Source organism: Barbus barbus (genome assembly GCF_936440315.1).
Source record: "Barbus barbus genome assembly, chromosome: 11".
In the NCBI taxonomy this organism is placed as follows: Eukaryota; Metazoa; Chordata; class Actinopteri; order Cypriniformes; family Cyprinidae; genus Barbus; species Barbus barbus.
This window is the reverse complement of record NC_136739.1, coordinates 14,817,014-15,297,200: the sequence shown is the minus strand read 5'-3', so window position 1 is coordinate 15,297,200 and position 480,187 is coordinate 14,817,014. Positions and strand designations below refer to the sequence as shown.

The 480,187-nt window shown below is 38.5% G+C and overlaps 15 protein-coding genes, 1 long non-coding RNA gene and 1 pseudogene across 23 annotated transcripts; 9 read left to right on the top strand and 8 right to left on the bottom strand.

The window, feature by feature from the left end:
- The first annotated feature begins 22,962 nt into the window (after positions 1-22,962).
- Positions 22,963-24,068, top strand: LOC306876786. The gene is made up of 3 exons (XR_013784853.1): positions 22,963-23,119; positions 23,539-23,655; positions 23,825-24,068. It is a non-coding gene; the product is annotated as an uncharacterized lncRNA (long non-coding RNA).
- Positions 24,069-102,493: 78,425 nt separating this feature from the next.
- On the top strand, positions 102,494-109,166 carry LOC306877043 (GTP-binding protein 8-like). 2 transcript variants are annotated; one of them, XR_013784866.1, is made up of 7 exons: positions 102,494-103,400; positions 104,122-104,220; positions 104,304-104,434; positions 104,623-104,722; positions 106,448-106,566; positions 107,571-108,143; positions 108,194-109,166. XR_013784866.1 is itself a non-coding variant. In XM_079428564.1 (7 exons), the coding sequence occupies exons 1-6, from the start codon at positions 103,077-103,079 to the stop codon at positions 107,656-107,658; spliced, it is 861 nt and encodes a 286-aa protein (XP_079284690.1). In that variant the 5' UTR covers positions 102,494-103,076; the 3' UTR covers positions 107,659-107,702; positions 107,794-108,075. The 2 variants fall into 2 exon arrangements, 1 of the variants encoding a protein (XP_079284690.1); XM_079428564.1 differs by lacking the exon at positions 108,194-109,166 and having other exon boundaries at positions 107,571-107,702; positions 107,794-108,075.
- Positions 109,167-109,582: 416 nt separating this feature from the next.
- LOC306877479 (ileal sodium/bile acid cotransporter-like) lies at positions 109,583-112,210 on the top strand (the record flags this gene model as incomplete). Its single annotated transcript, XM_079429245.1, has 6 exons — positions 109,583-109,965; positions 110,469-110,587; positions 110,680-110,768; positions 110,853-111,028; positions 111,165-111,322; positions 111,454-112,210. The coding sequence occupies 6 exons, from the start codon at positions 109,583-109,585 to the stop codon at positions 111,624-111,626; spliced, it is 1,098 nt and encodes a 365-aa protein (XP_079285371.1). The 3' UTR covers positions 111,627-112,210.
- A 754-nt stretch (positions 112,211-112,964) lies between these two features.
- Positions 112,965-115,428, top strand: LOC306877125 (annotated as a pseudogene). Its single transcript has one exon. The product of its transcript is annotated as an uncharacterized misc_RNA (transcript).
- A 6,869-nt stretch (positions 115,429-122,297) lies between these two features.
- Positions 122,298-125,141, top strand: LOC306877124 (uncharacterized protein; the record flags this gene model as incomplete). The annotated part of the gene is made up of 1 exon (XM_079428655.1): positions 122,298-125,141. One exon carries the CDS (start codon positions 122,298-122,300, stop codon positions 125,139-125,141), a length of 2,844 nt encoding a protein of 947 aa, XP_079284781.1.
- Positions 125,142-132,017: 6,876 nt separating this feature from the next.
- Positions 132,018-134,861, top strand: LOC306877123 (uncharacterized protein; the record flags this gene model as incomplete). Its single annotated transcript, XM_079428654.1, has 1 exon — positions 132,018-134,861. One exon carries the CDS (start codon positions 132,018-132,020, stop codon positions 134,859-134,861), a length of 2,844 nt encoding a protein of 947 aa, XP_079284780.1.
- Positions 134,862-135,468: 607 nt separating this feature from the next.
- On the bottom strand, positions 135,469-141,893 carry rmp64 (ribonuclease MRP subunit p64). Its single transcript, XM_079428342.1, has 9 exons — positions 141,784-141,893; positions 141,250-141,404; positions 141,034-141,122; positions 140,832-140,960; positions 140,656-140,733; positions 136,904-137,271; positions 136,724-136,788; positions 136,213-136,445; positions 135,469-136,096 (listed from the first exon to the last, which is right to left on the bottom strand). The coding sequence occupies exons 1-9, from the start codon at positions 141,866-141,868 to the stop codon at positions 135,730-135,732; spliced, it is 1,569 nt and encodes a 522-aa protein (XP_079284468.1). The 5' UTR covers positions 141,869-141,893; the 3' UTR covers positions 135,469-135,729.
- A 3,601-nt stretch (positions 141,894-145,494) lies between these two features.
- LOC306876795 (protein O-glucosyltransferase 2) lies at positions 145,495-155,962 on the bottom strand. 2 transcript variants are annotated; one of them, XM_079428203.1, is made up of 11 exons: positions 155,881-155,962; positions 155,591-155,706; positions 154,286-154,491; positions 153,998-154,203; positions 153,641-153,718; positions 152,177-152,349; positions 151,448-151,685; positions 151,095-151,304; positions 147,428-147,517; positions 146,143-146,247; positions 145,495-145,652 (listed from the first exon to the last, which is right to left on the bottom strand). In XM_079428203.1, exons 1-11 carry the CDS (start codon positions 155,956-155,958, stop codon positions 145,635-145,637), a joined length of 1,518 nt encoding a protein of 505 aa, XP_079284329.1. In that variant the 5' UTR covers positions 155,959-155,962; the 3' UTR covers positions 145,495-145,634. The 2 variants fall into 2 exon arrangements, with proteins under 2 accessions (XP_079284329.1, XP_079284330.1); XM_079428204.1 differs by having other exon boundaries at positions 155,591-155,713; positions 155,881-155,941.
- Positions 155,963-160,444: 4,482 nt separating this feature from the next.
- Positions 160,445-355,896, bottom strand: LOC306877294 (syntaxin-binding protein 5-like). Its single transcript, XM_079428977.1, has 30 exons — positions 355,051-355,896; positions 322,406-322,503; positions 274,080-274,161; positions 264,683-264,783; positions 242,970-243,104; positions 230,585-230,648; positions 229,078-229,161; positions 226,790-226,913; positions 225,730-225,805; positions 224,981-225,138; positions 215,620-215,692; positions 208,646-208,793; positions 208,436-208,503; positions 206,456-206,496; positions 205,061-205,278; positions 204,585-204,751; positions 204,308-204,433; positions 203,434-203,585; positions 201,013-201,081; positions 199,755-199,820; positions 193,027-193,131; positions 189,444-189,497; positions 176,374-176,556; positions 169,937-170,035; positions 166,904-167,143; positions 166,436-166,799; positions 165,200-165,365; positions 163,535-163,646; positions 162,993-163,213; positions 160,445-162,892 (listed from the first exon to the last, which is right to left on the bottom strand). The coding sequence occupies exons 1-30, from the start codon at positions 355,216-355,218 to the stop codon at positions 162,851-162,853; spliced, it is 3,804 nt and encodes a 1,267-aa protein (XP_079285103.1). The 5' UTR covers positions 355,219-355,896; the 3' UTR covers positions 160,445-162,850.
- Positions 355,897-384,306: 28,410 nt separating this feature from the next.
- On the bottom strand, positions 384,307-389,263 carry LOC306876692 (uncharacterized protein). The gene is made up of 2 exons (XM_079428037.1): positions 387,836-389,263; positions 384,307-384,523 (listed from the first exon to the last, which is right to left on the bottom strand). Exons 1-2 carry the CDS (start codon positions 389,105-389,107, stop codon positions 384,521-384,523), a joined length of 1,275 nt encoding a protein of 424 aa, XP_079284163.1. The 5' UTR covers positions 389,108-389,263; the 3' UTR covers positions 384,307-384,520.
- Positions 389,264-404,968: 15,705 nt separating this feature from the next.
- LOC306876603 (general transcription factor IIE subunit 1-like) lies at positions 404,969-418,824 on the bottom strand. Its single transcript, XM_079427903.1, has 5 exons — positions 418,765-418,824; positions 417,374-418,007; positions 407,498-407,699; positions 406,985-407,223; positions 404,969-406,257 (listed from the first exon to the last, which is right to left on the bottom strand). The coding sequence occupies exons 2-5, from the start codon at positions 417,819-417,821 to the stop codon at positions 405,797-405,799; spliced, it is 1,350 nt and encodes a 449-aa protein (XP_079284029.1). The 5' UTR covers positions 417,822-418,007; positions 418,765-418,824; the 3' UTR covers positions 404,969-405,796.
- Positions 418,809-425,562, top strand: LOC306876601 (tRNA wybutosine-synthesizing protein 4-like). The gene is made up of 14 exons (XM_079427900.1): positions 418,809-419,192; positions 419,604-419,728; positions 419,840-419,921; positions 420,017-420,206; positions 420,401-420,557; positions 420,785-420,974; positions 421,659-421,766; positions 421,872-421,959; positions 422,045-422,281; positions 422,608-422,835; positions 422,918-423,015; positions 423,441-423,628; positions 423,737-423,872; positions 424,569-425,562. Exons 1-14 carry the CDS (start codon positions 419,082-419,084, stop codon positions 424,740-424,742), a joined length of 2,112 nt encoding a protein of 703 aa, XP_079284026.1. The 5' UTR covers positions 418,809-419,081; the 3' UTR covers positions 424,743-425,562.
- On the bottom strand, positions 424,866-426,702 carry LOC306877121 (gamma-crystallin S-like; the record flags this gene model as incomplete). The annotated part of the gene is made up of 3 exons (XM_079428652.1): positions 424,866-425,138; positions 425,919-426,161; positions 426,694-426,702. The coding sequence occupies 3 exons, from the start codon at positions 426,700-426,702 to the stop codon at positions 424,866-424,868; spliced, it is 525 nt and encodes a 174-aa protein (XP_079284778.1).
- A 645-nt stretch (positions 426,703-427,347) lies between these two features.
- Positions 427,348-441,527, bottom strand: LOC306876602 (TBCC domain-containing protein 1). Of its 2 annotated transcripts, none has more exons than XM_079427901.1 (7): positions 441,139-441,527; positions 439,544-439,875; positions 439,299-439,460; positions 438,170-438,536; positions 437,688-437,874; positions 432,024-432,527; positions 427,348-428,451 (listed from the first exon to the last, which is right to left on the bottom strand). In XM_079427901.1, exons 2-7 carry the CDS (start codon positions 439,871-439,873, stop codon positions 428,229-428,231), a joined length of 1,773 nt encoding a protein of 590 aa, XP_079284027.1. In that variant the 5' UTR covers positions 439,874-439,875; positions 441,139-441,527; the 3' UTR covers positions 427,348-428,228. The 2 variants fall into 2 exon arrangements, with proteins under 2 accessions (XP_079284027.1, XP_079284028.1); XM_079427902.1 differs by having other exon boundaries at positions 427,408-428,451; positions 437,688-437,871; positions 441,139-441,524.
- A 515-nt stretch (positions 441,528-442,042) lies between these two features.
- rab5b (RAB5B, member RAS oncogene family) lies at positions 442,043-449,401 on the top strand. 4 transcript variants are annotated; one of them, XM_079428893.1, is made up of 7 exons: positions 442,051-442,142; positions 443,834-444,125; positions 445,761-445,912; positions 446,010-446,132; positions 446,909-447,002; positions 447,365-447,420; positions 447,713-449,401. In XM_079428893.1, exons 2-6 carry the CDS (start codon positions 443,963-443,965, stop codon positions 447,373-447,375), a joined length of 543 nt encoding a protein of 180 aa, XP_079285019.1. In that variant the 5' UTR covers positions 442,051-442,142; positions 443,834-443,962; the 3' UTR covers positions 447,376-447,420; positions 447,713-449,401. The 4 variants fall into 4 exon arrangements, with proteins under 4 accessions (XP_079285018.1, XP_079285019.1, XP_079285016.1 ...); XM_079428892.1 differs by lacking the exon at positions 447,365-447,420 and having other exon boundaries at positions 442,043-442,142; XM_079428890.1 differs by lacking the exon at positions 447,365-447,420 and having other exon boundaries at positions 442,054-442,142; positions 446,010-446,349; positions 447,713-449,400.
- Positions 449,402-451,055: 1,654 nt separating this feature from the next.
- LOC306877247 (lariat debranching enzyme-like) lies at positions 451,056-455,390 on the bottom strand. The gene is made up of 8 exons (XM_079428889.1): positions 455,049-455,390; positions 454,843-454,967; positions 454,636-454,716; positions 454,467-454,552; positions 454,090-454,314; positions 453,896-453,973; positions 452,439-452,584; positions 451,056-452,347 (listed from the first exon to the last, which is right to left on the bottom strand). The coding sequence occupies exons 1-8, from the start codon at positions 455,243-455,245 to the stop codon at positions 451,585-451,587; spliced, it is 1,701 nt and encodes a 566-aa protein (XP_079285015.1). The 5' UTR covers positions 455,246-455,390; the 3' UTR covers positions 451,056-451,584.
- Positions 455,391-456,210: 820 nt separating this feature from the next.
- Positions 456,211-474,689, top strand: LOC306876908 (armadillo repeat-containing protein 8). The gene is made up of 22 exons (XM_079428357.1): positions 456,211-456,270; positions 458,457-458,533; positions 463,396-463,467; positions 463,635-463,777; positions 463,936-464,033; positions 464,112-464,204; positions 464,466-464,546; positions 464,644-464,719; positions 465,876-465,966; positions 466,037-466,097; positions 466,201-466,401; positions 466,579-466,674; positions 467,232-467,314; positions 467,909-467,990; positions 468,071-468,157; positions 468,564-468,656; positions 468,734-468,883; positions 470,618-470,713; positions 473,471-473,566; positions 473,758-473,830; positions 474,346-474,439; positions 474,541-474,689. The coding sequence occupies exons 1-22, from the start codon at positions 456,223-456,225 to the stop codon at positions 474,572-474,574; spliced, it is 2,025 nt and encodes a 674-aa protein (XP_079284483.1). The 5' UTR covers positions 456,211-456,222; the 3' UTR covers positions 474,575-474,689.
- The last annotated feature ends 5,498 nt before the right edge of the window (positions 474,690-480,187 follow it).

The window sequence follows — 480,187 nt, the reverse complement described above, 5'->3', positions numbered from 1 at the left end:
TTGTCAAATCCAGCGGCTGTGACATTGCATTGATCTTTATCAGCAGGTTTCTTTGCGATGCATAAGAGCTGAGAGGCGACAGAGCATTGAGAGGACACATGTTGATGGCCACTGCCGAGATGCCTGCCGTCGAACATCTGTTTGGTGTCTATGGAAACAATCACCAACATTTTTTACTTGCTCAGCAGCTGTTGTGGCCTCAGGACTATTCATTAATCTGAAGTTAGTATATATATATATATATATATATATATATATATATATATATGTATGTATATATATATATATATATATATATATATGTATATATATATATATATATATATATATATATATATATATATGTGTGTGTGTTTGTGTGTGTGTGTCAAGCATGTTATATAATACATTTCAGATAACTACATAACATTTAAGGCACGTGTACTGCACACTACTCCTTTAAAATTGTTGGAGGTATATATATGTGTCCTACTATATGTTATACATATTCTGCTAGCAACTGTAGCTATTGCAAGAGCACATGCATCGTTTCTTGAGTGTTTCCACCATCTCATTTATTTTAATCAGAATTATCTTTGCATCATTTGCTTTAAAAGCCAAAGGCAGGGCTTAGAACATAGCTTGATTAATATGACTAAATATTACAGATGTCTTTTTCCATCCATTACAAACTGATATGTTACAATTCCCATTTTATAATCAATAAATAATAAATGTTGTTATGCATAACAATGAACATTTACTATGTGTGAAATGAATTATCCTCAAAAAATATCCACACACACACACACACACACACACACAAACACAAGTGCAAACAGTTCTTGTGAATTCCCAGTAAGGACAGCAAATGAAAAAGGAAATTAAGCATTTATCTTTTTTTCTCTTAAGTAGTTGTCAGTCTTTCTTAACAGCAGGGTGACACAATTTTTAAAGAGATTAAGTGACCAATCCAGCTACCATGTATTTCCATTCACTTTTATTCACAGGACATTTACTCCACATGTCTAGTCATATGAGTCACCTTGTTCTTTTAAAACACCATAATGCTCATAGAAAGTCAAGGTAATCTGAGTGTTGCTAAATGTTCTATAAATTGTATGAATAAATAAATTTGAAAAAGTTTATTATAGGCTGTTTAATGGCAGGTTCCCCCAATGGCAGCTTAACCCATATTGTGTGATGACGTACCCTGCTATTTCCCATGTGTTTCTAGAAATAACAGTAAAAAATGTTAAATTGCTTTTTTAATGCCTTTTCAGTTATTGACTTTCAGACATAAACCTACCCTGAGAAATATTCACTGGCTTCAAAAGTGTGACAACTAGCTGCAGTCTCCCTATATAATTTTAATTATCTGTAGTGTGATCTAAAATATTAATAGCAGGTTCCAGACTGAGGAACATGTCCCAGCATTCCTTCTTCCCACTTCCAGCATGTTTGCCTTTCCAATATCTCTTTACTTTTCAGCACTGATTCTCATTGCAGTTGAAAAGCTGTATGCTTTTGAAATTACCTTTTGCTCTTGTGTAAGCATCTCTCTCTTTCTCTTTGTATCTCAGGTCTCTGCAGGGAAAACACCCCAGGATTATTTGTCAGGCCAGGGCATTAGGGCACTTACATTTCCTTTTAGTTTATCTTTATACTTTTGGTAGGTGGCGTGATGTTAAAGTGAAAAGAAAAGCTTCCAAACGCACCTACTTTTAAAAACATCCCCCTTTTCTTAAACATCAAGCTATTTAAATTCTTAAATGCTTGGGTTTCTTACATTCAAATTATTATACTCTATTATATTCTCTATAACAAAAAACAGGGTCAAAAATTTGTTCAATTTACAACTTTCTGTTGATCAAATAATCCTAAAGATAACTATTACAATTTCCACAAAATATTAAGCAGCACAGCTGTTTTCAACATTAATAATTCAATTCTTGAGCATATATTAATATATTAGAATGATGTGTGAATATCAGCATATAAGATTGATTTTTGCAGGATCATGTGACACCGAAGATCGTGTGACAACGAAAATTAGTTTTTTGGGGGGTTTTTGTGAGAATTAGTGACTTTAACGAATCATACTGACCCATAAACTTTTGGTAGTATATCTAATGATTACTTTTCTGTGGGAAGAAATCAATACTTTGAATCTGTGCTAGTTAAATCCATTTTAGGTTTATTTTTAATAACCCATTTGAACAGTGTTATATGTTTTGTCTGTGTTTGTTTCGATTGCACATCCCCTGAAGTATATCTCTAACTACTGTATAGCTTTTTATGAGTAAACTGTATGAACATTTGCTTCTGGCTGGTCTTCATCTGGTCTGCTCTCTGACCTTGCATAAAAACACTGTTCATCTCTCACTGAGTGCCCTTCATCATCTATCCACCACTCAAGCCCACGATGATGCTCATAATTGTTTTGATTTATCTGTTGCCATGGTACCACATGTCCAAGAGAGCAGGCATGGCCTCCATCTAGAGATGGCTGAGTCACTCTCGCACCAATTATATACACACTCACACACACACACATATTCTGACTGTTTATGCAGCGCAGCTTAGGCAGATGTCACACAAAAGATTCATTCTGACCTTTTTATCTTGCTAGATGGAACTACATTGTCTGTTTTGTCCCCAGGGAGTGACAATGTGCTGAAACCTTAACAAACAACTATGAAGTTGCTCAGAGATATTTAAATCAGTTACTTTCTTACCACTCTTGATCTCTAACCGTCAGGCACAAATATTGAGGTTGGATTTATCTGCTTGTGGTTTTTAGAGTAATCTTGGGCGAGTGTTCGTTGAAATGACCGTTGCATTGCTGACAGGGGAAATGAAATGATCGGTTTGCAACGTGATCTTTCTCGTCTTTTGGCTGAATGGGGCGGTATTTATCATTAAGGGTAATATCGGGACACGAGGCACTTAAAGTGAAATTAATTGGTGAGTGTCAAATTCTTGGCAGATGCTCATGCGCAGACGTTCGGTTTGGCAGAAGTGGAATCTAAATTGCTTATGACAGCAGAAGTGGTGCTGGTAGGTTTAAACCTCAGCACCTAGAAAGCATATGTCTATCTGTCTGTCTGTCTGAATCAATGTGTGGTATTGATGAACTATTCAAACATCAACTATAATTGGCCTATCTTGCAATTGTGATACCATTTCCCAAATCTCTTTACACACACATGAATAAATGTCTCAGCACACTTATGAATTTTTCCCAAAGCGGTCCCTCTTGTTATCAAGATTATTGATGAGATTTTGGGAGGACGATGTTCATATAATCCAGCCATTCACACTGATAATGTATGCTGATTACCATTACACATCCTCTACTACTTCCCCTGTTCCCCTGAGTTTTGAGCTTCAGTTCCTGTAGGACAAACAACACCCCAAATTCGCCAAACTCATCCCTAATATGTTAAATTAACTCATTGAATATATATCAAGTTAAAAGCTGATATTTGAGTGTTATTTCTCTCATTCCCTGTAATCCCTGTTTCCTCTCCATTTCCAGTAATTCACATGACATGTAAAGACATTACAAAAAAAGGTGAAGAGGTACTATGATTCTATTTACTGTTCTTATGTGTACTTATATATTTTTTTTTAATTTCAGTGATTTCACATTTAATTCATTGTGTCACTTGCCATTTGTATATATTTGTGAAATTAATAGCAATTTCCAAGTGAAAGATTCACAATAAAACCTACACCAAATTCCTGTTCTTGATTTAGACATATTTTAGATTGTTTGTAGACATTTAAAACATAATTTGTTAAAGATTTTCAATAAATTACATGAGGTCATTATTATAATTATTCATGTACAAAATGTTTTAATATAGGCCACAGAAAGTTGTAAACACATCAAAATTTTATCATTTGAAAAATCAACATTTAGTGTTGTGTGTAATGGTTTGGAATGAGCGCACGGAGAGGAATCTGAGAAATTTAATAAAAAAACTACATATAATACACCAACTTAACATTAATCCAAGACAAAGACTGAGGGAGAACTGAGGACTTATAAAGGGACCAACCAAACAAGGAAACAAGATAATTGATTACACACAGGTGATGAAAATGAACAATGATTAACTAATGACAGGAAACTAGAACAGGAACTACCAAATAAGGTCAAAACAGAACTGAAAGGAAACTAAACCGTGACATTGTGTGTTTCTTCTGCTATTGAAACGTAAACTGAAAATGAAAATAAAAAACGTTGGTAACACTTTATTTTAGGGTCTCTTAACTAGATGCTAATTAGCATTCATATTACTAGAATATTAGCCATTTATTAGTAGTAATTAAGCACATATTAATGCCTTATTCTACATGACCTTATTCTACATCCCTAATCCTACCCAATACATAAACTTAACAACTACCTTACTAACTATTAATAAGCAACAAATTAGGAGTTTATTGAGGGAAAAGTTGTAGTTAATAGTTAATAAGTGTTCCCTATTCTAAAGTGTTACCAAAACGTGTTGATGATCTTTTGCTTGTTGTGGACGAGCTATGAATTGATGTGTTTCTTTTATATTTTGAACATGTATACAGGGAATCACTTCACCATTTAAAACTTGAAAAGTTTACCAACGTGATCAAAATGCTGATTTCATCAGTTTTAAAATTAATGAATGAATAAACAAACATTAATAGAAAAGATTTGGTTCCCTAATGCAAGGTTTATACAAAATACTGTAGAATGCAAAATGCAATGATGGCCAATAAGTATGGGATTTAGCAAGTGTAGCAACACCTATCTATACCTGCTTACACCGCACTCCTTCTCTGCAAATGGAGAAATTTACACACACACACACACACACATTCTTGTGCCAGAGTAATTTATACCCTCTTGAGCAATTTTTTAAAGTGTGGCCAGATAACATTAGTCAACACTGACTTATTCCTTTAAATAAACGCAAATGCATATTTGGAACAAGGCCGGGTAGTCTTCAGCAAATGAAAATGAAATATATTCTGACACTCTGGGATGGGAAATGTATCACACCCTCAGTAAACAAAATTATTGGAATCATATTAATCTAATACAAAATTATTCCATTTGTAACTTTAAAAGCACACATATTATACTGTCAGATTTTAATGGTTACACAAATTCTGCTTGATTTACTGCATTATTTGTTTACATATGTGAATTTCCAAAAAAACTGCTTCAGCACACAAAGTGTGCATTCTTCCCTCTTAAATGTTGTCATCCATCATTCAGGGACATGGTGCACAACCAAAGCTCCTTCTCCAGGTCTCTTATTTTCAATCATTTGGGGACTTTAAACTGCTTGTGTTAAATGCCAGTCACTGTCCTTCAACAGAATGTCCCTCTAAGTGGCTTTGATTTGTCTTTGTTGGAGCAAACGTGTCTGAATGTTTAAACACTGTACTTGGTGGTAGGAAGCGCATAGAGCGTCAATACCCTCTGTGTTCACCTTCTCTCAGCCACTTTTTACTCATATCCCATCATGCACCAGGAAGGTGGCGTGTTGTAGTGTTGTTCACCTGTGAGTAACAGCAGCTCAACAAAGTTCTTTTGCGTTCGTTTCAAGTTATTTCCAGTAACACAAGGTCTTTCGATTAGCTCGGTGGTCGTTCTTGACAAGCTTTTGAGAGCTGCTCTTTGGAACTTTCTCTCTTTTTCTTGCTTACTCTCATCTAGGTCCTCCATTCGCTCAGCACTCAAAGAAATATGAATATTTGATGCCGTTACATTTGCAGCAGTGTGAGCAGAGTCTGGGCTTGTTAAATTTTTGCTATGAGAATGTCTCTCTCTGTGGATGAGTCAGAGATGAGTTGAATACTCAGTCAAAGGTCTCTGCGTTTTCTGCTCGCTCACTTCCTCGCTGCTCTTTGATGGAATCCCCGCTCGAGCATAAAGCGCTGGACGACGACTGCCGCTCACCGCTCGACCAGCCACCCATTTCACCCTCTTCTGAATACTACAAGCTAGCGGATTTGCAGTGAATGGGCAGAAAAATGAAAAGCGTAAAGATGGAGGACATCAGATTTAACTTTTCATGTCTGTTTCAAAAGCGCCACTTCATATGAAAGCACATCTATATTGGTTTGAGAGAACTTCTCCTTGCAATTTATACAAGTTTTGTCCAGATTTAAATCAAGGCTTTGTGAAGAGCTCGTATTAATATAAAATTAAGAAATGAGCCCTGATAAAGGATACATGATTAGGTTCATGCAAGGATGTTTAATTCCGTTATTCGCCATCTGTGGGGACTTAAAAAGTAAAGTACTTATGAAGGTAATGCTTTTTGAAAACTTTTGCACATTGCCATTGGTATAATATAAAGCAGTCACAAATATATAATGCTTTCAAATTTTGTAATTTCATTGAAGTGATTTCATTGTTTGCCAATGAATTAATCAAATTAATCACAATATCAGATATATCAATACTTGTTGATAAAGAAAAATACTGAATGAAAATAATTAAATTATATTAGTACACAAGTTGTCAATAAAAGGCAAAATAAAAAAAAAAGTTTTATTTCACATTGCACAGAAATCCATCTTAAACATATTTCATTGGAAAATTTTAAACATTATGTTTTTAATTTAATACACACATACATACAGTATATGTTGCATGTTCATAGTTTTAATTACAACATATTCATTAAAAATTCCTAGCTCTAAAAGTGAACCCAGGTTATAGTTTTGGCAAGAGTTCTTGAGTAAATTTTTAAGTTGTTAGGAGATTTCTTGGACTCCTGTAATCAAGTATTAATTTCCTAACTCTTATTTTTTCTTGGTTGTATCACTCAAGGAGTCCTCATATACAGAACCATAACAGAGAGCAGGCTGTGTTTGTTTTAATAATTCAATAATGCAATAATTCAGCCTGAGTGTGTGCTGATCTCCCTTCTGTTTCAAAAATATTCCTGCCTTAGGTTCACAGTACCACAGGGTAGGCAAATACTCCTAGCCCAGCTGCAACAGGAAACTAACACTGGATGTCTGTCCACAGCAATCAGTAAAACACACACACATTTACACACCACAAAGACACTTAAGCATTCCCACTGCCTTAGGGGCACGATTCATATTGATATGAAACCTGGTTAGAGTTTTAAAATTATCATAATGTGTAATGTTATACTGTAGTGCTTTGTGTGTGTAGGTCTGTCATCGTATGTACGTCAACACATTGTATTTATAATATTTGTCTGTTGAAAATTTGGAACAAAATCTGTTTGCATGCAAGCTGAAGAATTGTCAAAGTAAAGTGCACTTTCCTCACAAAAAAAATGTAAATAAAAAAAAAACTCAAAATTCACTCACCTCAAGCTAATAAAGATGTAAATGAGCTTGTTTCTTCATCTGCCAGATTTGGAGAGATTGATATAATTTGCAAGCATGTCACTTGCTCACCAATCAAGTCAAGTCAATATTATTTGTATAGCACTTTTAACAATGCAAATTGTGTCAAAGCAGCTTTACATCGGCTTGATATAAAGCTGGGTGGCTTTATATCAGCTTTACAGTATTTAGACGGGAAATAATTTGTCGAAATAGTGTCATTCTCCTCTGGCCAGACAAAATCAGCAGTTTAAATCTAGACTAAAGCAGGGTCAGATTGTGCAAAGGACTCATCTGGTTCCTGTAGTCTTTCTTGGAGACAGGGTCTTCACTGGGGATCAGTCTCTGGGGCTCATAGGTGTCCTGGCTGTAGAGGTCATCTCTAGGTGCTGATCCACCATCTGATCTGGATACAGTCTGTATCTGGGTGTCTACGGTGACCTCGGAATAAGAACGAGACAGACTAATATTAGCGTAGATGCCATTCGTCTAACAATGTAACAAGTACATCAGGTGTTTTGGGAAGTGTTCCCGGTTCCGGTTGACCTAATTAATGCAGCCTATCAATCCTTTAATGTATTTGAATTATAGAAATGCGATAGTGTATTATGTGTAAGCCAGGTTAAAGAGATGTGTCTTTAATCTAGATTTAAACTGACAGAGTGCGTCTGCTTCCCGAACAGTGTTAGGTAGCTCCAGAGTTTGTGCGCTAAAAAGGAAGAAGATCTCCCGCACTGCCAGTGCAGTGTTAACAGAACCGGGCTAATGTGGTCATACTTCCTGGTTCTAGTAAGAACTCTAGCTGCTGCATTTTGAAACAGCTGGAGTTTGTTTATTAAACGTGCAGAGCAACCACCAAATAAAGCATTACAATATTCTAGCCTCGAGGTCATGAATGCATGAATTAATGTTTCTGCATTTGACGTTTAGAGCATAGGTCGTAATTTAGATATATTTTTAAGATGGAAAAATGCAGTTTTACAAATGCTAGAAACATGTTTTTCAAAGTAAAGATTACTATCAAAAAGTTTGCCTAAGTAGACAGGTTCCTAATTGATGATGAAGAATTTACAGAGCAAACATCAAGTATTAGACAGTGATCTAGGTTATTACATGCAAAAGTTTTTGGTCCAATAATTAACACCTCTGTTTTTTCAGAATTTAGCAGTAAGGAATTGCTAGTAATCCAGTTTTTGATATCAACAATACATTCCGTTAGTTTTTGCAAATTGGTAAGTATCATCAGGTCGCGAAGAAATATAGAGCTGGGTATCATCAGCATAACAGTGATAGCTAACACCATGTTTCCTAATGATATCTCCCAAGGGTAACATGTAAAGCGCAAAAAGTAAGGGGCTAAGTACTGAGCCTTGAGGTACTCCATACTGCAATTGTGATTGTTATGATACCTCATCTGACTGCCATCAATTTGTGGCAGTAAATGAAAAGTACGATTTGAACCAATGGATCCATTATAGTGAATGGGTGCCGTCAGAATAAGAATTCAATATCACAATAATCCACAAGTAATTCACATGGCTCTAGTCCATCAATTAATATCTTTTGAAGTGAAAAGCTGCATGCTTGTAAAAAACAGATCCATTATTAAGATGTTTTAAAGTTCAAACTGTTGCTTCTGGCTAAAATAAAGCCCTCTTTCCATAATATTGCTTTCTCCAGTTAAAAAGTTGTGTCGTCTGAATCAGGAGAGAAATATGCATATATCCAGCACTATTAACAAGTGAACACTGTTCTAAACAAATATGTTGGTCGGTGGATTGTGATGTGAGGACAACAAGGGATGGACTTTTTCACTTGAGGAAATGTTATTATGGAATATTGAATTTTAACCAAAAGCTATGGGTAAAAATGATAGATTTGTTTCTTACAAACACACAGTTTTTCACTTCACAAGATGTTAACTGAAGGACTGGAGTCATGTAGATTACTTGTGGATTGTTGTGATGTTTTTATCAGCTGTTTTGACTCTCATTCTGATGGCACCCATTCACTGCAGAGGGTCCGTTGGTGAACAAGGGATGTAATGCTAAATTTCTAAATATATGCTCCAATAAAGAAACAAACTCATCTACATCTGTGATGGCCTGACGGTGAGTACATTTTCTGCAAAATTTCATTTTTGGGTGAGTCCAAATGAGAAATGTTTCTACACAATTAGAATCTCCCCAAAATAATAAATGTTCCTCTTGAAATCTCTTTACAGTGTTCCCCACACACATAGATGTATTTCTTGATGTTCAGTGTCCACAAAGGCCTCAATTCATTAGTCCTCATTGCAAGTAACGTTCCCACCCAGCATGCTGCTATCAGAACCACGGCAGTGCTGCTAATAAGATCGTTTGCATATGAGACCGGAGGAGCTTTGGAGAAGAGGGTCACACTAATGAAGTCCGATCTCATTAAAAGATACAGAGCAAATGTTTGTGTGTGGGTGTTTCGCTGTGCACGCCACAAGAAAAACAAGAGACAGGAGAAAGGTCTGGAGCTTCTGTTAACCTGAGAGAAAGACTAGAATAGATTAAACTGCTAAAACACTGGTTGCATCTGAATTCCTGCACTTAGCATTTACTGAATTTGATGATACACGTCTTGTTGATGAAGCACGTTCTGTAGGTATACTTTTGTGTAATATATTCTACATCTGCCTTTTCTGCATGCTGTACCATGAATACCAAGTATTTGGCATATATATGTATGTATATATACTGTATATACAGGTGCATCTCAAAAAATTAGAATATCGTGAAAAAGTTCATTTTTTTATTGTAACTCATTTCAAAAAGTGAAACTTTCATATATTCTAGATTCATTACATGTATAGTAAAACATTTCAAAAGGATTTTTTTTTTGATGATTAGAGCTTACAGCTCATGAAAGTAAAAAATCCAGTATCTCAAAATATTAGAATATTTCATAAGATCAATCAAAAAAAGGATTTGCCAAACAGAAAAGTTCAAGTTCTTTAAAATAAGTTAATTTATGCACTCAATACTTGGTCGGGGCTACTTTAGCACAAACTCCAGTATCAGTGAGGTGTGGCATGGAAGCGATCAGCCTGTGGCACTGCTGAGACACTATTGAGCCTTTAGCTCGTCTGGATTGTTGGATTGACTGTTTCTCATCTTTCTCTTGAAAATATCCCATAGATTCCAAATGGGGTTCAGATCAGGCATGCTGGCTGGCCAATCAAGCACAGTAATATCATGGTCAGCAAACCACTTAGAAGTGGTTTTGGCACTGTGGGCAGGTGCTAAAGTCCTGCTGAAAAAGGAAATCAGCATCACTATAAAGCTTGTCAGCAGACGGAACCATAAAGTTCTCCAAAATCTCATGGTAGACAGTTGCATTGTCTTTGGACTTGATAAAACACAATGGACCAACACCAGCAGACATCACGGCACCCCAAATCATCACAGACTGTGGAAACATCACACTGGACTTTAAGCAGCTTGGATTCTGTACCTCCCCAGTCTTCCTCCACATTTACATTACATTTACATTTATTCATTTAGCTGACGCTTTTATCCAAAGCGACTTACAATTGCTATATATGTCAGAGGTCGCACGCCTCTGGAGCAACTAGGGGTTAAGTGTCTTGCTCAGGGACACATTGGTGTCTCACAGTGGATTCGAACCCGGGTCTCTCACACCAAAGGCATGTGTCTTATCCACTGCGCCATCACCACCTCCTCCAGACCTTGATTTCCAAACGAAATGGAAAATTTACTGAAAATTTATCTGAAAAGTGGACTTTAGGACCACTGAGCAACAGTCCAGTTCTTTTTCTCCTTAGCCCAGGTAAGATGCTTCTAACATTTTTTTCTGTTTCATAAATGGCTTGGTAGCCCTTTTACTGAAGACGTCTGAGCGTGGTGACTGTTGATGCACTGACTCCAGCTCCAGTCCACTCCTTGTGAAGCTCTCCCAAGTGTTTGAATCGGCTTTGCTTGACAGTATTCTCAAGCTTGCGGTAAGCCCTGTTGCTTGTGTACCTTTTCCTAACACATTCTTCACGATATTCTTATTTTTTGAGATGCACCTGTATGTATATATATATATATATATATATATATATATATATATATATATATATATATATATATATATATACAGTATCTCACAGAACATTTACATTTAGTCATTTGGCAGATGCTTTTATCCAAAGCGACTTACAGTTGCGGAATACAAAAAGCGATTAATCTTGAAGAGGCAATCAGACAGAGGAAGTGCTCGTAACACCAAGTCTCAAGTCATTGTTCAAATAAGTACAAGCTAGTAAGTGGAGAGAAAGATAGAGGGAAAGTCTTTTTTTTTTTTTTGAGTTTAGGATGAAGTCAAGTACTGCCGAAAGAGATGAGTTTTCAGTTGTTGCTTGAAGATTGCCAGGGATCCGGCGTTCCGGATAGGGGTGGGAAGATTATTCCACCAGCCAGGAATGGTGAACGAGAATGTTCTGGAGAGTGATTTTGAGCCTCTCTGTGATGGTACCACAAGGCGTCGCTCACTAGCAGATCTCAAACTTCTGGAGGGGATGTAGGTTCGTAATAGTGAGTGGACGTAGGAGGGTGCTGAGTCTGTGGTAGTTCTGTATGCAAGCATCAGTGTCTTGAACTTGATGCGAGTTGCCACTGGTAGCCAGTGCAAGGAGATGTGTAACATGCGCTCTTTTGGGCTCGTTGAAGATCAGTCGTGCCGCTGCATTCTGAATCATTTGTAGAGGTTTGATTGTGTTTGATGGCAGACCAGCCAGAAGAGCATTGCAGTAGTCCAGTCTAGAAACAACAAGGGCCTGGACAAGAAGTTGCGCAGCATGCTCTGTCAGAAAGGGCCTGATCTTTCTGATGTTGTGTAATGCAAACCTGCAGGATCGAGCAGTCTTTGCAATGTGCTCTTTGAAGGTCAGCTGGTCATCAAAGATTATACCAAGATTTCTGACCGAAGTTGATGGGGTAATCATTGATGAGCCTAACTGAATAGTGAAGTCATGCTGTAGAGTCGGAGTGGCAGGGAAGACCAGAAGTTCCGTCTTTGCCAGGATGAGCTGTAGGTGATGTTCTTTCATCCATGCCGAGATGTCCGCCAGGCAGCCTGAGATCCGTGCAGCTACCATTGGGTCATCTGGTTGAAAAGAGAGATAGAGCTGTGTGTCATCGGCGTAGCAGTGATAGGAGAAGCCATGTGCATGTATGATGGGACCCAGCGATGTAGTGTATGTGGAGAAGAGGAGGGGTCCAAGAACCGATCCCTGAGGAACTCCAGTGACCAGTTGATGTGGTTTGGATACCTCCCCTCCCCAGGCCACCCTGATGGATCTGCCGGTGAGATAGGATTCAAACCAGCGAAGTGGAATCCCAGTGATGCCCAGTGATGAGAGTGTAGACAGGAGAATCTGATGATTGACAGTGTCAAAAGCAGCAGAGAGATCCAGCAGAATGAGGACTGACGATTTGGAATCAGCCTTTGCAGTTCGCAGGGCTTCAGTGACTGAGGGTAGCGCAGTCTCTGTTGAATGGCCACTCCTGAAACCTGACTGTTTAGCATCCAGTTTGTTGTACTGTGAAAGAAACCGCGAGAGCTGGTTGAAGACAACTCGTTCGAGTGTTTTCCCTATGAATGGAAGGAGAGAGACAGGTCTGTAGTTATCTAAAAGAGAAGCGTTTAATGTAGGTTTTTGATGTTTTTAATGTAGAAGGTGGGCCAATTAGGGAGCGCGCCATGACTTTGTAAGCTCATCGTGGACCTCCGGAAAAAACAGAGAGGCTCGCTGACGAGGGGCCTGGCAGCGCCCCAGCAGGAACCATTCGTCCAGACGGCTACGAGTGGGCTCCTCCGGCATGGACCACTCCAATCCCAGCTCTTTGACTGCCTTAGAGAGGATGTGGAAAAGTTTGGCATCCATCCCTGGCCAGGAGTCACTGGGCTCGGCAGACGAAGAAGGAGCAGGGTCAGCAGTAGAGCCCGACATATCCTCCGCGTCTGATGCTATTAGGGACATGCTGTCATCTAATAGCTTGTCCTCGACGGCACCGAACGAGGCCATGTCACTCGCATCAGCGGAGGGATGCTGATCTTCGTGCTCAAAGAGGACGAGAGAATCCACTCTGCTAGGTGGGGGCGAGGCACGTGGGATCTGGGCCGGCGTGAGCTCGCTTGCTGAGCGCTTCATGCCTTTGCCCCACTGTTTTCTCCTCACAGGTCCCTGGGAGGAAGAAAATGGGTGGGCGCAAGGGGCGGATTTGCCCTCTAAAAAGAAAGTGATCCGAGCACGCAGAGTGGTGAGACGTGCAATGATGGCGTGGCATTTGCAACAACGCCGCTGCTCTTTCTGCGTGCGTCGCTGGAGCGAGCTCAGAGAGCAGGAGGAAGCAGTGAGATCGCAGAAAAAAAGGCAGTTTCTAGCCGCAGCGAGGCGTTTCTACAGCGAGCGTCTTCAGTCCCGAGTATCAGCGAAGGAAAGATTGTCGTCGCTGAAGGAGAATTGATCTGAGATCCTATGGCGAAATGCCCGCCTATATAGACAGATGGTCCAGCCCATTCTGGCGGGCTCTGGTAGGCTTCACTGCCATAGGCTTGTGCAGCACAGCACCGAACCAATGGCCATGCAGTTACACTGTGTGAATGAGAAAGTCTTCAGTCCTCGGAGAAAAAGGAGTTTCCCCATTAGTGTCTAGTGACACAGTATGAGTGGAGTATCAAAAGGGAACCAAATGTAATTTCTTACTCTGATGGCAAAGCTGAATTTTCAGCAGCCATTATTCCAGTTTAGTATCACCTAATTATTCAGAAATCATTATGCTGATTTGCTGCTTGAGAAACATTTCTTATTACTAACAGTGTTGACTATTATACTGCATTTTGTGGAAGCCACCCCCCACCACCTCTCTCTCTATCTATCTCTTTCTTTCTAATTTTCTTTCTCACTATGATGTGTCTTTACTGAATAAAAGTTGTATTTTCTTTAAAATATGTAGGATATCAGAGACTGAATCAGACAATTTTAAGATGCATCATAACACTGAAACCTGAGGAGCTGGAATGCAGAGATGCTCACAAGTCTCTGAGCTAGAGTCCAAGTCAAGTCTCAAGTCTTTAAGCTAGAGTCCAAGTCAAGTCTCAAGTCTCTGAGCTAGAGTCCAAGTCAAGTCTCAAGTTTTTAAGCTAGAGTCCAAGTCAAGTCTCAAGTCTCTGAGCTAGAGTCCAAGTCAAGTCTCAAGTCTTTTAGCTAGAGTCCAAGTCAAGTCTCAAGTCTCTGAGCTAGAGTCCAAGTCAAGTCTCAAGTCTTTAAGCTAGAGTCCAAGTCAAGTCTCAAGTCTCTGAGCTAGAGTCCAAGTCAAGTCTCAAGTCTCTTTATTATATTAAGTCTCTGGTTATAATAAGTGTTGCATCACGTACAGCGACCCATCCAACACTGCATAGCTATATATAAAGAATTGAAAGCATGTGATATGTTATTATGACTCCTTTATCTATTAGCATACAGTATCAGCTTTGATTTTTATATATAATCAGTGTAAACAGGCTATTGCAACATGACAAAAACACCAAGAATGCTTTACTTTTAAGTTAATATTATCTGTATTTTGCCTTGTAGCATGAGAACACAGTACAGTACAGACCAAAAATTAAGAAAGACTTAATATGGTCAAACATCACATCGTAGCTAAATGCAAAACACTATTGCAACAAACCAAACGATGTGAAATATATGAAGAGTTCAGATGCAAAAGCCATCTGAAATTTTCTTCAGAATGATTATTTTTATCAAGCTTGTATATTTAAGTTCAATAATTTCACTTAAATGGCAATGCAAATGCAACTAATCATAGTTTATAAACTACTGTAAGTCAACACATCCCAAACTCTCAAACCAGTGTAATGTTACATGATCAACAATAATCCTGTAACCTGTTTGCAGACAATGTTAATTAACGTGATGGAAGCCAGCGGCACGTAAATGATTACGTTAATCGACCACCACAAGTTTGGCAATTAACCCTTGTATAGTGTTCGGATCTGTAGGACCCGTTTTCATTTTTTATCAAGAGAAAAAATATACGATTAATTATTTTTTCAAACTCAGACTCATTGGCCTTGGCTCATTTTCTGTGAAGAATATATATCTGAACACATTTTCAATGACCACACTGGTCACACACTCTCTCACACGCAAGCACACGCGCGCGCGCGCGCACACACACACACACACACTCACTCACTTGGATATGTGGTTTACGGGACTCTCCATGGGCGTAATGGTTTTACTAATGTACCAACTGTATAATCTATCCTTAAATCAAAAGCTAACGATGAATGGCACAGCAGTCGACATGTTTGTTCGTTGTCCTCTAATGTATGGCGGCCGCGCCTAAAATAAAAAAAATTAAAAAAGTGTGGAGCAGATACGTAGTACGTCACGTGTTACATGGGCAGGTTATAGGTAACGGAGGGAGGGGATTAACATCATCAGTTGTTTCCTAAAAATAAACATTGTTCACGAGTCCCGCAGCTCGAGTCCGAGTCGAGTCTGAAGTCTTTCGAGGACGAGTCTCAAGTCGAGTCTGAAGTCACTGTGTGTGCGACTTAAGTCGCACTCGAGTCCGAGTCTCAAACTCGAGTCCCCATCACTGCTGGAATGCAGAGAGGCCTTAAGGAACAGGACATCATCAATCTAGTTTGGAGCAAGCAAATCCCAACTAGCAAGCCTCTGTCACCAAACAACTTGCAACACTGAGGAAAAAGAAACACTTATTGATAATTCCAATTCAAGAAGGAGACTGTCAAATTTGTTGCAAGTAATCAAGACTGATGTTCACATGTAAACCTGTGATAGAAAATCATTAGCTACAGACTCTTTCGGGCGTGTCTCCACACATAAAAGACCGTCCAAACCAACATTCCTTCGTTCTCCTTAGAACTATACAAAGACTTTATTTTTCATATGCACATAAAATCATCCTAAAAGGACATTTTTATGCAGAACCCCACATATGATTTTAATATCCTTGTTTTAATCACTCATTGTGTATGTCTTGCTTTTAATCATTATTGAATAGCTCGAGCCTTAAAGATAAATATTGCATATTTAGTATGTATGAGCTTGAAAATCCATGCTGTGAATGTTTCTTCCAATCAATTATTTGTCAAAGGCATCATAGTCTTATTATGAAATCATGTTCAAAAGGGTATACTTTGCCAAAGCCTGTAAAATTCGGACCATGTGACTGATAACAAGCTGATTTATGATGTAAAGAACACACCCTAGCTAAGCAAGGACAGTTTCTAATTGGTCAAGACATCCAGATGGGACGGTCCAGAAGCTGAGTTTAAAACCTCAGGACATCGTAAAATTCTCTCTCTTACTTCTTCGCTCTCTCTCTGACTCTCGTACCCTTGTCCCTCTCACCGCGTGCGTGCTGCCCTTTGAGCATGCTCTGGCCTCATGTGCCATAATGAGAAGGAAAACAACTTAGTCTCGTTACATCATTTTATTGTTATTCTTTTACTTTAGTTTCTTTTCTTTCCGTGGAGTTTCGTGTTCTAATGTAAGTTTGCTACAAAGTCCAGCTCCGACTCGCTTCAAACTTCAACCAGAAAGAACTCCGCATCCTCAGCCAACGCCCAAAAGACGTCACTTCAAAGACTACTGAACTTCCAGCCAATCAGACACTTCGGGGAACCCCCCCTGTCTGCAACGAGGACACAACCCCGTTACACAGGCAAAGCAAGCAACACACCTCCAGATTCTAACAGGTTCTAATTGGTGTATTTAATATAAATTTTAGCCTCATTGAGAAACTCAAAGCGAGGGTTAAATAAGTGATTGATGGTTGTTCAGGTCTATGCAATAGCACATATTGCTGTGAACTTGGGATTTCACATTTCCATTCTCTTAAACTCATCCTTTCCTCACTCTCTCTCTTTCTGCAACGTGTGAATGCTTGTGTTCATGTGTTAGATTAGTTTATGTCTTAGGTTTATATAAATAAAATCTGATTTATATTTTAAAAGAGAAGTATCTTGTGTTTTCTGCTCACAAGTTAATTCCTTAATCTGTCGATTTCGTTACTGTGCTATTTAATAGTGTTTTCACTATATTTTGGATTTTAATATCCAGTGCAGAGTTTGTCATATGGCTCGTTCAGTGAATCGCCGTAACACCGTAACCCTATAAAATCATAAATAATTCCCTTTGAGCTAAATTAAACTATTTGTTTAAATTATGTATTAATATTATAAAATGTAATAAACCCCTACAAATATATTATATTATATTATATTATATTATATTATATTATGTTCTGTTATGTTATGTATTATTTTATATTATTATTAAATCTAACAGCAACATAAAAATGGTGTTTGGCCAAAACTCATATATTAGTTTATCACTGAACAGAGCAGATATGCCATAAAGAAAACAGATATACATTTTACAATAAGTGTCATGTTTCTAAAATCACCTCCTGACACTATCTATCACCCTATCAATGACCTTTAATGTGCCCTTGTCTCTTGTGGTGTGGAAATTGATGATCTGATTAAAAACACTCACTGTGACATAAACACACAAGTCAATGAAGTGAGATCTGCCCATGGTGAAATGAAGGTCTGACAAAGGATTATTACAGATACACACAAACAAATATTAAAATTCAGTTAATAATAATATTTAATATAAAATTCTGGAAAATTCCTCTTATTTTAATCTTCATATCTGTAACATGTATTACCTGCTCTGATGTGGATAGTAAAATAAAACACAACACTCAAATAGAATGAAAACTGAACCACACACTAGCACACATTCATACATCATATTATTTTATTTGGATAGCATAAGTTGTTCTGACTGAAACCCTCCTCTATTATTCAGATGCATTCGACATTCAATTTTCCACTTGATAAAATCAACCACATGCTAAATACATTTGAGTTTTAACATTTCTTTTACACTTTACCCTTTTTTGTAGTTCAAATACAACCGATGAATATGAGTCCTCATACCTGCCTCTCTTAAAGAGGATGAAAAATCCAGTCAAAGGATAAATTTGAGCTTTTCCATTTCAAATCTGCGTTTGGAACTATGCTTCCCATGACCAGAATACCAATGGACACTGGGAGGGAAACTTTGTGTCTGGCTTAATAGGAGAGGAAAACGAAAAGAGTTTGAAGAGAAAGAGAGATATTATGATATCTTCAGACCAGAGAAATCATGAAAAAGCAATAAAAAATATATAGATAAATTATAGCTCAATTAATTAATCATAGATTAATTAAATTAGTAAAAGCTCAATTAAATTTATTAATATCAATTAATTGCAAGGATATTTAAAGATGGATATTTCAGATTCCAAATTCGAATGAGTAGCCAAAGCTGTAAAATAATATACACAGACCTGCAGCTCTGTATCAGTTGAGTTCTACAGTAACATGCTGCAGATTTATTTCAAATTATTATAAAAATAAATATAAGTATATGTTCATCAAGTACTTTCACTTGTGCAAAATCCCAGCCTCAACCCATTCAGAAGGACCAGTACTTACATAGAAACCTATACATAGTAGCCAGAAAAAAATGGTCATTTTAAAGAAGAAAAAAAAAAAAACTTCAGATGTACTTAGAGGCTTTTGCATCTGAACTCTTCTCATATTTACAATAGCAGGTTTTAGATGGCTACAGCAATCTATTTCATGTTGCGTCAAGGTTCCCATTGGTAAAATAACTCTATTGCACAGCCCTCCTGGTTTATTGCTTTAATAAACCATGATTGCTTGTTCATATTCAATCATTTAATTTAGTTCACCCAAGCGATGACTGTGTAATGTAATATTTGTCACAGCCACTAAATGCATGAACTTGGAGCATGCACAGACACATGTGATATGCATGCTGGCATATAGCCATTGACCTTTGACCTCTGTCTTATGTTCTGCTATAAAATCAGTGCCACTGTACCATGTGTTTTAGATCTTTCCGTTGTCAGTGACAGCAGCTGTCGCCACTTAACAACCTTCCCTCTCTTCTCCCTCTCACACACTCGCACCTTTCTATCCTTCACATGTCAACACCGTGACACAGGATCCTAATTGGATGCTCAAGTAGCACAGCCATTTGTGCTTACAGTGACACCAGATCCCAGAGGCCAAACTGACAGCGGCACTAAAATGTATTTGTAAAAGTATTTAAAAGACACTTAAGCCACACTTTAAAATGTCATTGCATTAGACAACAGATTGTCAAATTAATCATCATTTATTTCAAGTAGAATACTTAAAATAAAGTTATACTAATAGTTTAAGAATTTATCTTTATTTGGTTCCAGATTCCAAATTCAAATGAATTCAACAAGAAAAAAAAAAAAAAAAAAAAAAAAAAAAAAAAAAAAAATTATATATATATATATATATATATATATATATATTATCTATCTATCTATCTATGACACTGTTTGTAAGGCCTATAAACCTTCAAACTTCAAAGTTTTTGAACTTTCAAGTAGAACTTTGTCAAGCAAATATTTCAAGTTTGTCTTAACAAATGTTGCTATTTAAAGAAAAAAAATACACAAATAAATAAATATAAAAGTAAAAGATACTGCATACACACACAGACACACACACGTAAAGTCACCTCAGATAAAATTCAGGAACTGAACATGAATTTTAAAAAGATATTGTCAATTCATTGGTGTATAACAGTAAGTTACACTGTTCAAAATTAAGATCAAAAATATTTATCAAAATTTAAGTTTGACTTGTGTACAAATACTTTTTGAGCTACTGTATTCCACTTTCCAGTTTCCTCTATTAATCCACCCAGTTCAACAACAAAGCCAGTCTCAGGTCAGTGTGTCAGGGAGCTAAAGTCATCGCAGCAGACCAGGCCCTGCACAAATAACCTCTCATATCTCAGTGTCACCCCCAGAGTGCTCATGTCCATATGGACCTCTGAGAGGAAACTCCATCACAGCAGGAGATGCTCAGCTCTTCAGAGGGACACCTCCATTTTGTTTCCATCAAAAGATGAGAGTACATTTGGAGTCATCAGAAGACAACACTGGGTCCTATCACACACAACACTCAGACACACACACACACACACACACAAACATACTCGCTTGCCCTTTCTGGAAATTCCACTTATCAGTTGCTCGGCCCATCAAAGTGAGTGGACTGCTATGAGTGGACTCCGTGTTGACAGTTCTTATTAGTTGGGCAGCAAATGCAGGGCTAACAAATGTTTTTGAGTTTCTCTGCTATCGCTCTCCGGACAGCTGCCAGGGACGAGAGGATGCTGGAAGAGAGAGAGCAAGTCTGTATGATGGCTCCATTTTCAGTGTACTTGGCTTTCCGGAGTTTTCACCGCCTGCTTATTCTGACTGACTGTTGGTCTTTGCACTGCTTACTATTCATTCATTCTTTTCTCATCTGATTAACTGCTTTACAAATTAACAGGCTGACGAGTTTCCTGCTATTGTCTCTTATCAGAACTGAATACTCAACGAATAGTCTTTCTATTCAGGTTTGTGTGCATGGGACTTGTATTACAGAAGACACAATGCATGCTTGAACGCCCAGCTGTTAGACATTAATCTTTTAAGTGTGAAGTGCAGGTTATTGTGGTCCCTCTCTTCTAATGAGCAGGTGTTTGTGTACAAAACCTGGTTAAAATAACCTTTAGGGGGAAACAATGTTCATTAAGGACTTGAATAATAGTCTTGTTCATATATAGAAAGTTGTATTCAAGCCAAAAATTGTATTTATGGTTACAGTTGGTGTTAGGCTTGCAATGGTTCTCATACTGGTGGTCTGTGAAAGATCTTTTCCACCCCTGAAAAACACATTGAAGAAAAATACTATAAAATAAATCATAGTAAATACCTGACAGGATGTAGTGATTTTCAAAAACATGAAATTCGATGGATATAAACTATCATTCAAAAGTTTGGAGTCAGTATTTATTTATTTATACAGCAAGGATGTATTCAGTTGATCAAAAAAAGTAACATTAAATACATTTTCAGTATTACAAATGATATCTATTTTATTTATTTAAACAATTATGTTCTTCTAAACATTGTATTCATCAAATAATAAAAAAATGTATCACGATTTCCACAACACTCTTAAGCAGCGCAACTATTTTCAACATTGATTATTAAAAGAAATGAACACCAAATACATATACAGCTTTATATGACACTGAAGACTGGAGTAATGGCTGCTGTCAGCTTTGCTTTCACAAGAATACATTATATTAGAAAACATTTCTTTAAGAATTTATTGACATATTTAATAATTTATTTAATTATCATTTATTGATCAAATATACGTGACATAATAGACTTCTTTCAAAAATATTTATTTCAAAAAAACAAACAAAACAAAACTGAAATGTAGTTTATATGAAAGTAAATGTTGACATTTAGTTTATAATTCATTTTAAAACATCAGTAAAAGCCACTTGTAAACCTGATACTTCAATGCTAAGAATATTTTTAGAGCTATTTAAATAGCATTGGGATCATCTCACAGAATATGAAGGTTAGGATAAATACGATTTACAGGGATATGTGTGTGTAAGGGAGTTAGAGAACACTGACCTTGGGAACGGGTTGTTATAAATTACAGGTGTCCACTCTTTCATTTACCATTCACACAAAAGCATTGTGCACAGAAAACAAAACAGCAGTGTCTGGTGCATTGAGAGACCATTTAACCAGTGAGAGGTGGATAAAGACAGCATGACAGGCAGCAAAGATGAGATAAACAGATGAGGACAAAAACAACATCCCTATCAGTATGTCTGTTTTGCAGGGCAGGTGCAGTTATTTTCAGATACGTCGGTTATTGTGACTTTTTCAAAAATGACATGTTTCATGGGTTCCTCTCCCTGCGTCTCTCTGTCTCTGTCCATTAGGTTGTTCATTACAGCATGTCCCTCTACCTCTCCAACTCCCTGTCCATCACTCATTCAGATTCAGAGTGACACAGGCGGATTAAGAATGTGAGATAATGGAAAGAGTGCAGCGAACATACGCTCTACTGGAAAGAAGAGGAAATTAAAGTTAGCCTGAATTGAGATTACTCAACTCTTAAAGGGGCACAATGGCATACCTCAGCCACACTTACAGTAGTCAGGGGTAGACGTCATGTTTAATCTTGACACAAATAAATAAAACGAGGGCTTGAGGGATAGAGTACAGTCAACTCAATAGTTTCTACACTGTAAAACTTTACTGTAAATTTACAGGCATTTTCTAACAGTATTATACTGTATTTTTATAAAACAGTAGCATTCTGTATATTTTACAGAATGTCTGTAAATATACAGAAGTTTTCTGTTTTCAGCCTGCTAAATTTGTAATACAGTACCATACTGTAAACGCATTGCATTGTGGGATATATTTATTTCGCGCTCAATTCAAATGTGATGTGATCTCCAAAGAAGAAGAAATGTGAACAGTGTATTACAGGCAAACTAGATTCGTCAGCGGGAATTAATTGAACAAAATAATTATTTGCGTTATTAAGATAAGCCAGTGGTTTGTGAATCTGTGCGTAGATAAGCTTTGTGAGCTTCGTTTCGCGTTTCAAGCGTTAGTGCCTGTGAAGCAGCAAACAATGGACGACGCTGCCTGAGCAGACGCGGAGATAATTTGTCATCTGAATCATCTAACCTGTGCCTGAGATGATGCTAATCGACTGGAGCATGAGAAGATGGATTAATGTTCGACTAAGTATCGATACGGTAAGCTTGTCTTTTTTTTCATTCACATTTCTACATTGTTTCCACGCATGGTTTGATTTTGGGAACGTTAAACTTAACTTAAATCCCGAGTTAACAATTCACTTGGGTAAAATTGGTTTTATATTCGCACATTCACAACATTCACATATTTCCGCGTTCAATAACTTTCTAATTATTTGTGCAATAAAGTTATTTTTGCGGACTAAGCCAGAGCGCGCACACACACGTCACACACCGGATGCGTGCGCGCACTCAGATCACTTGGACATGGTTGTGTACAAGAGGTAAAAAACTGTATAAATACTGTTCATTTTCTCACACAAACCGCTCGTTTCTTGTCTTAGGCCATCAATGTGTAGTTACGATGGGGAATTGTTTAATTTGGATTTCTCTGTGCATGTTCTTTTTCCCTCTTATAGAGACAGTGACCTATACCTGCCATTATATGACTGACAAGCTAGAACGATTTGACCTAAACATATCAAAATTGGATCTACTGAAGAAAAAAAGACACCTACATCTTGGATGCCCTTGGGGTAAGCTGATAGATACCAAATTTTAATTTCAAAGTGAACTATCCCATTTAAGATGTTTATGCACACCTTCCTTTAATCCAACAATCAAAAACAACTTAAATGGCAAATAAGACACACATTCACATGACCTGCTTCTGATTATTATTTTTTTATTATTATTATTTTTCAGGCTGAACAATCTGATGAAGATCCGGTGCTAATGTAAGTGCTTCCCATTTGTAGTCCATGTTAAAAAATGTCAGTTCTATGATCGTGCTTTTTAATGTGTTATAATTTTGCCAGCACATGAAAATCCATAGTCATGTTCCTAATGCTTATTTCAAAAGTAGTATTCCTGATTGCTTCCATGTCTTCCATGGTCCTACAGCTGCTCCCACACTTGCAGAAATTAGATGGCCTTACCCTTCAAGCAGATGTAAGTAGAGATTACATAAAGCATGTTGCAAATAAATGTGATTTGTTATGTCTTGGTTCTGTTAGTGATGGTTGTGCTGTCTTCTTAAAAATTGTTTCAGGTATTCACCACTCAATCTGATGTCCAGCAGTGTCTACATTTGCCAGAGAACACAACCTATAATTCTTGGTAAGTAAACAGTAAAGGTTTAGTACACCCTAAAATGAACATTAAGTCATCATTAACGCTATGGAAGCATATGGGTAGCAAAATTCAGTTTGAAATAATTTCAAATTCAGTTAGTAATATGCAAAATGGCAATGCATTTCTGTATTTTAATTGACATTTTACCCTAAATATGTGCAAAGTTTAGTGCAAAATGAAAATGGAAATTCAGTTATATAATTTACATATGATATTTTCTACAATTGTGCATCCTGTTGCCAAGCCCAGCCTTGATGTAGCCTAAAGATTGACAGGTCGGGGGTGTGTTGCATTTTCAAATACATTTCGAATGCATTTTCAAATCCACATTGACTTTATATTCATCATGGGGTATTAAATGAAAATGCAATTGAAACGTCTTATATATATAAGTGTCAATGCATTTAAGAAAAATAAAAGATATTTTAAATTACAATTTTTCTACCTTTTTACTGCACCTTTGGATCAGAATGCACTCTGAAATTACAATTATCATGTGGTATTATGATGTAAAAACAGTTTTTGCTTGGACATGTTAAACATCTAATCAATTTGGGTAATACATTTTAATTTCCATTTTGCAACTTATAAAGCATTAAAATATGTTTTTAATTTGTGTATTAAAACTAGTGTAGGAAATGGCAAATGTAAACTTTATAATTTAAATAAAATTTATGTGATATACAATAAAATACATATGTGCACTAAATATTGCGCACATGTATAAGAAACCATTTTACGTATTGCATTTCAATTGAATTTTGCTACCCATATGCTTCCATGCACCCTGGTGTTGTTCTAATGCCCTATGACCTTCTTTGTTTTTTGGACCACTAAAGGAGAATAATACAAATTAAAAAAAAAAAAGCCTGCTCACGCTTGTCCATATAATGGCAGTGATAGTGACCAGCATCAAGATACAATAGTATCTCAGAATGTTCACATGCAACATGTCATGTATTCCAAGTGTTCTGAGGGAATGCAATATTGTTTAATGAAAGTCCTGACACTGACATTGGTCTTTTGTGCTCGACTGTGCATTCATGAGATACTATTATTATGCAGTTCACAGCTATAGTTGTGAACCCTGTAAATGGGATTTCCCTGTACATATTTCAGATTTAGTTTAATAGTTATGTTGAGTTGAACTATGTATAGACAACTAAACAGAACTGCAATGGAACCCACAATAGTTTATTTGAAGTATTTTCTTTCTTTTTTTATTTTCAGGTCAATCTCTAAGCAACCAGCGGTAAATGTTGAGCAGCCCAACTTTGTCTCTGGCCTTGCAGTGCTGTTTGTATTATTGAACGATTTCAACCTCCAGTATCAGGAAGAGGTGGCATGCACCCTTGCGACTGAGGTTAGCATATTTGCCATTGATATATATATGATAGAGTGAATTGTCACTAACTTGTTTTGACAGTATTTGTAAAGTACTTAAGTATATTTTAACAAATATTTTATACAGTTGATTAAAGAGCTGAATGACATATTGCATATTTAACATTATCATGTAGTCATGTAATCACATCGTAAGTGTTGCAATTCTCTGTGCTGTCTCACAGAACTCACTTCTGTGAGATGCTGTGTGTGTATGTGTGTATATATATATATATATATATATTAGATATTAGACATATACATAATGTTCACTTTTTTTCTTTTCTGTCTTTTAGATGCTTTCTCAACATCAACCCTGAATGTGCATCAAAAACCAAGAAAGGAAAAGTGACTTACAAGAAGACTGGACATGTTGTGTAAAAAAAGAACAGTACTGTAAACCCACAGGTTTCCTCTCTTCTGAAAGACTTTTAAAAAAATATATTTCTGAAAAACCTTTCCATTCTTTAAAAGTAAATAAGATTACTGTATTTTGAATTACTTGCTAATTGTTAATTGCATTTTACATGTTTTATATTTAAAAGAAAAAGGAAAAAAAAAACTACAGCTGGCATTTCAGCCAGTAAATTCATATAAGGCAATTGCCTGGTCTTTTCTTCAAAATAAATAAAATGTTTTAAAACTCAGAAAATATTATTTTCTCTATTTTTTGTGAATACTGTTATGAAAAAGTATATTTTTAATTTTGTAAATCCAAGAGTACTGAAATAAAAGCAGGATTTACAGTATTCCCTGTAAAGAGCACAGTGTAATACTGTAAAAAAAAGTTATATAACAGTATAATACTGTATTTCGTAAATACAGTACAGAACTGTAAATGTTGTGTACAGTAGTAGTACTGTAAAAATACAGTATGTGGCTGGCAACCCAGCTGCCAGTATTATACTGTAAATTTACAACGAAAAGTTTTACAGTGTACTGTCTTAAGTTCTAACTTTCACAACACATCAACTTTAAGATTAATAGAAATATTTGTATTTAATTTATTTTTTTTAAATAGAGGATCTACACTATTGTTCAAAAGTGTGTATATATATATATATATATTAATGGTGTTTTCGGAACCTTCTATTAAACAAAGAAGCCTAAAAATAAAATGCATCACAGTTTACACAAAAAATACAATAATTTGCAGCACAACTATTTTAACATTCATAAAATAATAAATGCTTCTTGAGCACCAAATCAGCATGCTATGTGATTTCTGAAGGATCATGTGACACTGAAGACAGCTTTGGAAATTCAGCTTTGCCATCACAGGAATAAAAAACATAATAAAATAATAAAAAAAATAATTGTATTTCAAATTGTCATAATATTGCACAATATTACTGTTTTACTGTATTTTTGATCAAGTAAATGTAGCCATGGTAAACAAATGAGAATTATTTCAAAAACATCTTAATCTAAAATTCTTTAAAAAAAAATTACTGACCCCAAACTTTCGATTTGCAGCGTACGTGCATCAAAGCATTCATGCATCTGTTCAAATATTCTGCTCATAAGTGACATTTACCTTGACTTTCTTTGTTCATTCTATTATTTGCCTTGTTTTTCACCTTGTCCACAAACCCATCAGAATAGACTGGAACATCCCAGCAGGAGTTATTCTACTCTTAAGACACCTTCAGCATTTCTCACTGAATGTTAGACTGAAGAATGAATTTTCAGATGTTTAATTAAAAGGCTCATTGAATGAAATCTGAACTGATATCTGGTGGCTTTCACAGTGCAGCTTTTAGTTCACTGTAGACCTTAGACTTAGGTGCAGTAAATAACATGCAATGCAACTCGATTACAGAGTTTAGCAATTAATAGTTTATTTTGGAGACCTTGAGTGCAATGTTACCTCAGAGAGACATATTTCAGAGAGGTCATGGGTTGTCATTGGAAGTACTCCAATGCAAAACATATAATTACTTCATTGAAGCATGTTTTTTTGGGAAGAAGATATTTTGTCAGTGTTTGTATAGGATGAATTCATCTACATGCACTTTTGTTAAACAGTTTATTGATAACTTGTTTTGCGAAGAAAGTTTCATTTCGAGTTTGCGGGTGCAAACCTACTATTTAAGTTATAGCATTTTAATGCCACAAAATCATTTAAATTCTAGGGTTTGAAAGATGCCCATAAAAAAGGGATTACATTTGAACACCAGAATATCAAGTTCAACAGTTTCATTTATCAGAAGCTGGTTTTGGAACAAGTACTTTGGCAGAATCAGAAATATGAAGTGATTCGTTCTCCAGAGTGAATGAAAGGAGAGGGAGATATTCCTCTTTCTCTTTCTGACAGTCTGGTCTGTGGCTTGATCTCCAAATCTCACTGAAACACTGTTTTATTCAGAACATACTAAAAGAAAAAAATGAAAATTCAGTCATCTTTTACCTCGCTTCATGTCGTTCCAAACATGTATGACTTTCTTTCTTCTGTGGAACACAAGAGGATATTTCAAAGAACTAATATAATTTTATAGAAAAATCAAATAAAATACAATGTTGTATTGTGTGTTCTACGGAAAGGATGTCAAACAGGTTTAGAATGACATGAAGTTTATGACCGAATTTTCCCCATGTCCTGCTCCTCAGATATTTCTCCTGAGAAAAATACAGTCTGTAATCTGTAAAGACAAACTTAAACTCACATGACTCCTGAGAGTTTCAAAAAAAAAGAGCCTAGCAGCCTCCAACTGTTCCCGGATGTGCCACAGTACCAATATCTGCAAGAGATCTGCTTTATCATTAAATTCTTTAAACAATAAACTCAATTATGCTATCCTCATAAATTGTATCGCTCTGTACTGTTACTGTATGTTAACATATTTTGCTATTTTCTCAAATGAGACATTACTGAAACTTCATTGTCTTATTTTCTCTTATTTGTGGTATCCAGTACTAAAAAAAAAAAAAAAAAATCAATAAGAGTTTTCATACAGCTGCACTTGAAATCTGTAAAGCAGCTCTGCCTTTTGTAGGCCGCGGGCCACAGTCATGGTTATTGAAGGCAATTTCCATGCACTACCACCAACTACCTGCCAACTACAGTAAAATGCATTGCCTGTTTAATGGCTGTTTTTAATAATATCAGTCTCTATATCAAAGGTTAACAGCTAACAGTGTGACATATCTTATTAAAGCATGAATGCTTCTTTGAAGTTATGGAAGTCACACACACATCCTCTTCAGCTATAAACTCTATATTTGCTTGAGTTTCAAATCAGGGCAGAAGAAGGCGAGTTTGCGCGAGTATTTATGCTTTGAAATGAATTCTCAGATATTATTTGTGGTGCTTAAAAGATCACGGTGCCTTGCCTCATGTTTCAATTCACAGCTACACGTCAAGACGTTCCTCTGAGCTGGGCTTCCATGTTCTAACTAGAGGAGAATTCTATATAAATACCTATTCCTGAATTCACTCGCTTGTAAATTATGCAGCATAAGAGTGGATAAATTATTAAGTAATGTGCACTAGTTTGAGGCTTTGAAATCTGAGCTTTTGCCAGGGAAAGGCTCGCAACCTAGAGTTACTTCTTATGTACTGTATACATTTACATTCTATGTTCAGGGGGCTCGGGGTGGCTACTTTCCAGGCAATGAGCCAGTGATGCTCCCCAAAGATGAGTTTAGGTCTCTGTGAGTATGTCTCTGTTCAGAGAGGTTTGAATGTCAGAAGGTTGTCCTGCAAACGTCTCTACACTGCTATTGTTCATATGAACTCAAAATCTGAATTTTATTGGACTCAAGTGTTGTCTTTTGTTCCGATATTTGTGTTATTTTCTTATTTTATTCGTAAGGCAATCTAGCAGGATGTCATGGGCTATATGTATGAAAATTAAAATATGGTGCTCTTATTTGTTGAATTGAATTGAATTGAATTGAAGTGACATACGGCCAAGTATGGTGACCCATACTCGGAATTCGTGCTCTGCATTTAACCCATCCAACGTGCACACACACAGCAGTGAACACACACACACACACCGTGAACACACACCCGGAGCAGTGGGCAGCCATTTATGCTGTGGTGCCCAGGGAGCAGCTGGGGGTTCGGTGCCTTGCTCAAGGGTACCTCAGTCGTGGTATTGAGGGTGGAGAGAGCGCTGGACATTCACTCCCCCCACCTACAATCCCTGCCGGCCCAAGACTCGAACCTGCAACCTTTGGATTACAAGTCCGACTCTCTAACCATTAGGCCACGACTTCCCCAGTTGTGATATAGACTTGACTTGACAGTTTTATGAAATCTGCAGTTAATAACATATCTTCATATTGTAGAAAATGACTCTGCTTCCATCCTTTAAAACTGAACAGTCTTTTGTGTCTGTTGTCTTTGATTAATGTCCTTGAATATAATTGAGGAAAATGTATGTGTGCAACAGTTCAAGGGAAAAAAAATGTTAACTGAACAGGCCAGGTAATAGTTGTTGTTGCTGTTAAAAATATATATTTGTATTTAAATACATATTTACTTTTGACATGAATATATTCATAAATTTCAAGATCAGTTTCTTTACCTCTGTAACGATCTCAAAAAATGGCAAAAGAGACATGAATTTTATTTATGTATTTATTTATTTTGTCGCCTAAACACCAGTATCAAATCCAGTGCCACAACAGTATGTTTTCTGTCACGCCTACACAAGGCAAAACACAAAAACTGAGTTTATAGACCTGTAGACTGACATCTGGCAGAAAGCAAAGAACACAAGTGCTGTGTGGGAGTATTTTGAATAAATAGATAAAATTACACAGTTGCCAAATAAGATAATACATTTTTGGTTAAACTAATGCCATATATACTACAAAAATTAATGGTAAAAATACTACTGCATTTCCACAAAGACTATTACTAAATATTCCTAGACTGAGGCTAAACTGAAACACACTCCATTTGGACTGTTTGGTAGCGGGCACATTTTTAAAATTGTCAGTTAGTAGTCAGCATAGTAACATGTAGTAACACACAGGTGGCAATACCTGGTGCTGCAACTAGAAGATGATGGTGTGTTTCGGGGACCTTAAAAGGTCAGACACCTGGTCTAATAATTCAGATGAGTAAATAAGAGGGTGCATTAGTTCATTCACAGACATGAGCATCTTAACAAAACTTTGCAATGTACTTGCCTTCCAAAAACTCACTGAGGCACACGTCCCCAAATTTAAGTCCAATAAGTGCTGCCAGAATGATGGACTGATGTGACATAGAATGTCTGAAGCAATGCAGCGTGTGAAGGGGATGAATTCAGGAGCATGAAAAGCCACTCTGGGTGTTGACGGGTGAACTAAAAGGTGCTTACAACCTCATTTATGATGTTTCCAGTGTGCTTCTACCACACGGGCAGGCTCAACATGCACTACTGAACTTGCATAGAATTTTTCATCCGTTCACTGGTGTAGCAGTGGCTGAGCAAATCCATCACACTGTACTGACATGGCACATGACAGAGGAAAAAAGTCCTAGTGAAAGACGATGGATCCAGCTATGGAATAATTCAAATGGACAACAGTCCAGATAATCCACCAGCTGCAGTACGCCAAAAGCAGACTTAGAGATGAATGTGCACACAGAAGAGGAGAATGAGGAACCAGGTGAATCTAGCATTTGGCCTGTTTGCTTGTTCTCTGAATGTACAACCATAACAAACCTAGCTTCTTATAATTTTAACTTTCTCTGTTTCTCCAGGAATGTACCTGGTACAAAATGTCAGTGAATGCCATCTTTGGCATGTACAGCTTGTTATAAAGAATGCCTTGATTGCAAATTAGGTGTCAATTGTATCATTATCAAGACTATAAGTTCAGTATTTTTGTCTTGATAAGCTAAATTGTGTAAGATAAGTCTATATCTTGAATTAAGTTTAAGTTTGTTTTTTTCTGAACTGACTGGCATTTTATCTATGTTTATTGAAAGACTTGAAAGATTTTTGTTCCTCATCTCCTGTCTCATCAGTGTTTCTCCTTTAATTAAAGTCAAATCTAGTCAGTTCCTGTGGAGTTGGGCTTAAAGTGTTGCTCTCCAATCACCACAAAACACTCCATTTTCACTCATTCCGCTGGAGAACTAGAAGTCAATTTTATGTTACCGACTAACTAACTAAATTAACTAAATAAATAAGTATATAAATACAACTCTATTGTTTAAAACATTTAAACTTCTGTTAAGCAAAAATATCCAGCAAAATATTAATATCAATGATAATAATAATAAATAGGTCATAATTTGTGTTCATATCCAGCCACAGAAAATGTATGTCTTTATACTGTGTGTCCCTGCTACTTTTAGGACATTAAAGTAAAATAAGCATTAGCAGTGAACTTGAACCCATTTGTCCATCTTTGTTTAGACTGCTTTTAAATTAAAATCAGAGCACATGTGCTTCATCACTTCTTTGTAAATGTGCATGTTCTGCCTTCGTGTTCAAACTTGAATAGCCTTGATTCACTTTGTCACATTAAAAGGTAAAATTTCCTCAAGTGGTGTCCCAGTCAAAATGGACTAGTTTCTGTCTTTGCTGCCTATATTTAACATAGGTCACACTGAAAAGGAATTTCCCATGATGGTGTGTGCAGGTCATTTCAATAACTACACACCTTGGCAAGAGAAAATGTGGATGTGTGTTTACCTCTCAATCTCTCCCTTTGCTTTTTGTCTTCACCATAATTCTGATACAAGTGGGAATAGTAATTAGAACCGGCAGAGTGCCCAGGTGAAAAATGCATTTAGCTACCACTTGTAGTACACTTGAGTGCTAGTGAATGAAAGAGGGGTTCAAGTGTACTACAAGTGGTAACTAAATACATTTTTTAAATACAAAGATAGTATGTTAAGTGCGCATTTTAGTTAATATTCATGATGTCTCAAAATAGCACAGTTGAGATACACTTAGAAGATCTTAAGATAGTTTATCTTAAGAAGTACTAAAGGATAATTTTTAGTATATTAAGTACACAATTAGTGCGAGAAAATAGAGCACTTTAAGTACATTACGGAAGTGCACTTGTTTTTCACCTGGGTGAACTGGGTCAAGTTTTTCTCTTTGGTCAAACGCATCAGTTATTCAGCTGATTCATAAGAGAAACACTTTGGCTTTTCACACTGCACTTAACCCTTGGTTATGGTCGTTCTAAACACCGCTTTTAACCCCGGATAAAGAAACGTTTCACACCTGTAATTTGAAAGCGGTGTTAGCATCGCTTTTTACCCGGGGTTATGAAATGATTGTGATGTTAACCCCGCATTGTGGTGCTATGTTTTTCAGTGTGAAATGGAGCGGTGTTTGCTTGTTGCTGCTGGATGCTTGGCAACAATCAGCCAATGAGAAATTGAGCAGCGAGGCTCGTGTCACGTCAGTAACAAGAAACGCCCGTCGTGTAAACAGCAGCCGGTGAGAGAAAAGTAAGAAATGTCAAAAGATGGAAAGCATGTGAACTGGAGTGATGAGGGGACTGTATTATTCACTTAAAAGACATATTCACATATTTGTTTTGTCTTTGTTTTCTTGCCTTTGTGTGACTCATGAGGCTTAAAACAGCTAAAGACCTAACTTACGCGGTGACTTTTTACATTTTTTTAATAACTGGCAAGGCCGTGTAAACAGGTTGCCTGCTGTTTGTTCAATCAGTGATGGTGACACCGCAAATATGTAAACAAGAATATTAACCTAGGGTTTAGGAATGTACAGTGTGAAACATCTGTTAATGAATACCCAGGATTAACATTTAACCCCAGGTATAGTATGAGCAGTGTGAAACGTGATTACAGTTAACCCAGGACTCCGTTTATCCGGGGTTTAGCATGACCCAGGGTTAACAATTTCAAGTGTGAAAAGCCCTTTTGTGTGCTTTTAGTCTCATCAAAACATTCTTTACAAATCTCGTAAAGATTCGTCTATAATCTTATATAATTATAATAATATTCGTCGTGGCCTAATGGTTAGAGAGCCGGACTCGTAATCGAAAGGTTGCGGGTTCGAGTCCCCGGCCGGCAGGGATTGTAGGTGGGGGAGTGAATGTACAGCGCTCTCTCCACCCTCAATACCACGACTGAGGTGCCCTTGAGCAAGGCACCGAACCCCCAATTGCTCCCCGGGCGCCGCAGCATGGCTGCCCACTGCTCCGGGTGTGTGTTCACGGTGTGTGTGTGTGTGTGTGCATTTGTTCACTACTCACTGCTGTGTGTGTGCACTTGGATGGGTTAAACGCAGAGCACCAATTTCGAGTATGGGTCACCATACTTGACAATACGTCACGACTTTCACTTTCACTTTTCATAAGTCGTTTTGCTAAAACGGCCTTAATGTGGTTTTCTGGCCATAGCTGGTTTAAGCAGAAACCACTTAGGCTGGTTTGTTTTAATTTTATTTTTAAGGCCTACTCTTCATTTGTGGGAGTATTTGTTTCTGTTCTTTTTCAGTGTGAAGTTTGTCTTGGCTAAATGAGAATAAAAGTTCAAGATTAAAGATAGTCCCAGAGGCTCATGCTCATCTCCAAGTCACTCCGCTGAGATTCAGTGCTCTCTCTTTCTCACCTCCGCAGTGCGAGCTCACAAATGTCTTGCATCGTTCTTCGATCACAGGTCTGCTGTCATCCTTCTTGCCGCTGTGTCGGGAACACCATGTATTTAGATGCCACTGTCAAACAAGCACAAGCTAAAAAAAAAATCAGCAGTTTAATCTACCCCACAGGTGACTGTCAGCATCATCATTCAAATTCCGTGAACTGTTATGAGATTTGAGGTGGTACAGCAGTTTTGGGAATTGGAAGTGTTGATTGGTGTACTGAAAGGAAACACAGCAATGTGGCTTTTTTCACACCTGAGAGCTCGCAAGGAATAGAAAACAGTTCGAAAGGCATCCACTGGCGTGACTTTGTACATTTCTTTGAGTCAGCTGAATTTGTTTCTGACAACGTGACCAAATTCCCAACTATAAGTGTGGAGGGAAAAACTAGGAGACAGGAAAGGTTGAAGCAGCATTTTTAAAAGCCCACAGCAAACCTACTTCAAAAGTTACTGAAATTTTGTCAAGAGGGGCATGTTCCCTAACATCCTTTGCTAGTCCTGCAACAATATTTCTGTCAAACAAACCGTCCTATAACCCCAACCCCAGGGTGCAAATTACTGTCGGATTTAGGGGAACTGACCTTTAAAAAATTTAATTAAACACTAGGTGGTGAGGCTCAAAAGTATGCATTCCTTTTGCATATAATTACATATACACATTTCACCAGATTTTTCAAATGCTTCAGTAAGATTCAGAGTGCACTAAATAAACACTTGTGAACAGACGTTTGTGTTTATGTGTGGCGGTAACCATAGTAACACTAAGTTACTATGGCTTAAGTGTCATCCACATAAACTGCCAAACCTTCAGGCTTTTTCACACCAATACAAATGTTTAGCATGAAAATCGGTGGTGCTTATAGAAAAGCAGAAACCCTGGTTTACCAGTTACTCTGGTAAACATATTGATACACACTGATTTTAACCAGGGATATTATAGTTAACTAAAACTAAAAACATAAAAAAGGGTAATATTTTACAATAAGGTTCATTAGTTAACATTATTTAACGAACATGAACTAAGAATGAACAAATATACTTCTGCAGCATTTATTTGTTAATTTCAGCATTTACTACTGCATTATTCAAATCACAAGCTGTGTTTCTTAACATTAGTTAATGCACTGTGAACTAGCATGAATAAACAATTAACAACTATATATATATATATATATATATATATATATATATATATATATATATATATATATATATAAAATTGTATCGCCATAATACTAATATAACACTGCCTCTGCATCATTTTTTTTTCACAGAACATTTGTCTTGGTTTAAACAGGCCTTAATAATTACAAATGGGCTCTCAAAGCAGCCTTTTATTTGAATGCGTCAAGACATTAAAAAAATATAATAGCTGACAGAAATTCCTTTAAAAAGTCAGTCACCCTGAAGGTCAGTGAACAATTTGTGAATTTCCCAATCCTAACCATTAAGTACCTCAAAAAACAGATGCTACGTTGAAAAGACCTGACCCCAGTCCCGACCGTGTTCAGTTGATCCAGGTGCATGTCCCATGTGACGAATTCATAGTATGCCTAGAAATATGTCCACAGGCTGGTATACTGAAGTGAAACATCAGCCTTTATTTTGCATTTATCATCTCCACACAACCCTGTTAATGTCATCAAACGACCACGGCATTACACATTAAACCCCAATGGCACAATGAAAAATAGCTCTTCAAAGGCTCTATGCACATCATACATGATGAATGAATCCATTTTGTCTTAATGGTAAATGGTGCACTAATGTTGGGAGTGCGTTTGGGTTATTACCCACAATTAGGACATGAAGGCATTTGAGCTTAAATGAGGTAGAAAGTATTAAAGCGGAGACGACAGAGTGCTGTAGAGGACAAGTGAGCATTTAATGCAATCATGACGGCGCAGCCTGTCTGGAACGAAACAAGTTCATGGAACAATGTGTAACCTCTTCATGACACACACACACACCTCAAAAGAGGTATAAAAAATATTACTTATTGCCACTCTTCCTGTGACATGTGGTAAATGTCTTTCCTCTGGCGCTGCATGGATGCCCGCTCAGTTATGCTTACAGTTATTGCTGGAGTCATTAGGCCCCTGGGAAAATAAACTGACTTCAAGCAAAGCACAGAGATAGGATCGCTCACCGACAGATTTAAGCACTTGAAGGACAAACCGCTGTCTGGGGGCAAATATATCGAGCTGAATTTAAAGGTCCAAGTTGGAACATTTGGCAAATGCTTCCTTGACTGCAATCCACACTTAGTAGGGACCTGTATTTGATTTAAGTTTGTTAAACATCCATCAGACTGAACCTCAAGAGCATTCCACATCCACTAAAAATCCCTTAAAACAGTCATTCCCAACCAGGGGTAAATATAAAATTTGTCAATATGTGAAAAAGTTAAACTTTTCTTATTTTTTAATTGATTATAATAAGTAATTATAATTTCTTCTGCATACAGTCCCCTCCATAAGTATTGGAACAGTAAAGACAAAATTGCTCTGTTGGCTATGGAGTCAAGACATCACCAGACTCTTGGTCTCATCCTTTGAAATACTTTTCCCAGCCTTTAATGCAGCCAATTCCAATTGTTGCTTGTTTTGGGGAGTTTCTGCCTTTACTCTCCTCTTCAGCTGGTGAAATTCATGTTCAGTTAGATTTAAATCTGGAGATTGCCTTGGGCAATCTAAGACTTTTTTCTTTGCCCTTATAAATTCCTTGACTGAACTGGCAGGGTGTTTTGGGTCATTGTCCTGATGCAATATGAAGCACTTCCCAATGAATCTGGTGGTATTTTCTTGAATATTGGTAGGCAAGATGGTTTTGTACCCTTCCAAATTAATTCTGCTACTGTCATCATACATTAAGTCATCAGTAAAGTTGAGAGGGCCTGTTCCAGAGGCAGCCATGCATGCTCATGCCACGACACCACCTCCACCATGCTTTATTGATGAGGCTGTATGCTTGGGATCATTGCAGTTCCCTTTTTTTCCTCCACATTTTTGCTTTCCCATCACTTAGATAAAGGTTCATCTTTGTCTCATCGGTCCATAAATACAGTTCCAAAACTTGTCTGGCTCACCTTTGTGCTTTTTTGCAAACTCTAATCTTGCCTTTCTATTTTTGGTGCTGGTCAGAGGTTTGCATCTTGCTGTGTAGCATCTGTAATTCTGTGTCAAAGTCTCCTGAGGACAGTAGATTGTCAGAGCATAACCCCAGCTTTCTGGAAGTTGTTGGTGATTTTACAGACACGTCTTTTAGGATTCATTTTCACAGCTTTTATGATTTGTCTGTCATCAACTGCTGTTGTTTTCTCTGCCGATCAGCTTGTTGGTTGCTTGTGTCGCTGGTGGTTTCCAAATTCTTGATTTCTCCTTGCCCTTTGTTTTTGCTAGAGCTCTAACTGACTTCCTCTTTTCTTTTAGCATCCAAATTGCTTGCTTTTCTCTCAAAGTCAGCTCCCTCGTCTTCATCCTGGTTTGTGTGTGTCATCATCGAATGCAAGATTCAGAATACACAAGTAATAGATATTACTGATACAACACATTCCCTGCTTTTAATAGCTGAAGAATTAAGGCAACAGGACACAGCTGAGTGATCACTTAGAAAGACCTGTGAGGCAACTGTTCCAATACTTATGCTCACATCAGACAGGAGGATGAAACTCTAAAAGTGCTGAACGTCTTAGCTTGTAAAACATCTATTTGTTGAATCACCCAATAATAAAATGTGAAATTCTGTATTTTTGTCTCATATTCTTCTTTTAATCATATTTGTAAATGTTTTGACTCCACAGCCAACAGAACAATTTTGTCTTTACTGTTCCAATACTTTTGGAGGGCACTGAATATCCCATTTGAAATAAATGCTGTTCATCAAATAATACTGTAAAAATGTATCACAGTTTTCACAAAAAAGACGAAGCAGCAAAAACTGTTTTCAACATTGATAATAATAAGAACAATTATTGATTATTGTGCACCAGTAATAATTAAGCACCAAATCAGCTTATTAGAATGACTTTAGAAGTCATAATAATGGCTGCTGAAAATTCAGCTTTGTTTTCAGGAATAAATTACATTTTAAAATATATTCAAATAAGAAAACACGGTAACGCTTTAGATTACAGCTCGCAATGTACCGCGTAATTAAACAGAATTTACAGCGTACCTATTTGTAACTACAGAGTACCTCCACAGTACCTACTCATAGGTATAAGGGAACAATATGCATAGTTTGGGGAATAAGGGGGTAATAACCTGCGGCATTATAAAGCATTTATACTTTAAGTATTTTAGAACTAAAGGGTACCTATTCTTAAATTACGTGTATGTAGAGTCCGCGATTTTCCGTGTCAGCATAACTTCAAGCTGAACGTACATGTAGGTAAATGGAAACAATTGGGGAATACGGGGGTGTGATTCCCATACTCGGAACTTGTGCTCTGCTTTTAACCCATCCAAGTGTACACACAGTAGTGAACATACAGCCGGAGCAGTAGGCAGCCATGCTGCGGCGCCCGGGGAGCAGTTGGGGGTTCGGTGCCTTGCTCAAAGGTCTCACCTCAGTCATGGTATTGAGGGTGGAGAGAGTGTTGGTTATTCACTCCCCCACCTACAATCCCTGCCGGACCTGAGACTCAAACCCACGACCTTCAGGTTACAAGTCCAACTCTCTATCCATTAGGCCACGACTGCCCCATTTTGTTATAATAGTATAACAAAATAGAGAATATGCAACAGTTAGTAGGTGACACTCCGCTCTGATGGGATACATGCGTAGTTCACTTCTGGAACAAAAATTTAATGTACTCCCCCCCCCCCCCCCCCCCCCCCCCCTGTCATCCAAGATATTCATGTCTTTCTTTCTTCAGTCGTAAAGAAATTATGTTTTTTGAGGAAAAAATTTCAGGATTTCTCTCCATAAAATGGACTTCTATGGTGCCCCCCGAGTTTGAACTTCCAAAATGCAGTTTAAATTCAGCTTCAAAGGACTCTAAACTATACCAGCCGAAGAAGAAGGGTCTTATCTAGCGAAAAGATAGGTTTAACTCTTGTCTAGCTCTGCGTGAACTGTGTTTGTTTCCGGTTCATGACAGTTATGGGTAGGTCTAAAAACTCCCATCTCATTTTCTCCTCCAACTTCAAAATCGTCCTACATCGCTGCAGAAGTACTGACCCAGTGTTTACAAAGTGAATATACAAAGAAGGTCAAATGCCCTATATAAAAACGGATGCAATGTAGGACGATTTAGGACGATTTTGAAATTGGAGGAGAAAATGAGATGGTCATGAACCGGGAAAAAACAGAGTTCACGCAGAGCTAGACAAGAGGAGCGTTACCGTGCGTTCACACCGCCGCCGGCAAGAGCGTCAAAGTGGGCGGAGGTCATTCATTTTCAATGTGAGCCGGCGGCGAGAGCGGCGAGACGCTGTAGAAAGATTTGTTGACGCTCTGACGAACGAGCGCTTGGTCATGTATTTAAAGGAGCAGCAAAGGAAACAAGCAGGTTGATCTTGTGCAGACTGACCACAAGTAGGGTATAAGTTAACCTCATGAAATATTTTAATTGTGAAAGTAAGAAATTGATCGATGGAAAGAACTTAATTATAGTTACGTTTGCTAATGAAATAAACCAATATAACCATTTTTGTGGTGTGTTTTTGTGTTAATGGTTAAGTGCTAAATTAGTCTAATTTCAACATGCAGTTTATAGGAGACTTACTGGCCTAGGTCTTTAATTAACATTAACATTCATTTGTGCGCAGCCTACATTCCAAACTGTCCTGGTTGAAGTGTACCGTAAATGCAATTGGTCAAATCGGTGTTGTTTTGAGCAAATGAACTGCATTTCCACTGAAAAACAAGCATTCTAGCGTGAAAATGCTTGGGAACTAATGTGGTCCTAACCAAAGATTACAGGACTGCGTTCTCTGGAACCCTCTCAAGCGGAGGACTTCTACATTCCGATTGGTTGCCGCCCAACCGTGTCATAGCTCTTTACCATAAAGTTGACTTGACTTCAACTCTCCTCGATGCCCTCACCGTCCAAGATGCGCCGTGCCGCATCGCCGAATGTAGGAATCGTGAAATGTAGTAGTGAAATGTAGGAATCGTAGGAATGAAATGTAGTGAAATGTAGGAATCGCCGTGCCGATTCCTACATTTCACTGCTGGTTATACTCTGTATAATTGTGTATGTGACAAATAAAACTCTTGAATAAAACTCTTGAAGTCAGGTCAACTTTATGTTGATACTATACTCTTACCTATGAGTAGGTACCGTGGAGGTACTCTATAGTTACAAATAGGTACGCTGTAAATTTTGTTTAATTATGCGGTACATTACGGGCTGTAATCTAAAGCGTTACCGAAAACACTTCTTTTAAACTGTAATTATATTTCACAATAAATATTTTTGATCAAATAAATGCAGCCTCGGAAAGCAGGACAAAGGTGTATTTAATAATACTGATTATTATTGAACTTTAATGACATGGCTATGGGGATACATGAGATAAAAGAGGCTAGAAAATACTGCTCTAAAACTTTCATCTGATGTCTGACATCTACCTGGTTCCAGGACAGCCCATGAAATACAGTGTATGTCTGAGCCAGAACAGGAAGAAGTAAAACACATCGGCCGACTCTTATGTGTGCTTTGACATTCTGTAACCAGATCGGCTGTTTGTACAGGACTAACGGCAGCCATGGGAATCAGGGGCCCTGAGATTTAATTGAGTGGGAATGTGTAGCATAGTGGAGAAGTGGGAAGAGTGTAAGAAAAAGGAAAAGAGAACATAGGAAAGAAACTGAGAGGTTGGCCTTAAACAAGATTGAAGTAGAAGATGTTTAGCAGAGGTCTATATAACTAGATAGTTAATAGTATTTATTCAGTGTCTTTTTCTGCAGAGGGATGTTATGTTTTATGACTAACTATTATTTCAACCTTAACTGGTATTAATCATCTTTTACATTATTCACCAGTTTATTATTTACACCAGTGATTTCACGGGTGTGCATGTTTTTTATGACCAACAGTTGCTGGTTTCCCCTCAGAATTATTACTACAATAAATATTGTGATATGATCATAAATATGATGATGTAAAAATGATTATTAACCATTTAAAGCAGCACTCAGTACTAATAATCTCAACTATTATTAATTTATAACGTTGGAAATTGTATAACTAGGGGGTTACTCAAATAAAGCTGGTCATGTGATATTAATATGGCGCTCCTGTTGGGATACTGATACTGGTCTTTATCATATGTGGCTCATCATATTCTTTTTGTCTTTATGTTTAAAATTATTTGACTGAAAAAAAAAAAAAAATTAACACACGTTCAAAGCTTTTAACGTTGCTTTTGATGTTGACTTTTTGTCATATCTGATTGTCCTGTAGTGGGATCTGTGTAACTTTCTGTCATTCTTTTAGTCCTGCTGTGTGGTACCAGCTCACAGTGTGCTTAGTCTCTGTCTTTGAACACTGATGACAGTTGGCTGTGTATATACGCAGACAGGTTCAATTTAGACTGTCCCATCCACTTGTTCAGGCCAAGATTCGACCCTCGCTTATCCACGGATGGCAGCAGTCTCTCCCTTACTCCAAACACGGTATCGATTCAATCTCAAAGCACGCAATTAAGGCTACATCGGTGATATGGGCAAAGTGTCAGCCTCAATGAGGCCCAGTGCATGTCAACATGAGGGCCTTTTCAACTACCCTCTAATGTACCTTTCAAAAGAACTGTGAAATATAAAAGAAAGGCTGAGGGAGAAAAGGCAAAGAAAGAGACAGATAAATGAGCTCCTTGAGTGGAAGAGAGAGAAGGGGAGGCCAGTAGGCTGAGAAAAGACAGTGTTGCACATCAATTGAAAGCAAATTGTCCAGAAAGGAGGACAGAAATGCATCAATCTTTTTCTTACAGGCCTCCACAGGAGAGCTTTAGCCGGTTTGGGAAACACTTTCCAAGGTCTTTCTTGGTGATTCCAAGAACCATTATAGAGTTGGACTTACAGAAGGTGCCTATTTCACACTTGATCTAACATTTCTTTCATAGTTTGTATTCAAGTGTAGATTTGTTTAGGGTGAATCATAATAGTCGGACTCTGTTTCTCATTATTTGAGATCATTATTGGGACAGTGGAAGAAATTTGGTCACTTTGGTTGTTTTGGCTTTCTCAGGTACAGAATTGGACCACCACATTTATAGCTGTTCCACTAAATCATAATGAATGATTTTCATACTAGTTATTGCCAAATTGTAGTGCAAGTGAAGTAGTGTAGTTTAGATGTCATTTGGCAGTCGGCTAATACACACTAGTATAATATACAGTGATTTGTTATATACGCTTATTTTTATAATAACAATTGTAGGTGTTCTGTGGAGGGATCTTCATAAATCAGGCCTGTATTATGGAGATGGAGATGACTAAGACAATAGTTCTCCAAAAAACAGGACAATTGATAGACGAGAAGGGTAAAGTGACAATATATAGGTTAAAGTAAAGCAGAATGCTGGTGGTGACAGCCTGTTGCTGGTTTGAAACCTAGAGCTACTGAAGGAATAATTGTTTACTCAGCCTTATGTGATTCTGAATCCATGGTCAAACCTGACACTTTTTTTTATGCTCAGCTAACATAACATAACTCATAAATATGTCAACATAGGTTAAGAGAAAAAAGGCTGCCAGTGGGAGAAATGGCAGAATAAAAATATTCTTCATAAATATTACATGCTGGTTCAAGTCAATGCTAGTACTTCAGGTGTGAGCTCAAGATGATGGACAGTGATATCATCTTGTCAGTTAAAACAGAGTTTAACGATCTAAAAAGATGATTAACATCCTAAATGTGTCTGATACTTTCTGTCAGCTGTTTGGAATAAGAACCAACACATCGATATCCGATTTGAAAATGAATCGCTCTTTTGAGTTGTGTTACAGATAAAGATACTTACCATCCAAACTAGGCTGAATCCAGATGAATGTTTGCCATTGCCATTGTTTGCCATTCAGCCTCGTATACATGTATACTAAGTCCACAGACATTAAGAACAGATATTAGCTTTGAGGGGAAGTCGTGGCCTAATGGTTAGAGAGTTGGACACGTGATCCAAAGGTTGCGGGTTCGAGTCTCCGGCCGGCAGGAATTGTAGTTGGGGGGAGTGAATGTCCAGCGCTCTCTCCACCCTCAATACCACGACTGAGGTGCCCTTGAGCAAGGCACCGAACCCCCAACTGCTCCCCGGGCGCCGCAGCATAAATGGCTGCCCACTGCTCCGGGTGTGTGTTCACGGTGTGTGTGTGTGTGTTCAGTGCTGTGTGTGTGCACGTTGGATGGGTTAAATGCAGAGCACGAATTCCGAGTATGGGTCACCATACTTGGCTGAATGTCACTTCACTCACTCACTCACTCATATGATCCACCTTGGTCCAAGCTAAAAAAGACTTTCAAACTGATAATCAAACAGATACATACATTTGTTCGAAATGTCATCTTTATATGTCACTCCTTTTCATATTTAATTTCTATAGACTGTCAATTTAAAAAAAAAAAATGTGTGTGTGTGTTTATGCATGTACGCATATTTATGTATACTGTACAATATGTAAATTAATGTTATGGGTATCATCTCAAACTAAATATATTTACCTGTCTGTGTTTGTTTGTCTTTAAAGCCTAAAAAACTTTTGTAGTTAATTACGCATATTGCATTTGTTGGTATAGGAAAAAATTATATTATATATTGTGCATATAGACTGTCCATTGTGATACCTGAACTGTTATCATAAGAGTATGTTCTCAAAATAGTTGAATATTTTATAGTAGTAACATATCATAGCAGACTGACATGTTTAAATGTATGTACAGATGAAAAATATAAGATACATTTGTGAGATTTAAAAGCTTTGCCCCTTATTTCACTAAATATTGCTTATATTTTAGTCCTTTCCTCACACAAAAATATTGTATGGTTCATAAGACTTGAAAAGCATGAACATTCTGCTAAACTTATTTTGTGTTCCATGAAAAAGAAAGAAAGAAAGAAATCTGAACGAGTTTGGAAAGCAATACGTGCTTTGTAATTTTTCCATGAAATATTATTTTAATGTTAGAAAGCTCTTGAGTAAGAACTAAAATGTGTCTGGATGAAAAGCATCTGCTTTACAAGTGAACAAAGGATAAAAATGAACAACACAGTTTACTGAACATCCTTTCTGACTCATTCTCTTGTAGAATAGAAGGCACAGAGATAAGAGTTTGGACAGCAGAAAATACGTTTTTTATGAATTGTCATTGCCCAGTTCGCTATTGGCCATCAGAAATTCCCTGCCACAAAATTCTCTTTCTACCTATCCCTCTCTCTCATGCTCTCGCTTTCTCTGTTGGCAGCAGCACTGGCAGGAGTTATTACTGTGAGAAATGATGGGGCGGGTGCTGCCAGACCCTCTTGTTCGCTCAGAAGTCTCCTACAATTGCACACGAACACAGTTTTGTGCCTGAGCACTCTCAAAACCACTCACATTCATGTTAACCATCACACACACACATACCTGCTTAACCCACACCTGCCTGGAAACCACATGGCCTCTCAACCTCTCGTGGTCTCACTCTATTTCTCTTTCTCTCTCTGGACTGGGGTCTGTTCACCTGCAGGTGTCAGTGTGATTGCCTGCAGAGGGGAGGAAAAGCTTGACCTTTCCTCTCTCATTCTTTCTATGTCCCTCCTTGCACTCTTTCTCTCCATCTCTCATGCAGCACAGAGGGAAACGGCCAGACAAAGGCAGAAAGCATTAAGCTCGTGCCTCTAAATTATGATAAATTAGCCTCTCTGGAGAGAATACAGGATAAAAGAATGAAAAAGTAAAAAAGCAGTGATTAAAATTGACTTTGACAACTTCTGTCTTTGCAAGTGAATAAAAAATAGTGCATTTACAGAGGTGTGTGCAGCCTTTTGGCAAATGGTGACCCTTTGTTTCCTCTTTCCTTGTCTTTTTTTTTTCATAAAAGGTTAGAAAAATGTGTAGCCTTTATATAAAACGATAGTTGGCCATTTTTCCGTACTCGTTGCTCTATGCTGAAATGAAAGGCTTAGCGCTGACTAATCGAGGTAAAGCGCTTTTCTTTTCTCCAGTACTTAACCTGAATTACATGCTTCTTTAAAGCGTTCACTCTGAATGAGTACAGATGGACAAGTCACAGAGAAATACTGTATGTCAGTACAAAGAATCCAATTCAGAGTGTCCTGTTGTTTAGTCCTCACAGGACTCTTGGTACTTGATGAAAATTATTCAGCCTCATTTGGAGATAATTTTGGCCCAATACAGCCGGAAAGTGTGAATGTTTAGAAAAGCTGTTTACAAATTTATTTTACTCGTCATTTTTAATATTCAGAAATAACTGTTGGTAAGGCAGGTAAGAAATAGTAGCCTGGCCTTGGGAGTTGTACCTGAGTCTTTTAAGTATGCAGTAGTGGAACCAGTAATCAAGAAATCTAATTTGGAGTCATCAGTTTTTGCTAATTTTAGACCTCGAAACTTTTATTAAACTTTTAACGTTTATTTCCAAACTACTGGAGAAGGTTGTATTTGGACAATTGTATTCATTTCTACAGTAGATCTACATGGTATTCATAAAGTGTTTCAGTCTAGTTTTAAATCCCTGCATAGTACAGAAACTGCACTGTTGAAAGTTTTTAATGATTTGTTTCTTTTGTTTCTAGCATACAGTACGTATTTGGTGTTGAGGCTTTAGATTCATCCCAGAGACTTGAGAATCTTTGGAATCTGTTTTTATCTGTACTAAAAAGTTTAATTCACCGATTTGTTCGGTGGCACATAGATATCTTTAAGTAGGTGGTGACAAGCAGCACCACAACCAACACCACAGACATCGGAGGGAATAATCAGATTATTCTACAACCTACAACCAAATTTGTATTATGCTGCTCTGTTGCACTTCATTACACATTGATTTCTTCTTCAAAATTTCACATTTAATTCAATTTGTTGCTGTGCTGGATGAAATTCAGTTAGTTTAGCACAGGAGTGCCCAACCCTGTTCTTGGCGATTGACTGTCCTGCAAAGTTTAGCTCTAACTCTAATCAAACACACCTGCCTTTAATTTTCACGCAATCCTGAAGACCTTAATTAGTTGCTTCAGGTGTGTTTGATTAGAGTTGGAGCTAAACTTTGCAGGACAGTCGATCACCAGGAACAGGGTTGGGCACCCCTGGTTTAGCAAGTCCAGCATTCATGTTATGCATTTGTGATATAATCAGTATTTAAATGAGTTATTCACTAAAAATATATGTTCAAAATACAATGTATTTTATACAAGAGCATTATGTCATATTTACAGAACGTGAGTGTGTGGAGGAGAGTGCTCTTGTCAGCTTTGTCCAGCTCCACATCTGGGGTCTTTTCAGGTTCATCCAGATGGTGCTCCTCTACATTGGCCCTCGGGGGCCCAGCCAGAGTACAGGAGCGAAGGGTCGTCAACAGACCTGCTGTATCCTCCTCTATCCTCTCCACATCAGACAGATCCAGCTGTGATTAACGGGCAGAGCCCTGTCCCTCATCCATCTTGTTCTTGCTTGCCTTCCTTCTGTTTTATGACTCTGTTTTTCAACCTTTCCTCTCCCTGACACAGGACACTTACTTCTTTCACCCACTTGTTCTGTAGCTGGAGGGGGGGGGGGGGGGGGATTGGTAGTGTGTGACAGAGAGGTCTGTTCCATTTCAGTTTCATTTACATTAAATTTAAGCAATATCGCTTGAGCAAGAGTGCTGTAGTTGTTAAATATCATGGCTCAGATTTAACCGTAGACCAACAGCAAAATTGTGAGTTTGATTTTGCTTTAATAGTTCAATAAATAAGACGTTAACATTGGGTACTTTCACAAGGGGTGGATCTGTTATGCATTCTGCTTGCGTAGCTTCCAGTGGCACAGAAAATATTGTGCAGGTAGAAGGAAGAATGATTTCTGCTCAATAAAGCCTAGAAGCTACGTAATGTTTCATGGTAAGAGAAGAAACTAAAGCAATAAGAGGCTCAGTTTGAGTGAAAACTATTTCAAGAAATGAATGATTATTTGAATGGTCTATACAATGGCCACGCTGTAATGTTAAAAATCTGGGTATATCTTAAATATGACGTACGGGAGATGATGTATGGGAGACAATCAATGAATATTTCCATACTGAAAACACTCTACAAAGAAACGTAGAAAGAACAGACAGCTGGTTACAAAACAAGATGCCTTTGGAGGCTGTGAGATCTGCTTGAAATGGTTCTCCTAAGTACTGATTGATTGATTGATTGATTGATTGATTGATTGATTGATTGATTGATTGATTTTTTTAAAATTATTATTCATGTTTCCATAGGGGGAAAAAAATGGTCAGAGTGTTTAAAATTAACCCTAAAATTAAGAATTTTCTCTATTCAAGTTCATTAAATGGACAGCCTGGTTCTTGGATCAGCAGGTTTAAGTCTTAGGGGGTCGTCTATGTTTTTCCAACTAAATTAGATTTAGCCAAAATATATTTCCTTGACTTGATTTCTTAATGTATAGTATTTACTCTAGCAGTGGTGATAGATTGCTGCTACATCTGCGCATGATTGAAGATGTTTGGAATGAGAAGATGTCCAAACTCTCTACACTGAAAAAAATAATTCGTTGAATTTACTAAATTTTTTTAAGGTAAGTGGTTGCAATCAATTTATTTTAGCTACATTTAAGTAAACAAATTTAGTTGAATTTAATCAATTTTATTTAGGTACCTTAGTATAAAAAAATTTAGTAATTTCAGCCCTATTTAATTATGTTACTTCCTCTTAAATGATTTATTTATTACTGATACAAAATGATTCATTGAATTTACTAAAACATTTTTAAGGTAATTGGTTGCAATCAATTTATTTTAGCTACATTTAAATAAACAGCTTGACTAACTTTCAATATTTTTAAATAAATTGTTTGCAACCACTTAACTTAAAAAATATAATTTTATTTTCTGAGGAGCTCCTTAAATGGCTTTGCAAATACACACAGCAGTAAGTTTAATGTTTTAAGCTTATCTTTAATGTCATCAAATGCATGTTCAGTAAGTTTTTTTGTGTGGGTAAGGTAATTACAAGTACAAGTACAAAGTACAAGTGTTTAAAACAAGTGCTTACTTAACATTGCACAGTCACAAAATAAAAAAACAAAAAAATTCACAGGTGGAAAGAGGCCATATTGTTTGTGAATCATTAAAACTGTGCTAAAACTGCACAAAGTATGGTGCCCCTTGGGGTAGACGTGTTTGCTGACTCCCAACTTGAATCAAACTTAAAGCAGGAGTGCTGCCTTAATATTGCCCAATTAATAAAAATATCATGTGGAAACAGGCAACAGTACAGTTGTGAATCATAACAATAGTGCTAAAACTGCACAACAAAGTGTCATGTAACAAATTGCAATTTGTAAGGGAATTTTAAAAAGTTTGCACTATTTTCCGGTTAAGTATCAGTAGTTCAATGTAGCTGTGACATCTGGACTAACATTTCATGCAGAGCCTGCACATACATGCCTGCTACAAAATTACAGCACTAAACCGTTTTTCAGTCCTTGAATTTTGGGTGAGAGCCTTTCAAAATCCATCTGCATAAGGAATTTCTGAACAAATTCATAATAGTATTTCAGTTCTTTTGGGTATGCCAAATTAAGCACATAGATTGTACCCAGCATCAACGCACAGGCTTGTGCCACAGATTTGATCTGCTCAAGAATCATTACTCCATCAACAGTGATTCCAATATCGTCGTAGTCTCCAAGAACACTTCCTTCCTTTTTAATGACACATATGCCTATGGTGATGTTTTCCAGGTCTTTCAAGAAGTCACCTCTTTGACTGTCCTATATTTAAATAAAAAGAAACTGTTATTAGACATTGTTTTGATTCATAAATAGTCTTTGACAAGTCTATACAATCAAGGGTAATTAGGACAAAAACTATGACACCCCCTTCCCTTTATATTAGGGATGCACCGATACCACTTTTTCCAGTACTCGCCCGATACGATACTTTAATTTTTGGTACTTGCCGATACGGAGTACCGATACCAATATTTTTACATTTTTTAAATATTGGGTAAAGAAAACAAATGAGTATGTAAAATGTTAGTTGATTAACTTCATTTATCAAATAGATACTGTCAAACCAAAATTTATTCAGACACCTTCAACATTTCTCACATTTTATTCGCTATAGTTTAGAAAATGCTAATAAAATATTACAAGAACTCCAAGTTAAACTGTGTCAGAACAAATTTAGCTTGATAATACCTTTCTATCAATCAATCAAAATTATTCAGACAGCTGTTGGTATGACAATATTTACACAACTATCAATACTTTGTCGGGCCACCCTTAGCCTTAATGGCAGCCTATAGTCTCCTGGGCATGCTGTCAACCAGGTTCATGAAAGCCTGAATTTCAATTTTTTCCATTACTTGGTCTGAATAATTTTTGGTCTCACTTTTGTATCCATTTTACTGGTAGTCCACTGTATGAAGAATTTTTGGGTATAATTTGTCACAATTTACTTTATTTTGCTATCCTCAGTTACTTAAATTAACTATAGTGTCCTGCACCCACTAGTGAAAAAAAATAAAATAAAAAAAATTTATATCTGGTCTCTGAATAATTTTTGGTTTGACTGTATATCCTTCGGTTATTTTTCACACATAATTATGCCCATTAAAATGTAATTTACAATTTTTTGTTACTTTCACTGTTAATTTTTTATTAATTTATTTGCTCTATGGTACATCATCTTAAATAGCATTAGAGCTGCTCGACTGCAGCGGCTCAGTGCTGTAACCACGCTTTTTGCTGTAATTATGCAGGGAACCACTCGTTATAAATCAATCATACGGTACTCGTTTTTGACATTTCCGACCGAAGTACAAACTTTCCAGTGATATCTGTGAGAAAGGGATATTTACTCGACAAGCTCGCGCATCTGCGCCGCCGCGCGCTGGATCCACTCAGCGTGTTTTGCTTATCAGCTTCCTCACATCAGCTATACAGGCATTAATACTGAATGTTTAACATTATATTCATTGCATGTACATTTTTAGACATCCTTAATCTCTAATAACTACATTCTGCTGTCTGTTTTTCTGTTGTTGGTGTTTCTTTGTCTGAATATGGCACTGATCACATGCGTGGTATCGGCGTTTAGTATCGGGGCATTTTAACGAATACGAGTACATGAGCTCAGTATCGACCCGATACCAGTATCGGTGCATCCCTACTTAATCGTTTGATGCACAGGTAAGTCCAACCCTCTACGGACACCTTGGCAACTGAGTTGCCATTGGGTAGTAGATTTTTTTGTTTACTCGCCAGACTGATCTGATAGATACAGTGGGGATCGAAAGTTTGGGAACCCCTTGCAGAATCTGTGAAAATGTGGATAATTTTACCAAAATAAGAGAGATCATACAAAATGCATGTTATTTTTTATTTAGTACTGTCCGGAGTAAGATATTTTTCCATAAAATAAAAAAACAACAATTAAAAAAGGTTCAAACATTCACTGATGCTCCTGAAGGAAACACGATGCATTAAGAGCCGGGGGGTGAAAACTTTTGAACAGGATGAAGATGTCCAAATTTTTCTTATTTTGTTGAAATATATTTTTCCATTTAGTACTACCCTTCTGACGCGACAGAAGATACTTGCATGTTTCCTGGAAGACAAATGAAGTACAATTTACCTTGATCTTCAAATTCAAAAAGTTTTCACCCCCGGCTCTTAATGCATCGTGTTTCCTTCTGGAACATCAGTGAATGTTTGAACCTTTTTTAATTGTTGTGTTTGAGTCCCTCAATCATCCTCAGCGTGAAAAGGTGGATCTCAAAATCATACAGTTACTGCTGGAAAGAGTTCAAATATGCAAAAGATGCTGGAAAACTGAAGATTCTGCAGGACCTGGAGGATTTTTCTGATGAACAGTGCTCAGTTGAACTGTTCAGAACAAACAAGGAAGGGACTCATGAACAACCATCACAAAACAAAAAAAAACAGTCGTAGATCATCCAGATAACCACACACAGTATTAAGAACCAAGGGTTCCCAAACTTTTGAATGTGGTCATTTTAATAATTTCATTTTTTTGTCTTGTGGACTATATGTAAACATCTTTTATGGAAAATATCTTACTCCGGACAGTACTAAATAAAAAATAACATGCATTTTGAATGATCTCTCTTATTTTGGTAAAATTATCGACATTTTCACAGATTCTGCAAGGGGTTCCCAAACTTTCGCATGCCACTGTAGATAGAGAGATATATATACACAGACACAAACACTATATTGCCAAAAGTATTGGGTCACCCCCTTCTAATAAACATGTTTGACTACTTTAGTAATTTCTATGAGTACAAATCTTAATGTTTAAGCATATAATGATATTCTAGTTTGGACAGAACCCTTTTCTATTCTAACATGACAGTGTCTCTGTGTATAAGACACGGTTCAAAAAGACATGATTGATTCAGTCAGTGTGGAAGAACTTGACTGGTCTGCAGAAAGCAAAGTCCTGATCCCAGCTGAACTCTAAATGCAAATTGACTTTAAATGCAGACCTTGAGCCAAAAACTCATCACCAAACACCAATGACTTGTATAGACACTATAAGGACAAAAGTGTTGGGACATCCCCTTCTTTAGAACAGAAAAAGGCACTAACAAAACTGTGACAACCATAGACGGAAACTAGGGGTGTGCAGCTGAGCCATTATTTGTATCTGTGACAATCTCAGAATTATTTGTATCTGTATTCGGATGGATCCGGAAGTGGGCGTGGGTTAAACCGGAAGTTCGTCAAATTACATGGAAATGCCATTTTAAAAGCAAATCTGTTTGATTCGTAGTTTTCATTTAACAAATATGCCTTGTATAGGCTAACTAAAGAAAGTGTTATTTTTTATTATAATTATGACTTTGTAAATATGTTCTATTTAAAACTACAGAAAAATGTTGATCAAAAGAGAACAATAACTTTATTCTTCTTGTTTTCCAGTGAAACTTTGTGTACAATTTATGAGTATTTTATCAACAGAGCACAACAAATTATTTGGACCCTCCAAAAGCCTTAACCAAACATCGCTTTTCTTCGCCTTGTATAATTAAATGTTAGGACCGTTTTTAGGATATTTGTGTCAAGTCAGTTGATATAACTCCAGACAAAGCTCTCATTTCTGAGAGACGCGCATAGCCCCCAACACGGCTTGCGCTCATTTCATTCATATAGGCTAGCTTACACTCATTCACTTTACACATCCAGGCCCATAGCCAGCTATGAGGTCCAGACTAGGGGTCGACCGATTATCGACCTGGCCGATTATTGGCACCGATATTAAGCATTTTTATGATAATAGGCATCGGTCATTTTCAAAACCGATGTGCCGATAAAATTATTTAATTTTGAAACGCGCTATTTGGCTCTGATGCTGTAGCTGTAGTATTTAGTATTCATAGGCTTAATCATGAAGCATACATTGGCCCCACTTTTAACTCTCTCTTTATATATTACCCTTATTGTAGATGGATGCATGGGGGAAGACAAGAGTAAGAAGTGCAACCAACACTAGGGAAGGCCGATTTTGTCAGAGCCCTTGTTATTCTTAATTTTGACATTCATTTTCATTTTTGCACCAGACATATATATCGGTTCAATATATCGGTTATCGGTCTACTTGGTCTGTAATAATCGGTATCGGCCCTGAAAAACACATATCGGTCGACCCCTAGTCCAGACCTCCGTAAATGTTTCATGTTCAAAAGTAAAATTTGAAAACATATTTAAACATATGGTATTTAAGGTGGCGCGTTCCCGGTAGAGCCCGTCTTTTTCCCCCCTTCTCCCAAATCAGATTATACTGTTGCAGTTCAGTTTTGTATGTAATGGCAAGATGATTATATTTAGTTTCGTTTTTTTTATTAAGTTAACTTAGAAAAACGTTTTGGAGCATTTTTTTGTTCGTTAAATAAATAATTTTTCTTTCTTAAAGTAACGACCAAACAGCCAACGACAGACCGGCAGGCTGATCATAACCATGCTTGATCAATTTAGCCTTCTCAAATCACCACGTCTGAACTATGATGGGAAAATTGGCCGAAGCCCAGCCCTAGGGGCGTAAAAAAGTCGGCACCCCTGCTGAGGAGACCACATTCGTTAGACAAACGCAATGATCTCCATGATATTATCTGTACGAAACTGTGTCAAACTCTATCAAAGCAGTAGCCATTATTATTGCACAAATCTTAACAACCGCAGACCTCACTAATGTAGTGCTGTTCCGGAAAACATATGATTGTGTCTGCCGAATATGTTTTTCTGTTATTCTGATAAATTCGTTATTCATTTTGAAGCCATTATCCGTGCCTTTCCGAATAAGGTATTCGGCTTCGGGCACACCCCTAACGGAAACATAATTCATGCATTTAAAAATTGTATTTCCATCTCTGTTTCAACAGTTTTGGATGCGTCTAAAATGACTATACCCTTATGTACAAGTCATTGGTGTTTAGTCAGGAGCAAAAATTAATTGCATGTGTTAACGCGCTAATTGATACCACTAATATATAGCCTACTGTATGTTTGTAAAATGGTACAGCTTTTTAAATATCTGAAAGTACACTCTTAACATTAGTCAGTCAAGCATTGTAATTTGATATGATAATCAAGTATTATTTAATGATAGAACTTTAGTAATTAAAATTAAAACTTAGTAACCATGTATAAACACATAGACATTTTAACTGAATTTAGTTGGTGGTGGTGCTTTTTTGGTCATTCAGCATTTCTGTAAAAATAAAAATGGATAAAACAATAATACTGATAAGATGATAATAATAATAATATAAGTTCTGATAGTAAGAACAGTATAAAACGCACAAAGGATTAACCAGAGCCATATGGGATTAACGAGCTGCTGGATTCATGAATATTAATCAGGTTGTGCGTTCACTCGAACGGATTCGCTGAAATCAAAACAGGGCCGATAATAGGTGAGCACCAGCCAATGAGAGCACCAGCCGTTTGCACATTAATTCCGCCCACTACCGGAAAACCTGGCAGTTCTTAAAAGCTGAAAATAAATAAAAAAATAAAAAAAAATCCAAAAAGGAACCCCATTATTTTGACAGGAAAATACAACAAAGCATCGTTTACATGTAGCGTGTCAATTCTGCATGCATGCAAGACTCTCTCGAAGGTCTCCCATACTTTTTCTTGCCACTATACATCTATTAAACTTTTGGATGAAGTATTACTTTGATTCAACCACTCACCACGTATTCTTTCACCAGGGATCTCTCATCCTCACCAAGGTAGATACAAAGAGCTCTGAGGATGGCCTCTCTCTTTATATGGACATCACTTGTCTGTAAATATTACAGATTTGATTATTAGTTCAATCTATAAACAGCTGGAAGAAAAAATAAAATAAAAATTGAACTCACTACAAATGAACTACCTTAAAGGATTAGTTCACTTTAAAAAAAACTTTTGGTGATAATTTACTAAACGTTTCTATTTGATCTAAAATAAAACAAAAATAAGCTTAAAAATGCTCCATGAAAGAGCTTGTGGCCAGTGGCATTCGGACTGGAGTTTGAAACTCTGCTTAGCAATGTAAGTGCGAATACCCCACAGTGCAGCACTTTAGGGTTGTGCCGATAGACAATAGTATCGTGTATCGACGTCAGTCAGAAAACAAAATATGGATAACAAATGCCTTTGTTGATAGTCAAGACGATATTAGGCTCATTTTCCAATTAATGTATAAAACTACTATTATTATTATTGTTAGGCGGCCTATTATTATTGAGCTATGCAAGGTCAGAAGCCTCTCCGATTTCATTAAAAAAAAAAAAAATTAATTTGTGTTCTGAAGATGAACTTATGGTCTTATGAAGGTCTTATTGGTTTGGGAAGACGTGAGGGTGAGTAATTATTAAGTATTATTAACTTTTTGCCTATTTAAATTCAAACAGAGACATTTTGTTTGGCTGGATAGGGAATTTGACACCACTAATACCTGGGAAAGGAAAGGCACTCATTACATGTATACATACCTCCTGTAAAATCCTCAAATATTTGACCATTTTCTGCCCGGAAAGACCTCCTTTTTGCTGAAGAACTGCAGTGAGTTGTGGAACATATTTGTCCAACTGTGCCATAAAGGTGTTTTGAAGAGGGATGGTTGTAATGCGTCGGAATTCAGCACCAATCTATTGTACTCAGAAGAATAAACAGACACAGATATCACATTGTGGCCATGGGTGTCATTTCTCTCTCTTCTCCTCTTATCCACCTTTTTCCTGATTAACCGATAAACTCTGCTATGATGGATTTTAACTTTGGATCCTGTCGTGTAACAGTCTCCACTGAAATCCATGTTAAAACAGGGTGAAAAGATCGACTGAATTAATTAAACCTTTTCAGTATGACTAAATATAAAAACATGTGCAGGCTAAAGCGGTGCTGTTGTTGGCTGCCACAGGAACACAATAAACTTAAGCAATTCATGTAAAGTAATTGTTTTGCGCACCAGCAAATCTGTCCAACCCTGTATGCCTTCCATAAACAATGACAAGCTAAGCTGTATCTAGGATGTGCACTCATGTGTTTTCAGTGCAACTAACTTGCATTGCTTCATGTCATATTCCTACTCATTTTACTATAACAGGCGAGTTACTGCAAAAGGGTCATTGTGACCCTGTAAAATGATACAACTATGGTGCCATGTATTTTTAAAACCATTTTCATAGGTTTAATATTATATTATCAGCTCAGAAAATGTTAATTTGACTAGAAACACAAGACCGTAAATGTAAAGCATCGTTCTGCGAGACTTACACATTACGGAAAAAGGTGGATCGCAAGGATTTTTCTTTTAACCTTTAATTGTTAGTTTTAACCATCATAGAGTGAACGTTTATCATTTGCAGGTGTTTTGTCTTGCCAATTTGAATACAACAACTGTAGCACAAATGAAGATTAAATGACAAGAGAGTAAATATGACGTTACCTCTTCAGTCTGGAAGAGTGCAGGCCACTGGAGTTTTAAGTCCTGAATCGTTGGACTGTTCTGTACGACATTCCTCCTCCTGTAGGCGAATGTTTTGGACATCTTTTCTTTTACCGCTGATGTTCTCTTCCTTTGTCCAAAATCAACCAGTATCTCACATCTCAGTTTTTCCAGGGTTTCATCAGTTTCTCCAGTTGGATTAGCAGGGCAAAAGTTAACCTCTGCTCTCTTTGGTTTCTTCACATTTTTTGCTGGACGGTATTCGCCTCTGGATTTGTTCTTCAGTGAATTCAGACTGACTTCGGGGCAACCAATGTTGCGCATTTTTGTCCTATAATTTGCCATTTTGTGCTTGAGGCTAAATACCCACCCGTTATACCCCTTCACCGATCCTTTTTCTTTTAAACATGGAAACTTTTCAACAAGTGACTTTGCAACGTCATCTATCTGGGAATCACGTGGGTATGCAGTATACTGGAAAATATCCTCGGCCAACTTTTCCAAGATTCCGGACTTGAGCCCTGGACTGATTTTCAGAGAGGTTCCAGTTTCAACAAAAATTTCATTGCCACGTTGAAGCTGCACTTCCACATCATATGGAAAACGAGGAATCGGAAATTTTTTTGGCCATACCTGTACTCGTAGTGATTGAATTTCTGCATCAGATGTTGGGATAGTCACAGTGTCATCTGAATCTCCTTCAGATGGCAACAAAGAAGAGGAAAGGATTGAGCATTCACTTGAAGTGCTAAACAGTTCAGAAGTACTTGAAGATTGCTCAGCTGGATGGTCGGGGCTTGGATGAGTGTCATGTGCCACGTCGATCAACTTGATAGTAGACTTGTCTTTTATGTCATGAACTGATGACAGATTCATGAATTCATTAAAGTCCGCATCCATGTACTGAAGCCGGAAGTGTCTTTCAATACCAAATGCTTGACGAACAGTGTCATGTAAATTCGCAACACTGTCTGGTATCCCAGCTGAGAGGTCCAGTCTTCTGAAATCATTGTCGTCCACGATGACTCTGAGCTTCACACTCATACTTAATCTAATTAAGAGACAGAGAACTCAAATTAGTTGACTGATAATGGACATGATATTTCTCCATTTTGGAAAAACAAAAACGGTCATGTACAAATTTTGCACTTATGTTCATAAAGCAGGGCTCCAGACTGCAAATAAAACGGTCCCATTTGCAACCAAAAAGAAGAGCGTACGCATTTTGCGTGCAGTACATATTCTCCAAAATGGCGCTACGGTAACGCTACAGTGACGTTACAGTGCCGAATTGTTGAATAAAGTCGTTATTTTTGTTTTCTTTCTATACAAAAAGTATTCTCGTCACCTCATAACGTTACGGTTGAACCACTTCTGGAGCTTGACAGTGTAATTTACGTGGCAGTCAATGGTACAGTCAAAAGCCTCCCGGTTGTCATTCAGTGTTTCAAACTACAGAAAACGTGTAAAGCTTATAAACATTGCCAGGTAATAATACATTTACCTCAGAATAGCCCAACCATTCTGCATCCATAAGCTCACCAATCAGACAGAAAAATAACTAAAAAAGGGGGGCATTTTGCAATATTCATGTGCTATTGCATATTAATATTTTTACTTAACCTTTTGTCTGCATAACGCTAAAAATAAAATTCAACACCTATAAAATTGCATTTTACTAATGAAGAAAAACAGCCTGGATGTATGAAAGACATGACAGTATTTATAGGATGCACTGAGAAGGAGCTCAAACTATACTCAATGGCCAAGTGATACTTATAGTCCATGATATTGGCACAGATTCTGTGTAACAAAAAACACAATGACGCAAATAAACAGATGTTGCATTGTCATATATGAGCATTCAAATCTTACAGAGCAACTTGTTTACATTAAAGTCAACTGACTGTTTACTGTAATGAGTGGTGAAGCATAATATAAAAATACTTACTGTGCAAATCGTTGGAATAATTACACTTCAGAATTCCTTTAATTCCACAAGAACCTGGAAACTTCCTTTGGCATCAAGGAAACCGTATGTGTCTTAGTCACACGTGTATGCAGAGAGAACCTCAAATGAAAGTAGGCACACAATAATTACTGTTAGATTAAGACACATTTTACATAATGCACCATTAAAGCTAGCAAAAAGGGGTATGTTTTAGTAGTATAGATATTTACGCTAAAATATTAAACTGACAAACAAAAGAAAAACGTTCTTAAAAAAAGAAGTTGCATTGCCATTTTTGAGCATTCAGATCTTACAGAGCAACTTGATTACATTACAGTCAGCTGACTGTTTACTGTAATGAGTGGTGAAGCATAATATAAAAATACTTACTGTGCAAATCGTTGCAAACACTTCAGGAAAATGACTTCAATTCACACCACACGAACCTGGAACCTGGCAACAGGGAAATCGTTTGTGTCCTAGTCACACGTAGCTATGTGGAGAGAGTACCTCAAGTGAAAGCAAGCACACAATAATTATTATTTCTAGATTAAGACACATTTTACATGCTGCAGTTCACTATTAAAGCTATTCAATGAAGCACCATCTCCCCCTCATTGCTTTAAATGAATAGTCGCAACAGAATTATTATTATTTTTTTTTAGGTAACGGTTAACTTAGTTAACACACGAATCGTAACGATTGGAGGCTTTTCGCACAGAGCGCGTTTTCCATTCCATTGTTTTTCTGTCTTTTTTTTATATTTTTTACCAACGGAGGCACGAGAGCTCAACTCTCCATCGGTCTTTCCCTATTACGTTACTTAACGTTAACGTTAGCTGTTGTAATTACATCAGCAGATTCGGCACATTCGCATAAAAGCGGCCCTTTCCAACTTCAGTAAAATGTTATGGTATTACAGCTGTGAAAATACAACAATTACATTCTGAGACATGAACCGAAACTCAAATGAAGTGTGAATTTTATTAACATTAACGTAAATCCTCCTTCCATTTTCAACTCAAAAGTTTGGAGAAGCTGTGCCTCCTCTGAGAGCCGCCAATGCTAACATTAGCACTAACCTTACTTTACCTAGTTACCGCCAAAACAAACTGCTATAGAGCAAATAATTAAGATGATTAAAAATACCCGTCCAAAAAGATTTAACTTACTGCTATATCTCATGTTTAACTACATTATAAGCCGTCAGATTCCCGAAGGCCTGGCTGTGGTAAAGCTAACTTTAGGCGGGATTTTTTGACAATCTTTTAAATATATGCTATCTTTATAAATAAACAGCGTATTTTAAGCTTATAAAACTACATTTACATACAAAAATGTCTTAAAAGTACATTTCGTCACATAAAAAAGTAATATTTACTTATTTGTGTGTGTGCGCGCGCACACGGAGTAGGATGTGACCGTTGGTCGCTGTGAAATTTATCCCAAAATCTCGTTCGGAACTAGAGCATATTATACTCTTTATACAGCGAACAAACTATTTACTGTAATAAATGGTGCTGTATTACATGAAATATTACTTACTGTGCAAACAGAAGAATGATGAAAACTCCGGTACTGAAATGAAGATGTCTTCACTTCCCACGGTGAACCTGACTGGAAACTCCTTTTGGCGCCAGGGAAAATGTGCATTTGCGCATGCGCATAGAACCAATTTAATATTTTTAACTGAATTTAATTAATTCACGTGACTTGGATTTAAAACACATGTAATTCGCATAATACCAATTAATAATTATTAATTAAAATCAAAAACTAAATTTAAATGGTTTAAACTAGCTAAATTTAATTATGCTTAATTTAATTGGGGCCATAATCATTTTTTTCAGTGTATAACTTTCATGATTCATTCATGACCACCTTCAACAGATGCACACACAATCTGTCTCTCCATCCCACGCTTCTCTCTTTATCGCTGCTTTTATAATTACATACAGACATGTTATGTTGATTGTATAATTCCAGATTATAATAGATCACTATATAAATTGTTTTAATTGGATTTTGTTTTTTTTATGTACGTACAGGCAGAGATAATTACATTATAAGTGTGCAGTACTCTTGAAACTGCTATATTGCATTACTTTGCAGCAACCCATAATGATTAATTACTGTAACTCATGAGTCTAGAGTGTCTAGGGTGATTTCAACATTTATAATCAAAACAATGAGGAAGAGCTGTGGAAAGGGAAAGAGACAGAGAGAAAAAAAAGAGATTCAATGGAGGCTCAAGTGAAGGAAATTAAAGTTTGTCCTCGTACTCAATTTAACTATATTTTTCACTCTTTCATGCAATTAAATGAACATTAGTGTTTCATTCTCACTGCTTATGAGATGTAGAGAGAGATAGAGAGAGAATATTAGCCATATAAAGACATAAAGCATTTTAATGTCAACTCTATTATTGCATTATTAATATTTTCAGTTTGTGCTTATATTTGTTGTTGTCTTGAAACATTTCCTCAAGCTATTGATGTGTGCCAATTGAATTTGCAGCATGTTTTTGTGTGTATCGCAGTTCTGTTTTTGCTCACAGATTTCTCACAAACAAGACATTCTGTCAATAACAAATCCAACCAGGAGAGTTTCTATGGTAACTGTAGCATGACATGCACGGGGTGATACAGCCGAGCCACTGGATTCTGGAAAGAGTGGCAAAACTTGCCCACCATCAAAGGTCTGTTCACTCTAGTTCTCTCTCTCAGACCTTTGAGGCCAGTTATTATTGACCCAAGACACACACACACACACACACACACTTAAACATCAACTCTGTTCTCTGAAGAGAAAATACAGAAGAATGGACAGAATTTAACAGAGAGACTGCAGGAGAGGAAAATGAAAGTTTTCATTAGAAAGGCATCCTTTAATATCCCAGTGCTTTCTTCATAATCCATGTCTTTCATCTGTTGAATGCATTTAGAGAGGGTTTATCTGCTCTTTGCATTTAGCAATTAATTACTAGAGAGGAACATCATAAGACACAGAGCGAGAGCGAAAACAAGCAAAAAAGCTCTCCCGTCCTTTGTTTGCAGCTCAGCTGGGGTAACTCTGAGAGCTCTAAAGAACCTTTAAAATTTCCCTTCTCATCTCCCATACAGAGAGAATGGCATTACCCATCATTCTTAGTCTTCCTAACACAGTCATAAAGCCAGTCAAATTTTATAAGAACAGTTCATCCAAAACGTGAACATTCTTTACACTTTTTCACCCTCATGTCGTTCTGAATGCCGTTTTTGCATTTGAGTGTGAACAGGACCTGTTATTTGTGAATAAACTGAATGTGAATCTCATTCATGGATGAAATAATAAAAAAATATCCGGTTTTATCGGTTCGGAAAAATCCTGGGGTCCTGCTGACTGATTTGGCCGCTGCTCTATTACTTTCATTCAGTTTATTTACTTATTAGCCTATTACTTTATATTTTTGCCTGCCTGATGGATACACGTTATTTCTGAGTTTGGCTTTCAATTGTAACCAGTGGGTTTGAAATATAAATGTGGTAGTTTTATAAAAAATTAAATCGATAGGTTAATAAATCATGGATTTGCTAGTTTTGTCTGCAACGTTAGCTATACCTCATCTCCGGTGAAGGGCTTCTGTACGCAAAAAAAAAGAAAAGCTTTGCACTGACACTAAGCGTAATGAAGTGAATGGATTTCCTGATGGATCTCATATCTATAAGATGGATTTCTGAGGTTACAAACATGCTCCTTTTTTACGTGGGTTTCTCAAAGATGAACTTATGAATTAAATGAATTTGGGTCTAATTGGGTCCATTTGGGAAGAGCACATTTATTTTAATTACCCGAGACCCGAGGCTGCTACTACCGAACCCAACCCGTGTCCGAGGCACTCATAGAAGTTTTGGACCCGAACCGAGTCTCGGGTTTTCGGATACAAGTGGATCCGTGAAGACCTCTACACTTAAAGTCTGACACTGAATATGATTACTGAAAATTTCAGCTTTGAAAAGGAATGAACTATATTAAAATAAATTAATTACTTAATTTAAAAAATTTAAAATGAAAACAATAATACTTTCAATGTATTGGTTTTTACTGTATTGATCAAATAATTACAGCCTCGATCAGCATAAAAGACTTAAAAAAAATCTTATATACCTCAAACGTATTGTATATCGACAGCTCGATTAATCATTTACCATAAAAACAATCACAGAATGAATTATAAATGTGTAAATGTGACTCATAACTACAATACAATGAAACAAGGATGTTACTGAAACTGACACTTAAACACTGCACTGAAGTCTCTTCGGAAATCTAAAAAAAATCTAAAAAAGCAAGGCTTGTTTCATCATGAACATCTCCAGTGCTTTTTAACGAATCATTGATTCCATAAATCACTCCAGCATAATTTCACTGAACAAATTAGAGAACAAATCTGAACATCTCAAAATCTCCTATACTAATGAGAGCAATCACTGAGGGGAAAATTTGAATGACTAAAATTTCTGTTTTCATTTTTGGGTGAAGTATTCCTTTAACCTTCTTTAAATGCACCGATTACAGTTGAAAATGTCAACCAAATATCAAATATCTTTTATGTTGATCTTTGGAAAACAATTGAGATTTGAACAACTTTGACTTCTATCATGAACAAGTACTGCGGCTTGTTAGCATAAAAGCAGCATTATTATACCTTTTGCTGCAAAATTGCTAGTTTGGATGCAGTAATCTTGTTTGTCTTTCCATCCTTTGCAGCAGTTTCTCCTCCAGAAGACATTACACTCAGCTTGTACTAATGTATGGCATTAACAGCATGTCTCTGGTGTGATCTGAGGGTATATGCAGGACAAAAATCATGCCTTGCAACTGTTTGACCGCACCATGCACTAGCATTTCTACCCATCAAATGTCCCAGTGCTCTTAAACGAGTCATCCCACTTGTGTGGGAGCATACTTTTAAAAAGGGTACTTATTACAAAAATAATGTATTTTAAATATATGTATTTAAGAGCAAACTGAATGTAAAGTTTTCAGACACTCAAGTGCATGTTATTTACAATTAAATAAAAATATATTACATCTTAATTGCAATTAGTTGAACTCAAGCAGTGCTTAGATGCATCTTTATATATAATTTCATAGAAACTATTATTTTTGAAATATGGTTAAAGTGCACTATATGTACTGACAAACATTTATGGCAAACTAAAATATGCTTATTTATACTGAATCTTAAATGTTAAATTTTATTTATACTGAACCGTGTATGTCTTGTACATTAATGTTTTTAACTACAGATTTGTTATCATGAGGCTGCAATTTTAACATTTAAAATATATTAACTTGAATGTTACATCAGATAACACAGTTAAAATTATAATCAAGTGCTTACTGGGCTTAAATATGTTAGCCAGCACAAAAATAAGTATACTTTAAAGCATGAAAGAGGATTAATAAATTATTATTATTAAATTTTTTATTTGACATCAGTGCACGTATAAAAAGTGTACTTTAATATATGAAGAGTTCAGATGCAAAAGCCTCTAAGTGCCATTTGAAATTTTGCTCTAAAATTAGCATTTGTATCAGGCTATTATGTATAGGTTCAGTGATTTCACATTAATGTCACTGAATAGGTTCTTGTCATTGCTATTAAAGCGAAATAACTGAACATAACACAGGAGCCTAAGAAAAATGCTCATTTTAGAAGAACCTTTTTTGTCTGAATGGCTCCATAAAGAACCTTTAACATCTAAAGAACCTTACTGTTTCACAAAAGGTTATTTGTGGTGAAAGAAGGTTCTTCAGATTATAAAAAGGTAATAAAGATATGGTTCTTTAAAGAACCTTTGACTGAATGGTTCTTTGTGGAACCAAAAATGGATCTTCTATGGCATCGCTGTGAAGAACCTTTTAATCACTTTTATTTTTAAGAGTGGGTATAATCACAATTTCAGTTGTGAGTACACATTAAATACAAGTAAGCACACTATTTCACATGGGCAGTCTCACAATTCTCTGTACTTTCATCTGGACAGTCTGTCCCAAATCATACTGTTGACGATAAATTGCCAAAGAAGCCTGGATGGTATGCTAATAGATTTTTGTTTGTGTACAGTATCGCTGCATATTTTAATATTTACATGCAAACACAAACAGCACCTGTTAAAGGAGTCTGAAGGAGCGGTTTTCTTTATGTGAATTGAGACTCAACCTCAGACTCTAGTTGTGAGAGAGAGACAAAAAACAGAATGTGAGTTAATGTGCGCAGTCACCTGAGGCCTGACGGAGGACAGGTAATTTCAGGCTAGTGATTACAGCAGCCTGACTCTGATAAAGTGAGTGTTGTTTTACGCCAGCGCTATCAGAGGGAGCCGTACCATCTCAGTCTACCACAGCGAAGAAATTAGAGCACCGAATCAGCCCCTATCTGCATGCATGCAAAATAACATCCACACAACAGGAGACCTGTAGTAAAACACTGACCCAGGTTAGAATATATATACATGGGAATTGATTACTAGGGAAAAACAACAGATAAACAAGGCAGCTAGAGACTCAAGCTGTGGAAAAACAATGAAGATAAATGTTTGCTTGCTACCTCGGGTGGTTTGAGGGAGTTTTAGACTAACAGGTATGCACCAGGCATCATGGCTATATAGTGTTTCTTACCATTTTTAATTACTCCATGTTTTTCCCCTATGTCTTGGTCTCACTTCCTGATCTGGAAACAGATTTACTTTTGTGTCACATTCTACTTCGGAAAACTCATAACTTTTGTGGACTGAATTCCGGGATGGGAGCTTATCCAGGGAAATAAACAGTCATTTAATAGCAAAAAAACTTGTGGCTTACCTCCCGCTGCTGTTTCATTAACTTCAAGGCTGAACTCTAAAAACAATGAATGTTGTGTGTGTGTGTGCTAGAGATGCAAAGAGAAAAAGAGTTACAGAGGGAAGTTCAACTGCATCTCTGATAAAAGTAAATAGCCAAGGGCGTCCCTGAGTGAGATTAAAACATCAAAACTATAAACACTCTCCCTATCTCTGTTTAACATATTTCTGCTTCAAAACATGAAATGTTACATATTTTCATCAAAAACACAGATGTAACTGATATGGCAGCATTTATCCTGTCAGATTCATATTTTTTGTTTTAGCGGAAAGACCAAGGCCAATGGTGAGTTGGGAAAGTTAGGGTTTTATATATATATATATATATATATATATATATATATATATATATATATATATATATATATATATATATATATATACAGTTTCAGTAACGTATGATTTTTGAGTGAAGTCCACTTATATATTTGTGTGTTTTCTTCAGAGATATTTTAAAAATTAAAACACATGTGGTTTAAAACTGCAGTAAATTGTATAATTTTTTTTGTTAATTCTGTATTTACAATGTAAAGTAGTGAGTGTACAGCTTGTATAACAGTGCAAATTTGCTGCCAACATGTACTGTGACATACTGAAGCAGAGACTGGGCTGCATGGCAGTATTCCAACATGATTACAACCCCAAACACACCTCCAAGACGACCACTGCCTTACTAAAGAAGTTGAGGGTAAAGGTGATTGACTGGCCAAGCATATCTCCATACCTAAACCCTATTGAGCAACTGTGGGGCATTCTCAAATGGAAGGTGGTGGAGCGCAAGGTCTCTAACATCCACCAGCTCCGGGATGTCTTTATGGAGGAGTGGAAGAGGACTCCAGTGGCAACCTGTGAAGCTCTGGTGAACTCCATGCCCAAGAGGGTTAAGGCAGTGCTGGAAAATAATGGTGGTCACACAAAATATTGACACTTTGGGCCCAGTTTGGACATTTTCACTTAGGGGTGTACTCACTTTTGTGGCCAGCGGTTTAGACATTAATGGCTGTGTGTTGAGTTATTTTGAGGGGACAGCAAATTTGCACTGTTATACAAGCTGTACACTCACTACTTTACATTGTAGCAAAGTGTAATTTCTTCAGTGTTGTCGCATGAAAAGATATAATAACATTAACATATTTACAAAAATGTGAGGGGTGTATTCTCTTATGTGAGATACTGAATGTGTGAGGGTGTGTGAGAAAGGGGAAAAGGGTAAGGGGGTGAATATTTGTGTGTGACAACTATTCAAGTGGGAGTGTTTAAGAAAAGGGCATTTTGGCGATGGACACACAGGTATGCATCCACTCCTACCCTTGCCTGCTAACACATCAGATGGGCATGCTCTGCTGAGCCTTTAAGGGGCCGATATATCAGACAAAACATAACATGGCTCTGGAAGAGTTCAACATTCTAGAAACCTCCAGAGTCACTTAGAGCAGAACTATGCTGCGATCAAAACATCTTATTATTGAATGAATCTTTAATCCGATTTTAATGCTACTTATTGATAATCAGCATTCCGAGGGCTTAAGTATATTTTTGTCACACAGATGGAGCACTGAGACTGAAGTGTTGACAGTGCGTTGTGCATTGTTGACGAAGTGCATGCAGCACACCAAATCGCATTTGTAAAACAGGACCTACCGCAGACAGGACCGTGTGCGTTTAACCTGTCTCCCTAAGACATCTCTCCTGAAAGCCAACCCAGTTCACACCTGCATCTAATCACATGCACAAGCACATATGCACACAATCACAGTTCAGTGCTGATTGGAGGGTGTGTAACTGTCAAATTGGACGTCTGTGAAGCTCTCAGCACCTGCTGGGTTTGCCTGGGGTTCACTGGGACAAAGTGAGACATAGAGAGCTTACATTAACATAAATAAACATAATGCAAGTACATTTACATTAATTTATCTCTTATGTCTGTGCTTCATTAGCCATTACAGCCACAGTTGTTTGAATTTGGTATTCTGTGAATAAGTTAAAGACTTGTTCTTGAGGATGAGAATGTCAAATTTGCTCCACAGGTAGCCTATCTAGCACAATGCTAAAACAGCTGTACAACATGTAAAATAATCAGCATCTTTGATTTCCCTTTTATTCTTGAGCAGGTATTAGAATTTAGAGCCACATATTGTGTAGTTGTGGTTGCTTTTAGAGATATTAAGTCTAGAAATGCACATCAGTACCACTATTGGTTATGATTTTTTGAATAAACAAACATATGTTTATATGTATTTATTTTTACAAATTAGAATTTGAATAAGCCATTTAAGAGTTATCTGCCATAACTTTATATAATAAAGTAATAAAGTAAAATAATTGTCAGCTTATCAGTATCTGCAGATATTTTAATATCAGTGAATCCCTAATTAAAACAAACTGAATTTGGTTCTGAGGTTAAATGCACTATTTAAAATACATAATCACTAGGACAATTATTAATGCGATTTGAAAGTTCAGGATCAGATAACTCTCTTCCAGGAGGAGGACATCAATCAGTCAAATAAATGTGTTCTTTGTTCCCTTTTACAGTAAGTTTGACAGAACTTATCAAAACATTTCCACAATTAGCCCCAAATCTTTTCTCAACAATATAATGGAACAATGATAAAAATCCATTCTATGCCTATTTATTCTTCTCTCTCCCTTTATCTCCTTCTTTTGCTCTGATTGTTTTTACATTCAGTAAATTAATGGTTTTCTAGGTCGTCAGACTCTTATTAATTATAAACTGTACCGATGTGAAAATAAATGATCGTCTAGACTCTGTCCAAATCCAGACCAACACTCCAGCCCTCGAGACTAAGGCTCCCTGATACTCTTTTGACTAATAATTGCTGTTATGGCAGATTTATTTATTTACTTTCCTGTGGCAGAGGGTCAAATTAACAAATAAATAATAAACACAGCGAAACTTCATCGCTGGATGGTGGCGAGAAGGTACTGTTGAAATCCCTCACAGCTTTGCATTTGCGTTTTTGGCTGCTTTCAATGTGCTGAATATCCCAAAACGAAAACTGAAAGGTCTTCTTTCTTTCACAAGGAAAAAAATAAGGTTGGAAAGGAGGGGGTGGTGGGGGTGAAAAAATTATTTCAACACACAAAACAAGAGTGCATTTCATTTAGCTGTTAATTACTCTAATGGAGTCCTTTTGTTGGCTGTGGTGATGGCAGCATGTGGGGAACAGAACGAATAGAAGAGAAGCAGAAGCTTCCATTGTGTTCTTTGAGCTCCAGGCTTAGAGAAGCAGGTCTGGTAATTAGTTTAGCCCTCTTCGCTTCACCTCGCGCCAGGAGAGGGTCTTTAGTCGAGGAAAAAGCACTGCCTTCATGCAGTTCTCATGCCACTGGTGGGGGGAAGCTGCATTAAGTCCCCCGTGGTAAAAGGCAGGGTACGAGCCATGGAATCAGTTCCAATCCTTTTGAGATGGGTTAGAAGGAAAGAACCTACCACCACCCCTCATGACTGAGAACATGAAGGGGTTCATCAAAGAACTGTTTAAATTAGATGCTGTGAAAGGTGGGGAGAGCTATTTTATTGCAACTGAAGAGAGGAAAACCTTCCAGAAACATTGAATGCAATTTAAGCAGTGCACTGAGGGACACGAATCCGACTATATGAGTGTCATCTTACTGGAGAGACAATTCTTGTTAAAGATAGAGAAGATCTGGCCACAGAGAAAATGAAAATCCAGAACAGAGAGATAAATGAATTCCTTTACATTATAAAGAGAACAGGTGCCTGAGGAAGTTTCTGATATGTATCAGATCATTGTGAGCAGTGTGTGCTGCTCAGACAAAAGGTCAGTGAGAACGTACTTTCTCAGGATCTAATGATTTCACAATACTTGGAATAATGCAGACGAATCACTACTTTTACATTTTTATAAAAGTTTAAATTTGATATTGCTCCTGCACTCAGTAGTTTTTATTTATTAATTTATTTTGGGACATTGTAAGAGACATTGTTTGTAATTAAAATATTATTAATATAACATTTTTTATATATTATTGTGTTGTGTAGCTTTTTACAACTCAAAATCATACAGAAAATACCAGAACAACTAACCCTACTTACAAAATTATTTATTTATTTATTCATTAATTCGTTCGTTTGTTCGTCCATTCTTTCCTCAGGCAAAAAAAAGGGAAACTCCAAGAAAATAGAGGATTTTGTTTTTCTTCACAGAATTTTTCGGTTTGAACTTACCTGCTAATATTGTCGACTCATTTTGTTTCATTTTAAGTATTAATGGAGCCATACTAGTAACCATACAGAATAGACAGACAGACAGACAGACAGACAGACAGACAGACAGACAGACAGACAGACAGACAGACAGACAGACAGACAGACAGACAGACAGACCGACAGACCGACCGACAGACAGATAGATGCCATGAGTTTAAGGACACATTCTCAGACACACATTTTATTCGATGTACTCCGCCTCTATGCTTCTTCTGAAAAGAACATCTATCCACGTTGAGTGGCACTAACCACCATCTTTTTATTTTCTCGTCGCTTAATCCATGTCAAAGTTCCTCACAGGTTTTTCTCTCAATCACCGCTTGTTCTTTATTGTGGTTCTTGAGAGGTGGTCGTTTACACCTCGCTGAACAAGCTCAATGGCTTTCGCCCCCATGGCTGTCATTTTGTTCGACCCATAGACCTATGTGAATGAACTCCCTTCTCCTCTTGCCCTGTGAAAGAGAGCACTAAACCTCTCTCGTCTAATCATGGCGCTGCATTGCGGATGGATGAAACCGAGGCCGTCCCCGTCTTTGTTTGTGGCCCTGACCATCTTGATACGACTGGCATTTTCTGGCACCGTTTAAAGCCCAGAGGCTTTTTAATTTGCTCTCTATTGACTCTCGCTTAATTGGGTTTGTTGGCGGCATCCAGGATTCGCTCCTAAGTTCAGAGATGTTAAACCCATATTGTATTCGCAGACACACACAAAAGTATGTCGCCACCCCAACCGGGCAAAGCCTAAAAGCCCCCTGGGAGAAATGCTAACGGAAAGGAATGGGGAGGAATAGTGATAAAAGAGATGGCGAAAGGGGGAAATTGAGGAGATGTGGGTCTTTGAGGAATATAAAGCAATTAACTGACTCGCTCAGAAATTGATTTTATGTGTTTTGTTTTTGTGGGGTTTTTTTCCTGACCTTGGACGCCTTTTGCTACTTTTTCACATTTTCACATGCACAATAGGGATTCTTTGTACAGTAGAATGGCTCAATTGTGAGAAAAAAAGTCAATGATTTAGTGATTAGTAATTTTGATTAATCAAATTTACATTAAAAGACTGCACATCCTGGAAATGAGATGCTCCTGAATTTCCTTATTTCTGTTTTATACAGTAAATCAGAAAATAAAGACAGCGCCTGTTTGGGATCGCTACCATTCTAATATTCACATGTTTCTTATGCTCACCACGGATGAATTTACTTGATCAAAAATACAGTAAGAGATATTATTATGATTTCAAATAATTGTTTTCTGTTTTAATATGTTTTAAAATGTAATTTATTCCTGTGATGATAACGCTGAATTTTCAATGGCCATTACTCCTTCAGTGTCACATGATCCTTCAGAATCATTGTAATATGCTGATCTTGTGCTAAAGAAATATTGAATATATTATGTTTCAGTCAATATTGAAAACACTTGTGCTGCTTAATATTTTTGTGGATGTTATTTTCAGGTTTCTTTGATCAATTGAAAATTTAAAAGAACAGCATATTTGAAACATAAATCTTTTGTAACATTATACACTTGATCACTTCTGATAAATTTAATGCATCTTTACTGAATAAAATTATTATTTTAGTTTTTTTCAAAATAAATTAATTAATTAATAAAAATCCAAGACGTTCATTTCTTTCTTTCTTCAGTTGATAAGAAATTACGTTTTTTAAAGGAAAACATTCCAGGATTTTTCTCCATATAGTGGACTTCAGGGGCGGCCAACGGATTGAAGGTCCAAATTGCAGTTTCAGTGCAGCTTCAAAGGGCTCTACACAGCCCCAGCCAATGAATAAGGGTCTTATCTAGCGAAACATTTTCTAAAAAGAAATTAAAAAAAATTATACTTTTTAACCACAAATGCTCATCTACAATCTGAGTTAAAAGATGATCACACAAGATGCATTTTTACTTTGTGTGTGTACACATTCATCAGACCTGAAAGAAATCTACATTCTCTAGTCTGTGTCATTCTGTCTTGTTTTTAGCAGAAGCACAGATGTGAACAGCTGTGTGAACATGGATGAAAATGAAGCCACTCTGTATGAGAACATTTCTAGATGAAAATTTGAAGAGGAAAACATGTCTTGATTCTCTAAATTCCTTCCTCCTTCCTGCTATCAACAAATTTGATGGAGCCAGTGATGACATCTACTCTAAAGGTGATGTGTGAATGAATCTATCTGCCAAAAGCCCCACAGACATCCAAGGTCTAGAAGTGTTTCCCTCAGCTTTGCGTGTCTGTGTGAATGAGGAGTCTGCTAGCCGTAGCGACTGCAGTAGCTCCTTGGAAGCATCTGTTTCTCATACACACACAGCCACACATAGTCCAGGGACTTCAGCGACCCAGTGCTAGATAATTCGGCAAATCCGGCCAATGCAGGCGGTATATTAGGAATCTGATTAAATGGTGCTATTCGCATCAGTGCCGCTGTCTCAGCTACACGTTCAAAGTGTGTGTGTGTGTGTGTGTGTCTTTCATATTATGGTGCGTCTGCCTGGATAACACTATTGGTTTCACATCAGCTCAAGAGCAGGAGGAGAACAGTGGATTAGCTCACAAAGCAAGCCTTTTCTATTACTGTCCTTTTTTCCTCACAATCCCGTACTCTCACCCACGTATTTCATATACCTTTTTCTCTCTACAATATGTCACACCTATTTTTCCGCTTGTTGCATTCCTTTTTCTGTCTCTTTCTCTTAAGTTCCCTGTTTCTTTTTCTCTCTGGCCTAGCAATTATGCCCTAAACTCACCTCACCCATGTGGTCAGGATGAAATTGGTTTGCCATTATGTAAGTTCATGTACCTCAGGCAGCCCTGCAGCACGGCTGTGGTGCTTGAAAGCAGTTAGCGTGTATGTGCCCAGCGGCGTTTTCTCAGAGTAGGCGTGCACCTCCTTTAAAAATGGATGAGATCAACTATACAAAAATAAAAAAATATATATATTATGAAATATGAGATTAAATGATCTTTGCAATGCTAATTTTTGTAAAAGAGATGCTGCCTCCCTGTTGAACTCGAACAGTGTTTTATCTCCCTCGAGCTCATGATGACATTCTCTGAAATGCAGAGTATGTAAGCAGACACATAGTGTTTCTTTACAAAGTGATGTCAGCAACCACTGACCTGGCATGCATAATGCAAAATTTTAGTCACTTTGGTGAATCCATGTAAACAGGAATCATTTTTAGTACAATCATTGACATGTAAACATGCTCTAAGAGTGTAGTGCAAGAAAGCATGTGAAAGTCTTTATTTACATTTACATTTATTCATTTAGCTGACGCTTTTATCCAAAGCGACTTACAATTGCTATATATGTCAGAGGTCGCACGCCTCTGGAGCAACTAGGGGTTAAGTGTCTTGCTCAGGGACACATTGGTGTCTCACAGTGGATTCGAACCCGGGTCTCTCACACCAAAGGCATGTGTCTTATCCACTGCGCCATCACCACCAAAAATTAGTATTTGTTAGTGTTTTAATGCCACAAGTGTTCATTTCAGCTGAAAACTGCAGTGAATTAAAGAGGTAAGTTTTGTTTTTGATTTGTTTTGTTTTTCCAATTACATCCATAATTGCACTGTAGAAAAGTGTTCATGCAGAGACCATAGAATGTCCGGTAAACTATGAGACGGGGGTCATTTAAAAAAAAGGCAATCAAATTAATAGTCTAAATTTCTCATTTGTTAGTGGTGAATCAAACCTATTTGTAGCAAACTCTAAATTTACCTCTCTCAGAAATGATTATATCATGCTAAACATCTCGAGAAAGGGGAAGTGGAAGCATGTTGCTAAGCTAATTATGTAATAGGCCTACTTAGCTTGAATCAAATATCGTACCTGAAATATCTATCATGGAGCTAAATCTGTTTCATTTCGTTCCACTTAAGGACTAAAAAACTATTGGATAAAATTGTCAATTGTACATTTTAATTGTTAATTTTGCTGTATATAATTAAATATATAATTATAATTGCATTTCTATCTCTACCATCTTGAGGTTCGTGTCAGGAACTCACTCTAATAACCTAGGAACTTTGCTCTTAAGTTGTCTTTTGGACACTTTTTTTGCACTTTATTGATTGGCAGACAGTCTTAATTGGTCAACAGTAAACAGTAAGGCAGTTCCAGAGGTTAGAGGTCATGTAGCTTGCAGCAGTGGCAACGCGGGTATCTCAGAATTAATGCAGGTCTGATTAAAGAAATGAAAACAAGGAACAAGTTGTACTGTAAATAGAAAGACAGAGGTACTGACATTTTGCCCTCTTTTATCCTCTTCTCTCTCTGCCAGATACTTTTACACAAACACGTACACATGTGTAACATAAAAAAATAACTTAAAGAAAACCCATGTGTGGGTATGCGCCATGCATACTCTTTCCACCAGAAAATTGAGCAGGCTCTTTTGTTTCTCTGGAGAAAGTCGACTGAATACCTTCCAGCCCAGTCAGAGAATAATCATGCTTTAGCACTGTAGGGCACTGCAGATCAGAGGTCAAACTAATGGGTATGACCTTCACTAGAAACTTATACAGCCAATGGCTTCTGCCCACTCAATATCATAAGAACTCTGTAATCTTTATCATTAACTGTTTATCTGAATATTCAGTGTTTAACACAAATGCATAATGTAAACTAACAGGTTATAAAACAAAAGTTATTTTTGTGAATAACCAATGAGTCAGTTATTCAAAGGCAATTTTAAGACCCTCTCAAACACACAAATACACACACCTGGTTTCCATCATTGTACCTGTCAGCCTCTTCAAGCCCAGCCTCGGGTCTAAGCTAGTGATTTCAGGAACTCATTAACACTCTGGGTGTTTGTGAACAAGAGTCTCTTTCCAATGTGAGATGTTGCTGGAGGCAAATAAAACAAGGTGAGATACTTAGTTGAAGTCACTGAGCAATAGGCTATAAGCACAACTGGAAAATTAGACTATAAGCACAATAGTACTTACTGATATATTTCCAGACCGAAAATAAAATTATAAAAATGGAGCTGTGTCAAGTTCAAGTTGATTTAAAGGATACGTTGTGGAAATATGTGACTTTCCTTTTTACTTTGTTTTCTTACATGGAATTGCACTCAAGATAATTCAGAAACACTGAATGCGGAGTTGTGTGCAGTTCCACTTCCTGAGGCTTATTGCTTGAAATAAATAGTCTACCCTGGTTATTTTGAACATGACGCAGCATGTTAGTGCCATTTTTTTGTTTGTTTGTTTTTTGTTATTATTATTGTTTGAAATACTTTGGAGTAGCACGTAACTAAAGGACCACTGAATTACCTTTTGATGCCATCAGTGCTCTCCATTATTTATTTTACTTTAAGTCTGGTCATAATGGTATTTGATAAATAAATAAATTCATTAATTAATTAATATTGCTGCATTTTCTCTCTTTTTTTTCCTTTTTGTCGTTTTGACATGTTCCACCATTTTTATTAAGTATTTATGTTTTCTTTTCCACTAAAAATAGTTGAACATCTTTAAAACAGAATACATTTGTTTGAGAAACAAAATTGTGTAAGAAAATTAGACTTGGAAAGCAAGTCTTTGTCTTACCCTTTTGGGAAAAGTCTGTATGTAAAGTCTTCTGTTGTTTTTGTTGTTGTTTTAATAATAAGCATAAATTGTGTTAGATTTGTGCTCAAATCAAGCAGAACTCTTCTGCAGAAAAAGAATCACCAGTGTCTTAGATGAAGTTAATAATATGATACCGCCAACTCTTTACAAGGATTGTGTTGGCATTCATTGATCTGATGGCCTGAAAGGTGATTTGAGAAAAAAAAAAAAAAAAAAAACCTGCACAAATCTTCCTCACCATAATGCGGTGTATTCATATATAGTTTCCTTCTCTTGCAGTGAGGCTGTCATTAAAGCTGATGGAGGACAGTCTACAGCTCCGATCACCCTCGTTTCCTCCACACAGGGTGCCAAGTAATGGCATGTGATACCACCTAGAATACAAGCCTGCTTTTTTAGAGGGCACAAATCAATACACCCACAGTCTGACCGATGAGAAAAGAAGCGAGAGGAGGACAGAGATGGATCGGTAAACCAGTTTTGTGTCTGTATACGTTTCATTTCATTTGAGATGAGGTGCCGATTTTTCATCGCCCCATTATATTTCATTGATTTCCTAATGGGTATGTCTTATAATGTTTTCCCCTACAGTCCAAAGTGAGGTCCAATGTAACGTGACGTAAGAAGTTGACACAGCTCAGTTGAGACCGTTAATGGGGTTGGTTTGAGTCAAACCACGTTAAGGCCAACAAAAAACCTCCATGGATCCCAGAGCGGTTTCGCTTGGCCGTTTTGAGTTTGGCATTGGGCACTGCAGCCTTTACTTGAGTGACCACTTTTTCCAAGAACTATAGAATGCTAAAAATAGCACAGAGAGGCACTTAAGGTCCAGTCGCAATTTTGGGGTAGCAATTTCATTCTGATGGCAGTGACTTTCCTTTATTTCAGAGTTATTGCTCTTCAATCTAATGAACGTAGTGTGTTTTGATTGTTTCTGATGATGCGTTAAATGTCACTCGATGTTTCCTTTGGGATCCGTGTAGAAGATGATTAAACACAAATACATGGGCATATTTTTGAATGTTGCGAGCCAGCGAGGTGTCTCGTGCTCGCTGAGCCAGTTTTGAAGGACTTGGCTCGATTTCTCCTGGCACTGTTATCAGCGGCTCTGTCCTTATTCTCCTTCACACAGTCAGAGTATCTAATGAGAGCCAGGACTTGGCCTCTGCCTTGTTTTTAAAGCACAAATATAACCTTATTAGTATTTTGGGGTATGCTGCCGTTGTTTCTCTCTGGAAACGTCTAGACTGTAAGAGCGTGTAATTGTGTCTCTCTCTCCGTACCCTGTCTTATCCTGTCACACGCCAACACTCCCGGTATTAATCAGGGTGTATGTTTATGTAGAGTGATCTTGCACTTCGTATTGACTAATGAGTCGCAGATGCGAGCCCATTCAGCGTAGTTGGGTGACATTTGCAATAACAGCATGACCCACTGAAATACATCTTCCCATGAGGGGGAGCAACACTTAGGGATCATTTGGCTCTATGCTTTTGAAATGGTTGGGGTTAAAGCTGGGGTTAAAATACTAATGAAATAAGGAGATGAATGACCTACAATCTCAAAGTTCTAGTTGTCTTTTCTCCTGTATTTTGTATCTTAAATGGATACTTCATCCAAAAATGGAAATTCAGCCGTGATTTACTCACTGTCACGTCATTCCAAACCTATCTTTTGTGGAATACAAAATAAGCTATTCTGAAGAACATTTCAGCTGTTGTTGTCTATAAATGAAAGTCAGTGTGGTCCAATACAACCCCAATTGACCCCATTGACTAAATAAATACACAGAGACATTTTTCAAAGCATCTTCTTTTATGTTCCACATAAGAAATCAAGTCCTACAGATTTGGAACAACATGAGGATGAGTAAATGATGACACAATTGTTGTTTGACATGCTAGGGAATTGATAGGAGAGTGCTTGAGGTAAATAGCCTCAGGATTAGATGGATGTTGGAGACCAAAACTGTATTTCTCCAGTTAAAAAGATGAAAAAGGACACAAGGGTAATGAGCACTAACCTCCATCAGCTGTCATCTCTGACAAGCTGATTTGAATGAAGGCAGTGCCAGAAGGAATCTTTCTCCTCTCACTGGAGTTCCTCCTCTTTTGTGTGTCCTCAAAGACAGCTGGCCAGGCATGGTTTAACTTCACGAGCGCTGTGGAGATAACTACCTGATGCATGACAAGGAGAAGTCGGCTACTGACCGTGCGAGTCATGCGCCTCGGCTGGTTACCGACTGTCCGCCGGCCGCTCGCTGGCCAAAACGAATGGTTTGAGTTCTAGCCAAGCGCTCAAGCTGTGAGCAGGTCCTGCAGCCTCCTGCTTTCAGACAATATTACATGTGTTACATTGCCTTTTTTCCACTCCCCCACCATCTGTTTTCCTAATGGAGCTGTCCAGGGCTTGTCATTCACTCATGACTGAGCTTCCCCCAGAGCAAACCACTCACAACTCCAGCCTGGGGGGGGTTTGGGTAAACTTTTAAAGAACTATTTTTTTCCCCCGACCTCAATTCTGAATGCTGTGTTAACTGATTTTCACACATGGCTTTCAATACTGTCTCTATATTGTGATAAAAGTCAACATAGATCTGGAGGGAATATGGGAAATCATTTATAGACTGAGAAATGTGTAACTCTCAGAAAATATCATGAATAATATTAACAAAGGAGGGAGTGATGACACGCTCCGCCTTCATTATCACCACAATGACAAGGGGTGGATCAAACGTTCCCAGTTCTCCTGATGATGTCCAGACATCGGTCACATGACAGAATGGAATGGTAATGCAGCTCTTGAACCCTGTCCAGAGTGATACTCTAGTAAAATGAATATGCTGAATTAATGTAGATGGGCTGAAACACAATTTGTGGAATATTTGTGATTACTCTGACCTAATTCTACTGCCACGATTATCATGTATTACTTGAGCTATAAGGTATGGGAATATAGCCACGATTAAGGGTGGAGTGCCTGCAACCCCTTCAGCAATGATATATTCACTATATAGATCACTGATCTGTTCTTGCAGTATATTGTTTTCTTCTTGCAATCAATATTTTGGGATTGTGCAAAAGTCATACAAAGTGTAATATATAGTGATGTTGGCAACGGTAAATGCCTATAATTATTAATCTGGTTCCATACCTCCCCGGAAATGAGTTTGCGTATTTCTGCTTCTCATGTAGAACTTAAACAGCATAAAATAGTCACCTTGGAATTATAAGGTTCTATCTGACATTTCTGTCAAAATTGAGTTATTCACATAGTCTTATTCTGTGACTACTTATTTACATTATGTGACATATATATATATTATTATTATTTTTTTTTTTTTTAAGTTTTGTACATTTTAGGACTTTTTATTTATTTTATGTTCTTAAAATATCAGGAGGGTATGCTATCGCAGCAATTAGAGATCCATCCGTGCTGGATATGTCTGGGTTGCTAAAGACCCGAATATGTAATGATTGGCGAAATATTCATGCAGTTTAAACTCTTAAAATGTCTTACATTTTACAACATTAAACCTTAAATATCAAATATTCAACCATTTAAATGATGGGGTCTTAATTACAACAATAAACGTCAGCATGTTATTTCAGCCATACTGATTTAAAGAGAATGCCATTTTTCCTGTCCCGCTTTTTATGGAATAAAGTCCTGGTCATATGAATTAAGAGTAACATTAGCTGCCTTAACTGTTCCTGCAATAATGTGTTTAATTACCCACTATAATCCTAGCTAAAATTAACATTAGCACTGAACAAAATATTTAATATTGCCCTTTGTGCCTAACTTAACCAAGAAAAAAATATTTATCCTAAAATATGGTAGAAATGTCATAAAGAAAGCATAAAATTTTCCTTTCTCATACATATTGACACATTGTTATAACACTAATTTTATGTTTTAAAACAAATTATTAAAAACTATTTGTATTTCTTGAATATTGCTGCTTGAATTAATGTTTTGCAAGATAGAACCTTATAATTCCAAGCAGAAAATGACTTTTTTTTTATTAGAAGGTTCTATCTGCATTTGACCTGTTCCAAAAATCCTCATTTAAAAATTTGAGAGGATTTTGATATTGTACATTTAGAATACATTTAGGGTCCTTTCATGTAGGAAAGAAATTTGTTCCCCATATCATTTTTGCTATATGTAATGCAAAAATGTTTAAGCTCAATATCTCAAAACCACTCAGAATGCAGATAGAACCTTATAATTCCAAGGCGACGAAATGTTTAAGTTGGATCGCTCAAGATCCATGTCTGTTTTTCACCAAAATCTGGAAAGCTGTCTATTTCTAAAGCCTCCAAAAGACCCCCTTCCCTCTCCAAAAGACATTTTATGTTAATAAATTTTTGGTCTTTTCTTTTCCCAGAGATACCTCCCAATAAGCTCATTATATTATTTGGTGTGATGGACAGTGGTAGTATCATAAATGAAAAAAAAAAAAAACTTATTTTATAGTTTTAATCTTCCCCCTGAAATTGGGCTGATTTTTTTTGTTGTTGTTGTTCTTTCATTTTTCATCTTGTTAAATTAGTTTAATAAAGGGAAGAGGACAAATTAAGACATAAGGGATATCTCTTATGTCTGGACATATTTTTCTAAGTACTTCATCTCATTAAGAATTTGTTTAAAATTGAACTGCATCACCATATTAAGAGTACCTCTTGAGAATGTACAGCTTCTGACCGTTATTTTTATAGCCTGATATAATATATGATATCACATATGTATTAAATTCATAACAATATAATAAGAAAGTATTTGGTCACTTCAGTCAGGCTTATAAATGGTCTTATAAAAGGCCTTCAATCTGAATATACATTTATTGTTTGGCATTTTGATACCTAACAAATTAGCTTAATTTTGTGAAATGTTTTGTTTGAAAAATGTGCTTATGCTCGATTTCTTAGTAACACTTTAAAGACCAATTCTCACTATTAATTAGTTGCTTATTAGCATGCACATCACAGATCAGCATATTGGCTGTGTCCACATACATTCGGGGCTACTATATATCAGCAACATTTATTTTTTGCATACATCACTAGTTTGTTATACCAGTTATTTTACAGTCAGCTCTAAAGGAGCAAGAGACTGAGGGGCAATGAAATAAAGACTGGTGAAAATGGCCTGCCCTACTTAGATCCATATATATAGTGATATAAGACCAGTGGTTATTACGGCTGCTGTTGGATTACCATATAACCTTTATCCACTAGGTCCAGATTAAGTCAATAATGCAGCTAAAAAGTCCAGCAAATCAAAATCCTTCTCAGCATAAGGGATATATCAGGGAACTGAACACCCTGATTGAACCATGTACCCTTCTCAAATCCTGCTTAATCCATATGAATAATGCTTGAAAGAACTTTGCCTAAACGTTTTTATGATTGAGTACCATTTTTATTAAGTGCCTTATCTTATTAAGCAAATTCATTAAGTGCCATCCTTCCACTAGATAGTCCTTGACATGTTAACTAAGGTTATTTGGCCTCTGTGAGTGCTGTGTTGTGATATATAGTGTGACGTCTGGTGTATTTTAGCACAGGTGGTGCTCAGCATCCAGGACCAGAAAACTGTATACAGTAATATCTAGATATAACACACTTGGAAATCGTCTTCTCTGGATTCACATACAGTATATAACCGTGGTCCCATCATATAGTGTATGAACTGCTAACTGAGTTGATAAGCTGATCTGATTATGAAAATGTGTCATTTGAGGATGCCTCTGTGACAAAGTGAGAAACAGAGCTGGAGGGTTAAAATTCAAGGAGAAGACGCTGCACTGTAAACAAGTGTTGCTGACTTAACTTTAAAAAATTGAGGAAACCCGTTGCCTTAAATTATTAAGTAAATAAAAATTTTAAAAAAAGTGAAGTGACATTCGACAATTCACTAAAAATATTTTTTTATTATTAATTACTTAATAATTTTAAGGCAACGGGTTTCCTCAATTTTTTTAAGTTAAGTCAAATTATCACTTTTTACAGAGTAAAACAAGCAAAGTTTCACAAAAGTAAAATATTTCATTGTGTTTGGGGCAAATAGGGTATCTGCACTCCTTGAATGCTGAATTCGGAGGCTGTAGCCAACTGCTGTAATCACTGTAAAAAAAAAAAATTATAAAATTGTTGTTTCATCTTAAAATAATTTGTTACCCCCGCTGACTTAAATTGTTTAGTTTAGTCAACTAAAATATTCCAGTTGTCCCTTAAATTAACATTGAGTATCTTAAAATTTCAAGTTGACTAAACTAAAAATTAAGTCAGCAACAAATTATTTTAAATTGAAACAACTTTTTGAAACTTTTTTTTTTTTACAGTGTGGTAAGCTGATGTAGATGCCACATAATGCATGTTATTTCATAATTTCAAGTTCTAAGGAGTAATGAGTTTTAAGAACATCACCAGCCAGTATTTCTTAGTAAGTCTCCGGTGTTCCTTCCAGATAATCATTTCAGATCGTGGGTCTCCAGTGGCCACAAAACCGCCACTTAATTTTCCGCTTATAAATTTTACTCTCTGAAGAGAACAAGTCTGTCATGTCATTGTCTTGGCTAGGGACATCTGACCAAAAAAAAACCCTCCAAATTTAGTTGGCTGTGTTTTCAAAGGATTTGTTTCCTCTTGAAAGCATGGGAGGCTTGAGAAGGGTTTAGCTCTTTCCACTGGCTTGAATTCTGAAGGCCTGCTTGAGAAACCCCAGGACTTTGCCAGCCATGTGAGTCAGCTCCCCATTGGAGCTGCCAGGGAACCACCTAGCACCCTCACTTCCAAGTCCTAAAAGCATGGCTCTAAAATCCAGATGTAATACTGGAGAGTGTTAATCCTGGGCCAGGGTTCAAAGACCACAGCAGCCACACTTGAAGGAACCTGCAATGACGTTTTTGGCAGACATATTGTAATATTGCCATGGTTAATGTTGGATTTTATGACTGGGGTTTTGGTTAGGATGAAGGACAGAGTAAATTTTATGATTTAGCATTCAAAAATTATAATTTAGCATTCAAAAGCGAATTTGACAACTTACCCGAGCTGACGGTTTAGAGCTTCCTGCTTCAATCCCACACACAGAACCCCACGTCTCTCTTCCTGTAATTCCCAGCTGGCATATCAGTCTGTGAACTCCACAAAAGTGTTAATTCATTAAATATGTAATGTAAAACTGCATGAAATTGCTGTTGTTTTCACAGGATACTTCAGAAAAGTATAGTATACAATCAAGTATAAGTCAAATCTTGGATGCATTCACAAATTCTTTAGTATTATTATTATTATTATTATTCATTTTCACATTTTAGAATAATCAAAATAGAAATAACATAGTCATATTTTACCTGGAAATGTGGGTTTTAGTCTTAACTGGAAATAATCAAATAAAAAGACATAAAATAAGGCTAAAAGAATGAGTTTTAAAGGCATAATGCCACCCAAATGTTCACGCAAAGAAAGAAGGTGTGGTTTCAGTAACCGCAGTAGTGTTGATACAGCCGTGTCAGGGAGACGCTGTGTGTTTCTATGCCAAAGCAAAAGCACTTTATTTGGCCTTCTGAAAGTAGATGCAATTAGGAATCATTGGTTAGGATTTGTTTTCCACAGAACAGCACAGCCCAAATGTTCAAATTTGTGCAATGCATTTTATGGACGACAGTTTTGTGAACCTAGGAGAGTACAAGGCTGGCTGTGCACGAAGGCTATTTCTAAAAAAAAAAAAAAAAGCGGTCAATTCCGACTTTGCTTTGACAATCAGTCTCTTCTGAATCAGCAACTGTAAGTATGTTTTGTTATTAGGTTAAGTATTTGCTATTGACTGTTCAAATGAGTTTTGCACGTAACGCGTTGTGTGTGTTTGAGGGGAACAGGGTCACATCACAGCGGAGTGTACAGCCCGTCAGAAATCATCTTAATCGCGGCTTGTGTACTGCAAATACATACGAGCATCATCACTGTGTCTGTCACGCGACTTTGTTCCCATCTCGGGCTTGAACTGATGGTAAAACCAACTTGAAAGCTGAAGCTCGCAATTATGGTAATGTGGGTTACATTTCCAATGTCTGTTTGTGGTGTTCGGCCAATCGCAATGCACTGGGTCGGTTGGCTAATCAGTGCTTGTTGGAAGGAGGGGCTTTGTAGAAAACAATGCGTTTGAGAGAGGCGGGGCATAGAGGAACTACAATAATGTACAATATTTGAAAAATAATGTGTTTTTTGAACATTAAAGCATGTCAACATGTTCTGTTACACCAGATACACCAAATAATGATCTTTAAAATAGCATCATATGACCCCTTTAATTGCGAGTTGGCACTGTGGGCTGCACACATAAACAAACATGCAGTGTGACTATTGTAGCCTGAATCACGAATAAATTATGAGTCAGTTCTTTTTAGTGAATCAAAAGCACATATTCGCCCAATTTAGCTCTCCTAACAAATGACTCTTATGATCAGCAACATACAGTGCAGCCCACGTAACAAATAAATTTGTAACGGTCTGTGGTTGTAGATGAAAAGGCATACGACGAAGGCATAAACAAAAGTAGGTATCTTTACTGAACAGCATCAACACACGTTTGACATATGTTAACTTAAGATCGGACAAACACAGAGGGAGAACTGAGGACTTATAAAGGGAGAGGAACAAATGAGGAAACAAGATGATTAATCAAACACAGGTGAAGAATATAACTAATTAACAAAACTAGGTCATGAACTAAAACAGGAAAAACCAAATAAGGGCAGAAAGGAAACTAAACAGAAACAGATATGTTACAGTATCTCCCCCTCCCGGAAGGTGCGTCCCGCACCGTAACAGTAACATCGGGGAGGGGGGGCGGGCGTCCTGGAGGCTGGAGCAGGACCAGGATATGACAGGGAAGCCTCCAGGACGGATCAGGAGCCTTGGGATGCCATGGCAGGACTGGAGATTCGGGAGACCAGGGTGGATCCGGAGCCTTGGGAGGCCATGGCAGGACTGGAGATTTGGGAGACCATGGCGGATCCGGGGCCTTGGGAGGCCATGGCAGGACTGGAGATTCGGGAGGCCATGGCGGATCTGGAGCCTTGGGAGACCATGGCGGATCAGGAGCCTCGGGCGACCATGGCGGATCTGGGTCCTCGGGCGGCCTTGGCGGATCGGGGTCCTTGGGCGGCCTTGGCGGATCGGGGTCCTTGGGCGGCCTTGGCGGATCGGGGTCCTTGGGCGGCCTTGGCGGATCGGGGTGCTCCGTGGCCTTGGCCCTTGGCCTGGCCACACAGACTGAGACTATATGGCCCCCCCCCAAAATTTCTTTGGGAAAGTTCCCCTCTGGGGGCCACATTGGAGGAGCGGACTCCTGGGGGCTCTCTGGAGGAGCGGACTCTTGGGGGCGCTCTGGAGGAGCGGGCGCTTGAGGGCGCTCTGGAGGAGCGGGCGCTTGAGGGCGCTCTGGAGGAGCGGGCGCTTGAGGGCGCTCTGGAGGAGCGGGCACTAGAGGGCGCTCTGGAGGAGCGGGCACTAGAGGGCGCTCTGGAGGAGCGGGCACTAGAGGGCGCTCTGGAGGAGCGGGCACTTGAGGGCGCTCTGGAGGAGCGGGCACTGGGGGGCGCTCTGGAGGAGCGGGCACTGGGGGGCGCTCTGGAGGCGCGGAGCTGGACGGAACCAGCGGAGACGATGGAGAGCTGGACGGGACCAGCGTAGATGCAGGAGGGCGCTCTTGCAGCGCGGACTCCTGAGGGCGCTCTTGCAGCGCAGACACTTGAGGGCGCACGGGAGGCGCGAAGCTGGATAGAACCAGCGGAGACGAAGGAGCGCTGGACTGGACCAGCGGAGACGCTGGAGGGCGCTCTTGCGGCGCGGACTCTTGAGGGCGCTCTTGCGGCGCGGACTCTTGAGGGCGCTCTTGCGGCGCGGACTCTTGAGGGCGCTCTTGCGGCGCGGACTCTTGAGGGCGCTCTTGCGGCGCGGACTCTTGAGGGCGCACGGGAGGCGCGGGGCTGGACGGGACCAGCGGGAACTCAGGTGGGCTGGACGGGACCAGCGGGAACTCAGGTGGGCTGGACGGGACCAGCGGGAACTCAGGTGGGCTGGACGGGACCAGCGGGAACTCAGGTGGGCTGGACGGGACCAGCGGGAACTCAGGTGGGCTGGACGGGACCAGCGGGAACTCAGGACGGCTGGACGGAACCAGCGGGAACTCAGGACGGCTGGACGGAACCAGCGGGAACTCAGGACGGCTGGACGGAACCAGCGGGAACTCAGGACGGCTGGACGGAACCAGCGGGAACTCAGGACGGCTGGACGGAACCAGCGGGAACTCAGGTGGGCTGGACGGGACCAGCGGGAACTCAGGACGGCTCTCTTGCAGCACGGACTCTTGAGGGCGCTCTTGCAGCGCGGATTCAAAGGGGCGCTCTTGTAGCGCGGACATTAGAGGGCGCTCTTGCAGCGCGGACATTAGAGGGCGCGCTTGCCGCGCAGACATTATAGGGCGCGCTTGCCGCGCGGACATTAGAGGACGCTCTTGCAGCGCGGACATTAGAGGGCGCACGGGAGGTGCGGGGCTGGACGGGACCATCATCGCCGTAAACGGCGCAACGTTCGTCGCCTGTTGCGGCGGTTTCCACGTCGCCGCGGGCGGAACATACTTCGCCGGGGATAAGGCTCCGGCTCGGGGTCGGAGACTCTCCAGACACCGGATGATGGCTTCTCTCCAAGTGAGGTCGGAGGTGTCTGGGAGCTCTCGCTGCTGGTGGTGCGTGAGCCCGAGCCGGAGCAGCATCTTGATGGTCTCATCCTCGAGTGAGCTGGCGAGGGCGAGAGGCGCAAATGCCATCAAATAGTGGATGGGGTCCTGGATGGCGTGAGCCAGCTCAAAAAATTGCGCGAGCTCGCCCATCTTCTGTGTCGGTCCGATCTTCTGTAACGGTCTGTGGTTGTAGATGAAAAGGCATACGACGAAGGCATAAACAAAAGTAGGTATCTTTACTGAACAGCATCAACACACGTTTGACATATGTTAACTTAAGATCGGACAAACACAGAGGGAGAACTGAGGACTTATAAAGGGAGAGGAACAAATGAGGAAACAAGATGATTAATCAAACACAGGTGAAGAATATAACTAATTAACAAAACTAGGTCATGAACTAAAACAGGAAAAACCAAATAAGGGCAGAAAGGAAACTAAACAGAAACAGATATGTTACAAAATTACTCTGCTGGTTCTTTTATTGATTTGTTAAAAAAGTTTTGAATCATAAATTACTCTGCCAGTTTGAATCTTTTGGTTTGAATCCTTCACTGAACTGAATTATGGATCAGAGCTATTACTTAATACCTGATTCACTTGTTGAACTACAAGTTATCATAATTTTTACTCATGTCCATATCGAAATTATTTATTTTGTCTGAGTATCATTTCTGAATGATTGTTCATCACTGAAAATAGATTTTATTTTTTATTTTTTCATTTAAGAAGTAAAGATATATAGAGAAAGAGAGAATAAAGATTAATAAAATGATTACATACAGTAAAATATATTTCTCAAAACAGCATATCTTTGCCTACATTACAGCTCTGCACACTCTTTCTTTCAACCAACTTCATGAAGGTCCACTTGGGAAGCTTTTATAACCGTCTTGGATGGAGCTTCCATGTACGCTTGAACTTGTTGGCTGCCTTTCTTTCTCTCCTTGGTGCAGTTTTTTTTCATTAAAACTACTAACAACAGCAATTAAAATTTCAGTTTTGGAAAAAAAAAAAAAATCCAAGCTTTTGAGGTTAAGCATTTAGAAGGGTCTTTAAGATCATAAGAAACATATATATATAGTGAAGTGAAGTGACATTCAGCCAAGTATGGTGACCCATACTCGGAATTAGTGCTCTGCATTTAACCCATCCAACGTGCACACACACAGCAGTGAACACACACACACCGTGAACACACACCCGGAGCAGTGGGCAGCCATTTTATGCTGCAGCGCCCGGGGAGCAGCTGGGGGTTCGGTGCCTTGCTCAAGGGCACCTCAGTCGTGGTATTGAGGGTGGAGAGAGCGCTGGACATTCACTCCCCCCACCTACAATTCCTGCCGGCCGGAGACTCGAACCCGCAACCTTCGGATTACAAGTCCGACTCTCTAACCATTAGGCCACGACTTTTCCCTAGTATATAATGTCTAAAATGTGATCATACTGTGCAGACTAACATACTCTCATTAACTAAACTGGATTAATTTAGGCACAATGATAAATTCTAGATTCAGAGGCTCTGCACAATGTGTGTGTGTATGTACCTGGTATTCCAAACAATGGGGATCAAATGTGCCCACAAGCATAGTAATACCACTCATTTTTTACCTTGTGGGGACATTGTGTTGGTCCCCATGAGGAAACAAGCTTATAAATCATACAGAATGGTCTTTAAAAAAATGCCAGTAGTGTGAGGGGTATGTTTAGGGTAAGGGGATAGAAGGTACAGTTTTTACATTATAAAATCCATTAAGCCTATGGAATATCCCCATAAAACAATGAAATGCGTGGATGAGTGTTTGTGTGCTGGGTTGTGCTCAGCAAGAGACAGTATCCATCAGCTCAGCCTCATGTTCACTGTTCGCACATCAGCTGGGTCTCGCTCATGCCAGACTGATCTGAATTCAGAGCAAAGTACCAACTAATCTGTCTCACCCTATCTAAGTCTCCCGCTCTCTCTTGCTCTCTCATAAGCGCTCTACCACCCTCTCCTCTCTTCTTTTTTCTTCAGTTCCTTTCTCTCTCCCTTCCAGTCTTGTTCATCTTCACTCTTTCGTGGCATCTGGACTGAACTCAAGAGATAAAGGTTGTAGCTACACACAGCCGTTGGATCAGGGCAGATTTACTCCAGCATGGCTGAGCCTCCCATGGGCCAGAATTCTGTTCTCTTGCCCCCCATCCCTCCTCAGCCCTAGAGAGCATGACTGAGGAGGAGGACAAAGTGTAGGACAGACCCAGGCAAACCAGATCCACCTAGATCTCCAGCACAGGCTATCCCATTTAACATCCACGTCGCCTCCCCTGGGACATGATGTGGAACTCCCACACATGCATCTCCCCTGACCTGATCTCCTTTCAGAGGCGCTCTGTGGAGCTATGCCTCTCTACTCCAGAGACGCAGTGTTTAATAGCCCTCTCATCCATTCCCATCAGTATTTCACCGCTCTCGCCATGATATCATTAATCAAAACGCTGCCTCACATTTTCCCTTCTCTTGAGACACTTTCACAGTATATACAGATTCTGCAGAGCCAGCTGTGAACAGTTTCTGGAATATATCTATACTCATTTTTGATTTATCGAACTTAAAGCTGCAGTCGCACTAGCCTTTGCATTCCATTGACTTCCATTCATAAGAATGCAAAACGTTATGGCCAATGCAAGTTCATATTATGAGACGATGTGTGACCAGTAAAGGATGTGAATGTTCAAACTTAGATTTAAACTCAAAAGATGTGTGTTGTTGCGCAATGGAGTAGACTTCTCATTTTAAATGTATTTACTATTTTACCATTCTTTACAATATTGAGATTCACTTTTGATTCTCTATTAGAAAGTGAATTTATTTTCCATTTTTCATGGGTAGTATGACCACAACTGACAGTGCTCGCCCACCTTTTCAGCAACCTTGGTACCAGAAATACTTTTCCCATATAGGGATTTTTAAAAAGTGTTCATTAAAGGGTTCCTATAAACCTAACTAGAGGTTACAAGGTGAATCATAACATTAAAAACTAAAAAAAAAAGTACTTGATTAATGTTGTAAAGAACTAATCCCATGATGCGCTGTGAATGACAAATTAAAAATAGATGGACAAATATAAAGCTATTGATTTAAAGGTTTATTATATAGGAGTAGTTGGGTGCAAGAGTTGACTTTTGGAATTGTTACAATTTGCTTGTCACGATTTTGTGAGAGCTGAGATTTCTTTGAAGAATCGTGGGTAATGTAGTTTTTCACCAGCAATAGTATTGTTAAACATGATCATGTAACAATCAACAATCACCCTCGCACACCTGTAAGTAATTGATAGGTGCGTAGGAAAAATGACCAAAAAAGGTCCAACTTCAAAACAATTAAATAAATCCAGCACACTAGCCGCACTTTCAAATTTATTGAAATAATTTTGGATTGTTGGAATTGTTGTTATATTCCTGTTGAAGGTCATGAACCAAAACTTTGTAAGTTAATAAATACTGTGTGGGATTCATTCTTTTTTTTTTTTTTTACATGATTATATAAAATATGAAATAATGTAGGCTGTTGACTTTAACAAAAGCATATATCATCAGTTAACAACTTCGTAGCTCACAGTAGGCATGAATTTAAAGGTTTGCAAGTAAAAAATCAGTTTCCCTATAGAGAAAATGAATGGGATTTTTGCTTAAGGAACCCAACTGCTGGACTCTATACAGTAATTAGTGCCAGTTCTCTAATCTGATTGATAGAGTGTCATTCTATGGTGCTGCTATTTAATCCAATTAACTGCAATGGGACGTTTCACTTTTTGAATCACTTTGCTTCTCTAGGTTTGTGAAATTCCAGATGAGATTTTGTATGTACTGTAAATTGTGAGATTTTGCCAAGCATTACGAGCAGAGTTTGAATTGTTGGTAACACTTAACAATAATGTTCAATTTGTTAAGTAATTGAACTAACAATAAACAAAATGTTCTCAGTCTTTAGTAATCTAGGTTAGCGTTCATTTCTTCAGCACTCTTTTTGTGTAATATTTCCTAAATAACCCATATTAAGTGGCACACGATGGATCAGTGTTTTTATTGTAACTGAATGCAAAAACTGTTTCTCGCCAGCCGCCTTCTGCTCCAGATGTTTGGCATTCACTCATCCGTGACTTTTATACATGACTCTGACTTTACTGGACCTACACTGCACAAATATCAGATGCTCTTTGAATAACATGAAATTTCATTCCCATGTTTCTCTCATCCAGTGCCGCCCACCGTGTCTTTCCTGGACAGCGGCCATTTCGTGAAATCCTTTCCATTCATTGTTTTAGGGAAATATGTTCTGTCTGTCCCCACGTAGGCCTTCTGACATTCAGACAGCGCCCTACTCTACAGTGAAAGGTTAGCTTAGTTCCACTCTCCCACACGTTTGCTGCATGGCATTCTCTCAAATTGGAAAAGCAAGGCCTTGTTCTGGGAGCATGCTGGGGTTAAGGAGGGATACAGAGACATGATTTAGAAGGAGGCTTTAGAGGCTCAAATCTCCGAGGACCTCATGCAGCGTGGCCAAAACTCAACTCGGGGTGACTGTGGAAACTGTGCATTACAAGAGATCAGTGGAACTCTACTGCCCCCTGCTGGGAGTATCATCGTAGACGTTAGCAGTGTGTTGGCTTGGGAAATGCCTTTGCTAATCTCCTAGGTTGACTTCAGTTGTGGGGGATGGAGATTGGAAGTGTTTATGAAGAGCTATACTGCCTCCTGCTGGATACGAAAATACGAGGCAATGGGAACTGTCCATTGTTATCTTCATTATACATTTAAAGCATTGTTGTTTCACTAATCACATGCACAATTTGCATGATTGTTTGTCAGTATCAGAAATTAGCACCACCCATATCTGATGAGGAAATTAATTTGACTTGCATTTTCAATTAAAGAGCAAGTAAGTCAGAAATGAAGCTTAATAAACTTGTTTCCTAGTAGCTTAAAAGTTATTTCATAGCAACTTACATTTTAAAAGATCTTGGAAACTTAAAAAACTGATTTTAAGATAAATGTTTTCTCCTTAAATAACATGAATTCATAATATCTGTCATAATCATTCATAATAGTCCCTATGTGAGCAAACAGTGTTTAGTATTATTATTTATGTACTATTATATTTTCATTTAATCTAATGTTATTTTAATCATAGTAATTTATAAGTTAGTTTTAAAAATAGTTTTAACATTTTTTTATTTTTATAGCAGGTAATAATTTTACTACTTAAACAATAAATTAATAAAATCTAAATGTGTGACACAGTCAATTTCTTTGTGTTTTTCATTTAATTTTATGTATTTATATAGTTATTTATTTTTTGTGGAAACATTGTAATTATTCAGTCTTTTATAAACCCTTAGCAAAGAACTGATTCACACAATTGAGACAAATGCCAAAAGTTGCAGATGGAGGGTACTCACAAATCATGAGACCTTGACTTCTTGTGCAGGTGGTATTATGAACAAAAAAAGCCCTATCATAACTCAAAAGATGAATGACCCTCCTACACGCGGAGCAAACAAGAGAAATGGGGTGAGAAGAGAAGATGACGGTGGGCAGATGGGTCAGGAAGTGAAAATGTGTGAGGAAAGGTGATGGTGGGGGGGATGGCTTGCACTGCACTGCCAGACCGCCTTAATCAATCAAAGCTCTTAACAAGACGGAGTCCACAGGGAACGTCCCATCATGTCTGGGACAGACGTGAAGACAAGAGGGGCAGAATGAACACCCTGGGGTATATTCATGCACGGTTTTTGATGCTAAGTGAGAAATCACAGGATCTCAAGGGAAAAGCATTAAGGTGAAGGTTTACAAAGACAGAAACAAGTGGGTAATTCAGACAGGCACGTAAACACTTTATATTGTTATTAAAAGCATTCTATTTCTGTTGTTAACAGTAGAGATGTATTCATTTTAAAATCTGGCCAATTCATATAAGTTGATAATTATTTTAATGTTATGGCCGATAACCGATAAATGACCAATGTTAAAGTTAAATACTATTTTTTATACTAAAAACTAAAAATAAATAATTTTAAATGCTACATGTGCCTTTATTTATTTATTATTTAAGACATTTGAATTTATTCATAAAATGAAACACTACATTGTTACATATTTGGGTAACACTTTATTTTAAGGTGTCCTTGTTATACATGTTACGTACTTACTTATTATAATTACTATTAATTATGCATAATTACATGTAAGACAAACCCTATCCTAACCCTAACCATATATTAAGTATGTGTAGTTAATTAATATTACTTAGTATTTAAATGCCTACTACACTTAATAAGGACACCTTAAAATAAAGTGTAATCAAAAATTGTATTTGATTTAATTGCATTGTAACTGTGTATCAGGGTTTCCACTAAACTTTTTTTAAAAGGTTGTGAAGTTAAACTTTTTCGTTTCTATCATAAGTGACAACAAATAATTGCAAAAATAATTTCCAAACATTCTTTCCCATTTTTCCACCTGTCCCTGGCTACCACTGTTTGGACAAACAGATAGTCTTGGCCCAAATTGAGCCAAATGTCAATCCACTAATAAACAGAACAATGTTTTATGTATTTTTGAAGACCTCCATCTCTTAGCCTTACACACATCTACTCACACTCTTGCCTTCAGACTCGATTCTAGCACTTTACTCTCACTTCAAGACACACAAATCACTCTTTTTTGGAGTCCAGATGACTTGAGCCCACACACATGCCCTAATACCCCGTCCCCTACAAAAAAGCCCCACGCTGACACCTGCAGCAGGGGTGAGGAACCACATGTTCCTGTGGCCACTTAACACATTGTTAGTATTCTGTGTGTTGTCAGAGCCCAAGGCAGCACAATGGACAGCAGTGTGGGTTCACATCGCCTCATTTATTGTCACCTCCAAATTTTCTGAAAGTAGCGGGGCCCACAGGACTCAGAGCATTAGAAATGGAGATGGGTGTTTGCGTGGCAGGGATTTGTCCTTCTGAGTGCCCTTGCCATGTAGGTTTGTGTGGAAAACAAGTTAGGCCCAGCATAGCAACACCCTCACACTAAGGACAAGTCTTGTGACTAAAAGGACATACACCAACTCCTTTCTGTCTCTCTGAGGCTCCATCACTAACCATTGTTGTGTGTGTGTGTGTGTGTGTGTGTGTGTGTGTGTGTGTGTGTGTGTGTGTGTGTGTGTGTGTGTGTGTGTGTGTGTGTGTGTGTGTGTGTTGTTAAAGCAGGGTGACTTTGGTTTTGCCACAGTCATTTGTGACTGTAGGCTGTTCTCTGACAGCAGTAATTACAGGTTCTCGATCAGACTTTAACTTGGGCTCCTTCCAGTCCAAATCTTTCCTTTCTAAACAAAGTCAGCTGCATTATTCTCTCTTTTCACCACTATCTCTCATCTCTACAGCATGTCTTCTCACAGACACAACTCCAGACGAGTAATAGACAAATGCAGACCAGGCCAATTAATCTGCAATATTTGGGATACTTTTTTTTTTTAATAAAACAAATCAATAGGCCTACTTTTAAATTAACCAAAAACAGCAGTAATGTTGGCATTTATAACGTTACAAATTATTTCTATTTCAAATAAATGTTGTTTTTAACTTTCTATTCAAAACATCAAAAGAATCCTGAAAAAAGTACCACAGTTTTAACAAAAATATTAAGCAGCACAACAGTTTTCAGCACTGATAATAAGAAATGTTTCTTGAGCAGCAGATCGGAGTATTAGAATTATTTCTGAAGGATATAATTATATATATATATATATATATATATATATATATATATATATATATATATATATATATATATATATGCCACCACTCCGGAGGTCTGCTCCCAACTTTCTCTGAAAACCTTTAGGAAATGTGTGTGTATGTACCAGAAATCTCCTGCAGTGTCCTTTGGTCCAGCTGTAAATGACAGAGATGGTTTATTTTTGATGTTCTTGCACTAGAGTTAGGAACAGAGTGAAACACTGAGAATAGAGTTTCAGACAGAGATCCCTGAGTCCCTGAGAGACTTTGAGGAAACTTAGAGCACTTCACACAGTTTCTGTGTGTAATGGTATTGTGATTTGAAAGAAGGAACCTGACCCGGAAAGCAATGTAAGCTCACACCAAAATCATATAACTTGAACTAAGTTAAACTTAATTTCTGGAGATACTAAAAACCTTTAGGGGCAATTAATTGTGTACATCAGCATGAGGTTTTCAAGTGCAAAACCCATTCACAAACCATCCACTGTCCAAATTAACCTGGCACAATATGTGCTGGTATAGCACTGCATCGTGTGGATTTAAATTAAGCCTTTTTTTCTGCCCAAACCTGGCTTTTTCTATGCAAATTAGAATCATTATAAAATGCTCTGAAATCAACTGTCTGTGTTATTTACCTGATGCAATTAACGCTCTGCTATTACCACCCACAGCAAGCTATGAGTTAAGACAATTTTGTTTTTTAAAAGGGATGTTTGTGTACATTTTCTAGTGATAATGCCAAATGATGGAGTATTATAACCGGGCACATATCCAGGCACACAGTTTAGTCAAGCACACTTTCAGCATTTTAAAGAGCCGATTCAAGAGTCTTAATTACAGTGATGCTGTACAGTCCCAGATTGTGCTGGTCTGCAGCATTTCCCACAACCTACCCCTGAAAATCATCTGCTAGAAGAAGAATTGTAAAATTGTTTAAATTGCAATTAACATTGATTTTGAGGACACAACCCATTGTCACGGGTTGCTGTGGGAAGAAGCTCGAAGGAGGCAGATAGTCAAATGAACAGTCTTTAATAAATCCACATTGGAGAATAGGAGAACACAACCTCTTTACACAACGTAGACAGGACAAAGAAACTGAGGAAAGGCAGAGCTATTGTACTAAACCAAACGAGGGACTAATGAGTAAATTAACAAGACGCAGGTGAACAGAATGACATAAACAGGAAACAGGAAAACTAGGTCAAATGATAAAGGCAAATTGAAAACACAATAAGCAGATTATGAGACTAAAAAATACACACACGGAACGTGACACCCATTTTATCCCAGTTTCATTGTCATTTCTTTTTAATAAAATATTTATATATATATATATATATATATATATATATATATATATATGGTAAATATACAGTATTTATATAAATATAAATTTGTATAAATATATACGGTCACACATTAATTTAAGATCCAATTAACAAACCATAAACTACAACTTTTGCCTCAATAAACTACTAATTTGCTGTTTGTTAATAGTTGTTAAATTTAGGTATTGGTTAGGATTAGGAATGTAGAATATGGTCATGCAGAATATGTGCTTTATAAGTACTAGTAAACCGCCAATATATTACTAATAGGCATGCTAATAAGCAACTAATAGTGAGAATTGGTCCCTATACTAAAGTGTTGCCATACACACACACACAAAGGTTAGGACTCTCATCTAGCAAGTGTTTGTGGGACAGTCTTGGTGTTCCTGTGTGGCACCAAATTTGTTTTCTCAAGCATTTCCTTCCTGCAGTTTATTTATCGAGTCAAACCTCCTGCTTCAAGGTCATTCTTTCTCTCTTTCTCCTCTTTGCTTTCTCTCTGCAGATCCTGGCACACAGTTCCCGATCGATATCCCAAACACTGAGCTATAATACCCTCTAAACACCACCTGCCAAAATATTTATGCTACCATGTCTTACCATGATATTGCTCCGATAAAAGTCAGCAAGAAGGCTGGCAGACAAAAATCATTTTGGGGAAAATCAACAGCAGTTCAGAGCATGAAAAGACAATGCAGAAAAGCTGAGTGGATGTGGCGCAAGACGAAACTTGAAATTCACTATAGCATCTATAAAGACAGTCTTCATGTTTTCAATGTGGAACTAGCCACAGCTAGACAGACCGTCTTCTCAAACCTTATAAACAGTAACTTAAACAACACTCGCACTCTTTTTGCGACTGTTGAGAGACTGACAACCCCCCCAGATTCGACCGCAATTTCAAAAAGAAGTGACTATGTCTGTTTTTGAAGCAATTGATAGCAAAAATTTGGCAGAAATAGCACAGCATCTTAAATCGTCAGCCTGCTATCTTGAGTCACTTCCCACATCTTTTTTCAAAAGTGTGCTCAACTTTTTAGAAGCTGATCTATTAGAAGTGGTGAATGCCTCACTTATTTCTGGGACTTTTCCAAACTCCCTTAAAACTGCAGTTGTTAAGCTCCTTCTGAAAAAGCGCAATCTTGATAACACCTTGTTGAGTAACAATAGACCAATATCAAATCTTGAACAACTGAACAACTACTTAAACTCAAATGGATACCTGGACAATTTTCAATCTGGTTTCTGAGCGCATCACAGCACAGAGACAGCACTCATTAAGATAATAAATTATATTCGCTTTAATTCTGATTCCGGCAAAATATCAGTGCTGGTACTATTAGATCTTAGTGCTGCGTTTGACACTGTCGCTCATAACATGCTTCTAGAGAGACTGGAAAACTGGGTCAGGCTTTCTGGGATGGCACTCAAATGGATCAGGTCATATTAGAAGGGAGAGGTTATTATGTGAGTATAGGAGAGCATAAGTCTAAGTGGACGGTCATGACATGCAGAGTCCCACAAGGCTCAATTCTTGCACCGCTCTTGTTTAGCTTGTATATGCTCCCACTAAGTCAGATAATGAGGAAGAATCAAATTGCCTATCACAGCTATGCTGATGATACCCAGATTTACCTAGCCTTATCTCCAAATGACTATAGCCCCATTGACTCCCTCTGCCAATGCATTGATGAAATTAACAGTTGGATGTGCCAGAACTTCCTTCAGTTAAACAAGGAGAAAACTGAAGTCATTGCATTTGGAAACAAAGATGAAGTTCTCAAGTTGAATGCATACCTTGACTCTAGGGGTCAAACAACTAAAAATCAAGTCAAAAATCTTGGGGTGATTCTGGAGACAGACCTTAGTTTTAGTAGTCATGTCAGAGCAGTAACTAAATCAGCATACTATCATCTCAAAAACATTGCAATAATTAGATATTTTGTTTCCAGTCAAGACTTGGAGAAACTTGTTCATGCCTTTATCACCAGCAGGGTGGATTATTGTAATGGTCTCCTCACTGGCCTTCCCAAGAAGACCATTAGACAGCTGCAGCTCAACCAGAACGCTGCTGCCAGGATTCTGACAAGAACCAGAAAATCTGAGCATATCACACCAGTCCTCGGATCCTTTCACTGGCTTCCAGTTACATTTAGGATTGATTTTAAAGTACTTTTACTCGTTTATAAATCACTCAATGGCCTAGGACCTAAATACATTGCTGATATGCTCACTGAATATAAACCGAACAGACCACTCAGATCATTAGATTCGAGTCAGTTAGAAATACCAAGGGTTCACACAAAACAAGGGGATTATGTAGCCCACAGTTGGCTTCCAGAAGAGATCAGATGTGCTAAAACATTAGCCACGTTTAAATCCAGACTCAAAACTCATCTGTTTAGCTGTGCATTTGTTGACTGAGCACTGTGCTATGTTCACACTGACTGCACTGTATTTTATGTATAATCATTTTCTATTCTTAACTGTTTTAATTTAATTTTAAATCAGTTTCTATATCGTTTTAAAATTCCTTGTTTTTTTAATTCCTTGTTTTTATTGCTGTAATTATTTTTAATGACTATTTCACTTTCTTTTATGTAAAGCACTTTGAATTACCACTGTGTATGAAATATGCTATAAATAAACTTGCCTTGCCTTGCCTTAAAAACACTGAGGGAGGCAGATAGATGATTAACCTTCATTTTATTTTGCTGATGTTTCAAATAGTTATTTCTACCCCTTTTCCACCCTTTTTTCCTCTCTTTTCATTTAGATACATAACACAGAGAATATGTTCAGCCTTCCAGCATCATACTCATTCTGTAGTATATCATATAAGCCTACCATGCACAGTTTGAGAATTTTCTGTATGCATGTAATTAATTGCACACAACATAAAATACTGTATCAAACATGTGACATGATCAACTTTACCTTCTTTTTACCAGTGTTTTTATTATTAACTAAAACTAATATATATATATATATATATATATATATATAAGATGAAAAATCATCTAAAAGTTTAATTATACCTAAAACTGAAATAAATCTATTTAGACATATTCAAATTCAAGTATTTAACTATAATACTAAATATTAAAGTAGCACTGTCCATTTCTCATTTCTGCTGTAATTACTGAAAAGAAAGTAATGACGGCTGGAAAAGTATTGTTGTTGTTATTGTTATTATTGGTAGTATAGTAGTAATAGTATTGGAAGACTATAGCAAATCACTTTAGGAGGCTTTTTGAGCCAAAATTTGCAACATATCCTTCTCAACTGTAATTAATAAAACTGAATTTAAGAATACTAAACAATACCCAATGAGGTAATGTATCTACAATTTAACATACTGCTGTTTAAAATGTTTATAAAGGCATATGAATGTGTTCTGTTTCGCATACTATTACAAAAATAGTAGGTAGAATGCGGTGTGTTAGCACAGTATTTACCATTATTCCATTTTGAACATAGCCAGACTGTGGTCAAGTTTTGAACACCTTATAGTTATATGGGTAAGATGATTTTCCCCAGTGTATTCCTTCATGTTCCCTCCCCTCCTATAAAACACACAAAGAGGACACAGACACCGCCCGGGGTAAGCTCCTTTGTGAGGTTGTGTTATAGGTGTGTTCATCGCATTGATCGAGTCTTTGTCTTGTGTGTCACTATGTCATTTTTATTGCCAGCGAGTGTGTCATTAAAGCCTGTGTGTCAGATATAAGTTACATTCCATCAGTCTATTAAGCTGTTTGAACGATTGACCCTTCTGATTTGTGTGAAGTCATCTGAGATGAACTGCGTATGGCTTCATTATTAGGAGACGGGGGTGAAGCGGAGGCGTTAAGGGTGGCAGACGTCCCTTTGTGAGTCAGTCACAATGCTGAAGTGAAAGGAGGCAGGATGCTTAACATGCAAATGAGACGAGAGAGAAGGAGAGGTCAGGGTGGACATCGCTCAATGTCACATTAACAAGTGCTTGTTCCATGATGGGGTATTAAATGCTGAGTGTGAGAGTACGGCAGCTGCATCTCGTTGGCTCTTTTCTGTAGCATTTACAAGCAAAAATATCTCTGCCAATCTGGAATGATCCCAAAGTGCTCATTCAGAGAGAAAAAAATAGCTTATTCTAAGATGTATATCACTTACTGGTTATTTTATCCCATTGACACATGACATTTGAACACCCATCAACTGTTTGACCTTGTGCATGTAAATTAACTATAAGGAGTGGCAGAAATTACCTCCCTGTCTCACCAGTCAATTTTGTAGATATGCTTAAAATGGCATACTGTACTACTATACTATTCATACTATTTATTGCAGTAGTATGTATACCAGGGTTATTTTTAGGCATTTTTAGGTTATTTTTTATCATTTATAATAGTGAAACATAATAAAAATATAAATATCAGATGAAAAACTAAATGAAAAAAATAAATAAATAAATATATATACTGTATATATTGTATTACCAACTGAAATGTTTAATTTGAAGCATTAAAATGAATGAAGCCTACATAGTAATGTAAATAAATAAATAAATAAAAATGACAACAAAAAGGTACATGACAAAATTACAAACAAAAATAAACTAAAGTTAAAATGCAATTAATGTTTTATTCATTAATAAAAACTATAAATATTAAAACTTTGTGGAATAATTTTTTACACAATATCATACGCTTAACTTTGTTTTCCATGAGTAATATCAGTTGCAAATTTGAAAATATTTTTCTTGATTTGTTGTCTGAATTCTGATTAGCATGCCAGCATACTACTCTTACTACAGCTGATATTATATTCAGTTAATTTGTCCCAGTGGAAACAAAAGATCAAATCATATGGCTAGAGTAGTTAAATTAGTTTGCTATTCCAAATTCAGCCATGTTTTATTTAGACTGCCAGATCATTTTATGCAGAATTGTATTGAAAATAAAAAATAACAGTATTTATGTTCAAGATAATATCTAGACACTACTCACTGAGCTGTAACATAAGTCATGTGGCAAAATTATAGCTGTTTGAAATATTTAGGGTTGCCTATAGCACTATTTCACATAATATTTAAAACAATAATATGCAGTACTATGTACTGCACTGTATTCAATAAGCTGCATGTATGCTGGTATTCCATTTCAAATATCTGACAATCTGTTTTTACTTCGCTGGATCTCCATCTTAGTATCTGCATCCATCTAGTTCTTTCCATTTAGTATTCTGATTCTTTCATTATTCATTCCTGTGCTCAATTCCAAACTCATCTGACTGCTTGTCAATTCTTCTCTGTCTAGACTTTCCATCCATTTCTTCACACTTCACATCTGTCTCTTCATCACTGTGATCTGTGTGTCTGGCCATTGGGTTTAGTGTTGAGAAAGGAAATTCAGTTTGTGCCTTCAAAAGGAATGGTTAAGTTTAGGTCATCATTCACGCAGTTTACAGATATGCAAGTTTTCTTTGATTTATGTTTCTATTCCAGTCGGGGGTTTTGTAAGGAAGCTATAAATGCTTCTAGGTTATGCAGCTCATACTGGCTGATCTCATGTCAGTATGCTGGGTTATCCATTAATTGCTGATGGCTGAATTGGGATATGGGAGGCTGTTCCAGGATCGGATTTAATGTCCTGTTCCTACAGCTCTATAAATATTTTAGATGGTGGGCAATAACCGTCCCCATATGCTCCCTTCAACTGTCTGTGGTACTTACACCAGCTCTATACTGATTTAAAGGCCATTGCAGCTTGCATTCTTACCAGGGATAAATTCACAACTGTACCCATTCATTTTCTGCCAGTGTAAGGTCGAGCAAGGTGACTGCCACGGTGACACCTTGCTGAACTCAGTCAAGCAATAAACCTAGCTGAGTTCCAGAGATATATCATAAAGAAATAGGATTGTGATATTTCTAATCTGTAAATACATGCATAAACAACTGAATTCTACACAATATGACTTTTTCAAGAGTCAGTATCATTATTATTAAGAAATATTTGCTTTACTTGTGCTATAGAATGCAACATGACGTGGGCTACTGAAAATGTATAAAGTGCTGAGAAGAGAAACTCTGAGCGCGTTTTATAATTGTAGACATTGCTTCCCCCTAATGGTCAGATTGATGTCAGTACAAATAGCACACATATTATAATTAGACTGTAGCTTTTAGGCTATTTCTATTTTTATTTTATTATTTCACTTTATTTAACTTTACACTGCTTTTTCCATTGTAATTAAGTATTTGGACCAATGTCATTGTACTTTTCACACATTTTGTACAGCTTAGATTTCGTTGCTTTGCAAATGTACTGCTACAGTTTTTGTCATGCCAATAAAGAACGCGTAAATTGAAATATTAAATTGAGAGACACTATCTAGTCAATAACCCTAAACCTTCAGAAAAAATCTATTTCAATTTATTTTCTATTATTTCTTTGGGGTTTGCAATTTTTACAATCTATATAGCAACAAAGTGTGTGCTTAAATACACTTTAAAACCCTGATCTGTGTGATGATTAAATTAAATTAAATTAAATAACTCACGGAATTAAGTTTTAAAATTTAAGGTACTCAAATAATGTTGTAAATTACTGGTGGTTTGCTAGTTTGGGGCCGGATGATTTAGTCATTTGTAACCATCGGTGCTGTAAAAGGCAATAAACACAATATACAATTAATAGGCTATGTATACAGCAGCATAGTGAGAAATAAACATAGGTTTGGTAAACAAAAAAAGAAAGAAAAAAAAAATCTTTAGGGTTAACTTTTCCCGTATGAACTTCTACCGGTGTGCAATTGAAAGCATCCTGACCAACTGCATCACAGTCTGGTACGGGAACTGCTCAGCTGCTGACCGCAAGGCACTACAGAGGGTGGTGAAAACCGCCCAACGCATCACAGGGACACCACTCCCTGCCATTGAGGACGTCCAGAGAAAACGCTGTTTACGTCGAGCTCGCGGCATTCTTAAGGACTCCTCTCACCCTGACCATAGACTGTTTAACTTACTGCCCTCTGGGAGGCGCTTCAGGAGCCTCCGAACAAGGACAAGCAGACTCAGGAACAGCTTTTTCCCTACAGCTGTTTCCCTACTAAACTCTGCCCAATGACACCCCCCTCACACACCACTACAAACTCTTCACCCCTCCCCATCATTAAATCGATAAAAAAAAAAAAAAAAAAAACAATCTACACTGAGTACTATGTACTGTAAATTTTATTTCTATGCACTTTCAATGTTCATTGCACTAGTGTTTATATATCTTAATTTATAGCTTATTCATATCCATTTGTAATTATTTTCATAGTTTTTGCTCATAGTGTACATTTACTGCACAACCCATCTGTGTAGTATGTTCATATCACCCATCTGTATATCATACTGATAGTATTAAAAACTTGTAAATTATGTCCATAGTACTACTGCCTTATCTGTATATTTCTGTACATATGTAACATATTGTAGGCACTGTATATCCTGTACCTCTGTTTATTGCACTTCTGGTTAGATGCTAACTGCATTTCGTTGCCCACCTTACATGTGCAATGACAATAAAGTTGAATCTAATCTAATCTAATCTAATGTCTTCAGCATAAGGCGGAACCTTTGTTCTTCTGTTTGTTTTACCCGGATCGATTCTGATGTAACATGCGTAACTATACAAGTAGTGAAGTAAGGTTTAGCCTCAATAAATCGCCTTTTTGCACTCTCCTTAAACAGTAGTTGATGTAAACATATTATTTCATTGATGTGATAGTATTTATTAATGTGTTTTTGAGCGAACAGGTGCATTTCGGGCTGTAAAAGATTTTTATAAACTTTAAATCGAATGAATTTAAGACCTTGAGATGATATCCGGCTTGCAGTAAGATGTTAGACGTGTGTTTCACTGTTGTGTATTATGATTAAGTTACAACTTCTTCAAACTTGTAGGAAGGCTTTTGTCTATTTGTAAAATGGTTTAAATGCTGACTGATTGGCATCTGTATATGTAAAGACTTCAACGCAGGATGCAAGTGGATAGACATGAACCATAATAGTCAAATCAGTTAATATAAATGGAAAAATGATAATTTCAGAAACCATAAAGCAAGCCTTCTTGAACTCAGCATCCCAATGACTGCATGAATAATGCATGAATCAGTCAGTGTATCCCAAAACTGACTTAAGCCAGCAAAAATAGTAATTCTGAGAGAATTGATCTAACAATGCTGAGGACAAAGGCATTGCCTCTACTACAGACACATATAGCAGGTTATCCTTTGGTAGCTCGGAGAGTTCATCAGCTGGCCTCCATCAAACATGTGTGTGTGCTACCTGAGAGGAGGCGTCAGGCTCTTCTGTACCCCTTTAACAGTCTGGAGGAGCACCTGTCTTCACAGGTCAGTCAGGCAGAATTTAAGATCTTTTATCCCAGCTTGGAGGAACTCTGTCAGGCAGAGACGCTGTTCACTCCCTCCTCTAAACATAGTATTGACTACTCTACTTCTGCGGTCCGGTTAGACCATGTACCTCTTCTCAAACCACCAGAGGTAAGATTGTCTTTAGTAGTCATCACTTGATTAAATGTGAACCTGGACCACAAAACCAGTCTTAAGTGTCAATTTTTCGAAATTTAGTGTTATACATCATCTGAAAGCTGAATAAATAAGCTTTCCATTGATGATGTCAGGATCGGACAATATTTGGCTGAGATACAACTATTTGAAAATCTGGAATCTGAGGGTGCAAACAAATCTAAATATTGAGAAAATCACCTTTAAAGTTGTCCAAATGAAGTTCTTAGCAATGCATATTACTAATAAAACAAATTAGTTATATATTTACATTAGGAAATTTACAAAATATCTTCATGGAACATGATCTTTACTTAATGTCCTAATGATTTTTGGCATAAAAGAAAAAATGATACTCTTTGACCCATACAATATATTTTTGGCTGTTGCTACAAATATACCCCAGTGACTTAAGACTGGTTTTGTGGTCCAGGGTCACAAATGACACAGTGGCCTCAAAATTTGCCTGAATTTAAAACTGTGGGAGAGGAAGAAATATGATTTCAGTTTGCATCTGGGTTGTATGTTTATTTTAGCATTTTAATTCATTTAGATTGCTTTCCTATATTAATATTACATTTATAATATTAAGTTTAAGTAATTTAAAGTCTTCTTGTGGATCTCTGGTTGAGAACCACTGCACTAGATGTTTCAAACTGTGTCTCGGGTTTGCTTTGAGTGCTTGTTTGTATTGCAGGTGTGTTTTATGGGCAGAAGTAATGTGGGGAAATCTTCTCTCATCCGTGCCTTGTTCTCTCTTGCGCCGGAGGTAGAAGTGCGAGTCTCTAAAACTCCGGTGAGTCTATGTATTGGATGTTCTCTGCCGTTCAGTCCTCCATGGTCAGAAATGACTCATTCACAGTCTTCATTTTCACTCAGGGCCACACCAAAAAGCTGAATTTCTTCACTGTTGGAAAGGCCTTTACTCTAGTAGACATGCCGGGGTATGGACACAATGCCCCACGGGACTTTGTAGAGATGGTTGAACCGTACCTTCTAGATCGTCAGAAGTAGGTTGAAGTTGATAGTTGTGTGGTTTTTTGGGGGGGCTTTTTTTATTAGTTCACAATACTGATATTTGTTTTTGCATGCTTGAGTTTATAAAAAAGTAAATTCTAAAGCTTGTCTCATTATATATAAATGAGTGATAGAATTCAAAATTGTTCTTTCTTTGATTTCCTCATTTATGTGTCTCTAGTCTGGTGAGGACGTTCTTGCTGGTGGATGGAGGTGCAGGTCTGCAGAAGGCGGATTTAGTTGCTGTGGAGATGTGTGAAGAGTTCAATTTACCTTATGTGGTGCGTTTGTCTCGTTCTTTTACTGTGACTGTCCCGCAGGGGTCGTTAGAGTACTATATGCTGTTATCAACATCTGTCTATATCAGTGGTTTGCAACTAAAGGGCTTCAGACAAAAGAAGGCATCAAAATAAACTAAAACGCCTGAAACTTGGGATTTTGTTTTATTATTTTTTTTTTATTATTCACCTCCTCAACAGTTCTTGTTTCATTAAAGAACCAGGGTTAACACGGTTAGAAAAACCTGGATTTATGAGGTAGTAAAAATGGGATTTTTAGACATAGAATTACATGTTATTTAATAAAATCTTATTACTCCATGAATTTGAGTTTTTACAGTTTACTTTTAGCTTAACAGAGTTTCAGTTTTATTATTTGTAGCAAATAACAGCAAAAAAAAGCTTTAAGCTTGATCTAAAACAGATTCATGAGTGTTTTGAATTCCATTCAAAGTCAGATTTATTGAAATACAAAATTTCCCTGTGTACTTTTCACAATGAGTGTCAGAGAAAGTATCTTGGCATTGTGTTGAGGCCTCTGTTTTAATGACAACAGATGTAGATACAACAGTCACTGACTACACAGTCTGAAAAAGGAAAAAAAAAAAAAATTATTGTAAAATACCTATGAGGAGAGTCAGTCCTAAAGATTGAGTTTTAAAGAAATAAGAATTGATCACAGTGTGAACAAAGCCAAAAGTACTTGTTCATTTCAAAGGTTTATCCCTCTTTGTGTTCCCAAATGAGTATTCCACATTTAATGTCTCTTCATTGAAAACAATGCATACTATATATATATATATATACACATATACACATACATACACACACACACACACACACACACAAACACACACACACACACACACACAGAGTCATGGCCAGAAATATTGGCACCCTTAGTAAATATGATCAAAGAAGGCTGTGAAAATTAATCTGCATTGTTAATCCTTTTGATCTTTTATTTTAAAAAATCACAAAAATCTAACCTTTCATTGGATAATAATAATTTAAAATGGGGGGAAATATCATTATGAAATGTTTTTCTCAAATACACATTGGGCACAATTATTGGCACCCCTAGAAATTCTTATGAGTAAAATATCTCTGAAGTATATTACCATTCATATTCTCAATTTTGAGCACTCCAGGGTGATTATGAACATGAAATTAGCCAGCCAGCAATAGGAGGGAAAGCAAAGCCCAAATTCCCTTAATCATCCATCACAATGAGAAAAACCAAAGAATATATTTCTGATGTGCAGCAAAAGATAATTGAGCTTCACAAATTAGTGAAGTGGCTTTAAGAAAGCCATAGGAGAAAGCCATTTCTATAGGAGAAAATTTAGAGCTGTTAAACTGGCAAATGGAGGTTTCAAAAAGTATTGAATTAAAAGGGTGCCGTTAATTGTGGCCAACGTGTATTAGAGAAAAACATTTATTTCATAATGAAATCATATATTTCAAGAAATAAAGGCTTGAAATATTTCACTCTGTGTAATGAATCTATATAATATATGGGTTTCACTTTCTGAAATGAGTGACAAACAATATTGACCTGTTTTTTTAGATGTACCTGTGTGTGTGTGTATGTATATATATATATATATATATATATATATATATATATATATACATACACATACACGTACGTACATACGTACGTACGTACATACATATATATTGCCATATTGTAACAATTTTTTTTTTCTCTCTGTCATGTTTTAGCTGGTGGTAACTAAAGTAGACAGAACCCGACGGGGTGCTTTGTTGGCTCTTGCTCTACAGCTTCGGGACTTTATTAAAAATCAAACCAGCACATGTTTCCCACAGCCATTTCTAGTAAGGTGAGATATGCAGACACACACACTCTCTTTTGTAACTTCTTTTTAAATTATGATAATCATTTTGCATTCAGAAAAGTTTACCCAAACAGGGTTCAACATTTTGTTGTTTGTTTGTTTTTTTCCTGTTTGTCTGGTTCCACTGCTATATATTTTCTTTACAAAAACTTTGCAACTAGCTGGAAAATATAGACACACAAAGTAACTCCATTAATTCAAAAACACACATTTGCTGAAACACTACTACAAGTCCATTCTGACAAACCTCATTTATGTTAGCCAGATAAATAATATTATCTTGGTGTCAAATCAGCAGATTTTGTAAAAATAAAAAAAATCACAGTTACAATGAAATAAAATAAAAAAAATTCAAATAAATGCTGTTCTTTTAAGCTTTACATTCATCAAAGAATCCTGAAAAGAATGCATCATGATTTCCACAAAAATATTAAGCAATGCACCTAAAGAGAATTAATCTAATACTTTAATAAGAAATGTTTATTGAGTAATGGTTGCTGAAAATGACACTGCTGTGAGTGTCTGCATTTCGGCTATATCGGCCATATCATGGATTGTTACACAATTACAGCGTCATTGGAATGTTATAAGATATTTCACATGTCATCTTGCTGATGTGCATATGAGCAGGGATGAGTTTATAATGCACACTCATCCTTCGTCACTTATTTTGGATTTATGTGAGTGTGCAACTGAGGTTCTCTTGATCACCAGCAATTAGATAAATCCTGTTACACAGATATATCAGTGCATCTGACCTGTAATTTTATAAAAATGAGGAAGGTTCTCTCTGTTTGATGAAGAATGTTAATGTGGTCAGATGGTTATCAACTTGCTGATAAGATAAGGCTAAGAGTTCTGGAAACAGTTGCATTTGCTTTGTGTGTCAATACAGGAGGTCGCTTTTCACTGATAAGGTGATAAGTAGCATACATTATAACATGTACATGTAACTTTTTTTCTTTCTCTCCTCTTCCTTAAACTTGCAGTTCAGTCCAGTTCTCTGGGATTTATCTGCTCAGGTGTTTTATAGCACATGTAACAGGAAATCTACAGCTTGATGCTAAACAGTTGTGAGTGTACTGCAATGCATTTCCACACGTCACAAAGACAAACCTGAGGTCTGGACCCAATGTCATAAAACCAATTTCAAAATGACTGATTTAAACCATTTAATTACTGAATCTATGTATTTATTATTTTCAAATGCAGAGGCTGGTATCACAGTATTACTGGTTTCAGGATTCATGCTGCTCTTAAACTCCCTGAGTGATCCAGTAATCAAGTGTATGATTTAACAACATTTATATTTTAGTGAGATCTTAGGTTATACCACAAATGCACATCCCTGTCTGTTGCTGTATAGTCAAGTGGAATATTTGTTGTTCTAAATAAAATGACAGAAAATGAAATGTTGCTCTGAATGTTAATGAGTGACTGTTCAACTTTAAAACTTGCTCTTAATTTTGTAGATTAAACCAGCATGATATGATCAGATTGAGTTTCAGATACGTTTTTCTGTTAACAAAATTACTGAAAACTGTGGCTTATTTATAGAATTAGTTAATTACTGAACATAAATCCCTGTGAATGGGTAAAACCCAGTGAATAGTTAACAAAACATTACTCTTGAATTTGATCTCTCATGGTCATTTCTTCTCCATGGTTTGTTGTAAACCTGATGTGCTATGGTCTATGTTACACACTTTTCAGACGTTACTCTTCCTAAATTAATCGTGGTAAGGAGGGTCTTGTAATTTCACCTGAGAGTTAACATTCTTACTGTGTATTACAAGGTAATTATCATTGATTGGACAATAAAGCATATCACATGGTTTTTCAGTTGCAGATGCTTAGAGACTGAAATCCATTCAGTTTGCCAAGTATTCTAAACCAACACCAAAACTAGATTCAGGAACTGTTTTTTTTTTATTATTATTATTTCGTTTTAAAAGTGATTTTAATATATATTTTTTTAACCTTTAGAATTCAAAGTTCAAAATGTTTAGGAGATTCATTAATCTCATAGTATAATAACTGCTTGGTATTTAACCCCACAAAAGCCATGCAAAGACTGGAATAGAGTCTTTTTTAAAGTTACAATTGGGACATAGTATTTATCAATTAAAAGGGACCTTCAGCTGAAAGAGCCTTAAACAAGTAAATGTTTATGTTTTTACTTTTTTACAAACCCTGCGAGAGCGATATGTACCAATTCCATCAATGTACTTTGCACCTAAGTGTCCTTACAGATGTTATACTGTGTGTGGTTATATAAGTGCCTCAAACGGTTTAATTTTTTTTTTATATATTTAACTTTGTGACCAAAGGTACATGTGTGCATTTATGTATTGAAAGAAAAGTGAGTGTAGTACCATGCTTTCCTATAGTCTCCTATATCTCTAAATGGTCCTTTAAAAAGAGTCATACAGTTTGACACTTTTTTTTTTTGTTTTTCATCCGTATGACGCACATACAGTTTTGGGTCAGGCAGGCATCATGTCTTCTTCACTCAGAAACAGTGGGTGTGGCGATGGTACAGGGCCATACCTGGAGAAAAACAATAAAATTTATGTGCCACAGTGCAAGAGGGTGCAATTGCATTTATTGTGTCTAAACTTTTTATTGTTTTTTTATTTTCTTTTTTTTACGCACACTCTTTCTTTTATGTGTTGGCATTTGGACACTGACCCCATAAAACATTTGCAGCAAGTTAATTATTTTTCAACAGTTTTTCCTCTGAATTTTATAGACCCCAGAAATATATTAAAGCTCTAAGAGACAGGTAAAAGTTCACTTTTTGTCACCCGGGATGCAGGAAAGAGGGAACTAAGGGGGGAAAAGGTGTTTCAGAAAATGTTTAGACAAAATCTGGAATCTTAGCTCATTTTCTCAAAGAAGCATCATCTCTGCAACCTTTTCGATTGGAATCTACACCATTTTCCCTACAGTATCCTACTTTTATTTCTAAACCCCTTCATTCAAACTCACTTTTGTCAACATGTGCGAGCAACCAGAGCCCGTCTGTCCCGTAAATGCTACCATCTGCACGGGCACATCCTGCCTGGTGCCCCGTGATCCGTTCAATGACATCCTCAGCACGGTGATGAGCACCACGCTTACCGTCATGCTGGCATTGGTCATGTTTTCAATGGGTTGCACTGTCGAAGCAAGAAAGCTCTGGGTGCACATCCGCAGACCCTGGGGCATTTTCATTGGTTTCCTGTGCCAGTTTGGCATCATGCCCTTCACAGCCTTTGCGCTTTCATCGATTTTTAACGTGCTTCCAATCCAGGCTATAGTCATCATCATCATGGGCTGTTGCCCTGGAGGTTCCAGCTCCAATGTTTTCTGCTACTGGCTTGATGGAGACATGGACCTAAGGTGAGACTATCAATCTGTTCACTTTTCAATATCATTATGTTACATGTAACAGTGAAGGCTTTCTAGATCCCAGAAATTAACTGTGTAAACACCAGCTCTTTTAAACGTGAAGTCTGTGGGTTTTAAATGCAGCAGTATCATTTGTAAATTCACTTCATTGCTGAACTAGATTTTTTGCTGTTGTATCTGCTTAGTAAATTATAGTTATAGATGGAACTTTTGTTTCTAAAATTATGTAGAATTTCCAAATTATTTTCTTTATTTAATATTGTATTGTTTACTATTTTAGTTTAATAGTAAGTATAATAATAAAAGTATTGTGATTTATAGTATATTTTAGAAAGTTTTAAAATATTTTATTGTCCTTTAGCATAACTAGACCCACATTATTTGAATAGCACTTGCAAATTGATTAGATTTATCGTAATCCATTGATGCATGTTTATAAAGACAGAATGACTATTTTTAGAGCCCGACTAAACGCTGATTTCTACCACCCATAGCATCAGCATGACGGCATGTTCTTCAATTCTGGCTCTGGGAATGATGCCTCTTTGTCTTTTCATCTACACCAGCGTCTGGACTTCAGGCGATGCTATCCAGATCCCTTACGACAGCATCGGTAAATCAGCCTCAAATGACCTAACCACACGATTTTCCGTTTTATGTATTTGATTGGTCTTTTGTCTTAAATGTTGCTGATAATCTTTCAAGGAATCACACTAGTGAGTTTACTTGTGCCTGTCGGTATTGGTATATACACGAAACACAGGTGGCCCAAAGCAGCCAAAAAGATCCTCAAGGTAAGTTTTTGTTTCTGTGTTTAATATTGTAAACTCTTATGCATGCCATGTAGCTTCACGTGTGTTTTGTTTTTGCATGTATAGGTGGGATCTGTGGTAGGAATCCTCCTAATCATCATCATTGCAGTCATAGGAGGTGTTCTGTATCAGTCCTCATGGACCATTGCTCCTTCGCTTTGGATCATCGGTACCATTTATCCATTTATTGGCTTTGGTCTGGGCTTTCTCCTGGCACGCTTTGTGGGACAACCTTGGTACAGGTAAAAATCTGTCAATTTTGTCTTCCCATAAAGCATTAGATGGTTTGTTGGAACAGTTAGCACAAATCCTATGAAATGTGGCAAAAAGTCTGAAGAAAAACACTTTGATGGTTTATTTCTCATGAACGTGTTGCAGGTGCCGCACCATCGCTTTAGAAACAGGCATGCAAAACTCCCAGCTGGCCAGTACTATTACCCAGCTGTCCTTCAGTCCTGCGGAGCTTGAGCTCATGTTCGCTTTCCCCTTAATCTACAGTATCTTCCAACTAGTTGTAGCTGGGATTGCAATAGGACGTAAGAAGAAACTCTTGTTCACTCTGCATTTACTCATTGGGAATATGATTGTTTGTTTTGGATATCATAACATTCATTTTACTTTAAAATGTTGCTAACTCATATCATGATGTCCCTTGATGTATTTGCAGTTTATTACTCAATAAAAAGCTGTAGGCGAGGTACATCGGCAGAGGAGGATGGGGAAGGCGCACGGAGCACAGTTGAGGATCAGGACAAGCAGAATTACGCCTTGGAGAATGGTGGCCTTCACACTGATGAGAATGGCAACACTGAGAATAAGGACAAAGGTACAAAGTTGTGAGCCAAACATCATTCTGCTAGCCTGTGTAACCAGAGCGGTCAGCACTGAACTTCTGGAGGCATGAACTTTTGAATAAGTTATTCAAGCTCAACCAGAGAGTATATCGATAAACTCAACCCCAGTTGAGACAAGTGGATGCACTTTCCTACATTATAAAAAAGTGTTTAAACATATTTTTTACGATGAGTTTGCCCACAGGTTTACTAACACAAAGCTGTATTTTGTCTGTGTATTGTGTTATGTTTTGTCTTTGGTCTGCAACTTTCAATTAATATGCCTTAGATTCCGCATATTTACTGAAATACGCTGACTCTCCTCAAATGCCCTAAAATTACTAGTAATTCCAACACCAATGTGATAGAAGTCAAATATTTGATAATTTAAGAAAACATACATTACATATGTCTAGTAGGTTGAATGTAAGCTAATTTATTTAAATGTTACTTTGTATAAACACAATTGTAATGGACCTTTAATGTTTTGCTTTTTCAATTATTTATGTATGATACAGAAAATGTATACTCTCATTGTACGCCTTTTTTTCTACCATATTTGAGCAATGGTACTTTTCCACGTACATGATTAAAACAATTAAAACAAAAAAATAATAATATATATATTTTTTTTAATTGCTTTAAATTACATTTAAACATTAACATAAACATTGCTTACAAGCTCTCAATATATATATATATATATATATAAAACACCATAAATAAAAAATGTGATGTCAGATCTTGATCCTAGCAGACTTTAAAATGTCATGATTTTTTTACTACACCAGACGCTGGTTATATTGGGCATGTATTATATACTTGAGGATAACTGTTATGAGATTGCTCTTAAATCAACGTATATACGGTTTCATAAACCTTTGTCCAAGAAATATTACAAATTGTTGGAATTTGATCGAATTATTCTGCTGAATAATAATCAGCTCAGAATGGCTAAATGGTCTTTCAGATATTCTGTCATCATTTGCTCACCCTTATATTGTTCCAAACCTTTATGACTTTTGTTCATCTGTGGAGCACAAAAGAAGATATTTTTATGCAGTTTGATGAAGAATGTTTTGGTGCCTATTGACTTCCATTGTGACATTTTCTAAAATATCTTTTACTGTCCGTATGAGAAAGATAGGACACGAGGTTGAATAAAAAATGATGAGAGAACTTCCCTTTAAGCCCTCATATGTATCTTTAATACCACAGAGAAATAAGGCAAGAGACTGAGAGTCACACAGTCGTAGAATTTGGAAACAGAAAAGGGAAGTTTAGTTCTTATTCAAATGTTCTGACATGGTTAATTACCTCTAGTGAAAAACAGACAGCTATGAAGATGGTGCCTCTATTCTCGCTCTTCATGCTGTTTCTGAAGACTTCATGTGTATGTCCTTGGCTTGCTGATAAATGCCTGTTCTACAGTGATGTGGAAGAGTTTCCTGTTGCCACAACCTGTGTTGGAAAAACAAACATTGCTGAGTGCCATCATGTCACTGACATTAAAGAAGACCTGCATGGACTTCCATCAAACTTGCTTAACCTCTGCATTCAAATGGAACGAGGCTTTCATGGTGCCTTGACTCCAGACTCATTCTCACAATTTGCTTCTTTGGAATACCTCGAAATTACTGGATGTTTTTCAGAGATCCCTCCGGAGGCTTTTAATGGATTGACCAATGTAACTTCATTAGCATTGTCTTTCTTGTCTTCAGAAATCTGTTGTGAGGTAGCTCTTGATTTCAGTCACCTTCCATCACTTAACAGTTTGACTCTTTTTCAGTATATATCATTATTGGCACCAAATGTTTTTGAAATGATTCCTCAGTTCCAAGAATTAATCATACTCAATGTGTGTTTGAAGGATATATCTGAGGTCCTGTGTCGACTGGCAAAAGCAAAATCTCTGAAGCTGTTTAAGCTAAAGGAATATGAGCTAAATACACTTCAGTACCCAAACTGCTCAAGGTTCAACACCTCTGATAGTCACATATCTACGGTGTTCGATATTGAAGAGTTACATTTGTATCTAGGACAGGTAGATGAGGGAGCTTTATAAGTTTTGGGAAATCTCTTTATATTGGATTTTGTTTCAAACACTGATTTCCTCAGAGATCTTTCTTTAATTGGAGTTCATAAAATCAGTACTTTGATCATCAGAGTGAATGTGCTTAACGTTGATGACTTGTCTACAGCAGCAAAGTTATATTCAGTTGAGTCTTTAGATGTCCGTTATGATAATATTCACTTGCCACCAACTCCTACTAATGTCTCAAATGGCTGTGAAGATATTAAGGGAATTATTCTCAAAGGTAACATTTATAGTTAAGATTGTAAATGTCTTAGATGTACATTCAGTCTTTCAGATTTTCAGAAATCTCACTATTGTTAACATAAGGCATGTGCTCAGACCAAATGATTTCCTGTCTCTATGTTCTTCATTTCCACAGACAGTCAAAAATATTTATTTTATGATGCTAAACACAAACAACATAGATAAGATAGTTTCCCACCAATTTTTGTGTTTTTCAGATCTTGAAATTCTGGGCTTATCCATAAGTAACATTTATAACATAGAAGATTTTGCTTTTATCGGATTGCACAAGTTAAAAGAGCTAAACCTCTGTAGCAACAAGTTTTCTTACATTTATCAACACACATTCAGTGGTTTATATAGACTTTTGGTCTTAGATCTTCAAGGAAATCCTATAATTCATATTGAATCGAAATCATTTGGACATCTGATTAACCTTAGTTCACTTCTGCTTGTTCATTTAAAAACCTTAACGCTGGAAAACATTGAATTGACGAAGCAGCCAAACCTGGCCATAATGTTTCACAATCTGACAAAACTACAGACGCTGATCCTGACAAACTGCAGAATGTTCTTTCTGGATGGAAGTTTGACCAAAGACTTGAAAGCATTGACGGGTCTAGTGCTTATGCCAAAAGATAACGTCAACATCCTTCAAAACTTGGTGGAACATCTGACTAATTTGAAGTACCTCCATCTTCTAAACTTGGGTCTGTACTGCAATTGTGATAATGCGTGGCTGGTCTCATGGGCAAAGGACAACAGGAAGGTGCAGGTTGCCATGTTCAAGCCCTCCATGAAAGAACTGCAGTGCTTGGCTAACAATGGAATCGACCACCTAAACTTTCTTGATTATTCCAAGGTGAACTGCTCATTCGATATTGAATTTGTGTTCTTCATCTCCACATCCGCCTTTTTGTGTGTTTTTATTATTGTGGTCCTGTCATATAAGTTTGCAGGCCAATATATTGCGCCATTCTATCACATTGCCAGCGGATGGTTCCGAGAGGCTTTGCGTGTGAACAGTAAACACCAGTACCGCTATGATGTTTTTGTGTCTTACAGCGGTAAGGATGAGCACTGGGTCATTGAGGAACTTCTTCCAAATTTAGAGCGGCGGGGCCCTCCTTTTTTGCGCCTCTGCCTGCACAGTCGGGACTTTCAGTTGGGACAAGACATTGTGGAAAACATCACGGATAGCATCTATGCAAGTCGCCAGACTCTTTGCCTCGTCAGTCACAACTACCTCGGTAGCAACTGGTGTTCTTTGGAGATGCAGCTGGCCACCTACCGGCTTCAAGTAGAACACAGGGACATTCTTATCCTGGTCTTTCTAGAAGGGATTCCGTCTCGCTTACTATCCTCCCATCATAGATTGGCCCGGCTGGTAAAAACTAGAACCTATCTAGACTGGCCACGGGACCCAGAAATGCATGAGGCATTCTGGGACAGGTTGTGGTGTAAACTGAGCTCTAATAAAATCAACTAGGCTTTATTATTGTATAATGTTTAGTTCCTTGGGGAAAGAAAGAAAATAAATTCAATTGGCAGATGGGTAAGAAAAAAAAAATAACACAAAGCTGCATTTAAAGCGATTGTTTTATTTTTTTCTATTTAACTAAATTTTTAAAACATTAATTTTCAATTCATAAATGTGTAATGACCATTTTGTAATGCATTTACTTTTTATGAGTGTATAAACTTAGTGTCGCATTAAATATGATTCACTAGGCAAACATGATATTTGGCTTTTGCAGTTAATTATTTCACATCTTTTAAAGTTAAGCACACTTTACAGTCTTTCTCAATTGCTTTGACTCAATTCTGAGAATGAGTTTTTTTTTTTTGTTTTTTTACTCAAAACAATAAGTTCAGATGTGCGAACAATTAGTTTCTTGTTCACATCTGATTTGGATTTCTTACTGATTTAAACAGATTGCGTGTGTTTTGGCACGTGAGAAAGAGTACAAATGTCTACTTTGCACAATAACTAAATGCACATGTTGATCAAAACTGATTTACTCTCACTGAAATTGTTCACAAATATTTGGAAACACTTTTTTTGTACAATTTTTTTTTTACATTTTCCAGAAATTGACTGGAATTGTTCTGCCCCTCGCCATTGTAATCAAGCTATCGCAATTTTGCCAATCTGTCATGTTTGAAAGCATATATATGGAGTTTGCCCTGCACAGTCACTATTTTTGAACAAGGAGGAACATAGCAGTCATGGAAAAATAGCAGCAGCTACAGCAGTACTCATTTTGGTGGCATTTGCCAAGTTACTGACACAAAAACTAGGTTTTGAAGCATGAATTACGTTTTGGTTTCTACATTTTGCAGACATGCAATAGTGTTCTGATGTTCCAGCAAACATTTGTGACAATTACACTTACAGTTTAAAGAATGTTAAGACTGTGCCAAAGAAAAACTCTGTCTAAACTGATATTGGGAGCAACTACTGAAATTCTTCTGATAATCTCAACCACAGACTATTTCTGAATGTGCTGATAAGATCTGTACAGTGACTACACTTATTTTGGTCCATGCTTTTATGCAAATTTGTTTCGGTTCTTGTTTTAAGATGTGTTTCCTGGAACACCTTCCTTAAGGGGGATACATCTTTTATATATTCTTCTCCGCCCACAATAAGAAGCGTGTTAGGTGACTCTTTTATGTACTGTATAGTGCATTTGAAATTAGTGTGAAATCAGTATGTTTTTAGTAAGTCAATTCATGAATCCAATTATTAATCAAATTATTATACTACTGGGCTGTCAAAACTTCTCACACCCTTTTTGTGTGAGTAATCATGATTAAACGCACACATCATGAAATTAAGCATATAGCCTACCATTTAACATGTTCATTTTGTCATTATTTGCTATATCCTGCAAAGTAAACCAATAGGGGAGAGCGGGGTATGTTATCACAATTTTCACACAACTACTTAATTGTGAATATAGATTTTAATTTTTAAATTGAAACCAGAACTGGAAATATAAACAATCATGCCTAGAGAATTTGTAAAAAACTATTATTTCAATCCAAACAATACACATTTCAGTCAAAACACATTAGGTGGCAAGACCACTTTACTTTGAACTTTAAACTCAAATGTTCTCTGGCTTGCGCATAGATCCATGATAACTGAATTGAATGCTGCAGATAACTCGCTTAACTTAACTTGTTTAACCTCTGAACAAAACAGATGCCCTGTATCTGACTAATGAGACTCATCTTCAGAGTCACAATTCTGGCACACATAAATTGCCTGGCCTGAGGTGCAAGCATCATGGGCCCATTTGTTGCATTTTACACATTTTACCCAGGTCTCGTTTGGACGACTGTTTGAAAATGGCTCCACACAGACGAGGCAGAAGCAGTCTTCATCATCTGATGATGATTCTTGTATGATTTTGCCTTGTTCCAAAGTATCAAAAGACACGTTATTGTCTCCTCTATTTTGTGCAAAATAATAATTTTTAACATTCATACCTAACAAAGTTGTATAGCATAGAATTTAAAGTGCAAATTTTTTACTTTTTAAGCCGAAAAATAAGAAAATTGTGCTAACCTCAGATTAGAGTGCTCTTGACCACATGTGAACAGGAAGTTGACTATAGAAGAAGTCGTCACACAAAGTGGCTTTGATTTTTGAGATAGATCCTCTAGTGTTGGAGTTATGAACAGTGTGACAACTTACCCCACTCTCCCCTACATTTGAAGAGTGATTCTTTAAAAAAAAAAACTATCTGCAAGTTTATTTCAAGAATTTGTTTTCAAAAAAGGACACTAGGAGACTCCAAAAGGACACCAAGTGATAGAAGTCGTCCATATGCACACCAAAGCACACACTAAAAACTGATAATAAAAAAAAAATCCAGAATATGTGTACAGTAGACAAGTCAAGTTGCGATACCGAACAGGACCGCATAGAGATGCCAAAACCCCTAAACCAACAATGACTGCATATGCCAGGGGTCACCAGACAAGATCCTGGAGGGCTGGTTTCCTGAGTTGAGCTACAACCCTAATCAAACACACCTAAAGCAGTTAATCAATGTCTTACTAGGTATACTTGAAACTTCCAGGGAGATTAAACTTTACCTCATTTAAACGCAATACTTCGATCTAAATAATGCGATTAAGCTCATAATCGCAGCAAGCATAATCGTATTAACGTAGGTGTACGCCGAATTTAATCGAAATATACAGGCATGTAAACACCTTGCGCATGCGCTTGTTTCATACATGAATAACGTGACAACCACCTTTAATAATACGGAGATTAGAAACGATGGCGGGGAAAAAAGCATCGCATTTCTGGGGAAAACACAACTCGCTGCCACCAGTCTCTGTTCCTTACCCTCATCCACAAACAGCGAGTAGAACGCGACGGCAGCGTAAGCAAACGAATTGCCATCACTTCTATGGCGCCAAAAAAGCGTGGAAAACTAGGGCTGGACGATATGGCCAAAATTTATATCACGAGATATTTCTTAATTTCGGTCGATACAATATAATTCCAATATCGATATGAACACTATTTAACCCCTGTGCATCAATAAAAAAAAAGTTACACTTAGGTCCATAGTGGACAAAAATGTCCATGTCAAAAAAACGGTCATAAAAATTGGAAGCTTGGGAGCAGAGACTTAAGTGTGGTCTCATTTTAAAGAAGACCCATGGCAGATTATAGTTGAAGTACAAAAAGTTTAAAAAGTGAAACCAAAAAAAAGTTATACAGGTTTAAGTTTATGAAAATGATTTATGAAAAATATTTTGTTATTTTATGAATATTTTATATATGAAACATGTTGAACTCTAAAGCTGCTAGAAAATCAATATATATAGAATATATAGGCCTATATAAAATCAATGAATATAGAAATACTTTTATTTAGCAAGCATGCTTTAAATTGATCAAAGGTGATGATAAAGACATTTATAATGAAACAAAATATTTATATTTCAGATAGATGCTGTTCTTCTGAAATTTCTATTCATCAAAGAAACCTAAAACAAATTCTACTCCACTGTTTTCAACATCATAATAAATGTTGTTTGAGCAGCAAATCAGCATATTAGAATGATTTCTGAAGGATCGTGTGACTGGAGTAATAATACAAAAAAATCAGCTTTGAAATCACAGGAATAGCTTGCATTTGAAAATATTTTCAAATAGAAAATAGTTATTTTAAATGGTAAAAATATTTCAAAATGTTACTGTTTTTGCTGTGTTTTGGATCAAATACAGGTGCATCTCAATAAATTAGAATGTCGTGAAAAAGTTCATTTTTTCTTGTAAGTTATTTCAAAAAGTGAAACTTTCATATATTTTAGATTCATTGCATGTAAAGTAAAACATTTCAAAAGTTTTTATTTTTTTTATTTTGATGATTAGAGCTTACAGCTCATGAAAGTCAAAAATCAGTATCTCAAAACATTAGAATATTTACATTTGAGTCTCAATTAATGACCATCCCTACAGTATAAATTCTGCGTATCTCTTGTTCTTTGAAACCACAATAATGGAGACGACTGCTGACTTGGCAATAATCCAGAAGACGAACATTGATGGCCTCCACAAAGAGGGTAAGTCACAGAGGGTCATTACTGAAAGGTGTGACTGTTTACAGAGTGCTGTATCAAAGCATATTAAATGCAAAGTTGACTGGAAGGAAGAATTTGTTAGGAAAAGGTGCACAAGCAACATGGATGACCGCAAGCTTGAGAATACTGTCAAGCAAAGCCGATTCAAACACTTGTGAGAGCTTCACAAGGAGTAGACTGAAGCTGGAGTCAGTGCATCAAGAGTCACCACGCTCAGATGTTTTCAGGAAAAGGGCTACTGAGCCACTTCTGAACCAGAGACAACGTCAGAAGCGTCTTACCTGGGCTGTGGAGAAAAAGAACTGGACTGTTGCTCAGTGGTCCAAAGTCCTCTTTTCAGATGAAAGTAATCAAGGTCCCAGAGTCTGGAAGAAGAGTGGAGAGGCGCAGAATCCATGTTGCTTGAAGTCCAGTGTGAAGTTTCCACAGTCAGTGATGATTTGGGCTGCCATGTCATCTGCTGGTGTTGGTCCACTGTGTTTTCTGAAGTCCACAGTCAACGCAGCCATCTACCAGGACATTTTAGAGCACTTCATGCTTCCTTCTGCTTTATGGAGATGCTGATTTCATTTTCCAGCAGGACTTGGCACCTGCCCACACTGCCAAAGGTACCAAAAGCTGGTTCAGTGACCATGGTGTTACTGTGCTTGATTGGCCAGCAAACTCGCCTGACCTGAACTCCATAGAGAATCTATGGTGTATTGTCAAGAGGAAGATGAGAGACACCAGACCCAACAATGCAGATGACCTGAAGGCCGCTATCAAAGCAACCTGGGCTTCCATTACACCTGAGCAGTGCCACAGGCTGATTGCCTCCATGCCAAACCGAATTGATGCAGTAATTAAAGCAAAAGGAGCCCCTACCATGTATTGAGTGCATATACAGTAAATGAACATACTTCTCAGAAGGCCAACAATTCACTAAATTTTTTTTTTTTTTGGTCTTATGAAGCATTCTAATTTGTTGAGATGGGTTTTTGTTAAATGTGAGCCTAAATCATCACAATTAAAAGAACCAAAGGAGTCATCGGATGCAACATGCCCTTTTACAAGCTGTTTGAACTGAAAGGTGTGTTGGCAGTGTGTACACAACCACCCTATAATGATAAAGGTCCACCCAGGTTTTTTTTTTATCTCATTAAATCATTTCTTCTTTCTCAAATCGAGCCGATCTCAGATACCTGTCTGTGTGACATCACACCAACCCAGGCCCTCACACGATTGTTTGATTGACAGTAGCGATTCAGCACAGACTGGACTGGTGTCTTACCTTAGACCCGCCCTGAGTGAGCTGTCATCAGTCCGCCATTGTTTCACCGCAAGAGCAGCTGTAGACAAAAAAGGCTCCTAAGCGATTGAGGTGTTTTGTTGTTGGATGTAATAATGAACATAGCAGTCGCCATTTACTCCCGACATCTGAGTGGCTTAAGACGCAGTGGATTACATTTGTTTTCGAAGGGAATGTGCCCACGATCTACCTAAATGCATTTATCTTCGTGTGAATCATTCGTGATCCAGCTTCACCTGCACAAGAAGTGAGTATAAGGGGTCTTTTATGAATCTTTGCAAATTGCCTTTCCTAATAACGTGCTAGTTAGCAAGTTTCACGATGAATGGGGCTAAAGTTTACCATCTCTCAGAGAACTGCTCGTCACCCCACAGAAGAGAGGGGTGGGGTCAGCAGGGCTCATTAGCATTTAAAGTGTCATGGCTGTAGACAGAGCTGTTTTTGACAGGGTAGAAACTATGTTGTTTTACACTACCATTGAGAATTTTTAACCAAAATATGTTTACTTTTCATTTAGACCCTAAAGAATTATATAAACTTTTGGAAAATGGGCATCCGATGACCCCTTTAATATTTAAACATTTATTCCTTTAAAGCTCTGAAAATGTTAATAATAATAATAATTCATTATATTTATATAGCACTTTTCTAAGCATTCAAAGTGCTTTACATTGTGAGGGGGATCTCCTCATCAACCGCCTTTTAGATTGTCATCTCATGCAATGCGTTTTACTTTTTATTGCATTGATGATATTTATATGCAAAACATCCTAAACAAGTGAATACTCAAATATGTGATGTCAGATTTTGATCCTAGCAGACTTAAAGTTTTATTATTATTATTATTATTGTTATGTAAAATTTCATGATTGCACTAAACCAGAAGCCGCTTATATTTCATCTACTGAAAATATTACTTCTGTTACAATGCAGTTTTTCAGAAATTGCAAAAATTTGATCAGATTCCTCAGCTGAATGGTAATCAGCTCAGAATGGCTCACTGACCTTTCAGAATTTTAAACTTATAGAAATAGTTCACCCAAAAATGTTAATTCTGTCATTTACACACCCTCATGTTGTTCCAAACCAGTATGACTTTTGTTCTTCTGTGGAACACAAACGAATATAGTTTGATGCATTTTGATGATAACCAAACCGTTTTGGTGCCCTGACTTCTGTCATGGCATTTCCCAAAATATCTTTTGAGATACAAGAGAAAGAATGTCATCCAAGTTTATTTTTGGGTGAACTATCCCTTTAAGCCCTCATGCATGTTTTAAAACCATAGAGAAAAAGGCAATCAACTTGGGCGTCACACATTTGTAGAATTTGGTTACAGAAAAAGGGAAGTTTAGTTCTTATTCAAATGTTGACATGGTTAATTACCTCCAGTGAAAGAGACAATGCCAAGACGAGAAGGATTATAAGTTATAAAGATCAATGAGGAATTGAAGATGGTGCCTCTATTCTCGCTCTTCATGCTGTTTCTGAAGACTTCATGTGTATGTCCTTGGCTTGCTGATAAATGCCTGTTCTACAGTGATGTGGAAGAGTTTCCTGTTGCCACAACCTGTGTTGGAAAAACAAACATTGCTGAGTGCCATCATGTCACTGACATTAAAGAAGACCTGCATGGACTTCCATCAAACTTGCTTAACCTCTGCATTCAAATGGAACGAGGCTTTCACGGTGCCTTGACTCCAGACTCATTCTCACAATTTGGTTCTTTGGAATACCTCGAAATTACTGGATGTTTTTCAGAGATCCCTCCGGAGGCTTTTAATGGATTGACCAATGTAACTTCATTAACATTGTCTTTCTTGTCTTCAGAAATCTGTTGTGAGGTAGCTCTTGATTTCAGTCACCTTTCCTCACTTAACCATTTGTCTCTTTCGCAGTACAGTTTATCATTATTGGCACCAAATGTTTTTGAAATGATTCCTCAGTTGCAAGAATTAATCATACTCAATGTGTGTTTGAAGGATATATCTGAGGTCCTGTGTCGACTGGCAAAAGCAAAATCACTGAAGCTGTTTAAGCTAAAGGAATATGAGCTAAATACACTTCAGTACCCAAACTGCTCAAGGTTCAACACCTCTGATAGTCACATATCTACGGTGTTCGATATTGAAGAGTTACATTTGTATCTAGGGCAAGTAGATCATGTAGATGAGGGAGCCTTAGAAGTTTTGGGAAATCTCTTTATATTGGACTTTGTTTCAAACACTGATTTTCTCAGAGATCTTTCTTTAATTGGAGTTCATAAAATCAGTACTTTGATCATCAGAGTGAATGTGCTTAACGTTGATGACTTGTGTACAGCAGCAAAGTTATATTCAGTTGAGTCTTTGGAAGTTCTTTATGAGACTATTCACTTGCCACCAACTCCTACTAATGTCTCAGATGGCTGTGAGAATATTAAGGAAATGATGCTCAAAAATAACGTATTTACATACAAGATTGTAAATGTCTTAAATGTATATTCAGTCTTTCAGATTTTCAGAAATCTCACTATTGTTAACATAATTAGGCATGTGCTCAGACCAAATGATTTCCTGTCTCTATGTGCTTCATTTCCACAGACAGTCAAAAATCTTTCTTTTATGATGTTAAGAACAAACAACATAGATAAGATAGTTTCCCACCAATTTTTGTGTTTTGCAGATCTTGAAATTCTGGACTTATCCATAAGTAACATTTATAACATAGAAGATTTTGCTTTTATCGGATTGCACAAGTTAAAAGAGCTAAACCTCTGTAGCAACAAGTTTTCTTACATTTATCAACACACATTCAGTGGTTTATATAGACTTATGGTCTTAGATCTTCAAGGAAATCCTATAATTCATATTGAATCGAAATCATTTGGACATCTGATTAACCTTAGTTCACTTCTGCTGGGAGATCTGAACTTCCCACCTGACGTGCCACTGATCAGCCTGCATTTTTCTGACATGTTTGGAATTATTCCATATAATTTAAGTAATGTTTTCATAAGTTCAGGCCTGAGACCAATGCAGCTTGTGATCGGGAACAATGCTACACTGGGTCAGGGTCTAAACTTCCACTTCAAAAGTAAATATGTGACCGTTGAGGACTGCAACAGTTCACTCTGGAAATCGGTAGTCACTCTTAAGATAAATGCAGAATATGTGAACTGTGGAAATGAATTCATTGGAAAATATGTCAGATCAGTTGTCAATCTGGAATTTGAGTCCATGTTCTCAGACAACATCGGAGACTTGGCTGTAATCAATCAGCTTGTTCATTTAAAAACCTTAACGCTGGAAAACATTGAATTGACGAAGCAGCCAAACCTGGCCATAATGTTTCACAATCTGACAAAACTACAGACGCTGATCCTGACAAACTGCAGAATGTTCTTTCTGGATGGAAGTTTGACCAAAGACTTGAAAGCATTGACGGGTCTAGTGCTTATGCCAAAAGATAACGTCAACATCCTTCAAAACTTGGTGGAACATCTGACTAATTTGAAGTACCTCCATCTTCTAAACTTGGGTCTGTACTGCAATTGTGATAATGCGTGGCTGGTCTCATGGGCAAAGGACAACAGGAAGGTGCAGGTTGCCATGTTCAAGCCCTCCATGAAAGAACTGCAGTGCTTGGCTAACAATGGAATCGACCACCTAAACTTTCTTGATTATTCCAAGGTGAACTGCTCATTCGATATTGAATTTGTGTTCTTCATCTCCACATCCGCCTTTTTGTGTGTTTTTATTATTGTGGTCCTGTCATATAAGTTTGCAGGCCAATATATTGCGCCATTCTATCACATTGCCAGCGGATGGTTCCGAGAGGCTTTGCGTGTGAACAGTAAACACCAGTACCGCTATGATGTTTTTGTGTCTTACAGCGGTAAGGATGAGCACTGGGTCATTGAGGAACTTCTTCCAAATTTAGAGCGGCGTGGCCCTCCTTTTTTGCGCCTCTGCCTGCACAGTCGGGACTTTCAGTTGGGACAAGACATTGTGGAAAACATCACGGATAGCATCTATGCAAGTCGCCAGACTCTTTGCCTCGTCAGTCACAACTACCTCGGTAGCAACTGGTGTTCTTTGGAGATGCAGCTGGCCACCTACCGGCTTCAAGTAGAACACAGGGACATTCTTATCCTGGTCTTTCTAGAAGGGATTCCGTCTCGCTTACTATCCTCCCATCATAGATTGGCCCGGCTGGTAAAAACTAGAACCTATCTAGACTGGCCACGGGACCCAGAAATGCATGAGGCATTCTGGGACAGGTTGTGGTGTAAACTGAGCTCTAATAAAATCAACTAGGCTTTATTATTGTATAATGTTTAGTTCCTTGGGGAAAGAAAGAAAATAAATTCAATTGGCAGATGGGTAAGAAAAAAAAAATAACACAAAGCTGCATTTAAAGCGATTGTTTTATTTTTTTCTATTTAACTAAATTTTTAAAACATTAATTTTCAATTCATAAATGTGTAATGACCATTTTGTAATGCATTTACTTTTTATGAGTGTATAAACTTAGTGTCGCATTAAATATGATTCACTAGGCAAACATGATATTTGGCTTTTGCAGTTAATTATTTCACATCTTTTAAAGTTAAGCACACTTTACAGTCTTTCTCAATTGCTTTGACTCAATTCTGAGAATGAGTTTTTTTTTTTTGTTTTTTTACTCAAAACAATAAGTTCAGATGTGCGAACAATTAGTTTCTTGTTCACATCTGATTTGGATTTCTTACTGATTTAAACAGATTGCGTGTGTTTTGGCACGTGAGAAAGAGTACAAATGTCTACTTTGCACAATAACTAAATGCACATGTTGATCAAAACTGATTTACTCTCACTGAAATTGTTCACAAATATTTGGAAACACTTTTTTTGTACAATTTTTTTTTTACATTTTCCAGAAATTGACTGGAATTGTTCTGCCCCTCGCCATTGTAATCAAGCTATCGCAATTTTGCCAATCTGTCATGTTTGAAAGCATATATATGGAGTTTGCCCTGCACAGTCACTATTTTTGAACAAGGAGGAACATAGCAGTCATGGAAAAATAGCAGCAGCTACAGCAGTACTCATTTTGGTGGCATTTGCCAAGTTACTGACACAAAAACTAGGTTTTTGAAGCATGAATTACGTTTTGGTTTCTACATTTTGCAGACATGCAATAGTGTTCTGATGTTCCAGCAAACATTTGTGACAATTACACTTACAGTTTAAAGAATGTTAAGACTGTGCCAAAGAAAAACTCTGTCTAAACTGATATTGGGAGCAACTACTGAAATTCTTCTGATAATCTCAACCACAGACTATTTCTGAATGTGCTGATAAGATCTGTACAGTGACTACACTTATTTTGGTCCATGCTTTTATGCAAATTTGTTTCGGTTCTTGTTTTAAGATGTGTTTCCTGGAACACCTTCCTTAAGGGGGATACATCTTTTATATATTCTTCTCCGCCCACAATAAGAAGCGTTAGGTGACTCTTTTATGTACTGTATAGTGCATTTGAAATTAGTGTGAAATCAGTATGTTTTTAGTAAGTCAATTCATGAATCCAATTATTAATCAAATTATTATACTACAGGGCTGTCAAAACTTCTCACACCCTTTTTGTGTGAGTAATCATGATTAAACGCACACATCATGAAATTAAGCATATAGCCTACCATTTAACATGTTCATTTTGTCATTATTTGCTATATCCTGCAAAGTAAACCAATAGGGGAGAGCGGGGTATGTTATCACACTTTTCACACAACTACTTAATTGTGAATATAGATTTTAATTTTTAAATTGAAACCAGAACTGGAAATATAAACAATCATGCCTAGAGAATTTGTAAAAAACTATTATTTCAATCCAAACAATACACATTTCAGTCAAAACACATTAGGTGGCAAGACCACTTTACTTTGAACTTTAAACTCAAATGTTCTCTGGCTTGCGCATAGATCCATGATAACTGAATTGAATGCTGCAGATAACTCGCTTAACTTAACTTGTTTAACCTCTGAACAAAACAGATGCCCTGTATCTGACTAATGAGACTCATCTTCAGAGTCACAATTCTGGCACACATAAATTGCCTGGCCTGAGGTGCAAGCATCATGGGCCCATTTGTTGCATTTTACACATTTTACCCAGGTCTCTTTTGGACGACTGTTTGAAAATGGCTCCACACAGACGAGGCAGAAGCAGTCTTCATCATCTGATGATGATTCTTGTATGATTTTGCCTTGTTCCAAAGTATCAAAAGACACGTTATTGTCTCCTCTATTTTGTGCAAAATAATAATTTTTAACATTCATACCTAACAAAGTTGTATAGCATAGAATTTAAAGTGCAAATTTTTTACCTTTTAAGCCGAAAAATAAGAAAATTGTGCTAACCTCAGATTAGAGTGCTCTTGACCACATGTGAACAGGAAGTTGACTATAGAAGAAGTCGTCACACAAAGTGGCTTTGATTTTTGAGATAGATCCTCTAGTGTTGGAGTTATGAACAGTGTGACAACTTACCCCACTCTCCCCTACATTTGAAGAGTGATTCTTTAAAAAAAAAACTATCTGCAAGTTTATTTCAAGAATTTGTTTTCAAAAAAGGACACTAGGAGACTCCAAAAGGACACCAAGTGATAGAAGTCGTCCATATGCACACCAAAGCACACACTAAAAACTGATAATAAAAAAAAAAATCCAGAATATGTGTACAGTAGACAAGTCAAGTTGCGATACCGAACAGGACCGCATAGAGATGCCAAAACCCCTAAACCAACAATGACTGCATATGCCAGGGGTCACCAGACAAGATCCTGGAGGGCTGGTTTCCTGAGTTGAGCTACAACCCTAATCAAACACACCTAAAGCAGTTAATCAATGTCTTACTAGGTATACTTGAAACTTCCAGGGAGATTAAACTTTACCTCATTTAAACGCAATACTTCGATCTAAATAATGCGATTAAGCTCATAATCGCAGCAAGCATAATCGTATTAACATAGGTGTACGCCGAATTTAATCGAAATATACAGGCATGTAAACACCTTGCGCATGCGCTTGTGTCATACATGAATAACGTGACAACCACCTTTAATAATACGGAGATTAGAAACGATGGCGGGGAAAAAAGCATCGCATTTCTGGGGAAAACACAACTCGCTGCCACCAGTCTCTGTTCCTTACCCTCATCCACAAACAGCGAGTAGAACGCGACGGCAGCGTAAGCAAACGAATTGCCATCACTTCTATGGCGCCAAAAAAGCGTGGAAAACTAGGGCTGGACGATATGGCCAAAATTTATATCACGAGATATTTCTTAATTTCGGTCGATACAATATAATTCCAATATCGATATGAACACTATTTAACCCCTGTGCATCAATAAAAAAAAAGTTACACTTAGGTCCATAGTGGACAAAAATGTCCATGTCAAAAAAACGGTCATAAAAATTGGAAGCTTGGGAGCAGAGACTTAAGTGTGGTCTCATTTTAAAGAAGACCCATGGCAGATTATAGTTGAAGTACAAAAAGTTTAAAAAGTGAAACCAAAAAAAAGTTATACAGGTTTAAGTTTATGAAAATGATTTATGAAAAATATTTTGTTATTTTATGAATATTTTATATATGAAACATGTTGAACTCTAAAGCTGCTAGAAAATCAATATATATAGAATATATAGGCCTATATAAAATCAATGAATATAGAAATACTTTTATTTAGCAAGCATGCTTTAAATTGATCAAAGGTGATGATAAAGACATTTATAATGAAACAAAATATTTATATTTCAGATAGATGCTGTTCTTCTGAAATTTCTATTCATCAAAGAAACCTAAAACAAATTCTACTCCACTGTTTTCAACATCATAATAAATGTTGTTTGAGCAGCAAATCAGCATATTAGAATGATTTCTGAAGGATCGTGTGACTGGAGTAATAATACAAAAAAATCAGCTTTGAAATCACAGGAATAGCTTGCATTTTAAAATATTTTCAAATAGAAAATAGTTATTTTAAATGGTAAAAATATTTCAAAATGTTACTGTTTTTGCTGTGTTTTGGATCAAATACAGGTGCATCTCAATAAATTAGAATGTCGTGAAAAAGTTCATTTTTTCTTGTAAGTTATTTCAAAAAGTGAAACTTTCATATATTTTAGATTCATTGCATGTAAAGTAAAACATTTCAAAAGTTTTTATTTTTTTTATTTTGATGATTAGAGCTTACAGCTCATGAAAGTCAAAAATCAGTATCTCAAAACATTAGAATATTTACATTTGAGTCTCAATTAATGACCATCCCTACAGTATAAATTCTGCGTATCTCTTGTTCTTTGAAACCACAATAATGGAGAAGACTGCTGACTTGGCAATAATCCAGAAGACAAACATTGACGCCCTCCACAAAGAGGGTAAGTCACAGAGGGTCATTACTGAAAGGTGTGACTGTTTACAGAGTGCTGTATCAAAGCATATTAAATGCAAAGTTGACTGGAAGGAAGAATTTGTTAGGAAAAGGTGCACAAGCAACATGGATGACCGCAAGCTTGAGAATACTGTCAAGCAAAGCCGATTCAAACACTTGTGAGAGCTTCACAAGGAGTAGACTGAAGCTGGAGTCAGTGCATCAAGAGTCACCACGCTCAGATGTTTTCAGGAAAAGGGCTACTGAGCCACTTCTGAACCAGAGACAACGTCAGAAGCGTCTTACCTGGGCTGTGGAGAAAAAGAACTGGACTGTTGCTCAGTGGTCCAAAGTCCTCTTTTCAGATGAAAGTAATCAAGGTCCCAGAGTCTGGAAGAAGAGTGGAGAGGCGCAGAATCCATGTTGCTTGAAGTCCAGTGTGAAGTTTCCACAGTCAGTGATGATTTGGGCTGCCATGTCATCTGCTGGTGTTGGTCCACTGTGTTTTCTGAAGTCCACAGTCAACGCAGCCATCTACCAGGACATTTTAGAGCACTTCATGCTTCCTTCTGCTTTATGAAGATGCTGATTTCATTTTCCAGCAGGACTTGGCACCTGCCCACACTGCCAAAGGTACCAAAAGCTGGTTCAGTGACCATGGTGTTACTGTGCTTGATTGGCCAGCAAACTCGCCTGACCTGATCCCCATAGAGAATCTATGGTGTATTGTCAAGAGGAAGATGAGAGACACCAGACCCAACAATGCAGATGACCTGAAGGCCGCTATCAAAGCAACCTGGGCTTCCATTACACCTGAGCAGTGCCACAGGCTGATTGCCTCCATGCCAAACCGAATTGATGCAGTAATTAAAGCAAAAGGAGCCCCTACCATGTATTGAGTGCATATACAGTAAATGAACATACTTCTCAGAAGGCCAACAATTCACTAAATTTTTTTTTTATTTTTTTTTATTGGTCTTATGAAGCATTCTAATTTGTTGAGATGGGTTTTTGTTAAATGTGAGCCTAAATCATCACAATTAAAAGAACCAAAGGAGTCATCGGATGCAACATGCCCTTTTACAAGCTGTTTGAACTGAAAGGTGTGTTGGCAGTGTGTACACAACCACCCTATAATGATAAAGGTCCACCCAGGTTTTTTTTTTATCTCATTAAATCATTTCTTCTTTCTCAAATCGAGCCGATCTCAGATACCTGTCTGTGTGACATCACACCAACCCAGGCCCTCACACGATTGTTTGATTGACAGTAGCGATTCAGCACAGACTGGACTGGTGTCTTACCTTAGACCCGCCCTGAGTGAGCTGTCATCAGTCCGCCATTGTTTCACCGCAAGAGCAGCTGTAGACAAAAAAGGCTCCTAAGCGATTGAGGTGTTTTGTTGTTGGATGTAATAATGAACATAGCAGTCGCCATTTACTCCCGACATCTGAGTGGCTTAAGACGCAGTGGATTACATTTGTTTTCGAAGGGAATGTGCCCACGATCTACCTAAATGCATTTATCTTCGTGTGAATCATTCGTGATCCAGCTTCACCTGCACAAGAAGTGAGTATAAGGGGTCTTTTATGAATCTTTGCAAATTGCCTTTCCTAATAATGTGCTAGTTAGCAAGTTTCACGATGAATGCGGCTAAAGTTTACCATCTCTCAGAGAACTGCTCGTCACCCTACAGAAGAGAGGGGTGGGGTCAGCAGGGCTCATTAGCATTTAAAGTGTCATGGCTGTAGACAGAGCTGTTTTTGACAGGGTAGAAACTATGTTGTTTTGCACTACCATTGAGAATTTTTAACCAAAATATGTTTACTTTTCATTTAGACCCTAAAGAATTATATAAACTTTTGGAAAATGGGCATCCGATAACCCCTTTAATATTTAAACATTTATTCCTTTAAAGCTCTGAAAATGTTAATAATAATAATAAGTCATTATATTTATATAGCACTTTTCTAAGCATTCAAAGTGCTTTACATTGTGAGGGGGATCTCCTCATCAACCGCCTTTTAGATTGTCATCTCATGCAATGCGTTTTACTTTTTATTGCATTGATGATATTTATATGCAAAACATCCTAAACAAGTGAATACTCAAATATGTGATGTCAGATTTTGATCCTAGCAGACTTAAAGTTTTATTATTATTATTATTGTTATGTAAAATTTCATGATTGCACTAAACCAGAATTCGCTTATATTTCATCTACTGAAAATATTACTTCTGTTACAATGCAGTTTTTCAGAAATTGCAAAAATTTGATCAGATTCCTCAGCTGAATGGTAATCAGCTCAGAATGGCTCACTGACCTTTCAGAATTTTAAACTTATAGAAATAGTTCACCCAAAAATGTTAATTCTGTCATTTACACACCCTCATGTTGTTCCAAACCAGTATGACTTTTGTTCTTCTGTGGAACACAAACGAATATAGTTTGATGCATTTTGATGATAACCAAACCGTTTTGGTGCCCTGACTTCTGTCATGACATTTCCCAAAATATCTTTTGAGATACAAGAGAAAGAATGTCATCCAAGTTTATTTTTGGGTGAACTATCCCTTTAAGCCCTCATGCATGTTTTAAAACCATAGAGAAAAAGGCAATCAACTTGGGAGTCACACATTTGTAGAATTTGGTTACAGAAAAAGGGAAGTTTAGTTCTTATTCAAATGTTGACATGGTTAATTACCTCCAGTGAAAGACAGACAATGCCAAGACGAGAAGGATTATAAGTTATAAAGATCAATGAGGAATTGAAGATGGTGCCTCTATTCTCGCTCTTCATGCTGTTTCTGAAGACTTCATGTGTATGTCCTTGGCTTGCTGATAAATGCCTGTTCTACAGTGATGTGGAAGAGTTTCCTGTTGCCACAACCTGTGTTGGAAAAACAAACATTGCTGAGTGCCATCATGTCACTGACATTAAAGAAGACCTGCATGGACTTCCATCAAACTTGCTTAACCTCTGCATTCAAATGGAACGAGGCTTTCATGGTGCCTTGACTCCAGACTCATTCTCACAATTTGCTTCTTTGGAATACCTCGAAATTACTGGATGTTTTTCAGAGATCCCTCCGGAGGCTTTTAATGGATTGACCAATGTAACTTCATTAACATTGTCTTTCTTGTCTTCAGAAATCTGTTGTGAGGTAGCTCTTGATTTCAGTCACCTTTCCTCGCTTAACCATTTGTCTCTTTCGCAGTACAGTTTATCATTATTGGCACAAAATGTTTTTGAAATGATTCCTCAGTTGCAAGAATTAATCATACTCAATGTGTGTTTGAAGGATATATCTGAGGTCCTGTGTCGACTGGCAAAAGCAAAATCACTGAAGCTGTTTAAGCTAAAGGAATATGAGCTAAATACACTTCAGTACCCAAACTGCTCAAGGTTCAACACCTCTGATAGTCACATATCTACGGTGTTCGATATTGAAGAGTTACATTTGTATCTAGGACAAGTAGATCATGTAGATGAGGGAGCCTTAGAAGTTTTGGGAAATCTCTTTATATTGGACTTTGTTTCAAACACTGATTTCCTCAGAGATCTTTCTTTAATTGGAGTTCATAAAATCAGTACTTTGATCATCAGAGTGAATGTGCTTAACGTTGATGACTTGTGTACAGCAGCAAAGTTATATTCAGTTGAGTCTTTGGAAGTTCTTTATGAGACTATTCACTTGCCACCAACTCCTACTAATGTCTCAGATGGCTGTGAGAATATTAAGGAAATGATGCTCAAAAATAACGTATTTACATACAAGATTGTAAATGTCTTAAATGTATATTCAGTCTTTCAGATTTTCAGAAATCTCACTATTGTTAACATAATTAGGCATGTGCTCAGACCAAATGATTTCCTGTCTCTATGTGCTTCATTTCCACAGACAGTCAAAAATCTTTCTTTTATGATGTTAAGAACAAACAACATAGATAAGATAGTTTCCCACCAATTTTTGTGTTTTGCAGATCTTGAAATTCTGGACTTATCCATAAGTAACATTTATAACATAGAAGATTTTGCTTTTATCGGATTGCACAAGTTAAAAGAGCTAAACCTCTGTAGCAACAAGTTTTCATACATTTATCAACACGCATTCAGTGGTTTATATAGACTTATGGTCTTAGATCTTCAAGGAAATCCTTTAATTCATATTGAATCGAAATCATTTGGACATCTGATTAACCTTAGTTCACTTCTGCTGGGAGATCTGAACTTCCCACCTGACGTGCCACTGATCAGCCTGCATTTTTCTGACATGTTTGGAATTATTCCATATAATTTAAGTAATGTTTTCATAAGTTCAGGCCTGAGACCAATGCAGCTTGTGATCGGGAACAATGCTACACTGGGTCAGGGTCTAAACTTCCACTTCAAAAGTAAATATGTGACCGTTGAGGACTGCAACAGTTCACTCTGGAAATCGGTAGTCACTCTTAAGATAAATGCAGAATATGTGAACTGTGGAAATGAATTCATTGGAAAATATGTCAGATCAGTTGTCAATCTGGAATTTGAGTCCATGTTCTCAGACAACATCGGAGACTTGGCTGTAATCAATCAGCTTGTTCATTTAAAAACCTTAACGCTGGAAAACATTGAATTGACGAAGCAGCCAAACCTGGCCATAATGTTTCACAATCTGACAAAACTACAGACGCTGATCCTGACAAACTGCAGAATGTTCTTTCTGGATGGAAGTTTGACCAAAGACTTGAAAGCATTGACGGGTCTAGTGCTTATGCCAAAAGATAACGTCAACATCCTTCAAAACTTGGTGGAACATCTGACTAATTTGAAGTACCTCCATCTTCTAAACTTGGGTCTGTACTGCAATTGTGATAATGCGTGGCTGGTCTCATGGGCAAAGGACAACAGGAAGGTGCAGGTTGCCATGTTCAAGCCCTCCATGAAAGAACTGCAGTGCTTGGCTAACAATGGAATCGACCACCTAAACTTTCTTGATTATTCCAAGGTGAACTGCTCATTCGATATTGAATTTGTGTTCTTCATCTCCACATCCGCCTTTTTGTGTGTTTTTATTATTGTGGTCCTGTCATATAAGTTTGCAGGCCAATATATTGCGCCATTCTATCACATTGCCAGCGGATGGTTCCGAGAGGCTTTGCGTGTGAACAGTAAACACCAGTACCGCTATGATGTTTTTGTGTCTTACAGCGGTAAGGATGAGCACTGGGTCATTGAGGAACTTCTTCCAAATTTAGAGCGGCGGGGCCCTCCTTTTTTGCGCCTCTGCCTGCACAGTCGGGACTTTCAGTTGGGACAAGACATTGTGGAAAACATCACAGATAGCATCTATGCAAGTCGCCAGACTCTTTGCCTCGTCAGTCACAACTACCTCGGTAGCAACTGGTGTTCTTTGGAGATGCAGCTGGCCACCTACCGGCTTCAAGTAGAACACAGGGACATTCTTATCCTGGTCTTTCTAGAAGGGATTCCGTCTCGCCTACTATCCTCCCATCATAGATTGGCCCGGCTGGTAAAAACTAGAACCTATCTAGACTGGCCACGGGACCCAGAGATGCATGAGGCATTCTGGGACAGGTTGTGGTGCAAACTAAGCTCTAATAAAATCAACTAAAATTACTGTGTAAAATTTAAGGGGACAAAAAAATTCAGTTGGCAAATGAATGAGGAAAAAACAAAGCTGAATTTAAATGGCTATTACATGTATTTAAAATTAATGTTTAAAATTCAGTTAAATATAAAAAAAGACAATTTAAATTCAGCCTTGTTTTGTCCCGCATCCATTTGCCAACTGAATTTTAAACATATGTAATGGCCATGTTGTATTGTATTTATGTTCTTTATACTATGCTTATAAACCTGGTGTAACATCAAGAACAATTCACTGTGCAAACATGATATTTGGCTTTTGCAGTTAATCATTTCACATCTTTAAACATTTAATGCACTTTAAGCATACATAAACTGATATTTGGAGTAACTACTGAAAACACGTTTTCTGATAATCTCAACCACAGACTATTTCTGAGTGTGCTGATCAGATCTGCATAGTAGTTGCAAGGTGTTTTGGCCCATGCTTTTATGCATGTTTGTTTCAGTTCATGTTTTGAGCCCTGTCCTGGAACACCTTTAATGGGGTGGGCTAATATGGCGTTGGGATATTTTGTTTGTACTATATATATATTTGAAATTAGCATGGTTTTCAAACTTTTCACAAACTTCCTTTTAACTACAGTTTTATTCTTTCAGTTTATTTCTTTGGATTTTCACATTCCATGCAGCAGTTCACTGTCAATTATCTGTCATTTGTCAATCCAAAATTCAACATTTCTCTACAAAATTACAATGGTGTATATTGTACGTAACATTTACTGCAAAATTTCATTTAACTATAGCTTTTTTTTCACAGTGATGTGGTCCGTTTTTGAGTGCAGATTTTGTAAAAAAAAATAATCAAGCATTCAACCAACACTATGAACCATTTAAAATCCAAAAGAAGCAAAAATATCATCAATATCATCATTTAGCACATTTGGTTTCTGCAAGGCAGTCTGCGAGTCCATGTTTTCCTCAGCTCCAGGTACCTTACTGTTTCCTGACACTTCTTTTGAGGATTGTTGCTGTGGCCTGTGCTTCAAAGAAACAAACAAGTTTTTAACTGGTCTAGAACACTTCCTGGAAAATGCAGCTCTACGTCTGGCAGTTCTGTAGCGTGCCACAAAGCTCCCATGGTGCCACCGAGTTCTCCAAAGTGCAATGAAGGAACTGGAATGTTTTTGTGGCAAATTGTTTTGAAGCATCGATGCCTTTTGAACTTTTAACTTAAACCTCTTCAACCTCTTCTCCACCCTGAGTTTAAAAAAATATATGAATGATTAGATATGATATACACAATCTGCTGAAATAATTTATATTTTTAAGAATGACTAAGACACACAAATTTCATTTAAGAGTATTTTTTGTACCTGACACCTTCAGCTTCGAGACTCTCCATTCTTAGACATTTCAGGTGCAAGAAGGCCAGATGCTTACGCTCTTGATGAAACTTACAGCTCCGGCACCAGTGCATCATTTTCTTCAGAAGGGCAGCCATATTTCTGAAAGACGACACCTTCCTCAGCGACTTCAAGAACTTACTCTTTTGAAAGACTGGAGCTTGACTTGAGATGTCCGTTTTCATCTCTGGCTCCAGAGACATCTTTGAGAAGAATGTATCAAAATTAACCAGTGATTGCATTTCTATAATAATGTCAGCATATTTTTCCTCAAAAATGTACGTCAGTTTGATTTGTATAGAAGCTCATCTCATAATTATAACATGTCAATTTTGACTTTTAAAGTCAAAATTATGATGTAACAAATTATGATAAATCTAAATTATGGCATAAGTCATAAATGAGATAAGTCAAAAAAATATGACATACTAAGTTGAAATGGAGTCAATTATGAGATAAAAAAAAATAAATAATCAAATACCCGTTTGGTGGATTTACAAGATTTTTGAAGCACAACCTTCATGTCCAGTCCACAGGGTGAAACATCTGGAGAATTACAAGCAAATATGATTGCATATCATTTATGTATAATGTATGCATATAAAAGCAAAGCAGTATAAATTACAAAAAAAAACTAATCTGGTAAGAAAATCCAAATAACCTAGCCGTCGCTGTAAAACTGCTGCCCCCAGGTCCAGACTAGAACCTTCATCATAACCGGCAGCTATTATTGGCATCATCTCTTTCTCCTCTTCTCCATTACCCTCTTCATGCCCTTTACCCTCAAACAACCTGGAAAGGAAAGAAAAGTTGGACTTTCCTTTCCCTTGTTTGGCCCTTAAAGGGTCTTTGGTGCCTTCTTCCAACAGTAGATTTGGGTATGAGAGGCACAGGAAGTCGTTCAGTTCCCCAGGCAGGGTAAAGTCAGTCAAGTAGGCCAAGGGCTGAGACTGAGACACCTTCTGGAGGAGTTCAATGGTTCTTTTGTACATAGGGACAAAGGCTCTCAGAATACCTCTAAAGAACACCCTAAAAAATGATAAAAAGTGATAGAAATAAAAATCTGTTATCCCATTTCATAATTATATTTGTTGCACATTATTCAATTTTGTTTTGAAAGCCATCCATAAACAAGCCAGTAAATGTTTAAAATATATTTTCTGAAACAATTCTTAACATTTTGGTTTTTCATTTTATTATAAACACACATTTACTTAATGGGGTAATTTCATAGGCTTCTATTGTTATTATATATAGCTAGCTGTGGTTATAAATACTAAAACCTAACCCTAAAGGTGCATTCACAGAGAAATGTTTACACAATCCTATTTTATATTTGAAATACGTATTTGAAATATTTTGTAATATACATATTTAAATATTATACAGGTGCATCTCAAAAAATTAGAATTTTGTGAAAAACTTAATTTGTTTAGTAACTCATTTCAAAAAGTGAAACCTTCGTATATTTTACATTCATAACATGTAAATTAAGACATTTCAAAAGTTTTTTTTTTTTTAATTTGGATGATTAGAGCTTACAGCTCATGAAAGTCAAAAGCCAGTATCTCAATATATTAGAATATTTACATTTGAGTTTCAATAAATGACCATCCATACAGTATAAATTCAGGGTGTCTTTTGTTCTTTGAAACCACAATAATGGGGAAGACTGCTGACTTGGCAATGATCCAGAAGACAATCATTGATGGCCTCCACAAAGAGGGTAAGTCAGAGAAGGTCATTACTGAAAAGAGTGGCTGTTCACAGAGTGCTGTATCAAAGCATATCAAATGCAAAGTTGACTGGAAAGAAGAAATTGGGTAGGAAAAGGTGCACAAGCAACAGGGATGACCGCAAGCTTGAGAATACTGTCAAGCAAAGCTGATTCAAACACTTGGGAGAGTTTCACAAGGAGTGGACTGAAGCTGGAGTCATTGCATCAAGAGTCACCACGCTCAGACGTCTTCAGGAAAAGGGCTACCAAGCCACTTCTGAAACAGAAACATCATCAGAAGCATCTTACCTTGGCTAAGGAGAAAAAGAACTGGACTCAGAAAAGTTCTCTTTTCAGATAAATTAAAATTTTGCATTTCATTTGGAAATCAATGTCTGGGGTCTGGAGGAAGACTGGAGAGGCACAGAACCTATTTTTGGGGTGCCGTGACATCTGCTGGTGTTGGTCCATTGTGTTTTATCAAGTCCAGAGTCAATGCAGCCTTCTACCTGGAGATTTGGGAGCACTTTATGCTTCCATCTGCTGACAAGCTTTATGGAGATGCAGATTTGCTTTTCCAGCAGGACTTTAGCACCTGCCCACAGTGCCAAAACCACTTCCAAGTGGTTTGCGGACCATGATATTACTGTGCTTGATTGGTCAGCCAACATGCCTGACCTGAACCCCATATGGAATCTATGGTGTATTTTCCAAGAGAAAGATGAGAAACAGTCGAACCAACAATACAGACGAGCTGAAGGCTCAATAGACACTGTGCACAAGTGCAGCGACGAACGTCCGCTATCGCCAGAAGTCAGGATATCAGTTTCATGTCAGCGATGTCCATCGTATCGTTAATGCCTGGTCCCCTGCTCCGATACGCAAGCGAAAGGGATTCAAACGCAATAAGTTACATGCACAAATAGTTTAATCTAATGTGTTATTTCGGCATCTAGCGGCTAAACTATCGACATGTTCATTTTAGAAGCTTGTTTTTCTCAATTTTAAACGCAGACTCTTCGGGGTTTTTTTTTTTTTTTTTTTGGTGATAATTGTATTATCAATTGTATTAAACATCTCCCCCTCTCAGTTTCTAATAAAGATCAGGGCACAGGTGAAGCATTGAATGGTCATTGTGCTACAGGTCCATTTAAAAACTTTTAGCATGCATAAGTACTTATGCAAATAATTTTAAATAATATACTTAATTGTAACAAAATGTGATGCTTTTGGACACTTAGTTGCACGCTAATTGCAGTTAAATGAAAATGTGCACTTTTGTTGAACCACCTAAGTATATCTTTATATGTAATTTCACAATTACTCCAGAAACTTTAATTTTTAAAACTTTCCTTGTTTGTTAAGAATCATAGTCATGAAATCGGGCTCCCTTGTAAGTACAGTGGCCTGTTATTTAAAATTATTAACATTATCTGTAACTGTAAGTGAATTTAGCATCACAATATTATATATTCTGAAAGTTTCTAAAAAAAAATAATATGTTTAACTTGTTACTAAATTAGTGTTTTTGAAGAGTAACTTTAAATGAGTGTTGAGATGAAGACGGAGGTAATCTAAATGCAAAAATAAGGTAATGCACAATTAAATATTCAATATCGGATGTTATATGCACAATAACAATGATAAATAAAATAAAACCTCTAGTATTGCCCATTTTTTTCCCCAAAACATTTTGATATCCAACAATAAAACCATTCCAGATAAAAACGCTTAATTTGCCACCACTTACCTGCCTACTGTAAATGTTTTCATTAGATTTGAGTTGCATTAAACATGAATGCCCTTAGCTGAATCTCTAGGAACATCAGGAACACTGAGTTATAATAAGTAATATGATTATAACATGAACAAGAATGCATGCAGTAACCCGAATGGGGAACAGCAAGGTAAACTCACCTGCCAATTTTAGCCAGTTTTCATTACATAATACTTTAAGAGTTATATTAAACATGAATAATCTTGGCAAAATCCCTGGGACATTAGAAACATCGGGTTATTAAAGTAACGTTAGAATAACACATTAGATTCAACTATTTGTGCATATAACTTGTGTTTGAATCCCTTTCGCTTGCATATTGGAGCAGGGGACCAGGCATTAACGATACGATGGACATCGCTGATTTTTATTTGGCAGATCTCGGAGACATCTAGTAAATAATGACATTTTGGGGCGACGCGAATGAAAACCGGAAACTGATATCCCGACTTCTGGCAATAGCGGAAGTTCGTCGCTACGCTTGAGCACAGAGTCAATAGTGTCTCAGCAGTGCCACAGGCTGATCGCTTCCATGCCATTCCTCACTGATGCTAGAGTTTGTGCTAAAGGAGCCCTGACAAAGTATTGAGTGCATAAATGAACATACTTTAAAGAACATGAACTTTTCTGCTTTGCAAATCCTTTTTTTGATTGATCTTAGGAAATATTCTAATATTTCGAGATACTGGATTTTGACTTTCATGAGCTGTAAGCTCTAATCATCAAAATTAAAACAAAAAAAAAAAACTTGTGAAATGTCTTACTTTACATGTAATGAATCTAAAATATATATGAAAGTTTCACTTTTTGAAATAAATTACAAAAAAATGCAGTTTTTCACAATATTCAAATTTTTGGAGATGCACCTGTATAATATACGTATTTGAAACTGCCCATCCATGCAGGTACACAGACTCACCAGAGACGACTAAGCATGCTGGTTATCACCACATTCAGCACAATGAACTCGTTCAGTAGCAAGTGCTGCCGTGTCAGTCTAACTGGGTTGTGAAGGATCTTAGCCATGCACAGTTCTTCTATCATAAGAATTTTAAAACCAAAGTACATGGTTGTGAATGTGAACATTTAGGATACATGAAAGCTTGGGTGCACCGCTCCAGCGTTCGGGCTAAAAGACTGGAGGCTCCTAGTAGTTTGAGACAGAGCCACTCCAACATGGGCTGACTGGGAACGTCACACTCCCCAACCTCTGCTCCAGCATCCCTACACCGAGAGAAACACATTCTCAAAACCATGATATGGAAAAAGTGTATAATTTGTTTAACCTATACCTTACCTCTGAAATTTGTTTGGACACAGTTCCTTCAGATCTTCCACTGCTGCTTGTAACTTCATCTCTTTCAATCGGTTTACGCATTGTTCAACCTGAAAGATGTAAATATGAGATCATACACTGTAAATAAATTCATCACGGTCTTGACATAATTACACAATACTTAATGTAATATGCATGCATGCAATGTGCACATTGAAGTACTTTGTTGGTTCCTACCTGTTTTAATGCTCTGAATGGCTTGTGTTGTCTAAAGCTGTTGTTCAACACGTAAAGAAGTTCGTAAAGAACACGGATTTCTGTCTGTAGAACTTCACCACATAACAGGGTCAACACTTTCTCACAGTCAGTCAGCAGACTTTCAATCAAGATAACTAGACAGAGAAACATCATTACAATGTCATTATTTAATTGTACCTATTAATTCCTTCGTACGTATACACACAATACACAACAAACACGTGCAATTACAAAATAAAAACAAGCCTGCAATTATAAGAATGAAGTAACGTAGACTACACTAACACCAGTAAACAAGTCTTGTATTGGACAACGTGACTATCTTAGGAGATCAAAAGTTAAGAATCAAATGCTTTATCTATCACTTGTGCACCGTTTTACATGAATCTACGTTACCGCATCCACGTGCTCAGATCAGTCACAGAAAAACATTTCTTTACATGCTTTACGTGTGCTCTTTGTAGTAAATAGTAGAGTAAATATAACGTTACTGGTTAAACTATCAGAACATACCAGTTGAGTCAGTACATGGGATTCGACTCGAAGAAACAGCACTTGGAAACGGGATAGAAGTTTTATTCCAGGGCTCCTGCGCCATGTTTACTGTTGAATGACGGGGAGAGAAAACCAGCCAATCATATGCTTGTTCATTTGATTACGTCACAGTTCCTAAAAGGTACACACACTGCATTCTTTTGCGCAGGCGCGCAGCTTATATTCAGTTAAGGACAATAATAAAATGTGTAAAAAAATTAAATAAATAAACAAACAAAAAAAATGTATATATATATATATATAGTTTTATATAACAAAAATACTCTATTGAAGCTGTTTATTTTTTTTCCTAGGTTTGAACGTGGCTATACAAATCTACACATTAAAACGGCATGTTTTTAGATGAAAATATAAACCAAGTATAATCATGTCATGTTAAAAGTCTTTTGCTCTTAATACAGCAGGTCGAAAAATATTAGACATGATTTTAACTGGATTCATTTTTCACATCTCAAAAAGCTGCAATTTTACCAGGAGTGTAGCCACTGTGTATCCAACGTGTAGCTTACAAACAAATGTTGAGTCATATAGTTTGCAAGCAAATGTCCTCTCAATATGAATAATAATAAATATGATTATAATAGTTTATTAATAAATATCCCAAATAGTACTCAATTCAAATACAATTTTAATGACAATAATACTAATAAACTTGTTTTATTATATAATTATGATCTTTATTATTCTTACATAAACAATCTGTAACACAGAACACAAACAGTAACTATGTACAGAGGGTTAGGGTCAATAGCTCACCATCTTCTTTCATCCAAACAGTAATAACCATATTTATCTATTTATAAAGCATTTCATTTGTGTTGTAGTACCCATGCAATAATGTGAATTGACTTCCTCCAGTACTGATTCTTCTGTTCTGCCACGTACTGTGAGTCCATGGTTTGCATCCTTGACCCAGTGAACAGCAGAAGGGCTTTTCATGACATGCATAATATTTTGTAGAAGATTATGAAAAGCAAGCAAAGGATAAGCTTTGTATTACATTAATATAAATATGAAAGAACCTAATTGTTTCAATGTAATCAAGAATCTAATTGCTTTTTTGCATATTATATCTTTACCAAAATAAATAAATAATAATAATCCTGTGTAATAAAACTACAAGGGCTAGTTTACAGAAAAAAAATTCAATTTTGTCATCATTTGCTCACAGTCACATCATTTCAAACCTGCATGACCTATGTGCTTCTTATGTGAAAAAAAGTCAAATTCTCAAAAAGAAAGTCATACAGTTTTGGAACAACATGAGTAAATGATGACAAAATGTATCATTTAAGGTTTAACTTAAACTTCAAGAATGACCATTACTCAATTTAAAGCCCAAACCAATCGAAAACGTCTCATATGTGTTCACCTGTTGACACATTATCTGCAGTGCCAGAAACAAACAGCACAGAAGTTTGGGACAGTGCAAGCAGGCCACGGCTCCACTCATCAAATGTTAGTGGTTTTCCTGGTACATTCAGTGGGAATGACAAACATAGAACACCTTGGACTGCATACTTTTGTATGTCACACAAACGTTTACACACAGCAACAGCTGTACCCATAGTAGACCCATAGAACGTCCTGGAAACAAATACACATATACAGAGAGAGAGAACACTACTATTATTATTTTTTATTTTATTTTTCTGGGAAGAACTTTGAAAAATGATTACTGGAAAAAATATTCTTTATTACTGCCTAAAAAGGGAAATAATTATAATAGAACAACAGAAGGAAAACAGGCAACTATTCAATATTGTTCACTGTGAATATTATAAAAAATACTGTATATTAGTAGTGAGCATTTTTTATAATATTCACCTATTTTTATAGACTTGCATCTGCAAATTTTTTAGTTCCTCCTTCAAAATTAGACTATTTTCCCACATTCAAACAAGACCGAGAGATAAAGAGAGAGACCCACCTCCCAAGAAATGCTGTTTGGTGCATATCTCTCATGGGTCTTTAAGAACTCCTGATGGATAGAAAATTGCAAGGATTATGTATTTAGTATTGGAATTATTCTTCATTTATAATAATAATACATTTGATATTTTTACACTTTTGTTTTATTGCAAGGATTACAGTGGCATGCGGAAGTTTGGGAAACCCTTGCAGAATCTGTGAAAATGTGAATAATTTTAACAAAGTAAGAGAGATCATACAAAATGCATGTTATTTTTTTATGGCAGCGGCTATTTGCACTCAGTGTAAATCGCGATAGATGCTATTTACACCAAGTGAAAATAGCAGTATTTTTTAAAGATATGCTATGAACAACCATCACAAAACAAAAAACAGTCGCGGATCATCCAGATAACCACAAACAGTATCAAGAACCAAGGGTTCCCAAACTTTTTAATGGGGTTATTTTAATCATTTCAGCTATTTTTTTGTCTTGTGGACTTATCTTACTCAAGACAGTATAAAATAAAAAATAACCTGCTTTTTGTATTATCTCTCTTATTTTAATACAATTATTCACATTTTCTGCAAGGGGTTCCCAAACTTTCGCATGCCACTGTATGTATTTAATATTAAAATATTATTTCTACTACTTTTACTATTACTACTGCTAATAATGATACATTTTAGGATACATTTTTATAGTTTTTTTTATTATTAAAAACGAATACATTAATAAAATGCTATATGTAAATATTTTATGTGCATGAAGGTGCTTCTAACAATGAAAATGAGAAAATGAAGTGCTTACTACAACGGCGCTGTAAGCTCTGGTTCTATATACAGAATGTTCGGCGCCCTGCAGGTGAATCGCAGACACAGAACGCCTGAACGGGCGCGAGGCTCTCCAGCTGTTTGGTGTGCATCAACACCACAGCTGTGCGGTGTCCCGCGCTGAAGTCAGCAGGGACCGTCAACACACCGGCCAGCTCCTTCTGTTCGAACGGGATTCTCACATTCTCCTGTGATATTCATGTGAATGAAAAGTGTTAAAAACGAAGTTCATTAGACAATGCACCAAAATTGTTTTGTACTCACTCATATTCCACTCCGTTCACAAAAAAAAAGTTAAGTTGGATATAATGTTTCTATAGCCAAAATACCTCTGAAAACGCCATATATGGTTGCGTGGTTGAAGCATAGGCCGTAAAAAAGAAAAGAAGTAAGGAGCTCTAAAATGTTGTTTACAGCGCCACCTGATGTAAAGGAGTGAACATGCGCCTCAGGTTAGATGGCTACATGAACATTTGAAAAATGTCTTTATGATCAACTGTTCGCACACTTAACACCAAAAGTTAGAAAAAAATATATATATCAAAGCAGTTTTAAAGAAACATAAGTTTGGTTTGAAATGAAACAAAACAATAGTTAAAACATTAGATAGGAAAGACCAGAGCATTCTGTTGTTACATATTTTTTAGGGTAGGTTTAAGGCAGGTTTATTTCTATATAAACCTCCTTAAATCTTTTCAATCTTAGCTACTAAAAAAGTAAGTAAATGAATAAATAAAAGTAAAAAGCAATCAAACATTTCCACTGTTAATTATTCCGTTATAATTCATTATGCAAAATCAAATTATTCTGGTCTAAACTTTGTGTAATGTATAGTAATTCTACATTAAAGTTTATAAGCAAGCCCATCTATCAAAGTTTCTAAACAAATATATAATTTACTATAAACCAGACCAACAAGAATGTAGAAACACAAAGATTTAATACAAAAAGAGAAACATTCAATTAAGACATTGCAGTCACAAGTCTGTGGTCTCGGAAACATCTTTTCCTCCAAATCCATCTAAATTTAATGGCTGCTGTTACATAACAAAACATGTGGTCTCTCACAGCTCATCTCTGACCTGTACAAAAACAAAACAAACTATTAGAAATGTTTGATCTGATCCAGAGCAAATGCATTGCGGACTAAAAGAATTCATATAAACATTTTATCAGAGTAATCTGCTGATCAATCCATGTCGTAAAAAGTGTATTGCCCTCATAAACCCAGTTTGTGTGCTTTATGAAATGAAAATAAATCAGATACTTAATTAAATGTTATATCATATGGTGGTAAATTGTCCAGTTGTTTCTTAACAATAAATGATTTATTATGCTGAAAATTCAAAGCTGAATAGAAACTTTTAACAATATGAAAAAAGTGCTTAATTTGGATGAGGCGAGTTTGGTTAGGATATTTTATTTGAATGGAATCGAGAAATATTTTACTATTATTATACACTGATGACTATTATTATAATACTGAGTATGGTCAGTACAGTCTCTATTATTGTGTGAAATAGGATGAATATACCCATTATAGTAATTTCAGTCAACACCAAGAACACAGACCTTTTTTCTTGTGCAATAACATGGGAAAAGTTCATCCTTTGGCTGTTCCACCAGCTCCATACCGTCACGAACCTTGGGCTCAGTGACCTGCAGTTCAGCGTACTTCTAAAAATAAAAACACAGAGCTGGATGAGTGAAATTTTTACCGGCAAAAACAAACAGAGAGATATTACATGGTACATTGCATTTATTTCACAACATGCAAGTTCAGCTACATAATTTCCCCATCTTTCCAACCAATCACACACATTCTTAGTTTCCTTGTCTTGGTGAAACACTTCTATTTAGAACTTTTTATTAACTGCAACATCCTCACACTAAGCAAGCATCTTTATCAGCAGTACGAATCACATAAAATTAAAGAAGCCGCTGTGGTCTTGACCTCCAAAACTTCCACACCTCAAACACATGCAGGTTTATTGCTGAGAAGTGCTTTGAGGCCAGAATTTGTGTTTAAAGATTAATGTTTCCAGCCGATGGTTATGGAAAACCATAAAGTGCTGGGGTTTATGAACTCAGGGGTACTTGCACACAGCGACTACTGTGAGCACACAGGAAGCTTAAATAAAAAGTTGATGAAAATAAAATGAAAATATAATTTGTTGCAAGGTTGATAAAAAAATGAATGTATGATACTGTGTTCAGTTAAGTGTTATCTATTCTTTTTTCTTTTGTTGGAATTCATCTGTAAATTTGTGACACTTATAGAAGTCAGTTAGATTAAAAGTATCCGTTTATATAGGAATAAATATACTATTCAAACCAATAGTATATTTATAAAAAATGCTAAAAAAGCTGCCAATGACACAAGACAAAACAAACCTTTTTTGACTATTTCATTTCTGATTTTGAGGATGTTTATATATTTATAGAGTATAGAAAGAAAACAAAATTGCTGACTTAGAACAAGACTTTACTTTTGTACCTAAAGTGCTTCTAGTCATATTACCATCTTATTAACACATACAGTAAAATGACCACTGAACGTGTGTGCCATGCAGATGGCAAGACGCACACTATTTAACCTTTGTCTTTTGAGTCCTTGAGAACAACACATAAAACTTGAATGAAGATGGAAGATCAAGACAAGATAAGATATATACACTGATAAGCTCATAAAATCAAAAAATAGGAACAGAGGAAATTAGTAAAAGCCGTTGAGGAAAAAAGGTGATAAAACAAACAACCTGTAGTGTCAGCGAAACAGTATCCGTTCCACTCTTGGTGTAATTACTGCCACAATAGACATACCATAGCACTGAACTAAAGAAAGAACAAAAAATACCTGAAAGAGTTTGAAGTAGTAACAGAATATACTGTCCCCCATCAGATGAGTTCGTGCAAACTGCTGACCTGCCAGGGCAATTCGCTTTGCCTATAAGAAAAAATAAACAAACAGAAAAGTGACAGGATTGTTTGAGCAGTTTACTGCTATAGTCACAGTTTTAACATCGCAATCTCCTCAACAACTGCAAACCCATTCACATGCGTCTCACACTACCACCGCAAGGCTGCATGTAAACCTTCTGCTTTGCGAACAGAGAATAATAGCTTCAGCATCTCCAATTCATGCAGATGCAAACAATTCAGTACTAAGATTGGCTAATGAAAATGTAGCATTTTTGTATTTTATTAATAGATTAAAATGAATATAAGTTACACAATTCAGTTCTCCCAGGATGCTGTGATCCCCACAAGATTTGAGCTTACAATTGTGTGTCTGCCAAAATATGTAAATGTAAAAGCAATGCAGAGAGTGTGAAAGACATTCTCAGAAACATTATTATAATACATAATTGATATAAAAGAATGTTACAAATCTCAGGGCAATTTTTGAGAAAAGGACAGCAAAGTCGGTACTTGTGGGATATGCTAAACATCTATCCATTATATTAAATAAACTGTATCATACAGATTATTAATAAAGGTGAGACACTGCAGGTGAATAGGGAAAAAAAACAAAAACTAATAGTTATCACCTTACTTACCTAGTTGATTGATTACATTGATAATTGCAAAAACAATTTGTAATACAAGCTTTCTAAAATTAAATATGTGCTAATTTGCATACATTTCTAGAACAAAAATCTAAACACTGGATGAAGTTGGTTTCAAAATTCTTATTTCATTTTATTGACATATTAGAGTCAAAAGTTTTTACAGAGGGAATTTTGGGGATCTCATTTTGTCACTCCATAATTTAGAAAATACTTAGAACAGACAGAAAACAATCATTTTTGGGGAATAAAATGTTGTATATAATCAAGCAAATTATATATGAACAAATCCCTCTGTAAAAACCTTCAGGATATAGACAGGAATAAAGATATAAAGTTTGGTGTGTGTAAGTGCTACTGAAGTGGAGATATATGGCTCAATGTAGGAGAGAAAACTCATTTTGAGAAAACGGCCTTTAAAAATATGTATTGTAATTTAAATCTATTGACACAAATAGATAAAGTGCTATAAAAGAAACACTTAACAGTGTCTTTTGGATGTTTTCTTTCCACTAGTCTGAAAAAATACTTTATGAAAAACCAAAAAGCCCAAAATCTCAAATTTGACAGGTGCATGAAAAAAACAGTTTTTTTTTTTTTTGCCTGCAGTGTCTCCCCTTAAACTATATATCGAAAATTGGTGTATTTTTATTAAATGATTATGCCACTTGAGGCCATGCCAGGGCTTGCAAAATCGCTAGCCCGACGTCCCGGGGCTATTGTGTTTTCCAGTCGGGCTACCAAAATGTATCACTGCCCTGCCCGACGGGCTACCTTAAATACAGGGCTCCCACGCAGTGTTCTCTCTAAGCTGAGAGCGCGCGCAACCGCACTTTTCTTCCACCGCGGCCGCACAGAAGAAATAATGTGCCTCGCGCACACAAAAATGAGTTGGGAAGCCATTTGATTGAATGCCGCCAGTAAAAGGAAAAGAACAGCAATGCTTGGGCAAACCGCTATAGAGCTGATGTCACGACCTAGTTAGAGCCGGTTTCATAGAAAGAGAATGATATGCACCAAATGAGTCGCTGTAGAAACTGAATACTTCAATAGTTGAAGTGCGCTCAACACGAGAGACAACGCAAACTCAATGGCATGTGAAATAAAACGTCCTCATGTATTAAAGAAGAGCGGCTTGATTAAGTGCTGGAAATAGCAGAGGATGGGCAAAGAACGGTAACATAACTCTGAAACATGTACAGTCACACACAAGAGTATTGTACAAACTGTACTTCATATCGATGTTTAGACAGCTATAGAAGAATTCATATGTTCAGTTTTTTTATATTTAACTTACAGATCTTAAGTTTTGCTTCAGTTTCTATTCTATTCTATCAGTTTAAATAGTTTGTTTTGATAATATATGTTAGGCCTATATTATAGACTCAAAAACAAGGTCAGTTATTTATCAGGTTTATATCAGTCTCTTGCTCATCAAGGCTGTATTCATTTAAAAAATACAGAAAAAACAGTGATATAGTGAAATATTATTGCAATTTCTAATATTGGTTTCCTATTTTAATACTTATACTTTAAAATAGCATTTATTCCTGTGATCAAAGCTGAATTTTCAGCATCATTACTCCAGTCTTCAGTGTCCCATGATCCTTCAGAAATCATTCTAATATGCTGATTTATTATCAGTGTTGAAACTGTTGTGCTGCTTCATATTTATTTGGAACCTGTGTTTCTTTTTTCTTTGATTCTTTGATTAATAACAAAGTTTAAAAGAACAGTATTTATTCAAAATAGAAATATTTTCTAACAATAGACATATTTGCTATCAATTTGATCCATTTAACACAACCTTGCTAAATAAAGTTTATTTAACTTTCTTTAAACTTTTATAAAAGTATCTTTAAAAAAGAAAGAACAAAATTTCTGACCCCAAACTTTTGAATAGTTTATATTGTTACACAAAATCTCTATTTTGACTAAACACTGTTCTTTTTAACTTTTTATTTTTTAAAAATATCACAGGTCCCAAAAAATACAGTATTAAAAAAAAAAAAAAAAGCAGTACAACTGTTTCCAACATTGATTAAAAATCAACATATTAGAATGATTTCTAAAGGATCATGTGACACTGAAAATACTGCTTTGCTTCACAGGAATTAATTACATTAAGTATATTAAAATAGAAAACATTTGTTTTAAATTGCAATAATATTTCACAATATTATTTTGTGAAATAATATTCAGTATTTTTTATCAAATAGATACAGCCTTGATGAGCATAAGAAACTTCTTTAAAAAACTTTATTGATCCAAACTTTTGAACTGCAGTGTATTGTACAGTAAAAAAAATTCTCAGGTAACCTAAAATATACATCATTTAGTTACATCAAGGGTCAAATCAAATATAAATAGCACATTAAAGTTAAAAGTCACACACTTTTTTGTGTGCATACTGTACAGGTCTGGTATAAAGAATGCTTTTGCTCAGGTGCCTGAAATGTCCGCCCAATAGAGAGAAGTTTTGCTCAGCAAGAAAAATTAGAGGGAACATTGCTCCCACAACTAAATTGAAGAGTTTTTAAGGTTTTTAAATACGTTAAACGGTCTAAGAAATAATTTTTCAAATTGCCTTAAATAGATTTTTAAGAATTCTGCAGATACCTTGTAAATAGTCATATAAAACTCTTTCCTTGATATTTGTGTTTTGAAAAGGTTTTTGATTGACATTTATGGTCTTTATTTTATTTGGGCTAGTTAAATTAATTTTCGGGCTACCAAAATCTGAAGAGTACCTGCCCGAAGGGCTACCAGGGATTTAGAAATTTTGCGAGCCCTGCATGCCCTACAGTGATTTTACCATAGTCAAGGGAGGTTTAGGTTCTTTGCATTACAAAATAGTAATAATTCAAATAACATAAAGAACTGATAAAAAGCCTGTGCTCACAAACATTTTAAGAAGCAATATTTTGTGTGCGTGTGTGAATGGGGATGACGTACCTCCTCATCATGGTCTCTAGCCCACTGGATTTTCTCCAGTAGGTCACTGAGATCAGCTTTGAAGGGGATATAGTGCACCCATGGCTGGAGCTGCTTGTAAAAGTGCTCATAATAGATGGAGTCATGTTTGAACACCACACTGTCTCCTGCGAGCAGATAAGGCAGCCTGTACGCTGCTACTGTCCCGTCAACATTTATCTGGTACTTGTACTGTTAAAAGAGAAAAATACAAGTCACTTCAGGTAAAAATAACAACATAAAAAATTATTTTATTTTATTTTAAAAATATGTAAATTAATTGAATCAAGAATCTATGCTTTGTGTACTGAAGTAGTTCTGTGAAATCCATACACCTTGAAAAAGTCAAAAAAGGACACATGTTTGACGAGGGGCCCGTAAAGGCTCTCATCATGCTTGAAAAAGAAGAAGTTGGTTAAGGCGGCATCGAGCATGTCAGGGTTCGCCCGTGCCAGTTTAACCAGCTCAAGACGCTCTTTCCTGCTGTCTCGGCCTCTCCAAAATGCTTTGCTGATCTTCTGTTCCCACGCTGGACCCGTGTGTCCCTGGACAGACATCATGTCCAGACTGACTCTGTCACAGAAAAAAATGATCAATGGACAAAATATATTTTAATCAGTCAGATGAAGAAAATAATATGTAGTACAGAGAATTAAATTCATGTTGTTATGATTTTTTCTAAACAAATCACTGAACATTTATATGTTTCACAAACGTTGTGTTAGCATAGATATTACATCTTGTTTTTATTGACAGACATTTGAACTATTCCCACAATTATATCATGTGAAAAAAACACACTCATAATCACAGACTCTGAGACCACTTAGTGAAAATGCTACCATATAAACATACCATTTTTTCTTTCTTCACAATTTTCCTAAAACTCGTTGTTTGACATTTTGCTACAATAAAGTTTTAAAATTAAGCTTTGTTTATTCCCTAGTTTAAATCAGATTTTAAATCCTAGATAGAGCTCCCTAAAACTCAATAAAAAGTTTTATGTTGTTCCATAAAAAGTTTTATGTTAACTGCATCTCCAAGAGTCACAAGAGTTTCTTTACCTGCCCATAGTCTCCAATACAGATTCAGTCAGGTCATATGTCGGCATGACAATGTCTTGTGTATCATTGGACCCACACCATGAAAAGATCGGGCTGGGCTTCTCAGACGCCCGTCTCTTCTCCAGGGGCCAGTCCCCCAAATTAACAAAAAACTCAATGTCTGGAAGCTTGACCTGGTCACATACAACAACAAGTGGACTGTTCATTTTTCAGTTATGAATTTACACTAATCAGTCATTTAAAATAACACAAAACATATTATTCAAAATACAATGGAAAAGTTAGAAAATTATGCTAACTTATTTCTCTTATGTTCAAAAAGGCTGCATTTATTAGATAAAAAATACAGTAAAACTGTAATATTGTTACATATTATTACAATTTAAAATAACTGATCACATGATCCTTCAGAAATCAGTCAAATATGCAGATTTGGTGTTCAAGAAACATTTCTTATTAAAAAAAAATGTTGAAAACAGTTATGCTGCTTAATATTTTTGTGGAACTATTTTTTCAGGAGTCCTAGGTGAAAAAGTTTAAAATAACAATCTTTTGTAACATTATTAATGTCTTTACGGTCATTTTTAATCAATTGAATGCGTCCTTAATAGATGTAATTATTTATTTAAAAAAAACAACAACAACTATATATATATATATATATATATATATATATATATATATATATATATATATATATATATATATATATATATATATATATATATATACATAATACATATATATTGTTGACTCTAAAACTTTGAATGGTCGTGTATGAAAATATAATTACTGAATACTATATAAAATATATATATATATATATAAGTGCTGTCAAACTAAAGTCACATCCAAAATATTTTTTTGTTTAATAATACATGAGTGTGTATTGTGTATATTTATTACGTATATATACACATACAAACACATGCATGTATATATTTAAGACAAATATGCTGTTTATGTATTAAATATATTTATATATATAATATAACATTGAATAAAATAAATATATAAATGTTAATACATGTAAATATAGTCAAAATATATACATGTATGTGTGTGTATTTATATATATATACATAACAAACAAACACAGTACACATACATATAGTATGTAAACAAAAACTTTTATTTTGGATGCGATTAATCGTTTGACAAAAAATAAATAAATAATAATAATAATTTAAAAATCTCTGCAATACTTACCCCCTAAAAATAATTGAACTATTTTGGGACAATGCCACAAACCTATCAACAATATTATTGTATGAACTTAAATGAACACTAACACTCAAGTTAAATTCTCCTTTTTTAACGTACATGCCCCCAACCGTTCTATGTTGGAGTGCCATCTAATGGTAAAGAAGGTAAATGACTATGCACATACTTGAGATGTTTATTAATAACATTATTATTACTTAACATAACTTAACTAAAAGTGAGTATTGTACTAATACTCACTTTACGAGTAAGGGACAGAAGGAAGGCATCCATGAAGATCCTGAATCCGACATGTTCTCCATGTGTTTTTATATAAACCTAGAGTAAAAAAGAATACAAAAGTTCATGACATTATGAGACATTTTTCAATATCTAATAATTTCCTTAATTAGATAAAGGCTGCAGAAGAATGAAAAGAGTGGCAGCTAGAGTGACAGATATACAGACAGAACACGTTTTACCCAATCAGTGGTCCACCAACAATTTTAAACAGATGTAAAAATATTATTCAATTCTTTCTGTGCAAAACCTTGGAAAAAAATTGTGTAGTTTATGTTTAAAACAATCCACAGGTATTTGAATGAGGCATGCGTGTACCTGGTTGTTTTTAATGGTGTAGTGACACAGGCTATGTCTCTTTCCAAAGCGCTTAAAGATCTCATGGGCATTCTGGTCTGGATCCACACTAGGAAAGACAGATAAATCGCTCTCTATCTGAGAGAAAGAGGCCAGGCAGTGCATGTTCTTTTCCCATAATGCACCACTGGGCTCTGGGCAGTCACATGATTCATGATACACTGCACCTGGACAGTGAGAAACAGGTTAGTGTCAACTTCCAGACATTGGTCATCTCTGTATGAAGCAGGTGGACTTGATTCTTCTCACCTTTGAGCACATATGGTGACTTTCCCACCAGCTTGTCTTTCAAGAGAATCTGAACGTGCAGATCTGTGTAACTGGCATACATGCGGTACCGAACCAGAAAGGATCCGTCATTCCGGTCTAAAATCTGGATCCAGATTCTGGCATACGGGTCTGCTGGAGATATAATCTTCACTTCAAATGTCTTCTCTCCAGGAGAAGTTGTGAAACTGAAGATGAGGAAATCACAATAACAAAGGCATTATTATTTTTTATCCATGATAGAAGTAAACTGATGCCTTAATGAGGACACGTGAAATGTGAACCTAAAGATGGGAATGCGTAAACAAGATACTTTTACCGCCTTGGGCAAAACACAAAGAAAGACCTGTCCTGGGAATTTACCAGCCATTTGTTGATAAAAATAGTTTCTTTTATCACAGAACACAGTGTCTGTCAGGAGACAAACATACCGTCATAAAAGACTGACACGATACGACTAACAGAGACTACTACTCATTCATCCTTTAGCAGATTTATTCAAGCACTTACAGCACAATTGCCTTGGATTAAATAAAATATCTTCTTTGCATCACTTTAAGGATTAGCAGAGAAGTCTTTTTTATGCTGTATATTATACAGGTTCTTTAGAACTGGGTATTGGTCTCTGGGTTCTTTAAGCACCAATAATTTACTAAAGAAAGAATAAGATGATCTTGGTGGAACTATTGAGGTTTTACTGTGGTTATCATTTTTGGTCTGGCTGAAACCTTTGTTCAAGGCAAGACACTAGTAAACCATTGTTTTTTCTCATGCACTGGTCAATTTTGACTTATTTTGCTTCCATTGCATTTTTACTTTCTGACCAGAGGAAAGAAAACATCTCATTTATGCATTCATTAATTGCATCTTTTTGCATCTGTAGAATGTTTTTTTATTATTATTTTTTTATATCATGCACTAAGCCTTAAATCTGTAATATTTCAACAAAATGGAACTAAATCTTGAATCTGGCTTCATCCAGTGCTCAAGGTTATGTTCTGGAAATGTATGCAAATTAATAATTCATTAGATAATATATCGTTTGCATATTAAAGCTGTCATAGTACTGTCTTAATGTACTGTGATTTATCAGCTGGGGAAGTAAGGTGACATCTAATAGTCGAAATTGTACCATTTTCACATGTGGTGTGTTGTCGTATATAAAAATGAACGTGAAATGCACCCTTAATCCAGGGTTTGAACCCACGACCTATATTTTCCAGCCAGATGTGTAACCACTGTGTAGCCACAGTGTCCCGTTCTGGTCTTCTAGCAGAACTCACTCACTTTCTTCCGGTGGAGTCCACTGTCTGTATGAAGAAGAACCGAGCAGGAAGGACGATGTTTGTTTCCAGTCCAGGACCCCAGATCAAAGTTTTGCTCGCGCTGGCCGCTGCCGCTGCCTTTGATCTCCGCGTCATGAAAATGATGCAAAGCATCAAGAGCAGCAAAAGTTTTCTCAACATGTTTATAGAGAATGATGACACTTTCAGTAGTGGACACGTTCATTTATCATCACTTCCTCAGAATGACAATGCTCTTAAAAACACTAATGATACATTTCACCATATACTCACATTCACTAGCGGTTCGGTGTGCAAACCAACCCAGACACCCTCGTGAGAAAATCTCTGCAACAGACCCAAGGCGCTCATGTGATTGGTCTGTGTGCGTCAATGACGCAACGTACTGGAAGCTGATTGGCTATCTAATAGGAAGAGGAAAGACGCTTGCTAATGCTGCTGCTTGTAGTCGGCGCTACTTCAGTGCATTCATTGTACATAAGGGATCCGTTAATCACAATGAGCTTATAACTCGTACAAAATAAGAACAGGGTATTGCAACTCATTAAAAAAACATATTATTATTATTTAACCCTTGTATGATGTTTTCATTTTTTATCAAAAGAAAAATGATACTTTTAATTATTTTTTTTCAAACTCAGGCTCATTGGCCTTGGCTCATTTTCTGTGAAGAACATTTATCAGAACAAATTTTCATTGCCCACATACTGTACACCCCCCCCCCCCCCCCCCCCCCCCACCCAAATACTATATAACACCGCAATAAAAATTTGCAATAACCTTATTTATTCATCACCCTACATCCTAGTACATCCCTACATCTTATTTCTTATTCAATTTTGTCTATAGCACACCTCGTTACTTTATTTTTATTTATTTTTTTATTGTGGTTTATGTATATATATACAGATGCTGGTCATAAAATTAGAATATCATGAACAAGTTGATTTATTTCAGTAATACCATTCAAAAAGTGAAACTTGTATATTAGATTCATTCATTACACACAGACTGATATATTTCAAATGTTTATTTCCTTTAATTTTGATGATTATAACTGACAAATAATGAAAGTCCCAAATTCAGTATCTCAGAAAATTAGAATATTGTAAAAATGTTCAATATTGAAGACCCCTGGTGCCACACTCTAATCAGCTAATTAACTCAAAACACCAGCAAAAGCCTTTAAATGGTGTCTCAGTCTAGTTCTGTAGGCTACACAATCATGGGGAAGACTGCTGACTTGACAGTTGTCCAAAAGACGACCATTGACACCTTGCACAAGGAGGGCAAGACACAAAAGGTCATTGCTAAAGAGGCTGGCTGTTCACAGAGCTCTGTGTCCAAGCACATTAATAGAGAGGCGAAGGGATGGACAAGATGTGGTAGAAAAAAGTGTACAAGCAATAGGGATAACTGCACACTGGAGAGGATTGTGAAACAAAACCCATTCAAAAATGTGTGGGAGATTCACAAAGAGTGGACTGCAGCTGGAGTCGGTGCTTCAAGAACCACCACGCACAGACGTATGCAAGACATGGGTTTCAGCTGTCGCATTCCTTGTGTCAAGCCACTCTTGAACAAGAGACAGCGTCAGAAGCGTCTTGACTGGACTGCTACTGAGTGGTCCAAAGTTATGTTCTTTGATGAAAGTAAATTTTGCATTTCCTTTGGAAATCAAGGTCCCAGAGTCTGGAGGAAGAGAGGAGAGGCACATAATCCACGTTGCTTGAGGTCCAGTGTAAAGTTTCCACAGTCATTGATGGTTTGGGGTGCCATGTCATCTGCTGGTGTTAGTCCATTGTGTTTTCTGAGGTCCAAGGTCAACGCAGCCGTCTACCAGGAAGTTTTAGAGCACTTCATGCTTCCTGCTGCTGACCAACTTTATGGAGATGCAGATTTCATTTTCCAACAGGACTTGGCACATGCACACACTGCCAAAGCTACCAGTACCTGGTTTAAGGACCATGGTATCCCTGTTCTTGATTGGCCAGCAAACTCGCCTGACCTTAACCCCATAGAAAACCTATGGGGTATTGTGAAGAGGAAGATGCAATACGCCAGACCCAACAATTCAGAAGAGCTGAAGGCCACTATCAGAGTAACATGGGCTCTCATAACACCTGAGCAGTGCCACAGACTGATCGACTCCATGCCACGCCGCATTGCTGCAGTAATCCAGGCCAAAGGAGCCCCAACTAAATATTGAGTGCTGTACATGCTCATACTTTTCATGTTCATACTTTTCAGTTGGCCAACATTTATAAAAATCTTTTTTTTTGCATTGGTCTTAATTGATATTCTAATTTTCTGAGATACTGAATTTGGGACTTTCATTAGTTGTCAGTTATAATCATCAAAATTAAAGGAAATAAACATTTGAAATATATCAGTCTGTGTGTAATGAATGAATCTAATATACAAGTTTCACTTTTTGAATGGTATTACTGAAATAAATCAACTTTTTCATGATATTGTAATTTTATGACCAGCACCTGTATTGTAGTGGGGTGAATGAGAGCACAGACACAGTTGTAGCCGAATTAACCCTGGAGGGTGATTTATTCACACAAATATTAAAGTGCAGTGAAGACGTGACGTCGTGCGGTGATGACGCAGCGTGGCTTGTGCAGAAAGGTCTCTATGTGAAGTGAAGCTCGCCTGGGTCTCAGTCTGTCTCTGTTAGGGGAGAGAAAACACGCGTTAGTTCTTTCTCTCATGGAGCCTCGATCCAACTCAACCAGTGTGTCTTCTCTCCCTGCTTTAAAGGGTGGCTGTGATGAGCGGCAGGTGTCGGTGCTTGGCTGTGATTGTGAGAGCGGCGTTTCCAGGGTGACGATGATCCACTCCCTGGCAGCTCGCCACATCCCAATCCCCCCCCCCCCCCCCCCCCAAGCGTCGCCCTGGTCCTGTTGGAGAAGATGCGACATGGGGTGGGTACATACAGGAGAGGGGAATTTCTCGTACCTGCCAGACCTGCCCATCTGGACCAGCTACGGGAGAGTCCATCCGCATTCCCGTGGTCGGCCCCGGCTCGATGTTGCATCTGGAAGTGGAAGTCCTGGAGCACCAGGAACCACCGCGTCACCTGGGCGTTGGTGTCCTTCGCCTTCGACATCCAGTGTAGCGGTGCGTGGTCTGTAACAAGGGTAAAGCGGTGGCCCCAGAGGTAGTACTTCAGCTCCAGGACTGCCCACTTTATGGCCAGGGCCTCCTTCTCGACCGGCGCGTACCTTGTTTCCGCCGCGGCGTATTCTTGGTGGGGTCGGAGTATCACATCCATTAGCCTTTGAAATGTTGCAGGAGCCCCGTGAAGTCCGAACGGGAAAACCCGGTACTGCCAGTGGCCACTGGGGGTGCTGAAGGCGGTCTTTTCTCTGGACGAGGGCGACAGAGGCACCTGCCAGTAGTCTTTGGTGAGGTCTAATGTGGATATGTACCTAGCCTTTCCCAATCGATCCAACGGTTCGTCCACTCGGGGCATGGGATAGCCGTCGAAGGTGGGAGACATCGTACAACTTCCTGAAGTCGTTGCAGAAGCGGAGGGTGTTATCGGGCTTGGGGACCATGATGATAGGGCTGGCCCAAGGGCTGCGAGGTGGTTCGATGACCCCCAGTTCAAGCATCTTTTCCACCTCTTTCTCTATAGCCGGCCGGCAAGCCTCTGGTATCCGGTAGGCCCGTTGCTGGACGACGACTCCGGATGGTGTGCGGATTTCATGGTGTACGACTCTCGTTCTGCCTGGGGTCTCACTGAACACATCAGAAAACTGACTGACCAGGTGTTCCAGTTCGGTCTTCTGTGATCCCGACAGCTGAGGGTCAACATCCACGACCAGTGGTTGGGACTGGGCAAAGGCGGCGAGTTCTTCGGGCTGTGCCATCCACTTCTTTAGTAAGTTTATGTGGTAAATTTGTTCTACCCTTCTCCTTCCTGGCTGGCGAACCCTATAGGTGACTGGACCCACCTGCTCCACTACGGTGTAGGGCCCTTGCCAGGTGGCCAGGAATTTTGAGGCAGCTGTCCGGACCAAGACCACGACGTGGTCTCCCGGCTGGAACTCCCTGGGCGCGCTGGGCCGTGGCCAGGTGCTCCCGGACCAGGGGCATCACCCGGTCGATCCTCTCTCTCATGTCCCGTATGTGCTCCACTAGGCTGCGGTTCTGGTTAGGCTGGTTCTCCCAAGCTTCTTTGGCCACATCCAATAGACCTCGGGGCTGTCTTCCGAATAACAGTTCAAAAAGTGTGAACCCCGTGGAGGCTTGTGGAATCTCCCTTACTTCGAACAGCACGTACGGGATCATGAGATCCGTATATATATATATATATATATATATATATGTGTGTGTGTGTGTGTGTGTGTGTGTTTTATTCACATCTTATTTTGTTGTTGTTGTTTTCTCTGTGTACTGGAAGCTGTGACACTCAAACAAATTCCTTGTATGTGCAAACATACTTGGCAATAAATCTCTTTCTGATACAGATAGATAGATAGATAGATAGATAGATAGATAGATAGATAGATAGATAGATAGATAGATAGATAGTTTAAAATAATTAAAATTGAATATAATGGGATTATACCCCATGACATGTGGTATAAATGTTAATAGATGGGGGGGGGGGGGGGGGGGGGGGGCAGATGTTGTCATTTACAGGCCAATGTGTATCTATTCATATAGCCTATGTATCTTTGCATATGAAACTAAGCAGTCTTCTTTGATCCATTTAAGAATACACATTTAGTTATTGTATGTACTTGGCACTGTAGGGTTGATCTTGGTTGGCATCTTACTAGCCCATCACATTACAGAGACAAACCAGTCTTATGATGTTGTGTACATCAATAAATGTTTATTTCAATTTGATTTGCATCAACATATTTTTCCATCTTATTTTCAATAACCTCTATAACACTACTAGAATATCGATAAGAACGAAAGGTGGCACTATCCATTTAAACAAGACCGACGTTGCTGCCTTCTCTGAAGGTATCAGAGGACCAGGAGTTGGGGTGGAGGAAACTACAGTTAGACCTACAGAACTTCAGTCAGAATATCAGACACGGTATCATCTTTAAACAGGTATGACATTCACAGAGGAATATCCAAATCACATAATTTAGTTCAATGACCATGTCGCTCTCCTCCAGGTTGAACTGTACATTTTCATATAAAATCTGAGAACATACAAACAAAACACCCTGTCTGTGACAGTCAGTTTTTTTTTACTTATTTTGACACTGGAGCATCAGTTGAAACAAATGTAATGGTGAACATGAACTAAAACCCACAGGATTCTTCAGCAGAGACCATCTTTACATGGTTTTGGCATCTTAAGGGTCTTGAGTGTTTCTTGAGTCCAAATCTCCACACATGCAATGTCTTCCTTAATCATGAGTTATTATTTCAACATAAAAGCAAAAGGAAAAAAAGTAACATTGCGTAAGAGCCCAAGTTTGACTAATGGTTGATGATGTGTATTCTCATGAGCCTTGAGTTCGTATTTCAATGCACAACATCTACGTTACTGAGTAGCAGCTTGTATATACAAAGCCAAATGGGCAGAGGTATGGACTACGGAAGATATGCTGAGATTGTTACAGTAAAGCACTAGAAGGTCAGAGGTCATCAGAGGACAAATCATAGAAACACAACATGAGTCTCAAATACGATTCTGGAAGATTCAGCACTCTTGATTTGATCTTTCCAGACACATATTCAAAAAACATGAATATTCATCAGTAGCACCCACTGATCGGTCTAAACACCATTTCCACAGTCAATTGACAACCAGAAGACACAAGCGAACAATCGTCTGACACTAACAGTAGTAGTAGAAAACATTGTTTTAACGTTATATTAAAGGGAAAAAAAAGAAGAAACAACAAACGAACGAAAGTTGTCCCTTGTACTGGAATGTAAGGGAAATCATTCCGTGATGCATTCAAACTTTGGAAGAGAAAACGAAGATCACTCACTCGTTGTCTTCAGCGAGGTACAAAACAACGCACAATTTTTGTTACACAACAGAAGAGACTAGAACTGAAATAACAGGCCAGCCGAAATTGATCTTTTAAAATAAAACAAACATCATGACGAAATAGAAAACAAATCAAACTGTATTTGTACTTCCACAAACACGCATGAAGAGCCAACCCTTCTGTCTGAGTTTAGCTGGCTTGTCTTATCTACAAGTAAGAGCCCAGAAAGTCAACCACAGACGAGTTAATTCATCGCTAGTTTACAGTTAAAGATACTTCACCCATCTAGAATATGGCACGTTAAGTATTACATATGAGAAACACGCTCGAAAAGGACCTCACAGACACACACTCTTCACGTGGCGCCAAATACATTTTACTACTCACTTCTAAAACCATGTCACGTCATACGTCTCTAGGAGAGGGTGAAGTACCTTCGAAGACGGATTAAAAAGTTGTTTGTGGTGCTTTTTGCGAGCTAGCAGCAAAGAAAACGGAAAAAGTTTGTGTTTGTGACTGAACGTCGTTGGAGTGACCAACTGAGCCGCCGTCGGCCTGATTTGCAGTACGAGGGTGGATAAATTGCCGTCAAATCTGACAAGACAGAGTGGTAAATATTCTGAAAATATACATCGCTGAAAGGAACAGTATGGCGTCATAAAAAAAAAATATTTTGGCCTTATAGCAATGCAGGTATACATTTTTTTAGTTTATATATATTTGTTTGCTGTTTCAAAAAATATAAAGCTTTTTGTCATAGTTTCTATTATTGGCTTAGGTTATTAAATAAAAGTTAGTTAATCTTTTATTTCCATTTTGTTTTAAAGTAACATGCTGCTTTTTAATATGGCAGTTTTACGTTTTTATAAGTCATCCATTTTGTTTCATGCACTCTTGTTGATTTCGTAACTTTCCGAATATCTACACGGCGTGAGCCAATTTGCTTCTTGTGAGGATACCCCGATTCACCCCTGTACATGAATGAAGATGTCGTCTTATTTACAACATGGGTATGGAACCCCTCTTACTCTTAAATGCTAATGGTACATGTCATTATATCGTAATCTGGTTTTAGCCTTTTTAACCAATCAGAGTAAGACAGTCCTGTACACAGACAACAGAGAAGCTGAACAGCCCTTAAGTCCCTCTTGGTCCATTCGTCTCGTTCGCTCTCTCTCTTTAAAAGAGTGAAAGTCCAAGTACCAGAGTTAGCACTCTCTTGTGGCACGAGCATGAAATGTGCCTTCCCCGAGGATCCTCTAAAACTGATACCACTTCTTGTCTTTGCATTTCAGCATCAGCTGTGGAGGGTGAAAGTGAAAACAAAGAGATTGAATAAGGACGTTAGGATTTAGTTGTATTTTTATTTCTGTTTTCTCATACTTTCGCTCTCCTAAATACCTCGTGAGCATGTTTAGAGAAGGTGTCAGCACTGGTCATCATCAGGGCGGTCCTCTCTTCCAGCTCCCCAAGCCTCTGTCCTCTCTCGTCCAGGGCAATGCGAGCTCGGGCCAGTTCTCCCACCACCCCGCCTGCCGCTGCCTTCATGCCCTCCATTCCGCCCTGTCCCGGTATGTGCTGTGCCAGGCTGCGGGACCCCTTACCCGCCGATGCCTCACCAACTGCAGAGCAGGAGCGATTAAGCAAAACAAGACAGTGTTGTTATTATTAACTAAAATTAAAACTAAAAAGGAAAAGTAATTTAACTAATTAAAATAAATATAAATCACGAAAATATAAAAATAAGAGTTGATTCAAAATATTAATAGTATATAAACAACACTAAAACCAGGAAAAGTGAGAAAAGAGAATAAAAGAGAGAAATATTTCAGATTTACAGATTAAAACTGATTAAAAGACTTTTCAAATCAAAGATGGAAACTTTATATATCAATCAGACACACACACACACGCACAGAGGAGTGATAAATAACTACACTCACACAGCTCCTCTCGGTCGAAGGTTTGGGCGTTGCCGCCAAAAAAGCCCTTGAGAAAGCCACGATTCTGAGCCTCAGGGGTCTCGATGGGTGTAAAGAGCTCCCCTAGCATATCCTGCAATTAATGTAGAATAGTGAATCAAAGCGTTAAATAGACAAAATCGTATCAAATGCTGGAATGAAAAAGATATCAGGAGAGTCGATTCAAAACTCCACCAGCAGATATCAGTATAGTTACACATTTCACAATGTAAAATTGAGAGTTTTGAGTCATAACCTCTCTCTTGCTCTTGTTTGTTTGACAGAGAAAGTTATAAAGAAAGAGGCTGACTATATTTAAATTTATTTGAATGTATTTGAGAGGCTGACTATATTTGAATGTATTTGAAATGAAATACTAGTATGCTTACAGCATACTGTACAGTATGCATTAAATATGGCCGACTTTAAAAGATGGTATGTTAAGTAAAATGCACTACGCAATAATAAATCAAACAGTAGTGTGCCACATTGCTGTATGTGGAAGAGAGCAAGTAGCCTTCATTCCTTCAATCACCTTTGGGAATTTTGTTTTTATTATTAATTCAACTGGGATTATTTTAATGGTAGGAATTTGTCAAACTGAAAATAAGTGATCAAGTCAGTAACATTGCATTGTGAGATGCATACACTAACATGAACACATTTGGGGACTGTAAGATTTTTAAAATTATGATTTAAAAAAATAAATAAATGAATTATGTTATTTATCCGCATATTAAAATTATCAAAAATGTAAGTAAATCATTTCTAATCATACAAAACATAATGTTTCAAATAAATGCTGTTCTTTTGAACTTTATATTCATCAAAGTATCCTGAAAAAAATGTATCACAGTCTTAAAGCTGTTTCAACTTTGACATTAATAAGAAATATTTCTGAGCACCAAATCAACATATTAGAATGAACAACATATTAGGATCATGTGACACTGAAGTCTAGACTAAAGAGACTGAAGAGTAATGGCTGCTGAAAAGTCAGCTTTGCCATCATAGATATAACTTACATTAGAATAGTAAACAGGCATATTCAATTGTAATAATATATCACAATATTATATATTTTACTGTATTTTTAATGTAATAAATGCAGCCGAGGTGAGCACAAGAGACTTCTTTCAAAAACACTGAAAAAAATTAAAATCTTACCGACCGCAAACTTTTGAACAGTGACACGTTTCATTTCAGATGCATACAAATAATTTAGCATACTGTGCACATGGTACATACTGCATACTGAAAAAATAGAATGAATAGTATGACATTATGCTATTTCCATCCTAACCCGTCAGAGAGGGAACGACAGAGGGAGGCAAAGGACAGAATGACCTGTGTGGCAGAAATTACAGCCGAGCTGCAGCAGGGCTCAGCTCAGCAGAGCTCAAAGCATCCATGACAAGCATGACATTTCACTTCAATAACCACCATCAGCATGCACACACACACACACACACACACACACACACACACACACACACACACTCACATCCCACACACACAACTGTCCTTCTGAACACACACACACACACACACACACACACACACACACACAACTGTCCTTCTGAACACACACACACACACACACACACACACACACACACACACACACACACACAGAGGCACAGCTACCTGTAGGTTGTCACACATCTCCTGGCTGTAAGTGATTCTCTGTATCTCTGTGGGGGAGCACAGATACAGCGCCTGCCCTCCATTGGTGAAGCAGAATGTTCTAGCAATGCGCATGTCCGTTAGCGGCAGGTAGCTGACATCTAGCAGAGGCCGTAAACTGGGAAGGCTGTAAAACATACACACATATAAAATAACAGGCTTAGCAACTACATTCCAATATCCTTTGTATCAGAAATGACAGTGTAAACACTCTAATTTATAGCAAAGAATGAGGAAATTCACGCCTAAAATATTACACCACGTTGAAGGCAGGATTTAGAACGAAGCCAACAAATGCACAGCTCAGCTCTCCTGACTAGAGGTTTAGAGTTTATTGAAAGATCGAACTGGTTTCTGTAATCTGGATTAAGATAAAAATCGATACCAAAAAGGTTCTGAGCTGGTATTAAAGGACTGTTCCAGACTAAATATAAATTAATCTCTATTGACAGAAACTGTCAAATTCTGTCGATTGTCACAGACACCTCAGTTTACTCATTAAGCAAACGTGTTTACAGTAATACATTTACAAAGGAAGTCTAAGGTGTTCTGGAGGGTTTAAAAACTCACATCTCTTGCTAACGCACTTATATTATTCTGTTCAGACAAGTGTGAATTAATTAGAACAGTCTGCATTTTTGCTGTATAGATTTTAGAAATGGTTTACTGGTTTTACATGGTCATAACTGGGAGGAAAACTTGGATATAATAATAATAATAATAATACATTCATTTAAATTTTTTCTCTATAGTTTTTAAAAAATAATTCTATATTTTCCGCATTTCATGCCACAAAGATGATCAATAGAGCTTAAATTCTGTTCAGTTAATAATTCTGTTAATTCTGTCCCTCAGTTTGTGAAATCAACAACAACAACAACAACAACAACAATAATAACAATAATAATAATATAGCTTTTAATTGATATGTTTTTATATTATTTTAGTTTTTAATAACAATAATAATTTTTAATAATAATAACAATATTTAATTTATAATATTAATAATTTTACTAATAATTTCTGTTTTAATGTCAGTAAATGTTCAGCCATTTACATATTAGAAATTTAAATTGATAAATCGTTTTCCCATGAGGGACTAAAACCAGTAACCTTCTGTTACATGCTACATTACGAGCTCTACATGCTACATCACAGTTTCCCATTTGAAAGAAAACCAAAAAAGTCTATGCAAACCTCATAGTCATTATGTGTCCATTAGCGCAGAAGCAGGCCAGACAAACGCTGTTACAAACTGACACCACGTCAGCCCGCAGCACGAAGGATGACTCAGTGATGTTATGCACATATAGACAGGCCTGAGAGGGCATGAAGAAGACCTTGGCCTGCCTCTCCGAACACACTACAGCTAAGTGACCATCTCCACTGGCCTCTTGAGAAGACGAGGGCGAGAAGTTGACCAGTTTCCGCTTGCGGGGTCGATCTGGGTCATCGGGGGCATGTTGGTCCCGCCACGCCTCGTAGGGACTGTTGATAAGAGCACCTCCACAGTCCAGAAAAGCAAACCGCAGAACAGAGCCCTTCAGCATTAACACTGTGTCTGAGAGGGAAAACCAGAGAGAGAACAAAAACATGAGGATAGGAATTCAGGAGCATGTATTCAGGGGCATTCACAAGTTAGAAAAGGAAGAAATCAAGAGATACCAGTGGGAGCCACAGTAACGGGGTCTTCCTGGCGTTCCTGCTCATCCGTAGGAATGGACATTGGGATGATGAGCACCAGGCCCAGACTCGTGCCCACCCACAAGCATGGCGTAGGCAGGGTGTCTGACTTCCGTCCGTACGACTCTACAAACTGCAGGGTGGTTACGGCCTCTTTAGTCTCTCTGTCTATGCTGGAAACGCTGGAACTCCGTGACCGGCTGAATGAGTTTTCTCGACTCTCTGAGAATGAATGGAGAAGGGGAGAGAGAAAGAGAGGGTGGGGGAGAAGAGAAATGTCAAGAAAGATGGAAGATAGAGGGTGGACGGATGAGTAGTAAAAGATAAAGAATAGCAAAGAGTGAAAAGATAAAAGAAAAAGATGGTCGAAGAATCCTTATGCTGTTAAAAAGTGGAATAATTGAAAGTGGAGTCACTCCATATGTATGTTCACAATTACATTTAAACCACATCAACCAGAATCCAAGGAATAAAGTGATACACATGTGCAATTGCAAACACAACTCTTATTGGTTTTAGATTTGTTACTGAAAAGGTAAAACATTAAATTATGCACATATACAGGACAGGGTAGCACATACATATCTATCGACTGAAGACATCTTAAAATTATTCTGTTCACATGATCAAATGTGTCACAGATTTCATTCACATGCAAAGAGGAAACACAGAACACACTCTCACAATTTCAAACGCATTCACCGTCTTTACTGTCCTTTTGACCTTGGATTGCTTCCAGGTTCATATCCACTGCATATTCATATAGCCAGACCTACACATAAAAACGCTTCTGGACTTGCCTGATTTGTGCTTCATTCAGTTATTTAAACTTTCTCTCTCTCGCTTATCTTAATCTGAAAGATGTCATGGGAAATAAAAAAAGAAGCAAAAATAGCAAGATTTTTGTTGCAATACAATATGTATTTTGATAATATTTAATTGGTTGTTGCATGTCTCATTTGACATTCAGTATCGATGTACTATGTCACGCATTACAAGGAAACAAAAATTCTAAATTAGAATTTGAGTAGCGTTTTCCATTGAGAATCCTGTTTATCCTGCAGAACAAAAGTGCACTGCATTCTCATAACATAAACCCATTATAAGAAACACTGACAGACATTTGTCATAATGTCAGAACATGGGTTTGTGAGTGTAGTGATGAAAGGAAAGTCATTTGTGGAAAGAATACAAAATGTTTGTAGGTATATCAAAAAAGCTGTGGGATTCTAAAGTATCAGTTAAAATATTTTATAATATGTCATTAATCATATATCATAATGACCTCTATAATTTATTACTTCAATACTAAACTTCTTCTTCTGGGTCATTCTCAGGAAACTGTTGTGTGCTACATGTGTTCCCATGATAATCAAACAAATAAGTAAAATAATTAACATGGTACTGCGCCCAGTAACATTATATAATAGATGTATCCCTTTATTGTCTAAATAAATACATTTATTAAAACGATAGTGATTAATTTTCACACAAAACACGGGAAAACTGACTATAAATGATGTGCTAGCTAAGAACATTATTAATAATAATTACATTTAAATTTACCACATTTAGCCTCAAACCTTCTCGAAAGGTCAGCAAAAACATGTTTTTTTCAAATTGTAAGAAATTCAAATTCAAAGAAAACATGAATGGTTTGAAATAATGCAGCATTTTACACTATTGTTCAAATAATTTGGCTTAGTAAGTTTTTTTTTTTAAAGAAATTAATACTTTTATTCATTAAATATATTTAAATTGATCAATTATTATTCAAATAATGCAAAATGGTTATATTTCACACAATATTACAGATATTATTGTATTTTTGATCAAATAGATGCAGCTACGACCAGTGCCTAGCCTACACTTCTGGGGGGCCTTTTTCGGGGGGGGGGGGGGGGGGGGGGGGGGGGGAGTTATGAATGAATGAAATGCCTTTGTCCTTGTTCGGTCCGTCTCGAATCGCGCTCACGGAAAGTGCTTGAGAAACGGTGTCTCTTCCGCGGCTCGATACGATTTCAACACTTTTTTTTTTGTCTCGAGCAGGACACTATGACATTCACGTTACATGACTTGACTGATTTTTGTGTAGAAGAGGTGACACAGTGCACCGCATTAAAAGAAATGAACATTCATGTTTTCATAACCGCTGGCCAAATTCAAAAACGAAACTAAAATTAAATCATCTTTGAGAGCAAGGGGGCCCCCTGATGTTTCAGGGGCCCTACGCAGCTTGCGTATAGGGAGGATTGGCTCTGGCTATGACATTGGAGGGTCTTACTGACCCAGACCTTTTAATTGGTAGTGTATTTAGGGTTTTGGCATTGAATTAATAAATGAAAATACAAATGAATTTATTTTCTTGCACAAACAGCACTGTTTCTTGAGAATGACTCTCCTATGGCCCAGTGAAGGTCCTCTTTCTTTTCCTGGTGAAGGTACACATGTCCATGAAACACATAAAACCATCATCATGGTCACGATAGCACACCTTACTATGTTCTGTGTACACTATCCCCCAGTTTCAAATTGCTTTAAGAATGACCTCACAACATCCACCTCAACATTGATGACAACATTAATGATTGATAATACTGACAGAATCATCAGACCTCCCTTAGACACTGACATACAGAAAGTGTTTTCCTGAAACAGGTTAAGCCTAGCCTTGGACGGATAACTATTTATCACATGTAGTCCAGGACTAGATTTCATCTGTGTCTCGGAGATGTCACAGTGCGTGGGATGGACAGACGACTACAAACCGACAACACTGCAGATCGACAGAGGCTGGTGTGAAACACAAAGCAGACATCATTGTAATGTTCAGCTGCTAGCAACTTCGGTGAAAAACCAAACCTGAAGATGAAGAGCAAAGTGAGACTCTGAACATCATTCAACGTGACGAGAGAGGGGTTCTGACCAAGCAACTATGAGCCACAGGACGGGACGGAGCGAGACGTGACGCTACAGGGTGAGTGGTCCTTGTGACCCTGAAAAGCCCCTCCTTACCTCTCTCGCTCCAGGAGTAGGTGGTGATGTGATGCTCATCATGAGAGTACATACTGACTCCGTGTAACTGCTGCAGCATGGCTCGTCGGGACGGATAACCTATCCATCGAACGCACACACACACACGACACCCCAACGGCCACAGTCACACACACACACACGTAAATACAACCATACACGACCACGACATACAAAATGACACGTACATAGACGTATAACAAAACACCAAAAAGACATGACCAGAACATCACGGCGTACAGAGAGTGACAGAAAAAGAGAGAAAGAGAAAACAGATAAACCAATATGCAAGAAAGAAAGAAAGAAAAAAGGGTCCTGACAGGTCGATATTTTTTTCTAATACCTACCCACAACATTTCAGTAGATTAGATAGCCAAAAAATTTTAATAAAATAGAAATTTAAACCGTCGACAGAATGAAATCCTTTCTTGGCTATGATGTGTGTGTGTGTGTGTGTGTGTGTGTGTTTGTGATCACAATAATTAATGGGACAATTCACTCAAAAATGAAATTTCTGTCATCGTTTACTCACACTCATGTTGGTCCAAACCTGTAATACTGGCTTCAAAAAAAATTCAAAAACATGTTAAATAGTGTATTAGTGATGGGAAGATCAGATAATTTTAGGATCTTTGAATCTTGTTTAGCAAAATGAACAAATCTTTATTCAAGTCATTTCATATGAATAGAGTTATTAAAAATAATTAAAATGTTACATTTCCAGTAGCCAAATTTTTCCAACAAGTCTACTTGCATCAACTTTCACCATATTCCAAATGAGAAAATCATGATAATACCAGCCAAAGACAAATTATGAGAAATGATTAATGATTAAATTACTACTCAATTGTGTCTTCTTGTCTGAGTTGTTCATATTCTGGGGGCTTGTTTCCTCTAGGCTGTTGCCCTAAAGCAGAACCCAAAATATCACAGTCACAGTAAAATATTGTTGTCACCGATGTAATCATTTCTGTTTCCTTTACATAGCCTATGTGGTTTTCAAATCAGAAAAGAATGAATGTCTATAAGACCAGAAGACTCGAGAGGTGAACAAATCATTTGTTTCCTTCTGTTTACCATAAAAAAGTCTTTCAAAATGAATGAATAACTCATGGGAGACCCATCACTTTAGCATACAATATGAGATGCATTAATACTTTTATTTGTTGACTTTTTTTGGACATTTCTAGTCACTGTGTGCTTTCACAAAAAGCAGCATGAACATTCTTCAAGAGATCTTCTTTTATGTTCCACAGAGCATATAAAGTCTAATGGGTTTACTCACATGAAGGTGAGTAAATAATGACAGAATTTTCATTTTTGGGTGAACTATCTGATTAACACTGACCAAGACGAGCCTCTGATGTCTCACAGCATTAATTTCCCGAGCAATATAAGACAAAGCAAACTGAACACAAACCCACAAATCCAGTCTCACACAGTGCAAAATGGTCACACACGAAATCACATATAGGTTTGTGAGAAGACACGCAAATTGACCTTTTCTACCGACAGCACCTGTATCTGCGGGAACTATGAACATAATTAGTCGTATCCATCCTGTTAGCCTGTTAGTGTGAATATTTCATGATATAGATGGCTGAGAGAAAAGATCTACTTGCTCGTTCTCGCTCTCTCTGGGACTCTTTTGTTGAGGTCACTGACTGTCAATCACAGCAGGGGAGCCAAATGACACACCTGTTATTAGAAACAGAACACCGCCCTCTCTCTGTGGGACAGGCAAAAGATTCTGTGGAAAATATTATTTTTTCTGATCCTCTGTGTTTATAGTTTGTGTATACACATAAACGTTGCTTAGTCTTATAGACCTTAGTCAGCACCATCTTTAAATTCTGACAGCACTGAAAACAAGGCTGTGAATTATAGAAGAACAGTGTGTTCAATGGATTGTACTGTTGTTTACCAATTGTTCAGCTGACAACACATCTTTCAAAAAGTCGTCCAGTAGACAAAAACTCTTTTGAAACTGTTATGAAAATAACATTTAATCTAGGACCTTTATACAGTGCATGCCATTGTAAAAACTGTAGTCTATCTCTCACTACCTTGTTTTTAACCATCCCTGTTGAAAAAAAACAGCATATGCTGGTTAGGTATGTTTTGAAGAACGGCTGCTGGTTTCAGCTGGTCTTTAGCTAGTCGTGTGCTGGTTTAAGCTGGTCAAGTGCTGGTCATGTGATGGTCCAGCACATGACCAGCACTTGGCCAGCTAAGGACCAGCTTAAACCAGCTCAAACCAGCAGCCATGCTTCAAAACATACCTAACCAGCATATACTGGTTTTTCCAACAGGGATGTAAAATTTAATATGGCATCTAACATTTTCTTTTAACAAATTATTATAAGTTAACAAATGTTTCTTGTTAAACTAATCAAATGTGTGTGATTGAATGATTGACTCAAAAAGATGCCCACTTATCGCCACATACTTCCGTTATGATGTAACCAGCAGAAAATGCTCTAAATTAATCAGTGAATGATTCTTTTTGGTAAATGGGATGTGACTCAGTAGATTTTAATGGGATAATGGGATGTCAAGGAGACAATGGGATGATTGAAAGTCCCATCCACTACCACTTATTCATTGTCTTGTAAAAAATTTCTGTAACTGTCCTTATTTTGCTTACATCAAGTATGTGCGTATGTCTTTCCATCCTTAATGCTGTTTATATGAGACTACGTATCCCAACATCCCGCAGCTCTCTCTTCCTGTAGCGTGTCTCATTAGCGACGGCCTGGCTCTCCTCGCTGCTAATTGACCTTTAATTATCCCAGCGACCCCACTGCGGCACCACATGCCTGTTACTGTAGCGATAGGGACGCACGCCATGCGTTGAGACCAAAGAAGCAGTAGGCAGTCCTCTAACGGACAATAACACTTTTCCAAGTGTGGAGAAAAAAATGGGCCTGTCTATATCTAGACAGACGTGGATTCATTTGAATATCGCAACATTATTCAATTAAAAAAATCCAAGCTGAGTCTGTGCAAAAGAGTTTCAGAGATTAATATTGCGCTTTCAAAACTGCCCAGGTGGAAATAAAAAAGAAAGAAAAAGGGGTGACAGGAAAACGTTTTATTAGCTTGTGAGAAATAAAAAAATTTTTCTCAAAAATTAAATCAAATAGAGATTATTAGGTTAAGGCAATATCAGTGCACAGCACGTCATTCTGAGAACCATCCAGTCACTGTGAAAACCTTATGAACTCTGTGACACTATTTGTACGTTGCTGTTCGACTTGGGCTGGTTTGTCCTGGTTGGCGTCCTTCACGTAAACAGGATTATGGACACAGATGACGGCACAGGAGGAGACACTGCCTATCGCTGCGATTGGATTAGTGAATGACAGGAAGTCGGTGCCCAAGCGAGGATATGATCTAAGTGAGGAGTTACTGCTGTACAGATCACGCTAATATGAACAAGACATCTGCTATAGGGACATATGTGACCCTCGACCACAAAATCAGTCTTAAGTGTCAATTTTTAGAAACTGAGATTTATACATCATCTGAAAGCCGAATAAATAAGCTTCCTATTGATGTATGGTTTGTTAGGATCGGACAATATTTGGCCGAGATACAACTATTTGAACATCTGGAATATGAGGGTGCAATAAAATAAACATATTGAGAAAATTGCCTTTAAAGTTGTTCAAATTAAGTTCTTAGCAATGCATATTACTAATCAAAAATGAAGTTTTGATATATTTACGGTAAGATATTTACAAAGTATCTTCATGGAACATGATCTTTACTTAATATCCTAATGATTTTTGGCATAAAAGAAAAATTGATCATTTTGACCCATGCAATGTATTTTTGGCTATTGCTACAAATATACCCCAGAGACTTAAGACTGGTTTTGTCGTCCAGGGTCACATATATGACTGACAAGGACAAAGAATTGACATGAGATGAAGACATACAGAAGTCACGTTTGCTGTGTGCAAGCCCACGATAACCATTAAAGGAGTCATACCACATACATAATGGACTTAAATATAATAATAATAATAATAATAATAATATATATTTTTTTTTATCCTGAGGTTCAAGGATATGAGAAGCAGCAGGCAGAGAAAGATTAGAAAGAGATAAATTCGTTTTTTTCATGATATGACCTCTTTAAAGCAGGGCTCTTGTAATACACACATTTAAATATGGAGGTGATATGAACAAACATTTGAACATACACACATATTCTGATATTATGTGCTTTGTAGAAATGTGTCGTGTTGATAGTGATGATTGGATTGTCCATGTATTTCATTTTGGTAAATTCCCTTCTAGTGATCCAGAGGAAACTGTTGCAATTTCATTTCACATTAAGAAAGATGCTTGAAGAGAAGTAAGTCCACAACCATAATCGTTGCATAAACTCCAACCTAGGCTTGCGAAGAGACTGCCTACATTAATTTTTTAATTCACATCATCAACCCACCTGTCAAATGACTGCGTGTAGAGGTAGTAGTTAAAAGCATTAAAAACAAAAAGTATAATTAGGCTCACAGCGGTGTCTGCCTCAGCCTCCATGTTTGAAGCACAAATACGGTCTCAAACATAAAAGGGACAGAAGATCCCCAAAGCTTGAAAAGCCGAGTCGTTTTTGTGAGTCACACTTTGAAAGGTTTGTGCCGTTTCTTCTTCTTTTTGTTTTACTTTTGAAGAATTTTGAAAGGCTGGTTAATTGACGTTTATCCCATTCATCCTAATATTGGCAAAAATAAATGGATTTAAGGGATTTAAGTTTAATTAAAATCTATAACACAAACCTACTGTGAGATCACAAAAACTTTCCACCAAAATTTCAGCAAAAATGCAGTATGGTAATTGGTGCATAAGATACTCTGTTACCCCTTTTCCACCAAAGAGGTGCCAGTGCCAGAGCCCAATCTGGTCCCGTTTTGATTTAAATAAATATACATAAATTGTAAATCCAAACCTATATGACTTAATCTTTTCCCTGAAACACATAAGGAAATTTTGTCACACGTAAAGACGTGACAAAATTCACAAACTGTGCTTAAATTGGTTACACTTTATTTTGATAGTCCACTTTAGACATTCTACTAACAGTAAGTAACTTTGCAACTACATGTTAACTAGCAGTCAATAGAATATTAGACTGTCTGCTTAATATCTTCTAACGCTTTATTTTGATGGGTCCACAACATATAACATACTGACTATGAGAAACTTTGCAAGTATATGTCAACTTGTTGTACTAGCACTAAACCTAGCCTAGCAGTCTACTCTGAGTTAGTAGACATGTAGTTGCAAATTAATGAAAATTAGTTGACATGTAGTTGCAAAGTTACTTATAGTTAGTAGAATGCCTAAAGTAGACTATCAAAATAAAGTGCAACCCTTAACTTGCATGTCGAGGTTGTTTCCCCTTTAAGAATGTTATGCTTGCATTTTGGTTGGAGTGCATTAAGGTGATTCTGTTGGTTCACGGTTTTTCATTCACTTTCTACAGTGCCTTTGTTCATTTAAAAGCATAAATACCTACATGTGGTGACCCCGACATGCAAACTGTGTCTCCGCCTGGGCGAACCATGCTGCAGCTTGCTGTTCCCAAAACTCTGGTATCTTGAGAATTACTCAATTGGTCATCATCTAGTCAAACCACAACAACAACTAAAAGAACTCTGGAGATGTTCAAGAGCATTAGGGTCAGCACATGTAGGTGTTATTGCAAACAAAATGGATATTGGATGAAAAGCAGTGAACCGGTTAAACCACTTTAATGGACTCCGACCAAAAAGAAAAAGTAAGTCTCTTAAAGGGGGGTACGAAACCTCACAAGCACAGTATGTGAATTCTGTCATATCTTGAGTGTATGTCGCCACACTGGTGACTTTTACTGTGTGGAAAAATGATAGTGACTGAAGCTGTCAGTCATCTCCTTTAAGGTTCCCCAGAGGAAATTCAAATGGGTTTGGAGCAACATGAGTCTGAGTAAATGATGATAGAATTTTAATTTTTGAGGGTACTATCCCTTTAAAACATTGAAAAAAAGACCATGATGTACCATATTTGTTTGTGGGCAGTTATAGCATTGTTCGGCTCTCAAATGTGGCTCTGCCGGTGCTGGAAGAGGTCCACAGATCCCCTGGTCAAGCACCAGCTCAGTGGAAAAGGGATATGCTTCCTGTGTGGCATGATAGGGCTTTAGTAATCACCAATCTCTCCAAAAGTGTGGAAAACAGAGCAATAAAACCAAAGAAAAGGCAGTGAAATCACAGCGTCAGAAAACATAGCAATAAAACCCCATACCCTCCTCCTTGTATCCCTTGATGAGTGTTAAACATGCATAAGGGGAATGGGGCAGTGGGGGGATAGGGGAAAAAAGGGTAAATGGATTAAAGGGATAAAGGAGCTGGAGAACAAGCACACACCTTCGGTGAGGGAGGACACAGGCAAAGAGACCTCCATGCATGCGGCAGACTGGGCCTTGCGGAAGGGTGGTCTGCCGGGCCCCCTGCGGGCAAGGCGTGGCCCTTCAGGGCCCCCCGGGACTCTGGCCCTCCCAGTCGGACAGGGCTGGGAGGTGGGGCTAGTGCAATGTCCATTCACATGATCTGTAACAACGGGCATAGCATTAGCAAAAAACCCAAATGAGATTATAAATAGAAGAGTGTGTGAGAGAGAAAGAGATGTGAAAAGGGCAGTGGGATGAAAACAATGCAGCCGCAAAAGAGAGAGAAGCATTAACAGTAAGAGGAAGCAGTCATATAATAGCAGCTTAAATCAGCCAAAAAATCATTCTGATTTGAAAAGGAAAATGGAAGGGAAAAGGAAAAAGGAAAATGGTAAGGAAAGGGGAAAGGAAATTGGAACAGAAAAAGGGAAAATGATAATGGAAAGGGAAGAAAAAGGGGGAAAAGAAAAGAAAATGAAAAAGGAAAATAAAAAGGCAAAAGGAAAGGAAATAAAATTGGGGGGGGGGGGGGTAAAGGAACAGGAAAAGGAAAGGAAAATGTAAAGATAAGTAAAAATACAAAAAGAAAAAATGAAAAGGGACAAGAGCAAGAACATGGAAAAGGAAAGGAAAGTTGCAGGTTATGGTAGCTGTTCAAAAAATTAAGCATTCAGAGAGGCTTTCTTATCCCTTCTCAACTCATTGAAAATTTTGAAAGGACGAAGGCGGAGGAAGAACAGAAGCTTCCATCTGCAGTCTATTTATGCAGGAAGTTGAGGGAGGTCTGGTTGTGTATGCAGGAAAATACCCAGATTCAACCTCCCTGCATCTAAAACAGCATATTTTTCAACAACACCTCCAACACACCTGGATCAAAGTTTTACTAGCGTCTACCTGAGAGAGGCATCCTGTAGCCAGAAGCTCTCAGATGGAGGCAGCCTGTTTATATGTTCCACAGTATCCTCTAGGTTTTGACTGACTCCTGACTATTTTGACATTCTAGCTGTATATTTCCCTCCCGTCCTCCATTTTATATCTATCTATCAATCATTTTCATGCCAACACAGCCATCCAAATCCACGACTGTCTCCTGTCATTTCATATCAGTGGGATTTCTACTCAGTCATTTTTATATCACACAGTAGACTTCGCAACCAAAACTTTGACACTGACTCATGGTGAAACAAAGCACTATTAAGAACACCATCTGTAGTAGTACGTTTGAGAAACTTCATTTTAAAGACTACGTTTGTTAGTTCATATGTTCTTGTATGCACACATTTTTATAGTGTATGTAGAACTTTCCAGTAGGTAAATATTGTTATATGTATAATAAGAAGTGTGAGTTATTAAAATGTTCTGGGGGGTAATTGTGTAGATTTATCGCTTTATTCTAAAAGCAGACAAAATTTTGGTTATATTTTATGTATGATGTAATCTTGCTAGGTTACAGGAATGTTTATTATTATTCCTAATCACTATTCTGTGTGTCTGTATATACTTAGTTGGATACAGTGTGCTAGCGTATTACGTTTAGGTTTCGGTTTCGTTTTGAGTTGATGGTCAGGGCGGGGATGACTTGCCAGTTTATAACCTGATCTAGCTGATACCGCTGATCTAATTGATCAAACAATTCTGACTAACAAAACAAATCAATGTGGGAGATTATTGTAATGTGTGCACAATAAAAGAGAACGAAAGAGATTCGAGTTGTATGCCGTCCTTGTCCTGACACCCTTCCAGTGGGGAGATTGCTGAGCTATAGCAGGTAGCCTAGCAAGGAACTGGACAGTTATAAACTGCAGTAGGAGCCGTGCTAGAGAGGACACGAGCCCTGAGCAGGAGAGTGCTATCGTTGATGACCAGCGCCGGGATCGGAGACTCGGATTCTGGGGATAGAAGTGGCCGGCAATGACGCCATAACAACGGATGAGCCGTTAAAGAGCGGAAGAACGTCCGCAACTGTGAGTAAGATTGAGTGAACAGATTAGGAGCCGCGGGGCTAATAAATTGACTTTGTGAATAACGCCGTTACCATCAGTAACATCTGGAAAAGACGTCTGTGTTGTTTACGGATGAGTCGATTCGTTTGAACGATTCTTTTGCTAAAAAGCAATTATAGCGGTTCTGTTCGCTGGAAGAAAAAAGAAAAAGAAAATGGCGGATGATAATCCAGATCTAGAGAGTTTAAAATGGAGGCGCTCTAATGTACAACGAAACTTTACTACACGAATAAACCGTCTTGATGTAAGTGCTGACCGTTTACGTGAAGTTGAGTTGTCAGAAGAGTTAGCGAGATTGAAGGATGATTATAACAAACTCCTCGATGTCAATAATGAATATATAGACGCACAGAGCCAGATAGATCCTACTGATGACAACAGTGAATTGCAGGACGCCCTAGCGAGAAGGGAAGCCTGTGAGAAAAGGTTCTTTGAAGCTGAGAGTAAGAGCATGGAGTTACTGTGGTCCAAGTTTGCAGTGCCGGACATAGACGATCTTGTAAAACAGTTTAAGTCTGCGTTTGCTCGGGCTGAGGTGCTCGGGGAAAAGAAAGTAGTGCCATGGGCACAGCAAGGAGTTGAAAGTGGTAAATTAGATAGGAAACTCCGTGAACTCACGGAGGCTGTGTACACTTGGAGAGACTATCGGCCTCATGGAAAAGACAGATGGATGCTCTTTCCTGTCCCCAAGAAACCGCAGCCCACCTGCCTAAACGACTATCGCCCTGTAGCCCTCACATCAGTGGTGATGAAGTGCTTTGAGAGACTGGTCAGAGACTTCATCATTGCATCACTACCAGACACACTGGATCCACTACAGTTTGCATACAGACATAACCGCTCCACGGAGGATGCCATCTCACACCTCCTCCACACCACAACAAGTCACCTGGACTGCAGAAAAGGGAATTATGTAAAAATGCTGTTTGTGGACTACAGTTCAGCGTTTAACACCATAATTCCCTCCACACTCACCTCCAAGTTGGAGGTCCTTGGTCTCAGCACATCCTTGTGCCAATGGATCTCCAGCTTCCTGAAGGACAGACAGCAAGCCGTACGGATGGGTAAACACACCTCATCCTCCATCACCCTAAGCACCGGAGCCCCTCAAGGTTGTGTTCTGAGCCCCCTGCTGTACTCACTGTACACTTATGACTGTGTGGCCACTTCCAACTCCACCACCATCATTAAGTTTGCTGATGACACTGTTGTGTTGGGCCTGATCTCAGACAACGACGAGACGGCCTACATACAGGAGATTAAGAACCTGGAGAGTTGGTGCCAGGTGAATAGTCTACACCTGAACATCAGCAAAACTAAGGAGCTGATAGTGGACTTCAGTACGAAGCAGGAGCGGTCGTACCAGCCGATCACGATCAGCGGGACTCCAGTGGAGAGAGTGGACAGCTTCAGATACCTGGGTGTTCACATCACGCAGGACTTGACTTGGTCCTGTCATACCAGCACCCTGGTGAAGAAGGCCAGGCAGCGTCTGTACCATCTGAGACGCTTAAAGGACTTTAGACTTCCCTCTCGGGTGCTTAAGACTTTTTACACCTGCACCATCGAGAGCGTCCTGACGGGCAGCATCACTTCCTGGTTCGGGAACTGCACTATGCAGGACAGACGAGCCCTCCAGAGGGTGGTGCGTTCAGCGGAACGTACCATTCACACCGAGCTCCCTAACCTGCAGGACATCTACAGCAAGCGGTGCCTGACCAGGGCCAGGAAGATAGTGAAGGACCTCAGCCATCCCAACAATGGACTCTTTTCTCTGCTGCGTTCAGGGAGACGCTTCCGCTCCATGAAGGCGAACACAGAGAGAATGAGGAGGAGCTTCTTCCCGCAGGCCATTCGGAGTCTAAACCACTCTCCACTCTAATCACATCACCCCACACTTCCACTTTGCACATTTTTCAAGTACAATCTGCACTAATTTGTAGAAGGTTACGAAAGGATAAATGAGTGGGACTTACATGCCATTTGTCTTTGTCTTTAGTATCCTTTTACTCACTTATACACTTTACTGCACTGCACAGCACAGCACACGGACACTTTATCACTGACATACACTTTACTTTTTATAGAATCTATATAGAATCATATTCTATTTTTTATTCTCATATCTATTTGTTATTTTATTTTATTGCTAGTTTATTCTGTATATATGTTTACTGTACTTTTTCTATTTGTATTTTTGTAAACTTGAGGTTTTTCTAATTTTGTTGGACAATTTGTTGGACAGTCGTACAATACATTTCACTACATGTCGTACTACGTATGTATATGTATGTGACAAATAAAATTTGAATTTGAATTTTGAATTTATTTGATTTTTTTATCATTGAGAGAGGATAGGGAGCAACTGATGGATGGATGGACATACCGACGTGAAAATGAGGTCATGAAGAGGAATAGTACAGAAATAAAAGACGATGGAGACGGCGACAGAGGTGAGGAGGTAAAGGATGAAGATGATGGAGGCGATGTCGCGGTCGGTGAGCATATCACAACGGCTATCGACAGCCTTACAGCTGAAGATAACATCACCTTAACCCAACCAGCAACCCTTACTGTTGATTCTCTACCTGTTAACGACCAGTCTGCTGTTGTCAATCCGTCCATTAATGGGCAGGGGAGTGTTTATGTCACAAGCTCTTCTTCATTCATGGCTACAGGTAAAGCAAACATCCCGATTTATGTTGCTCAAGGTGCTACAGTCACTGGTCGACCTCAGAGCAGATATGAGTCAGCTACCAACTGTAGACCCCAACAGACTTTACAGCCCACCCTGCAGTCCAGACAGTCTGATGGTGGACTTGGTGTCAGTTTCGCTCTACCTCCAACCCTTGGCAGCACACCACAACTGCCGAGTGTTCATACTGAGCTACCCGTCGATCTCAGCATGGGACAAGGTAATAGTATACCATATAGCAGCTCTGGTTCATACGCCGGTGGAGATAATAGCTCTCAGTGGATTAGACCAAAAATAAGGCTCACACCCATAAATTTGCCTAAATTCTCTGGGGACAGGAGAGATTATTGGCGCTGGAAAGCTGAATGGGAAAGTATCCAGGCGCAAGCAGAACCTATGGGGTCGAGGGAATGCAAGAAACTTCACTTGCTGGATAGTATAAATGAGTCTGTGAAAAGTGTACTCAGACTGTTGCGTTGCAGAGATGTAGACGATATCTTCAGGGAATTAGAAAACTGTTATGGTGACAAAGCACAAACGGCAGAGGAGATCGTGTTGGAACTTCAATCACGGCCTGCTGTAAAGAACCACCAGCCACGAGAGACGTTAGAGTTGATTCTTGCAGTGGAGAGAGCTGCGGTGGACCTCACAGACCTGGGGTGCGCGGATGCTGTACAGAATCTACTGGTGATTCGGTCTTTGGAGAGTAAACTCCCGGATGTTATGAAAAGAGAGTGGCTCATGTGCGTGGGAAACCCTGTTAACAATGTCCACCCAGGAAACCGTTTCAACAGACTTTTGATGTTCCTGGAAGAACAAAAATCGTTACTCGTGAGGTTGGAGCAGTTGCTGCCCAGCAAGCCATCACCTGCTAATGCTCCTGAGAGACCGAGCTACCGAGAGAAACCAGGTGACAGGTGGAGAGGGAAGAAGTCGTTCACTAAGACTACATCAAGGGAAGTCAAAAGCGATTCCAAGCAGATACCATGTGCTATGTGTGGGGATGAAGAACATGGAGGTAAACTGTTTCGCTGTAAAACTTTCAGGAAGGCCAGTCTGTCAGAGAAGAAAGCTCAGGTGAAAAAGGCAAAAGTATGTTCAAAGTGCCTGGATGTACATGAAATCGATACCATTTGCACTTCAAGGTTCCTCTGTCATAGGGAAGAGTGTAATAAAGGCGACAAACCAGCGGATCACCACTATTTCCTCTGCCCTAAGGCATCAACGAGGAAGGACGCTACTAGGAGGGAAAACAAAGCAGAGGAAAAGAGGGAATCTTGTGGTCCGACAGAGGAGCAAGAGACTATGTTCGCTGAGTTGGGACTGACTCCTCACCAATTGGAGGTTGTCCGTAAAGCCTGTACTAACAAGGCTTCGTCAACAGTGTATTCTGGCAAGGGTCTGATAGAACAGAGTGGTTTGAAAGAACATCCGGTCCTTATGATGCTTGTATCTGTCACGTCAAAGAGAGGAGACAGCCTTGGAGCTTTGGTCGATCTTGCTTCTGACACGAATTACATTACACACCAAGCTGCAGAAAGACTCGGACTGACAGGTGAGCCAATCATTCTTGTCGTGCATGGGGTTGGCTCGATGAAAGTGAAAGTTGAGACAAAAAGGTATCTCGTGAAAATCAAAGTGTGGACATCACGAGGAACTCTGAAGCTCCATGAGATGATCTGCTATGGGATGACCGACATTGCCAAAGTGGATCATGTGGTGAGCTCAAAGCGATTAGAGCAGTTTTTCCCGGAAGCTAAGCCGGGTGAACTGGCCCGTCCATGGAAAATCGATTTATTGATCAGTACTCGAGAAGGCCGTTTAGCACCGCAAAGGTTGCAAAGGGTCGGCGACTTGGTGTTGTGGGATGGTCCTCTGGGCAAGATCGTGAGTGGTGCGCATCCAAACCTCTGTGAAGAAGTGAAGGTGATCGCATGGAAGTCGAAGACGCACTTCGCTCGCGCAATGAGGACAGTAGCCGTCAAAGTTGAGGAATACTTCGTGGGAAAGCCAGGAAGCCATTTAAGGCAAGAAAGCAGTGTGAAAGTTCGAACGACAGCAGCATGCAATAAAGAAGTCCTTGAGTGGCTAAAATGGGATAGCATCGGTGCTGCCTGTAACCCTAACTGTGGAGGGTGTCGCTGTGGTAAGTGCACACCAGGGGGAAAGGAGATGACTCTTGCTGAGGAGAAGCTAGAGAAAATAAAGGCAGGTCTAACCTACAGAGAGGGAGATGCCCACAGTGACCAGCCACATTGGGATGCGAAGTACCCCTGGACGGAAAACCTAGCCTCTCTTCCCAACAACCGAAAGGCTGTGGAGACAACATTCCTGAGGGCTGAGAAGCGGCTCCTGAAAGACTCCCTGTGGAAAAAGACTTACATGGAGCAAGTCCACGAGATGGTAGAGAGGGGAGCGGCTGTTAAGCTTACTAAGGATGTGATGGACAGCTGGGATGGTGCTGTGTGGTGGGTGAGCCACCTAACTGCTCCAAATCCACACTCAGTGACTACGCCAGTGCGCCTCGTCTGGAATAGCAGCCAGGAGTACAAAGGGGTGAGCATGAATAGCATTTTGCTCAAAGGCCCAGATGTCCTAAATCCCATCAGGGCGGTGCTCCTCAGATTTCGGGAAGGAGTACATGCGGCTATCGGAGACATCACCAAAATGTATAATTCAATATGGTTGGAAGAACAAGAGGTTCATGTACATCGATTCCTGTGGAGGGACTCACCAGAGGATGAAATTGAGGATTATGCGGTCGTGAGAGTGAACATGGGGGACAAACCGGCTGGGTGCATTGCCCAAGTTGCCATGCGAGAGACAGCAATGTTGCCCCAGTTCTCTGATATGGAAGAGGAAAGAAGAGTCATCAAAGAGGACTCCTACGTCGATGACCTCCTCACATCCCACAATGATCTACACAGTCTGAGTGGGATTCTAGCAGGAGTGGAGTATATACTAAAAGCAGGAGGCTTTTACCTCAAGCCTTGGGTCCGGTCCGGCCAAAGTGGAAAGCGGGACGGGATAGAGTCTAAGCCTGTGACTTTGACGTTGCCCAACCAGCTAAGGGAGGAAGATAACAAAGCCCTGGGGGTTGGTTACCTCGTGCAGGAGGACAAACTCTTTGTGATGGTCTCCATCAACTTCTCCAGAAGAAAGAAGAAGATGAGAACTGAGGCTGACCTCACAGAAGGAGAAGTGGAAGTAAAGACACCAAACCCACTGACACGTCGTGTTCTACTGAGTCAGATTGCTGGGTTGTATGACCCGATCGGTTTGGTAACACCTGTGAAACAGAAAGGAGTGATCCTTGTTAGAAGAGCCTTCCAAGAAGCTGGTAAGCTGACTAAAGACACCTGGGATGAACCTCTGTCTGACGAGCTCAGGAGAAAGGCGATTGAGCTGTTCAAGGAGTACGCTCGTCTAAGTAAGATCACGTTTCGCAGAAGCCTCACACCCTCTGACAGGAGGGATAAACCCTGGGGAATTACGTTTTCTGACGGGAGCTGTGAGTCCTACGGCGCCATACTGTATTTGCGATGGGAGACGTCAGATGGTGTGGTCAGTCGGCTGGTAGAGTCGAAGGCCAAATTAACCCCACTCAACCAGAAAGGTGACGCAGTCAAAGCGGAGTTATGTGGGGCTGTTTTTGCTACTCGGCTGAAGGGATACGTATTGAAGCATGGGCGATTGGACGTAGAGAAGTGGTTCCACTTCATCGACAGTCAGACGGTGTTGAGAGCCATCCAAAAGGAGAGCTACGGATTCCAGACATTCTTTGCGAACCGAGTCGGAGCGATTCAGAAGGCTGGTCCCGTTACTGACTGGTGGTGGATACCAGGTGAGGTCAACGTCGCTGATCTGGTCACGAGGGGGTGCTCTCCCGAACTGCTGGGTAAGAACTCTGTGTGGCAGAAAGGTCACAAGTTTCTGTCTAGTCCAGTCGAGGATTGGCCCATAAAGTCCGCTTCAGAAGTAGCAGCTGATGCTAGGGAGGTAGTGAGTAGACTCCAGAGAAAGGCTTTTTCAGCAGTCCTTACCAGAGCTCAAGCCAAGGAGTTGGTAAACCCTGATAGTCCTGATGGTGAAGATCCCATAGTCACAGGAGGAGTTAGCAGGACTCCAGCGTCCTCAGAAAATGGGACGAGATTGACCTCATCTGTGACCAAGGAATCTGAGACACTATGGGGAGCCACGCTCATAGACCAGGTGGATACAGCTCTCTAGCTAAACTTTGTGGAGTAGTCGGTTATATTCGCAGAGCTGTAAAGAAATGGTTGTCATGTGTAGGTAAGATCCCTATACAAGAAAAGTGGGAGGCAGTATTGACAGTAAAGGAACGCAAGACTGCATTCCAAGACCTGTGCCTAGCCGCCCAGAAGGAAGTTAAGTTTCCTGTGACGACATTGAACAGACTCGTTGTCAGCAAAGATGTGACAACAGGGCTCTTAATATGCCATGGTAGAGTCCAGACCATTATGCAAGGAGGGACCGGTGTGCCTCTGATCCCTTACAATGCGTGGATCAGCACCCTTCTTACGCGAGAAGCCCATGAAGCTAACCACGAAGGTGTTACTGGCACTCTCCTCCGTGTGAGATCTAAAGCATGGGTAGTGCTGAGACCAAGGGTTGCCAGAAATGTCATTGACTCTTGTATGTTCTGTCGAAAGACCAAAGCAAGGATGTGCAAGCAGGTGATGAGTGAACTTCCCCTCGAACGAACTGAACCAGCTGCGCCGTTCGAGTTTACATCACTGGACCTTTTTGGCCCCTATGTTGTTAAAGATGCTATAAGACGTAGAGCAAAGATGAAAATATGGGGTGTGGTGTTCAGTTGTATGGCTTCGAGAGCAATACATGCTGACATTGTGGAAGATCTATCGACGGAAGAATTCCTTAAAACATACCAACGTTTCACGGCTCTCAGGGGTCACCCAAAGAAGCTCTGGTCGGATCAAGGGACCAACTTTGTGGGCGCCAGGCCAGTATTACGGGAGCTTTATGAGTTTCTAAGTAGCATTGACAAGGGTCAAGTCCAGGAGAAGGCGGTAGCTGGAGGAACCGACTGGATGTGGGTATTTCACCCGGCAGACTCCCCCCACCGAAATGGGGCGGCTGAGGCAGCAGTCCGCGTACTCAAGAGAGCATTAATCAGTGTTGGCAAAGAAGAAAACCTGACAGCACTGGAGTTCCAGACTCTTCTGTATCTTGCTGCTAACTTGTCAAATGAGAGACCAATCGGTGCCAGAGCCCAGGTACAAGATGAAACCGTGGAAGTCGTTACTCCCAACTCTCTTCTACTCGGCCGCGCAGGACCCAGTGGGGACTCTCGAGGGTTTGAGTACCCAACTTACCCAACCGTGCGTCTAAGAGCAATCCAGATTGAGGTTGACAAGTTCTGGGAGCGATGGAGCCAGCTGGCAGGTCCAGGCCTATATATCCGCCAGAAGTGGCACACGCCTACTAGAAACGTTGCGGCAGGGGACCTAGTCTGGTTAGCTGACCAGAACGCACTGAGAGGCCAGTTCAAGCTGGGTCGAGTCGTCGAGGCATGTCCTGATGTGAAAGGCATAGTACGAGATGTGAGGGTGAAAGCATGTCGAAGTTGTCCAGTTTTCGATGGGCAGCCCAAGAGGAACCGAAGTATGGAGAACTATCCCTACACCATCCTCCACAGGGATGTTAGGAGGTTGGTGGTTCTGCTTCCGGTGGAGGAACAGTAAAGGATCCCCACCATGGTGTGTTTCGGTTGGTAAAGGATAGTAAAGTATCCCCACCATGGTGCGTTTCGGTAAAGGATCAAGACCCTCACCACTACCTCCTCCTGGAGGCTGGTGGTGTGCTTTGGTGGAAGAGGTCAAAATGCTATCGAGGACAATGTATGTTGGTGATGGACCTCGAAGAAATACTTTCTCATATTATGACACAGAACGTTCATATCTATGCATGTATGTTTGCATGGTCACAAGGAGGATTTCCTATTTAGAAGTTTAACCGTTGAGTTATGGTAGCCTACTTGGATTCTAGAATCAGTAGACTAAGTGGGAGGTGTAGAACTTTCCAGTAGGTAAATATTGTTATATGTATAATAAGAAGTGGGAGTTATTAAAATGTTCTGGGGGGTAATTGTGTAGATTTATCGCCTTATTCTAAAAGCAGACAAAATTTAGGTTATATTTTATGTATGATGTAATCTTGCTAGGTTACAGGAATGTTTATTATTATTCCTAATCACTATTCTGTGTGTCTGTATATACTTAGTTGGATACAGTGTGCTAGCGTATTACGTTTAGGTTTCGGTTTGAGTTGATGGTCAGGGCGGGGATGACTTGCCAGTTTATAAACTGATCTAGCTGATACCGCTGATCTAATTGATCGAACAATTCTGACTAACAAAACAAATCAACGTGGGAGATTATTGTAATGTGTGCACAATAAAAGAGAACGAAAGAGATTCGAGTTGTATCTGCCGTCCTTGTCCTGACACCCTTCCAGTGGGGAGATTGCTGAGCTATAGCAGGTAGCCTAGCAAGGAACTGGACAGTGTATGTTATACGCTAGAAAGTTTGGGGTCAGTAATATTTTATATATAAAATATTTTATGGTTTCCACCAAAATAATTAAGCAGCACATCTGATATCAACAATGATAATAATAAGAAAAGATTCTTGAGCACTAAAATCAGCACATTGATCGTGTGACACTCAAGACTGGAATATTGGCTGCAGAAAATACAGCTTTGCTATCACAGGAATACATTAAATTTGAAAACATTTAATTTAAATGGTAATAATATTCCAACAATATTCCTGTTTCACACTGTATTTTTAAATCAAATAAATGCACCGTTGGTGAGCATTTTTTCTTTAATTTTTTTTTTTTTAAAAATTAAAAAAAAAATTAAAAACATTTAAAAAATCGCACCAATCTGAAAGTTATGAATTTTCTCTCTATGTTTTATTTTTGCAAAAAATATAGTTATATATATATAGTTTTTTTTTACAATAACTCTCATGACACTAACTAAAATCCAATTTAATATGGTAACTGAGCAGGAACACAGCATCTTCAGATGATTGTCATGAAAGTCAGAGAACATCATCTCAGAGAGTCAGGATGAGGAAGCCCAAAAAAATGGAACCCAGTCTGCAGATGTCTTTACCTCTGTTTTCCCTGGCCTGGACCAGGGACAGAGTTTCTAAATGAGCCCAGGTTCATGAAAAGATCCAAACTGAAGGTTTAGGATAGTAGAAAATATTGCAAAAGACCCGGTGCATTCAAGGGGAGACAGTTCTGAGCACAAAACTAAAGAGAACTCTCTGTTTCAGCCACACACACATACATTACACTCACAAAACACTCATAAATTGGCTTTCTAATAAGTATTGATATTTTTATGTCCTTTTTAGGTTTTCATGACTTAAACCTTCAAGATATTTTCATATTACAAAATGACCCAATACTCGCTTTCTAAATTCTAATATTTTTCCAAGCACAAATCGAAACCTTCAAGGATTAGAAACAAGTATAATCACTCATGGCACAGATGGTCTATTTTCCTTTGTAATGCTGCACAGCTTGACCTGTTGAAGGAACACTTTCATTATTACACATTAGGTCAAGTTTGGCACAAGAAATTGGAGAGGAAATTATTCAGCACTCAGCGAGAGGTGTGTTAGTCACAGCCGAGCATGAAACAAAAAGCCAGACAAGAGGAAATAAAAAGGAAAAGAGAACAAGGAAAGATATTCAGCGAAAGAGACAGAGTGAGACAATTTGGAGTATTTCTGTACAAGGCTGAAGAATGATCCAAGTCACAATGAGGCAAGCTCACTTGCAGAGAATGATCTCATTATATTAGTGCATGTCGTTCAGAGGTAGAAGATGGTCCAATCACAAATGAGCAGGCTTTTCATAGAGTTAGAGAATGGTCCAATAGGGTTAGAGCATGTTCTGAGGTATAGAATGACCCAATTACGATGGAGCAAGGCCTTTAAGATGTAAAGGATGAATCAGTCGCGAAAGAGCAAGATTCCAGAGTGATACCTTTCTTAACTTAAGAATGAGTATGTTGTAAAAACCACCTTTGTAAACACTTGCAAAATGTACAGTGAGAAGCATAATAAAAAATAAAAAAGGCCACACGCAGAGATTTGAGGAGGGAAATTTAGCGCCACGTCATGAATTCAAATGAGAAGAAAGTGAAAGAATAAAAATGCATTAAATATGAACTGTAAAAGACAAGGGGCTTCATCATGTCATTCTCAACAGGATGGCAACAGAGAAAGTTGATGCATCGAAGGCAAGAATAAAGAAAAAGGTCTGCTCGCTTTCGGCCTACCGTACCAAGATCAGTCTTAAGATCTGTGGGTAGACTTAACTTTCTGCCTGGTCCCTTGACTGAAACAAAATAGAACAGAAAGGGGCAATTAATCCAGTTAAGAAAACAAAACAAAAAGGCCAAATAAAGATCAGCTCAAATGAAATTAATAAAACAAAAAAAAAAAACAAAGAAAGAAAATCATTTAGTGTAACACATGCAGGTGTACACACTGACATGTAATATTTCATTCGACAGTCATGCCTGATCGCATACTGCCACCAGATAAACGGATTTGTCTGTTTTTAAACAAGCAAACACAAGCATGCAGAACGCATCAAACTCAAAATCCATTTTTTAAATTTCCATTTCCTTCCATGTTGATAGTAAAAAAAAAAATGCATGGATCAATCAAAATAACTGCAAAATATACAGACTGGATCTTTTGTACTGTATTAAACAGAAACCACAAAAACCGCACAGAAACCAATCACGTGTGCATACATACACGATTAGTAAAACATAAACACAGAGGTTCAAATTAAAATGTAATCAGATAAACAAAGTGAGGTCAACATTTTGCAAGCATTTTGCACTGCAAAGGTTAGAGTGTATATACTGAGCTTAATGTCTAATATGGCAGGATTACTGCTGAAATGGGATTTAAAAGAACATTTTTAAAAATATGTATGAGTGGATCCAAAATAATAATTCAACATGAGTTTCCAATGCTATGCAGGCAAATAAATTTAATGACCAGGCATGTTATCCCAAAGAACATCTCTCAAAGTCTCTATTTATATGATGTACTCCAGAACACTAAAACACAATGAGCAGAATACTTCCCAAGATGACACTCTCATCCTAAGCATCATTTCGATTAAATGATTTTAAAGTAGGGTGTGATTTTAAAATGTCATTTTCACAGGGTGCTAACGCTTTTCCACTTATGGATTCCACGAAAGGGTTTGATGAATGCAATTTGTTTTCTTATGTTGACCAAAGAGGTCTATAATATCTAGCGAAAACTTTCCATTAGAAGTACACCAAATGGTGTACTTGTGACATTAACTGACCCCTGCTAACTGGAAGGGAAACCAAACCAATGGATGGAGATGTATCATCCTCTCTCTCCATCTCTTCTTCCATGGTATGTGGAGTTGGATGAGATTTGCGCGTAAGACAAAGCGTAAATTGCTCCTGAAAATGGCAGTAATTAACATTCTGGGATCAATAACCTGTGCCTTAGATGTGGATTATTCCCATTACTCTCTACACTGATAAAATCAGTCTGTGCACACATGTGCAGGTGTTTAAACATGAAAGAGAGATCCACAGGAAGTGTGGGCTACCTACACGTTGAGCAGACCATTAAAGCCATTTTCAAACTATATTCTCTCTGTGTGTGTTTAGTGTGTAGAGTCTGTCTGAATAAACCCATGTTGGACATCTTTTGTTACTGTTATCCAGTGGCACAGCTACAATGGCAAACATAACAGCTGGCATCCGCTGATTTCAATGTCAGAACTCAAGTGGCCACCCTGTATTATTGTTTTTTCCATGGGCACAATTTCAGGAGTCGTTTAGCTGCTTCAATCCCGTTGACTCCTCTCTGAGCCTGACTCGGATGAATGGTAATTTGGGATTGTTTTTGGAATCATCTCAAAAAATGTCTTCTGCTATCCTGCACTGCAATTTGCATGAATTACCGACTCCTTTGCTTTCAGCTCACGTCATCTTCCGTTAATTCGCAGAGGCGGATATACTTCAGGAGTAAAGATTCAGAGCAATTTCATTCTCAGAAGCATGCATTAGCATTTCTGAGCCACAGTGTTGTTTTTGCTGAAATAAAATGTCAAATCTTCAGCATTTTCCACTCTTGTAAGTTCATCAAAAATGCATTCATTTACTTCTGTCTGGCAAAAGAATACGTCACTACTTAACAACACCAATTTGGTGACCTTTGTAGTGACCCTGTTTTTATTTTTATTTTTTAAAGTGAGCCAACACTTGAGGCACATGCAGCACATTTTCAAAAGTGAACAAAAGCATTATTAGCATATAATTCTCATGCTTGCAGCCATTCTCTCTGCCATGCTCTCGGAGACAAAGCTTTGCAGTCTGGCACATTTGTGTAGTTATATAAATCCATTAGCATTAGTTGCATCTACCCAACTAACTATAAGTTTAAAATTGTAGGTATTTGCTATACCTTTCATGAGAAGTTTTAACAAAACCTAAACTTTATCAATGTACAGAATAACTAGAGCACTAGTCATTAGTAAAATAAGTTACCCAATGAATTAATTCAATTTTAAGATATTATAAATGTCTTCAAAACAAACATGTACTCAATAACACACATACTGTACAAGTACGGATGGCGGAGCTACTGAGGGCCAAAGAAAAACCCTTGAGAGCCTGTTGGGGTCTAACTAAAGTTTTTTTTTTTTCTTTTACAGATTTTGTTTGTCATACTGCACAATATGAGCCCAGTGAGATCTTGCAAACAAAAGCTACATATTAAAAGTGATTTTATTAATCATACTCAAGCAAATTTGAAATAGTAGGGTACAATGGGGCTGAAGGTGCATTTAATTAGATTTTCTTAAACATCCGCATCTCACTCTGCATGCAGAAATTTGGCTGATTTGTAGCAACGTGTTTTTTTAAACAGTTTTACAGTTTTTCAATAACTGAATATAAAAGTATGTTTTGTTTTATTTGATGTTGTGTGTGTGTGATTGTGTGTGTGTGAAAAAGCTCCCCTATTGTTGGGGCCAAAGGTACAATAATTGACGTGAAAAATCTGACGTGAAAATTGAGTTTTGCATTTTGAGATTAGATTCTACTGATTAGTATAATTTATTAAGAAGCATTAAAACATGAACAAAAGTGAAAAAAAAAGAAATTGTGTTTTATATTTTGTACTTTTAAAATGAATGCATGTATGTTAAACGTAATTTAAATTATTTTATTTATTGAAATGCACAGAAAATGGTACAAACTTTGCTGAAGTGATTGTTTTGAACAAGTATTAACTTAAATATTATGCAAAATACATTACTTTTGCTAAAAGTAATGAAAAGAGAGGACTACTGCTCATTCTAAAGAGCAAACAAAATTTTGAATTTGAATTGAATTTTGAAATTCAGTAACATCAAAAAATAATAATGTGTAAAGCCAGCCAATGGAAACTACATATGACAAAAATGAAAACAGACTTTATTTACATGTAAAAAAAGTGTCATCTGACCCTACTGGACCTCAACGATCAATGCTCTGTCTGGGCTACAGTCACAATATATCACCCCTCTCATCAACACACACAATACATACTACCTACTACCATGCCTCGATCACACACATGCCTACAATAGCCAAACGTGAAGCACACTTACACATACTCGCATACGCACTCACACACACCTACACCTACACCTCAGCAGCACAGAGCGTAGCACAGGGCACTACGAGCGTGAGGCTATTTCTACTGCAGCATGCAACCCCCAAACAAACACCCACACACACGTAGATTTTCACGGAGAAGCACATGAGCCGCGGGCTTGCTGTGTGTGGGTGTTTTTAAGGGGCTGGACACATTCTTACCATTGTCAAACAGGTAAAAGACAGGACTGTAGTGGCAGGACCGGAGGTTGGACACAGGTTCCCCTGTGCCTCGAGGGTCATTATGGAGGGAAGGGGTGTAGGGTGCTGGAAATCAGAAATCACACAGTCATTGTCACATACCAGGCTCAACCACATGCAGCCAAACAGCTTGTTATAGGTCAACGGGATTCATAACAGGACGCTAAAAGAAGAGAAAACCACACACAAGGAATCTTAAAATAATCTGTTATTGTCTAACTCAAACACTTTATGGATCCTCACGAGGCTAAATCTGGTCTTTTTATGTCAATATGTAAATATGTGAATTTATTTCTCTTTCTTCTTTCAAAATGTTAATGCCAAAAGCATTTGATATTTCAGAAAATATTTTCTCAAAAGTTGGATTAGAGTTCTACACCAACATGTGGATTCCACCACAAATGAAACACCTCTGCAACACCGGAGCTTCACATCTGTTGACGTAGTGGTGTTTTAGACATGAACAAATTTTGAAATGAATTCATTATGTACTCATCTTGGTCAGGCAGAAAGCACAGATCCTGTTTACTTCATGGGGGGAAAAATATCTGCAACAGTTTGTCAGTCGACCCATCCAACGTGCACACAACACACACCCGGAGCAGTGGGCAGCCATTTATGCTGCGGCGCCCGGGGAGCAGTTGGGGGTTCGGTGCCTTGCTCAAGGGCACCTCAGTCGTGGTATTGACGGTGGAGAGAGCGCTGGACATTCACTCCCCCCCACCTACAATCCCTGCCAGCCTGAGACTCGAACCTGCAACCTTTGGATTACAAGTCCGACTCTCTAACCATTAGGCCACGACTTCCCATAACAGATCAAAGTAAAAGGTGACAGCACAGCTGGTTTCTAAAAAATGCGGGTATCTAAAAGCAGGATTATTATTCATTTTTAATGAAAAGTGAATTAAGTGCTCTTTCCAGTCTAAAATAGGCTAAATATAAATGTCACAGAAGGTAATTTATTATTATTATTATTATGGCAAGAAATCAATTATTTTACTCAACAATGGTGTATTAAATTGATCAAATTTTCTGTCTATCAAAGAATCCGAAAAATAAATGAATGTTTTAATGTTTGATTAAATAAGTCTTGGTGAGCTTAAGATACTTTTTTAAAAAACATTAATAACCCTGCATTTTGGAATTCTGTATATTTGTTTCACTTTGGTTTTTACTTTATATTTAAAACATTAGTAACATTATTTCCCCAAATGTAATTTCTGTGCCATTTATCTACTGCAGCAATCAAGCTGAAGTTACACTGTAAAAAATGAACTAAAATAATAAAATAAATAAAAAAAATTAAAAATACAGAAAATGTACAGGTAATTTTCTGCCAGGACATTATTCATTGATTCCATTTACTGACACAATGCAATGAAGTGCAAAATTCTAAATACAGGTAGTAAAACATTTATAAAAAAAATAAAAATATCAGTGTAGTAGCTGTGGTTTGGAACATATATCTAACTTCCAGCTGGACTTTGAAAAACAACTTAACCACCTAAATGACCAAATTAGACCAGCTAATAAAGAGCTGGAAACAGACTACCAAATTCCAGAATACTGTAATAACAGGCTTAAAACATAAATGTAATATTTTATCAGGAGGAAATGTTATGAATATTTCATGACGATATGACATTAAATAAAGCTTTTGTGCTGTAGAAAGGGTTTAATGCACACTCATCTCTGCAGGTTAGACAATTACAATAAGCTCATTAGACAAATGGAAAACAAATTACCGCTTTCTGTCCTTTCACATCCCTTTTCTTTTGCTCCCATTTTTCCCTTTCATTCCAGAATAATTTTTTTTCTAAAAATATCTTTGCTGGTCACAGTCCATGGCTGACATTTCAGCTTATTAACCACCTGACAATGTGCCACAATCAACAGGGTCTCAGCAACCCACCTCACCCTGCTGACAAAAACAACATCCGCAAAAACAACAACATCGACTAGACAGAGAGAGATAACACTTATGAGAACTTCAAAGTGGAGTGTAGCCCAATTACTGGACTTGATGCAGAGCAGGGCAGACCGAAAATCAGAGAGGAGGTGTGCTTGAGGTCAGAGATGATACTGTATGAATAAGTGCCAAGAAATAAGATGAGATGATGATGTTAAAATCAACCTTTTTCAGATCAAGTAATACATTAGCAGCTAAACCAGAGTGTAATTGTATGTCAACTGAGGTGATGTTAGCACAGGAAGTGTTTTTAATGGTAAAGGATTTGTACCCCTGAGCAAACGCATGAAAAGAGCATCAGAAACACCTGCGCAACATTGAGTCCATTCATTATTCATCTATTCTGGCTTAATGCTACTTTCAAAAGCACACATCTAAAAGCTGAGATAGAAGTATTAACAAATAAAAAAGGTCAAATAACAACAGTGCCATCAAACATTTATTTGATGCAGCCAATTTCCATCATCTCCAGGTTAAACTTTTCTCCTGTGAATGTAGCACAACAAACATATGATATGCAAATAACATCCTTTCATCTGTGGTAAGGCACAAAGGTAATAGAGGACCTGGATTCCTGATCCCTGCCTGCTTCTTCAACGATGGGCAGTTTTATGTCCAGTATTTTTTATTATTTGTTTTAAATTATGATCCAATTTAAAAGTTTTAGGCACCAGGGTTTCTTGGAAAAAATGCTGGATTTTGACATCAAGATTTCAAAAGCTTGTGGCTTGAAATGGCTTAAAGATAGAGATCTACTGTAAATTAGAAAAATGTTGGGCATGACCGAAAGTTTATGTGGGGTGTAAATATACTCATCTAATTTGCATATTATGACGTCATCAGGGGCGGCCCTCTTGAATTTCATAATATTTAGGAAATAGTAGATATTGATGTTTGATTTTGTTTTTGTTTGTTTTTTTTTGGTTGTTTTTTCTCCTCATTCCAAATAATCCGAAAAGAGGAAACCAACAATAAAACAGGAGAAAGTACTAAATTATTACTATATTACTATAGGCCTACTATATAGTAGTAAAACGCATGTGAACAGTAGCCTACTTTTTGATCAGTTCATCAGTAATATTCAGGAAATAAAAGATATTGAATGGATGTTGTTGCATGTTGTTGTTGTTTTTTTTGTCTTTTTATCCTCATTCCAAATGATCAGGAAAAGAGGAAATCAACAGTAAAACAGGAGAAAGTAGTAAATTATTACTATATTACTGTGCCATAGTAAAATACATGTGCCTATTTTTTGATCAGTTGACCAGCTATCTGCCCAATCAGGTATCTATGTGACAGTTTATAGTTCTTGAGAGTATGGTACCTCTCATTGCATGGCACAGCGCACAGACCTGCCCCAAACTGACTGCACCTGTACTGTCTGCTGGCGGCCCTTGGAGCGCGCGCGATCAGAACAAACAGCGCAATCTGGCCGATCATCAGAGAGCAACAGCTCTCCTATGGACACTAAGACCACGTCCACCCCTGCCACCCCCATCCCCGTTGGGCAAAGTGTTGAAATGATCACTTGTTTGTGCTTTGTGAACGATCGCGCCTTGCGCATCGGCACCATTGCGCGGAAAAGATGTACCGGGAGAAGCGCGATCATTAGACGGCCGATCGTCATTTCCAAAAGGCAAATATTCCCCTTCAGAGTCAGAATCGGCGAATGCCATTTGCAACACATCCTCACAGTACAACTTTTTATTAGCCGTTTGGCGATTTTCTCTCACAAATCTCACAATTTACTCAGACGCTATGAACTGAATTGCTTCAGCATCAATGACACGATAGCTCACTTACTCTGCTATTTCCTCGAACAATTTTGATCTAGAATCGAAGTACTACATGTCTGCCATCTAGTGGAAGGGAATACAAATGAGCCATTAGACCAGATTAGGAACTACAGCCCATTTCATGAAGTATGACGTCTTGTCGCAATTTTGCGACTTTGGCGCTTAGAGGGTTAAATAATAATAAATTAAATATTGTTTGAATCTGTGTAAAATTATGACAGTACCTTAATGGAATAATTCCACCACAACAGCCCACCGTAAAAAATAAATAAATAAATAAAAATAATAATATTAATAAAAAAATAAAGGTTATATATATATATATATATATATATATATATATATATATATATATATTATGTTTTATTTTATTTTTTACATTATTGTGCATAATTTCCAATCAGCTGTCATTGTGCCAGGTTATGTTAAAAAAATGAAAATATAATTTAATTGTAGGATACTTAAAACGACAATAGCTTTAAAAGAAGTTTGCCATTTTATTCCAAAAACATTTAAAATGCTTTACCATCAAGGCAGAATGCTATTAATTACATTATTTGAGATGTAGTGAGGGAAAAGTGATGCATGTACCGTATGACATTTCTATACAACCAACTAGTGTTTTTTTTTTTTTTTAAGTCACCAAACATGAGTGCAATGAAATACATACAGTAAACACAAACAAAAAATGCATTAGTATTTTTTTTCCTCATCATTATTTATATTTTCTCTATAGTCCTTCAAACTCTCTTTTTATGCTTCAGTGGCTAATGCCCAGAATCTCAGTCCAATTTTTGGCTGAATTCCCCAGCCAATCGTAGAAGGCCATTTCCCGACTCCTGTCATAATAGCTGCTTCCACAAAAACACATCTGAATTACTCAGCAGCCTGAAGCCAACGCAACAAATCCCACAGAAGAAAACACACAAAGGATACTGTTCTGACAGCCAGCTCTTTACCACAGAACATTCTAGAGAAAGTCACACACATGTGACTCCTGCGCTTCGCTACAGGCATGAGATCTTAAGGGAACTGTTCACCCAGAATTGACAATTTTGTCACTGTTGCATGAAAACGAGCATTCTTCAATGCATCAACTATTCTGTATTCCACAGAAGAAATACATTTATATAGGTTTGCTAATTTTCACTTTTTGGTGAATTATTCCTTCAATTGCTTGATACACAGCCACATTTCAGAAATAAATCTCATGTCTCCTTTCTTCCTCTCAAACTACTAATGTCAGGCTACAGCTCAGCTCGCCTTCCCAAGCGACTTCCATCTTTCAGGCTGCCTGCTGAGCTGGGAACTGGGAAAACAAGCAGAGGCTTCAACTGCACTGAGACATGAGAGTAAAGTGAGAGAGAGAAAAACCGACAGCAAATTTTGTATTCTTGAGACACCACACAAAATGTGCCTCTGATATTTCAAACAACAATAACTTAAAAAAGACACAATGCAATATTTCTTCCACTGAGAAATCAAAGCTTTACTGAAATAATTCTTCTAAATTAAGAGCTCTATTTACATCCTTAAGGACAAGCACTGCTGTTGCCATCATGTTCATCCCACTGAGGCAATGCAAACATTGAGTAAACCTCTGTAAACATTATCATATCCTCATAAAAATTCTACACAGGTAATGATGGCTTTAAAGAAGTAAGAAGAAACAAAGACATTGGAAGTAAGGGAGAGCAGAGGAAAAAGCCTCCGGGGACTGAAGACCTGTGCTGTGGGGAAACTGAAAAGAGGACAGGAAAGAAAAAGATGAAAACTGTTGGTCTAATGAAGCTTTGAAGGTTTTTTTGAGTGTCACTATTTTAACGTTTTTGTTGTTAAAGCTGAAATGTGTGACACTTGCACCACAAGTGGAATTTGGATTGTTATCAAACTGTTTTTTTTAACACTCCCCTATCATTAGGTGCGTTTCCATTACAGATATGTGCAAAACTTTTGCAATATTTTATCATTGTTAATAAAAAAAACCTTGCGAATTGACAACGTTTCCATTAACCGATGTTTTGTGACTAAAACATAATTTTTTTCCACTTGCGAAAAGTCATAACGACCGATGTTGGAAGGATAGTGTATATCACAGCCACTGCTCTAGCCATTATTTTTAATCAAAGCAGCATGGAGAGCCGCTTATGAAACATGCCGTGGCGTGGCCGGTATAAATGCAAAAAAAAAAAAAAAAAAAAACTGATTCCATTGCAGTTTTGAGATATATTCCCTTTTAGATTTGCCTGAAAAACCACCTCATGTGAGCATTTTTATTTTTTTTTGCAATATATATGAAAGTTTTCGTGAAATTGACATGTTTCCATTAGGCACATTTTCAATTTGCAGTTTCAATTTGCGCAATTTGAATGGTAATGGAAACGTAGCTACTGTTTCCTTTGGGGTGTGGCTATTTAGAGATGGGTGTGGTTATATTGGGGTTATTATAGGCGTGGCTAAACATGGGTTTGGCCATCAGAACTAGGAGTAGTTGTGATTATCAAAGATGATATGGCGATTTGAGGTGGGTGTGGTCATGAGTGGGTTTGGCTATATTAAGTGTGTGACCAATCGTGGGTGTGCCTGTAAAAAGTGTAAGTAAGTGTGATTATCAGAGGTGGTGAGGCAATGAGAATTGTATACTACAAAAAGGCATAGAATAAGTATGCAAATTGAAACACCCTAGGTGTGATTATGATAGGTTATATGGATATTTGATGTGGGTGTGGTCATTAGTGGGTGTGGCTATATTAAGTAACTGTGACCAATAATGGATGTGGCTATCAAAGGCAGAATTAGGTGTGAGAGGTGGGTGTGGCCAATCATGGGTGTGGCTATCAAAGATAGATGTATAGACATATTCTTGATTATCAGAGGTCGTGAGATTATCATAGATGTGTGCGGTCATGTGTGGGTATGGTTACCTGAGGTGGGTGACTTGCTTCTCTCTAGATCCAAAGATACCTGATTATCAGAAAGCTCCGTAAGGCCTGCCATGTAGGAACATGGAAGTCACAGTAAGAGGAAGAAGATGATAATAATCACCGGGTTCCGTGACCACCAAACACATTTGCATGCATCAAATCACCATGACAAACAATGTGGTCTGAGACACTATCATGATCCTGGAGCAATGCAAGGAAGATGTATAGACATCTTAATAACAGAGTTTTTAAACTTTTAACTAGGCATATATGGTACATTTATAGCCATGACGTGATTATTTTGTCTGTTGTGAATATGAGCTGTTCAACCACTGCAGGGTATATTAACTCCAGAATCAAACATGTGCACCAACACCAACAATAATTCCATGCATGTGTGTGCATGCAGGATAGAGAAAAATTGCATCAATGTTACTCAAGGCACGACGGTAAAAACATGATAAGGCCTGCACTGCAGAAATATCATCATTTTGAAAGTGTGTGTAAACTAAATTTTATCTGCAAAGTACATGCTTATCTAATCTTATTATTAAATAATCACAAGACAACTTTATTATTATGGTCATATACATGAATGCAGTGAAAGCCTCATTTTCACAAATGAGATTAATTATTTTGACAGAGTATGTTTTTTTTCTTTAAAAAAAATAAATAAGATATTGCATTTTTGGACCATCATGATTATCAGACACATTTCAGATAAAAAAAAAAAAAAAAAGTTCTACTGTATATAAAATAAATTCACAAATCACTTACTGTACAATGATTTTTTTTTTTTTTTCTGAAAAGCTTCTGGTTTTTTTAGCAATGTTGACTGAATTTGGTATTTTTATATTAACCCCCTCCTCACACAAAAAAGTTCTATTTTTTGTTTAAATGGAAAAGTCATGTCTTTTTTTTGTTAGTTTTCCTTTTTATAAAGTGTGAGAACGTGGTCATGTGTGATTGGTTCATTACACAAACCTTTGGCACAAATCAATAAAACACTTAGCAAGGAGACAATCAAAGGTTGTAATTGGATGTTTTGATGTATGTAAATTCAGAATATGCGATATTCTGTAACAATTAACTGAATTGCTATAAATATGCTGCATTGAGTGTAATATGGTATGGTAATTCTACCTTTTGTAAACTTAATCAAAATAACACATTTTGATAAATGACATCCCATTGTCTGTGGTTTGCCTCCTTGCTGTTGTGTTGCCCCTATCGGCGTTTCACTGGAGACATGACTTACTCTGGTAGGAAGTACGGATCCGTTTCTTTGAATCGGAATAAAGGTTAGACAGGCCACGCATGCAAAAGTCTGCAACAGCGCCCCCATGCCCCAGCACCACCACCCATGAGAGGAGACATGGAGCGAGGGAGGAAAAGAAGAACAAAACAGGCTCAGAGTGACAAAACGCATGTGACCGCAATCCGAGCAAGACCCAATGTACTGAGGGAGAAAATGAAGGAATGAAAATAGGAAAATTAATCCTAAACGTTTGTATTTTTATTTCTACTGAAAACAACAAAATAAGGCAGAAAACAGAACTAAACATATGGAAAAAAACTTTCAAGATCAACAGCCACCACAGAAGGTGGCACTGAAATTGTACAAACAAACAAACCAACAAAACAAACATAAATATTAATATTAACATAAATATAAATGCCTTCTTTCTTCAGTGTCTATCTAAATGTGTATATGTGGAGACTTATATGTATAAGTATTAGTATTATGGATTCATTTTACTGATGGATACCCTATCTAAACTGAGTGTGAGCATCTGTCAGCAGGCGGATCACATGAGCTTTGCTGTTTTTGGACCCACTGGAAGTTGCTGCATCACAATGTTGCATTTTGTTGATTGTAAGGTAAGCATTTTAGTTTTATTATGTCTCTGCACACACAATGCAAACTGCAGCACTGTGAGGTCCAAAAGTCTGAGACCAGACTGAAGTTCAAAATGTATGTAAACCTGGATTTAGATTTTAAAGATTTTTTTTAAATAATAAAACATGAATACTTCCTGCATCTTTTGTCCCTAATCAAATAAACCTATTTTGACCTATTCTCAGTCAGCCATGATTAATTTATGCCATGAACCAAAAGGGTCCAATAATGTACTGGCCACTGACGGGTCTTCAACTTATGTAGTTGTACAGTACATTATTTTAAACATATTTACACTACCATTAAAAGGTTTGGGGTCAGTGATTGATTGATTGATTGATTGATTGATTGATTGAGTGATTGAATCAAAATTGAGAACAAAGAAATCTATCTGAAATAAATGCTTAAAAATTCAATTCATCAAAGAATTCTGAAAGAATACTGTTTTCTTCATTGAAACACTTCTTGAGCAGAAAATCAGCATAATAGAATGATTTCTAAAGGAAATGTGACACTGAAGACTGGAGTAATAGCTATAATTCAGCATTGACATCACAGTAATTAATTATATTTTAAATATATAAAAAAAATACTATTTTCACTGTATTTTTTATTATATATATATATATATATATATATATATATATATATATATGTAGCCTGTGTGAGTATAAGATAAAAAAAAATAGTATGTAAAATACTATTAAAATAAAAATTACGATTACATTTTTAATGAGGGAAAATTGCTGTGTGTACTTTAAAAAAAATATATGGATGCACTAAATACAAAATTTTGATTATGCTGACAATATAATAACAACAACAAAAACTCCATTCAAAATCTCCAAATAGAAACATTTTGACCAGTGGTCTCAGACATTTTTATCGATCCACCATAAATAAAGAGAATGACTAAAGAATGTAATCAATGATAGAATAAAAACTGAGTGGGACTTCTGCTCCTTTCAGGTCATCGGATTGGAAAACAGAAAGAGAGAGTAGAAAACAGTCTCTTTATACACACTGGCCTGAGTGTGTGGGTGAGCGTTAAGATGTTCTCTCTCTCTTTTTTGAGAGCTTACATAAGCTATGGATCAAAATCACTCTTCGACCGCACCAAACGACCTTTCTGCCCACCTCTGCATCTCCATGTCGGCTCAAAGCCCCTCGGTTTCTAAAGATACGGCTGCCTGAACACGAGGAGGGAGAGCGACCACTTTGAAGTGGGGAGATAGCATGGCCGCCTCCCCGCAGCTTCCTTTTGATGAAGCTCTATGAAAACAGATCTTCAGCTTTCACTTATGACATCTCCTTTCTCTGGATGGTCTGTGTGAGTGTGTATGTGCGTGATCAGTCTGGGTAGGAGGAGAGAGGAGGGCAGGTGGAGCAAGATCTGTGCTGGATTAGTAACAGCGAGTCCGTATGGCAGGTTACGTTGTGTTCTCTGTTAGGTGTCGTGCTCAGGCAAAGACCAACAGCAACAGAGATACAACAGACGACATGCAGAGAAGGCAACCAGGAATGCAGACTGTCCCATGCAGTTAAAGAGAGAGACTGTGTGTGTGTGTTAAATGGACAAGAGACATATTTACAGGCAAGGACAGAAGTTAGACAGCCTGAGATTTGCAAAGTTTGGTTTTGATAGCTGAAATGCTGAGCATGTTTGCAGATGCATGCCAGTGATGTGTGCATTCACAGCTGATATTTATTTTACAGCTTTGTTACAAAGAAACACACTGTATTTGAATATTTGTGGGATTCTGAAACATGCATGTGTACCTGATGTGGACTGCCGGTTTTTGCGAGGAGAGCGTGTTAGTCGCTGGAATGGGTCTGCGGATCCGTACAGCTCCAGGGTGCTCATACACAGCAGAATGGTTTTCTGCAGGTAGTCCACCACTGCCAAACCATTGCTATTACCTAGAGCCAACCTGCACAAACACGCACACTCACTGATCATACACAACTATGTTTCAGGTATGAAAACATTCATCACTATGGCAACCTTTGCTCGTAATAATGCTTTAGTGATTAATATTGCACGTGGTTGTGACTGAATCAAAACAGGATGATAACAAGTGAAAGATTCAAAAGAAGGCCAAATTATAATTAGAGTTTTACCACTTTAATCAAAAATCAAAGACCCTGCAAGCTGGAATAACAGCTGGACACATGAGTCTGGAGTTTTTATGATGACAAAATCAATTACATTAAACATGGTAGCACTTATGTTTGATTACCACACTCAAATTACACTTTATTTTATAGTCCAATTCTTACCATTAACAAAGCATTAACTACATTTTTGCCTCAATAAACTCCAAATTTGCTGCTTATTAATAGTTAGTAATGTACTAGTGAAGTTTAGGATCAGGAATGTAGAATATGGGCGTGCAGAATATGTGCTAATAAAAGGCACGCTAATAAGCAACTTAGTGAGAATTGGTTCCTATACTAAAGTGCTGCCCCATACTCACATACCATAGTAAATAAATCCATACAAAGCCTTGGTATTACCATGGTACTGTATAGTAAAATACTATTGTATGTTTTTTCAAGGCAAAACAGAAAAAATTATATTAAATTAGAGGAAAAAGTAAGGATTCTATTGGCTGAATAAAATGGATGACATAAAAGAGGAAGGGCCTCTTACAGTCCGTAGGCGGAGTTTAAATCCAAGCTGGTGATTTGTTGTGGTGGTTCTCCATCGACCCATAATAACTGAACCACCAGCTCTGCCTGGTACCCAGGAGGCATTCGGATCATACGATCTTTAACCCTGTGACGAGAGTATTCAGATTCAGTACATTTTGACTGTTACACTTTATTGACCTAATACATTCTATGTAGAATAATCTAGTAAGCAAGCTAATCTTATCAAGTCCTAAATAGGAAAACATAAATATTGAGCAATTGCTGCATAGTCTCACTTGAGGCAAGGGATGCTGTCCCGCACACTGTCCGGTGTGTTGCTGCGGGGACTTGGAGGCTGAGGTTGGGGCGAGAGACCGCTGGGGTCCGAAAAACATGGAGTGTTCTCTGTATCCGATGGAGAGATGACGTCTTCCATCTCACACTGCAGTCGCACTTCAAGAGACTACACACAAAAATGCAACACAAAGCTAATCCATCAAATCTACAGTGTGTACTCAAACTCTTAAAGGTTCGCTTTAAAGAAACAGTTCACTCAAAATGAGTTATTTTCTTCTGCTGAACACAAAAGATATTCTGAAAAACATCTCAGCGTTGTTTTGTCCTTTCAATAAAATTCAATGGCATTCAGTGTTGTTTTGGACCCCATTGATGTTTATTGTATGGACAAAACATTCTTCAAAATATGTTCTTTTGTGTTACACAGAAGGCCATACAGGTTTGGAATGACACACATTTTTGAGCGCATACTCACCGTGATGGTGGTGTTGGCGTCATGCTTGCTGAAGCGGTACAGGATGACGTGGGCGCTGATGCCGACTACACAAAAGAGACGGCTCTGCGGGCACCAGCTGATCATCTGAATGGCGTAGGGGTCTTCCTCCACAAGCTCAGCGCTACGTCCCACATCTCCACTTTTAGGCTTCTCAAACACCTTTGACGTCTTGAGCTTATACAACATCTGCAGTGTGACTGACAGAGATGGAGGTTATCACCACATCACATTACATACTGAATATGATACACAAGGCGTTTAAAGAGAAGCAGAAAATATTAAGTTAAAGGAAATATTCTGTGTTTATTACAAGTAAAGCGAAAGCACTTAATAGTGTCATAATGATGACTACCATAAAGATTAGTGTCTAATTTGAGAAAAAATAATAAAAAAAAAAACTGACATGGAAGAAAATAAATTGCTGAATGTTTTTTTTTTTTTTTGTGCACAAAAAGTATTCTCATAGCTTCATAAAATTACTGTTGAACCACTGATGTCACATGGACTATTTTAACAATGTCCTTACTACCTTTCTGAGCCTTGAACTTGTCAGTTGCGTTTCTGTATATGCAGGGTCAGAAAGCTCCCAGATTTCTTCAAAAATATCTTAATTTGTGTTCCGAAGATGAACAAAGGTCTTACAAGTTAGGAACGATATGAGGGTGAGTAATTAATGACAGAATTAATTTTTTTTGTGAACTATCCCTTTAAAGCTCACTGATAACTGTAACAATAAAGTTTTAATAATTGTTCCAATTCTATTAGGATAACTGACATCACCAGAGAAAAAACTCCACTCCAGAGAGGACACATTTTTTTTTTATTTTGATTAAAATTACTAGATTCATTTGAACAGATTAATTGTTCACCCCAATACTTGTGCTAACGAAGTAAATAGTTCAAATTTTCGATTTCATGCAAACTTTAAACAGCTTTATTGCTTAACAAAAAGTTTTAACAACAATTCAGGTAAATGATTTTATAAAATTACAAACTTCACATTTATAATTTAAAATTCTCCATAATTGGTTCCATTTACTTCCACTGTAAATTCCTCATCATTATTTAATAGAAAACAAGAAAATAATTGATTATCAAAATTATGCCACAAATGCTGTCGGCTGAGCTTAACTTGCACTGAACCTGGAATATTCCCATAATGCCCATGGCTGTGAAACCAACACATATTTGGTATTTGGATGTCCATTTTAGTCATATATTGTTTGGTTTGAGTTGTAAAGAATGAAATGAGAAATCATATGTCAAAGCATCAAGGGAGGTTGTTCTTCCAAAACAAGGCAGCAGTAAGACATGAGAAGGAAACAGCATGAGGCTGAAAGGGGGGAACATGCTTGTCAAAGTGAAGACACTTACTCGCCATGGCATCCCAAAACTTTATTGATCCGTCTGCATGTCTGAGGGGGACAACAAAGAGGAAGGACAAAGAGCGATCATACGAGCCAATGAGTGTGTGTGTTAAACCACTTAAGAGAAAGCAAGCAATGACAGCTATGGAAACAGGAGGGAAAAAGAGACAGAGAGAACAACACGCAGGGTCAATAGCGCTATTGAATTAAAGCGGAGAAGTGTGATACATTTACCATTGAGAGTCAAGTAAAAGGGCACATTTTAGTCATCATTGACCTCAAGTGAAAACAAACAGAATCAATGCATGCTTCGGAACAAAAACAAAATAAATCCAGAGTATTCAAGCAAATAAAAATACTATAAATGACCTCCACATGTGGGCGGAAAGTTTCACTTTTTTGAGGCAGGGGCGTGAATCTATTTTAAGTAGGAAGCGCCCCCTTGTGTGGGCTGTTTTTTTGTTTTTTTTCTCCATTTGTTTTACCTGCACAACCCTGCTAAAGCTACTAAAGTTTAAGATAAAATGTATGCTTTCAAAATTGAGGTACAAGAAAAGCAAGCACATTTTGTTTTAGAAATTTATTTCTACTAATTTCACACATACTGTAAGAAGCATTTTACTAATTTTCAGAAGAAGCCTTTAGATTGCATACACATGACATAACAACATCATGCGACATGGTGTAAATGATACTGTGATATTCATGACACAAATCTGTCTAGGATGCTTGTATGATGGACATCGTTGGTACAGTAGATACATGAAATACACTAGATAAAGTGTGGGAAGTCAGTTTAAAAGTTAGTATAAGAGAGTTTATTTTGTAAAGGTCGTCAGGGTCAAAGGTGCCCATATTTGGAGAAACATCCATTAATGTATTATATCTAAAATCATTCAGTGGAGATTTGGCAACAAGTGTGACATTCAGTTTTTACTCCCAATATTTTTCCTTGTACCTGTCAATACTGCTGTGTGTGACAATGTGATAAATGCACAAGCATCCAAGTGAGAAAATGAAGTGTGTTGCTCTGGGACAGCTGTGTCATCCACATAGTCAGTTTCAGACAAAAAAGCACATATTTTACTCAACTTGATGCTTATGTGAAATGCTAAAAAAAAAAGCAGCTTATTCTTCCAATGCCTCATAACCAAATTCATGTAAATATAATATGTAATAAACAGAAAATTATTTGAACATGTTTTGTTAAATAATATAAACACTGGTTCATATTAAAAATCTAATAAATGCTGTTCTTTTGAATTTTCTATTCATCAAAGAATCATGAACACAATAACAAGTTTTTCACAAAAACATTAAGCAGCACAACTGTTTCTTTAGCACCAAATCAGTAGATTAGATTGAATTCTGAATGATCATGTGATATTAAGACTAAAATAATGGCCTAAATTTCAGCTTTGCCATTACAGGAACAAATTGCATTTTAAAATGTATTAAAATAGAAAACAGTTACTTTAAAGTGTAATAAAACGTCACAGTATGACTGTTTTAACTTTTTTATTTTTACTGTACTTTGACCGTGGTAAGTTTTTGAACTTCTTTCAAAAACATTTTAAACTTTTTACCAACCCTGAAATTGAACATAAACCTGAAGTGTATTCTAAGCTGCAACTTAAGCATGTAATGCCGTAATTAATCACATACAAAACATTTGCTAACACTATTTTAGTGTCTCTTAACTAGTTGCTTATTAGCATGCATATTACTAGAATATTAGCCATTTATTAGTACAAATTAAGCACATATTAATGCCTTATTCTACATCCCTAATCCTACCCAATACCTAAATTTAACAACTACCTTACTAATTATTAATAAGCATATGTATATATATATATATTAATAATGTAATATGAATTTACTGAGGGAAAAGACTTAGTTAATAGTGAATAAGTGTTCTTTATTCTAAAGTGATACCAAACATTTAGCCTTGTTTATAAAATAAAGCACACACCAATTCACTTACCCTGTGATAATAATTTCTGGATATGTCTGTGAACCAACTGTCCATGTGCCACCACTGACCGGCCACTCCTGAACACAAACACATAAACACTGTTTCTAAAACACTCAACTTCCATGCAAAGTAGATGATAAGTTTTACTGACTGAGCATTTCAAATGAAATGCTGTGATCGAGAAACACCAAAAAGTTTTTAGATTAGCTAAGATCTTACCTTGTGGCTGTAGCCGGTCTTTTTGTGTTTAGCTCCTATGGAGTAAAGCACAGGTATGATGTCGGGGGGACAGTCGGCAAAGTAAGCCGTGCACGTGACTGGAGACTCATGGATGTCCATGGGGTAGGCGTTCTCAAAGATAGGAAAACTACAGGAGAGAGAGACTTCAAAATAAATTACAGGCATTTGTGAAACACAGAAGATTTTGATTCTCAATTCTCATAAAATAGCCTATATACACACACAATCATAACTGTACATCAACTGAAATCTGTATTTAAGCGTATTAAGTTGCTACAGGTGACCATAACAGCATAGAGCAGGTGTCTCCAACCTTCCTGTAAGTGAGAGCGACCAGAAGGGATAAAAGTGCTAGAGGGCTACATGTTTTAAATACTTAAGAATGAGCATTATTATGATAAAAGAAACTGAGGCTATTTTTAGAATGAGCTCTGTGGGCTACCAGGTACTGATACCCACGAGTACTGTATTGATGCCTTTGGCCTACATTTATGCAATTGAACTACATTACCCATCAGAAGAATTAATAATAATTTAGAATGTAATCATGATAATAAATTGTAAGTGCTACTGTTATTTTTATTCTTAATAAATGTGCCTTAATTGCTATTGCTGATATAAAAGCAATAAGCACAAGGTTGCGTGTGATTTTACCACATTTTTGACAGTGCCTGTATTAAATCATTGTAACATACATTGCAGCCTTGAGTGGCTTATTGCTTTTAAGCTTAACTAAATAATGTTTTTAAAGAAGATCAAACTAAACTAAAGTACACATTAAAGTTCAAGTTAAATGGAATGTATGGATGACTGTCTGGCTCTGAGAGGGTTTGAGTACAGAAGTTTGTTTGTTCCTTCAGTGCGTCCTTGTAAAGAAACGGCCTTAAAACAAAGATAACATCTGATGTCAAACTGGCAAAGTCTCTATGGCAAGAGCAATACTTAAAAGAGTGACAAACGGCCAGTTTGTGTGTGTGTGTGTGTGTGTGTGTGTGTGTGTGTGTGTGTGTGTGAGAGAGAGAGAGAGAGAGAGAGAGAGAGAGAGACTTGACTTGAACAACTCTTTATTCATTAAAAAACTAATACAAATTTTTTTTTTAAATATTGCCAAACAATTTTGGCCTCATCACATATAACATATGTATATTAAACCCCCAAACACATGTACATTCAGAAACAAACAAAAAAAAAGAAATAATAAAACAAATTACAAATTTAGGAATAAAATCTCCTCTTGGTCAACCACACACAACACTTCTGCCTGTCCCCAAAACTCATTGAAAGCAACCACATTTTTTGTTAATTTAAAAAAAGCAAATTCTGCTTTAATCCTTGCAGATACAAAAGCCTTTAAAATAAGTTCAGGTTCAGTTGTCCCGCTGACTTTCCGCTTATTTTTCCTTGTAATCCATATTGCCAGCTTTGTTTCACCAATTAAAAAATTGATTAAAGAAATTCTTGCTTTATCTGTTGCAACATATTTTGGGCCAAATATAAATATATTTTCATCCATATCTTCCCCAAGTGCTCTAAGCCAACTTTTTAAAATCTGAAACACACCATTTAGCCTAGAACAATCTAAAAATAGATGCTTCAAAGTTTCTTCATGACCACAAAAGATACATTCCTTCCCCACACTGGGATCAACACGTGTCAGGTATCTGTTAGTTGCAATTGCCGAATGCACAATCCTCCACTGAAGATCTGCAGTGCGTTTTTCTATAGGTGATTTATATAAAGACCTCCAACATCTCCTAGGAGAAGAGCCCTGGCCAATCACCTCCAACCACTTTGATTCTTTACATTCCTTCAGCTCAGATTGATGTGAGACTTTCACACATGATATATACAAGGATTTCTTTGAAACATCTTCAAACAAATTCAGTTCAGGTATACAGAAAGAAAGAAGTGATTCCTTCTCAGGCTTTTCATCTATTATCATTGAAATCTGAAGTTTTGGAAAACTTTCTCTCATTTCATCCTCTTGTTCACCACAACGATTTTCTAGTATACTTTGTCTGTAGATAGAAGGAAGAACTGAAAAAATTTCCTTCATTACTTTATCCATAAATCTCACAGACTTAATGCCCGTCAACCTACACAGTTCTTGGGGACTCTTCCACTCGTTCCCATTCTTTAGATCAGACAAACATGTGCATTCTGCTCTCACCATTGATGTTTGCAAACTTCTCATTTTCAACACATTTGCTTGTATTAGGGGATTGTTAAAGAGTGGTTCATTTTTTATCCAACCTTCAAGGTTTGGATCTCTCCTCACTTGAAAAACAGAATTCCACACTTTCAAAACTGATTTATAAAACGGAGAAAAATCAGTCCATTCCATATCTCTCAGACTGATTAAAAACAGATTAAAATCATATTTAAAACAATTCATACTACATAATAAGGAACAAGCTGTATCAGCCCAACAGATTTTTTCAGAGTACAGCAACTTCTGTACAGTCTGAAGCCTAAAAGCCTTGATTCTGCTTTTTATATCTATTAGGCCTTGTCCACCTTCACTGACTGGTAAATATAAAATAGCAGATTTTACCCAGTGCTGACCCGACCAAAAGAAATCATTTATTTTCTTTTGTAGTAAATTAACTACTTCATCAGGTGGATTCAACACATTTAGTTTGTGCCAAAGTGCTGAAGCAGCCAAATTATTTGCCACCAAGACTCTCCCTCTGAAAGATAACTGAGGCAGGATCCATGTCCACCGTGACAAACGGTCACACATCTTTTCATACATTCCTTCCCAGTTCTTCTGAATATAGTTATCAGTTCCTAAATAAATACCCAATATTTTCAAACCTTCTTTACCCCATTTCACACTTCCTGGTAAGACTGGTGGCTCTTCTTCAGACCAATTCCCTAAAATAAAACCTTCACTTTTTTCCCAGTTTACCTTTGCTAAGGAGGCATTTTCATACTTCTTTAACACTTCTTCTAAAGCAAACACATCTCTTTTACTTTTGATAAACACGGTAATGTCATCAGCATAGGCAGAAAACTTAGGCTTAACTTTTTGTTCCTTAATTAGCAGGCCATCTAAATGTATCCCCAATTGACGAAGCAAAGGTTCGATGGCTAAAGAATATAACATCCCTGACAAAGGGCAACCTTGTCGAATCCCTCTACGTACTGACACTGGTTGACTTAGCCCTCCTCCAACCTTCAACATTGTGGAAACATCAGAATACAACAGTTTAATCCATGAAATAAAAAGATCACCAAAACCAAAAGCCTTAAGGGAATTAAACAAATAAAAGTGACTGACTCGGTCAAATGCCTTCTCTTGATCAATTGCAAATATTCCAATATTATCACCATTCCTTTTTGCAATATCAATGATATCACGAACAAGAAAAATGTTATCCATTATGGTTCTGTTAGGAATACAATAAGTTTGATACTCATTTACTATATGTTCTAAATACAATTTCAATCTATTTGAAAGACATTTCGCTAAGATTTTATAGTCAGTACACAAAATTGCCACTGGTCTCCAGTTCTTTAAAAGACCAAGATCGCCTTTCTTTGGTAACAAAGACAAAACGGCTCTTTTACAGCTTGTTGGTAACTCTTTTTTCTTATAAGATGATTTAAAAACATCAAACAAATCATCTTTTAATAAGTCCCAAAACTGTTTATAAAATTCGGCTGGAAGTCCATCAATTCCCGGTGCGCGACCACTAGATAGCTGATTAACAGCCTTTGTTACTTCATCAATGTCCATTTCAGCCTCCAGTTGATTCCTCTGTGTATCAGTCAACTTTGGTAAATCTTTAAAAAGGTCCTCCATACAGCTAATGTCACATGGGCCATCCGAAAAAAGTTCTGTATAGAAATCAATAGCCATTGTTCTCATTTCTTTAGGATCAGTTGTCACAGTTCCATCTGGTTTCTTTAGATGTAGCATTGACTTCCGCGCTCCTTCCCGTTTCTCAAAACTAAAAAAGAAAGAACTTGGTGCATCCATCTCTCTCAGAGAGAGGAAACGAGCTCTTACCAAAGCTCCCTTAGCCCGTTCATGAAAAAGTGAGGACAAGGCTTTCTTTTTTTCATTCAGTCTTTCAGTTGATTCACCATTCTGGTTAAATAGACTTCTTTCAATTGATTTGATTTCATCTTCCAGTTCCATAACAGTTTTTTTGAAACAATAGCCTGCATTTGCTGTATAATTTTGACAAAAGATCCTGATGTGCGCTTTTCCTACATCCCACCAATGCACAACATCATCAAAATCAGTCTTTCGCTCTCTCCATTTTGCCCAAAATAGATTAAATTTTTCACAAAAAAAGGCATCCTGCAACAATTTTACATTAAAATGCCAATAATAGCTATGACCTCTTGTCTTTTGTAAATTAAAAACAATCATACATAAATGATGATCTGAAAAACCACTGGGGTAAATACAAGCCTTCAAAATTCTATTACACCATTCTTTATTAATATAAAAGCGATCTAACCTGGCAAAACTAATGTGGTCACTTGAAGACTTGGACCAAGTATATTGCTTTTCTACCGGATGTTGTAATCTCCAAACATCACATAAATCTAAATTTCTTATTATATCATTTAAACACGTAGCAGAAAGAGGGCATGGTTCTTCTCCATTTCTATCTAATTTAAAATCTGGTGTACAATTCCAGTCACCACCCAAAACTAGACAAGCCTTTTTATCATAACTCCCCATTATACTTTGACAATTCTTAAAAACCCTTATCCTTTCTGCACCATTATTGGGTGCATAGACATTAACAAAGACAAAAGAAAATCCCAACAACTTAGCATGAACAGCCAGAATTCTACCCTTCTCTATCTCATCACTTGATTCAAAAGTTATGTCAATTCTCTTCGAGAACAAGATAGCAACACCACCCGTCGTATTAGTGCCATGACTTAGGAAAAGATGGCCTCCCCACCACTTTTTCCATTCTATCTCATTAGCTATGTCACTATGTGTCTCTTGTAAGAAAATTATATCCATATCCTTATTTTCAATATATTCTTTCAACACTGCTCTTCTTCTACCATCCCTTCCTCCATTAATATTAATTGTTCCTATCTTAATACTTCCCATCAGAAAAAAAGAAAGATCAAGAAAGAAAAAAAGAAGGGTTAGCAAAGAAAAAAACAGAGAAACCACCACAAGTGATTTAATCATTAAGGAGTTGTTATGCCTTTTTCAAGGACCATTTTTCTTCTCAATTTAGTTACAATTTTTTTTAATCTAAATCGTTTCCTTCTACTCAACTCCTCATAAGTGGCTGTCTGTTGAATTTTCAAAACTGATTGCAAAAAAATTTTTGTATCAGGAAAAAATTCACTTATCTCTATTGTTTTCCCAAATGTCGCATCCAGGAAATCATTAACCTCATTTACAGTATACAATTGGTCTTCACTAATCTGAGAAAGAATATCCGATGTCACTGAAAACCTATCATCATCTTCCGTGTCATCTTGCTCCTCTGCATCAATTAACTGTGACAAACCAATCTGTCCAGTAGTTTGTGAATCATTTGTGACAACCTTTGATAACTTAGACCGAAGACTCTCTTCGTCTTCATTATCACCATCATTACCATCTACACATGGATTTTCTCTCTTTTCAGCACGAACCAAACTTCCAGTTGAATTTCTGTTTTGATTGTTCCTCCCTTCACCTGCATTTTCATCTTTGTTTTTCCCATCAACTGTTGTTTTATTTGGTTCTTCACTGGACTCTACCATTTCACCAATCTGTACGCTAGAAATAACTTCATTATCATTTACATTATTTTCTGGCTGCGTTTTGTTATGTGGGCAAGCGACCTTTTTGTGGCCAATGTCCCCGCATTCGTAACATTTCAAATTTCCGGTACTCGCGTAAATCATATACGATTTACCCTCATGTTTGATTCGGAAAGAAATATCAAGTGTTTGTTGATCAAGAAACATAAACACCTGACGCCGAAACGACAGCACGTGTTTCAGTGCTTCATTCCTGCACCTCAACGGGATCATTTTCACTTCACTGGCCATTTTTCCAAACCTCAACAATTCTTTTTCAATGTCACTGTTTAATATAAAGGGGGGCACATTAGAGATCGTAACTCTAACAGATTGCGATACAAGCGGTGACACAACAGTAAACGCTCCATTTACCCAAACGCCAGTTTCAATTAGCTTACTCACCAAACTTTCATCTTTAAGGAAAATCACCACTGCTTTGTTCATCCTTGACGCTGAAATTATATTCCCGTATCCAATTTGTTCACCCACAGCGACAAGCACTTCTTCTACATTTGAATCCGCGTCGGGTACACACCTGACTCCATGGCGGAGTGAGAGCGAGGCTACACCCCCACTCAGGTGAGCCTCCATCTCAGGCCTCCGCCACGAAGTCAAAAAACTCCCGAAAAAACGAAGCGTAAAAATACTCAAGTTTAAATTAATCAAATTTATATACAAAGCAAAAGAAAGCCAACAATAAATAAATAGATAGAAAAAAACTGAAAAAATAGAAGAAAAACCAAAATCGCTCTCTTCACCCGTTTGGTGCTCCCATAACCCAAACCCCCAGCATGCAAAGCGAGAGAGAGAGAGAGAGAGTCAGGCTGACCTTGGCTCTGGTTCTGAATAATGACTCATTTAATGGATATTTATGAGTGACAAATCCAATGATATTTACTCTTAACAAATAAAGACACACACACACACACACTCTCAGATTTAAACCCTTTTCCACAAACCATCTTCAAAAGTAACACACACACACACAGGCGCACACACACATACACAAAATGTATTGGGTGTTGAGCGATGTTGCCTCTGGTGGAAGTACTAGTGTGAGCTGTTGTTGGAGTACATCACATTGAGTTACATCATTCAGCCACACACACGGCATAAAGTGTGTGAGTATGACAGTGGAAAGAGAAAGAGATGCTGAAGAAGAGATTGCTCACTTGCTCTGGGTTAGATCGACCACAACAAAATCTTTCTCCAGCAGAACCACCACCGCATATGGCTCCTGGACCTCTGTCAACACAAACACAACATCTGAACCAATAACCATCTATGAACTCAAGCCAAAGTGTGCACAAAAACATAGACTTATAACTCTAGATTTACGATATTACTTCATTTAAAGGAGACGTATGAAACTACAACATTGAACCCCACTCACTTTCATTGTATGGACAAAACACATTTAAAAATATATATATATTATGAATATTTGTGTTGCACAGAAGAAAGTCATACAGGTTTGGAATGCCATGCGGGTGAATACTTGATGTCCAAATTTTATTTTTGGGAGGAACATCCCTGTAATAGTGAGACAACCATTTTTCCCATTATTGTGTTTATTTGAGCATCCTGACCAGCCCACAAAAGTGACCAGTAGAAGATTTATTGAGTGTTCAAAAAAAAAAAAAAAAAGAAGAAGAAAAAGCTGTCTTAAAACTCATTATTTTTGTAATTGTCTTTATTCTGGTAGTACAGAAATTACACACTTCAGCTTTAAGCTTTGTGAGGAAAACTGATGACAAGGTGACATCTTGAAACCAAGGGGACGAAGGCATTAATTATCTTCTCTGTGTTTGTGTGTAACAATTATGCTCTGAGGACACAGTAGAATCCATTATTCTCTTTCATGAAAACTGTACAGGTTATGAAGATGCAGGGCCATGTACTGTGCTGTATATCCACTGGTTAGAATGAACAAACCAGCAGAGAGTTGAGAGGGAGAAAGGAAGGTGAAAATGGGTAACAATTGAAATCACATTTGCTGGATGTTTGACATCTCTTTGCTGTTGTATTCTGGGTAAGAAATTCTGTGCATGTGCTTGACAGGGCTTTGCCTGTCTCTTCTTTTATCTAGAGAAAAAGACAGATATAGCGATACACTCTTTCCCCTTGACTGAACAGAGCCGAAGCTGTCACTTCTCAAACCATTCAGAATCAGTGCCTATGTGGCATTTCACCTTACTGATGTTGGATTCGCATATGACCTGTTCCTTTAGGTTGGATGTTTCAAAAAGGTTTGTGTAATTGATTCACAATGCATTTACAGTACCATTCAAATGTACTGGTTTGGTATTATTTTTGGTAACACTTCAGAATAGGTAACACTTATTAAATATTAACTATTAACTACCACTTTTCCCTCAATAAACTCCTAATTTGCTGCTTATTAATAGTTAGTAAGGTAGTTGTTAAGTTTAGGTACTGGGTAGGATCAGACATGTAGAATAAGGTCATGTAGAATAAGGCATTAATATGTGCTTAATTGCTACTAATAAATGGCTAATATTATGCATTCTAATTAGCAACTAGTTAAGAAACCCTGAAATAAAGTGTTACCTTATTTTTTTCACGTCTTTTATACTCACCAAGACTGATGTAAGATATCAGAGACCGAATCAGACGAATTTAAGATGCATCAGAACATTGAAACCTGAGGAGCTGGAATTCAGAGAGGCCTCAAAGCTGTAACAGGACAATGTCATAAATCGGATTCCTGGCTCCTAACCAGCAAGCCTCTTTCACAAAACAACTTGCAACATTGAGACAAAAGAACACTTATTGATAATTCCAATTCAAGAAGGAGACTGTCAAATTTGTTGCAAGTAATCAAGACTGATGTTCACATGTAAACCTGTGATAGAAAATCACGAGCTACAGACTCTCTTGGGAGGGTCTCCACACATAGAAGACAGACCAAACCAAAATTGTCTGAAAGAACAAGCCTTCGTTCTCCATAGAACTACATAAAAGACTTTAATTTTCAATTTGTAATGAAACTAATCATTTGTATGCATAACTGCATATTATGCATGTAACACACATTTGAATATCCTTGTTTTAATCACTCATTGTGTATGTAGTGGTAATAGCTGAAGGACATTAATATTCATGTTTGGTATGTATGAGTTTGAAAATTCATGCTTTAAATGTTTCTTCCAATCAATTCTTTGCCAAATGCATCATAGTCTTGTTATAGAAATCATGTTCAAAAAGTATAATTTGCAAGAGCCTGTAAAGTTCGGACCCCTGACTGAACAGATAACAACGATTTATTAGACAAAGCAATACCCCAAGCAAGGACAGTATCTAATTGGTCAAGACGTCCAGATGGGACGGTCTGAAAGCTGAGTTTAAAAACTCAGGACACCATGAAACTTCCTCTTAGTCTCTCTTACTCTTCTTCGTAAAAATGCTCTCTTACTCTCTTGGTTGCCCTTCTTCTCTTTTGCCACCGCGTGCTGCTCTTTGAGCGTGCTCTGGCCCACGTGCCAGCTGCTACCGCGATGGAAAGAAAACCAACCTAGTCTCGTTACATCCTTTTATTTTCATTCTTCTACTTTAGTTTATTTTCTTTCCGTGGAGTTTCGTGCTCTAATGTAAGTTTGCTACAAAGTCCAGCTCCGACTGCACTCGCATCAAACTTCGACCAGACCAACTCCGCATCCTCAGCCAATGCCCAAGACGTCACTTCAAAGACTATTGAACTCTCAACCAATCAGAAACTTCGGGGAACCCCCTGTCTGCAACGATGAAACAAAGGAAACCCCGTAACACAGGCAAAGCAAGCAAGTACACCTCCAGGTTCTAACTGAATCAGGTGCATTTAATATAAATTTTAGCCTCATTGAGAAACTCAAAGAGAGGGTTAAATAAGTGATTGATGCTTGTTCAGGTCTATGCAATTGAACATATTGCTTGGGATATCACATTTCCATTCTCTTAAACTCATCCTTTCCTCACTTTCTCTCTTTCTGCAATGTGTGAATGCTTGTGTTCATGTGTTAGATTAGGTTATGTCTTAGGTTTATATAAATAAAATCTTATTTATATTGAAAAGAGAAGTATCTTGTTCCCTATCAAGGGAACTTCGAACTGCATCCTCTAGAGGTCGCTATGGGGAACTCCATCTACGTGACCCGTGTCTGAAGCATATATACAAAAACACCAAATATTGTCCGGCGAAAGCCTATGACGTCACTCCCGGTGCGCCACAGCATAAAAGGGCGCCGGGAGAAAGCATCATCCTCTTCTTCGTCTTCAATGACTGCTTTGTTTGAAGCGTGTATTCACGAGGTAAGAACGGTTTTTCTAAGCTTATTATGGCGAGCACTAGCAAGGCGTTTAAGAAGTGTGTGCATCCGTGTCCGCGTTATCTGACACCTGATGACTCACACAATCTTTGCGTCTTTTGTTTGGGTGAAGAGCACGCACGCGATGTTCTCGAGGGAGCAGTATGCGTGCACTTTGAGCGTTTTTCCATGAAAACGCTCCGCTCTCGTTTCTCTCTCTTTTTGAGGAAAGAGGGACAGCCATCTGCTTCCCGGGGTTCAGGACCCTCTGCTGCTGAGGCACGGAGGAAAATGAGCTCATGGGGCTCGCAGGTGAGTCTCGCTTGTGAGTTAGAGAGAGGGCTTTCCTTCTCACGCTCATCAGTCGCGAACGAGGGCGAGCTGCTGGATGATGATGACGCGATTTCACTGGCGCCATCTGATTCAACAGCTAGTGCTCTGAGGGTGAAGAAGTCGAGACTGAGCCCTCTCAATCCTCCTGCCCTGCGTATGAGGAGCTGTTGGAGGTTATGGAACGCGCCTCGGCAAGGCTTGACTTGCCGTGGAAGCGGGCCAGGGTGATGGCGCCGCGGGGTCGTCTCGATGAGCGTTATCTTTCTGGCCATAACCCCCCAGCTCAAGTGAACCTTCCTTTCCTTCCTGATCTTCATACGGAGGTTGAGAAGGAATGGAAAAAGCCGTATTCCTCTCGTATTTTTAGATTTCAGCATACTAGTTATGCTAATATTGAGGGGATGCGTGAGAACGGCTATGAGCGGATGCCTCCGATAGAAGAGACGCTAGCTAGCTATCTCTCTGAGGGCAAGGCATGGCAGTGCTTCAGGCTTATCAGGCTGATCTGCTGAAAGACCTGGATAAAGGTCAGGGTCTTTCCCCTGACGAGGTGGCTGAGTTGCGCCGCACCACTGATTTGGCTCTGCGAGCCACCAAACAGGCCGCCTCTGCTATGGGCAGGTCCATGGCGGCCATGGTGGTAACGGAGAGACAGCTGTGGTTGAACCTGGCAGACGTTAGGAAGAAAGAGAGGGGCTTTCTTCTCGATGCTCCGGTTTCGCCTTCCGAACTTTTTGGTACCTCCGTCGAGGCGGTGGTTGAAAAGTTTAGGGAGGCGAAGGCGCGCTCAACGGCTTTTAAAACCTTCATCCCGAGAAGGTCCAGGTCTGAACTCAAACAACGCGGGGGTCCTGGCCCATCTGGATCTGAGGATCAAAGATGGGTACAGAAGGCTAGTGTCGCGACTCGCGCCCCTCCCCCGCCTGCGGGTAGGGCTTCAGGGAAGCGCAGGTCAACGGGAGGTAGGCAGAACCTGAGGGACGTGGTCTGGAAGAGGCGTTCACAACGCTCTCGCCCGGGCCAGGATGAAAGTTGAGACTTTCCTTCCTTCAGGGGGCTTTTACATCTCCCTCTCTAATTCCCCTGCAACCTCCGTTCACTCCACCTAACTGAGGTTAGGTGAGCACCTCCTACGCTCACATTTTTCCATCTCACCGGATCTATGATGTTTTGGTTAGGTTCTATGCTTTTTAGAACCTGCCTTACTGATGATCTGGACCTAGGCCTTTTCTTCGCCTCTGGGTCTGATCTTATGCGCGGGATCCTTGGATGGGTGAGTACGATCCAATTTTCAGATTCGCTGGTATGTGTGTTCAAACTACTTTAAAAATGGTATCAGGTATGGTGTTGAGCGTCGTTATTACTATGCTTTGATCTAGGAGCAGCATTTTCTAGTCTGGCCCTTTGTTCTTCAAATGAGGCCATGATAGGTGCATAGAGGTTTAGCTTAGAACTGCTCACCCTTATTGGGGTTTTAAGTAGCAGTTTCCCTAGCCCTGGGTGCCTTCTGTTCAGTTACCTGTTTACCCTGATACTATTTCCAGCAGCCTGTTTGGGTTGTTGCCCTCGTTGCTGCTGTACCCCTCCGAGCTATAGGACTCTAAAAATCCTGTATGGTATGGGTTACGCGCTGAGGCTTCGTCCCATTCTTTGAGTCGGTTAGGCCCCGGTTTTCACCTTGGGCCCCACTCTACTTATATATGTGCTGAGTATCCTCTCTGTCTTGGTAGAGCTAGCATTGCTCCCCTCATTTTAGAGGGTCGCCTAGGAGCATGCTGCTCCCTCAGGAGCTCTCTTTTTGGTAGAGCTAGCATTGCTCTCCTCTTTATAGAGGGTTGCCTATGAGCATGCCGCTCCCTGCTGAGCGTCTGAGTTTCCCCTCTTATCAGAGTCGAGTCTCCGCTCTCAGAGCTCCGTTATTCAGAAATTTCAGCACGTCAGGCCTTTCTTTAGGCCTCCTTGTCATCTGACAATACGGTTTCTAAAATCCATTTTGGTAAGTGTGCACGCTAGTCTCTGTGCATTTTTCTAAAAACCACGCTGTGGTAAGATCGCACACCAAGTGTTTTGCGGTCTTTTCTAAAATCCTGTATGGTATGGGTTACGCGCTGAGACTTTGTCCCATTCTTTGAGTTGGTTAGGCCTCGGTTTTTACCTTACGCCCCACTCTACTTATGTATGTGCTGAGTTTCCTCTCATGCTGAGAGTTGAGTTCTCTGCTATTCAGAGCTATGCCTTGGTAGAGCTAGCATCGCTCCCCTCATTTTGGGGGTCACTTATGAGCATGCTGCTCCCTCTAGAGCATTTGGAGAATAGAATTTTCAAATCCACGATTATGGTAAGTGCGCACGCTAGTCTTTGTGCACTTTCTGAAATCCACGCTGTGGTAAGATCGCACACCGAGTGTCTTGTGGTCTTTTCTAAAAATCCTGTATGGTATGGGGTACGCGCTGAGGCTTCGTCCCATTCTTTGAGTTGGTTAGGCCCCGGTCTCCTTGGGCCCCACTCTACTCATGTATGTGCTAGTATCCTCTCATGAACTGAGAGTTAAGTTCTCCGCTCGCTGGAGCTCTGTCTGGGTAGAGCTGGCATTGCTCCCCTCGTTAGAGGGTTGCCTATGAGCATGCCGCTCCCTGCTGAGCGTTTGAGTTTCCCCTCTTATGAGGATCGAGTCTCTGCTCGCAGAGCTCCGTTATTCAGAAATTTCAGCACGTCAGGCCTTTCTTTAGGCCTCCTTGTCATCTGACAATACGATTTCTAAAATCCATATTTGGTAAGTGCGCACGCTAGTCTCTGTGCACTTTTCTAAAAACCACGCTGTGGTAAGATCGCACACCGAGTGTCTTGTGGTCTTTTCTAAAAATCCTGTATGGTATGGGTTACGCGCTGAGGCTTCGTCCCATTCTTTGAGTTGGTTAGGCCCCGGTCTCCTTGGGCCCCACTCTACTCATGTACGTGCTAGTATCCTCTCATGAACTGAGAGTTAAGTTCTCCGCTCTCTGGAGCTCTGTCTTGGTAGAGCTGGCATTGCTCCCCTCGCTATAGAGGGTTACTTTGAGCATGCTGCTCCCTCACGAGCTCTCCTTGTTGGTCGAGCCGGCACTGCTCCCCTCGCTATAGAGGGTTATCTATGAGCTTGCTGCTCCCTCCAGAGCATATGAAAAGAACGATGTATATAAATCCATGTTATGGTAAGTGCGCACGCTAGTCTTTGTGCACTTTCTGAAAGCCACGCTGTGGTAAGATCGCACACCGAGTGTCTTGTGGTCTTTTCTAAAAATCCTGTATGGTATGGGTTACGCGCTGAGGCTTCGTCCCATTCTTTGAGTCAGTTAGGCCCCGGTCTCCTTGGGCCCCACTCTACCTATGTATCCCCAGTGATACCATTTGCACGGGGGCTACTACTAAGGATCTGTTGATACAGTTCCTTCAGCGAGCTCTTGTAGGAGCAAGCAGTAGCCCCTGGGTGACAGGCCAGGCTTAGTTACTATCCTAAGCGCTTGGTCGTATCCCCTTAAAGGAATCCTTCTTTCTGATTCCAAGCCTTGAGTTTTACCCTAGGTCCAGGAGGTCCGGCCTCTATCAGGTAAGTCCGGGGTATGAAACTCAGGCCTTTGGCCGAAGGGGATAATGTCACTGACAGCCGTCAATTCATCCCAGGGACAACTCCTTTATCGTTAATAAGAGTTGATGCTTAGTGCTCGCCTTTGGAATGGCATGCACTTCCCTCAGCATGGCGGCGTGGGTATATCGTTCCCCATAGCGACCTCTAGAGGACGCAGTTCGAAGTTCCCTTGATAGGGAACGTCTCAGGTTACGTATGTAACCATGGTTCCCTGAGAGGGAACGAGACACTGCGTCCTCTAGACTTTAGGCCATGCTTCGGATGCAGCTTCAGACGAAGAAGTGGATGATGCTTTCTCCCGGCGCCCTTTTATGCTGTGGCGCACCGGGAGTGACGTCATAGGCTGTCGCCGGCCAATATTTGGTGTTTTTGTATATATGCTTCAGACACGGGTCACGTAGATGGAGTTCCCCATAGCGACCTCTAGAGGACGCAGTGTCTCGTTCCCTCTCAGGGAACCATGGTTACATTCGTAACCTGAGACGTTTTTTCTGCTCACAAGTTAATGTCTTAATCTGCCGATTTTGTTACTGTGCTATTTAATAGTGTTTTCACTATATTTTGGATTTTAATATCCAGTGCAGAGTTTGTTATACGGCTCGTTCAGTGAATCGCCGTAACAGTGATTTTGTTCAAATCCCTATAAAATCATAAATGATTCCCTTTGAGCTAAATTAAACTATTTCTTTAAATTACATATTAATATTACATTGTTATTAGGTTACACTGAATTAATAGAGTAAAATAAATTAATACAGTAAAATCGGTAATATTATGAAATAACCATTGCCTGTTTTAATATATTTTAAAATTTAATTTATTCCTGTAATGACAAAGCTGATTTTTCTTATTTCTTATTAGTATCAATACAGAAAACATTTGCTTAATATTTTTCTGTAGACCGTGGTATGCTTTTCATGATTCATTGATGAATAAAAAGTTCAAAAGAAATATAAATATTTTCTAATGTTATAAATGTATTTAATTTCACCTTAATACCTCGTTAGTACGCTTATTAATTTATAAAAAAAAAAAAAAAAAAAAAACTGACCCTGCATTTTTGAACAGCACTTGATAAAATCATTGAATTATAAGGGAGAATTTTCTGGGAGATAAAACAATAAGTTGAGGGACATGTTAGAGCCATAAGCTTAAAAAACAGGATCACTAAACTGGAACAAATATATACAATTAAATGAAATACTAATACAAGATCCTAACAGTACTTAACTAAATATTTAATTTCAAAATAAGAAAGATTTCAAATGTAGAACAGGGATGTCTTGGAACTCTACTTAAGCCCGGCTCACACTGTGCGATTTTGGCCACGATTTGGTCGTCTGAGACAAATTTTGAAAATCCTAAAAGATTCCTATAATCCTAGGCTAAAATCGGTTGTCTAGATCGCTTGTTTGACATGTTCACCGACAGCCGATTAATGGCCGTTGCGATACATTTTTTCCTCTGATTAAATTCTGGCAGTGTCAGAAGATTTCAGACACTTTCCTGCAGTGTGACATCTCCTACGACGACCGTCAAACCAAGAGCCAATAGGAGCACTGAACTTGATGACGCATTTAGCGCGACAACTTCAAACTTCAACTTCGTTTATTTGTAAAAACAATATATGTACAAAGTAAAGTTTACTTAAAGTTTATTTATTAAGGGGCAGGATGTTTAAACTGGAATAACAAAATTACCTCAAGTTCGCTCTGTAGAACTGGAAGTCCATAAAGTCCTCTTTTGCCCAGCCATGACTTGCTCCACACACGTCGTCTTTTTCGTTTTTTTTTTTTTTTTTTTTAACATCAAGGCATGTAATTAATAAAACTAACGCTACACATTGCTATTGTTTGCTAGCTACCATTATAGCGAGAGAACGCGGGTCACGTATTGATGACGTAAAACTCCGGACAAGTCTGTCCGTTTTTATCGCGTCTTGACTGTCATACAGTCTGACATTAAAACAACTGAGATCCTACAGTCTGACATGGGGATCATGTTCGTACAGTGTGACAAGCAGCAATCGCAAAAGTGAGCCCGGCTTTAGTGATGATTCAAATGAATCAGTTATTTTGAATTGAATCATTAAGAACTGTCTAAACGAATGAACTGATTCATTTCAATTAATCTCCTCTACACTTTCTGTTAACATCAGTGATTGAGTCTACAATGAGAAGAAGAACAAAAACTTGATTTTACTCAATCCAATTAAATGTCCCACCAAAATCAACTCTTATGATATGGAAGACAGCAGGAGACAAAACTCACCGTTGAGATAAGGTGTCTCACAGAGCACTAGGAAGTCCACTATTGGATAGTCCATCTCTAACACTGTGATGGCTTTGCCATGCATGATGGTTAGGGTGGGTCTCCGTCCTGCCTTATCATACGAAAGACCCCCGGAGAAGACAACAAATGCTTCACTACTGGAAGATGAAAAAAAAAAACTGTTAACTGAAAACCACATTTGTTTGTCTGAATTTCTTTCTTTAACATGTCTTTCTTTAGAAGGTAAGTTTTATTCTTCGTTTTGACATTGAAAGTCCACTCAACACGTTGAAAGTGTTGTTTTAATTTAAAGTCTTAATTTAAAGTCTTTTTCAGAACCCTGAAATACTCTCTATGCAAATAAGAAACAAAAGGGGGAAAACATATTACAGCCAAGTTAATCTAAAATATCATTAAAACTGAGGCAGCCACTCATGTCCACTTCTTTGAACACAGCATTGGGGAAAAAGGCAAAAAACAAAAACAAAACAAGCAATCTAAATGGACGTTTCTTCAAATTATGCTTTTCTGCTCATCTCCCAAGGAAAACAGGCTTTATAAAAACAGGCAGTAAACGTTAATTGTTTTGTGACAAGATAAAACAGCAGTAATGGTTCTCGAGTGGAACTTGGACACATCTGTCGCAAGCAAATAAGAGGATTAAATTTATCCTCAACACTCAAGACTGCATTTCCCCAAATTCATCAGCTGTATTTTGGTCTGTTTGGGATTTTTGAGTGTTCTCTTACCTGTTTCTGGAGGTCTTGTATTCGACCTTGAGAATGGGTTTACATGACTCTTTTCTACCATCTCTCTGAGTCTTGCCTGAAAAAAAGAGACTAAATGGTGAGTTCTCACTTTTTCACCTTAACCTTTCTTATGTTTATGTCCTGAACTTTCTGATTAAGAAACCACTTTCCCCAGTGTGATCATGTTCATCTTTATATAACCACTGAGCTCAAGGCCAGGACCCCAAATATAGCGGCAAAGATTGAGAGTGAATCACTTATTCCTGTCAAATCAAACTTGCACACTCACACACACACAAACATACACATACACATACACACACTGCGAACCCACACACTGAATCATCCTCCATAATGAACACACCTGGTGAGGGGGTGTGTTTGCTGACTACGTCAGAGTCATATTTCACTTATAGATGGTGAGTCATGGCTGAAGGGGTCTTTAATTGTGTGTGGGTTTACTTAGCTATACTTTGGGGTAAAATTTAAACCTTGAAGTTAAATTAAGACTTACAAAACCTTATTTTTGGGACATTTGAAGACGTATTTATTGTGGATAAATAAAGGGGGTCATTGACTTTTTTTTTTATGTCCAAGCCTATCAATTAACTTTATTAAACATTAAAAATACAATTCATACAGAACATGACTAGAATACATTTAATTAATAATAAACATCAGTAATTTTGACATTTTTGAGAAGCTTAAAGTAAAAATGTCAAGAATGTGGGACCGTTGCTTATTAGCATGCATATTGCTAACATTGACTGTTTATTAGTACTTTTAGTATTACATAATTACATCCTTTAATCCCATCCCATTCCTAAACTTAACAACTATCTTACTAACTATTAATAAGCAACAAATTAGGAGTTTATTGAGGGAAAATTCATAGTTAATAGTTAGTTAATAGTGAGAATTGGTCCCCAAACTAAAATGTGACTAGAATGTGTAACCATGCTTAAATTAAATTAAATTAAAATGCATATACATAGTAAACTAGATTTGCACTAATTATGATTAATATGTGAAACACGACCATACATATGTGTGTACCCACCATGAGGGAAGGTGACTTGAAAAGGTTTGGCTGTGTTTCTCAGATTCCACATGCTCAGACTGCCGTCAGAATGACTGCACATGAACTGCCGCCCCTCATGATGCCAGCTTACTGAGTGAATGGCCTGACAGAGAAACACCAGAAGAGAAGCGATCAGGACAACACATAAATCAATAAACATTTGAAATGATGGCCAGATCATAACACAATTCATTTGTTCAACTATTGCTGTGATCAATTGCATTTCAAAATTGATAATAATGAAAATAAATGTTTCTTGAGCAGTAAATCAGCAGCATATGATTTCTGAAGGATCTTGTCACACTGAAGACTGGAGTATTAGCTGCTGAAAATTCAGCTTTGCCATCACTAATAAATTACATTTTAAATTATACTAAAATAGAAAATCTAGTTCATCTAAATTGTAGTAAAATGTCACACCATTGCTGTTTTTACAGCATTTTTTGATAAATGCAACTTTGGTGAACAAAAAACAAACAAACAAACAAGCAAGAGGGAGGAAGACAGAGAAGTAACATTTAAAAAAAGAGAAAGAGAAAAAAAAAAGAAGAAATTCAGAGATGCTGTCACATGTGTGTATCGTCAGTTTGGCTCCGGAAATTAGAGAAATCAGAGAACTGAAGACATGACTAATAGTTCCTGCTTGTGAAAGTCCCTCTCCCTCTCTCTCTCGCTCTCTCTCAGACCTTCATCCATCTGAGAGTCAATAATCCGATATCAGTAATTACTCCACCATCAAAGCAGCCTGATCTCCTCTCATCTACTCACTAATGTCACACAGTAAATAATAAGTGAAATGATATCAGCGCCAGATTTATTTGATGTTTGTTAGGAGTGTATATGAAAGTGTTTGATGCTGATGTTCTATATTATTCAAAGAAGCACCCCTTGAAATCACCTGAAACTTAATCTAAATAGTCAAACATGACAGTGGTTGTTCTGTGTTCAGTCTATTTGTAGAAATGAATGTGAGGGAAAGAGATTTCCAAATCTATTCCTATTTCTTTCAACACAAACAAACACATGCTTTTGTGTCATGCTTTTCATTCCATCCTGTCTTTTTGCTTCCAGTTTCTCTACTCTTCCCTCACTCTCTCGTTCAAAGTCCTTTCTATTAAAAGTAAGTTTTTTCCACACACGTGTGCATACCAGACGGGCATCTAAAGTAGCAATTAGCAGACTCCTAGACATTTACCCACTCTGACAAACTCTTGCCGAGTGACGGTGCCTCTGTACAGGCGGCGCTGACAAATGATCAGAGGGTGCCATCAACCAATTGAAACCCGCAGTAAAGGGTTGGAAGGAGAAAAGGGCGAGTTTTTGGGAGGTTTTGTGCATGCTGCTGTGAGCCAAGGGGCGCTGTGATTGAAACATGTTTTGGAAGGATGAATGCTAGCAGCTGGCTGCAGTTCCTCTTTCAGAAGAAAGATAAAAGTTGTGTGCCAAGCAGTGATTATGCTAAACAGATCCACATGGCACAAGGAGGGAAATTAAATCAGAAAAGTGACTTGTGCTCAGTGTTGTTGTAAATCAGCAACAGTGTGGGAAAAAAAATTAGCAGATTAGCCAAGTGTTTCATGTCAAAAGTAAATTTGGAGATGGAGAGCGAGAAAGACGTAAATTTTTATTTATATAGCCTAGTTTTTTTTTTTTTTTGTTCTTTCTTCAGTTTATTTTTGTTTGTCTTGTTTTTAGCTGAGGGCTGGATTATAACAAGATGACAAACTGAAGCTTCCGGGTCACAAATGCGCACACATATATAGATACTGTGCACCCACACAGAGACAAAGAAATAACATGAAAATAAAACATATGTCTGTATTTTCATACATAATCACTTCACACAATAAAAATAAATAATTCTTTCAGGATAAAAGAATGTACATAAACGAATACACTATATATATAAACCAGCGTCAATCTTTTCAACAAAGATTGTAAGCAGCACATATTTTTTCAACATTAATAATAATAATGCATTTCTCAAGCAACAATCAACATTATGGAATGAGTTATAAAGAATCAGATATAATAATTTAGCTTTGTCATCACATGGTGCACATAAGAGACTTCTATCCAAAAACTTTTAATAAAAAAAAAAAATTAAATTTACTCTCCCAAAACTGTTGAACAGTTGTGTATATATTATAATATGCAAAATATAATATTATATAAATATAATATTATAATATGCTTATAATATGCTTTATGCAAAAATACATTTCACCTTTGTAAGGAAGTGTAAGTGACAAACACTTGAGACACACCTCATCATAGTATATCCTGAAGTCAGCTCTTTTGGCCCTCAGGTCCCACATTACTATTGTACCGCTCTCAAAGCCGATCAGCAACTGAGGAACACACACACAGAAGAGAGAGAGAGAGACAGGAGTCTATAAATCCCAACAGAATGGCAATAAATAGTGGAAACAGAGGTAAGAGTGTGTGTTACAAATGTCAAGAGCTTTTGGCTGTTTTGGTTCAGAACAAAACAGACACACCGGTGATTGGGCACATTTATTATTTAACTGGACATGCTGGAGCAAGCGCTGATCAAAACAGACCCATGCTCCATCCTGGGAATCTTCTCTCTGTCACAGATGTTGGGAAAATGTCTCCCTTTCAGTTCATGTGTGTGAATTTGAACTGAACTGGCAACACATTACAGGAAGTTGAATTGGAATTTGAATTGAAATGAAAGGAAAATAAATGTACTAAACTGCATTTTCATCACATTTGAATCATTCTTCCTTTAATTCAAATTCAAATTAATCAGACATTGGAATGTATCAACCTCTTATAGTCTCTGCTACAGTATATTTTGTGTTTTGTCTTCCATTATTGGTCCCCAAAACCCGTCCATATCCCATAATGCATCTGACCTGCTGTGACTACAAAAGCATGTAACCACAGCAATCCTGCCTGATTCTTTTCATGGAAGATGACCTCAAGGTACCCACTCCAAAATGCCATGCCTCCTCCTGGAGATAGTCTGCTGAAGACTTAAAATACAGTGCATGAAGTATAAATCACTATCTATTTTCATTGTGCATAAAATAACTACAACCCGAACTCTGGAAATGTTTATATTTGTAATTTGTAAATTTAAAAATGTTTTAAATTTGACTTTTAAATGACATAAGCCAATATTTTATTCACAGTAGAACACAGATAATATAACAAATGTTTAAACTGAGAAATTGTTACAATTTTATGCACAAAATGAGCTCATTTCAAATTTGATGCCTGCTACAGGTCTCAAAATAGTTGGGACTAAAGTCTTTTAGTTTTCATTTTATTCAAATTGAAAAAACGTCCCAACATTTCCGAAGTTCGGGTTATATCCAGACATTCTGCCTAACATCTCCGCATACAGGGTTAAAACAAAATGAGGGTGAGTACATGATGATAAAATGTTAATGTTTTGGCTGAACTAATCCTTTAAATGAATGCGAATTTCTGTGTTTGTGAGAGTGAGAGAGATGTTTTTAGTATGCATCCTCAATACAAGATGTTAACACCAGTAGTCGGGGTGAACATCAGGTCACATAACAAGTGTATGCATGCGTGTGTATCCTGATGAGTGTTAATGGATCAGAACTGTGCCAACGCATGCAAAGTACCTTTTCTAAAGAACTCCAGCAGTCACATTAAAGAACATTATTATTTTTTTTTTTTATGTAGTGATAAAGCCTTTGTGCTCACTAGTTTCTGAAAAGTTTTGAGCCACTGATTCCAGTGAAAAATGAACAAAAGAAGAAATGCATTCCTCACCTTTCCCTCATCTTTTGGACTGTCACTCAGATGTACAACAGGACCTGGATGTGTCTTTGTTGATCTGAGGAAGAGAGAAAAAAATCATTCCTTCAAAAGAAAACAGGGCGATGGAAATGACACATTTTTTGTGCTTGCGGCTTATAGTTCATGTCTGTTAGCTATGAGGTCATCTATAGGCTAACAAACTTATACAAGCTGGCAAAATAAACTTTCAACAGATAGACACATGGAAAATGTACTGTACTGAAGTCTTTCTCTTTGTGGTTTATAGCAATGTGTCTTAAGCTAACTTCTATTTGCTGATTCTAAAATGGATGAGCTCCTCTGGATATGCTGAGCACAAATATACTGTTTCAACAGGAAATACATCAAGGCCGAAACATAATGTTCGTCGTATCATTTTATGGGGGAATAATAATACAGAAGTCAATGCACTAATGATCATGTCTCTGGTTTTGCAGTAATCTATTCCTTTTAGCAATAGCAGAAAATTGTTGTATTGCTGTTCAAACATTAAACTGAACAAAAAATAAATGAATTAATAGATCAAATGAAGAAGAAGAAGACTTTTGTCAGACAACAAGTTACTGGTAAATGCTAGAACGGTCTGAAAGTGTTTTCAGCAGAATTGGACAAGTCAAGGTCTTCTTTTCAGTAGTATTTCAAAAGCAAAGAGCAACAGGTCGAAAAATGTGCTCTGACAGCCTCCAGTGAAATGACTTCCCTGGTATTGTGTGAGGATGTGCCAAGTACAAGAGAGATGGAAAAATAGTAAAGTGACGGTCAGAGCGAGGAGGATAAAAAAGACTTTTATACAAGTACTCACACACGTAGACGTCATTCCCATTCAGACCCATCCCCAACGGAACTTAAAAGTGGCCCTGGACTTTATGGTACAGAACGGCCCATCACACCTGGTCCTCAAATCTCCACACACATAACACTGAAACACTTTTTATGATGCATTTTTAGCACCACTAACATAAAAATATAACATAAAACAATAATAGTAAAAAAAAGAATAATAGTTACAACTGTTTGATTGAAATAACAACTCTTCTGCGCTTATCATTAGCATGTTGGCATAGTTCTTTAAGTTATCAACTGCCTTTCCTGGTGTTCATGGCAAATAGAATTTAAGAACTGTTACATTTTTAGGTGAAATATAACTGGCTGATTCCTTCAGAAGACATACTCAAAATTAAATAGTTGCAGTTCATGTATCCATGGTGTTTTGTATAACAAGACACTTGGAATTGCCAAAATAGTTTTAAACCAGCTAGTTATTTATTATAAAATGAAATAACTATTTGAAAATAGACCTAACATTTATTTTAAGACGTGATACTGTCCTACAAATTAAATGTAACACTATTATTGTAGAAAAGAATGTTAAAAAGTTGATTACCCCATCTCCATAGCCCTACTGGAAATTCTGTCATTGACTACTCACCCTCATGTCACTCAAAAACTTCACAGATCCCATGGAGTTATTATTAAAATGTTGAGGCTGCTATTTTTCATACAACAAAAACATGGTGATCACTTGTCAAGTTCAAGTTGCAGTTGTTCTTGGATTATTAAAAAAAGTTATATATTAGGTTGGGATTTGAACCTTGGAACGATAAATGAAAACTGCACCATGAGACTAACATGTCTCACACATATATTGAATTTAAGACACATACAGTGCCCTCCAAAAGTATTGGAACAGTAAAGACAAAATTGCTCTGTTGGCTGTGGAGTCAAGACATTTGCAAATATGATTAAAAAATGAATATGAGACAAAACTACAGAATGTCACATTTTATTATTAGTCGTTTCAACACATATTTTACCAAATAAAAAGAACAGCACTTTTAGAGTTCATCCCACTCATTGATGTGAGCATAAGTATTGGGACAGTTGAACATAAGGCAGATATAAAAGATTAAAAGCTATTATTTAGTTGCAGATCTCTTGCGCACAATCACAGCAGTGAGTCTGTGACCCATAGACATCACCAGACTCTTGGTCTCATCCTTTGAAATACTTTTCCCAGCCTTTAATGCAGCCAATTCCAATTGTTGCTTGTTTTGGGGAGTTTCTGCCTTTACTCTCCTCTCCAGCTGGTGAAATTCATGTTCAATCGGATTTAAATCTGGAGATTGACTTGGGCAATCTAAGACTTTCCATTTCTTTGCCCTTATAAATTCCTTGACTGAACTGGCAGGGTGTTTTGGGTGATTGTCCTGATGCAATATGAAGCACTTCCCAATGAATCTGGTGGCATTTTCTTGAATATTGGTATAGGCAAGATGGTTTTGTACCCTTGCAAATTAATTCTGCTACTGTCATCATACATTAAGTCATCAGTAAAGTACATTTTTGCTTTCCCATCACTTAGATAAAGGCTCATCTTTGTCTCATCGGTCCATAAACACAGTTCGAAAAACTCTTCTGGCTCACCTTTGTGCTTTTTTGCAAACTCTAATGTTGCCTTTCTATTTTTGGTGCTGGTCAGAGGTATGCACCTTGCTGTGTAGCATCTGTAATTCTGTGTCAAAGTCTCCTGAGGACAGTAGATTGTCAGAGCATAACCCCAGCTTTCTGGAAGTTGTTGGTGATTTTACAGACATGGCTTTTAGGGTTCATCTTCACAGCTTTTATGATTTGTCTGTCATCAACTACTGTTGTTTTCTCAGCCGATCAGGTAGTTGTTGGTTGCTGGTGGTTTCCAAACTCTTGATTTCTCCTTGCCCTTTGTTTTTGCTAGAGCTCTAACTGACTTCCTCTTTTCTTTTAGCATCCAAATTGCTTGCTTTTCTCTCAAAGTCAGCTCCCTCGTCTTCATCCTGGTTTGTGTGTGTCATCATCGAATGCAAGATTCAGAATACACAAGTAATGGATATTACTGATACAACACATTCCCTGCTTTTAATATCTGAAGAATTAATGCAACAGGACACAGCTGATCACTTAGAAAGACCTGTGAGGCAACTGTTCCAATACTTATGCTAACATCAGACAGGAGGATGAAACTCTAAAAGTGCTGAACTTCTTAGCTGGTAAAACATCTATGTGTTGAATCACCCAATAATAAAATGTGAAATTCTGTAGTTTTGTCTCATATTCATCTTTTAATCATATTTGTAAATGTCTTGACTCCACAGCCAACAGAGCAATTTTGTCTTTACTGTTCCAATACTTTTGGAGGGCACTGTATGTGTTTTGTCGCCTAGGGCACCAAAGCAGGACTGCCGGTCTGCCTCCTAAAGAAAAAATATGATGCCCCTGCAACATACACAACAACAGACACGCATCTCTGTCTGTCTTAGCAAAGAAACTCATTTAGCCAACTAATCAAGTGCCATGTATAAATAAAAAATAAAAAATAAAATAAACCAGCCCATAATTCATATATACTGTATATATATATATATATATATATATATATATATATATATATATATATATATATATATATATATATATATATATATATATATATGTGTGTGTGTGTGTGTGTGTGTGTGTCTATGCCTTATCTGGCTGACTTCCCCATGAGAAACAGAGTCATCACATGTCCCCTGCAGAAAGCAGAGGATACTTTCGTCAACTCATCATTCCTGTATCAATGCTGCTGAGGCTGCAAGAGATTTAGTTGCCTTGAGCAAAATAAGGTAACAAGAGGACAAGTGCACAAGCTAGTATGTGGTCTAAATTCTATGATCGCTCCACTCACTTACTTGCAATGTAAACTCATACCAAGGAAGTCTATAAAACGTTGCATTCTCATTCATTTTAACCTTTTAAGACCCTGCGGCCTCATCTGAGGACATTATATTTTAGTGAATTATCGTGAGACTATACATGCCACAGTCTGGATGTCCTGAACACATTCAGGGCTTTTCAGAGATACCAAATTATTGGATGTTTCACCATGACCACTCCCTCTCCTTGGTCTTCAAAAATGTCTGAAATTAATTTAGTGACACTCTTATGGAAATATGATAATATTTTGTAATCATTTAAATCTGTCTATTTTTTTTAAACTGTGTGTCATAAATCAACATCTCAGGAAAATGTTATGGGGTTTCAAATCAAAATATGACTTTCTGTTATGAAACAGGACGTTGATTTCATACATGTCCTCATATGAGGACACTGGGACTAAAAACATGTTTGTTACGCATTTTGGGAGACATAACAAATGAATAGAGAAATAAATTATATTTCAATATTATATTTCAATATTATATATTATTACGAAAATCTTGAGAATTATTAAATAAATAAAAAAAAACATTAATATGCAAATTAGATTTAGTTTATAGATACATTGTATATAATCAGAAAACACGTTTATGGCCATTTTACACACATTTTGCAGAAAGAAAAAAGGTACATCGAATCATTCTGTTATAACATAGTTGAGAATCAGAATAGACAGCTGCTTTTAAATGCCATCAAAATAGAAAGAAGCTTTTTGCCCCGATGATGTGCCATTAACTAGCAGGGGCTAGATGAACCAAACTATTCAGGCAAACTATGAACTCTTTGCTCACACACACAAATTTGTAGATTAAATGGTACAGAAGCACCATGCTTGTCAACTAAAATATATGTCTTTAGAAAATTCAGCCGTCTGGGCTCAAAGCAAAACAAAGTCTGGTAGGATCTTTTGAAGTGCTACTTTCATGTCGAAAGCAAAAATACAGCTGTGATTCTTCATTAATTATCAGACTTGGATTTTGTTGCAGCTCTTTTCAGAAACCAAAAAAAAAAAAAAAAAATGTTGACTGATTCTTCATATTAAAATTAAGCAGTGAAGAGGTATTCAGCAAATACAATTACAGTGTAGATATTAAATGAGTTGTATATAAGGTGTATATACAGCACATCTTTTCTATCAGACAACTTTTTTGTGGTGTTATATCACATCGGCTCACAGCCACAGCACAAACACCTCATCCACTTCAATAGTCCTTCATCTTCAGCCTGAAGTCTCTTTGTCTACAGCTTGTTTCTCACACGGACTACTTCGATCCACACCAGTTCTCATAATCGACTGACTTTCAACTCCACCAGACCACGACCTGTCCATCATAATAACTCCATTTCTGCAACAGCTCTTTTCTTGACTCTAGGATTAAGCAGTGCTTTTTTTCTCTTGTGAAGCCTCCACTTCCTAATTCTTCATTTTATACCAGTAAGATTTAGAGCTCTGTAAAAGGGATTATTTAAAATAATCTATTTATTTTAGATTAAATCTATAGATAGAGATCTATAGATTTATAGATCTATAGATCTATAGTTCCCTTCCAAGAACTTCGAGCTGCGTCCGAAAACGCTATGGGGAACGCCATCAGCGTTACCACGCTCTGAATCACCTGTGCAATCAGTCCAATGGAAGGGCGAGGCGTCACGGGCGGGGTGACGTCACGACCAGGAAGTATATAAGCACATGCGGCGGAGCCGGCGTCAGATTTTTGTCATTCAGCAAGCGCTCTGTGTGTTGTCAGTCCTATCTGTTTTGTGAGTCTTATTTAGTGTTGTCTGTCCTTAGAATAGCGACATGCCTAAAGCTAAGACCAAGACAGGGGGCGATTTTGGATCGCGTTTCAGATCGTGTATTAGTCCCTGCCCGCGTTTTATTACGAGTGGGGACACACACGATCTGTGCGTGGTCTGCCTGGGTGAGGAGCATGTGGGAGCCGATTGCCTGCATTGTGAGCGGCTCTCGCTGCACACACTCCGCTCCAGAAGGGCTCTCTTTGAGGAGGGAGCCTTTGTGAGCACCCCACGCGGCGCTGGTCCCGCTTTTGCCGAGGCAGAGCGGCGGCTGCACTCGTGGGGCTCACAGGCTGATCTGGCTGGTGAGAGTGAAACGGGCATGTCTCTATCTCCTCCCGTATCCGCCAGATCTGGTGTCCCGTTTCTTGGGGAAGCGGTTCCTTCCTCCCGAGACGAGGACTCAGTGCTTCGTCTCTCTTCCTCCGAGGAGGTTGACGTGACGAGCGTTGACGAGGTTTCGCCGCCTCTCTCGCCCCAGTATGAGGAGCTCTTAGAGGTGATTACTCGGGCTGTGGCCAAACTCGAGAAGATACCTGTGCCGCATTCGAGAAATCTTCTCGACGAGCGCTTTCTACGCTCGCGGCCGCCACCTCTTCGCAGGAGCCTTCCGCTTTTACCCGATCTCCACACCGAGGTGTCGAGAGCGTGGGTTAAACTCTATTCATCCAGCCCATTCATCCCCACACCCAATTACTACGGCAATGTGCGGGAATTGCCAGAAGGGAACGAGAGCTGCGTCTCGTGGCCACACTTCCGGCATCCCTGCCAGCGGAAAAAAATATATAATATAATTTCTCTAAACAATTTATGGTTTATAAATTAATTTCGATTAGTATAAGAGGACTAAACATATCAATTTTATCAGTTTACACTGAATACAATTTAAAAGAAACTGAATAAAAAAACATTATCAGCTACTGTAAATATTTTGTCTTTTAGTTTTTTTGCATTTGTTTAACAAACATACTTGAATTAGTGATTTTTTTTTTTCAAATCAGTTCATTTACATGAATTCACGAATGAAGAAATTCACTAATGTCAATCTGACTTAGGTGGTGAAGTTATTGCATTTCCCAGCTAACTATTGGGAATTTGTTTGGAAGATGTGACTTCACGACCAAAATCAAACAGTTTTAAGTCAGCCAGTGAGACATCACCCCAAGAGATAAAAGGGTGACCTTTGGAGAGCGTTTTGACCGCTTCCAGGTTCAAGAAATGATGAAAAAGAGTGATTATATTACTGAAAGACAAAAGCAGAAAGGATATCGGACAGATATGTCATCCCTAAACGAGTCTCAGTTCTTGCTGGGCTTCAAATCTAATTTGAGTCTGATGGAATTTCCAGCACAGTGTTGATTCTCTTCTCAGCTGTACTTTGTCTCTGCTCACTCTATGAGACCTGTTATTGTGATCTAACACACTGATAGTCATTGTGAGAGTGCCATAATTTACTCCTCTTCCTCTCTTCATCTCTAGAAGAACACAACAGGCCATTTAACTTTCCTCTCAAATAAATTATATCTTTGTATAATAGGCTTTTTTCCTTTCAAATTTCCACTGATTATTTCTTCCACTTCCTTTGGAAAAAGCTATTAAAATTTTTATTTAAATGATTTTGGGACAGTTTTGATTTGAAAATGTGTAAATGGTCTACCTCAAACACACAGACTATTAATTTACTCCATCAACTATTCATTTTTTAACTTTTCTCTGCAATCAGTTTTATCTTTGTATAACAGACATTTTGTTTTAAATTTCCTTCTTTTCACTGAAGACTACTTCCACCTCCTTCTCAATATGCTTTTGGAAACGATTAAATGATTTTGGGATGGTTCTAACTTGAAAATGTGTGAATTTTCTATCTCAGACCTAAAGACTATTTATCTTCTATTTATTTATTAACATTCTTCCCCAATCGATAATATCTTTGTATAATAGGCTTTTTTCTTTCTTTCTTTCCACTGACTATTTCATCCACCTTCTTTTCAAAAAGTTATAGAAATTATTGTTGAAATGATTCTGGGGCAGTTTTGACTTGAAAATGTGTACATTTACCTCAGTCAAATAGACTATTCATTTATCAAAACAGTGAAAGATTATGTTCATTTTCCATTTCGTTCCAATCAGTAACGAAACCTCCTAACTGTCCTCTTCACAAAGTGATGGCCAATCTTTTCTACACCTGTCTAGCTTTCTGAGCAAGCAGACAGACTGTCTGGCTCTGTGTGTGTAAAGTGGGCTATAGCCTGACAGTAAAAGAGTCCAGGATAAGTGTGTGTGTGTGTGTGTGTGTGTGTGTGTGTGTGTGTGTGTGTGTGTGTGTGTGTGTGTGTGTGTGTGTGTGCGTGTGTGTGCGTGTGTGTGCGTGTGTGTGCGCGTGCGTGTGCGTGCGTGCGTGTGTGTTTGTTTACACAGGCCAATGACAGAAAAGTAAATTGAGAACAGGAGGCCTTTGCTTATCAGCTAAAAAAGGAAGACAAACCTCTTCTCCCTCACCTTATCTTCCCTCGCTACCTGTGTGATCGCACAAGCCTCAGGCGAAAACACACAGAGACGCATATGCAGCGGCTCATGGCGCAGATCAGAGCTGGACTACTGTTTGCACCCTATTTGGTCATCAAATCCAAAAACACTCATTTATTGTTAACTCATCGTTTGAAAGCAAACGTGAGGCGCATGGTAATGCTAGTTTGCTAGCTGTGAGTCTAACTTCAAAGGCTATGATAAGAGTCACTGAAGTGCTTTCAGTGCTTACATCATTGCCGTGGCAATGGTGGCAGCAATCTCATTCAGGATAATAGCTTTGAATAGTATGGTGAAGAACCAGAAATTGGTTGGTTGCAATTTGGTGAATGTGATTTGAAAAGCTATACAAACAAAATTTGTGATCTTGTTTGTCTATCTATCTATCTATCTATCTATCTATCTATCTATCTATCTATCTATCTATCTATCTATCTATCTATCTATCTATCTATCTATCTATCTGTCTGTCCGTCCGTCCGTCCGTCCGTCCGTCCGTCCGTCCGTCCGTCCGTCCGTCCGTTCATCCATCCTTAAGGACTGTTTAAACTGATATGATCAAACAATCAATGTATCCATCCATCTATCTTTCCTTGATGACTATTTAAACTGATAAATAAATAAATCAATATATTAATCAATGAACAAATCCCAGAAAGAACAAATACAGCAGTAAAACTATTTTTCCAGAACATAATTTTTTAATCACTATAGCTTTATAAGGGTTAACAAATCTAGTTAACTTCACAATGCAAGCAAATTCTGGGAAATAAAAACCATAAAAATCCTTAATAGGCTTGAGAGGAACTGACAAGCTCCTGAAATATCCCGAGAACAATTAGAAGCGAAATTATGTAAAAATTGTATAAAAAGATTTGTAAATCGCAACAGATAATCCACATGTTAAAACATGCAGCATGACCTAGAACATGAAATTCTTCCACAGCATTTCCAAAGATGTTGAAAGTCTAAAACAGATTACTTGGAAATGTAGGCGAGACGTTAGCTTACTGCTGCAAGGCAGATCCGTGGAGTACTGATTATGTTTAGGATCAGGGTTCCCAGCGTGCTAGGCAAGTCCTTCAGAACAGGCATGGAGGTTTAAGATAAACTGTGTGCAGAATCGAGACAAGTGCATGCCACACGCAGTGATGATCCTTTTGGCTGTCGAGCTGCACATTTGAAAGTTGTCCCACAAAAATAAAGGACGTGTCAGAAATCTTGCTCTATATGACTTTGAAAGGTTCTGGTGAAAAAAAATCAGATCTGCTGGAGTGAGTACTGCAGGTTGGAGGCAGCTGATTTCAGTGTAGCACAGCGAGGAATTGTTGAAGGTTGTAAGGTTACAGGATCTCAGTTAATCCCTCACACCCTGTTGAATCCTTCTCCGGTTTCATCTCCCTCACTTATTCATGTGTGAGTCAAAAGGAAGCAAAACAAATCTCTGGCTTCTCTTCCATTCTAGTACTTGATTTCCATCAGAGAACGCCTGCTGCCGGCGCACAGGGGCCATGTTTATATTTATTCATATTTATTTATTGAAATGAGCTGCACTTTGCCTCTATAAAGGGGAATTCTCTCAATACCACAAGTGCGTGCATGCATTCATCTTAAACTGTTCTCAAACACTGCTGAAAAAAGGCTGCTTTCTTGTTTAAAAACTGACAGGTTTATAGAACAAATAAACATTGTCATGAAAGCCCTGGCAGAAAGTGTCATGTACTGTATAAACAGGTGGGCAATCGACATGCACTCCTCAATATAATACAAAATGATGACGTGTTATATGACATAAGAAATAGTGTGATTCTTTTTATGTGCTGAGATATATTATTAAGCAATAAAATCAAATATATATTGCATGCACTGAGTAAAGTACCAAATATCAAAATGTACTATAGTAATACCATGTTTTTTGGTCATGTACCATGGTAGTGTCACAGTATTCTATAAAGAGAGTGAGTGAAGTAGAGTGGCAGCAATTTCCCAGCTCAAAGCATTCTCTAATCAGTCCACTTCAATCAATTTCACTCTGTTTTCAATTTCCTACTCCTCAAGGTTGTGCACAGTGCATTAGTATGATATCAAAAGTAGCAGGACATTTGGAATAGACTATACATGAGAGGAAATGGGAAATATTAATAACATATTACAATAATTTATTTTAGAAAATTTAAAATATGAAACTCAAAGTTTCACAAATTTCTTAAGTCTGCTGATAGTAAGAAACTGAATGAATGAATGTATGAATGAACAAAAGTAAAAAAAAAATCATTTATCTTTAATATTTATAAAATTTCATGATTCATTCTGACTGCTAATATTAAGAAAATCTGAATAAATAAAAAAGCTTAAAATAAAAATGTATAATTTTGATTGTTTCATATTTAACAAACTTCATACTTTTGTTCTCACTGCTAATAGTAATAAAATAAAAAATAAATCACATTTGATCGTCACAATATCACATATTAAATTCCATAATTGTTTCATTTCTGACTGCTAATAGTTTATTGTATTATGGGATGATGACATGTGTTATGCTTGTCATGGAGCAATATTACACTGATCTTGGAACGAGAGAAAACACCAACACTTTGAAAAAAAAAAAAAATACACACACACAAACACTCATTGCTCCAGGCAAAAACATGCAACACCGTTCCCCACACCCCTTCCACTCTGCACCACTCACATATTCTGCATTGGAGAATCATGTAACATCATATGAATATAGTACATGATTATGGTCATTTTACCATACTAACAAAGCTTGTTAATCATATTCTCCAGATTCACAATACCTCATATCTTAAATAACCCAGTGCAGCAACATGTACTAATTCACATGATTAAACCACTTCTAAGCAGAAGTATATAAAAACTTCAATAAAAGCAAGAAATTGGAGCATTTACCATCAAGCACCTTTAAATAGCCCTTCAGAATAATCAAACACTAGGATCAAGTTCTCTCATTTGAAAAATACAGATATACTAGCACACACTCGATGTACCACTGAGGTACTTGAGGAGGTGAGGGGATTGTGGGTAAAGGATTTGTAGTGGGTCACAAGTAGGCGACAGGGGATCTACATGTCCTTCAGAAATGCATCTACGGTTACTCACTACTAATGTTAATGTCTGTCAGCGGGGATCCACCAAGAGCCTCTTGTGTAGAAGAAGACTTGATTGACATGCAGAAGCTATTTGCTTGTCAGATTATCACTCATGGGAGTGAGGTGTTGGTGTTGGTGTTCTTTTATTCATGAAAAGTGTCATAGATGTGTGCAAACCAATGGTTGTCTGTGTGTTTCAATGTGTCTAAAAGTGTAACTGTAGACAGACAGATCAAATGGATCTTCTGGGGTTTTAAATGTTAAAAAGTGACAACTTATTTATTCTTCAGCCAGGATGTGATTTGCATTTGTGACATGTGTTTAAGTTACAGACAATCAGATCGAAGTCTTTGGATCTATGGAGAGTGACGATCAGTTTGGTGATGTTTTCATTGTATTAAAACAAGAAATGAAAAAATGTGTCTTGAGGCACTTCTGTGGTTCTTTGGAAAACATAAACTGGTGCTTCAAAGAACCTAGACTTCACTTTTCCACAGCAATGATACTTAGAACCTGTACAATGATCTGAAGGACTTCTGATGTACTGAAACATAGAGAAATGTTTTATTTCTAAAGAGGCATACTGCTATCTCAAGAACCCAATAAAAGTTATTTTAAAAGGAATAGTTCACAAAATTGAAAATTTTGTCATTATTTACCCTCATTTACTCAAAAAATAAAATAATGCGTACTTTTGGCTCTTTGACAAATTGTTAAATGCATAAATGTAAAATAATTATAAAAAAATCTATCTGCTTAAACAGTAGAGCATGGTGCTAGCCCATTTGATTTATTTTATATTTATTTTATTATTTCACTATTATGAAATGAGCACTATAGAAATTCTACAATTTATCTTTGGGTTTCACAGAAGACAGTTTTGTTTCAACGTGAGAGTGCAGTAAATGATGACAGAATTCTTATTTTGGGTATATTATTCCTTTAGGACTATATGACTGTGCTAAATCTCTAATACACCATGTAAATGCAAATTTACATTTATAACTGCATTTATAATTTCATATTCCAGATGACTTAGCAGCACATCATCATCTTTATTAGATACATGTATCATTTGATTGCGTGGATGCTTTGGCTTTCTATTAATTAGCTATTTGTTAGTCATGTTAGCTGCATTTACTTTGATATTAAAATAAAATTAATTTTAGATTTACACTTATACTCACAGTTCTATGGCCTTGTTCCACATGATGACATATCCAGACAAAACGAAGGATTCGATGTTCACTATGTGTGTATTTCCACGCTCTGTCCCCACGTAAAGCCACTTACTTTGAAACGGCAGATGACAAAATGTGATCCTAAAAGAGAGATGAAAAGAAGAGGAATCATATTTGTGAAAGAGAGAGGATAGTTAATACATGATACGTCGGCATCATATTAAAGTATGTAATTAATATCTCACTATACAGAACAAGCAAGCCAATAATGACCATTGTAACTAAAATACTTCAAGGTGTTGATTCATATGCACGTACAACAATCATATTTTATACAATTACATAGCAGCCAGTCACCATTTTCTTCAGAAAGCTGCAGATGTAATTACAAAACCCCATAATAGTGTAATGTGCATTATTGTACATATATTCATTACCAGAATAGACAGTAAACCGTGCAAAAACTAAACAAGAGCCAAATTATGTATATGTAAGTTTAAAGTTCTGCTCAAACTCACATTTTTCAATATGTCCTTGCTAATCCTTTGGACTAGGGTTGAACTGTTAATTAAAATCTGAATCACAATATGGCCTTGCTTGATTATTAAACTGGAAAAAGGCTTCAACTGAATGAAATAAATATATGGTCTGCATGCAGTGTGGGCTTCAAAGTGAAGAGGCGGTTCTCTATTTTGTCTCTCGACTATTACACAAGCACACACGGGCCTCACGATAGGATGTTTTCACATTCTGCTCATTTCAATGGTCTCATTGAGTGTTTGCAATACATGGAAGCTGTGTACAAACTCCATCACTGCAGGTGGGCTGAGTTTGCTTCCCTTCAAATCTGTTGTGTAGCCTGCTTGTAATGTGCACGTGCAAAACAGTCTAGATAAGCATTCATGTAATTCCAAACATTTTCTTTTGTTGTGAGTTACTTTACCAACCTGACAGAGACGAGTCTCTCTGTTGGGTTTGTAAAGTCAAGTCTGCTTTATTGTAAATTCTTCCACATGTACGGCACATACATACAGAAAATTGAAATTGCGTTACTCTCAGACCCTTGGTGCATACAGTTAACATTTAAGACACTGGCAGTAGACGTTCAAATACAGATAAATACAGTTTAAACATATGTACATACAACTATACAGATATACAAATGAGGACATTGAAGAAAAATAAAGAAAGAGATAGAGAAAGTGGCATAAGGTACATGGCAGATAGAGTGCAAACCAGTTAAATAAAACAAAACTGTGCAGATATATGTGTATATGTAGAGTGTGTATATATATATAGTGCAAGAGGAGCTTATCAGTCTGAGGACATTGTAGAAAAATAAAAAAAGAGATAAATAAAGTGGCATACGGTACATGGCAGAATAGATAGTGCAGACCAGTTAAATAAAACAAAACTGTACAGATATATGTGTAGTGCAAGGTAAAGTAGTGCAAGGTAAAGAAACTCTTACCAACAAAACACCATGCAAACATCAAAATTGCTTATTTATTCTTTGGAAACTGTAATTATTTTCAGGATTATTAAATGTTTAGAAAGTTCAAATGAAGTGCTGTATTGTTTTATTTAGCACATATTTATATAGACCAACATTAAAAAAACACCACAGACGGAATCCTGTGTGAACAACCCCTAAATCTTACAGTTTATCTTTATCTTTATGTTATCTTTAAGTAGCTTTAGTCTAATGAAAATAAATTGACATCTAAAATACACTTTTTGTACAATCTATTCAATGCTGTCTAAAATTATCTTCATGTGGGGGTTTCCGTCAGCAAATATTGATAAACAATATGATTTGTGAAAAACAAGATTATTTTAACTCATGAAAGAAATTTCATACTTTTTTTAATCAGAGCCAAATCTTGCAGTCTAATTTCTTGCAGTCAATCTTGTTCTTCAGAGGCAGTGATTCATAGCTCTCTGTAGTTCTCGGTTTCTTTAGCAGTTGGAAGTAACACTTCTCACACTTGTTCATGGTGTTTGGCTCTGCTCTAGGGCTCATGTCAGTCAAACGTCAGCCTCTCTTGGGTACACTTGTGTGTATTTTGGGATGCAGCAATTAATTGGAACACGATTACCTCAAGACAAACTAGATCTAATGAGGCATGAATGAGATGAGAGGAGACACTGACCCTTAGATTTTTATATGTGTTTTTAAATAGGTGTCTTATTCCTAATGATGCAATCTAGACTATTCAACCCTGTACTCTCTATTCCAGAAAACCACGTATATGGAGTGGTGGCTCGTTGGTTTTAAAATAGAGTAGGCACACTGTTTGGTCTGGGGATCCTTGCCGATTAGTATTATTAACGTATATGCTTAACCATTTTAAAATTGCCTTTTGCTTGCTTTTAGTCCGAAAACGTAAAGAAAAGGACTCATACAGTAAGATAATATAATTTCACTTGCCTGGCCTATCAATTGAAGCAAACATCCATCCCTTTTTAAAAGTCTGTGTTAAAAGAGAGCTGCCTGTAGTGCCAATTAATTAAGCCGACTGCTGTAGCCTACATCCAGTGTTCTCCCTTTATTTTTAATTTGTATACACACTGTTTGAATGACAGCTTGGTAAATCTGTTGGCGATCAAATATTCAATATTGCCAAGTAACTTACTTCGTACATTATCAGTGGGAGACGTTCAAACTAATATCACGTAATTTACGTCTCTATAAGGATTGGTTGATATACCAGAAGGAAGGCTAGAATCCCTTGCGAGGTTTCTTTTGTCAACACTCCTTAGTGCTGAAAGTGAACGCTCGATGCTGATTGGCTATTTTTTTTATTTTTTTTTACCAACGGAGGCATGAGAACTCAGCTCTCCCCCGGCCTCCCCTTCTCTTTCACTTAGCGGTTGTAATTGACCTATCGGTAAGCCCCTCCCCTCAAACGCAGACTAGCCAATGACAGTCGAGTATCAGTTGCACGGGGAGCAGAACTCGGACATCTTTAGGTTTCAGCTCCATAGAGAAACATTGGAAGATCTGAAGCTTGCATTGGTTTTATGGGGTTTATGCTTCAAAAATGGAAAAACTATGTGCCTGTGGTACTTGTAACACTGATTCCAGGTATCCTGAGAGGATGGGCAATATAATTTATTTTATTACATTTCCTGAATCCAAACAAAACAGAGAAAAATGTCCCTAAGTATTCAACCCCAACAGAGTCTAGGAATGTGTCGTCACAGCGGAAATGCATTCTGGGAATTTAGGTTACCGCGGAGACTGGATAAATAGTGAATATAGATGTTGATATTATTATATTTCTATTATTCTACTTAAGATTGCGATGGAGGGGTTAAGGCTCACTTTACATCATTTGCCATAGCCCTTTGCACGGCTGGTGTGAAAAACGTGCTTTTTTCCGTCTTAAAAAGCTGAAAAAGGTATTTCCTGCAGACATTAATAGATGCCATAGCCCTTATCAATGTCTGCATAAAATGCCTCTGCTTTTGATTAACGCTGTTGATACAGTAAGTGTTAATCATTCCAACGCGATCTTAAGTTGAATCACATAAACATAAAATAATAGCCTATAAAATGTCTACATTCACTACGGAACTCGGATGAAAGTTAAACTGAAACTCGTTAACAACTCAAATAAGATATGGCTTAATAATTGATCTCTGTAGATTTAATATATACAGTGATTTGCATTAAACTGTAAGCACTCACACTACAAATAAAAGAAAATCATATATGTAAATATTATCTGTGGCAGCTCTTTGATCCCCGGCCACTTCCACAATACACATCGTTTCAAAGCAGCTTACAGTAAGTTCTGTTACCTCTATAATGGCTTAATTCTTTACACTGAGCAGATTTACTGGGCAATTGTGATATATAACAATGCTAAACGATCCACTGTTTAAGATCTAGCTATGTATTCTCCCCTTTAAAAAAAAATAGCCATGGTTTTGCTACTCTACTCTAAAGTGTTTTAGCAGTTTGCCTATATCAGTACCACTGTAGTGAAGGAGACTGAATAATGAATATTTGCAGCCTCTCAGACAAACCACAGAGCGATTTTTTTATTTAAAGAGATTTACATATTAGTTTTATTCTAAGAGTATATAAGATGGTTTTCCAAAAATATTAATAGTAAACGGTCTGCTTTTTTCTATGGTGATTTGCGTGTGTTTACACTGTACGCTCCTGAGCGTGACCTAAAACATGGCGGAATTCAACGCGGCATGATGTAGATTCCCATTCTCTATACAAAATGAAGACAAACATTTTAATTTTCTGGTTGTCATGCACTCATTAAGTTACAATTTTCATCTGCTCAAGCAAAACATTAATGTTATCTTGTGCTTTAGCAAGGCATCTCTGGCTAAAACTAGCTAACGTTAAAGTTAGTGAGTCCATGTTGATGACCTAAATAGCGGATTGTTCTCGCGTCTTGTATAGTGTAGGTCAAACACACATAAACGAAGGTCTACATTTCAGTGCCTCTCCATATTAAACTGGTCAAATATGCATTAATTTAATCGTACCCTGTGATACATGAACAGTGCTGATCATGCATGTTGTCATCCTCAATCGTGATGACCGACCGTAATATGAGACTTCTCCTGCTTGCATTGAGATCTGTAAACCCTTCGCTTCGAGTTACCCACCATTTATTTTTTAAATATTTTATAAATCCCTCCGTGGAATATTTAATTCCCATTTGGTGGCCTTCTGTGTCCAAAATTGTGCAAAAACAAAAGTACACTATTTGAGGGGACAGCCATTTTAAGTGGTGTTCGAAACCATAGTGGATGTTCTCGAGTGCACTCATTCAATCCCACAATGAACCGCAAAAACGAGTGTACAACCGATGTACATTCAATGGCTAGAAAATCCTGAGAATGCACTTTGAGAGTCGCGCGCCGAATGAATTCCCGCGTCTCGCCAGAAGATGTCGCCCGCAGCTGAATCATCCATCCATTCATTTTAGAAGCGATCGTCCACAGCGTAATACAACAAAGGCACAAAATTAATTGTAAATTGACTATTAGGGTTTATACATAATTTCCATGACAGAGTTCAAGATAAATCCTTCAATCTTACTACTGGAGCTGCCCATATCAAATGATTATTAAACAGAAAGCAAACTGTTCCGGTGCACTGCGTGTCCGAAGTCACTCGCTCATTTTCATTCACTCCTTCAAGTGAACTGTATGAGTGGACTAATGTAGGGAATAGTGAATGAGGGTATAGGGGGCGATTTCGGATACAGCCAGTGAGAAACTCCATTTGTTAACCGATAGGTCAATTACATCAGCAGATTCAGCACATTCGCGTTTCGCGATAGAAAAGCGGCGCTTTCCAACTTCAGTAACATGTTATGATATCACAGCTGTGAAATTACAAACAAAAAATACACATTTTGAGACATGAACTGAAATTAATTGTGAATTTTATTAACATTAAATCGTCCTCCTCCTCCCATTTTCACCTCAAAATTTTGCTCTTATCCCTCTGACGAGCCGCCACTGCGTATATGACATAAAATGACCCCCCCCCCCCCCCATGCTGGTGTGTTTATGTGTTTATGTTCATAGCATGCCGCTGCCTCTCCAGTGTCATCAAAAGGTTAAAACTAAAGAATATATTTGCCTGATGCTCACTACGTTAATTGTGAAATAATTACAAAATTAGGCAGACTATTAGCATTCTGATTTATCTCTGCTACTGTCACAACAGAAACTCTCCATGGAATGTGTCTAATAACACGCCACATATTTCTACACATGTAAACAGCTCTTAGCATTAAAAATGAGGTGAGCACTTCTTATTCTTAATGCTGAACATGATATTTTCTGTTCCCTATCGATACTCCACTTGTACTGCGTCTTGCTAAAGATGGGAAAAAGCCTTTTTTCTCCTTTACTGAGGCCTTATTCAATTACGCAGTGAAACTGCACGATCATTGGTTCGTGCAGTGTGTTAAAAACGAACCAATGTGTCGGCAGTGGAGCTGCACGAGCCTATGGCGACGGAGCCCGCCAGATCCCGCCAGAATGGGCGGGGTTATCTGGCTATATAATCGGCCGTCTCGCCATAGGATCCTCAGATTTCTTCTCCTTCAGCGACGACATCTCGCCTTCGCTGATCCCAAGAAGCCGCCTCGCCGTTGACACGCCTCGCAGCTGAGCTAGAGACCTCCTGCCAGCTGAGACGCCGCTTTCACCGCGCTCCAGCCCCGCAGAAGCCCCGGTCTGTTCGCTGCCGCCATCCGGTGAGTGCTATAAAAATGCATATTTCTCGGCGTTGTTGCAAATGCCGCAACAGCGAGTATGGCTCGTGCAGGGAATCCTGCACGATGCAGAAGAGCAATGAGCGCGCGCCGCCTGTCTGGGTCTCGCCCACGCACTGACTGCGCGCTTACCGAGACGGAATGCTCGTTCGAGTATGAGTCTCGCTCTCCCGATCGCTGTCCGCCTCTGTGGAGGCAGCTCCGCTCTCCCGTTTCTCCTCTCTCAGCAAAGCGCGGAGAATGAAACATCAGAGCCACGGAGCTTCCTGCAGCGCTCTGATCCGCCGGTATTCACACGTGAGAATCAGAGCTCCTCCTTCATTGAGCGGCTCTATTCTCTTTGGCGGACCGGAGTGGAAAGCTATGTGTGTGCGTCACTGAGACAGCGCTCACACAGGCAGCCTGCTTTCACAGAAAGCCGGGCTTTGCCCTGATTTGCTCGTGGTCCTCTATGTAGCAGGCCCCGCCTCCCCCGCTTCTCTTCTCCCAGTCACCTCGGAGACAGGAACAGAAGCTTGCGAGGCTGAGCAATCAGGTTTGAGTGATTTTTTGCGCCGGCATAGCCCCGTGTGTTTCACTCTGCATACAGCGCTTGATCTGCCAGCGCATGTGGATTAGCGCCTCTCATTACATTGAGTGGCTCAATCCTTCTGCGCGCATTGTAAAATGCTGCGCTGGGCGGCCCCGCCTCTCGCGTTTCTCTTCTCCCAGTCACCTCGGAGAAAAAGACGGTAAAATCGCGGGGCTGGGCGTTCAGGCTTGAGTGATTTTTCGCGCCGGCATAGCCCCGTGTGTTTCACTCTGCATACAGCGCTTTGATCTGCCAGCGCGTGTGGATTAGCGCCTCTCATTACATTGAGTGGCTCAATCCTTCTGTGCACATTGTAACATGCTGCACTGGGCGGCCCCGCCTCTCGCGTTTCTCTTCTCCCAGTCACCTCGGAGAAGGAGACTGATATAAAGAAAAAAAAAGGCTTGAGTGATTTTTCGCGCCGGCATAGCCCCGCGTTTTTCACTCTGCATACAGTCTTTGATCTGCCAGTGTGTTTACACTAAGTATTAGTGCCTCTTGCAGCTCTTTGATCTGCCAGTGCTACTTTCATTATGAAAGCGTCAGTCTGTCCCTGCCGTCTCACGGTGCCTTTCTTCAATGAAGGTGGCCATGCCTCCCCTGCTCTAGTGTTTCTACTCTCCCAGTTATCTCGGGGAAGAAACTGCAAGCTCCAGGGTTCGAGCGATCAAGCTTGAGTGAATTTACGCCAGCGCAGCCCCGCGTTTCACTCTTTGATCTCGGCTCGCCTTCTTTAGTGAAGATGGCCCCTCCCCTAATCAACTAAGATGGCAATGAGTTTGTGGTAATACTGTTGTGAACACTGGGCCCTTTCAAAAAGCACCCACACAACTGATCACTGATATAGCAAGGAAATAAAACGCAAACATTTTCAAAAGAGAGCACATTTCTCTCCCTCTTATCACGAGCTTCAGGTCCCCGCTAGGCGGCCTGCCCCTCGAAACAAATTCAACCCCTGACCACACGGGCCGAGGCCTGGCAGGCCATCCCCGGAGTGTCAGAGTGGGATACAAGGATAATAGAACGAGGCTATGGATTTCCTCTTCCTCCTCTCACGAGCGCCCTGCCTCTGTGCAGTCGATCGCTCGAGTTTATCCAGCCCCTTGCCACGCGGGCCAAGGCCTGGAGGGCCATCCCCGGAGTGTCAGAATGGGTTATACGGATAATAGAACGAGGTTACTCACTCCAATTCGCTCGTAGACCCCCGCGCTTCAGCGGCGTGGTCTCCACTTCTGTAGACGGCGAGAGCGCTCACGTTCTACGTTCAGAAGTGATGACGCTGCTGGAAAAAGGAGCCATAGAAATGGTTCCTCCAGCTCAGAGCGAATCAGGCTTTTACAGCCGTTACTTCCTCGTTCCCAAGAAGGATGGCGGCCTCCGGCCCATCCTCGATCTCAGACGCCTGAATCGCGCCCTCATGAGGAGGTCGTTCAGGATGATCACACTGAAGCAGATCCTCGCGCAAATTCGCTCAGAGGACTGGTTCTGTTCCCTGGACCTGAAAGACGCATACTTTCACGTCCAGATAGCCCCCATCACAGACGATTCTTGAGATTCGCCTTCGAGGGAGTGGATTATCAGTACACGGTCCTTCCTTTTGGACTGTCCCTGGCCCCACGCACATTTACGAAGTGCATGGACGCGGCTCTTTCCCCTCTCAGGCAGATGGGAATCCGCATTCTCAATTACCTCGACGACTGGCACATTCTGGCCCAGTCAGAGGTACTACTACTCTCACACAGAGCCCTCCTCCTCAGCCACCTAGAATGCCTGGGGCTCAGGGTCAATTTTGCCAAGAGTGCGCTGTTTCCCAGCAGACGGGTGTTGTTTCTGGGAACAGTTTTGGACTCGGCTCAGATGAGAGCTGTGCTGTGCTGTGCTGGCCATTCAAAAGCTCGCAGCCTCCTTCCAGAGCGGCATCGCTCGCCCCGTCAAAGCGTTTCAGAGGATGCTGGGCCTCATGGCAGCAGCATCACCGGTGCTACAGTTGGGCCTGCTTCGCATGCGGCCCCTTCAGCGCTGGTTGAAACCACGGATTCCGCCCCACGCATGGCGACACGGTCGCCTACACATCAGGGTGAGCCAGGCCTGTGTAACGGCCCTGGCCCCCTGGAAGAACCCACGATGGTTCAGAAAGGGTGTGACCATAGGGATGGTCTGCAGCAGGAAAGTTGTCACGACAGACGCCTCCAACATGGGTTGGGGGGCGCTGTGCGAAGGCAAACCGACCTTTGGCCTTTGGTCGAAGGCGAATCGGAACCTCCACATCAACTGCTTAGAAATGCTAGCAGTGTGTCGAGCCTGCCAGTTTTTCCTGCCAGAGCTAAAGGAACGACATGTGCTGATCCGCTCAGACAACATGTCAGTGGTGTCCTATGTAAATCACCAGGGAGGTCTCTCCTCGAAGCGCCTCTTCCTTCTGGAGAGCAGCACATTTGCCGGGCAGATTGAACCAAGGAGCGGATATGTTATCACGGAGCAACGTCCCCTCAGAAGAGTGGATGCTCCATCCGCAGACGGTTCGAATGATCTGGAGAATCTTTGGCAAGGCCGAAGTAGACCTTTTCGCCTCCAAAGACAACTCTCACTGCCCAGCCTATTATTCGAAGGTCAAGGACGTGTTGGCCCACGACTGGCCCAACCTCCTCCTTTATGCATTCCCTCCAATCGCTCTGATTCCTCAGGTCATCAGGCGAATCAGGGATCAACTACACAAGGTCTTGTTGGTGGCCCCCCTGTGGGAGAACCAGCCTTGGATGTCAGCGCTGACCCAGCTGCTAACCGCAGCCCCCTGGCCCGTGCCCCTGAGACGAGACCTCCTCTCTCAGGCGAACGGTTTATTGTGGCACCCTCGTCCCGAACTGTGGGCGCTTCACCTCTGGCCGCTCAACGGGAGCCTACCAGCCTCCCAGAGCGAGTGCTAAATACCATTTCTGAGGCTAGAGCCCCATCTACGAGACGCCTCTATGCCCTTAAATGGGCGGTTTTCTCCGAATGGTGTCTAAACCGCGGTGAGGACCCCCCTGCTTCTGAGTTGGTGGTGATTCTGTCCTTCCTGCAGGAACTGCTGGATAAAGGACGCTCTCCCTCCACACTCAGGGTGTTCGTATCGGCTATAGCGGCTTTTCACGCCCCTATTGCGGGCCAATCAGTGGGCAGGGACAATGCTGTCGTCCGCTTTCTGAGGGGTGCCAAGAGGCTGAATCCGCCTCGGCCCCTTACTGTCCCTACGTGGGACTTACCCACTGTGCTGAGGGCCCTGAGGGGCCCTCCTTTTGAGCCGCTCCAGTCCACGAACCTTCGGTCACTGTCGCTGAAGACTGCTCTGCTACTAGCACTAGCGTCAGTCAAGCGAGTAGGAGACCTGCAGGTGCTCTCTGTGAGCCCTGCCTGCCTGGAATTTGGGCCAAACGACTCCAAGGTCGTCCTAAAATCAAGCCATGGATACGTACCTAAGGTACTTTCCACTCCGTTCAGAGCTCAGGTCTTAACCAGGAGTTAATTTTGTTATGCCCTGTTAGAGCCCTACGGATCTACTTTGAGTGTTCCGCCTCCTTCAGGCGCACGGAACAGCTCTTTGTTAGCCTCGGTAACCGCGCCAAAGGGCTTCCGGTCACGAAGCAGAGACTCTCTAAGTGGATAGTGGATGCCGTTACGCTGGCTTACTCTTCCTTGGGCCTTCAATGCCTCATTGGAGTACGAGCCCATTCGACTAGAAGCATTGCCTCGTCATGGGCCTGGTCTAGCGGTGTGTCCATTACAGACATTTGTGCGGCGGCCGGCTGGGCCTCGCCGTCCACATTTGCAAAGTTTTATATGCTGGATGTACCGGCCTTGCAGGCCAGGGTCCTATCTGCTTAGATGAGTATGACTGACGTTGTGGGAACAACCCTAACGGAGAACTCTTGACTGCACTGAAAGTGCAGAGTATGTGAGGAATACATGGAATGACCCGGGCCGAGCGTGACCTCTATGAGCTCAGCTTGCTTTAGCCCGAGTATACTACTTCCCTCTGAGCATGGAATGCTTATGGAGCTATTTTACACAGTCGTTCCTCTACCATAGCACGGCGTGATTGAATTGTGTTCCCATAGCGTCTTTAGCAAGAGTGGAGTATCGATAGGGAACGTACTCGGTTACTATCGTAACCTCGGTTGCCTGAGATACGGAACGAGTACTGTGTACTTTGCCGTGCCAGGTAGCTGCACGACTCAGTCGTCGCTTCAGTCGAAGTAAACCTGAGGATCCTATGGCGAGACGGCCGATTATATAGCCAGATAACCCCGCCCATTCTGGCGGGATCTGGCGGGCTCCGTTGCCATAGGCTCGTGCAGCTCCGCTGCCGACACATTGGTTCATTTCTAACACACTGCACGAACCAATGATCGTGCAGTTTCACTGCGTGATTGAATAAAGCTTCAGTAAAGGAGAAAAAAGGCTTTTTCCGATAGCGTCTTTAGCAAGACGCAGTGCTCGTTCCGTATCTCAGGGAACCGAGGTTACGATAGTAACCGAGTACGTTTTCATTCATTAAATAGTATATGTGGCTAACTGTGGTTCTCTAAAATTTCAACTTCTGGCTCATCCAGTGCTGGGAGTTTGGGGCAAGATTACCTGTTTGTCCAAAAAAAAAAAAAAGGATTGATAATATGTATCTGGTGAGTAATTATGAAAATGATCAATACAACTATTACATATCCAGGGTCTGTTTAAGACTTCATGCTGAAATCCATCCAATGTCATCATCCATCATCCTTACAAGCAGGTTAACTAGAAAATAAAGACCAGCACACGGTAATTCACTGCTGTCCACACTCATTACATCTCTCTCTGTTTTCCTCCCCTCACGCCCCTGGGGTCCTCAGACAGTCGAGGTGATTGGAAATGAAGGTTGCAAGACCCTGGACAGACAGCTAAACTTGTCAGGGTTAGAATGCTAATTAACCACCTGGCCATGCTAATGTGTGGTTTTCTGTTTCTGACTGCAACAAACGGAAAACCCAGATTATAAAATGACTATCTTGGTGATAACGGCATTCAACGAGCGACTATTTTAAAATGCTCTTTTGTTGGTTTGTGGATAACTAATTTAACCTGTTATAGGCAGCCAAGGTCAAAACCACACAGTCCAAAAGAGATGTGGATGTGTCTGATTGGACAAAAATCAGTGTAGTGCAGGATCAATATTTATTTCTGTTTTTGAGATCTGTTTGCTAAATTTTGGGGTCAGTAAGAATTTTCTTTTTTTTTTTAAGTTTAAAAGAAATATATAAGGATGCATTCAAGTGTGATAGTGTTATTTTTTTTAAATGATCTTCTTTTTAACTTTCTAAAAAAATGTTTGGTTTCCACAAAAATAATCAGCCCAACACTGACACTGATACTGATACTTCAAATAATAAAAATGTTTTCTTGAACAGCAACTCAGCATTTTAGAATGATTCCTAAAAAATCATGTGACACTGAAGACTGGAGTAATGGTTGCTGAAAAATCTGTTTTGCATTAAAGGAATAAATTACATTTTACAATATATAAAAAAACAGTTATTTTACATTGTAATAATATTTCAAAATAATATCAAATAAATACAGCCTTGTTAAATTAGCTAGCATACTTCTTTCAAAAACATAAAAAAATAAAATCTTAAAGACCCCCAAATTTTGAATAGCACTATACATATGCTAAAAGTACATTTTGTCAACATTTAACATATTTCAAAAAGCACCCCTAAATGACACCGAGCTTGCACATAGTTTTGTTCTATTTATTTTGGGCTAAGCATGCCTTGGATACAAATGTCAGATGAATTGATCAGCTAAAACAGAACGTCATAGGACTACACAATTCTGTTGTGCGATGAAAGAGCCTTGTATTTTTGCGACAGACAAGCATGCTGAGTGTCTTGAATCAGTCTTATAGCCCCCCTGAGTCTCTCTCCTGACCCTGCTGAGCTGAAAATCTCTGTCATCTGACACAGCCGCGCACGAAAGTGTGCACCCAACTGTGTTCACACACACACTCAGACAGGCACCTACTGATCTGAGAAAACATTTCTCATTATATGTGAATTTGCATAATTTTAATAAAGCCAAATATAAAACACTTCAGGGTCAAAGCACACACATAAGATAGAATAAATCCCTGTCAATGTATGTGTGAAACTGTCATGGTGGGACAAACCATGACTTTATTTATTTGTTCCAGACGGTCTGATGAGGTGATGAACACAATCATCAGTTATTACGGAGAGGAACAAAGCTCATTAGCCGTACCCAGAAAACACAGAGCGTAGAAAAATCTCTATCACACACCACCTCGTACCGCTATCCCAAAGCTTTCAGGCTTCAGATGAGTATGAATCAAAACTTTAACAACAATGTTAATGTTATATTTTAAGTTCTCATGCACAATATTCTCTATGAGACTCATTAATCAGGCTTCTCAGTTTGATGCCAATCTAATGCTTGTTTCCCATGTGGCCGATGTGGTTTCTGAGTATTATAATCAATCATAAAGACTTCACAGTTTGAAAAATGTGTCAAAAAACAGCAATGGTCAAATATGCACTACCAACTGAAATTATGGATTTGGTTAGATTTTGATCCAATGAATCAAATCAAAATTTCATACGAATCAAACTCATGTGTTTACATGAAGGCTTTTCAGTCTGATTGAGCCATCAATCTGATTACTAATGGATCATTTGGTTGCATGTAAACAATTTTTAGCTTAAGTATTTTCATTTTGGGATTCACTAAACATTTTAAAACTCTATATTCAATAAACTAAAATAAAAAAAACATGTCATACATATATTCTTTTCTAGCACATGTGGAAATGTATGCAGGCATATTGATTTACTGTACAGGGAGAATACAGAACTAGCTTAAAACATTGCTAGCTTAATGCTACATACTGCCCCAGGCATCACAGTGTAAATGCATTAGCATATTAGAAAGCAGTTACAGGTTGGCTAAATATTGTCACAGATCTGCCAGGCTCTGTCACCAACCAATCACAGCGCATCACACGCACCTGCACATCATTGAGACACTCATTAGCCATGCCATAAATAGACACACCTCACAGCACCCCAGTGTCCGGCCTCGTTAATGCGAAGAGGACTGCCATAGCTATCACAGCTTTATGCCTACTACTTACCTCCTTGTATACTTACCTGCAGTGTCTCCTTCTGAGTGTGTTCTCCAGCGATCCCCAGTCAGTCTGCTCCTGTGTTCTGTCCCTGTCTGTCATCTGGGTGAGGTGTGTGTCCAGTTTGTGTTCCAAGTTCCCTGTCAAAAGAAGATACTCAAGTTAACACTTCTCCAGATTACTGAAGACCTCCAGGATCACCACTCACCTGTCTCACTCCTTGTTGCTCAGCTTTTCTCAATAAATACCTGTCAATTCATCCATCTCTCTGTCCGAGTCCTACTTCTGTAACAGAAGACCGGACCTACACCAACAGACAACAGCATGAGCACTCCCGATCCCTTCCAAGAGCTTGTGGATATACTCCGACGAGCTCTCGCACCGGCACCACCGCCTGCACCTCCCGTCACTTCCGTAATCAGTTCCACCAGTTCTTCCACTACCGTGATCTCCTGTCCTATGGCCAGGCCAGCGCCCTATTCTTTCGTGGTGGAGGAGTGCAACGGATTTTTATTGCAATGTTCCCTAGCTCTTGAAATGCAACCTCAATTGTACCCCAATGAAAAGGCGAAGACCGCTTTTATCATTTCTCTTCTGAAGGGCAAGGCGTTACAATGGGCAGAAACTATCTGGGCACAAGAAGGTACTTTTACTCAATCCCTACAAAATTTTGTACTTCACTTCCAAGAAGTTTTTGGCAAACCTGCACACGACACTTCAGTAAGTGACAAATTATATCATTTACGTCAAGATGCCATGTCCATTAATGATTATGCCCTTCAGTTCCGCACCCTTGCTGCTGCCAGCGGATGGAATGAATGTGCCCTTTTAACTGCCTACCGTCAAGGGTTGGAGCCCAGACTCTGCTTACAGCTTGCTGCCTACGATGATTCCCATGGATTGGAAGGTCTCATCCAACATTCCATTCGATGCGCTATACGAATGATATCCTGTCTAGAAGAACTAACTCCCATTTCAGGTTTCAATTCACTCCTCCGCCACCAAACAGGCCAGAACCCTCCAGAACCAGTCAACGAACCCATGCAAGTAGACCATTCACGACTGTCAGATCAGGAACAACAAAGAAGATTTACTCTTAGTTTTTGTCTGTATTGTGGAGAGAAGGGGCATCTTCGAGCGACATGCCCCGCGCGACCCCCCTCGCCTCTTGGTGAGTACCATTCACCCGGTTATACACAACCTAAAACCACTGGCGATAGAAGTTCTGCTTACTGCCTCCGAATTCTCTCTTCCAGTCAGCCGGGAACTTCATCTCGGGAAGCCTCTGTCGGCAGCTCAACCACAGCCACCCAGAAGAGTTACCAAATTCAATCAGTAACTGGCACTCAGTCGTAAATGTGTTAATCACAGTGCTGGGCCTGTACATCTTAAAATTGGATTGCTGCATGAGGAGAACATCCATTTACTGGTTCTGGAGGGTTCCACTGCCGATATTATCCTCTGACAGTCTTGGTTTGTTCAACATGAGCCCAATATTTCATGGCATACTGGTGAAGTCCTGAAATGGGGTAACCAATGCTTTTCCAACTGTTTTCCTAATGCACCTAAACCTGTCTCTTTCAGTCAATTCCATCGCCTTGAATTCCACGTCCATTGAAAGCCCTCCAGAGAAGATATCAGTAGACATTTCTGCCTGTTACTCCCATTTCAGTGATGTGTTCTGTCCCCAGAAAGCCTTCCAGTTGCCTCCACACCGGCCATGGGACTGTGCAATAGAGAGCAATCGAGCAGAAGGCCATGGAGGAGTATATTGAGGAGGCACTCAAGCAAGGTTATATCCGTCCTTCCACATCCCCTGCTTCGTCGAGCTTCTTTTTTGTGGCCAAGAAAGACTGAGGATTACGACCTTGCATCGATTATCGAGCCCTGAACAAGATAACGGTCAAATGCCTTTATCCCCTTCCTCTCGTCCGAGCGGCATCAGAACATCTTCGCGGAGCCACTGTGTTCACCAAGTTGGACCTCCGCAGCGCCTACAACCTCATCAGAATACGTGAGGTGGACGAGTGGAAGACGGCCTTTGTGACCCCTACTGGCCACTATGAATATCTGGTTATGCCCTATGGTCTTGTCAATGCCCCCTCCGTATTTCAAGATTTCATGCATGAGGTGCTCCGGGAGTATCTCCACAAATTCTTGTTGGTCTACATAGATGACATCCTCCTCTACTCCCGGAGCATGGCCGAACATCGCCGCCACGTTGTGGAGGTCCTGCAATGCCTGAGAGACTTCCACCTATTCCTCAAGGCAGAGAAGTGCTCCTTCCATCAGTCCTCAGTGTAGTTCCTTGGATATATCATCGACAGCGGTGGCATCCAGATGGACGAGGGGAAGGTGGATGCCATCCGTAAATGGCCCACTCCTGATACCATTAAAGAGCTTCAGCGTTTCCTGGGGTTCGCCAACTTTTACCGCCGCTTCATCCATAATTACAGCTCCATCAACAGACCACTGACCAACCTGCTCCGCAGCAAACCCAAAGCTCTCTCCTGGACCCCAGCAGCCACCGAAGCCTTTGAAAGGCTCAAGGAAGCGTTTACTAACGCCCCAGTCCTTGTACACCCAGACCCCAGGAAACCATTCTTTGTGAAGGTCGACGCATCCACCTCAGGAGTTGGTGCCAATCTCTCCCAGCAGCAGGGAACACCAGCTAAACTCCATCCATGTGCCTTCTCTCGCAAGCTCAGCCCGGCGGAAAGAAACTACGACATAGGTAACAGAGAACTTCACACCATTAAATTGGCCCTAGAAGAGTGGAGGCATTGGTTTGAGGGTGCACAACATCCCTTCACAGTTCTCACCGATCACAAGAACTTGCAGTATCTGAGAGAGGCCAAGAGACTGAACCCTCGCAAAGCCCGATTGGCCCTCTTTTTCATATGCTTTAACTTCACGATTTCTTACTGTCCAGGTCCCAAGAATATCAAAGCCGACGCCCTGTCTCACCTCTATGACTCCAAGGAAGAAACTAGTGAAAAACCTGAATCCATCATCCGCGAGAAGATCATCGTAAGTCCCATTCAGTGGAATTCAAGTCCATTCACCCCCACCAATGCTTCCACGGCCACTCCGCTGGGCTGTCCACCCGGCTTGCAATATGTTGCCAGGGCTCAACGCACACCCCTCATTCAGTCTGTAAATTCATCTCTGGGCACTGGCCACCCAGGGGCCAACAACACCCTCTCGCTGCTAAGAGATCGCTTCTGGTGGCCCAATATGGCCGGAGATGTTGGAAGGTTCGTCCAAGGCTGTGTAGACTGTGCCATGTCCAAGAGTCCACGCCACTTACCAGCAGGGAAGCTGTTTCCTCTGCCCGTTCCCAATCGGCCCTGGTCACACCTAGGAGTCAACTTCGTTACGGACCTTCCTGCCTCCGATGGTAACGCATGCATTCTGGTGGTGGTTGATCGATTTTCTAAGTCATGTCGTCTCCTTCCTCTCAAAGGCTTACCCACAGCAATGGCAACTGCCGAGTTGATGTTCAACCACATCTTCCTATACTTTGGTATCCCTGAGGATATCATCTCTGACCGTGGACCCCAAAACATATCAAGGGTATGGAAAGCCTTCAATCTCCTAGGTGTGACCATCAGTCTGTCCTCCGGATACCATCCCCAGACGAACGGGCAGACCGAACGAAAGATCCAGGAAGTAGCACGATTCCTTCGAACCTTCTGCCATGGCCACCAGGACACTTGGAACCAGTTCATTGGCTGGGCCAAGTACGCCCAGAATTCTCTGCACCAACCAGCCGTGACTCCGTTCCAGTGTGTACTCGGGTTACCAGCCACCCATGTTCCCGTGGTCTGGGGAACCGGCGGATGTACCATCAGTAGACTACTGGTTCCGAGAGAGCGAGAGGGTCTGGGACGCTGCTCGCCACCATCTTCAGCGAACAGTGCGTAGGCGCAAAATGACAGACGACCTTCGAAGATCCGAAGCTCCCAAGTACCAACCTGGACAGAAGGTCTGGCTGTCAACCACAGACATCAGGATGCGCCTATCCTGCAAGAAATTAAGTCCCAGATTTGTTGGCCCCTTCACCATAATCAAGCAAGTCAACCCGGTCACTTACCAGCTTCAGCTTCCCCCTCAGTACAGGATTCACCCCACATTCCATGTTTCGCTGCTTAAACCTTACCACTCTCCTGTTTCACCCTCCACAGAGCCTGGCCTGACGGAGGAACCCCTATACCATTGATCCTGGAAGATGGCGCCATCTATCAAGTTAAGGAGATCTTGGACTCCCGGCACCATGGTGGTCGGCTGGAGTATCTTGTAGACTGGGAGGGCTACGGCCCAGATGATCTCGTCTTACTTGAAGAGTTCCATGCCAGCCATCCGGAACGTCCAGCACCCAGAGGGAGGGGTAGACCACCACGGCGTCGGGGTCCTCGGCCCTCGGGAGCGGGCCATGGAGAGGGGGTAGTGTCACAGATCTGCCAGGCTCTGTCACCAACCAATCACAACGCACTCCCTCACCTGAGTACTGATCACACGCACCTGCACATCATTGAGCCACTCATTAGCCATGCCATAAATACACACATCTCACAGCACCCCAGTGTCCGGTCTCGTTCATGCGAAGACGACTGCCATAGCTATCACAGCTCTATGCCTACTACTTACCTCCTTGTATACTTACCTGCAGTGTCTCCTTCCGAGTGTGTTCTCCAGCGATCCCCAGTCAGTCTGCTCCTGTGTTCTGTCCCTGTCTGCCATCTGGGTGAGGTGTGTGTCCAGTTCGTGTTCCAAGTTCCCTGTCAAAAGAAGATACTCAAGTTAACACTTCTCCAGATTACCGAAGACCTCCAGGATCACCACTCGCCTGCCTGCTAGGATCACCACTCACTCACTCCTTGTTGCTCAGCTTTTGTCAATAAATACCTGTCAATTCATCCTTCATTCTGTCTGGGCCCTACTTCTGTAATATATATCAAAATACAGTATTTTATCCTGTAAAATAATAATAATTCACTGGATGTTATGGAAATGCTAATGCATATGGGAGTGCACAACTTAACACAAATGTGCACAGACAACATACTGAATCTTTGTTTGGCATTTTCTGGACTTATGTGAGCTGCAAAATGTCACAGAGCATTTTGTCATTTAGCTGTTTTGCCTGAAGGATTCTTGAGCCCAAAATCATAATTTTTTCTCATGACTGTTTTCCCACCCTCTATCTGACCCTGACAATTAAACTGATCTTTTTTTCCCCTTTTTTTGATGCTGTGCCTTTTAAGACTTTAATGTAAACACCCTCTTTGTATATGAAATATTAACAACTTTGTCCTGCACTCTCACATAAGCTGCAGGTTTGTTGTCAGATCCGACATAGCCTCGCTGCATTGTGACATGTTCACAAAACAACTTAATAATAATAATAATTCATTACATTTATATAGAGCTTTTCTGCTTTTCTAAGCACTCAAAGCGCTCTACATTGTGAGGAGTGGTGTCTCCTCATCCACCACCAGTGTGCAGCATCCACCTGGATGATGCGACGGCAGCCATAGTGCGCCAGAACGCCCACCACACACCAGCTTACTGGTGGAGAGGAGACAGAGTGATGAAGCCAATCAATGTAAGGGGATGATTAGGAGGCCATGATGGTCAGAGACCAATGGGGAAATTTGGCCAGGATGCCGAGGTCACACCTCTACTCTTTTCTAAAGACATCCTGGGATTTTTAATGACCACAGAGAGTCAGGACCTCGGTTTAACGTCTCATCCGAAAGACGGTGCTTTTTGACAGTATAGTGTCCCTGTCACTACACTGGGGTGTTAGGACCCACACAGAACCGCAGGGTGAGCACCCCCTGCTGGCCTCACTAACACCTCTTCCAACAGCAACCTAGTTTTCCCAGGAGGTCTCCCAGCCAGGTACTGACCAGGCTCAACCCTGCTTAGCTTCAGTGGGCAACCAGTCTTGGGCTGCAGGGTGATATGGCTGTGGCCAACTTGTGCTAAAACGTGACATACATGATCATGCTGCTAGAATGCTAAAGTATCATTATGAGCATTCATCATCAATCTGGTATCAAATGCATTTCAGTTGAGGGTAAATAAGTTAACTTTCTCTGGATCAACTATCACAAAAAAAACATTTTCTTCTTTGATTCTTTCCTGTTCCACAGCAATCAATGCCATGATAAGAAGCCACATTTGGACAAGGTCCTCTTACACGTCAAGTGATTAGGTGGTGAAGGAATCAACAAAATAAAAAAGAAAGAATGAAAGACTGCTCATGACTTTCTATTTAACTTGCTCAAGGTCTCTCTGTTTGTACAGAACACATCAGTTTCTCTGTTAAAACTTCCTGAAATGTTTCTATACTTCTATACAACTCCAACAGGCCATTACCCATAACGCAACTGTCACATTTCACAGCTCTGAATGAGAGCGACATTTATTAGAGCTGACCCTGAGTCATTCAACAAGGGAAATAGAGTAACAAAAGCCACATTAGTCATACCCAGTGGGTCAGTTTCCATTATGTGAATAGTGCACAGTTTGAGAAGCTGGGGAAGAGTCGTCATAAGAAAATTAAATGAGGGCTTAAACTACTGAATTTTGCTCAGTAGTTAAAGATCTCATTAAATGTTTAACAAATCAAATTTCCGTTTCAGTGTCAACATATTTCCAACTAAAATAGGTTGCTACCTTTAAAGGGATTGTTCATCCAAAATTAAAAATTATTTCATTAATTACTCACACTCGTTGTTCCAAGCCCCTAAGAGCTTCGTTCATCTTAACACAACTTAAGGTATTTTTGGATGAAATCCGAGAGCTTTCTGACCCTCCCAGATAGAAATCCAACTACCATGGTGTTGCTGACACAGGAGCTGGTGTTCTGACGTATAGGACCCGGATGCACTGCGGCTTGTTTGCAAGTAGAAAAATTCACACGCATGTACCATGGTACTCTCGTGAACGCACAGTAAAGACTGACATGGAATAGCAGAAATTGTTGAATAAAGTCATTATGTTTGTTTTCTTTGTGCACAAAAAGTATTCTCATAACTTTATAACATTACGATTGAACCGCTGATATCACATGGACTATTTTATTGATGTCCTTGCCAACTTTCTTGAACATGTCAGTTACATTGCTGTCTTTGCAGGGTTCAGAAAGCTCTCGGATTTCATCAAAAACATCTTAATTTGTGTTACGAAGATGAACAAAGGTCTTATGGGTTTGGAATGATATGAAGGTGAGTATTTAAGACATGTGGTCTTTAAGATACCTAAAGGTATGCTAATGTGTAATGTAGGGTAGCACATAGTAAGGTTAATGCTATATTTTTTATGATGGATTTATTTTTTTTATTTAATAAATACTGTATTGTGCCCATTGCATTTTTGAGAAAAAAATCCTCACTTCTTGCTCAGATACAAACCAGAAAAGAGAAGACAGGAGCTACAACATTTTACAGTATTGAGGCTTGGTATCACTCTGCAGCCTTGAGTTATCTGTGTTTACTTCATCACATATTCATTCTGACCAATGCTCTGCAGACTTGGGCAGTCAGCAACTTCAAGTTGAAATATTGAGATGGATTCTCACTTTCAATGTAAAATTAAATAAAGAAAAATCTTATTTTTTTTAAAGAAATTCTTGGGAAGTTCATTTTTGACTTTTTACATATTATGTGTTCTCTGTGCACATGCCTGTACATTTCTGAAAAACACATTTGTCTCTACTCACCGCTCTCTGTTGAATTTGAGAGAGTGTAGGATAGCCGGACGTCGCTGTCGCAAATTCCAGAGATGGAGCGTGTCGTCTGCACAAGCTGTGACCAGCGCCCCCTACGAACACATAAGTGTAAGAGTAACCCTCAATCCATGCAATGAGATGGTAAGTTTACACCAATTTTAACAAAGAAAGTTACATTCAATTTATGACACTTTAGACATAGACTTTTTTTTTTTTTTTAGGTGTCAGTGGCACAGTTCGTGGCATCAGCCATTGTGATGTTTCATGTGACAAAATATTATTAGATTAGATTAGATTAGATTCAACTTTATTGTCATTTATGCAGAGTACAAGTACAGAGCTAATGAAATGCAGTTAGAATCTAACCAGAAGTGCAAGAATATAGTGTTTTATATACATATAAGTGCAGAGTAAGTGAAGATATGATTTACAGAATATACAGTGGAATTGCTATATACCGTATTGAGCAGAGTATATACAGAATATAAAATAGGAATGCAATGTAGGGATTGTATGTACATTATGAACAGAGCAATGTAGATTATATAGATTACAGATTATATATACACATTATGAACAGCAGAAACGTGAGAACAGTGGTAATAAATAAATACAGCTGGATGAGTGTGCAAAGTATTGATAGAACAATGTATTCTATGCAAAATAGCAGTAGTGCAATATTTTATAGAAATAGTTTACTGTGCTTGTACAGTAACAACTTTAAACAGTTTATAGTGTAATGACTTTGACAATGTTAAATAAGTCAGTTTTCTATTTGTGACCTAAAATGCAATTTATATAATATTGAACCTAATAGAACACCTGGAACGGAATTGCTTGTATGTCTAAAGTGTGTTTCCGTTTCCACTTCAATGTCCTAAAATTCTATGATGGGGAAAATTATGAAGCATACAGTGCATCTTGCAGGTCACAAATTAAATAAGAATTTACTCCTATAGTTGCTAGGAAATGATAAACCTTAATTTATTCTGTCACATCAATATGTTTCAGTCGGTATAACGTTGCTGTTTCTTCATGCATTTCATGCATATTTCATGATATTAAAGTCCTCCTTGGATAGAGAACAGTCTGAAGAGAGAGAATTGCCACAAGTAATGCTGTGCTCTATGTATTACAAGACTCAGGATGGTGTTCATGGGGACAGAAAGAGAGAAGAGAGCAAAAAGTGATGAAAGTGTCTAAAAGTGTGAGTGTGAAAAATTTATTTTCCACCATGCCTGACACTGTCAGGATGACAAAGGTCTTTCAGGCCCATTTTATCTGGAAATCCTTTATAATTTTGAAGCAATTATCTCATTTTCTTTTCAAATGCTGGCTGCAATGTTCAGGCAGCAAATAATACATGACAAACCTGGAAAAATGAGTGACATTTCATGTCGGGGATGACTCTGAGAACATTTCAGTATTAATGTTAACTCGCTCTGCCAAATCACTGCCTACTTTGAGGGTGATCATGGGCCAGCAGGAAGTCTCTAAACACTTTATCTTCTTCATGACTTTGTGGTTCCCCTTCAGGAACTCGAGCTGCGTCCGAAAACGCTTAGGGAAACGCCTTCAGCGTGAGCTCGCTCTGAATCATCTGTACAATCAGTCCAATGGAAGGGCAACCAGGAAGCTTTAAAAGCACGTGCGGCGGAGCCGGCTTCAGCTTTCTGTCATTCAGCAAGCACTCTGTGTGTATGTTAGTCTGATACTTGTTTTATGAGTCCTATTTAGTGTTGCTTGTCAAACAAAAATCCTCTCAATAAGCACTATGTCTAAGGCCACACACAAGTCTAAACATAAGGGCGATCTCGGATCATGTTTCAAGCCGTGTATTCCTCCCTGCTCTTGCTACATCACGAGCGGGGATACACACATTTTGTGCGTGGTCTGCCTGGGTGCGAGGCATGCGTACTGAGGGAGCCGACTGCCCACACTGTGAGCGGCTTCTGCTATGCACGCTTCGCTCCCGGAGGGTTCTGCGGTTTCTTCCCCCCGAGGTGAGGGTTTGACGCTTCATCTCTCTTCCTCCGAGGAGGTTGATGTGGTGAGCGTCGATGAGGATGCGCCTCCTCAATTGCCCCAGTATGAGGAGCTGTTGGAGGTGGTTACTCGAGCGGTTGCCAAGCTAGACATCGACTGGCCTGCCGAGAAAAAATCTAAGCTGCAGAAAAGCAGGTTAGATGAGCGGTTTCTGTGAGCAAGGCCACCACCTCCATACCGGAGCCTACCGTTTTTCCCCAATCTCCACACTGAGGTGTCGAGATTGTGGGTAAAACCGTTCTTATCCTGCCTCTTCATCCCCGCATCTGATGACTACGGTAATGTGGGGGGACTGAGTGAGCGCGGGTACAGAGCGATGCCACGGGTTGAACAAACGCTCGCGAGCTATCTGTCGCCCGGGGTTGCATCGTCTCTGAAGGCTCCGGCTTTGCCCACCAAAGGCTACGTACTACTTCTGCGTTGGTGAGCAAAGGGTATGCGGCAGCAGGTTGGTGCGTGTCTGCACGCAGTGTCTGTGTTACAGGCGTACCAAGCCGAACTGCTGAAAGAGTGATATTTCAGAACTCAGGAGGACCGCTGATTTAGCTCTCCGCGCCACCAAGGAGACCGCCCGTGCCATTGGGCGCTCCATGGCAGCTATGGTGGCAGCGGAGAGGCATCTGTGGCTGACTCTTTCTGATATGAAAGATAAAGATCGGGTCTGCCTTATGGACGCCCCGCTTGCGCCTTCTGGCCTGTTCAGCAACATCGTCAATGCAGTCGTCGACAGGTACCAGGAGGCCCATAAACAAGTGGCGGCATTCCAGCGGTTCCTCCCTCGCCGCTCTCAAACTCTGGAGGCCGCATACCAGCTCCTCATATAGGGACACACAAAAACAGAGTGTCGCCTCTCGTGTGCCCACGCAGAGAGGCCGAGGTGGGCGGCGCTCTGCGCCGGGGACTTCTAAGCCAAAGACGGACCTGCGGGCTTTCATTCAGGCTATGAGGTCCTCGGCGAATAAGTCCTGATGTATGTGGTCCAGGACTTCTGAGGGCGACCCCTACTGGGGTGGAGCGGTGCACACCGCATTACACGGTGCCCGTCTCGCCTCAGTGCCCTCAGGGGATCGGTCTGTCAACCCTGCCGGTGTTCCAGGGTGCAGCCGTCCCCAGCAAGCATTATTTTCAGTTCTTTCCGCCCGGAGACATAGCGGAGCTGAAAAACTCGCCACCTCTTTGGAGGTCTCTGCAGCAGTTCGATCGGTCGCCCCCTGCCGGTGCGCCGCTTCAAGGCACTGATCTAGCTGCTGCAGTTACACCAGAGGTCAGTCTCGAGAGACTGATTCCCTTAGTAGATTACTTGGCAGCGTGGACGCTACTACCAAATGTAGCTCGTTGGGTCCTGCACACGGTAGAGAGGCTATCGTATTCAATTCGGCGCTCCGCCGCCGCCGTTCAACGGGGTCATTCCGACTCGGGTTGGCCCCGAGCAGGCTCTGGTGATGGAACAAAAAGTCAATACTTTGCTGAGGAAGGAGGCCATCGAGGTGGTCCCTCCTCACGAAAGACAGTCCGGATTTTACAGCCAGTACTTCATAGTTCCAAAGAAGGATGGAGGGTTGCGTCCCATTGTAGATCTGTGTCAGCTGAACCGCTCAGTCATGCGACTGAAGTTCAAGATGCTCACAATCAAACATGTCGTGTCTCAAATCAGGTCCGAGGACTGGTTTGTAACGATAGATCTAAAGGATCTATCGTTACAAACCATATCGTACTTCCATGTCTCCATCCTTCCCAGTCACAGGAAGTTCCTGAGGTTTGCTTTCGGGGGCGAAGCTTACCAATATCGAGTTCTTCCCTTTGGCCTACCACTCTCACCCCGTACTTTCATGAAGTGTGTGGATGCGGCACTGGCCCCACTGTGGCTTCAGTGCATCCGCATACTGAATTATATCAACGATTGGTTGATCCTAGCTCAATCAGAGCAAATGGCGGCTCGACATCGAGATTCTCGCCCACATGAAAGACCTGGGGTTAAGACTAAACGCCAAGAAAAGTGTGCTTTCTCCATTACAGAGGACCACTTATCTGGGCGTGGTGTGGGATTCGACCACGATGCAGGCAAGCCTGTCCCCTGCTCGTATATAGAGTCGATCCTCACAGCAGTCAAGAGAGTGAAAGAAGGCCAGTCACTTACTGTCAAGCAGTTTCAAAGACTGCTGGGTCTGATGGCAGCTGCGTCCAACGTGATACCTTTTGGCCTGCTGTACATGAGACCCCTACAGTGGTGGCTCAAGACCAAGGGGTTCTCCCCCAGGGAAAACCCACTCCGCACTTTCAAGGTCACGAGACGATGCATACGTGCCTTAGACATGTGGAGGAAACCTTGGTTCTTGTTCCAGGGCCCGGTGTTGGGAGCTCCTTGTCGCCGTGTAACACTAGCGATGGACACGTCCCTCACCGGTTGGGGAGCGGTCATGAGTGGCCACCCTGCCCATGGTCTGTGGAGTGGCCGCCATCTGACATGGCATATCAATTGGCTGGAGATTCTGGCCGTGTTTCGAGCACTCAAACACTTCCTCCCAGACCTAAGAGATCACCACGTGTTGTTGCGCACCGACAGCACGTCGGTGGTCTCGTTCTTAAACCCACCAGGGAGGTCTGCGGTCGCGAACCCTTGTACAAGCTGGCGCACCAGATCCTTGTGTGGTCCCAAGGCAAACTCCTCTCATTAAGAGCAGTGAACATTCCTGGGCATCTCAATGTGGGAGCAGACGTTCTGTCGAGACAGGGGCCGAGGCCCGGGGAATGGATGCTTCACCCCGAGGTGGTGAAGCAGATATGGAGAGTGTTTGGCCAGGCACAGGTGGACCTGTTTGCGACTATAGAGTCAGCTCAATGTCCCCTCTGGTTCTCTCTGACTCATCCAGCTCCTCTAGGACTGAATGCTATGGTGCAGACTTGGCCGAGGCTTCGTCTGTACACTTTTCCCCCTATCGCTCTGCTGCCGGGAGTTCTGGCGAGAGTGCGCCGGGACGAGGTCAGTCTACTACTGGTAGCGCCGTATGGTTCTCGGACCTGATTTCTCTCCTCAACGGCACTCCATGGGAGATTCCCGTCAGGGGAGATCTCCTCTCACAGGCGGGGGGCACAATCATCCACCCTCGCCCGGAGCTGTGGAAGCTGTGGGTGTGGCCACTGAGGGGGCACAGCTCATAGCTTCCGGTTTCTCAACCGAGGTTGTCGAGACCATCCTCCAATCCAGAGCTCCCTCTACTAGGAAACTGTACGCTCTGAAGTGGACACTCTTCACTTCATGGTGCGGAGACCGCCAGCTCGACCCAGTTAACTGTCCGATTGGTACAGTGCTGGAGTTCCTGAAGGCCCGTTTCTCCGCAGGGTTAACCCACTCCACCATTAAAGTTTACGTGGTGGCCATTGCGGCCTACCACGCTCCTGTCAGTGGTCAGTCAGTGGGTAGACACCCCCTCGTTACACATTTCCTCCACGGTGCACTGAGACTAAGGCCGCCGGTACGTTCACGTGTCCCCACGTGGGACCTGGCTGTGGTGCTAGAGGCTCTTTGCAAGGCTCCCTTCGAGCCCATCGAGGAGATATCTGACAGACTCATCACTATTAAGACTGCCTTCCTTCTGGCTATTTCCTCTCTAAAGAGTTGGTGATCTTCAGGCCCTTTCGGTGGACCCTGCCTATCTTGACTTTGTGCCCAGCATGGCCAAAGTTTTTCTCTACCCTCGAGCGGGGTATGTACCTAAAGTTCCCTCTGTTACACCACAGCCCATCGTACTTCAGGCCTTCTGTCCTCCTCCCTTCAGGGAGCCAGACCAGCTGAAGCTTAATTGTATGTGTCCAGTGCGAGCACTGGGCACGTACATCCACAGAGCTGCCCTGTGGAGAAAGGCGGACCAACTGCTTGTGTGCTATGGTCCCCCTAAGAGGGGTATTCCTGCTACAAAGGAGACCCTCAGTAGGTGGATAGTGGATGCGATTAACACTGCCTATGAGTCCACTCAGCGTCCCTCGCCAATGGGAGTCAGAGCTCACTCAACCCGAGGTGTGGCGGCCTCCAAGGCCTTCTTAGCAGGTGTGTCTATGCAGGACATCTGCAACGCTGCTGGGTGGTCCACGCCCCTCACTTTCATGAGGTTCTACGACCTCGACATGCGAGCCACTCCGGGGTCTTCTGTTCTCTCGTCCTAGTTCACATTGGGCAGCGACTTGTCAGTCTGGCGGCGTGGGTATCTCGTTCCCTAAGCGTTTGCGGACGCAGCTCGAGTTCCTGGAGGGGAACGTCTCAGGTTACATATGTAACCATGGTTCCCCGAAGGGAACGAGACACTGCGTCTCGAGGCCACACCTCCGGCATCCCTGCCAGCGATGGCTTCATTCCTAGAAGCTGAAGACGGCTCCGCCGCACGTGCTTTTAAAGCTTCCTGGTCGTGACGTCACCCGCCCGTGACGCCTTGCCCTTCCATTGGACTGATTGTACAGATGATTCAGAGCACGGTCACGCTGAAGGCGTTCCCTAAGCGTTTTCGGACGCAGCGTCTCATTCCCTTCGGAGAACCATGGTTACATATGTAACCTGAGACGTTTTGTCTCCATCTTTGTTCTTTCTCAATGCATTGAATCCAGATCCATTAGTCAGGTGACTGACAACTGTGTTTCCATGGTGATGGTGTTTAGGTAAACACAGAGTGCACCAGCACACCAAAGGACAACAGCAGAGAAAAACAGATGTCGAGAGGGAATTTTAGTTGTGTCATGTCAAAGTCAATGTGAATTCCCATTTGCGACCCATTACAATTCCATAACGTGATATTTTCCAAGTGAAACGGGATATTCAACAAGAAAATAAATTGTACACTTCAGGATTTGGTTAGATGGTAAAAGTGAGCGTTGCACACAAAAATGAAACCACTTAAATAATATAATAATAATAATAATAATAATAATGATATATATATATATATATATATATATAAATATAAATATGGGATGAAATAAAATAAACAGAAGAGAAAGTAGTACAATTTCTAAAATTATAAATAAAATAAAGCTAAATGTACATATTAAAAAAAGAATTAAAAAATGTCATAAAATGACTAAAACTTATAGAAGATTAATAAATATGAATAAATACTATAATAGTATATAAACAATACAAAAAATAACACAGATGAGAGTTTGGTTATTTTTTGGTTATTGTCTATTGTCCAATAGTCTGCATGGCTTAAGTGATGTCAGCAGGAAAGGAAATTTGTTTCAGAAGTAGTTCAATTTACAAGACAAACACATTTTTCCTTTGAATTAACATGCAATAATGAATCACATTCACAATTAGACCAGGGACGAGCATTTAAAAAAAAAAAATATTTTGATTTTATGTTGACTTTAAGGCAGAGGAAGATTGTGAAAATTAAATTACAGCAGAACACTAATAAAATTATGTGTTGTAATCCACAATAAGTGGTGTGGGATATATTGTACGAATGTAACCATTTGGTTTGTGAGGTAGCATCCCTTGTGATGACGAATGTTATTTACAGCACTAATTTAGTGTTATTAATAAAATCAATATGAATGAAGATTGAAACCCTGAAGTGTAATATCAAAATAATGTACCTCAGGATAAAATGTCAAGAGTGTTTGCACACAATATTTGTCCAATCAATTCCTCCAGTCTCACGTCTCACTAAATGAGATGATTTTCAGTGTCTGGTATAACATCTGCGTCTTATTGTGAACAATTCATCTGAGCATGATATTCCGAAGAAATAACAAATGTTTGTCTTTGTCATTTTTAATCAAAATGCAATAATGTTCTCTTTATCCGAAACACCTTTTTTTTCAGCTGATATCATCATCTAGAAAAAGTAATGCCAAATATCCATTTATTCATAATTTTAGGCTATTATTTTAGGTACAGTAATGCATCTTTTTTTAAATATCTCATTACACAATAACAGAACACAATAATCCAATGTTGGTTAATATTGCTTTAAAGTGCCCCTACTATGGCTAATAAAAGGTTCATATTTTGGTTTTGGAAGTCCCCAACAACAGGTTGACATGCATGCAAGGTCAAAAAAACACTTATAAACTTTTATAATATGCATTTATTTTTACTTTACTTGCTCAATGACTCCCAAACGATTCGCTCAATGATTAATTTTTCCAAACCCCTCCTTTGCGTGATGCTAATCTGCGGTGATTGGTCCGATTGGTCTCATCATGCCTGTAATGCCTGATAAAGCAGTGTTTGTGAGAGCAGTGCTGCTTTGTGTACCAGGGAAACAGCTATTTTTATCGCTCCAAAAGTGGCACCTAGAGGCAAAGAATGAATTTGCATTTTCATTCAGACCAACGCAAAAAGACCAAGTGGGTGGGCAATATGCTAATGTTTCATGCTGATGTCAACATGAGATGGCTTGGGACTCGTTTTAAAAATTACTCCTTTCAATGATTCAGAGTCGACTCTTTATTTTGAGAGACATTAACTTTATACACGGTGCACTTTCAGATTTAAAACTTTGCAGGATGTTTTCATTCACTTAAAGCTGTCTTACACTCTACATGAAAGGGAATTTTAAAAAATCCATAATAGGGGCACTTTAATAAAAAAAAATCAAAAATCTGCAAGTAACAAAACTTTTAAAAAGAGGTAAAGGAACACTTTGGAATGCTTTAGGGTGAACTTGACCTTTAACCGGCACATCCTCAGCACCATCTCAGTTCTCAGCAGCTAAGAAGCTCAAAGAAATCTGGCCTGATTCCTGAGGCAAAGATTTCATCATCTCCACAATTGACTGCAAACTCAGATTGAGGTCTGGCTCCACTTTTCACCAACCCATGAATTCCCGGCGGATGAAAAACCTGCCCTAAATGTTTTCTCGTTGAATATACTCCTTCACTCTGAAAAACATCCCATTACAAAAGTAAAATGCCTCGCAAATGCCATTTTCTTTTGACTTCAAATGTGTTTATATAGGCTTATAATCCAAAATGGCCTCCATGGCAACTCTCCCACTTTCCCTCTTTTGTTAGCGCACTAACTTCTCGTTATTCATGAGATGATGCGGCGCGTGTGCATAAGAGCGAGACAGAGAGGCTGAGAAACATTCAGCACTTGACACGTCTGATGGGAAGTAATGACTGACTGCATTAACACCACAGGGCTGAGAGGGAAGGCGGCTCTTGACCTAAACGTATTCCTCTGCAGAGTCGAGCGTGCATTTACACACACACACGCTGTCTATCCTAAAATACAGATTAAAACACACAAATATGCACTTTGCCCTCCTACGTGCTTTCTACATATGCTGTGTACATGAAAATGTGCTGTAATATATGCGTGCCTGCAAGTGTGGGTGTTCGGTACCTCGTTGATGAGAAACTGCAGTTGGAGAACTGCCGCCCCACTCTCATGCTGGCAATGACAGTCCACTCCTGGCCGTCCCAGACTGATGACATCAGAGAGTTAAGGAAAAGAGGACAGTCATTTACAATGAAACTTTGATGCATCAAGGTTGTACTTTCAACACTTTCCATACAGCATTAAAAGCTGGATTAAACCGATAGAAAGCATAGCGATCCAAGTAAAAAGTCTCTGAAGGACTATGTGTGAAGTTCGACAGCTCTAAAAATACTCAAACTTAGTTTGGTGAGTGTGTGTAACAGAAAAAGAGAGAGATTGCAAATCTGTGCCACAAGCTAATGGACTCATGAAGTGACTCCAAAATCAGCTCCTCGCACTGTTTTAAACAGATCTTCCTGTAGGAATTTGCTACAATAACACACACACACACAGCGATCGATCGATCGATCACAAGACAGTCGGAAAGGGAAGAGCATGATGCCATTTGTCTCTCCTCTTATCTATACATGTGTACACACAGCTGTGTCCGATCACTTCAAAAGAGTTAAATACAGGTAATAACAAAGGAGGAAAATGTTTCATGACAGAAACAAGGTCAAACTCATCCAGTATCATTCATATAAACCACATGCAGAAGTGGTTTATATAAATATCCACCTGTATAGTGCTTATACTTTCTATTCATCAAAGAGTGGCCTTTTATTGTGGCCATAATGCTATCTAATTAGCATCTTGATATGCCACACCTGTGCGGTGGATGGATTATCTCGGCAAAGGAGAAGTGCTCACTAACACAGATTTAGACAGATTTGTGAACAATATTTGAGAGAAATAGGCCTTTTGTATACATAGAAAATACATATACATACATATACATAGTTCAGCTCATGAAAAATGGGGGCAAAAACAAAAGTGTTGCGTTTATCATTTTGTTCAGTGTATATTATAACCCGCAAGGGTTATTACAGGCCTAAACCACAAATATAAATGCACAGCTATAGTCTAGGTGACAACAAACAAGTTTGCAGTCTCGCATCCATCAAACAGCAAACAAGCCTTTACATGAAGTTATATTAAAATAAAAGCCTGCCAAATGCATAAATGTAAAAGTATTACGATCCTTGTTTTCAATCCGAGCGCTCCCGGGCTAAAAACCTGGCAGTGTATACAAATACAATACTGACTTTGTTTCAACCATACAAACTCTCTCCAAAACATCACTGTCCAGAGACATGTCAATGTACCCAAACATGCAAAATGATTGACAGGCAGAGAGGCGCCTCCAGGTTTTTTTGGGTATCATGCGTGGGCTCGGATTTGCTGAGATTTTTTTTTCTGTCAAAGAGACAGGTATGATTTCTCAGGACTATCTAATATATTTCAGTGATATCTGTCAGGTAGCAGGGTCATTTTATGCATGCTGTACAGCAGCTTTAAACACAGGATCCCAAGGCCATTAAACACAACAGGGCAATCAAATGGTCAAACCTGCACTTTTATTTGCCCGTCTGTCCTGCTACTGCTCACCCGATCACACAATCAAAAGTTCATACTGCACACTGAAAGAAAAAGATAGAACGTTCTAGAATAAACCGCTACAATCAATAATAAAACATCTAGTGATTTTACAATGACAGTGGTTATTGATGATGGACACTGAAAGGACTGCCATTTCAGCAAGTGTGAGTGAGTTTGTGTGTTTTGAGGAGGATCGGTCATAGGTATAATTGTTCTGCATGTTTGATTGGCTCTTAATTGTGCTTAGTTAAATTGCTGACAAACATGGGCGTTCAACCCACATGTTCAGGAATCAAGTTGTTCAGTAGCGCCTGGGATAGAAATCACCACTGAACACAAACAGACCAATGCACAAAATCCAGATTAAACCATGTGCTTTATATATCGACTGCACAAATGGCTTGCTAATAAGATGAACTTCCACTCGCAGATAAACCACAGGCTCAACACAGCTAAACAGCCTCTATAAAACATCACTTTAGAGATTTTTTTCCTGTGCACCACCAAGTATTTTTAACCTTGTTTTTGAAGATTATATAAAGCTTTGGTTATATTTGTATTTGACAGATATACAAACCGAATTCCGGAAATGTTGGGACGTTTTTTAAATTTGAATAAAATGAAAACTAAAAGACTTTCAAATGACATGAGCCAATATTTTATTCACAATAGAACATAAATAACACAACAAATGTTTAAACTGAGAAATTTTACAATTGTATGCACAAAATTAGCTCATTTCAAATTTGATGCCTGCTACAGGTCTCACAATAGTTGGGACGGGGGGATGTTTACCATGGTGTAGCATCTCCTCTTCTTTTCAAAACAGTTTGAAGACATCTGGGCATTGAGGTTATGAGTTTCTGGAGTTTTGGTGTTGGAATTTGGTCCCATTCTTGTCTGATATAGGTTTCCAGCTGCTGAAGATTTTGTGGTCGTCTTTGACGTATTTTTTTTGTTTAATGATGCCTCAAATGTTCTCTATAGGTGAAAGATCTGGACTGCAGGCAGGCCAATTCAGTACCTGGACTCTTCTACTACAAAGCCATGCTGTTGTAATAGCTGCAGTATGTGGTTTTGCATTGTCCTGCTGAAATACACGTTGTCGGGAGGGGAGCATATGTTGCTCTAAAACCTTTATATTAGTGTTGTCACGATACTGGAATTTCTAACTTCGATACGATACCTTGAAAAATATCGATATTCGATACCATTTTCGATACCACGGTGAAAAAAACTGCCACAATATTAAAGGGGTAATTTTTTAAATTTAAAGATAAATGTAACAAGTCGAGAACATGCGGTATATTTTACATGAACAAAAAAATGTCTTGAGGTACTGCATTTGATTTATTTATTAATCTTTTATTAATCTTAGTTAAATGTTAATTGAAACTAACGTTTACTAATACATGTACTAATTAAAATCCAAAGTTCTATTTGTTGATATTCTCATTTGCTTCATAACCAAAATATTTCCAGATATAGGGCCCTATGAAATCCGTTTTATTTTTCCCCAAATTCAGTTTTATTTTTTTCTACATTAAATTTTTAATTTTTCTGGATTCTGTTTTTTTCCATTTGAATTTTTCTGGACTCTTTTTTTTTAATGGTCAAATTAAATGCTATTAATCTAAAAGCATGTCTAATTCATTAAAATCATGAAAATTATACAATTGAACATTTCATTTATTAAAAGTGTAACAAAAATGACACGTTTAGGGCCGTATGAAATGTTTTATTTTTTTCTCCCCTTATGTTTTATTGTTACCAAATTCTGTGTTTTAGCATGTCTATTATTTGAATGCATACAAACTATTTTTATTTATTCTTACAGTAGCCTTATGAAATGTGTTTTCCCCCTCAGAAATTCTGTGTTGTGTATTTAAATTTTACTGGATATCAGATGAAGGCATAAAACAATTTTAATTAATTTATATTTGAATTAATGAAAATTAAACATTTACATTTTTGGCAAATGAAGGGGATTTACTATTAAAAGAAAAATATTTTGTGATTATTTATTTTAAAAAAATTAACAGTAGTAGTAAGTAGTAGTATTATGTACATTCTACTAAATAATAGTAATATAGCCTATTTCTGGCACACGGTCTTTAATAGGCTAAGTTAAAACAAACTTTTATTTTAATACCTTTAAAGTTCTGTGTGTGTATGATATGATGCTAGTTTTACTCAAATTAAATGGTAAAATGCTCGTAAAGTGCCTTTCAGATCAGTTCTGGAGATATTGTTGATGTATTTATGTCCTCATTGAGACGGCAGACGCTGAAATCACCGCGAGCGCCACATTAATAAACAAAACCACACGTGCAGCACATTCACACAGAGACGCGCAGAACATGCAGGATTCATATTTAAATCGACTTTTGCAGGTTAATATTTACAGATACTAGTCCATATCGCGATTTGATTTAAGTGTAATGACCTACTTTTGATTAATTCATCCAAACTTTGACAAATTCCGTGACATTCCGCGTTAAACTGTAAATTCCGTTTTTATGACTGGATTCCGTGGCGTTCTCTGCATCGTGGAGATCATAGATCCCTACAGATAGCGCTCCTGCTGTGTTCTTTAACAACCAGAGCAGTCATCTTTCTATTCACTTCACTTTTGCTATTTAACCAGAGCGAAGGAGACGAGTGCGGTCACGTGTGGTGCTTGTCCACGCGCCTTTGGATAGAAGTGAAAGTGACAGCTCGGCTAGTATCGGTGTATCGATACTTCGGGAAATTAATATTGGTACCGTTCAGATATTTCAGTATCGATATTTATCGAAATATCGATATTTTTGACAACACTACTTTATATACCTTTCAGTATTCATAGTGCCTTCCAAAACATGCAAGCTGCCCATACCGTATGCACATATGCACCCCCATACCATTAGAGATGCTGGCTTTTGAACTGAACGCTGATGACACGCTGGAGGTGGGTTTCCTCCTCTTTAGCCTGGAGGACACGGCGTCCGTGATTTCCAACAAGAATGTCAGATTTGGACTCGTCTGACCATAGAACACGTTTCCACTTTAAAACAGTCCATTTTAAATGACCCTTGGCCCACACGACACGACGGCGCTTCTTTACCATGTCACATATGGCTTCCTTTTTGCATGATAGAGCTTTAGTTGGCATCTGCAGATGGCACAGCGGATTGTGTTTACCGACAGTGGTTTCTGGAAGCATTCCTGGGCCCATTTAGTAATGTCAATGACAGAATCATGCCGATGAGTGATGTAGTGTAATCTGAGGGCCCAAAGACCACAGGCATCCAGGTCTTCGGTCTAGTTCCTTACGCACAGAGATTTATCCAGTTTCTCTGAATTTTTTGATGATGTTATGCACTGTAGATGATGAGATTTGCAAAGCCTTTGCAATGAGACGTTGAGGAACGTTGTTTTTAAAGTATTCCACAATCTTTTTACGCACTCTTTCACAGATTGGAGAGCCTCTGCCCGTCTTTACTTCAGAGAGACTCTGCCTCTCTAAGACATCCATTTTATAGCTTACAGACCTGATCTCTTTTAGCTTAATTAGTTGCTAGATGTTCTCCCAGCTGAATATTTTCTGAATTCAGCCCTTTGTTGCCCCCCTTCCAACTTTTCTGAGACCTGTAACAGGCATCAAATTTTAAATGAGCTCATTTAGTGGATAAAAGTGTAAAATGTATCTGTTTAAACACACTCATGTGATTTGAAAGTCTTTCAGTTTACTTTTTATTCAAATTTAAAAAACGTCCCAACATTTCTGGAATTAGGGTTGTAGATTGCCAATGACTTAGTTGTATTTTTAATGAAAACCTTACATTTAATGCAATGTATTAACATCAATGTCAATGTATCTCTCTGTTAGCTTTTATGACTTCCATCATATTTTTTATAAGCTTACTTACTGTTAGCTTATCTACTTCTAATGTATGCAATTTAAAATGTATGTTAGCGTTTTACCCCTATGTAGTGCTTGAGTCAAAACACAACAGGGCCACATACCTAACTTCAACATTCATAAATCCTCGGGTCCCAGGAGACCCCTAAAACCCAGGATATATGGAAGAGTAACATCTGGATGTCTTTCGAGAATAAAATTTTAAGCGCTTGGCTGGTTTTATCATAAATAAAGACTTCGGCGTCTGAAGGAAAAAAAAGGTTCTAACGCGGACTCCCTCGATACTCCCTGACGTTCACGCAGTAATTCAAGGGTGGTATCAGCTGAAGAAGACGTTTTTACAGCCGACTCGAACCAAAGACAACTCCCAACTTTCCAAAAGAAGTGACCTTTAAGACCTTGCGCTTCTCCCAAAGGAGGGGGGAAACGCGCCTGTTTTTTCTCCGGCTATCGAAAGACAGCCACACCTTTGCTTAAGAATGCTTTGTGCAAGGATTTAAAAAAAAAAAGGGACAAAGTACACTAGTTTCTGCTACTGAAACAAATTATACTCAAAAACAAAAACACTATAGACAATATAATTACAACCTATATGAAGAATGTTTTTGTTTGTGACATTTATAAGCTTGTTGCGTTATTTTGAACTTATGGTAATCTTTTTCCAGAATGTATAACTTTAACTGATCACTAGATGTTCAGTTCACATGCTCGATGTGTTTATTTAGAATTTAGGATCATTTAATCGATGCATTAACTGCGTAATGGATAGAATCGATATATGTGTTTTGGTTATGCAAAATTATGTGTTGTTTGGTTTCATCAGAACGCTAATCTCATGAATAATATTATAGTGAATGGGAATTATCTTTTCTCTGCAAGGTATGATCGTAATATGAATAGAAATCTGCTGTTAATAAGTTTCATGTGATTAAATAACTGAACGGACAATTTATGCATAGAAAGACGCGCAGCTGTGCAGGGCGGGGCTCCGCCCCACAGAAACGCTTGCGATTGGATCAAACGCCCCACAGGAAGAATCCGATTGGATCAGGCGCCCATGGGCGGATCCCAAATCGGCCCGTTAAAACCGGATGCACAACTGAAAAGTTCGGTTGGAGTTGAAAACTGAAAAGGAGCTCACGCCTCGCTCGTCTCTCATTCTGCTCCCGCGCTGCAAAGCGCTTCTGGCCACTAACTTTACGGCAGGGCATTGCAACAGCGATCAAAGTTCAACTTTGAAAGAAACTAACATCTGAAGCCAAGAACGAACGACTTCCTGAGAGCTTCTTCGAGTCTGAACGGAGCCCTCCAACCACTGAAGAGTACCCTCGTGACACGACCAATCAGCGCACGGTCTGTCGCGAACCCGGAAGGAACGTTCTCGACTGAGAGCCAGGTTTTCAGCAAAGACGTCTTCAAAAGAAAAGACTGAGTTCGATCGGAAACAACTGAAGAAACAGGCAAGCAGAATCTCTTAAATTGGCTGAAAACTGGTGATATCTATCTGTTAAGAGTAAAGATAAAATAGTTCTGTGTCTATGAGTTCCCTCAGGTTGAAACGAGCATTAGAACTTAAGACTCTCTTCAGATACAAACAACTCATTGCAACGAATGTGTGTGTTTAAATTGTCTGTTTTGTGTTGTCTAGTTAGTATTGTGTTAGAGTAGTGAATAAACTTTGATTTTATTAAGAAATCTCTTGTCTGTGCTATGTGATTTTGCAGATCATAATTATTTGCCAAAGATCGCGTTTACCTACGCTCAGCTAAGAAATAGATAACTAAAGTTAACTATTTGGTTTATTTTATCGTTGGCCACGAATGAGATAAATACGATGGTTAAGAAATAACGTGCCGACTTTACTACTTGCTGGACAAGTCGTTAATAAGGTATCGTTAACCTGGTATAAGTTGGACATTCTGATTAATAGTAATTAATCATATGACCATCGACTCGTAAGAGTGATTCCCTAAAAGCTAAAATAAATAATAATGTGGGGTAATAATATCCTACACCTATAAAGATTACTGTATCATATTGATCAGAATGAGAGTCAGAAAAAGCTTTATTGCCAAGTATGCTTGCGCATACAAGGAATTTGTTTTAGTGTCATAAGCTTCCAGTTTACAGAGACAACAACGACACACAGACAATAAAAATAAGATGAGAATAAAAAATGCACATATGTAAATATAAATACACAAAGAATTTAAAATAAATAAAATTAAAATAATTAGAAAAATTAATAAATTGTATGTATTGATGGACACCTTTCTAAGGCCTCTAAATAATAATAATACTTAATAAGGAAAACGAAAGAAAAGCTAGGAAAAGGCCTTTTAGTATATCATCACTGTTTTGCATGTGAATGACAACTAATATTTTTAGGCATTTTATATAAGTCGTCAGCTATGTTATATGCTATAGAGATTTCATTGATTTACATTACAAGCTAACATAATATGACATAATTTAATCTTACTTTTTGGCCATATAAACATCAGCAACTGCACCAAAATTACTTATTTTGCCTTGTTTGGGCCTTTCAATGAAACTGGGTTGTTTTTTCCCTTGTCGAATCTGAGCTCCATATATTTATCTAAAGGTAAACATTTCCATAAAAAACAAAAAAAAAACACCCTGATTATTTCACATGTCAGGGTTTACAAGGTTGAATAAAAGTGTGCCAAGTGCCAAGCAATCAAATAAAGAAACACAATTAATTAAAATCCATATGACCATATTTATGATCGAGCTGCTTCTTTCTACCTATATGGATAGTTCAACCAAAAATTAACATCTTGTCATTATTTTCTCACCATCATATTGTTTCAAACCTGTTGATTGTCAATGATGATGATTGTCATTCTTCTATAGCTACTGTAAAATAATGTTAGGCAAGTGAATTTATATACTGAATATACTGCTAAACTTGTTTGTGTAATACAGAAGAAAGTAAGTCATACAAGTTTGGAACAACATGAGGGTAAATGACAGAACTTTCATTTTTGGATGATCTATTCCTTTATAGTTCCAGCCAAGGCATTACGAGGTTCAAAACGACCACTGAGAGATGTGTTGGTGGTGAACAGGTCATTAGATTGATGTTTCCATTGTGAAACAAGGCTGAAAAGAAAGATAAATGATCGATGGAGGAAGAGGAGAAAGATGGAGTGAGTTAGGAGATGTTGAATAAAAAGACTGGTGACCCAGACCCTTAAAAGGCGCGATGGAGGAGCAGAGTTGAAACCTAGGGTATCAGTGAGGCAGGAGGTGAAAGAGAGAAATGAGTCAGAGAAAGAGAGAGAGACTTTAGCAGGTTTGAAATGGTGACTCAGATTGAGTAGGAGAGAGAGACTGAACAGAAGAGTTGAAATCTAATGGTGTCCATGTCATAAAAGCAACAAACAAGCACAAATATAAAGTGACGTTTCACGACTCATGTTGAATTTGCGCAGTTTATACACTCTCATGTCTATAGATTTCCCCTTCATTTTCCAACATTAATTTCTCTGTCATATTTTACAACATAATTTTTTAATCACAGTCTCTGCTTCATTAAATATTCCATTTTTAAATAAGTTTAGTGGCTTTTAGTCCATGTCTTTTAGCTTTGTGGTCAACTATATGCTAACTTTGATAACAGTTGTCATGCTGTATGTACACATATTTAAAACAAATCACTCTTTCTCTTCAGAAAAAAATATACCAAACATTTGAAGACTCGCAACACAGATTCTGTCCACAGAATACAGTGATATGAGTTTGAAAAGATGGTGAGTAAATGATGACAGTGGGTGAATTATTCAACCAAGACCCTAGAAATGCATCATCTGAAGGCAAACATTTTCCACAGCCTTTCAATATAAGGAGAGTTTAACAAGAAATAACAATAATATTAATTAATATTAATTTACAGTTGTAACGTATACTAATAATGATAATAATAATAATAATATACAGTTGTGCCATATTTGGATATAGTATAGACACAATTATTGTAACACCAATTGGTTGTAACATAATATTTTCATTCATTTTGATTAGTGAGTGGAAAATTATAGAAGCTAAGGCATTGTAAAAAATATTTCACAATATTACCATTTTTACTGTTTTATCCCCCCACCTAAACAAAAATACCCAAACACAGCCCTAAACCCTAAATCATATATACATTATAAAATGTTTTGGTAACACTTTCTATGAAGCCCATATTTATAATACATTATAAGATTTTTTTAAAGCATTATAATGAATGCATAATGCATTATAAAAAAACTTATAATATGTTATATCATCTTATGAATATTCATTAGAGCAGTTTTTAATGTTTTATCATATTTACTTATTAGTGGTTATATCTTAAGATTATAATGATTTATAACACAGTGAACATGTTTCATCCACTTAAGTTGCAATGGATTATATTTCTCATAGTTATAATGTATTCAAAGTCTCATATCTTGCCACCTTTCTTATACTACTTTACTTAAAGTCATCAATGACCACTTATAAGTATAGTAATAATAATAGTAATATTTTGTTTTTCTCTCAAACAGCCATAAGATCAGATATCAGATCAGATGAATGTGTAATATGACACATTTGCCTTGAACTACTTTTATTTTAATATCAGTTTGATTATTTTGATGGTACCCTTTAGACAGCTGTTGATAACTCTGCAACTACATGTCAGCTAGCAGTCATTGGAGTATTAGTAGTATGTCTGCTAAATATATGCTAACACTTTATTTTGATGGTTCCCCAACAGACAAACTGACTATAAGTAACTTTGCAAGTATGTCAACATTGTACCTACCCTAACCTTAACCTAAGCCTACTAATACTCTAATGAGAGTTAGATGACATGTTGCTTATAGTCAATAGACTAAGGGAACCATCAAAATAAAATGCAACCTTACATGTAAACATTGCATTTTTTTTCCCCCAGTTGAAATTATTAACTAGCTCACATCAAAATTAATATTAGCCTCAAGAGGGAAAACTCAAATAACACTCCACACCTAACCACTTACACAATGCACTGTAGTAAGATACTATGCAGCTCTTAAATAGTGTCAACATATATAGTCCATTATAAATGTAAAAGTAGATTTGATATGGTGTTCATTGTGTTATAAATAATCATAATCTTAAAAGTTATAACCACAAATGTGTAAGTATTATAATGTATTATAATTGTTGTTATGATTATTTATAAGACTATATAACATATTTTAAGGTTTTTTATAATGCATTATGCATTCATTATAATGCCTTAAGAATATGCTTATAATGTATTATAAATATGGGCTTCATACAAAGTGTTACCAATAAAAAAATAAAAAACATTCTCGTAGACATTTCTTATTTTTATACAATTATATTTCCCTCAAAAGATAATTTGGTTTTATATTTTTATACAGAAGATTCTCATCATTATCATCACACAACTGTACTGAGGACCCATTCACAGTGATAAAAACACATTGTTAGATTTCCTACAGAGCTACAGACTTCCTCCGCTGATATAAAGAGAAAATTATGTTTATGAACAATATGACAATTTACTGAGCATTCAGAGCAAGATAAATGAATCAGTCAAAAGGGGTAGAATTATAGTTGGAATAATTGCAAGCAAGATGGTTTTGCAGAGAGAGAGAGAATCTGTCTAAACTATTCTCTCATGAAACTTTATGGGGGAAAAAACTATCGGTAGAGAGAAGCAAAGCATATTTCATTTGTTATTTCATTTGCAAACATCTCTTTCCAATGTTGCTAATTAAAAACACTGGCGTTATTGTAGCCATGCTAAATTATGAAGCAAGCTGTTTTCAGTGGGTATCCCCCAGTCAAATGTGTGAATGTCTGTGAGAGAGAGATTTTGTGACAGCCACTGTGAGTCTGATTGCGTCTGGTGACATTTCACTGGTGTTTGTGAGAAGGATGCTGTCAGTCAGTGCTCAAACAATAAATCAGAACACAAAAACACAGCCAAATCTGAAAATTCAGAATCATGTTCTTTACTTCATCATTGCTTTAGGAAATATAGAACATACCATACAAGAAAGAAAAAACGTTTCAGAGTTTCAGAAAACATCTCAACAATATCTCTCAGCCATGAAGTCAGATACCTCAATATGAACTCAAACATTAAAAGACTAAATTTACAGTAGTTTTATCTAAACTACAGTATTCATGTTAATTTTACAGCCCAAAACTCCCTTTCATGTTAACATTTTCATAATAAAAATATAAGAAAATATACAGTGCTGCTTGAAAGTTTGTGAATCCTTTAGAATTGTCTATATTTCTGCATGAATATGCCCCAAAACATCATCAGATTTTCCTGAAGTCCTGAAAGTAGGCAAAGAGAACCCAATCAAACAAATGAGACAAAAATATTTTCTTTGTCATTTATTTATTCAGGAAAATTATCCAATATTGCATCTGTGAGTGGCAAAAGTATGTGAATCTCTTGGATTAGCTTAATTTAAAGGTGAAATTAGATTCCATCTGTGCAGAGGTGTCTTCAGTCAGTGCAATGCAAAGTCTGATCATGTTTGTGGAAGTGAATCATGTCACGAACAATCGAGATTACTGAGGACCTCGGAAAAAGAGTTGATGTTGCTCATCAGGCTAGAAAAGTTTACAAAACCATCTCTAAAGAGTTTGGACTCCACAAATCCACAGTCAGACAGATTGTGTACAAATGGAGGAAATTCAAGACCACTGTTACCTTCCTGAGAAGTGGTCGATCAACAAAGATCACACCAATGCAGAACATGTAATAGTCTGCGAGGTTGTAAAAGTTCCCAGGGTAACTTCTAAGCAATTAAAGACCTCTCTCACATTGGCTAATGTTAATGTTCATGAGCCCACCATCAGGAGAACACTGAGCAACTATGGTGTGCATGGCAGAGTTGCAAGAAGAAAGCCACTGTTGTCCGAAAAGAAAATTGCTTGCTAAAGATCATGTGGACAAGCCAGAGGACTATTGGAGAGAGGTTTAATGGATGGATGAAACCAAAATAGAATGTATTGGTTTAAATGAGATGCTATTATGTTTGGAGAAAAGAACACACTGCATTCCAGCTCAAGAATCGTATCCCATCTGTGAAACATGATGGTCATAGTCTCATGGCTTGGGCCTGTTTTGCTGCATCTTGGTCAGGAAAGCCTGCCATTATTTATTTCTGAATTATACCAGCAAATTCTAAAGGAAAACTTCAGGACATCTGTTTAAGAAAAGAGTCTCAAGAGAATGTGGGTCATGCAGCAAGACAACAACCCCAAGCACACAAGTCATTCTACCAAAGAATAGTTAAAGAAGAACAAAGTTAATGTTTTGGAATGGCTGAGTCAAAGTCCAGACCTTAATCCAATTAAAATGTTGTGGAAGGACCTAAGCAAGCAGTTCATAGGAGGAAACTCACCAACATCACAGAGTTTAAGTGGTTCTGCACTAAGGAATGGGCTAAAACTCATGTTAACATGTTATTGTGCAGGACTGATCAGCATTTACAAGAAACTTTATCTTCAGTTACTGCAGCAAAAGGGGGTCACACCAGATACTGAAAGCAAAAATTCACATACTTTTGCAATGCACAGATATGTAACACTGGATCATTTATCGCAATAAATAAATGACAAAGAATATATTTTTCTCTCACTTGTTTGATTTGGTTTTCTTTGTCTACTTTCAGGATTTATATGAAAATCTGATGATGTTTTGGGTCATATTTCTGCATAAATATAGAAAATTCTAAAGGGTTCACAAACTTTCAAGCAGCACTGTATGAGACAAATATGATTGTTATTTAAATGAACAGTAATTTAGAACTCTTGAGCAATGAATGAGCAGTTTCTTTCCTCTGGATTATTTTATTAGCTGTGACATTGGTGGGATTGACGTCGGATTATGTGAAGGGTCAGGATTAGGCAAAATCATTTTCATTTATGTGAAAAAGCTTGAGCTCTAAAAATAGAAAGTCTATTCATCTTATTCTTAAACATTTTATTTTCCTGTTATGTAAACAGATATGAGTCCTGTTACCTTTTGAAATCAATTAGACATGCAGAAGAGAATAAGCCATAGGGTTTGCATGTGTTGGTGTTGACGTGATATCTCAGCTCCAAACTAATATGGTCATCACGGGGAAGGTAATTATTGTAAATTACACGCCATAATGGTGATATTATGCAAATTTTACCTCACTGGCTTCTCTCATATGGCTGTGCATTCATGTGCACCTGCATGTGTGTCTTGTGTTTTTAATTAAACTAACAAATCACCATATTTTTTGTGTTACCATGGGAATACTGTAGTATTCTAAGAATGTAAATACCATGGCACATGAATATGTCACTTACATTTATGCTTTTGGCAAATGCTTTTATCCAAAATGACTTGCATGGCATTCAGGGTAAACATTTGATTATTTCATGCCTTCGTTGGGAATCAAACCCATGGCTTTGTAGTTGCTAGCGCCTTCCTCTTCTGTTTGTGCTACAGGAGTGTTTGTGTGCCTGTATCTGAATTCAGAAATGCATTCAGTATCCTTCTGAACAGAGTTCTGTCCTATCTCCTTCCATATTGTTTCTTGTCTCATTGTTCCATCTATAAAATGGAAAAATGGGAAATATAAAAAACAAGTACCATTGTTTTCCTCAGGTGATCTGAGGTCTGATCTATATCACAGGAATAAAAGTGCTCCACTGGAATATGGCTCGCTCAGCAGTGTTTGTCCAATTTGACAACCGCACTCAAAGATAAATCAATTCAAGTGTTTATTGTGCTGTATTGATTATTGGTGACAGGACTGACCTGGAAATCAAGACTGACCTGTATCTGAATGTGCAAGCCTCCGTGCTTTCATACTCGAGATCCATAATTCAGTAGCCAAAGAATACCCAATGACACAGCTTTTGCTGAGATTCTAAAATGTGCAAGCAGTCAAAACTTCTCTATCCCACAAGACCACATGACCTGAGGAGCCAACTGAAAAAAAGTGCATAGAACAGTGAGCTGGGCAACTCCTTTTAACTGTAAATGCAAGAAAATTGTTCCTTGTGATTCAATTAAAACGTATTTAACAGCACTTGAGCATATTTTGTAGTTTTTGTTAGTGCACTATAGGTCAAAAGAACATGCCAAGATGGTGGAAGTAGTACGCTATCATTCAAAAGGTTCTTTCTTTCTTTCTTTATTTATTGAAAGAAATTAAGTTTTAATTGATTGACAGTGACAGTAAAGACTTTAACATGGTTACAAAAAAAAGCTATTGCAAAAAAATCCTGTTCAATTTCCTACTGTATATTCTCCAAAGAATCCTGAAGAAAACAAAAAACTATATCATGGTTTCCACAAAAATGTTAAACAGCACAACTATCTTCAACATTGATAATAACAAAAATTGTGCACCAAATCCGCATATTACAATGATTTCTGAAGGATCATGTGAGACTGAAGACTAGAGTAAAGAAACATTAACTCTTACCAACCTCAAACATTTGAACGAATGTGAATAAGCACTGATCACATTCAGCACATTCTATGAAGTCAGCAGTCAGAGGTTACTGCAGCAACAAGCTTTTAAAAAAGAGCTACAACCATAAATATTCAAGTTTTGTACAAGTTTTGAAACGGTTTAACATCAGCATATCAGAGTCTATCGACCTCGTAAGTAAACATTAATAGTCATGCAGATGCTGCTAGCCGACCTCCAGTAAATCCACTCTGATTAACTGATTGTGAATAAGCAATCTTTCTCCTGTCTTCTCCTCACTATGTGAATTATTCAGCGAGGGGTGATGTTTTTAACTCAAGGACATTAGGTTTGATATCCAGACTCAAGGGCAGAGTGGAAATGAGGGTGTGTGGGAAGCTGTCAGCCTGATTCTTTGAATGTTTTTCCCTTTTAATATAAGCCTTTCATTGTAATTCTCCGGATAAGAATAATTGTGCAGATGAGGATGTTGGCACCCTGGGCATGTTCTTTATGCCAGATCCCCAGCTAAAGCTCTTTTTAAATAACGTTCAATGAACGGGACATGAGTGGTTGTGATGATCTCAGAGAGTTGAAGCATTCGGCTTACGAAATGTCAGCAGGTAACATGATTTTTCTGGACTGTGTCATTTCCTGCGCATTTCTGTCGATTTAAGTTGGCAGCATCGAGCCGGGCCCAGCGGCGTCCTGGCTATCGCTTTTAATTATGATCCCTCATTAAGATGCGCACATTCTGCCGAGCCAGAGGATCCAGGTGTTAACGCCTGCACCCAAACCTGCTCTGACAAATGACCTCATCCTCCGCTGAAGCCCTTCTGGTTGCGCCGCACACATCTGCCAGATGGCGAGAACGCGAGGATGCTGCAAAGAGAGTGTGATTGGAAACATGTGACCCTGACGAAGCACAGCTTATGCAGGTCTTTAATAATATAGACAATAGGAGGACACAGGTGTGCGTTACAGAACGGCGGAAGCCAGCAGCCGGTTACTGATAGAAGATCCTCCAGCTGTTTTGGTATCAGTGGGAAAAAAAGCTCTTTCATGCCCAGACAGGACTGCTGACCCGGGGCGACACATTCAATTGGTCTGCTATTGCATTTTTGCAGGGTGACATTTTATGGTCCCTTGCACACAGAGAACGGTTGACAATTAGAATAAAGGGCGAGAGGCAATTTGCATACGGCGGCCCATGATGACTGCCAGTTATCTGAGAAAGGCATGCTCTTCTCTTTTGTTATATATATATTTCTTATTTAGCATTCTCTAATGCACATGATTGACTGATATAACAGGTCTATGCTGATGTTTTTGGCTTGTTCTATTGTTCTGTGCAACTTTTACTAGGTGTGCCTGCTAGAGCAAGTATCACTGTTAATGTTACTATTATTTTAACATGCTTATTGTAACTATAGACACGAATAGCAGCTTGATGTGTTGTGCAAGAAGAGCGTTAATACTTTTTCTAAGCAATCAAACTTTTTTATAGCAACACCCTAGAAACCCCAGAACACCACAGATTTATGAAGTCAAGATTTGTACAGGCACAATCTTCTTCTGTCTGCTTATCATTATAATTTTTTGAAAACAATGATAATTTGGTATATTTCAGAGCATGTGTGATTTCTTTCAGCATTTTTCTTGAATTTGCTCTTTACATCAGTTCTGTGTTTTAGCTCATCTTTTTCTATTTTCTATTTATAATACTTCTCTTGTTTTAACCATCTTCTGTTTTCCGGCATGTTTCGTCCTGTACCATCTTAATTACCCTTAGGGGCAGAATGGCTTGTTCCCGTGACACCAAACAGTCAGGCAGCTGCATTGGGGTGACAAATTAAAGACCAAATCGATCACCATGATTACAGTAGAGATAAAAACCCCTCTGTCTCTCACGCCTTCCCTCTCTACTACTTCCTTGCATTGTATCTGTCTCTTCTCTGCCCTGGGCTACCTGTTTTTGGGGAATCGGTGCCTGACGGGGCGGTAAACAGCAGTGTTTGTTCGCTACGCTCAATTTAATGAGGACGAGATCAAATGAAAGCAGGATGATTGCGCTTAAGGGGACGAGCCAATGAAAGTCACATGATGAAGAGAGATGGAGGAAATGAGGAGGAGGGGTCAGGGGTGTCCAAGAGCGATCAATAACCCTTGAGCAAATTATTATTGGCTTGTCAACCAATAATAGCCAACCATGGCTAGAACATGTAAAAAAAAAAAAAAAAAAAACATGCACAAAACATGCAAAAAAGAGTCAATGAGAAAACCTACACTGGAGAATAACTGTCATTTGCAGTGTCATGTCATTTTTGTGTGCTCACTGACAGAAAAAAAGACACTCAATATTTTCTGATTGACAGCAATTTATGTTTAATAGACCACAGCAGTGACCTCTCACTTGTTTTGTAAATCGGTACGACTGTGATTCAGCCATAGGCATGAGGCCACGGACCAAATGCCATAGGTAATCACAGCGTGCCGATATACAGAAATAGCAATGGAGTGTCTTCAAAAACCCTCTTTTGTGCGAACTACTTCCTTATTAAGCTTAAAGCTTATTGTATTACTCTATTAAAAGCTCACTGTATGTATGCGAGCAGAGTATGAGAGAGACCGATTGACTGAGCGAGTGTGATTACCTGCTTCTGATTCAGCTCAATCTCCTGTTCAGCATAAAACATTAGTTTGAATGTCTGCTCAGGAAAGCCATTTCTTTGTACTACTATCCTTTAATATGTTAAGGGAGATTTCCGATGACAGCGCTGCTCAGTGCATTTGTTGTCTGCCTCTTACACGTTTTTGTTGAAAGTAAAAAAGAACTTCCTTGTTTACAACCCTGTTTCAGTCTCTTTCAATATAAAAGTATTTACTGCTAACAAACTCATAAAAACAGCCTCTTGTATGTAACTAAAATCACCATCACAAACTCACACGTTTACTATTACTAAATACTACTATTTGTATAAAATATTGTTTATTGAATAATAATATTTTTAAAAACACAACAGCCCTCATTAATGTTGCTAGGCAATTCAGTCAAAAGTACAAAGGCAGCGCTCTGATATACAGTGCTCTGATATTATATCTCATGTTTAACCACTATAGAGACATCAGAGCCAGCAGCAAATTCCAGAAGATCTGGCCAAGGTGACTCTGCTCTAGGCGGGTTCATGAGCACTTGAACGCCTGCTGATGCCCTGGAGCTCACATCACAAGCAAATTTTCGAATAGATGTTATCTTTTTTAACAAACCACATATTTGAAGTCTAAACAACTACATTCTTGCCTTAAAAAAAACTCTTAAAACTACATTCAGTGACACAAAAACAGTATTAGTTTTAAAATTATAGTGGATTTCTCGCTGTGAGAAATACTGCAAGTGGAGTGATTCAAATGGTGAAACGGTTGGACTTCTGTTATTACTAGAGTATCGCACTCCTCTCAGCCATATATATACTGTATATATATATATATATAACACTTTAGAATACTGTTTCTTACTTACTGCATAATAACGGTTTCACATTATTTTGATGGTCCCTTTAACACATTCTGTTAATTATAAGTAACAGTACACCTACAATTTTACTAACTCTCATTAGAGTGTTAGTAGTGTATTAGTAGACTGGTAGGGTTAGGGTTAGATTAAGTTGACATGTATTTGCAAAGTTACTTACAGTCAGTAGAGTGTCTGTTGGGAGACCATGACTATAAAGAGTTAGCAGATATGAAGCAAACATTCTACTAATACGCTAATGAGAGTTTGTTGACATGTAATTGCAACATTACTTAGTATCAACAGAATGTCTAAAAAGGACCATCAAAATAAAGTGTTACCAAAATAACTATGAAATAACTACTACTGAACAGTTATATGCAAATAATCACAATAATAATCAGGTTGTGGCCCACAAATCAAGTACTTGAGTAAAAGTACAGATACCCCAATAAAATATTACTCCAGTAAAATTATAAGTAGGCCTATTCATTTTCAAAATTACTTGAGTATAAGGACGAGTACAAATTACTACTACAGTAGCAACTTTGTTACAGTCCACTACTACTATTATTAGAATATAACGGAAATTAAATATGCATTTTGTTTGCTGCACACCCAAAAGGACTCATTACTATAATTGTACATAATGAGGGGTGAGAACCAGAAGGGCGTAAGAGACATTTTGGGGGAAATGGATATATATATATATATATATATATATATATATATATATATATATATATATATATATATATATATATATATATATATATATATACACACAAACACACTGCCATCCAAAAGTTTGGAAACGCCCTAAAAGTGGGGTTTTGGACAATATTGGCATGAATCCTTTTTAATTTGTGATACATTTTTGTTTTGGCCCTCCTGTAAAGTTGGTGAAATGTCACTTACGCCTTTCTGGTGCTCACCCCTTATGCTTTTGCCTGTATCTTAAATAATTGCACTGTGCGCATGTTCTGCAGGAAATCTGCTTCGGAAAGGAAACCCAACTCCACTGTCTTGCCATAACTATCCAACTTAAAGGTTTCACTATATTTTTACTTTAGAAGGCCTACTGTTTCAGGTTCGAAATAAGTCCTGCAGAAATATTTTATAATTATTTATTAATTACTAATGAGTTTCCTATATTTTCACTTTAGAATACTGTTTCAGATTCTATGTAATTCCTGCGGAATTATCTGATAATTCTTAATTAATTACTATAGGTTTCATTATATTTTCACTTTAGAATAGACCTACTGTTTCAGGTTCAGAATAAGTCCAGCAAATTTATTTGATAATTCTTTATTAATTACTAATGAGTTCCCTATATTTTCACTTTAGAATACTGTTTCAGGTTCTAAGTAATTCTTGCGGAATTATCAAATGTATTTTCATTTTCCCTCAGTCCTTGTCTTACATACAGGAATTGAATTAATGGTAATGTGGTATATGGTGAGGAGGCACACATACAGTACTGTATATAAAATATAAAAACTAAGGTAAGTTGTCGCATGGCACTGGAGAGGTGGTGAGGTTCCTATCAGAAGCTGATTTCTTACAAATCACACTCACAAAACTATTCACTACACAGGCAAAACCTCTATAAAATATATTGCATTTATTATTATTGCATTTTCATACTGCTACTACTACTGCTAATAACATTTATATGAGAGGGTCACAACTCAGTTTAATTGTGTATGACTGTTCATTAGAAGTTAATTCATAGTTATTTTTCTTGAACCTTAACTAGTAGATAATTAATAGTAGTTCTTAAGGAGTTATTAAAGGATACATTAGTTATTGAGTAGCTAACTGTTACTTAACACAATCATAAAATTGTATTACATACTGATTAGTTAACACATCTTCCTTAGTAGTTAACAGTAGTGAGTTAAGTGTTAATGAATAGTTACCTGTTAGTTCTTCAATAATTCCTTATTAGTTATTCTAAAGTGTTACCACATTTTTAATATATATAGTTCCAAATTAATATTTAGTAAAATATATGCAAATTCAAATAAAGTGCTTTGAGAGTTTAGGAAGACTTCTACTTCAATCGCAATGTTTTATGGGAATGGGAAGTCACTGTTATGATCTTTGGCTATGATTCCCATTTCTATGGTAAATGTGACTTTAATGTGATTTTTTGTTGTTGTTGAAAATCATAACAACAACTTCAGATCTCATGGTATGTCTATCTTGAAATGTGTACCCTTCATAACAAAAGCTCAATGGAGAAAATGAATAAATCTATTCTTGTGCTTGGTATGTACTGTACAACTTTGACAAGCACGCTGTATTTTGGACCAACAATAGAGAAGCACAGAGAAGTAGAAACCAAAAATATACCTGCTGAAAACTGAGAACTAATAAAAATGAATAAAAATAATAAAGTTTCCCAGAGGTTTTTCATCTGTTCTTATTTAACTCTCTTTTATTTTCTCCTCTTTTTCCAGCACTTATCTTGGTCTGAGCACACCTGCATGTCCCAGACACAGGCCTTCCGGATCACTGTCAATCCATTAGTGTATAATGTCAAAACTATTTTCTATCTCGCTGTCTCTCTCACACACAGAGCTGATCATCCCAGGAGGTGATGGTTTCAGGGCATGCTTACTGTGTCACTCAGTTTGGGACACAGAGAAAAAGGGTGCAATTAGACTGAGTGGGGTGCCATCACTCCAACCTATAAAAAGGACAAAGGAAAACCGGAAAGGATGACAGGACAAATGGGAGAAACAAGAGGGAACTTTTGCCAAATCGAAAGCAATCTGATGAGTTCTACAGGGATATGTGCATTTCGATAATGATCCTATTGGCACGACCACAGTATGATGCGTGTAGATGAGGGTCAGCAGAACGGAGATGAAGCTGTGAACATAATTGAGTTTTTCACACTCCTCCTTCTCAATTCACTCCTTATCTCTCACTCGCTCTCTCTCTTTGGGGCTAGTGCGAGAATCCTGCTCAAAATGAACAATTTGTTCCATCTGCTCTAAAATCAATTACTTCCCCTGCAAGCCAGCAGAAAATGGTTTCTGGGATATGCAAGAAATGCCTAAAGGACAGAGAGAAACGTGTAAACCCTAAAGAGAGAGAATGTATGAGTGTAGGGAGGGATAAGAAGAAAAAAAGAGATTAAAAAGCATTTCATTAAAGAACTCCTTTTTACTCGTTCCAAATGTGTATGGCTTACTTTAATGTCATTAACTTCTTGTTCAAAGAACAACTGTTGAATAAATACATAATTTGCATTACACTAAACAAAACATTGTTTTGTTGTTCTTGCTATTTTACAGTGACAGGGCAGATCAGAACATTTACTTTGAAACATGGTTGAATCAACAAATCTCCCACTAATTGGATCAAAATTCACCAGTTCAGTCACTCATAAACAAGAGCGCATAAAGTGCAGATACTTCTCATACTGTCGTCTGTTTGTACAAAGAATCACTTACGCTAATAAACACACACACACACACAAAGGGTCAGTGCACATCTGGAGATGGAGAGATGTAATGTGAGCAGACAGACAGACATGCCGCAAACTCGATCACTATGACAACCAACAACCAAAGGACTAGGAAAGTAAGTATGTAAGGAAAACAGACACAGTAACAAATCCATGAGAATAATACATGGCTGGCGACCTATATCATGCTAAAATGTAGAATTACAACAGCAATCATAATTAAATATACTGAAATACAATATTGTTATTACATTATTATTATTTTTTTATTATTATTTTGTTTTATTTAATAAATATTATTAGACCCTTTAAAGAATCAAATAATATACGTATCACATTTAAAAAAGTCAGCATAAGAAAAGAAATTCAAAAGATGAAGAAAATTAAATATAAATTAACAGAGCGATGTCCCCATTTAATTAATCTAATTTAATTTGAATGCAAAAACGTGGCTATATATATACACACACATTTAAATGTGTATGATACTAATAATAAAAATAAGAATTTAATACAATCCAACTGTGTATATTTCATAAAATATTATGAAATATACACATTATTAATATTTTATTATTTAGGTCATTTGTTTTAAATAAACAATACATTAATTTAAATAAATTATTGTATCTAATTTTGTCAATGCATAAATTATTTATTTATTTTATTAATGTATATTAATGTAAATGCTACAAAACTTTATCTTGACAACTCTAATAATGAATAATTAAAACGTTTTAAAGATACTGTGAGATAGAAAATGAACAGAATAAAACAAAGAGAAAAGACAAAAGATGATGAAGAGAAAATGAAATATAAATGAAGAGTGCAGTGTGCCCACTCTTCCGAAAGTAAAGTGGGCACTTCATTATGTTGTTTTCCAAACCCTGCCGAAAAACATGAATATGCATCTTTCTGTCTCCCTTTTCTTTTCCTTCTCTCTTTCTCCCTGATCTCTCTTTCTCTCTCTCTCTCTCTCACTCTCTTTCTCTCAAACACACACACACACACACACACACACACACACACACAGTCATCTGACATTAACCTGAGGTGTTGTTGCATGTACTCAGCTAAGCTGAATATTACGACGCAAATATTAATGTGAGGCCAGCTGATATGCATACTAATAGCAAAGCCAAACAATACATGAATATTCAAGATGTAACAAACCTCTTTTTCATAAATCACTTCATTTCCTTTATAATGATGAATGGCATTTGACAACACATAATAACACAACAGAGCATTCATCTGCAAAATGAAAAACTTAATCTCACATGAAATGAGATCTTATTGCTTTAACCCCACAGAGGAAATATCAGACACTCATCTGTGTCATCGCATTGTTCCTCTTATGTTAAATCACTAATTAATTACTTCTTCCTGTAATATTTTTCTCCAGTGACTCCATCTTATTGTCTTTGCTGTTTTGTTAGGTGTGTGGGACATGGAATGTGTGTTTATGTGAAACTATAGACTTTCACAGAACTGAATGACAGACACAGGTTGAGACACACTGTGTCACATTTTTGACATGAATACACAATAACAACAGCCTTCAAACTCATTCATCATTGTTAAAGGAAGAGTTTATCTGTCAACATTTACTCATCCTCGTGTCTTTCTAAAACAATACAACAATCTTTCTTTTAGTAAACACAAACAGAGATATTTAAAAAAATGTTCAGGCTGCTGATTTCCATATGACGACAGTATATAGTGGCAAAGGTCTGTCTAAAATGACAAAACGCCTCATAAAAGTAGGAGTGTAACAATTTACAGAGATACTGTACTAGGTACCATGCTGAAAATGTACTTAAAAGTGTCATGTCAAAAATATACATAATTTTTTTTTTTCAATATTCAATTAAACTTAAGTATTTCAAGTAAAAACTAAATCATGAGACAGTACTCTACTATTTACAAATATTCTAATTGAAGTAACGTAATGCACAAATTGGGCAATGCACCTTACATAATCATAATTTCTCTATTTGTCCTTATTAATAAGGTTCTAGGACATACCCAAAAAGCACCACTTCAGGGAAAAATGACCAAAATTGCCATTATTTAAATGGATCTTTGACAAGTTAATTCATTACATTGTCAAATAAATAAATAAATAAATAAATAATATCTAAAACATTTAAAATTATTTATTATGTTATATTATATAATGTTAATAATATATAATGTTATAATGTAATATATACAATTATGTTAACTTGGTTATTATTGTTATTATTATTATGATTAACAAATGTATTATCACTTATTGTGTTATAATAATTTATGTTAGCTTTATTGATAACTTTATATCATTATTATCACAAAACAATCAAATAAATAAATAAACACTATTATTAAAAGATGTATTATTATGATGATGTTACAACAATTTATGTTAATGTGATGTATTATTATTATTATTAACTAATGTATTATTATTTTGTTGTTTATTTTATTCATATTCAAAGTATTATCAAAAACAAACAAACAAATAACTAATTTCAGCTGACAGATAAAGTGTACTTCAGCTCTTGATGAAATCGTAAGGGGGAAAAGTATAAATGTTTCCTAAGAAAATGTAAAAAGAACAATTACTTTACACTGTGCAATGTAAACACAAGTAGTCTTTACAACTTATGCGCTATTATGGGTGCGCTGCTGCTTTAAATTGTATCCAACAGCACTAATTATGTTCTCCTCACGTGCCAACAGCAGGAGTTCAAGCAAAACCATGATACTCAGCTGACAGATACAGTGTCTTACTGCACTGACATTGATTCAGCATCACGGTCAGCAGCTCTGTGCCACTACCTGAGATGTTATGGACTGCAAGACGATCGAATATGTCAAGGCTGAATGCTGCCGCTATGAGCTCAAATGCCAAGTACATTCTAATAGCCTTATATCCCACACCTAGTTTACCGTACTCCTGTAATCTCTCTGGCTCCGAGATGTCCCTCTATATTTCTCTAATGCTGGGATTAGTCTAGTACAGCATGCTTTTCAATGAATTGCTCATGAATATTTCTTGCATAGAGCTGCACGTAAGGTTATGCAGAGGTCTGCTGTGCTTTTTGCCTATAACTGTCTATCATTCGCACACAGTGCTGAAGGTCTTGTGTTTTATGTGGATAATTCCCTGCAGGAGGCAAACAGGCCCCTGCCTACATTTTCTGCTCCAAAGAATAAAGTGGAGCTAATACAGCATCCTACCAATCCCCTCTCTCTCTATCTCCGATTCTCTCTCTTTCACACATACTCACATTGCTGCAGCTAGTTGGCAGGTCCCTCCCTATTACCCCTTCACTGCCCTCTGCTTCTCTCTCTCTCTCTCTCTCTCTCTCTCTCTCTCTCTCTCTTTCTCTCTCTCTCTCTCTCACACCACTATCAGAAGATATTGATTTTGTAGCCCAAAGGCTTTTACAGCATCAGGGGCATTGTAAGAGTCCTCTATCATCAATGCACAAGCAATCACACACCCATGAATGTTTCACACAAATCTGGACTGTTACACAAAGAGGGAGTGTGTGTGTGTGTGTGCACTGAGGTGGTTATATACAGAACCTGTACTTGTAAAATGCTCCCTGATAAAAACCGGTCACATTTACTGTTCTTGTGTGAAATTTTGCTGGCGAAAATTGAATGTCGACAGGAATTGCAAAAGGATGAAAAAATTTTCCCTATGCAGATTTCATTCATGATCAAGTTGCTTGAACATGAACAAGCTCGAACCAAGCTGCTTGGTTTGAAAGTGACTTCCATGTCAGTGCATTATACATTCCTACACATTATAAGTGAGCTGTGCCACGCGAACAGAACAGCATATGTTGTTTACATATGTGATACTCTCCAAAAATGTCGCCAGGGTGACGTGGAGGAGACGAATTGTTGAATAAAGTTTTTTTTTTCTTTGCGCACAATAAGTATTATCGTAGCTTCGTAAAATTACGATTGAACCCCTGATGTCACATGGATTATTTTACCGATGTCTTTGCTACGTTTCTGGACCTTGATCGTGGTAATTACATTACTATCTATGGGAGGCTCAGAGAGCTCTCAGAATTCATCAGAAATATCTCAATTTGTGTTCTGAAGATGAACTGAGGTCTTAAGGGGTTAAAAATACACATGGGTGAGTAATGTGTATAAATAAACCAAAATAAATAAACAAGCAGTTGAGATTGAACTGAGATCAAAATTGAATATAAATAAACATGTAATACATGTAATACATTCAGTACCGAAAATAGAAACAGTCTTACAAAAGAATCCCACCCCCTGTATAGTCTCTTTATTGCCTTTTTAATAAATTAAAAAGTCACTATCTTTTAAAGGCTTTTTTAATGTCTTTGAACAAAATATATTATGTTCATCCAGCTGCATTTATTTGATCAAAAACAGAAATATTATTACGAATCAAAATAACGTTTTCTTTGTAAAATATTTTAAAATTTATTAAAATTTATTGCTGTGATGGCACGGCTGAATTTTCGACAGTTATTACTCCAGACTTCAATGTTACAAGATGCTTCTGAAATCAATGAAAATCAATCCTATCAATGGATATTAAAATATGGTTTAATATTTTTTATATTAATATATTATTTTTGTGAAAATCGCAATGTTTTTTTCAGGATTCTTAGATGAATAGAAAATATGTGTTTTAAATAGAATCTTTTGTAACATTATGGATGTCTTTACTGTTACTTTTTATCAATATCTAATATACATATATTGAGAATATCGTTTTAGCCATGCCTGAGTAAATATAAACCTATTATGAGTAAATATAAACCTAATATAAACCTTTTCTCTGAGCTGCTCTCAGAGGGCACATATATCTAAGCTTTTACTCATCTGTGGCCATTTCTGCTTTTCAATCCCTCTGTTTTCACTTCCATCCATTTACAGAATTGGCAAACACATTTTCATAATGTAGCCAATACATAAACACAAAAAAACAGCCCATAAAAATGTGCAGTACTCTGCAGAATTCACCCAAACATACACACGCCTACACGCTCACACACAAATGTGTCCGTAAATGCTCACAAATTTTGACAGCAAAAATAGAGAGTGCAGCAATCATCATGTTGATGCCATTGGAAACAAACCCAATCGCCATCATCGGTGGTTTTGTCTGCAGCTGACATCACTCAGGAACGTTTTAAATCATTATATATACATCAACACGTCAAAAGTTGAAGCGTTTTAGTTAATTTATGGAAATTCTAAATAATTTAAAGCTACAGTGTGTAATTCAATTCATTTTACTTATTTACTGCTCTGCACTGATATTTTGAAAATAACAATTTCAATTAACTAATTGAACAAACAAGGCATCTAGTTTTTGAACAAACTGAATGCACAAGTAAAGATAAGTTGTTCATGAACAATTCATTCAGGTTTTCATGATAAATTATTTAACCTTGTCAACTGTTCAGTTTGACAAGCTCGTTCTGTTGGTACATTCAAAAGTTTTATGAAAGTGTCACAAATCCGATTTATGAACTTCCGTTCACTCACCACCAGAAGTCACCCACTCACCACATGGACTCTTGCACTACACTACTGTTGCACTTCACCCTGGGCTACAGTTCCCATCATTCATTGCACTGATGACACACACACACACAGCTGAATGCACTGATTACACAGCTGATTCCCATCAGACATGCTACTTAAGCCATGGACTTCCTCATTCAGTTCACCGAGTATTGTTCTAGCGTCTAGCACTCTCCTAGTGTTAGCTGCCTTACCGAGCCATTCTGTGTTTCTGTTTAGTCTCTAGTATTGTTCTGCGTTTATCACTCACCTAGTGATAGCTGCTTTAATGAGACTAGTTTCCAGTTCTAGCTAGTCTAGTCATTTCGTGTTGCCTTGTTTCCTGTTTCCTGATTCCTGCCTGTGTATCTTGGATCAACCCTTGTCTCGCCGTTCGGACTCAGTTTGTACCTCGTTTGGACTATTGCTCATGTTATTGGGCTACCCCTCTTCTCAAGCCCTCTGGATATTGTTCACCAATCAAAGACCCACGCTTGCTCTAGGATTACTCTTTGTCTTGCCAGTGTTATACCTGTTTGCTGATGTTTTGACCCTGCCTGTGTTTTTGACCATGCCTTGGAATAAAGCTTGCAAATGGATCTGCACGTCTCACGTCTCGTTCACCCCGTAACAGAAAGGAAAACATGCTTTGAATGATTCGCTATATCAACAAAACGGTTAAGAGAACTATTCAGTGAGTCGTTCATAAGAATAAATCGACTACTTGCGTAATCTGCAGAAAAATTCACTCATGGATTCAGGAAAGGAGTCATTTTAAACTGATGTTAAAGATATGAGTCATTGAGATTGATCAAAGCCCCCAACACTAAAGGCCATGCATTCCTAGACTCTTGTGTTCTGGCTTATCTGTTACTTTGTTGAAGCTATAACTAAGTTTGGCAGATGGCAAAATATTGTATGACCTGCCCTTATCCTTAACAACCATGAATGGAAAATATCTAGGGTAAAAGAAACTACAGACTGCATTCAATTCAGAATCACAACTCAACAAGCACAAATGATGCATGATGATGTCCAGTGTAAAATCAGAGTCTGCAAAACCAGTTGAGAACCAGTGCAGTAAACTATATAACACACACATACTGAGAGAGGATCTGGGATCTACTCTGTCTCGCTCTCTCTCTTTGTGGAACATGAGCTGGTCGGATGACAAGTGGTGAGTCACAACGTAGGCTGGTGAATAATCTTGATTTAAACGCACTCATACACCCACACTCCCACACACACGCATACACACACTGACCTGTGTTCTAAATGTGAGAGATGTGTCTTATGTAAAGCTATCAGGAGAATGGGAAGCTGCAGCTTCAGGAATTTGCTTCATTCACTTCAGTTCTTGAACTGAAAGAGGTGAAACAGTGAATACGGTCAAAAAAACAAACTGCAACATTCAATAACAGTGTTAATGCTGAATATGATGATGGCATGCACTATTGTTATGTAAAGGTTAAGTGTGTTATTTTCTTTGACATTACAATATTTCTCTTACCCCAGTAATATTATGCAGAGACAACTAGGACCTGTGAAGGCTGACTTTGAGAAACTGTAAACACTGTGGCTCTGTGGCATTTTAAAAGAATTTCTTCGATTGATTGAGGGTTCTCACAGGTCAACATCTGTCTTAACCACTGGCATGAGCCTGGGCAGGACAATCTTTTTTTTAAACAATTGGTGAAACTTTTTTTTTACTTTTTCATTTTATTCCAAATGTTGCTAATGCTGATGAAATTCTACAGTGCACCTTTAAATTTTAGATTCATAACTGTTTATACCAGCAGAAAAAAAACAAGTTAATTGAATATAAAATAAAATTAAATGTGATTCAGTTTCTTTTTCTTTTCACTCTTTCTGTCTGTTGGCGGCAAGTGAGACTTTGCGGAATGAAAGTCATGTCACAGTTCCCAACAGAACACATCTATCAATCTTTCTCTAGCATTATTTCCACTCTAATCAGTTCAGGAATCAAAACCTAACATTATCTAAAAGGCCAAGCATATTTAAATGACAGGCATGTCCCTCGTTCAAGGGCAATCACTAATTATAATGATGACAATAACAGAAGAACAGATGACTGATTGCAAAAAAAAAAAAAAAAAAAAATGGAGAAAAGGACAATGGATAATAGCCTAGTGCTTGAGATTCTTTCAGTTACCGCAACCCTCATTTTAGATAAAATAACCACCTGCTGCTCTGCTGCTGTGGGAGTGGAAAACACATATGACAGAAATTTGCATTTTATTTCAGGTAAATGCGTATGTGTCTGTGTATGTGTGCATATGTGTGCCGTATGGTCTCCAAAAATGAATTAAAGCAATTATTATTGTAGCACTAAAATGAATTAGTTTTTCCCAGGAACATAAAACTCTTCATTTCCATACAACAAATTAAGACAGTCAATACATTTACAAATGCAGTTATAATCAAGCTACGGTGGGGTTTTGAGTGTAGTGAAATCTGTCAGTCCAGTTTATCCATATTTAAAAGATTAGTAAATATACAATGCGGAGACCAATTGTAGTAAGATTAACATGTAGCCTATGCTGGACAAAGCTGCAGTTGTATAATCTACTGTCTGTTAGTCCAAACTGCAACGATTTCTGTTGGGCTAAGAAGAAAAAAATCTCTGCTTCAGTTCAACTGTTGCATGTAAATATACTAACCTGTGTCAAACGTATCACTCAATTTTGGGTGAACTACCGTTAAGGTATTCCTGATATTTCTGATATGCAGACAGAATGAACACGCGCACACACACACACACACAACACACAACATGCCTCTTGCTGCAGTTGGTGAGTCCAGGGGCCTATCAAATCAGTCCTGCTCATCCATCCATCTCTTTCCCTTTATTCCATCTCCCTCCTCTCTCTTTCTGTCTCTCTAATACTCCCATTAGCCTGTTTCTATCTGCTTGTCATACAGGTCGAGTTCACGAGTGCACACACACACACAGACAGAACTAAAAACAGCAAGCAGAGTTTGTCTAGCACATAAAAAGGAGGACAATTAAAATATTAAACTATAATAACTTTATTTTTCTCTTCTTTCTGTCTTTTCCATTTTCTATTCAATTTAGAGTACTTGACAACAAAAAGTGTATTTTCTATAAAATTAAATAAAATTTTAAAATCTAACAAAAAGGAATAAAGGTAAATTCAATTTTAATGACAAAGATAAAGCTAAGTGTGGCAATGATAGAGATAAAAAAGCAAGTCTAGTCTCTCTCTGTTTCTCTAATTCCCTCTGCCTGTCTATATACACAGAATGCCCACAACAGCAAAGAGAACAAAGAAGTTATGAAATTTTAAATAAACAAATAAATAAAAGAAAGAACGTAGGTGTAAGAGAGAAACAAAAAGTTCAGTGCCGGAAGATGAACAACATTCATTCAATAACACATACATGTCTTCACTTGTTCCTGCCCTTTCCATAGCTGCGTTCATTTGGAACACTTGAAAGGCAATCAGGGAGGCCCTGACTCCTGAGGATATCAATTGAGTGATCGATTGTTTCTGTCTGTCGTGCTGCTGAGAGGTTTGCGATAGTAGCTCCGTGTAGCTTCGCTTTTCTGTTGAATCTCTATCTTACTTTCACTCTCCGTTGTTTAAAGTGATAATATATTTCCGGTATTTTCTATCAAACTAATCTAACTAATTTGATCGTTTGCTTTTCAAAACCGCGAGTGCAGTGCACGTGCAGCACGTTAGCATTTGTTAGCCGGTTAGCTTGTCACTCGCGGTTCCATTCGAGTTTCTATACGCGCCTATTATTGTTTTATTTTTTTTCTCGCTCCATTTCATTTCTCTCTCACTACGGTTTTCACGAGTTCATCAAACAACAGTGTTAAGCGAATCGTTCTTCAATCACGGTGAGTAATGGCTTCTTCTCCTGCTATTGTTGTTTGCATTGTTTGCCACATGTACAGTTTATCTCTCTCTGTCGGCGATGAGGGATTCACATGTGATAAATGCAGGGAAATAGTTAGGCTGACAGAGAAGATTTCAGAATTAGAGACACGCATCCAAACGTTAGTTGAGGACAGTAAGAATGTGAGGTCTGTTTATACTGCTTTGGATGCGACTAGCTCAGGGAGTCCTGTACATTGTTCGGTTCCGGTAGAGCCCGTTCAGCAGGGCAACTGGGTGACTGTGAGGTGGCCTAGTCGCGGGTCAAAACACCACTCTTCTGTTTCGATCAAAGCATCAAACAGGTTCTCCCCACTCAGTGACGCACCCACTGAGAAACCTGATGAAAGTGCACTAGTTATTGGCGATTCTATTGTACGGAACGTGAAATTAGAAACATCAGCCACCATAGTCCAATGTTTACCAGGAGCCTGAGTGCCTGACATCTTGGCAAATTTAAAAGTGCTGGCTAATGCTTTGTTATTCACAAGATTGTTATTCACAATCTTCGCTAGTCAGAGATCACTAAAAATAATGTTAAAGAGGTGTGTGAACTTGCAAGTACGATGTCAGACACTGTAATATGCTCTGGTCCCCTCCCTGCTTACCATGGTGATGAGATACATAGCAGACTGTCGTCACTCAATGGCTGGATGTCTAAGTGGTGCCCGCAGAATAACATAGGTTTCATAGACAATTGGAAGAATTTTTGGGGTAGACCTGATATGTTGAAAAGAGATGGTCTTCATCCCTCCTAGGGTGGTGCTGCTCTTCTCTCTAGAAATATGGCACATCATTTTAGAGTTTGTTCTTGACTAACTGGGGCCCAGGTCAGGAAGCAGACAGACTGGCTAAACCGACCGTCTGCTAGCCGCCTCACATCACAGAAGTCAGTTAATTCTCAGCACATAGAGACTCTTTCACCTAAATATCACACTATAGAGACTGTGTCTGTTCCCCGAAATAGAAAATACAGAAAACTTCCAAACCAAAGTAAGAGTAACAATTTAATTGATGTTCAACAAATAAAAAAAACAGATATAATACAGATAAACAAATTATAAAGCTTGGCTTATTGAATATTAGATCCCTTTCTACAAAAGCACTTTTTGTAAATGATATGATCACTGTCCATAAACTAGATGTGCTTTGTTTGACAGAAACCTGCCTAAAACCAGATGACTACATTACTTTAAACGAATCTACCCCCCAAGATTACAGTTAAAAACATGAACCGCGTCCAAAAGGTAAAGGGGGTGGCGTCGCTACAATTAATAGCAATATTTTCAGTATTTCTCAGAGGTCGGGTTTCAAGTATAATTCGTACGAAGTAATGGTGCTTCATATAACGTTATCCAAAGAAACAAGTGTTAATGATAAATCCCCTGTGATGTTTGTACTGTCTACTGTATACAGGCCACCAGGGCACCACACAGACTTTATTAAATAATTTGCGGATTTTCTATCTGAGGTAGTGCTGGCTGCAGATAAAGTCCTAATTGCTGGTGATTTTAATATCCATGTTGATAATGAAAGAGATTCGTTGGGATCAGCATTTATAGACATTCTAAACTCCATTGGTGTTAAACAATACGTTTCAGGACCTACTCATTGTCGAAATCATACTCTAGATTTAATACTGTCATATGGAATTGATGTCAGTGGCGTTGAAATATTGCAGCAGATCGATGATATCTCATCATTATCTAGTTTTGTGTATATTCCATATAGCTAAAGCTGTAAAGCCAACTCCTTGTTACAAATATGGTAGAACCATCACTTCTACCACAAAAGACTACTTTATAAATAATCTTCCTGACTTATCTCAATTCCTCAGCATATCCAATAGCTCAGAACAACTTGATGATGTAACAGAAACTATTGACTCTCACTTTTCTAGCACTTTAGATACGGTTGCTCCTTTACGCTTAAGGAAGATTAAGGAAAAGAGTACAACACCTTGGTATAATGAGCACACTCGGGCCCTAAAGAGAGCAGCCCGGAAAATGGAGCGCAGCTGGAGACAAACAAAATTATTATTATTTCGTATTGCTTGGCGGGAAAGTACACTATCCTACAGAAAAGCATTAAAAACTGCTAGATCTGCTTACTTTACGTATCTTTTAGAAGAAAACAAACACAACCCCAAGTATTTATTTAATACAGTGGCTAAATTAACAAAAAATATAACATCAGCAGGTGCAGACATTACCCAGCAGCACAGTAGTAATGACTTTATGAACTACTTTACTTTCAAGATCGAAACTATTAGAGATAAAATTGTAACCATGCAGCTGTCAGCCACAGTATCACATCCGATAGTACATTATAGATCCCCTGAGGAACAATTCCACTCATTCTCTTCTATTGGAAATGAAGAATTGTATAAACTTGTTAAATCATCTAAACCAACAACCTGTATTTTAGACCCTGTTCCATCTAAGCTCCTAAAAGATGTGCTTCCAGAAGTAATAGATCCTCTTCTGAATATTATTTACTCATCATTGTCATTAGGACATGTCCAAAAAACCTTCAAACTGGCTGTTATTAAGCCTCTCGTTAAAAAAACACAAATTGACCCCAAATAATTAATTAATTACAGACCGATCTCGAAGATCCCTTTTCTGTCAAAGATATTAGAAAAGGTAGTATCATCACAACTATGTTCCTTCTTAGAGAAAAATGATATATGTGAGGATTTCCAGTCATGTTTTAGACCATATCATAGTACTGAGACTGCTCTCATAAGAGTTACAAACGACCTGCTTATCATCTGATCGTGGTTGTGTCTCTCTATTAGTGCTACTGGATCTTAACGCCGCATTTGACTCTCGACCACAACATTCTTTTAAATAGATTAGAAAATGATGTTGGCATTAGAGGAAGTGCACTGGCGTGGTTCAAATCGTACTTATCTGACCGCCATCAATTTGTGGCAGTAAATGAAGTGCAAGTGCAGTATGGAGTACCTCAAGGCTCAGTACTTAGCCCCTTACTTTTCACGCTTTACATGTTACCCTTGGGAGATATCATTAGGAAACATGGTGTTAGCTTTCGCTGTTATGCTGATGATAACCAGCTCTATATTTGCGACCTGATGAAACTTACCAATTTGCAAAACTAACGGAATGTATAGTTGATATCAAAAACTGGATGACTAGCAATTTCTTACTGCTAAAAAAAACAGAGGTGTTAATTATTGGACCAAAAACTTTTGCATGTAATAACCTAGATCACTGTCTAATACTTGATGGCTGCTCTGTAAATTCTTCGTCATCAATTAGGAACCTAGGTGTACTTTTTGATAGCAATCTTTCCTTCAAAAAACATGTTTCTAGCATTTGTAAAACTGCATTTTTCCATCTTAAAAATATATTTAAATTATGACCTATGCTCTCAATGTCAAATGCAGAAACATTAATTCATGCGTTCATGTACCTCGAGGCTAGATTATTGTAATGCTTTATTGGGTGGTTTCTCTGTATGTTTAATAAACAAACTCCAGCTGGTTCAAAATGCAGCAGCTAGAGTTCTTACTAGAACCAGGAAGTATGACCACATTAGCCCGGTTCTGTCAACACTGCACTGGCTCCCTATTAAACATTGTGTACATTTTAAGATCGTGCTAATTGCCTATAAGGCCCTGAATGGTTTGGCACCTCAGTATTTGAGTGAGCTCTTATCGCATTAGTCCTTCACGCCCGCTGTGATCTCAAAACTCTGGCCATTTGATAATACCTAGAATATCAAAATCAACTGCGGGCGGGAGATCGTTTTCCTATTTAGCGCCCAAACTCTGGAACAATTTACCTAACACTGTTCAGGAAGCAGACACACTCTGTCAGTTGAAATCTAGATTAAAGACCCATCTCTTTAACCTGGCTTACACATAATACACTATCGCATTTCTATAATTCAAATCTGTTAAAAGATTGTTAGGCTGCATTAATTAGATCAACCAGAACCGGGAACACTTCCCAAAACTCCCGATGTACTTGTTACATCGTTAGAAGAATGGCATCTACGCTAATATTAATCTGTTTCTTTCTTATTCCGAGGTCACTGTAGCCACCCAGATCCAGACTTTATCCAGATCAAATGGTCACTGCAGCCACTCGGATCCAGTCCGTATCCAGATCAGATGATGGATCAGCACCTAGAGATGACCTATACAGCCAGGACACCTAGATGAGCCCCAGAGACTGATCCCCAGTGAAGACCCTGTCTCCAAGACGGCCATTGGGACAAGACCACAGGAACCAGATGTGTCCTTTGCACAATCTGATTCTGCTTTAGCCTAGATTTAAACTGATTTTGATTTGATTTTGTCTGGCCAGAGGAGAATGACAATATTTTGATAAACTATTTCCCTGTCTAAATACTGTAAAGCTGATATAAAGCCACCCAGCTTTTTAAGCCGATGTAAAACTGCTTTGATACAGGTGTCCAGGACAGAGACTTGGGCTTGTTCTTCAGGAGGTTGGTGAGCGGGCTGGTGATGATGCTGTAGTCATGTATGAATCTTCTATAGAAGTTGGAATATCCTAGAAAGCGTTGAAGTTCCTTGATGGTAGAAGGAGTGGGCCAGGTCTTAATAGCTTCCACCTTCCTTTCGTCCATCCGGATGTCACCGCTGTCGATGTAGTATCCAAGGAACTGCATTGAGGGTAGATGGAAAGAAAATTTTTCTGCCTTGAGAAACAGTTGGAATTCCCTCAGGCGTTTCAGGACCTCTGCAACATGGTGGCGATGTTCAGCCATGCTCCGGGAGTAGATGAGAATGTCATCAATGTTGACGAGGATGAATCTATGGAGAAACTCCTGGAGAACCTCATGCATGAAGTCTTGGAATACGGAGGGGGCGTTGACTAATCCATCAACTGACTGTTTCTCCTTTGGGCTCTCGATGGAGGTCGAGTTAATGCATCAGCGTCAGAGGGGAACGTGTCAATGGTCTGGGAAGATGGGAAACAGTCAGGAAAGCATTTGTTGCCCCACTTCAGAACCTCACCAGTACTCCATGAGATGACGGGGTCATGTTGCACGAAACAAGGGCGCCCAAGAATGATCTCAGCGGTGGATCCCTCCATAACCAGGAGATGGATGTATTCCTCATGCAACTGACCAACTTGAAGGTGAATGGGACCCGCACTGTATTTGATGCATCTACGACTGAGGGGTTTTCCTGTTATCGACTGGACTTGGTAGGTGGTCTTGGTCGCTGTGATCGGGAGATTGAATTGGCGGCAGAGGCTTCCGGAGATGAAATTCGGAATCGAGGAGGGCATGTACTGGAACACAGGCATTAAAGGCAGTAAGGATTACTATGGCAGTGAACGTACTGCACATTAGCCACAATTGACTTTATAACACTCACCATCGGTCGAGGAGGACGAATTGGGCATGTGGAGATTACTTAACTTTTTCCCCCAGGCAAGTTAGCATAACACCTGTTGTATTCTACAGGAGTTTGAGAAGTGGTCTAAATGCTGGGATTAGCATAACAGTGATGTGGTCTGAGTACCCGAGGTGGGGGCGGGGTACAGCCTTGTAAGCGTTCTGTGTGTGCAATTAATACTCAGGTGAAGGAGTGCGTTGTGATTGGGAGGTGAATGAGCCTGGCTGATCTGTGACAATCAGTGGTTCAACCTTAATTTTATGAAGCTACGAGAATACTTTTGTGCACAAAGAAAACTAAAATAAAGACTTTATTCAACAATTCCTTCTCTTCTGTGTCAGTCTTCAACATGCGTTCACGAGAGATGATGAACGAAGGTCTTACGGGTTTGGAACCACATGTGGGTGAGTAATTAATTATAGAATTTTCATTTTTGGATGAGCTAACCATTTCAAGTACCCAGTAACCAATACACTGGACCAACAAACCTATACTGTTACATCAATAAAATTTTAATCTCCAAAGATCCATAGTCACCTCAAGCATTAGCTGATGGCCAATATGCTTTTTTTGTGTTTGTTTGTTTGTTTGTTTTTTGTTTGACAATTTTGAAAATAATTTGTAAAATAAGTATATTAGCTTTATCTGCTGTTAATATTAAATTCCAGCTTCCAACACTTACCAGCTGATGTAATACATAAAAAGTCAAATATGCCAACTAATACAACCCTATAACATATTCCCCAAACTTTTTTACTTGTAGGTCCCCCACAGTCCAACATAATATTTAAAATTTCCTTAACATGTTGTAATATTATTAGAACTGTAAAAGTGGACCAAAATACATTATTTACAGAAACTGGATGTGCCAGTTAATCAGTTAATCAGTCAGTTAATTAACCACAACAAAAACAGTAATGAGTGTAATTTATTTATTTATTTAAGGAAAAGATCTTGGAGCGCTACTTGCTGAAAGGACCTCCATTTAGTGATCCCAGAAGGTGCTCTTTGGTTGGGTTCAAAAATATATCTAAATATATCTAAATATATCCAAGGCACTTGTTCCAGTTAGTGTGCAGTGTTTTAGCTATTGTTTAATGTTACTAGAGTGAGCCATATTTGAATAAAGGCTTTTTAACATTTTGGAACTGGAAGAAGTGCCTTGGATTCGTTTTTCTTTAGATATTATTTATTTATTTGTTTGTTTGTTTGTTTGTTTATGAATGTTTTAATACATTGACAATATTAATATGAATGATTAACAATAATATATAAAAATATATATTTATTAATTTTAAGTTATGCTACAGCCTCTTTGCTGAAGTTGAAAGCCAACACTCTATACAGTAAAAAAAAAACATGTCTTTATCAGAATATCTAGTTGCTACAATTAACCACAGAAGAAGCTTTTATTCTATTTGTAAGTGTGCAGGAATGTTCGCCTCCGTGTGAATACACTTGAGAGCTGTGTGTGCGTGTACATGCACATTTGCTTGTGTGCTAGTCAATCAGTCAATTTTTTTTCTCCATCATTCTTTTGATCTGCTCTTGAACCTCTCCACCTCCACACTCATCAAGCCCATAGGCTTTTCTTTCAGTTTCTCTAATTGCAATCATTTCCACACAATGACCGAATAACGCCATGTATCTCTCCTTTGCATCCTTGCCTTGCCACCTCCCCACCCCCACATTCCCTCTATCCCTCTAATAATCAGCCAATCAACATCCGCCAAAACTTGATCACTCCATCAAACAGAGACCAGGTCAAGGAGGCAGTTGATATGCATTACACGCACATCAAGACAAAAATCAACATGGCGCTCACACATACACACGCACACACACACACACACACAAACAAACAGAAATGCACAAACATAACACAACACATATACACTGAAACAGTTTGTATGCTGGTTAACTGAAGGCTGAAAAGACAGAAGCCTCAAGGGCACACAAACATAATCCAAATATTAACTTAATTAAGTAAAGAATGAAAGCCCTCAAACGCACACACACACACACACACACACAAACGTTAATCACAGATGATTGACCTTTCTACAGCTGCTTTCAATATCTGTATGACCTTTCACTATATTCATAACTAGAAGAAAAACAGCCACAATTATATATAGTAAAATATGTGCTTACATTGTGAGGACCAAATGTTCCCAGATGGAGAGTAAAACCAGAAATCACCTTCACTGTGTGGAGCAGCCAATGGGCCCAAGAGGAAATCACTTAATAAAAATACTAAAGGAAGTTTTAATAAAAATATAAACGTGCAGAAAGGTTTTTAAGTAAGTTAGGGGATAGAAAAAAGTATAAAACAACAGAAGTTAATTTGAAGTCCATATGCCATGATAGAAAGATAAATGTGTGTGTAGGTTTGTGTATATGTCCTGTATCTTGTAGCAGCCATAAAATGTACATTAATTTAATTTAAATGTAATTTAGCTCCCTGCACGGGTCCCTCGCTACAGTGTGTGTGTGTGTGTGTGTGTGTGTGTGTGTGTGTCTGTTGTAATTGTGGGCATATGGCTTGGCAACGGCACGCATATGGCTTGGAGTCCACAACTCTGAGATTTGCTAACAGGATGAATATTAATGATGCTGGTGACATCATTTTTATAATACTTGAAATAATACTTGTTCTTTTTTAGTATTTATTTAACCATGTACAGACCTAAGTCAGGGTAGTGGTACAATGAGGCTGTGAGGGACAGACTATACCATGCCAGTTGTACAAAAGGCCAGTTGTTCAGCAGACAAAGCATATCTGCTAAGAACATTTTTAGTATACCCATAAAACAGTTTCGAATGTTGTCAGTTTGGAAATTTAGATGACATAGTACCTTTAGACAATACGTACTGTAAAGACTGTAGTCTATCCCTCACAGCCTTGTTTCCATCCATGTAAAAATCAATGTGCATCTGGCCTGACTAAGGTCTATAGATAGCTTTACACTACAAAGTTACGCGTACATGTTGACTCTCATGCACAGGTGACAGAAACGATGCAGGGTTGTCGCTGATATATGCAGAACCAAAGCCTAAAACCTTGACTTACAGTACCTAAAGTACTAATTAAATACATAAAATATATATATAAATACACTATTCTAATACTGCACTGATAACTCCTTCAGGAAATAGTGTATAAACCTCAAAAAGAGCAGTGAGACATTTCAAAATGCTGAGATAGGACAATCATAGATCCCTATCAGTGGTGCCAAAATCTCAATTACTGAAGCTGTTAGTTTAAGTATCCATATCTAATCACATCGGCCCTGTCCAAAATGCTGCCCTTGTGTCCCTCCTCCGAGTCCACACTTTGGTGAAGTAATGCTGTACAGACTGCTGGGTAGTACTCTGCATCAGCGCAGGCTCAGCACAAGTGAGCATTGAGGGTACATAGCGGCCATAAAGGGGAATCAGAACCTTAAGGTCTCATAGACTTCAGACGCAAGCCACTGCAAGACTGCAAATACACATCAATTGCCTCATTTGGGCCAGGGCCATCGTGTTTAAGGGTTTCATGCATAAGCATGAAGTCTAGTCCACATTACAGCTTATTCTGTCTAAAATTCACAGACTAAGAATGGAAGAGGAACTGAAAAAAAAAAACAATAGAACCCTGCCCAAAACACAAAGAAAATGTAATGGATTTAATGATCATAATGGGAATTGTATTGGTTTTAATGGAAACTATAATGGTGTCTACTGGTATGTGATGGATTCTATTGGTGAGATGTTAAATCCTATTGGAAAAATGCCCAAAACACACTACAAAAAGGAATTTTGTAATGGTTTTACTGGAAAAAAGCTAATGGTTTATAATGGTATTTTAATGGAAACCGTTGTAATTTCTGTGATGGTTTCTATTGGACTTCTATTGTTTTTTTGTTTTTTATCAAGGTAGTAAATCGACCAACCACAGCATTTGATATTCATAACCAGGTAAATCTAAATTCAGATACAATACCATTTGAGAAAGTCTGCACCGTTCAAGTCTCTCATGCTCACCAAGACTAATACTTGTTTGATCAAACTTGTCAAATTTGAATTTCAAATATATGAAATTTGCAATATCTTTATATTTTATATATATATCTTTATTTTTTTTGTTACCACCCTACATCCTTGTACATATCTACATCTTATTCTATTCTATTCTATCTATAGCACACCAATACATATCATTTATTTAATTTTTCAATTTATTTTTCTATTTTTTGTTTATTTATATTTACATATGTGTATTTTTATTCTCACCTTTTTTATTGTCTGTGTGTTGTTGTTGTTGTCTCTGTGTACTGGAAGCTTGTGACACTAAAACTAATTCCTTGTATGTGCAAACATACTTGGCAACAATGCTCTTTCTGACTTCTGACTACTGATTTATTCCTGTGATGGCAAAGCTGAATTTTCAGCAGCCATTACTCCCGTCATCAGTGTCACATGATCCCTTAGAAATCATTCTAATATGATGATTTGGTGCTTAAGAGGCCTTTCTTATTATTATCAATGTTGAAAGAGTTGTGTGGCTTAATATTCATCTGGAAACCAGATGAATGATTATTTGATAAACAGAAAGCTCAAAAGAGCAGCGTTTAAATGAAACGAATAAAAGTGATAAATAAAAGTATATTTCTTTCAAAAAAAAGAAAAAAAAGAACAATCAAACAAAAAACTTTAAAAGCAAATTTTGTGTACTATATGTATTGTAAGTGGTCAATGAAATGTAATGTTAAAATCAAATGTATCTATCAAAGTGTAACTGCCAAAAAAGAAAAAGAGAATTTTCAAAATCAGCATGAGAGAACTGGCCCAAAGATGTTATAAATATTAAGATAGGCTGTAAAGAAGAGTGACATATGCTGCACATGTGCTGCTCAGATCTAGAAACGCTAGATCTAGAAACGCTCTTCATTAACTGCAAGCCGTTCTATTCGCCGCGGGAGTTCTGCTCGTACATTCTCGTGAGTGTTTACATTCCACCGCAAGCGCACGTGAGCACAGCTTTACAGAAACTCGCTGATCTGATCACAGAGAGTGAACAACAACACCCGGACTCTGTTTTAATCATTCTCGGGGACTTTAATAAAGCAAATCTCTCCCGTGAACTGTAATATATTGGATCACTGTTACACAACGATAAAGGACGCATATCACTCTGTTCCACGAGCAGCTTTAGGACTCTCTGATCACTGTTTGGTTCATCTTATTCCATCCTACAGGCAGAAACTTAAGTCTGCAAAGCCTGTATTAAGATCTGTTAAAAGATGGACTAACGAAACAGAGCGGGATTTACAAGCCTGTTTCGACCTGACTGATTGGACTGTTTTTGAAGCTGCGGCAAATGATCTGGACGAGCTCACAGAGACTATAACATCTTATATCAGTTTCTGTGAGGACATGTGCATTCCTACCAGGACTCATCTATTCTACAACAATGACAAACCATGGTTCACTGCCAAACTCAGACAGCTCCGTCAGGCCAAAGAAGATGCTCACAGAAAGGGGGATAAAGTATTGTACAAACAGGCCAAATACACACTGGAAAAGGAGATCAGAGTGGCAAAGAGGAATTATTCTGACAAGCTCAGGAACAAATTCTCTTCCAGTGATCCGGCTTCAGTGTGGTTAGGATTGAACGACATCACCAGCTACAAAACACCACCCCCCAGCACTCTGGAGAATCAACACCTGGCAGACGACTTAAACGAGTTATTTTGTCGTTTTGAACGATCACCCCACACCCGCCCAGAACACCCCTCCACACAACCATTCACACCTCCAGCAACTCCTCTCTCCCCCACACCTACAATTCAGATCAGCGAAGATGATGTGTGCCAGGTCTTCAGGAAGAACAAAAGAAGGAAAGCACCTGGTCCAGATGGTGTGTCACCAGCCTGCCTAAAAATCTGTGCTGAGCAGCTGGCCCCCATCTTCACACAGATCTTCAATAGATCACTGGAGCTGTGTGAAGTCCCCTCATGCTTCAAACGCTCCACCATCATCCCCGTCCCAAAGAAACACAAAATTACTGGACTTAATGACTACAGACCTGTGGCCCTAACGTCTGTAGTCATGAAATCATTCGAAAGACTGGTTTTGGCTCATCTGAAGGACATCACTGGACCCCCTGCAGTTTGCCTACAGAGCAAACAGGTCTGTGGATGATGCAGTCAACATGGGACTGCACTTCATCCTGCAGCATCTGGACAGACCAGGGACTTATGTGAGGATCCTGTTTGTGGATTTCAGCTCCGCTTTTAACACCATTATCCCGGAAACCCTTCAAAATAAACTAACTCAGCTCTCCGTCCCCACCTCCGTCTGCCAGTGGATCAACAGCTTCCTGACAGACAGACAGCAGTTAGTAAAGCTTGGCAAATTCACATCCAGCACTCGAACCATCAGCACTGGAGCTCCTCAGGGCTGTGTCCTCTCCCCACTGCTCTTCTCCCTCTACACCAACGACTGCACATCTAAAGACCCCTCTGTCAAGCTCCTGAAGTTCGCAGACGACACCACACTGATCGGCCTCATCCAGGACGGTGACGAGTCTGCTTACAGACAGGAGGTCAAGGAGCTGGCTGTCTGGTGCAGTCTCAACAACCTGGAGCTTAACACGCTCAAAACTGTGGAGATGATCGTGGACTTCAGGAGAAACCCCCCTGCTCTCCCCCCACTCACCATTATGAACAGCACTGTGACTGCAGTGGAGTCATTCAGATTCCTGGGCACCACCATCTCTCAGGACCTGAAGTGGGATACTCACATTGACTCCATTGTCAGGAAGGCCCAGCAGAGGTTGTACTTTCTTCGTCAGCTGAGGAAGTTCAACCTGCCACAGGACTTACTGAAACAGTTCTACTCTGCCATTATTGAATCCATCCTCTGCACCTCAATAACTGTCTGGTTCAGCTCAGCTACCAAATCTGACCTCAGAAGACTACGGAGGGTAGTCCAGACTGCTGAGCGAATCATTGGTACAACCCTCCCCACTCTCCAAGAACTGTACTTATCCAGAGTGAGCAAAAAGGCTGGTAAAATCACTCTGGACCCCTCACATCCAGGACACAACCTCTTTGAACTGTTATCATCTGGTCGACGCTACAGAGCTCTGAGCACCAGAACGACCAGACACAGGAACAGTTTCTTCCCTCAGTCAATACATCTCATGAACACTCAATAAATAAACGTAGAACACACAACTAATTCATTATCCATTCACCACACTCACTTATTTAATTTTTATTTTCTCATTTCTAATTTGCACATACTTGACCTGTACATACATAGTCGCCTATATTATTATATATTATATATTGTGTATTTTTTATTTTTTTATTTTTTTGCTGCTTTGTACATTGGTTATTGGCTATTTCTTGTTATTTTGTTTTATTACCTGTGTCCTGTCCTGTTACTGTCTTTCTGTTGCACTGTGGAGCTTCTGTCACTATAACAAATTCCTTGTATGTGTAAACATACTTGGCCAATAAAGCTCATTCTGATTCTGATTCTGATTCTGATATTGTCAGCAGGAAAGATGGCATCAGCGTGCTAACTATCAGCGTCAGCGCTAAGATCTCAGCATTATTCACTGTCACTCTGACCACACGCACAAGACATCTGCCATTGCCTTGGTGTTTGTGCATGTTTCTGTGTGGCTGCGTTAGATGTGTTTGGAAGAGCGTGTGAGTGCGTGTGTGTTTCGCCCATCATTCCAACATTAACTAGACAGAGGCTGCGGTGAACTCTGAACGTGCCCTGCCTGATAATGAAAACAGTTCCTGCTCTTTCACACCCTCTCTCCCGCTCCAATAAAAATGGAACAGAAAGAGGGGAAAAAATGATGCAGAAGGTTACATGACTCCACCCACCTCTGCTTTTGCCATCTCACCAAAATTCATCACTCCCATACCAATTCCCCTCTCTCTCTCTCTCTCTCTCTCTCTCTCTCTCTCTCTTTCCGCTAGTCCGCTTTGATGAGAATCGACAGCTTATCACAGAGGAGAATTCTATTACCTGTTCGCATGTACGCGCTTACACACACTCGCGTTTACACACATACAAACTTACAAACTCTTGGAGAAATGCACATCGAATTGAATTACACATATATGCGCACACACACGGGTAGAGAATTCTATTACCAGCCTCCTATTGGACAGTAATCCTCTCTTCACTTCCTGCAATGATAAGGACTACTTCACACAAAAAGCAGCCCATATAGTGCACCCGTGTCACAGAGGAGATCCTAACAAAACACTAGAGATGAATGGCACACATGCTCAAAGCTATAGATTTGAAAGGCCAGTGTTTGGAAAAGAGTCAACTGTCGCCCTCAATCATGCAGCAGTCTGATTTTATCACAATTGAAAATAATTTAGTATGCGATGCCAGAGAATTAAAATTGACCGCTACAAGGTTGCTGTTAGAGAACTCATGAGTCATGCAGGTGATGCTGAACGTAGTGGTGTTAATTGAAGGATTAATAGTGTGCTAGTGCAATAAAATCAATAACTGAGTCACCCAGATATCTACATTATATCACAGCAGGCAAATAAACACCAGACTAAAAGTTACAGTGAACAAATCCACTTTGAATACTTAAAACAGTTTTTAACATTTTCAATTGTAATAATATTTCACAGTATTAAAATTTTATTGTATATTTGATCAAATAAATACAGCCTTGGTACGCATAAGAGGCTTATTTTAAAACATGCAAAATCATACTGACCCCAAACTAAAACTTTTTACACTTTTACCATTTTGCTGTGTAAAATGCTCCTCAACAACAGAATCCAGAGTGCAACTTTTCTAAATAACACTGAATATGCTACTACCCACAAACAGAAACAAATGTTGTGCACCATCCTGTAATTGTGACATTTTTGAAGATTTTGGAATTATCGTTTTGCTGTTTAACTGAAACATAATATCCATTTTATTACCTTCTCCTTACAGACACTCAAGCTGCCAGCATAATCTGATAAGAATTTGTATAGACTGTTACATCAACATCACAATTACATTTTGTCAGGATTTCGTGTTGTAGATCTGAGGTCAAATTCATTTGCACGTGCACTGAGCAAAATTTGGAATCTATTTTCTCGAAACAGATTCTTAAGATTTTTGCCTGTGTTTGATTCTATAGCACTGCTTTCTTTCCACGAGTTCAGACTGACTTTATTGGATTAGTACGAGATTGATTCTTTGTCTTCATTCATGGAGCTTGTGCAGTTAGCTGACTGCAGTGAAGTGAATGCCACACCAATCTCAGCCCTGCATACTGCCACCCTGCCAAGATCTGCATCAAAACACACACACACACACACACACATATAGATGACATCAACAAATCTGGTTAGTATGATGTACTCCTTGCTTACTTCACCATTGTGCCTATTTTTATATATAGTACATAATGTGTATGTTTTATACCTGGCAGCTGCCTTTCTTTCCTAAAATATAAAGAGATGCTACTTTAATAAATATTTACAAATCTTTATCAAAGAAGCACAAATGCAAACTCTCTCTCACACACACACACACACACACACACTATTCTCCTATAAGAATTATTTGCAGACAATGTATGCAGTGAGTGCACAGAGAGGTTGATAATCAATAGTGCAGTGTGAATGTTTAACTTTGGGCTCTCTCAATCAATACAGAGCTCTGAACAAGAACTAAATATACTATTCTGCCCAGAGTCAGAGAAAGATAGAGAGAAAGAGTCAGGCATGAGAATGGAAAGTGGGCACTATGGCAAATGTAATCAGAAAGAAACACAATCAGTAAGCCATCAGAAAAATAATCAACTGTATGTCCAAAAGTAGGAATTATATGGTATTTTGTCTTTTGAACTTTTGAAAGGTGTTGTGTGTATTGCATATAAAAAAATCTCTAATATTTACCCATAACCAATATGGTACCAAACATACTGTGCATCACTAGACAAAAGTATATGTGCTCTCAAACACCCATATGTGTACTGTATGTACTGTATGTCATGCGAAAAAATACAAAGATTAACTCAAATTTGTGCACACAGTGAGTCCTTCACAATAGTCCATGCCAAAACTGTCAGTTGACACAGAAATTACTCCCAACAGAGTCAAAGTCCCTTCTTTTCATGTCTCATTAGCATGTAGTACATATGGAAGGAAGGATAGACAGAAAGACAGACAGACAAAAACAGCAGAGAGTAAAAAAGGTAAAAACAAAAAAAAGTATCTGGAGGAGAGAGAGAGACAGGGAGAGTCATGCTTTTCACAGTTAAGTTACACAGTCCATAGTTATCTACGGTAATGACCATAATTAGCACAAAGCTAATTCACTGTGATGCAAAAATGGCCCACTATCTCTCTTTTCTTTCCTCCATTCATCGTTTCATCTGTCTGCCACATGATTTCTGGGCATTTCTTCTCTTGCTTGTTTGACTTTCTGCATACAGACTTTGTTCCCTCAATATTGCAAGGACACCTCTTGTGATAAACCAAACAAATAGCATGATTGTTGAGGACAAACCAAAAAATTAAATGTTGATTTTTTTGAAGGCAATGTTTCCAAATCATAAAACACTCCAGACACTCGAGCTGTACAAGTGCTGGCATGGAGTTAAAGGAACATGATTAATTTATTCATGCGGCTGAGAAATTAAATTACACACACCACAAATCAGATCACACATTTTCTTTCACTTCTAAATTCTCTTCTAAATGATGAGCTCTCTCTCTCTCTTGTGAATGTATATTAATAGTATCTGGATTGGAGTTAATACTTTTAATAAGGCTAACATGGAATCTGTTGACTTTTCATTCTCTATGTTTGGGTAAAATCTGCAGAATTTTGTGGAAAAATGTAGTAATACTGAGTCTTACTAGTTGCTTAAAGCATTTCAACTTCAAATGTGCTTCAGTACTGCTCTTCAAAAAGTACCTGGAGCTTCTTTTATAGTTAACAGACATGATGTAAACACATGAGGACGAATGACTGAAGCCGGAAAATTTCCTGGCAAATCGAATCAGACATCTCTGAAAATAAAGCATCATTGTAGGCTTACTGGTAAGGCAAGAACAATGATTTGACTCAATAATTCATTTGCTGTGGAGTTTTGCAGACACAGATTCCATGTGGGACTGTTCAATAATGCTGCCAAAGAAAAAAAATGCTAAACTCATGCTAATACGGGTTTCTGTTAGTGGCCAATACTCATGTTTATCCATTATGTATCCAAATATGTTGGAACTGGGTGTGTCTCTCTCTCTCTCTCTCTCTCTCTATAATTTTCTGTCAGTCATTCTCAATATTAATGCATTAGTAACATTGTGCTGCGATTCCTCTGCGAGTCAGTCAAATGGTCTTACACCCCTCTTATGCCATAGGAAGGTCTTTAAAGCGAGGAAACATGACAGCATAATACCTTACCTCAGACAGCAGCTATCCCAAAGCCCAAAAGTCCTTCCAAAGTCTTGAATTTACACTATGGGGCAAACAGTATTGGGGGGGGGGAAAGGATACAGCCGTACTCCTCCGGAACGAGAGCCAATGGCAAGGATCTTCTGCACCGGGTCAAATGCCAGAGCTGTAGGCTGATAGGGAAATCCATGACGCACCGTCTATAGAGAAAGGAAAACAGAGAAAACATGAAAAAAGAAAACATGCTGTGCTACATTAAGAACAAAGTGCTGTAGGCAACTTTAGTCATTCATTCCCACATAATAGTGGCACAGCCTACGGCCTGCCTGCACCCCCTGCTACTCTCCTGAGAACTGCTCACATGAAACAATACTTCAGCATTTGCTGCTCAATGTGCAGCCACCCGCTCCTTCCCATCTGCAACAAGATGTATTCTGTCTGTATTGGTTTGAATGCACTACTATTCAAAAGTTTGAGGTTGGTAGGATTTTTTTATGTTTTTGAAAGAAGCCTCTTTTGCTCACCGAGGCTGCATTTATCTGATTAAAAATACAGTTAAAAATGATTGTAAAATACATTTAATTATTTTTTAAATAACTGTTTTCTATTTTAATATACTTTAAAATGTAATTCATTCATGTGATGACAAATCTGAAATTTCAGCAGCCATTACTCCAGTCTTCAGTTTCACATGATCCTGCAGTAATTATTCTATCATGTTGATTTGCTGCTCAAAGAAAAGCCTGTGTATTACAGAGCTACAGCCATTTATTAATGTATAGAATAATATAAGACAAAAGTTATAAGTTTTTATCTTCTCAAACTTAAGGCATACATTTCAGATTTTTACGCAAAACTATTGATCAATTACTTACATAATACACAAGATGATAATTTACAAGTTGAATGTTACCGTTATGCATCAAATTTTACTCTTCAAAAATTTACAAATTTCTTACTAGAAGCTAACTTTTACCAAATTTGCTGTACCACATTGTTTTGGGCTAAGTAAATATATAAAAATGCAAAGTTCAAACTTTATCAGTCTGACTGCATTGACAGATCCAGGCATATGATATATAAGCAACAGTTTCTACAGCTCAGAAGCGTTTCCACATTCTGTTAACTCAAAAGTTAACTCTTTCCAATCAGCTCCCTATACCTTCCATACCTCTGCTGCTTTCTGTCTGCAAAAAAGTCTCTTCACCTATACAAATTTGAGGTTACGTTGATAGCACCATAAAGTACAGGTCAAATTATTCAACTCAGCAATATAACAAAACATATGCCCTGCTAATTAGTTTACTTAAAAGCAAAAACATTTGGATTTGAACCCGGGTAGCTTTCAATCATATAATCATATATCATCAAAGATGATGATGACACCAGATGACTTGATTGAGCCACTAAATCACATGGCACTTCATGTTGCCGCCATACTGACAACATTCCACTTTCCATCTCATATCCTTTTCCATGTCTCCATGTCTACAATCTCAGCATGCTCTTCTGGCACCTCACTGACCACTCAAGCTCAACTTCATCAAAACCGAGCTCCCCTAACCCCCAGCCAACACTCCCTCACACAGTCTATCTCCATCTCAGCTGAAGGTCACACAGCGGTCAACGCTTGCTGTGCAAAAACGATGGTGCCCCTCAAGACCAACCATCACATTCATGGACAAAACTGCAACAACCACCTACACCAGCCAAAATCAAGCTTTTCTTGCACTTCTACTGTACACCAAGCAGTTGTTTTAGTTTCTGCTTATTTGATAACAAGATTATTCACTTCTTACTGGCCTTCCTGCATATGCTACATGATCTCTTAAACATATTCAAAACATTACTCAATTTCAATTCAATTCAATTTCAAAATACTTTATTGCTCATATTGCCACAAAATCAATCCACACAAAGTAATGAATAAGCTAAATAAAATATTATTAAATAAGAAATAAGCTATCAGTAATGCCAAAATAAATTAAAATGAAATAAATAAAATGAATGTAAGTTACAAACCGAATTCCGGAAATGTTGGGACGTTTTTTAAATTTGAATAAAATGAAAACTAAAGACTTTCAAATCACATGAGCCAATATTTTATTCAAAATAGAACATAGATAAAATAACAAATGTTTACATGGATACATTTTACAATTGTATGCACAAAATTAGCTCATTTCAAATTTGATGCCTGCTACAGGTCTCAAAATAGTTTACCACGGTGTAGCATCTCCTCTTCTTTTCAAAACAGTTTGAAGACGTCTGGGCATGGAGGTTATGAGTTTCTGGAGTTTTGGTGTTGGAATTTGGTCCCATTCTTGCCTGATATATGTTTCCAGCTGCTGAAGAGTTTGTGGTCGTCCTTGGCGTATTTTTCGTTTAATGATGTGCCAAATGTTCTCTATAGGTGAAAGATCTGGACTGCAGGCAGGCCAATTCAGCACCCGGACTCTTCTACTACAAAGCCATGCTGTTGTAATAGCTGCAGTATGTGGTTTTGCATTGTCCTGCTGAAATACACGTCATCTGGAGGGAAGCATATGTTGCTCTAAAACCTTTATACACCTTTCAGCATTCATAGTGCCTTCCAAATCATGCAAGCTGTCCATACTGTATGCACTTATGCACCCCCATACCATCAGAGATGCTGGCTTTTGAACTGAATTCTGATGACACGCTGGAAGGTCTCCCTCCTCTTTAGCCCAGAGGACACGGCGTCCGTGATTTCCAACAAGAATGTCAAATTTGGACTCGTCTGACCATAGAACACATTTCCTCTTTGAAACAGTCCATTTTAAATGAGCCTTGGCCCACAGGCCCACCGCTTCTGGACCATGTTCACATATGGCTTCATTTTTGCATGATAGAGCTTTAGTTGGCATCTGCAGATGGCACAGCGGATTGTGTTTACCGACAGCAGCTTCTGGAAGTATTCCTGGGCCCATTTAGTAATGTCAATAACAGAATCATTCCGATGTTCAGTGTCGTCTAAGGGCCCGAAGACAATGGGCATCCAACAAAGGTCTTCTGCCTTGTCCCTTACACACAGAGATTTCTCCAGTTTCTCTGAATCTTTTGATGATGTTATGCACTGTAGATGATGAGATTTGCAAAGCTTTTGCAATTTCACATTGAGGAAGGTTGTTTTTAAAGCATTCCACAATCTTTTTACGGACTCTTTCACAGATTGGAGAGCCTCTGCCCATCTTTACTTCTGAGAGACTCTGCCTCTCTAAGACATGCCTTTTATAGCTAATCATGTTACAGACCTGATGTTAATGAACTTATTTAGTTGCTAGATGTTCCTAATCATCCCCATACACTGATTGGCTTCATCACTCTGTCTCCTCTCCACCAATAAGCTGGTGTGTGGTGGGCGTTCTGGCGCAATATGGCTGCCGTCGCATCATCCACGTGGATGCTGCACATTGGTGGTGGTTGAGGAGATTCCCCCCTTCTATGTAAAGCGCTCTGAGTATCCAGAAAAGCGCTATATAAATGTAACAAATTATTATTATTATTATCCCAACTGAATTTTGAGAGCTGTAGCAGGCATCAAATTTGAAACGGGCTCGTTTAGTGGATAAAAGTGTAAAATTTCTCTGTTTAAACATTTGTTATGTTCTCTATGTTCTATTGTGAATAAAATATTGGCTCGTGTGATACTAAAAGACTTTCAAATCACACGAGCCAATATTTTATTCACAATTGACGTCCCAACATTTCCGGAATTCGGGTTGTAGGTTAAATGCCTTAATCAGGGGCCTAATGGTGATTGCTTGCTGCATGTGGGTCTTGAACCAGCAACCTTATGGCTAGAGCCCTGAGCTTTATCCTGTAAATCACACTGCATTTAACCTCTAGAATTTCTCACACGTTACACATTTGCACAAATAAAGATGCTGTTATCTGCCATTAGCAGATAGCTAACTGTAAGGCCCCTGTGGAGCATCACCAGGTTAAGTGCTTAGCTCAAGGACACAGCAGTGACATGGAAATCTATTCCTGCTAATTCACCAGCAACCAGTGTTAATCTTGTTATCAAAAAAATTACTGACAAATTGCTTGTCACTGATGAGTTTAATCAATAAAAATGGCAAAAATGTGCATCATGAAAATTCCAAAATATGACAAGAAAAATATCAAAAAATATCACTACATGCTAACAGTGTAGAAAAATCTACAGGTAATAGAATTGTTCTAAATAATGCAGTCACAATCATTAATGGGGGGGGACTGACCCATTAATTAGGGACTGACCTGTTAGCGCTGCTGAAAATTAATGAACACAAGTAAACTAAAGTGCTATTTTAGTGGGTTAACTAACTTGATATGAGAATAATCAAATATATAGACATAAATGTAATATTACATTTATTTGCATCTGCACAAAATGCACAAGTGGACTAAGTAGCGTGATAGTCAAACTGTGTAAGTCACGTTGTGAATACGCTGTTTCCATAACAACACAATGAACCAGAAACAATGAATAATTGCATAAATATTCATACATACTGTAAATCATTACACTAATTACAGCAGTGTACTCGGTGTTACTTCAGAAGATCAGGTTTTTACAACCGGACAGTTTTCATATGTTTTAGTTAAATAATTAGTTCACTCCAGATGTTAAAGTTTCTGATAATTCACTTACCCCTGTCTCATCCAAGATGTTCTTGTCTTTCTTTCTTTAGTAGAAAAGATCCTTGAAACTTTTACTTATATTAGCTGCTAGTTTACATTTCTACTCCACACACCTGTCCACTTGTTGCAGCTGGCATCATGTCAATCTCTAAATAGCCAACAAAACAATTAAAGTGCTTCAAAAGTTCCCAAGCCTCTCACTAGCGAGTCACTTATGTGCCATTTTACACAATGAACATTTACCTTGTTACACTTGCAGCAAACTGCCTGCAATCACTGTAATCAATTGAGCTGCTCAGGGGCCAGCTTCAAATCATGCCGCTCTCAGTGTGTTTTATTTGGTGCACTGAACTGTAAAGAAGCTGTCCAGAATGTGTGCTCTGAAATGTAAGAGCAGGTGCTGTCCACAGCCATCGGAGCTGGAAGCATGCAATGAGAGCCATCCACAGCCTGCGGGTCTGTGCTAGTGCTCTGGCGCTGGCGATGGCGGCCACAGATGGTGCCGAAATCCATCACACATGCGGCTCCAGAGCTGTGACGCAAATTGTGACATTGTCCAAAAATATTTTAGAAACAATTCGAATGCTTCCTGATTGGGACACTAACAGAGAGTGTAACAAATTCAAGTGGTCCATGAGTTAATTTGACTCTCTTTTTTTTGTTACATTTAACAGTAAAATGCACTTTTGCTCACTCACTTTCCCCATTTGTTTGGCTCCCTTATGAAGGTACGTTCATCAATAATTAATCTGCATGGCTCTGGACTGATGCAAGCAAGTACTGGATGAACGAGCAGGATGGAGTGATCACAAAGCAAGCAAAAGACACAGAGAGAGAGAGAGAGATGGGATGGAGTGAGTGTGATTCTATCCATGGCTATTAAGCAGGAATAGAGCTGTGACGAAACCATTGTCATGTTCAAATTCTCTTGACTTGTGACTACGGCTGCAGGTTTATTGTCTGCTTATGCAGACAATTGGAATCATTGGTCTGCGTCTGCATGGGCGTGGCTGCGTTCAATGTTTCAGTGTGTATGTGCGTGTTGCCTTATCATCTCTATTAATCAAACGATTGCTAATGAACGCCTCGGCATATAGATTTCCATTCAGTGCTCTGCTTTATTGCAGACTATTTAAGCATCCCCCTCCCATTCTCTCTTCATCTCTGGGTTTCTCTCCTCTCGCTCTGTCTATCGTTCTCTCTCATACTGATATGGGCTGTTGTCTCCGCCGTTTAGCTATTCAATTTCTCCACCCTATTTCTACTACTCCATGCTGTTCTTTCACTCTTAAAGGGACAGTTCACCCAAAATCGAAAATTCTGTCAAGGTGTACTCAAACCTGTATGAATTTCTTTCTGTCATACAGACATTCTTTTTGGATCGACACAAGGGTGAGTAAACGATGACAGAATATTCATTTTTGGGTGAATCGTATCTTTAAGTTTGCATTAAGCAAACCATTTCTTTGAAAAGTTGGGGTCAGTTACTTATTCATTAAATCAAACCTTTCCACAAGGATGCATTAAATTGAGCAAAAGTGACAGGCCAGCCTTTTTTTTTTTTTGTTACAAAAATACATATTTAATCAAATCAAACATACTGATACTTACACTATTGTTTAAAAGTTTGGGGTCAGTACATTTATTTTTTTTTTTTTAAGAAATTAAATACTTTTGTACAGAAAAAGGCCATTAAGGACATTAAACTGATCCGAAACAACAGTGAATACTTTTACATTCCATTTTTCCACTAATTAAAGAAAAAAATAAAAGAATTATTTTTAATTATACGTAAATGCTTAGCATAAGAGACTTCTTTCAAAAACATAAAAATCTACATTTAAAGCCCTGACTTTTGAATGGTAATGTATTTATCTCATTGACTTCCTTAGTGGCTTTTACCCATGATTAAATATCCTTCTGCCACACACATACAACTGAAACAGCACATTCTTGTTCATTCCAACTCACAGAATCAAATGATGTGGTCACACCACACGTCTAGCTGTCACAACCCTGAAAAAGGTTTTGTGTTAATTCTGAGAATCAGGCCAGAACCACATATGCCGTATGTTTGAGCGTGCTGTAACACGCTTTTGTGCCAACCAAGTAGCAAACCCGAAACGAACCTCCCCACCCCCGCTCTCCATTTCTCCAAGTCATTCATACGGGATATATCAGCTTCTATGCTGTGCGTATCTCTCTGTATTACAGTTTGCCATATAATGCAGAAAGGAATTAAATATTTCCAGTAATGTGGAGGGTCTTCTTTCAACCCGTTCTTCTATAACTGATGTAATGCCGTGATAGAAATAAAAATCTCTACAGCTGGATTTATACTGCCCCAAATGGTTTTTGAACTGTGGCTTTGTGATATTTTGTTCTGTGTAAATGCTTTAATAGGAACTACAGTATATGACTGGATGCTTTTATGGGTTCTCTGCATCAGCTCATGCTAGTAAAGAAGGGCAGAGTAACCATAAAAACTGCATCCGTGACACACTATCAGTTACCACACAGAATATGTATTTTAATTCACTCCCTCTCTGTATATAAACAAATAAGGAAATATGCTTACAGTAACTATATAGTACACTTATGATAGAAACATACTGTTTTGACCATAAATAAGAAAATTCTGACAATTTATTCACCCAAAAACGTTTTTTTCTTCACTCTGCTGATTTCACAACAGTGAAATCATATATTAAACAGGTGCTGTCAAACTCCAAAATGTACAATAAAGTAGCCTAGTAGTGTGTGTGTGTGTGTATATATATATATACAGGTCCTTCTCAAAAAATTAGCATATTGTGATAAAGTTCATTATTTTCTGTAATGTACTGATAAACATTAGACTTTCATATATTTTAGATTCATTACAACATAACTGAAGTAGTTCAAGCCTTTTATTGTTTAAATATTGATGATTTTGGCATACAGCTCATGAAAACCCAAAAATCTAAAAAAATTAGCATATTTCATCCGACCAATAAAAGAAAAGTGTTTTTAATACAAAAAAAGTCAACCTTCAAATAATTATGTTCAGTTATGCACTCAATACTTGGTCGGGAATCCTTTTGCAGAAATGACTGCTTCAATGCGGCGTGGCATGGAGGCAATCAGCCTGTGGCACTGCTGAGGTGTTATGGAGGCCCAGGATGCTTCGATAGCGGCCTTAAGCTCATCCAGAGTGTTGGGTCTTGCGTCTCTCAACTTTCTCTTCACAATATCCCACAGATTCTCTATGGGGTTCAGGTCAGGAGAGTTGGCAGGCCAATTGAGTACAGTAATACCATGGTCAGTAAACCATTTACCAGTGGTTTTGGCACTGTGAGCAGGTGCCAGGTCGTGCTGAAAAATTAAATCATCTCCATAAAGCTTTTCAGCAGATGGAAGCATGAAGTGCTCCAAAATCTCCTGATAGCTAGCTGCATTGACCCTGCCCTTGATAAAACACAGTGGACCAACACCAGCATCACTGACTGTGGGTACTTGACACTGGACTTCAGGCATTTTGGCATTTCCCTCTCCCCAGTCTTCCTCCAGACTCTGGCACCTTGATTTCCGAATGACATGCAAAATTTGCTTTCATCCGAAAAAAGTACTTTGGACCACTGAGCAACAGTCCAGTGCTGCTTCTCTGTAGCCCAGGTCAGGCGCTTCTGCCGCTGTTTCTGGTTCAAAAGTGGCTTGACCTGGGGAATGCGGCACCTGTAGCCCATTTCCTGCACACGCCTGTACACGGTGGCTCTGGATGTTTCTACTCCAGACTCAGTCCACTGCTTCCGCAGGTCCCCCAAGGTCTGGAATCGGTCCTTCTCCACAATCTTCCTCAGGGTCCGGTCACCTCTTCTCGTTGTGCTGCGTTTTCTGCCACACTTTTTCCTTCCCACAGACTTCCCACTGAGGTGCCTTGATACAGCACTCTGGGAACAGCCTATTCGTTCAGAAAAAAATTTCTGTGTCTTACCCTCTTGCTTGAGGGTGTCAATGATGGCCTTCTGGACAGCAGTCAGGTCGGCAGTCTTACCCATGATTGCGGTTTTGAGTAATGAACCAGGCTGGGAGTTTTTAAAAGCCTCAGGAATCTTTTGCAGGTGTTTAGAGTTAATTAGTTGATTCAGATGATTAGGTTAATAGCTCGTTTAGAGAACCTTTTCATGATATGCTAATTTTTTGAGATAGGAATTTTGGGTTTTCATGAGCTGTATGCCAAAATCATCAATATTAAAACAATAAAAGGCTTGAACTACTTCAGTTATGTTGTAATGAATCTAAAATATATGAAAGTCTAATGTTTATCAGTACATTACAGAAAATAATGAACTTTATCACAATATGCTAATTTTTTGAGAAGGACCTGTATATATGTATATGTATATATATATATATATGTATATATATATATATATATATATATATATATATATATATATATATATATATGTATATGTATGTATATGTATGTATATGTATATGTATATATATATATATATATGTATATATATATATATATATATATATATATATATATATATATATATATATATATATACACATATGTACACACACACACGTTTTGTTACAACAATTTATTGGAGCCTTAATAAAATATTTATTGGCAACTTAGCAAAACATCACATGCTTGCTAGGCTTCCATATACTAAATATTTCCCGTTCATTTAAACACACTGAAAGCTGAGTCTAAATAATTGTCTGCGGTAATTGACAGCATGATACAGATGCGGTTGAATAGGGTTGAAAAAAGCCCAGAATATTCCTTTAATGAGCCACACACATATATGTTCACACACCCCCTTCTCCCCCAGCTGGAGTAGGGGCGGGTGGTCCGTGTGGTCCGGGTTTGGCATCTCTGCAGCCTTTAATCATGGCCTGGAGAAGAGGTTGACACACAAGGGGGCGCTGACCTCCTGTCTGTCCCAGCAGGGCGATGCGACCTGTGGCAGGAAGGAGACACGGAGCACCTGGGACCTCCCCGTATCCATGCATAAACGTTAGAGGGGGTGCAAACAGGCCCCATAGGGGCTGCAAAGAGAGTCATTTGGCATTAAATATACATACAGACAGAGGATGAAAAATACATCTACTGGCCCCAATCTTTAAAGCCTCATCCATATTTCATGGCCAGAAGATCCATTTTTCCCCCTTTTTCTCTCCCTTTCTATATATCTGGCCTTCGCCTTTAGTTTTGGTTTTCCTTTAGTTTGTTCATTTTCGAAAACGTCTTTAATTCTGCATCGGAAAGGCACAGGAAGAAAGAGAGCAGCATACAGTAAAGAGACCTGAGTGGCACTGTTGTCATAGAACTCTCCAGAACACTGAGCAAGGGTCTCTCTCACTCCCTTTAGGTCTATCTATCTCTATCTAATTACATTTCAAACCACTCTTTCTCCATCGCTACAAATATTCCAACACACACACACAATGAACTCTCTTTCTCGCTCATTCACTCAGCCTCTTCTTTCAGAGGGGAGGGCGGGCGAGTCTAGACCCCAATCTAAAAATAGACCACACATCCAGCACTCCCATGCACCGCTCTGTGCCTAAGACTGCAGATCTTGCTCTCACACTGTGTGTCTCTCACAAGCATGCACACACATTGTACATTATCATTTTAGATACAACAGGTACTGTCATATGCTCTCCCAAATATTCTTGGATGGACTGTCGACATCAGTTCCATTCATATATTCCCTTCTCCCTCACACACTTATTTATTTATATATACAACACAGCATTGATCCATTGCTGCAATGCAATATAACAGAGTAAGCAAAAGATGGTCTATATAAATGTCTGTTGAAATCATTACTAATGCAGCATGTATTAAAAAATGTATTGAGGGAACAATTAATGCTACACACATAGTAGATGCCTTTTGTACACACAAACTGATAGTTTGTAATATATCATATTTGTTAATGTCAGAGCATGCACATATGAAATATTAAGGATGAAATGAGTCGGAGCTGTGGTGTAGTGAGCAGTATATGTAGTACATAAATCACTAATAATGAAAGTATTAAAAATGAGACCAAAAATATAATGATATAACGTAACAATGTAATGTTTACTGCATATATATACACAGTATCTCACAGAAGTGAGTACGCCCCTCACATTTTTGTAAATATTTTATTATATATTAAAAACGCTTGTTTTGTTTACTGTGTGGAGACGTGCTGATATCGCGTTTGGTCTCGTTCTGTATCGCGTGTCTTGTCAGTCTCTGCGCTTGCTTGGCCATTTGTTGTGGAAATATAATGAAAGTGTGTCCAGCTAAATTCAGTTAGTATTTTGTTAGACGGCACGGGTATAAAAAAGCTTATTTTACCGCGGCAGCCATTGCGTGAAGGCCTCTTTGTGTGAAGACCAAAGAGTGTAAAGACCATCGACTCTACCGTGCGACTCCACTGGGCAGGGACACCAGCAAAGGATATAAGTATCGCTTTTTATTTCTCCTCTTTCCTACTACTACTTGTTTCACTAGTGTTTCAGTTTTTATAACCATTTCTTATTATGTGTAAGTTGTTGTTTTTTAGCATGTGTGTTTGGCAGTGTTATTTCTTAGGATTACTGATAAACTACTGTTGCTTATTTGTATTTGTTATTTATTTTAATTTTAGTTAAATTATGTAAATTATATATTTATTATGTCTGTTTAGGTCTGTTATTAAGTTTTAGTTTAATTTAATTTGAGTTATTTTAATACTTTAACACACTAAATGGAAATTAAATAATACATATATATTGAATTTATAAGTGTGTATTTATGTATATATATATATATATATATATATATATATATATGTGTGTGTGTGTGTGTGTGTGTTTGTATTTATATATATGTATATACACTCACTGGCCATTTTATATGGTACACCTTGCTAGTACCGGGTTGGACCCCCTTTTGCCTTCAGAACTGCCTTAATTCTTCATGGCATAGATTCAACCAGGTGTTGGAAACATTCCTCCGAGATTTTGGTCGATATTGACATGATAGCATCACGCAGTTGCTGCAGATTTGTTGGCTGCGCATCCATGATGCGAATCTCCCGTTCCACCACATCCCAAAGGTGCTCTATTGGATTGAGATCTGGTTACTGTGGAGGCCATTTGAGTAAAGTGAACTCATTGTCATGCTCAAGAAACCAGTCTGAGATGATTTGAGCTTTGTGACATGGTGCATTATCCTGCTGGAAGTAGCTATTAGAAGATGGGTACACTGTAGTCATAAAGGGATGGACATGGTCAGCAACAATACTCAGGTAGGCTTCGGCGTTTAAACGATGCTCATTTGGGACTAAAGGGCCCAAAGTGTGCCAAGAAAATATCCCCCACACCATTACACCACCACCACCAGCCTGAACCGATGAGACAAGGCAGGATGGATCCATGCTTTCATGTTCTTTACGCCAAATTCTGACCCTACCATCTGAATGTTGCAGAAGTAATCGAGACTCATCAGACCAGGCAATCTTCTATTGTCCAATTCTGATGAGGCTGTGTGAATTGTAGCCTCCGTTTCCTGTTCTTAGCCTACAGGAGCGGCACCTGGTGTGGTCTTCTGCTGCTGTAGCCCATCTGCTTCATGGTTCGACGTGTTGTGCATTCAGAGATGGTATTCTGCATACCTTGGTTGTAACGAGTGGTTATTTGAGTTACTGTTGCCTTTCTATCATCTCTAACCAGTCTGCCCATTCTCCTCTGACCTCTGACATCAACAAGGCATTTTCGTCCACCCAACTGCCGCTCACTGGATATTTTCTCTTTTTCGGACCTTTCACTGTAAACCCTAGAGATGGTTGTGCGTGAAAATCCCAGTAGATCAGCAGTTTTTGAAATACTCAGCCCGTCTGGCACCAACAACCATTCCACATTCAAATTCACTTAAGTCCCCTTTCTTCCCCATTCTGATGCTCGCTTTGAACTTCAGCAAGTCGTCTTTATCATGTTCTCTTTATGTGAATTCCTTTTATATAAACATAAGAGGATTGCACTGTCACTGTTAATCGTCTTTTAATGCTGCCACCACAAGACTCCAAAACAACAACTTCCCCACATCTACAACAAAACACTTCCCTCTAATGGTACGTTGATGTAACTAACATTACACTTGTAGTCTGAGTTACTTTAATAACCTATATGCAGCCGCATATACTACATCCCCCCTTTTAGGACATTTAAGAGAAAACGCAGAAAAATAACAAATACTAATTCACCAACATGTAATAAACAAGTATTACCACTCTTAATATACAACTCAAGACAATTGGAATAATAAACAGCACCCGATTACATGTTTGTTATTTGTCTTTAACCAAAACCGTCAGAACACAAACATAACTTATTTCCAGAGGTGGGACCAAGTCATTGTTTTGCAAGTCATAAGTAAATCTCGAGTCTTTGCATTCAATTCTCGAGTCAAGACCCGAGTCAAGACAGACAAGTCCCAAGTCAAGTCCCGAGTCAAAATAGCTAAGTCCAGGTCGAGTTGCAAGTCCACTTTTAGCTTCAAGTCTTAAACAAGTCATTAGTGCTCTTTGCCCAAATTAGTGTCTCAGTATTAATTACCATATCAAATTTATAGTAATTTATATCAGAAGACGGGTAGAATATGTTTTATATAGTTTAATTTCATGTAAGATGGGTGCCCTTAGTAAAACTACTCAAGTTCAATTTAGGGATTGTGCCAAAATAGGACGACAAGCAGTGAAAAAAAAAAAACTATTTTATTAGTAACAGAATAGCAAAGACAACTTAATTTCATAGAAATAACAGCTGCAGTACTTTGCATGTGTGCATAAGAAGAATATATGCTTCTAGTTGTTATATCTAAGCCAATGAGCCATTATTTGGAACCTCAATGAAACAGATTTAAAAACGTGAGGAGAAACACAGAAAGAACCGCTTTGAAAGAACTAGAAGAAATAACTGCTACCATACTTTACATGTGAGAGGAAACCTGCAATATGGATGCAGACAACCTCATGAAGACAGTCATTCAAAAATGCTGTGCTTCCATTCTTTATAACTAAGAGTAACAAAGACAAAATGTTGTATGTTAAATGTTAAGTTTATAATACAGGTGCATTTCAGAAAATTAGAATATGGTGAAAAAGTTAATTTTTTCTTGTAACTTATTTCAAAAAGTGAAACTTTCATATATTTTTGATTCATTACATGTAAAGTAAAACACTTCAAAAGTTTTTTTGTTTTAATTTTGATGATTAGATCTTACAGCTCAAAAATCAGTTTCTCAAAATATTAGAATATTTCCTAAGATCAATCAAAAAAAGGATTTGCAAAACAGAAAAGTTTAAGTTCTTTAAAGTATGTTCATTTATGCACTCATTACTTGGTCGGGGCTTCTTTAGCTCAAATTCCAGCATCAGTGAGGAATGGTATGGAAGCGATCAGCCTGCGGCTCTGCTGAGGCACTATTGAGCCTTCAGCTCGTCTGTATTGTTGGATTGACTGTTTCTCATCTTTCTCTTGAAAATATCCCATAGATTCCATATGGGGTTCAGGTCAGGCATGTTGGCGGGCCAATAAAGCGCAGTGATATCATGGTCAGCAAACCACTTGGAAGTGGTTTTGGCACTGTGGGCAGGTGCTAAACTCCTTCTGGAAAAGGAAATCAGCATCTCCATAAAGCTTGTCAGCAGATGGAAGCATAAAGTGCTCTAAAATCTCCTGGTAGACGGCTGCATTGACTTTGGACATGATAAAACACAATGGACCAACACCAGCAGATGTCACGGCACCCCAAATCATCACTGACCTCAGAAACTTCACACTGGACTTCAAGCAGCTTGGGTTTTGTGCCTCTCCACTCTTCCTCCAGACTCCAGATCTTGATTTCCAAATGAAAAGCAAAATGTACTTTTATCTGAAAAGAGAACTTTGGACCACTGAGCAACAGTCCAGTTATTTTTCTTCACAGCCAGGTAAGATGCTTCTGATGATGTTTCTGTTTCAGAAGTGGCTTGGTAGCCCTTTTCCTGAAAACGTCTGAGCGTAGTGACTCTTGATGCACTGACTCCAGTTTCAGTCCTCTCCTTGTGAAGCTCTCCCAAGTGTTTGAATCGGCTTTGCTTGACAGTATTATCAAGCTTGCGGTCATCCCTGTTGCTTGTGCACATTTTCCTACCCAATTTCTTCTTTCCAGTCAACTTTGCATTTCATATGCTTTGATACAGCACTCCTTTGAACAGCCACCCCTTTCAGTAATGACCCTCTGTGACTTATCCTCTTTGTGGAGGGTGTCAATGATCGTCTTCTGGACCATTGCCAAGTCAGCAGTGTTCCCCATTATTGTGGTTTCAAAGAACAAGAGATACGCAGAATTTATACTGTATGGATGGTCATTTGTTGAAACTCAAATGTAAATATTCTAATATTTTGAGATACTGATTTTTGACTTTCATTAGCTGTAAGCTCTAATCATCACAATTAAAACAAAAAAAACTTTTGAAGTGTTTTACTTTACATGTAATGAATCTAAAATATATGAAAGTTTAACTTTTTGAAATAAGTTACAACTTTTTCACCATATTCTAATTTTCTGAGATGCACCTGTATGCCTAGTTGATTATTAAATTTAGGGGCTACACTGTAAAAAGTGTTAAGTTGACTTAACTTAATCACTCCAAAAAGTGATAAGTTGACCTAACTTAAACAAATTGAGGAAACCTCTTGCCTTAAAATTATCAAGTAAATAATAATTAAAAAAATTAAGTCTCCTTGCATGTTCCTTGGTGCGTTGTATTCCTTGATGAGCTGCATGCAGTCTTTCCAGTATTATTGGCCTCATACCTCTTGGGATGATGAATTTGTCATTTGTCATTATCGCTCCGTCACAGATTCTTATCGTGTCATTTATGGGCCAGTAACTCCTCAGATCTCTGTCAAGTTGTTTCTTGTGGACAGGCCATCCTTGCTGGTGGACTTCTCTCAGCTTTGAACATATTTCATCTGCTTTTGTCTCTGACTTGAGCCTTTCAATCATTTCAGTGCACATGGCCACAGTGGCTTCCATTGCATATGCTACTCTTTCTTCACCATCCATGCTTTCGTCATGCAGTCTGTCTTCAGACAGATATACTCTAGACAGAGCATCAGCTATCAGCATGTCTTTTCCCAGGGTATAGCTCACCTGCAGGTTGTAACGCTGCAGCTGCAGAAGCATTCTTTGCAGCCGGGCTGGGGCTTGACTCAGGGGCTTTGTGAAGATTGCCTCCAGCGGCTTGTGATCAGAATGTACAATCACAGATGCTCCAAAAACATACTGATGGAATTTATGTGCAGCAAAAACCACCGCCCGCAACTCCTTCACGATCTGCGCATAATTGCGCTCAGAATCTGTCAGTGCTCTTGATGCATATGCAACAGGGCGTTCTTGTTGCAGTAAACATGCACCGAGGACATCTTTTGTCCTGTCAGCTTGAAGCACAATTTGCTGGCTTGGGTCTAAAAACTTAAGCACAGGAGCCTCAGTCAGTGCCTTTTTTAGGCTGTCCAATGCTGCATCATGCCCTGGCATCCATAGCCACTCTGAGTCTTTTCTTAGCAACTGTCTTAATGGGGCAGTCAAAACTGCTTCGTTTCTTATGTACTGTGACAAGTATTTTGTCATGCCCAGCAGTCTCTGCAGGGCTTTTTTGTCTTCTGGAGCGGGCATGTTGACAATTGCTTTTATCTTTTCACTGTCCAGTTGCACGTCCTCTTCACTTATTACGTGGCCCATGTATCTCACTTTTGTGACTTTGTACTGTATTTTGTCCATGTTAAACTTAATGTTCAATTCTTTGGCTCTGTCCATCACTTTATGCAGAATTTCTGTGTGCTCTTTCTCATCAGCTGCTGCGATGATCATATCATCCACAATCACATGCACACCATTTACCAAAGGCTTCACTGTTCTTTTGCTGGAAAACCTCACCGGAGGATTTGAGGCCAAACGGAAGACGTTTGAACCTGAAGCGTCCCCAAGGTGTTTTAAAAGTACACAGCAGAGATGAAGCTTTGTCTAGCTTGAACTGCCAGGAACTCATCTTTTTCATCCAAAATTGTGAACAGTTTGTTACCAGCCAGTTTGCTCTGTACATCCTCGGGTGTTGGTATGGAGTAGTGCTGGGGTCTAATTGCCCTGTTTAGTTCAAGAGGATCAAGACAAAGCCTAAGCGAGCCATTTTTCTTTTCAGTTACCACCAGACTGTTGACCCATTTTGTTGGCTCTATAACAGGTACAATGACGTCAGTCTACACTAACTGATCCAGAGTTACCTTTAATCTGTCCATTATGGCCAGGGGGATCTGTCTACATCCATGAACAAGGTAGATGTGATGCTCACCAGGGAATTATCCAAGCCCTTGGAACACCTATGGATATTGCTTTACCAGCTCATCTTTTGTAGCAGGCACAGTTGCACCCACCTGCTCGATACGCTTGTCCAGATTCAGTTGTTCACAGGCAGCTCTGCCTAGTATTGGTGGTGCTGACTGTTTCCGTAACAAAAACAGCAGCCTTGATTCATTTTGTCCCTTGTGGCACTTCAGGAATGCATAACCAGCCGGTCTGATCCTTGTGCTGCAGTATGCCACTAGCATGGTCTCTGTAGGCTTGAGTGCAACATCGCAGGGTAGCTTTCTGATTTGTTCAAGTGACAGGACATTTGCATCAGCCCCGGTGTCTAGTTTGATTTCAATAGGGATCCCTCTGATAGTCATGGTTGTGTACCATGATTCTTCGCTTTTACAGATTGCATTTATCTGTGAACATTGAAGGGTCCCCATAAACAAACTATTAACAGCTCGGAGTGTCTGCACAGACTTCATCTTGCACATTTTTTGCAAAATTATTAGCTTTGCCACATGCTCTGCAATTGGCCACATATGCTGGACACGATCTTGGTGTGTGTGTCTGTCCACATCTGGTTCATGCTTTTGACATGCCGCTGACTTTCTCTTTTTTGTTGTGTAATGGTGTGGCTTTAAAGGGCTTATTTTTATGTTTTGCTCCTTTGATCATGTCAACTGCATGCACTTCACTTTCTTTTTTTGCTGATGCCATTATGTTTATTCTTTCCTTGGCAATCTCTGATGCTCTGCATATGTCTATGGCCTTTTGTAGAGTCAGATTTGGTTGTCTCAGAAGTTTTTCTGTTACACCTTTGTCTGTCACATTAAAGACAATTTTCTCTCTTATCATGTCATCTTCTGACGCTCCAAATTCACAATTTTTGCTTTTTTGCCTGAGTTCTGTAACAAACTTATCAATCTGCATTGGCTCATGCATAATGCATGTCCAGAACTGATGTCTCTCAAACACCACATTTTTTAGGTGTACAGTAGTTTCTGAAAGCTTCCAAAATTTTGTCTACAGTCACTTCTTCTGGTGCTTCTTTTGCAATGTCAAAAGTGTAAATCTCTAGTGCCTCCTCACCTAATGAGTGAGGCGGGCTGATTCTGGATCAGGGCTGGACACTCTCCAGACACCGGAGGATCCCTTCCCTCCAGCTCAATCCTGTGGTGTCTGTGGGGGGTGCACGGGGCGATGGTAATTGGCCCCGATCCAGAATCAGCCCACCGTCCAGTCCATCTGCCAGTCCATCCAGTTAGAGGGTCAAATAAAGATGCAAGAGATGCGTTTTTAGCCGATTCTTGAAGATGTGTGTATATATATGTATATATCATAGCTCTAGTTATATTTCTTAATTTCTTAAAGAAAAAGTGTATGGTTTATATAATATAAAACTTTTTTCTGTTATATAAAACTGTTTCGTTATTCTAAAAGTCAACACTCAATACTAGCCTCTTTCTCAACTTCAGCCTCTTAATTTTTCCAAAATTCCATAATTTGAAAGAAGAATAAATGCCTCTTTCTGCATATTGCTCTAGTAAACTATTGTGGTCATATGTAGCAAATCTCTCAGAGCTGTCTGGTACATATGGCAGAGACACTCAGACTGCTGTTCCCTGATAAGCTCTATGCCTTTAATATCCCACAGTCTGTACAGTCTGTACATGGTTCAGGAAGAGAAACTTACAGATTGGCACTTTATGGTGCATGACTCATAAGCATGAAGCTAGAGCTACATCCTCTCAATCCTTCAGCCAGAATAGAAACATCTAGACATTGAACTTTGGAGCAACTTTTGAACCTTTGATAAAGATTTCTGCCCAAATTGAGGGTCATATTCATTCTTAAAATCTCAGTTTCAAACTTATGATCAGCAGCAAATGTAAGACTAGCTCTTGTTTTTGATGTCATACAGTGCCCTCCACTAATATTGGCACCCTTGGTAAATATGAGCAAAGGCGGCTGTGAAAATAAATCTGCATTGATTATCCATTTTATCTTTCATAAAACAAAATCACAAAATTCCATCATTGAAGTAAAACAATTGAAAGTGTGTGTGTGGGGGGGGGGGGGTCTCATTGTTAAATAAATGTTTTCTCTAGTTCATGTTGGCTACAATTATTGGCACCCAATTATTGCACATCCTTTTACCAGCTCTGAGTTTTCTCCTATAGTGCCAGAAGAGTTTGGAGAACACCTGATAAGAGATCAGAGAGCATTTTCTTCATACAGAATCTCTCCGGATCCTTCAGATTCACAGCTTCCTCTTAGTACTTCTTTTCTTCAGTTCACCCCACTCATTTTCTGTAGGGTTCAGGTCAGAGAACAGGGACAGCTGTGGTAAAAGATTAATTTTGTGCTCAGTGACCCATTTTTGTGTTTATTTTGATGTTTGTTTTGGATTGTTGTCCTGGTGTAAGATCCAAACACGCCCCATTATAAGATTTCTAAGTGAAGCAGTCAGGTTTTGATTTTTTTTATCTGTTGGTATTTGATAGAATCCATCATGCAGGGCTCGCAAAATCGCTAGCCCGACGTCCAGGGGCTATTGTTTTCTCCAGTCGGGCTACCAAAATGTATCACTGCCCTGCCCGACGGGCTACCTTAAATACAGGGCTCCCACGCAGTGTTCCCTCTAAACGGAGCGCGCTCTTCTTCCACCGCGGCCGCACAGAAGAAATAGTGTGCCTCGCGCACACAAAAATGAGTTGGGAAGCCATTTGATTGAATGCCGCCAGTGAAAGGAAAAGAATAGCAATGCTCGGGCAAACCGCTATAGAGCTGATGTCACGACAGAGTTAGAACAGGTTTCATAGAAAGAGAACGATATGCACCAAAAGAGTCGCTGTAGAAACTGAATACTTCAATAGTTGAAGTGCGCTCAACACGAGAGACAACGCAAACTCAATGGCATGTGAAATAAAACGTCCTCATGTATTAAAGAAGAGCGGCTTGATTAAGTGCTGGAAATAGCAGAGGATGGGCAAAGAACGGTAACATAACTCTGAAACATGTACAGTCACACACAAGAGTATTGTACAAACTGTACTTCATATCGATGTTTAGACAGCTATAGAAGAATTCATATGTTCACGTTTTATTAATATTTAACTTACAGATCTCAGCTTAAGTTTTGCTTCAGTTTGTATTCTATTCTATTATATTCTATTCTATCAGTATAACTAGTTTGTTTTTATAATATATTATGTTAGGGCTATATTATAAACCTGATAAATAATTGACCTTGTTTTTGAGTCTTTGACTTTGAGTCTCTTGCTCATCAAGACTAGGTTCATTTCAAAAATACAGGAAAAAACAGTGATATAGTGAAATATTATTGCGATTTCTAATATTGGTTTCCTATTTTAATACTTATACTATAAAATAGCATTTATTCCTGTGATCAAAGCAACACATCCTTGCTGAATAAAGTTTATTTAACTTTCTTTAAACTTTTTTAAAGTATCTTTAAAAAAGAAAGACCAAACATTTCTGACCCCAAACTTTTGAATAGTTTATATTGTTACACAAAATCTCTATTTTGACTAAACACTGTTCTTTTTAACTTTTTATTTTAAAAAAATATCACAGGTCCCAAAAAATACAGTATAAATAATACAATTAAATAAAAAAGCAGTACAACTGTTTCCAACATTGATTAAAAATCAACATATTAGAATGATTTCTAAAGGATCATGTGACTCTGAAAATACTGCTTTGCTTCACAGGAATTAATTACATTTTAAAGTATATTAAAATAGAAAACATTTGTTTTAAATTGCAATAATATTTCACAATATTATTTTGTGAAATAATATTCAGTATTTTTTATCAAATAGATACAGCCTTGATGAGCATAAGAAACTTCTTTAAAAAACTTTATTGATCCAAACTTTTGAACTGCAGTGTATTGTACAGTAAAAAAAAATCTCAGGTAACCTAAAATATACATCATTTAGTTACATCAAGGGTCAAATCAAATATAAATAGCACATTAAAGTTAAAAGTTACACACTTTTTTGTGTGCATGCTGTACAGGTCTGGTATAAAGAATGTTTTTGCTCAGGTGCCTGAAATGTCTGCCCAATAGAGACAAGTTTTGCTCAGCAAGAAAAAAAATTAGAGGGAACATTGCTCCAACGGGTCCTTAAATTTGATACAACTAAACTGCAGAGTTTTTAAGGCCTTTTACAATTTAACGTATTTAAAACTGTCTAAGAAATAAATTTTCAAATTGCCTTAAATAGATTTTTAAGAATTCTGTAGATACCTTGTAAATAGTAAAATAAAACTCTTTCCTTGATATTCGTTGATATTTGTGTATTGAAAATGTTTTTGATTGACATTTATGGTCTTTATTTTATTTGGGCTAGTTAAATACATTTTCGGGCTACCAAAATCGGAAGAGTACCTGCCCGAAGGGCTACCAGGGATTTAGACATTTTGCGAGCCCTGCCATGATGCCATGCATCTGAACAAGATGTTCAGGACCTCTGGCAGAAAAACAGGCACACAGCATTAAAAATCCAGCAGTATATTTAACCATGGAAATGGAAATGGGGTACTTTTTAATCCCTGTTTGTACTAAACTCATCTGGTGGGTTTGCTGCCAAAAAGCTCTTTTTTCAGTTTAATCTGACCATAGAAACCAGTGCCATTTGAAGTTCCAGTCGTGTCTGACAACTGAATTTGCTGGAGTTTTTTTTTGGATGAGTGAGGAGAATTTTTGCTTGAAACCCTCCCGAACAATGTGGTGATGTAGGAAATGTTTGTTTTTTGTTTTGTTTTTAGGTTTCTGACCTCAAGACTCAACTAATCTCTACAATTCTACAGCTGTAATCCTTGGAGAGTCTTTGGCCACTCAAACTCTCCTCCATTAGGACGATGTAGACATGTCCTCTCCCAGGCAGATTCTTAACATCTTTAGTTGATTGGAACCTCTTAATTATTACCCTGATGGTGGACATGGGGATTTTCAATGCTTTAACTCTTTCCTTACAGCCACTTTCTATTTTGTGATGCTCAACAATCTTGTTCTGCACATCAGAACTATATCCTTAAGTTTTACTCCTTGTGATGGATGATTAAGGGTATTTGGCCTTTGTGTTCCTCATATTTATAATCCTTTGGAACAGGACGTTATGGCTAGACAATTTCATGCTCCTAGTCACCCTGGGGTGCTAAAAAAATTAAATATGAATGGGAATATACTTCAGAGATATTTTACTCATAAGAATTTCTAGGGGTGCTAATAATTGTGACCAACATTCATTGGAGAAAACCATTTATTTCATCATGAGATTTTTCAATTTCAATTGTTTTACTTCAGTGATAGGTTAGAATTTTGTGATTTTTTTGAGTGAAAGATCAAAAGGATAAACAATGCAGATTTATTTTCACAGCCGCCTTTGCTCATATTTATCAAGGGTGCCAATATTAGTGGAGGTCTGATTGGGATAGAGGCAGTTCTAGTGTTACATAAAGTTATATAAGCACTTTATAAAGTAGGCACTTTTACTTAAATCATATTATTACAGGAACACTGTTACAGAGCAAATCGTTCTGCACATTTGTTATATATATATAAAAAAAAAAAAAAAAAAACTAATTATTTTCTGAGTAACTTTGATATTTTGCTTTGCATTTTTATTTCATTCTACTGTCTCCTTAAAATGAACTGCTTATGTTTAATTTCTCATTTGCTAATCACTTTGATTAAAAGTATCTGCTAAATGAATAAATGTAAATAACTCTGAAATTAATCTGATATGCTCACTACTAACTGCCTCAACAAAAGCCTTATCTTTCAAGTAATCAGTGACAAACACAGTAACTCCCAAACTTCAGCAAATCCTACAATTTTTTTCTTTCTCAAAATTATGTAGATGCCAGCCAATAAAATTCAAACTGCCAATTTTATTTTCATTCAAGCTCTTTTTTTGAAGTAGACATCAGAGCGATTTGTAGGTTGTCTGTGTGAGAATGAGACTAGGGCAGGCTGTAGTATACTGTGTTGCTTCATTCTGGGGTCTAGGGTTTAATCCCTGCGATCCCAGAGGATAGATTTATTGCTCAGAGGTTGCTCTTTCAAAGATGTGTTATTTGGTGACTGATAGAAGTACAGTACTGGGGATTGCCTTCAACAAATCATTTAACCCCAGGTTGCTCAACAGAACCATGTCTGCAATAAGTCTACTGTAAGTTGCTTTGGTTAAAAAAAAAACATCTTCTAAATAACAAAAACCCTTTAGACTGTAGAAAACAGGTAAAGGTATAGAAGCAAACACATAAAGAGGTAACACACACACAAAGTTTGTTGTGGTCCTCAGCTAAATTCTGTCAAGAAGAATAATGTTCAAAAGAAAAAAATGAACTAGGAATGCAATCAGAATGCAATCAGAATGACTCAGAATGCATCCATAGGGTTAGTGCCTGTGAGAAAATGAATCTGAATAAAACAAACAGACAAGGAAAAGTGATGAGAGGAGAAAAAGATTTCTAGCACATTCCTACATAGCAAGCAAGAAAAGAAATATGGTATTTTTTAAAAATATATAAAATTGGATAACATGTATAAATTTACAGTAGACTGAAGTATTTTGAAATGTGAAAGTAAATACGATAATACAATTATAATATAAATATGTGACCCTGGACCACAAAACCAGTCATAATGGTCAATTTTTTTTTTAAATTGTGATTTATACATCATCTGAAAGCTGAATAAATGAGCTTTCCATTGATGTGTGGTTTGTTAGGACGAGATAAAACTATTTGAAAATCTGGAATCTGAGGGTACAAAAAAAATCTAAATATTGAGAAAATCACCTTTAAAGTTGTCCAAATGAAGTTCTTATTGCATATTACTAATCAAACTTTTATTTTTTATATATTTATGGTAGGAAATTTACAAAATATCTTCATGGAACATGATCTTTACTTAATATCCTAATGATTTTTGGCATAAAAGAAATATCGTTTGTTAAGTTTAAAATTAAGTTTGACCCATACAATGTATTGTTGGCTAGTGCTACAAATATTCCTGTGCAATTTATGACTGGTTTTGTGGTCCAGGGTCACATATAATACAACCCGAATTCCAGAAATGTTGGGACGGCTTTTTAAAATTTGAATAAAATGAAAACTAAAATACTTTCAAATCACATGAGCCAATATTTTATTCACGATAGAACATAAATAACATATGTTCCATATGACCTGTAGCAGGCATCAAATTAGAAATGAGCTCATTTAGTGGATAAAAGTGTAACATTTCTCCATTTAAACATTTGTTATGTTCTCTATGTTCTATTGTGAATAAAATATTGGCTCATGTGATTTGAAAGTGTTTTAGTTTTCATTTTATTCAAATTGAAAAAACTTCCCAACATTTCTGGAATTCGGGTTGTATAATATAATGAATAATATAAATATAATACAAAGAAGTACAAGTAACTAAAACTACGACCACATCCTAACCCTCATAAATTGTAATAAATAAATAAATAGTGTTTTTGACCCTTATTTCTTGAACATTTCATGTTCAATTCAATGTGTTATTTGCCATTTCTTTGTAATTATTTAAAAATGTATTGGCAAGTTCTGAGTAAAAATAGTTTCAAAGTAAATTAATTTCAAAGTAACATTTTTGTAAGCTTACAGTCTTTTTTTTTATTTTTACGTTTGCATGAAAACATTATTAAGCATGTTTATAATGCCATTTTTCTCATCCGCCCATCCCCTAATTATTCATCTAATCCCCATAATGTAGGACAAACCTGACCCACATTTATAAGCCGTAACCCCAAGACATACGGTTATATCATTTTGAGAAGAAATTACCTTTGAAATAAGGAAGATATTTACAAATAAGGAAAGAATAATACAAGCAGAGCAGGATTCTCTGTCTAACCACTGTCTTCTGGTTCAATCAGCCTGAAATGGCATTAAGCCTCAAATAACGTTAAAACAATTGAGTGAACAGGAGGAAGACAGAAAGAACTGAGTGGTGGGAGGGAGGGGGGTTGATACCAGATAAGAGAAATGAGGCTCTCTTATTGGGTCAATAAGTGTGTCATCGCCCCGGTGAAGCCACATGAGGGCAAACAGCCCACTTTAAAAGCAGTTCTGTCACCAATCAATTAAAAACCAGACCATCATCCTGCACACACACAACAGAATATGACTGAATCAAAAATGATCAGACAAAATCCAGTCTAAAGTACCAAGAGATTAAATACAAACGCAGCACAACATGAAGGCTAATTGGGAGTATTTGTCCTTTTAACAACAACAAGACTGGTAATTCATAAGTCTACCCATCTAGTCTTTGTCAAATCTGCTGTATGTGTATAATACAGATCTAAATGTCACTTGAACAGAATGTGTGGGTGCAGATTGTTTGAACCCTGCTGCTGTTTATGCTGCGGGCATCAAGCTGCGCTAAAAGCGAGAGTTAGAATGCAATTACTGAGCTTACAAGCCATTGTGTACTTGAGCGTGCATGTGCACGTGCCTAACTGGATTTCTATCTGCAGACGTATCAGCTATCCCTCACCTATCCAGAGAGGGAGACTGTTCAATGCTGAAGTGATCGGAAAGGGATGCTATGGAAGGATGCCAATCACAAATGAACGCATCTGTCGGGTGCGATATCATCACTGACTTGAAACAAATATTGATGAATGTTGGCAGTGAGATTGACATGGAGGTGAGGAAACAACTTCTTAATTGAGCACTGGATGGCATTTGAGGCAATCGCACAATTCTAGCCAGACTTTACATTTGTCTCTTTCACTTTCACTGTCAATATACATGTTACGGTTATCAAGCCTGAAGAGAGTGACAAATAAAGCGCACAGTTGCCTGTCAGAAGGCTGTCAGAAATCGAAGAAATCTGTTTACGCTTCTGCAACTGTATATCTCACACTTGCAACATTATTTCTCATAATTGCGACATTATATCTCACAATATGACTTTGTTTCTTTGTGATTTGAACTGTTCATCTTCTGAAAATTTAGCAGCTTAAATGCATCACATACACCTATATTTTATGTAATAGCAGCTAGCAACATGAACATCTTAACATCAAAACAAATATAAGCACACAAAAAATACACTGAAACACAAAATCCTCAGGGGGAAAAAAAAAATATCTGCCCTTCCAGTCTCTCTTTTGTGCAAGTTACTAAACAACAAGAGAAAATGATGGGGGATCAGAGAAGTGGAGTGGAAAAAGGATTCAAGGATATAGATTGACTGAATAGGACTATTCATTTATGGGTGATTACAAGCACAGAGCTGTTTGGAGTATTAACTACCTTAGCCCTGCTCAGCCACTGGAGAAACAACACAGAGTTTGAATGATGGAAAGACATAACAATCAGGTTCAAACAAGTAACACCACACGAAATCAATCAGTTGAGCAGATGTAAAAATAAGGAGATAAATAGAAAAAGTGAGGGAGAGCGAGAGAGAAAAAAAATGTTTAAACAGAACTGACAGGAAACTCTATATGAGTAACTAGCTACATGTCACTACAACACACATCTTTAGATGTCATTCCTCTCAAAAGGAGAGTGAAAAGACCCTTCTGGATGCTCAGACCGTCTGATGGGAAAATCTACTGTCTCTAATTGTCACCAAGGCTGCATTTATTTGATCAAGAGTGAAAACGGTGATATAGTGAAACATTATTACAATTTAAGAACACGCATGCACCATGGTACTTTTGTGAATGCACGTCAAAGACTGACATGGGAGAGAATAAATTGTTAAAGTAAGCCGTTATTTTTGTTTTCTTTGCACACAAAAAGTATTCTTGTAATATTAATTAAATATAATTCATCATAAAATTACGGCTGAAACATAGATGTCACATGGACTATTTTAACGATGTCCTACTACCCTTCTATACGCAGGGTCAGAAAGCTCGCGAATTTCATCAAAAATATCTTAATTTGTGTTCTGAAGATGAACAAAGGTCTTACGGTTTTGGAATTAAATGAAGGTGAGTAATTAATGTGTCACGAATTTGGTCCATGCTCTCCCGGTCAACCACCACTAGAGGTCACCCATTCACCACATTGACTTTTTCACTCACAACACACTGGACTCCATTTCCCACAATTCATTGCACTGACGACACGCACAGCTGTTCACCATTATCTCGCCCACACCTGATTATCATTTCACAATCACTCACTCACTATTTAAGTCTGGGACTTACTATTGCTCACTGCCGAGTATAGTCTAGCCTAGCTACACTACGAAGCGTTTTCTAGTCTTAGTTTTCCGAGTCTTGCCTTGTTTATCTTGCCGTGTCTGACCCTGCCCGTGTTTATTGGATTATCTCTCTGCCTTGCCCTGTCTGGATATTGTACGCCGATCGTCGACCCTCGCTTGTTCCACGGATTGCTCTGTCTTGCCTCTGCCATACCTGTTTGCTGTCTCCGGACCCTGCCTGTATGACCACGTTTTACAATAAAGCTTTGCAAATGGATCCGTACGTCTCACGTCTCGTCAGCCCCGTAACATAATGACAAAATTGTTCATTTTTTCCACTCTACCATTTTTATATATGTGACCCTAGACCACAAAACCAGTCTTAAGTTGCACGGGTATGTTTGTAGCAATAGCCAACATTACATTGTTTGGGTGAAAATTATTGATTTTTCTTTTATGCCACAAATATATTAAGTAAAGATTATGGAACATGATCGATAAGATATCTTGTAAATTTACTACCATAAATATATGAAACCTAAATTTTTGATTAGTAATATGCATTGCTAAGAACTTCATTTGTGCAGATTTAAAGGCGATTTTCTCAATATTTTTATTTTAACATTTTTTTTGCACCCTCAAGATTCCAGATTTGCAAATAGTTGTATCTAGGCCAAATATTGAATATCCTAACAAACCATACATCAACAGAAAACTTATTTATTCAGCTTTCATGTGATCTATAGATCAATTTTACAAAAATTACCCCTATGACTAGTTTTGTGGTGCAGGGTCACATATATAAATAAAATATAAATAAAACTATTACAGGGACAGATTTAACATATTTTATAGTGGTGGAGATACTGAAGGACAAAAGAGACCTAAGCTCATTCATAATGGCTATACTATATTATTTTTTAGCTCTTTGCTGCTATAAGTCTCATCTGGCCCTACTACTCTGCTGAATCTATAAGCAGTGTTGATGATGAAAAAATCTATCAGCAATAGACACTGTACAATACAATTCATACTTGTTTCCCTTTGGTCGAGTGAGTACAGCTTTCCTGTTGAGAGATGAGGATACATGCAGACAGAGCAGGCTGCTCTAGAGCACAGTCTGTGCCGCCACTGCGGTCTCAGAGCACTGGAGAGGAAGCCAACATTGTTGACAGAGCACTAATAGAATCATACCACACTATCTACCTTGTTTTTTGTCATTTGCAAGAGCAAAAACTTGCTGATCGGCTTTAAAAAAACAAGCAACCTGCTGTTTATATCTTCCATTATGATGTTACATACACATTTACTTTTTTTTCTATTTTTGCTCTATGCCATTATTTCTGTGTGCATGCCAGATCCATCCAGGAATATACAGAAGTGAGAGGGGGAGAAAGATCTAAATCTACCACACATGAAACATGGCAGCCCATGACGGGAGCTGTTGTCAAAGCTCATGATTCAGTTGAGTGATCATAACCAGAAATGGGTGTCACAGAGTGTTCTTAAGCACACGAGAGAGTATTCAGCAGTCTATTTCAGATGTGTGTCTCCAGAGCACTGTCTCTGTCAACATCCCAAAGAACGCATCCCTCGACAGACCAAGAGGTGGATCCTTTATACTTGTCTCTAGAATAATAACTCATACAATTCACCATTGCTTATGGTTTGCTTGTATAGATCAGGTTGTGACCCCAAAAGGGGCCGTGTAATGAAAATTAGAATTTTACTTTTGTTCAGTGTGTGTACTATACGGAAAGAGACATTTCAGATAATGTTCGATTCTTAGTGTGATTCTCAGACAATCCCTCTTCAGACAAGTATAAATATAGCAATACAATTTCATATGCATGAGCCACAAGGTTCCTTTCAATAGGTTAAACATGTGTGGCCAAGAATAAACCCACCTTAGTGAGCAAGCAAGTCTGAATTCAGTTCCTCTTAAAATAAATGCTTTACATCAACACACTGATATAATAAAATACAATCTATTATAAAAGAATGGAAATTTAAAGGGATCGTTTCATGAGGAATCACATTTGGAGCCTCAGAGTATGAAAGAAAAAACTACTTTCATTTGTATGTAGTGGTAGTCGACATTTATGTTGTATAGATGCCTCAAACTGTTTGTCTCTGTGTTCTGAATTTCTGACCTACCTCTCAACATTCATACAGCAAAAAACTCAAAATCACAACATTTTGTTTTCACTGTAAAACAAATTGTGTAACTGTAAAATATCGTAAAAGCACTACAGAAAAAAACAGTAAGTTAACAGTAAGTTCCTGTATATACAGGGTAAAACTGTAAAAGATCTAACCAGACATTTCATGTAATTTTACAGTAAAATACTGTTAATTGTACAGTTTTTCTAAGTAACAAATCAACGTAATTTACAGTCAAAAACTGTAAACTGATATTTCCAGAATTCCCTTCATTACACTCCACATTTGAAAGTGTTTTGTTTAAATGATCGTGTTCCTTAATAGTTTATGTTATCAGTTATGTACATTAAGGTTTTGTTACATCTTCTGTTTAATTAATGTTTATTGCATTATTTAAGTGTTGTGTGTTACCATGATGGTGTTTTGCGTTTGCTTGAATGACTCTGTGCACCTTCTGTATATTTTTATATACTTAAGTTTGTGGAAAACCTACTTGTGACCACAGCTGCCAAAATTATTTTGTAAAACTACAGAATTGTTTTACAGTGTAGCCTAACTATCAAGCCCTCATTGAGCTGTAGCTAACTTTATTTCCATCTTGTTTCTTTTCTTGTGAATCAATTTATAAATATGTGCTTGACCAGGGCATGTTTCTGAAAGCTTAACATATTTTTTTTTTTAATTGAAAAATATCAATTTCTTACAGCAATAGTTCCACCAATAATGAAAATTTGCTAAAATGTATTATCTTTAAGTCATCCAAGATGTAGACAAGTTTGTTTCTTCTTTGGGAGAGATTTAGAGGAATTTAGCATTTGTCACTTGCTCAGTGGATCCTCTGCAGTGAATGGGTGCCGTCAGAATGAGAGTCCAAACAGCTGATAAAAACATCACAATAATCCACAAGTAATCCGCATGTTCCAGTCCATCAACTAATTTCTAGTTAAATGAAAATCTGTGTGTTTGTAAGAAACAAAAATCCGTCATTACTATTGCGTCTAGCCAAAATATGAGTCCATAATCCATAATAATTCTTCCTCCAATGAAAAAGTCAATCCCCCATTGTCCTCTCACATGACAATTCATTAATATATTTGTTTAGAACAGTTTTTGCTTATAAATGGTGCTTGAACAGTGCATGTTTCTCTCCTGATTTAGACGATATTAAGGAGAGCCGAATCACATTTTAGCCGGAAGCAATGGTTTGAAGTGAAAAACTCCACAATGAACGATTAGTTTATTAAAAACACAGATTTTCACTTAACAATATGTTAATGAATGGATTTGAGTAATGTGGATTATTGTTATGTTTTTATTATTGTTTGGACATTCATTCTGGCTGCCTCCACTCACTGCAGATGATCTATTGGTGTAATGCTAAATTTCTCCAAATCTGTTCAGATGAAGAAACAAACTAATCTAGCCTACATTTTTGATGACTTCCGCGTGAGCTAATTTTTGGGTGAACTATTGGGCACTGTAGAAAGTAATAACAGACACTTCTACCTGTACTACCTCTGATACATTCTGACAATATGTGAGGCTTTACCCCGTTTGTTTAGCTGGCGATGAATTCTCATATAACCAATCTAAGCATCTACACATGTTGCAAATCATTTGCAAGTCTCGAAAGGCATCAAGGAAAACCAAACGTCACTCGGGGCTGTTGGGTTTATATCAGCGTGAGTCTCTCACCGTATATTCCCCGCGGGGGAGAGCACAACAACACCGCGGTCCCATCACTATACATGGTGAGAACGAGGCATGTGCTGGTTGACAGTGTGTCGTTCTGGGAATATTCACAAACAGCTTCATAAACAGCGAATTCTGCACGTGAGACATTCCTGCACTTCCATTCAAACGGCACGGCTATTGTTCATTCTTTCTTACCACTTTTCTGCTGTCTAATTTACTATGTTGAATAACAACACACGTCCGTCCTCGAGCGCTTTAATCTCAAGCTCGAACCGAACCGATTCAAGTGGAGGCAGAAGCGCTGCAGTCAGCTTCCGCCATCCCTGCAACAGGTCCTAAAAGTCTCTAAAGATAGCTTCAGGAAAAATCACACAAGCCCGGAGACTACGACAGACTGCCACTTTTTATATAAGCGAAGACCCCTCGGTTTTGTCATCGATTCCTTATCACTTAACTTCTCCACTGAGGAGAGGATTGTGTCCCAAGAATGCCTAATCCTGAGCATCTCACTCCCAATGCATTGAGTAAATACTGTAGAACTATAGAAAGTTAGAATGATATAACGACAGATGATAGATAGATAGATAGATAGATAGATAGATAGATAGATAGATAGACAGACAGACAGACAGACAGACAGACAGACAGACAGACAGACAGACAGACAGACAGACAGACAGACAGCAGACGAAAATGACTTCCAGTAGAGGAGATGAAAAGTGAGTTGTGAAAGTATATGAAAGCTGTCAATCTCTAAAAACTCCTTTTTGTGTTCTACTGAAGAAAAAGCATCATACAGGTTTGAATCAACATGAGGATCAGTACTCAGTACATTATGACAGAATTGTTATTTTTGTGTGAACTATCAATTTGACATGTCATTATGGTCATGCTAATGTGAAAGGCTTAGAGAATGGACTGAAAAACAGAAGAATTTTAATTCTTGTGTGAACTGTCCATTCAACTCTGCAATATGGTCATACTGACACTGACACTGGACTGAGAAACATTGCTTGTCTGTTGTTGAGCCCCTAAAAGAGAGAGTCAAAATTATGATGAAAATGTAAATGCAGACCAAATGTTCTGGCTCTGTTTTTTTGGGACCGAGAGCATCCGGTATCTCACCACTGGTGGTTTTATCTATCTATCTATCTATCTATCTATCTATCTATCTATCTATCTATCTATCTATCTATCTATCTATCTATCTATCTATCTATCTATCTATCTATCTATCAACTGTTAACTGCTGGGAACTTTAAAGAAAAGTTTACACAAAAAAGAAAATTTTGTCACCATTTGCTCACTCTCATAAAATTTTCTTTCTTTCTTCTGTGAAACATAAAATAATATTTTAAGAAATGTCTCAGTTTACAATTCTTTGATTAAATATCTCACAATTTGAAAGGGATCATATTTGTGGTTCACAATGTCTTTGCACTACAGTATGTGTCTGTGTGTATTGTGTCTGCTGTTGGTGCACTGCAATTTCTATTGTGGCTCTATCAACAGCAGTTCCCCCAACAGCTGCATTGATTAGCACAGGCCTCTTGGCCAAAACTAGCTGCACATCTCTGCTGCAATGACAGACGAGCCTTTTGCGACAAGCTAGAGAGGGGCACCCACCTTACAGATTTGAAAGTGCTCAGACATCAGTGTCTCCTGGATTTCCAGCTCCCGCGGTGTCGGAGCCGTACCTGGGGTCCCAGCCGCACTGCCGCACGCAGGAGATCCACCTGGATTGGCAGGTGAAGAAGTGGTCAACCCGTCCAAAACCTTCCGGAACTTCTTCATCTTTATCCTTGTGTTTATACTTCAACGTTTCTCTTGAACAATCTCAAAACGTGCCGTCAAGACGGTTAAAACGGCATAGGAGGTGATGCGGCTTCACAGCACGAATTCAGACTCCTCGTTTCTTCTTCCTTTTCCAATTTTATGTGCACAAAAAGTCGCAGAAGAACCTCATCTTCCAAAATAAGGTTGATGATCACAAAAAGTAGATGATGGATTTGGGGAGAAAGGAGAGTTGAGGTTCAGTGCGCATTAAAGCCTGAACCAGGCTGGAGAAGAACCAAGAAACTTCATGGCACTTACGCAGGACGGTATCGTATCCAACTAGTAAACATTCTCCGGAGGCATGTCAGAAACATAATAAAGTACAACTGATTTTGGTCAAATGCATGTTACTTGCCGAATTTTATTGAGATTCAATCACTGTACACGGCAAAACTCACGTTGAACGCGTGTTGTTTGGGATCCCAGACGCAGAGGAGACACGCCGCAGAGAAGCAGCGTATAAGCGACGTGCCAACAATAAAAATGGATCAGAAACTACCTCGAAAAGACATAAAATTATACGACCTGAAAGATTTTCTGTGAAATCCACTTCTCTGTTTCTTTCTTCTGAGTAATTTGGGAGAAGAGGAGACGAGCACTCCACCCGCACCCAGAATCTCTCCCGCAGTCGAGTGCGAGCTGCTGTCCAAGGTGCTGAACGATTGAGCGAAAGACAGCCACACCCCTCTCTGTCCTGATTGGACAATGTGCCACGGCCCTACTGTAATCCCCGCCTTCCAGCTGCAGCGATTGGACCATGTGCTTGAGAAGCCACAAACAATGAAATAGTGATTTAATTTTTTCATAAACTCAGTATTGCCTATATTGCACCAATCTAAGCAACAGTCGCTTTTGATATTCATATGTACAGTAATTCTGCATGCCAACAACTGAAATTGAAATCTTCCAGATATTTAAAACACAGAGGACCACAAACGTCCATAATATTGGCATCCAATTTGATATCGGTATACATCTGAACGTCCTGCAGAGCTGCTCGCTGTGGTTGAGCTCATTTCAACGTGGAGGTGTAGTCTTTCATTGTTAAGTGTCTAGTCTCAGAAAATCTGAAAAAGATGAATAATATTATCTAAAGAATTACATGGAGAGAAAAAAATCCTATATCAAAAAGGTGAGGAGATACGTTGGAGCAGTGGCTGAATTATGGATATGGTTCTGGTCACAATCTATCCATCTAGTCCATAATGTGACTCCTTTGAGAGGCAGTGGTGGCCTCCAGGGGGCGCTGTGATGTGCATCTCGCAGATGCAGATTACATAAGCATTTACATCATCTCTCCCCTCTGCACGGTTTATTCCATTGAGTCTTTTCAGCTGAAATCTGTTCATGCTGTTGACACCAGCTCCAGAGATTTTGAACCTGATGATGCTTCTGTGAATTTTATTTTGAATCTTATCATTAGATGGAACATCATATTCACAAAACAAGCTATGATAAATTCAAACCATGTTTTTCTAATTATTATATAATGTGCAAAAGCCCCTTGGCTGCCCACAAAAGCAAGCTTATTTGCAACTAACTTAACTATAACTTTAATTACTTAATAAAATTGCAACTTCAACAAGATACTTGGAACAACTTACCTGCAAACTCCCTTTAAACCTGTGTCTGAGGAAGTTGATTTAATTTAATTAGTTGATCAAAATTATTCATTGTATTTTTAAAATATTATATTATATCATATTAAATTACATCTCTGTTTGTCAGGGTTCATTTTTTATTTTTTTTTTTATTTTTTTTTTTTGCAGGCAGATTATTGCAAGCATCTTGGAGAACTTGCCACAGTTCTTCTATGGATTTCGGATATGGATATACCCAAAAACGCTATTTAAACTATTTAGGTGCCTCAAAACTTCTGACAGTATTTAGAAATCTGAATATTTTGTAATTTCCTTAGAGATCTGGGTGCTTAAAAGTACTTCGTTTTGGAATCAGAAACACTGCATTTTCCTTCACTGTATCCTCTTTCACAAGACTACCGAGGGGAGTTCATAATTACCATGATTACATGGTAGAAACGTTATGCTTTCCAGTATTTTTATCTTGACATTTTCAGTTATCTATTGCTTTGACTGTTCATTGGTTATAAAATTATAGATCAGACTCAAGCTCCCCCAATTAACTGACTAGAAGCTCAGTAGGCTGCCACGTGTAATTGCTTTTAAAAATCTCTTAATTAAATATACTTTTCATCATGAATGCCAAGTGCTCTTTATTTGCACATACCCCAGACATCATTTTCTATGACTGTCTAAAGGACAGAATCAGAGACTGAACTTTAATAGTGAGAGATACAAACAAAACATTTGTAACCAAAATGTTTTTCGATGCTATGATGTTATAAATGGTGACAAGGATTAAATAATGCAGGCTTCATGTGCTAATGTAGCTCGTCACTTGACAGATATCCCCACATGGACTTGTTTATCTTAGCTGTATTATTATGTGGCCTATAACGACTGATGCACGCAAAGCAGTGTCGCTAAAGTAACTCAGTAGGGGCCTTCTCCCTCTGCTGCTTGGTGGATGTATTACAGAAGAAATCCCTTTGTTGAGAGGATTTGGGAGTGAGAAAAAAGCAAAATAATCCTCTTCATCGCTCCCTCAGGGTAAACAGCATCCAAGATAACGCAGCTGCCAAGACAACGGCACGGGGGGTGTGCTGCACAACGGGGCCGCTGCGTTAATCTTCTTGCTCGAACCTGCAGACATGGATTAGGGAACATGAACACATCAGGTATCCCATAGTGCAATGCAGTTGGAGAGTTTTGACTGGGCATTACACTGATTAAAATATGAGGTGGGAAACCATTAGCAATGCAGGCGGTGGGTAATTTATTCACCAATTCAAAATTACGAATGAAATAAAACTAAAAAGGGTTAAGGTTGCAGTCTGCCAAAATAGATGTGACACATGGGATACTGGGATACTTGTCATGACCATGCCCCTGAGAAAGCCACTATACACCATATGTCTCCAGGGAGGACTGTACATAAAATTATTGTACTGCAAGCTGTTCTAGATAAAACATTTATGCAAAATTACAAGCAAAAATCCATCTAACACCTAATTTACAATGAAACAGCCTGTATTGTGTGTTTGACACAGTCTAAATCAGTGGTCCCCACAGTGACCTCAGCTTTAATGAAAGGCAATATCTACCTATTGAAACAATGCAACAACACTGTAACACTTGCAGTGAGCAGACCATACAAAGTGCCATTGTCAACTGTGCTATCGGTAACAGTAAAATGCTTATTCACTGAAGCTTCTAAAGTTAATACCAGAGGCGAGTAGTGAAGTATTTTTACTCTGTTGTGAAAGTACTTTTCAAGTGTCTGTACTTTATCAAGTGTCTGTACTGAGTGTTTTTCTTTAGAAAACTTTACTTCACAACATTCCAAAGCATAATATTTTACTTTTTACTAGGGCTCTTTTTTACTAGGGTATCTCTTGAGATACCTTGAGTTCAATACCGGTTCCTGAACGATACTTTTCTCGATACCAATTTTATGAAATCAGTTTTAACAACATTACGTTATCTCAAAAAACTTTAGTTTTATTTTTTTTTTCAGCTTGTTGACATTTATACAGACTCAAAGACTCATCTCCTGAGCCACTGCACAAAGGAACAAAATATATCCAGCACAATAAATCAGTGCAAATTATTTTAATAAAGCTCAAATGTTGTCAGTTTACACTAGTGTGTGCTCGTTTTAAAACACATAGCTCAGACAGAATCATCATTTCTATTCATTTATTCTAGGTTGTTAAAGACTTCAAGAAATTGAAAATCTTTATCCACTTTCATAAGTGGGTGTTTTATTTTCTTTCACCATATGTTTTATTGTTATTAAATTCTGTGTTGTTGTATGTCTAATTATTTGAATGCATAAAATGTATTCTTAAAATAGCTAGCCTTATGAAATGTTTTATTTTTCTTCAGAAATTCTGTGTTCTCTGTCTGGTTTTCAAATGAAGGCATAAAACATTAATTTCATTTATCTTTATCTTTAAATTATTGAAAATCAAACTTTATTCATTTATTTTGGCAAACAAAATTGTACTATTAAAATTAAAACATGGAAGAAATGTTGTGTGATCATTACTTAAAAAAAATAGAGTTTTAATAATTTTAATAGTAGCCTAGTAGTAGCAGTATGCTGAACAATATTAATATATTTCTGCCGCAGTGTGTTCCAAGTTAAACCGAACATTTATTTTGACGGGTTGCCGTGAATTTTGGACACAAAATGGCGCCGCTGATGGCAGCTATTGTGCGTTGCTCCTCGGTGTTTGTATTGTTTTTGTTTGTTTTTCCTGTTTTTTGTTTTTCAAATAAGATCAGCTTTACCAGGGATGATCTACTGAACATTCGGCAGAACACACCACAAAATCTTCTACCGGTTTTTGATTTTTCGGACGTTTTGCTGGACATTGTAGTTGGCGGAGCTGTAGCTCTGGTCAAACGCTTCAGGAGGCGCAGACGGGGAAAGAGAGCCGGCGCGCTCGTGAAACTTCGTCAGCGCGGATTTAGAACGGCGTTGCCTAGCATCCATCTGGCGAATCTCCGCTCTCTACCCAACAAAACGGACGAACTCCTTCTGCTCTCCCGGACAAACAAGGACTTTTCTAACTCTGCTGCTCTATGTTTCACGGAAACCTGGTTGAATGGCGACATACCGGACAGCGCGATCCATCTGCCTAATTACCAGCTGATAAGAGCAGATCGGGACACAGAATCAACGGGGAAATCGCGCGGCGGCGGGACATGCTTTTACATCAATGAGAGGTGGTGTACAGATGTAACTGTTTTAAAGAAGATGTGCTGCTCAGATCTAGAAACGCTCTTCATTAACTGCAAGCCGTTCTATTCGCCGCGGGAGTTCTGCTCGTTCATTCTCGTGAGTGTTTACATTCCACCGCAAGCGCACGTGAGCACAGCTCTACAGAAACTCGCTGATCTGATCACAGAGAGTGAACAACAACACCCGGACTCTGTTTTAATCATTCTCGGGGACTTTAATAAAGCAAATCTCTCCCGTGAACTGCCAAAATACAGACAGCATGTTACATGTCCCACCAGAGACAGTAATATATTGGATCACTGTTACACAACAATAAAGGACGCATATCACTCGGTTCCACGAGCAGCTTTAGGACTCTCTGATCACTGTTTGGTTCATCTTATTCCATCCTACAGGCAGAAACTTAAGTCTGCGAAGCCTGTATTAAGATCTGTTAAAAGATGGACTAACGAAACAGAGCGGGATTTACAAGCCTGTTTCGACCTGACTGATTGGTCTGTTTTTGAAGCTGCAGCAAATGACCTGGACGAGCTCACAGAGACTGTAACATCATATATCAGTTTCTGTGAGGACATGTGCATTCCTACCAGGACTCATCTATTCTACAACAATGACAAACCATGGTTCACTGCCAAACTCAGACAGCTCCGTCAGGCCAAAGAAGATGCTCACAGAAAGGGGGATAAAGTCTTGTACAAACAGGCCAAATACACACTGGAAAAGGAGATCAGAGTGGCAAAGAGGAATTATTCTGACAAGCTCAGGAACAAATTCTCTTCCAGCGATCCGGCTTCAGTGTGGCTTGGATTAAAGGACATCACCAGCTACAAAACACCACCCCCCAGCACTCTGGAGAATCAACACCTGGCAGACGACTTAAACGAGTTCTTTTGTCGTTTTGAACGATCACCCCGCACCCGCCCAGAACACCCCTCCACACAACCATTCACACCTCCAGCAACCCCTCTCTCCCCCACACCTACAATTCAAATCAGCGAAGACGATGTGTGCCAGGTCTTCAGGAAAAACAAAAGAAGGAAAGCACCTGGTCCAGATGGTGTGTCACCAGCCTGCCTAAAAATCTGTGCTGAGCAGCTGGCCCCCATCTTCACACAGATCTTCAATAGATCACTGGAGCTGTGTGAAGTCCCCTCATGCTTCAAACGCTCCACCATCATCCCCGTCCCAAAGAAACACAAAATTACTGGACTAAATGACTACAGACCTGTGGCACTAACGTCTGTAGCCATGAAATCATTCGAAAGACTGGTTCTGGCTCATCTGAAGGACATCACTGGACCCTTACTGGACCCCCTGCAGTTTGCCTACAGAGCAAACAGGTCTGTGGATGATGCAGTCAACATGGGACTGCACTTCATCCTGCAGCATCTGGACAGACCAGGGACTTATGTGAGGATCCTGTTTGTGGACTTCAGCTCTGCTTTTAACACCATTATCCCGGAAACCCTTCAAAATAAACTAACTCAGCTCTCCGTCCCCACCTCCGTCTGCCAGTGGATCAACAGCTTCCTGACAGACAGACAGCAGTTAGTAAAGCTTGGCAAATTCTCATCCAGCACTCGAACCATCAGCACTGGAGCTCCTCAGGGCTGCGTACTCTCCCCACTGCTCTTCTCCCTCTACACCAACGACTGCACATCTAAAGACCCCTCTGTCAAGCTCCTGAAGTTTGCAGACGACACCACACTGATCGGCCTCATCCAGGACGGTGACGAGTCTGCTTACAGACAGGAGGTTAAGGAGCTGGCTGTCTGGTGCAGTCTCAACAACCTGGAGCTTAACACGCTCAAAACTGTGGAGATGATCGTGGACTTCAGGAGAAACCCCCCTGCTCTCCCCCCACTTACCATCATGAACAGCACCGTGACTGCAGTGGAGTCATTCAGATTCTTGGGCACCACCATCTCTCAGGACCTAAAGTGGGATATTCACATTGACTCCATTGTCAGGAAGGCCCAGCAGAGGCTGTACTTTCTTCGCCAGCTGAGGAAGTTCAACCTGCCACAGGACTTACTGAAACAGTTCTACTCTGCCATCATTGAATCCATCCTCTGCACCTCAATAACTGTCTGGTTCAGCTCAGCTACCAAATCTGACCTCAGAAGACTACGGAGGGTAGTCCGGACTGCTGAGCGAATCATTGGTACAACCCTCCCCACTCTCCAAGAACTGTACTTATCCAGAGTGAGCAAAAGGGCTGGTAAAATCACTCTGGACCCCTCACATCCAGCACACAACCTCTTTGAACTGTTACCATCTGGTCGACGCTACAGAGCTCTGAGCACCAGAACGACCAGACACAGGAACAGTTTCTTCCCTCAGTCAATACATCTCATGAACACTCAATAAATAAACGTAGAACACACAACTAATACATTATCCATTCACCACACTCACTTATTTTATTTTCTCATTTCTAATTTGCACATACTTCACCTGTACATACATAGTCGCCTATATTATATATTATATATTGTGTATTTTTTATTTTTTTTGCTGCTTTGTACATTGGTTATTGGCTATTTCCTGTTATTTTGTTTCATTACCTGTGTCCTGTCCTGTTACTGTCTTTCTGTTGCACTGTGGAGCTTCTGTCACTACAACAAATTCCTTGTATGTGTAAACATACTTGGCCAATAAAGCTCATTCTGATTCTGATTCTGATTCTGATTCTGAATACCTTTACAGTTCTGCGTGTATATGATATGACGCAAGTTTTACTCAAATCAAATGGTAAAATGCTGATGGAGTGACTCTCAGAGCAGTTTTGGAGATATTGTTAATGTATTTATGTCCTCATTTAGATGGCAGACGCTGAAATCACCGCGAGCGTCACGCGCGCTTCAGTGTAGTAAATGAAACCGCACAATGTATTTCATTTCATTTCATTTTATTTATAGAGCACCACTAAACACAACTGCCGTTGACCATTGTGCTGTACAAAGAAAGTAACCACAAACAGAATTAAAAACAGAAACAGTTCACAATGTACGCTTTCGAATCCTCTCGCGGATGTCAAACACTGATCAATCAGCGCAGCGTCGCTTCTAGTCAAACACACCTAGTGCTGCAGGCTTATTGCCTCACTGACATTGATGAGATTAACCCCTTAGGTATCGAAATTTGGTACCGAACGACAAGACGTTTTTCAATACTCGGTGGTATCGAGGCAATTCGGTCGGTGCCTAAAAAATATCTCTATACCCAGCCCTACTTTTCTGCACTACGTTTCATATTAAATATAATTTAATACTTGATTAAATTTGAAATCTATTACTTTCTTATTTTTACTCAAGTACAAATAATTCAAAGATTTACTTGAGTTCAAGAAATTACAAATTTTTTAATGTTCTTTCTTAAGGTAAAAAAAACAACAACTTTAATTTATGAAATGTAGTGCAGTAAAAAGTATGACATTATATGCTTTGGAATGTAGTGAAGTTAAGATTTCCAAAGAAACCCACTCTGATAAACTACAGATACTTTTAAAATGTACTTGAGTAAAATAAAAATACTTCACTACTGTCCGCCTCTGGGTATTACCATCAGCATTTTTTAAATGCATTGTAATAACAAAATTCTAACAACATTCTCAATTAAGCTAAGTGCAGTTCTATGCAGCATCACTTTTCACAATGCCATCAGAAGGCAAAAGCTGCAGTGATGTTCCTCATCAGTCTGATGGCTATGACTGAATACCGTCTGTGAAGTTTGGCTCTGGAGTCTGTGAGGTGTCTGTCAGTAAGGCAGCTCCTGTAACTTGATTTAATTATTTTCATCTTGGAAAATGCTATTTTGCTGAAGGTAAATGGATCAAAGGTAGACACTCACTTCCAGTGCTCATGCAGTGAGGAAAGGTGAATTGTCTCTGTTAGGTCCCCAAAAATCACTGTCCTTGATCTGGCTTTCAGCTCTGTGATTTTTCAAATTAACTACTGTATCACCATGTCAACTCCACTTGACAAAGCAAATACTTGCTGCAATTTGGCCACAACATGTTCTATATCAATGGACATGAATGGGTTTGAGACAAATGCAGCAATACATTCCATGTTCCACTTTGTCCAGGTGAGCAGAGTCATTCTCAGAGTGAAAAACATCCTTGTTTAGCAGCCATGCATCATCTGGCTGTTGCTTGTGCTCCTTGTTACTTGCAGACAGAACAGTTCATCTCAACAATTCAATAAAGCATTATAGCACTTTCCCACGACTCAACCATCAGTTTGAAGTAGTAGATTTTCATATGTGGTATCAAGCTCATCCAATAGTACCTTGAATAAGCAATGCTAAAGTGTTTTTTGCTTGTATCAAGTTTATCATATTATGTGAGGAAAGCCCACGACTTTCCCAGCCAAGGCCTGCTGATGAATCACACAATGATAATTCATGAAGACAGGAAAATCAGGGTCATTACAGCACTGTTGGCACTCACCATGCATTGCTAGTGCTCCATCTATAGTAATTGCTATTATGAATGGGAATATCATTTTCACAATCATATTTTTTATACTAAATATTCTCACCTCTCATTCGCTCCTTTAAGTGCAAAAGAGTGAGGAAGTCCTCCTTTCTTGTAAAATCCTGGAAAGCCATTCTGACAAAAACAACAAGCTGAGCTGTGTCCATTACATCAAATGATGATGATGATGATGATGCATTTATATAGCGCTTTATTGTGTATTGCTGTACACCCAAAGCGCTTCACAATCATGTGGGGGGGGTCTCTCCTTAACCACCACCAGTGTGCAGCATCCACTTGGATGATGCGATGGCAGCCACAGTACAACGGCGCCAGTGCGCTCACCACACACCAGCTACAGGTGGAGAGGAGAGAGAGACAGCCAATCAAGTGGATGGTTCCAATGGTTCGTCGAACAAATATTCACAGAGTCACAAGTCCTTTAACACTTGTTGATCCACGTACTCTGACAGTGATTTGACCCTTCTGGTGTCTGATGCAGGACCGAGCGGTACACCATGGATTGTGGTTTTTATGCCATTTTTGTTTTTGAAATCTCTAAAAAAAGGTCATAGCCAGTTAAAGCCATTGCTTTCTTGAATAAATCACCATCTTTAAAACACTTTTGTTTTAGCCAAGTGACTTAGAAGAAATAGTGCTTCAGTTGCAGTCTTATTTTGAGCAGCAGATTTTGTAAAAAGTGATTGCTGTGATTTCAGCTCATCAACTATAACACAGATTGCGCTCTTTGGTGGGTAGCTGTCTTTGAATTTCAGCGGGTTGGTGCAGAGTTTTATCTTTTACATTTTTGTTTTTTGGTGGCACAACAAACATACACACTTATCTTTCACTAAAGCTTAAAAGAAATTCCTCTTCCCATTCGGGATGAAAAATGTATGTTTTTATCTTCTTTTGTGAAGCCTCCGCTGTTCTAGCTTAAATGTTACCTGTGGGCAGTCATCTCCATGGAGAGCTGTATATTGACGTTGGCATTGTAAGAATTGTGCTGGAGTCCTCAGATATAAAAGCTGTGATTTTTTAGGTAATGTTTTCTTATTAAAATCATACAATTTCCTACTAATTCAAAAGAATGTATAGGGATACCAAGAAAAAGCAGTATGGTGACTGGCTTCACTTGTTATGACATCACAGCACACTATTTCCCTTTTTTTAATACTGTCAAGCTGCTTTGATACAATCTGCATTGTAAAAAGCTATATAAATAACGGTGACTTGACTTGAGTTGACATCATGAGCAATCCAGTTAAAGATCAGTGGTGAAACTAATTATCAGTCCATCTTTAAAACACAGACTTCATGTTAAATGTAATACCTTCATTTCTACAGCTGCCATAATGAGCATAACAATTTCTCCCAGTGGTCTTATTCCTCAGCATTATAATTTCTTAATTACATTTTCATTTTAGTGACAGTAGCTGTATTAATAATAAAAAAAAAACTATGGCTTTATCAACGTCTCTGTTTTTGTCACTATGTATTGTTCACATAGTTTTAAAACTGGTAAAACTGAAACAGTAATCAAACTTGCTGTGCTAGAATGTACTTTGTGTTACTTTGAATGATTCAGATAAATAATTCCTCCTTAAATCACTTCAATGAACCATCAACTATGACTATTCTTCTCAAATGAGCAGAGCAGCACACTTGAGCAGTTAAACTTGGACAGAGAGCATAACACACCAGCCAGTTGAATGTCATTATAATACTCATTCTTATTCAGTTGTTCAGGTGCTGATCAGAACTGTCAGCAGTGTTATATTAAAACATCCCTAGAGATGTAAAAGACTTGTCAATCCATCTTAACAATGTGTTCTTAATGGTACATCCCCACTAGCCTCTGAGAGAGAACAACTCTAACACATGGAGTTCAATTTTATGACTGCACACCAGTGTAGCCTGAGGTAAAGCAGGTGCTTTTGCATCTTTCTTTGTTCCAACATACTGTATCGTAGACCACCAAATGAATAATTTAGCATGCAGTAACCCATGTTTCACACAGTTAGAAATGCCACACTGCTCAGTTTCCTGTACCCAACAATTACAATAAATGAGCCCCACAAGCACATCCACATGTGCCTTGCAGGGTAATATATCAACTCACGGTCTAACGTGAGGAATATGATTAATAAAATATAATCATCAGGTGTTAGACAGCATGCATTGTGTAACTGTCTTTTACTGCTCGGCACCCGCAATATCCGCCAGACCCATCGCTTACGATCAAGATATTCACAAAGGCCAGTCACTCAAGATGAAGCTGTTGTTTTTCAATAGGGCAAAAATAGGACTTGACAGAAATTTTTAATTACTCTCACACGTTGTTGCTAATGGGACCGTGTACCACATGACAGGGTTTGAATATTCTCCTGTGAGGACAGCCTGAATTGATTTCCATCTGGTCAGTGTTTGAAGGACAAAGTAAAGCCATGATGTTCAAAAATTCTAATAAATATTGATGACAAGCGTGAATCAGAAACTATTCGTTACTTATTTACATCAGTTTACATCAGTATTGGTGCATTTTTGCTCTTATTAATTTAGGGTACGTAGATGCACTAAAAATATTCATTCGCTTTTTTCGAATACAGATTACGTCGTTTTTTTAAAATGAGTTTATTCAGAGACTTACAGTTGCATTTGAAACCTGTTTTCAAAAGTTTGCATTTTAAGGCCTTTGTGTTAACGAATGGCCAAAATCATTTTAGTTCCATTTTTAGTTGAAAACAGTGTAGACTGATTACCCATTGGCTAACTTCACGTTGGCCAGACTAGTCCTCCTTACTCTTTAGTAATCAGTAAAGACAGAATTTCATTTTTGGTTGAAATATCCCTTTAAGACACAATTTTAATGGTTGATATGTTTATGCATAGGGCCCAGATATTGATTAAGAGGATTATTACTGATATCATATTTCCCAACCTGATCTTGATGACAATCAGTCATTAATACACAGAAACAGCAAAAACCTACAATTAGAAGCATTAACACAACATTACTTCCTCATTCTGTAATATTTTAAGACATATACTATGCCTTCATTAAAAGAAACTGCTTAATTTTAACAGTCTACAGTTCTATCCTTTAGAACAAGTTTTTGTTTTAAACCTTTTCGTTTACCACTAGTTGACCTCAGATCAGGTCAGCTACTTTTGTTTGTCTGCACTATCGATCTAATCGCCTACATGCCTGAACTGTTTTTGGATCACGGTTTATTTGTAGTTTTCTCTGCCTCTGGTGAAAAAAGAAAAGAAAAGAAAAAAAGGAACAAAAATCAGACGTAAGTTTCAAAATACAAAACTTCTAAAAAAACTATATTTTTTTAAATTAAATAACTTCTTAGCAAATTAAATTATAAATTTAATTATGGAATTACATGTAAAGTGTATTGTATTCAAAGGTATAAAATCTGACATTAAAATATGAATAATGTTTGAAATTCTCAATAATCAAAACAAATTTAATATATTATGTACGTATGAATAATTTCTTTAGAATAATTTTTCTTTTTTCTTCATCTAATTTAAAAATGTGAAACAAGTGTGGGAAATAAGAATATTAAAAGGAAAGAAAGAAAGAAAGAAAGAAAGAAAGAAAGAAAGAAAGAAAGAAAGAAAGAAAGAAAGAAAGAAAGAAAGAAAGAAAGAAAGAAAGAAAGAAAATATTTTGTTAGAAATAATAAATCGAAAAATTTAAAGTCTTCATCACCATCATGACCTGTAAAGGTCACATGATAATGTTCCAGTAGCCCCAGCTGCCTTTGGCCGTAGCCTTATACTCCTACTCATTATGTTCCTTGTTGGAATTAAACACACACACACACACAAAGAAAAGGATTCAACCATTCATTTCAGCTGCTTTCATCAAAAATGATTGAATTAGGGACAATGACTGCAAGAGCCTTAGCAAAGGACTTCATTCTAGCCTCACCACCTTCATCTTCACTGAGCCTAATGCAATGGATTCAAGCCCATGGCTGTCAAGAGATCCCCTCCCTCCTTCAGCTTCATGTGACCATTTACATATCATGCCATTAGCCTGTTCTTTCCTCTTATTTGCAAGACCCCTGTGTAGTTGTCTTATTTCCATCATATTTTTACTGCAAGCAGCATATACCAGTGAACATGTCCTTACAAGTGATCACTTTAAACATACCTCCAGACAAAAGCCCAGAATTAGGCTACTCTGTAAAAAAGCATGACAATGAAAGGGAAAAAAAGCTGATATTATGAATACATGTTTAAGGTATGGTTTAAGAGTCATTATTCTTTTTGGACAATATCTACACCTACGATTTATGTAAAAGAAGTTAAAACTGTGCTAATAGACTCATGGAATATGGATCTCATGCTGAGCGAGTCTACATACAGTGGAAAACAGCAATGGCAGTGTCAAGGCCGCTTGTTTTTAGATGTCATCGTGACAGTCTCAGTGGGGCAATGGGGGTTCAAATTCTGTCACAACAGAATTTGTGTCACTATCCCACTGTCACAAGGGTGAGTCACCAGAGCCTAAGATACTTTATCAGTAACTCAAAACATCTGCCTTGTCTTTTTTTTTTCGTCCCCTACAGTCATACAATCCCTTTACAAATATGAAAGTTTGGGCAATACATATTAAAGGGCTAATCCTGTCAAATAATAATAATAAAACAATAATAAAAATAAATAATACATAAATAAATAATACATTTTATACACACACATGCATACATATATATATAGAGAGAGATGCGTAAACATAGAGCTACAATTTTATAGGCCACAAAATCTTCTACAATATCTATTGGCTTCCGATAACCTGATTATCACATGATGCAGAAGTGCTGACACTGTTTAGTGTTGTCATGCACTGTTAGTATTTTGATACTCTTTTATTTGGGAATACATATTTACCTGTAGTCTTAAACTGCACATGTAGGTGTTGACCTATAAGAAGACTTTCTACATCACTTGAAAATGACAGGATGCGTTTGCAGGTTTGTTTAAGTTTACCGTAGTTAAATGTCCTCTTAATTTAGCACTCTGTCTTCTTAATTAGACTTTCTGTCTTCTATAAAATGTTGCGTTACTGTTTTATGGAGTGGCAAGAGCTCCAAACGATGAAGTGGGTGAATGAATGAACTGTCAAAATGAGATTGAATCGCGAACTGTTTTAGATCGGCTCTACATTTGATTACTGTTGAACCCATTTGATTCACTGAAAAAAAAAACTGATACAAAAGAGGGATTTGAATCGTACTTCTGATTATAAACAGACAGCAGAAAATACGGGAGACGCAACACGATTTCTGAAATGTGAGTGAAAATGATTATACGGTAGATAAATATCACATTCCCTGTCCAGACAAGAAGATATAAATAAAGTTTTAGTGGGACTTTCTTTTACGTTCAGAGAAAGTAGCTTGGCAAATCTGCATCGCCCAAAAGATGGCCCCCTCTGTGACCACCTACGAGTTGATATCTGTCATGAACAATTCCAGGTGAAACATTTTATTTTATTTTATTTTATTTTATAATTTGCTTATGTTTTTCATTGATCAACTCAATCACTCAATCACCTGTCAAAAAAGTACAGATCTGATGGATTCAGTTCAGAGTTCAAAAATATCATGGATTGATTAAATCGTGACAAACAGTAATGCTAGTAGGGGTTAGTAGCCTAAATTTGTTTCAGTGTTAGGCACTGTAATTGACATCCAATGATATCTTTAGAATCGGATGAGGGCAGGGTTTGACTGAACTGGTTTGGGGGGAAAATATTGTGCTTTCTGGACACGTGAACAGCAGCAACCATTGATGATGCAACAACATTGACATAATTTGGCATCAGCCCTGGCAAACAATCTAGCATACACATGGATTCAAAGTTACTAGATACGGACTGCAGGCCCATAAGTCCAATTAAAAGATTAAGACCATTACGATTTAGTCTGAGCCATTGTGGAGTTTATTAGTAGGTTAGGAGGAAATTATCCAGTTAACGTAATCCATCCTTTTTCACATTTGAATAACAAATAGCACTGTGAGACTGAACTATCCCTTTTACTAATTAGATCAAAGTTAGTAAATCGTCCCTCCAAGGTTTTTGACCTAAGTTCCATTAACATCAGTGCCCAAGCCTTAATCGTCATTTACAACAACTGATGAAGTTCCCATTTATGCAGCAAAGAGAAGTCTTCCAGGTCCAACCCATAGACAGGTACAGGGCACTTGTAATCGATTAGAATTTACATAGGTCGCAACAGTAATTGAGTAACAATGACAGAAGTGCCAGAGACTTTGAGAGAAGGAACAGACTTATCCCTTGAGGGATTTGCATAAACAGGCAGGTAAATGCATGCCTGCCATTATCAGCCCACCTGACTGGCTAAGAGGAGAGGGTAATGAGTGCTTGACCTTATCAATTAGTTTGGCAGCATGCATTCTATTTCAGCGCAAAGACATACGTGAGAATATAGGTAGAAAAGAAAACATTTCTCTCACTCACAGGCAATACATGATAAACAGTTCAAAAACACACCCAAAAGACTGCAATGAGACCTTGTTAATGTCAAATTGCCTGTGAAGCTGCAGAGCAAACCAAGTCTGCTAATCATGATCCTGATGATGTTTCTTAATGTTTGCATTTATGCATTAAACAGAAAAGCTAGGTCTGGCGGAGCAGGCGTTTATTTCAAATTAAGCATCTGTTTTTCACTGGAAAATCATGCAATGGTCTGTAATTCCAAAAGCTAGAGGGCCAAGTGGGAAGAAATGGCTTATTTTAGAGAAGCTATTCCAAGGCTGTTGCTCTTTGTGTTACTGTCATTTGGTGCCTATGACTCATAGCCTTATAGAGTCATTACATAGCTCTCAGTATATGAAATGTACTTATGCTTTATGAAGAATGCGATGGCCACGTGGCAGTCTGTTTGGTCAGTGTGTGAGTGAATTTATTTATTCAGCCTAAAGGCCTTTGATAGCTGCAACTAAATTAGCTCATTTAAATAAACATAAAGTGGCTTTTTAAGATAGCGTCAGCCTGGGCAACCGCAACCAAACAGACACGGTGAGCAGAGCTGAGATAATCATAACCAGCTGAGGACAATTAACAACTGGTGGAAGACAGTTGCGCCACCAGTAAAGATGAGCTATAACCCCCACAATAATTTTCTGGTCTGTCTTTGTAGGAAGTGACTAGAGTGGGCTGCCCAACTCTCTAGGGTCACATCATTACTTGTATTCATGTCCTTGAGTGAAATGGCATACAAACCTTACTGTACAGAATAAATGCACGTCTGATAATTCTTCTTGGCTGTGTTTGGAATAGAATATTAGTGCACTAAATATTTCACAGTAAGCTGTATATTGTTCAGTGGCAATATTTTTTTTGTGTGTGTTTGTTTGTTTGTTTTTGTTGTTGTTTTTCTGACAAATATGATGTATATAATGATGATCGTAAAGCAAATGAATATTCTGATTCTGGTTCTTTAGTAAATCAACTTAAAACAATTTTTGCAAAAGGTGTGTTTACACAGATTTTGTGTTTTTAGAGGTGGCATAAATGCAATACAATAACTGGCCTTAACTATTTTAAACAATATTCATTCCAAAAAAACGTGGTAATACAAATTTGTATACATTAATTAAAATGCATAATTGGTATCCAAGTACATGTAGGCCCGGTTTCACAAACGGGGCTTAGCTTAGTTAAATTAAGATATTTAAGCAACTTTTACAAAAATGTCTTAGAAGAAAACATTACAGGTGTGCATCTTGAACCAGAACAATGACACTGATATGTCAGAGCAATATATTTTCAGTTGAGACAGCTCAAACATGCATTTTAGTCTGGGACTAGATTAAGCTATTTAGATTATTGTCTGTGAAACCAGGGGGTAGTCATATAAACAGCCAGCCGGTAACTACATTTAAGTTAGTTAGTTAAAAGCTGTATGTGTTTGGTTCTTACCGACTACCAGTTGTTCGATCAGGAATCAGAATACACTGTTAACATGTTTATGTTTATGATTCACTACAAAGAACTGACTCATTAGTCTTTCATTCAGGAATCCAACCACTCACTAATGTCACTAATTCAAAAAAACTAAAAAAAAAAATAACAAAATGGTTCATCAGAGTCATTGTGTAATAAGACTATTGCCGTTTGTTTCATTCCGTAGTTTCAGCAGAGCTGTTGCGGCATGATCAAAATCGTAAACCCAGAGTTTTGTAGTGCTTTGCTGAATAAATCAATGTTTTGAACAAATAGATTTATTGAATGATTAATTGATTCGCTTGTGGCTGCATCCAAAATCACATACTTCCCTTTATAATAGGTCAAAAACAGCATATGAACAGAGTAGTATGTCTGAATTCATAGTATTCTTAAAACAGTAGCCAAAAGGTTCAAGGATGACCTACTATGTTGTCACTGTTAAGTGACTTAGCAGCGTCAATTGCGTCACTTCACTGCCATTCACAACTCCTCCCCCTTGGCCTTATAGGATAGTAAAGTGTCCATTGGATGTGAACTTCAGAATCTAACCAAACAAATGAATGTAGTAAGTCCAGACTATTCATATTACACACATTCATAAAGAACATACTTTTTTAACATTCGAGAAGTATTTGCTTATTGAAAGAATACCTCCTCAAAGAGTATACTGTTTTGGACACAACCAGTCACTGAATGTCTGAATGAATCACTGTTTTTGAATGAATCAGTTGAATGCCCTGCTGAAAAAAACAAAAGAACCCTGCCCAAACCACAATAGAAAATGTAATGGATTTAATGATTATAATGGGAATTGTATTGGTTTTAATGGAAACTATAATGGTGTCTACTGGTATGTGATGGATTCTATTGGTGAGATGTTAAATCCTATTGGAAAAATGGCCCAAAACACACTACAAAAAGGAATTTTGTAATGGTTTTACTGGAAAAAGCTAACGGTTTATAATGGTATTTTAATGGAAACCATTGTAATTTCTGTGATGGTTTCTATTGGACTTCTATTGTTTTTTGTTTTTTTTATCAAGGTGGTAAATCGACCAACCACAGCATTTGATATTCATAACCACGTAAATCTAAATTCAGATACAATACCATTTGAGAAAGTCTGCACCGTTCAAGTCTCTCATGCTCACCAAGACTAATACTTGTTTGGAAACCATTGGAATTTCTGTGATGGTTTCTGTTGGGCTTCTATTGTTTTGTTTTTTTAGCAGGGTGATTGATTCAGTGATTCCTTACATAAAAACAATTACTTTTGCTCACTACTTACTGATGAAATGATGTAAAGATTCAAATTATTTCTGAATAAGAACTGATTCTAGGTGCCAACCCTGATCCCAAACCTAAATAGTAGCATTCCAAATCAGTTCGACCTCACTGCCTTGTTTGATTCAGTGTGTGTGTAAAGGAGGCCAGCTGGTAAGAGCTGTGCGGGTAAAACCTCACTCCAAACTCAAGAAGCACACTTGTGACTGAGCGATATATTAAATCAGCAACAAAATCAATAAATATTGTTTCATTTGCTCAAAAAGCATTCAAAAAGTGCTTATTTCCAGCTTGACCAGCCCATAGATATGTGGCGATTGACTCTTTTATTTAGAAGGTGGGGCTTATTTTGCCATATTGAATGTTGCACTTTTTCTGATTCATAATGTCAGTGCACCATCTTGATATTTCTATTAATTTTATTTACATCCAGTTCATGGAAGGATGCTTTTCCCGCATGCCCTGTGTATTTGTCTATATGTCTCCTTCTTCCCCTCACAAATCAGCATAGGTGAATCAGTGAAGATGCTTTATTATTATCAGCATATGACCTGTCTGAACACTTCAGTGCATGCACCAGATTCACGAGTGAAATCTCCTTAGACACACTGAAGGCAATGAGAGGAGACAAGCATGCACAGCATTTTCCTTCAAACACATTGAGAGCACATCATCCCAGTAGCACAGCTTTGCAAGGTGCCATTTTCATTCCAAGCTCTGTACTCACATGATATGAATATGATAGGCAGCGTACAGATCGTAATACTCATATCATCATCCAACACAACATTATCTTCATCCATGTCATTATTAACATTATCATCATTAACATAATCATGATAATTATAAATGGCTTCTGTCGCAGTGAGGGAGATGTTATGCGAAGATTATATGGAGATGAAGGAAAATGAGGACATCTGTTATTATTATATCCTTTGGTACATTTGATTTCTGAATTGAATTACTGGAGAGAAATCAACATGACAGTGGAACTGAGCTACACCAGATCCCCACATACCCTCCCTCTTTCAATTTATTTTTTTCTCACTCATAAGTCTACAGAGAGGGATTGTGTGCATAACACAGTGTGAATTAGGATGACACTGTTACTGACACAAAAGCACACAGAAGAACACACTTTCACTCTTTAGGCTAAAACAAACCTGATGCTACTAAACAATACCGTGGCTAAGTTAGACACTTGATTTATTTATGGATTTCAATATATATACACATACATACAGTCATGGCCAAAAATATCAGCACCCTTGGTAAATATGATCAAAGAAGGCTGTGAAAATTAATTTGCATTGTTAATCCTTTTGATCTTTTATTTAAAAAAATGGCACAAATCTAACCTTTTATTGGATAGTAAGAATTTAAAATGGGGGGGGGGGGTATCATTATGAAATAAATGTTTTTTACCTAATACACATTGGCCACAATTAACAGCACCCTTTTATTGAATACATTTTGAAACCTCCATTTGCCAGATTAACAGCTCTAAATTTTCTCCTATTATGCCTGATGAGGTTAGAGAACACCTGACAAGAGATCAAAGACCATTCCTTCATCCAGAATCAATCCAGACCCTTTAGATTCCCTGCTTCATGTTGGTGCACCTTCTCTTCAGTTCACCCCTCTGTCAGCAGATAGACAAAGGACACAGAGGTAAGTGCAATACAAACAGGTTTATTGAGTAGCAGCAGAGGGGAATGAGATGAGCAGAATGTCCAGGTAAGCAGGCAGGGAATGGGAAAGTCTCAAGAGGCTTATCTGAGTGATAATGTCCTTTTCCCTTTTCCAGGGGATCCAGAGGGAACAGCGGAGCGTGGAGACTGTGGAGCACAGGAGCGGTGGAGAACGGGGATAGGAACACTGGAGCAACTGGTAAGTAGACAAAAGGTAAGTGGGTCAGGTTAGTCAACATGGAATGTTTGAGACCAGTCAGTGAGTGAACAGGAGGAGTGCAGGGATATAGTGCTGTTGATGAGTGCTGATAGGTGATTCAGGTGAAACTCGGCCAGGAGAGAGGGATCCAACACATCGTCCCCGTCCACCCAGGATCTTTCCTCCAGCCCGTATTCTTCCCAGTCAATCAGATATTCCAGGCGACCACTCCATTGCCGAGAGTCCAAGATATGCTGCACCCTGTAGACTAGGGGCTCCTCTATGATTTTGGGAGGAGGAGGTACTGCGGGCTCGTCGGGTTCCGTGACAGAGACAGGCTTGAGGAGTGAGACATGGAATGATGGATGGACACGATACCATACAGGGAGTTGGAGACGGAAGGTGACCTCATTTATCTGCCTTTCGATGGTGAAGGGACCGACATAGCGGGGACTCAGCTTCCGGCAGGGCAGGCGGAGACGCAGATCCCGGGTGGAGAGCCAGACCTCATCTCCAGGACGATAGACAGGGGTGGAAGACCGGCGGGAATCTGCATAGGTTTTGTGTCTCCGCACTGCCTGCTGGAGTTGGACATGAGCTGAGTCCCAAACTCTCTCGCTTGCTATGAACCAGTGGTCAACAGCTGGAACGTCGGAGGGCTCTTCTGTCCAGGGAAACAGAGGGGGTTGGTAGCCGAGTATCCACTTCCACTATGAATGGGAGTTGGGGTTCGGGATGTGAGAGGATGGGAGCAGTGCAGAAGGCCTCCTGGAGCTTCTTGTTGGCAGCTCGAGTTTCGGAGTTCCAGGACAGAGACTTGGGTTTCTGACGGAGCATGGAAGTGAGGGGGACTGAGAGGAGATTGAAGTTCTGAATGAACCTCCAGTAGAAATTTGCGAAGCCGAGGAATTGTTGAAATTCCTTTACTGACTGAGGCTGGGGCCAGTCCCGGATGGTTTGGACCTTCCACTGGTCCATCTGGATCCCATGCGCACTGAGGATGTAGCCGAGGAACTGGACCGTGGGGCGGTGGAACTCACACTTCTTGAGCTTCAGATAGAGGTGGTGTTTCCTGAGTTTGCGTAGGAGCTGCCTCACGTGATGGCGATGTTCGGCCAGGTTCCGGGAGTAGATCAGGATATAGTCTATCTACACGATGACAAAGTGGTGGAGGAACTCCTGGAACAAGTCGTTCATAAACCCCTGGAAGACGGACAGGAAGTTGGAAAGGCCATACGTCATGACCCGATATTCATAGTGGCCTGAGGGGGTAATTAACGCCGTCTTCCACTCGTCGCCTTCCCGGAAATGAACAAGGTTATAGGCGCTCCGCAGGTCCAGCTTCGAGAAGATGCGGGCCCCACAGAGTTCCTCGAGGGCGGCCGGGACCAGGGGAAGAGGATAAGGGAGCTTGACAGTGTGATCATTGAGGGTCCGTTAGTCAATGCATGGCTGCAAGCCTCCGTCCTTCTTGCTCACGAAGAAGAAGCTCGAGGCCGCTGGAGAGGTGGAAGGACAAATTAACTGTTGCAGAGACTCCTTGATGTAATCCTCCTTCGCCTTGCGCTCCGGGATGGACAGCGGGTATACTCGACCCTTGGGGAGTATTGCTCCAGGCAGCAGGTCAATGACACAATCCCATGGCCGGTGTGGTGGTAACTTAGTGGCTGCCTGTTTGCTGAACACATCTTGTAACGCCATGTAATCAGATGGGATTGTCGGAACCTCACGAAGTTCTGGGCTCTCCACTAGGGTGGAATGAACATGGAGCTTCGGGTTACTAACCAGGGGTACAGGGATGTTGGAGAGACGTCAGATATAGATATAGATAGAGATAGCCAGGGGTGTCCCAGGATGAAATCGATGGTGGGTCCCTCCAGTACCAGAAAGGAAATCCTCTCCTGATGAAGACAACCTATTTGCAGAGTGATCGGCGGAGACCGAAACTTGATGTGCCCACGCCCAAGCGGTTTTCCCTGTATGGTCTTGATATTCAGCTCGGCCTGTCTCAGGTGGGGTAAATCAGGCTGTTTTAGGAGGGCTTGTGAAATTGCCTGAGGATCCCGAGTCCACGAGGGCGGGTACTGAAATGAAATGATGTTGGGTGAGTAGTTGTACTGTCAGCAGTGGTAGGGTAGAGATAGCAGGCTCCAATTGGAGGGTACTCACCGCTGGGCATGGGGGGGCGAGAAGGGCACACCCGAATGAAGTGCCCTGGAACTCCGCAGTAGAGGTACAGCCCCGTGGCGAGACATCGAGCACGCTCAGTGTGTGAGGCGATTAGCATTCACTTGCATAGGTTCTGGTACTGGAGAACAGGCAGCTGGTGAGGACGGAGAATGAGCGGTTATGTCCGGCTGACAGGCCATGAGACGTTGGGAGATCTTAACGACCTTCTGCATAAAGTTCTCTAGACCGACATTGTCATCATAGATCGCCATCTGGGCTCTGATTTGCGGATCCAGCCCTCACGGTAAGCAGTGAGTAGCGCCGCCTCATTCCATCCACACGAGGCCACCAGAGTACGGAACTGTAGCGTATAATCACTGGCCGAAGAATCTCCCTGACAGAGGCGGATGACTTGGTCGGCAATAGAGAGCGAGCCGGTGGATAGGCCGAAGACCTCCTTAAAATGGGAAGAGAAAGCATCAAAAGAGTTAATTATAGTGGTCTGCGCGTTCCAGATGGCTCGTGCCCAGAGCAATGCCCGTCCTGTTAGCAGGGAGATCAGGAAGGCACCCGAATAGTTTGTAGGGATGGCCATGGGACTGGCAGAGGCAGACTGAGGGTGTGTGACCGGAGAGAGAGCTCTTCGAGGGGATCCGCAGCGGCGGGATTCGGGAACTCCATCTCCAGTCATTGGTTTGGGTCTGGTCTTCTGTCAGCAGATAGACACAGGACACAGAGGTAAGTGCAATACAAACAACAGGTTTATTGAGTAGCAGCAGAGGGGACTGAGATGAGCAGAATGTCCAGGTAAGCAGGCGGGGAATGGGAAAGTCTCTAGGGGCTGATCTGAGTGATAATGTCCTTTTCCCTTTTCCAGGGGATCCAGAGGGAACAGTGGAGCATGGAGACGGTGGAGCACAGGAGCGATGGAGAACGGGGATAGGAACACTGGAGCAACTGGTAAGTAGACAAAAGGTAAGTGGGTCAGGTTAGTCAACATGGAATGTTTGAGACCAGACAGTGAGTGAACGGGAGGAGTGCAGGGATATAGTGCTGTTGATGAGTGCTGACAGGTGACGGTGATTAGAATTCAGGGGATTGGGATCTGGTGAGTGTCGTTAGTGGAGACTGCGGTGACTCTCTGACACCCACTCATTTTCTACAGGGTTCACGTCAGAGGACTGGAATGGCCATAGCAGAACCTTGGTTTTTGTGTTGTCTTTGAAGTTTGTGTTTGGATTATTGTACGGTTGGAAGATCCAAACATGGCCCATTATAAGATGTCTAACAGTCACTGTCAGTCACTTATTGATTTTTTATCTGTTGGTATTTGATAGAATCTATGATGCCATGTGTATAAACAAGATGTCCAGAACCTCCAGCAGAAATATAGGCCCACAACATCAAAAATACAGCAGTATAGTTAAACCCATCTTGAGTGTTTGCTGCTAATGTTTGCTGCTAAAAAGCTAATTTTTTTAGTTTCATCTGACCATAGAAGCCAGTCCCATTTGAAGTTCCAGTCGTGTCAGATAACTGAATATGCTGGAGTTTGTTTTTGGATGAGCTAGGAGAATTTTTCTTGAAACCCTCCCAAACAACATGTGGCGATGTAGGGGTTGTTTGACAATTTTTTTAAAGGTTTTCTGGCCCCGAGACTCAATTATTTTCTGCAATTCTCCAGCTGTGTTCCTTGGAGAGTCTTTAGCCACTCAAACTCTCCTCCTCACTGTTTATTAGGACGATATAGACAAACGTCCTCTTCCAGGAAGTTTCGTAACATATTATGTTGATTGGAAATTCTTAATTATTGCCCTGGTGGTGGAAATGGGAATTTTCAATGCTCTAGCTCTTTTCTTAAAGCCACTTCACTAATTTGTGAAGCTTAATTATCTTTTGCTGTACATCAGAAATATATTCTTTGGTTTTTCTCATCGTGATGGATGAATAAGGGAATTTGGGCTTTCTTTTCCCTTCTATTTATATTTCTGTGAAACAGGAAGCCATGGCTGGCTAATTTCATGTTCATAATCACCCTGGAGTGCTCAAAATTGTGATTATGAATGGGAATATACTAGAAAATAGAGATATTTTACTCATAAGAATTTCTAGGGGTGCCAATAATTGTGTCAAATGTGTATTTGAGAAAAACATTTATTTCATGATGATATTTCCCCCCATTTTAAATTCTTATTATCCAATGAAAGGTTAGATTTTTGTGAATGTTTTAAATAAAAGATCAAAAGGATTAACAATGCAGATTAATTTTCACAGATTTCTTTGATCCTATTTACCAAGGGTGCTAATATCTTTGGCCATGAATATATATATATATATATATATATATTCATAGGGTATAACATTAGGGCACAACATTAATATTTAACCTTAAACTTTTTTCACCTGTCCTCCACATCTTGACTGATTGATTAAAAATTTAGATTTTTGGGGAGTGTTGCTACTGTAATTGTACAGTAATTGAAATTGTAATGCATCTCTATGTTACTCTATTTTGTCTTGTGCCACACAGTAGGCAAGCGTTTGAATTCACAAGACCTAGAATAAAGTATAAATCATATGGAATTTGGCTTGTTTATTTATTTATTTTTATTGTATTGTTTTACTTTTATTTTTTGGATGGACACTGTTTGCTATTTTTGTTGGGAAAGATTTTTGTGTTTTATTGGGGAAAAATATGTTATACAGGGTTGGACATGAGGGTCAGTAAATGATGACAGAATATTAATTTTGGGGTGAATTATTCCTTTAACTTTGCCCACTCTTTCTCTCCTTCTCTTCCTAGATATTTGTCCTTTCGTACATCATTTAGCTGATAAGGCACTGTGTCTAGGCAAGATTCAAGGTCTGATGTAAGACCAAACCATCTAATGCCAGAAGTTCAAGTTTCAAGTTCAAGTTTATTTGTATAGCGCTTTTTACGATACAAATCGTTGCAAAGCAGCTCTACGGGAAATTAAGTTTCCACAATATATTTATATGCTGCAGAACCTTAATATATTTAACTTATGGCAAAATTTGGTAATTCTGTATATTGTCTGAGCATTGGCATCCTCTGAGGTCCTCTGAGGGGTTGGCATCATCTTTTCTCAGGTGTTCGGTCATCTCAGATCATTTAAGGTTTGGATCCAGACTGAAGCTTCTGTAATTCCTAGTTACCACAGGATGTTAATCTTGTGGCAGAAACAGAGAAACAAATAGAGACATAATTAGCGTAGCTGCTGTTCCATCTAAGCAAAAATTATTTGTTCAACCCAAGCTAAAAAAATAATAATAATGTACATTTGATCAGATATACCTGCAGTACAAGATTATAAGATGCATTATGTGAATGCTTGGCTAAAGAGATGTCTTTAATCTAGATTTAAACAGAGAGAGTGTGCCTGAACCCCAAAAGTTATCAGGAAGGCTATCCAGAGTTTGGGAGCCAAAAGTGAAAAAAGCTCTACCTCCTTTAGTGGACTTTGCTATCCTAGGTACTACCAAAAGTCCAGAGTTTTGCAACCTTAGGGAGCGGGTTGGATTGCAGCGTGGTAGAAGACGAGTTAGGTACGCAGGAGCTAAACCATTTAGGGCCTTATAGGCAAGTAATAATATTTTGTAAATGATACAGAACTTAATAGGTAGCCAGTGCAGAGACTGTAAAATTGGGATAATATGATCATATTTTCTTGACCTGGTAAGAACTCTAGCTGCTGCATTTTGGACTATCTGTAGCTTGTTTATTGAAGATGCAGGACAACCACCTAGCAGTGCATTACAATAGTCCAGTCTAGAGGTCATGAATACATGAACTAGCTTTTCTGCATCAGAAACAGGTAGCATGTTTCGAAGCTTGACAATGTTTCTAAGATGGAAGAATGCTGTTTTTGTAACATGGGAAATATGATTTTCAAAGGACAAGTTGCTGTCTAATATAACACTGTCTAATATAACACAAGGAGGGAATCGACTAAGTTTCCTCTTTGGTATGCACAAGTCTCTAATTGTTTGAGTCTTGGTTCAATAAGACTCTACAATCTCATTGCTAGTATTACTTGATCTTAGTGCTGCGTTCGACACTATAGACCATGACACACTCATAGATCGATTACAAAACTATACTGGTATTCAAGGGCAGGCTTTAAGATGGTTTAGATACTAACTGTCCGATCGCTACCACTTTGTTCATTTAAATGGGGAGTCATCTCAATTATCACCAGTAAAGTATGGAGTACCACAAGGATCTGTCCTAGGTCCTCTGCTATTTTCAATATACATGTTGCCCCTTGGTAATATTATTAGAAAATACGGGATTGGTTTTCATTGTTATGCTGATGATACTCAAATATCTCAACAAGACCAGATGAAACTTCTCAATTATCTAAGATAATAGATTGTGTAACAAATGTAAAAGATTGGATGACCAATAATTTCTCAACAAAACAAAATGGCGCTGCTGTGTTCGGACGCCGTTCAGGCCGCTCTGCTGAGATTTTGTTTTAACTTACTTTTTTACTTACTTTTACTTTCTCTTTTTACACATTCCACATCAACACTGATCACCTACAACATAGAAACACTTTTGGACATTGGAAACCGCTACACCAACCTGTTTCAGGACACTTTATCCAGGAATCCTTCATGGCCTCTGGAGATTCTTCGGAACGCGGAGATGAACAATATCCCCCCGAGGCGACGGATCAAGAAACACAGCGGGAAACGCGCTGGGATTCGAGATAGACTCCGGAAAAAGTCTCACTGTCCTCCTCTCCCGAGCATTCTGCTCGCAAATGTCCAATCCTTGGAAAATAAGATGGACGATCTTAGAGCCAGGATTAGTTTCCTACGGGACATAAGGGACTGCAGCATCCTTTGTTTGTCAGAAATGTGGCTTTCGTCCATGGTCCCGGACACTGCTGTAATGCCAAGTGAGAACGTCTCTGTTTTTCGGATGGACAGAACAGCAGAGGCCGGTAAATCCAGGGGTGGAGGAGTGTGTTTCATGATTAACAAGAAATGGTGTGATCCCAGGAATATCTCCATTCTGTCGCGTTCCTGCTCGCCTCATCTGGAACATCTTTCCATTATTTGCCGCCCATTTTATCTGCCCCAGGAGTTTTCATCGATCATTGTTACTGCTGTGTACATTCCACCACAGGCGGACACCGGCTTGGCTTTGTCTAAGCTTCACGATGTGCTCAGTGGCTACATCAACAAACATCCTGACGCTGCCTTTATCATCGCGGGGGACTTTAACAAAGCCAACTTCAAGCAGGTCATGCCGAACTTTCATCAACACGTATCCTGTCCAACTAGAGGGCCAAACACACTCGATCACTGCTACATTCAGTTCAAGAATGCCTACAAAGCCCGCTCACTACCAGCTTTTGGCAAATCGGACCATTTTTCTAACACCGGGATACAAACAAAGGCTCGTTCAGGAACCTCCGGTGCAGAGAGTAGTGACGCGCTGGTCCTCCCTCTCAGAGGCTATGCTGCAGGCGGCTCTTGATGACGTTGACTGGGACATGTTCCGGGCGAGTTCTTCTGACGTCAGCGAGTTCACGGATGTAGCATTAAGCTTTGTAAACAGATTTCTGAGATGAAATCTGCAAATTCTTTTAGGAAATCTGTATATGGCCTTGGCGGTCTATACACAGTAGCCAGAGCAAGAGATAGGAGAGATTTCTTTTGAATATCTAACAGTGTAACATTAAGCAGAAGTATTTAGAATGAGTTAAACCTCCTGTATCCTGTTTTCTGAGTAACATTGAGAATATCACTATATATTGTTGAAACACCGCCACCACGACCAGTCTGACGGGGCTCATGTTTATGACAGTAGCTTGGTGGAGTAGACTCATTTAGACCAAAATATTCATTTGGTTTAAGCCAGGTTTCAGTCAGGCAGAGTACATCAAAATTATTATCTGTGATCATTTCATTTACAATAACTGCTTTGGGTACGAGTGATCTAATGTTTAGGAGCCCAAGCTTTAAAAATTGTTTTTGCTCATTTATTTTGCGTTTTTCTGGTTTAATCACGATCAGATTATTTCTAGATCCTGAATTAAATTTATATTTTGACCTCGCTATTCGGGGAACAGACACAGTCTGTATAAATTGGACAACGCAAGTACTTCTATTTTTTAAGTGGGTAAAACAAAAGTCATCATAGTAGTTATTTGAGAATTGGTTTACTAGTCAGATGGAGCGTAGCGTCCTGGAGATGTTGTCCGACAGGAGTTCCACTCCGACTCTGCTGGGGTGTAAGCCATCAGCACAGAAAAGCCTAAGACGCTCCAAGAACAGATTCCAATTATTAACAAAGAGCAGTTTATGTTTGTAACGCGGGTTACGGGGGGTGGGAAAGGAAGAAGACAGGGTCGGCGTAAACTGGGACTCGTGTTTTTATTTAAATGTGCTCCTGCACCAACAAAATAAAACATAAGCGTGAAGCGCTCCTGGCACTTCCAATCACTTCGTAATTCCAACAATAAATCAATGTCCTCTCGGCTCCAGCCACAGTCTCCTCGAGTCCCGAGCTCCCAGTCTTTCTCTCCAGCTCCCCGTTTCCTGGTGGCTTTTATCCGGTCCCTCCACGCCAATTACTGAAACGAGACACAGGTGTTTGTCGTTTGCACTTGACCTACTTACGCACCGCTCGTCTCCTTTCTCTCTCTCCCGCTGCAGACTTCGCTAAACCACGCCCCCCTCGCCACATACCCCCACCGCCCGACTCAGGCCGGGGAGCCCTCCGGCCCGCAGCCCCCCCCCCCCCCATTCCTGGAGAGGAAGTCCGCTACTGCCATCCGCGCCCCCGGCCTGTGGACCACCTTGAATTTAAAGGGTTGTAATGCTAGATACCACCGGGTGATCCGCGCGTTGGTATCCTTCATGCGGTGGAGCCACTGCAGGGGCGCGTGGTCTGAACAGAGAGTGAATTCCCGCCCCAGGAGATAATATCGGAGAGTGAGGACTGCCCACCTTATCGCCAAACATTCCTTTTCTATGGTGCTGTACATAGTCTCTCTCTTCGAGAGCTTACGACTGATGTACAGCACCGGCCGTTCCTCACCCTCTATCTCCTGGGACAGGACCGCTCCAAGCCCCCTGCCCGACGCGTCGGTCTGCAATAAAAAGGGAAGAGAAAAGTCAGGAGAGTGCAGGAGCGGCCCGCCACACAGAGCAGCCTTTATCCGGGTGAAAGCCTGCTGGCACTGCTCCGTCCACTGGACCGGATCTGGGGCTTCCTTTTTAGTGAGGTCAGTCAGCGGGCTGGTGAGGTCCGAATACTTAGGTACAAACCTTCTATAATATCCCGCCAGCCCCAGGAACTGCCTCACCTCCTTTTTGGTCTTGGGCCTCGGACAGGTTGCAACTGCTGCGGTCTTATCAATTTGGGGACGCACCTGCCCGTGACCCAAGTGGAAACCCAGATACCGGACTTCCACACGCCCAACCGCACACTTTTTTGGATTGGCCGTGAGTCCGGCTCCTCTCAACGATCTCAGAACCGCCCGTAGATGCTGCATATGACGCTGCCAGTCATTACTATAGATGATAATATCATCCAAGTAAGCAGCGGCATACGCAGCGTGCGGTCGGAGTATTCGGTCCATGAGTCGCTGAAAGGTAGCCGGAGCCCCGAACAAGCCGAAAGGAAGCGTAACAAATTGGTGTAATCCAAACGGCGTTGTGAAAGCTGTCTTTTCTTTGGATATAGGTGTTAAGGGGATCTGCCAATATCCTTTCGTTAAATCCAGTGTCGAATAAAATCGAGCAGCACCTAGCCGATCAAGCAATTCGTCGACCCGTGGCATTGGATAGGCGTCGAATTTCGACACAGCATTCACCTTGCGATAATCCACGCAGAACCGGACCGAGCCGTCCGCTTTAGGCACTAAAACTATCGGGCTCGCCCAGTCACTGTTGGATTCCTCTATTACTCCCATATCCAGCATCGCCTCTAATTCAGTCTGAACTACCTTTTTTTTGTGTTCAGGTAAACGATACGGCCGGCTGCGCACCACCACACCCGGCTCGGTCTCAATGTGGTGCTGAATGAGGTCTGTGCGACCAGGCAGGGGCGAGAACACATCCGCAAATTCCGCGTGTAATTTGGCCACGTCAGTGAGCTGGGAGGGCGAGAGGTGATCTCCTGCCGGGGCCAGAGCGAGAGATGGGTTTTTCGTGTTCACTTCCGGCCCGAGATCTTCCTCTCCACTCACCACCCTGGCCAACATCACTGACTCCGCCTCCCTCCATTTTTTAAGGAGATTGAGGTGGTAAACTTGACGTGCCCCACTCCTGTCTGTTCGCACCACTTCATAATTGAGATCCCCAACTCGCCGTGTGACCTCAAAGGGTCCTTGCCACTTGGCGAGTAATTTGGAACTAGAAGTTGGGAGCAATACCAGTACTTTCTCTCCCGGTGCAAATTCGCGTAATCTGGTTCCCCTGTTATATAACCGGCTTTGCTGGCCCTGCGCCTGCAACAAATTCTCCATAGAGAGCCGCCCCAAAGTGTGGAGTTTTGTTCTCAGGTCCAGGACATGCTGAATTTCGTTCTTACTGCTCGACGGTCCGTCCTCCCAAGTTTCCCTCAGAACGTCAAGCACCCCACGGGGCTGACGTCCGTAGAGAAGCTCGAAAGGGGAAAACCCCGTGGAGGCTTGGGGGACCTCTCGCACGGCAAATAAAAGGGGTTCCAGCCATTTGTCCCAATTTTTGGCGTCTTCGTGTACGAACTTTCGAATCATGGTTTTCAAGGTGCGATTAAATCGTTCGACCAGACCATCCGTTTGTGGGTGGTAGACGCTGGTGCGGACCGATTTAATGCCCAACAATTCGTAAAGTTCGCGGAGAGTCCGTGACATAAACGCCGTGCCTTGATCAGTGAGAATCTCTTTCGGGATTCCCACCCGGGAGATTAGATGAAACAGGGCGTCCGCCACACTTTTCGCGGAAATGCTGCGGAGCGCCACTGCCTCTGGGTACCGTGTTGCATAATCTACTAAGACTAATGCAAAGCGATGCCCACGTGCAGATCGTTCTAATGGCCCGATGAGGTCCATCCCAATTCGTTCGAAGGGGACCTCCATAAGAGGAAGCGGGCACAATGGTGCTTTTGGGGTGGCCGGTGGATTTACCAGTTGACATTCACGACACGACGCACACCACCTGCGCACGTTCTCGTGAATGCCCGGCCAAAAAAACCGGGTCATTAGACGATTAAGTGTTGCCGTTTGTCCCAAATGTCCTGCCATCGGATTACAATGAGCCGCCTGGAAAAGCATTTCCCGACGGCTTTTTGGTACTAACAACTGCGTTGTATCCTGTTCTGACTGAGTGTCTTGGGTCACTCGATACAACCTGTCTTTTAAAATCGCAAAATAAGGATAAGAGAGCGGTCGAGCCGGTTGGAGAGGCTGCCCGTCGATGGAACGGACCTGATCAAAGGCATTTTTGAGCGTTTCATCCTGGGACTGTTCCAGGGGAAAATCATCGCACCCTGTGAGGTTTTTCCTCACAGCAGCACTCCGTTCCTCTGTCTCAGTTCCCATTGGTCCCGGTTCCGCCTCTCCTACCTGCGCGACCGCCCCCCTTCCCCGCTCTTCCGTTCTCCAAGAGACATCCGCACATAAGTGCCCCACTAATGCCCAAAACCCTGGCCAATTGGTTCCCAAAATCAGCGGATGTCTGAGGTGCGGGCTAACGGCCACCTCCACTCTATGCTTTTGTCCCTGAAATTGGATAGACACCGACACTAAGGGGTAGGTTACCACATCCCCGTGCACGCACCGTACCCTAACCACGCGGCTCTTATCCAATGCCCCAGGCTGAATCAGGCTTTGATGTATTGAGGTTTGGTTACATCCTGAATCCACCAAAGCCGGATACGTACCCCCCCTCATACTCACAGGTATTTGGTACAGGCCAGCTTGATCGGGGGCAGCCTGTGGGGCGTCCGGGACCCGGATCAGTGTCCCTACTTCCATCACTGGACACCGATTAATAAAATGCCCTGGGTCCCCGCAACGCCAACAGACCGGCCCAGGCCTCCCCGCCGCTCCAGTGGCAGGAAGCGGGTCAAGGAATTGACGGGGGGGGAACGGAGGAACGGGAGCTGTGGACGCGCTGATGCCAGTCGGCCCCGCCCCCTTGGGCGGGGCCCTCGGGGCCGCCACCGGCTCCGTCCCCAGGCCACCCCTCTCGCGGGGTGGGGCTCGTGGAGGGAGATTCCCCCTGGACCTGGGAAGGGGGACAGGTTTAGAGGGAGAAAACACAGGGGAAGGGAGACAGAGAGAGACCGACGGCAAGGGTTCGCCGACCCCAGGGCACGCCACCATCTGGTCTTCCGCCAGTTGGATGGCCTGTTTCAGCGACGCCGGGCGGTGGCACTGGACCCACTGAGCAGTCTTCTTTGGCAGCCGCGCCACGAACTGCTCCAGCACCACCTTGTCGACGACTTCCTCGACGCTGCTGTCATCGGCCATCAGCCATCTGCGGCAGGCGTCCCGGAGCTGTTGCGCCATCACGAAGGGTCGGCCACTCTCCCCGAGGTCCAGTGATCTGAAGCGCTGGCGGTGCTGCTCGGGGCTCCGGCCGACCCGCTGGAGGATGGCGTGCTTAAGGTCTTCGTAGACCAGGAGGTTCAGGACTGGCAGTTGTTGTGCGGCCACCTGCGCTTCTCCAGACAGCAGGGGGATAAGCCGCACTGGCCAGTCCTCCAGAGGCCACCCACACGCCTCGGCCGATCTCTCGAACAGGTCCAGGAAAGCCTCCGTGTCGTCCTGGGGACCCATTTTGTGGAGAGGTACGTGAGGGGGCGGGGCTGGGGCAGATGGGGGCCGCGCAGCCCGAACCTCCCGGTCAATCCAGCTCCGGAACAACTCGCGGTCTTCCTGCTGGGCTTGGAGGAGGGCTCGGAAACTCCGTTCCTGATCATCCCTCATACCCAGCAGGGCCTGATGGTGTTCCTGATGAAGTCCCGCGAGGGACTGGATTACCTCCGCAAATGGCGATCCTGGCGGGGACTGCATGGCGGCGGCGGCGTTCTTCTTCCTAATCCCGGGTTTCGGCACCAGTGTAACGCGGGTTACGGGGGGTGGGAAAGGAAGAAGACAGGGTCGGCGTAAACTGGGACTCGTGTTTTTATTTAAATGTGCTCCTGCACCAACAAAATAAAACATAAGCGTGAAGCGCTCCTGGCACTTCCAATCACTTCGTAATTCCAACAATAAATCAATGTCCTCTCGGCTCCAGCCACAGTCTCCTCGAGTCCCGAGCTCCCAGTCTTTCTCTCCAGCTCCCCGTTTCCTGGTGGCTTTTATCCGGTCCCTCCACGCCAATTACTGAAACGAGACACAGGTGTTTGTCGTTTGCACTTGACCTACTTACGCACCGCTCGTCTCCTTTCTCTCTCTCCCGCTGCAGACTTCGCTAAACCACGCCCCCCTCGCCACAATGTTCTTTACACCATGACAATAACCATTTGTTTAAAGCAAAAAGTCTACTGAAACTTTCATGTCCTCGTCGATACGCGGGAAACGGTCCTGACACGATGATCATCATCGCGCGCGATGTGCTGCGTACCGCCTCGATCAGGCTCCTGAAGTCCCTCTTCAGTGTCTCCGTCTGCCGCAGCTTGGTGTCGTTAACCCCCGCGTGCAGCACGACAGCACCGATGCTCTCGTCGCCCTTCAGCATCGCGGGTATCTGCGCAGAAACATAGAGAACATGAGCACCGGGTAAACAGTGAGTGTGCGCTTTCACACAAGAAAGCTTGTTCTTGAATCTAGAATCTACAATTTGTTTTCTCTGCTTTTCTTTTTTATCCTCCCTCTAACAAAATGCCACATAGTAACACTTGCTTTGCTTTGTCAGTTTTTCATCCCTTTAGGTGTCTCTGTTGAACGCCTTGAAATCCATTACCCATATGTGACATTTATCTTTTTTCCCTCTCTGAGTGGATGTGCTTTTACTGGATTTTAGCATATATAAAACATGATAGGGGAAAGTGGGGTGAGTTGTGCCAGTTTTTGCTCAAAGTGACTTTAAAGTGAGGTCATGACAGTAATGCCTTCAACTTAAGAATATACATATATTTCAGGATGTGGTGCATCCCTGAGAACAACAACTTTGGATCTGAAATAAATTGTTTCAGAAATATAGCTTTTGGGGAAAAAGTGGTCTTGTGGCACAACTTGCCCCTGGTGCGGGGTAAGTTGTGCCTTTGGGGAGAATACGTTGGGGTAAATTGTGCCAGTGATTTCTGAAGTAAAACAGAACATTTTAATGTTATGAACTGTAATGCTATATGAAAGCAAGACAAACTCAATACAAAATTACTTATTTAAGGTTTATTTAGATATTGTCACCCTATAAAACTGTTGGAATAAGTAATATTTTGTAGTTTTGGGGAAAACACAAAAAACTTAAATACACAATATTTGATATTTGTGAATCATTTCAGGCAAAAAGGCTTTGGCAATAGATGCCTGTTGACATACATAGAACGCTGTCTGTCAATTATGTAACATAAGAATAAAGTAACTAGGCTAATTTCTAAACATCCTATTGTGACTTAAGCCACTTAAAAACTGAATAAAACTTCTCTTTAATACAACAGTGCAAACTCAAAAATGAAATCAGTGTTAGCTAAATTAAACAAATGGCAGGTAAGTCAAACACTGATGAGGCATGCCCATCTCCTCACTTCTCCAGACTATCCCCTGTGGGTATGTAGGTCTAGGTGGTCTGGATCTGGCCTACTACTTAACATCCCACTTGTCAATGCTGCAGGGGAATATAAACTTCTGCTCCCTTCTGGCTGTACCACCAAGTTTTTGGGGTGTGGGTAGTTTCTTGAGCACATCACCTCTAGGGATGACTGGCACAACTTAACCCAGGCCCTTTGGCACAAATCACCCCAGACCCACAAGTTTGAAAAACTAGCATGATCCAGATGTTAAGAGCTAACATCATGCCAACTGTATAGACTCATTGTGTAGCCTGCTAAAGCACTAAAACATGTGTGAAATGTTTTCAAACTTATCTATAATTGTTCAGACACTACAATCAAAAAACCTTGATCATAGAAATTTTACTTTGAAAGGAAAAAAACAGGTTTTTGAGCTAAAATGTGTTTACGTCTCATGCCATGTGTCTCTCTTCTTTGGAGAATGAGTAAAATGGATGGCTTTTCAAAATGATGTGGTCACATGACCAATTTCTTCTATGGTTTTCCAGAAACAAAGGGTGGAACTACTTCCCCCCATGGCACAAATCACCCCACTCTCCCCTAATCTCATTACTCTGTCAGACATTAAATCAAAACCAAACTGTATTTCTGCTCCATGTGAAAAGAGAACCTAAAAGTATATTGCTTAGCATCATCTAAAAGCTAATCCATCAACTTTATGACAAATTTTGCTTTTAATTGTCCTAAGAAACAGCACCTGTGATCCAAGTTGGCCCAAATTTGACCCAAATTAAAAGGCTAAAAATCAGACCGGGACATTAAAAGAGATGAGAGTTGAATTTGCCAAAAAAAAAAAAGATTCTAGTCAAAGAAAAAAAATTAAATAAATGTTTGGTGTTGTGGCGTTTGACAGGCCCAGGCCTCATTTAGTTTGAAATTAATTAATCTTTTTTGTTCCATGGAAAAAAAGAAAATCATATGAGAGCGAGTAAATGATGAAAACATTTTTGAGTGGACTGTTTCTTTAAGAATTGTATGATCTAAATCGATCCAGCATATTGCATCCTATTTCTATATTTTATCATTTAAAAAAAAAAAAAAATTGTGAATGAATGATCAAGTAATGTGCAGTGTTGCATTACTCATGGTTTCACCGTAACCCTGGTGCCTACATCACCATTTTGGAGGTCATGGTTAAACAGACAATAATATCTAACAGCCTTTCCACACGGCCATAAATCAGGGGGTCACATATGCACGTGCCTCCAGTCGTGCAAGTCTGCATGCGCATATTTTATATGTGATTTAATGCTGCAGGTTCATAAATGAAAATGTAATACAAGGACATGTGCCTTTGAGTCTCACATTCCCCTGCAGAACAAATTCTTTAATTTCATTTATGACATGGATGCATAATGAAGTTCCTTATTTAGTGGTCCTTTGCCCTGATGTGCGAAGGTCTGACTGATTACTGTATTGATCAGTGAGTGGAACAATCAGTTTGAAACGATTGATTCATTGATTGACTATTAGTTTACTAGATTTTACTTGAGAAAGAAAGAGATAAAGGCCACATAGTCCCTAATGAAACAAAAATAATATGGGAATATACTGGAAAATATAATGCAATATATTAAATAATACATTTCCATAAATAGGAAACTAGTGCTTATATTTTTAAATATGCCTCATTGTATGCATGGGCCATGTATGGCTATATATTGATACGTATTGATAAAAATATATAACAATGAAGACAAAAACTGCACCACATTTTTTACTTGTAATCGTTTTTTGGATCACTCAGTTAATTCTCTTTTAGGAGTTAATGTGTCGGTTTAAGTAAAGCTGAACACACTCACAAATTTTCATCTCACTTTTTTGTTTTCATAGTTACACATTTCATATCTGCAAATATGTGTAAATATTGGACAAAATATTATTATTATATATATATATATATATAAACACACATACACACATACATATTGTGATTTATTAACGTACTATATAATTCTGTATATTTTGAAAATAAATAAATACATACAAAATAATATAATTTATTGATCATTAATATATAAGGATATATATTTTTGTTGCATAAGGGGTGTTGGACAGACAAGTTAAATGTTAAATGAACAGCAAGTTTAATTGATTCCAATCAAAGTAGAGCTTGTTGAAAGCATTTGTCTGTAGATTAAAACTTAGACCGCTAGGAATTTTCAAATGTCTAAATAAATGAAAATAATTATAGTATTCATATTGAGTATCTATCCCATGGAGGACTGAGGGGTGTAATCAACTAATTACTTTCAAGCATTCAATCTCATTCATTCTCGTTATTTTTTTTTTGCTTTTGGCTCCCATTGGTGACCTCATAAATACTTTTTTTTTTTTAAAGAACTTGCATGAAATGTAAGCAGGCATCTTAGATATTGTAATGCAACCTGCAGCACTCATAAATAAACTCATTACATTATTAACAATCTCATGTGAAAGGTATGATTTTACAATTCACTGTTCTGTGTCGTATCCAAAATATCTTCTCTTTTATTCTTTCTATCTTTCAAACACAGCAAGTATGAGCTGACAGGAGGTATCAAAACAATTAGTATCGCTCAGCTGCGGGCAGCTGCTGCTTTCAGACAGATTCGGTGGCGAGATCGGCTTTCACAACAAAAGCGTGAGTCTAGCGCTTCCTCTCGACATGTTCCACTGACTCACATAATTGCACACTGACATCAATTAGACCTTAATGAGGGGACCCCGATTAGATCCAAACAGAGAAAATATGAAATGTGACCTTTTATGGACTGAGAACACGTTTGTGCTCATCTGGTAGGAATAGATTGGACACTAGCCCAATTTGGGTTTTGTGGCCATAATATTTACAGTGTAGAAAATTAGAGGCAATTTGGACTCCTTCATCTAAAACGCTGTCAGCATCTCATGTATCACAATGGTTGGCACTAAGAGCTGAACAGATTGCTGCCAGTGTTTCTAATCGGTTTTATGCAGACTAGCATGCTAGCATACTAATTGCACTATTTCTGCAGTATTTATATGTGGACAGTATACAAATTGTCTGTGTGAGTGGAACTTCTGTATGAACACCTGTATTGGTGCATTCAAGTCATGTCAAAAAGATGGTATTTATGAGTCGAACACATATGAACCACAATCCCAGCTAACAGGGAACGTTCCCACAACTTTCATTAACATTGTTTCAAAGGTATTTAAAGGTTAGGACAGAACATTTTTAAAATAATGTTTATAGGATGTTCTAACAATGTTATCATGCTTGATTTATATTCTTGTAACTTTAAGAGAAAACATTGTTATAACATTCTCGGAATGTTATTTTGATGTTATTTGTACACGATTGAGGTTCTCATAATGGTTAGAGAAAATGTCTTTAGAAAAACACTCTCAGAACATCCTTGTGATGTAATTTGTACTTGATTGTTCTCGTCATGTTAAAATAAAACTTTCTTACAGCATATTTAAGAAACAACCTCATAATATTGATATAAAAAGTTTTTAGAAATATAATGTTATCATAACGTTATTGTCAGGGTTCTGTCACTTTAGTCGAGAGATCCCTGACACTCCCGATTCGAATGCACTCTCATCCGCGTGCCCTGTTTCCTTGATTCATGTTGGAGCATGGTGACCGGATCCCGGCACTCATGTCTTGTTCAGGCTCAGTTTTGGCTCTGTGTCAGGGTTCGGACACTCATGCTCCATGTTCTGTCTTGTTGTTCTGGCCGTGCGTTTCTCATTTTCTTGTGTTGTTGCATGTAGTTCATGTTTTTATTGGCTGCGTGCTTTCATGTTTTGTTTAGTCTTGTGCTGTGTAGCACGCAGCTTGTGTTCTTCTTTGACTGCATGCTTTCATGTTGTCATCTCGTGTGAACGCGTTGCGATGTATTAATTTAAAAAGTGTGCATCGGATACAAGTTGGCATTCATATCGCGATGCGTCGTTTGTAACATATTTGCATTGGGGTTCTGTAGTACAGTGATTTCCTTTCCGAATATGGTACTGAATTGCATAGCATCATTTTGTTTTGTTTTTTTCATTGCATCATATCGCATTGTGTTGAATTGAATTGAAGTCAGATCATACTGCATCATAATAGGGCTGAATCGTATCTCATCACATCGGTAGCTGCTTCATATGTATCTTGAATGGATCGTATCACTGGTTATGCATATCACATCGGGCTCAGCTTTGGAGATGCTCATCTGCGTAGTTGTCTTGTTTTGCACATGGCCCGTGATTTGTTTTGCTGGCCATGAGCTTAATTGTTTTTGTTTTGTGTGAGCACTTTTGTCTTGTTTCCATGTGCTCGTATGTCTATTGACTTGACCCCGCCCATCTTGTTACCTCATTATTGGTTCAGTTGCCCCACCTGTTGTCCCTCGTTACCCTCCTCATTTGCTCCCTATTTATTCTCCTTGTCCTGTGCCAGTTCATCATCATATGTTCTCTGGTTTTGTCCTGATCCTGCCCTGCCTTTTCCTGCCCAGCCTGTCAAATTGCCAGCTGAGTTTTTCCCCCACGTGGTAGTTTTCATTGTTTGTTTTGGTTTTGTTTTTATTAATAAAATACCATCTTCTGCACTACTGAGTCCTTGCCTCATCCCGCACTCCTGACAGTTTTGAAAATGTTAGATTGGGATATTCTTGTAACATTTACATAACAGAGAACAAATGTTCCTTAAACATAAAAAAACGACGTTTTCAACGTGTACAAAACATTCCGAAATAACGTTTTCATAATGTTTTCAAAATGGTAGGATGGAATGTTCCTGTAACGTTCGCAGAAACCCCACAAAAACGTTTTTAATACATTAATATTACTTTAACATTAATACATTTTCATAACTTAATGGGAATGTTAGCAAAACGTTCTAACAACTCGTTACCCCCTCGAGGGAACTCACACTGCGTCGGTAACGACCGGGTGTGTTTCACTCGTCCATAAAAGTGAAGCTGCGGGCTCTTTGATCGCCCCCTGGTGGCTGGCTGCAGTACAGGTCATAAACCCTGCCCTCTCCATGTAAACGAATGGGACTTCAGTCAAAATAAAAAGATTAATTACACTTCCAATACAATTTTCCGAAATATGGTTTTGGTCATTTAAGGTAGTTGTTATCACGCTGATATATGTTCAATAGTTAGTTTTTGTGTTAAGTTTGATTTTAGCTAGTAATTTGATGCTATAAAAACGGGGCGCGTCGTTATGGTTGATTGGGTCTGCGGGAGTTTGATTCTACGGCTCCACCTCACGACTCTACTGCGCAGACTCAGGCTCCAAACGAATCTCTACTGCACAGACTCAGGCTCCAAATGACGTCATTTACTCAAGATGGCGGCCGTACTGAGATGTATTCGCTTCACTTTTCTATAGCAGAAGGAAGCGGAGATGCGTCGTCCATCTTTTTTTACAGTCTATGGTAATGACACTTTGGGGATCCCCTCAGCGTAGCGCATCTGAAGCATGAATGAAACTATTCCAATCCTGACTGGTGTTGTGTCATGATGTAACATGTGACGGCATACTCGGAAGATACAAAGGGACGCCGGCACACAACAAAGTCAGCTTTTTGCTCTTCAGCAAGCACTCTGTGTCATTGTGTGTCTTATTTAGTGTTGTTTGTCACAAGCAGTATATTGTCATGGCGAGTGGACAGTTCAAGCGGTGTGTGCATCCCTGCCCGAGGTTTTTAACGGGTGGGGACACACATCAGCTGTGTGTTCATTGTTTGGGAGTGCAGCACGCCCGGGCAGCTCTCGAGGGAGCTGCCTGTGCGGACTGTGAAGCTCTGCCGATCAGAGTGCTGCGCTCCCGCCGATCTAAGCCCCGCGGTTCGGGTCCCGCGGCTCGCAGATGGATCTGTCAGGTGGGCTCGAGACTGCTGCGGCACATTCTCAGTCCTCGTCTGACAGTTCCGATGTTCTCACTCCCCGTGCGGAGGACCTGGTGTTTGAGCTGTCTGATTCCGAGGAATTAAACATGCTCAGCACCGAGGCGGGTGAAACTGCAGAGAGCTCGCCACTGCATTCACCCGCATTTGAGGAGCTTGTTGATGTGTTGTCTCATGCTGTGGCCAAACTAAATATTAACTGGCCACAAGAAAAACAGGAAGTGCAAGTGAAAAGTAAATTGGATGAGCGCTTCCTGCAGCACAGGTTCCTTCCTTTGCCTCAACGCCAGGGTTTACCATTTTTTCCTGACTTACACAATGAGTTGTGTGATGCAGGCATACCAGGCTGATTTTTTAAAGGATTTAGACGAGGGAGAGGGACCAACTTCCGGGTGATTTAGCAGAGCTGCGTAGAGCTGCAGATTTGTCTCTCCGTGTTACCAAGGAGTAACCATCGGCCGCTCCATGGCGGCTATGGTTACCACGGAGAGACATTTGTGGCTAAACTTATCGGGGATAAAGGAGAAGGACAGGGCCTTTCTACTTGATTCCCCGATATCGCCTTCTAGCCTGTTCAATTTTAGGACTGTCCTTCAGGTGAGAAAGGCTTCGGGAAAGAGGTCCAAGCTCTTGCAGGGCTTCTGAGGGTTTCCCCCCACGGGGTGGAGCGATCGAGGGCGTTTCCACCTCGGAACCCTCAAGAAATCCGGCGAACGCACGCTACAGTGTCTGCCCCAAAGGCTTGTGGCCTGGCAGCGACAGTGTCTGCACACAGAAAATCGTTTTCCATCTTTTCCTGCCGGTATTCCGCTTCAGGGGATCGTAAATGATACTCAAAAAACACCCGAGGTCAGTCTCGAGAGGCTGATTCCCTTAGTAGATTATATCGGTGCATGGCAATGCCTTCCGAATATATCTCCATGGGTCCTGCGTACAGTAGAAAGGGGGTACAGACTGCAGTTCGGTTACCGCCCCCGAAGTTCAATGGGGTGGTATGGACTGTAGTGCACCCAGAGCAGGGTCGGGTGATGGAACAGGAAGTTCACTCCCTGTTGGTGAAGGAGGCCATAGAACGTTTTCCTCCGCCAGACAGGGAGTCCGGGTTCTACAGCTGGTACTTCATAGTTCCAAAAAAGGATGGGGGGTTGCATCCAATTTTAGATCTGTGTCACTTGAATCGTTCTCTCAGGAGATTCAGGTTCAAGATGCTCACTATTCCTACCATAGTGAGTCAGATCAGATCCGAGGACTGGTTTGTCACGATAGATCTAAAGGACGCAGTTCCTGAGGTTCGCTTTCGAGGGCGAAGCTTTCCAGTACCGGGTTCTTCCGTTTGGCCTAGCTCTCTCCCCTCGCACTTTCACCAAGTGCATGGATGCAGCTCTAGCACCACTGAGGCTTCAGGGCATCCATGTGCTGAATTATATCGACGACTGGCTTATACTGGCCCAGTCTCGGGAGATGGCAGTTCGGCATCGAGATGTCGTCCTTGGCCACATTCAGAGCTTGGGGTTGAGACTCAACACAAAAAAGAGCGTGTTGTCGCCTGCCCAGAGAACCACGTTCCTGGGGGTGATATGGGACTCGATAACGATCCGGGCACAATTGTCTCCCACTCGTATAGAGTCCATCCTGGCGAAGGTTTCCAGGATAAAGCTAGGCCACACTATCACTGTAAAGCAGTTCCAAAGACTGCTGGGGCTCATGGTAGCTGCGTCCAACGTATTACCTTTTGGCCTTCTGTACATGAGACCACTACAGTGGTGGTTGAAAACCAAGGGGTTTTCCTCGAGAGGGAATCCGTTCCGTATGATCAAGGTCACGCGCCAATGCCTTCATGCCCTGTCCATATGGAAGAGACCTTGGTTTCTGTCCCAAGGCCCAGTATTGGGAGTGTCAAGTCGCCGAAAAGTCGTTTCGACAGACTCATCCCTTACGGGTTGGGGCGTGGTCAAGGACGGCTGCTTTGCGAGAGGTCTGTGCAGGCCCGGCATTCCTCATGGCACATAAATTGTCTGGAAATGCTAGTGGTCTACAAGGCTCTGAGGAGCTTTCTCCCAGATCTCAGCGGTCACCATGTCCTAATACGAGCAGACAATATGTCAGTGGTCTCGTATATGAACCATCGGGGGGATCTGAGTTCGCGCCCTCTGTGCAGATTGGCGCACCAGATCCTCCTGTGGTCCAAGGGGAAATTGTCGTCTCTCAGAGCAATGTATGTCCCCGGGGACCAGAATCGGGGAGTAGACATCCTGTCGAGGCAGGGGTTGAGGCCCGGGGAATGGAGACTTCACCCCGAGGTGGTGAAGTCGATATGCGAGAGGTTCGGCCAAGTGGAAGTGGATTTGTTCGCGTCTCGAGAGACGACCCACTGTCCACTGTGGTATTCTCTCAGGCATCCAGCCCCGCAGAGGTTGGACGCCATGGCCGAGGCTACGCCTGTATGCTTTTCCCCGGATCGCTCTACTCCCGGGAGTTCTGGAGAGGGTCCGGAAAGAGGGGGTCAGTTTATTGCTGGTAGCCCCGTTCTGGCCGGCCCGGGTATGGTTCTCAGACATCATGTCACTCCTCTGAGGAGGGATCTGCTGTCTCAGGCAGGGGGCACAATTTTTCACCCTCGGCCAGAGCTGTGGAAACTGTGGGTCTGGCCTCTGAGGGGGCGCAGTACCTAGAGGCTGGCTTGTCGGTTGGAGTGATCGAGACCATACTCAGTTCTAGGGCTCCCTCCACAAGGAGATTGTACGGCCTAAAGTGGAATGTGTTTTCTACATGGTGTAGAGAACATGGGTTGGACCCAGTTAACTGCCCGGTGGCTTCAGTGCTGGAGTTTCTCCAAGGTCGTTTCTCTGCTGGTCTTACCCCGTCCACACTAAAGGTGTACGTGGCTCCCATTGCGGCTTTCCACGCGCCTTTAGATGTTGGGCCTCTGGGGAGGCACCAGCTGGTCGTGCGTTTCCTCCGTGGTGCATGGAGGATGAGGCCTGTGACTCGTTCCAGAGTCCCAACTTGGGATCTGGCTGTAGTCCTTGAAGGGCTGTCACTTGCCCCCCTTCGATCCCCAAAGTGTCTCGTTCCCTTTCTCGGGGAACAAGGGTTACAGTCGTAACCCAAGACGTTTTTGTTAGCTGGGATGTCGTGACTGGGGAACTCAATTTTCTTTAGAGTTTCCGAGTTTGCGGGCACGTACAGTATAGAATGTATAAGTATTCAACTTACAGCCTCTTCATAAACTGAATAAAAACAAAGCATTTTTCATTTATTCACATTATTCATTACAGAAGTAGATTTTTTTTTAAATGCAGTGAGCAAAACAGTGAGCTAGGCACAAACAATACCAGACAAAAGAAGATCAGAAACAGAGGAACTTCAATAGGCAAGATAATGAACTGAATCCAAACAGGAGTGATCTAATTAATGAGTAACCATTAGATTAACTACAGAGAAACAAAGGAGAACTAACTAGATAACTAAGGGGAACTGAATGCAATGAAAATGAAAACAACAGTGTATACTTGTTACAATGCATTCTACTCCATATGGCCTTCCATATTCCAGTGTTATTAACTAGAATATCAATTGCAATTTTCAAACCACAATATCTTTTTCTTGACACTTTCTTGATTATTTGGTTGGACTGCCAGGGTGTTGAATTAGAAAAATGAACTAGAAATACAAAATAAGATGGAAACCTTCACAGAATTAGCATGTAATGTACTGTATATTATAGACATTTAACAACAACGTAGCACCCTGCTATTTGAAATGTTTATCTTTGGAGATGCCATACATTAGTACTTTCTACTGTAATATACACTACAAGTGTAGTGCTATGCAGTGTATACTGAGCAGAATGCTAGTATTATATTCTGAACACACTTTGCATTGATCAAACAGTGTTTTTGTGTTTGGTATGAAGTGAACGGGTAACCAGCCTAATAGACAGACAGTTTCCTGTTCAGAGGGTGTTTTGTTCCCTCATCAGGATCCTATAGCAGGAACTGCATGCTTATAACAGAAAAACACTTCCCCCAGAACAGAATACAGCTCCCAGAAGGCCACACAATGACATCACTGCTCAGAGTTATTGTTCCAGAAAAACACTTGGAATTATTTCAGTCAACCCTAGATGTGTAGTTTATGTGTCCCCACAGTGAACACAGAAACCTGAAGTAAAACCTGCTCTGTAGTAGGTTATGTTCATATTGCCTCCATGTTACTAGCATTCACCTTTCAAAAACCTCACGCAAATTTAGGTTTACAGTTTGTTCCAAGTTACTTGTTCTATTAAAGTCAACACAGCTTTTCTTCTAGCATCTGAACATTAAACTGAGATAGGAGGAAGCATTTTTTGCATGCAAGTAATTACACATCTTGCCTGTCACCTCCAGGAAGACTGTCCCTTTAATAAAAATGTGCTGCAAGTTGCTTTAGATGTTGATGCCAAATTCCGAAATATCCACATGCAATTTAGTCTGTCCTAAAATGACCTATATCATTAAACTTTCATAAATATTTAAATTAGACAATTTTGCAATTACTTTTTTAGCTACCTAAGGTGACTTTTAGTGGTCGTAAATCCGATCTCTTCAAGCCCACACAGATGTAGTTCATCACATTAACTATGAAAACGCATTCGCTATCTTTCACAACCATAAAATATAACTTTTTTAAGTCAAATTCTTTATGATTTAAAACCTAGCAGACTTTATTTAGCATGTGTGCTCTCATGCTTTCAAATAAATACCACTTGCTTTGATATTTTGTTTTCTAATTCAGTGACATTCAGACATGTTTATGTGTGGCTTTTTGGGGCCACTGCACGCCTCAAAAGTTCAATTCAAAGAGGAGAGATCCTGCGTGTGTTTGTGTGTATGAAACAAGGGATGATATTGCAGAAACTTCTTCCCTCAGGCTGTGAAAATCACACACCACACACACACACTGCTGCTGCTGCTACTATTGGCCGGCAGGTGTGTCACCAGGGACAGGCTGCCATGTTGTGACACTCTAAAAGGCACACAGACTCCTGGGAGAAAGCAATAACACACACACAGCCTCAAACATAGTTCAAATGACTGTGGAGAAATGTCCTGTTAATGGTGACAGAGCCTTTAATCCTAAACACACTGGATTTAATATTTTATAAAAATGGAGAGATTGCAAACGATACGTTCAAGTATGTGCATACAGTGTGAATGTGTTTAATGGCATTATTGGCAGTGTCTGGAGGCAATTTTTGAAGATTGTATAAACAAACTACTATTCAAAAGCAACATTTTATTATTATTATTTATTTATTTTTTACATTTATAGTGTTACAAAAAATCTATTTCAAATAAATGCTGTTCTTTTTTATTTATAATAAAAGAAAAAATGCATGGTTTCCACAAAACTATTGCACAGCACAAATATCTAAATGTTTAGAAATGTTTCTTGAGCAGCAAATCAGCATATTAGAATGATTTCTGAAGGATCACGTGACACTGAAAACTAGTAGAGTAATGATGCTGAAAATTCAGCTCTGCCATCACAGGAATAAATTAGATTTTAAAATAGCTATTTTGAAGTGAAATAATATTTCAAAACAATATTACTGTTTTTACTACATTTTGAATAAAAAAAAAATGCAGCCTGTGTGAAATTAGAGATTTCCTTCAAAAATCTCATCCTCAAAGTTTTTAAAGGTAGTATACTTTATATATCTGTACAATTATGCCCTTGTTTGTATTGTATTTAAATAAGGTGGACATAAATATTTGAAACATGCTTGTGAGTATATACTGTAATTATCTCGTTACAGGCCTTAACACCCCCATTTCCAGCTCACCCAGAACTTTCCATGTAAGAAACATTAATTAGTGTGTTTGGAAGTAAACAGAGAGAGAGATAAACAATACATCATAATTAATAACAGAGTGGCTGTGAGTTAAAGAGCAGCATGTTCAGATTGGACACAGCAGAAGCAGCCGCAGGAGACAGCTAATGGCTTTTAAATGACTGACAGATGACAGTGTGTGCGCTTTCCTAATTAAATAGAGAAGGCCATCAGATCCAAAAATAACCTCCATGAATTTATCTCTACTTAGTGTGTTCTTCATTAAAAAGATGTAAAGAGTGATAAGAATGGGATTCATTTGTGAAGTAACCAATAATAAATATTGCCCATTGAAAAGTTGGTTATTAGATCTGTGTTCCCCCTATATGAGTCTCCACCAAAAATATAGTATGCCATAAATGGTGGGTAAATTTTTCACTTCACTTGCTGTTTAGTAAAATAAATGTACACTTTCACTTCCCATATGCCAGTTCTGACTGAACACATACAAGGCTTCAATGAGCAATCTTACTATTTTTAGTTGCAAACATTAAAATTATGTGACCATTTATTTCAAAATATCTTCTTTTGTGTTCTGCAGAAGAAAGTTGTTGAACATTTATCAAAACTATTAATCATTTTTGTAGGCATAAAACATTTTACAGTGAGAAAAAAAAATACTGAGTGCCTCCTTATTACTTTCCTAACAAGAACAGCAGTAGAAGATCTAGAAGAAGTGTACAAGATTAAATGAAATAGCTGTGTTAGGAAGACATAAACATTAACAAACGTGAAACACAGAACACCTTGACCTCACAAACAACAAAATAATTGAGAGTTCTCTGAATTTTCCACCTGAGAAATGGTTTTCATATACAGTTGAGGTTATAAAAAGGGAGTAATATAAGTATGAGTGCTGAATGTGGCTAATAAATGGACGGGGACAGGGTGTGCCAATTCAACCCAGTCTGGCTGAGCACAGAAATAGTATGAAGAAAAAGTCATTTACAACAACAAGGTCAGCGAACATTATATGAGATTCATAAATATGTAAAATCCAATAAAAGCCTTTTCATTTGAGATTCATTTATATGTTAAACAGAGGTTTAGGCATGGTAACAGAAACATTTTCTTGTACAAATTTAGCATACAAACTACATACTTCTGCTCTTTAATTATTTTTCTTTACACGGAATTTGAGAATCCTCAATTCACCAAGTTACATGCACCAAGGCTCAGAGTATAATTTCTTAATTTTTGCATATATGTTTTTCTCCACTGGAAAAAGGGGACTTGGGAAGAAATTGGAATGAATCTATGTACATCTATGCCTTGTCTATGTAGTTTCTTCACCTCTTCAGGGGCAGAAAAATATGAATATTTATAAGAGTAAATAAATAATACATTATAATGGATCTTAAATTATAAATAAATATAGAAAAGACCTTATTTAAAGATTTCCTTTACTATTATGACATTTTCCCCTCATTTATTTAGTTAAATTATCAGCATAACAATTTGTGACCCTGGACCACCAAACCAGTCATAAGAATCTTTTTTTTTTTTTTTAATTGAGATTTATACATAATCAGAAAGCTGAATAAGTAAGCTTTACATTGATGTATGGTTTGTTAGGATACGAAAATATTTGGCTGAGATAACATTGTGAAAAACTGGAATCTGAGGGTGCAAAAAAAAAATATTGAGAAAAGTTTTGATATATTTACAGTAGGAAATTTACAAAATATCTTCATGGAACATGATCTTTACTTAATATCCTAATGATTTTTGGCATAAAAGAAAAATCTATAATTTTGACCCATACTATGTACTGTTGGCTATTGCTTCAAATATACCCCAGCGACTTATGACTGCTTTCGTGGTCCAGGGTCATATTTAGGTGAAAAGTTGAATTAACATGGCTTACAGCATGAATGATATGAACTCAAGTGTGTGTAAAACCTGATGATCATGTTCTCCATCAGGATTTCAGAACGATCCAAACAGCATCTTGCGTTTCAATGGAAGGAAGAACATCTGACCTTTAGGTAACCAGTAAATGTCACAAATTTCTTACATTTGACCAGTTACCTAGAAATAGGGCAAAAGCTCAAACATTTGTCATTCATTTTCTATTCTAACATTCTTTTTCCTTTTTTAAAATGGCAAAACATATTTTAATAATTAAATTAGATTACAAAACTCATAACTTCCAGTTCAGAAACCTTTAGAAAAACCCCCTTTCATAACATTTAGACACACCCCCCGCTCTGAGCCGCAGATACCCATACTTGACTCCACAGTTCTGCACCTGTAATGTGACGTGACAGCAGCACTGCCGGTTTCCTGTCTGGCTGCGCGTCAACACACCACAGATTTTATCTCCCGCATCGTCTCATCCAAGCATCATCTCATCCGCAGCTGCACCAAAGCACATCCCCGGAGACTCTGTTCCCAATTCAATTAGATGATCACACATAAGAGGTCAATTCAAACAGTTTTTTGGCAACAGTCAAAACCAACCTGTTTTCCTTTCTAGGCAAAACAGGAAAAAAAGACCATTCTGTGAATTCATTTGTATATTAACAGCCGGATTCTTGTTTATGAAACTCATCTATTTATTCATATTCATCTTTCATTGAGGTTGCTACACACACAGATTCATGAATACACAGATTGAAGTTTTCACACTCAGCTTTTTATTACTGTAAAACATCTAACAAATTGAAAAAAAAAACTCTTTGGATAAACAAACAGAAGAGAGTGATGTCCACTGAGGCAGAGATCAAAAGAAGAAAGTGCTCATTTCTGCTGTGAAAGGAAAGCAATCATACTCTAAACAAACATGTCTCATCAAAACACCGTTTAATATCATGTCAAGGCCATCAGCCGAATACAAAATCGCTTGTCTTTCCTTTCAAACTGCAAGTCCTGCTAAATACTGTTGGAAAAAGACGTGAAAGCAAGAGGATGCAGAAATGTCTCGGACACTTACTGTCATTCAAAAGTCAGAAATGTCAGAAAAGCTCCAGAAGCCTTCGGTTTGGGGTTTTCTTTTGAGTAAAACCATCCCAGAGGTCACTGCAGCAACACTGTTATTCATTTGGACGTCTCTGAATGTGGCGAGACCGCAAACAAACTGGAGAAGTAGCGCAGTGAGCGTGTTTGCCAATGTACGATACTCTTGTTTACAACCGTGATACTTTGGAATCATTGGCACCAAAGTAGTTTCATATGTGAATATGGCAGAGGGATGAGAAAAAAAGAAGAACGGTCAACGACATAATACTACATTTCTCAGCTCTGGCACGTCGCACAACACCATTTGAGACTGTGCAAAGGAGACCAATCGAAACTAATCTGTAAAAAACAAAAACTAAAAAAACTGGACAACAGCGAGAACGAATGTGATGCAGACAGACATGATGAACTCAGAAATACATGTCCTGGAAGAGGTTCTGGCCCATCTCAATGTACGCCTCTTTCTCCGGAGCGCTCATCTGTTCCACCAGCTCGGGTCTCTGGCTCACTTCCCTGTAAGGGAAAGGTCTTCCCCCTACCATAACCACAGGCTCGTCCCCGACCTCCTCGAACTCATCATCATCATCTTTGTCCTCCTCATCCCCTTGTTTTCCTGAACGCAGGGCTGTAGCATTGTGCATAGTGTGGGCTGGAGCCTGAGGTGGCGAGTCTTCGTCCGATTCACTGGTATCACTGTCAGAGTCGCTGGCGTTAGCCGCTGGAACGGTCGGTCTGGAGATGACAGCACCTCCTGGATCAACTCCGCTCCTCTTCTCATGAATGAGGAGAGCCAGCATCACCTCCTCGTTCTCATCCTGTGCGGCTCCTCGTCCAGTCATTCCCTCCTGGGTTACTACAGAGTCCTCGCCAGCTGGTGTGTAAAAATTGGAAGAAAAGAAGAAAAAAATAGGGTGAATTTAGATGCATATTTTCTTCACCATAAATGTGCTATACTTTCTAAACTCAATTTCTTTCGGAAGCCATAAGACAGCTTTATAGGAACAGGGTGTCATTTTTCAATGACAATGTTGCCTTCCAAATACTCAAATTTCACCCACACTTCCAAACCTATAAAGTATGATGCATGCAATAAATTAACGGTACATTTGGTTTCTTCTCCTCTTTCTTCCATGATGTTGCATATGCAAATAAGTTTTTATTTTTTTAAATATATCACAATTTGAATAGGTGAATAGTTTTTCAGTAAATAATGACTTTAAATTTTAGTTTATTTATCATGCAAAGATATTTTATGGCTTTTAAAGACTTGAAACCTGGCATATAGCACAAGAATAAGTCAAACTGACTACTTTTATTGTACTCTATCGGCTTTCTAGTTAAAAATAAATAAAAAAGCATGACTAGCAGTAGCCACTTGCATATTTTACTAAATATCTGTTTTTGTGTTCCATAATAAAAATTACAAAATGTTTGGAATGACAACAGAATAAAATATCCCTTTCAACCAAATAGATAGACTGTGCATTCAGACCCATGAGATGTATAAACAAGAGGCAAATAAACAAAAAATGCATAAAATGTGTAAATATGCAACCATGACCACAAAAAACACTTTCAAAATAGTCTATGTGACTCACGTTGCTTCAGAGCATCTGTCTCGCTGTACGCCCCCTGCACTGTGCTTTCCGTCAGCCATATGGGCCTCTCTTTGGGGGCTTTTCCCTCAGTAGTCTGGCCAGGCTGAGGCTCCTGGTCTTCCATGCTGATGACCACATCCTGCGAGTAGAGGTCATACGATGAGCCTTTGTTTTTCCATACTTCCCGACCAGGTGCCCCTGCACCAGCTACTCCTGCGGCCTGAGCGGCCCGCTCCCGACTGTGGAAAATAGCAAAGGTGAATTTTTAGTATAAATTTTAGTAGCCTATAGAAAAAGGCCATGTACATTCTTGATTGCTAGTGTTTTTTTAAGCATTATTTACTATAAGGTTTTAATATTTAAAGTATTTAATATTCTTAATTTTAAATTTTAGTTTAGTTTGTAGTCATTTTGTGTGCTTTAGTCATTTTATTTTTTTTTAACAGCTTTAGTTGAAAACAACACTGTCTTGTGGATAAAACTGGCCACTTTGACTGAACAGGAGGTGCTGACCTCTGTTTTAGGGCTGGGATTTCTGACGGTTCGGGCTCCAGAAGATCAGGGGACAAGTTGATGTCCTCCGTCTCTCGTAGCAATACATAGATAGGCTCGATCTGCTCGTTGAATCGCGCCACCAGAGTGCGGGCGTCTTTCTTTGGCACGGCCGATTCATCCTCCTCTACTTCTGTTTGACAGAAGGTACAGCGGAACGTTCCTGTGTTGGAAAAAAGAAGGCCTTAAGCACAAAATATCAAGTGTTGAAACAGTAGCATACTGTATTCTCAACCACTTCACCACACCACATCCATCATGTTTGGCATCTCCAGGTCATTCATTTTGGAAGTTAGAGCCCAGAAAAACTTTGTTAAGAGGCTTTATATCTCTGGTTTCCTGTTAGCCAGAGGCTGAGATTCCATGTCCCCTTTTCCCACAGACATGGTGCCAATTGTGGAGTTGAAGCAAATGCCCAATCTGGCCCCCTATCCTTTGGCGTTTCCACCAGACAGATTTGGGACAGAAAATGTGGCTGTGCTCACAAACCTGCTGGTCTCGGACCAGGAACCACTAACATCAGTAGCCAGGGGGTGAGAAAATGTTGCCACCATACAAAGTTTTCAAACCAGCAACAAATCAGTCTGGCTAAACAAGACGTTCTCATTATAAATGACTAGCTATGTTCTGGAATCAGCCAATGCTGCACCCTCTAAAATAAAATACAAATACACCACTGTTCAAAAGTTTGGGGTTGGTAAGATTTTTTGGGAAGTTTTTGAAAGAACTACACTACATTGCACCACATTGATTTGATAAACCAAATTTATCATTTAAAATAACTTTTTTAACATGTAATTTATTTGTGATGGCAAAGTTGAATTTTCCTAATATGAAATGATCCTAATATGTTGATTCAGTGCAAAATAAAAATGTCTTATTTTATTAAAATGTTGTGCTGCTTAATATTTTTGTGGAAATCATGATACATTTTTTTTCTATATTCGATGAACAGAAAGTTCAAAACACAAGCACTTATTTCAGTTTTTTGTAACATTATACATGTTTTTACTGTCACTTTTAATCAGTTGAAACATTCTTGCTGAATAGAATAATTAACTTTCACTTATGGCCATTTTATATCAAAAACTTTTGATTTTGGTTTTATTATTCTTAAAATAAAATATTTTATTGAAATAAAATAGCAATGCTAGCAAAAACGAAGAACATTTATATTTTAAGGGACTACGAAAAGAATCAGGGTGCGGTCCAATTACAGTTCAATGCCATCTAGAGGATGGTGCCAAAACCACTGCTGACCATCTAATATTATTGAAACAGTAAAGGAAGAACAGTCACAGACACAAGGACAAACATACACGAACACACATTCAGCCCCAGAATTCACTGGCGGTTCCATGGGAAGCAAAGCTGGTCTGGTTTGCCATCTGCTGCTGAAGTTATTTACAGCCTTCTGACAAGAACACACACAGCAGGGCCCACTGTATGAGTGTGTGGTGTACTCCAAATACTAGCGGAATATAAAATACATGCCTTGACATATTTTACATATGTGTGTACTTAGCATTTAATGATCAGTCACAGATGGTGCTGATATTGTAACCTTCCTTTAATAGTAGTCTTATTTAGAATGTCACTCTACCTGTTTTCATGTTTTGCTATCATGAACACACACCATCAATATGTTTTTTATGCTGAAATACTCCCATGTTATGTGCTGAGTGCATGGTGAAACAGCTTTCGAGTTTCTGGCCTTGAGGGGAATCGAACGAGTAAACGATTCGCCACAATTTCCATTTTAAAAGCTTTGTTGGAAAGTTGACAACAAAATCTGTGAAGGCGCTCCTGAAAAACAATCACCTCCAGCTAGGCCCTTTTACTACAGATGTCTTCTCTGCCAATACAGGAGTGGAGGGCAAAAAAGAAAACAATTTGACAAGCACAAAGAAAGAGAGACAGGCAGAGAGAGAGAGAGAGAGAGGAGAGAAATAACATTCAGGTGAAGGGAAGATAAAAAAAGGTCTCCGTCACATTTGACACAGCTCCAGAGGAAATATCGACAAGCCCGGAGTGCAGAGAATAATTTTACTGTAGCCCTCCTAGTCAGTCAGTCTGTCTGCCTCTCACTCTCACACACACATGTTGGTTTTCACACACACACACACACACACACACAAAAGCACAAGCGATAAGAAATGCAGAGATAACAGGCTGCATTTTAAATGTCTAAATAAAGATGAGGCGATATCAAAAGCCATGCAAACACCATGCATTGTAGAAGGGATGCAAAGCAGATGTATTCTAAAGGGTCGTTCACACAGAATGTATTTTACTGCACTGCTTTTCCATTATTTTTCTATGTAAACATGCACTAAACTGTATTTGACCGTCACACTTGCATCTCAGACTACACACAAATGCAGTGCTAAGAAACGCAGCAACTAATTTTAGTACTTAAGCGTTTTTTTCCCTTATACACTACCATGAGTCTCACATTTTTAAACACAAAAATTATTTTTTTCTATATAAACATAAGCTAGATGACACCTTTGACCATTGTGTTCACGTCTTTCGCAGCATCTTGCGTGTGAAACTGCATTATACAAATATGCCACTAAAGTTTAAAAATTACCTTGTATTTTTTCTCCACTATACTGCCCTGCATCTCACATTTTTAAATGCAAAAATGCTCAGTGATCAAATATGTATGTGAACAATAATTATTATTTTTTTTTTAAACCTGGAACGCAAAAACGTTATATGTGAACTTACTCTAAAGTGACATACAGAAAGGAAGTTCATTAGCTCAGAAAGGAAACTTTATACCATTTTTTTCCAAAAGGAGGCACTGGCCCACAGGGATGTTATATTAAAAAATAAAAGTTTTTCCGTTTTTCTTTTTACATGCCATTAGAGGCTCCCAGCCATTAGAATTCTGCAAATCCAAAGGACAATTAGCAATATGGCACATGCACACTCTGATTGTAATCTTTGTTTTCGGTCAAAGTGTGCACTGGGTCTGTCGCAATGATCTAAAGGAACATGGCACAGTGCTGTTAGTGTGTAGGCATACATTAAGGATTCTGTCGGGGAAAAGTGGGCTGGTTTCTTTGTGTTGATAGTTTTTGTATTATCTATGAGATATGAATAGGTCTGGTTTAAATTACATATAGCAATCACTCCAGTGATTCAGAGCTCTTTTGAAAACTGGATGGCGCTTTGTTCTGTCGTCTACACCAAAGAACAAAAGGACTTTTGTGATCAGCCCTTAAAAGATGAATGCAGCATCATTTCAGCATATGAGAGAGGAGAAAGTTTTTTCATGATCGCGTCTGAGAAACTGTGACAAATGTACCACATTGATTCTAATTGCAGCAGCGACAATGCAATAATAATTACAATAAAAATACAGTTAACTGTTCTCCTTTGGAGGACTGTATATAGATGACTTCTAATAACTGTTCTGGATTCAATAAAAGTGAAGCTCTACAGACAGCATCTAAAACCCGGTTCAGAAAGGATTAGTTTTCAGGACAGAACATCCAAAATCAGTATCACCCATCATCAGTAATTCACACTGGATTTGCAATGTCTGCAGGAAACGTCCAGATGGGCATATCTACTACATTTATGTGAAGCTGTTGGAAATTACTTGGGGTTGGTAAGATTTGTTTTTTGAAAGAAGTCTCTTATGCTCACAAAGGCTTAATTTATTTGATCAAAAATACAGTAAAAACTGTAGAATTGTTCAATTTTATTAAAATATAAAAAGTCTGTTTTCTATATTAATACATTTTAACAAGTTATTTATTCATGTGATGGCAACACTGAATTTTTCACAGCAGTTATTACATTCTTCAGTGTCACGTGATCCTTTAGAAATAATATGCTGATTTGCCGCTCAAGAAACATTTCTCATGTTTCCTGAACACCAAATGTTGAAGCAGCTGTGCTGCTTAATATTTTTGTGGAATTCATGATACATTTTAAGTATTTTTGATAAACAGCAATTATTTGAAATAGAAATATTACTTTTGATCGATTTAATGTATGCTCTTTTAATTAAAAGTAATTTCTTTTGAAATATTACTGACTCTGAACATTAAACATATAGATAAACGTCTATACAATACAATAAAACTGGTGACATTAGCAAGCCAGTAATCCTATACATTGAAGTCTTGAATAAAAAAGACATGTCTCACTCTCAATCTTATTTGTCTGTTAGAAAAAAAAAGTTATAAAATGTGTGGGCATGCTTACAATTCTAAATTTAGCTTTGTTTTAAAATAGAATGAATCAATGAATGAATACAATGCTTGTGTTAAATAAAACACAATTTCTTCATCTTAAGAAATTAATTTTAGATGCTTTTTTGATAGTTCAATTACTCTAAAATAAGCTATATTAGGGCCAAGGTTATATAACATGCATCATTTTAAATAAAGTGCTCACTGATTAAAGCTCTCTCCAAAAAATGATGTGAAGAAGTTTTCATTTTCTGGTCTCTTTCCATTGACCAACATCCATTCCAGACAGGTGCAGGCTTAAGGAAACAACAATATTTAAATGTCTGAAAATGAGTTGATTCACTGGATTTCCCCGATTATTGATGGCATGCAACATGCCAAACATAATACAAATCAGCCATTTAAAAACCCATATTTTTTTAATCTACATATCGGGTGCTTACGGTCCTGCTATATGCACACATGTGACTCAGAAGGAAGGAAGACTAGAAGGCGATAACAAAAATGAGGCAGCGTGAAGACATGCCGAGACAGGATCAGTGAATGACTTATTACCGTGCAAGCCTGACTTGTCAGATCTCCTTATCTCCCCTAACACCTCACCAATCAAAGAGATTTTCATAGATCAATTTTTCTTTGCTCAACGAGGGGGGACCTGGATGCGCTTGACCAATCAGATCAATACACTCTCCTGTTCTAAGATGCAACTAAGCCACCTAAGCACAAAAGGCAGCACGGGATGAAAACAGCCAATCACAAAACATCCACATTTGAGCCCACTCAGAGGACAAAGAACACAGGGCATCATGAGACTCATGTTTAGAAAATCCTTTCAGGGATACTAGTCCAGGAGAGAACATAGAAAATAAGTATGTGTACAATAGCAGGGTCTACACAGGGTTAGGTGCTTCATCATTGGCTGTTCCGTTCTTCTGCTCTATCCTCACCAGTCCTCCTGATGTGTATCCTAGCAACAGCTTTGCCTCCCTGCCTGCCAGTTTACTTTCAGCAGAGGTGAGGGTGAACACATGCCACGTGCTCTTTACCTGCCTTTTTATTCCTCTAACACTCATCACTCAACTCTGACACCGCTCTCAGTCCTCCAACGCGCTCTCTCTTATTTCTGTTCCTCTCATGCGTCCATGACTCTCTTAAACAAAGCTTTCTGTACAGAGGAGAGAGTTCCTCCTGTCTGTCGGGTACTAGACTGTCTTCACAAGCCCCATGCAAGACTCTTATATAAATGTAGGGCTCACACATATATGAAATGACATGAAGTCAGGAACACAGACAGAGAAATACTCCACAGTTAATCATTAAACTAAACAATTCCCCACAAAACCTTAATCAGAATCATACAGCGAACACTGTAGTCAATTACAGTGCTTGAGCTGTATGATTATGATTCACTGAAAATAATGATTCATAACAGTCATTTGTTCAGGAATCGCATTTAAAGTTTTGTGCTGTATGGTTTTGGTTCACTAAAAATAAATGGCTCATAAGAGTCATTTGTTCAGTAAGCGGATTAAGGCTGTCACTAACGATTATTTTGGTAATTGAGTAACCAGTCGATTATTCTGATGATTAATCAGATCATTTTTGTGGTAATAAAAATAGACCTAAGCAAACAATAGACTTTAAAATGACTTAAAAATACACATATAATAGCAATGAGGCTCAAATTGGCAAAATCCAACAATTGGCCCAGATAAAATATCAAATGCAAGTAATCATATATAATTTTAGGGCCGACGTCACAATTACGTCACAGCGCTAGCTGGAGGCAAAAACTGGAGGCGGCCAATTCAAAACATCACAGATTCGGCTACACAAGGAGTTTAAAACATCATTTTGTGATGTTGGGTGCCCGAATCGATGTTGTAGAGGCTCCAATTTGACATTTTAAGGCATACCTGATGCCACTGCCAGACAAAAAACCAACGACAGCTGTGGTGAAACAAAATAAAAGGAGCGGATTGGACAGAAACGATCGTCAAAAATGCTCGCATTTGCAGCAATCAGAAAAGATTAAATAAAGTATTGTCTTTTGTTGTTATGGGCGCGTCTAAAGATTTCTTATGCATCTCAATATGCCGTGTATGAAATAATGTCTGTGTGCATGTGTGTAAAACAACAAACTGACGATTTATATGTTTAATCATATATAATTATATATTGCTGTGATTAATTGTGGCTTGGAATAATAATGTAGCTGTAAAAATAGTTGCCCTAAATGCACTGCATGCATGTCAACCTGTTGTTGGGGACTCCCAAAACCAAACCAAACCAAAAAAAAAAAAGAACCTTTCATTACCCATATTAGGGGCACTTTAATTAAAATGTCCACTTAATCTTTTATATTTGGCCACATCTTTATGATAGAAATGCTACAGCCACTGTCATTTCTTGAACAAGAACATGTGTACATCAAAACATGCAAACTCAGAGCAAGGGTTTAAACTTATTTTGAAGTCATCTGTGGAATGGCCCACTTCCAGTATTTTGCCAGTTAATTGACACGGGTAATCGAGGTTTTTTTGTACTCGGGCACTTGATTTTAATCGAGGAATTGTGACAGCCCTAAAGCTGATTAAACATTTTGAGCTGTATGGTTTTAAGTGTTATTCGTTAAGGAATTTACACTGACCATGCTGTAGATTCAGTAGCGATGATATAGTGCTAAACAGTACTTAAAAAACAAAAAAAACACTGGCTGCATCTGAATATGCTTATACTATACAGTTTAGTAGGCAAAAACAGTATGTGAAGTAATATGTATTCATAAAACAGCAGGCAAAAAATTATTTGCTACTTCTGGCGAGATTCTGAAGTGCGCATCTAATGATAATGGACGCTTTACCATCCCATGAGGCCACAGGAGAGGATTTGAGAATTGCAGTGAAGCGACTTGACTAATGCTGTAGGTCACATGATGACAACATGATAAATGTAGTACAATTACTTTCCTATTACACATATTTATATTACACAGAACATACTTTTTTAATGGGTTGCAAAGGATTTATTCAGACAAAGTACCTATTCTGAGATTTCAGACACAGCCACTGTCACTGTGTTCCGACTCCAATTCCTTGGGCAGAACTGCCAATAGTATTAAAATATGCAATATAATTTCACAGTACACGTTAAACTGCTAATGACCAGCTAAAAAAAAGGAAACCTAGTCATCATGCTTGCTTGATAACTGCGGATACCAGAGAAAGACTATACGCAAAATATGGAGCAACTCAACTCTCAGGAAAATTGTTGGTAATGCATATCTTGAACTTTCTCCATCTACAAAAGCAGTGCCTTAAATGAGAATTTACAGTTTTACAACTCCTATTACACACATTTTATTACTGAAGAATTGCTTTAATAAAAATATGAGCTGCGCATTTCTGTTAAAGCCCTCTGGTTTTCTTGTCTGCCAGGCATCCGTTGTAAGTCCATTACTGTTAACATTTCCTATACGTTTACACTGAGGTTTGAAAATAACATAGATTATTCCTTTAATTGATGAAACCACATTAATGTCTTTTTATTGGGCCTAAGTATTCAGTCAATTCCCTACAAACACTGTTCAAATCTTTTTTTCATAGCCTTTAAAGGTTTTATGAATGTACATACTTAAAAACAGACGTATTTGAAGAGAATTAAGGTAAAGTGTTATTCGGTGACCCTAAAGACGAGTCTTCAGTGTTGAGTGGTGTTGAGAGACTGTTCTTTAGACTCTTCTCATTTATTTTCCTTCTGAGCACAACACAGGTTAGATCAATTATACATGATTCAAGACTGCTGGAATGGACTCAAACACACACACACACACACAGGTTTGCTGGGTTCAGTCCATAATAAAAGCTTAAACAGGGACGGCCAGCAGTGTGCAAAGCTTCACAAATGCACCCTCTCTGAAACCATCATAACACAAGTCACGTCAAGAGCAGCACTTGTGTGTGCGTGTTTCCCTAAGTACATAAATCAGCAGCTGTTGAAGTCAGAAGTGTAAAACAGTAGGCACAGAAGCAGAAAGGCATGATGATGTCAATGCGGTGTGCTAATCCTTACAGCCGCCTCTATGAGATTACAGCCTGTTTATTTTTAAACCTATAAAAATAAAGTTTCATTTCCGTTCCTGTCTGTGATTACTGTCTGCAAACTGACGCAATTCAGCATCAGTCTCCAAGTGAGGTTCATTCAAGTGTTGAAAACATTTCAAATTTTGACCTCTGCTGCCATCATGTGTCTGAACATAGTTCTGCCAAAAAGTGTGGCTCAAGCGACTTGGGTTAAATGCAGAGCACACATTTCACTGCTGGTTATACTCTGTATAAGTGTGTATGTGACAAATAAAAACAAATTATATTATTATTATTATGGCTTAGGATCTTCACGATGACACAATTCCTCAAATGTGAGACCAGCTTCAAGATGGTTTCTTTTAAATCTTACAAAACCGCACAGAGATTACAATAGTCAATGCAAGCTTATATGTGCATTATATGCGGATCTTACGAAGATCTGAGATGACCGAACACCGGAGAAGAGATGATGACAACCCCTCAGAGGACCTCAGATAATGCCAACCCTTAAACAATATACAAAACTACGAAACTTTGCCATAAGTGTAATCGCAACCTATATTCATAGTGTTCCCTGTCTGTTTGATTACATGTCATTAACTGCATGAATTTTACCTCTGCATTTCTGCCATATGGACATCAACTTGAGTCACCACTGATAAGCTACTACTAAATATAATGTAGAAACTTTAAAATAGAAACGTACATTTTTTGTAAAGCTGCTTTGCAACAATTTGTATCATGAAAAGCGTTATATAAATAAACTTGAATTGAATATACATGAAAAATTCTGCCAGAATAAACAAGATACTTAGATTAGAGAGTATTTTCTAATTGATTTCAACATCATGATCACACAGTGACTTTGACCCATTACCGTTGTAACATTCAAAAGAATATATTTGTTCCATGAAGGGAAGAGAGAAATCAAAGCAGATGCATTTTAATTTAGTACACTTGGTTTGCTTTAATTGATTTTAATTCCATTTGACCAGCCTAGTACAGACGGATAATATGACCAAAATCTTGCATCTCCCTATAAATAATTATGGTAAGATTTTTATGTTTTTGAAAGAAGACTTATGCTCAGCCATTACTCTAGTCTTCAGTGTCACACATGATCCTTCAGAAATCATTCTAATATGATGATGATGGTTGTTCTGCTTTTTCTACATTTTTCAGGATTCGTTGATGATAAAAAAAAAAAAAGTTTAACAGTATTTAATTTATTTGAAACATTATAAATGTCTGTATTATCATTTGTGATGAATATAATGCATCCTTGTGGAAAAAAAGTATTAATTTCTTTAAAAAAATAACTTACTGACAAATGTTTAAACAGTAGTATATGTGCAAATAACAACAGTTCTGCCCACTAATACTTACACGGTATAACAGCAGATTCATTTCTACTGCTGCATGTATCGCCTAACCAATGATGTCTTTTAATAAAACGTCCCTGAGGGAGAGCTTATTTGATCATGTGTTTATAGCATTCAAACAAACAGTTTAAAACAATCATCTTCCACTTTCATACTCACCAGTCATGGGGTCAAACAGCTGGTTGGCCTCAAGGTCAGTGAATGTGTTCGTGCAGCAGGGGCAGCGAAAGGAGGCTCTGTTAGTCGAGTCCCGTTCATCCGTCTCAATGCGTCTGCGCATGTGGTCCAGCTTGTACTTCACCACATTAACCAGCAGCCGGTAGTTAATGAAATAGTAATTGTGTCGTGTTGTCTTGCCATCAGGTGCCGTCTCCACACGCATACGACATTTTACAAACTTGTCAGCCTTGAGTGTGTTCAGAATCGAACGCAGCTGCTTGCGGTCGAACTTGAGCAGTTCCAGCATGTCTTCTTCACGTACGCAGGGGTTCCGGATCAGCACATCCAGAGCGAGAGCATGCTCGATACCATAGAATCCTCGCACAACCTGCTTGGCCAGCCGTTTCAGAGATGCAGGGACCTCTGTGAGCAGCTCTGGTTCAGTCATGATGGAGAGGAAGGAAAGAGTAGAAAGATGGAGAAACAGAGCAAAAGCAGAAGGTGGAAGTATTTTCAAGACCAAGAACGATATGTTTTTAGGAAGAACGGGAGTGGATTGTAATAGGAAGGGTTAGCTCGTCTGGTATTCAAGAAGGTAACCAGGTGGATGATTTTGGGATTGTATGACGGAGATCTGTGAATAGTGGGAGAACACAAAAAGAGATCAGTTACACATATGATCCAATAACTGTCTATGTCCATCCAAATGTCAACAGTTCTATTTATTTATTTATTTAACTTGCCCTGCTATAAATTAGTAAAGTTTTTCACAAAATGTAATTTTCTAAATAAATAAATAAATAATGATATTGCTAAAATTGCCACAAGTCATTCTCACAGTTTCAATCTATGATCAATCCATGTTAGCCAGACAGATAATATTACATTAATGACATTCAATTAAACTCAATTCACAACAACAACAACAACAACGTTCAATATATTACAGAAAGGCTGTCTGGAAGATTTGTTCCAACATGACATGCCATTCAGAAAGCTACCATTAAATATGATCAGAAGCTAAGTTTAGCTAGGTTTTAATGTCGCCAGCAGATATTCATGTTAACAGAAAGCTTAAATACAAATGTGAGGAGTCATATATTCACCTAGTTTCAATCACTGTAAATTAAGACAGAAGAGAAACTTAGTAATATTTATTAGTCATTAACTTCGGCTACAAACGCATAATGTACTAATTAAATGAAACGAAACAAAACAAAGTGACAGTGCGTTAACTGTACCGCTCACTGCCCAATGAGGCTTAATTCATCTGTTGAGTTTAATATTAGATTATCGAAACGGAGTATAATGAAGGATGCAGTTAGATTAATACAGTCATAAAAAATAAACAACACAAAAGCATGAACGATAGGAATAAAAGCAGGTCAAACCTTTGATTTTCCTCCTGTTTAGATCTGAACAAGTTTCCTAGTTCAGCGGAAATGACGTATGAGATGTTGCTGGAAAGTCCAGGGACGATTAAAGAAATACTAATTTAAAAGTTATTGTGTATTAATAATGAATATCAATTAATTATGTTAGTATATTTAAGATAGCAAATAAATGCTCATATATTTATCTCGAAACTATAATGCAATTATAAACAACAACCATGTAAACTATATGCGTTTTTGACTCTGAATTTATTTATTTATTTTTTGCATTGAATTCTTATGTTAGGTTTTATTTGAAACGCTTTTGTCATGGAATGAGATGCAGCCGCTTCCGCTTTTGTGCTTCCTTGTTGTTTCAACAGGCTGCTTCCACGTGTGTTCAGATGCCGGTAAACAGCAGGAGAGAGCGAGGAAAAGATGCTGCTGTGAGTCTGACAGTATTTATGTTCTGTTGGGTTTCATTTAAACCGGATCAGCTTAGATCCGAGAACTTTAAAAATATTCAAATATGGCAGTCAAAAGATGTTATGCTTCTAACAAAAGGTGTCAATAATATCACGTACGTTATCATGGCAATTCATTGTAATCTACTGTTTGGCCCATAGTAAGTACCCTAGTAAAATTGCATATAATTTTGGAAATCAAACAATATATGGTATTGCCAACTGATTCAGTCACCTTAATATGGTATTACCACGGTACCTTTTAAAGAGCATAATAATAAAATTTAAGTTTATTTATTATTATATAATATTATATATAAATATATGTTATATTGTATGTTGTTCCAAACCTGTATTACTTACTTTCTTCTGTGGCATTATTTTTTCTCTCAGGTGCAGGGGACTAATGACAGCAGTGTGGTCAGTAAGGTGTCAACAGCGGCACAGGGCTACTTCCACGATGATTTCCTCAAGCATCTTGTGTGCAAGGTGTCAAGAAGAGCTCCACTGATAAATAGGTAAATGTTTAGGAGACAGTTCTTGCTCCTTCAATGATTATATTTTCATAAAACAGATATAATATTTCTGATATATATCTTCATATATTCTTCATGTATATTTTGTCTCAGAGGTTATTATGTGCGCTGGAAAGCAGTCGATCACTGTGTGAAACAGTTTTTCCATGCCACTAAATCCTGCTCGAGGAGACAGGTGGGATGATATGTTCACGTTTTGTGTATGTGTTATTACTGTAAAAAAATAAAAATAATAATAATATCTTGATCATATTGTTCTCTTAATCTCAGATTCTGTCACTTGGAGCCGGGTTTGACTCCCTGTACTTCCGGCTGCATGCAGAAGGAGCCCTTGGAGGTGTCACAGTTTTCGAGGTTGACTTTCCAGAAGTTGCCCGGCGCAAGGCTGCCTTGATCAATAGCAATACTTGCCTGAAGGACGCATTGCCAGATTGGGAGACTGTCTCAAATCAGCAGACTAGTAGGATGTTCACTGTATCACATATTAATAGATTATATTACAAAACATAACCGCTTAAATTGTATAGTCCTCTTTAAACTTTATTAACCATACAGATATCTGCATATTTTGCTAGTAATCTTGTCTAACCCTGTCTTTTGTCCCTAAAATGTAATATTAAAACATTTGTGCTATGTTTTTTTGCTTATGTATAGATGCTGCGTTCATCAGAAGTGATTATTATAATCTCATTGGTGTGGACGTCAGGAAGGAGCAGGAGGTGGAGGTGACTCTGAGTGGAGCTGGACTGCAGTGGGACGCTCCCACACTTGTCTTGTCAGAGGTCGTGCTGACTTATATGGAAACACAATGGTGAGAATGTGAATTCAACTTTAACTTGAATTGCAATGATTGTGCTCCTGAACCATTGAACCTTGGTGCTTATTTCATAGATTGAGCTTTGTCTCGTCTGCAACATATCCTGATCACATTGCTATTCTGTCTTTCTAATAGCTTTCTTTTACTTTCTACTACAACTGTTTAACAAAAGAGAGCAAACAGACTAGCTCATTTTTAACATGTGTTTTGGTGATTTTCAGGTCAGATGCTGTGATTGGCTGGGCTGCCAGGTTACTCCCACAATCTGTGTTTGTTATGTATGAACAGATCCACCCAGATGACCCATTTGGCAGGGTCATGCAGAACCACTTCCTGAAGCTCAATTCTACCATACACGCTCTCAAACAATATCCAGACACTGTCGCTCAGACGCAGAGATTCATACAGAAGGTATGCCTCAAATTAATGTTTTATACCCATTTCTTTTTTTCATACTATGTAGCCATGTAATAAACGGGATTATGTAACTGTTTATTATTCAGTATACATCTTCAGATTAATAAGAGACCTGACCGGGTCACAGTGTCAAGTGTATTTTATGATAATGACTGGCTGACTGTACATAACACCTATATATATTTTTAACTATACTTTGTGAATATGAATGAAATCATTTTAGTTAGCTCATGTTCATTTTTGAAATTTGAAGGTTGTATTGACCTTATTCATGAAGATTTCAAAGTGTTAAGGGTTGAAGCGATACAAAGGTAGATACACTGATTTATTTAACAATAATTAACAATAAAAGTGACAGTAAAAGTAATTTCTATGTCAAATAAATTCTGTTCTTTTGATCTTTGTATTCATTAAAGAATCCTGATAAAAATATTACAATGTTTTCAACACTGATACTAAAAAAAAAATTGTGCACCAAATCATCATATTAGACTGATTTCTAAAGGATCATGTGACACTAAAGACTGGAGTAATGACTGCTGAAAATTCAGCTTTACCATCACAGTAATCAATTACATTTTAATGTATATGAAACCTAAAAAAAAAGTTTAAAAATCATACCATCTTTTAAATGCTTAATTGTCAATAAGACAGGTAACTGATCTTTGTCTGCCACAGGGCTGGGAAAAATGTGTCTGTCTGGATATGAACCAGTTCTACTTTGACCTTCTTCTTGAAGATGAGAAGCAGAGAGTTGAGGGACTGGAGCCTTTTGATGAGTTTGAGGTGAGGAAACACCCTAATCCCAGCAAAGACCTTCGAGTTGTCGCAGAATCACCACTGGATCTGACCTAATGCCTGATCCCAGACCTGTGTTTATCTTTATAACAGGAATGGAACCAGAAATGTTCCCATTACTTCATCCTTACAGCCTCCAAAGGCTCTGTGACCAATCAAGCCCTTCTCACGTTACCGAAGGGTAAGTGTTGGTAAGATATTTGGTATTATGTGTATCACTAGGTGAGGCATTGTAGTAGAGGTACATGTGCTCTTTTCACTCCTAGTGTCCTCCATCCCTCACATGACTCCTCAGTGGTCCGAGCATCCTCCCCTGGTTATTCAGGCCATGTGTGGGTCTCCGAGTATAGAGGCTGTCGGTATGGCTTCTGCTGTCCTGGCACCTGGAATCATCTTACTCACTGGAGGCTGTGGGAGAAGCGGAAGAGACACAGCAGCGAGGGTCCTGACCAAAGAGAAGGATGGCTGGAAGTGTGCCTGTGTGGAAGCTCATGGAGATAAAGGTGATTTGATCAGTGCTTTATTTTTGCTTTTGATAATGGTTTCCTTATTGGAATTTTTTTAAATAAACCGTATGACCTGTGTGTTAGTAAATTAACAAACTTATTAACAAAGTATTTATCGCTTTATGTGAGTGCCCTGTATGTTTTTTTTTTATAGTGTTTGCAAGTTGGAGTTAGTAATATATTTTTGGTTATATGAAAATCTGTAGGATTTGAAAACTATGTAATCTCTAAGGTTTTGTTTAATTTATTATTAAACAATTTGGTGTAGAGACCAGTCTAATATGTATGTATGCATATCTTTGTCTCATATTTCTTCTCCTCAGTGGTTAGTCTTTATCAGACGTTGACCTCTATCCCTGGAGGTGGAGCTGTCCTCTTCGGTGGCAGAACTTCTCCACTCAATCCAACAGGCAGTGTTGTGTGGGTGACCTTTGACCCTGGTAATGAGCAATCCCAAAGTGCTGTACAGCTGTCATTTAAGAACATGGTTTGCACCGGAACTGGTCCAAAACCACGATGGCGACACACATCAACCTTGATATCTTATAAAGGTTAGAGATTTTAGTCTAGTTATTTTTCAAAATGTTCTGATTATAATGAGCAAAATAATAACTTTGTAATGTATCGTTCCAGATAAGACCTTTCTGTTTGTGTTTGGAGGACGTACAGAGAAGGATCCAGTTCTAGGTGATGCACATTTCCTGTGTTTGGAGGACAAACACTGGACTGAGGCATGACTTTCTCATATTAAAACCTAATGAAACAAACACAAACGGGTACACTACAGTTAAAACGTTTGGGGTTGTAAGTTTCAGTAGCCATTACTGCAGTCTTCAGTATCACATGATCCTTCAGAAATCATTCTAATATGCTAATTTGGTGCTCAAGTATTATTTCTTATTATTATCAATGTTTCAGGATTCTGTGATAAATAGCAAGCTCAAAAGAACAGCATTTAATTGAAATAGAAATCTTGTGTAACCGTATAAATGTTTTTACTATCACCTTTGATCAATCCATCCTTGCTGAATAAGAGTATTAATTAAAAATCATACCCCAAACTTTTAAACAGAAGTGTATGTGCATTAGATTTTATTACCTTGTATTTATCTTGTAAGGGCAACATAATGTTTCTACTTTTGTGTGTTTCAATCAGATGACAGTTATTGGTGCTGTTCCGGAAGCCCGTCATTCCCATTCTGCTTGTCCCTATGGAGGGGGGCTTGTGATATTTGGAGGTTTGGGGAAAGGTGGCAGACCTCTCGGTGATGCTTTCTACCTGAGACCCACATCATCAGGTTTCTGCTGGGAGACAAAGAATTTACATCCACCCCCAGTACCCAGGTTCGAAAAAAACTCCCTTATTGGGTGTAAAAGAATGAAAATAATGTGTTATGAAGATGTGCCACCTCTCAGTGATCAAAACTCACAGTCTTGGCCTTTTTTTTCCAGATATTCTCACTCAGCCCATGTAATTAATGTGAAGTTGGTTGTGGTTGGTGGAGTTTGGCTTCAGGCTGATGGAGTACCAGGAGTTGCTTTAATAAATCTGAGCACTGGGAGCTGTGTGGAGATCCAGCTGGATACCGTAAGTTACTACGCTCATGGACTCTAGAAGTGGTTAATGGTTTATTATAAAATGGAAAATTTGGCTCTAAAATTCCCTGGGATAGGCATAATAAAACAATTCTGACTGTATAAGCCATTTTCACTGCTGTTGTACAATCCAAATATGCTTTATGTAATAATGCAGAAAGTTGCTATGTTGTGTGTCAACCATGAACAGCCTACAGATAATTTAACTACATTAGAAGGATGACTCTGAATTTGGATGGCACTATTTCTATCATTCATTGACTGGAAAAAAAATTGCTCTGAAAGTGATCCCAAAAGTGTTGTCCTCTCTTTTGTTATTTTGCTGCGGTGTGGACTTCTCTTTGAGAATTTGAGTTTTTTTTTTTTTTTTAACTTCATGGTTGTAGTTATTGTTCTTGGTATAAACAGGCCTTTAGACTTATGGACAATATAAATTGATGAAGGATTTTTTGATTATTGATATTAATCAATTGAGTTAGTCATTGGTCAAAAGGTGTGGGACCCCATTAAAAAAAAAAAAAGTAAGCTACCTAAAGACAAATATTGTATTGTTGTAATTTTTGCAGCTGACTAATTAATTGCAAATATATTTTTGGCAACCCACAGTTTTCTTATGTAAAAAAAAACAACTAATTTATTTGTCATTGCTTATCTTTTTTTTTTTTTTTCTAATTTTATTGTATTTCAGTCATCTGTGCCTTGGCCCCTGATGCTGCATTCATTCTGCTCTGAGCTGCTGGACTCTGAGGGGTCTGAGATGGTGCTCATTGGTGGAGGTGGAAATTGTTTCTCATTTGGAACTCACCTCAATCTCTACCCTGTAACTCTCCATCTAAGACCAATACTTTGCTATCCATATTAGTCTAAGTACAAACTACAAACAAGCAACAAATGTGCTGCTGAGTGAATCTCCAGCCAAACTTTATTTCAGCTGGAACTTCAGTGAGTCACAGCCAAATAGCCCAAGTATTGTGACACAGGGACATCACTCAGTGAAGCGACGGAAAGACTGCACGGTGGGACAGACCGCACCCCACTCCACTGGTTTGCGGTAGTTGCCCTTCTCCAGGAAGTACTGGTGGCCACGGTAGTTGGGATGCTCGTAGAAGATCCAGTAGCCATCCAGAACTTTGCAGGAATTGACCTCTCTCAGACGGAACCTCTCCAGCACAGATGGACAGTCTTCAATAGACTCTATAGCCTGGCCTGTGAAGTCGGGCTTGTCGTACAACTGAACCTTGTACTTCATTCCACTTGTCTGCATGGGTTGGATTTATTTGGGTTTGGGAAGGGAAAAGGGGTAGAAATATTTGTGCATGGATTTTGGATAAATGGGGCAACATGACAAAAAGAATATATGGAATAAGATGGCACTAGTTTTGTGAAAGTCAGTTAACAATATATAATACTTTAAGACCTTCATAAGCATGTTTTGTAAGTTAATGTACATTTTTATCTTGTTTGCCCGGTTTGATCTCAAGTTTTTTGAAGCATTTTGAAGATATCTGTTAATATATATTACAGTATTCATGCTATAGAGATATTCATTCAGAGCAGAAATTGTTCTGATATTTTATAGATTCAATGTATCATACTTTTTTATATGGAGTTGTATAAGCGTTGGAGAAGATGACCTCTAATGTCAAAAAGTCAATTAAAGAGAATTACATTGATCTGAAATTTAATTTAGTCCTCTGTATGGTCTATTGTCTAAACCAAGCTAAATGTTTGCTTATAGTACACATGTAAGTCTGGTCTTTCAACAAGACTGAATCAAATACTGCAGACCATATGGACACTGATTTATTGGCAAAAGCCATGTGGACTAATTAGGTTAAACTGACGTAACGGTTAGAAAAGGTCTATGCATGACCTTCAACTACTCATACTGTCCCAGGCTTTAATTTAATTCAGTTCTAGCACAGCCTTGTGAAACAGCTTCATCATTAGCAAATCATATTAGTTCTGCTTTATACACTATTTAAGTCTTAGAAAAAAAACTCACTAATGCACAGTTGAAAGTACTAGTTGAACTTACAAAGCGGATGAGCTTGCAGGAACTGAGACTGTCATTGAGGCCCATCCAGCCTAGGTATTCAGGATAGTCTCCTCTGGTTAGCAGATACCGGTTACCCGTGTAGTTTGGCCGCTCGTAAACCACCCAGGCGCCACTTTCCACACGAATAGAATTGCAGCAGCTCAGGTAGGTATGGAAGTCAGAGCAGTCACTGTCACACTCATAACGGCGGCCCTGGAAGTTTTTGTCCTCGAAAAACACAATCTGAGAGACAGCAAGATAATGTTCCAGAGCATTTTTATACTTGAATGACCACTTCACATCATTTGAAAATGATTAGTTTCTGGCAGTATTCATGCTGGTTTTGGCTGGTCGGCCAGCAAGCAATGTACATTTCATCGTGTCTGGCCAATGTGACCTTGCCATTAATTGGTATCCACTGATTTGGTATGAACAATCTTCAAGATATATTAAAATATAGTATTGATCCTCTGGTCTACATGCAACATTAACAAGTTTAACAAGCTACCATAAGTATTACCCAGTTTATGCCAGCAACCAATAGCCTGACCCCTAATTTGTGAATGTAAAGTTAATAGAACTAATATATCCATATCTAACACATCCATACATGTGCATTCTCAAACTAATTTGCTGAACCAAACACAAAGATGCTACACAACTGCCATTAAGGTTGAGAAACCTTGATTTTACATTTGTTTGTTTTTTTATAAATTATGCAGCTGCACTAGGTTCAGCCTTTTTTTCTGTTATATTCCAGTGATTTCCTACTCACCCTGCCCATCTTGAATACTGTATTTGGTCTTGTCTGAGTGTCCAGAGTGAATGTTTATGGGGCTGTTTAAATATGCAGCTCCCAACGTCAAAATGACGAGCAGGGCCAGATATTCACTTTGTCATGAAAATGAGATCCAAAAATCGAGTCAGTGATTCCAGCACTATTCAGTTTCTTTTTCCAGAAAAGCAAATGGGGATTAAAGGATAATGACTAGCCTGGCACAGGCATTCATTCACCCTGAAACAACACGGCACCCTACAACTGGACCAACCTGAACCACAACAAACCGCACACTGGCCAACACCTGATGCCAAGAGCACTACCAAATAAAGAGCCCCGACTCAGTGGATTGTATCATGCGTTGCTGAATGGCACTCATTACTCTGGCTCAGCTCTTTTCAACAGAACAGCCACTGGCAAATGAACCAACTAACTAAACTAAATCTGGAGAAAATGCGAGTGGTTTGCATATAGACCATTGAACAGGCAGTGATAATTTGGGTTTTACAATGAGAAATCTACAGTGAAATATTGTATTTAATAAAGTAACCTATAGTAAATATACCCTGCACACTTCCCTGCTACCAAGTATGCAAAAAGCATTATGTGTAACCAGTCAGATTTCTGAATAATGTTGTTCCATTTTTTTTCCAGCACAAAAACATTCATTTATCTTTTAATTAATGAAAATTAAACAAATCTTATTTTTTTGGAAAATAAAGGGGATTTAATATTACAATTAAAACATTGAAGACATTTATGATTATTCCTTAAAAATAAGGTTTTAATCATTTTAGTAGGCTATTACGTACATTCTACTGAACAATAGGAATATATTTCTGCCGCAATGTCTACAATTGAAATCAATTGAATATGAAAATATGGTTTATTAAACAACCAAACAATTTCAACAAATTACTAGTTTTATAATTTAAAAAATCATATTACAAAGCTATAGAATATGTACACTAACCTATAAAATGCTGATTCAAACATATCAATATCAAATGTTCACTTAAGACATGAATACATTCAAGAGACATTTTAAGTGACAGCATTGTTGGAATCTGTATTGTGAAGATACAGTAATAGTGCAATTACAGTGCAAGGCATTGTGTGCATACATACAGCAAAAGAAACATTAACATTTATACTGGCCATGAGATTTCAGGAGGCAATAACTGCAAACTCTTCAGTGAGTGTGTGTGTTATGCCATGTACCAATTGAGATTGACATATTTGTCAATAATTACAGTACATATCTCATCCCATATATCAACCTCTGGAATCACTGGTGTCTCGTAACAAAAAGTAACAATGCTTAAACTATCAGACACCTGCAGCAATAACAGCAACTCTAAAAACTAATCCAGCATAGATTTTTGGAGATGTCAATAATGTGACAGGACACTAAGTCCTTGTCAAAACCTGATACAGCGTTGACAGCCTTCGTACCAGAAGAACACTAATGTTTGAGGATCAGTTTTTTGGAAAGAGAAACGGCAAAAGCTTTTGGTTGTTTAGCTGTTCTTTTAGCAAACAGTTGGCGCCCGTCCCATTGCTTGTTCAGGTGGTTGTTCTTTGAGTACCGTCGGTCCAGAGTTGGAGGTGTGGCTGGAGGGCCAGTGGTCCACAGAGGTGGAGGGGGTGAGGGCAGGAGGGAGAAGGCTGTCAAGCTCTTGTCTTTGTCCCGTCTTAAGCAACCACTCATGAAACTTTTGCTCCACTATGGCCTGAAACTGCCGCCTCTGGACCCTTTAAAACAACGAAGACCAAATGTCTCAAAAACAAGAAAAACTTACTGACCATATGATTATTATGGAGATGCATTATAATTTTACATCAGATTTAATAATAATGCTAGACTTATCTAGATTTAAACTTTGTTTAAAAAGAAAATAAACATCACAGAATTGTTTTAAACCTACATAAGCCCAAACATATTAATATAATGAATACATATTTTACACACAAATCAACAACAACAAAAAAAATAATAATAATTCAATTCTAAAAAATAGAAATATATATAAAATATTTGTTGCAATAAACCAAAATAATTTTGTTATGGAATGCTCTTTAAAGAAAAAAAAAAAAAACTCAAATCAACAATAAAAGTGACTAGCGCAATGTGACAGCACTAGAATTCATTAAAATCAACAAAACTGTTTATAAAAAAATAATATAATTAATATAATATATATTTTTTATAATAAACTGAAATAACCTTTTGTCAAGGAATGCACAAAAAAAAATTATAAAATAAAACCAATAACAACAACAGCAACAATAATAAAAGTGACTGGAACAATGCAACAGATGGAAAATAAATAAATAAATCATTAAAATCAGCAGAGCAAATGTCTTTCGGCTCCAAATGTGGGTGCATCACTAAACCTGTGCCCAGAGATGTTCACAAGTCTGGTCACGAGTCCGAGTCGAGTCTTAAGTCATTTAATGGCTCGCTAAAAAATCCCATTCAGAATCCTCATGTATTGAATTCTTCTTATTTATGAAGCCGTTTTATAGGCTATAGACAAAATATACAGGTCCTTTTCAAAAAATTAGCATATTGTGATAAAGTTCATTATTTTCTGTAATGTACTGATAAACATTAGACTTTCATATATTTTAGATTCATTACAACACAACTGAAGTAGTTCAAGCCTTTTATTGTTTTAATATTGATGATTTTGGCATACAGCTCACGAAAACCCAAAATTCCTATCTCAAAAAATTAGCATATCATGAAAAGGTTCTCTAAACGAGCTATTAACCTAATCATCTGAATCAACTAATTAACTCTAAACACCTGCAAAAGATTCCTGAGGCTTTTAAAAACTCCCAGCCTGGTTCATTACTCAAAACCGCAATCATGGGTAAGACTGCCGACCTGACTGCTGTCCAGAAGGCCATCATTGACACCCTCAAGCAAGAGGGTAAGACACAGAAAGAAATTTCTGAACGAATAGGCTGTTCCCAGAGTGCTGTATCAAGGCACCTCAGTGGGAAGTCTGTGGGAAGGAAAAAGTGTGGCAGAAAACGCAGCACAACGAGAAGAGGTGACCGGACCCTGAGGAAGATTGTGGAGAAGGACCGATTCCAGACCTTGGGGGACCTGCGGAAGCAGTGGACTGAGTCTGGAGTAGAAACATCCAGAGCCACCGTGTACAGGCGTGTGCAGGAAATGGGCTACAGGTGCCGCATTCCCCAGGTCAAGCCACTTTTGAACCAGAAACAGCGGCAGAAGCGCCTGACCTGGGCTACAGAGAAGCAGCACTGGACTGTTGCTCAGTGGTCCAAAGTACTTTTTTCGGATGAAAGCAAATTTTGCATGTCATTCGGAAATCAAGGTGCCAGAGTCTGGAGGAAGACTGGGGAGAGGGAAATGCCAAAATGCCTGAAGTCCAGTGTCAAGTACCCACAGTCAGTGATGCTGGTGTTGGTCCACTGTGTTTTATCAAGGGCAGGGTCAATGCAGCTAGCTATCAGGAGATTTTGGAGCACTTCATGCTTCCATCTGCTGAAAAGCTTTATGGAGATGAAGATTTCATTTTTCAGCACGACCTGGCACCTGCTCACAGTGCCAAAACCACTGGTAAATGGTTTACTGACCATGGTATTACTGTGCTCAATTGGCCTGCCAACTCTCCTGACCTGAACCCCATAGAGAATCTGTGGGATATTGTGAAGAGAAAGTTGAGAGACGCAAGACCCAACACTCTGGATGAGCTTAAGGCCGCTATCGAAGCATCCTGGGCCTCCATAACACCTCAGCAGTGCCACAGGCTGATTGCCTCCATGCCATGCCGCATTGAAGCAGTCATTTCTGCAAAAGGATTCCCGACCAAGTATTGAGTGCATAACTGAACATAATTATTTGAAGGTTGACTTTTTTTGTATTAAAAACACTTTTCTTTTATTGGTCGGATGAAATATGCTAATGTTTTTAGATTTTTGGGTTTTCATGAGCTGTATGCCAAAATCATCAATATTTAAACAATAAAAGGCTTGAACTACTTCAGTTGTGTTTTAATGAATCTAAAATATATGAAAGTCTAATTTTTATCAGTACATTACAGAAAATAATGAACTTTATCACAATATGCTAATTGTTTGAAAAGGACCTGTATGATCTATGATCTGCTTTGTAAAAAAAAAAAGGTGTTAAGATGTAAGGTTAATATGCATCCAGCCTGTTACTTATGTTTTAATTCAGTACCATGTTCAGAACAGTTTTTCTGTAATCAAATTCTATAAAAAACGTCTGATCTACCACGACACATAAGGAAATAGCCCGTGACACAGATATTACAAAGCCATACAAATAAAGGATTTCTTTATGATATAAGTCAGGGGTATTCAATTAAAGTTCCAAGAGGCACGGCCTCTATATTTTCTTTCAAGCAGAGGTCCGGACAAAAATAAATAAATAAAAGTACATTTTTTACATGTATTGTATTTATACATTTAGATACATGCGAGGCCATGTGACAGAAAAAATACTGTTCAGGGTTTTCCTCCTGAAATCTATACCATTTTAATATTTTACTTAAAAGCATTATCTACTAAAAACATGTAGCTACAATAATCGAAACGTTCTCATCTTGACCAGAAAAGAAAAATAACCAGCAGTTTCAAAGTTTAAGTTCTGTCCTAGCCATCTAACAACAATTTTCCCAATTATAATTACAAGATTCTTTTGAAATGTTCTTAGCCTACAGATTAATCATGCTAAATGTATCAGAAACGTCTTGTCATATCTGGTTTGAACAGTCAGTCATAGGTTATAGATGGATAAATAGATAGTAAGAAAAATAACTATATTTGCAGCATTGTTTTTTTCTGCTGTGTTTTATTGAAAGTATAACCTATAATTTTGCTGCTCACCATGTTTCTGTTGTTGTTAAAATAACCGCATCATCCGCGCCAGCACGCGCCCGAAGTTAGAGGGAGAAAGCGCACAGAGCTGAAAGGGCTTGACTTAAGCGCGTTTGGCTTTAGATAAAAATACTAGAGGATATAGCGCTGAAAGATATTTGCCGTAAGCGACCCTGAGCACTTGTTATGTGATCAGCTCCGCTGTTTTGACGTGCTGCTCACATAAAATGGTGCTCGAGTTGCTTTTAAATTATTCACGAGTCCTTTTCCTCGAGTCAAGTCTGGAGTCATTTCAGGTCAAGTCTGAAGTCTATAAAAATGCGACTCGAGTCCGAGTCACTAACTCGAGTGCCCATCTCTGCCTGAGCCCATGTTTACTTAACTATGATCTGAACATGGCTAAAGACAGTACTACAACCTTGAAAGGAATGGAAAAGTGGGCTCACTTGTGTAGGTGTGCTTCCTTCACGGTCTTCTGCCAATCCTCTATCGTCTTCTCTCGGCTCTCCACGGCCTTCTGGTAGTCTGCTGGCAGGCCCCAAGGGATCTCACAGTTATCCCCCTCCATTTGAAAGGGTATCACCAGCGGGTAAAACTCAGAAGGGGGCTGGATGCGGTAGCAGCCAGTGTCTGTAGCGGAACCCTCGGCTCCAAACAACAGAGGTTGGTCCCATAAATTGGGAACCACAGCTAGGCCCACACTAGCCATGTGGTCCTCTAGGGTGGGATAATGTGTGTGGAAGGGGCCCAGTGTGAGAGACACATTTCCAGGAAGGAGAAGGGGTCGAGTAGAAGTGAGGGCATGGATTGTGCAATGAGAAGAGCCACCTACAGTCAGACGGCCAGCCACACACACCACACGAACATTCTCACAGCTCTGAATGTGGACGCTGGTCCCCACCGGGCCTAGAACCACTGTACTGTTCCTGCACCTATCCAAGGTCACAGACCTGCAAGATAAGGACTTAGTTTTACATTGATGTTTACAAACTCCAAAAAAATGACTAAATGACATCAGACTATGACAGCATTTAATTTAACTTTCTTTTGACATGAAGTCCAGGTAAGGCAATGCTTATTATTAGAATTATTAGGAATGAGACATGATAGTTGACTCAACAACAGATTAGTTGATTAATGTATAGGGGTGTGCGATATTGACAAAAAAATTATATCTGGATATTTTCTGGGATTTTATGGATAACGATATTTAGACAATATTTTACTGTATGTTATTGTGCTGGTACCTTAAGGACTGTCGTGGACAGCTGACTCCTAAAGTTTTTGATATTCTTCATATTCTGTGTGGTGTTCAGTTCACACTGATAGAAATTAATCTTTTCCAACAAGTTTAAACTGATTTTTACATTTTATGGGCATTTTTACCTTTATAAAGCCATTTTTTTCTAAAAGTGTCCATTATCTTTTGAGTCAAATTCTTACATTTAATCAATTAATGAATTAGAATAATAAGACTTTTGGGCTGTTACCAAGCAAATTAAATCAGTATCAACAAAATTAATCTTTGCAATGCAGATAAAAAAAACTGAAGCTGCATCTGAAGTAGAATTTAGATGCATTTACACACTGTTTAATGCAAGACATGAATGCATTTAACCTGCAATTACAACTGCATTTATCATGTTTTGATATATGAAACCGTTAAATACCGATATTTGAAATTATTTAAATAATAAAAAGATCCTTTGAATGTGAAATTAAAATCGCCAGCAGGTGGCAGCAAGTCACTGTTAATAAGTGGTTTCTTAAATCTCTGCAAACATATGATATTTTTATGCTTTAGTAGAGTCAAAATCCTACATACAGCACCTCTAAGTAACTAAACTCAGCTTCATTGTTTGTAGAGAGAGAGACGCAGACAATTCTCACATCTCTTTCACTCTCAAAATGGCCATATTTGAGAACAAAAATTCAAGTAGTTTGCATCACTGGAGATAGCTGTCGGTCATTTAACATTTCTATTGTAAAACAGTTGACTAAAATTAAATGATTAACAGGCTGTGTGACTATGAGAAGTTATTACATCAAAATGTACGTCAGTATGCAGTTTTCCCTATTGCTCACGTGCCAGCGATTATCCCTCTGCCTGCCACTGTTGGCACGCGTGCCGTAGGTTGCAGACCCCTGATTTAATATCATGCATCCCTTAAAAGTTCAAAGCTCCATAAATAAACAACTTAAAAACATTTAAAAGCAGTTGTGTGATACCGCAAATGGTCTAAAAATGACAAATGTATCGCCCATGTGCTTTTTAAGAAGTTACCTTTCAATTTCATATCCAAATTATTAATGCTAGCCTTCGAGTAGAATTCAACTTCGCCAAAAATATAGGCTATTAATATAAAAAAAAATTAAAAAATCCACTCTAATATTAATAACACCTTTTATCTCTACAGGCCTTCTGCACATTGCAGCTAATGTGTGCATGGAAAGATACAAACTCCAACAAGCAGTGCTAAAAAGTAAATACAACGCATACACAAATATGAACTACATATTAACACTGAACTAAATAATACTACTAATAATAATAATAACTATTATTATTATAAAAAATAAATAAACATAATTAGTGATCAACCGATATTGATTTTTTTATAACCGATACCAATTATTTGCATGTTTATGTGCCCGATAACCGATATGCAGAACCAATATTTATTTACTGTTATAAAGTAAATAAATGACTGCGTGAAGTAAGTCCATACTTCACTTTGGTTTTTCCTCCTTTCAGTCATCTTAACAAAAAATGTTTTGAGAATTAGCAGTCTTTCATGCAGGGCTCTAGACTCATTCTTCCCACTGATCTCACTTTTGCGACTAACTCTCTCAGTTGGTCGCACAAGCACATAATTTGGTTGCAATTTGTTTGTTTTTTTTGCTACAACATTTGATTAACCAATGCATGCTGATGAACTTTTATCATAGTTTATAGTTATATGTTAATGAAAGTTTTCAACATTCAACTCGTTCTTTTTTATCAGTATTATTTGTGATTTAAATTTTGTGAACAGGAATTCCTTTTTTCGTGCGCTTTCACTTTCAAATTTGCGATCTTGGTGTCACATTTTACAAGAAAAGATAATTGTCTGTTTTGCTTATATCTACATCTTTCACTTTTTAAGTCTAAAACAAAAGATGGATTCATTGTTATTCTTAATTAAAAAGCACAACAACAATAAAACAGTAGGTTACAATGACAAACTAGCTTACATAACATTTATTAACAAAAGCTAATAAGACCAGGCATGGCATAGGACACATCACATGCTGTATTATATACGACTAATAAATTACAGAATGTTTAGCAAACACTGAGGAATCAAATAATAAAAATATTAAAAAAATTAAGGAAAGCCTCCATAGCAAGCGTGAGGTAAACAGCAAAGATAACAAGCTTCTCAAAATGAAAACAAAAAGAAAAGTAAAACTAAACTGGCTGTCGCTGACAGGACTTGCATGTTTTTTTCTACAAGAACACCAGCATGTTCACCTTCTCTGGTTTAAGAAGCGGTCTTTTACTTTAGTTTGAATTTTGGTCGCAGTCTAGAGCCCTGTCATGTTAAATAATCTTTGCATTACAACAATTAAAAACATTTTATTTATAAAAAGCTTTAGCAGCACCACTAATATTAGCAGTAAGCAAAATAAATGTAGAATGTCTAATGTTTTCAAATGGAGAAAATAAATAAAAGGACAGGAGTCATATCAACTTCAATTTTAACTACAGTTTTAGTAGGTTTATAAGCTGTTTAATAGGCTAAAGAGTGAAGAATAATTCACTGGATAATGTTAATTCACTGAATAATACTCTCTGGAATATTGGAATATAACAAGCATTGTATTTTATTGCATTTCTCAACTGGCATGCTCTAAATTATGCTGCTGACAGCGCGGTTTATCTATGCGTTTACACAGAACTATACTCAAACTGCGATCGATTGCAGAGATAATAAATCATTAATTCCCATAGAGTTGTATTAATTTAGAGGTTTATAAATGAAGTAATGGTTATATAGTAGGGATGTAATGATTACCGGTTTGACGATAAATCATGATAAAATTCCCCACGGTTAGTATTACCGTTTCATATTTTAATTATCATTAAAGCCGTATTCGATTACCGCGATCTGAACAACTCACGATACATAAATACTGTCCAGCATAAAGCAGCGTGTAACAGTCTCACGAGCGCACGGCAGCAGAGTATTTTCATTCTGAGTGAAAACAGGGAGGTTTTAAAAGAGTGCTGAGGGAATTATACAAATTAATATATCGGTGAATTAATTATATGAATGTACCTCTGAAGGATCTGACTGTCTTCAGAAACGATTCAATGGCATTTTGTTTTCATCTTCGCTCCATGTAATACCTAAAGGAAGCGTTCTTAAACACAATACTGCTTTGTTCGCGGAGTTCACGGGAATCAGCTGTAATTCAGCTTTTCCATATAAAGCGCCACCTGCTGTCAGAGAGTGGATTTACAGACACTTATTTACATTCAGCCTGTGTGCAGTTTCTGTCTGGCCAAAAAACGGACCAAATTTGCATGACCTTGTGTAAATTTTAACCGGTTGATGAAAAACAAGCTTATATGGATTCTATACATTCAAACAATTCAGATAAGCTATATAGAATTATTTATGGAGCAGATAAGTGGATAGAGAGTTGGACTTGTAACCTGAATAACCAACACTCTCTCCACCCTCAATAAATACCACGATTGAGGTGAGACCCTTGAGCAAGGCACCGAACCCCCAACTGCTCCCCGGGGCGCCGCAGCATTGGCTGCCCACTGCTCTGGGTGTATGTTCACTACTGTGTGTGCACTTGGATGGGTTAAACACTAATTCTGAGTATGGGTCACCTTACTTGGCCACACACCACTTCCCCCTCCCCTTCCCCTTATTAATCAATTATCATTTTGACTTAACTCTTTTCTTTAAAGGCTGAAATGTGAGGTTTACCTTTATATGAAACTTTTTCAAAGCTTTATTTGAACATTTACATTATTTATTTGAGCATGCTATTAAACTGGTGTCAGTCAAGTTGTCATTTAAAATCCAGACCTCATTGGTAATGTTATTGTTTTAGTGATTATGCAAACAAAAAGTCATTTTATTTGCTGTTTGTTGATTTTTAAGTATAAAACTTGAAGTGATTTATGTATCGGTACTTTTTGAACATCTCCAGCACATTTTAACAATACCGTGATAATACTGATAACCGTGATAATTTTGGTCACTATAATCATGATGAGACATTTTCATACCGTTACATCCCTATTATATAGTAAATGTTAATACAATTTAGGGTGCTTCAAAAAAGTGAATCTTGTTAAAAGTTACATGCAGTGGCCGTGCTGAGCATTTTTTGAGCATCAACCGCTGATTGAATTGCAATATGAAAGCGGCTTCACAAGACTAACGATGAGCATATAGACAGAGAGAGAATTAAATTAAATGCTTTTATTTCCAACATGCAATCATTCATGGCTGTATTATTTAAAGTTACGTCTTTATTGGGAGAGGACTTGACGGATTATCTACATGACTCCGACTTCACGAGACTAATAGACAACAGAGAGAGAATTAAATTCAATGCTTTTATTTCCAACATGCTCTAATTCATGGCTGTGTTATTTCAGGCAAAGTTATATCTTTATAGGGACAGGGCTTGACAGAGTATCTTATTTATCATATTTCTTAGAGCCAAGTTGCATAAACTACATATCAGGCATTTATGTAATACATCTAATTTGTGCATTAATGACTGTAATATTAAATAGTTTACTAACTACAGCAAATCAAGTACCTGCACGCCGTTGTTGTCTCGTCTTCCCTCAGACGCGCTGCAATTGCATCCTGCGCGCAATTCTCAAAACACCCACAAGATGGCGGTGTTTATCGGTGAATCCGATATTACAAAACCGATATGCGATTATGGAAAAATGCTTAAATATTGGGAAAAATATCGGTAAAAATCGATATATCGGTCGATCTCTACATATAATATAATATAGACAATCAGACAGAGAGAAAAAGTGTATTTGATACCCAATTAACAATAAAAGAGCATTGATTCCTCACCTCAGAGGAGAGAGAAGGTAGATGAAAGCCTCACTGCAGTGGTGGAGTTTGATGTTGGCATTATTCAGCTTTTCAGAGTCTTTGGCCAACGTCTGTTTGCAGACCTGCGACATGAGCAAGAGTCGACTTCCTAGAGGAGCCATGTGGGTATTTCTGAATATTTTGGCTTTCTTTAGGGTGCCCTCTACTACAAAACAAAATATGAAGTGTTACTGATACTATAATCTGGTTAACCTCAATCATTTTAAGATAGACAAATTCAAACCATTTTATTAAAGATGATGGTTTTGGTACTGTTCCTATGTAAATTATATCTTTGTATATGAAAATGTGTGTTTCCACTCAGCACTCACACACAATTTAAATGAAACTAAACCTCAAATATTCCTAAACAACGTTTTATTTGTGAAACTTTAAAAATTCCTGAAAAAAAAAAAAAATCACCTACAAGTTTATTCCTTTGACAAGAACTTCCAGTTTACCTTGCAGTGCCCATGCCAGTCTCTTTCCCGACTCTGAGCAGGTGGAGATGCCGAAGGGATTGAGGCAAAGGGCCTGATGCAGAAACCCCTGGAACTGCTGCAGAGAGTAGGAGCGGCTGAGCTTGGAGAATCCTGCCTGGGACTGCAGTGGTGAACGGCTGAGGAGCTTGTGGATTGGGTGCACGGTACGGCTATGGCTCACAGATCCTTCCAGCAACAAACTGAGGCTTTCCAGGGCCTCTGAAGTGAGCTGGCTGTCACGCAGAACCTGCACTGAACTGCTCAGCTGGCCTGGCTCCACTAGTAACTCCAAAAGCTCAGACAGGTGTGTCTGGATGAAAGTAAGATGAGCCTGGTCGTCCCAGTTCTGGTAAAACAGAAGGAATAAACAAACTACTATGCAAAAGTGTAATCGTTATACACCAAAAAACCTGATCCTTTCTTCCTACAGTATTCAGGCATAATGTAATGTAATTGTCTGATGAACAAGTTAAAGTACATTCAGAGGGCGTATAAAAGCTGGGGTGGTGATGGCGCAGTGGATAAGACACATGCCTTTGGTGTGAGAGACCCGGGTTCGAATCCACTGTGAGACACCAATGTGTCCCTGAGCAAGACACTTAACCCCTAGTTGCTCCAGAGGCGTGCGACCTCTGACATATATAGCAATTGTAAGTCGCTTTGGATAAAAGCGTCAGCTAAATGAATAAATGGAAATGTAAATGTAAAATCTGATGATGTCTGAGGATTTCACCCCAAAAAATAAAACTTACATTTAGCATTTTTTTTTATTAATATTTAAATTATTGTACATTATTTTCAGGATACCAAATTGCAATTTCATTAATTAAATAAAATAAAAACAAACAAATATATTTCTGCTATATATAATTATTAACTATTTGTACATACACATACAAAACTGTTCAAACGATTTTTAAGGTTTTTGTCTTTTATGCTAAACTAGGCTTTAAAGGAACATCATTTATTACAAAATGAAAGTATTTACTGTCATTTTTAGATCAAGTATTAATTTATAAGAAATAAATTCTAACTGACCCCAAATTATATAAAATTATGAAAATATGCCTCAATGAGACTTATTTTTTCATAAAATTCACCCACACACCTTATTTTGGGAGCTTATTTTGGTGTCTCTCTCAGAGGAGGAAGAGGGAGATCGTGATCTGGGACTTGGCCACTCTTCCCCAATCAGTGACGTGCGGAGAGAGATTCGGTTCAGTTGCTGTAGATACAGGAAGAGTAGAAACTGCCGAGTGTCCACTGACAGCTAAAAGAAGAGACAGAGAAAATAATTAGTACAGCAGAACGGTAATCATACTGTCTAACAGCACTACACCATTTTTCTCTTACATTGCAACGCTGCCTGTCGAGCTCCTTAGGAGTGTGGCACTGCGACAAGGCTTCTGCCCACTCTAATCTCTGCTCTGCAGAACGAGGCATCAACAGATCAAAAGTATCAAAATACAGCCAGGCAAGCTCCTCTGCCAGCTGCAGTTTGCCACAAGCGATGTGTCGCCACATGTGCCAGCCAAGCCTGGGGAAGCAGCCGTCCCGGGTCCGGACGTAACAAGCCATCTTGCGCAGATAATGCATGCTAAATTTGCTTGGGGGTGTGGCAGGAAGCACCCCGATCAGGAAGGGCTCCAGACGTGGCCATACACATGCTGTGTATTTGTCCATTTCTATTGAAGAAAAAAAGATTTGTTCAAACAAGTGAGCGGAGTCTGGGAGAAAGTACCTTTTTACCAACAACATGGCTGTGTACGTCCATAAGTGATAATGCACTGGCAAATTGCATAATGTGTTATAGACAATAATAATAATAATTTAAGTCTAGTCGTGACGTATTGTCAAGTATGGTGACCCATACTCGAAATTGGTGCTCTGCGTTTAACCCATCCAAGTGCACACACACAGCAGTGAGTAGTGAACAAATGCACACACACACACACACACCGTGAACACACACCCGGAGCAGTGGGCAGCCATTTATGCTGCGGCGCCCGGGGAGCAGTTGGGGGTTCGGTGCCTTGCTCAAGGGCACCTCAGTCGTGGTATTGAGGGTGGAGAGAGCACTGGACATTCACTCCCCCCACCTACAATCCCTGCCAGCCCGAGACTCGAACCCGCAACCTTTCGATTACGGGTCCAATTCTCTAGGCCACGACTTCTCCTTAATAATAATTAATAATTATTAACCATTATTATCATTTAACCATATTATCATATAACCATTTTAATAAATATTATTAAAAAATAAACCATTAATAATAATAATAATAATAATAATATGAATGGTAAGAAATGGTAACAATAGAAAAACTGGATAGTTTACAATACAACTGGAAAGTCAAGGTAAGAATTTTATCATATCAATCTGAGCTAACGTTAGATGTATGAGGTAAAAGTCAAGCAATTTCCTAAGGAACCACTTGATGGCCTTGTTAAAATTAATTTGCAATATTTCCATGACAACCACATCATTCCAGTGTGTGTGTGTGTATACTTGTTTGATTTGGTTTGAAGTCATAATATTTCATTTTAAGGATGAGAAACATGACCATTAAGAATAGTATAATTAATATGACTTATCTTTAACAAATCAACAGTCGTTGAAGTTTATCATTATGTCAAATCTACTCAGCTGTAAAACAATGCTATTTTTCTTCTTAATTAAATGTTCCACGTCAATCCATAATGTTTTTGTATGTATTGTATACAACGGAAAATAAATGGCTTCCCTTACGCCAAGTATCCAAACACAGAAAACAAGACGTGGAGAATCTGTTTTGCAAAATATTTATATTACTAATAACAATGATGTCAAACTTTCGATGTATGCAAGATGTGGATCAGTCAGCCAGCTTTGACAAGTTTAGCAACATCTTTCCCCAAACTACACCGACACAGTGATAACGGACTCGCCTCTTTTCTCCTCAACTTACCTGATCACTGAAAGTTGCAGGGCTTCAAAAGGCGGTCGCCATTAATGGGTTAATATATAATAAACTTATACAACATATATATTTAAACTGAAATGCTTTCCGATGCTGTCCACACCGACGCGTGCGCGACCCGATACCAAACTGAGGCGCCTCGCGAACGCGCGCTGCTATGCCGCTCAAAACGTCATTATTTTCTTCCTTTCATTCACTCCACCATTATTAGAGGTCCACACAACCACCAAACCGCCACCTTAAAATAATAAACTAGTTCAAGCCTAATAAACATGTAAGATTTTAAAAGAAATATTATCTCTAAGAAAACAAACAACGATAAAACCGCACAACTGTTCATATGCGGTTGCCATGTCTGCGTCACAACGTGACGTAACACGAGTGCAGTCCGACCTTATTTCAAAACAAAGGTCCTATGATGGTGAAACTGAATTGATTGATGACTTGACAAAATGCATACAAAAAAACAACCTTTTTTTTTTTTTGCTAGCAGGAATGAAAATCACGATACTCTAATATTTGGTGTTATAAATCTTGAATTATTCGTTCTGAACAAAGACAGCCTTCTGTTAGAAGTGTCTCTCACGATTTCAAAATAAAAGTTAGACAATTTAGTCTAATATTTAAACTATTTAATTTTCTTATTCGTGTTTTAGTAAATGTAACCTAGTTTTAATTCTTTTTTTTATATTTTAATATTCTTTTAAATAAACAATACATACTTAAATAAGAGCTATACAAGACAGTAGTGTGTGAAATTTTAAGCTTAGTCCTTCCAAAAGAGAAACACTATCAACCTTATATTAAGACTGCCCATATATTACTCTTTATACACAAATTAGTAATAAATAAAAAAAACTCTCCAAATGCTTTGACATGTATGGCTCAAGGCGCATGCGCGGATGTGCAGGAAGTGCTCGCAGACCGATAACCAGCTGATAGATCAACAGCCGAACAGCCACCGCCAAAACAGCCGCGACTGGCAACAACAGGTAAATATCGCTAATTCTGGTAGTTTTATATGACTCTATGTAAGTAAAGGAGGTGTGATTATTTTAGAAATTGGTGTTCATGGCACCGCTCGGCCCGCTTCGCCTGGATCGAGACGAGTCACGTGTCTGTGCATCTAATGCATCATATCAGATACACTCACCTGACTGTCAGAGTTATGGATTAGATCACGTACACACACCGGATTATTACAGTTATGTATTTGATCAGTAGACATATGCTTGATTATTACAGTTATTTATCAGATGAGTCGACATAGCCAACTCCTGATTGTCAGATTTATTCATCAGGACCAAAAGACATGCACCTGATTATTGGAGTTATTAGTCAGATCTATAGATTTTCGCCTGATTATTAGCGTGATTAATCAAATTAATAAACATACGCCTGATTTTTTAAGTTGCTAATCAGATCGATGGACATACACCTGATTATTAGACATGTTTGTTGGACTTCTGCATTAAATCACATACAGTATACAGATGACAAACTGGTAAGAATTCTGGATTAAAGACGTTATGTAAAACTGGTCTAATAGTCAGGTTATAAATATATTCTAGATTAAACACAGCATTCAAATGGACAAATGCTGCATCATGCAGTGGCCACCCTATAATTTCATTATGTGAATCATGCAAATCATGGTAACTCTTCATTTTATAATGTAATGTAAATGTCAAGTAATATGTGTAAATGCAATTCATTACAACAACATTGTCAATATAACTGTACATACAATCAGGTAAACAAAGTTGTTGCATTTAAAGTGCACATTTATATTTCTTTAATGCCTTTATATTGCTGTATGAGATGGCCAGCAGACTTCGACCTATGTACTTAAAACGTTAAGTTATAAATATTTGCAAACTCGGAGAGCAGAATAGCACACGACTGACAAACCACTAAGAGGTGACAGTTTCACAAACCTGGTGGTTTTCCTCCTGCAAAACATCTAGGTTATGGATCATTGTTTATGTCGACATCCATGACAGAAGGAATTTGCAACAATATAAATTCATTCTTTTGGAGAAATGGGGAATTTGGAATGTACGAGGGGGCTGTACTTTCAGTAACCAGATATTTTCACTGAGCTAAGAGTTGATGAGTAAATCAATCTTGAAGTTCACTTGAGGTTAGATACTTGCCACCTTGTTTTCTTAAAACATTTTTAAGCTGTTGAACCAGAAATATTATTCATGACAATTTATGGCACACAGATTTAAACGGTCATGAGGATGTTTAGCAATGCGGTATTACCTAAGAAATGTTGTGTTGCTTTACTCATCAGCTTCCCTATTTCAGGTGAGAACTGATTCACTACATAGAGCATCTGTGGTTCTGACTGCTGACTTGAAAGTTAAAATTTGGCTGTGTATGAAGTCAACTGTATTCTCACTTCTGTCCTCCAATTTTGCTTGTTATTTGATTTGTTTTAGTTTAGTTTTGCTATAGCCAAAATATAGCATCATTTACTCACTCTCATGACTAGTTGTCTTCTGTGGAACATAAAGAAGATATTTAAAAAAAATGTCTCCAGTATGTTTTGAATTACTTGTAATGGCAAAAACAGTCATTTTAACTCTCCTTTACCAGAATGTTTTAGTTGAACGTTACTTCCTCTTTCACTACCCGTTCCACTTATATTCTACACTTATTGTTGTTCATTTTTTAGCATCACAGTCTGACAGCTGTCCTCACAACTTTAAAAGAAGTCTCCAGTACTAAAAAAGAAACTTGTCGACTGCTTTGAGTTGCTGCTTTTAGAGACACTGTCAGGGAGGACGGCCACCCTTCCTACATCATGAGCACTCGCGGGACCGGCAGGGCCAATGGAAGCCTACCGCAGACCAAGATCTGCCAGTTCAAATTGGTGCTACTGGGAGACATGGCTGTCGGCAAGTCCAGCCTGGTGCTGCGCTTTGTTAAGGGCCAGTTTGATGAGTTTCAGGAGACCACCATTGGAGGTGAGGCATAGGTGATGAATTTGAATCGGGTATTGATATTTAGGTACATTCCTATATACAGTACCGTTCTAAAGTTTGGAGTCAGTAAGATTTTGTTTTTTAAATAAATTATTAATTTAATTCAGCATAGAAGCATAAATGCTGTTCTTTTGTACTTTCTATTCATCAAACATAGATGGAAACGCCTCACCTTTAGGTGACAACTCAAAAAGATCAGAATAGGTCACCTATGAGATTTGCTTAGATCCAATGGGAAAGTGTTTTTATGAGGGGGGGCTGGTTGTAGACTGGTCATAACTTATTATATTCAGTTATGAAAAGGTAGACTGGTCTTATTTATATTGGAAAAGTAAGACTGATAACCACATGGCAACTGCTAGTAAGTTTTATATAGTATTTTTTGTACTCTTTACTAAACGATGTCTAAAAAGGGTAATATTTTATGTATTTGAGGTCTTAGATGTTAGAACAGTGAAGAGAGATCAGGCAAACATTTAGCATTTTAGGTCAGCATTGCCATTTAATCAGCCAATATTGTCTTATATAGCCTGCATAGCACTTCATCTTTTATAACATGGGATTTTGACCAAATATATTCAATCTTGATTTTTGTAAAATGTTGCAACAAGATGTTATTTCTTATTTATTTAGTGAAAAATTTCAGTTTTTGACATATAAAGTAATAAAAAATATATAAAAAAAATCTTAACGTAACTATAAATGAGCATGTAAAACAAATATCTTAAAAAAAAAAAAAAATCCCATGTGGAGCATGCCCCCAGTTCTCACCTTACCTGTTTACATCTCTGATCAAAGAATCCTTAAAAAAGGTTTCCTCAGCATTGATGATAGTAAATATTTCTTGAGCACCATATCAGCATATTAGAATAAGTTCTGAAGTATCATGTGACACTAAAGACTGGAGTAATGGCTGCTAAAAATTCAGCTTTGCTCTCAGAGAAATAAATTGTAAAATATATTCAAATAGAACACATTGTCATAATATTTCCCAATACTACTGGTTTTGCTTTTATTTTTTGTGCAAATAAATGCAGCCTTGGTAAGTATAAGAGATTTCTTTCAAAAACATTACAAATATTACTGACCCCAAATTTTTTAATGGTATTGTACATAATTTGGTAGATTCTTTTACCATGCACAACCAATTGTGCCACAGGAACACATCAAGATAGCACTTCAAATAAACACTTCTAGAGCAGGAAGAATACCTGGGAGAACTTTGTAAATTCAGAGTCTCATTGGGTGTGAGCAATACAGTTAGCAATGCTGAGAACACACTTGTGGATCCTTTATAGCGATTCGTAACACTGTTAATTGATCTTAGTCATAGATGTGTGAGCATGTTGACAAACCAGGTTCATTATCTCAGAGTATAATCTTCACACTAGAATTTGCAAACATTAGACTTTGGCTCCCAGAAATTAGAATGAGACAGATAACGTACAAATGGACTTACTGCAACACTAATATCAGACTGGAGTACTGCCAAGTAAATCATTCATTAGCTTAAATATGTTGTTTATACTTGCTTTAGCCTTGCTGCATTTATATGCCGATATCAAGATGCATCATATTATTAATCTTTGAAACTTGTTGTCTGTTGTCCACCATCAGCTGCATTCTTGGCACAGTCTGTTTGTCTGGATGACACTACGGTGAAGTTTGAGATTTGGGACACGGCTGGACAGGAGCGCTACCACAGCTTGGCCCCCATGTACTACCGTGGAGCCCAGGCAGCTATTGTAGTTTTTGACATCACCAAGCCTGTAAGTTTACAATGGTACACACTTCATACAAAGGAAGCAAAGTTTTCTTTGGTAAAATAGTAGATTTGTTGCTTAGTCTTCAGCCATGTGTTTGTAGGAAACATTTGAGCGAGCAAAGGCTTGGGTGAAAGAGCTGCAGCGGCAGGCCAGTCCCAACATCGTCATTGCTCTCGCAGGAAACAAAGCTGACCTAGCGGACAAGAGACTCGTGGAGTATGAGGTCATATCCGTTTTTTTATCATATTTCAAGAGATGGGAGGTGTTAGGTTCTTTCCTGTCAATAAAGCAGCAAAAAGAATCGCATTGTGGTTTGATTTATAAATACCTCTGGGATTATTGCATGTGTAGTGTGCTGCTGCTGTTTTTATTTCAACGCACACAGAACAGAATAAAAAAGTTTCAGTGTCGATGGAGTATCATTCAAAAGTTTGTGGTCGGTAAGAATTTTTTATTGTTTTGAAAAAAGCATTTATTTGATCCAAAATACAGCAAAACATTAATATTATACTATTTAAAATAACTGTTTTCTATTTTAATATATTTTATAATGCAATTATTCTAGTGATAGCAAAGCAGAATTTTCAACAGCCATTACTTCAGTCTTCAGAAATCATTCTAATATGCTGATTTAATGCACAGGAAACATTGCTTATTATTATCAATGTTTTGTGAGAACCGTGATACATTTTTTCAGGATTTTTTAATGAATAGAAAGTTTAAAAAAAACAGCATTTATGTGAAATCAAAATCCTTTGTAACATTACAAATGTCTGTACTGTCACTTTTGAACAATTTAAAGTATCTTTGCTGAATAAAAGCATATATATATATATATATATATATATATATATATATATATATATATATATACTTTTAATAGTTGTGTTAACAGTGGTACATTTTATATTATAATTATTATTTCAACCCAAACTGTTGACCTTTTCTCTAATGTCTTGTGTGCAGTAACCAAGACATTCATTTTACATTTATGTACAGGAAGCCCAGACATATGCAGAAGACACAGGCTTGCTTTTCATGGAAACCTCTGCCAAGACTGCAATGAATGTAAACGAGTTGTTCCTGGCAATTGGTGAGTGATAAAGCTGTCTTCTTACTAGTGTACTCTGTACAGGTTATTGGTACTACAGTGAAGCTATATTATCTACAACTGTCATCATTGTGACAGACCTTATTTTTTTTTAATAAGTAATAAGAGTAGTTACTATTGTATTTTAAGAAAAACTATGATTACTAGGGTAAGTGCTTGTAAGGGGCTACAAACTATTGTTAGTATTTTGTTTACAGGTAGAATGAAAAATTCACATGGTATACTGTAACAGTACCAGATTTTCCAGATCGTTTCTTAATTATGTTGCATTATTCTTTATCTGTGAAGTTGTGACGTACATCCGAGTGAAACAGACTATCAAAAAAAGTGTTTCTTTCAATCAGATGTTGATTAGATGGAGGCAGATCTGAACACAACCTTCAGTTGATTGTAAGAAAAGGTCAGGGTTTAAACAAATGATTGAAGATGTCTGGCATATGTCACCAAAGAGAACTCTGTTTACTGGCTTATCAAGTTTTTGACATTTTGATTAAAAATTAAAAGTAAAAAAAAAATGCATGGATGAACTATTCACAATAAAATTAATAACATTAGTTAATATATTATATATATATTATTAATATAAATAGAGTGAATTTCATTTCATGCCAAATTTAAACAAAAGATTAACAATATGAACAGTGTTCAGGCTCTTCATTTTTCATTCAACTTTTTTTTTTATTCATCAATAGCAAAAAAGATGCCAAAAACAGACACCCAAAACCCCACGCATGCTGCCCGACACAGGGGGGTAAACCTGCAGGACCCAGATGCACAGTCCACTCGAAGCTGCTGTGGGAACTAAAGGCCTGTCAACACTCCATCACGGGAGACCACCGACACCTTATCCTTCCCAAAATCCCACCCTTCACCCTTTCACCTCCTAAGACGGAGACGGAAAGAAATAGACAGAGAGAGGAATAACAGAAAGAGATTGAGGGAAAATCCCTCAGTGATGCCATTAAAAGATTTTTCAAGGAAGACTTCTGTTGGACAGGGCAGAAAGCAAACGGACGATGGACTCTGTCATATCTGGCAGTAAATATGGATTCTGTATTGTTTTTAAGTCAACAATAATTTTAGCCTCTGTTCATTTTCATTATGCAAGCACCAGGGTGTCACCCAAAGAGAAAAGAGATACATGAACTCAGAATGAACAGAAGAATTATTTCATCGACAAATCCTGTTCTCAGTCCTGGAATGAACCGAGATAGTCCATAATGCCCCCTTAAAACAACTAGAAGTCTTCAAGCATCCGTATGTTATCCGTAAGAGTATCCGGGTTATCCGGGTATGCTCTGGGCTCTCCCTCTCTGATCCCAACTCTAACACTGGAAGGACGTCAGCACCTTAGCCTAAACTAACCCTTGCAATTGTTCAACCATGAGCCACATCTACTACATTTTTAAACTACAAAAGGAACACTGAAGCAGAAGTTTTTCTTTCACCCTGAGCTTGTTTTTTCAGCCTCCAGCTTTATTTATTACCTTTGTTTGAACTGGTCTCCCTTACGTAACTCGTCATTCATCTTAGACCCAAAAAGTATTGAAGAACATCAATGTTGTCTTCCCTATCCCATTTCCTTCTCCCGACCACATTGACCTTGAAGTTCAGTGTTGAAGTTAACGAAACAACAGCAAGCTCTACGATGCCTTCTCTACGTTCTGGTCGCTTTGTGTAAACTACTGTTTGAGAAACAATCGACAAATCATTTACAGCATATTGGCAGCAATCAGATGACTGATCGTAAATCATTTCGCTTCTAAAGTAATCACAGAATAACGCACATTGATTCATCTGGAAAAGGAAGTCATGCAATACCAGGCCAATGTCTCTATGTTATTAAAAAGCAACAAAAATATTCAAGCACCCGCAAATCAACAACGTGAATGATTTAGCAAGTGATGTTGTGCGATATGTTGGGACGGCAAATAACAGCAAGGGAATTTTTGGCCCACAAAGCCCTTGAAAAAGTGGAAAAAAACAGAAGTGCCTACTCCGTTTTTTCCGTGTTCTTTGTTTTGGGCTTGTTTGAGGTTGTCAGACCGCCGAAAAGTAGCGTTTCGAGACGTTGGCCCGAAGTGTACAGGCAATAACCTGTAAGAATAATTAGTTGAGCGTGTTAGTAACAGTCATTTATGAAGTTTTGTTTTATGGATGCTGTTTGTTTGTGTATAAAAATGAATTTTATTTCAAATTGATTTTAGTCTGTAATTTAATGGGTACATTAGGTATCATGATATGGTGTCACACAGCTAGAAGTCATTTGTCATGTGTCTTCAGGTCCACCTTTTTTGTGGAATAGATCTGATCTCCTGTTAACACCTCTGTGAACTGAAATGTTAAATAAAGCTGTGCTGTTCTGCTATGAATGAAATGTGGCTTTAGTTTCTGTGGCTTTTTGACTAGCCTTGATCTAAACCTCTACTAACCGTCATTAATGAGGAAATAGCATTCAACAGTTGTCACTGTAATATTTACCCTTAAAACTAAACTGTCTAAACTAAATGCCATTAGCAGCACCAAGTGATATCGCAAACATAAGGACCAAACAGGTTTCCCAAATGCTCCTGGTGCTAAATGCTAATAGATAGCGCTCTCGGTGTTGTGCTGCATTCCACAAACAGAACTTTGGAATTCCCCCCTCCTCCTGCTTGAATATAACCGGAAAGGCACTCGAGGTCAAACATCCAACTTGAAAAGTAAGTCCTTCCTAATCCACCGTTCACAAGTTAATGGGTTTTAGATAAATGCCTTAAAGTTTGTGGTTAACCCAAGTGCAATATTTTCACATTTTATTATTTATGACATAACATACAGGGTGGGCCATTTATATGGATACACCGTAATAACATGGGAATGGTTCGTGATATTAAAGTCCTGTTTGTGGCACATTAGTATATGTGAGGGGGCAAACTCCTCAAGATGGGTGGTGACCATGGTGGCCATTTAGAAGTCGGCCATCTTGGATACAACTTTTGTTTTTTCAATAGGAAGAGGGCCATGTGACACATCAAACTTATTGGTAATGTCACAAGAAAAACAATGGTGTGCTTGGTTTCAACGTAACTTTATTCGTTCATGAGTTATTTACAAGTTTCTGACCACTTATAAAATGTGTTCAATGTGCTGCCCATTGTGTTGGATTGTCAATGCAACCCTCTTATCCCACTCTTCTAAGGGGGTCAGATCGGGAGCCCTTGGGGGCCATTCAACTGGCCCACGACGACTTCCCTGAGTTTTTCCAGCAAGATGGTGCACCACCACATTATGGGTGCCAGGTCCGAGCATTCCTAGATGAACAGTTTCCTGGAAAGTGGATTGGTCGTCGTGGGCCAGTTGAATGGCCCCCAAGGTCTCCCGATCTGACCCCCTTAGACTTTTATCTTTGGGGCCATCTGAAGGCAATTGTCTATGGTGTGAAGATACGAGATGTGCAGCACCTGAAACTACGGATACTGGATGCCTGTGCTGGCATTTCTCCTGCGGTGTTGCTATCAGTGTGTGAAGAGTGGGAGAAGAGGGTTGCATTGACAATCCAACACAATGGGCAGCACATTGAACACATTTTATAAGTGGTCAGAAACTCATGAACGAATAAAGTTACGTTGAAACTAAGCACACCATTGTTTTTCTTGTGACATTACCAATAAGTTTGATGTGTCACATGGCCCTCTTCCTATTGAAAAAACAAAAGTTGTATCCAAGATGGCCGACTTCTAAATGGCCACCATGGTCAAAACCCATCTTGAGGAGTTTGCCCCCTCACATATACTAATGTGCCACAAACAGGACTTTAATATCACCAACCATTCCCATGTTATTACAGTGTATCCATATAAATGGCCCACCCTGTACATCAGTGATATCCTACACGTGATTTCCTAATGTCTTAAAAAGGGTAGTTACTACTAAGTGGGACTACAGAGGTTGTCAGGGACATTAAACATCACGCTAAACAAGAAAACTAATCTACTTAGTCCACTTTTCCAGCCTCTCACACTCTTTCAAACTGTTCTAACACAAATATATGTAGATAAAGATTGAATTTGTAGTCCATTTATTCCCTAACATTAGCTTTTTACATCTAGGAATAGCATTTATGCTTCAAAATTCATATAAATGTGCTGTTTTCACAATCAAATAACATTTTTCACAAATGAAGATTACCTCTATGAATGTTTAAGTATCAAATTTCTATCACAAACAGTCAAGACAAACTAATGAGTGTGATGTGATATATTTGGCTAAAAAATAGAAAGAATCAGATCATTAAAAATCATCACAAAGGAAAATAAATGACAAATACAAGATAAACATTTATCTTTGTGGTTAATTTAGTTTATACACATGAAAATGGCCCAAACAAATTGACATTTTTGAAAATAGTTTCTCTTTAATTCCTCACACTCATCCCATTAAAAAAAAAATCCTGTTCTTTAAAAACAATAGTTACCAAGCAGATTAAATCAGTATAGTAACCCATTCAACTCTTCAGACTCAAACTATCCAGCAGATCATACTTGGTAGTAATTTGCTGATCAAAAAATCGAATTGCATTTATCTAGCCCTCACTCTCTTCACCATCTACTGCTGTGTAGATACTCTGGTTTCTCCGTTTGATTCGAGGTGTGGCGCCCGTGTGACTTGCTGACCCCTGTGTCGTCTCCCCGCTGGTGCGTTTGGGGACCCTGGCTGGTGTGAGGCCCCCCTCCTCTTCTGAGCTGCCCTGAGAGAGGGATGCTGAAGGAGGAGGAAGAGAAAGAGGCTGCAAGGAGCGTAGTGGAGCTTCCGATTCTGGTGTGGTACACGGGGGCGGTAAGATCAGTCTATTAGCCATCTCTCGCTGGGGACTGCTGTCTCCATCGCTGTCCTGGCTCCCTACCTGCCCTTCTGGAACCACTGCATCTGTCCCTTTCCCCTCGCCACATTCTACTCCCTCATCCTCTTCCTCCTCCCATTCATCCTCAATGGTGATTTCATCAGGATTATAGGAGCTGGAGAGGCCGGAGGTGTCGGTGGGGTACTCACTGGGTTCGTCTACGCTCCCTGTGCTGTCCTCCTCCTCTTCAGTCACACCTGTGGCGCCCTCCTCTCCGTAAGCCTGCCCACTCTGCCCAGCCAGGATGTAGATGTCTGTCAGGCCGAGGGTGGCACACAGCTCTGTGGTTTGGGGGTTGGTGGAGTAGACCGGGTGGGCATTGGGTTGAGGGCGGCTGGGGTCATAAGCGGGCACCGTCAGGCTGAAATTTTCAGGGATGCAAAGGTCACCGCTCAAATCACTCACGACCTCCATCATAGCTTCTTCTGATGCACTGAAATCCCACCTGAAATAAGCAGAGGAACAGGATGTCACCATACTTGGCCGTATGTCACGTCACTTTCATGAAAATTTAGTCATTGTAACATAGTCTGTACCGGGTATGTAGTCCATTGTCTTGTGGGGGGTTCCAGAAATTGGAGGATGGTTTCTGAAGCCTGTCTGATGCTTTCAAGATGGCCAGCCATTCTGGATCATACTCAAGGTGTTCAGAGGAGCCCGGTCGGTCTGCTACCTCCACAATCTGCAAAATCAAAACATTAATTTAACTCCCAAAGACTAGAGGGCTGTTTCATAAAAGACGCTAAGATTAAAGTCCTGATTAAAAACCTGACTTGAAATAACCTAACAAATCAATCGGGACAAAAGCGGTTTCATAAACGACAATTCAAGTTCACGCAATCTGACTAATTCGATCCAGGTTCAATGAGTCAGGATAATGTGACGTGCACGCTTATTCGTAAGCAGCCCTTAATGTCGATCATGGATCAAATCGATCCACCATGGCAAACAGCGAATATTTGTGCTGTTTAATGCATTTTAGACATTGTGTTTTCTTCAGTGCATAACTGACACGTCACAGGTATATTTTTCATCTGTAAATGTTAGAAAGTCATGCAAATATATCCATTTTGGTGACAGGAGTGGACGAGGCACGCGAGCGAACGAGCACAGACGGAACAGAATAGAATAGCGCAAGAATTCAGAATAAAATATACATTCTGCCAAAATATGTTGTTGGACATTAAATGTGACATTTAGAATTTTAATCCTACATATAAGTGTATTTTTATGATAGCAGTAACTGTAAGCTGGCTAATACAGCAATAGCTCAAATGAGTTAAATAGGTGCTCCTCTTATCAGCTCAAATGTAGTCCGATTTCTATTTTTTTATTTTCATTTTTAATTCAGTGATTTTTTACTTTTGATTTCGTGTTTTTAATGCTTTAATACTTTAAAGAGCAAATTTAGATTGTAATGTTTTAATGTTCTAATAACCATAAAAGGTACAGCGGTCATAAATTCAGAGAGAAAGGCTGCATGGCTAGAAACTTCTGATCAACTAAATGCACAAGTAGCAACTATGTGTTTTCATATATCTTAAAAAAAGGTCATTAGCCTACATTTTGGGCACAACACATTAAATACAGTTGGTTGTCGCCTATTTTTATTTATTTGATTATTTAAGGTATATTTTCTGTATACTTTTTGGACTAATAATAAAGTCAACTAATTGTATGTGAGAGAGTCAACGGTAATATCGATGCGTTTCTATTGGTCAGAATTAGAGGAGCTCAGCTTAGCCTGACAGTTAGCCTGCTCTAGCGGCAAAGAATAAATCTCCATAGTAACATAATTTAGCTTAATTTAGCCTTCAACTGAGTCAGGGCTAAATTCAACCAGGATAACGGGGAAATCCCAGCTTAATCCCTTATCTTGCTTTTGTGCAATGCCCCTAAGATCTATTACTTGGGTCTCACAATATTTGGACAAAGTGGATACTACTGGAAGAGCTTGAAACACGCTTGTTAATGGAAACAGCAGAATAATTACCTGAAGAAAGTCTCTATGTGGAAGACACTTGTCAAGTGAGAGAAACTTGGTGATCTTTGGGACAGCATTATTCTTAGCCTGTTATGATAAATAGCCTGTTGTTATTTACTTCATAATGAATAATAAGCTCTGGAGATTGTGATGATATATAGGTTTATCTCTCTCAATTTTTATATCTACCCACAAAGACCCACCTCGTGCTGCATCAGTGCAGCAAACTTCACGTGCAGGTGAGCAGAAAACCAGTAGGTGGGCTGCAGGTGGTCTAGAAGCTCTGCAGCAGCAGGGCTGCCCAAGGTACCACTCTCTACTTCCTGTCTGAGGAACTTCTTCTGGCGGAGAAGCTGATTTGTGTTGCCGTAGTGATAAATGCCTCGTGGCCAATCGTGCGTCATGAAGATGTCTATGGGCATCTTGATCTAGAGGAGTTAGGTTAGATATCATACATGGATAGCCAAATATTATTTCCATATTTTTATGAATTTAACTGTAAATTATATGATGCATTTAAAATAGATTTTTTTTTTCAATCTAAAATTACTGGATTTAAGGATGTCACTTAAAGATTTACCTGTTTAAGTTTGAAGACATCAATGCTCCTTATGTGGTACACGCTGCGCAAAGATTCTGGGCTGTATGGTGGGAACTCAAAGTGTCCTGAAATTGCATTAAAAAAAAAAGTTCAGAAATGTCATTTTTGGGTGTTATAACACAACTGATTTGAAATTGTTAAAACTCACCTTTCTTGTAATCGTGGGATTTAAATATTCCTGAAAGACCACCAATCCGTACACCTTTAAAGCGAACAACGCCAGCATAACCTGAGGAATATTAGAATAAAAGTGAGTATAGAACATAAAAACACAAATTTCGTTCTACACTTATTCATCTTCCTACATATGAAAGTAATAAAGTTTGCATTTGTTAGTATGAGTCAAAGATCTCACCCAGGTAATAGATGTTGGGGGCCACCCAGCCTCCATAAGGAAGCTCCTGCAGATGGTTTGACGCCTCGTGGTTTCCCCCAATGAAAATCGTCAGGACAGGAGCCTTTTTCTCACCAGAGTAGTACCTTGGAAAAACCGATGGACATGACATGAGAAACGATGGCCGACCAATACCAACGCAATGCTTATACCGGGTGTTTGCTTACTTGAAGAAAGTTTGCATGTGTCTGTACTTGGCAGGCACCGCCATGCACTTCATGTCTCCTTCATTTCTGACAGCCTGGAAGTCTCCGCAGCACAGCAGCAGATCCACCTTCACGCCTTCTTTATTCTCCAGGTAACTGATGCTCTCATAGATCTTATCCAGCTCTCCATGACAACAGCCTTCTACTGCCACCTTCATCCTTATATCTCTCTCACAGCCTTACACTCAAAGACGACAAACCGCGTTACCCATCGCACAGATAATCAACCTTTACACATTTGACAAAATTCTTCCAGCAGCCGCTTTTGCATCCCTGAACTCACATGCTACTCTCTGCACATGCGCAGAACGGTCATGTGACCAGCGCATTAAATGCATTTTTATTCTTCATCCACACTTTCCTTCATTTATATTCGTTCTTCATTTTTTGATAATAATAATAATAATAATAATGCAAGCTTTTATTTAAAGACTGATCAGCATTCTGTATGCGCGTTAACGGTATATGCAATGTATATAATGTATAATGAAACAGCAATGCAAAATTATTTCTATGTATACTCACGATTTTCTACTGCTAAATGCATTGTTTTTACTTTTTCGTTTCTTTGTATTGTTATTCATATCCATACCAGTATTTTTGTGCTGATGTTAAGTGCAGCCAATTGCAGTATGAGTTGTCACGTGGATTATGTTTCTTTTCTCAGCGATATTCAGGGAGGACCAATCCCTTATGAGTAATAAACAAACTATTTCTTCTATCAGTTAAAAGACTACTATGTCGAATGATTTTGATTTCATGTTTAAATCATGTACCGATATTTGAAATTCATTAATGGGAAGAAAAAAAAAAAGTTTTTTTGGTGAACAAATATCTGCTGACAATTTTGAATACGGCTCAAAGGAGGATGTGTCTCGTTCTTCAATTTAAAAATAAGTAATATATAATAATTAATAGGTTAGTAATGAGAAATGGGTATTTAAATTATGCATTGCTTTAATTTTACATGATTTTAATTAATTTATAAAAAATAGAAATAAGCAAATAAGGTGTGGAAAGTGCTGCTCTGCGTGTTATGATTTATCAAGCTTGTGGAGAAAGTGCTGCTGTAAATACTCCGCTGATCGATCTGTGTTTGTGTGGAAAGTGCCGCTGTGAATGTTCCGCTGAGTGAATGATGGCGTGCCTGCTGGAGGCCCCTTTACGCATCAGCGTGTTATCTGTGAGTCTCTTTGATTATACCCATTAAAAACTTACATTTTCAATTCAGGATCACTTAGATATACATTAGACACGTTAGATAGACTTTAGCGATTGCTCTTAAATTAAGCGGTGTGTTTTGTTTGATGGCTGGCTGTGTGTTTATGTGGTCAACATTAGATCTGGATGTGCTCAGAGCTGTCAAATCAAAGTTATATTTAGTTTTCAGTCTATCTTTAGAGCTGGGGCTCCAAAAACAAAATCAAACCTGCTTGATATTCTCTGATGAAGCTGTTAAATGATGATCTGATGGGCTAATGTGGTGGTAACGCCCCCCTTTTGACAGCCCTGTAGTCCAGTGCTGTGTGTTTTGACACATGTTGATCTGCCCAGGTGCAGTGATGCTGGCAGATGTTGTTGTATATAGTGTGTTACTGGATCATTATCAATCTCATCTGTCCCGTTATTCACGTAGTACTTAAAATAGTAGTCTAGAAAAAAAACATAAACATGATGCTTTTTTGTCATTCAAACTTTAGCCTTCATGTTCGGTTTATTATCTTCCCTTCCAAACACTGAATGTGCTCCTCTGATCTAATCAGCCCAGTAGTGTGATATTGTTCACACTTTAACCCTTTGTTGTATGATATACTCTTTTCAGAAAAGTTAATTGTTATCCCATATATTAATACTGTTTCTGTATAAAGTCAGTTTGATCATCACAAGTATTGTGCACCTGTGGTTTCTGAGACTCCAAACAGAAGTCATTTTTAATAAGTATGACATTTTGTTCATTATCTTTTTTTGTACAAATTAAATATTAAGTATGTGTTTCGAAGTTTAAAACGGTATTGCAAGTCTTTTAGATCCCAAAAGCAACATGAGGACTAAGATGTAAGGATTGTATGGCTGTGTGTGTATATATCCATATTACAGATAGCTGTTCTTGTCTCTAAGCTTGCATCTATTTGCTATATTAACTACTAGTAAGAATGACCAATGAAACAAGATGAGTTTAGCACTGGTTTGCATACAGATCTCATTTCAGATGTCAAATAAATGTTAATTAGTCATGTTGCAAGAATTTCAACTTGATTAATTTAAATTCTTTATCCAAGTAATTAGTGCTGCAAAACAATTAATCACGATTATGGCATTCAATTAAACGTTTGTTCAAAATAAAAGTGTTTACATACTATACGTGTGTGTGCGGTGTAAATTTATTATAAATATACACACATACATGTGTATATTAAGGGAAAATATGTTAGATTTATAAATAAAATATTATATTTTAGATAATATAAATTATATTATATTCTCTGATATCCGGTGTTCTCTTCATTTCCTGTATTATTGTCTGACGTTATCCTCTGTATTATTGTTTTATGATATTTTCACATATTTGATGTTTATTATAAAGTGTCCTTGAGCTCTGGAAAGGCTCTATATAAATAAAACTTATTGTTATTATTATTATTATTATACAAATATATATATATATATATATATATATATATATATATAGTACATACCATTTTTTATATATATATATATATATATATATATATATATATATATAAATATATATGTGTATGTGTGTGTGTGTGTATATTTATACATAACAAATATACACAATACTCACATATAGTATTGTTTTGAATGCCATTAATCGCAATTAATCGTTTTGCAGCCCTACAAGTAATTACGTCTAAACTGACAACTGAATATTTCTTTAGGGCTGGGTAATCATACAGATGCAATACTGTATTTTTTTTTAATTATCCCAAATCATTCAGATTCATTGTTGAAGTCTGGTCGGTACAGGTCGGTACAGTGAAACACCATTATGTTATGAAATTGTAGAGTTCATGTGTGGATGTGATGTTTTCAAGCATGAAGTGACATTTATGGCTGTGCCAAGTGATTGCATAGATGCTTTGGTATGTTTGGGGTGGATGTCGTTCCCACTTTTCCCTGGCCTGAGATTGCCATCTCTGCCTGTACAAGCGAGTTGCGGTGTTTGAGGAGATGTGAACCAGGTCTCTGCTCTCCTTCTAGAGACTTCCACCAACAGCTGGCAACTGTAAGGGTAAACAGACCAAAGCATTGTGAGCCAGGGAGGAGGCTATGGGGCGAGACTGGTGAAGGTGTTTTGATGTCTCAGTTTGCTGAATCATCTTTGTGCTGTCTTTTGTCACAATGCAGGAAGTCACAGCCACGAGTCGCCACTATGTTGACCGGCTTTTTGACCCCGACCCACAGAACGTGCAGCAGGGAGTCATGTGAGTAAACAACCAACCTCTGCTCTGTGTTATAGTTCACCATGCTCACTTTCTGAGTGCTAAAGATGAAGCTGTCAGTCACCATAGGAGGTTGTTTTTAGTCCTTAGAGAGCAAGTATATGTTAATGTAATGTGAGACGCTCTAAGGTGCTGTACTTGTGTGTTTATGTGAGTGTGTCTGGGTAGCTGCAGCTCGGGTCACTTCATCTTTATTTTTAACTCAGGACTCCATCTCTGGTTACTGTTAGCTTGATGTTTCCTGACTGCCACAGCCGTACTTTTCCACAGATATAGTTCCTTCAGAGAAGCCATCAACTAACACATTAAGTTTTTTGCATTTATGCTGATTTATAGTCATGTCAAAATCATTTCAGCAAGATAAACGTGATCTTGCGTTGTACCACTGATAGTGTTGTTATAATCACTAGGCAATTCTGGTTTCTTTCAGAGTTGGGGGCGTGCTAAAAGAATTATGATGAATACCAATTTGCATCCACTATAATTAATGCTGTCCAGTCAGGGTACATGGCCTTGCACTTTGGGTGTCCCGAGTTCAAGTCCCGGCTAGGACTAGCAAATCTGCTAGGAGGGTGTTACTATTTGCTCTTATTATAAGCATCTGTAATCTTCAGATCATTCAAATATACGCTAACCAGTTACATTTGACATGTTCAACAAAGACAGCAGTGTTCTCTGCGAAGCTGTTTTAAACAACAAATTTAAGCTAATTCTTGCTTTATCATTATTGTACATGCAGTTTCCATATTAATTGAAATACTAATATTACTAATACTAATATTGAAATAGTAATATTTTTACTTCTAAAAATGTTTGTCTCACACTGAAGGACAATATAAACCTCGTGAAAAATAATGGGCAAATGAAAAATAATATATTTGTTTTATTTTTTATGTTTTTAAAATAAATTTCTTATGCTCACCAAGGCTGCATTTATTTGATCAAAATACAGTAAAAACTGAAATACTGTGAAGTATTACAATTTAAAATAACTCTCTCTGTTTATTTATTCCTGTAATTCCTGAATTTTCAGCAGCCAAATACAAGTCTTTTGTAATTATGTAAATGTCTTTACTGTCACGATGATTAGTTTAATGTGTCCCTGCATAATAAAAGTATTAACTTCTTTACAAAAAATGACCCCAAACTTTTGAACAGCGCTGCTTTGTTTATTGCGGCAACCATGGAAATGCTATATCTCTGCTGTTCCATAAGCGTCACCTGCTTTCAGAGAGTGAATTTACATTTACTTTTACATTTAGTCATTTAGCAGATGCTATTATCCAAAGCGACTTACAAATGAGGACAATGGGGGCAATCAAAATCAACAAAAGAGCAATGATATACAAGGGCTATAACAAGTCTCAGTTAGCTTTACGCAGTACACGTAGCAAGTTTTTTATTTTATTATATAATAAATAAAAAGTAAACAGATAGAATAGAAAAAGAATAGAGCAAGCTAGTGTTAGAGGCCTTTTTTGCTTTTGTTAAATGTATAATAAATAAAAAGAAAACAAATAGATAGAATACAAAAAGATTAGAAAAGCTAGTGTTCGTTTTTTTTTTTTTTTTTTTTTTTTTTTTAAGATTAGAATTAGAATATAGAGTGCTAGATTTAGAGGATCAAATAAAGATGGAAGAGATGTGTTTTTAGACAATTCTTGAAGATGGATAAGGACTCAGCTGCTTGGATTGAGTTGGGCAGGTCATTCCACCAGGAGGGAACATTTAATTTAAAAGTCAGTGAAAGTGATTTTGTGCCTCTTTGGGATGGCACAATAAAGCGACATTCACTTGCAGAAAGCAAGCTTCTAGAGGGCACATAAGTCTGAAGTAAAGAATTTAGGTAAACGGGTGCAGAGCCAGTGGAGGTTTTGTAGGCAAACATTAATGCCTTGAATTTTATGCAAGCAGCTATTGGTAGCCAGTGCAAATTGATAAACAGAAGTGTCACGTGCATTCTTTTTGGCTCATTAAAAATGTATCTTTCTGCCGCGTTCTGGATTAATTGTAAAGGTTTGATAGAATTGGGTGGAAGACCTGCCAAGAGAGCATTGCAATAGTCCAGCCTGGACAGAACAAGAGCTTGAACAAGGAGTTGTAGAGCATGTTCCGAAAGAAAGGGCCTGATATTCTTGAAGTTGAATAAAGCAAATCTTCAGGACCGGGTAGTTTTAACAATGTGCTCTGAGAATGTCAACTGATCATCAATCATAACTCCAAGGTTTATGGCTGTTTTTGAAGGAGTTATGTGCCTAACTGGATGGTGAAACTGTGATGAAACGATGGGTTGTATGGAACCACAAGCAGTTCTGTCTTGGCAAGGTTGAGTTGAAGGTGAAGGTCCTTCATCCAGCAAGAAATGTGGTAAGGTTGAGTTGAAGGTGATGGTCCTTCATCCAGCAATAAATGTCTGTTAGACAAGCTGAGATGCGAGCAGCTATCGTCAAATCATCAGGGTGGAATGAGAGGTAGAGTTGAGTGTCATCAGCATTGCAGTGATACGAAAAGCCATGTTTCTGAATGACAGAACCTAGTGATGCCATGTAGACAGAGAGGAGAAGTGGTCCAAGAACTGAGCCCTGAGGCACCTCAGTAGTTAGATGTTGTGACTTGGACACCTCACCTCTCCAAGATATCTTGAAGGACCTATCTGTGTCTAATTCAGCCTGTCTGCTGTTTCTGTTTCATGCAGATATTTTATAGTATAGTTTTACAAAACTAAAGTCAGACCATCCTGCTTTTGCTACAAATGTCAAATTATGTGGTCCTATTTAGTTTAAAAACTGCTCATGCTGAATGTATTTATGCAGCATCTTTGTGATTAAAATGCAGTAATTGCCTCTAATCTCTGACTTCTTTTGTTTGTGTTATTTGATTTGGGGTTTATTTTAAAATTTGTTATTTGAATTTGTTTTGTTCAGTTTCTCAAAGAAATGTGCGGCATTTTGTGCAATCAATAATACAAACCCAATTCCAAAAAAGTTGGGACACTGTACAAATTGTGAATAAAAACAGAATGCAATGATGTGGATGTTTCAAATTTCAATATTTTATTCAGAATACAACATAGATGACATATCAAATGTTTAAACCGAGAAAGTATCATTTTAAGGGAAAAATACGTTTATTTTAAATTTCATGGCATCAACACATCTCAAAAAAGTTGGGACAAGTGCCACTGTGTGGCATCCCCTCTTCTTTTTATAACAGTCTGCAAACGTCTGGGGACTGAGGAGACAAGTTGCTCAGGTTTAGGAATAGTAATGTTGTCCCATTCTTGTCTAATACAGGCTTCTAGTTGCTCAACTGTCTTAGGTCTTCTTTGTCGCATCTTCCTCTTTATGATGCGCCAAATGTTTTCTATGGGTGAAAGATCTGGACTGCAGGCTGGCCATTTCAGTACCCGGATCCTCCTCCTACGCAGCCATGATGTTGTAATTGATGCAGTATGTGGTCTGGCATTGTCATGTTGGAAAATGCAAGGTCTTCCCTGAAAGAGACAACGTCTGGATGGGAGCATATGTTGTTCTAGAACTTGGATATACCTTTCAGCATTGATGGTGCCTTTCCAGATGTCTAAGCTGCTCATGCCACACGCACTCATGCAACCCCATACCATCAGAGATGCAGGCTTCTGAACTGAGCGCTAACAACTTGGGTTGTCCTTGTCCTCTTTAGTCCGGATGACATGGCGTCCCAGTTTTCCAAAAAGAACTTCAAATTTTGATTCGTCTGACCACAGAACAGTTTTCCACTTTGCCACAGTCCATTTTAAATAAGCCTTGGCCCAGAGAAAACGCCTGCACTTCTGGATCATGTTTAGATATGGCTTCTTTTTTGACCTATAGAGTTTTAGCTGGCAACGGCGAATGGCACGGTGGATTGTGTTCACCGACAATGTTTTCTGGAAGTATTCCTGAGCCCATGCTGTGATTTCCATTACAGTAGCATTCCTGTATGTGATGCAGTGCCATCTAAACCAGTATGGTTTTCCGGCCTTGACCCTTGCGCACAGAGATTGTTCCAGATTCTCTGAATCTTTGGATGATATTATGCACTGTAGATGATGATAACTTCAAACTCTTTGCAATTTTTCTCTGAGAAACTCCTTTCTGATATTGCTCCACTATTTTTCGCCGCAGCATTGGGGGAATTGGTGATCCTCTTGCCATCTTGACTTCTGAGAGACACTGCCACTCTGAGAGGCTCTTTTTATACCCAGTCATGTTGCCAATTGACCTAATAAGTTGCAAATTGGTCCTCCAGCTGTTCCTTATATGTACATTTAACTTTTCCGGCCTCTTATTGCTACCTGTCCCAACTTTTTTGGAATGTGTATCTCTCATGAAATCCAAAATGAGCCAATATTTGGCATGACATTTCAAAATGTCTCACTTTCAACATTTGATATGTTATCTATATTCTATTGTGAATAAAATATAAGTTTATGAGATTTGTAAATTATTGCATTCCTTTTTTATTCGTAATTTGTACAGTGTCCCAACTTTTTTGGAATCGGGTTTGTAAAAGTACACCATTTCATGTCTTAAATCTCATTTGGTCAAAAAAAAAAAAAAATTGTGAGAAAATCGTATTGTGTATCGTTTCGTAAGTTGAGTGAATTGTTACATCCCTATTAAACGGTAGTTTAAGTACATTTTTTAACTAATATTTTGAAATCAGCAACCACAATACACCTTTTTTTTCACCCAGATTGTTGTTTATCTGACCAATAGCACCCTCAAAATGATTTCTTCTGTTCTTCTGTTGATCAGTTTCTATGCCATAGAAAAGGTATGTTTTGCACCATGAGTTATAAGTGATTGCACCTTTATTGACAGTGACATGAAGAATGCTGTCATCGGAAACAACAAACAGAAGGCCAACCTGATTGTGCTGGGAGCTGTGCCAAGGTGCACCCACTTCACCCTTCTTTCACCAATAGAACTGCAATTAGTTTTGACACACCCAGTTAGGTTGAAAAATCATAGCTAGTTTATCCAGTTTGTACAGTATAAAAAACATTACGCCTATGGAATGTCCCCACAATTCACAAAAACAAATGTTTGTGTGTGTGTAGACTTCTGTATCTTCTCCAGCAGAGCTCCTCTAGTCTGGAGCTGAGGACTGAATGTGCGGTCGTGTTGGGCAGTCTGGCAATGGGCACAGAGAACAACATCAAGTCCCTGGTGGACTGTCACATCATCCCAGCCCTGCTTCAAGGTTCTTGCTCTGTCTATTCAGTCTATCTTTCATATTACTATTTTAACTATATGTTTGATCAAATAAATGCCACCTTGATGAGCATAAGAGACTTATTTAAAAAAAAAAAAAAATCTTCATGATACCAAACTTTTGACCAGTGTTTTATGTTTTTGCAGGTCTCTTGTGTCCTGATCTGATCTTCATTGAGGCATGTCTGCGCTGTTTAAGAACTGTCTTCATCAGTCCAGTCACACCAGTGCAGCTGCTCTACACAGTAAGACATGCACATTTTAGAATGACCTATACACATGCATAAACGGAAGTGTCATCAACATGTTTTAATTTGCATCAGGACCCCACTGTGATCCCCCATCTCATGTCCCTGCTGAGTCGGTCACAGCACACACAGGAATACATCACGCAAATCTTCGCCCACTGCTGCAAGGTAACACACACAACTCTGTGCATCACACATCACATATGCATTTATTCAGAATTATAAAGGGAATGGTTCCAACTCTAAATTCTGATTAGATTAGCCACATACAAGCTTTATTCCAAGCCTTATTAAGGATTAGCCAACATGCACCTGTGGCCACACGTCAAACCATAAAATGGTTGCAGTATTACAGTTTAGGCTTCTTGGCAATGTAATCTTTTCTTTTTTTCTCTTTTGAAAAATGCATTGAATAATGTGTGTGTCCAGACTCCAGAACATCAAACGGTGTTGTTTAACCACGGTGCCATCCAGAACATCGCTCCTTTACTCATCTCTCCCTCCTATAAGGTACAAAAAGGAAATTAATTGCTTTTCCATTTGTTATTGTATTTTGAATGCATATCGTATGTTCTGAGTAATTATGTTTTGTGAACCCTCTCTGTAGGTACGGATGCAGGCGTTAAAGTGTTCCTCAGTTTTGGCCTATGAGAACGCTGAGGTCTCCATGACACTGGTGAATGGTGAGCACCACCTCTACCATCATTTGATCACCTCTTATTTTGTCCTCCTGGCTTACGTTCATCGGAGATTCTCTTTGACTTCTCTTTTTTTGTTGCAGTTTTTCATTCTCTTTTGTAACATCTGAATCACCGTTCACTGAAATGAAAGAATAGTGCAGAACAGTAGGTTTTTGGAAGTAAAAAATATGATTCAGAAGCTCCATAGAGAACGTTTGAGGTTGTTAAGTGATGATATAAGCCACAAGGCAGTGTGTTAGCCATGTAATTGCTGATTTTGGTGAAGAACTACATCACTGTTACCATGGAAAAGTTGTGGTAAGCTTTTGCTAGCAAATGGAGTCTAGCTGGTTTACGTTATCTATTGGAAAGCCACCATGGTACTGTAGCTATATACACTAGTGTTACAAAGTTTGGGGTCAGTAAGTTGTTGTTTTTTTGTTTTTAATTCAACATATATACATTAAATTGATCAAAGTGGCAGTAAAGACATTACATTGTTACAAAAGATTTCAGTTTTAAATAAATTCTGTTGTTTTGAACTTTATCAAATAATCTTAAAAAAAATATTAGAATTTCCATAAAGTAATATATAATAAAAATAATAAATAAATAAATGTTTCACTGTTTTAAATACATTTATCAAATCAGCATATTAGAATGATTTTTGAAGGTTCATGTGACACTGAAGACTTGAAAAATGGCTGTTGAAAATTCAGTTTTGCCATCACAGGAATAAATAACATTTTGAAATATATTCAACTAGAAAACAATTTTAAATTGTAACCATATTACACAATATCACTGTATTTTTGATCAAATAAATGCAGCCTGTGAACATAAGTGTTACCGATAATGTTACCGACCCCAAACATTTGAGCAGTAGTGTACAATACCTAGTTTATGGTGTAGTGTTAGAGCCTAAAATTTATCAGCAGTCTTTTCTCCTATCAAATTACATAAAAAAGACAGATTCAAAATGATTTTGCCCATTGCTTATTAAAATGCTCATTTTATTATTTGAAGCAGATGTGGTTATGTAAGAGATGTTTAGTTTTGTTCAAATCTTAAAACCTTTATTTAGGATTCCTGTTAGTTAATAAAATAACACTTCAGCCTGCTGAAAATCATATATTGTGTATATGTGTATGTTTTTCAGTGCTTGTAGATGGTGAGCAGCTCTCTCAGGTTTTTGTTAGAATGATGCAAAGGAACAAACCCATTGAAATGCAGCTTACAGCCGCCAAATGGTGAGTATCTCTCATCCTGCAGGTTATTTATCCTTTCAGCTTTTACAAACTTACACACTTTTTCTCTCAGCTTAACATACATGTGTCGAGCAGGAGCCATCAGGACAGACGACAACTGTATTGTACTAAAGGTACCTCCAAAAAAATTCACATTTGTGTAATGAATGAATGTGATGAATGCAAAAGTGTCATTTAAAGTGCATAGGAACTAGTTTTTTGTGTGTGTTTGGACAGACTTTGCCGTGCCTGGTGCGGATGTGCAGTAAAGAGCGGTTATTGGAAGAGAGGGTGGAGGGGGCGGAGACGCTAGCCTACCTGATGGAGCCGGACATAGAACTGCAGCGGATTGCAAGCGTCACTGACCACCTCGTGTCCATGTTGGCTGACTACTTTAAATACCCAAGCTCCGTCAGCGCCATCACTGATATTAAGAGGGTAACTTCACGTACACCAACACACATTTCATTAGCTTTCTAAATTAAGACATACCAGAGGCTTCTGTTGTTTTTGTATAAACCCAAGTATGTAGATTTCAAGAGTGGGTGTAACCAGGTAACTTTTTATTTTCAAATGAAATGAAATCAGTTTAAGTGATCGTTTGTCTTCCTGTAGTTGGATCATGACTTGAAACATGCACATGAGCTGCGACAGGCTGCTTTTAAACTCTATGCCTCTCTGGGCTCCAATGACGAGGATATCAGGAAAAAGGTATTATATTATATTATATGTAGTGCTATCAAATGATTAATCGCATCCAAAATAAAAGTTTTGTTTACATAATATGTGTGTGTGTATATTGTGTATGTTCATTATGTATATATAAATACACACACATTTAGCAAGTATTTTGAAAATATTTACATGTATATATTTATATTCATATAACTTGTATCATATATAAACATATTTAATATATAAATGTAACATATTTTTCTTAAATATATACATGTGTGTGTATTTTAAATATACATTTACATTTAGTCATTTAGCAGACACTTTTATCCAAAGCGACTTACAAATGAGGACAATGGGAGCAATCAAAACCAACAAAAAGCAACAACATGCAAGTATACACAGTACAGACATATATTATGTAAACAAAAACTTTTATTTTGGATGCGATTAATCGTTTGACAGCACTAATTATATTATATTATAAGTGCTCTGTTTTTCAAAAATACTTTGATACCCTGACAATTAAAAAAGGTTATTAGGTAAATGTGGTGAATGTGCTAAGAATGTTAACATTAATTTCCCTACTACAGATTACAGAGACGGAAAATATGATGGACAGGATTGTTAGTGGCCTATCAGAATCTAGTATCAAAGTACGGTTAGCAGCAGTCAGGTATGATGCACATTTTCTTTTAATTGTCTGTCAAAAAAAAATTAGGAGAATGAAAACTGCCATTGTACACTACCATTCAAAAAATTGGGGTCTGTAAGAATTACAGAAAAATTAAAAAAATGTTTTGTTTTTTTTAAGAAATCAATATTTTTATTCTGCAGCGACGCTTTCATTTGATCAAAAGTGACAGTAAAAAATGTGTTCTTTTGAACTTTCTATTCATCAGAGAATCCTGAAAAAAGTGGCATGGTTTCATCAAAAATATTAAGCAGCACAATTGTTTTCAATATCTGATAATAATAAGAAACCAATAAGAAGTTGTTTTAAATTGTACTAATATTTCACAATATTACTGTTCTTACTATTTTTTGATTAAATAAATGTAGCCTTGGTGAGCATGAGACTTCTTAAAAAAAAAAAAAAAAAAAAAAACCAATTTACCAACCCTAAACTTTAGAAAAGTAGTGTAAATGTTAAATGTATTTGTTGAAAAGGTGCAACAGTTGGATATTGAAAGAATTCAAAAATAAAACAAAGAAAAGAGGTTTTGATTTGCTCTTTTATTTTCAATTATTTCTTTCAAATTTCCTCTAGATGTCTTCACAGTTTATCACGGTCTGTACAACAGTTAAGGACAAGTTTCCATGATCATGCAGTATGGAAGCCGCTAATGAAGGTATGATATTCAGATGATGTTGAGTGAAACCTGGAGGCTAGTCAAACCCGAACTGAATGCACATGTGTTTTTGTGGGTAGTTATTACAGAACGCACCAGATGAGGTCCTGGTCATGGCCTCTTCAACACTATGCAACCTACTGCTGGAGTTTTCACCCAGCAAAGAGGTAAAGTACACACACTTTGTTGGTTTATTAGTATTATACAGCCAGAATTGTAAATGTAATAAAATTATTGAACTACTTCAAACTGAAAACCTTCAAAATTCAAGCTTTTAAAACTACTTCGGATTTTCTTCTCAGGCTTTCTCAAGCCAACATAAAAGTTTGTCTTAAACTTTATTATTAAATGCTCAGTTTTTTTCACAGTATAGTATTTTAATAAAATTAAATATTTTATTAATCACTGACCACTCACGTTTTCTTTGTGCATATAGGAATATTCTTAACAAAAGACAGAAGAATAACATTGTTGTTAATACAATTTCTACATTTTTCTTTTAAACAAAGATGAGAGAATTATTCCCAGTGCCACTGGTCTTTAAAAAGTAATTGTGTATGTGTTTGTTCACAGCCTATCTTAGAGTCTGGGGTCATCGAGTTACTATGCAGCCTCACACAGAGTGACAGTCCAGCTCTAAGAGTCAATGGCATCTGGGCTCTCATGGTAAGACCAACTGACTTCGGTCCACACCAAAGCTTCAGTATGAAAACACTCTATGTCATCTATGTGTTTTTGTGCAGAACATGGCCTTCCAGGCAGATCAGAAGGTGAAGGTGGAGATAGTTCGAGCTCTGGGCACAGAACAGCTCTTTAGACTCCTATCTGATCCTGATACTAATGTGCTAATGAAAACATTGGGGCTGCTTCGAAACCTGCTCTCCACCCGGCCGGTAAAACACATTATTTATTTATTTACATATATATATACAGTGCCCTCCAAAAGTATTGGAGCAGTAAGGCCAATTCCTTTATTTTTGCTGTAGACTCTAAACATTTGGGTTTGACATCAAAAGATGAATATGAGATGAGAGATTAACATTTCAGCTTTTATTTACAGGTATTTTCATCTGGATCTGATACACAACTTAGAAGATAGCACCTTTTCATGTTACCAAAAGTATTGGAACGTGTGACTGACAAGTGTGTTTTGTTGCCCTGGTGTGTCCTATTAATTGATTATTCAAACAATAAATAGCACTGAATGTCTGCGCTCAGTTTCAGATCCGTGCAGACTGCATTTATAGTTAGTTAGACGTGTAACCAACATGAAAACCAGAGAGGTGTCTATGGGTGAAAAACAAGCAATTGTGAAGCTGAGAGAAGATGAAAAATCAATCAAACCATTGCACAAACACTGGCAATAGCAAATACAACCATTTGTAATCTCCTGAGGAAGAAAGAAACCACTGGTGTACTAAGTAACACCTCAAACGGGTAGATCAAGGAAAACATCTGCAGTTGATGACAGAAACATTGTGACATCTGTAAAGAAAGACCCTAAAACAACTGTTAGTGACATCAGCAACAACCTCCAGAGGGCAGGAGTGAAGGTATCACAATCTACTGTTCGCAGAAGACTTCATGAACAAAAGTACAGCGGCTACACCAGAAGATGCAAACCACTCATTAGCAAGAAGAATAGGAGACGAGCCTCAAAAATTCTGGGACAAGGTTTTATGGACTGATTTTATGGACCAAAGTGATGGAAAGGCTAAAGTTTGGAGAAAGAAAGGATCTGCTCATGATCCCAAACATACAAGCTCATCTGAAGCACAGTGTACACAGGTGTACATTATAGTACACATTACACAAGTAATGTAATGGCTTGAGCTTTCATCGCTTCTTCTGGGACAGTCAGGCTCATTAATCTTCATTAATGATGTAACACATGATGGCAGCAGCAGCAAAATTAACTCAGAAGTCTACAGAAATATTTTGTCTGACAATTTACAGAAAGATGCAACCAAACTGATTGAGAGATCCTTCATCATGCAGCAAGATAATGACCCAAAACATAGTGCCAAAACAACAAAGGAGTTCATCAGGGGCAAGAAGTGGAAGGTTTTAGACTGGCCAAGTCAATCTCCACACTTAAACCCTATAGAGTATGCATTTTACCTGCTAAAGAAGAGACTGAAGGGAGTAACCCCCCAAAACTTAAAGAGGCTGCGGTGAAAGCCTGGAAAAGCATCACAAAAGAAGAATGCAAAAGTTTGGTGATGTCAATGGGTCACAGGCTTGATGCAGTTATTGAAAGCAAAGGATTTGCAACTAAATATTCAGTCTTTTTCACTTTAATCCATGTTAATTCTATCTGTTCCAAAATTTCTGGTAACATGAAAAATGGGTGGGTTCAAACAAAAGGTGCTATCTTCTAAATTGTGTATCAGATCCAGATGAAAATGCATGTAAATAAAAGCTGAAATGTTAATATCTCAATCTCTCAAATGTTTTCAGTCTACAGCAAAAATAAAGGAATTGGCCTTACTGTTCCAATACTTTTGGAGGGCACTGTATATGTATGTATATATATACTGTATGTATGTATGCTTGGTCTGATAAATTCCCTTCCACTGCCTAACAAGATTACACACACACTAATTGTCTTCCCCTGTCTTTCGTAGCATATAGACCAGATCATGAGCTCACATGGGAAGCAGATAATGCAAGCGGTCACGCTTATCCTGGAGGGAGAACACAGCATAGAGGTCAAAGAGCAGGTGAGCTGCTCAAACACATTAAGATGACATTGTGCTTACTAGGTCTTACAGAATCAGACTAGTAAGATTTCTCAAGCATATATTCCACAGGCGCTTTGTGAAAAGAATGTTCCCAGTTTAATACAATTTAATCTTTGTGTCTATTCAGGGTGTCTGTAGAAGTCCTTGAAAAATATTAAAGTCTTAAAATCACTTTTTAAAATGTAAAACTGCTCATATCTTAAATCCTATAGAACAAGTCTTTAGCTCTTTTGTCTTGTTATAAGTTGGCACTCCTCTTTTTTTCTCTCTGACTGTGCACAGGAATCAGTTATCAGGTTCTGAGTGTGTTAAATAGTGGTGCATTAAAATGTGGCATTTTTATGGCATATACTTTATTTCAGAGGTTTTCAAACTTTCCTGGGGACCCACAGCTCTGCACATTTTGCATGTCTCCCTAATTTACACACCGGATTCAGATCAGCAGCTCATTAAGAAAGCTCCATGAACTCAAATGAGTGTGTCAGATATGGGAGACATGCAAAATGTGCAGAGCAGTGTGGCCCAAGGAACAGGAGTGAAAATCATTGCTGAATATCACTTTGGAAAGCATTTTACAAGAATTTATTTTACATGGTTTTATTTTATGTGCAGATAAATATGACTCTTTATTATTATATAACGGTACGTTGTTACAGCTAAATAAATCATTAACTAATTTTAAAACACTGAAAACAGTATACACTCACCTAAAGGATTATTAGGAACACCTGTTCAATTTCTCATTAATGCAATTATCTAATCAACCAATCACATGGCAGTTGCTTCAATGCATTTAGGGGTGTGGTCCTGGTCAAGACAATCTCCTGAACTCCAAACTGAATGTCAGAATGGGAAAGAAAGGTAATTTAAGCAATTTTGATCGTGGCATGGTTGTTGGTGCCAGACGGGCCGGTTTGAGTATTTCACAATCTGCTCAGTTACTGGGATTTTCACGCACAACCGTTTCTAGGGTTTACAAAGAATGGTGTGAAAAAGGGAAAAACATACAGTATGCGGCAGTCCTGTGGGCGAAAATGCCTTGTTGATGCTAGAGGTCTGAGGAGAATGGGCCGACTGATTCAAGCTGATAGAAGAGCAACTTTGACTGAAATAACCACTTGTTACAACCGAGGTATGCAGCAAAGCATTTGTGAAGCCACAACACGCACAACCTTGAGGCGGATGGTCTACAACAGCAGAAGACACCACCGGGTACCACTCATCTCCACTACAAATAGGAAAAAGAGGCTACAATTTGCACGAGCTCACCAAAATTGGACGGTTGAAGACTGGAAAAATGTTGCCTGGTCTGATGAGTCTCGATTTCTGTTGAGACATTCAGATGGTAGAGTCAGAATTTGGCGTAAACAGAAGGAGAACATGGATCCATCATGCCTTGTTATCACTGTGCAGGCTGGTTGTGGTGGTGTAATGGTGTGGGGGATGTTTTCTTGGCACACTTTAGGCCCCTTACCTGAGCATTGTTTCTGACCATGTCCATCCCTTTATGACCACCATGTACCCATCCTCTGATGGCTACTTCCAGCAGGATAATGCACCATGTCACAAAGCTCGAATCATTTCAAATTGGTTTCTTGAACATGACAATGAGTTCACTGTACTAAAATAGCCCCCAGAGTCACCAGATCTCAACCCAATAGAGCATCTTTGGGATGTGGTGGAACGGGAGCTTCGTGCCCTGGATGTGCATCCCACAAATCTCCATCAACTGCAAGATGCTATCCTATCAATATGGGCCAACATTTCTAAAGAATGCTTTCAGCACCTTGTTGAATCAATGCCACGTAGAATTAAGGCAGTTCTGAAGGCGAAAGGGGGTCAAACACAGTATTAGTATGGTGTTCCTAATAATTCTTTAGGTGAGTGTACATTGAATCACTCCTCAATAAGACATTTTAGTGTACTTAAATACTGTTTTATTTTTTTTTTTTTTTATGTTTTTGAAAGAAGTCTCTTATTCTCATCAAGGCTCCAATTTTTTGGAATAAAAATACTGTAAAAGCAGTAAAACCTTCAGTTGTTTTCTATATTTCCCAGTTTAAATATATCCAGTGGTGGCCAAAATTATTAGAACACTTGGCAAATTTAAGAGGTTTTTTAAGAGGATGTTTTTGTTGAAATGGCTTATTGCCAGAACTACTTGTGACGGACGGAATCTGCCGGAGCATTGAAAATGATGGACTGGCCCCCTCAAAGTCCAGACCTCAACCCCATTGAACAAATTTGGGACGAGTTGGAAAATAACCTGGACAGATCTATTGTACATTCAAAGGGAAAGCCTTCGACTTGATTTGCTGAAGGCATGGGATAACATTAGTGTAGAAGTTCTCAGGAAATATATTGGCACTATGCCATAGAGATGTGCTGCTGTAATTGTAAATATTAAAGTTAACAGTGGCTCAAAACTGTACGACTCACTTCTTCTGATATTTTGTTGTGCTCAGAGCAACGTCTGCATGTTTCATGAACATTATGAAATGAAATCATGTTTTGGAGGCAAAAAATGTCAATATTTTCAGATCTGTCAGGTGTTCCAATAATTTTGGCCACCACTATGTGTGTATATGTGTATGTATATATATAAAACATCTTTACTTGCATTCCCTTAAACACACAGATAACTGCTGTTGAATTGGCACATTCGTTTAGGAGAATTTAATAGTTTCCAGGGTTGATGTTTAACAAAGATTTATTTATTTATTTATTTTTTTGCAGACATTGTGCATATTGGCCAATATTGCTGACGGAAACACTGCCAAGGAACTAATTATGACCAATGACGACATGCTCCAAAAAATTAAATATTACATGGTCAGTGTGCATTGTCAATAGCTCATCTGGGTTTCTCAGTTGTGGGTTTTTTCAGTGTGTTTTCTTTCACACTATTTTACAATCTGTACCATAGTGTCTTTGTACTGTTGCTCGTTTCCATCTTATCACTGTCCCTCCTACTGGATAGTTCTTTTGCTTCTGTGTAATTTCTTCTGTTCTCTATGTTTCAGGGTCACTCCAACGTGAAGCTGCAGCTGGCTGCCACCTTCTGCATTTCTAACCTCATCTGGAATGAGGAGGACGGTGAGAAACTCATGACACAAGGGTTCTGTGGAGGGGAGGTGGGGGACAGTTTAACTGTTGTGCTCTCAGTTTGTGCAAATTAAAATATTAATCATGATTCATTTGTGTGTGCAGTTTTTAAATTATTTTATATAATATATATTTAAATGTCCATCTAAATATATGGTTTAATTTAAGACATTCAATGTTCTAAAGAAAGAAGACAATAAAACCAATTCATTATGTTAAATTTAATGGTGTTATTAATTAAATAAAAAATATTCATGAAATATTAACATCTTAACATTAACTTTGTCCTATTTATTTAATTTGGAGGCTCTGGTTATTATTATTACTCTAAACAATAGGTTCAGGCATCTTTTTCCGAGAATAACAACAGTGCAGCATTGGAAATACATTTTGTGAAGATTTACTTGGTGTTTATTTGTATCTGATTGTGAGTCCATTCCTCGAGTTAAATAGGGCTCTTTGTGTATTGTCAAGAATACAAGTTTGTGTTTTTCCGCTTCCTCCAGGCTCACAAGAGAGACAAGACAAGCTAAGGGAGATGGGCTTTGTTGATATCTTACACAAACTCACCCAGGCATCAGATCCCAACCTCTGTGACAGGTGATGGACAGACTTTCATTCATCTGTTGGTACTTGTTTCATCTTTTGTTTGGTTTGTTGCCGTAATGATTTGATTCTTCACATCTCCCTCTTTCTCTCAGGGCAAAAACGGCAATGCAGCAGTATTTGGCATGACCTTGAAGGAAGGTGGGATACGGCCTCACTAACAATCTCTAGGAGGATCACATCTCCTGAGTTTTTGTTTTAGATTCTCGTTTCGTTTTGCCCTTCCTTTTGTTTTGTTGCACAAGGCACCTTGTGTTGTGGAGACCCTGAACAGCTTCGTAAATCAAGAGACACGGTTTCCAGGGGGCCACAACACCTTTTGGGCTTTCAGCTACATTGGCTTAATACGTTTTCTGCTGAACTCTTGGAACTATTATATTTTTGTTTTTTGGACTTAATGTGAAGGGAAAAAAGGCTCCTCAAAGTGTGTTGCAGCGCCACCTGGTGGATTGAGGCTTTGACGCTTTGGACTCCCTTTGGAGAAAGCTGACTGACCTCTCAGTGCTATGCTTCTGGGAGCTTAGTCTCCTTATTTTGGTTTGCTGATTTACTATTGATATTATTATTATCATTATTATAACAATTATTATTATTTTAATTGGGACTTTGGAACACAAGGTTAGAAAAAGACTGCTTGTTTTTGTTCTTTTTTGTGGATACATACCTCGTAAATATATATAAATATAAATATATAAATATATTTTTTGGATTTTTAATTTCCCTTGCAGGTTGTTTTTCCCCTTTGTATCTTCTTCTCTGTAATATAGGCTGATGTGGGTATATCTGGAGAGGCAGCATGTTGGGTCATTTACAAAGACATTTCGTAGAAACCATCCAACCCCAAATAGAAGGTGAAAGTTTGTTTGCTCTTTACACAGGTTCCTTTTTTTCTCATTTTCACTCCCTTTATCTTTACACAAATCAGTGTCCTCATAACTCCCTCTTTTTGAAGCTCTATAGTGAATGTTTCCACTCAAATATATGCAGGCCTCTGCCATGGTGCAGCCCACTGCTTTGTGTCTTTTTTCTGGCTTGGGAAGGGCTTTTTAACACAGAAGAGGTTGAAGATGAGGCCTAGCAGATATCACATGGTTTAGAAATGTCGGCCCAAATAAGATCATATCTTCTACCACACAAATGTTGCAGAAAAATCCAAATATTCTGAATTACAAGATGAACTCTGTCAGTTATCACATGCTTCAGATATGTTTAGCCTTGGTGCTCGTATGGGAAAAACATGTTTGAATCGCATCTTGAAAAGTGAAGTGAAAACATTTGTATTGCCATCTGGTGGCTGACTGCAGTACAGGGCATAAACCCCACATTCACCAAGTAAACAAATGGGCCATTAAGCCAAATTAAAAAATCAAATTGCACTTCAAATAAATGTTTCCCAAAGATGGTTTCCATGATTTTTAATTCTACAATGCTGATTTATGTTCGAGTGTCATTTTTATCTAAGTTTGCTTAGTTTTTTTTTTTATTTGATGCTGTGAAAGCTGGGTTTGGTGTCATGATGGTTTTTTTTTTTTTTTACAGTCTATGGTTTGAATCCAAATGTCCTTTCTTCTACTTTTGTGTGCAAAAATGTAGCAGAAAACCCCAAAATTACAGTGACAAACTAAAGTATTTAATTATTTCAAATCAACCAAATATGCTTTTTTATTTGATGAATTCTTCTGATAAAGTAGTTTTAAAAGGAACACAGAAGTCTTTATTCTTAGAAAACATCACATTTTGTTTTATTAGCCTGGTAAGTGTCTCTCATAAAGCTCATTACAGTTAATAAAATACATCTGGACCCCTGTTTGCCTTGGGTCGTGCAGCCCAACCCCTCCCCCCCATATATGCAGGCACATTCCTCATGCAAATTAAATGGACATGCAGGAAACCCCAGACCCCAAAGTCCATCAAAGTTCCTACTATCCATATTTGTAACCCCTGACCTAGATAAAGAAAATAGAAACCAAAGTATTCTATTGTGTTATAAACAACGTGCCCCTTCCCAATTCAAGCAAGTACACGTTAGTCAGGATGGACGGATGGCGCATGTGCCACTAGTGAAAAGAAGTGACACTGGCTGCTCGGTTTCAGCCAGTCTCTTGCTGGTCATCAGATATCATAGATGCTGAGGTGATCTTCATTACTGAAATCCATAATCACACGGTGGTGAGGAACGAATTCAGTTTGAGGTGTTTCTGCTTCTGTGGGCACCAGCTGCAAGAATCATCTGTGAGGTTCTATCTAGTCTATTCTTATCAGGTCAGCAGATGGATAGATAAATACATAAAATCATTAAATAAAAGTGCAGTGCTCTCTACTGTGAATTGACCAACAGCTTTTTTTTTTTTTTTTATAAGTATTGTGAATGCTGAAAAATGGGGAGCGCTATAAGATTTTTCATTTATATTTAATGAGAAGGCACGCTGGCTGGATGGCTAAAGCTGTGTATGTGTGTTTATTTCAGTTGTAGATTTGCTATCTTCTGTGGCTGTTCATTAGGTACCATGCCAAGCTCTCAGAACCCTACACGGGCTGCTCAGCATATGGTATGCCGACCCCTTCATATGCTGCTAAAAATGGTTACTGTTTAAAATGTTACAATGATGAAGTTTGAGCATTTTGATCTAAGTATAGTATTCTGATGATTGTCTTGTAGTCCTGTTATGACTTCTTTTAAATGTGTAACTTGGGCAACAGAACATGACTTATTAGGCTAATACATGCTAGAGTGCTTAGCATGTCATTCATGGTGTGTGCAGGGTCAAAAATGAACACTTGCCAAGTGCAAATGTGAGTCAATTGGCTTTGGCAAGTTAATGAAACAGCCAGATGACTGGTAATGCTTTTAGCGATTTCCACATACTTTTTTTTCTTTCTTTTTTTTTTACACTTTATGAAGGATAGTTTTGGCTGCTCGGAAACTTGAACAAATCCAATCTAAGCAATGCAAGTGAAAATTTGAACTTTTAACTCAATGGAAAATGTACCATCAAAACTTTTTTTTATTATTGTCATGGCTCTAGAAATGTGGCGGCACATTTGTGACATTTAAACCACTGAAATGAAACCAAATTCTAAAGGAAATCAAATTAGTTTTGTTTTTTGATGAGTGGCTTAATTTTGAGACCGTGAATGACACAATGTGCTAAATAAATCAATTGTGATAGGTAGGTTGTGTGTGTGTGTGTATACATACATACATACATATATATATATATATATATATATATATATATACACACACATATACACACACACACCTCTACCTATCACAATTGATTTATTTAGCACATTGTGTCATTCACGGTCTCAAAATTAAGCCACTCATCAAAAAACAAAACTAATTTGATTTCCTTTAGAATTTGTGTGTGTATATATACATACACACATACACACACACACACACACACACACACACACACAGGTACATCTAAAAAAAAATACTTAATTTTTTTTTTTTTTTTTTTTTTTTTTTTTCAAAAAGTTAAACTTTCATATTTTACATTCATAACATGTAAAGAAAGACATTGCAAAAGTTTTTTTTGTTTTAATTTTGATTATTAGAGCTTACAGCTCATGAAAGTCAAAATCCAGTATCTCAATATATTAGAATATTTATATTTGAGTTTCATTAATCGACCATCTCTACAGTATAAATTCCGTATCTCTTGTTCTTTGAAACCACAATAATGAGGAAGACTGCTGACTTGGCAATGATCCAGAAGACAATCATTGATGCCCTCCACAAAGAGGGCAAGTCACAGAGGGTCATTACTGAAAGGAGTGGCTGTTTACAGAGTGCTGTATCAAAGCATATTAAATGCAAAGTTGACTGGAAGGAAGAAATTGTGTAGGAAAAGGTCCACAAGCAACACGGATTACCGCAAGCTTGAGAATACTGTCAAGCAAAGCTGATTCAAACACTTGGGAGAGTTTCACAAGGAGAGGACTGAAACTGGAGTCAGTGCATCAAGAGTCACCACGCTCAGACGTTTTCAGGAAAAGGGCTACCAAGCCACTTCTGAAACAGAAACAACATCAGAAGCATCTTACCTCGGCTAAGGAGAAAAAGAACTGGACTGTTGCTCAGTGGGCCAAAGTCCTCTTTTCAGATAAATTAAAATTTTGCATTTCATTTGGAAATCAATGTCTGGAGTCTGGAGGAAGAGTGGAGAGCCACAGAACCCAACCTGCTTGAAGTCCAGTGTGAAGTTTCTGAGGTCAGTGATGATTTGGGGTGCCGTAACATCTGCTGGTGTTGGTCCACTGTGTTTTATCAAGTCCAGAATCGATACAGCCGTCTACCAGGAGATTTTAGAGCACTTTATGCTTCCATCTGCTGACAAGCTTTATGGAGATGCAGATTTGCTTTTCCAGCAGGACTTTAGCCCTTGCCCACAGTGCCAAAACCACTTCCAAGTGGTTTGCTGACCATGATATCACTGCGCTTTATTGGCTGATGCTGGAGTTTGTGCTAAAGGAGCCCTGACAAAGAATTGAGTGCATAAATTAACATATTTTAAAGAACTTGAACTTTTCTGCTTTACAAATCCTTTTTTTGATTGATCTTAGGAAATATTCTAATATTTTGAGATACTGGATTTTGACTTTCATAAGCTGTAAGCTCTAATCATCAAAATTAAAACAAAACAACTGTTGAAATGTCTTACTTTACATGTAATGAATCTAAAATATATATGAAAGTTTCACTTTTCGAAATAAGATACAAAAAAAAATGCAGTTTTTCACGATATTCTAATTTTTTTTAGATGTACCTGTTTATATATGTGTGTATATATATACATATATATATATATATGTATATATATGTATAATGAACAAATTGCCATATGAATGATCAATTATCTCAATTCATCCACTATGTGCAGGTGTTGCAAAAGTTAATTTTGGACCCTGGTTGTATGTGTGCATGTGAGCGAAGTGTTACACTTTCAGCTTCCTCTAAATCATATTTGTTTTGACTGAATATAATGAATACATCTATAAACCGACTGAAATTGATCATTTTCTAGAAGTGGAGGACAGGTATTTCCCAAGGTCTCCATTCTGACTAAATATGCAACTCATGATTCTGGCTAGTGAATGTGTTAAGTGGCTTGGGACAGACTGGATGAAACAATTTAAGTATTATGGATAATATGTTGTGACTGCTCATTCATTTATCAATTATGGAAATTCAAATATGAACTCGATTCACAAGGTGGGTAATTTGTAGAGTAAAAACATTGTTTTGGTAATACAGAGATAAGATACACCACCTAACATTTCCTGTATTCTTTGCATGATTAGTGCACAGCCATGCAAGATAATCAGTGCACTTTTACTTGAATTAAATTCCCATAGCAAGATATGACCACAGCGTGATATTCACAGTTCTGGTCACCATGCTTTGTCAACTATGGTGCCTGTGAAGACCCTATAATGCATTTAGAAGAGGAACTTCATGAAGTTGTGCTCCGAGGGAGAGTGACTGGTTCGTGTCAGGTTCTGAGGTGCTCCCAAGTGGCTCTGCTCCAAATCATAGTAAGCTGCCTTATTATAAGCTGTCTACATAGGTAGCTACAATCTAAAGGACCATTCTAACCAAAAAGGAACCTCATAGATTACCGAATTGAAATAATTAAAAAAAAATCTCCTTGCTGAAAAACAGCTTTCTTTCAGCCTGACCAGCTGAAAGTTCCAATATCCATACTAAAAACAGCACAAGATACTTTTTCA

What these genes read in the sequence shown, in the direction of transcription:
- LOC306877043 (XM_079428564.1), top strand. Translation starts at nt 103,077, where the DNA reads ATGCTGAGGACAAAGGCATTGCCTCTACTACAGACACATATAGCAGGT. An exon ending in TGCGAGTCTCTAAAACTCCG is followed by an intron (nt 104,221 to 104,303) that starts GTGAGTCTATGT and finishes ATTTTCACTCAG; the next exon opens with GGCCACACCAAAAAGCTGAA. An exon ending in CCACAGCCATTTCTAGTAAG is followed by an intron (nt 106,567 to 107,570) that starts GTGAGATATGCA and finishes TTAAACTTGCAG; the next exon opens with TTCAGTCCAGTTCTCTGGGA.
- rmp64 (XM_079428342.1), bottom strand. Translation starts at nt 141,868, where the DNA reads ATGGCGCAGGAGCCCTGGAATAAAACTTCTATCCCGTTTCCAAGTGCT. An exon ending in CCCATGTACTGACTCAACTG is followed by an intron (nt 141,405 to 141,783) that starts GTATGTTCTGAT and finishes TTCTCTGTCTAG; the next exon opens with TTATCTTGATTGAAAGTCTG. An exon ending in TGTCCAAACAAATTTCAGAG is followed by an intron (nt 140,961 to 141,033) that starts GTAAGGTATAGG and finishes CTCTCGGTGTAG; the next exon opens with GGATGCTGGAGCAGAGGTTG.
- LOC306876795 (XM_079428203.1), bottom strand. Translation starts at nt 155,958, where the DNA reads ATGAGCGCCTTGGGTCTGTTGCAGAGATTTTCTCACGAGGGTGTCTGG. An exon ending in CCTTTTTTGACTTTTTCAAG is followed by an intron (nt 151,305 to 151,447) that starts GTGTATGGATTT and finishes CTCTTTTAACAG; the next exon opens with TACAAGTACCAGATAAATGT. An exon ending in ACTACTTCAAACTCTTTCAG is followed by an intron (nt 146,248 to 147,427) that starts GTATTTTTTGTT and finishes TTTTATTTTTAG; the next exon opens with AAGTACGCTGAACTGCAGGT.
- LOC306877294 (XM_079428977.1), bottom strand. Translation starts at nt 355,218, where the DNA reads ATGAAGAAGTTCCGGAAGGTTTTGGACGGGTTGACCACTTCTTCACCT. An exon ending in AGCACTTTCAAATCTGTAAG is followed by an intron (nt 322,504 to 355,050) that starts GTGGGTGCCCCT and finishes CTTTCTCTATAG; the next exon opens with ACGGTGCGTCATGGATTTCC. An exon ending in GTCCAAAAGATGAGGGAAAG is followed by an intron (nt 229,162 to 230,584) that starts GTGAGGAATGCA and finishes TGTGTTCCTCAG; the next exon opens with TTGCTGATCGGCTTTGAGAG.
- LOC306876692 (XM_079428037.1), bottom strand. Translation starts at nt 389,107, where the DNA reads ATGTTTTATTTTGTTGGTGCAGGAGCACATTTAAATAAAAACACGAGT.
- LOC306876603 (XM_079427903.1), bottom strand. Translation starts at nt 417,821, where the DNA reads ATGACTGAACCAGAGCTGCTCACAGAGGTCCCTGCATCTCTGAAACGG. An exon ending in GCTGTTTGACCCCATGACTG is followed by an intron (nt 407,700 to 417,373) that starts GTGAGTATGAAA and finishes TTTCCAACACAG; the next exon opens with GAACGTTCCGCTGTACCTTC. An exon ending in ATCCCAGCCCTAAAACAGAG is followed by an intron (nt 407,224 to 407,497) that starts GTCAGCACCTCC and finishes TATTTTCCACAG; the next exon opens with TCGGGAGCGGGCCGCTCAGG.
- LOC306876601 (XM_079427900.1), top strand. Translation starts at nt 419,082, where the DNA reads ATGAGATGCAGCCGCTTCCGCTTTTGTGCTTCCTTGTTGTTTCAACAG. An exon ending in AGCGAGGAAAAGATGCTGCT is followed by an intron (nt 419,193 to 419,603) that starts GTGAGTCTGACA and finishes TTTTTCTCTCAG; the next exon opens with GTGCAGGGGACTAATGACAG. An exon ending in AACCTTGATATCTTATAAAG is followed by an intron (nt 422,836 to 422,917) that starts GTTAGAGATTTT and finishes GTATCGTTCCAG; the next exon opens with ATAAGACCTTTCTGTTTGTG.
- LOC306876602 (XM_079427901.1), bottom strand. Translation starts at nt 439,873, where the DNA reads ATGGACAAATACACAGCATGTGTATGGCCACGTCTGGAGCCCTTCCTG. An exon ending in TCGACAGGCAGCGTTGCAAT is followed by an intron (nt 439,461 to 439,543) that starts GTAAGAGAAAAA and finishes CTCTTCTTTTAG; the next exon opens with CTGTCAGTGGACACTCGGCA. An exon ending in AAGGAAGCACACCTACACAA is followed by an intron (nt 428,452 to 432,023) that starts GTGAGCCCACTT and finishes GTTGTTTTAAAG; the next exon opens with GGTCCAGAGGCGGCAGTTTC.
- rab5b (XM_079428890.1), top strand. Translation starts at nt 443,963, where the DNA reads ATGAGCACTCGCGGGACCGGCAGGGCCAATGGAAGCCTACCGCAGACC. An exon ending in TTTTTGACATCACCAAGCCT is followed by an intron (nt 445,913 to 446,009) that starts GTAAGTTTACAA and finishes ATGTGTTTGTAG; the next exon opens with GAAACATTTGAGCGAGCAAA. An exon ending in CGAGTTGTTCCTGGCAATTG is followed by an intron (nt 447,003 to 447,712) that starts GTGAGTGATAAA and finishes ATTCATCAATAG; the next exon opens with CAAAAAAGATGCCAAAAACA.
- LOC306877247 (XM_079428889.1), bottom strand. Translation starts at nt 455,245, where the DNA reads ATGAAGGTGGCAGTAGAAGGCTGTTGTCATGGAGAGCTGGATAAGATC. An exon ending in CACATAGAGACTTTCTTCAG is followed by an intron (nt 452,585 to 453,895) that starts GTAATTATTCTG and finishes TTGATTTTGCAG; the next exon opens with ATTGTGGAGGTAGCAGACCG. An exon ending in GACAATGGACTACATACCCG is followed by an intron (nt 452,348 to 452,438) that starts GTACAGACTATG and finishes TGCTTATTTCAG; the next exon opens with GTGGGATTTCAGTGCATCAG.
- LOC306876908 (XM_079428357.1), top strand. Translation starts at nt 456,223, where the DNA reads ATGATGGCGTGCCTGCTGGAGGCCCCTTTACGCATCAGCGTGTTATCT. An exon ending in AACGTGCAGCAGGGAGTCAT is followed by an intron (nt 458,534 to 463,395) that starts GTGAGTAAACAA and finishes CTTTATTGACAG; the next exon opens with TGACATGAAGAATGCTGTCA. An exon ending in CATCTGGAATGAGGAGGACG is followed by an intron (nt 473,831 to 474,345) that starts GTGAGAAACTCA and finishes CGCTTCCTCCAG; the next exon opens with GCTCACAAGAGAGACAAGAC.